At 37.5% G+C, this 553,103-nt stretch overlaps 74 protein-coding genes, 5 long non-coding RNA genes and 5 pseudogenes across 124 annotated transcripts in view; 40 read left to right on the top strand and 44 right to left on the bottom strand.

Moving 5' to 3' along the window:
* The first annotated feature begins 2,141 nt into the window (after window positions 1-2,141).
* Window positions 2,142-5,170, top strand: LOC120016828 (protein SRC2-like). 2 transcript variants are annotated; one of them, XM_038869756.1, is made up of 2 exons: window positions 2,142-2,879; window positions 4,544-5,170. In XM_038869756.1, the coding sequence occupies exons 1-2, from the start codon at window positions 2,519-2,521 to the stop codon at window positions 4,996-4,998; spliced, it is 816 nt and encodes a 271-aa protein (XP_038725684.1). In that variant the 5' UTR covers window positions 2,142-2,518; the 3' UTR covers window positions 4,999-5,170. The 2 variants fall into 2 exon arrangements, with proteins under 2 accessions (XP_038725684.1, XP_038725685.1); XM_038869757.1 differs by having other exon boundaries at window positions 2,142-2,886; window positions 4,551-5,170.
* Window positions 5,171-9,009: 3,839 nt separating this feature from the next.
* LOC120016244 (receptor protein kinase-like protein ZAR1) lies at window positions 9,010-11,306 on the top strand. Its single transcript, XM_038868927.1, has one exon. It carries the CDS (start codon window positions 9,277-9,279, stop codon window positions 11,155-11,157), a length of 1,881 nt encoding a protein of 626 aa, XP_038724855.1. The 5' UTR covers window positions 9,010-9,276; the 3' UTR covers window positions 11,158-11,306.
* Window positions 11,307-11,438: 132 nt separating this feature from the next.
* LOC120016245 lies at window positions 11,439-13,619 on the bottom strand (annotated as a pseudogene).
* Window positions 13,620-21,201: 7,582 nt separating this feature from the next.
* Window positions 21,202-29,861, bottom strand: LOC120016038 (ATP-dependent DNA helicase At3g02060, chloroplastic). Its single transcript, XM_038868608.1, has 14 exons — window positions 29,074-29,861; window positions 28,505-28,730; window positions 28,027-28,272; window positions 27,630-27,764; window positions 26,867-26,991; window positions 26,084-26,223; window positions 25,575-25,645; window positions 24,700-24,861; window positions 24,060-24,146; window positions 23,798-23,971; window positions 23,475-23,519; window positions 22,621-22,977; window positions 21,658-21,983; window positions 21,202-21,587 (listed from the first exon to the last, which is right to left on the bottom strand). The coding sequence occupies exons 1-13, from the start codon at window positions 29,679-29,681 to the stop codon at window positions 21,882-21,884; spliced, it is 2,478 nt and encodes an 825-aa protein (XP_038724536.1). The 5' UTR covers window positions 29,682-29,861; the 3' UTR covers window positions 21,202-21,587; window positions 21,658-21,881.
* Window positions 29,862-31,197: 1,336 nt separating this feature from the next.
* LOC119979937 lies at window positions 31,198-32,302 on the top strand. The gene is made up of 3 exons (XM_038822556.1): window positions 31,198-31,369; window positions 31,523-32,189; window positions 32,275-32,302. The coding sequence occupies exons 2-3, from the start codon at window positions 31,558-31,560 to the stop codon at window positions 32,300-32,302; spliced, it is 660 nt and encodes a 219-aa protein (XP_038678484.1). The 5' UTR covers window positions 31,198-31,369; window positions 31,523-31,557.
* Window positions 32,303-40,986: 8,684 nt separating this feature from the next.
* Window positions 40,987-44,233, top strand: LOC119979936. Its single transcript, XM_038822555.1, has 4 exons — window positions 40,987-41,082; window positions 41,164-41,207; window positions 41,350-41,502; window positions 41,734-44,233. The coding sequence occupies exons 1-4, from the start codon at window positions 40,987-40,989 to the stop codon at window positions 44,231-44,233; spliced, it is 2,793 nt and encodes a 930-aa protein (XP_038678483.1).
* Window positions 44,234-51,476: 7,243 nt separating this feature from the next.
* On the bottom strand, window positions 51,477-59,143 carry LOC120016938. 4 transcript variants are annotated; one of them, XM_038869941.1, is made up of 10 exons: window positions 58,833-59,143; window positions 57,036-57,476; window positions 56,804-56,940; window positions 55,685-55,798; window positions 55,483-55,566; window positions 54,877-55,053; window positions 54,355-54,511; window positions 53,505-53,665; window positions 53,295-53,421; window positions 51,477-53,121 (listed from the first exon to the last, which is right to left on the bottom strand). In XM_038869941.1, exons 2-10 carry the CDS (start codon window positions 57,348-57,350, stop codon window positions 51,862-51,864), a joined length of 2,532 nt encoding a protein of 843 aa, XP_038725869.1. In that variant the 5' UTR covers window positions 57,351-57,476; window positions 58,833-59,143; the 3' UTR covers window positions 51,477-51,861. The 4 variants fall into 4 exon arrangements, with proteins under 4 accessions (XP_038725869.1, XP_038725870.1, XP_038725868.1 ...); XM_038869942.1 differs by lacking the exon at window positions 58,833-59,143 and having other exon boundaries at window positions 57,051-58,227; XM_038869940.1 differs by lacking the exon at window positions 58,833-59,143 and having other exon boundaries at window positions 57,036-58,225.
* Window positions 59,144-66,480: 7,337 nt separating this feature from the next.
* On the top strand, window positions 66,481-77,258 carry LOC120016842 (histone-lysine N-methyltransferase, H3 lysine-9 specific SUVH4-like). Its single transcript, XM_038869780.1, is given in 16 exon segments — window positions 66,481-67,239; window positions 67,332-67,391; window positions 67,801-67,869; window positions 68,519-68,573; window positions 68,765-68,874; window positions 69,778-69,954; window positions 70,649-70,747; window positions 72,225-72,323; window positions 73,148-73,197; window positions 73,296-73,384; window positions 74,916-75,075; window positions 75,218-75,323; window positions 75,424-75,606; window positions 75,972-76,017; window positions 76,020-76,159; window positions 76,898-77,258. Coding segments are annotated over 16 exon segments (2,040 nt in total). The 5' UTR covers window positions 66,481-66,756; the 3' UTR covers window positions 77,012-77,258.
* Window positions 77,259-77,445: 187 nt separating this feature from the next.
* LOC120016843 (sialyltransferase-like protein 1) lies at window positions 77,446-80,139 on the top strand. Of its 2 annotated transcripts, none has more exons than XM_038869782.1 (3): window positions 77,446-78,192; window positions 79,152-79,192; window positions 79,861-80,139. In XM_038869782.1, exons 1-3 carry the CDS (start codon window positions 78,000-78,002, stop codon window positions 79,963-79,965), a joined length of 339 nt encoding a protein of 112 aa, XP_038725710.1. In that variant the 5' UTR covers window positions 77,446-77,999; the 3' UTR covers window positions 79,966-80,139. The 2 variants fall into 2 exon arrangements, with proteins under 2 accessions (XP_038725710.1, XP_038725709.1); XM_038869781.1 differs by having other exon boundaries at window positions 77,690-78,192; window positions 79,610-80,139.
* A 1,243-nt stretch (window positions 80,140-81,382) lies between these two features.
* LOC119980041 (aspartokinase 2, chloroplastic-like) lies at window positions 81,383-86,693 on the bottom strand. Of its 3 annotated transcripts, none has more exons than XM_038822688.1 (14): window positions 86,509-86,693; window positions 85,866-86,376; window positions 85,682-85,764; window positions 85,471-85,511; window positions 84,888-85,042; window positions 84,538-84,687; window positions 84,309-84,404; window positions 83,987-84,103; window positions 83,192-83,311; window positions 83,025-83,117; window positions 82,806-82,928; window positions 82,510-82,626; window positions 82,154-82,216; window positions 81,383-81,815 (listed from the first exon to the last, which is right to left on the bottom strand). In XM_038822688.1, exons 2-14 carry the CDS (start codon window positions 86,271-86,273, stop codon window positions 81,666-81,668), a joined length of 1,716 nt encoding a protein of 571 aa, XP_038678616.1. In that variant the 5' UTR covers window positions 86,274-86,376; window positions 86,509-86,693; the 3' UTR covers window positions 81,383-81,665. The 3 variants fall into 3 exon arrangements, with proteins under 3 accessions (XP_038678616.1, XP_038678617.1, XP_038678618.1); XM_038822689.1 differs by having other exon boundaries at window positions 85,866-86,291; XM_038822690.1 differs by having other exon boundaries at window positions 82,812-82,928; window positions 85,866-86,693.
* A 793-nt stretch (window positions 86,694-87,486) lies between these two features.
* LOC119979935 lies at window positions 87,487-91,882 on the bottom strand (annotated as a pseudogene).
* Window positions 91,883-92,355: 473 nt separating this feature from the next.
* Window positions 92,356-101,902, top strand: LOC119979934 (annotated as a pseudogene).
* Window positions 101,903-102,070: 168 nt separating this feature from the next.
* LOC119979960 (pentatricopeptide repeat-containing protein At3g26782, mitochondrial) lies at window positions 102,071-104,772 on the top strand. The gene is made up of 2 exons (XM_038822588.1): window positions 102,071-103,471; window positions 103,701-104,772. Exons 1-2 carry the CDS (start codon window positions 102,509-102,511, stop codon window positions 104,742-104,744), a joined length of 2,007 nt encoding a protein of 668 aa, XP_038678516.1. The 5' UTR covers window positions 102,071-102,508; the 3' UTR covers window positions 104,745-104,772.
* Window positions 104,773-108,221: 3,449 nt separating this feature from the next.
* On the bottom strand, window positions 108,222-112,528 carry LOC120016022 (V-type proton ATPase subunit C). Its single transcript, XM_038868585.1, has 11 exons — window positions 112,239-112,528; window positions 112,078-112,146; window positions 111,685-111,812; window positions 111,423-111,522; window positions 110,747-110,814; window positions 110,517-110,658; window positions 110,143-110,259; window positions 109,803-109,928; window positions 109,030-109,113; window positions 108,868-108,947; window positions 108,222-108,572 (listed from the first exon to the last, which is right to left on the bottom strand). Exons 1-11 carry the CDS (start codon window positions 112,350-112,352, stop codon window positions 108,473-108,475), a joined length of 1,128 nt encoding a protein of 375 aa, XP_038724513.1. The 5' UTR covers window positions 112,353-112,528; the 3' UTR covers window positions 108,222-108,472.
* A 678-nt stretch (window positions 112,529-113,206) lies between these two features.
* On the bottom strand, window positions 113,207-115,735 carry LOC119979933 (B3 domain-containing transcription factor FUS3-like). The gene is made up of 6 exons (XM_038822554.1): window positions 115,457-115,735; window positions 114,522-114,611; window positions 114,273-114,373; window positions 113,809-113,855; window positions 113,605-113,681; window positions 113,207-113,500 (listed from the first exon to the last, which is right to left on the bottom strand). Exons 1-6 carry the CDS (start codon window positions 115,733-115,735, stop codon window positions 113,207-113,209), a joined length of 888 nt encoding a protein of 295 aa, XP_038678482.1.
* An 11,859-nt stretch (window positions 115,736-127,594) lies between these two features.
* Window positions 127,595-130,616, top strand: LOC120016456 (protein AUXIN SIGNALING F-BOX 2-like). The gene is made up of 3 exons (XM_038869238.1): window positions 127,595-128,567; window positions 129,058-129,553; window positions 129,640-130,616. Exons 1-3 carry the CDS (start codon window positions 128,116-128,118, stop codon window positions 130,414-130,416), a joined length of 1,725 nt encoding a protein of 574 aa, XP_038725166.1. The 5' UTR covers window positions 127,595-128,115; the 3' UTR covers window positions 130,417-130,616.
* A 323-nt stretch (window positions 130,617-130,939) lies between these two features.
* Window positions 130,940-133,116, bottom strand: LOC120016457 (cysteine-rich and transmembrane domain-containing protein WIH2-like). The gene is made up of 3 exons (XM_038869239.1): window positions 132,956-133,116; window positions 132,574-132,832; window positions 130,940-131,263 (listed from the first exon to the last, which is right to left on the bottom strand). Exons 1-3 carry the CDS (start codon window positions 133,074-133,076, stop codon window positions 131,209-131,211), a joined length of 435 nt encoding a protein of 144 aa, XP_038725167.1. The 5' UTR covers window positions 133,077-133,116; the 3' UTR covers window positions 130,940-131,208.
* Window positions 133,117-136,546: 3,430 nt separating this feature from the next.
* On the top strand, window positions 136,547-138,969 carry LOC120017180. Its single transcript, XM_038870311.1, has 11 exons — window positions 136,547-136,748; window positions 136,849-136,923; window positions 137,016-137,074; window positions 137,170-137,305; window positions 137,385-137,481; window positions 137,565-137,631; window positions 137,710-137,808; window positions 137,928-138,017; window positions 138,120-138,274; window positions 138,361-138,462; window positions 138,571-138,969. Exons 1-11 carry the CDS (start codon window positions 136,547-136,549, stop codon window positions 138,737-138,739), a joined length of 1,251 nt encoding a protein of 416 aa, XP_038726239.1. The 3' UTR covers window positions 138,740-138,969.
* A 1,298-nt stretch (window positions 138,970-140,267) lies between these two features.
* Window positions 140,268-145,976, top strand: LOC120016064 (acyltransferase-like protein At3g26840, chloroplastic). Its single transcript, XM_038868644.1, has 14 exons — window positions 140,268-140,929; window positions 141,320-141,371; window positions 141,518-141,573; window positions 141,682-141,840; window positions 142,218-142,322; window positions 142,594-142,703; window positions 143,038-143,159; window positions 143,587-143,695; window positions 143,949-144,079; window positions 144,201-144,570; window positions 144,740-144,853; window positions 145,099-145,184; window positions 145,323-145,432; window positions 145,561-145,976. The coding sequence occupies exons 1-14, from the start codon at window positions 140,527-140,529 to the stop codon at window positions 145,749-145,751; spliced, it is 2,118 nt and encodes a 705-aa protein (XP_038724572.1). The 5' UTR covers window positions 140,268-140,526; the 3' UTR covers window positions 145,752-145,976.
* A 472-nt stretch (window positions 145,977-146,448) lies between these two features.
* On the bottom strand, window positions 146,449-151,568 carry LOC120016063. The gene is made up of 6 exons (XM_038868642.1): window positions 151,235-151,568; window positions 148,649-150,432; window positions 148,271-148,525; window positions 147,759-147,839; window positions 146,982-147,545; window positions 146,449-146,711 (listed from the first exon to the last, which is right to left on the bottom strand). The coding sequence occupies exons 2-6, from the start codon at window positions 149,939-149,941 to the stop codon at window positions 146,655-146,657; spliced, it is 2,250 nt and encodes a 749-aa protein (XP_038724570.1). The 5' UTR covers window positions 149,942-150,432; window positions 151,235-151,568; the 3' UTR covers window positions 146,449-146,654.
* Window positions 151,569-152,773: 1,205 nt separating this feature from the next.
* Window positions 152,774-159,907, bottom strand: LOC120017175 (uncharacterized protein At2g33490-like). 3 transcript variants are annotated; one of them, XM_038870304.1, is made up of 11 exons: window positions 159,538-159,907; window positions 159,166-159,238; window positions 157,464-157,538; window positions 156,417-156,478; window positions 156,248-156,316; window positions 156,104-156,132; window positions 155,816-156,023; window positions 155,486-155,725; window positions 155,027-155,080; window positions 153,576-154,575; window positions 152,774-153,124 (listed from the first exon to the last, which is right to left on the bottom strand). In XM_038870304.1, exons 1-11 carry the CDS (start codon window positions 159,652-159,654, stop codon window positions 153,114-153,116), a joined length of 1,938 nt encoding a protein of 645 aa, XP_038726232.1. In that variant the 5' UTR covers window positions 159,655-159,907; the 3' UTR covers window positions 152,774-153,113. The 3 variants fall into 3 exon arrangements, with proteins under 3 accessions (XP_038726232.1, XP_038726231.1, XP_038726233.1); XM_038870303.1 differs by lacking the exon at window positions 152,774-153,124 and having other exon boundaries at window positions 153,372-154,575; XM_038870305.1 differs by lacking the exons at window positions 152,774-153,124; window positions 157,464-157,538; window positions 159,166-159,238; window positions 159,538-159,907 and having other exon boundaries at window positions 153,372-154,575; window positions 156,410-156,452.
* Window positions 159,908-162,566: 2,659 nt separating this feature from the next.
* LOC120015989 lies at window positions 162,567-163,652 on the bottom strand. The gene is made up of 3 exons (XM_038868527.1): window positions 163,173-163,652; window positions 163,014-163,081; window positions 162,567-162,787 (listed from the first exon to the last, which is right to left on the bottom strand). Exons 1-3 carry the CDS (start codon window positions 163,561-163,563, stop codon window positions 162,710-162,712), a joined length of 537 nt encoding a protein of 178 aa, XP_038724455.1. The 5' UTR covers window positions 163,564-163,652; the 3' UTR covers window positions 162,567-162,709.
* Window positions 163,653-167,693: 4,041 nt separating this feature from the next.
* On the bottom strand, window positions 167,694-169,221 carry LOC120017267 (NAC domain-containing protein 83-like). The gene is made up of 3 exons (XM_038870433.1): window positions 168,773-169,221; window positions 168,369-168,640; window positions 167,694-168,245 (listed from the first exon to the last, which is right to left on the bottom strand). Exons 1-3 carry the CDS (start codon window positions 168,963-168,965, stop codon window positions 167,913-167,915), a joined length of 798 nt encoding a protein of 265 aa, XP_038726361.1. The 5' UTR covers window positions 168,966-169,221; the 3' UTR covers window positions 167,694-167,912.
* Window positions 169,222-172,077: 2,856 nt separating this feature from the next.
* LOC120016989 (glycerophosphodiester phosphodiesterase GDPD1, chloroplastic-like) lies at window positions 172,078-174,310 on the bottom strand. The gene is made up of 6 exons (XM_038870016.1): window positions 174,108-174,310; window positions 173,803-173,984; window positions 173,247-173,306; window positions 172,861-173,142; window positions 172,477-172,769; window positions 172,078-172,381 (listed from the first exon to the last, which is right to left on the bottom strand). Exons 1-6 carry the CDS (start codon window positions 174,196-174,198, stop codon window positions 172,156-172,158), a joined length of 1,134 nt encoding a protein of 377 aa, XP_038725944.1. The 5' UTR covers window positions 174,199-174,310; the 3' UTR covers window positions 172,078-172,155.
* A 2,607-nt stretch (window positions 174,311-176,917) lies between these two features.
* Window positions 176,918-179,748, bottom strand: LOC120017007 (double-stranded RNA-binding protein 3-like). The gene is made up of 4 exons (XM_038870041.1): window positions 178,821-179,748; window positions 178,445-178,692; window positions 178,144-178,363; window positions 176,918-178,057 (listed from the first exon to the last, which is right to left on the bottom strand). The coding sequence occupies exons 1-4, from the start codon at window positions 178,972-178,974 to the stop codon at window positions 177,309-177,311; spliced, it is 1,371 nt and encodes a 456-aa protein (XP_038725969.1). The 5' UTR covers window positions 178,975-179,748; the 3' UTR covers window positions 176,918-177,308.
* Window positions 179,749-179,898: 150 nt separating this feature from the next.
* LOC120017008 (probable protein S-acyltransferase 7) lies at window positions 179,899-184,027 on the bottom strand. Its single transcript, XM_038870042.1, has 5 exons — window positions 183,710-184,027; window positions 182,452-182,634; window positions 181,564-181,860; window positions 180,925-181,158; window positions 179,899-180,808 (listed from the first exon to the last, which is right to left on the bottom strand). The coding sequence occupies exons 1-5, from the start codon at window positions 183,800-183,802 to the stop codon at window positions 180,296-180,298; spliced, it is 1,320 nt and encodes a 439-aa protein (XP_038725970.1). The 5' UTR covers window positions 183,803-184,027; the 3' UTR covers window positions 179,899-180,295.
* Window positions 184,028-184,742: 715 nt separating this feature from the next.
* On the bottom strand, window positions 184,743-189,353 carry LOC120016376 (probable serine/threonine-protein kinase PBL7). Of its 2 annotated transcripts, none has more exons than XM_038869115.1 (7): window positions 189,024-189,353; window positions 188,777-188,887; window positions 186,894-187,066; window positions 186,605-186,794; window positions 185,533-185,921; window positions 185,060-185,433; window positions 184,743-184,924 (listed from the first exon to the last, which is right to left on the bottom strand). In XM_038869115.1, exons 2-7 carry the CDS (start codon window positions 188,877-188,879, stop codon window positions 184,897-184,899), a joined length of 1,257 nt encoding a protein of 418 aa, XP_038725043.1. In that variant the 5' UTR covers window positions 188,880-188,887; window positions 189,024-189,353; the 3' UTR covers window positions 184,743-184,896. The 2 variants fall into 2 exon arrangements, with proteins under 2 accessions (XP_038725043.1, XP_038725042.1); XM_038869114.1 differs by having other exon boundaries at window positions 189,030-189,353.
* A 1,237-nt stretch (window positions 189,354-190,590) lies between these two features.
* Window positions 190,591-191,703, bottom strand: LOC119979978 (glutaredoxin-C5-like). The gene has a single exon (XM_038822608.1). The coding sequence runs from the start codon at window positions 191,239-191,241 to the stop codon at window positions 190,852-190,854; it is 390 nt and encodes a 129-aa protein (XP_038678536.1). The 5' UTR covers window positions 191,242-191,703; the 3' UTR covers window positions 190,591-190,851.
* Window positions 191,704-192,816: 1,113 nt separating this feature from the next.
* Window positions 192,817-200,661, bottom strand: LOC120017228 (regulation of nuclear pre-mRNA domain-containing protein 1A-like). The gene is made up of 8 exons (XM_038870386.1): window positions 200,329-200,661; window positions 198,129-198,250; window positions 197,282-197,529; window positions 195,707-195,826; window positions 195,453-195,609; window positions 194,543-194,682; window positions 194,426-194,461; window positions 192,817-193,846 (listed from the first exon to the last, which is right to left on the bottom strand). The coding sequence occupies exons 2-8, from the start codon at window positions 198,202-198,204 to the stop codon at window positions 193,061-193,063; spliced, it is 1,563 nt and encodes a 520-aa protein (XP_038726314.1). The 5' UTR covers window positions 198,205-198,250; window positions 200,329-200,661; the 3' UTR covers window positions 192,817-193,060.
* A 1,281-nt stretch (window positions 200,662-201,942) lies between these two features.
* LOC119979991 (exocyst complex component EXO70B1-like) lies at window positions 201,943-204,327 on the bottom strand. Its single transcript, XM_038822627.1, has one exon. It carries the CDS (start codon window positions 204,230-204,232, stop codon window positions 202,178-202,180), a length of 2,055 nt encoding a protein of 684 aa, XP_038678555.1. The 5' UTR covers window positions 204,233-204,327; the 3' UTR covers window positions 201,943-202,177.
* A 78-nt stretch (window positions 204,328-204,405) lies between these two features.
* Window positions 204,406-208,754, top strand: LOC119979932. Its single transcript, XM_038822553.1, has 8 exons — window positions 204,406-204,460; window positions 205,269-205,607; window positions 206,150-206,312; window positions 206,668-206,868; window positions 206,947-207,192; window positions 207,568-207,715; window positions 207,953-208,181; window positions 208,308-208,754. Exons 1-8 carry the CDS (start codon window positions 204,406-204,408, stop codon window positions 208,640-208,642), a joined length of 1,716 nt encoding a protein of 571 aa, XP_038678481.1. The 3' UTR covers window positions 208,643-208,754.
* Window positions 208,755-209,914: 1,160 nt separating this feature from the next.
* On the top strand, window positions 209,915-213,451 carry LOC120016110 (membrane-anchored ubiquitin-fold protein 4-like). Its single transcript, XM_038868721.1, has 4 exons — window positions 209,915-210,075; window positions 210,195-210,501; window positions 212,668-212,838; window positions 213,154-213,451. Exons 2-4 carry the CDS (start codon window positions 210,372-210,374, stop codon window positions 213,207-213,209), a joined length of 357 nt encoding a protein of 118 aa, XP_038724649.1. The 5' UTR covers window positions 209,915-210,075; window positions 210,195-210,371; the 3' UTR covers window positions 213,210-213,451.
* A 1,179-nt stretch (window positions 213,452-214,630) lies between these two features.
* Window positions 214,631-217,297, bottom strand: LOC120016497 (GRAS family protein RAM1-like). Its single transcript, XM_038869307.1, has 2 exons — window positions 216,081-217,297; window positions 214,631-215,856 (listed from the first exon to the last, which is right to left on the bottom strand). The coding sequence occupies exons 1-2, from the start codon at window positions 216,969-216,971 to the stop codon at window positions 214,729-214,731; spliced, it is 2,019 nt and encodes a 672-aa protein (XP_038725235.1). The 5' UTR covers window positions 216,972-217,297; the 3' UTR covers window positions 214,631-214,728.
* A 1,708-nt stretch (window positions 217,298-219,005) lies between these two features.
* Window positions 219,006-223,486, bottom strand: LOC119979931 (annotated as a pseudogene).
* A 1,633-nt stretch (window positions 223,487-225,119) lies between these two features.
* On the top strand, window positions 225,120-227,388 carry LOC120016248 (60S ribosomal protein L7a-2-like). Its single transcript, XM_038868930.1, has 7 exons — window positions 225,120-225,208; window positions 225,323-225,370; window positions 225,467-225,668; window positions 226,320-226,489; window positions 226,592-226,720; window positions 226,814-226,906; window positions 227,007-227,388. Exons 1-7 carry the CDS (start codon window positions 225,206-225,208, stop codon window positions 227,136-227,138), a joined length of 777 nt encoding a protein of 258 aa, XP_038724858.1. The 5' UTR covers window positions 225,120-225,205; the 3' UTR covers window positions 227,139-227,388.
* Window positions 227,389-228,738: 1,350 nt separating this feature from the next.
* On the top strand, window positions 228,739-236,852 carry LOC120016569. Of its 4 annotated transcripts, none has more exons than XR_005472003.1 (13): window positions 228,739-229,054; window positions 229,724-229,786; window positions 229,964-230,058; window positions 230,554-231,381; window positions 231,479-231,578; window positions 231,663-231,833; window positions 231,935-232,696; window positions 232,778-234,700; window positions 234,773-235,081; window positions 235,160-235,232; window positions 235,654-235,799; window positions 235,881-236,284; window positions 236,690-236,852. XR_005472003.1 is itself a non-coding variant. In XM_038869406.1 (13 exons), the coding sequence occupies exons 1-12, from the start codon at window positions 228,979-228,981 to the stop codon at window positions 236,210-236,212; spliced, it is 4,878 nt and encodes a 1,625-aa protein (XP_038725334.1). In that variant the 5' UTR covers window positions 228,739-228,978; the 3' UTR covers window positions 236,213-236,239; window positions 236,607-236,852. The 4 variants fall into 4 exon arrangements, 3 of the variants coding, with proteins under 3 accessions (XP_038725334.1, XP_038725333.1, XP_038725332.1); XM_038869406.1 differs by having other exon boundaries at window positions 235,881-236,239; window positions 236,607-236,852; XM_038869405.1 differs by having other exon boundaries at window positions 235,881-236,239; window positions 236,598-236,852.
* A 516-nt stretch (window positions 236,853-237,368) lies between these two features.
* On the top strand, window positions 237,369-240,715 carry LOC120016424 (cation/H(+) antiporter 15-like). The gene is made up of 3 exons (XM_038869196.1): window positions 237,369-238,013; window positions 238,135-239,133; window positions 239,240-240,715. The coding sequence occupies exons 1-3, from the start codon at window positions 237,759-237,761 to the stop codon at window positions 240,437-240,439; spliced, it is 2,454 nt and encodes an 817-aa protein (XP_038725124.1). The 5' UTR covers window positions 237,369-237,758; the 3' UTR covers window positions 240,440-240,715.
* Window positions 240,716-242,932: 2,217 nt separating this feature from the next.
* LOC120016423 (transcription factor TCP20-like) lies at window positions 242,933-244,615 on the bottom strand. 2 transcript variants are annotated; one of them, XM_038869193.1, is made up of 2 exons: window positions 243,258-244,615; window positions 242,933-243,155 (listed from the first exon to the last, which is right to left on the bottom strand). In XM_038869193.1, the coding sequence occupies exon 1, from the start codon at window positions 244,399-244,401 to the stop codon at window positions 243,442-243,444; it is 960 nt and encodes a 319-aa protein (XP_038725121.1). In that variant the 5' UTR covers window positions 244,402-244,615; the 3' UTR covers window positions 242,933-243,155; window positions 243,258-243,441. The 2 variants fall into 2 exon arrangements, with proteins under 2 accessions (XP_038725121.1, XP_038725122.1); XM_038869194.1 differs by lacking the exon at window positions 242,933-243,155 and having other exon boundaries at window positions 243,289-243,492; window positions 243,523-244,610.
* Window positions 244,616-247,727: 3,112 nt separating this feature from the next.
* Window positions 247,728-253,253, bottom strand: LOC120016859 (probable metal-nicotianamine transporter YSL6). Of its 2 annotated transcripts, none has more exons than XM_038869805.1 (7): window positions 252,786-253,253; window positions 252,171-252,343; window positions 251,614-251,711; window positions 251,138-251,275; window positions 250,120-250,309; window positions 249,758-249,890; window positions 247,728-248,964 (listed from the first exon to the last, which is right to left on the bottom strand). In XM_038869805.1, exons 1-7 carry the CDS (start codon window positions 253,123-253,125, stop codon window positions 248,027-248,029), a joined length of 2,010 nt encoding a protein of 669 aa, XP_038725733.1. In that variant the 5' UTR covers window positions 253,126-253,253; the 3' UTR covers window positions 247,728-248,026. The 2 variants fall into 2 exon arrangements, with proteins under 2 accessions (XP_038725733.1, XP_038725734.1); XM_038869806.1 differs by having other exon boundaries at window positions 247,728-248,961.
* A 1,153-nt stretch (window positions 253,254-254,406) lies between these two features.
* On the bottom strand, window positions 254,407-263,819 carry LOC120015923. Of its 3 annotated transcripts, none has more exons than XR_005471855.1 (4): window positions 263,626-263,819; window positions 262,537-262,660; window positions 255,980-256,315; window positions 254,407-254,686 (listed from the first exon to the last, which is right to left on the bottom strand). It is a non-coding gene; the product is annotated as an uncharacterized LOC120015923 (long non-coding RNA). The 3 variants fall into 3 exon arrangements; XR_005471856.1 differs by lacking the exon at window positions 254,407-254,686 and having other exon boundaries at window positions 255,781-256,189; window positions 256,270-256,315; XR_005471854.1 differs by lacking the exon at window positions 254,407-254,686 and having other exon boundaries at window positions 255,781-256,315.
* LOC120015922 (protein LAZY 1) lies at window positions 256,604-261,395 on the top strand. The gene is made up of 3 exons (XM_038868428.1): window positions 256,604-257,946; window positions 258,728-259,491; window positions 259,929-261,395. Exons 1-3 carry the CDS (start codon window positions 257,874-257,876, stop codon window positions 260,220-260,222), a joined length of 1,131 nt encoding a protein of 376 aa, XP_038724356.1. The 5' UTR covers window positions 256,604-257,873; the 3' UTR covers window positions 260,223-261,395.
* Window positions 263,820-266,338: 2,519 nt separating the features above from the next.
* Window positions 266,339-268,275, top strand: LOC119979985 (probable WRKY transcription factor 75). Its single transcript, XM_038822617.1, has 2 exons — window positions 266,339-266,762; window positions 267,950-268,275. The coding sequence occupies exons 1-2, from the start codon at window positions 266,398-266,400 to the stop codon at window positions 268,128-268,130; spliced, it is 546 nt and encodes a 181-aa protein (XP_038678545.1). The 5' UTR covers window positions 266,339-266,397; the 3' UTR covers window positions 268,131-268,275.
* Window positions 268,276-268,882: 607 nt separating this feature from the next.
* On the bottom strand, window positions 268,883-271,155 carry LOC120017153. 2 transcript variants are annotated; one of them, XM_038870266.1, is made up of 3 exons: window positions 271,026-271,155; window positions 270,159-270,380; window positions 268,883-269,205 (listed from the first exon to the last, which is right to left on the bottom strand). In XM_038870266.1, exons 2-3 carry the CDS (start codon window positions 270,305-270,307, stop codon window positions 269,130-269,132), a joined length of 225 nt encoding a protein of 74 aa, XP_038726194.1. In that variant the 5' UTR covers window positions 270,308-270,380; window positions 271,026-271,155; the 3' UTR covers window positions 268,883-269,129. The 2 variants fall into 2 exon arrangements, with proteins under 2 accessions (XP_038726194.1, XP_038726195.1); XM_038870267.1 differs by having other exon boundaries at window positions 270,159-270,370; window positions 271,026-271,141.
* Window positions 271,156-274,981: 3,826 nt separating this feature from the next.
* On the top strand, window positions 274,982-275,553 carry LOC120017237. Its single transcript, XM_038870397.1, has one exon. It carries the CDS (start codon window positions 275,028-275,030, stop codon window positions 275,382-275,384), a length of 357 nt encoding a protein of 118 aa, XP_038726325.1. The 5' UTR covers window positions 274,982-275,027; the 3' UTR covers window positions 275,385-275,553.
* A 4,986-nt stretch (window positions 275,554-280,539) lies between these two features.
* Window positions 280,540-282,008, top strand: LOC120016342. The gene has a single exon (XM_038869078.1). It carries the CDS (start codon window positions 281,109-281,111, stop codon window positions 281,319-281,321), a length of 213 nt encoding a protein of 70 aa, XP_038725006.1. The 5' UTR covers window positions 280,540-281,108; the 3' UTR covers window positions 281,322-282,008.
* A 1,926-nt stretch (window positions 282,009-283,934) lies between these two features.
* On the top strand, window positions 283,935-287,792 carry LOC120016293 (protein NUCLEAR FUSION DEFECTIVE 4-like). Its single transcript, XM_038868992.1, has 3 exons — window positions 283,935-284,443; window positions 285,774-286,705; window positions 286,815-287,792. The coding sequence occupies exons 1-3, from the start codon at window positions 284,108-284,110 to the stop codon at window positions 287,320-287,322; spliced, it is 1,776 nt and encodes a 591-aa protein (XP_038724920.1). The 5' UTR covers window positions 283,935-284,107; the 3' UTR covers window positions 287,323-287,792.
* Window positions 287,771-289,346, bottom strand: LOC120016294 (peroxidase 55-like). Its single transcript, XM_038868994.1, has 3 exons — window positions 288,928-289,346; window positions 288,628-288,819; window positions 287,771-288,539 (listed from the first exon to the last, which is right to left on the bottom strand). The coding sequence occupies exons 1-3, from the start codon at window positions 289,129-289,131 to the stop codon at window positions 287,946-287,948; spliced, it is 990 nt and encodes a 329-aa protein (XP_038724922.1). The 5' UTR covers window positions 289,132-289,346; the 3' UTR covers window positions 287,771-287,945.
* A 2,018-nt stretch (window positions 289,347-291,364) lies between these two features.
* On the top strand, window positions 291,365-294,502 carry LOC120016295 (protein transport protein Sec61 subunit gamma-like). Of its 7 annotated transcripts, none has more exons than XR_005471941.1 (4): window positions 291,371-291,607; window positions 291,741-291,856; window positions 293,114-293,339; window positions 294,013-294,502. XR_005471941.1 is itself a non-coding variant. In XM_038868999.1 (3 exons), exons 1-2 carry the CDS (start codon window positions 291,514-291,516, stop codon window positions 291,854-291,856), a joined length of 210 nt encoding a protein of 69 aa, XP_038724927.1. In that variant the 5' UTR covers window positions 291,365-291,513; the 3' UTR covers window positions 294,013-294,502. The 7 variants fall into 7 exon arrangements, 4 of the variants coding, with proteins under 4 accessions (XP_038724927.1, XP_038724924.1, XP_038724926.1 ...); XR_005471940.1 differs by having other exon boundaries at window positions 293,915-294,502; XR_005471939.1 differs by having other exon boundaries at window positions 293,610-294,502.
* A 498-nt stretch (window positions 294,503-295,000) lies between these two features.
* Window positions 295,001-295,979, top strand: LOC119979930 (probable methyltransferase At1g27930). Its single transcript, XM_038822551.1, has one exon. It carries the CDS (start codon window positions 295,001-295,003, stop codon window positions 295,853-295,855), a length of 855 nt encoding a protein of 284 aa, XP_038678479.1. The 3' UTR covers window positions 295,856-295,979.
* Window positions 295,980-296,132: 153 nt separating this feature from the next.
* LOC120016077 lies at window positions 296,133-304,462 on the bottom strand. Its single transcript, XM_038868661.1, has 7 exons — window positions 304,213-304,462; window positions 304,090-304,130; window positions 303,776-303,833; window positions 297,743-297,836; window positions 297,176-297,260; window positions 297,030-297,095; window positions 296,133-296,452 (listed from the first exon to the last, which is right to left on the bottom strand). Exons 1-7 carry the CDS (start codon window positions 304,361-304,363, stop codon window positions 296,339-296,341), a joined length of 609 nt encoding a protein of 202 aa, XP_038724589.1. The 5' UTR covers window positions 304,364-304,462; the 3' UTR covers window positions 296,133-296,338.
* A 378-nt stretch (window positions 304,463-304,840) lies between these two features.
* LOC120016844 (cyclin-dependent kinase F-4-like) lies at window positions 304,841-310,903 on the top strand. 5 transcript variants are annotated; one of them, XM_038869787.1, is made up of 19 exons: window positions 304,841-305,074; window positions 305,556-305,817; window positions 305,949-306,524; window positions 306,634-306,712; window positions 306,805-306,873; window positions 306,950-307,039; window positions 307,167-307,305; window positions 307,523-307,625; window positions 307,736-307,788; window positions 307,879-307,945; window positions 308,107-308,215; window positions 308,357-308,422; window positions 308,556-308,624; window positions 308,765-308,828; window positions 308,918-309,034; window positions 309,543-309,574; window positions 310,077-310,155; window positions 310,326-310,383; window positions 310,466-310,597. In XM_038869787.1, exons 3-18 carry the CDS (start codon window positions 306,352-306,354, stop codon window positions 310,364-310,366), a joined length of 1,350 nt encoding a protein of 449 aa, XP_038725715.1. In that variant the 5' UTR covers window positions 304,841-305,074; window positions 305,556-305,817; window positions 305,949-306,351; the 3' UTR covers window positions 310,367-310,383; window positions 310,466-310,597. The 5 variants fall into 5 exon arrangements, with proteins under 5 accessions (XP_038725715.1, XP_038725714.1, XP_038725713.1 ...); XM_038869786.1 differs by having other exon boundaries at window positions 309,543-309,586; XM_038869785.1 differs by lacking the exon at window positions 310,326-310,383 and having other exon boundaries at window positions 304,848-305,074; window positions 310,466-310,903.
* An 818-nt stretch (window positions 310,904-311,721) lies between these two features.
* Window positions 311,722-317,138, bottom strand: LOC120016362 (protein BREVIS RADIX-like). 3 transcript variants are annotated; one of them, XM_038869100.1, is made up of 7 exons: window positions 316,832-317,138; window positions 316,639-316,695; window positions 315,485-315,649; window positions 313,248-313,621; window positions 312,982-313,111; window positions 312,395-312,771; window positions 311,722-312,015 (listed from the first exon to the last, which is right to left on the bottom strand). In XM_038869100.1, the coding sequence occupies exons 3-7, from the start codon at window positions 315,602-315,604 to the stop codon at window positions 311,937-311,939; spliced, it is 1,080 nt and encodes a 359-aa protein (XP_038725028.1). In that variant the 5' UTR covers window positions 315,605-315,649; window positions 316,639-316,695; window positions 316,832-317,138; the 3' UTR covers window positions 311,722-311,936. The 3 variants fall into 3 exon arrangements, with proteins under 3 accessions (XP_038725028.1, XP_038725030.1, XP_038725029.1); XM_038869102.1 differs by having other exon boundaries at window positions 312,395-312,768; XM_038869101.1 differs by having other exon boundaries at window positions 315,485-315,646.
* Window positions 317,139-322,009: 4,871 nt separating this feature from the next.
* On the top strand, window positions 322,010-339,966 carry LOC120016193. Its single transcript, XR_005471910.1, has 6 exons — window positions 322,010-322,498; window positions 322,590-322,702; window positions 323,594-323,671; window positions 337,851-337,881; window positions 338,701-338,750; window positions 339,272-339,966. It is a non-coding gene; the product is annotated as an uncharacterized LOC120016193 (long non-coding RNA).
* A 1,153-nt stretch (window positions 339,967-341,119) lies between these two features.
* Window positions 341,120-345,965, bottom strand: LOC120016194. 3 transcript variants are annotated; one of them, XR_005471911.1, is made up of 5 exons: window positions 345,604-345,965; window positions 343,169-344,756; window positions 342,975-343,076; window positions 342,207-342,339; window positions 341,120-341,273 (listed from the first exon to the last, which is right to left on the bottom strand). It is a non-coding gene; the product is annotated as an uncharacterized LOC120016194 (long non-coding RNA). The 3 variants fall into 3 exon arrangements; XR_005471913.1 differs by having other exon boundaries at window positions 342,975-343,071; XR_005471912.1 differs by lacking the exons at window positions 341,120-341,273; window positions 342,207-342,339 and adding an exon at window positions 342,346-342,901.
* Window positions 345,966-347,640: 1,675 nt separating this feature from the next.
* On the top strand, window positions 347,641-363,780 carry LOC120016192. Of its 2 annotated transcripts, XM_038868848.1 has the most exons (4): window positions 347,641-347,851; window positions 349,428-349,464; window positions 359,872-360,774; window positions 362,097-363,780. In XM_038868848.1, the coding sequence occupies exons 1-4, from the start codon at window positions 347,792-347,794 to the stop codon at window positions 363,626-363,628; spliced, it is 2,532 nt and encodes an 843-aa protein (XP_038724776.1). In that variant the 5' UTR covers window positions 347,641-347,791; the 3' UTR covers window positions 363,629-363,780. The 2 variants fall into 2 exon arrangements, with proteins under 2 accessions (XP_038724776.1, XP_038724775.1); XM_038868847.1 differs by lacking the exon at window positions 347,641-347,851 and having other exon boundaries at window positions 347,894-349,464.
* A 4,693-nt stretch (window positions 363,781-368,473) lies between these two features.
* Window positions 368,474-369,520, bottom strand: LOC119979929 (probable disease resistance protein At4g19060). Its single transcript, XM_038822550.1, has one exon. It carries the CDS (start codon window positions 369,518-369,520, stop codon window positions 368,474-368,476), a length of 1,047 nt encoding a protein of 348 aa, XP_038678478.1.
* Window positions 369,521-371,826: 2,306 nt separating this feature from the next.
* Window positions 371,827-373,350, top strand: LOC120016197 (60S ribosomal protein L21-1-like). Its single transcript, XM_038868852.1, has 2 exons — window positions 371,827-372,112; window positions 372,958-373,350. Exons 1-2 carry the CDS (start codon window positions 371,876-371,878, stop codon window positions 373,213-373,215), a joined length of 495 nt encoding a protein of 164 aa, XP_038724780.1. The 5' UTR covers window positions 371,827-371,875; the 3' UTR covers window positions 373,216-373,350.
* A 569-nt stretch (window positions 373,351-373,919) lies between these two features.
* LOC120016653 (putative disease resistance protein At4g19050) lies at window positions 373,920-380,043 on the top strand. The gene is made up of 3 exons (XM_038869528.1): window positions 373,920-374,164; window positions 375,083-375,162; window positions 375,781-380,043. The coding sequence occupies exons 2-3, from the start codon at window positions 375,108-375,110 to the stop codon at window positions 379,587-379,589; spliced, it is 3,864 nt and encodes a 1,287-aa protein (XP_038725456.1). The 5' UTR covers window positions 373,920-374,164; window positions 375,083-375,107; the 3' UTR covers window positions 379,590-380,043.
* Window positions 380,044-384,939: 4,896 nt separating this feature from the next.
* On the top strand, window positions 384,940-390,918 carry LOC120016461 (putative disease resistance protein At4g19050). Of its 3 annotated transcripts, none has more exons than XR_005471988.1 (4): window positions 384,940-385,113; window positions 385,660-385,744; window positions 386,043-390,027; window positions 390,343-390,918. XR_005471988.1 is itself a non-coding variant. In XM_038869244.1 (3 exons), exons 2-3 carry the CDS (start codon window positions 385,711-385,713, stop codon window positions 389,801-389,803), a joined length of 3,795 nt encoding a protein of 1,264 aa, XP_038725172.1. In that variant the 5' UTR covers window positions 384,940-385,113; window positions 385,660-385,710; the 3' UTR covers window positions 389,804-390,189. The 3 variants fall into 3 exon arrangements, 1 of the variants encoding a protein (XP_038725172.1); XR_005471987.1 differs by having other exon boundaries at window positions 390,196-390,918; XM_038869244.1 differs by lacking the exon at window positions 390,343-390,918 and having other exon boundaries at window positions 386,043-390,189.
* Window positions 390,919-391,339: 421 nt separating this feature from the next.
* LOC120016463 (MOB kinase activator-like 1A) lies at window positions 391,340-394,618 on the top strand. The gene is made up of 7 exons (XM_038869247.1): window positions 391,340-391,475; window positions 392,658-392,706; window positions 392,926-393,034; window positions 393,295-393,388; window positions 393,464-393,597; window positions 393,768-393,931; window positions 394,365-394,618. Exons 1-7 carry the CDS (start codon window positions 391,453-391,455, stop codon window positions 394,437-394,439), a joined length of 648 nt encoding a protein of 215 aa, XP_038725175.1. The 5' UTR covers window positions 391,340-391,452; the 3' UTR covers window positions 394,440-394,618.
* Window positions 394,416-399,061, bottom strand: LOC120016462 (transmembrane protein 45A-like). Its single transcript, XM_038869246.1, has 4 exons — window positions 398,877-399,061; window positions 397,797-398,191; window positions 395,632-396,127; window positions 394,416-395,308 (listed from the first exon to the last, which is right to left on the bottom strand). The coding sequence occupies exons 2-3, from the start codon at window positions 398,141-398,143 to the stop codon at window positions 395,644-395,646; spliced, it is 831 nt and encodes a 276-aa protein (XP_038725174.1). The 5' UTR covers window positions 398,144-398,191; window positions 398,877-399,061; the 3' UTR covers window positions 394,416-395,308; window positions 395,632-395,643.
* Window positions 399,062-401,905: 2,844 nt separating this feature from the next.
* Window positions 401,906-416,492, top strand: LOC120016831 (protein ENHANCED DISEASE RESISTANCE 2-like). 4 transcript variants are annotated; one of them, XM_038869761.1, is made up of 22 exons: window positions 401,906-402,662; window positions 402,993-403,067; window positions 403,900-403,953; window positions 404,757-404,822; window positions 405,107-405,210; window positions 405,954-406,021; window positions 406,113-406,229; window positions 406,543-406,583; window positions 406,676-406,776; window positions 407,691-407,786; window positions 409,163-409,227; window positions 409,323-409,394; window positions 409,520-409,675; window positions 410,831-411,066; window positions 411,140-411,179; window positions 411,288-411,436; window positions 411,541-411,642; window positions 412,806-412,850; window positions 412,934-413,074; window positions 414,513-414,608; window positions 414,695-414,796; window positions 416,195-416,492. In XM_038869761.1, the coding sequence occupies exons 1-22, from the start codon at window positions 402,525-402,527 to the stop codon at window positions 416,300-416,302; spliced, it is 2,172 nt and encodes a 723-aa protein (XP_038725689.1). In that variant the 5' UTR covers window positions 401,906-402,524; the 3' UTR covers window positions 416,303-416,492. The 4 variants fall into 4 exon arrangements, with proteins under 4 accessions (XP_038725689.1, XP_038725688.1, XP_038725690.1 ...); XM_038869760.1 differs by having other exon boundaries at window positions 402,525-402,662; window positions 411,282-411,436; XM_038869762.1 differs by lacking the exons at window positions 401,906-402,662; window positions 402,993-403,067 and adding an exon at window positions 403,798-403,815 and having other exon boundaries at window positions 411,282-411,436.
* An 820-nt stretch (window positions 416,493-417,312) lies between these two features.
* On the bottom strand, window positions 417,313-420,218 carry LOC120016393 (myb family transcription factor PHL11-like). Its single transcript, XM_038869140.1, has 6 exons — window positions 419,485-420,218; window positions 419,166-419,242; window positions 418,999-419,062; window positions 418,775-418,850; window positions 418,282-418,351; window positions 417,313-418,059 (listed from the first exon to the last, which is right to left on the bottom strand). The coding sequence occupies exons 1-6, from the start codon at window positions 419,621-419,623 to the stop codon at window positions 417,664-417,666; spliced, it is 822 nt and encodes a 273-aa protein (XP_038725068.1). The 5' UTR covers window positions 419,624-420,218; the 3' UTR covers window positions 417,313-417,663.
* A 1,059-nt stretch (window positions 420,219-421,277) lies between these two features.
* LOC120016205 (P-loop guanosine triphosphatase YjiA-like) lies at window positions 421,278-424,896 on the bottom strand. Its single transcript, XM_038868865.1, has 10 exons — window positions 424,535-424,896; window positions 424,319-424,384; window positions 423,991-424,171; window positions 423,249-423,445; window positions 423,041-423,091; window positions 422,835-422,926; window positions 422,634-422,698; window positions 422,465-422,559; window positions 421,803-421,907; window positions 421,278-421,675 (listed from the first exon to the last, which is right to left on the bottom strand). The coding sequence occupies exons 1-10, from the start codon at window positions 424,808-424,810 to the stop codon at window positions 421,538-421,540; spliced, it is 1,266 nt and encodes a 421-aa protein (XP_038724793.1). The 5' UTR covers window positions 424,811-424,896; the 3' UTR covers window positions 421,278-421,537.
* A 397-nt stretch (window positions 424,897-425,293) lies between these two features.
* LOC120016204 lies at window positions 425,294-429,526 on the bottom strand. Of its 2 annotated transcripts, none has more exons than XM_038868863.1 (13): window positions 429,266-429,526; window positions 428,706-428,803; window positions 428,285-428,367; window positions 427,974-428,100; window positions 427,571-427,634; window positions 427,368-427,465; window positions 427,190-427,274; window positions 426,679-426,802; window positions 426,259-426,360; window positions 426,088-426,152; window positions 425,911-425,992; window positions 425,753-425,832; window positions 425,294-425,660 (listed from the first exon to the last, which is right to left on the bottom strand). In XM_038868863.1, exons 1-13 carry the CDS (start codon window positions 429,487-429,489, stop codon window positions 425,603-425,605), a joined length of 1,290 nt encoding a protein of 429 aa, XP_038724791.1. In that variant the 5' UTR covers window positions 429,490-429,526; the 3' UTR covers window positions 425,294-425,602. The 2 variants fall into 2 exon arrangements, with proteins under 2 accessions (XP_038724791.1, XP_038724792.1); XM_038868864.1 differs by having other exon boundaries at window positions 428,706-428,796.
* A 3,808-nt stretch (window positions 429,527-433,334) lies between these two features.
* LOC119979928 lies at window positions 433,335-444,287 on the bottom strand. Its single transcript, XM_038822549.1, has 22 exons — window positions 442,812-444,287; window positions 442,503-442,691; window positions 442,238-442,417; window positions 442,037-442,134; window positions 441,695-441,952; window positions 441,432-441,594; window positions 441,032-441,244; window positions 440,921-440,937; window positions 440,655-440,748; window positions 440,439-440,520; window positions 440,346-440,348; window positions 439,958-440,016; window positions 439,000-439,085; window positions 438,632-438,699; window positions 436,451-437,487; window positions 436,002-436,184; window positions 435,318-435,497; window positions 435,143-435,240; window positions 434,726-434,974; window positions 434,512-434,620; window positions 433,978-434,319; window positions 433,335-433,879 (listed from the first exon to the last, which is right to left on the bottom strand). Exons 1-21 carry the CDS (start codon window positions 443,765-443,767, stop codon window positions 434,121-434,123), a joined length of 4,521 nt encoding a protein of 1,506 aa, XP_038678477.1. The 5' UTR covers window positions 443,768-444,287; the 3' UTR covers window positions 433,335-433,879; window positions 433,978-434,120.
* Window positions 444,288-447,708: 3,421 nt separating this feature from the next.
* On the bottom strand, window positions 447,709-452,639 carry LOC120016403 (annotated as a pseudogene).
* A 245-nt stretch (window positions 452,640-452,884) lies between these two features.
* On the top strand, window positions 452,885-456,130 carry LOC119980066 (RNA-binding protein Y14-like). Its single transcript, XM_038822723.1, has 4 exons — window positions 452,885-453,230; window positions 453,990-454,126; window positions 455,150-455,301; window positions 455,749-456,130. Exons 1-4 carry the CDS (start codon window positions 452,963-452,965, stop codon window positions 455,792-455,794), a joined length of 603 nt encoding a protein of 200 aa, XP_038678651.1. The 5' UTR covers window positions 452,885-452,962; the 3' UTR covers window positions 455,795-456,130.
* A 5,038-nt stretch (window positions 456,131-461,168) lies between these two features.
* LOC120016437 lies at window positions 461,169-464,744 on the bottom strand. Of its 2 annotated transcripts, XR_005471985.1 has the most exons (4): window positions 464,321-464,744; window positions 464,007-464,226; window positions 463,645-463,695; window positions 461,169-461,514 (listed from the first exon to the last, which is right to left on the bottom strand). It is a non-coding gene; the product is annotated as an uncharacterized LOC120016437 (long non-coding RNA). The 2 variants fall into 2 exon arrangements; XR_005471984.1 differs by lacking the exon at window positions 461,169-461,514 and having other exon boundaries at window positions 463,527-463,695.
* A 3,109-nt stretch (window positions 464,745-467,853) lies between these two features.
* Window positions 467,854-470,425, bottom strand: LOC119980098 (protein TRAUCO-like). The gene is made up of 2 exons (XM_038822757.1): window positions 469,269-470,425; window positions 467,854-468,318 (listed from the first exon to the last, which is right to left on the bottom strand). The coding sequence occupies exons 1-2, from the start codon at window positions 470,329-470,331 to the stop codon at window positions 468,053-468,055; spliced, it is 1,329 nt and encodes a 442-aa protein (XP_038678685.1). The 5' UTR covers window positions 470,332-470,425; the 3' UTR covers window positions 467,854-468,052.
* Window positions 470,426-471,338: 913 nt separating this feature from the next.
* Window positions 471,339-478,284, top strand: LOC120016350 (NAD(H) kinase 1-like). Of its 2 annotated transcripts, XM_038869088.1 has the most exons (12): window positions 471,339-471,492; window positions 472,535-472,703; window positions 472,788-472,907; window positions 474,384-474,586; window positions 474,850-474,963; window positions 475,244-475,338; window positions 476,204-476,310; window positions 476,675-476,748; window positions 476,832-476,910; window positions 477,060-477,367; window positions 477,572-477,632; window positions 477,716-477,925. In XM_038869088.1, the coding sequence occupies exons 1-12, from the start codon at window positions 471,466-471,468 to the stop codon at window positions 477,781-477,783; spliced, it is 1,425 nt and encodes a 474-aa protein (XP_038725016.1). In that variant the 5' UTR covers window positions 471,339-471,465; the 3' UTR covers window positions 477,784-477,925. The 2 variants fall into 2 exon arrangements, with proteins under 2 accessions (XP_038725016.1, XP_038725015.1); XM_038869087.1 differs by lacking the exon at window positions 477,572-477,632 and having other exon boundaries at window positions 477,716-478,284.
* Window positions 478,285-478,306: 22 nt separating this feature from the next.
* Window positions 478,307-482,802, bottom strand: LOC120016351 (protein RETICULATA-RELATED 4, chloroplastic-like). Its single transcript, XM_038869089.1, has 8 exons — window positions 482,114-482,802; window positions 481,229-481,297; window positions 480,980-481,111; window positions 480,831-480,884; window positions 480,685-480,729; window positions 479,674-479,813; window positions 478,780-478,905; window positions 478,307-478,678 (listed from the first exon to the last, which is right to left on the bottom strand). The coding sequence occupies exons 1-8, from the start codon at window positions 482,654-482,656 to the stop codon at window positions 478,612-478,614; spliced, it is 1,176 nt and encodes a 391-aa protein (XP_038725017.1). The 5' UTR covers window positions 482,657-482,802; the 3' UTR covers window positions 478,307-478,611.
* Window positions 482,803-484,743: 1,941 nt separating this feature from the next.
* On the bottom strand, window positions 484,744-486,532 carry LOC120016354 (phospholipase A1-Igamma3, chloroplastic). Its single transcript, XM_038869091.1, has 3 exons — window positions 486,072-486,532; window positions 485,384-485,981; window positions 484,744-485,311 (listed from the first exon to the last, which is right to left on the bottom strand). Exons 1-3 carry the CDS (start codon window positions 486,530-486,532, stop codon window positions 484,841-484,843), a joined length of 1,530 nt encoding a protein of 509 aa, XP_038725019.1. The 3' UTR covers window positions 484,744-484,840.
* Window positions 486,533-488,112: 1,580 nt separating this feature from the next.
* LOC120016353 (phenylacetaldehyde reductase) lies at window positions 488,113-492,430 on the top strand. Its single transcript, XM_038869090.1, has 6 exons — window positions 488,113-488,327; window positions 489,153-489,322; window positions 489,601-489,792; window positions 490,766-490,928; window positions 491,152-491,338; window positions 492,025-492,430. The coding sequence occupies exons 1-6, from the start codon at window positions 488,207-488,209 to the stop codon at window positions 492,167-492,169; spliced, it is 978 nt and encodes a 325-aa protein (XP_038725018.1). The 5' UTR covers window positions 488,113-488,206; the 3' UTR covers window positions 492,170-492,430.
* A 492-nt stretch (window positions 492,431-492,922) lies between these two features.
* On the top strand, window positions 492,923-497,587 carry LOC120016189 (KRR1 small subunit processome component). Of its 3 annotated transcripts, none has more exons than XM_038868842.1 (13): window positions 492,923-493,075; window positions 493,251-493,456; window positions 494,040-494,116; window positions 494,274-494,384; window positions 494,707-494,775; window positions 495,435-495,491; window positions 495,671-495,709; window positions 495,806-495,910; window positions 496,019-496,101; window positions 496,207-496,288; window positions 496,739-496,882; window positions 497,044-497,118; window positions 497,224-497,587. In XM_038868842.1, exons 2-13 carry the CDS (start codon window positions 493,258-493,260, stop codon window positions 497,329-497,331), a joined length of 1,149 nt encoding a protein of 382 aa, XP_038724770.1. In that variant the 5' UTR covers window positions 492,923-493,075; window positions 493,251-493,257; the 3' UTR covers window positions 497,332-497,587. The 3 variants fall into 3 exon arrangements, with proteins under 3 accessions (XP_038724770.1, XP_038724769.1, XP_038724771.1); XM_038868841.1 differs by having other exon boundaries at window positions 493,237-493,456; XM_038868843.1 differs by lacking the exon at window positions 492,923-493,075 and having other exon boundaries at window positions 493,345-493,480.
* An 8,099-nt stretch (window positions 497,588-505,686) lies between these two features.
* Window positions 505,687-511,616, top strand: LOC119980139. Its single transcript, XM_038822802.1, has 3 exons — window positions 505,687-505,810; window positions 510,677-511,054; window positions 511,144-511,616. Exons 2-3 carry the CDS (start codon window positions 510,970-510,972, stop codon window positions 511,401-511,403), a joined length of 345 nt encoding a protein of 114 aa, XP_038678730.1. The 5' UTR covers window positions 505,687-505,810; window positions 510,677-510,969; the 3' UTR covers window positions 511,404-511,616.
* Window positions 511,617-511,829: 213 nt separating this feature from the next.
* LOC119980138 (ABC transporter I family member 17) lies at window positions 511,830-513,757 on the bottom strand. The gene is made up of 4 exons (XM_038822801.1): window positions 513,582-513,757; window positions 513,170-513,493; window positions 512,439-512,626; window positions 511,830-512,225 (listed from the first exon to the last, which is right to left on the bottom strand). Exons 1-4 carry the CDS (start codon window positions 513,604-513,606, stop codon window positions 511,974-511,976), a joined length of 789 nt encoding a protein of 262 aa, XP_038678729.1. The 5' UTR covers window positions 513,607-513,757; the 3' UTR covers window positions 511,830-511,973.
* Window positions 513,731-518,361, top strand: LOC119980141. Its single transcript, XR_005463793.1, has 2 exons — window positions 513,731-513,865; window positions 518,195-518,361. It is a non-coding gene; the product is annotated as an uncharacterized LOC119980141 (long non-coding RNA).
* LOC119980140 lies at window positions 514,505-518,213 on the bottom strand. Its single transcript, XM_038822803.1, has 5 exons — window positions 517,327-518,213; window positions 516,455-516,754; window positions 516,138-516,326; window positions 515,190-515,408; window positions 514,505-515,063 (listed from the first exon to the last, which is right to left on the bottom strand). Exons 1-5 carry the CDS (start codon window positions 517,768-517,770, stop codon window positions 514,644-514,646), a joined length of 1,572 nt encoding a protein of 523 aa, XP_038678731.1. The 5' UTR covers window positions 517,771-518,213; the 3' UTR covers window positions 514,505-514,643.
* A 4,283-nt stretch (window positions 518,362-522,644) lies between the features above and the next one.
* On the top strand, window positions 522,645-524,907 carry LOC120016429 (40S ribosomal protein S2-3-like). The gene is made up of 2 exons (XM_038869201.1): window positions 522,645-523,442; window positions 524,517-524,907. The coding sequence occupies exons 1-2, from the start codon at window positions 522,774-522,776 to the stop codon at window positions 524,673-524,675; spliced, it is 828 nt and encodes a 275-aa protein (XP_038725129.1). The 5' UTR covers window positions 522,645-522,773; the 3' UTR covers window positions 524,676-524,907.
* Window positions 524,908-525,904: 997 nt separating this feature from the next.
* Window positions 525,905-530,879, bottom strand: LOC120016428 (sulfite reductase [ferredoxin], chloroplastic-like). The gene is made up of 8 exons (XM_038869200.1): window positions 530,533-530,879; window positions 528,994-529,776; window positions 528,612-528,908; window positions 528,247-528,444; window positions 527,004-527,138; window positions 526,778-526,894; window positions 526,519-526,677; window positions 525,905-526,355 (listed from the first exon to the last, which is right to left on the bottom strand). The coding sequence occupies exons 1-8, from the start codon at window positions 530,701-530,703 to the stop codon at window positions 526,149-526,151; spliced, it is 2,067 nt and encodes a 688-aa protein (XP_038725128.1). The 5' UTR covers window positions 530,704-530,879; the 3' UTR covers window positions 525,905-526,148.
* Window positions 530,880-535,084: 4,205 nt separating this feature from the next.
* On the top strand, window positions 535,085-536,642 carry LOC120016002 (protein ENDOPLASMIC RETICULUM-ARRESTED PEN3-like). The gene has a single exon (XM_038868540.1). The coding sequence runs from the start codon at window positions 535,126-535,128 to the stop codon at window positions 536,542-536,544; it is 1,419 nt and encodes a 472-aa protein (XP_038724468.1). The 5' UTR covers window positions 535,085-535,125; the 3' UTR covers window positions 536,545-536,642.
* A 541-nt stretch (window positions 536,643-537,183) lies between these two features.
* Window positions 537,184-542,207, bottom strand: LOC120017143 (calcium-dependent protein kinase 8-like). 3 transcript variants are annotated; one of them, XM_038870252.1, is made up of 9 exons: window positions 541,966-542,207; window positions 540,930-541,462; window positions 540,356-540,479; window positions 540,073-540,216; window positions 539,636-539,788; window positions 539,432-539,547; window positions 539,110-539,277; window positions 538,403-538,633; window positions 537,509-537,692 (listed from the first exon to the last, which is right to left on the bottom strand). In XM_038870252.1, the coding sequence occupies exons 2-9, from the start codon at window positions 541,422-541,424 to the stop codon at window positions 537,546-537,548; spliced, it is 1,578 nt and encodes a 525-aa protein (XP_038726180.1). In that variant the 5' UTR covers window positions 541,425-541,462; window positions 541,966-542,207; the 3' UTR covers window positions 537,509-537,545. The 3 variants fall into 3 exon arrangements, with proteins under 3 accessions (XP_038726181.1, XP_038726180.1, XP_038726178.1); XM_038870250.1 differs by having other exon boundaries at window positions 540,930-541,468; window positions 541,966-542,206; XM_038870253.1 differs by lacking the exon at window positions 541,966-542,207 and having other exon boundaries at window positions 537,184-537,692; window positions 540,930-541,424.
* A 7,919-nt stretch (window positions 542,208-550,126) lies between these two features.
* The window catches only part of LOC119979968, a 6,120-nt gene continuing 3,143 nt past the window's right edge, over window positions 550,127-553,103 (top strand). The window contains exons 1-2 of the mRNA XM_038822600.1: window positions 550,127-550,346; window positions 552,384-552,698. Of these exons, the coding sequence (XP_038678528.1) occupies window positions 550,269-550,346; window positions 552,384-552,698 (393 nt within the window). The 5' untranslated portion in view covers window positions 550,127-550,268. The remainder of the gene's footprint in view (window positions 550,347-552,383; window positions 552,699-553,103) is intronic.

Raw genomic sequence — 553,103 nt, 5'->3', positions numbered from 1 at the left:
CAGCGATATTGGGCGACGGTCAACGCAATGTGGGTCGGTCAACACCCATCTACATCCAAAGCCCTCGGCAGCCCATGAAAGGGCGCACAAGCCCATCTACATTAAGCGCCCTTGGCGGTCCATTAAGGAGCTTCCCAGGCGGCCCATTAAGGAACGCCCTAGGAGGATCAGTAAGGAGCGCCCTCGTCGGCCCATTAAGGAGCACCCTAGGCGGCCCAATAAGGAGCGCCTCAACCGGAGACGTCTAATGTAACTAATCGTCAAGAGACAAAAACCACTCACACCTCAGGTACGCGTCTTGCATCATATTCACATGTGTTTGCATACGCATATACCCCGTACCATGTTGATCATGCACCTAAACCATTATCTTCTATCGTACCCCCGCCCCCTGAGGTAACGGTCGTCTGAGATCTCTGTCGAACCTGGCCCCGACAAATCATACAGCCTAGCACGCCGTATCAGACGGCCTTCAGCCACCTTCTGACACCGAGCCGCCTGACTGCTGTACAACCTTGACCTCAACCAACCAAAATAGGCCACGTGACCTGACACCCGACACCACCTTCCCACATCTACCTGCAAACTGTACCTTGTGCCCAGTCTTGGTCGGCAAGTAACCCCACTATAAAAGGCCCTCCACTCCTTAAGAGTAGGGGACGGAAAATCGGAGAGACGGAAACCGATAGCCCTTTCATCTTCTTCAACCTTCAGCTCATTCACTGTAACCTGGCATCTTGCATCCACCATTCTCATACCAGCATTCGCACTTTACGATTCTTATATCTTTGCTTTGGCCAACATAATTTCGATTGACTGACTTGGGCGTCGGAGGCTCTTTGGCAGGTACCCCACCGGTGCCCAAGTTCTTTGATCTCAACCGTGCTTTGTTTCTCAGGATCCCGCTGTAGAAGGCCTCCATATAAATTACGTTGACTATTCAACAATTGTAGATTCGGGCATCTACAAAGATCAAGGGTCCTGATTATGAATTTGATGTTGTTGTGTATGTTCTTTCATGTAAGCAGATGAAAGAATTGTTAATTTGGCAGTAAATACTTTTGATGATAGAATTATTAAGTCTTGTAGGATTTAATGTTAATTGTATTTGTAACGAATTATGCTGCAGCAAATTAATTGAGGAGAAGATAAAATGATTTCGAAAGCTTTCTCCTATAGTCACTATGGTGTTGGAGAAGGACCCCTACGGTGTACCGGATCTGGTGCGTGGTGGGTAGCATGGGTAAAGGCAGACGGTTGGAGGTGGTGGACCTGAAAATTGAGAAGAGGGGACGAAGGAGGGGACGAAGAAGGGGGAGAACAATTTTGGAGATTTTTATTTGGGGTTAATATCACTTTTGGTCACTAAAAGATGGTTCGTGTTTCAAATTGGTCCCTGACTCTCAAATTGTGCCAATTTAACCATCGAAAGTTTAATTTGTTCCAAATCAGTCACTCGGACAGAAATTACCAAATTTCGGTCAATCAACCTGCCCGTGTGGCAGGTTGAACATCTTGTTGAGAAGAAAAACAAGCAAACTCAACAGATCGACAACGAAACATAATTTAGGTTAAGAGTTCTCATTCACAACGAATAACACACAAAATAGATTAAGAGTTCTCATTCATCACATGGACGACTGAAGGGAAAGAAAATCAACAGGAATGTAAAATTAACCACAAAGCGAAATTTACACAAAATCTGAATCGGTTTCGTTGATGACTCTAAACAGAAGATGATGCACAAATGGTTAGAAAAGCATTGATGAAGCCTGTAACGCTGTTGATCCTAGTTCAAGGCCGGAATTGCAGAGAAGAGAAGCAACTCTTTGATTGAGAGAGTAACTAGGGTTTGATTCGTGAAGATGGAGGCAAATGGGCAAGAATTTCTCTTTTTGGCTTTTTATTATTTGTTACACATACCAATGTTAAACACTGTTGTAGTTCCGTCTACCATGTGAGTAATTTTTAACAGTGGTTAACGGTCAACTTGCCACGCAGGCAGGTTGACTGACCGAAATTGGGCAATTTCTGCCCGTGTGATTGATTTGGAATAAATTGAACTTTCGATGGTTAAATTGACACAATTTAAGAGTCAGAGACCAATTTGAAATATGGGTCATCTTTCAATGGCCAAAAATGGTATTAACCCTTTTTATTTGGGTGAAGAGAGAGAAACGATCAACTGAAAATTGGGGCAAAAACGTTCCTTGCGTGAAACGAAGAAGTGAAAATTGGGACAAAAAACGTAGACCGTTCGATTGGATAAGGCCAATCCATCCATATTTTGGACCGGACGTTCCCTGGATCCAAAAAGCAAGCCCAAGAAGTCGAACTACAGCACCGCAGGTTCTTCTCTCTTCTTTCACAGAACTGGTTGGCAGTGCTTGTGAACAACGGCATGTAGAGATCGATAGCCACGCCCAGAGAAAGAAAGCACGAGGCGAAGCCCAAGTGAGACAAAAAATCTAGGTAGATCAGTGGAGAGGTTTGTCAGATTCTACTGGAATATATCATCATGAACAAGATAACGTTACACGTCAAAGTCATGTCCTGCAAAGGTCTCAAGGCATTCAATTTCTTCCAAAAGTTGTTAGTCTACGCCCTCGTTTCGGTATTGATGAGCAGCGATAAGGATAAGGAGGAGGTTCAAGTTCAACAGCAGCAGCACAGAACACAGCGAGACGAAGAAGGGGATGGAGATCCGGAGTGGAATCAGGAGATGCAATTTGACGTGGATGAGGGTTTTTATTGGAACCACTCGGATCGGATGCTCATCCACTTTGAACTTCGGCACGAAGGGATCATGTTTGGTGACAAAGTGATTGGGGAAGTCCGTGTTCCATTGAAAGATCTGATAGGAGATGAGTTTTCATCTGACGCAGTGACCGGACCTCTATTTTGAGGTCCTAATACTATCTAATTAGGAGGTTCTAGTGCTTATAGTAATTCATTTGTGTTTAAATAAAGTAATTTTACCCTTATACATGTTTCCCGTTGGTTCTGCAGGAAATCGGGCTTAAATGACTGAATTGGGCACTTTTTGCTGTGAGGTGTCGGGACTTAGATTATGAAGATATTCTTGAAGACTACAAGCTCCAACGGTACACTAATCTATGGCCGAGATTGAATTGTTTTATGAATGGATTAGATTACAACAAGACTTGAAGGGTTAAGATGATCATTTAAAAGTGAATCCAATGGTTGTGCATAAGACAACATTCTTGCTTGCAATTTTTGACTTAAAAGAATATCTTACTTGATTTTTGGAGTCAAAGATGGCTGCAAGTTGCCACACATTTAAAAGGAAATTGTTGGAGATACCAATGCCAAGATTTGGTGCAAGTTTGATCAAATGGTCAAAGATGACAAAATTGTTGGAGATACCAAGGTCAAGATTTGGTGCAAGTTTAATCAAATGGTCAAAGATGGCTGCAAGTGCACATGACAACTCAAATCTTGCAAAGCTAGACTTGGAAAATAATGCAAGTGCAACGGCTACATATTGCAAGGTTGAGATTTAATGAATTATTCATTGACTTCTCCAAGAGGAAGCCACCATAGGAGTAGTGTAGATCTAGTTTCTCTCTCTAAGTTTTCTTTGTTGTTTTTGGTGCTTTCTCTTGATTTTGTATAAACTCTGATTTAGATGACAATAGATTGGATGTTTATTGCAACAATCATGAGTGGGTAGTTCTCTTCTCTAGTTTCTAATCCCGAACGGTGGATGCAAGGTTTCGATTACTCAAGGTATGCTCAAAGAATCGTAGCTTCGATTTCTCTCTTTTAATTTCGTGATAGTTGTGTGATTGGATCTATGGGAATGACATATTTGATTGTATTCTTGGATTGCCTAGTCTAGGGATTGCATCTAATGTGTTCGATTGAGAATTGTTAAACCCATTGCATGATTTCCTTAATTAATTGAGTTTTTCATTGCATAGCTATTAATTATGTGTATTGATGATGGGGTTTTGGGTTAATTTAGGAATGTGCATGGGAGAGTTATGGTTAATTGATCTTTGAGTTTGAAACTAGGGTGTTAGCCAAGCCGAGCCCCAAGGGGGAACATTAATCCATAATATTAGGTGCTTATCCCTTTGCGTTCATCGTAGATTAAGAGACCCGATGGCCTACATGTATGAATTGAAGTCTTATATCCCAATTCTCTTTGCATATACATAATTGATAGTATCACACAATGCATTGTGTATGGTTGTGTGTGTTTGCAATGATACCTTGAGTATGAGAACCGAGTAGCCACCGGGACGGACTAGAGACTAGGTTTTTAATTAATTGTTTTAAATCCACTTTGTGCTTACTTTGATTCCAAAATCGCTCATGCTACCGAGTCATTCGGCCCATTTCTTTCACTTGCTTTTATTTGATATTCATTGTGTTTATTAGTGTTAGCTAGTCATTTGCATATCATTCACTTCAAATTTGCATTGCTTCCTCATGGATCGATACCGGACTCACCGGTTTATTACTTGACGATACCCTACACTTGGGGTAAGTACACACACACATTTTGGTGTCGGTCACGCAGTAGCCCGGTTCGTGACCTACGAGGTGCGTTCAACAGATGGAAAATCCAATGGAGTCCTCAATTTCTCCTACAAATTGCTGAATTCTATACCAAAGGATCAACCTTTAGCATATACATCCTCCGGCAATATCACCGGATATCCAACATCACCAAGAGTTCAGTATCCGCCGCTGGAGAAAGTGGAACCCTTGGCGGTGCCTCAACAAGTCCCTCATTCTTGGCCGACACAATATCATTATCCGCCTCCGCCCCCGGTGGCTCATGGGCCATATTATTACCCTCCTCCTCCTCCTCAAGTTCATTATTGGCCACCACAACGGCATGTTGGCCCGCAAGACACGTGGAGCTCTAGCAGTGGAGAACCACATGCCCTTGGTAATGAAGAGAGGGGACCTGAAGAGAGGTGGCCAACACCAAGTGGTCATCACCACCATTGGTCCCCATTTTGAAATGGCAGGTGAAGACGGCCAACTTTGAATTGTTGATATGCTGCTGCTGTTCAAGTAGTTACTCCTCTCTCCTACATTTTTTGGTCTGGTATGCACTTTATTTGCTTGCTCGAGTGTGGCACTTGATTACTTTTTGAAAATTAATTTATTCGATCTACATATGATTAGCAAATTCTGCTGATATGCTCTTTGGATATCTTCCTTCCTAGAGTCCAATTTCTCTTACGGTTTACTTACCATTATTAGGGATTAGTCTTGAGTTTGACATTGCAGCATGTGTGTGTGGGCTTTAGTTTCTCCTTTAGCTTGGATTAGAAACAAATTTGTTAATTAGTAGCTTAAGATGTGGACCACTTTTTGATGATTTGGATAATCTGTTCCTATTCTGCTTTCTTTTCTGAGAAAAAATGGACTGTCCCCGAAAACAAAAATCACCATTTTAGGTGCTTAGGAGAGAATTTATCTCAAAGAGAAAATATATAAAGCTAAAGAAATCAATGAGAGAATCATATTTTAAATGAGGTCAAAGTCTAAATGCACCAATTTTTTTACTCTATACACCCCCCTCTTTTTTTTTTTTTTCTTTCCCTCTATACACCCTTGGTCCCACCATTGACACCATCTCTTTTATATTTTTTTAATTTATATGTTATAAAATTTTAATTTATTTGGTTAAAAAAATTATTAAAAAACAATATTATTAAAAAACAATATTGTTATCAATAACAAAGCACATTAATAAGAAGTTATGTCTACAATAGGTTGAGAGACATTTATCGAATGAAAAAGCTTTTCATAATGACGGAGTTGTTTTTTATATGGTGTCGCCATTCTGTTGCACAATCATACTTGTATGAAAACCATTGGATCATAATAGGGGGCATCGGATAATTCTCACTCATGAATTGTAATATCCCGTCCCAAAATAAAAATGAATAAAATATACAATAATAAAAATAAAATGAATAAATTGGATTTAATTATAAAAAGAATAAATTGTAGGGTAAAAGGAATTATAGAGAGGGTTAAAAGAATATTAGAGTTAAAATTAGGGTGAAATGAGTAAAAGAATAAAATGGAATGATTTAAAATATATATATATATAAATAAATAGACAACCTAAATAAAAAAAAAAATTAAAGTGGGTGAAGGTCGCAGACCTTCACCTATGCTTATAAACAAAAGAGAAAAGGGGGAGTTACCTTTGTGCACTCCACCACCTCCGATCAGCCACTTCCGGCGACATTTCGGTGACTTTTTCTGCCAGTAAAGGTGCTCCAACCTTGCAACCTACAACCACACTAAGAAAGAGAAAGATTAAGGTAATTTTGAACCTAAGGTTTGTGGGTTAAAAGAGTTTTGGGGATTTTGATTCAAAGGGAGTTTTCTTTGTTCACTAACTCGAAATTAGGCTCTAATCTTCTTATATTATTAGGTACAAGTGTGGTTCTTGAACTAACTCAAGAGAAAGCTTGAAATTCTTGAGTTGGTGGAACTAACAAGGTTCAAGGTAAAGGTTAGTGACTCAAATTACTTTAATTAATGTTGTGTTAGGATGAAAAATAATATTGTGGTATGATTTTAATATTTTAACCTTGGAGAATTAAGATAGAAGATGAATTTAGTGAAAATGAGGATATTGTGTGGTATGGAATGTGAGACTTGAAGGGATTGGTGAATATGAGAATTTAATGGAGCTTATTTTAATGAATAGGTTAGTGAATTGGCGTGAAGTATCCGTTGCTTTCTTGGTGAGGATTGCGTGTTTACTTCGAGGTAGGGATTTCTTACTATTTTTATTTCTAAACACTTTCAAGCCACCGAATTGTTTGAATGATAAGTTTTGGTTTCCATCTTGATCATTCCCGAGGGGAAACAAAACCTTGCATGCTTACTATTGTTCCTTTGCATTATTGTCAATTTATTGGTGATTTAATTTGATGAATATATAACCTTTCATGTTTCGTCCGTTCCTTAATGTCAGAGGAATTTTTGAAGCAAATAGGATGGCAGGAATCCAAAATCAAGTAATCAACTTTTCATTACAGGAGTGAAAGACCATCCATAAACTATTAATAAAAACTCTAAATTTTTAAGTAAAAATACATTTTTCATAGATTTACAGATTCTTTAAAAGTACCACCACGCATCAGATACTTTAAATCAAACTCTAAATCATTTAAATACTCATTTATACAATCAATTTTTATTATTTAAACTCAATTCTTTTTACATTTAGATGAATTCACATAATAATAAATCAATTGATATTAATACACTAATAAAATTAAATATATATTAACAATTAATTATAATAATTAATTTATTATATATTTTACATTTACTTTTATGGATAAATAATTATGTGGTTATGTGAAATGTAATAGTTGAATTACGTACGTACGAATATAATCGTTGAGTTGTGTAGCTATTCATATATTGGTTAAGTTGTGAGATTATCTATGCATTTGAGTTGTGTGATAATGATTTAATAAAAAAATGCATATGAAAAGACAAAAGATATTAATTGAGTGTACTAATGAAAAGACAAAAAAAAGAGTGTAAAAGAGTTAAAAATTTTAATTGGTGTGGGACCCACACCAATTAAAAACCTCTCAAATACACTTCCCGTTTGCTACAGTGGCTCGTATATTTGCAGTGCTACAGTATCTCGTATATTTGAAGTGATGCTGTTCGATGAGGATTATTTATACTCCTTACTTAACTAATCACAGTCCATTCTAAATAAACCCTAACTAAAAACATAACATTTCTGAGTACACCCTTTTTTATGTTTTTTGAAAAATCACACTATACACCCCAATGCATAAATCTCTCAAGCATTTCATCAAACATCTTGCATGCAACTAAAAGATTTATACTAAATTGGCTCAAATCTTCCAATACTTTAGCCACACAATCATGAACCCAGCAATAAAGAATTTGCTCCAAGAATCCAGCAACTCAGAGCAATAAAGAATTTGCGCCAAGAACCTAGCAACTCAGATTTTGTACACAATCATGAACCCATCAACTCAAATTTTGTCAGGGACGGTTGCTTTGAAGTTGAGAAGCTGTTGGACATCTCTGAGATTGAAGACGATGTCAACTCTTCAAGGTGTGCTTTCCCCAACTTTGTGAGGATCCTATACATCTGTTCAATCCTCCTTAGTGTGCACTCAATGTCCAAAAGCTTGCTAACCAAGCTCTCAGATCCTCGGGCATTAAATCTCTGGCCTTAGCCTGCCTACCAGTCGTCTTCGTCCGACGTCCGCATTACTCCGGTGAAGGCTCCGTCGAACACTTCGTCGTTTTGGAGAGTGATGGGTTTGACTTTGTAAGGGAAGATAGAGAGTGAAGGGAAGAAGGAGAAATGAAGGAATGAGAGAAATGAGATGTGGTAGGGTTAGATGGGGTGTTATTAGATTGAGATTTTTTTGGATTTTTGGGGTGTCCTTAGTTGACTTTGGGGTGCAATTAGTCCCCATCTTTACGGTCTCTGATGAAGGTCATTTTTTTTTTATCAAAACGTACGTAAAAACTAGATATTACCAGTTCAGTGTCTATTTACCGTTTCTGTTGGAGATGCCCTAAAATGTTTATCGTTTCTGCACCACATGTTTCATTCTCTGGCGAGATTCTAAGGTAGTTCCTAATCGTGTTTTTGCTGCTCAAAGGCCCCTATATGCCTCTTCAAACGAGAATTATCTCTATTTTAACATGTTTGCGACATCTGTTACTGTTTTGGACAAACGAGAAATATCTCGAGTATTCCTCTATGCTTTAATACAATGATATTTTATTCTAAAAAAAAACAGATGTTTACGGGCCTTCATAAAACAAATTAAATCTACCTGATGAAAGAGTTTCTTTGATATTTAGTAATTCCACTAAAAAGAGAATGAAAAGAATGCCCCATAAAAAAAGGCCGCCTCAATATCGCATGTATGATCACATCACCCACATGCACCGGCACCGGCACCGGCACCGGCACCGGCACCAACGAAAGCAGCACACAACAGGTTTTCGACTTTCGCGTACTTTTATTTTCTATACATAAAAACTATGACCAATAAACGAATAAAGTATGCTAGTATTGTGTCCCTACTGCTGGTGCCCGTGCAAGTGTGCCATTCAAAATTTGAATTATCAGCATATTCAAACTTGCACCTCGAGAAATGAACCGCAGTACTTGAAACTTGAAAGTTGAAAACTAATTTCTTCTCTTATTCTGTTCTGTTGCATGAACAAGCAAATGCGACTCCCCCATTGTCAGAAATGATACTTCTTCATCTCCAAATTTCCGCAATTGTCTTTCTCTTGGCTTCTTCTGCTGCCTCTCTAACTCACGATGGTCTAGCGCTCCTCGCCCTCAAGTCTGCCATCGAGAACGATCCCACTCGCGCCCTCCACTCATGGTCTGAATTTGACTCCACACCATGCCACTGGCCCGGAGTCGTTTGCACTCGCAACCGAGTCACCTCCCTCTTCCTCCCCAACAGGGGTCTCTCCGGCTACTTACCTTCAGAGCTTGGCCTCCTCGACTCGTTGAAGCGACTAACACTCTCTCACAATAACTTCTCTAAACCCATTCCTGCCAATCTCTTCAACGCCACCAATCTCATCTCTCTTGACATTTCTCACAACTCTCTCTCCGGCCCCATCCCGCCGCGTATCAGAGCCCTCAACAACATCACACATTTGGATCTTTCTTCCAATCTACTCAATGGGTCTCTCCCTGAATATCTCCTCGACCTCAAATCCATCGCAGGGACACTCAATTTGTCATACAATTGCTTTTCCGGCGCGGTTCCAGCTTCTTACGGTAAATTACCTGTCATGGTGAGTTTGGATCTGAGGCACAATAACCTCACTGGGAGGATACCTCAGGTGGGGTCCCTGGTTAGCCAAGGTCCCACTGCGTTTGCAGGGAACCCCAGCCTTTGTGGGTTTCCGCTGCAGACTCCATGCTCAGAAGCTCAAAACCCTGCAATTTTCCTGAGCCCTGAAAACCCACCGAACCCAAAAGACCCCAAATTTGCTGTGTTCCGTGGGACTGCAGAGGGAGGGAAGGAGAACAATGGGTTCGTGACCGTGCCCTTGATTTCGGGCGTTTCTGTGGTGATCGGTGTTGTTTCCCTTTCGGTTTGGCTCTTTCATAGAAAATGGGGAAACAGTAGGTCCAAAACAGAAAAAGAAACAATGGGGATTGACGGCAATACCTCCGTGGAGGAGGAGGAAGAACGCGGTAAATTTGTAGTCTTGGACGAGGGGTTTGACGTAGAATTAGAAGATTTGTTGAGGGCATCGGCGCTTGTGGTGGGAAAGAGCCGGACTGGCATAGTGTATAAGGTGGTGGTAGGTGCCCGAGGATCAGGCCTGATACCGCCCAGGGCTGTTGCGGTAAGAAGACTGAGCGAGGGCGACACCACATGGCGGCTCAAGGACTATGAGGTGGAGGTGGAGGCAATCGGGCGTGTCCAACACCCAAATGTCGTCCGGTTAAGAGCTTATTACTATGCCAGCGACAAAAAGTTGTTGGTAACTGATTTCATCAACTATGGGAACTTGTATGCTGCTTTGCACGTAGGTTCTGCCACTACTCCGCCGCTCTCATGGACAGCAAGGATGGAGATTGCTCGAGGGACTGCTCGTGGTTTAATGTACATACATGAGTACGGTCATCGTAAATATGTTCATGGCAGTTTGAAATCAACAAAAATTCTTCTTGACGACGAACTCCAGCCGTGCATCTCTGGTTTTGGACTTGTTCGTCTCGTCTCAAAACATGATTCAAAATTTTCAGCTTCTTCTGCGGTTTACACGGCACCTGAGGCACGCAACTTTGGCAGCAAGATAACTCAGAAATGTGATGTATACTCCTTTGGAATTGTGCTCATGGAGATTTTAACAGGTCGGATGACTGATGCAGGAGAAAACAATGCAAATGGACTAGAGAGTCTCGTGAGGCAGGTGTTTCGCGAGGAACGGCCCTTCTCCGAGATTATAGACCCATCCCTTTCCCTTGAGGCAGCTCATGCCAAGAAACAAGTCATTGCAGCATTTCAGATTGCACTGAATTGCACAGAACTTGACGCAGAGGTGCGCCCCAGGATGAGGACAGTGTCCGATAGTCTTGATCGAATAAAGTCCCTATAAAAAAACGTAGTGTTGATGTACTCTTCTTTTAGCTGGCTTGATGTGAATGTCATTTTGGCTGTAGGGTTACTGGGATGTCTGCCTCTTTAGAAGTTATTTTAAGTTACTGCATTCATTCAGCTGCCCTAATATAACTTTATTAGCATAAAGGACTTTGCATTGTCCATCATTAGGAAGACGTATGTGAACTGGCAGACCTGTTACAAGCATGAAATCAACACACAACCAAGCCAGAGAGCCAGTGAGAACCAATATTCCACTCTGAAACTTGAGAAACACAAAGAACACTGTGAAGGGATATGTGTAAGTAGCACACAAGAATGTATCATGGATGATGGAACTCAACCACGCTTCAAATTTGTAGTTCTTCTCTAAAGTATAAGGACGAGAAAGAATATAACAAGCGCCACCGCTAGAATACCCAGCACCAACCAACACTGCAACACATCAGAGAAACAGCATAAGAAGGCAAGAACCAAATTTGTGGAGGAACCATTAGATTTTCTTTTGTTAAGAAGATAGTAAACAAAATAAATTATTGAAGTAAAAAGGTCAAAAGTATTACGTTATAAAGGGACATTGGAATTTCTGATAAGTTGATGGTTGCAACTATTAGCCTTTTTTTTTTTGGGTACCTGACTGCGCTCCTCTTGTCCTCCAAATACAACAATTTCTGGATATCCATACAACAATTGCAAATCCAGGAGGATACTGTTCAAGAGTGAAAAAAAAATTCTTTTGACTATTGATCTTGAACTTCTAATATTCGGCATTTCTATCTATTTTTTTCTGATCGACTAGAACTTCAGAGCATCTCATATCTAGTGCTGCAAGCCAGAACCCTGAATGCTTGAGCTTCTTTCTTTTTCTTTTTTTGTAAATGAATACTTGAGCTTAATAGGATACATATATACAAAGATTATTTGTCCTTACCCAGGAGCATCTGGAGTTCACACTTTTGGAAGCTTTGGCTAGCTGAACCTTTTGTAGCAACAGATGAAGCATCAATGTTTGATTGAATGTCATCTATTGCATGGAAACAGTGTCATCTTCGAAATGCAACGAAACCTCAGGGATGGCAAGCAAGAGGGGAGCTATACAATGAATGCAAATAATTTGGCATCTTACCAAAAACCACACCCTGCTCGTGAACTAGAACCGCAAGGTCCTTGAAGATCTCATTTGCTTCTCCAATTTGCGCCTCTATGTCTCTTATACCCTGTTCCCTTTCCTCAATTATTGCCTCGTTGAAAGCAATTTCATTATCATGCTGAAGCAACTCTTGCCTGTATATATGTATTTGTTGAGGAAAAACTATTATAAGCAAAGGTTCTTCAAGGCTTTCCAATTTCATTATCATGCAGAAGCAACTCCTGCCTGTATATATGTATTTGTTGAGGAAAAACTATTATAAGCAAAGGTTCTTCAAGGCTTTCCAATTTCATTATCATGCAGAAGCAACTCCTGCCTGTATATATGTATTTGTTAAGGAAAAACTATTATAAACAAAGGTTCTTCAATGCTTTCCATACACAACAATTGCAGAGTGCAAAAGGCAAAAATTAATTATGAAAATATGTGAATAAAAAGGCAGAAAATTTGCCCCTGCCTCTTCTGCTCCTTGAGGAAAGGTTGATTTTCTTGACTAATGACAGGTACCAATCGTTCATCAGAATCACCAGAGCTGTTTCCAGAAACACCAACGAAAATGTCAAGAAGCCAAATCAGTATAAGTAGTCTTTCGACACAGGATTACATACCCAGTAACTGCCAAGGAAGATGGAGGACCCACTGGAGCGTAGGTGGATTCGCGCTCAGAGGCAAGCTGCTGAACTTTCTGGAATTCTTGCAACGTGGTCTGAAAATCTCTAGCAAGTTTTGCGTCCTCCACTTTCTTAGAAGGCTGAAGAAGACATATAATCAATCATAAATGGGGAGCTGCTTCTTTCATATTCAAAGTTCAAACCCAGGAAAAGGAAAAGGAGAAGGAAAGAGGGTAAGAGTATAATATTATACATTAGCATCAGTTTGGCGATCAGACTCGATCAAAACTTTTAGCTTGGAAGATGTGTCCTTCACCAATTCGAGTATGCCTTGCCTTGTATCGTGCCTGCGAATCCAAACCCAGATATTTAAAATTGGAAATCAAGACCAATTGTAATTGTTCTCGCAATGATATCAAGAGAGAAAGCACGGACAGCTTGCGACGGTGATCGGAAGTGTCCTTCGCAGTTCGGATGGCATCAACTAGTCGGCGGAAGGCGGAAACTGCGGTGTTGATCTGGAAAATACCGGCGGCAACCGCTTGAGAAGAGCTACTAGAAGCAGCAACGGAGGAGGATGGTCTTTTGCCATTCCGAAGATCTTGGAAACTCATTATTATCTCACCCGTAATCAAATGCTTCCAAAGAAACACAAGGAAAGGAAACACAGCAGAATTGTGAAATATCAACTTCAACACTGATGCTTGTTGTGGCCAAAAATTGTCTTGGCCCACTTGTCAGCCAACACTTGATCCAGTCAGCTAGGTTGGATGTCGGTCAACATGAGATCGTCGGTCAACACCCAATTCAGTTGGTCAACATAACCTGAATGAACCCAAGTTGGACAACATTGTAGGCGCCCACAAGCGGCTCATACTCGAGCGTCTGAAACCAAGTTGATCAACGTCAGAGTTGACCAACGCCCAAGTCGGTCAACGCCAGAGTTGATCGACGACCAAACAGATCAACGCTATGGACAGTTGGCGTGCATTGGTCAAGCCCGCCTCAGGTATCAACCATCCAACTCAATTCCATTGCATATCATGTTCATGCATACATACAATTCGTACCATGTTTATCGTATGATCAAACCATACAGAGGCAACAACTATCTCATACCGTTGTCGGACTTAGCTTCAATAAGACAAATACGACCTCTGACCCAAGCACGCCAAGTCAGTTGACATGCAACATTGAGCCACCTGATCTTTGTACGATCTCATCCTTGACCAACCAAAACAAGACACGCGTTCTGACACCCGACACCACCTTCCCACAATTATCCGTATTATGTACTCCATGTCAGTCTTGGTCGGCAAGTAACCCCACTATAAAAGGGCATCTCCTCCTCAAGAGTGAGGGGGCAATCTTGGAGACTCAGACCCATAGCTCCCTCACTTTCTTCAACCTTCAACTCATTCACAACTCCTTGCATCTTGCATCCACCATTTTCATATCAGCATTCACACTTTATGATTCTTATATCTTTGCTTTGACCGACATAATTTCGATTGACTGACTTAAGCGTCGGAGGTTCTTTGGCAGGTACCCTACCGGTGCCCAAGTTCTTTGATCTCAACCTTGCTCTGTTTCTTAGGATCCCGCTGTAGAAGGCCTCCATATAAATTACGTTGACTATTCAACAATTGTAGATTCGGGCATCTACAATTTGGCGCCCACCGTGGGGCCTCTACAGCTCTTTGCCTGACAAAGTCAGAAACCACAACTTCAATCACCTTGAAACACCATGTCTTCCTCGAGGAGAGACCACATGGTCGATGTTCTGGCTCAACTGAAGGCCATTAGAGAAGAGTTACGAGAAAACTTCATAAGGATGGCGGCTATAGAGGTGGAAAATGCATCTATCAGAGCTGAGAATGGCAAACTCCTAGAGCTGAATAAACAAACTACCCTCATTGAGAATGTTGTCTCTTCCATGCCTCCTTTGGAACAAAGCACTCCAGAAGGGATGTCCAACCAGTACATTCGACAACCATTGAGCGTCGACCCAAGCAGATACTTTCCCTCGGCCCAACTTCAAGGCAGAATAATCAGCCACCACCTACGGTCGGCGCCCAACATGAAAACTCTAACCGAGGGCGGCCGACACCACTCTTCCCAGCCATGTCCTACACTCTACCATCTTCGAACCCTTCACATATGGGAGCACCATTCGACGAATGGGCTCGAAGACTTGTGACGCTAGAGTCCATAATGAACAAAGTTCCAGGAGTGGCGGCGCTCCCAGAAAAGACACCCACAAGCAGCTTCATCAACTCCCCATTTACCAACGTAATCGCCATGATGGAATCACCTCCAAGGTTCTCAGCCCCGACGATGAAGTTGTACGATGGGACTGAGGACCCTGAGGAGCATGTGGCGCATTACAAGCAAAAGATGTTTACCACCGTGATCCCACTAGATGTGAGAGAGGGTTGCATGTGTAAAGGATTCGGGTCTAGCCTGACGGGGCCAGCTCTCCAATGGTATATTAGCCTCCCCAATGATAGCATCTCTTCGTTCGCTCAATTGGTGGACGCCTTCCTCATTCATTTTGCCAGTAGTAAGAAGATACGAAAGTGTTCAGAAGATCTATTCAAAATCATACAACAACGTGGGGAGCCAACCATAGAGTTTGTAACTCGTTTCAACAAAGAAAGAGTGTCAATTCCCCGGTGTAACCCTGAGACTGCCTTCAGAGCCTTCAAGAATGGCTTACTTGTAGATGAAGGTTTATATAAAGAAATAGCCAAGTATGATTGTCAAAACATGGAAGATGCTCTCGCCCGTGCTGCGGTTCAGATTAGATGGGAGGAAGATGCTCGCCGGCATCAAAACCCGTCGAGTGACGACGAAGAATAGCGTAGTAGAAAGGATGATCAACCAGTGCCTCCTACTTCGAGTGTCAATACTCAAACAGTACCATTTCTAAAATCTCTAATTCATTTCTTTACTCGTACCTCGATTTCACTTCGAATGTTGTACTGACTTGAGCGTCGGATGGTCGACGGTTCGCCGTCGACCAACCCTCACTATATTTTTTGGGTGCAGAAAGACAAAGCAGGTTGTTAGGCAACGCTAAATTTGAGCACGATGCCTTTGACAAGATACCCTACTCAAACTGGGGGACAAAGACATATGGTGCCCGACGACAGACAAAGGTAACATTTTAACAACCCTTTCGAACTTTAGGTTAGCTCCATCCACTTGCCAAACCTTTAGACTCCGAGTTAGTTTCATCTATTATTCGCCACATTCGCGTCTTTCAAACGCCATCCTTGTAAGACAACATGACACACTCGTCAAAGAAAATCAAAACTAAATAAGAAAATTGCAAGTGAGTAGAGGATTGCACTACAGTATCAAACTGTCACTTACTCTATATCTTTGTTGTCTCGAAAGTTGTTCAATGGTTTACTCACACATTTTTTACTGTTAACTATTTTAGTATACTTAGATTTATATAGTGGCGCCGCCAAGCTTCGCCGCCATTCCGACCCACATATTAGCTCGCTTGTTTTATAGCTTATCTCTCTGCTATGCATGTTCTTTATTTTATTAATAGCAAGTTAAACATTATCTCAATGGCACTTCTTTTTAGTGAACTCACCACTTTAGGTACGCCACTCATCTATTGTTTAAACTTTAAAACCAAGCTCTATTACTAACCTATCTCTCACATTGATCTCTAAAAAGCCTTGTTTGTCAAACCCCAAATCCACTATTTCACCACTACTTTCAACACCAATTTATTTGTTTCATAGTTTATCTCTCTTTTATACATATTATTTACTTTATTATAACATGTTATGCATTAAATGCTCCCCACTAAACTCTGCTCAAATTTGTCTCTATCCAAACACATATCACCTCTGTCGCTCGATACATCTTTACGTACTAATCTATCATTACAATTCTTACCAACCTGTTTCATCACTTATACACATGCTGACATGCTTCTCGGCACACAAATTTGTTTTTCTTTTTCAGACGCCACTCTTCTGTTTTTGGTCACATTCTATTTTGTTTACAACTCACATGTTTTTAAAATACTTTAATATTGTATTCACGACAACTGCATCTCGAATTAATATTATTTTGTTTGTCACACTAATTATCATTTCATATTATTTTAACATGAATCATGCTCTCGTAAATTTCTATGCCGCATGTTAGGGCTGTTATTGGTACGGTTACCGTTACCAAACACAGAATACCGTTACTATACCGATTCTTTCAGTAACTCAAAAAATGTTACCGTATCCATTACCGGAAGAGTCGGTATACCGATGGTCGGTATCCCAATCGATCGGTAATGGTAAGTCGGTAATTGGTAAATTTACCAATTCTTAAAACCTATTTAAAAAGGAGAAGAAAAAAATGCATCAAGTAGCATTGTGCTTAATAGTCATTGTATGAGACTACAACACTTTCATCTTGCCTATAATATCAATAATAAAATTGATAGATTAATGAGAATGATCATTGTGCTACATGTGAATCAGAGAAAAGACCTATCAATCGGAGAAAAAAAGAAAGGAGAATTCACATAACATTATTCCAACAATCTATAACGGAAAATCTTTCATTTCATTAATTTTTAATATTTTTAGTATCCGAAGTGTTTTAAACTCCACAGCAGGAAAGCTAGAAGAAACAAGATAAATAAAAGATAAAAGACCATAATGGAAAGGGAGAAGAAAAGCCAGTAATCAAAACCAACAAAGCATTTTGTTATGTAACAAACACTGTTTTAAAGTTAATGAAATTGTTACGAGTGATATATAAATGATAACCCTAAAAATAATCAATGGTCTAGATTAAATTAGATCAATCTAATGGTCATAATTAAATAAAACTAAAACTAAAACTAGAACTAAAAATAATATTAATATATATTTAATATATATGTCGGTAATCGGGAAATTTACCGGTTTTGAACTTTGCTTACCGTTATCGTTACCGAAGTCATCGGTAAATTTATCATACCGAACAATTGGTAACGGTATACCAGTCTTCTGCTATTTTCGGTAACCAATACGTCGGTAATGGTATACCAATGGATAATTTACCATACCAATAACAGCCCTACCGCTTGTCATTGGCGTTTCTCATATTGTTTGCCGCTTTAAACATTGACTTGTCTTTTATGCCTTGTCTTATTACATCTTATCTTTTATCTCATGCTCACCAAGTGGCCCGCCACTTTCTACTATGTCTAATCTTGTATGACATTGACTCATGTGGTTCGCAACTTTAAAATGGCGCTTACCATTTTAAGTCGGTACTTCTCAAATTGCTCACCATTTTAAGACAGATGATGCTCGTCGAAACATACAACTGAAACAAATCCAAGTGCGCCAACCTTGGCCGCTTGAGCAAACCAAGTCGGTCAACGTGACTACTTGAGCAACATTCTAAGTTAGTCAACACGACTACTTGAGCAAATCCAAGTCGATCAACACGATCACTTGAGCAAATCCAAGTCAGTCAACACGACTACTTGAGCGACGTCCAAGTCAATCAACACGATCGCTTGAGCAAATCCAAGTCAGTTAACACGACTACTTGAGCAACATTCCAAGTCAATCAACACGACTACTTGAGCAAATCCAAGTCGATCAACACGATCGCTTGAGCAAATCCAAGTCAGTCAACATGACTACTTGAGCGACGTCCAAGTCGATCAACACGATCACTTGAGCAAATCCAAGTCAGTCAACACGACTACTTGAGCGACATCCAAGTCGATCAACACGATCACTTAAGCAAATCCAAGTCAGTCAACGTGACTACTTGAGCAACATTCCAAGTCAGTCAACATGACTACTTGAGCGACGTCCAAGTCAGTCAACTCAATCACTTGAGCTATCCAAGTCGGTCAATGCGAACACTTGAGCAACATTCCATGTCAATCAACAAGACTACTCGAACAAACCTACTGAAAATGACAATGAACTACTCTCGCAGCCAGACTTCGTCTGACAACGACGGTGGGGGACAAACTGTTGTGGCCAAAAATCATCTTGGCCCACTTGTCAGCCAACACTTGATCTAGTCAGCTAGGTTGGATGTCGGTCAACATGAGATCGTCGGTCAACGTAACCAGAATGAACCCAAGTTGGACAAGATCGTAGACGCCCAAAAGCCCACAAGCGGCTTATACTCGAGCGTCCGAAACCATGTCGGTCAATGTCAGAGTTGACCAACGCCCAAGTCGGTCAACGCCAGAGTTGATTGACGACCAAACAGATCAACGCTATGGACAGTTGGTGTGCATTGGTCAAGCCCGCCTCAGGTATCAACCATCCAACTCAACTCCATTGTATATCATGTTCATGCATACATACAATTCGTACCATGTTTATCGTATGATCAAACCATACCGAGGCAACAACTATCTCATACCGTTGTCGGACTCAGCTTCAATAAGACAAATACGACCTCTGACCCAAGCACGCCAAGTCAGTTGACATGCAACATTGAGCCGCCTGATCTTTGTACGATCTCATCCTTGACCAACCAAAACAAGACACGCGTTCTGACACCCGACACCACCTTCCCACGATTATCCGTACTATGTACTCCATGTCAGTCTTGGTCGGCAAGTAACCCCACTTTAAAAGGCCCTCTCCTCCTCAAGAGTGAGGGGGCAATCTTGGAGACTCAGACCCATAGCTCCCTCACTTTCTTCAACCTTCAGCTCATTCACAACTCCTTGCATCTTGCATCCACCATTTTCATACCAGCATTCACACTTTACGATTCTTATATCTTTGCTTTGACCAACATAATTTCGATTGACTGAATTGAGCGTCGGAGGTTCTTTGACAGGTACCCCACCGGTGCCCAAGTTCTTTGATCTCAACCTTGCTTTGTTTTTCAGGATCCCACTGTAGAAGGCCTCTATATAAATTACGTTGACTATTCAACAATTGTAGATTCGGGCATCTACAATGCTAGAAATCCACTTTGGTGCGTATACATTGAATTTGCATGGCTTTGTTTCCCCCTTAAACTCAAATAAATGGCCTAAACTAAAATAAGTTAAACCTAAAAAAGTGGCTAAACTCAACTCAGTTAAACCTAAAAAAATGTCTTATTATTAATAAAAAAAATAGGCTTATCCTTATAAATAAGGATTCCCACATCAACAACAGATGTGGTACTTAATATCATCCATGAACAATAATAATATAGCCTCCTCAGACAACCGTAACTACTAGTCTCCTACAATAATGTTTTTTCCTGATGAACTAGGACAATAATATGATTTAATCAAATAAAATTTGAGGTTTCTTTTTTATTTTATTCAGTCACCTCAAATAAAAGTATCATAAAATTTGAGAATAAATCATAAAAAATAGTTTCAGTTTATCTGGTGTCAGGTTATGTAACTTATGTAAGAGAGAAAAAAAAAACGTGCGTTTTAGTACAAAAACGGTTTTCTTGTTGTGTGAATTTTTTTATATGATTCAATGGACAATTATATCATTTCCAACTTGAGTATTGGAATATCAATATTATGATAATATTATATACTCCGGACCTAAAGTAAATACCTAAAACACCGACAATTTTGACAAGTAAAATTCATTATTTTGAGTTCCATTGTTTCAAATTAACGAAAAACATTGATTCACGTTTTAGGTCATTATTTTATATTCGCATGAGAATTTATGTTTCATCTATGTATATCTAAATATATATAATTCGAATACATTATATATATTATTATTTATTTCGGTGACCAAACGTGTTGTCGAGCCTTACTTTTTAAGAGAACACTATTACGATGGACATGTATTACTCATAGCAAATTAGCGATGAGCGTTTTATTCCATTGGACATGCCATTTAAATATATTTATATATTTAATAAATGCATATTTATATTATACATATTATTCATATTAAATAGATTTATTTTATTATATACTTATTCGATTAATTTTTTTAAACAAATTATTATAAAATTTTAATTTATAATATTTTATACTTATTAGACTAATTTTCTAAACAAATTATCATAAAATTTTAATTTATAACATTATAAAATCTAAAATATTATTTTACTCCACAGTTTTTCCTTTAGCGTCAGTTTTTTAATTCGTCAAATACCTCACAACATTTACCAAAGCTTTAAACTAAGCTTTTTTCAACAACTTTTTCACTAACATTGAAAATCAATATATAACCGCTTTACCAAACAGACACAATTCTGCGAGAGTGAATTGAAAGGGCATTGTTCACAGTGATGATGTAATCAAATCGTTCCCCATGACAAACGGGCATTTGTTCTTTCCCCGTATAGCCTATTCTCCATTCATCAGTTTATAAAATTGTGTCCAAAGAACTACTATAATAATAAGAATATTTATATATATATCCTAAATGAAACACCTGTTTGATGCTCTATTACAGACTTTCGTTCTACCCTGTTCTTCTTAATTATAAATGGAATTCTATGAACCCAAAATCTGTCGCCAAAGCTAGCCCAGTGAATCAGCAACACTTCTCCGTCAAGCTGTGCGACAGATGGGTGTTTTCTTCTATGAGTATGAGCACATTGGTATTTAGACATGTCAGCTGCCAATACATGATCTTAGTGCAAAGAAAATTAACAAGTAAAACTGGATTTGGCAAGGCAATTGCGGTCTCATATATCCTGCATAACATGAGTCGGATCAGACGATGACTTTAAAGACAACATCAATCCACAATCTAGTATAGAATACCTTGATAACTACACTGGCATGGTTCAGATCAGATGCTGAAGAGTATATGTACTCATAGGTAGTGCCTCTTCCTTTCAATATGGAAATCATATCATCTACATGATGGCAAATCGCTTTCCTAAACATCAAAAGAATTTTGCTCATGATGATTATGACCTCCGTCCACTTCTAAGTGCCCAGAATATGAGAATTAGAGATGACAGGCTGATTCTGCAGCATAGAGACTAATACTTTATAAGGGCTGGTAGAGAAGCATGAAGTTCAGCGAAGCATTGAAAGATCCAATTTAGTAGTTGTTCTCTTGGTAGCTCCAGAAGAAGTTCTGCCTGCGGGGTCAAAGTTATTAATAGAAAACACAGAAATAAGTTGAAAAACCAATGTCTATCTTCCAAAGCAGACTTCAGGTAACCATGACCTCACGAATTGACAATCCCAAAATCAGTCATCTCAAAAGATGAATTTCATCAAGGCGCAAAATCCCTCATATCACATTGGAATGCACAACATACATGCAAAAAGGTTTAGATCAAACAACTGATGGATTAAACAATGCAGGGAGGTAAGCTGAATCAACCTCATAGCGAACGTGAAATCTAAATGCAAACTCTGATGCATGGCATCTCTTATTTGTCCAGGAAAATGAAAGGACAAGTTAAGTTCTAGAGCGTTCCAATGTAGATCCTTCCACAGTTTTAGAGCCTTTGATGTAAAAGCTTTCAAAAGCCTTTCCACAGGTAGTGACAAAAATTCTGTCCCAGGCTCCCAGACTTTGTTAGATTAAAAGGAGTGGAATATTTGAGGAATCACTGGTCAAGATGCACGTCAAGTTTCCAAAATTATCTTAGACAATTCCTTCGCCAACTGTTAATTTCTTATTTCCAATGTATGAACGTGGAGGGACAGAAAACAAATTAAATTATAAAATTTCATGAAGGTAAGCAGGAAAAAACACAATACAATTACCTTTATTTGATCCTTTTCAAAGACCAGAGAGTTCCGGTGAATATCAGATGTCATTGAATCAGTCATCAGCTCAAATACCCTTTTACTCATGGTTGTTCTCATACCAACCATCTTTCCTTGAGCGTAAATTCTAGAAATACCCAAATCTGCTGCCATTCTCCTCACATAAAGCTTCTTCAATAAAATTTCCATGGAGTATGGCTCTTTTCCATACTGGCGGCGCAGATTTTCTGTAAATTGCATCAAATTCCAGATACCTTTCTCTGCAGCTTCCTCAGCTTTATTAATAATTTCAATGGGATTCTCCAGGTAATTTATGTACTCGGAAGGAAGATGAGGATTTATGTTCATATCAATCTAGCATTAAAATACATAGAAATAGATTGAAATTAAAAATAAAGAATTTAATCCGATTATATAATGGTTTACAAGTTGAAACCCAAAGATAGCATGACCAGCAATGATTTCAGTAAGGCAACAAAACTAGTCAAGATAATCCCAACCACAAAAAGCACATTCGTCTATCCAGTTAATTACATTCAAGTATATGTATAGCAAGAACGTCTTCATCAGGACAGTTATTTAAATCCCTCAAGAAAGTAATAGTAATATAAGCATAGATAGTTTGCCTTTGGTCACATATACTAATCCATGTCTGTTAAATGAGGCATTAACCCCTGTTGTGCCAGGCAAATTGTTTTCTTCAGAAAAAGATAAAAGGGTAACAATTATTGGAAAAAGCAGTTACGAAACAAAACGCGCTTTCACCTACCATTGAGACAAAAAGCCGCAGCTTCATTTCAGGACATCGAGAAATTATTTCCATTCTGATATTATAATAGAAAAATAATTACCTCAACCAAGTGGTAAGGAACTGAAACTACACAATGCTCGTCAACCTGAAAAGAAAATGTAGGGATATAAAAAGTAAAAATTCCAAAATGAGAAGCATATTGAGGAAAGGCTGGTCAGCGTGTATGTTCTTGCAAAACTGGCAAACCAGCCAGCCCGCTTTTGTCCATGCATAAAGAATTGGGTATGGTTGCTCCATCTCGCAGCTTACAAACTTAACGGCTTTGAAAAAGATAGCAGTGCCCACAAATAACACAGACAGCAAATGAAACCCATCTACCTTTCTCATGAGAAGATAAAAACTGGATCAGGAGCCAGAGGATACCTTGGACAAGCTCTCAAAAAGCATTTCAAAGAAGAGATCAATTCCAACATTTCCAACATCCCCTGTCTGTTGCTCACCAAAGATGGTACCAAAGCCTCTTATACCCATATCTCTCTCGGCAAGTTGAAAACCTTGACCAAGATCTTTGCATTCTTCAAGAGCTGCTAGCCTCTCCTAAACAGTAACGATGGCAGGAATGTTACTTCAAATTCCAGCAAATCCGAGATCAAATAAGTATCCAGTCTTAAATCAAAGCACATACCAGTGCTTGATCAGAAAGCAGTGACTTATCAGGGTAGTATAAGTGTGCATGAGCTTCTTTATCTGCCCGGCCCACCCTTCCACGCAACTGTGGACATTGAGAAAAGGCGAGTTATGGAAATCATGGCAGATTTTTGTTCAGGCATGTATGTTGATGCCGCAACTAAGAAAGGATCAATCAGTAAAAATGTTTCACTTCAAAGAGAAACTAAATGAGTAGGACAAGAGAAAAAGAGAAGCGTGTGAATATATGACATTTACAAATGCATAATTTTTTAGAGACAGGAGCGAAAGAATGGAAGAGAAGACCAGACAAGGGATTAATTGTATGCCAAGGAATTGCTCTTTTACAATAACAGGTGCAAAACAGAAAACTTCAAGAGTAGTTCATGTAAATTCAGAAAAAAGGAAATTAACATGGTGTCAAACAATGAAAATACTTAATTTCAGGAAGGTTGAAGTCAAAATCAAAATCAGATAGCACGCTCAAGATCTTTTACATTTAGCACAATTTCTGACAATATGATAACCTAGCTGTCGAATATATTTCGAAAATAAATGCTACACTGTTGGTCTTCGGCAACTTGTCATCTTGTATAATTGAGCCAAAAAAAACAAGGGGAAATTGGAAGGCCAATAACCTGATACAGTTGTGCAAGGCCAAAATGTTGAACATCCTGAATTATGATGGTGTTCGCATTTTGAATGTCAAGTCCACTTTCTACTATATTTGTGCACAGTAGAATCTTAATTTCACCTCGTGCGAATTTCTCCATGGTTTCCTCTAGTTGTTTTGAATATTGCTGCAAAAATAACAAATCACAAATTATTATTATTAAGAAATGAATTTTGACTTAAAAAATGTGTTCCAAGAGTAGCTTTTGATAGTGTTAGAATATATATGAAAGGTGTGAAATGCATCAAATCAACAAGTTAACTTATTGGGTTGAAAGGCGAAATAACTAATCTTAACATGATATCGGAGCGAGAGGTCTTGGATTCAAACCTTAGCCTCCACAATTTAAACTCCATTTATTAGTGCCCCAAGTGTTGGCCTTTATGTGTTTGCCTAATGTCAGGCCTCGTTTGTTGGGCCTTCGGAGTTGTCCAACCCACACATGAGGGGAAGTGTTAGAATATATATAAAAGGTGTGAAACACCTCAAACCAACACGTTAATTTATTGGGTTGAATGGCGAAATAACTAATCTTAACATATAGGAATGAAAAGTACAGTAGATTCCATGATATTGATTCTAATTATTTCTCATATGTATTCACATAGTCAACCCCAACATTGTCTGGGATAAAAGCTTTAGTGATGATGAAAAATTGGTTGACTTGTGACATCAGACAATTAGAAGTTTGATCCGCTATCTCATGGGATGATAAATTTTTAGTTTTCTGCACCAGTGTAAAACTTACAACTTTATGAAATTATAAAACTTCTAGTAGCTTGATTGACTTAAAAACATATCTTGTAAAACAATCAAAAGAATCTAAAAAGATGAAACCACCTTCCCATGTGCAATAGCTATCTCAACATCTGGAAATGACTGCTCAAGAAAATCCATAACTTCTTCAAGTCCTGTGCCATAAGAATGGAGGTTAAACACATATCAAGTAAAAACATTAAGTAACTGCAAAGGTATGCTTCAGAAATACCACCAACTGAAGAGAACTAACATGTGGATAAACAGCATAATTTCCATTTCCATTTTCTTTTTCTACTTCTATTTCTTTTTCTTCTTTAGCGGTGGCACCTATTTTTTAATCCAACAATCACCTCACTCTATTAAGTGCACAATTGGGGGAAAATGAGCAGAAAAAGAGAATTTACTGATTAGAAAAAGAAATATTATGGAAAGAATAGCAACAATGAATACTGTGAATACCTAACCTCTAATCTGGCCAGATAAATAATTTGAAAGCAAATATCAATCACATATGACAGAAAAAAAAGTATAAACTTAAGTTCTATTCATAGACAATAGAATATATAGGATAAAAATAGCCATGGTGTTACCTTTAATACGAGGCAAGACGTAGAAAACTTGGCCACCACGGTCCAACTCATAATTTATGGCTGATATCACTTTTTCTTTGCTGTACGATGAAAGATGGGTTTTAATAGGAACCCTTTCTGGAGGTGGTGTTGCAATCAAACTGAAAAGAGAAAAATTAAAAGATAAATATGGATTAGCAAATGACGACTATTATCACTACGCTAATGTCCTTGCAAAATTACACGAGTACCAAAGTTGAGCTAGGACTAGTAACTTTTGTCAATGAATTTTCAAGATGAGAAAATTGTAATCATATCAAAGCACCCATTTGTCATTGCTCAGACATATTACCTCACCCCAATAAGCACTAATGCTACTACCTCATGTTGGCTACAAAAGAAGGCTCATTTACCAATATCCATCATATGTCCAAAATGGCCCCATGGGCCATAAACTACCAACAAAATGTCATTTTATAGTTCACATGATATGAATAGGGAGATGTGATGTTATCAACCTTCAAATGCTCTACGCTTTGATGCTGATCCACAACATTGGCATTGCCTTTTTATTATTATTATTGAGGCTGCCGAATCAAATGCATGAGATGCATAGTAAGAAAAAATCGCAGTGATTTTGAACTTCACCGCTGAATTGAATTCTCGAATGCTTAACAATGACAGTTTAAAACTGCAAAATGAACTGGACGGCAGGCACCCCATCTTCTGCTTCAGTACAGCCTTTTTTATTTATTTACGACTGAAATATATCTCACGATTTTATTTTTTTCATATGAAAATTACCTAGCATCACGAAATCCAGTCAATGCTAGATAAAGCGTCCGCGGTATAGGAGTTGCGGAGAGAGTAAGAACATCAACCGAAGTTTTAAATGAAGCAATCTTTTCCTTCTGTTTGACACCAAATCTCTGGAAAGCAAAGAAAAATATATGCATACTGGTTAAACATTACTAAAGAATGCTGGTAATAGATCTTATTAACCCACATCCTTAAGACTAAATTTCACTTCGCTTTCTGCAGCCCTCCTATTCTACATGACCACAAGGTCGTACATAGAGAAATACAGGAATAAGTGTCAATACATATTTGATACGAAAATATATATAAGTTTAATTACTCCAAATAGCAGAGAAGTTATGTTAATTTAGCACTACGCATCATAGAATTAATGCATCAAACACGCACTAACTACAGACAAGGAAACCAGTGCTTCATATTGATATATGAACAGAAACAAACGACAATATTAATCAAAGAAATACTAGCAATACACAATTTACAATCAAACAGTAAAAGACCACATTATTCATGGCTGGTAGCTTATACTCAATCATCTGATGGCCTATTATTGAACCTGAGAAGTATTATGCTTCACATGGATAGTAGGTGTCACTGATAATTATGAAGTCAGAAGGGCAGCAAGTGACCCAATTTTCAGCCCCATAATCAGTTTGAGTAGGTCATCTTAAATGAATAATGCCAGTTGAAGTATAAGCATCTAGAAGATATTTCACAGCAGATGAAGCCCATAGGAAGTAAAGCAAACCTGCTCCTCATCAACGACAAGAAGGCCTAGATTGTTATACACCACACGATTTCCAAGAAGTGAGTGAGTGCCCACAATAATGTCCAGATGACCATCTCTAATCATGTCTAAGTACTCCTCCTTTTCTGCTCTGGTCTGCATGTTGTAACAAGTATTGTCAGTCTCTATTAACTGCTTTCCATCCCTACAAATGATGGTTAAATCATCAAAGAAAAGGAACAAGACAATTTAAATGGAGGTTTATTCCTGCAAGTCCAGAAATCCAAATATACATACACATGCACCAGGAGAGCCAAAGTCTTTCACTTAGATTTTGAAAGACCGTTTTTCCCCAGTGGCTTGTCCATTTATTTGGTTTAGAAGTGAAGATCATTAACGTTCATTTTGTTTCTCCTACCTGGAATCGACTCAGAAGTCCAACCTTGATGTTAGGATACTTGGAAAACCGCTCCCAAATAACATCAAAGTGTTGTTTGGCAAGAACGATTGTTGGTGCTAATACCATGGCTTGCTTTCCTGCAGAAATTACACAAAAAATAGCACGTAGAGCGACCTCTGTTTTACCAAAACCTACATCTCCACATATCAAACGATCCATTGGAGTTTCTCTCTTTGTCAAATCCTTCTCAACGTCAAGGAAAGCCTGTGACAAAGGTTTTAAAAATAACAATAATAGTAAATCCACCCATAAACATGTTTTGAAGAACTGTTAACAAAATAAAATTTCTTTGTCACGCACTCCAAAAATAGTAAAACCATACCAAAGCCAATGAAATGGTATAGTATCACAGATTGACAATAAAAATACAATTAAAATGAACCTCACTTACAATCTTACCAATGCAACAGAATAGGAAGCATAATTGCAATTATACCTGTTTCTGATCGGGTGTGGGCTCATAAGGGAATTGAGCAGTAAATTCAGCCATGGCAGGACTCTTTGGATAGGGAGGGCGTCTTTGCTTCAACCTATCTAAATACAGTTCCATCAAGTCAACAACCATTTTCTGGATCGCAACTCTCCCTTTCGTCTTTCTTCTCTCCCATGCACTAGGGTCACCCAATTTGCTCAAAGTCCGAGGCTTTTTTGTTTCATTTGGACTGGAAAATTGACAACAATATTAAGCATTTCTGTACAAATTAACAGAATGCATTTGTTCGGTAAAAGAGAATCCCAAAAAATAAAGTCACTTCAGACACACAATTAAGTTAGTTTTAGAAAAGAAATGCATCATGACAAGAACATAAACATGGACGAAAGTTCTGGATCTACAGCAGATTGATTATGGTGTCCTAATCCTTCAAACTAAGGGTAAAGACTGTGATTTTCGTAAGTACATTGTGATTTGCATATGTACAATCCTCATGCTAAAAAAACCTTATATTTCAATCCAAGCAGCAACAGAAGCAAACAATTTTGCCACAACAAAATTAAAAACCTTACAGATAGTATCTATAAAGCATGCGAGACGCCTGCTTGACAGGAAGCTTCGCCATGCCATCTGCATACTCTATGAACACGTATTCAATTGGCTCTGTAGAATCCTTTCGCAAATCAAATTTAATACCCACAAATCTCCCAATCCCAACCTTCTTATGGACCACATAATCTCCGCGTTGAAGTGTATAAGGGTCTACCTTGTAATTGAAAACCCCGCCTTCTTTCCCTTCCCTCTCCCCCTTCAGCTTCCGCAAACCCCTTTGCTGCTGCTCCTTCACCATCTGTATATACTTGTCAGCCTCTTTGGAATCAATGACCTGCCTCGAGAAAGCATCACGCTTTCCGTAGTCCCTTCGAATTCTTTCGTTGAGCATCGAAATTGGGTCGGTCTCTGGCTCCAGCTTCTCCCTCCGCCCACCCAATTTGGAGGCTGAAAGGCCCCCGGTGTAGACGGCCTTGGTGGGTAGGAGCCAATGCTTGCACTTGTAATTGGGTTTGCGCTTGTCGTAATGGCAAGGGCAGTTGATGGTGGTCAAGCTGAAGAGTTTACCGAGTTTGGGAAAGGCAGGGAGCCAAAGAGCAAATGGCGTGGCCTTGTCAAGACAAGCCATAGCCGTACTACTGGACAATCGAGGTGAAGAGAGGAAATAAAATCAAAGGGAAGGTTTTGGAGGGGTTTAACCTTTTAAGACAGAGATGAGATGACGAAAATCTAAAAACTACATATTTATATGGTACAACTACAATCTGCTGCTGTTTTATCTGCTATGTAGTGTAGTGGTGTAGGGAAGATATTTATGGCCTAAAATGGGTTTGTTCTTTTTTTAAGGGAAAAGTCTGTATATTATTAAGAAACATCAGGTGGCAAGTCTGCCAATACAACGTTCTGTAGCTAAAATGGCACATTGGAATATTGGATGCACTCCAAACACATGGAGTTAAACAATTCAAAGCAATTTTAACAATAAAATGAGCTATCTTGCTAAAATTGTGCAGGTATTTAGAATCTCCATTGAACTCCAAATGTCACCAATCAGACAATCACACTACCATCTTCATTAAGCCCTACCTCTAAAATGTGCTAGTTTTCTTTGTTAGTTTCAAATTTCGATTAATTGTTCACACAATTAATAATATTACACACAATACATTTTCGATTGTTGAATTATTACATCAACAATGCTATAGTATAACTAGCTGTATACCCCCACATGAATGTCCTTCGCATCATCCCAAATTCATTAAATACTTAATTTAATATTTATGATTTTTCAGAATTCTCATGAAAACCTGTGCTGTAACAATTTCTTAGAAGTTGCTACTCAACGGAATCACTCTGTTTTTGTAGCTTGGCAATAATTGCAGTTGCATCACCCATGTGGGAGCTTGCTAGTTTTAAATAATCACGTCGATCGTTTTTGAGAAACGAGAAGAAGAAAGAAAGGAAATTAATCTTGTCTTCAAAATTCAAATACAAAATTACTCCACTATTATTATACTAACTGTTGCTGTTGGTCTCAATGTTTATCCACTTAATTTACTTAATTAACTAGTTTTGTTTCATATTGAATTTGCTGCACTAAAAGTAAAACCAAAACCAAAACCAAAAAAAAATACTACCACTTCAAGAATGAGCTCTTGGACTGCTTTTCTTCTGGGTTGTAGCTTCATCAAACTGATCTGCTGCAAAGGTCAGCAATCTGCACACATACCACCTTCGCGGATAGATATTATGTAAAATGCTGCAAAGAACGTTGATTTACGATTGATTGCCAATATTGATGTACGTATGTTTAGGATATGAGTGTTAAGTTGATGATACCCTTTCCATTTTAACTTGATCTTGATTCTTACAGGACATGGGGCGTTAATTCAGTCCACAATTATGGCTGGCTACTTTGTTTCCATTTATTTTGTTTTTTTGAGATTACTTGTCTTAATCATGGAAATGTAATATTCTGTTATTCAATATGATCTCGTATGTCCATAAATATATAATAGTCCCCACTCTCCCCCTCCGTTATGGCATATCTTTCATTTTCCCGAAAGAAAGTAAGACCACTACTCTATTGCTTTTGGATTTGAGCTGGGTTTTCCACAAGCTTGAGGCACTTCCATGGACAACCATCAAGCTTCTGTCCCGGTACTACACTACTCCTTTGCTGACTGATTTTTTTTACTAGATCGACGTACGTTATACCTGTTGGCTTGTTTACACAGATATTTAGATTGAAAGTGAGTCTGAGATGCTGTGCGGCATGTCCAAAGAAAGCAGAGAAGAAGTTGAACAAAATTCATGGTATTTTTTTAAAATTTTATTTTATTTGATATTTAATTAATCATGGCAGAATTCTCTCTTTCTCTCTCGAAATTAATTATAATTTTGGTGGAAAAGCATATATAAAATTATTTATTCCATTTGTTTTCGTTACTTTTTCTTTTTTTTTGTTAGGAGTGAAATCCGTCACCATAGATTACGAGGAGGGAATGGTGATTGTCTCAGGGAATGTAGACCCTAAAATACTTATTGACAAGTTTGCAAAGTGGGGAAGAAAAGCACAACTTCTATCCTTCCAAAACCAAAAGGACTCTTCTTCTGATCAACATCTCAAAATTGCCAATGATAATTTTGATTCCGACGATGATGACAGCTGTCATTGTGAGGCAAACAAGAAGCAAAATGGTTCAGTCAGTCGGCAACATCCTAGTCTCAAAATATCTGCTCAGAGCAGCAAAGAGAAACCCAACATCATCATCACTAAAACAAGAAAAGGCAGGTTTGCTTGGTTTTGGAATTTGTTTCGCAGGAAGAAGTCGTCGTCGCCGGAGTTCAGTAGAGTCAGATCTCCTACAACTACCAAAGGGAGCAGCGCAGATACTGGCAGGTATCCCAGGCCAAGAAGGCCCAACAACAACAGATATCCTTTTGAGCCCATTTATGAAACCCCAAGGAGTAATAATTGGCCATATTCGTATCAAAGGATAATGTTACTCTCCCCCCCTCCTCCGCCTCCTCCTCCTCCTCCTCCTTATGGAATATACGGATCAACGGCAGCACGAAATCACCCGCAGACCATTCACTACAGTAGCTATCGAGACAATTATTTCCCTGACCTAATGTACTAGCAAGCTAGCTACTTATCTACAACATGTTTTGCTTGAACAACTTCATAGGTCTTGTTTTATTTGCATCTAATGTTTAAGAAAACCAACAAGTCCACAATCTGATTAAAGTCAACAATTGATAATATGTTCTAATCCAACAACCGTTAGTCAACTAGTATGAAAACGTACGGAATAAAAAACAATAAATAAAACAAAAATAATAAGGAAAACCCAACATGGAAAAACCTCAAGTGTATCAAACAATCAACTTTGGAAATAATTCACTATGAGAATAAAGATTACAAAGGTTCTAAACCGAAGACACCTTAGTACATCAACTATTCAATGTATGTTTCGCTAACTGCAGCAAGTATGATATTCAATGTATGTTTCTCTAACAACAGCAAGTCCATTAACCACACGTGCTTTGGGAACTACCCAAGGCTTCAACTGAGAAGACGTTTGATCACCCACCAACAAGTGATCCACTCCACTGAGAATTGTATCACGTCAACACTCTTCTCTACCAAGAAAACATAGGAACAATAACTTTGAAGCACCAAAGAAGATCGGTTAAGTATTTGTGCTAAAGCTTCGATAATCTCAACCAGTCTTGAACGCTCTATATATATATTCTTCAACCAGTTGAGCAAAACCCTGGGAACCGTAAATTGCTAAAATTATAAAACCTAAATTCCAAGAACTTCCTTTTGCATAAAACTAAGAAACCTAATTAACAAATAATTTCTTTTTCATAAAGCCCTAGACAAAGAATTTCTATTTAAAGACAACTCTAAACTAGTGTCCTAATACAAAATCTCAGTTATACAATAAATAAACCATGTTGATTCACGTCATAACTGAGTTGAAACACATAGGGCTTGTTTCAATTTGATTTTGAATCACGACTAGAATAGCCTACTTCATGTTTCACTAAACTGTTGAGTAATGTAGGCTATCTCGGGATGCATCCCTGCACAGAAAAACTTACATATACATAGATAATTCATCAAGTATAAAACCTGACCACTCACACTGTCGTAAATCAATAGGGTTGACCAATATGTGCTTACATAATCTACTGTCTAGGGCTAGACAAGCTGGGCTGCTAGGTGTTTTCAAATTTTCGACTAAAAAAGCCTTAATATTATATTATATGTATATAAATAATAAACTAAATAAATAAATTATTTCGGTTTTAAACCGAAATTTATTTTTAAAAACCAAACTCCAATAACGCGTCAGCAGCAAAGAGTTAAAATTTCTGGCTTGCTTTTGAACACCCCTACAAAAACTCCAATAAGGACGTGAATATATATATATATATGATTACGTACAATAAGGGGGCTTAGTTGTAGAAGGGAAGATCCACAATCACAATCTAGCTATGTGCTTAATTTTAGCAACCTAATTGTAACCGTGTCTTGTTATAAATCAGATATTCATGAAATGGTAAAAGCACTACACACATGCATTCAATCTGAACAACTTGAAAAGATATTGTCCATTTTGGGTTTAAGGCACACCCAATTTTTTTCCCCTTAAAAGAACACTCTTTTGTGAAGAGAGATTATCTCCAACTCTTAATGAGAATATCCTAGGGCTACTAATATGGGTGGTCCTTGTGGATCCAATCCCTTCATGGGCTTTCTCTGTTAAGAGTGATTGAATCTTTATTTATAAATCACGTCAGTAGCTTACACTAATCGATGTTGATACAAGTCTTAACATTCTCTCACACTCGTCGAAACTTGGAACCAAAACAAAAGCTTAAACGCATGAGAACCAAAACAAAAGAAAATGCTACATTTCAAAAGGAACCAAGACGAGAAATGCAGCATCGAGACTCGAAAGCAATTGAGGAATTAGTATTCAAGACCACGCAGACCAGGGGCAGATGGGAGGGGGCTACACTAGGTTGTAGCCGCACCACACCCCCAAGTTTAAAAAATATATATTACATACACATAAATTTTGTGTATATATCTTTTATATGTATTTTTTAGGGCTGTGCAAATGGGACCGCAAACCGGACCGAAACCGGAAACCGAACTGGTCGGTCCGGTTTGGTTTGGTTAGTTGACCGTATATTGGTCAAACGGTTTGAATAACCGAACCGCACCGTAGTTATCGGACCGGTTCATGGTTATAAATTTTTGAAAACCCCGGTTAACCGGACCGAACCGTATATATAAATAATACTTAAATTAAATATATAATTATAATATTATATATTCATAAATAATACTTAAATATATATATAATTGTAATATTGTATATTCATAATTCATTTTATATATATTAACTAATTAATAATATTTTTATGGCTAAAACTCTAAATAGATGAAATTTGAAATAATACTAAATACTAAATTACTAATGCTTGAATTTCTCTCTTGCTTGATCTTGCCTGAACTTTGACGTTTCAAAGTTCAAACTATGATTTTTTCTTTATTTTGTTTTTTATTTTAGTGAATCAGTGATGGCCTTAAGTTTTTATAAAACGTTAACTTGAGTTGGGTTTGTATTTAGTTAAATATAGTTGGGTTTTTGTTCTTAATGATTAGAGGTCCAACATTGAGGCCCATAACCTATGAAACCGTAACCGAACCGAAACTGAACCGATTATACCGGTTAACCGTATCACCGGTTTTGGTTGTTTATGGTTTGGTTTTGGTTTCATAATATACAAAACCGTTACTACCGGTCTGGTTAATGGTTTGACCCTAACGGTCCGGTTAACCGGACCGTGCACAGCACTAGTATTTTTTAGTAAGTGAATATATATATATATATATATATATATATATATATGTTTGTATATACACACTGATGTTTGAACAATTTCCTTTTATTTATGACCTAATAGTAATGGAAAATACATAACAATAACAATAGTAACCTTAAAATTATTCATACATAATAATACTTATGTTTTCTAAATATATATTTATATATTATTTCATTTTACATGCTCTTTAGTTAGTTTTCATACATTTTAATATGTACTTATATTAATATTTTAGGTTACTTTATAAGACCAAACTGAATGTTCATAGAAATATCATTTAATAAATTGTATTGTTGTAAAATAGTTTTAAAAAAATTAGATTGGACGTATTGGAACTCATAGGAGAATTTATATATGTACACAATAAATTTACATGCTCACCCTAATAAATTAATTACAAAGATTAAGACAGAGGTAATGCGTAATGAACATCGGAGAATAAATTGCATATATATATGTCTAATGACAATTAATTGGCTTGGATGAATGGTAAAAAAGGATAGTAAAACATGATATGAAATTTTCAACCTCAATCGTACGTAGTTTCAATTAAGTTTCAAATTTGGTCCAACTTAAATGACCAAATGACTTGACCAGCGAATTAATTTGTATACTTATGGTTCATCACAACTCGGGTTAATACCACTTTTATACACCGAAAGATAGTCAGTCTTCCAATTTGTACACCCTAGTTTAAAACATTTCAATTTGGTTATTGAAATATCAAAATGTTTCAAATTGATCACTTGGGCAGAATTTCTGAGTTTTGGGTAGTCAACCGCTTATGTGACATGCAAAAGTCAACTTTTTATGCTGACGTGGATTGACATTTCCAATCTAAAAAACATTATTTTAAAGAATATAATGACGTGGAAAATTTACCCACTAACATCAATTGCAACTAATTACACTAAGTAACACTAATTAAATATCTCTAAAGCACTTACAAATTTAATTAAAATAAAATTAATTAGACAAAACTAAAAACCCAGTAACCACCAAAGCCACTCTGCCATCCTCCGTGCTCGCACAAACCCACGGACGGTAGAAATGTTGAGGAGCAGATGATGACCTCAATGTTCCTCTGTCCCACCGTCAAACCCACGGGCGGTAGAAATCGAAGATCTTCGTCTCCGCTAGGAGAATGTGGAACTCAAAAGAAGATTGAGAGAGGAGCTCCAGCAGATCCAAATAGTCTTGGACGAGGCATAAAAGAAAATCAAGAAATCAAGAGGACCTCTGACAGATCCAAAGAGTCATGGCCGAGTTTCTTTTTCCTCTGTTCCAAATAAGGGCGATTTCTTGTCAATTTTCAAGAAGGGTCAGAATTGAGGTTTTAAGGCGAGTAGGGAAGAAGATGAAGAATTGGTGGTTAGGGTTGATACTAGAGATGAAAAACCCAGATTCGGAGGAGAGTTGTTCTTGCACCGAAGATGCGTGAAGAGGGCAAAGAACTTGTTGTTGAGGCCATGATTTATGGGTCCTCCTTTGATCTCTGTCTACTTCAACTTGTTGTGACCGTGGATTCAACTACCTCGCCAGATCTATTTGGATCTGCTGGATCGTATCCAAGCTTGAAGAAGGCAAACATTTGAACATTTTCATTTTCAAATTATTTTTAATATTTCCACATGTTTTCATTTTATTTTTTTGGTTGATATGTGCCACATTTCACTTTTTATCCACATGTTTTTTCAGAAAAAATTATTATTTCCACGTGGAAAATTATTTACCGGTCAACCTGTCACACAGGCAGGTTGACGGCCCAAAACTAGGAAAATTTGACCGAGCGATCGATTTGATACATTTTGATCTTTCGATGACCAAATTGAAACGTTTTAAATTACGGTGTGCAAATTGAAACACTGACTATCTTTTGGTGTGTAAAAGTGGTATTAACCCATCACAACTCGCAAGGTATATAATCGCTACGAGACAAGTAAGTAGACCCTAGTTCCTACCCTCTTATCTTATAAGGACATATGTAATGGTTGTTTATTTGCTAGGCCAATATTTTTGTTGGTCCGGTCCCATCTTTATTACACAAAACTCAAGTCAAAAACGTATTCTAATACAGTCACATCAGCAAAACACATATTCCAATACAACCACATCAACAAAACACAAATTTCTATACAATTTCTCTTCCCATCCAACATAGAGTCCAACAACATTTCATTCCTCCATATTATCCGCAAAAAAACTACACCAAAACATCAAATATCAATACATTCACATCAGCAAAACACTTATCCCAATACAACCACATAAGCAAAACACATTTTACAATACAACCACATCAGTAAAAGACAATATCTTTGTTGGCCTAATAACATTTTACCATTGCATTTGCCCTAAATATCAAACTTTACTTTCCCCTTCTTCTGAATTCAAAAGCTGTGCCAAACAGCACGTGAAAGTGTAAGTGAAACCGATGGAAGAGATGAAAATTTTTTATTTTCTCAAAAATAAAAAATAACAAGTAAAATAAATGTCAACAGACAGGTGTACGTACTTAAAGTCTTAGGGTGTGTTTGGCACACCATTTTGAATAGTATTTAGACTACTTGGTAGTATAAATGTTACCTACTTGTCAAACAACCATTTAGCAACTAGCATTTCAGGTACAATTTTATTGCCATTTTGAAATTGTGGTCATTTGGACCATTTTAACACAATTCAACTTTTCTTTCCCATATTATCCTTACCTTTTTGTTGTCATGACCATATTACCCTCTCAAATTTAGGGCTCCACTAGTTTAATTGTATTTAATTGTAAAATATTATAAGTACTTATATTTATATGTACAAAATATATGAAAATGTTAATTATAATTATTTATATTAGTTTAAATTATTTATTAATTTAGTACATTATTTATTATTTACTTCAATATTTATTTACATATCTTACCACTTAAATACATAATACCCCTGTAAGTAATTTGCCACTACAATTTTAACAGCTTTATGCTACTACCATAATTGCAACCAAACACTACCAGCATTTCAGACACCATATAATCTATCACAATATATACTACCACAATATATACTACCATACATGCTACTCGTAAAATTGTTTACCAAACGGACCCTTAGTCTGTGGTTGAATATCTTCCGCTTCTTGAGCAAAACCACGTGGCTCTCCAGCTGCCCGTCTGTTAAACCTACCCATGCATGATTCATCCCTCGCTATGGCTATATATATATATTATAATAACCGGTATCATAGAAATTCCATATCGTTTCTACTTAATTACTAATCAAGATTAGTGACTTGAAATGGCGCCTTGTCTAGAGGAAATCAGAAAGTCTCAAAGAGCAGAGGGTCCAGCCACTATCGATACTTAAAGTGCTCTAACCAACTCTCTATATATAGGAATAGATATGTGTCATATCTCTTCATAAACATACACTTCTCTTTAAAATAGGGTGAATAAAATAATCTTTCCAAAAAAAAAATACATGACATTTTCTATTTTTTTTTGAGAAGCTCTAATGACCTGAGTAGATTCCATAATCCATACTGGGCAAAAGAATTGGAGGCATATTAAGAGGCACTCAAGCCACCAAATGGTGGATTACATAGCAGAGATTGGATAGAACACAACCTCAGAATGCTAAACTAAAAAACAACTAAAGAATTTTTAACAAACATCACACTACACCAAGACCCTCATCTAAAAACAACTAGCAATATCCTATCTGTAATTCAACTTCTTGTCTTTCACGATGGACAACACACATTCCGGACCATCTTCAATTCATACCCTCCTTTGTTGATCTTGGATAGCACTTCTTGCCATACAGTGAGCTGCAAAGTTAGCACCTCGACGCACATGACAAACCATCAAACTATGAAAACATGAAAGTAAACGGCGAATCTCCATGATTGTCGTACCCCATGGGGATAACAACTTCTCCTTCCCTCTAATAGCCACCACTGTAGGTGCCAAAAATGGTATGGCCCCACATGGTCACATAACGACAAGACAAGCTGGACTGTCTAGGTCCACAGGTTAACTATCACAGTTAGGCCCAAACCTAAAAACCTATCTTTGGGTCCATATACAATCTTTACATCATTGCTAAGTGATATAAACAGTATTCTGACACCAAAACTGTCATATTTTCTGACACTTATCTACAGGATCTTTATAGCTTTACAGACTGGTCACTTTATTATAATCATTCCTTAGCATGATGGAACTAGGTGTCAAGACATTCGCAGGTATTGGCGACTGGGTACAGTCGCCATAACAGAGTAATGGCGACGCCACATATGAGCGCCATTACTCGGACTACCTCACTCATAAAGCAGTCCTTATCAGTCTAATCTACAGCCGATATTTGTATGTGTGACTGGCTCACATCCTTAGGTATGACTTTCTTTCATATACGTATCTATTCATTAAATACCGCCTACAATTCTTCCATACTTTCATCGACACCTGTCTTAATTATGACACATTGTTGTTTTATCGCTTACCCTGACACAACCGGGATAGTAGACTTTTTATACACTTCTTTCATACAAGTTGGTCCAATGATATAACTGGAATGTACACAAAATTCCCAAGGTCGATCATTGTTCTCTATAAATACCCCCCTTTTTTCATATGCGGGGGATCGATCATTTTTGGGACGAAAAACAAACTAGACAATACAAAAACACTTTCTACCAACTCTATATAATACCCATTCAGACAAAAACACTTAAGAGATAGCTGGTCTTCCATCTCCGACAAGTACTAACTTGATCGTCGGAGCCTCCACTACCGGCACCCCCCAAGCCGGTTAAGGAGCTTTCACGGTTTGCCTTGTTGTGAAACTTGCAGGATCCAAAGCTGCAAACGGACCCCACAGGAAGAAAAGTTGACCTTTCAACGATTGTAGAAATCTGATCCTACAACCACCACAATACTAGAATTGCCTTCGAGGACTATCTGTCGAAATCTCAACTCAATGGCCAACTGAACCGCATGAAGTTCCCCCATTGCTTCCGCCAGTGTAGGTTCAAGAGCAGTCTTCCTTAGTCCTTACCATAGAACTGCAAGCCAATAAATCTCCATATATATCTCTATAAATAGCTCTCATACCTGTGAAGTTACCATGATTGTCTAGTGCAGCATTCCAGTTTATTTTTATAAAATCACTCGGAGGACCCTCCCATCTTTCAATATCCACACCATCTGATACAGTCAAGACAGACACACGTTGAACCAGATTAACTGAAGCAAACTCATCAACAGTGAGAACCCCTTGTTGGGCAATCTGAGTTGGATGCATGAAAACATTCTCATGAACAAAATTTTTAAGTACATGTAACATGTAACATGTATATCCAAATATACGGTGTATATATGTTACATATTTTTCACGGTATATTTCAGGTTTTAAGTTTTGAAATAAAGATGGGAAGATTTTTTCTCTATAAAAAATATGGATATTATTATTATTATTATTTTGTAGTATATTAAATTAAACGTTAGACAATGGTAGCAATGTCAGCATGGCTGGCAGGTGGGGATGGCAATCTAACCCCACAAGGCTTTCAATATCTTTCTTTTCTTTATTGATTACTGTTCATGATTAACTACATATTCTTCTGCGCCTCTCTCTCTCTCTCACTTCTTGTTGTTGTTATTTATGGAGAATACACACTGGTGAGTGGTTTCTGTCTGTAATCTGTTACGGCCAAGATGCCCTGTACAGGACACAAAAATAAACCCTTTTCAACTTGCAGTACCGGACAACAATTATCCTGCTTTACAGCCCACAAAATATTAATTATAAATTTTATTATTCAATAGGAATACCAGTTTTGATTTCTTACTCGATTCTTCATATTCTTTAATACCCTTCAATCTTAAAACTTCAGATTGCTTAAGGTTTTTATTCCCCTGGAAACATCAAAGGAAACTGTAGATCGTTTCTCTTTTTTTTTATTTGTTTTTGGTGGGTTTTGTATTCTGTATAGGTATTATAGATATGGATGTGGAGCGGTGGTATAAGAAATGAGTGGTTTGGTAGAGGTGGGAGAGGAAGAGTTGTTGTCGGCACAAGGTGGTCACTTTCTGTCGGCATTGTCTTTATCTAACGATGATACTGGGGTTTGTTTATTCAAAAGTACGACCCGGAGATAGATTGATCCATCGATTCGATAGATATATTCATGAGTTGTTGCGTTGCAGTGGCACCCTATCATCGCCTGTCAGAAAGAGAGCTCTGCAATATTGTTTTTCTGTTTTTATTGTTTCGTGCTCATGATTTGGACCTCGCGTCCCTGAGCTGTCCTTTTTCGCAATTGCAAATCCCAGAATCACAGTTTTACTTTTGCTTTTCCGGGATTTGACTGTATGTGTGTGCCTCTTTGTCAGGAACCTGGGTTCGACAATGTCTAAACTTGTCGTTGGTGTTGTTTTGGGGGCCCATTTGTGCTTTTGTTTATGGGCTGGGTTAGTGTGTTGTGTTGCTTGTTTCGCTGAAGTTTTTGGTGCCGTTGGATCTGCCTTTGAAGAGTCCAGTTTGTGGTTGTTGATATAAGTAGTTGTTTCTTCCTTAGGGTGGTTTATCAAAGAACGAAAGGGTGTTGTTGTTTTTCCTTTTAATGTTGTTGTACTAAGGACTCTGGTTCTCAAGGGGAACTCTTCCTCTGGTTGAATCGTGTTTCCACTTATCTTGTTGTTAATTATTGGAGTTCAGTTGCAAGAGAGTGTTATTTCTTGCTGGTCATATTTCTCTTTGTGAGTGTGGAGTTCCAGGTTCCTTACAAGTGGTATCAGAGGCCGTTCCTCCTTTACAAGAATGGTTAACAACGCACAGTTAGAGCAACAACTGCTGGCCCTTCAAGCCAAGTATGATGACCAGGCTGCGCAGCTACAAGTCCAGTTGCAGGAGAGAGATTTGCGGCACCAACAAACTTTAGCGGAGATCATGAATCGATTGGATGTACGTGATTCGTCAGGTGCCTCATCTGTTGCCCAGAGTTCAGCGCAGGGCCGACAACCCTACATGGAAGACAGACCGCGAATTGATTTTCCCCGATTTTCCGGTGAGGATCTAGAGACTTGGATCTATAAATCCCAGCAATATTTTGATTACTATCAAGTACCCATTACCAAGCAAGTCACTACGGCCAAGTTCTACCTTGAGGGTAAGGCTTTGGTTTGGTTTCGAGAGGTGGAGCAAACGGGTCAGATCACTTCTTTTGAAAGTTTGGTCACAGCAGTGAAATCCAGGTTTGGGACCACTCCTCTAGTAAGTCCAATGGTGGATCTAATGCGCCTGAGACAGGAGCATACAGTGGAGGTGTATAAGGAGAAGTTTGAGGAGATCATTTTGAAGATACAAGATCTTTCTGAGCGTCATAAGCTCAGTTGTTTCATCGGAGGTCTTAAGGAAGAGATTAGACTTTCAGTGCAAATGCTCAAGCCCCAATCCTCGAATGAAGCTTATGAACTTGCAAGGATGCAGCAGGAAATTTTGGCTGTGAGGAAGTCAAATAAGTCGAATGCTCCCGGGGCTACTCCAGCGAAACTGGATCCGGGTGGGGGGCAGCAAGATAAAACAGAGTCAAGCCCAGGAGGAAATATGCGAAGGAGTGGAGGTAACAACATTAACTCACTGCCTGTCCAGAAAATCACTCCTCAACAAATGAAGGAGAAAAGGGAAAAGGGTCTCTGTTTCCATTGTGACCAGAAATGGGTACCAGGGCATAAATGTTCCAGTCCGAAGTTGTTCTTTATTGAAATGGAGGAGCCAACAAATAGGGAGTCAATTGAAGTTCAAGAAGATGTAGTGGGAGAGTTGGTAGGGGAAACCATTGAACCTAAACTCATGAAGATTCAGTTCGAGCCAACCGTGACTTTACAAGCTATTAGAGGAGATACCAGCCCAGAGACGATGAGGGTGGTAGGTTATGTGGGTAGCATGCCGTTGACAATATTGGTGGATAGTGGAGCCACCCACAATTTTGTGGATGCAACCATTGCGACTCAATTGGAATTACCAGTGAAGTCAATAGGACCCACACCGGTAAAGGTGGCAAATGGTGAGAAGCTACAGTGTTGCGGGTTGATTGAAAGACTAGTGGTGAGGTGTCAAGGCACCAATTTTCCAGTTTCAGGTTACATTGTTCCTCTGGGTGGCTGTGACTTAGTTTTGGGAATAGAGTGGCTACAAGAGTTGGGGAATATTTGCTGGAATTTCCAAGAACTGACGATGGCTTTCATTTGGCAAGGGAAGCAGTGTGATTTGAGGGGTTTGCACAGCCAAAAAGAAGCTGTTAGCTCTATGCAGCTTATGGAAAAATGGAGGCCAAGGGGGAAACACGGGATCTGGTTGCAGATGCTTGACTCTAAGATGGCCATTCAACAGGTTGGTCAACAGACCATGCCCATGACAATCAAGGGGGTTATAGATGATTTTTCTGGGGTATTTAGTGAGCACAAGGGGCTGCCACCGTCCAGGTTTCATGTGCATCGTATTTTGCTCAAGGAGGGGACACTTCCTGTTAACCTCAGACCTTATCGGTATCCCCATTTCCAGAAGTCTGAAATAGAAAAGATTGTGAAAGAGTTATTGTTGGCAGGGGTTATTAGACCGAGTGTTAGTCCTTTTTCTAGTCCGGTTCTTTTGGTTCGGAAGACGGATGAGTCATGGCGGATGTGTATTGATTACAGAGCACTAAACAAGGCTACGGTCAAGGATAAATTTCCAATTCCCATTATTGAGGAACTTTTGGATGAACTTTATGGGGCAGCCATCTTCTCCAAGTTAGACTTACGCTCCGGTTATCATCAGATTCTTATGGCTGAGGAGGACATTGAAAAAACAGCGTTCCGAACTCATCATGGACACTATGAATTTTTGGTCATGCCTTTCGGGTTGACCAATGCTCCTTCTACTTTTCAGAGTCTGATGAATAAGGTTTTTGAGCCTTATTTACGACGATTCATCCTAGTTTTCTTTGATGATATACTCGTTTATAGCAAAAATATGGGTGAGCATGTGGAGCATTTGAAGTTAGCTTTGGAAGTTTTGAAGGATCATCAATTATACGCCAAATTTTCTAAGTGCAGTTTTGCAGCTCCGGAAGTAGTCTATTTGGGGCATGTAGTCACAGCCGAGGGTGTCAAAGCTGATCCAAAGAAATTGGAGGCGATGCTTGATTGGCCGAGGCCTACCACCGTGAAAGGTTTGAGGGGTTTCCTCGGCCTTACCGGGTATTACCGTAAATTTATAAAAAATTATGCTCAATGAGCAGCCCCTCTCCATAGTTTGCTGCAGAAAGATGGTTTTTTATGGGATGAAAAAACCGACCTTGCATTTCAGAAAATGAAGGCAGTGGTAACTAACCCACCTGTTCTATCTCTACCCGATTTCAATTCTCCTTTCGTCATTGAGTGTGATGCATCCGGAGTGGGTGTTGGTGCTGTATTACTACAAGCTGGTCATCCGATATCCTTCTTTAGTGCGGCTTTGAAGGGAAAGGCACTACACTTATCGGCATATGAAAAAGAATTTTTAGCACTGGTCCAGGCAGTCCAGAAGTGGAGACCATACCTCCTTGGCCATCATTTTACTGTCCGAACTGACCATTTTAGTCTCAAATATTTATTGGAACAGTCCATTGGCACACCCTTCCAACAAAAGTGGATGGTGAAATTATTGGGCTATGATTTCTCTATCGATTATAAGAGGGGATCAACAAACGCTGTGGCTGATGCTTTGTCTCGGAAATATGAGGAGTTGGGTGGCAAGGGTGCAACAACGGCGGTGCTGAGTGATGAGGATTTAGGGGCAGCAACTATTCCTGGTACAGAAAATTCGGGCATAGTTGGTGAGTGTGGAGCTGTTGTTGGTGCTGATGGCCGAGCTGGGGCTAGGAAATTATGTGCTGAAAGTGATACTGGCAGCAATCTGGAAATTGTTAATAGTCATGGAAATTCGTCAGTTACCACTGCTATGGCTTTCATGGCTCTCTCAATTCCTACTACAGATTTTTTGGATAAAGTTAAGGCGTCTTATACTCATGATGGGGAGATTGGGAAGATTATGGGGGAGTTTGCAGCGGGAGTTTCACGGTATAAAAATTTTTCCTTGCGGGAGGGACTAGTGTATTACAAAACAAAGAGAATATGTCTGGGTCACGACCAGGAAGTGATCAAATTATTGCTCTACCATGTCCATGATTCACCCACTACGGGACATAAGGGTTTCTCTAAGACTTATCATCGAATTAAGAGGGATTTTTTTTGGAAGGGGATGAAGACAACTATCAAGAATTATGTGAAAGAGTGTGGGATTTGTCAACAGACTAAGTACTTGAATACACACCCTCCAGGGTTTTTACAACCGCTACCTATCCCTCAAGTTATATGGGAAGAGGTTAGTATGGATTTTATTGAGGGTTTACCTCACTCCTTTGGTCGGTCCGTCATTATGGTGGTTGTGGACCGGTTGTCCAAGTATGGTCATTTCATGGCTCTCAGTCATCCTTTTACAGCGACGGGGGTGGCTCAAGTTTATTTTGATCATGTGTTTAAACTTCATGGTCTACCAAAGAAGATTGTGTCGGACAGGGATCCTATTTTTACAAGTACATTTTGGAAGACACTTTGGAAGTTACAGGGAACGGAGTTATGTATGTCTACGGCATATCACCCGGAATCAGATGGTCAAACTGAGTCTGTCAACAAAAGTGTAGAGCAATACCTTAGGTGTTATGCGGGTGGGGATCCTAAAAGTTGGTATAAGTGGTTGACCTTGGCAGAGTTTTGTTATAATACTAGTAATCACTCTAGTACTCAATTGTCTCCTTTTGAAGTGGTGTACGGCATCTCACCACCCACTCTTCTAAGTTATGTTCCTGGAACTACTCTGGTGGACAGTGTAGACAACCATTTGAAGGCTCGGGAGGAGGTGTTGTTGACCCTTAAGCATCAATTGCAGAAGAGTCAAAACTCACAAAAGAGGTTTGCTGACAGGAAGAGGAAGCATATGGAGTTTGAGGTGGGGGACCTTGTTTATTTGAAACTACAACCATATCGCCAAATATCGGTTGTCCAGAGGAGGAATCTCAAGTTAGCTCCCAGGTATTATGGGCCTTATAGAATTTTGGAGAAAATTGGGAGTGTAGCTTACAAGTTGCAGCTGCCACCTACGTCTAAGATACACCCGGTTTTCCATGTGTCACAGCTGAAGAAACACTTAGGTGCAGCTGTCTCAGCAACTACCCATTTACCGGTTGTTTCTACAGATGGGGAAATGTTGCCTATGCCAGCAGTAGTGCTAGACAGGAGATTGATCAAAAAGGGACATCATGCAGCGGCTGAGTTGTTAATTCAGTGGGAGGGGCAGACGTATATGGATGCTACTTGGATACCCTATCCAGAGCTGCTGTCTAAATATCCTGACCTTGTGGGCAAGGTCTTTTGATGGGGAGGGACTTGTCAGGAACCTGGGTTCGACAATGTCTAAACTTGTCGTTGGTGTTGTTTTGGGGGCCCATTTGTGCTTTTGTTTATGGGCTGGGTTAGTGTGTTGTGTTGCTTGTTTCGCTGAAGTTTTTGGTGCCGTTGGATCTGCCTTTGAAGAGTCCAGTTTGTGGTTGTTGATATAAGTAGTTGTTTCTTCCTTAGGGTGGTTTATCAAAGAACGAAAGGGTGTTGTTGTTTTTCCTTTTAATGTTGTTGTACTAAGGACTCTGGTTCTCAAGGGGAACTCTTCCTCTGGTTGAATCGTGTTTCCACTTATCTTGTTGTTAATTATTGGAGTTCAGTTGCAAGAGAGTGTTATTTCTTGCTGGTCATATTTCTCTTTGTGAGTGTGGAGTTCCAGGTTCCTTACACTCTTTATTTGTTTGGCCGAGGATTCCTTTTCAATGTGGGAATGTGGGTCAATTTCAATTTGGGTGAGAATTGAGAGGGTATTGGCAAACTGATTCCATTTCTTCTTTTTAAATGAACCTGAAGTTTCTGGAGATCTGGCTTCATTACTTCTCAGGGAATACAGGTTTGCTATTTATTTATCTTTTTTAACACACGTCCGACAAACACAAGCCTAGATATGTTTCAATTCCTTTCCAAGCAGTTTAGATTTCAAATACTGTGGATTGTTCATATAATCTGCGGATGGCCATTTTATTTATTGACTACTATTTCTTAATTTTAATTTTGGACTGCCACAGATGTTTTCTGTGAATAAATTTGATTTCAATCATTCTTGACATTAGTGGACTGTTGGTGTTTATTTTCATAATTTTGGGTTCTTAGAAATTTGCATTCTTATCATCTTGTGATTGTATTTGCTTTCTGGTGGAATTTCATGCAGCTAAACCTAATGCTTATTGTATGATATATTTGTATTGGGAGATCAAGTACTAATATATTGAATAATTATCGTCAATGTCTCTTCTGCCTTCACTTGTTTCTGTTTCCCATCGTTATAATTGTGTTCCATTCTTTTGTCTTCTCAATTGGAATTCATATTCTCGTGGTATTGTTTGTGTTCCAGGTTCAATGTTTGATCACTTATATCACTTCAATACTTTACAGCATAGCTGACGTTGTTCCCAAAACAAATGTCAGGGACTCTTGCACCAATATTAGAAGGAGCTGCAGGAGCCGTGGCATTGGTGGGGATAGTTGTCTTCTTCATTTGGTACTGCCTTTCACAAAAAAGGAGTATTTCAAGAACTTCTGAAACTGGGTCCTCTAATCCTTCTGTTCGACGTAAGTTTCCCTCCTGATATATATCTTAAGAAGGTTTTAAAAGCAATGAACTCAATCTGAAAGATTTTCTGCTCACGGTTAGTCTGGATGGCCTGCAGTTGGAAGACATGTTGGGGTTGAGTTGTCATTACGAGAAGCAAGGCGTTTTGAGATGGGAGAATGATCTCTGGCAACAAAAGGTTTCAGTGATAAGAATCTAATTGGGATAGGAAAATTAGGAGAGGTATATAAGGGGTTACTTAATGATGGCATGCTTGTAGCCATTAAAAAGCGACCTGAAGCACCCAGTCAGGAATTTGTGAATGAGGTAACCCTCACCTGCTTTCCCATCCTACAACTGGATGTGATTCAGGAGGATGCTTCATAATATGTGTATGCAGTAAAACCGTCATAAGAGCTGATTAAAGTCTTAGTTAAATTCGTCCAATTAGTTCCTTAAAGCATATGTGTGCACAGGCACGGATTCTGATATTTGGATTAAAATTCCACATGCCATATATAACATTGCTTGCGGTTGTCCTTCTCCAACTGCCTTATCCTCCAGTCATTAATCGCTTTCCTCGTGTTTCTAATCTATTTAGAAATTGGGAATGAAATAAGACATCAGAGCTCAGACTTAACATAACACAATACCTTAACCAATATATATGATATTAGGTTTGGTACACCATTGCTTGTCAGCTGAAATTGGTGGCTGCATCAGAATTAGGCATGCAAATTTAGTGGCTATTGTTCCCCTTCGTTTCCTATTCTGTTTATCTACTGTATAATGCTGCTTCTTTGTTGGCTTGATCTAATGGGGTTGATCATTTCTGTTAGGCACGCTACCTTGCACCTATTCAGCATCGGAATCTTGTGACTCTCTTGGGTTACTGCCAGGAAAATAATCTGCAGTTTCTAGTGTACGAGTATATACCTAACGGGAGTGTTTCCAGTCACTTGTATGGCAACTCTCTATCCAGTCAAAAATTTTGCTTTCTATCAAAAAACAAAAAAGGAATTTGTTCCTTAGGAGCAGCCTGTTTGCAAATATAAATACCGGAAGTGAATCAATACAAGTGGACATTATGTTCTAAAAGTATTTTTCTTTGATTGGCTTGTATTTGATTAATATATATGCACATCTAATCTTGTGCAGCTAATTTTAAAGAAGTTTTTTTGATGTTTTCTTTGCAGGAGCTGGTCAGGTTTTGCATCAGAAGCTGGAATTCAAGAATAGACTTTCGATAGCTCTAGGGGCAGCTAAAGGTGATCCTCTGCAGCATCAGTGAGCATTTATTATATCTTTCCTGGTATCAGTTTTTCTTTTCTTTAAATCAAAGTTTCGATATTCATATCGGTCCGATGAAAATTATTGTTAAGTCAAAACTATAAATGATTTAAGGTTCACCCGCTTTGTGCATAAGGTCTTGAAAAGCACTGCTTCCTCATTTATCTTGCTCATGCATAGGTTTGGCTCACCTTCACTCTCTTAGTCCCCGAATAGTCCATAAGGATTTCAAAACTGCCAATGTTCTTGTAGATGAAAATTTTATAGCTAAGGTTGCTGATGCGGGACTTCGTAATTTCCTGGGAAGAGTTGATGTTGCGGGTCCATCTTCACAAGTGACAGCAGACGAGATATTCCTTGCCCCTGAGTATTACTTTTTGATACCCATGTGAATATATCATTCTACTGATGCAATTTGGATGACTTCGTCTGAAGACCATTTACTTGTGTAGGGTGAAAGAGTTCAGAAGATTTTCTGAAAGAAGTGATTTATATAGTTTTGGAGTATTTCTTTTAGAGTTGCTAAGTGGCCGGGAAGCAACTGGACCTCCATCTTCAGACTCCAGCCAAAACCTGGTTGAATGGGTACGCTTCAAGTTTCATTTTGCATTGTCAGATCTACTTGCTTGTGATTAAGTGATACAACTTCTGAAAAGCTGCAAATTGATGTTTCAGGTTCAAAGTAATCAGAATCTTACAAACTTTTCAAGCATAATTATTGACATGAGACTGGGGAGTTTCACAACAGAATGTGTGGAGGACTACATACAGCTGATACTACGATGTCTTGAGATGTCAAGCGAGAGACGGCCTTCCATGAACTTTGTGGTTATGGAACTTGATCGAATACTAGAGAAAGAAATGAACTTGACTACAGTAATGGGGGAAGGTACTCAAACCGTGACCCTTGGAAGCCAGCTATTTAAAGCAAAATGAAAATAACATCTGTTTGCCTTTGTGTGATTCCTGTGACATAACAGTTTCATTCTTACAAAAAAAATTTCCCATAAAAAATGTCGAAGACGACGACAATCGGGTGTTTGATAAGTGTAAAAGAACAGCTGTGATATCATTTTTTCCCTTGATTTTTTTGTTCTTTAGTGTCACAAATGATGGAGAAATCTTGTTTGTAAACCATCTTTTGTTGTTAATGATGAGCACTATTTGAATCCCACGTTTCATTAAATATACCCCAAAATCTCATAAAAATACCCCAGATCCTTACCACATATCCAAGCCTTCCTCCCTTTGTTCATCTTCATCACGAAAACCCAAACTCATCTCTGTATAGACAATCAACCAATTCTTCTTAGAATCCATCAATTCACCACCAAATTCAAACAACCAGTCCAACTCCACTATCAGTTCTCCACAGATCTACCAAGCAACATCGACGGAGGCGCCGACGACAAAAAAACCCACCAATATCGAGATCGTGATCCAGATCCGTAGTAGATCCATTCAAACATTTGGACGGCGAGATCTCAGCCTTAGATCGCTTGGGCAGTGATGACCTTGAGGCTTTCAGTTCAAAATTGAAAGCAAAACCCAGAAAAATATTAACCTAATCCAAGGCTAATATTTGAAAGACGGAATTGCAAGAGTGTTTTTTCTAAAGAATTATTGTTAGTGCAGTGGTGGATGACCGGAAGTGATTGAGTTGGGGTAGAGGATGAAGAAGAGGGGTGTGCATGGTGTTTTTATGAAAATGCATGAAAAGGGATACATTAAGAAATGTTACATTTTTAGTTAGGGTATATAAAAAATGGGGTATACTTGGTTAATTTTGAGATTCATATATAAAGCTGATCGTTGTTAATAGCAAATTGAATCTTTAGTGTCACAAATGAAAGAAAAATCTTGTTTGTAAACCATCTTTTGTTGTTAATAGCAAATTGTAAGTTGGGGATTTTGTGTGAACATTGGTGTCTCTGTTGTGCTATATTTAGCATGCCAGGTCACGGCATTTGAACTAGTCCCTGTTTCTCCTCCCCTGCCTTCTCTTTCGCTAAGAATCGGTTTGTGATTTCACTCCATTTGAGCTTTTGAAGAGTTGTTTGCCAATTGCCGCCAATTGCACATTTGCTCCACCAGGGAGAATCGAACTCCAGGTCTCTCTCAGATATTTGGTTCTACTATGCCATCCCCTCCAAATCTCACCACACAAAAAACCTCGACAAAATAAATAAATATTAAAAACAACCCCAAAGTATAAAAGTATACCATACATCTTCATAACTCATGATGATTTGCGAGGGTGGTGCATGCACCAATCGCTTTAAAGATGGAATCTGGAACCAACCTACATGTCATTCCACTCCAATCATTTCTGACTGCAATTTTAGACAACAGCTAACAACCACCAAACTCCTTCCACAAATAACATGACATCCTCGTTAGGATATCAAGCTCTATTGCAGAAACTATCAAACCAAAGTGAACCAAAACCCACAAACTATCATCCTCACTCCAGCTGGGAGCAATTTTAATAGACAAGGAAGGGGAGCGGCATTTCAATGATCTATAGCCTCAAATATTATTGAAACACATTAGTCAGCCAGCCAACTAATACGAATCCCAATGGAAACAAAAATTTAATAAAATAACTTGCCAACCCAAATAGGAGAAACCAGAATCTTTCTCACCTTCCATTTTCATCCCACAGACCCGCCTACTATCTAGAAGATATATACACAAAACTATCTTGGGGATTGTATAATCAGGATTCTGTAGATATGTGATAACCTTAAGAGTCTCTTGTGAGAATAACAACTCAGAAACTCTGAACAAGTGCGTCATGCTTCACTATTGCTCCTTTATCTAATCAACCACTGTGAACGATCACCTAATCCAGGCCAGATTGCCACCAACTCAAAAAAATGTGGCTATTGATTCCATGACCCCAAGTACTGTTTGCCCATTGGATCATGTAGAGCAGAATTCTGTTGCAGGCTCATCCATCCCATACCATCAGGCATTAGGGGAGTAGCTTCACCACGCTCTCCCAAGTAGTTGATTGGATCGACTCCTTGGGACAAAGCATTGGTCATCCTGGGAGCACCTCTACCAACAATTCCATAGTTCCTGGGAAAAATGACCCGTTCATTGGAGCCCACTGTATCATAAGGGCTACTATTGCATGGTTGGTTACGTTGGGATAAGACACTGAACAAGCTTTGATCTGCATTGCTTCCACTTGCAATGTTCTGACTTGGAACATTAACACCATCTGAACCACTCCAGCTCCCACGCATTTGATGCTCTGAGGGAAACCAGTTCTGATTTAGCAATTCACCACCATTTAGGTTAGATTGAAGAGCAGTTGTTGGCATGTGGGTAGAGTTGATAGTCCAATCCTGAACACCCAATGGAGGCACGTGCTCTTGCCTTGGAATTAAGTATCTGCTTCCACCAGAGTAAATGTCCGAAGACATTCTTCGCTGCATGTAGCCCTCATTCTCCGTCTTTTGCCCCTGCTCCAGTGGCAGCAGTGGTTGAACCTGATCCTGGAAATGCCCATGGAACTGGCCATCTTCCACCGACACATTGTTTGGTGGCAGAAAATCAAAGCTAGCTTGTTTTTGTTCATGATGGCAGGATAACATCCCATGGCCCTTAAAGAGAGATTGAAGGAATTCATTCTGGTCATGGTTTGGGTAAGAACTGAAGGACCCATCATCTGATTGTCTGAGCAACAAAATTTTTCTGTTGGCTTCATCACCCACGTCAGATTCTAGATCAATCACGCGAGTTCGTTGGCCTTCATTAACTTGATGTGGATGCGAAAACCCACTGGCAGATGTGTACTCATTGGTTCCAGTTGAATTATAGTGAGAATGTGACCAGACGCCGTCCCCACATGAAGAGATGGTAGCATTTTGTCTAACAGGAACATTTGCAACGTTTGCATTCTCCGCGTACCTGGATGCATATTGAGAAGCATCACCGGGTCTAGATATAATATGATTGTTTTCTGCATCCGTAGTAGTGGCATTCAAGTGATGGCCAACTTTAAGGGAAGAAATCTGCTGTGGTTGATTCTGTAATGAGCCAGAACCAGAATCTTCTTCATTTTTTGGTTCATCGTCTGCACCGGCATCATTTTGGTCCTGAATCACAATCTCACGGTTACCTTTCTTCTTATTCTGAATACCAGTAACAAACAAATTTAGTAAGCTTAGGGATATTATAACCCCCAAACAATATAAACACATGTTCAAAAATATTTTGCTCATCGTCCAATAAGCAAGCACACAACAAGAAAAAGAAAAAAAAATTGATAAATAACATAATTACACCACAAGAGCACGTATCCAACCTCCATCTGCAACTTTAGTTCATTCTTCATGTCTTGCTTCAACAACTCGATACTTTCTCCTATCTGGAACCGTTTTTGCCTCCAATTTGCATAAGCCGCAGGAATATCTTTGTTTGCCAATTGCAACCTATGTAAATTAACTATGTTTTGAGAAGGATAACAGGAAGTCTCAGAAGTTCAAAAACAGTGTTCATTTCACCATATACTAACCAATGATCCTGCCATTTCCTCTGTTCCTCTTCCTCAAATACTACAAATGGTTGAACATGCCAGCTATTATGGTTGCCTAAAACACAGTTAAGTGTCTTGGACTGCATGGTCTTACCAGACTCCTTCATACTCTTCACAAGTTCGTACTGCTTCTTGCTAATCTGCAAAGCATCAAAGGCAAACAATCAGCAAAAGTTTGAAAAAAGTTAACCCCCCTAAATTGTGGTTTTGTAATCCACAAAATTTGGATGTCTCCTAAACCTATTAATTATCTGCACAGAATGACAGTGCTTCATTTTTATTGCAGACCACCAAGGTCACCAATTTGAGAGCCACAAGCTGTCACGAAATAAGTTTAGATGCATACAAATCGAGTACAACTAGTTGAAAATATATTTTAACACATTATAAGCATGGAGAGAGCAGTACAGAAACCAAATCACCAAGTGTTTGAAAGCAAAACAATCCAATTTTATTTATCTACAACAGCAAATTTTCCAAGAATTGTGGCCTTCAACCCATTCTTACCTTCTTTGGTTGGCAGGTTTAAAATTAGGAGAGAGCAGCTGTCTCTCATGAAAAAAAAAAAACAACAAAAAACAAATAAACAATCACATAATGTACTCACCAGGAGGTGTGGCCAAAAGGTATTCTAGGGTTCAAACTGTCTTACCAAACTATCTGCCTAGTTGCAAACTTGCAGCAACAGTAAGAAAAATGAGCTAATCATTACAAATTCATGTGCAGGTGCATAATGACTAAATATGTTTCCTCGCAGAAAACATCAATGCTATATGACAGATCACTGAATAGTCCATGTCATTTTTAAATTATCAAGGGGTCATCTAACCTTTAAATAAGACATATATTCAGCACCATCACTATCCTGGATGTTACGCTTGTGAATCGTTCCTCCTTTTCTGGGTCCATTTCCCACATTTACCGCATGATCTGAAGCAATCAATGGATATATACATTTGTCTTTCTTCAAGCCTTTCTTGTGCTTCCTGACACCCATGGCAACAGATTAGGCTTGTTTCACGAGAGAGAAAGAGAGAATAAAGGGAACGATCCCTATATTAAGTACACTACAAAGTTTTCCAACCATTAGTTAAAAGCGCACATTCCTCTTTTGCTGACAGTACTGTTATCTCGAGTTAAGTACTACACACAAACAAAGGCAAAAACGCCATCATCTTCAACAAGAAAAGGAGAAAGAGAGAAAGAAGCGGAGGCTCAAACTTAAGACAGAATTACAGAAAGCAAACTAACTCTTTGTCAAAACTTCCCAATGCACCACCAAAAAAAAAACACAATGAGCGCACCTGGTAAACAGTGCACGTAAAATACAGAGTCTTGAAGATTTGATTACCTCTTCTGAAGTTCTCTACCCTTGAATATTGAAGAGTTCTGATTATCACTACTAGAAGCTTTATCCTCTCCTATTGAGGAAGAAGAATTGGATGTGGCCGCAACATCATCTTCAAGGTCAAAAAATCTAGATCCATTGGCAGGAAAAAAAATTCCCTCACCATCATCCCTTCTTGACCTGTCAATAATAAGTCAAGCATGTCTAAATAAAATCAAAAGTAAGGGATCAAATCAAGAACTGATCAACTAGGTTAAAAAAGTGGTCAACAACTCCCAATCACGGCTCCCACAATAGAGGTGGGGTTGGGAAAGGGCAAGATGCACGAGCCAACCCCCACAATGATAGGCTATCAAGGTTGCGGTAAAGCAGGCCAAGGGTTCACCCTTGACTGCTCACCAACAATAATTTAAAACAATTCACATTTGGAAGAAGATGTGAGACATTCATATAAGCTCACATCCTAAACACTTGTAAAACAAAAATCTTGACGCATATGCTCTAGCCAACACTACATCTAACAGAATGCACATGACAAAAAAAACAAACATTTTCCTCGACCAATCTCAAGAATTTAAGCACAAAGAAAAACTTGCAGCAAACTTCAACCTCCAAGTCTTTTGTTGAATTTCCTTTTCAGAATCTTTGCAGCTTCCCCATTTTCCCTTCAACATCTGCAAATATTCAATCATACTGCCACAAGAACAAAAAAATAAACACAAAAATGAAAACAAGCTGCAACCAAATAATTTTGGAGAACAACTTCACGGAGCAGCATTAAATTAGAGAGGAAAAGCAATATTTCCCATACTCATGATGATATCTCTTCAATTCCAAGTAGTATGCTTTCTTATCAGCCTTCAGCCACTTTTCCTGAAGAAGAACTGCATCAGGATGAAGATTACCTAAACAAAGTGAAGCACCCCTACAAACAAATTTTCCATATAAATCAACTAGCCCAAATTTTGATTTTGCATCGTATACCAGATATAGGAAAGAAATACGAGGAAAAACGCAGAATCACATGTAAGTTCCTTATGCAGGAACTTAATCTAAGGATGTAAAGAATTAAGAATGCATACCTATGTTATGACTAAAATGTAAAAACGAATAAATCAGTTGTGGCATATGGTATCAGAATAGTAAAAACAAATACAAAATGAAAGAGAAATAAATCAATCCCGTATATGAAATAAAAAGATCCAATAATGCGGAATTGACAACCTCAGTTATGCCATTAGTTACTCAAACGAGTAGTATAAATGATTTCAAGATCAAAAACAACTGTTAATGTATTTAGGCATTTAGCTTCTGCTCTATTACTCGAATCGTTAATTTTAATCCAATAACTCAGAAGGATCAGATAGTTTACCCTACAAATATAAGAGGCCATCCATACGACCATCTATCCAATAAATGTGCAGTTTCAAGAATTTGTAAGTGTCTATATCAAACTAAGAATCAATAATAAAAATTTTCCAAAAGAGATACTCGGAGCAATTATTAGATGTTATATCACCTGTCTTACACAGGTTCAAAGAGTCGGACAAGCTGACAAGCAAACATGGTTAGAGGTAGGCAGGTGGCATACTATCAGGGGCAGAGATAGAAGGGCAGAGTGGGGTCACTTGACCTCACTCAATTTTTTTTAAAAAAAAATTGATATATGTAATATTTGGGTTACTTTAACTAATATTATTTTGTCCGCTTAGTATGCTATTTTGGTATGTAATTGTTTATCATTATAGAAAGTGTGACCCCAGTGACAATGCATCCCAACTCCGCCACTGCATACTACATATTATCTCTACATAGATTCACCTAAAAAAATCCAAGCAAAAAAATTCCACTCCCAGTCTATTACCAAAGCATTAACTGCTGCAAAAATACACAAATATCCCACAAGATCAAGTCAGAGGTCAATACTTGCCATTTAAGAAATGTGTTCCCAAAGTGAAAATTATCCCCGCCAAGCAATGCTTGGCCAACTTGTTGGGCATCTTGCTCACTTGGAAGAAACTGCTGAAGAAATCTTCTCTCATTCTCTGATAAATGAGTCTGCCAAACCTGTGAAAGGAAATTGCCAAAAACATGACGTAGCATTTAAAAAAAATAAACATTCCGACTAAAGTAGTTAACAATACACAGAAAATTGGAGCTACCTGATATGAAAGTACCTCAGTCAAATTCTCCAAATCAAAAATTTCTTGAGGAATAGTGACAACATCAGCCAGAATGTTGTGGCATTGAGGAATAGAGTCTACAAAAGGCCTTATATCTCTCCAACTGATACAGATTTGCTCCTTTTTGGCAACAACTCTTTCCTGGCTGCCATCCCATTCAAGAGAAATGTGAGATTTTGTATTTAAATCATTATTTGATGATTCTAGTCTTTTCTTTCTCGTTCTATACTGATCCCAAGAACTACATCCTGTAATGGTACCACTTGGTCGCTTTTGCCTCTGATCAGCTGCCATTCCCACAATATATGAAGGAGATCCTTACCAAAGTGTCAAAGCAAAATGTTGTAGTATACATTATTGATCGTGTTCACGGCAGATTTTCTTTCCGCATGCAAACTGAAAGCGTCATTTGAGAGCACCCTGTAAAGAAATGAATTGTATCCACCAAGTGAAAACCCTGATTACATAAATGAAAATTTTGTGGCTATGGCCTATGAGAGCTTTCCTTTGGTGGGGGTAGGATAGAATGAAAGGGTGCAGTTGCCAGAGATAGTAAGTAATCGACCACTGCCGTTATAAAATCATTCCTTGTTCAATAATTCAAAAGTTTCAAAAGAGAAGTGCAGCTCAGAGTAATGCTATTATGCTACCCACACCCCAATAAAATTATCATTTATGCAGCTTATATGGAATCCAATAAGTTACACTCGTTTCCAGCTGGAAATCACCAATAATAATAACATAAAGAAATGGGCAAGGATAAAACTTCATTGCCTACAAACTGTGATGCATGTCCTTCGTTCACACCAAGTGAGAGTACAAAAAGGCTAAGCTAATGTCCTTTAAAAAGTTTTTACAAAGAGGAGAATCCCAAATTTTGATACAATTAAATGAAATGTCAATAAAAACTGAGTTGGATTTAGAGGTTAAACTCAAGTTACTCCTCTCAATTCAGATCAAGCATAAAAGCGAAATTGGGATTAGTTGAATGTTGTTTTTCTTTGTCTTGTCCGTAATTAGAGAAGTCCAGGAAACCAGCTCTTATTCTATAGAACAGCACCTGACCCAGTTGATGCTCGTTGGGATGTCAAACACACCTTTCTTTTGAGCGGAGGTAAATTTAATTCCCAAAGCCTATTATGCTCAAGTAAGTATCAAAGTCAGCAACTAGATTGGTTAGCAAGGTCAAATTCGAAACTTCCCTAACTCTCTATATTCAGATTAGTAACAACAAATTACCATGAAAGAGTTCGGGAATAGCTTGAAAACCGTAGTACCCCAGGAAACATCCCAAAGTTATGCAAAATAAAGAGGCCCCTCAGTGATGATGACAAGAAAGATGATGATAATAATAATAATAATAATAATAAGGCTAAAAAATAAGAATGCGAATGAAAAGAAAACAATTAAATTATTAGATAAAAATGAAGCCTTTTGCTTGATAATGCAACAACTCCCAGAAAAGGGAGAAAAAAATTGAACCGAAACAACAGAAAAATCACACTCGCAAATAGACGAATACCTTGGGCCCGAAGCTCCAATAAGGAATTCAATCAATTAATAGGAAAAAACAAGAATCCAACAATTACTGGCATTAAACATAAAAATGTCTATATAAAATAGCGCGAAAAATGGAATTCATCGAAGCAACAATTTATCAGACGATAATATATTAAAAACAAAGAGGGGAAAAGAGCGGCGAAGAAACTCAGGAAGACGCAAAACAAAAACAAAACTAGAAAAACGAAGGTGAAATAAAGAATAAAGACGGATTACCTTCCACCTCGAGGCCTCTCCTCCTTCCAGAAGTCGAAGCAAATCAGCAGTTAAAAACCTAGCAATAAAAGCAATATGAACCGCGATAATTACTACGTTCGACGAGCGAGCGAGCCAGGGAGCCAAGCGAACACCAGAAAGAGAAAGGGTTTTTCTTATGGCGAGAGAGGGATTAAGGAGAGATCAGACGAGCGAGGATTATCGGAACCGTTATGGTGGGACATTGAATGGTTCGGCCGCGCGGCTTGGCTGCAGCCATGGCTCGTACTGTTTAGCGTTTCCTGGGTACGCTCGCCTAGCGTCTGTGGAGACTAATTTTTTTTCCGATTATGTGTGCCTAGTGATCTTGTGGGGTCAACCCACAATCTAATTGGCCACGTGATTTTTGTTTTATTTTATTATTATTTGGTAGTAAAAATGGGGTAATAATACTTTTGGGTACTGAATAATCTGACCCAGTTCAACTTGGGAATCCATTTTTCAAACGTTCCAAGTTGGGTATCCAAATTTCAACTTTGTTTCATTTCACTCATTCGGGCAGCAAAATTACTAATGTGGCATAAACAATTATTTTATTTATATTTCAACTGATGTGGCCATGGGTGACTTGGATATTTCATAAAAAAATGAACACAAGAAAATAAAAAAATAAAATCAAAATCTCTCCATCTTCTTCCTTACCAACGTGGGATTCCCAAATACGCTACAATGGAGGTCCCCAAATATCTCCGTCTTCTTTTTGGACGGCATCTTGTCTTTGTGGCCATGTAGGTTCGACTCCTCTTCGATCTCCCGGGTTTGCTTACTTTCTGCAAGTCTTTTTCACCCTGATTTCAAAGAAGGATGAATCAGAGTTAGATTGGAAGAGATGAACGAAGAGGGGGTCCTCCTCGATTTTCAAGAACTACAAGTTTTGTTCTGGGATTCACGCCATGGGACAAGCTGGTGCGGAAGGCAGTCTCAGTGTCCTCGATTTCAATTGCAATGGCACGAACGACGAGACCATGAGTGGCCGAGAAGGCACAGCAGGGAGGTAGTCTCGGAAATGATCAGGTTGTCCATGCAAGACTTCAAACAACTTATTTGTAAAGAGATCGAACAAATTAAGAAATGAACAACAGGGTCCCATTTATCTCCATCATCGACAATAAAGTCAGGGCCACCACTAGGCGATGGCGCCGACAGCGTGGTCCTGAGTAGAAAATTTTGCAGGAACACCAGCGGACCTTCACACCAAGTGAGAGTAGAATCGAGGAATGTCGACCCCAACAAACTTGCAAGCCTGCAGCACCATCATACCTTTAGGGATTTTAACAGGGTATCCGTCAATGAACACTTCAATGGCATCATTCGGATCTCTCTCGAGGATATACTTTTGTCAAGGAGAAAAAAAGTACTTGGGTGTGTGAGCTTGAACTGTTAATTGTGATGGACAATGTTTAAGGAAGACGAAGAGGAATTTAGGTTTTGATTTTTTATTGGACGGTGGCTGTAAAGAAGCAGAAGGAATTGGGTTTTTTTTTTGTTTTTATTTTTTGGGTTATCTAAAAAAACAGAAATATCAAACTCATCGCCTGTCACGTTAGAGGCTAAGTCAATTAAAAATTTAAAAATATTAATTTTTAAGCCACATCAATGATTTCTCTTGCCCAAATAGTGAGCAGCCCGACCGAATGACTAGATTGAAACAATTTTAATTTTTGGATACCTAACTTGGAACGTTTGAAAAATGAATTCCCGAGTTGAACTGGATCAGATTATTCAGTACCCAAAAGTGCTATTACCCCTAGTAAAAATTATTTTATTATTATCCGGTCATCAGCCCACCAAAATGAAGCGTGACAGCACCGCGACCAACCCCTAATCATCATTCACCATTGTCATATGCTTATTCCACTTGATTTTGACCTTAAAGTTATGTCCAACTGTGAAGAAAAGTGTCCAATCCGGCTGTCAGAAACGTCGCCCGCTGCTAGCTACAACCACGAGAGTATAACTCAGACCTAGGCTCACAATTCCCACCCATTGGTTGCCCGAAATAGTCACCGGAGAAGGAAGCTCATATTTGAGTCTCAAATGGATAAGATGAGGACATTTCTATCAATAAAATAAATGTTTATAATTTTTTGTCATTTATGCAAAACGAAAAATGTCATATAAGTACCCTCTTAACAAAATCATCTGTCATGTTTCTTGTTAGAGCAAATGATCTTAAAAAAAACACAATATCAATACACTACGGGGATATTTGGTTGGTATTTAAAGAGGGGAATGAGGGTGCGATTAACATATACCATTATTTGGTTGATTTTTTAATGGTGAAATCTCAAACTAATTCCACCATTTATTCCCTACCATAGAAAATGAGTTTTGATGTGTACAAGACTCTTTTGCCCTTGTTATACAATATTGTTTATTTTCTAAAAATAAAAAAAAGTAATATGAAAATTGACCTATTAAAATTCTCACACTCATGCTCTCTATTTATTTTATACCAAACATGACCAAATCATCTCATATTCACTCACACAATTCTGAACCAAAGTCACATAACATTATAATGCGGGTAAATATTAGTATAATATTACTTTTTGCAAAACAATCAGTAACATGATATGTTATTATTTGAAATAGTAACATTAACATTAAAAAGCTTATATGAGGCCTTAAATGCTAGAATTTGGCAAAAATAGAGTGGGACTAGAGGCATAATCATTAGCCTTGAAAGAATAATAAGATTACATCTCATATCTTAAAAAATTAAAGAATAATAAGAATAAGAAAAAAACGAAAAAGATGATAGTGGAGGTGCGACGATAGTTGAGGAGAGACGATGGCGATGGTGGAGGTGTGTTGATGGTTGAGGAGAGATGGTGGCGATGGTGGAGATGGAGGGTAGGCATCTTAAATATATGTATTTCTTATATCCATGCTTATTGAATAATAATAGATTATGTAATTACTAATTTTTAAAAGAAACACTTACGTGGAAAAGATGTACCTATAGGAAAAATAAAATTTTAATTGGACCTATGTGTCAAACATTTGTCAAGAGGGTACTTATACGACATTTGTTTTATCGATAAAAATACCCTAATATTCTCATCTTCCCCATTTGACACCCAAATCGTATCTTCCTCCTCATCCTCCGACGATTATGGCTAGTCAATGGGTAGTGATGGTGCGCCTAGGTCTGGGTAACACTCCCTTGGTGGTTGCTTGAGGTGGTGTTGTCTCTGATGGTTGAATCGAGCAATTTTCTTCGCAGGTGGTCGTGGTTTCGAGGTCAAAATATGGTGGAACTAGCAGTTGATGACAACGAATGATGGTTAGGGGTTGGTCGTGATGCTCCGACACTTATATTTGGTGGGTTGACGACCTTGATCGGTGGCCGGATGGATGGTAGTCCACCATGCACATGAGATATGTTATTTTGTTATCTGTTTCAAACTGCTAATATATTATTTGTTTTATAAAATATTTGTTTGTTATTATTATATGTTTATAATATGTAATATATGTATATTGCATATATCTTATTTTTACAGTGGAGAAAGAAAATCATGTGTAGTAGATGTGGAAAGTTAGAAAATAAAAATAGAAAGATATGTAATGCTGACAATTTTTTTTTATTTTTGATTGGATTTTATGATTCTATTCATGAGTGAACATATAATTTTCATCATGACAGATAACACGACTTTTTTTTAAAATTATGAATTGTTTATGATATATGTTATTTGTGAATCTTTAGGCAGGTGAGATTGATTTGGTTTAATTTTATTGTATGTTTGGGACAGATTTCATTTGAAAATTTATGACAAATGAAAATTTGATGAAACAAATAATATTTTGGGGAAACAAATAATAACACTTTTGAGTATTGAATAATTTGATTCAATTCAACTTGGGGACTCATTTTTCAAATGTTTCAAGTTTAGTATCCAAATTTTAAATCTGTGTCAAACTACTCACACGGGCAATTTTTGCCTCTTCGGGTAGTCAACAATCCTAAATGGCAAAATAAAGTCAAAATAATCTAAATTATGCTTATGTGGCCTGACAAATTGGTGACATGGATATTTTTAAAAAGAATATGATAACACATGGTAAAATATACAAACAAAAGGGAAAATTAAGGATAAGTCCCTCATTGGAAAGTTTTGTTCCAATAATGACATTCTTAAAAGTCTTATTTCATAAAATCCATATAGTTTGGACTAACATTCCAATAAGGACAAAAAGACTAATATTCTAAGAAGGATAAAAAGTCAAAATATATAGTTTTATTGTCTAAAATAGCCTTATCTTTATCCTCAAACATGACACATGTTCCCTGCATATAATTTTCTTGGACCTTCGCCGGAAGCTTTGTCTTCGCTGTCGGAAGCTTCGTCTCTGCCCCTCGTGCCTTATTCGAGAGTTCTATAGCATTTTTTTAGTGATTTTTCAACCGGATTTTCGTTGTGTTCGAACTAGATCTACTCATACTCACCACGAGACTTGTAGATCTCGTTGTTTTCCTTCGATCTGTTATCAAATCATTATTTTTGACAATTTCTATGGTGATTTTCGTGGTTTTTTGGTTCTGATGTGAGATCTGCAAACTGCGGGTGATATATTATCTGTTTTGATTAATTTGATATCTGTCATAATATTATATGTTTTGTTAAAATGTTATATTTCCTTAATGAAATGTTATTTGTTTGAAGTTCCAAAAGGACCAAAATCGATAACATATCAGAACATATCCAAAACAGATATAATAGCCGCATATTCATATTCGATTTCAGAAGAATATTGATAGATACAAAACATATAAAATATTGACAGATACAAAACATATATAATATCATATACGAAACATATATAATATATGCAAATTCATATCCGATTTCAGATGGGAAAAAAAGTTTGAAAAAGCAATAAAACCTTAAAGGTGACGCGCTTTGGTTTGTGGAGTTGATTAGAGGTGTTGATGGTCCGACGTTGACTGTATTGGCTGAATCTAGCTATTTTTCAAACGGTGACCGTGATTTCACTAAGCTTTTTCGGCGACTAAAGTGATTTCTACTGTTGGTGATGACTGAGCTTTGATCGGGTTGACCTAGAGCTTCATTTCGGTAGTTCATTCATCGAAAATGATGGTTGAACAACCAACTTCTGATATGGTGGCGCAAGGAAGCAAAAAGAGAAAGAAGAAGAAAGGAGGAAGAATAAGAAAGAAGGAGATGAGGTATTTTGATAAATTGATAGACTTTATTATTTTTTTTAAAGTTTTTTTTAGATTGTACTTTTTAAAATAAAACTTCTAAGTTTGTCGAATAAAAAAAAAAAAACAGAACTCCAAAATATTATTTTTATTCAAGTTCTCTCCCGTAGCCGCACTTAGCCCGACGCCCGGCCAAACTTCTGTTCGTCTTCCGGCCACCGATCCATGCCGTCGACCACCAAAAAATGACCACCATGCCATCCTAAGATAATCTCGACCACCATGGAACCCAGAAATGAACTTCTTATGATTACCCAATACTCACGAGTAACGGAGCTTGAGGCGTTCTTAGATGCTGGAGCTGTTTCCATGGAAGACGAGGAAGGAGCTGTTTGTACACAGGGAGATTGGGAACCTGACTGACGTAGTAATGGACAAGATGAACACGAGGAATCAGATTCATTGTCATAGCTCCCTTACTCGTCCCGTTCGGAGTCGTCGATTGTGACCGTCGCGATAGCGTCCGGAGTTAGATTCAACGCCATCTTCTAGATCCTTTGAGAATAAAAAGCCCACACAACAATAACAAATGGGGGGAAGTGAGTCGGAGAGCAACAAACGAGAGAGAGAAGGGAGGATTGATTTTGAATTCAGAAGTGTGTTTGGATGAAAGATCGGGGAGGAGAGGATGCGGCCAAGGAATTTTTTTGTTTTGATTGATTTATTTATATATCATTATTGTTTTAAAAAATATATATAATAAATATCCAAATCAGCAAAAACCAGTTCAATTTGATTGTTTAATGCCACCTAAGCATATTGCTACTCGAAAAGGCAGAAAAGTACCTTTGTGAGTAGTTTGACACGGATTTGAAATTTAGATACTCAATTTGAAACATTTGAAAAATTAGTTTCCAAGTTAAATTGGGTCAAATTATTCAGTATCTAAAAATGTTATTTCTCCTTTAAAACAGATAACATATAAACATCTCCAAAGCAGGTCCATCATAACCAGAGCAAGGAGAAAAAGAAAATACAAAAAAAGAAAGAAAGGTGATGTACATTTTTAGATATAATTTCAGTTGATCCAAAACATATATAATATTAACATATACTACAAAATAAATATCATATCATATATTGATTACTATCAAATGATGGCCTTTTCATTTTTCGTTCTCTATTTCTCTTTAGATAAAAAATTGTGCTTTAAAGATATGTCTCCATCACAAGGGGAGGAAAAAAATGGAGCCCCGTTCTCGATCTTAGAGTGTGTTTGAATTAAGAGATTTGGAGGGAAGAGAAAGGAAGGGAAATAGAGTTTCATTCCAATTTACTTATTTAGATAGTTTATTAAAAATTAAAGGGAGAGATTTGAGGGGGTTTGGGAGGAAGATTTCATTAAATTTTTGTTAAAATTCTTTCTCTCCAAAATGGAGTCATTTGGAGGGAAGGGATTACCAATTAAGTCATTTGTAAGTTAAATATCTATTTTACCCTTGTACATAATATTTTAACATAAAAATAAGGATAAATTAATAAATTAAACAAATTTTCTTACCTCCTCTTCTTTTATCTATCCGAACATGAGAGAGGTAAAAATAATCCCACTTCCCCTCCCCTCCCTTCCCTTTTCTCCCCCAAATCTCTCAATCCAAGCACACTCTTAGTCGCAAAGAAAAAGAAGAAAAGTGCCATATTTTACAATAGGGAGGACATTTTGTAAACTTTTACATTTTGTCTTTATTTCTATATTTTTTTTGAACTTATGTTATTTGAACACAACTCTTATCTTTTGTCCTTACATGTAAGAGCATCCACATCAGATTACCTAAACATGAGTCTGTCTGTAAAATTTAGAGATTTTGTCAAAATAGAGCTCTGCATCAGATTACCTAGAGGTTCCCTATTTTACAGAATATGAACAGTAGTTCCCTACATCTAGAAAACCACTATTCACTTCCCTAAACATAAAATAATATTTTTTACTACTTTATTTTCTCCTCTCTCCTCATTTTTTCCCTCCTCTCTCTCCTCACTCCTTTCTTTCTCTCTCCTCTCCTCACATTTTTGACTCCTTTCTCTCTCCTCACTTTTTCTCTCTCTCCTCACTCTCTCCTCACTCCTTTCTTTCTCTCTCCTCTTTCTCTCCTCACTTTTTCTCTCTCTTCTTTCTCTCTCCTCAATTTTTTTTCTAATTTTTAATAACATTAATTTATTATTTTAATTAATATATTGTTTTAAATGTAATTAATTTATTATTTTAAATAGAAGTAGTTTATATGAATAGAATAAATGAAGAAAAGAGAAATAAATATTATTTTAATGCAATAGAGAATATGATAGGTAATCTGATGCAGTGTTGATTGGATAGAGAATCTGTAAAGAGAAACTGACAGATGCTCTAAATCCCCTTTTATAAGTTGAGTAGACCGAGCCCACGACATGATTGCCTCCGACATCTCACTCACCCTCTCCGTCCTCAGACCAATGTTGCGAGGGAGACCAAAAACCACAGCGCGGGCAAGAGACTCCAGAAAATCCAAAATATACGGACACTGCACCTTTTCGATGCCAACGCGCCATCTTCCTGAAGATTGTCACACGCGCACACACTCTCTCTCCCTCGGTAGCTGCGAACCCTAAAGATTTCCACTTCCGCACTCTCTCCCTCTCTCTGGAATTTCAAGATTCACGTCTCTGCGTTTGCTGATGGTGTTGAAGATCGCTTCGGACGAGCTCAGGTCTCCAGCGGAGAGGGAAATCGAGCACCATTTGGTGGCTGTTGCTGCTTCTCAGAGCGAGAAGAGCGCGGGAGCTAAGACCAAAAATAAGAGCATGAAGGGCCAAGAGAGGAGACTCAGCTTGAGGATCCAAGAGAAGCATAGGGCGGAGAAGGAGCTTCTTGTTCGTAGACGGGTCGAGCTTCTAGGAGATGAGGATCTACATGAGGTGAGTGGTAGTACCAAGAGCACGATCACGTATAGCAGGAAGAAGTCAAACAGGGGGAATGCGAGAGAGGAGGCACTGGATGAAAAAATTATTGTTGGCGAGGCTTTCAGAAAAGATCAATCGCCGGTGAAGAGTGAGGTTTTGAGCGAAAGCAAGGTGGCAAGTGTACCTGAGAAGAGTGCCCATGCAACAGTCAAGGAGACTTTGAGGTTGTTCAACAAGCACTATCTGCATTTTGTACAGGTTTGTTTTTTCATAAATAATCAGTTTGTCTCGATTCAGTTCTTTCCTCGACTGTCAAATTTGCGTTTATGCCTTTTTGGTGCGGACAATAGGAGGAAGAGCAACGTTGTCGACGGGTGGAGGTTGCTAAGAAAACTTCAAAAAAATCGAAGGTTGGTATCTTTTATGGGCTTCGCATGTTACCGTGGATTGTGATTCTTTTATTTGGGTTTTTCTCAGTTTTTCGTTCGGTTTATGCAATATTTTTCTGAAAAAAATTGTAACAAGGAAGCTGGATGTTTGAAGTATGGTTTGCATCCAATTTTTTATGAAGGGTATGCATACGACTTGTATATGGTGTGGGTCAGACTGGTGAGGTGTAGTTGTTTCTAAAGACCGAGTTGGATATAATAACAGCCTTTGCGAGTTGCACCACTGTTGTGTTTATGATTTATGATTAAGACGTGGCAATCATCAATATGTTTGTGAGTGAGAACATGGAGATTGAGGAGCTGGTATTTTTTGCAATTATAATGTATAATCTTCTTTTCCCAGACTTTTCTAATTTTCAAATTCGTGCAGAGAGGGGTTACAACTGAAGAGGATACTAAAAAAACAGCCAAGCGTCCTGATCTGAAGGCAATATCTAAGGCAAGTTAAAATTAATGGCTTATGGCTTCCTTTGCTAGTTCACTACTATATTTTCTTCTTTCCTCTTATATTGTCTTATGCTGTATCTCAAAGAAATATTAACATGCTCTATAAACTCTTCAGTTAAACATATTTTGGATTTTTTAAGCATCAAAACTAATAAACAACCATGTCTTGTACCTTTTGCCCATTATTGGTTAAAAACTATTTGATTAGCAGCTGGCAATATGTAAGGCAAGCTGAAATTAATGGCTTATGGCTTTCTTCGCTAGTTGCTTAGTTCACTACTAGAAACAATGTTGTCTTCTTTCCTCTTGTATTGTCTTATGCTGTATCTCAGAAAAATATTAGCATAAAAAATCTTTTGGATTTTTTAAGCATCAAAACTAATAAACGGCCATATCTTGTACCTTTTGCCGATTATTGGTAAATAACTATTTGATTACCAGCTGTATAAAACCTGTAAAAAGGATGATGATGATGATGATGATTTTGATATAATACGTTTTCATGCTATCTCTGTAATCTATGAATAGGTGAATATTTGTATATTGAACGAAGTTGGTACTGGGTATTACAAAATGATTGTATTGGCAATATTCTGACATAGTCTGTGCTGTTTTTTCCCCTTCATATTGAACTATTGCAGATGCTTGAGACAAATAGCGTACTATACCCTGAGAAAAGAATTGGTGATCTTCCAGGTGGGGGGCTTCTCTTGCTATGTATTTTGTCTATATGCTATTTTGGTATGTTTAAGGTTTGACCAACCCATATATAAGCATTTCTGACCTTTGTAGTTTGCTTTAGGCTTTTGAAAATTTATTTTAAAACATGTAGAGGTTATAGGTTGGACGGTTTTGAGTAATAGAGTTGAAGTTGTGTTTCGTGGCAGGTATCAATGTTGGGCACCAGTTCTATTCACGGGCAGAGATGGTCGCTGTTGGTTTCCATAGCCATTGGCTGAATGGAATCGATTATATGGGGCAGTCCTACAATAAGGGGGTAGTGCATTGCCTTCTTTAGGATATTTATTTTATTTCATTGAACAATCAATTGATGCATGTTTTTTTGCAGATAATAGCTTCTTTAGAGGCAGCGGAACCACTGGCATTTGGACTAAGTAGGGTTATTAGCCAGCGGTTCTGCTGGAGTTTGTTGTGCGTTTGGCAGGGTGGAGCCGCCCAGCCAAATAGGCGGAATATTGGATTTAATTGATGAAACCAGAGGGCAAATTAATTTAAAGTTTGAAATTTGAGATGTGGTCTTTAGAATCTAGGCAACTTGGACTAAGTAGGGTTATGAAGAAATTATAGGCGGATTTTCTGAATGGCTGAAAAGAGATGATGATTCAGCTGAACATTAGCGTAAGAGAAACTTGAGAAGAGACTCTTAAGGATATAGGGTCAACGATAATGGATGAGCACTACTGGTTTGTGGCTGGCTTCTTGCCACCCTATAGGGGGCAGGGGTTCAAATCTCCCCCATGTTGAAAAGTAAAATAACAGATAATCTTAAATGATAACAAAATTGACTTTGATGTGTATTTTGTAATTTGTTGCATTGGTAGTGTTCAAACCATCTTTTAGATTTTCTCTTATTTTACTTTTGATTGAAGCTACCTTACATGTGGATCAAATAATCTCGTTTTAATTTATCATTCTTTATGTTGCCACACATCCAGCTCTTGTCTGCTTCTTCCAAGCCCCAAGGGTTAGTTGTTTTTATGCAATCCACCATGCCGTGTTCCCTTGCTATTGATGATATTAGTCAATCATTGTCTTGTAAAAGGGGCCTTTCGACTGATTATTCTTTTTACATTTTTCATCTCATTGGTGAGCGTTGATCTTATACTAGCACTTTTATTAAGAAACTCCAACTTCTCATATTTTACCTTGGAAATCGCAGGAATATAGGAACCATACCTTGCCGCTAGCTGTTGCTATTGTGATATCGGGCATGTATGAAGATGATCTCGATAATGCTGAGGACGTCATTTACACTGGTCAAGGTGGTCATAACTTAACCGGAGACAAACGTCAAATTAAAGATCAGGTCATGGAACGTGGTAATCTGGCACTAAAGGTCGTCATTAAGTTCTCAACTCTTTGAATTAATTTGCTTATTTAACTGTTTTGTGTTGCCAGTTGTTTTTTATCTGCGAAAAATAATGAATGATGATTATTGCAAGGTGGATAATCATACTATATCCCTTTTGCGTATTATTTCCTTCACAATGATGCTAATTGCTATGTTTTTACTTTTTAATCTTTAGCTGTAATCTTATCTAATATTTGTAGTAGTATCTTGGCTTCTCAGCAGATAATGAGAGATCGAGAATAAGTGAATTCTAAGTCCAAAGAAGCCTACAATCCTGATCTAGTAGAAGAGAATCAGCACCTAGAATATCTGAACATATTCTGAAATTTAATTTAACATAATTTTAAATGTTTAGTACCTATGTTATGTTGATCAGAGAATTCATAAAAAATTTCAATACTAAATATAGTGTTAAAAATTTCCACATTGTCTCCAGAATGTGTTTATCAACATTTCATTTGAGACACTAAAAATAGTTTGTGTCCTTAGTCAAGGTTTAGTTCTGAGGTCTTCATTGTCTTTTCAAGATGATGATGGTATGATGAATTTCTTTCGAGGGATGCTAATATATGTTATCTTGTCTGTTTGTGTTTGTGCCTTTGTGTATTTTGTAATTAATGTGCACAGCATGTGGTATCAAGTATGAGATCTTAATTACAAATAAATATTTACATTGCAGAACTGTGTGGAACAATGTCTGCCTGTTCGAGTTGTGCGTGGCCATGAATCTTCTAGTAGCTACTCTGGTAAAGTTTACACATATGATGGCTTGTACAAGGTGAATTTTCTCTTTAAGAACCCAACTTCAGCATGATGATAAATGGGGGTTCTACTATCCTTGCATGTCTTGCCTGGTGTATCTTGGATTTAGAATGATACTTGTGGTTTGAGGGTGACTGCTAGTATCCAAGGTTTACTTTACTGGGGTGGGTCAAATGTTGGCAACCTTGAAGAGTTGCCACGTTCTCAAATAGATAATAATATAAAAAGTTCCTTGCATGTCCTGTCTGTTTATTTTTTCAAATCATTTTCTATTTTTAGGATGCTGTTTGCCTCATAAGCTTCAGATGTCTTGAAAGCTCTTTGATTTATGAAATAATCTCAGTTATGAATGTTTCTGTGTGTCGTGTCGTCTATTGAACAATCAAATGGTGAGGGAAAACCCTTGTCCTATTGGTAGTTGGTTGACATCAACCCGAAGGGTCATGGGTTCAATTCCTTGAAATAACCTCTTCGTTATGTGAGGGTAAGGCTTTGCACTTCTTGCCCTTTGTTTAACCCTCCTCAACTGCGGAAGGCTTGTAAACAAGTTGTTTATCTATACTGGACAATCAAATGGTAGATTTTACATTCCTGGTATGCGTGTGTTTCATTTTGCAACGCATGTTGCAGTTTAAATTGTTCAAAATGATGTATTTCATTTTCCTCTAGGCACAAATATTTAATTGTTATCTTATTTGCATGGTTGCTATAATGAACTGCATATGCCTTGATATTTTTGTTTGTTATATTGCTGAAGGCTTTGAGCTTTAGTCTTAGACATCAATTGAAGTCTTGGCAAAGAAAATTTGAATAAGGTTTAATGATAAATTTGATTAAAGTTTTTGCCAAATTTGCTATAATATAATTTTTTATACAATCAAAAAATATTTTTTTCTGAATGGATGCTTTAATATAATGTTTTATGACGTAGTTTATATGTTCATATGAATATTTGAAATTTTTTTTACAAAGGTCTGTTGCTCTGCCTTTTGTGATTTGCATATATGTTTCTAAGCTCTACAAGTTGAAGGTTGTTGAGAGGGCGATCGGCATTGAACTTAATTTAAATGTTGTGTTACTTTTTCATTATTAGCCTTACTCAGAATGTACTGTGAAGTTTCTTTTTTCTTTTACCATTGTAAACAAAAACTCTTTCTTTGAGCTTAATTAACATCGAACAGTACAGTAAATATAAGCCTAAGAAATTAGTGTTGCCCCTTTTACCAATGGAAAAATGCACCTTGTCTATGATCTATAAATTTTAGCATTTATGAATAGTTGTGGCTGATAATATCAATTCCAATGTGCTTTGTCTTTTCATATGGTGATCTTTGTATTAGAATCTTCTCCCATATTTTTAATCATATTTATGTACTTTGTCTATATGGCATTTACTTGGGGTTAATTAGCGTTTTCCAAATGTTCTGTGTTCAGATCACGTGACTTTTTTTAATTATTTGAATCGGCTCATTAATTTTGTCCCTACTTTGCAGGTTGTTCAGTATTGGGCAGAGAAGGGTCTATCTGGATTTACGGTATTCAAGTATAGACTTAGGCGGCTTGATGGACAACCAATTTTGACCACTAATCAGGTGTTTTTTTGTTTTTATTTTCCTCTAATTTGGAGACACCGAATGTCTACTTTATTGATTCTATGACATTCCCTACTTTAGCTCAAATTCTTTTGCGTGACATAAAACATTGTAAACCACTATCCCAAGTTGATTAAAAAGCAATAAACTTGGTTTGCTGTAATGCAATTTTGTTTTACCATTTTACAAAGCTTTGATAAATAACTTACTAGGCTTTACTGTTGTCGCTCTCTCAAACAAAATTGGAGAGATGCATGTTATGGTATCACGTCCTGCATAATCTGGTCAGTTAGATTTAAGTGTGTTTGTTTTTTTATGTCAATGACTGTTTTGCCAGATGGCTTTTCCTCTATTATTGCAAATTTGAAGAGCGAGATTTGAACGATTCTCAGTGAAGTGAAGAGTCAAAATCATGTTTGCATATTTTTTTGCGTGGAAAACAGAAATAAGTGATTTTCATTTCAATAACCTTTTTGGCAGAACATAAATGATATATTTTTAAATTCTCTTGCTCTTTACGACTTCTGTGAAAAATGTGATGGAGCACTGTAGTGAACTAAAAGTGTCCTGATTACGATGAATGTTTTTTATTTTATTTTATATGTCATTCTTCTTTCACTATTATTAGCGTGAGAGGGGACTTGAACCTGGGACGTTATTTTGAAGTTGTAAGGAGTAGGCGACCCACTAGGCCAATAGCTCCTTTTTTAATAAATGCTTATATGTGTGTAACTTCTTATCAGGAAAAAGAAACATCTTGAATACCTGGCTGATATCCACTCATTGCAACTTGCATTTATGTGATTATTTCACTTGTATTATAGGTTCAATTTGCTCATGGGCGAGTTCCTAAGTCTGTTTCAGAAATACGTGGGTATGAGAAGAATAAACTGCTATATTAAACAATGATGTTGTTGTTTATTGATTTGTAATCTTGAATTATAAATGGATTCTATCTTTATATTGGCTAAGGTTGGTGTGCGAGGATATTACTGGAGGTCAAGAGGATGTGCCCATTCCAGCTACCAACTTGGTTGACGATCCACCTGTTGCACCCACAGGCAAGTTAAAGTAACAATTCTAGTGCCCTGGTTATGGTTTCCAATTGTTAAAATGCATAGTGTTTACGCCCCACAGGCATGACTGCAACAAAGCTTGGCAGCATTTGGTTGCGATTTTATCCCGCATCTTAGTTAAAATTTTGGAGTTTTAATTGTCAGTTAATGTCATCAGCAAAATGGCTCCAGGCAGAGATATCTTTAACACCTAAACTTAACAGATGTTTTCTTTCACAATAACTAGCTTAATTGGAGCAAAGGTTATTTAAAATTATTCCACTTTTCAATATTTTTATTTCCTGTCCATGCTTGAATCAGCTCATGGTGCTCAAGTTTGAAATTTCTTTTGTTTGTATGAACGAGTTTGCTAATAGGAGAGGAAACATTAACAAAAGGGGGAAGGGGTGAGGTTTAGCGTATTCTGCGAGGAGTGGAAGAGTGTTGACATGAGCCGAGTATTGAGTTATTCAAGCTTTGTAAATCTGATTCGTAATCAAGCTGAAGTTAAAGCTGAGCTTCTAGAGTTCTAGTTTCATAACCATATTTTATCTCGTACGTTGTTTCATCATTTCATGAAACACAAACACAATTGGCCATATTGCTGAGTTGGCTGTGAAGTTTTCTTTTCTTTCACTTTCATTGAGGCTTAATACTTTTAACTTATGTTTTTCTTTGATCTGATGGAGACTTCTCTTGGTCCTGGTATTTTTTTGAACACTACATCGAAACTCAAAGGATAGTTTATTTACAGAGTGTAGTTCATTTTCTTTGATTTCCTATTTCCTAATTTCCAATAGATCAACTTTGACTCGCTTGTCTAAATGTACACCCTTGCAGGATGGGCTACATTTTCATTTCATTAGATTATTTACTTACTATTGCATATCTCTATCACCTTCTGGACAATTTTCCAATCTCTAAAGATTGATTGCATTGTATGTTGTTAAATCTATTGCAACTCTAGACAAACGTACTAACCGAAATCTAATTTAAACTTTACAAGGTATTTGTGGGAATCTTGTGTGGAACCAATACATGTTGGATTCAAAATGATACTTCTTGTTTGCAAGCAAGGTAGTTAAAATCGGGATTTTGATCGTAAAATTGTATGATTTTACGATCATACCTATAGAAACCTAGTTAAATAGCAGTGGAATCGTAAGGGTTGTAAAATCGCACAAAATCACATAAAATCATGAGTAAAATCGTTAAAATCGGTAAAATCGCGAGTAAAATCGTTAAAATATGTTGCAATTGTTTGTATTTCTTTTTTCCTTTTTTTAATTTTAATGTAGTTTTGATACGTATTTGGGTGAAAAGGGACCCTGTCGGACCAAAATAAAACAAAAATATGGTTCAGAAATATATCCAATAAATTTTATGTTATTTTTGGAACATTATTGACAATTATTCTTAATTTTACATGGTATGTAAAATCTTACGATTCGATTTTACGATTTAACTACCTTGTTTGCAAGTGATTGTGATTGCTGAAATTTAGTCAGTTTAGATGTTATATTCTTGATATTTACAGGATACACATATTGCAAGTCCATCCGACTTGGTCCTAATGTTGAACTTCCCACAATCGCCTCTGGATGCAACTGCAAAGGAACTTGCATGGATCCAAGTACTTGTGCATGTGTGACACGCAATGGTTCGGACTTTCCCTATGTTCATCGTGATGGTGGCAGGTATGCTACTAATCGAATCGTATTTTTGAATAGTTCAATGACATAATGTATCGAAGCATTCCATGGTCAAGGAGGAATTTTGCTAGTCTTTGTTTTTTATGTTCTAATCCTATAGTACTCGGACTGTGTAACATTTTTTCAGGTTGATTGAAGCTAAAGACGTTGTTTATGAGTGTGGGCCTAATTGTGGCTGTGGACCTGGTTGCGTCAATCGAACATCTCAGAGAGGGTTGAGGTATCGGCTTGAGGTTGTGACATGACATCAAACATATTGATTCAGTTTGTTATACTTATCTCTGTATCAATGTGATTTGACCTATAAATCTATTAATTCATTATTCTTGGCAGGTGTTTCGTACTCCGAAAAAAGGCTGGGCGGTTAGATCTTGGGACTTTATACCTTCTGGAGCTCCAGTTTGTGAGTACGTTGGCATACTTTTGAGGACAGAGGATTTGGATAATGCCACTGAGAATAACTATATCTTTGATATAGACTGCTTACAAACAATGAGGGGTCTTGGTGGAAGAGAGGTAATTTTCCTAAAACTTTTCTAAATGTTGAAATGCATAATTTAGCTGGCTATTTTGTCAGTTTACGAATTAGGAAGTGTGTACTTGGGGCAATTAAATATTTAAATCTACAATACCGCTCCTGTTGGTTGTACTTAAGAGACCCGACTTCATTGTCTGATAGGGGATTAAATGGCACATAAAAGTACTTTTGGATGGGAGTCGCCTAAGTTTTCTTGGATCTGTGTTTGTGCCATGGATGCATGTATGATCGAACATTTCTGGAATATAAGCATTTCTCAACATATGGGTTATGAAATTTTCTTGAATCTATTGTATTTGTACCTTGATGCACTGGAACTTACAATTTTCTATTTTACCAACAGAGGCGTCAACTAGATTCGTCAATGCCGGCAATTGACAATGTGGAAAGGCACAATCTGGGAATGTTGCCAGGTTCATTAACCACAGTTGTGAGCCAAATCTCTTTGTCCAGTGTGTTTTGAGCTCACACCACGACATCAAAATGGCTCGAGTAATGCTATTTGCAGCAGACAACATACCTCCGTTGCAGGTAATTTTATGATCCCATTTTTTCCTGCTTAGTGAATTAAAAGTTCATCTTATTTTCTTATTGAATTGATAAAATAATTTCAATAGTAAGGTATGCCGCATCACATTTCAGAAAATTGTAACCTTCTTGTCTTTCTAAGTAAAGGTGCGGATGACTCTGGGCATTGTTTAGGGTCTAAATACAATTTTTTATGAGAGGTAGTTTGATTATGTGATTCATAGCAAAGACCAGAGCAAATAAACTAAGAGAGTACACTAGTAAGAGAGGCAATGTCTGTAGTTTTTATAAAATTACCTATTAAAATATAATTCTTTGGAAGAATCATGTTTATTGGCTAAAGTGAGTTATCCAAAGAGTTATTGTGGTCCATATGAGTTGGTTAATGCATGATATCTTGATGGTTTTACACACTGTAGAAAGAACGGTCAGTATTTTTCCCATTGTAGAAGTTTTTGGTTTGGAAAGAGAATGAGTGCCCTCTCACAGTCCCACTTCTCAGCAGCCATTTGTTGAATATCATATGATGAGGCTAAGATTACTTATGTTGACATATGCATTCCTGACTTTTGGACGGTGGTTGGTTTTGAAATTTGATTTTACCCTCTAAAGGTTGAAATAATATTGGTCATGTATATTTTTCTTTGAGCTTAAAACGATTGTGTTCATTTACTGTCATCGTTGTATTGCCTTGCCTGAATTTTGGAGTCATTGATGACTTTTGTTTGCCTTTTTGTGTAGGAGCTCACTTATGACTACGGCTATGCCCTTGACAGTGTCCATGGTCCTGATGGGAATATAAAGCAATTGGCTTGTTATTGTGGCGCTGCAGATTGCAGAAAACGCTTGTTTTAGCCGTTAAATGTTGGGGGTTACTGTTGTCTATACAAACAATGCTGTCGGCAGAGGTGCGGGGCAATTTTTGTGTGTTGATCAATGTGAAACCTGGATATGTTGATTGTTGGAACTGCTGTATGTATCCTGCAAACCCCTGATGTTTTTAATATTGGTGGGGTTTCTTTTGATCAAATGGGTTGTCATTGACTGGTAAGTTATGGGCGATTACGCATAGTTGATACAGTGGAGGAGAAGTTGTCACAAGACACACAACGGTATTATTATATTTTGGTAGATAAACAAACAAAAACACTGGTAGATCAGGCAAGGGCTTTACAAGAGTTTATCAATCAGTCTTGAAAAAATGACGAGAGTGCTCCCTCTCTATTTGCTCTCAAATCATCTATCCTCGTTGAGTGAATCAAGACATGGATTTTATTTTTCCTTTCATACATAACTTTTAAACGTCTCTGGATCATGAGGCGCAAATATTGATTGTTGTCATGTATATGATGTATCTAAGTGTAACAATAGGAGGAGGAGGATGTCATCAGATCGGGGAACAACATGACTCCATTGAAACAGGATTGTTAATAAGACCGACTTTTATTTTGTCAAACTTGTCCTTCATCAACCTGATAAAGACTTGGACTACTTGAAAGGAATTTGAGCACGAGGAGGTTTGGGGAAGGCTTTTATGCAAAAGCCAAGTCAATTGCCAAGGAAGCAATGCAACCAAATCCAATGGCAATGCTTTCTCAGGTTCATGAGTTTTGTTTTGGGTCATTCTATCTCACTGTCTGTCAGCAAACGATTTAGTTTACAGGTTCAATTCATTTATGCATCTAGCCAGCCAGCCAGCAAGCAATGATTTGTTTTTGAAGTTTACATTTTACAATTTTTAATACTCCAAATATATATATATTTTTTTTTTAAAACCTCCGCGTAATCGAAATCTTGGCTCCAAACGCGAACCCAAGCTAGAGGTACTCTCTCCCTAATTTTCATGTCCTTCTTGTCCTCACGATCTCAACGATCCGTATCGCCTTCTCCTCTCTCACCCTCTCAAATCTCTAATTCCCAACATGGCAATCCCCATCACCACCGCTCTCCGTCTCCGTCGTCTCTTTCCACCCACATCGGATCCCTTCAAATCTCGGATCCACAATCACCAGTCGCTGTCGCTGATCACGTTTCAGGTACTCGTTTTTCGTTCAGCGTTGACGCTTGAGCTTCTCTTTCAGCTTTGGTTTTTTTTTTTTGTCGACTCAAACTTTGCGATTTTGATAAAAATGAATTGTTCCTTCGCATTTTATGCTCGGTTCGGATATTGGTACTTGAAATTTCTGACCGAGTCCGACTCAAATTTGGTTCTGCTGTGCTAAGTGTTGAGAATCATGGTTCATTGCTTTTGCCACGACTTCAACTTGAATCTCGTCTATATGGTACCACGCGATGCTAAAATTTGGAATTAAAACGGACATATTTCTTGGATAAAAACTACATACAGATGTGTCAAACTGGCAGGATATAATATTTAGTGAAGTAGCTAGGAATTTGGTGTCTGGTATTTTGTCTAGCAATACCATACAAAGGCTTATACGCCTGAAATGTGTTGGTGTGAAAGTATGGCTCCTGAAATAAAATTGCTTTCATAAAGTTGATGAGACAGAGTAGCTGATGATTAGTACTTGGGGATAAAACACTGACGGGAAGAGTAGTTATAAGCTATGGACAATGAAATTAGCAAAGCAAAACTTAAAAGCGTTTTTAGTTTACCTGTTTTGATTGGAACTAATTTAAAGTGGTCGAGTTGTGTTCTACTTTCCCGCTAAACAAAACCGGAGTGTTCGTTGCACCCTTAATCAGTTACTCGGTGGCATGAATAAGTTTGTTTAGAGTGTTTCTCTTCTGAGTTTTCCAAGAGGAGAAGAGAGCAGATATTTTTTTTTTTTTATATGTGAGAGTAATATGACAGATTGCAATGACATTGTTTAAGGGTTTTAGTGTTGAGTATCTTAATTATTACTTCAGTGCTTTAATTTTTTAGTTAATGGTATGATCCTAAGCATCGTTCTTTACTTTTTGGAGAACTTATGTGTGATCCTATTCCAAGAAGTGAGTAACCTTACCTCTATTTGATGTTCCATATGAGCAGGTACTTCCGCTTCAGCTGAATCTGGGGGATCTTCCAAGAAGGTTTGTTTGATGGTCGCTTGGTTGTCTCTTAATGTTTTTCTTTCTCAGGCTTTATAATTTCTCTCTCCCTTTGGATTTCACCTCCTTGGTGGCCCTCAGTAAAATTTCTTCTGCATTCAAAAAAAGATGTTCATTTTAGACGCCGTCTCTTACAATCTTGTATGTCTATTGTGAAGCTTTCCATCTTGTATGGAGGGTTTGCGTGGTGTAAAATAGGACAAGATGATCTTGAGTTTAGGGTTCCATTTCTTGTTGTTGATGCTTAAGAAATCACAAGAATAGCATAATCAAATTATCAAAACAAGTAGAGCAGTGTTCAGGATGCGAAATCTTGTTTTTTTTTTTTTTTTTTTTTAATCTGGAAAACCTTGCTTTTGTTAAACCTGAAAAGGGGCATTTCTTGTCTTGTTCTTATAGGTGATTGAGTCTTCAGATATGAGTGATGTCAGAAAGATTTCTAACTATAATAAGTGGGAAATAATGCCTTTTGAGAGTCTAAGAAAGGAAGCTCGAGATCACAACATGCAAATGGAAGGTGTCTTCTCACTTTATAAAATGGATGGCAATAAATTGGATGATCTGGTCTGTGTGAGGCATTCCTTAAAATCTGAGGAATAAGCGATTTCTATCTGTGCTCATTGTATTCTTGCACTTTGGCTGGTTGTCAGCAAACTGGATTGAGCATTGCCAATTTGTTGCGGGTTCTTGGTGAGAGGGTCTTTTTGGGTAGAGGTGTTGCAATTCTTGTACCGCAAATTTTTCTTGGAGGATAATAACAGCCCCAAGGAACCTCAGCAACAGTGGCCCGATGAACAACAAATTCAAAAGATAAAAGTCGAAGATAGTTCCTCCATTGAGCAGTTTTCAGCACTATTATAGTTAACAGGGCCCTTTGTTTTAATGTAACATTGATTTGAATTAATACAACTCATCATCGCTGCATATCATTTCTGTGTGTTTCTTTGCATATAGTTATGGAACCTTGTTGATTTAATAAAGGACTCCTATCTATAGTTTTTTTTTTTTTTTTGATAAAAACATCAATTTATAACTCACCCAATCAAAAGTTCATCTTGTAAAGTAATTCGAGCAACAGATTGAGGGCATTCCTCAATCAAGAAAATATCTTGATCAGCCTGGAGAGCTAACTTAGCCATAGCGTGAGCAGCTTGGTTAGCACTCCTTCTGGCATGACTAACATGCATCCTAGAGAACTGGGATAGTAAGTAGCGAGCTGTTTCAATAAAAGCTCCGCCTGATATAAAGCATGGTTGGACAGAGAGGACATTTTGAACAACAATTGACGAGTCACTTTCAACCAAAACTTCCCGAAAGCCCATATCTAACGCTGTTTGCATTCCGAAGATAAGAGCCTCAGCTTCAGCTTGCACCACATCCTGCGCAGAGAGGCCCCGTTTCATTGCCGACCCCAACACATCACCAACACAATCACGAATAACTATCCCCAAACCCACACCCCCTGGAGAGAGCGCAGCATCACAATTTACCTTCACTACACTCCCTCAAGGTGGTTTCCATCTCTCCTCAATCACAACCCCCCTACCTTGCTCCCTACCATCAACAAGGGAACCCACTACATAAGAGTTAACACCCTGCATTACCATCTCAGGAGTCCCACAAGTCCCATCCATTCTAACTCGGTTCCTGTTAAACCAAAGCAACCACAGACCTACCACCACCTTGTTGATAGTGGCGGAATCTGTGCTACCCAGTAGCCCCTTAAACCAGTCCAAAAAAGATTCACCAGGTTACACCACAAGGAGATTCGACACCCCCATCAAAGCCCAAACTCGAGAAGCCAGAGGACAACACAGAATATGAGTATTTGTTTCCATTTGGTCCAAACACACCCCACATATTAGAGGAACCGGCAAGTGTCTCTTCACAAGTTGGAAGCGAATCACAGCAGGCTCTCCTATCTAAAGTTGAGAGAAGAAGTTAGAAAGATTTTAAAAAAATTTGGACTGGGAGTTAAAATTCCAGGACCGGATCTTCACTGCCACTCTGTCACTTAGCCACTGGAATGACTCGTATGATTGATTGATTATACGAAGATATATTTAGCAGGAATAGAGGTTCCGAGTATCATACATAATAAGATTCTCATGGAAGCTGTGACAACAATTTCAAACTATATTTGCATTACAAGTACGTAATTAGTTTACTGGATCAAGAGAAAAATAGAGTATTAATCATCAATAGCAGCTACTACTTCCAATAAGCTAGAGAGAGAAGAAGAGCGTCGTAAGCTAAATTAAATTAGATTGATGGCAATTAATTAAAAAATTGAAGAAAGAATCAAAGTCAAACTAAGCCATCACAATACACGCACAATTTCATATATCTGAAGCCCGATACAGATAGCATGCCTCATTTGCTGCTAATCACGACCAAGACGGCAAACGAAGCTTCCCCTAATAATAGATTGAATAAGCAAAATTATAAATGCTCATCAATGACCATTTGATAATGCTGACACAGAACCATTCTCAGATCCGTGTTCCTCATCTAATTCAGTAACATCACTTTCAAAGAAGGCATTATGAAGTGCCTTGACACACTGCTCTGCTTCATCGTCATTTACGATCATTGAGATGTTAACCTAACAAGTAAAACCAAAAACTGTCAGTAGCACAAGTACAGTCCAAATCTGTATCAATACCAAATAGACAAGTTACAAGGTACAGAGCAGCCAAACTCACGAATGCACTAATAAGTAGCAAATAGACGTCTGGAACACAAGATTTTGTCCCATTATTTCAATTTTCTAAAACATCATATGCTTTACGGTTTCAAGAGAATATCTCCAATTTCAGGGCTGATTGCCAAGCATTCAAAAGTGCTTAGCATCTGTTACATTCAAAAGTTGAATTGCCCAACCAACCTTGACGTAGCATGAATGAAAAGAAGATATGATAGATAGAATTAAGTAGGAGAGACCTTTGATGCGCCTTGAGAGATCATCTGAACATTGACTCCATTGGTTCGAAGTACATAAAATGCCTGCCATCAAATTCATTGGAATAACAGATATGAAACTGGTTACAAAAAAAGAAGCAAAACAAAATAACTAGATGGTGGCTTCAGCAAAACAAACCCATTGTTAGGTATCAAGGTTCCCAAAATCTTAAGTAAAAATACAATCCACATCCACATGCTTTTATAAATCTGTGAAGTCATGAATTCGGGCAACCAAAAAAGATAGCCATAACGACATTCACAGTGAGCCTGACTAGTATTGCTAAAAGAAGTTAGAGCACTGTATCAAAGAAATGAGAAATGTGTTAAGACTGCACCTTCTCCAAAATCAGCGAAGACCTCTGGACATTTCCAATCAGAGAAATAATTGATCTTCGCTGAAGGAGATTAACGATGGCAATCTTCTCTAGTTCTTCTACAACGTGGTCAAGTTCCTGTATAAAGAGGATTGTTAACCTAATCAGAATTTGCGCGGGGGGGGGGGGGGGGGGTGAATAAATCAATAATGAAAGGTCCTGCTACATTAAAAAAAACAAAAACAAAGTACTACTAAAAGAGTAAGAGTAATGGTATAGAAGTATGCAGTCAAAGCACAAGAAGTATGGTATCATACGCTTGCCTGCTGTATTAGCTCTCTACTCCAAAGTTTTGAAGGATCCAGTGTCAAGGAAATACTGACTTCACTAGTGGCCACCACATCTACTGATATGCCCAAGTCTTCAAATATTGCAAAAACCTGCAAGGAATTATAGTATGCTTATTGGATTATACCTCTAAGAACAATCCAGACACCAGGAGGACAGAGAACGCATTTAAAAATTAGGTTTCTTACCTTTGCAAGGAAGCCATATTGACCAAGCATACGAGTGCTAACAATATCCAACATAGTAACATTCCGTTTCAAAACAATGCTGGTTAGTACTGCCTGCAAATAATAAAGTAACAATCAATTATGTTCAGAGTCAATGACAATTCTTTGTTAAATAAACTGCTACAAACCTTACTCATATCTCTTGACCTGGTGATGACAGTTCCTGGTGCATTAGGGTTATAAGAATTTTTTACCCTCACAGGAATGTCACACTCTCTAGCAGGCCTCATTGATTGAGGATGCAGGACCTGCGAAAAGACAAAATGATTAGTTGCAGGACTTGACCTTGTTTTATCATTCATATTCTGCTTTCGTCAACATTTTCCATACCATTTATTGAGGGAATCCATGAACAATCAGGTTATTACATATTTCCACAGGTCGGAATACCAAATATTCACGTCTTTTGCAGGTTTGATAAAAGGAGTACAATTGACAAAGTTACTGCTACAGGTCAAGCAAACATAGTACCCAGACAGAAAATGCAAGACTAGTAACCACACTCCACCTAAATACTCCAGCTAAATGCTTGTCAAGCCTTGTATATATCTAATTTACAGGGCTAAAGTCTTGTCTGCATTACAGTGTATGCATATATCTAATTTAACAAATTATGCCAGATCAATGTAGTTTTTCAGGTACCAAAAGCAGGAAGTCTTTTCAGAAAATCGTGAATCCTCATCAACTTTAAATGGAACTATAGGATTCAGATATCCGTAGAAGTTTTCTCCTTTATCCTTTCCTTATCATTGTCATTTTTTTTTAAAAAAAATAGAGTTTATTGGCAATAAAGGTATTTATTAATGACAACAAATTAGAGACACCACAAGTAACAAATAGAAATTAGGCCGAGTAGTAACTACAAGAATAACAAACAAAAATTCCATGATCTGTAAAACCAAACTAGATGAGAAGTCAATTACCTGAGCACCAAAATAAGCAAGCTCGGCAGCCTCTTCAAATGTCAAATAAGGGACAGGTTCTGCACGTGGATATATGTTTGGATCACATGTTAAAACGCCATCGACATCCTTCCATACCTGTAATAGACAACGATTAGTTTCTATTTTGTTTAGTCCTAACCATCAATTCTACAAAATTAGAGAAAAAAATTGGTTTGCATGCATTTGTTATTAGCTTGGCAGCACATTCAAGAATTACAAAAGGTTTGCTTCTAAAAGATGCTAAAGAAGCTTGTGCATGAATTAACAACAAGAGAGTCAAAACTTCAGTTTCTGCACCAACCTGAATCTCTCGCAACCCCAATGCTTTTCCAATTGTTGTGGCAGTCAAATCACTACCACCCCTACCCAATGTAGTAATGGCACAGGATTTCTGGCCCTAGAGTCAGACAATCACCAAGAAGAAAGAAAATCACAGATAATTAATGCAACAGCTACAGGAAAATTGTAGTTCTGATATTTTAAAATTTTTAGGAAAAATAAAAAAAAAGTTAACTCGCTAGTTGACAGACCTTCCCAAGGAAACCAGTGACAACTGGAATTGCAGGATCAGTAATCCAATCACCATGTAACATCTTTGCAACAGTTGGATAAGTAGCTTCGAGAATGTCCCCATTTGTGAAGTCATCTGTGGTTATAAAACCAATTTCGAAGGCATCATACTGCAATAGGGTTCACTGCTTTAATTATCTATAAACTATCATTGCATTTTACCATGGTAAACGAAACAATAGAATAACATATATACAGGGATTACAATATATTTGCACTTGAACAACTTTCTTCGAAGTATAGGTGTGTGTATCAATAGCAATAGTATATAGCATGAATGCCATTAAATAATCGCAGATACGCAACATACTTGACGAGCTTTAACACCAATTTTGTTCAAATATGCTGCAAATAGCCTTGTGGACATGCATTCTCCAAATGAAACTAAGTAGTCCTTAGTGCGTAAAGTCAACTCTTTCATCATAGCAATTCCCTTTAGAAGTTGCCCTAGTTCTTCCAGGTGTGCTGCAAAATTAATCCACTTCATTACACAACCACAAACACCAATAAGTATGCAGGTAAATCAAATAATAAGAAACAAAGACCAGGGAAAAAAGATGGCATTAGATCCTTAAACATTGCTTGGCAATAAGATAATGAACAAATTCATACAATTGCAACGAGAGCACAATGAATTCATTTTAGTGAATAAAGTTCCAGAAATATCAAGTTGGCTTCTGTCTAAATTCCCAGGACGACAATACCACTCTACAGCAGTAAAGGACAGAGAAACAGATTTTTATGGGAATTGAATTAAGCAGGTGCTTCTTGAATTATGGCATAATCTGATGAAGCGTGCTAACAAGTTCCAACTACTTGTTTGCAAACAAAATTATTCTCTCTTGCCCAGCGCATATAATATATTGTCTGCTTAGCCCAGAATTAATACTTACTTGTAATGATAGACCTGTTGACCCCAAGCTCATCAGCTGTCCTGTATAAAAATAATAAACAATTAAACAAAATAAATGACACCCACGAGCTTAATTACAAACTTCATTTGTCAATGACTAACCAAGAAGAATTCATTGTCCCTTTCTCTTTATTAATGGACAACTTGCCTTACCAAGTAAAAAAAACAAAGAAAAATTTATTGTTTCTTACCTGAGATGCAGCTCTTCTATAAAACTCAACTCGTCAATACCGTCTACCTTAGTAACACCACAACAAACAGCCTTCTCGCCTGCCTAGTAATTGAGCAGCCAACATCACAAAAGATTCCAAATGTGTTGGAATATGAACAAAAACACTAAAAGATACTGTAAAGAAACGAAATTTGGATTTATACCTGCAAGAGGTTGTTGGTTGTCTTTCCCATGGCAGAGAGCACAATCACAGGCTTCTCGTTGGGGGAGCTACATATAAGATCAGCAACCTCCCTCATCCTTTCTGCCGATGCCAATGACGATCCACCAAACTTCATAACGCAAGTCAGTTGATTATCGGCCTCAATATCACCAAAGCTCGGGTTCTCCTCAGTTTTGTTCCTTATAAGCAAGTCCACACTTCCTCCCTCACACCTAACTCGCAAAGCCCTACCTCCACAAAGGCCTCTGGTTCTTCTACCAAATTCAAAACTCGCCAGCTTCGAAGAAGCCGCAAGGTCAATATCTCGTCGAGAAAAGAATGGCTGGCGAGTCTTCTGAAGTAGATAGCCGCCGGTTTTAACACCGCAAAAATGCAATGATGCCGTCATTTTCTGAATCACCTCAACCTATCGGATCTCAAATTTGACAAATTAAGCACAGCAAAAAATTCTTCCAACTCAACAAGACTGCTTCAATAATGGGTAGCTCGATCTGCATCCCCATTTTGAATTGATCCATAAAAAATGAAATCACACGGTCATTGTTGTTCGTACATGGCGATGAAAAAAACTAAATAAGAAGACAATTGATTACGATAAACAAAATAAATGAGGAAAATGTTACCCTGAGACCGAGCTCCCAGAGAGATTTATTTGATTTCGACACTAGGAATAAGGAAAATTGAGAAGAAAAATGTCAGCAATCCAAGTTCCTTTAGAAAGAGAGAAGCGCGAGTGGGTTCGGCGCTCTCATCCTCAAGAAAAGAGGGAGTGATGACTAGATGAGAGGAGGAGAAAGGAGTACGCGGGGCGGCGCACTTACCCTTTAAAGTTAAAGACAAAACAACCTTGTAACCTACCTAACACTAAAAACAAAAAGGAACGTGTTTTGTTTTGTCCATTTGGAATTGGGGCACGTTTTGTTTTTTTTTTTTTTTCATCCATTTATTTATTTTCAATTTTTCATGTCATGTCATGTCATGTCGTCCTCCGTTTCCGTTTTCATGAAAAAAATAACAACTAAGTTTGCCTTCCTTTAAATCTTTCTTACTACTACAGTCTACAGTCTACAGTCTACAGTAGTATTATTATTATTTAGAGTTTGAAGCGGCAATTTCAACTTTCAACTTTCAAGAAATAGACATACATATGTGGTCCATATGATCAATGCCCATCGCCACCTTGTTTCCTTCCACGACAGTTCCTTGTATGATGCTGATGTGGATAGGATAATTGCTGGATTCATGGAGAAATATGATCAGAGAACTTTGTAATCTTTGTTTTGCGTCAACTTTATTTTGTTATGTTATCGGACTTTAAGTCAAATGTGGTTCTTTTGTCTGTGTCTTGGCCCTTAGTGTTGGGTTGTGGCATGTGCTAGTTTGCTCTTTTGAACCCATGCCCATTAGGGCTCCCTTTTGTGGTGTCGGTGTAGGAGTAATTCGATAGTTTTTGACAAAATATATGAAATTGACCTCTGTGTTGTTGTTCCCTTTTCTTGGTATTCTGACGGAATCAACAAGATTTGTGGGTGGATTCTTGTCAACCTTTCCTTATTTCTTGGTATTTTTAGGAATCAACAGGTGTTGGGTTTGGTTCTACATTAGATGCTCTCAGCCAATTTGTCCTCAACCATTTTCGTAATGGCCCTCTTCAATGGTCTACCTCCATACATTTCATTCCATCCTTCTTCTATCAACCTTTCCTTTAATTTCTCACTCACACTCAACCTTATCTTCTTCTCCTTGAAAACCCTCTCATACAATTTACTCAGCATTATGTCTACAATCTTATTCAGCTCCACCTTCCTCAGCTGCCTAAACACGATCACCTCGTCTATTCTGTTTAGAAACTCCGGCCTAAAACTCCTTTCCAGTGCCTCTGCCACTTGAACCTTCACCTGCTCAAATCCAGGAGGATGACGACCAATATTTCAAGTCATTATTATTATTATTGTGTTTTTAAAGTCGACAATCTTCCCTTTGTTGTCCGTCAGTCTCCCATCATCCAATATCTGCAGCATCACATTGAAAAATTCTTTATGAGCCTTTTCAATTTCCTCGAAAAGGATGACTGAGTGAGGCCTGCCACGAACAGCCTCCGTCAGCTGCCCACCATCTTCGTAGCCTACATACCCTGACGGTGAGCCGTAGAGCCTTGAAACGCTGTGTCTCTCCATGTATTCACTCATGTCAACTCTTATCATGGCCCCTTTGGAACCAAAGTACTCAATGCCCAAGGCATTTGCTAGTTCAGTCTTTCCGACTCCAGTAGGACCTACAAATAGAAAGCTTGCTATGGGGCGGCTGGGGTCTCTGACTCCGGCTCGGGCACGTCTGATTGCACGGCTGATTGACTCAAGAGCTTCTTCTTGTCCTACAATATGATCTCCCAATTTCTTTGCCATGTTCAGAAGTAAGGCTGAATCTTTGTTTGACACTTTCTCAACTGGTATTCCTGACTATCTCTCTTATGTCCTCCTCTGTTACAACTCTTGATGAAGTTAATTTGTTCCTCGATGAAGCTGAATTCTTGCACCAGCTTCATCAATTAGATCAATTGCCTTGTCCGGCAAAAATAGGTCACTGAGACGCATTAAAATTTGATCAACAATGAACAATCAGATCAGCAGTAGAAAATCAAATTAGCCAGTACGTGCATTAAAGAAGAGAATTTTATGGTGATTAATTGAAGCATTAATTATGTTAAAGAGTGACCTGATGTATTGTTTAGATAGGTGGACGGCGGCGATTAAGGCTTCATCTGCATATGTGACATTATGATGTGCTTCATATTTTCTTCGCAGGCCTTTCAATATCTCTATGGCTTCATCAAGGGATGGTTCAGGCACATTAACCGGCTGAAATCGCCTCTTTAACGCAACATCTTTCTCTATTATGTATCTCCTGTATTCATCAACCGTGGTTGCACCAGTGCACTGCATCAAGAAAAACACAAGGCTCAACAAATATGAATTAGGTTTTATTTATGTTATAGGTTTTCTGAGAATAATGCATGTACATCTACCTTTAGTTCACCCCTGGCCAATGCTGGTTTCAGTATATTTGCAGCATCCAAAGCCTGTCCACCCCTGCCAGCTCCGATTAAGATGTGCAGTTCATCAATGAAAAGTATCACTTCTCCATTGCTCTCTTTCACTTCTTCCACCACCTTCAATAGTCTTTCCTCAAATTCTCCACGATTAGACGCACCGGCTATTAGACGCCCCATATCCACTGCGAAAACCTGATCGAGTAACATTGCACAAAAGTTATACCATATATAAAAATAAAATAAAATATGGTTCAACATTTGAACCTTGTTTTTTCGCAGTTGGAGGGGCACTGTTGCATTGAGTATTCCTAACGCCAGTGCTTCTACCACCACAGTTTTTCCAACTCCAGCATCACCTGTGAGACAAGGGTACGTTGTTTTTTCTTGTTTTGCAGAGGATCTGCATTACACGCTCTATCTGCTGTTGCCTTCCGATGACTGGATCTAATTTTCCCTACACCAAAAAACCAAGCAGTCATGCACAACTGGAGTAATATATATGTATTGCTTTCCAAACTACATTAACATGGAGTCATGGACCCAAAGAAGAGTATTTTACCTCTTTCGCCATTTGGGTTAAATCAGTCCCATAACTTGTTCAGCATTTCCGTCTTCAAACCTTGCTTTGCCAGATTCTCCATACCAGAATTCAAATGTCAGACGGGAAATTAAACTTACTAGTTCAATTTTACTATTTTAAGTAGTGTCTGCAATATGCAAAATCACTGCAGTGTCTTATATATATATGTGTGTGTGTCTGTTTAAATTAACTAGACATTGATTTTGGTGAATTACAGCTTCCAATATTAGTAAATACAGTTTTGACTGCAATACTCAATTCCCAAAAACCATTGTTGTTTACAGTTCCCTTTACTCTCAGTGAAGAATTCCAAAGAGACGGATCATGATTATACAATTTGACAAAATTTCTATGGTTGTATGAAATGAAATGAAATCTTTGAATACATGTGATGTTACTTCCGTTCTCTTAGACTTGCTGTTGGACTAAATGTCCCACATCGGTTAAAACATGTGAGAATGTCTGCCTTATAGAGGCAAGCCCTTCTCCCTCTTAATAGGCTTTTTAGGTGAGATCTAAAGGGCCCAATTTATAAGATGGTATCGAAGTAGGGTTGGTGTGCACTCGTCCTCGAAAAAAGTCCACTCGTTGAGCCTTGGGCACAGATACCAGTTTATGAGTAAATGTCCCACATCGTGCCCAATACCCAGTTTATGAGTAAATGTCTCACATCGGTTAAAACATGTGAGGATGTCTGCCTTATAGAGGCAAACCCTTCTCCCTCTTAATAATCGACCTTTTAGGGGGAGGCCCAAAGGGCCTAATATATAAGATGGCATCGAAGCAAGGCCGATGTGCACCCGTCCTCGAAAAAAGTCCACTTGTTGAGCCTTGGGCACAGATACCCAGTTCATGAGTGAGAGGGGAGGCCCAAAAAGCCTAATTTATAAGATGGTATCGAAGCAGGGCCGGTGTGCACCCGTCCTCGAAAAAAGTCCACTCGTTGAGCCTTGGGCACAGATACCCAGTTTATGAGTAAATGTCCCACATTGGTTAAAACATGTGAGGATGTCTGCCTTATAGAGGCAAGCCTAAAACCCTCTTAATCGACCTTTTAGGGGGAGGCCCAAAGGGCCTAATATATAAGATGGTATCGAAGCAAGGCCGATGTGCACCCGTCCTCGAAAAAAGTCCACTCGTTGAGCCTTTGGCACAGATACCCAGTTCATGAGTAAGAGGGGGTGTTGAACTAAATGTCCCATATTAGTTAAAACATGTGAGGATGTCTGTCTTATAGAGGCAAACCCTTCTCTCTCTTAATAGGTCTTTTAGGGGAGGCTCAAAGGGTCCAATTTATAAGACTTGCTACACTTAAAAAGAAAGCTTATAGTATTAACAATCAAATCATCAGGTACTCTGCAGATATTGGTTCATAAAATTTAAATTTTTTAAAAAAACAGAGTAAAATGTGTTAATATGGAGGCAACACAATGAAATTCGGGATAATCAATATTTTAAAGTGGAGTAATGATTAATATTCACGGTTTGCCTCCACCATCACAACACCACAATGGGTTTAATAAACAAGATGCATGTAAAAAAAAAAAAGGCAATCACAAATTAAACTTAATATGATGATAGCATGCAAGCAAACGGCGTCGTTTCAAGTTCCCGCATCTAATGGAAAACGGCATCGTGTCATGATGGATTGATGGTATGGTTGGGTAGCCTCCAATCAAAGACTCGAACTAACTGCCTGTTTGATGCAGCAAAAGCTTCTCTAGCGGATATGTTTTGCATATTATTTTTTTTAGTTTTTTTAATTGTGGGATCCACATAATCATTAATTTTTTGACTTTTTACAAGAACTAATATGGGTCCCACAATTTTAATAATATAAGTTTAATAAAATTAAATGATTAAAAATTTAATGTAATTTTAAAATTTGATATTTATTTATTCTTAAAATTAATCTAATAATAAATTCATTTATTAATATTTACAATTGATTTATTATTTTATTTATTTGACTAATTAACATTTTCAGTTTTGATATAAAAAATTCTAATATACTTAAATTTATTTTAATAATAAATTATATTTATTAAATTAATTTTAACAACAAAATGATAAAAAATTTATGAAAATTTATTATTAAATTCAAGATAATATTTTTAGTCAACAGCTTTTCCACTAACATCAACTATTAGTTCACCAAACACTTCAGAGCATATTTACGTCTCAGAGCAGATTTAACAGCTTTAAGTTTAGTTTTTTCCCACAACTTTTTTGTTAGTATTGAAAATCAATCAAACCACCCTACCACGGACCCTAAATATATTTTGTTTTACCGTTGGAGTTGGAATTGATCAAGTAGAAGAGTGAAGCAACTATGTACCCGTTTGGCACTTCGGTCACCACTCATTGACCGCGTCTCAACGAGATCTACCGATCGTTTGACAGTAGTTTGGTGTTTGGCTTTCCGGTCCGCTGAGGCTACACCGCTCCAAATATCGATAGCTCCAAAAGCAACTGAGAGATGTTTTTCTTCTTGTTGCGGTAGAGTCACTGAAAATTACTGTTTCAACACTCGATCTTCCGTCTCTCGTAAATGACGGAAGTTTTTTTTTCTTTTTATCTCATAGTTATACACGTGGTGGCATTACAATAGTTTTAAGTTTTTGACTTTCTAATTATAATCGTGACATCATATTATTACAACAAAGCATGTCAATTTATTTTAAAGTTGAACAATATTTAATTAAATAATAGTTTAATCTTATTTTTTGGATTATTATTTATAAAGTACAAAATAAATAATTAAGTTATTAGGATATATTAATTTAAAATATATATTAGTGTTATAAACTAAATTACGACCTCACCTCACAGTAACACTCACCTCACATCATCAAAAATATATATGAAGATGAGGAGGAGGACAACGTTGAGGATGTCCACCACGACGGTTACCTTAGGCCAAAAACCGATCCCAATCTGGTGAAGAGGGTTTTAGAACAGGAGCCGGATATGCTCCCCTACCACGCGTCTGCTTCGTCGCTCTCTCCTCAGCTCTCGACACTGGGTACGCCGCCGCTCGGGCCATCAATCAAGGTGTGGGAACCGTACAACGTGCTAGCACCGCCGCCTCCGGTGTTTTCGCGGAGCTACTCGATGGGTCATCATCATCATAATCAGAATCAGACGGTCACGGAGGTTTATTTGATAAGTCACGGCGAGTGCGAGCTTAATCTGAAATCGGATTTGGTTGGCGGGAGATGCCCCGTGGCTTCCTTGACACCCAGTGGGAAGCGTCAAGCGAGAGCACTTGCAGTGTTTTTGAACTCGCAGAGGGTGACATTCCATGCAGTATACTCATCGCCGCTGGATCGTGCTCGATCAATGGCTGTTTCAGTTTGTCGGGTAGTTTTGAGCTAAACTTATTGAGATCTTTAGTTTGACGGTGGTTTGGAGGATTTAATAGAGTTAAAGGAAGTTAATCAATTACAAAATATCAAAATCTTAAAGTGAAATCTGGAACTCATGCTTACTTTCTTGCTTTGAGTAGATTCAGCTAATGAAGCCACTGACTGTTTGAGTTATATAGTATGTAGTTTGTGAATTTTCCATGGATGCTTGAATTTTCATTAAAAAGTATTTGGTATATGTATTACTTGTTATGGGAAGTGAACATATCTGTAATTTGAGCAATAATTGTGTTGTTCATGAGAGTAGTTTGTAGTTGATGCACTATCCATGCGTCAACTACTTGTCATCTATGTCAACCTTACTTTGATTAAAAAGTGAGCATGCCTGGTGGCAAACTGGAAATGTATTAATGGTTTGTACGGCAAAGGGTTTGTTGTACGTGTGTAGGCAGGCAATGAAGTATGAGTCAGATGATCGATAGTGCATGATTATTGAAAGTGTTCAATTGTAGAAGTCAGATGATTTTTATGAGATTAGAGAACATGGTGAGATGTGGTAGAGACTACTTACATTTCATTATAAGAAATAGGTGGCTTTGTAATAATTTGTAATTTCAATGTTTAGCTCATTAATCTTGTCTTTTGACTTACATAAAAGAACTGGTGCAAAAGCATGTTATTTTGTGAACTCTTCCTAGTTTGAGCTGGACTTTTTGGGAGAAATTTAGTACAAAGGTTTGTTAAGAATACAAGCCAAGTTTCCTTGATGAATTAGTAAGTCCTTTTGTTAATATATTGGTTCATTAGCAAATTGTGAATCATATCATTGCTCATTGGTAATTCAAAATATATGTCTGACAATGCTTGTGCCATTGAAAAGCGTAATATGAGGACAAGTTTTTCCGTGAGGGGCGGGGGAAGGAGAACATGGAGAGTCGTCGGAGATATAGGCTCCGTTTGGCAGAGCGGAAAGTTTGATTTTCAATGCTAGCGGAAATGTTGTAAAAAAAAAAACTGAGCTAAATATGCTGTGGGGTGTTTGGTGAATTAAAAATTGACGTTAGCGGAAAAACTATTGACTAAAAGTATTATCTTAAATTTAATAATAAATTTTTAATCATTTTCTTATTAAATGAATGATTTGATTAATTTTGCACTTAAATCTTTACATATATTGATAAAAAAATATTAATATAATTAATAGTGGATCAATGTTAGAAGTAAAATATTAAGCTTATTAATGTGTATTTTCTTTCTTTTTATAAATATTAAATTAATTTTTATAATATTAATTATAAATATTAAATTTATTGACAAAATATTTACTATTTCTCATAAAATTATTTATAAAACTAAATAATGTATTAAATATATATTATTAAAGTTGTGGGATCCATATTAAATTATATAAAAAAGTCATAGACATAATTATAACATGGGCCCCACGTATAAAAATGCGAGCTTCTTTCAGGCCAACGGATCTGTTGGCATGGGCCAGCGGATCCGCTGGCGGTATTTCACCTGTTTGGCCGTGCGGAGCCGCAGCCTGTGGAGCCGCCTTGCCAACAGGCAGATAGACTATGTGGAGCAAAAACAGGCAATGCTACATTGCTACTGTGAGTATAGGTGAATTCAGTATTTCAGCTTCAAGTTTCAGTATTTTATTAATGATTTCGTAACTTTTTACCTGCAACTTTGATATTGCATTGTCTGTCGTTGTGGGAAATTAAATGATGGTGAAACTCCTGGATTAGGTGATTTGTGTACAATGAACTTGCGTACTTGGACTTTTTCCCCCTGATATTTACTTGAAGTTATATTAAACCCTAAAATAATGCAGGAGATGAATTTTGCAGAAGAACATATCCAATCTTCAGATTCACTTATGGAGATGAGTTTGGGTGACTGGGAGGGGTGCCTTCGTTCAGAGATATACACGCCTGAAACTCTAAGCTTAATTAAACTCCAAGCTTAATTGATTGTATCCATCCAGATCCCACTGCTCCATCTGGAGAATCACTTGGTCAAGTAGAATATAGAATGGTTCAGTTCCTAAATGAAACTGTTCTGGGATTACATGAAAAGTTGAGAACGAATTTTGCTTCGAATCGGGATCATCATGATAAGAGCCAAGGGCTCCCACAACCAAACTCCCATTCTCTAACCAACTCGATTCATGATCAAGAGGGTCGTCTCAACAACCACACTACTCTGATATGCTCCATAGGCATTGGCAAGGGCTTTCAAGGAAGAAGTCTGGTAAGAGCAGGCTACAAGTTGTGACTACTATTGGAGATTATGAGGCTGAGGATGAGATATCTCCCCAGGAAGTGAACCACCATGATTTAAATGGCAGGAGCTCCTCGTCTACAGTCTCATCTTGTTTCGACATTTTCAGTTATGTGGCGCTGTTAAAGATCAGAATTACTCTTGAATTGGAGAGAACAATCGAGCAAGTAGAAGTAACGTCTTTTTTTTTTTAATCTTCTTTTTTCTTATTTTACAAATAAGGTTTTACATGGCTTTTATACTATACAGAGGAGTCTAAGAGTCTAAAAGTCTAAAAGTTTCTAGACTTACACAGATATTTCTTACACGTGCACTTCCTAGAGACTTCTGAACAATATTACCCTTCTACATAATTCTAGATGACTTAGACCACACTAACTTGAACTAAGACTAATTACAAGAAAATGACTTATAACTTTAACACTCCTCCTTAAGACATTTTCTGGTAACTCCAAGTCTTGCTCTTAGCATTTCAAACTTTCTTCTTGGTAATGCCTTGGTAAGAACATCAGCTAGCTGGTCTTCTGAGTCACAATGCAAGAGCTTTACTTCTCCATTCTTTTCAGCTTCTCTGATGGCATGAAACCTGACATTCATGTGTTTGGTTCTGCCATGTTACACTGGATTTTCTGCAATAGCAATTGCATATTTATTATCGCAAAATATGACAGTTACTTCACCTTGTTGTTGTCCTATATCTGTCAACAACTTCCTTAACCATAAAGCCTGATTTGAGGCTGAGGCTGCTGCCACATACTCAGCTTCAGCAGCGGATTGAGCAACAATATCTTGCTTTTTTGAGTTCCAACAGAACACACTTGAGCCAAAAAAGAAAACATAACCTAAAGTACTTTTGTAATCATCCACATTTCCTACCCAGTCACTATCAGTATACCCTTCTAGTGCATTGCCCTTGCCTCTTTCATACCAGATGCCATATTCTAGAGTTTCTTTTAGGTACCTTAGTACCCTTTTTGCTGCTCCAAAATGAATAATACTTGGATGCTGCATAAATCTTGACAACACACTGACAGAATACATCATGTCAGGCCTTGAGGCTGTTAGATATAATAGGCTTCCAATTAGGCTTTTGTAAGTCTTTGCATCAGCAGCTTCTTCATTATCTGCTTGAGATAGCTTAGTATTTGTTGCCATGGAATGACTGAGCCTTTGCGGTGTTCCATCTTGAACTTCTTTAATAAATCCCAGGCATACTTTCTTTGTGAAAGAAAGATGCCCTTATTAGTCTGCTCAATCTCCATTCCTAGGAAATAAGTCATCTCACCAAGGTCTGACATATCAAATTCCTTCTTCATTTCTGATTTGAATTCTTCAACTAATGCAGGACAACTTCCAGTGATGAAAAAATCATCCACATAGAGGGAGACAATCAAATTCTGATTTTCAGCATCTTTGATATATAATGTTGGTTCATTTGAGCTCCTCCTGAATTGATGCTGCAGAAGATAGTCATCTATTCTACTATACCAGGCTCTAGGGGCCTGTTTTAGTCCATATAGAGCTTTAGTAAGTCTATAAACCATCTCCTCCTGGCCCCCCACCACAAATCCAGAAGGTTGTTCAACATAGATTTCTTCCTCAAGAAAACCATTAATGAATGTTGATTTAACATCAAGATGAAAGATTTTCCAGCCTTCCTTAGCAGCCAAGGCAATGAGCATTCTCACTGTATCATGTCTTGCTACAGGTGAGAATGTGTCTCCAAAATCTGATCCAGGCTGTTGTGCAAAGCCTTTTACCACTAATCTTGCCTTGTGTTTGTTTATAGAGCCATCAGGGTTGTACTTAGTCCTGTACACCCATTTGACTCCAATCACATTCTGATTCTGAGGTCTAGAAGTCAGCTGCCAAGTAGAATTTTTGTTGATCATACTGATTTCCTCCTTCATTGCTTCCTGCCATTCTTTGTACTTGTTTGCTTCCTCATAGGAAGTAGGCTCTTCTAGCACAAGATTACAACTCTCATAGACTTCAGATACAGGTTTAGACTTCTTTACTGATGTTTCATCTGTAGTTCCAGAGACATCAAACTTGCTACTGCCACCTTCAGCTTGAGAATACTCTGGAAGTTGCTTGGAGGAGTTCACCACAATTTCCTTATTCCAATCCCAGTAAGCTTCTTCATCAAATTTAATGTCCCTACTAACAATAACTTTCTTGGTTTGCAAGTTGAACACTCTGTATCCCTTGGATTGTGAGGAATATCCAACAAAAATTCCCAATTCTGCCTTTTCGTCTAATTTACTCCTTCTTGCAGTAGGAACAAAGGTGTAGCAAATAAAGCCAAATATTTTAAGATGCCTGACAGCTGGCTTAGAACCACACCATGCTTCAATGGGAGTCATCCCATTAACAGCCCTGGTTGGTAATCTATTTAGGAGATATATAGTAGTGTATACTGCTTCTGCCCAGAACTCCTTGGGTAATTTTTTCTCCATTAGCATGCATCTAGCCATCTCCATTACTGTTCTGTTTCTTCTTTCAGATACACCATTTTGTTCAGGTGTGTAGCTCACAGTAAACTGATGATCAATTCCAGCCTCATCACAAAACTCCTTAAAATTGGAAGAAGAGTACTCCTTCCCATTATCTGACCTGAGAGTTTTAATCTTCAAACCAGTTTGTGACTCCACAAGAGCCTTAAACTTTTTGAAAATATTAAAGACTTTGGCCTTGCTACTCAAGAAGAATACCCAGGGCATTCTGGTTAGATCATCAATAAACAGAATGAAGTATCTGTTTTGACTAAAAGACTCAATGCTGATGGGGCCACACACATCAGTGTGTATCAGCTCAAGCTTTTCTTTCGCTCTCCAAGCTAGTTTTGTAGAAAATTCTTTTCTATGAAGCCTAATTGACAAGCCTCACAAGAAGAATACCCAGGGCATTCTGGTTAGATCATCAATAAACAGAATGAAGTATCTGTTTTGACTAAAAGACTCAATGCTCATGGGGCCACACACATCAGTGTGTATCAGCTCAAGCTTTTCTTTCGCTCTCCAAGCTAGTTTTATAGAAAATTCTTTTCTATAAAGTATTTTTGGTATTTTCTTTGAATAAGGATGTAACTAATGCAAATGAGATAAACACCAAGGCTTTGGAATCCCCCTTGGGAAATGACTTGCAATGACACAAATTCACACACATATTTGCTAATTCGGGCATAACGAATCCGTACCTAAGTTGGTTTTAGCGCACTTAAGCCAAATCTCCCTACAATCGATTACTAGCCATCTTATTGGTCTAGGTCGGATATTCCTAAATACATTCTAGCCATCCTATTGGTCTAAACATGCATAGGAATTCATGAAGTTCTATGGAGATTAGGATTCATACAAATTGTCACCTAATTAAAGGGAGACACATTCATAATCAAGTGTTTCAAGAAGCATAAGCTACTTGACATATTATTGTCTAAGCAAATTCTCCAAACAATTTCATCCAAAAACCTAAAGTGTTGGCCAAACACCACAAGCATGAAGAAATTGCAATCAAACATAGAAACACAAGATTTATACCCAAATCAACTCATATGTATGTAAATCAAGTCATAAACAAAGTCATCAAACCCAAGGCTTCATCCTAGCCTTGGCACAAGAGGTTTAGTTACAAATAATGAGAGAAAAACACAAGAGAATAGATGAGAAAGGCATGAATAAACCCAATGAGTTGAGTAGATCCAAGTGGAGTTGAAGAATCTCTCCTCCTAGCTCCAAGAATCACCTTCCCCCTCTGTTTTCGCTCTCCAGAAATCTGTTTTAGGTCTCCAAGTCTCCCGTAGCTCGGACAAATCGCGACTTAAAACACCTCAGAAAATTGCTTTTCACGCCTAGGCGCGTTGTTTTCACGCCTAGGCGCACGCCTAGGCGTGATCCTAGGCGTGCACAACTTAAAATTCAAGTCCAACTCTCTGGACTGGGCGTGCAGGAGTGATCCTGGGCGTGCACAATTTGTGCGCCTAGGCGCGCCACGCCTAGGCGCGCGCCTAGGCGCGTTACCCCTAGGCACATGATTCAAATGACCATAACTTCTCCATATGACCTCCGATTTGCATGATTTTAGATTCTACGGAAAGCTTGAGATGTCTAGTTTCCAATGCCTTTTGTTGCGCTCAATTCCAATAACGTGATAGAAAGTTATGACTATTTGAACATACGAAGGTCGGTGGACATTTTCTTCAATTCAGCCCTTTTTCCGTCGCTTTTCATCCAAATCGCAATCAACCTATCAAAATACAAATCAACACATAAATACACTCATTATTTATCAAAAGAAAGCTTAAGAGGGGGATATTTCTACCAAAAACAGTAGGTATTATCATAACTATCAAGTATCTGTTTTGACTAAAAGACTCAATGCTCATGGGGCCACACACATCAGTGTGTATCAGCTCAAGCTTTTCTTTCGCTCTCCAAGCTAGTTTTGTAGAAAATTCTTTTCTATGAAGCCTAATTGACAAGCCTCACAAACCACCCCAGACTCTTCTATAGCTTCTAAGTCTCTGACGAAGCCTTTATTAAAAGCGTACTTTAAAGAGTTATAATTATAATGTCCACATCTTTTGTGCCACAAAACTAAAATGTCAGTTTTGGCAACACATGATGAATGCACAGCAGATGAACACCTCAAGGAGAAACTGTTGCCATTCATTTTCACATTTGCCACTATTTCACCACTAGGGTTGAAAATAGTGCAATAGCAACCCTCAAAATGTAAGACATATCCTCTTCGTAGCATATAAGGTACACTAAGCAAGTTATTAATCAAGTTGGGAATGTAAAGAACATTAAAGATGTACTTTGTACCTTTTTTGGTGTTCACTGCCACAATGCCTTTTCCTTGTGCTTCAACAACTCTTCCATCACCAAGCTTCACTTTAGTCCTGAAGGATCTATCTAGAGAAGCAAATAAGCTCTCATCTTTGGCCATGTGGCTTGTACAGCCACTATCAAGTAGCCAGAGACTAGAATCAATGGCATCAGCAACAACCTGATTTACTTCTTGTACCACAAAAAGATGATCTTCATGAGAAGGCTTCTGTTCATCAATGTAGTTAACTTGTTGGCTTTGGTTTTGTTTCCCTACAGCTTGCTGCTTCTTCCAGCAGTCTCTAGAAATATGCCCCAACTTATTACAGTGCCAACATTGCGAATTCTTATTCTTGAATTTGCAATCCTTCTCAAAATGATCAGTTTTCTTGCAAATTCCACAAGGTGGAAATTTGCCCTTCTTTTGTGGTTCTCCTGACTTCTCAACGACTTTTCCTCTGTAATTCTTTTCTTGTGACTGTCCTTTGCTATTTCTAGAAGAGGAGTTAGCCTTCCAATTCTTTTGCTTGGCTAGAAGAGCTCCTTCAGTAACTTCTTTTGTTCTAACCTTCATTCTCTGCTCCTGAGCTTGTAACTTGCCACAAAGTTCTGAAATTGTGAGCTTTGACAAGTCACAAGACTCTTCTATACCAGCAACCTTAACTTCAAACTTTTCTGGCAGACTAACTAAAATCTTTTCTACAGTCCTTTGATCTGAAATTTTTTCTCCCAACAGCTTCATCTTATTAACTACATCAGAAAGCTTATCAATATATTCTTTTACTGTCTCTCCATCCTTCATCTTTAGTAATTCAAATTCCCTTTTTAGAGTTAATAACGTAACTGATCTAACTCTTTCATTTCCCTGGTATTCCTCCCTTAACTTCTCCCATGCATCTTTTGCAGACTCAATGTCCACAATTCTAGTAAAAATCTTATCAGAGATTGAAGAGTGGATGAAGGTAAGGGCCTTAAAATTTTTCTGGCTGAGTTCTGAATGATCCTTCATCTGCTTTATAGTTGCAGAGTCAGACAGAGAATCGGGATCAAACCCAATCTCAATCATATCCCATAAATTGTGAGCTCTAAGAAAAGCCTTCATCTTAACAGCCCAAAAATCGTAACCCTCACCTGAAAAGATTGGAGGATTTGGAAGATTTGTTGCAGACATGGCTTGGGTCTTCTGAAATTCTTCTTCTTTCACCACAATCGATCAAATTTCCACAGTCCCACAAGAAGAACAGCTCCGATACCACTGTTAAAGATCATAATTACTCTTGAATTGGAGAGAACAATCGAGCAAGTAGAAGTAACGTCTTTTTTTTTTATCTTCTTTTTTCTTATTTTACAAATAAGGTTTTACATGGCTTTTATACTATACAGAGGAGTCTAAAAGTTTCTAGACTTACACAGATATTTCTTACACGTGCACTTCCTAGAGACTTCTGGACAATATTACCCTTCTACATAATTCTAGATGACTTAGACCACACTAACTTGAACTAAGACTAATTACAAGAAAAGGACTTATAACTTTAACAGGCGCCTATTAAGCGTCTCGTTACTGGCCTCCTTGGGTGTAGCCCAGTAATGATGCATAAAATTTGCATAGAAGATTCTTCAGTGGCAGTGCTACAGCATTCGTGGAGAACAGGATGGCGGATTAAACGGTTAAACGATACAGCAGAATGTAGCTGAAAGTCATTTCAGTCAAAGCTGCCTTCTTCGCTATCATGGTAGAGCTTTGTCCAAATTCTTTCCCTTGAAGGACAGCAGAGAGTGAAGATGAAATTTTTTTTCCTTCTCTGTTTTAATGAACTCCAGTCCAATGGGACTGTGATTGTCACAGAGTTTTCAATTTTGCATTTTACTATTATGAAGGAATCGATCTGTTGCTCATTGGTTTGTGTTCAATATTCATTCTCTCATCATTCATTATATATATATGTAGAGTAGAGAAAGTCTCCGTTTCTTTTGTTTTTTTTTTTCGGTATTTATCATATCCAGAAGGGTGCATGAGCTTCCTGGGTTGCGTTTGCAAGATGAGACAAGTTAAAAATATGTGGATTGTCGATCACAAGGGAAAAATTCAGGCTTGACTCCTTCTCTTGGAGACATGCAGTCTGGCATTATGTTCTTTCTTCTTAATTAATCAATCTCTTGTGACGGTGCTGTTTTTGTTTTTGTCTCTACTGGACTGGAAGTACATAGCATACTGGCATTTTCATGCTTATTGTTGTTGCCTTATCGATGATGCAATGCTTGTTCAGATGATGATAAATTTTACCCTAGACATCGATCCATATAAAATCATAGCAGCGCCAGCACATAATAAAACGCCGTCACGAATGGTGGGCGTAATCCTGGTCTACCCTACTTTTCTTTTCATTTCATTTGACGTGAATCAAATTGGGTCATCATCAGAAACCCAGCCCAAGTTAGGCTGAACGAGGAGGGTCTAACTAGTAACTAATACTATAACTACCCAATTCAGCCCAAAACGGAATGAATGAAATGAGGACTCCCCCTCCCAACACTGCTTCACTTCTTCCCAGATATCATTCCAAAAGCTCTCCACGCCGCTGTTACTCAACTATCACAGCCAGCACCACCAACCGAAACCTGAATTCCTGGTTTACCAACTACGTAGATAAGACCAATGTCTTCTCCTGGAACTCTGTCATCGCCGACCTCGCGCGTTCAGGAGACTCCCTCGAGGCACTTCGAGCTTTTGCATCCATGCGGAAGCTCGCTCTCAAGCCCAACAGGTCCACTTTCCCTTGCGCCATCAAATCCTGCTCCGCTCTCCTCGATCTCCTCTCTGGTAAACAAACTCACCTCCAAGCGCTTCTATTCGGCTTTCACTCCGACCTTTTTGTGTCCTCGGCTTTGATTGATATGTATGCCAAATGTCGCCACTTGACGGATGCAAGAAAACTGTTTGATGAAACTCCCCAGAGAAATGTTGTCTTGTGGACGTCCATGATTACTGGATACGTGCAAAACAACAATGGACTTGAGGCTTTGCTGCTCTTTAAAGAGTTCTTGATTCAGGACGATCGACTAGGGGAGGTTTCCGTTGATTCAGTTGCTGTGGTCTCTCTTTTATCAGCATGTGCTCGAGTTCCACAGAAAGGATTGACTGAAGCGGTTCATGGGTTTGTCATAAAGAAGGGATTTGACGGGGAGTTGGGAGTTGGAAATACTTTGGTCGATGCATATGCGAAATTTGGGGCGGTGGGAGTGTCCAAAAAGGTGTTTGATGGGATGGTTGAAAAGGACCGAGTTTCTTGGAATTCGATGATTGCGGTGTTTGCACAAAATGGATTGGCTGCAGAAGCTTTGGAAGTTTTCCGTGGCATGATTGAGGAGAGCGATGTCAAGTACAACTCCATGACATTGTCAACTGTGTTGTCGGCTTGTGCACATCTTGGGGCTCTGCGAGTTGGCAAGTGTGTACATGATCAGGTCCCTTATTTACCTGCCAAAGTGTATAATTTTTTTTTCATAAATTAGTATGACTTATTGTTTGCATTTATGCACTGCTCGCTGTGCTGACATCCACATGCCTGCTCCGGTAAAGTAATTGACAATGCCCCCCATTAATTTTTGATACTAGCTACCCTGTACTTCAGGTAATTTTATTTCCCCTGTACCTAACATTTTTGTTGCTCTATCAACTTTTTATCTTTCATAGGTTCTTAAGATGGGTTTGGAGGATAATGTTATTGTTGGTACCTCTATAATTGACATGTACTGCAAATGTGGTCGGGTTGAAATGGCTAAGAAAGCATTTGATAGCATGAAAGAGAAGAATGTGAGATCGTGGACTGCATTGATTGCAGGATATGGGATGCATGGCCTTGCCAAAGAAGCTCTGGAAGTTTTCTATAATATGATCAGGACTGGGGTGAAACCGAACTATATAACCTTTGTCTCAGTGCTTGCTGCTTGTAGTCATGCTGGTCTATTGGAGGAAGGGTGGCATTGGTTCAATGCCATGAGCAACCAATTCAACCTAGATCCTGGTCTTGAGCATTATGGATGCATAGTCGATCTTCTTGGGCGTGCTGGCCGTCTCAGTGAAGCTTATGATTTGGTAATGAAAATGAAGATTAGGCCTGATTTTGTGATCTGGGGTTCTCTTTTGGCAGCTTGTAGGATTCACAAGAATGTAGAACTTGGCGAAATTTCTGCATGGAAATTGTTTGATTTAGATCCAACTAATTGTGGCTACTATGTCTTGCTTTCAAATATATATGCCGAGGCTGGAAGGTGGAAAGATGCTGAAAGGATGAGAATACTCATGAAGAGTCGTGGACTGGTCAAACCACCCGGCTTCAGTTTGGTTGAACTGAAAGGAAGAGTTCACACTTTCTTGGTTGGGGATCAAGAGCATCCTCAACATCAGAAGATCTACGAGTATTTGGAGGAACTTAGTGCAAAGCTACTGGAGGTTGGCTATGTCCCCAATATGGCGTCAGTTCTTCACGATGTTGATGAGGAAGAGAAGGAAATTACCTTGAGAGTGCACAGTGAGAAGCTAGCTGTTGCCTTTGGAATAATGAATTCTGTTCCTGGTGCAACCATCCAGGTTATTAAGAATCTTAGGGTTTGTAGTGACTGTCACACTGTGATAAAGTTCATTTCAAGGATTGTCAATAGGGAAATTGTGGTTAGAGATTCTAAGAGATTTCATCATTTTAAGGATGGATCTTGTTCTTGTGGAGATTATTGGTGATCTATGGCTATGAATACATCAAACACAGAATTGGCAGAAATTGAGAGCCCATTTAGAATAATAGTGTGCTGATGCCATGCCACTGGCAGTTCTTACCTGACCTTCATGTTATCCTTTGATTGGAAGATCATATTCTCAAGCAACCCTCTTAGTAGTTTTAATGCCTGTAACAAGGTGATCAATTCATCATTGAGCTGCCAAAACTGAGGGTCAACTTTCACCTAGTTGCTGATTTGAAAAAGACTCTTGTTTCAAAGCTATCAGTTTCATGTATTTGCTTTCTGGAGTAGGTAATGCTGACTACTGTCTCTGATTATTAGTATAGCTATTGGTGGCAGCACTCATTATCACATTAATATAAATGTGATCTGGATAGGAATTAGTTTATTCAAGCCTGAAGTATCTAGGATATGCAGATATCAAGAATTACTGGTCGAGATCCGTGCCAATAGCTAGATCTCCAACTGCTACTGCATTCTTACTAGATTAAATGTCTCATTGAGCAAGAAGCCACATAAGGATGAAAATATGTTGCTATAAATCAAGGGGAAGTTATAGCAAACATTATATACTGCAGAAGTCATCTAGAAGACAAGCTTATAGCTTTATATTGAAGATTGATTCTTTTCATACAGCAAGAAGAAAGCAACTGGCAAATCATGGACAACCACCCCCAAAGAAATTACCCACAATTTTTCCCCAAAATTTTGATCTCTGCAATTTGTTTTGATTCACATGGACTTTTGAGTATACGAGACAATCCTGGAGAGCTGCATTCTGCCTTTTTATGCATTCTACCTCTAGCTGAAGCCTTTTAACGGCAACTTTCTTTTCAATATTTCTCCTCGCTAATTCTGCCTGCTGCTGCAGATTCTCTTCGATGAGCTTCGCAAATTGGTGGTTTAGTTTGGACCATATGTTCTGTGACTCATAGCTTTCTACTGGGAACTCTTCTTGTGCAGCCTGAGCGTCCTGAAAATCGTTCATCTTGATACTAGTATCCCCGTCAACAACACAAGTGTTCTCCTTTCCCACTATATCATATCTATCTTCAAGTTCTGGTGTGGAATTCTTCATACATGATACAGTTGATGCTAGTAGATCCACTGGCTTGTTCAGATTTTCAAGGTCAGAGGTTGCACTGTAGGATTCAAGACTGGAATTATCATATAGTGATTGCAAGTGGGACTAGAGGCCCTTAAGTTTGGAATCATCAAAGCTTCCTATAACTCTTTGCTTCTTGTTGCTGGCATCATCTTGAGTACTTTCAATGTTCGAGGATGAAGACCCTGAATTAGTGGCTTGATGCAATTTTGACCTCAGTTGATCATGTTCTTCCGCCGAAGCGAGAAAAATTTGATCAACTCCTCAAGCATTTGCATTTGCTTCAGCTCTGTCCTCTTCCTGTGATAAATGTTGGCTTTCTGCAGAGAAGAATCGTTGTCTTTTTCCAAGAGGTCCGTGATAGCTTTCATTCTCTTTTCCATACCTACAAGTTGCCAGATTGCAGAAGTTGGGTGAATCAATACTGCAGCGTTTTTTGCCAAGGATTAGATGAAGCCAATTTACAAGCTGGGGGACGGGATATAACAGACCACCAGGTAAAAGCTAATCATTTCTTCGGCACTTGTTCTACGTTTTGGGCTGATTTTTGTAGTTGTGATCATCGTTGATTGTTATTGTTATTTCTATTATCATTTCTCAGTCAGGAATGAAGTTGGGTTCAAAGAAAAGACTTTGAGTGACACAGGAATGCACGGGGAAATACTGACCTGATAGAGTCGTCTGTAGCCATCGAGAGATACTGGGAGCCTATGAGGACTATCTGGAGACCAGGAAGAAGCAGCCTTATTGTTGTTCTCCATTCAACAATTGTGCCTGAATCAAAAGAATGTAGCTCCAGAAAGAGAACACGCAAGTCAAAGCACGGCTCTTCCAAATCCATATGTAGCGGGATGGATTCCTTTCACAAATTCGAATGGCAATGCATCCATTCCATAAAGGTAAGCTCCGCCCAAGAAGTGTCTTTCTTGAATGGGCCTCTGTCTTTAAACACAGGGGCCTTAAAGCCCAATTTAAATAAGCTTTAGATCCAAATCGACTGGTCTTGAAGCCTCATTTCAAATGGCTTGATGCCAATTTGGCAAAGCCCAATATCTGCCCAGAGGCATAGATAGGGAGCCAATATTCGCACACGAACTTCGACTCATTGAGCACACTTTTTTTTTTAAAAATATTTAATTTTACCAAATCATCCTTATGTAAAATTATCTTAAAATCTACTTACTTTTTGCACCCATATTTTTTTACTCAATACAATTACATTTTAAATTAAACTCCGTAACCCTAATATAATCATCCTCTTCTCCTTGCCTCTTAAGATTATCACGTTTGCATGTTGTTATCAAAATTGCTTTTCTTTTTCTTCTTTTGCAAAACGAACTCCTTTATTGTTTCTCCTTGCCGGTTCATAGACATCATTAATTTGCCCATAAAGCTTAAGAACACGAGTTAGAGCCTTGGAGTCCCAATCTTGAGGAAAATTCTCAAAGTAGAAACTGATTCATGTCTTGCAACTGGTCTTTGGGTCATAGTGATGACTCAAAACGGGGTTTTACGTTAAGTAAGTATGGTCTAGGTCTTGGTGGTGGTTATGGACAGTGTTTAAGGTTGGATGGAGGTGCTGGGTAGGCTATGGTGGTTCAGGACAGTGTTTGGGGTTGGACGGTGGTGTTGGGGTAGGTTGTGCAACATTTAAGGTTGGATGGAGGCGCTGGGTAGGATATGGTGGTTCAGGACAGTGTTTGGGGTTAGACGGCGGTGTTGGGGTATGTTGTGCAACATTTAAGGTTGGATGGAGGCGTTGGGTAGGATATGGTGGTTCAGGACAGTGTTTGGGGTTGGACGGCGGTGTTGGGGTTGCATGGTGTATGCATCTTTGATGCAGTCTGGCTAGGCCCATTAAGCCTCAACGGAAAAGTTAAAGTGTGTACCGTGTGATTAGTATATAAGAAAGGATAATTTGAGAAAATTAATGTGTGTATATTACAAAAAGAATGTAGTGTATTAAGTAAGTGTGTGCATTGAGTCGAAAATCTTGTTGTAAATAACTGCTGAGTAAGGCTTACAGCACAATTTTGACTTGACTTTAGGCCTAATTAAGCGGCCGCTTCTATTGAATGGGCCTTGGTCCGAGAATACACATGGACCCCCAATGAGCCTCATGTCCAAATTGACTGGTCTTCAAGTTCAGTTTGAATTTGCTTGAGGCCCAATTAGGCAAGTCCAAGATTGGCCCAAAGTTTCTTCTTGGTACATTTGCCACATTACAGACCATGAAGAAAAGCAAACGGTTTTAGGTTTGTTCAGTCACTCTCCTCAGACGATTCTAGGTAGGTTCAGTTATTTTTTCATCGTTACTTAACCAAACAATAACACTAGTTATAAAAGCCAGAGAGCTCTTATTTTTCTGGAGATAAAAAAAAAACTGTTCTGCAGATCGCATCAAGAGTATGGTCGAATAATTAAGTAGTTCATCAAGTGCATTCCAAATGCAACACTCATAACCCACCAAAACCTTCCTGGATCTCCCAAGGCTGATTACAAATAACCAAAGAATCGAGCCATAAATTATAATATACATTACCTTCGTTTCCCGTTCATTTATTGCCATCAGATTAAATCACGGGACTAAGAATTTTCAGTAAACAAAGGAATAAGACTATTGATCAAACAATATTGATCGTGAAGGAGACATAGGGATGAGCGTCTGCCTCACCAGCTAGACCTGCCATGCCTCCAATTTCCTCTTCGGATTTCCAGTACACACTGCAATTGAAAATCGCAGAAAACATCAGGAAAACTAGAGCATCATTAAATTCAACATTAAAATCAAGCCTATATCTAAAGTTTTCCAACAATGCTATGGTTATGAGAATAAGAGTAACAAGTTATCCCAGCTTCAGTTTTGATACCAATAGTCCAAAATAATAACTGACGTATTATCCATCCTAAATGCCACTCGTACAAGGTCCCACCAGGAACAGACATCTTCATCTATACCAGTCACTTATGGCCCTAGGTTCACTTCATTAAACGCTCAGCAATAAGCTTATTGACTTGCCTGTTTGCAGCGTCACACAAACCTTCAAGAATTGATCGTACTTTCTTCTCACTTTTGTTAGATGGAGATAGAACACAAGCCTGAAATTATCTCAAGAACCAATCATAGTCAAAAGACAAATGAATAAATGTGAACCATGGATTATCATAAGGAAGTACCTACCAAGAAAGATGGGGGCAATCCGTATCTAAGAATGCTCTCTGCAAAAACACGAACAGCGCAGAAGTGCATCCAAGAGGAAAAGACCTACAGCCAATAAATCCATCCAGTGGTATTGTGGTAAAACCATTAATCATACCAATGAGGAAAAGTAAGAGAGATACCAACCACAAGAATAATAGTGAAAACGGACAATAAGAACATAAGTATATCACAGCCACCATAAATAACAATTGGAAATGCAAGGCTCCTTTTATTAATGCTATATTGGACAGTTCATGCAGTTTAAACAGACGAAACCAAACTCAGATAGAGTGACTTAACCACTGTCCCAAGTTTTTCCTAAGAGCTCACATTACAATAAGGGTAGCAGTGACACAGTTCACAATGAAAAATTCTCAGTTGCTTGTGTTAGTGCAAAGCATTAGCTGCCTAGACTATTAATAGAGGTTCTGAGGGTACTTAAAACACATCCTCCAACATTCTGTATGCTGAGTATTAAAAAGTTGGGGAAGGATTTGTTCATGCAATTCCTGATATCATAGGCAAATGAAATTTCATTCCATAGATTTACATACTTGTATACTGGGCATAAAAAGGAATAGGATTCAAGTATTTCGGTTGTAAAGGAGAGGGACGGAAAATGAAATCACAAGTGAGGGATTGTAAACACAAGCCCCATTAACCCTTCTACATATCTCACAACTTTCAGGGGGGTTTTGCAAGGGAGGGGTCATTAACAGGAAGAGCAAGAAATAGGGGAAAATGGCAATTACCTCCCCATAACTGGTATAACACCATTGCAGAAGAGAGTTTCTCAAACTTTCCTGGTCTTCCATCAACTTGTCCAACTCTTGCTTCCTGCTGTCTTGTGCCTCAGGACTATATTCAAAATCCCGAATCTGATTCATATGTTAAAAGATTATAGAATACAACTACTAATTATGGAGAACCAAGAAAATTTATTGTTGATTGAAAATATTACAATTTTCTTCTGTACTCGTAATCAAAGAGGCCCGACCAATTTGCAAAATGAACCACGAACCACTTGGTGCAAAGGCTTTTACAATGACTTATACATCAAAGAAACACATGTAGCATGGTTGATTTACTCACTTGGAAACCCTTTTCACGAGCATTTGTTCTGAAATTGTCTGCAACTCGATGAAATAATGTTACAGTATAAAGGGCATATTCATTATCCTCGTACAACTTCTTAGAGGACCTGGGAACCTAAAAGAGTCCACTCGACGTATCAAAAAGAAATATCAACCAAGGGGAAAAAAAAGAAAAAAGAAAAGCAAAATAATGTGAGTTCAAGAATTATAGATGTTGTATAAATATGATCAGCCTAGCATTCATTCGCACAGCGAAAAAGTCTAGGTCACTTACCAAGAAAGTAACCAATATCACCATTGTTTGGCAGAAAATATCCTCAAGGGAAAATCATATCGGGATTAAGAATCTCTATGCAGAAAAGTATCTCTTACCACATAGTTAGTCAATGTTTCGTAGCTTGACAGCCAGTCCTTCTGCGAGTACTTGGGAACAACTGCAAGAAGGGTGACAAGATGCTCTGATGTAATGATATCATCTGGTTTCACTAAATTGGAAAGATCACGGACGGCTAAGCTGTAATCGACAATAAAGTAGCCATGCAAGTCGTTAGAATAAAATATAAAATTCTTGTATATCTTTAAACAAACTTTAAAATTGTTACCTTCCACTTTGTTTTCTGTTTATAGCATTTAGCTGACTGCGCACATTGTTATATTCAGCTACTCGAACCTAAGATAAAACATACAGTCTATGATGCATAAACATCCAAAGCAGATTTATGTACCTAAGAAACTAATTACATAAAGGTACTATAAATTTTCACCATATTTATTTCTTCACAAGATGCTAAGGTAAATGCTTATGCATGCTAGTTCAAGCATGCAAAACAAACAGGGAGGCAGTCATTCACAGTCACAGCTGCAACCTTATGAATATAGACGCACAATTGCAGCACGTTAGAGTAGCAGGGAAATTCCCAGAGTGCATAATACACGTATCATTAAAAATGTAAAAGAGTAATTGAAGAACTTGAAGAAAGTAATATATTTTAGAACACAAAATATCCATTAGCAATTTTCAAACACCACATGTCATGTACTCATGATATTGCTTATGTATGCACAACCGTCTACCTTCTCAAATCAAAAAAGGTACGGTGCAAGATTTTCTGCGACTCATCATCCAGTTCAATATCATTCCACGGTGTCAAGATAATGAGTACAGAGAAAAACAGAAAAATGACCAAACTAATCTATATTGAACATTGCAACAGTTTTGTCTCTTCCCCGAACAATTAAATTCAAATGACATCAAAAAACATGTGAAACAATCATCACCTTGAGGTCATCCTCAATCTTTGCCACTAGACCATGAATGTTATCCACGATCTCCTTTAATGGAGACATTGTTGGATATTTCGCTTCATCCCACACGAATCTATCATAGCAACACAAAACTCAGTAGACGATACCAAAAAAAAAAAAAATCAAATACACATCTACACCACTGCTGTTCAAGAATAATTCACGTCTATACCACCAATGTCTCAATAAATATCACCGGATAAACAATATATCATACACAGTTTTTAATATTTACCTAGTGAGATAGGAATCAATAGGCACACCATCAACAGTTAGAGCACTGCTCTCGATGCCCGAAACCCTCTCCAACTCCTCGATCTGTCTCCTGATCTTGTGTGAAACTCCTTCGACAAAACTATTCGACTGCATATTTCATTCCAATACCAAATTCTCAAGAAAATATCACATACGACGTAGAAAATCAATCAAGCAGATCGCACGAAAGAAGAATAGTTGAATTTTGAGCCATAGAATGGATCCATGAACATGGATGAATCTGCGGGAGCAAAAGAAGTGCCATGGTCAAGAGGCCGAACTACGGCAACTGACTTTGATTTCACATTATCGTTTAAAGAAGTTAAACATTACAGAGAATTACGATCAAATACAAAAGTACTAATTTCCGTACCTTCAAGAGATCATCACTGAGAGCGAGGAGAGAATCTAGGGTTCCAACACGGAGGTTTGGAATATTGAACTGGAAATTCAAAATAAATGAAGAGAATTATAAAATTTGAAGGCAAATTGATGATCAGATCTCGTAATCGGAGGAGAGAAGAAAGAGCCAACTCTATAAACAGGAGTATCGAACGAGTGTTTGGAGATCTGATCCTGTAGACGATTCCATAGTGAAGACGCGGAGCCTTTAACCGGAAGAGAAACCACCCAGTACCTCGACGCCATTGAAAGTAAGCTTCCCTTTTTCGGAGAGGGAGGGAGGGAAAAGAGAGAGAGATGTCTCGCAGTCAGAAGTGAGAGGATGAAGCTTATTCTGAGGCTCTTCCCGGTCGATTTCGGTTTGTCCAAGTGAAAAGTTAGACCGACGAACGTCGCCGTCTCGAGTGCAGTTAAAAATGAGATCCCATATTCTCGTCATATATGGATCGATCGTTGTTGCTCCCCTAAACCTTTTACCTTAGAAATAGGCAAATAGCTACAACTGCTATTTTTTTGAATTACTTTTACTTGGGACAACAAACTGAAAATCTACCACTTTGATTTCACTCTTACAACTACATACCAAGTATTTGGCTGGCTGAAATGATGGATTATAGAGTAACTAAACAAGGATTTAGCCAAATTATGGTTAAAACTATAACTCAAGGACGCCCACCGTGGCACATCCACAAAGTTAAGAGCCTTCCTTGTTCTCTACCAACCGAGCTAGACTGACAAGCAACTTCTTGTATGTACATTTCAACTTTTCTGTTGTGAATGAAAGTTATATATAAATATTGTTTATCAAAAAAGCAAAATAAAATGAGATTACTAGCTAGCTAGTTTCAGCATTAATTCTCGTACGTGATCTGCCCAAAATATTATAGTTAGGAACAACATATCAAAACATCATGTCACCAGTTTTACTCCGATCATGCTCTGCTAGCTGCTTATTACATTTATAATATATATCTACATACACAAAAACCAAAAGCAAGCTAGCTAGCTTGCACCCGGCCTGTTTCAATGTCAACTGAGTTCATACCCATTTTAATTACACAAGCTAGATGCATCAGTAGTATAGCTATACTCGATCGGTACTAGAAGTCATCGAGTCCGAGGTTCTCCACCGATCCAAAGTTCTCCGGAGGCCCAATCCTGGGGTAGTTGGTCATCGATCCACCCAAAAAGTCTAGGGGCGAGCAGTCGTTAGTGAAACTTGTGTCATAGACAAATGACATGCCTCCTACTCCATCAATATCCTCTACAGGACCATACAAGGAATTGGACTTGCTAATCTCACACGAATCACGATCAACAACGAGCTCATTGACAACAATATTGCTCCCCAAGTTAAATACATCGCCATCGGAGGCCTTTTTCCCTTGAATAACCTGAGAATAATTTGATAATAGATCGATCGATCGATACAAATTGAATTAGTTAAATTCTTCTCATCTAATTATAACATGGAAGAACTTTTGAGATAGCCACATACATAATTCTGGTTTTGGTTGTCTTGGTAGACCAAGATAGAGTCTCCGAGTTGTAACCCGTGTACGTTAACAAATTCTCCTGATCAGTAGACACAACTATATATATAAAAACTTGTGGCTACATCCAAGAAGAAAATAAAACGATCGAAATCGTACAAACATGTTTCAATGAGAGCATATATATATATATATATATATATACGTACCTGTATTTTCAAGTACATACATCCTGCTGTTGTTGTTCGGCCAATACCTGCTTAAGAAATATCAAATCAATGTGTTATGTACAGAACACTGCCATGGAACAAGCATCTTTTATAGAACGATAAAATGTTGTAACCGACGTCCTTTAATTTTATATCCACATACTAATTGCAGCATTAATTGGGACCAAAATTCGCATCCTTCACTGTTGTCGACGTATCAGCATCTTAACTTCAGCTATCCTGTTTGATTTTTTAATTTTTTCCTTGTAAAAAGGGTGTTGGAGGAGGATCTTATCCTCGACTACTCCCATGCATATATATACAATGATATATCATATATATGGTTAATTGCATGCGCAGGTTAGATATCATTCAATAAATTATCTGGAGTCCAAATTAAATAGGTAACCGAATTAATCCTTAATTTATCGATTAACTTTGGGATGAAAGCATGCAATTGGTACCTGTATTTAAAGCTCCAAACATGTAAACCATCCAAGTCATCCATGCTTATAAAAATTCCTTCCTTGGAATCCAGCACAGGAAGGAAAGTTTCTGCTGCTTTCTGAAACCAAAAGTCATATTAGATGATGAGCGTGTGCGTGTGAGTGTGCTTGTGCGCAATAGTCGCGCGAAAGGATATTTGTTCAGATTAATAAGGGGAAAAATTCAAATTTAGGGAGTTCATGAAGTCTTTAACTAATATCGCAAACCTTTGGCAGTACCATTCTTTTGAGGGAGCTTACATCACTGTTCTTGAGTTCCTTCTGGAAAAGGAATCTTAACCTGCCTCTATCAAACACCTATAGATCAAGAAAAAACTTTCGAAACATTATTTGATCAAACAGAATTTATCGTACAATTTGATCAGAGCAAATTGGGATTATGTGAGGCCAAAACATACTAAGCTCTTCTTTTTTCCCCCCTATTGGGGTTTGATTGAAACTTAACAATAAATCCAAACTTGAGACATGTAGCATCAAGAAGCTTAGTGTTTTGTATTAACAACATATAATACCACATCGGTAAGATTTGTGTCTTAAGTCTACTTTCAAACAACTAACTTGGCATTTTCACGGATTTTGTGATTTGGGCTAAGGTTTAGTTGTTGGGCTCATGAGGAATAAACTCGTGAGGGTAATTTGATGTATTCACAAGAATCGAAACTTCTGTCTTGAGTCTACTTTCAAACAACTAACTTGGCATTTTCACGGATTTTGTGATTTGGGCTAAGGTTTAGTTGTTGGGCTCATGAGGAATAAACTCGTGAGGGTAATTTGATGTATTCACAATAATCGAAACTTCAAAACGGACAATAAAATTGGTTGTTTGGAATGTAGATTTCTAATATTTTGAGTTGGAGGAAAGTCAGCTTGCTAACTTATAGGTGTACGTCTATTATGAAAATCTCTGTAAATATACAAAAGAAATTTTAAAAAAAAATTCAATGCACCATAAATAAAAATTTAAAGATAAAGAGGTAGTTGGTACTTATATTAATTCCTAGATTACATAGTTAGAGTTGTATTAATTAAGACTGTCAAGTAGAAGCAGATGCAGCAAAAATCAAATAAAATGAAATATTAAAAAAGAAATAAATTCAGAGAGATCATTAAGTAGTAAAAAAGGAAAGTTTTGAAGAATTTACCCGTGGGGGGAGAGTCAACGTTGGCACGTGGGAGCTGGGGGAAGAGAAAATGGAGAAAGCATAAGCCAGAAGAGTATGGAAGGTAGAAGTTGATCTCCTTTGTCTGGGCATCCTTCTCTTCTTGTTGACTGCAGAGAAACCAACCATAGCTGAAGCAGCAGATTCAAGTAGCTCATCACGGGTACCCGAATGCCCTCCCTGACCCGACCCCCCACCATTGGCCTTGTGATTGTCCCCCTCAACACCTGCCTTCGAACCAGGGGCCTCGGGTTCCCACATCATTAGGGTTTGTCCACTCAAAACCCCCAAAAGTGGAAAATTATTTATTTGTCTTTTTTTAAAAAAAGAAAGAAAAAGAAAACAGATTTAGATTTCAGTGATACACTAGTACCTTCTGATCACACTCTCTCTCTCTCTCTCTCTCTCTCTCTCTCTCTCTCTCTCTTTCTCTGTGTGGCTGTGCAGATCGAAACTACCGGTGAGAGACGCTCGGCAATCACGAAATGGAGGCTTAAAGAAAGAGGGAGTGGGGTGGCTTCCTTGGCTTTTCTATTTTTAGCAAAGAAAAAGCCTCTCCGGTGATTACAGTTTTTATGACATTTGTGATTCTTACATTCACGCTTACTTTCACATGTCTTTACAAATCTTTTGTTCTTCGCTATAACATTATAATAATATGTAATGATGGGAGGATTTGCTATGTAGAACAAGTAGGGTTAGGGTTTGATGAGCCAACAGTTTGAGTGACAAATGTATAATGTGGATTCATGGTTGGTAAACTAGGGTTAGGGCTTGAGGGTGGTTAAGGCGATGCCAAGAATGGAGTGACGAGTGGTGGGTGAAGAGGCACCAGGTGTTGCAAAAGTTCTGAGCTTTCTGCACCAGAAATCAATGGCGTAATATTATTCCACTCTCTCCATGTGCCAAAACGAGCCCCTCCCTCTCTCTCTCTAGACGGTTTTCAAAATCTGTAAACCGGGAAAGTTTACGATCATTCATCCGCCAATGTGTTTAATTTTGTCATGGCTTCAATAAGTACGTAGGGTAGATATCGGATCGAGTGTTTTGCTCATACGGGAGAAGATTTGTGTGAGTGTTGAGATCGTAGAACACGTGGACTATACCAGAAGATTTATGTCTAAGTAAGAATTTGGGGTATAATTTGTTACCCATGTAAATGGTACAAGGGTAATAATAATTATGGAGAATAATTATTATCATTGTTTGGTAAAGAAGGGTAAAATTTACCCAAGTATTCATTACTCTTGTTTGTTACAGCTATACGTTACTGATGTAATATCATTACCCTTGTTTGTTATTACTATAATGAACCAAACTAGAAAAAAATAAGATCATGTGTTTTTTTTTTTTTATTGTTACGACTATCATGTATCAAAATTTTAAAAATATAGATACATATGCATATAAATATACACACAGGCACACACACATACACACACACATATATATATATATATATATAAGTTTCTAGTGTGAAATTCTTCTCGTTGGAGCTTATTTTCAATTATCATGTGTGAGGAGTTTTTTGGGGATTTAATTAAGAAGGTAATAGGTTAGAGCAAAACTGCCTATTACTTTTTATTACCCAGATCCCCCACCGGTAAATTTTATGTATAAAAAATAAACTCAATTACTAAAATTTATTACAGGAGTAAAAATTATATTAACATAACAAACATAAGTAAACTTAAAATTTAATTACCTTTGTAACTATTATACCCTATTATCCCTCTACCAAATGCACCATAAAGTTGATTCATTGTTTATTGCTGGAGTGATGTGTATTTATGACTAGTGTAAGTGATGTTTCGGATTCCAAACCTTGGTTTTGCAGCCACGTGTGAATCATGCAAGAAGGAAGGATATGACTTTAGTGAGACATTTTTTGTATTAATCAAAATTATTTGAAATTTGTATGGCCAAATGACGAGATTACAACCCCAAAGGCCCAAAGTAATTGGATCGGCTGGGCTGGGCTGGGCTGGGCTGGGTAGCATTAATTATTAGGGAGCCGATATTTATACACGATATTGAACTCAACGCACACAATTACTTAATACACTCGTAATTGGTTTTTAATACACACATTGAGTTTCCTAAAAAGCCTTTTCATGCATATTAATTATATAATATTTAATATCTTAAACTACCATTTCCCCATCCATATATGTCTCAACTTCATTCCTTTAATAATCATTAAAATATTTTTGATAGTTATTTCAAAATCAATTCTGTAGATTAAGTTTAGAAAGTGGAAAAATAGACACAAAAGACTTGATATTATTGAATTATATTAAGGAGAAATAGACAAAAAAAAGAATTCATATTATTGGGAAAAAATCTAATAAAATCTTGCATACCTTTTTTTGCAGTAAACAACAAATGGAATGTCAAATCACGATAACAATCAATTCCTAAATATACACCACACTCGAAAATAAAAAGATGGTGGTTAAAATTTCCATATTAGATGATAAATCTTATGTTCTCCCCCGTCAAACATGGAAGGGATTAACAATATCATATTAACACAATTAAAATAAAAAAATTATATACTTACTTTATTGGAGGGATTTTGTCCAATATCGCTCTTTTCATTGTTTTCTACGAGATTCTCTGTAGCGTTTTTTTTTATAATTTTCAACAGGTTTCCTCTCTTCTTTAATGTAACTAGGCGAAGACATTGAATTCTCTGTCATAATATTGTTCTTATAATCCATGAATATCTAATATTGGGAGAAAGATGGAAGACTAAGAGAAGATAGGAGGCGAGAGGAGAACGATCCTTCGTATAAAAATTTAACTAAAATATTAGGATTACAAAGTTAAATTTAATTGTATTGTATTGAGTAAAAAATATGGGTGTAAAAAGTAGATAGGTTTTAAAGTAATTTCATTTAAGGATAAATTGATAAACTAAAATATTTTTAAAAAATGTGTATTGAGGCCAAATTTGTATATAAATATCGGCACCCTAACTATTAAGTTTGGGATAACTCTTTTACAAAACCGGACCATTAAGGCAGGCAACATTCAGTAGCTAATCATATATATATATATATATCAACACACAGACACCGAGACACATGTACGTGAAAATTCTCAAATTAACTCCATTTTCGTACTGAAGCTCTAGGCTCTAGCACAAAAGGGGGGGAAAGAGCTAGGTAGAGGTGGTAACGGCAACCTACTCATCTTCACAAAACCAATGTAATATCAGATAGAATTTAGAGGGCAAAAAAAGAAGCACAAAAGTAACACTAGCCCTATCTACTCGCGTATGAAATTAAAGGAAGACTCAACTCTTAAAGTGCACCGATCTCCGTGGTAGGGAAGATATTGTTATGACTTATGTCCCACATTGTTTGGATTAATCTAAGTGACATGGGTTTATAAGAAAAGGCTCATACCCTCTCACTTGAATGAGGTCATTTCTCTAACATGAATTCAAATACCATTAATTAATTAAGTGAAACAATCCAAAGAGAAATAAAACCATGTGACCCGATGTACCTCTAAGAATCATAAAATTTAAAGCGGACAATATCAATTATGTAGGCAGAAAATTCCGGATCAATTGATGTTTTCAATTGCTACAATAAATGTTATATTCACCGAATTAAAACCATAAACCTAATTTTTCGACCAAAAATAAAATTCATATTTCAAGTAATCTTTGTGGACGTAATCCGATAAAAGTTCATACGTCAATTTTTTTGAATATAATCATCTAAAGCCTATGTTAATATACTTTTTTGGTAAGTAAGAAATTCAGTAAGATAAAAATATGTATATATATGAGGGGCATATTCCAAAGAAGAGTCAAAAAGACAATATAGAATAAAGAACTTGAAAAAAAAAAAAAAGGTGCCATAGCGAGAAAGAAAACCATGCTATCAAGGCCTAGAAGCAATCGAAAAGCACTTTCATGCAGCTCTAGTAAATATACTGTGTAGTAAATTGTCAATGATGCATGGTGTTAATATGATGGTACGAAACATGCTAATGATTATGCTCTCCCACTATGATTCAATACTCTCTAGAGGCTTGAGGTCACACGTACATTTCCTATAACATACGTGGTTTGTGGGCCATTATGCAAGTCCGATAGGTTTGTCCAGTGCAGACCTAAAAGGGTAGTGGTTGTGGACAAGGGGAAAAAATTGTCATCAAAAGTTTATAGAAGGTGTGGCTATATATAGTAATTGGGGCTAGCTTCAGTCTCCCATATCAATTGGTGTACAATTTATTGTACATTTGTAGTACAAATTGGCGATGAATCATATTCTAGCATTGGCCTAGTCATACTTAACAGTGGTGTTGAGGGGTCCATACTTGATACACCCTAGTCTACAGTAGAGCCCATAATCAACGTGGACCTTCCTATGCATGGGCCCAGTCCCAGAAAAGTATGGTGATTTCAGATCTCCCCATGTTTTGTTTTAGCTGTTGTTGGATCTCTATATAAGTATATATGATTGATTATAAATACATTGAAGCATATATGCAGGACCAGCTTACATGCGTGCATTCATGTGCTAGATTTCCCTTTTATTTTTCTTCTATTTTGTTTTTTTTTTTTTTTTAAAAAAGCAGAAGAGGCTGACATAAGATAAGACCTTTGTTACTTTGTCCTCTGTCTGTTATTTCTGATTACTTGCAAAAGAAAGAAAAAAAAAAGATGAATAAATAAAAATTAGTATGTTCCACACGACAAACACATATATAGAGGACCACCACACATCCATTATATTATTATTATTATTATATATGTATGTGTGCGCGCGCACGAATTTCAGTTCCTGGGTAATTTCCAAAATCAATTGAGAGAAAAATTTGGTATGTTATTAAGATGAATGATCGATACATGTAGAGAAATCAGAATGATGGGATTTGTTGAGTGCAATCTTATAATATTGTATGGAATCTTGATATATGTACTTTCACATGGCTACAATTCTCTCGCAAATGATGGGAGGAGGCAAATGAAGATGGAATTAATGATCATGAGGATCTTTTTCAGATAATAAACAATGAAGTATATATATATATATATATATATATATATGTTTCTAATTTCTTTCTTAATCAGAGTGCCTCCTAGCTTTCCCTTTCAATATTTTATATATACTCGATCGTTCTTCTCCCTAGCCTTTGTAATTATATGCAACTGGGGCTTTAATTATTGTGGATTATCCAACCCTTTTTGCGCCTAACCACTCCCATTTGACTTGCAAATCACAACCTTCTAATTGGACGATTTGTTCCTTTTTCCAATTAATTTCATTGCATATTACGTAGTTGTAGTTGTAGTTGGTTTGCTCTCCAATACATGCAGACAAAAATTGCCAGCCTACACAACACTTTCCAGTTTCCACTCCATTATAATTGAATGCGATAACCAATTTGATTGCACATGTATATATATATAAATACTATTCTTATATATAGACTGCTAAATCTAACAAATCTATATATATAATCCACGACTAATTTGGAGTTATGTATATATAATGGCATATATGCATTAAATAGTTGCTCTATTTTCTATATATATAAAACAAGTTTTGTTATCTTATAGTTTATTTACTCCTTCATAAATATAATTTAAGACGGCAAGTTAATTAGTTATGGTTACATTCATCATCAAATACTAGTCTATCTCTCTCATATAATTAAGACACAGTGTAGGCACTGTATATATGATCATAATAATTAACCTCACGCATTAAATTGTTAAAATATGATTAAGTGGGCTTGTGGGTTTGATCATGATCAATGATGATCATATGGTCTACAATTTTGATGACGAGTTAATGGAAAATAAGTGGATTTAATGAACATATCTTATTGTTGTGTGTGTATATATATATATATATGCATGAAAAATCCAAAGACAAAATGGGGAAGCTATGAGTGAGCCATGTTAGGTCATAGAATAATATTAGAAAGGTCACAAGGGGCTACCCCACTATCACATGGCCTTTGATACCGATAATGTGGAGGGGCTGAATTCAACTAATTTGGTGAAATATATTGGAAGGATTAGTGCCAACTTGTCCACTACAAAAATCTCCAAATTAGTGTGACGTTCACTAATATTTGACTCCAGAGTCAACAAACAACACACACACACACATATATATATATATGGATGCCACGTAAAACCAACACATATATAACTAGCTAAAAAACTTGGTAACCGGGTTAGTTTAGAGTGTGGTTGGTTTATGACTTTAATTCTTTGGTTAGGTTCTTATCCCCAAAATAAAATATTGATTGTCAAGGAACTAATTAAACCCCATTATTAGTTTTATCCAACACGTCATTCACATATTCATAAAACCCGAACAATAACTTTTTTAGGCAATAATGGCTAAGTATACAATACATTGTACACCAAAATCCCATCAATAAAAAGACACAAAAAAAAAGAAGATAAAAGAAAAGAAAACGATACTTCTATCTATAACAATTCAGGGAAATCAATCAAAGGAGCAAAAGCATAGCAAAATCTAATTTTAAAAGAAACCCCCGAATTTTCCTCTGAAACAAACGGCTCTTAATTTGGACCGTGGCTAGAGTAGAGTTTGATTAAGAAAATCATATCTTTCTTAAATCGAATGCCTTAGAAATGACAAAACAAAAATTTAAAATAAACCTAACAATATTTTAATTTTGTTGTTCCTTTACTGCAACTGATTATTTAATTAACTAGTTATTGGACTCGTGCGATGCACGAATAATAATAAAATTATAATTGTACGAATAATAATAAAATTATAATTTTACTGAAATACTTGATCATAAAAGAACCAACATAAAATGGATTTAAGAAAGGTGAAGAGACACTCTAAAGTCTTGACATTAACTTTAAATTTCTAGCAAGAATTTATCGAAGTTGATAATAATAGAAGTTGACAATAGTATGATATACCTATATTAAATTATGAAACACAATACTATGTACATTGTTTGTACTATTACATAATTGTCCTTCCTCATTAACAATCAATATCTTCAGCCTATTAATACTTTTTACCCTTGATACTACGACATTTAATTGACCATGACTAAAAACCGACATTGACAAATACAAACCAACATGAAAAAGTGATTATCCTTGACTTTTGTTTATTGTCATAGCAAAATTAATAGCTAATGGATACTATTTTCTTTGGAGTTTAAATGGTAACCAAGAATATGATGGAGATAGTATCATTCGAGAAATACATATCTTGTGACCCACCTTGATTTCTGAAATAATCTTAGCTTCTATAATGTGTTTTTTCAATTGTGTTACTATTAATCTGGTTCCATTGCCTACACCAGATTTCTGATCAATATTTCTGAGCAACATTACTGGAACACCAATCATCAATATTGATTCATGGTTTAGAAGACCAGAAGATGTCATGGAATTTGAGAATTCAATTGTGCACAAATATTCATGACTATTGACATTCATATCTACTTTACAAACATTGTCAGAACAATAAGTTATTTCTTCACTTGAAACTAATGAAAACATAAAGTCATTCATTGTTTGAACTATTTCAAATGTATGCGCAAGAATTGTCCTCTCCTGCACATACTTAGAATCACCCATTTTTTGAAGTAAAGAAAGATATGTGCTATTAACAATTGTTGCCAAGGGATTGTCTGAGTTCTTGATAAGGAGATCATCTAGAATTTCTACAATTTTCTCACAATCATTATGATATCCAAGTTTACCATCATCGATTTTTAATATCCATTATGAGAACTATCTTATACTGTTTAATGCAAAATCATGACCACTTATATGATGAAGCCTAATTTTTTTTTTTGTCAATCTTAAGACCTTGCAAAATTTCACAAATATAAAGAGTTTTATCATTATGGTCTTCAACATGTAAACCTGTAAAGGACAAAGAAACAAAAAAAGTATTTTGTCGATCAAAAATTTCTTTTTTTTTTAGTAATTTGTAATTATTCTTCTTTGGCTCTATACAATAAACTACACTTTTAAAAAATAATTAATTTCTTTATCAAATAACTTAGGATAATCTGAACTTATTTTACTAATGAACTTACTATATGAGATAACATTCACTGGATATTTTGATTTATCGATCGAACTATCACAATCATACAACCATCTTGAGCTAATTCGGAATAAAAACCAACTTTATATGACGATGGTGGATTATATTCTTTACCTATAATCTTTTTTTAACAATAATAAGGTTTTGTATTTATCATTGATATGTTAATAAAAATATAGCATAATGAACATGCACTTTCACCGATATTCTCATACGTTTGTCTGAGGGGTATTTACTCATCTTGATCAAACAAAGGTGGATCGTGAGAAGAGTCTGAATTTTTTTGGTAAGTGAGTAGAGTTTGAACAATATAGTGAAAAAATTATGTCAATTTAAATAAATTTTTAGAAGACTAAAAGATAAAAAAAAATAATTCAAATATGTGTATCTTATATCTAAGATGATGAAAAATTCAAATTTGAGTGACTATTATTATCATGTAGAATTTTAAAATATATATTATAATTTAAAATTATTAAACTAAATATAATAATTTCCAATAACTTACAAATAAATGAAAAAATAAAAATATATTTTGAATACTTACCCCAAACAATGAAATCGAGTTCTCGTGTTGCTATGGATTTATCTAGTTAAAAGTCAACACCTTTAGTGCTAGTTAAAGTCTTAAGTTAAATTTAATTTAAATGATTAAATGCTATAATTCATAATAAAATGAAATTTCAAAATTAATATTAAATTTAATAATTACTTTTCATAGATATCACAAAATTTAATTTTGCCTATTATATTTATTTCCAATTAAAAAGTGGTTGTAAGTTGTTTGGATATGATTTAAACTATTTAATATAAATATTTAAATTACTTTGTTAACAAATATTTAAAACTTATTAACTAATTTACTTATTTAATTTGAGTTTATTATTTTAAATTCTAGCCATCTAACAATTATATTTTTTATAAATTTAATTTAATTTATCAAAGTAAAATACAAGGCGGCAAAATTATAAAATTATGATTTATTATTGTAGAATTTTCATTTAAAATTGTAAAAAGGTGGCAAAATTTTTAATGCTGATAAAGATAATCATAATCATACAACTTGTTATGTGCAAAATTTCAAAAAAATAATTATTACGACTATAATTATTATATTGGGAAATTTTCAACAATTTCATATTAATCAAAATTATATTCAAATAGCAATAAAGTGATAAAGATAATAACTAAAAAATGATTGAGGATTAAAATTTTAAATACAATTAGTATCATTATTCATTTAAGTAATAAAATATTTGTTCACAAAGATGGCTCATGGTTTGCGGGGCAACTATAATGTATATATAAATTGAATAAATAATACAACTTATAAATGTTTTTATTCATCAATGTCACGGTGTAATCATAGAGGTGAAACGTGACATAGTTATAGTATTTAACATCCTTGTGAACAAATATTTAAATAATAAAAATTATCAATTAATAATTTACATAGTGATTAAAGATAATCATATTTATAATTAAGTAGTGATAAAAGATAATAGTTAAATAATTAAATTATAACTTATATGATAATAAAGGGTATTTATAAATGGTTGTTAGAAGAATAAAATGATAGCAAATTCAAATATGTTTCAAATCCTGAGAAAATTATTAAGGATTAAAATCATGGGTAAAGTGATAAGGATAAAAACAATATTGTGAAATTTTCAAAATTTTCGTATTAATTGAAATTATATTCAAACATGGGTAAAGTGATAAAGATATATAACAACTAAAAATATAATTGACAATTAAAATTTCAAATACAATTAGTATCATTATTCAAATATGGGTAAAGTAATAAGGATAATAACCTATTATTTTTGGTTGAGAGAATAAATTAATAGATTAATTCTCTAATAAATTAATAGCTTAATTCTACAATTCTTAGAATTAATCAAATCCAAGTGAGAAATATTGCTTGTTTCGTAATATTTAATATTTATGTGTATTTTTTATAATTTATATATTCATTCATGATAGAATTATCATAATACATATAACTTTGCTAACGAATTCATTGTTTCTAATTAAGTTAACATGGTCTATTTCACTGCGTGAATTTAAAAATATATGGTCACAAATTATCACTCTCTCCAACAGCAATGAAAAGTAATGGAAATTATAACATCTTATTCGCGGAATGACTGCTCTAGTCACCTGTGGAACAAAAGGAATCGGGTTTCGATTCTTCTTCTCTATCAATTTTTCGATTTATTTTTTATTTTCAACATAAAATTTCCATTTGATTTTCAGTTCCAAGAATGTTGTCACTTGTCAAACCCTGATAAAAGAAAAAGAAATGTTGATTTTGAACCAATTGAAAACACAATTATGAAAAAGAAAAAGAAATAGTGTACAAATGTTGATTTTGAACCTATTGAAAACACAATTATGAAAAAAGAAAAGAAATACTGTACAATCTTAACCTTCAATTTTGTAAGTGAAATTGACTGAATCCATAGCAGCCCTTGAAGGATATTTCTGAAAAAAAAATCAATAAAATTATGTTTAGACTCATTGTAATTAGAATATCTATGAATATTAAAAGAGATCGATGCACACTGAATTGTGAGAGGGCAAGCCATATGAATGAGGTGTAAAACCATAATCAAGTTGAAAAAACAATTGAGTTAAACAAAACTCCTCATGAGAGAGCTAAATATATAAATATTAGTGGGAGTGGGAGAGGGAGAGGGAGAGGGAGAGATGGAGAAACTAATTTTTAAATATAGTTATAAATATCTGAAAAATCTTTGAAATATTGGTTATCAAAATCTTTTTTGAATATCTTTAAAATATTTGAAAAAAGCTTGAAAGTTTAGGAGATATCCTATTATCCACTATATTTTTTATTTAAAAATATTTTATTATTGGTTTAGGAAGAATAAATTAATAAATTAATTAAGACTAAAATGTTGGAAGTTTGGGAGGGAAAAAAAGCTTAAGTGTATCCTACTTTTATATATATATAGATTTGGTCTTAGTTTCTCTCATTAATTTTAATAATCATTAATTAGGAGACTAATTTTAGGTATCCATCATGAATATGTATATTGTGCAAAAGAAGATAAAAAATAAACACAAGGGTAGTAAAGAATATATATATATATATATATAGTGTTTAATTAGTCCTTGATGATTTGACTTGGGACGATCTTGTAATTAATTAATGAAGGCATTACATTGACTACCAATCCATTAAACTTTAATGGGTGATTGCCAAAATTTGCTTTACGTTTGGGGATAATTATTTCATGGGTTTTTTTCCCCTTCTTTTTAAATAGGAGGGAGAGATGATTGTTTAGCCTAATGATAAGGATTGCGGTTGTATTGACTACTTTAATTTGCGGCTATTTCTAAGGAATCTCAATCTAAATAAAAGATAAACCGAACAATATTTTTCAACTCCCTTGAATAATTTTTTCCCAAACACTATATTCAAATTAGGGATACGAATTGTGAGTATTAATCAAATTATTTGGTATATTCATCATCATCGGATAGAAAATTCGATTTTTTTTCACAAATAGGTGAAAACTAATGACATATCCCAACTCCCAACTCAAAAGAGGATTCTTATAATCGTTAAGTTAGAACTTAGAAGTTGATTCTCCTCGATAATATTATTTTTGATTTTGTAATAAAAACAGTGATGAAGTGAGTGATGCTGCTATGTGAAGCTATGGAACACATGAATGAAAGGGCACATTTAATTATTGTGGGTCTTATTCTTACATTTTGTTAAAATCAGTTTTTACCCACACCAATTACTGAATTTCCTAATCATTATATTATATTATATTATAGGCCATGTAATGGAATGGATGAGGCCTGAGGTCTCTCGTCGGTCAGAGAATAATATTATTCTTATCCTCATAGTGGCATTGTGGTAGTTTTCTCATTAACAGGGGCGAAATTGTCTGCTACGATCTATTTAGAAACACACCGTCACAGAGAGAGAGAGACACATGAACGTCTCCATTCAACGCTGGAGATTATCCTCATTAACTATCTCCACTGAAAATAAATAGTCACCGTCAGATTTCGAAACCAACCATGGTTAAGCTTACCCGCTTAACCATGGTTATATCTGCTCAACTCAATAGCTCAGTTTTTCAACCTTCGCAACAGAATAATGTAGCCTCTCCCACCAGAAGAGAGAGAGAGACTGTGTGTTCTGTCATCTGCGAATCGCGATTCCTTCTTCTCTGTAGCATTTTTCTTTTATCCATATCATCATTAGATTTTCGATTTCGTTGATGATTTCCATTTACGGAAGTGCTCAGATCCTCCGATCTACATCAATTTGATCTGTTTTCCCTTTTCTTTTACCACTGCAATCATCACTATTCACTTGCTTGCTTCATTTTCTGGCGCTATCTCCTCCTGTTCAGATCTGATGATTCTGAGTACCACCTGCTGTTAGAAATCAGTCATTCTTGTTGTTTCTGTTCCATGATTGTTTAGATCTGCTATTGCCTAGGCCTCAAACTTCCTTTGATGTTCATGGGGTGGTTTTAGCTTCACCTTCTTGTCAAGAAGAAGATGAACTACTTCCCCTACGAGGTTTTGGAGCACGTTTTTGATTTTGTAACCTCGCATCGAGACCGGAACACTCTGTCTCTGGTTTGCAAGTTGTGGTATAAGATCGAGAGGTGCAGTAGGGAGCGGGTGTTCATTGGGAACTGTTATGCGATTCGTCCGGAGAGGGTGATCTACAGGTTTCCAGGTCTCAAGTCGTTGACCTTGAAGGGGAAGCCGCATTTCGCGGACTTCAACTTGGTCCCACACGATTGGGGAGGATTAGTATATCCATGGATCGAGGCCCTGGCGCGTAGGCGGGTCGGGCTGGAGGAGCTGAGGCTCAAGAGGATGGTTGTCTCTGATGAAAGCCTCGAGCTGCTCTCTCGTTCGTTTCCAAATTTCAAGTCTTTGGTCCTTGTTAGCTGTGAAGGGTTCACCACCGATGGTCTTGCAGCTGTAGCTGCAAATTGTAGGTAAGAAATAAAAACAAAAGGATTTTCTTTTTTTTGTTATATTTGGGCTCTACTAGATTTGTTGATTTAGCTTGTTATACGGCTTTGCATCGCCAGATAAGAAGTTTGCCTAATTTTGTGTTGTCAATGGTTCTGGTATTGAATCTTGGTTGCATTTTAGCTGTTAGTGCTATTCGAAAGGCTCATTATTTGTTGATATTGGCTATATTTAAAACAAACTTCTTCTTTTTTCTCCCCATTAACCTTGTAAACAGTGGCTTCGTAGTAGGATGTTTTTATCATTTCTAAGGCCTCCTCATATGGTTATCACCAATGGTGTTGAACTTGCATTTTTTAAAAAAAATTTCAGCGCTTATTAAAAAAGGCAGGTTTGATTTTGTAGAACTTTGGCTAAAGAAGAAAAGGGCTGGGTGTTATGAACAGTTTGTGTTTTGATTAAGGTGCAAGCTCTATCTTGACGTTTCCTTTTGTGCTTGTTTGTTGAGTTCAGGTTCCTTTCGGAGCTGGACCTGCAAGAAAATGAAGTTGAGGACCACAGAGGCCATTGGCTTAGTTGCTTCCCGGACAGCTGCTCTTCTCTTATCTCATTGAATTTTGCATGCCTCAAGGGAGATATCAATTTAGCTGCACTCGAGAGGCTTGTTGCAAGATCGCCTAACCTCAAGAGTTTGAGGTTAAATCGTGCTGTTCCCACTGACTCTCTACAGCGGATATTAATGCAAGCTCCACAACTGGTAGAATTGGGTGTTGGATCTTATGTACATGATCCTCATTCAGAGACCAATGATAAATTGAAAACTGCTATTTTAAAGTGTCATTCCATTAGGAATTTGTCTGGATTTTTGGAGGTTGCTCCTCACTGCCTGACAACTATTCACCCAATTTGCCCCAACCTGACCTCCCTGAACCTCAGTTATGCTCCTGGAATTCGTGGTGTTGAGCTCATTGGCCTGATTCGCCGCTGCAGTAAACTTCAGCGCTTATGGGTATGACTTTTGAGCTAGTCATACTGAAGTTATACTAACTTTTGCTGACTAAGAAAATAAATAATGTGAGTTAGTAATTTATGCAGATACTGGATCGTATTGGAGACAAGGGACTAGGAGTTGTGGCTTCTACTTGTAAAGAATTGCAGGAATTGAGGGTTTTCCCATCTGATCCTTTTGTTGGGGATGCTTCTGTGACAGAGGAAGGTCTTGTTGCCATATCCATTGGCTGCCCTAAGCTTAATTCATTGCTATACTTCTGCCAGCAGATGACCAATGCAGCCCTGATAACTGTAGCCAAGAACTGCCCCAATTTCACCCGCTTCAGGCTGTGCATCCTTGATCCAACAAAACCAGACGCTGTTACCATGCAACCACTGGATGAAGGTTTTGGGGCAATTGTTCATGCATGCAAGGGTCTCCGGCGGCTGTCCCTCACGGGCCTTCTAACTGACCAAGTTTTCCTCTATATTGGAATGTATGCTGAGCAACTTGAGATGCTTTCTATAGCATTTGCTGGGGACAGCGACAAGGGAATGCAGTATGTATTAAATGGATGTAAGAAACTCAAGAAGTTAGAGATCAGGGACAGCCCCTTTGGTAACATAGCACTTCTAACTGACATGGGAAAGTATGAAACAATGCGATCCCTTTGGATGTCATCCTGCGAAGTTACCATTGGAGGCTGCACAACGCTCGCAAAGAAGATGCCGAGGCTGAACGTGGAGATCATAAGTGAAAATGATCAGATGGAATCATGTGATGATGAAAATCAGAAGGTAGAGAAGATGTACCTGTACCGGACATTGGCGGGGCCCAGGAAAGATGCACCAGACTTTGTGTGGACTGTAGGTTCATCCTAGCCCCTAGGTGTATGGATCTTCTTTCTTCTTGTTATTAAAAATAATAGTTGTATCGTGTTAGGGGCAGGGCAGCTGATTTTTATGGGTTTTCCTAGCTGTTTGCGATTTAGGGGTATGCTACTTGTGTTAAATTTACCCGAGATTTGCTAGTTGTATTCGGGGTTATCATAAATAGAACTTGCGTAGAGTATTATTCGCCATTCTCGAAACTGTGGCACAAGCTCAGCTGGCTGTGGTTGTGCCCACTGAAGAAGCCAGAACCTTCTTGTTCCTTTGAATGGGTCGTGGCGTTATATAGGCAGTTGGAACTAAATTAAACGGTGCCATTGAATGCAGGAGTTCTTACAAAGCTGAAATTAGGGGGCTGAAACTGTAGGAAATGGAACAGATCTTTAACTTTAGGGTACATGGTAAAAAGATGAGCCGCATAAGAAATCCAGCTATAACTAAGCACAAATTTATCCTTGTAACAATTTATCAATGACTCCCAGCGAGCCCCTACTTCCTACAATTATTCCAACAGTCAGAAAAATATAGTATATATTAAGAAGTGTCTTCATCTCATCTGGACAGCGCTCGTTTACACGAAGTAGAAAAGTTTATTAAAAAGCAGCATAAACTATAAATGCATAATCAAATGAGCACAAGACCTATTGAATATTAAGTATTAACAGGAGGGATGTATAATTGTATATAGAACACAAATCACCAGACCCAAAACATGTTTTTTCATCAAAGCCTGCACTCTTACAACACACAGGAGAGATGACAGTACTAAAGTGAGATCCCCATTCATAGAAAGAAGCAGCACTCCTCCAACACGCAACAACAACAAAGTGCTCCCAAACTGCACATTCAGGAAGAAAGTCATCAATTATGCCTTGACAACATGAAAACCAGTTAGACCAAACTTTATAATTGTAAACTACACAAAGCTTAAGGAACGCCCAAGCAGACAAAGCCACTCACAGAGACGGATAAAAACTATATATAATCAAGAATTACCCCTAGTCTAAGATAAATGGTCAGAAACCAAATTCAAAAAACAAATTATAATAGCACAGGGTTAATTAAGCAAATTATCCTGTGCCATTTGTCTCAGTTTGTGATGCTCTCAAGTACTCCTTTAATGTCCATGTCCCCTTTTATCACTTCCATCCACTTGTTTTTGGCATCCCTCCTCTTTTCAGTATCTCATATTTGAATTTATAAACTCTTTACCATTTCGAAAAAGGATTCGGCTTAAGCAGCAAATCCATGAAGGTGGTTCTATATTAGCAGCCATACAACACAAATATAAACCTATCTAACAAATGTGGGTCTTCACAGTGAGTTAATTATTGCCATTGACATTTGGTTACCTGTCTCTTTATTCACCTTGATTTTAAAAGTCAATCGTTCCACATATCAATAAAGAAAATCAGTATCAATTTCTCCACAAAAGAGGCTTCAACCCTCTACCCTCACCCTGAAATGTCTATACGCCCACCAGGCCAATGATTCACCCACATGCATCACCTGCTGTTCCCTGCGGTTAGGTTATACATTCGCTGTTGGGTGGAATTTTCCCTTTTCAATAGACTTTCTTCCACAAAAGCTCATATTTACTCAATACTTTTTTCATCTAAAATAAGAATTTGCTGGTTGATGATGCACTGCGTCAACCATAAAACTAGCAACATGTTATAGGCCTCCCCTTGTAGATGCCTTCCTTCCATATTAATGCAAATAAACTTTCTGTTCAGCTTGGAAACTAAAGTGATAAAGAAAGAGAATTGATTGGAAACTCCACAAGTTTATGAAGTTTCAGTTACACGGCTGAAAACATAAAACAACAATACAAACATATACTTCTACAAAAAAAAAAAAAAAAAAAACTCCAAGAAATTTATTCATATCCATTTAACTGAACACAATGAAAGCGCTACATGGCAGATATCATATGAAACAACCCCATTTGACTCGTATGAAAAACTATAAGAGGATCAAATTTCGGAATAATATCTACCAATAAGTCAAAATAAGGTCTTGAATTTTTGGTTCTCCCATGGAAATATAAAAATTTCAACTTGGATCAAAATCCACCAAACGAAACGACATACCTATCATCATAAAACCGAGAACCAAAAAATTAATAGAGAAAGAGGGAGGACATACCAGCCTTGTAAAAATGAAAAGCAACCAGTACCCTGGTCTTGATACTGGTAATGCTCGCAGTGGTGATGCTGGTATTGCAGCGGTGGTTGTGGTGGTGGAGGAGGATACCCAGCATTGAAATACCCTTGGTAACCTTCATATGGTGGCCGAGAAGGTGGAGGGTAAGTCGGATACCCCGGAGGCGGAGGTGGGTACTCCTCGTACGGACGTGGCGGCGCTGATGGGTATCCCGGCGGAGGAGGATACGCGGATGAATACCCTTTACAAAATTTGACACCGAAAGATCGTTAACATAAAAAATAAAAAATCAGAAATTAGAATCACCCAAAAACTGAATTGAAATCAAGAAACAAAAGGGTATCGAAAGGATATTAGGGTTCACCTGGAGGAGGGTAGGGCTCTTGGGGAACTCTCTGGTAACTCATTCTCTCTCTCTGTACCGTGTTCGTTTCTGCCCTTGATGGAAAATCAATGGGTATGGAGTATGGTCGGATAGAGAACATAAAAATACGCGTTTCATTGGTGGGCCGTTGTCAGCCTTTGGATCCAATCATATCGTAGGTTCGGACCTCAAAAATAAAAAATGCGCCGTTGCCGGGGATCGAACCAGGGTCAACCGCGTGACAGGCGGGACCACTATACTACAACGACAACTTATCTGCACCGGCTCATAGTTATTTATACGACATTTGTTGTTTTTGGCTGGACAAATAATAAAATTGTGGTACAGAAAAGTGAAACTCACGTATCAAGTCTTTCCCATGAATGCGAAGTGTTGCAATTAACAACATCTGGAGTCCAACTCTCATCGGCAAGTTGATAGAATAAATGATAGAAATGAGATGGTGGTGACTGGTGAACAACATATTCAAGGAGTGATGCAAATATTGAGGTGCTTTTTTTGGACAACATAATATTGTATACATTTTGATCATGTTCAAAATTGTCTCCGATTCCAAGAACATCACAGGAGGTAGGGTCAAATCGCACAAGTAATAAAGTGTATGAGTAGAGTATCGTCCCATAAGAAATATATTAACAATTCTATTCAATACCGATTAAAGCTATAACTACACTAAAATGGAAAAGCGAATTGATTTGGTTTGTTCTAAACTAAAGCAAGTAATTAAAAGTAATTAACTAAAGCAATTGAAACAAACACAACCCAAATACAAGTTTAGATCAAGTATGAAAAGCACTAGGGTACTTAATTTCACCTTCCCTTATCTGATTTAACTCTCTTGGTTCATTAATCCCTTAATTATTATCTCTTAATTGATAATTGGTCTCCCTATCCTTTTTAATGCTAACCCCTGTTATTCCTAACATTCAGGTTCAAGAGATAAAGATCCATTAAGATTTGTGGATTAACTGTGTAGCGAAGGCATAGGTCATGCCCCTATATTCTTATGGTTCATACAACATATGATGTCTATGGTGAGAAGCAAATTCTAGATATCTCATTTCGATCTCAATCTAGCTAGGCAACAAATCAATTAGATGGTGGTCAAACACCCAAAAGCATTAAGTATACCTATAGACAATCAAGAAGAGATAGAAATCAAGAAATAAAGAAACAAAGTTTATTGAATCATCAAAGTTAGGTTATATTAAGACCCTAGTAAGAGAATCTAGCCACTCATGGAGTTAAGATACGTCATCAAGCAATTAAAATCAACCATAAAACCAAAGATAAAAGAGGAGAGAAGAAATCTCTTTGTGACCCCTCTTCTTCTCTAAGCTCTAATGGTAGCCTCCAAGGTAGAAAATGAATCTCAGCTCCAAGCATACCCCCAAAACCCTATTTTATGTCATTTTATACTTTCCCAAACTCTTATGTCGTTTCCCTAACAAGTTGAGATCGTTTTGACTAAAAAACACGTGAATTTAGAACTTCTTCGCGAAACTACATGTGTAGGTGAATGGTAATCTGATCAATCGAAAATTGGTTGCGATCAATCAAAAAAGTCTCTGAAAGAAAACTGCAACTTGATTAATTGTTTCTCGATCGATCGGAAATGGATCCCAATTGATCGAGAAAGTCTCTGAAAGGACAAATATCCATTTTTGCCTCTTTTTGGATCCCTTCTTTTCGGTTCATGCCTTCACACCTGAAATGTGCAAATATCAAATACTTATGCAATATCAATCTTCAATTCATTCAAAAAGGCAAGAAAAGGCAAATAAAAGAGTGTTTAATTGTATTTGTATAATGAGCACAACAATTGATGTTGTTGACAGTTCAAGGCCTGCATGGCATGGGCCTGTTAAAGAAGGTTAGTCATCGTCATTTATAAGCCAGGCTGTGCTCCGTCTTAAGAGTAACATGCAAATATATATATATATATATATATATATATATATATTAGTAGCACCCTAGCAGGAAATGGAGGTGGTGTCTTATTTGAGCAGACCTGACACCCAGATCCATAGACCATCACTGCAACTCCTATTTACAATACACTTGACTTGATGCTTTTAATTCTTCTTTCAGAGATTAAAAAAAAATATACTATAATAAATTTGGCACGTAAAAACAAGGCACATGGAGCCTGGAGAGCTCGTAAAAATTGTCAATTCCACCGGGTGGTCGGCTTGTTTGATTATTTTCGTGGCTTTGTTGGGTTCAGACCCGGTTAATGCCATTTTTAATTAGTCAAATAGTTAGCTTTGTTGAGTAATAAATCCATGCGGACCTTGGTCCAAAACAAACGATATCTTAATGTGTTTGGATTTGTGGGTAGTACGAATCAACCCATAATTCAACCCAATTTCTTCAAAGACGAAAGGTATTCATTATTGGTGTTTTTATTGAGAGAACTCTAACAAAGGTTGTGAGTTGGGGTCAGTGATGGGCAGACAATGGACTAGTATCTAGAACGGGCGTGCCATTAAAAAAAGAAAGAAAAGAAGGCGAGAAACCCTCTTGTTAGAGAATTGCAAGGCTATGAAAGATTGCTCCCTAGCTTTTGTGTGAGGATGTGTAGATGGAATGATAAGATCCCACATCGAGGGGAATGAGGAATGAACGACAATAGATAAGGAGAATTCATATCCTAATTCATTAAGATCGGTTTTTTTTTAAGTCTAAGAGATGACGTTGGGCATGAATGAACAAATTCGTGTGCACTTAGGTCCATGGCAAGAAATATAATAACGTGTTTAGGTTTATAGGCGCCGGAAAATCTATCCAAAGTTGAACCTAACTTCTCTTTAAAGCTAAAGATGTATTGATACGACCCCCACATTCAGCGTATTTTTGCATTAGTGGAGTTGAAGGGTCCACTGATCAATCTGAACCCCACTTTTGAGATTTCACACGTATGATAACCAACCAGAGGCCACCACTTGTCAACTACAAGGGCCACGTGCTCTCTCTTCTCGTTCAGCGTATCCCATCAAGTCCAAGTTGAAAGTAGTAGGAGTATTTGATTAAATCACAATTTACCTTTTGGAGTAATTAACATTGAACCCAAACAAAACAATTATACCATCTTTGGACTTTCTACAAGCAACAGCAGCATTGATGAGGACCTGGAAAATCACAATTTGATACGAGAGATTAAATAAAAAAATTCCATAAAAGTATTACTCCATGGATTGTAGTGAGAACCGAGAAGGGCTCCTTCAACAACGCCATCCACTTGTTCTTCTCCATGTGACTTTCCTTCTCGGTTCCTGAGCTGCTTCCTATTTCAGATTCTCTCTCCCTCAAATATATCATCATCAACATTTCTCTAACTCTCCCTCCATCAAGTTTCCCTTTCTTCGCCCCACTCCAAACAACCCTCTTTTCTCTCCTCTTCTCTGTCCTCTCTTTGCCATTCAAGCAACTCTCAATCTACTCTTTCAGCTACTCTCCTGTTTTTATTACTACACTTCAGTCTTTCTCCAAAAAATGTGGAGCTAATGGTGTGCTGTGAACTAACTGGGTAGCTTATGATCATGTTCGAGTGTGAAATAAAGAGAGAAAATGGGGTGCACTTCTTCGGTGTACGCAATAGGGAGAAGGAAGAACAAGCCAATCATACCCGAAGTTGTAGTGTTCGTTCCTTCTATGCGGATTCCCTCACATTCTGATCTTCAAAGGTCGATTAAAGGACTTGTTCCCTGCGATCTTGCCTGTAGATTGGCTTGTCTTCGCAACCACATTGGTTTGGTGGCAGATGACACTGGTCTGATCTTAACAAACATGCACCTTATGGACTTTCTTCCCTCATTCTGGGTTTTGTTTGGCTTCTCTGAAAATGTCTCGCATACTTTTTGTCTTTGCAGGTGGATCGGCTATTGCTGAACTGAGACGGGCACTAGAGGAGTACTTGCCACTTCTGATTGGGCTAACCAGAAAAGGTTTTTTTTTTTATTGAATATTGTAATCTCTCAGGTGTTTGAGCATTTGTGTATGTGAATATCTTTGTTGAGTTTGTGAGCATTTCTTGCAGAAAATGGTCTTGAAGACTTGGTGGAATTCAAGTGGAAAAGTGCACAAGGTGGAAAACAAGTAAGGCACTATCAAATACTATCGCTCTCTCTCTCCGCATAGCATTTGAAAATACTGTAAGTCTTGTTTAACTGTGTTTTTAATTCTATGAACAGGACATCCCTGTGGCAAACTCCTGGTTTGAATTACTTTCTGTTCTTCACATGATGGCAATGCTGACATTGACAGAGGCTAACTCCTTGATGATCCCAAACGATTACTCTGGCAATGGTATAAGGGTTGTATCTTCTGGTAAGACTGGGTCATAGAGCATGCAGTGCATTAGAAATTTGGCAACGTGGAACTTTTTGTTAATCTCTTGAATCTGCAGATTGCAAGAGAGAAGCTGTTGATTTACTGCTTAAAGCATCAGGTTACTTGGAGTTCTGCTTCAGGGATGTATTGCCTCAAATACCAACGGATATTAGGTATGTAAGTCAAAGACGCATGAGTTTAAGGATCCTTGGACACTTCCAAGTTAATTATTTTTGAGTGATCATATGATATCCAGGAAAGGATTGTCAAAAGATTTGCAAGGTGGCATATTGGAGGCCATCTCTATTCAAGTATTAGGCCAGGTGCTTCTCCAAATCTGGAACATGGGTGTTGTAATATCTTTATTCTGGACTAATTTGATCTTTTAATGACTAACGCAGGGAACTGAAATTCAGCTTGGGTTAGCAGTTGAAAGCCAAAAGGCTAGTTTATCAGTGAAGAGGAGATTGGCGTGTGAACAATTGATCTATTTTAGTCAGGTCTGTCTATGCTTATGTTCTGATCTTTTCATTTGTGACAGTTCAATGAGCTCCCACGGTATCTTTTCCTAGCTAGGCTTGGATTCTGACTGTAACATTTCATTTGTCTTCTTGATCAGGCTTATCACTGCCTGTCTGGATGTGACACCAGTCATGGCTATGGAAAGAAGCTTCTCTGCTTCATCAAATGGAAATTCCTTGAAGCAAAGGTTTCTGGCACAATTCAATCTGGATAATTCTCACTTCTTCTATTCCATTCAATGAATTTTTTCTGATGTAGCTAATTAATTTATGGTAAACAATCTCACCAGGCAGCAGCTTACTACTACCACGGTTTGATTCTAGACAAAGGCAATGAACCTGTAGGTCATGTTAGCGCCATGTGTTGTTTTCTTGCCGCAGAAGAACTGTTGACAGAGAGCAAGAGAGCCTGCTTAAGCTTTTGCCTTGCAACTCCTGTGACCAGGTTTGTTTGTACTCTAGTCGTCTTCTTAATTCTCATCATTTCCTTTCTTTCCATCAAATCACCATTTCTGTACGTGTTGTGTCAAGGGCACCTGCACCTTGGGGATCTATGAAGCATTTAAATAAAAAAATTCCAGAAGTTGCATCAAGGAAATCTCAGATGTATGGCTACCTCCTCGAAGAAGACAAGTAAGGGTTTTCCAAGTCAATCCCTGTCTTCAATCCATTTCTTTTGATTCCAATACAGAAACTATATATATATATATGTAAAATTTACAACTTTGCTTATTAATTCAGGGGACTCCAAGCATTGCCGGACCTGCCGGATTTCCAACTATCTCTGAGTCCCGATGATTATGAATTGCCTGAAATTGATCCTGCATGGGATACTGAAAAGTGGGAACTACCAAGCCATGCCCTAAAACAGCACCTCAAAGATGGTGAAGACGAGATCGCAACAGAATGACATATATATTGTTTGAAGCGTCCAAAAACCACAGAGGACACAAGGTCTACATTTGAATGCCTTTCATCATTATGAATTTCTGATATTATGCAGTACTCGTGAGATTCTTAATTATGCAGTACGTGCATTCAAACTCTTGATGCATAAATTATGCAATGATTAGATATATTAAACAGAAGAGGCTGTCTGTTTTTACAGTAAATCACTCGGAAAGTGTTTTTACATGTTGATCAATGGCTTGAATGCTGATTCTTAAGCACACAAGTGGAAGTGGTTTAAAACTTTAATGAGTGAGGTATGTCCTGAGCAATCTTAAACAAACAACTAGTCTCAAGGATTCTGATTAGGGGGAGAAAATCAAGAAATATTCCAAGTGAGCTTCAAGTTACTTTCATTAACTCCTTCCGTCTCTGAGATGATTTGTTGTGTGATCCAATGATTTATAATTTATAAATGGATTGAGTTCCCAATTGGGGACGGCAAAGGAAAAGAAAAGAAAGGAAAGGAAAAGAAAAGGTTAGGTTGATCCATCAAAGGATTGTCGACTGTGGAGTGTGGTTACGTAAAGGAAGAGACGAGAGAGAATCGGCAAGTTCAATCTTATTCTTGGGTCATCATGACTTGTAAACCATTCTCTTCTCTTCTCTTCTATTCTCTTGGTCACAATTTGTAAACGACAAATCAATAGTGTTTTTTTTTTTGTAGTTGTCTTAATTGATTGTGTTTGTTTTATGATGAATGTCATTGCCAATTGCCACAACCACTAGTATTTTAGTAGTATTTACGTGTTTCTTTGTTTCACGTCTTAACACGACATAAGCAGACATCGATATAGGTTTTCAAAGATGACTAGTCTAAACCTTTTAATAGAAGAGAGATTATATGTGTGATGTGTATAAATAATATTTTTAATACAAGCACATAATTAAAATCCTTAATTAACAAAATCTTTACTTATATATATATTTTCAATAAATAACATCGAAATCACTAAAAGAGAAGAAAAAAAAAAGGTCAAGAAACATGATAATAATAATAAATGAAATGAATGGGAGAACAGGAGACGCTGGTGATCAACAGCACCACAGTGAGAAATTAATCATTCTATTGTTGACCAAATTTGGTATTCAAAAAAAACTGCACGCTCAATCCCTTCATTCATTCTATCTAATCTCATTTCAAGTATAAAACTAGGTAGATACACCAATTTTAGCTCTTATTCTTTAACCATTTTCTATTTTTATTATTATTAAACTTGTAATCCAATTCCTTTATTTCGTATTATCACATTAATTACTCCTCTATTCTGTTCAATTTTTTTTTAAAAAAAAAATCAAGATTTAGAAAAATTCCAAAACTTGATTTTCCGAATTAGTTCCACAAACAAAAAGAGAAGGTCCTATATTCATTGAATTTTGTTAACAAGATAAATAATAATATATAAATAAATAAATAAAACTAGTAAAAGTAAAACGCCGCTTTGAGAAAATTCCAACAAATAAGAGGAGTATTAAAACTTTGTCTGAAGTGAACTCCGCCATTCAGCCTCCGCCAACGGTCATTGTTCTCCACCCTTCTTTATTGGAACATTTTTTTCTCTCCATAATAATTACTAATTTTATATAATCTTGTCTTTGAATCACGTCCCTCAATGAGTGAATGGACAATTAATTATGTATAAAGCAAGCGAGGTAGCCTTCAAATCTCCGAAGACCGCCATACTCAGCTAACTACACACTTCCCACAGAGAGATACGAGGAGGACAGAGTAAGAGACGTTCACGTCACATGGCGGCCACCGGTGCTTCTATCTTCGCCGCTGGATTATCCTCCCGATTCCACCGGGACATCACTACTCGCCGATTTTCCGTCTCGACGGAGCAGCATACCATCACTATTTCTTCTGTTCCAACAACGTCTACGGTCACGACAGGGACGAATATTTCCAATCACAGGGGTTTCGACAAGAGCCGAGAAGTAGGACAACCTGCGAAGATACACAAGTGGAGCTTGAGTTTACTCGAGGAGAGCGAGGATTTGGAAATGAAGACGAGGAAGAGCTTCAGAGATTACTTTCAGGAGGCCAGCGATTTGGTCAGATCGGACGGTGGTGATGGACAGCCGAGATGGTTCTCTCCGTTGGATTGTGGGCCTCCCGGCGTCAACTCTCCGCTGCTGCTTTATTTGCCTGGTTAGTGCCTTTTTTTTCCCCAAAAATTTTAATAATTTATTTTGTATCTTTTCAACCTTTTGAGTGGATCTGTTCAGAGGAAAAGTGGGTTATGATTTGTCAACAAAGTGGACTGGTGGAGTAAAAAGTTTCATGATGGTCTTTAGTCTTTACCCTTTACCTTACTGTGGACACATTTGCTTTGAGTGCTTAGACAACACATCTAATGAATGTAATGTAATATAATCTAATGTAAATCATATTGACTGCAATCAAAATTTCACATTATGCTTTAAAGGACATTAAATTAAAGTTCCTTAAATGGCTGAACTAAATTGTTCCTTCAACCCTTGTCTTTTATTTATACTTCTTATTTAATTGTATTTTCTTCTATTTTCCTTTCTTTTGCAGGTCTTGTTGGTGTTGGGTTAGGACTTATAAGGCATCATCATAGGCTTGGAAAGTAAGAATTTAAGCATTAAGAGTTATATAACTTTCCAGTCTTTAAAATGATTTTCTTGATGGCGAAGATGTATTTATATTTTGTATGATGCCATACTGAAGTGGTCAAAATAAGGCCTAATCCTCTATTTTTTATGTTGTATGAAGGATTTTTGATGTATGGTGCCTGCATATTCCACTCAAGGATCGAACATCTTTCCATGGTCCTTTGTTATTCCTTTCTCTCAATCTTCAATTTAGGCGTCCAAACTTTGATTATGAAATTTTTTTTGTAATTTAGTATATTATTGAACTGTACTTTCTTTGTTCAGACCTAGTGAAGCAGGTTGAAACAAGGGTAAGGTCAGAGAGCAGCCGTTCACCAGATAGACCTATATATCTTGTTGGAGAGTCTTTTGGAGCATGCCTTGCACTGGCTGTTGCAGCTCGTAATCCTGATATTGATCTTGTTCTGATTTTAGTAAACCCAGGTGAGAAGGTCATTTTTTATAAAATAAAATCCCTGCTACTTTTATATTTCAATGTTTTTAAAGATTTTGGATTGTTACATAATCACAACTTCGTTGATATAAACAGTTTTCTTTTAATTGATCAATGATGGGATCCCATGCAGGATCAATAACTGTTTGGACTCTTATTGAAATTCTAGAAAGAGATGAATTTTTCAATGCTTTAAGCAAAATAAACAAGAAGGTTTTGTTCATACATTCCGATGCCATGAATTCTAGGTAGATGTGCTGAAATTGTTTCAGTTTTCAAATAGTTTTTCTAACCTCTTTTCTAGTTCGGAACAAATATATGTTTTCAGTTACTGCACACGATATCTAATTAAAGTTTAATGGTGCAGCTACATCTTTCAACAAGTCATATCTGCAAACTCTAATACCCTTGCTGGAACTCATACCCAACCAATTCCCTCTTGACCTCCCTAATGTGCTGAACTCAATAACAGGTTTTTCTTCCTTGTTTGTTGAGTTTTCGTTCTCAATCTTTTCTAGTTGCTTGAGATTCTTATATATATATATATATATATATATATATATATATATATATATATATTGCTCAGAGCTTACAGCATCATAGGTTTCCTTGTTCATTAGTGCTTGACAATCACCCTGTTTTCATTAAGATACAGCAATGCTAAAATGAATTTGAATAGAAATTTCACGTAGTGATCCAATTTCAGGAAAATTGACATCAGTTATTGAATTGTATGCATTTAGGTGATCCTTTGTGGACGGTGATGGACAGTGTAGTAAAAGGACTTCCTCTGCAACAATTAGTTGGAGAAAAACTATCACAGGACATGTTTGCAATATCATCTTATCTCTCTGTAAGGTTACAACAAACGATTGTATGAAGGAATTGTTAAAAGTGTTTAAGTTCTGTCTGAAGATTAGTGAGATATCTATAACTGGAAATCATTTCTCACTTTTTCTGCCTGTTATGAATGCCATCATTTGGATTTGTGTGAAAGTTTGGAAAATTTCTATTCTGGCAGAGAACTTAAGGCAACCCTCATCCTTTATCCAGGCTTGGGACCAGCTAGGACACAAACTTGTTAGAAATATGATCTATTATAATTTCCTTATCATTCTGAGATTCTTGTGACTGTTTTATTCTTTTGATGCTTGAAGGTATAAAAGTCTGAATTGTCATTGTCACAGGTTGTGGCTGATGTCTTACCTAAAGAAACACTTCTCTGGAAGTTAAAGATGCTTAAATCAAGTTCTGCATTTGTCACTTCACAGCTCCATGCTGTGGAAGCCCAAACACTAATACTTTCCAGGTATAATCTGGTCTATATCAATAATTGCTTGGATACTAAAGTTTGATGACTATATACATATGTGAATGGATGAATTCCATCAATACTTCTTGATTAACTAAATGATCCACAATACTCACGTAACAGCTGAATTACATCCAACTTAATATGCAGTTTTTGATAGCTAGAAACCTTGCATGTTTTAAATATCACCAGACTACCAATGTCGAAGATACATTGAGTGATAATAAAGAAGATTTCGATACTGTGCATAACAGCAATTAGAGAAAAACTGTCATGTTCTTAGGTAATCTGAAGTTAAATGTCAGGAAGAGAGTCGTATACATTGGGTTTATATGGTCTATGTCTATATATAATAGTACTTTCCCTCCTTTGTCAGCGATTCTTCAGAAATTGATGGTTGGTTGTGTCTCCATTTGTTTTCTAGCGGAAGGGATGAGTTGTTACCAAGTGAAGAGGAAGGTGTAAGACTTCGTCGTGCGCTCCCAAAATGTGAGATTCGTAGGTTTAATGAGAAGGGGCATTTCCTACTCTGGGTAAGATACCATCTCTGGCTTTGTGTCTGTTGCTTTCTTCATGTTTATATGTAACTGTTGTGCAAAGCTGAAATTGCAAGCAGTCATATTTTCAGCTATATAAGCTGGGCTGTGCACTCTCTCTCTCTCAGACACACACACAAACACGTGTTTTTTTTATTCTAACTTGAAAATAAAAAAAAGAAAAACTCAAGCCTCATATTGCAAGCTTTTTCTGGTTTATATATTTGGCAACTCTGCCTGGGTCTTGCAGGAAGATGATGTAGATTTGGTAACTGTCATAAAGGGTGCCAACTTTTATCGCCGTGGAAAAGTTATGGACTGTGCTTCTGATTACTTACCGCCAACACCTTTGGAATTCAAAAATATTTACGAATCAAACAGGCATGCATATCTTTATCTTTTAAAGAAGTTACAGATACCATTATGATTTTAATTGGAAGAGAGAGAGAGTGATTGGACTTGTTATGAATGAATTACTGTCCCTTATGTATGATGTTTTTAGATTTATTACGGGTGTCACTAGCCCTGTGATGTTTTCGACCTTACAAAATGGAGAAATTGTGAGAGGCCTTGCTGGAATTCCTTCAGAGGGGCCAGTCATATTGGTTGGCTATCACATGCTATTGGGATTTGAATTGTTTCCATTGGTATCCGAGTTTTTGCTGGAAAGGAATATTATACTGCGAGGGATAGCGCATCCAATGTTGTTTAAGAAACTAAAGGAGGGCCCGTTTCCTGAATCGCAACAATTCGACACAATGAGAATAATGGGTGCAGTTCCTGTCTCAGGAATGAACATGCATAAACTTCTGTCTTCAAAATCACACGTACTCTTGTATCCAGGAGGCGTGCGTGAGGCTCTTCATCGGAAGGCAAGTTTAAGTTTATTGATAGCTACATCTTGGCTTTTCAACAATTAGAATTTAGCACAAGAACCATTTTGTTCAGAAATAGAAGCACAACCATTAGTGTGATCCACTTATGCTCAATTATGCCCATCAGTAATAGTTTTCATCTTACTCAAAATTCCTTACTTTCCAGGGTGAAGAATACAAATTATTTTGGCCAGAGCAGTCAGAGTTTGTCAGGATGGCAGCTAAATTCGGAGCCAAAATTATACCTTTTGGAGTTGTTGGAGAAGATGATATTGGTGAGGTAAGTAAGGCATACGACTTAAGCTTCTCTACTTTATCTGCTCATAATTTGACTACGAATGACATTATCTGTTCACACCTATGTTCTTATGTGACAAAATTTTGTAATTTCAAACATGAGACCTGTACCGAGTTCATGGTTCCTGTATGTTTGAATCACATTCTCTGTTCACTACTGTTTTTCTTTTTCCTAACGCCAACTGATTTTTGAATATATATATATATATATATATTATTTTTTTTCAGCTAATTCTCGATTACGATGACCAAAAGAAGATTCCTTTTCTAAGGGATCTAAATAATCAAATATTAGAGGAGGTTGTGAGATTAAGGTGGGTTGAGTTTACGTTTTGATAACCTTGCTTCATTATATCCACTCTTTTACCCGTACCCCTAGTTTCGAGTTTTGTTTTTCTTATCTATTTCTATCTTCAATCTTTGATATGGATATGAATATGAATATATGATAGGGTTGATGTGAATGGTGAAGTCGCAAACCAAGAAATATGCCTTCCCGGAGTGGTGCCAAAACTTCCTGGCCGGTTCTATTTTTATTTTGGGAAACCGATTGAAACAGAAGGTACTAGTCATTGGACAAGAATCTTGATCAATTTAGTTTGTTTGTTTGTAATTTGTTAAAATTGATTGACAGCATTTGTTAGCATGTGTTAATATAATATATATATATATATATGTATAAATATATAGGTAGGAAGGAATTATTAAGAGACAGAGAGAAAGCTCAGGAGGTATACTTGCAAGTGAAGTCAGAGGTAGAATGTTGTCTTGCATATCTAAGGGAGAAAAGAGAGAGTGATCCTTATAGAAGTTTACCAAGCAGGATGATTTATCAAGCAACCCATGGCCTTGATTCTGAAATCCCAACATTTGAAATATAATCTAATCTTCTTCTTCAAGGCTTGAAATGAAAAGTTGTTAGAGATAATATGTTTGCTGCTTGTTCAAGTCTTGGTCTCCTACACAGAAAGAAAGCAAATGGTTCAAGTAATGCTCATGCCATACATGCTTTCTCTGAAAGGAAGGATTGGTATGGTAGAGGAGGAGGACTAGTATAAAGATGAGATCTTCATTCATCTAATATTTTATTGGATTGTATCTCTCAATCTCTCTCTCTCTCTCTCTCTTTTATTTATTTATTTTTTTTATTTTTGTAAGTCGTAGGTTGTCAACTTAGTTATAAGTAGAACTTGAATGTTTGTTTCATGGTAATACAAGCAAAGCAATTTCAAAATTTCAATTATGGCACAACTCTCGTGGTCCAATAATCGGACAAGTTTTACTAACAACTAATTCCTTGAGCTCGTATATATTTAACTGGGCCGATCTAAGCACCGCATTTTTCGCAATTTACCCAACTCGGCCCAAGGATAACCTTGCTTTGCGCCTAGTCTACCCATTGAATTTGAAGGCCTGGGCTGGAAGACAAAACAATTACACTCCTATTCAGATGGGCCGGAAAGATCCAGCTTTACGGCCCACCACTATTATTCTACATAACTAATAGTATGACTTTGACCTCTGTTTTCCCTAAATAGAACAAGAAACGACGACAATTGACAATGAATCTGAAGGGAATTGCAGCAGCAAATTCAAAATGCATTTTATCTTCCAGTGCAAACCCCCGAGTGAAACAATACGTAACCCATCAAATCAAATCAAATCAAATCAAAATTATTGATAAAGGCTGTACAATTTTGATAATTTCGTTCGAGATGAGATGACCATCAAGAAACAATGTGATGAAGCCCGCCCGTATGTGTGTATGTACATAAAATCTCATCTCAGTTGCTGATGTTGAAATATCTCGGATCTTCAGGGAAATGGTACTCCACATTCAACTGCCAATCACACCCAAATAAATAAAATGTTAGCTCTGCCTCCACTTCATAAAACACAGGACAACACTCACCTCGTATACAGCTTATGTAAATCTCAACTCAAGCATGAAATGGAATGAATTTCCAGACATCATTTCTTTACATAGACTTTGTAAAGAAAATAAACTGTCTTTACATGTCATGTGAATACAGACATGCAGGAGCACAGGACTTTGTAGGCACAATGACTCAAGTTACAAATTGCATCAACTCTGGGAAATAGTCACATACCTTGCCCTCATCAGCATCCGAATGGCGTTGAGGGAAAACAACCCTCAACTCATTGTATAAGTAGAACCGACGTTCTGCCCCCATTTCCATATCTTGTTTTTCTGGTGTGGATAAGGGATCAGATTTACATCTCCCAACTGACCTGGAACACTTCTTACGAGGGGGGCATAGGAAACGAAGATGAAGAGCATAACGCAGGGCACCGGCACCACTTGTATTTCCATTGACTTTTGAGCAGTTATGCACAGATTTCTTTCCAGTTTCAACGCATGATTTGTTGCTGGTGCATACTTTCCCACCAGATGTCTCACATTCGGAGTCATTACATTCGTTTTCAAGAATACTTGAAGGGACATCTACCTTCCCCATATTTGGGAAATTGTCAGATGAATCTATTTTATCTAGTGAATCCACAAAATCAGAGAATTCGGTTCTTTTAACTTTGCATTTCCGGTCAGTAGATTTCACCATATTTACAGGACGACCATTCCCTGAGAGCTCTTGTTTCAACTCTGGAGTACTTTGGAGAGGAGAAGCCAGGGTGACCTTTTGGCGCATAAATGTCTACTTTGATTTCAACAGCAATGAAACAGGACAAAGCAAATGAAGTAGGAGTCAATCTATTCATCAACATTAAAAAACAGATGACAATTCTTCTGCATCATATATTTCCTCAAATATCAATTTCGTATATTATACCATATTGAAGTCAAAGCACTAATCAAATTGATAAACCAGATACACTGACCGAAATAATGTAAAATATCTTCATCTTACTTTGGTACCAGCCGGCATGTCGCTCAGATCATAGTTGCAGAGAAAAGTGTGAAGGGGTGTCTTCTCCGGGTTACTGAGAACCTAAAGAAACAAGACAATTGAACTCTTAAGTAACAGGCTATTTTACATCATAATTTCCCCAATATATCAACTGAAAGCTATGCCAAAAGTAGAACATGCAAATACAACTTAAGAATCACTGAAAACAACAATTACATGTTACATAACAGCAACCATGAAGAGGATCTCCACTAGAGGAAAAGAATTAAGTCAATTCAAATCATAAACTATCCCTGTTATCCAATCTGACCATACTAGTTCTCACACACAGCTTGCTTTATCTACATAAGGATTCTAAAAATTTATTGGCTAACCCAATGTTCTGGTGCCAGTATCCTGTCTTTCCCTTGAAGCAGTTGACAATAGCTAGTCTAACCATACTAGTTCAGAAGCCAATGTATTTCGTTATTACAGTCAGAACTACCAATAAGCATTTAGATAGAAGAAAGTACCAATTGTATGCGCCCTTTGATAGGAATGCGAAAGCGGCTCTTGACAAGTTGCAAATCGTCGTTGCTTTCTGAAATTCTTTTCAACTTTTGGTCTTTCCATATGTTTGAAGATGAATTTCCTGCAAGGTCCATGGATGCAAAATACAGTAAACAGCAGTCACCATCCACACTAGCTACTGAAAATGGAAGCTTCTGAGACTGTGGCGAGAAATTCCCTCCAGTGATGCTTAAGACAGCAAGAAAACCATCAATTCTCTGCACGTATGAGACATCCACACACAGACACAGTATACCAACATCAGATGTATGGTCAAAGCAATATCCAATATCAAAATGATAAATAAACACCAAATTACTATAGCAAAATAAGATTATTACCCGGCTCTGTTTCCCCGAAAAAAATCGTCCAGATAACAGTGACTCCTCAAATGAACCAACCAAGGACCTCCTAACAGGTAGTCCACTCAAGCTTCTAATGAACCTCCTGCATGAGGATGGGGCAGATTCTTGGCAAAAAGGCCAATTGATGCCAACACTGCTTTCCAGGGAATATGGAAGAAACTCTTTCTGCAAGAGATCAATCTCTTCAAATGATCGGCTTGTGACACTGAACTCTGATTCTTCAGAGGGAAATAGAATGCCCAATTCAGGTCTGTCAAGTGACTGTATAATGCGCTTCGAGTTTGAGCGGCAATCTTCTACCTGGCCTATGACATTTCTAAATCCAATTGCAGTTTTTATACTCTCAGGGAACTTTGGACCAAGAGGAGACAAAGAAAGAGGGGGTGAGATTGTCTTCGTAGAGGAAATGGATATCGCACCACTTCTGGATCTTACATTACTTGATTCTCCGAATTTTTCAAGTTCACTTGACTTTAGACAACTATTAGGTGGTTGAGGGTCTCTGTTTTCTAGCAAAGGCCCATCAGTCAAGAAAGTAGACGCATTCCTGCTGTGATCGTAAAGAATATCACTCTGTTCCAAGCAACTATATAAGGACCAAGATGATGCAGTGTATTGGAACTTGCTGCCAACATTTGCTTTCTTAAAGTCTTGTACCCCAGAAACATTGACATTATTAGCCCTATGGAAACTTGGCGCAAAATTGCTGCAGCTTATGTCCAGAGGATCACCATTGAACTTCTCCAGAGAAAGCATACTATTCAGAGGTGACAATAATCGCTTCCTGGCTAGTGATCCACTGGATTCAGTTTCACTAACTGATATGCCAACCATAGACGAGCAATTAACAGAATCAGCAGAAACTTCTGCAAGTTCACTACCAAAAGAACTGGCTCCAAGCGACTCAAAACCCACTATCCTTGAAGCAGGACTCTGGATATTTCGTCCGCTCATAGGGTTAAAGGGACTACATTTATCCACAGACCCAATTTTCGACACATGAACGTTGGAGTTTACATCCATTGCCCCTCCAAATCTAAGCGAATCATCTGAAAACCTTCCATTCCCCAATGATGTCTTCCTCTGGAAATCTCCAATGGAAGAACACATAGTATCCCCAGCAGTGCTCATATCCCCACCAGCAATACCATCCAAATCATAGGTGCTTACACTGGCAGCAAATTGCAGTGGACTTTGCAAATAGGAGCACAATGAAGCAGATGCAACTTCCTCGGCATTAGTATCCGATGGAACTTGTGGCAAACCCATTATGAAATTTTATAGCAACTTATATACAAAGCTGAATGAATTTTCTACTAACACCCCCTTATATAGCCAGTGTTTTCTCTCTCTTTTTCTTTTCTTTTTATGACTAATGCAATAACTTCACCCCAATTGATGTAACCAATAGATATGATCTTCACCAAAAAGGCATGTGAAATTCAAGCTTGTTAACAATCTAGTCGTTGTTATCCCAAATCAAATAACAATAATTCTACTATTACCTCAACAAGTAGCAAGCCTGTGATTTCTGCGTAAGGTAATTTCTTAATCTAAAAATAAACGGGTACTATGCATCTACGAAAGGCATCCATATTTCAGCAGCGATAATATTCTGATCAGACTGCATAGGTATATAAAATGACGGGTGCAAACTAGCTATACAACAATAATGGGTAGCACAGATTTTCTGCCCTCCATGCGAGCAAGTGATGAAGCACATAGAAATCATGGTTCCCAGAAAGAATCAACACTTTTGCCTGACAAATAAAAGGGGAAGATAAAGAAAACACTATCAGCGTTCAGCCTGAAAGAATAAATCTGAGTATCAGAAAGTCTCTTCAACTTCAACTGAGCCTTTGGAATCCTTCAAGCCTCTGACTTGATTCATCTATAGTTCTATACTTCATTAACTTCCAAGCATTTAGCAAACAACCATGACACTTTCATCATCAATCAGCATAAATGACGCTGACCAACTGATAAATTTATGCATATATAAAATAAAATAAGCTAGACTTTACTTTGAAAAGATATCATCAGCACAAATCCGCAATCAAGTGATCAGGATAAGACAATGCAATACCGTAGGACCTTCCCATGACATCCTTCATTAAATCTCCAGGAACAAATTCATTTTTTAAAAGCCCTATTCCAAATTAAGAACAAGCAAAAGTAAAGTACCTCAAAACCAATACAATCCGTGATCAACCGTCGATGCTATATCCGTTCAATTATGTCAAGAGTAAACCTACAACCTAGAATGGAGCGGAAGTGTATAAAACATTCCGTGAAACAATCAAACACTACAAACGCAGAGAAACCTTAACAAGCTTGCTTGCACGGCACCCCTTCACCAGTTATAAGGAACGTTTACTTTCCAAAATTCGACATTTTCTCCATAGATAACAAGTATACCAACTCAGATAATCATCAAGAAAAATCCAAACATCAACCAAAATCAGAACTCAAACAAGGAACTTGATCTCCAATATTATCATGAGCACAAACCAAACCCAAAAAAAACCACACAAAAAAAAAGTTTCCGATTATTACACGCACCAATTGTATTCATCAAGGAAGCCGGCAGATGATTCATTCCCAACAATCTGCCATGTAACTTCAACATAAACCCAGATCACCCAATCAATCAAAAGAGCAAATAAATCAAATGAGAAGCGCAGACAACAAAAAAGAAAAGAAAAGAAAGGGATTTGATGGTTTGTTTTGTTATTCTTGTTCTTTGAAAGCAAGGGAGGACGAGGATGAGGTTGAGGAGGTGGAGGTGGAGGTGGAGGTGGTGGTGGGCTTGAGGTTGTATGTGTGTTTGGCTTCCATTGTGGTGTTTATAATCCCAAAACAGCGGCATCATCACCCAACCCTTTGGCCTTTGGATGCTTGAATTTTCTTGGCTGTAATTTTTAAATTAATCCCACCAGTTTTTCCTTTCTTTTTAACCCCTTGTACTTTCTGTATTTTTTTTTCACTTCTTACTGTTTTTCTAGAAATAAAATATTAACGTAAAAGAACACTTCCTTCCTAGTTCCTCCCTCCATTGCTCCTGTTTGTTCTCTTTTTATATATATATATATATTTACATTGGTTTTTATATACTATCCAAATCTCTTTCTTTTTTTTTCTTTTTTTTTTATCTCTTGGAAAGAGAACCATTGAATATTTTATTGTACGGACAAAATTGATTCCCATGTCTCTTGTTCTTCAGTAGCTTTTCGGAATACTGTGCAAATGTTTGTGGAATTATTTGCATAGAATTGAGAGTTTAGAGAAGAGTTAATGAAATGATTTCATCATCTCTCTTGCTTTTGGTCTTCGACGATTACACCAAATAGAGATGCATCGCTACATTCCTTCTAGCCAAGAAGCTATCCATTGTGAATATCTAATACTTAATTTATCAAGAAAGTATCATCTCAAGTACTCTAAAATTATCTCATTGTAGATGCTCTAAGTGGTTGCCTCAACGAACACAAGCATGGTAATTGGTAACATAACATTATCATCAGATTACACGTGGAAAGTAATCCACTTTCTATTGACACGTGTCCCTTATTCACAGCCACATCTAGGATACGAGGCGAAGTACAGCAATAGAGTGGACTCATATTATTTTCTTCTTCAATCTTTCAAGGCAAAAACACAAACTTCCCTATTGCCACATTTGTAAAGAGTTTATGCAAGCCCAACCAACCAGCAGGGAAATTCGAATAAAAAAAAGAGCACCCAACTTCTTAACGCCTAAACTCAAAGAAGCTCAGACTTCATAGAATTGCACAAAATCAGCGCATGATCGATCCTCTTCCTACCCAAATTTCTCTACTCTCACTTTTCACCTGAGGAATAATTTGGAATCATCATCCAATTTCTATTTTCAACTCTGTTTATCATACAAGAAATTCGCACCGCTAGACACTCAAAATTTGAATATCACAGGACTTTTTCTCATCGCATACTCATACTCATACTCATGTTCCGCACTATCAAACCAGAAACCCCAGCAACACTGTTTCCGTGTTAAACCCAAAACCCAAAAAACACCACAACATTACAAAGGGAAGGGAAGGACAAAAAGAAGGTCGAGACTGGATTTAAAATCATGGAATTAGCACTTTCATACGCATTGCAGTGTACGGACCCTCCAAGTTATTTTACAACGTTGACATCTGATAAGGAAATTTTCCAAAACCATCTTAACACAGACTTCTCCCCACATAATCCTTCGTGGGGAAAAAGAATTAGGGAACAAAATTTCTCTTTGGAAGAGGTACATGCAGTTTAGTTCTCATCACAACCAATCACAAATGGTAAAAATAATGCTCCTAATTGAGATGAGGAACTAAACAATCCATTCACTTTATATTTACAAACCTGTATCCAACCAATAATTCCAGAGAGCAAAACAATAAAATTATAGCCTCACCTTTCAGCCCCCCCCTGCAGTCAGCAAAGTTCAATTAGTGACAAGCTATTTCCCTCCATACAAACAACACAAAATTAAGCATAATAGATAATATATTGAAAGCTATACAAATACTTTCTTTCTTTTTTGTTTTGTTTATTTTGTGCCTTTGTGTTCTTTTGTTTCATGTACCTTTCTTCTCCCATTACTTTTCCTTTTATTTTCATTTCATAGTTCTTTGCAGAAAAAAAAAAAGAAGAAGAAGGTCCACCCTGTTGATAGTTTTGATGAACATAATTTGTTAATTCACACAAAGCCATATTCCACGGTAAAAAAGAGTATCCCACAACGCTGATAGTTACTCTATCAAAATCTCAATTCAAATGGGGAACTTCCAGATTTTTTTAACATGGTAATGTGCACGCAAGAGTGACGAAGTAAGAGCAATGCACAACTTCGTCATATGAATATGGCAATTTAAATTACCTATAATTTGACCAGATTCAGAGACCAACTCAGTTACAGTTGATACTGGCTTGATGCTTGTAAGAGAAATAGGTGTCAACGGAGGAGAACCAAAATTTTCTGCCTTGACTGAAACTTGAGGAGACTCCAAATGCTTAGAAACATGTATTGCCATAGCTCTCTGATTGCTTGAACGTACAGAGAAACTCCGGGAAGCTGTCAATGGGGGAGTTGGAAGAGGAGATGCAGTGTTTGATGTGGCTGAAAGAGTTTTATTTGACACATCCGAGTTTCGAGAGACCAATGGAGCGGAGTGGCCAACAAAACCTTGAGATTTAGCTGCCTTGCTGCCAAAATTACCCGGTGGTCTAGGAAGCTCATGAAGCTCATTTATTCTGGGTGAAGCAGGAGGAGGTGACGTACTTGGGGATATTTTTGGAGATGAAGAAGGTTGAGGTACAGGTACACGAGAAAGCACACCAGGAACTAGGTGAGGAAGTTGAGCGGATACTCGCATAGAGGATGGCTTACTAGCTAGTGGGCCAGAGAAAGCTTGTCTTTTGATTTTCTTTGTATCGGATAAATTATAAGTATCAAGCTGTGGAAGAGAAATTCCCTCTTTTGAAGGCAGGGGTAGCTGGCTGGCAATGTTAGTGTTGCCCTCTTTCTGTACCAAGTTTGTTTTCAAGCCAGTGAGCTCTAACAAGTAGCCATCATTAAAATCTTTCTCATGATTCCTCTGTTCCAAAGGAGAAGAATGCCACAGGTGGTAGGCCCTACCACTTGTGTTCGCTGGCTTTGCTTGGGGGATTGCATTACTTGTTCTTGAAGGTATAACACCCTTTGCATCAATGGGTGTGGGCAGAACATAAGAATTAGATTTCCTAGTTGATGACGGAATTTGTCTTATTTTATTGAGGGGCTCAGATTTCCTTTCCTGGAATATGGGGGCCGAATGGCTGCCAACTCTATGTTCTCTATCTATAGCCTTGTGATCCCCTTGACTTCTGTCAACGTTTACCTACAGGCAGAAAGAGTCAGCATTAGATAGTAAATCTACATTGTTAAGATTGGTCAGAATAGACTCCAAACTTTTTAATTAAGGGCTACATGAACTAAACAACTCCCAAAGTGGGCGGGATCGGGGACAGATGGGATGGCCACAAGCCTTACCCCACATAATGCGTGGAGAGACGAAATTGAACCTGTGACATCTAGGCTGTACCCCCACTAGTCTACCGTTGGCCACATGCCCGCTTGTCTAAGGGCCAGACGAACACTTAACATTATTAAAACTGTCACTGTTTCAGTATAACAACATCAAAACATATCCAAAGGTTCGAGGACTAGAGGTAAAATTGATGGCATGACTAGTGCTATCATGGCACAGAGAACAGGGATGAATATAATAATGATATTACAATCTTTCACAATCAAATGCACTATGTTAAAATGATGCAAGCATTTAATACCTCTGCATCTTCTGTTACTGAATCTTGGGGAAATGAAGAGTCAACTACATCAACCTGGAATATAAAATGAAGCATGATCAGATGTAGAAACATACTAAAAGAATTCCCAATCACACGAAATGCACCAAATACATGACAATTACAGCAAGCTAATGATTAGGTCATCTACATGCCCTTTTGGGGGTAGGATTTCCAACAACTAAATGATCAAACCGGTCACTATTGCTGTTTGAAGAGCAGAGGTTGGAAGATCCAATTACACAAATCCAGTATGCTAGAAGATAAATATTTTACTTAAACATAAAAAAACACCAGACAACCTACGGTACTTTTCAAGTGCACCACAAGAGGCAAACGTAGACATGGATATGAGATGATGTCATGGAGAACTCTGCCACAGAATATGAACACACTCAACCACTGTACAGTGTCAAACATCCAACAGCATTAAATCCTCACCTCCATTGAATTCTTCAAGGTGGAAACAACGTCAAGCCCTCGCTTATTTGCTCTGAAGTCAAAACTCAGCTCCCCATCCTCATTAGTATTGTAGCTATTCTCAAAATCAGTCTCACCCTCCTCCCCACCATCATCATCAAGTCCAGAAAATGGATAGTCAATATGCTGCTCTTGAGCGACCAGCCTAACATGTGGATCAACTGCCTCAAGTGATTTTAGACCCCTTCGGAAAAAATTCAACTGCATCCAAGACAATAAAAAAGTTCAGTTATTTCGATTATGTGAGAGGAATCGAAAGATATGATATTACAAACTTATCAAGAACAAAACCTGTGCAGCATGGTGACAAGCAGCATGCGTAAGGAGACTCCAAGACTGCCCTTGCTTCAGAGATTTCAACCGGAATACACAAAGTGTTGCCTCTTCATCGTATTCATCATGAGCTGTTTGTAATTGTTGTCGAGTAAAACTTTCACCTTTTCCACTCTTTGATCGTCCTTTTTCTTTCGGCTGAGATATCATGTGTTCATATACAGTTCTGGATAACCACTTATCAAATTCAGAAGACGAAAAATATCTAATGACAATTAAATCAAATCAAACTTCGGGTGGGGGTACCTCTTTTCATCACATTGGCGATTCATATCCTGCACCATTAAACAAGAAACAAGTCATTAAGCAATATTCACATTGCAATCATGCATTCTTCAATGAAAACTCCATAACTATTAATCAATAGTTTATGAATCCCTTGGCACTAACCTCAACTGCCCGAAGTTCATTGAGAAGAGATTCCGATGGGTTTGTAATTGTCATGAATATATGAGACCTCTGAAACACAGGGCAGTCAGTAAATACCAGCTTGAGTTGCAAAGACTGAAATGATAGCAAAAGATATGCCACGATATAAACCAAAATAAGCACCGCTCACATAGCTATCAACAAGTTTCTGAAGTTCAAACTGCGTTTTTCCCAACATTACCAACAGTTTATCTGCAAATAAATGTAGACCATCTTAGCAAAGTTACAAGTCATTTCAGATGATGCCATAACAGTGACAATGTGGCCAAGGTAGCAACGACCCTCTGCAAGGTCCCATTTCGAAGAATAAAGCATAAGGAGAACACAGTCAATTCAATAGTCACACACACACACACACACATGCATTACTTAAATACTAGGCCAGGTACAGCTTCTCTAAATTCTTTTGAGGTGCAGGTAAAGACTAATAAATCTCTATTAAAGTAAAAAGAGAATATTGCATCAAACTTTTATGTATATATATATATATATAAGGAGGACCCTCCACAGAATATCACCTGTAGTGAGCAGATATAATCAACTTTGGTCATCCTAATCAATGAGGCAATATCACTAGACCAATTTCCAACAATTTGTTCCGGTTACCATTACCAAACAAACAGGCATAGACAGTCGAAATATCTTGAGAAGAAAAATGTATGATGTGAATTATTGGTTCACCGACATGACATAACGTAAGAATCAACCATAAAACATTCTGACAAGCAACCAAAACTAACCCATGCCTATGGGAATTTGTTAGCATACTAAAGGAGTAAGGGCTTTGTACTTGATAGTAAATCCATCCAGACAACATAAAAGAGGTTTAAAGTTAATTTAGTACGCATCCTAGTCAGTAACTTGTTCCTGGACAAGGAAACCACCAGAAAGTAAGATACTATTAAAATATCAATAAACAAATTGAGATTTTTACTCCTCCTCATAGATGAAAGGGCAAGAAAATAGACCACTAATAGAATCGGTTCTCATGAATCTGCTCAACGTTAAAGAACTATGTAATATAAACTTCAAGGCAAATTATAAATTATTCTAACAATAATATCTGCTCCAAAAAAAATATTTAAAAAATCTGCTCCAAATTTTTTTAAAAATTCTGCTCGAAAACTGGCAAGATTAAGCAGTAAGAGCAACTCGAGGAAAAAATTCATCCACTTACAACTTTCTTCATCTTCATGTAGTGTGGTTTTCTCCATTAGACAAGAACCCATTTCTCGCAATGATTCTGAGAATTCTAAAATTTACAAGAGTAAAATGAAATCAATATTGAACAAAATGGTGCATTAAGTCTAACGAGTTATACATGTGATTGAAATCTATACATGCATATCCAGGGGCGGATGCAGCTAAGGCCTAGAGCCCACCCTCAAATTTTGAGAAAAAATTACCATATATGCTTCTAAATACCCAAATCTTAAATTAAATTCACTTATTTAGATTTATTTAATAACTATATATATGTATGGTTAATTTAATAATTATTTATTGATACATGCACACTCATACAAGAGAACAAATATTGATTGCTACACACTCGTACATGATAGAAGATTTCCACTCAATGAAAAATCATCTAGCACAATTTAAACGATTCTTTATTCCCGATCATTGTTCAATAGATAGATTTTGATGTGTAATTTAATGACTATATAAATATTTACTTAATGTAATACCTACATAGATATTTGCTTATCTCCAGTCACTTTTCAGTAAATGTTCTAAAAAAATTTCGGGGGCAGCGAACCCCCGTCAACCTTCAGCTTTCTTCTTATAAATTCCTACATCCCAACGAACCAAGCCCACCCTAAATTCATTTTCTAGATCCGCCCCTGTGCATATCAAACTTAATATTTTTGAACAATTATTTTTCTTTTTTAACAGAAATAATTTATCATTCATTTTTTGAGCAATTCCTATATGAACTCAGGAATGCAAATAATAGATTGCTTCTAGGTCTTATGATATATTTAAAATTTCTAGAAAGTTGAGATTCCCAAATTCTTCCTTCAGAGAATTATATGAAAAATATTACCATATTACTGATGGAAGAAGCACATTTAAGCAAGAGTAACACTACACCCACCCAAAATAGGACTCCTATTTTACCCCCAAATCTAGGTGGCATGTGAAATAGCCATTGATTATAAAAACACATGTAGGGCCCACTTAACATCCAACACTCCACATTAATTGGGAGTGAAATGGGGGTCATATTTTGGGCCCTCAAGCATTATTTTTAAGCAAACATACGTGACATGGGCCATACTGACAGATTTTAGGGATATTTTCGTTACACTTAAGGTTGGGAATTAGACAATTAGTCATTGCTTTCATTAGTGGTTTCTCTATTTGAATTTGAGTTTTCTTACGTTTAACTTAAGATTTTCTTTTCGATTTCCTTTCTTAAACCCTACATTCAGACTATTGAGAAACATTTCATTAATAATAGCCTAGATCTCTTAAATTGTCTCCCTCTTTCTCTCAAATCTCTTACTCTCTTTCACCAAGTTCTTCGCTTCTAGCTCGAGGCTGGATTCTTAATTTCAACCTCTTCATCCATTAGGAAACATAGATTCAGTCGTTCCTGGATGTGGCCATATGAAAATTCATGGACAGCAACACTCAAATATATACTCAAGCAGTAGTTAAGCAGTTGTTACGACAATTTTACAAACGACTGAGAGTCTGAGACCAAACTGAAAACTAATGCAAGTTCTGATTAAAAAAAAAGTATCCCCTCACAGCAATCAACAAGTAATAAACACTGAATAGTATTGGGAAAATTTAAATTCAAGAGCAATGAAGTACCGCAAGAGCAAACAGAATAGCACAATAATATCACAACTGGCAAGAAAGTTTACCATATGCACTGTTTGCTGTAGCAGCAGCGGCAGAAAGTAAGCTATCATAGCAATCTCTCATTTCTTGCATATCCTGTTAGAAATAAGGGATCCAAAGAACATATAAGATCATGAAACCTAGCTCCTTACGGGCATCTACTACAAATAATTCACCAGAACAAATATGCCATAGAAAGCAAAATAAAAATGTAAAACTCTCACTCCTCTTAGACGAAAATAGATTTCCAAGACGAGAAATCGAATAAGATAATCACGTTCACGTGATAAAATCAAACAATACAAAGAATTATAATCTTTCAAGCCAAACAAAAAAATATCGCACGAGAGAAGCTCAAAGTCGAAAAACCAACGATGGTCCAAAACGCGAAGTACCTGCGCGGCCTGAGCAAGCTCATCTATCTGAGCGGAAGTCGAAAAGTCCCTTTTATCCTTGGCATCATCCTTGGGGTGCAGTGTGAATCTTCGCAACTTTCCCAGTGGAGACTTCATTCCTCAGTAGAAATCCTAACACGACAAGCGAGCCAAACAAAGAGAGACTTACCGAGACGATGGGAGCTCTTGCTATTCCTGGAAATTCAGATCACGTGAATTTTTCCAAAGGAATCCGACGTTTTAAAGCAGCAAATCAGAGAGAGCGACGGAGTTAGTGGTATTGAATTCAAATCGATGCTCTCGACATTGAATAGCTCTCTCTGTTTGGTTGCACGAGTCAAAAACGACTCGTAACAGATCGAAGAAAGAAAGCGAAGAGAATAATGGGAATGGTAACTGGGGTAAGTCTAACGTCACTCGTTACGTTTGATGGGTACCCTCTTAAAATCCGACGCGTCTGCGTCTGTGAATGTAATTAAGTTTGTTATATTTAGTTACTACCGTGAAGGGGGGCAATGAAGACCAACAATTGCAATGGTTTTTTTTCTTTTGTTGAGCCCAACAAAATTTATTGATACAATGGTATAAATTTGATGGTTTAATTTTTATGTAATAGAAATGAGACACAATATTAATATTAATTTTAGTGTAAAATGTGTGTGAGCGCGTTGTGGGGCCAGCCATAAACAAACGTATGGGCATTTGAAGTTCCATGCACATTCAGTAACTACAATGGTGGAGTTTTAATGGAGAATGGAAGGTATATAACCATGGCTAAAAAAAGGTCTTTCAATTTTTATATTTTGTTGGGTCAAACTTACAAGCATGTAACATTTTGTGTCATTTGCTTGCTTTTTGGGAAGTGTACTTTGCATTTTTATTTTTATTTTTTTTGCATAAAAGCAAGCAAGCATGGGGCCAAGCAAACCTCATGCGCCCACCAAAATAAAACCAATAAATTGACACTATTGTAACTAAGAAATTTTCACGACCCAATAAGAAAAAACTAAAAACTATCCATGGCCCCTTAAATTGTCCCTCACAATGGTTGCATTTTAATGGCCTATTGATGGTATTCGATGTGCCTTGGTCATGGAGAAAAATGGTCCCAATAGATGGTATTCGGTGTCCTAAATTTGTTGAGCTCTACTTGCAAGTATGGAACATGGTTAACATGGGTCACACTCAAATGACACTCACAAATACACCAAAAATCAATATTGGACCTCACAACTATGACATTAAAAATTAAACCAACAAATTTACATAATTATACGAACGTATGTAACATTTTATTCTCATTGTCAACCACCTCAACAAAACATCTCTCCCAATACATTTTGTTATCCCCAATAATATTGCATCATTGTGGTTGCTCCAATACAAATAAGAGCATCCACAATGGGAAGAATTTGAAGTACTTGAGATGATACTTTCTTGATAAGTTAAGTGCTACATGTTCACAATGGGTATAATGGAGTGTATTTCAAGTACTTGAAATGTTACTTTTTTGATAAATATAGTGCTACATACACACAATGGGTGAAAAATTACACTTGAAAATTTAGTTGTGTAAAAATGATACTTGAGAGTTGGAGTATGTATATAGTTGATGAATAGTGAAGAGAGAGGTGATGAATAGTGAAGAGAGAAGATGAAAAGAAGAGAGAGATATGAAAAAGAAGAGAGAGATGATAAAAAGGAAGAGAGAGAAAATAAAGAAAGTGAGTATGAAGTGTTGGAATGTATGGAGTGTTGATGAATAATGTATATTGTGTGATTCACTCATCCAATTAAATTGTGCCACGTAGGATAGATGAGAAGAGAGAGAATGATTTTGAAGTGCTGGATATTTGGTGCATCACTGTGGATGCTCTAACATTTCGTTCTCATTCTCAATCACCTAGACAATACACAGTCTCACAATACATTTTGTTATATTGTCCCATTTTGTTATACATTTTGTTCTTAACCTTGGAATAATATCACGCAGTCTGTAGGGGTTGTCAATCACTCGCGATTAGGGCTGTTAGATCAATAATTAATGAAGGGGATTAGATATTAGGATGCATGACGTGGCATTTCGGTTCCCATCAGATGAAAATGAGAAATGAAGTCAGACATTGATGACGATGAGCCCCAAAGAAATAACTGACTTTGACCAAAGGAATATTAACTTATTTTCATTCACTTTCCTTTTTGAGCTTTTGATTATTAACTTATTTTAAGGCGGACGAGGAAGGAAATGAGTTGTACTTGTATAATCTAACATCACTCTAGAGATTAAGATCATAATACGCAGAAACAAACAACCTTAGTTGATAGGATGGATATTATAGGTGCATGTTTTAACTCTGTTAATTAACAAACTGAATATTCCGTAACTGGTGGTGGGTATTTTTATCATGATGCCCCAGACAATATTGCTATATTGGTCGGCCCAAAACAACATTTTGTAATAGATGGATACTCTCATCGTCATCATTTGTTAAAAACATAATAATATTTCTAACATTGAGGAAATTAAAAAGTACTTTTGGGCTATCTCAATGGGAAGATTATTTTTGTTGTGAATAGTGTGATATTATATTCTAGTAAGGCCAAGGGTATTAATTGTCTTATTGATGAAGGGATATGATGCGCAATTAATTAAAGAAAGATTATGTTCTTACGAACTGTAATCATCTCATCTCTATTCTATTCTATGGTTTAAATCATTTTATTTTCCACAGAATCGCTTCTTTTTTTTTTTGTTCATGCATGGTGGTGACCGACTGACTGGTGCGTTCAAATGACCCAAGGTTCTCAAGAAAAGTTAATATTCTCCAAGGCTATTAGGCTAATGCACGGAGAAAAAAAAAAAGACAAAAAAGAATTCCAAGTGGAAGATCATATCGACAGTCGTTTTCTAAGGCCAAAAGGTTGCATTACTTGAGTTATAAGCAGCAACACATTGATATGGCAATTTGGGCCGCCGAAGCTCAATTCTAGCTAGCATGAAAAGAAAGTAAATAATATAATGTGGCCCATGCATATACAATATGGGAAGGCTAGCTGGATGTTTCATGGAATTTCGCAAGGTGACAAACATATATACTACAACGCGTGTGACTGTAATATATAAACAACAACAAAGAATCTTTAATAATTTGTACAAGCACATTAAATTAAATTAGCTAGCACTTCCCCTGTGTAGGACACTTCTCAATCCCCTAACTCTTCTCCTCCTTGTCGCCCGTGTCCCTGATACCTGTAAATGTAATTAATACACAATATTATATCCTTCATTAATCTATATCTTTCCATCTATATATATTACTCTTTAAAAATGGAAGCTTTAACATAGGCGCCATGCGCAAGCTTTATCCAGTTCGCGTTCAATGAAAAATGTAAGTAATAGTGGTGGTAATGGCTACCGTTTTTACGACAAGAACGAATTAATCAATGGAATTTAATTAGAATTTTAGAGTTTGTACCTTGCCACCCTTGAGAAGTCCCTCCTTGGTAGATATCTTCTCTTCTTTTGCTCCAAATTCCTCATCGTCTGCTACAAAAACAAAACAATTATACATTATTAGATTGTGTATATAATGTTGAGAGATAATTAATTGGTGACGCCTAATAATTAATTGAACCTTCATCATCCCCAGAGTCATGAGCAATGCAATAGTCCCTAAAACTTGGTGACCCAGGATTGCAGGAAATAGAATCTTCCCTCCCAGGTGTTTCCTCCTTTTCATCGCCGCCATAAACAACCTGCACCGTGGGTGGAGGAACTACCACAACCACCTTTTTAGGCTCTATTAATTCTTCCCTATTAATATTATCCTTTTCCACTACTACTTCTGGTCTCTCATCAGCACCAACAACCCTCTTCATCACCCGCGCATGCTCTTCATGTTCAATGACTACATCGTCCTCCTCTACCTTTGTCTTGGGAATTCTGGCGTGACGATCGCTTCTCCGAACATGGACGGACTTGGGGTCTTCCTCTTCGACCTCAAACTTTGATACGCCACAACCCATGAAGGAGGAGGAGTATGAAAAAATCCAGAGATTAAGCTCAATGTGAGGCAGAGGAAGAGAGAGAGAGAGTTGGGGGTTGTTCGGAGATGATAATGCTAATGAGGGATATTACAAGGGATCGGAGGTTTTTTCTGTTCAAACTTCAAAAGCCGTTAAAACCATGCGGTTTTCTTTCGATGGTTCTCATTAATCCCTCCATTTCTCACTTTTTCTTTCTAATTTTGTTTTGATTCGGTTTAATGAATTTTTTTTAAATAAAGGTTTAAACCTTACACCTACCGTCACATTAGCTGCCTAAAAATCTACAAACACTATTAGAGGAGCTATAAAATAGAAGAACAAATACCGGACAACACTGAGATGTACCCAAATAACATTGTCGTAGGCTAAATCCGGACAAACTAAACAAAAACAAAAGCAAAACAAAGCACACGGATTACATCAAGATTTTTGGCTTTCCCTTTATCAAGAAAGATCATCTCCACTAGATCTAAGAGTTTTATCATTGTGCACCAAATATGTGTCACTGGAACACACCAACAGAATCGATGTTGTGAAGAATTCACGATAGTGATATGTAGTACCCGGTTTTCGTCCGGCCAAAAAATACAAACATATAATATAAAAAATATATATAAAAACAAAAAAAACAAAAAGAGGGTAAAGTAGCCGAAAGTGAGGGGTAAAAGAAAAAGGTAGTGGAAAGAAGGAAAAGAGAAAGGTTTTGGTGGGAAAGGAGGAAGAAAAAGGAGGCAGTAGGATCGGGTGTGAAAGGAAGAAAAAGATGGCACAAATTGGGGAAAGAAAAAGAATAAGAGAGAGGAGCCGAGGGAGAGGAGGAGAATTAGAGCCAAAATCAAGGGAGAGTGGGGGAGAAAACCTTTCGTCATTCAAGGAGAACTTTGATTCTAAGAAAAGGAGGACTTTCTATTGTTCTAAGAAGGTAATATCTCATATACACTTTGGTTCTCTGGATTCCATTTCCTCAGCTCTGTTTTCGTTTTATTGCAGATTCATTTTCTAGATTCATTTTCTGAATTTCTTTGGGTTCTTGGTCTCTGTTTCCCTTTCATGTTTGTCATGTTTGTTCTATGTTGATGAATGACTGAGATTTGGCCCATATTTGAGACTCTTCCTCCTGTATGCATGTATGTGGTTTCTGTATATTTTGTATATTGGATTTGTTCGCTGTATTTGTGCCCTTGCATTTTATGTAGACATATGTTGATTTCTGTATGCATATATATATTGTATGTGTTTATATCTGTTCATATGTGATGTGTATATATATATATATGATATGTTACGTGGAGTGTATAATATATATATATATATATATATATATATATATATATATATATATATATATGGCGTGTCTATGAGTTCATGTGTGTTTGTACGTGTATATATGCTGTATGTATATATATATATATTTATGTTGTGTATGAATGGATTTGCTTGAATGTATATATACACTGTAGGTATGGGTGTTTATATAGACCGTGGGTTATGTGTGTATATTTTATGTGTTTATATATATGTATCTGTGGTTTGTAGATGTATGTGTATATTACCATATATGTTTATACGTGCATGCGAATTCTTAAATATTGGGTTTTAGTTTGATGTTATGTTTGGACATCCATTTGACCTATTCTTTGATTTTGGACATGGACCGGGCTGGACACTATTTGCGCCGGAGGACATACTTAAAAGATCTGGGCCGGATTGGAGCAATGGGTCCCAAGGGCAATATTGGGTTTTTGTACATTTGTATAAATTTCGTTTTTGTCACGTATCCTTGTAAAATGTAAATCTTTGTAATAGTATAGTGGAAAATAGTGGAAATGCATACATAAATGTTTAGGGTGCTAGAAGCATATAGACATTAGGAGATGATTTTGTGAATGATGATTGCATTAGAATGCATGCCTAGGACTTTGATTTCTCGCGCTATGCCATGATGCTTAGATGTATGCTAGGATTGTTTGAGTGCAATAAAAAAATGAATGCAACAGTCATTAGAATTAATCCAAGCCGTCTCACATTAATAAAACACATCAAGATTAAATTATGGAATCCTTATGTTTTGATTAAATACCAAAGAGCCTTCAAGATATTGGGGTTCCATCGGCATTCATTGAAAACATTTGGATTTCGTGGATCCGGAAAGCAAATGTGTTTTTAGGGATTAGGAGAATTTATTTACGGACTCAACGGTGGGTTTAAAGATATTTGACTCATTCAATGAGCCATAAATGGATTCTTTCTTTTCTCATAAAGAACATAATTGTGAGTAAGGCTTGAATTGAATCTTTTTTTTCATTGATTGTGGGCCTTTTTGGTGCATCAACCAAGTTCCCAAAAATCTCCTCTCTAAAACCATCAAAACCCATTCCAATGTTCCTATCTAAATAGCCTTTTTCCAAATCATCAAAAAATATCAAAACCCACTCCGATATGGATTTTTCATCCAATACCAAGTAAAATGTTTTCGGCCAAGCCGGGAATGGCCGTAGTAATCCCGTGCATCTTTTTATCCAGAACCACTTCAAGTGGAGTCTTTTATTTAACATTTTTGGCCAAGCCGGGAATGGCCATAGTGATCCCGTGCACCCCTTTTTTTACCAAAGACCACTTCAAGTGGAGTTTATTTTCGGCCAAGCCGGGAATGGCCGTAGTGATCCCGTGCACCCTTTTTTCCTTCTTTTTTATCAAAACCCATAAAAATAAGATTTTTAAAATCAAATCTTGGTCTAACATTAATGGAACATTTCCACCCATTTGATAATACATGATTTTCCGGGCATATGGAAAACTCATTAAAACATTTGGGACATACAATCATTTCTCAAAACAAAGTAGAGTCAAATAGGAAAACATTTTTGAAGGTAACCGTTTTCGGGAGTTGTGAGGTGCCTAACACCTTCCCCACGCTCAATAGACCCCCTTACCCACTTTTCTCGTAGACCAAAATGGATGTCCAATTGCATCCTAAAAATCAATTGGTGGCGACTTCATTGTTCATATAGCCGGTTGCTTCATGATAGAAAAAAGACACATATGTACAAGCTTTATTACTAGTTCAAGTGACACACTCTCACAATCCATTTTCTCTTAGGAAAATTCCCGTCAACTAATCATGTCAAAAAATAATAAAAATTTCGTTTGTGAAATTGAAGGAAAATATCCAAAATATATGTGATGTCATTTTTTTCAATAATCCATATTTATTATGACAATGGAATATTACTCTTCTCTCCCTAAGCCATCAATGATTGATTAGAATTATCTATGATTTATATTCTTTATTTATAAAGAAAGAAAAACAATTGGCCTTTTATCAGGAAAAGATTTTGCTAATGTATTCGCATGATGGAGGCCCACTAATGATTGATCCATTGGCTATATATATATATATTATGCATTAGAGATTACTAAAAGTCATCATTTTACGCTGCAATTATATTTATAGCATTTGATTTCACCTACTTTTACTTTAATTTGGGGGGAGGGGGACCAAATTAATTAATTATTAGTAGGTGACGAAGATTTTATATTCCGACAAGAAATGTTAATAGCGGTGTGGTCGGCGTGGGCGGTTTTACTTACACGGTGCCTCGATCACCATTATCAAAATTTCCTTTAATCTCCAGAAACACAGAAAACTAAAAACATTTCCACCTCAACACCAAGTTTTTGGAATATATTATCAAGTGCAAAAAGGTACGGTGTTGATCATGATGCATTTTCCCAGTCCTGCTGCATGCATGTCACACTTGCGACAGTTTTGTGTTCACCAGACGTCCAGACTTGCTACATTAACCTAACCTTTTAGAATAGCTAGTACCTACAGCACTGACAATTTTATGCTATCTTATTCTTATTCTCATCTTATTGATTGATTGTTGTGTTTGTCAGACAAAAAGAATCTTATATTCTCATGTCAAAACCAAAGCCCATTGCTTAATTTAATTGTGACTGAACTTCAAAAAAAAATTAATCAAAAGAAGACATGCACATTAATCAAATAATATATAATAGTTTTATAATACATCAATACTTAATTACTTATGAGAAAAATAATGGAAGCATATTTTAAGTAATTATTCTGCATAGATATATTGAATATGTACCTCCCATGTGGAAAGATGCTATGTGCTACCCATAAAAAAAAAAAAAATTATCTATTTTCTTCTTCTTCTTTGTTTCTCTCATGAAAAAAAAAATTACATTCCAAATAATGATATGCATGCGGTATAGGAAGTAGCACACATCATGTAATAAAGAGTTGAATACAAACTTTTCATTCATCTTAATTGGGTCGTTTTAATTCTCTCTTTTTGCTTCTAATTCTTATTTCTCATTCTTGAAAATGAAGAACAAAAGCTAATGTTGTCATTGGCAGTACTGGTGCTGCTGGTTTCTTCCTGTTCATGAGCTAACAAATACCCGCGTGATGAAATCTCATCAGTGACTTCACTAAAACATGGCGAAGCAGGTTGAGGAGGACCTTCATGATCATCATTAGTTTCCACCATAAAATCCATCAAACTTGGCCTATCAATCACTTCATCATGAACGTAGCTTCTCACACCATGACCATGTCTTTTAGGCTTTCTTTTCTTCTGAAACAGGCTATGCACAACCCATGTTTCCTTCATTAAGGCTTTCATAGATATCTGCAAATAATTCATTAATTTCCAAATCAACGTGCACAAAAATAATATTAATAATAATAGAATCCATTAGATCGATAATAAATCAATGAAAATAGTACAATTTCCAAATACCAAAATGTTTACCTGGTTTCCAAAGAGCCTGAATTCATGCATGACCCATTCAGTTTCAGTGTTAGTGCTGCACTCAAAGTGGGCGGTTGAATACTGGCAGAAAACCAGTGATTTCTTTAACCCGACGACTTCATTGCTCACTGGATCCACAATTTTCCTTTCTTTTCCATTAGGCTTCCAGTAACCAGACCCATCACTAGTTTTGACTCTCTTTCTTTTCTTGCCATTGTCATTATTATTCCTCTCTCTCTTGCTAAAGAAGTACCTCTTCTCCTTCAAATCACCTAACATCAACAACCCCCAAGCCATAAAAAAAAAAAGGCTCATAACTACTTTCTATTCCATAAACACTATATGTATGTGTATATATAAATATCTAGAGAAATAGAAATATTCACTAATGTATAATTAATTACCTGGCAAACTCCAAGGATGAGTTTGGAAAACATCAAGGTCAGGAATGACAGAAGCAGGCAATGGGAGATCAAACACCTTCTTCCTCAAGTAATGAACTACAAGCTCCTCATCTGTTGGGTGGAACCTGTACCCAACAGGCAACCTCACCCCTAGGCCTCCATTAATCACTAAGCTGCTTGCTGATCTCTGCATCTCTCTCTCTCTCTCTCTATCTCTCTCTCTATCTCTATATATACATATACCTATATGGCTCAACCAAGTTGAGGATGATGGATGATGAGCCTCAAAAGGAAGCAAAGAAGACAAATAAGGAAGCCATTTAGGTAGATATGGAATATATGATCTCTCTGCCAACACAGAGAGAGAGAGAGAGAGAGCCCAAAAGCAAAGGAGATCAGACTCTTTTTGTGAGTATGGGCTGGCAAGGCAAAGCAATATGAGAAAGACAAGCTTCTTTTTTTTGTAGGTTATGAAGATATTCCAAATCTATATATATACTGTATTCAAAGTTGAAACCCCCATTCTCTTCTATTTCAGCTTTTTTATTTGTTGTTTTGTTATTTATCGTTAATATTAATTAAGGTCAAATGTTATGGACACCTCTTGTGATTGAGGTCATTTCTACATGCATTCATTCGTTTTGAATTTGTAAGAATTGGACCCCGTGTGCTTTGTTATCGACCGGGCATCATTTGACTAACGTGGAGTGCAAAAACGACATAGTTTTTACTTAACAAAATTGGAAAAGAAGTCCAAATAAAACACTATTTACTAAAAAACTCTTTTTCTCTCTCCTCTCTCACTGCAATTCTCTCTCTCCTCTCTCTCTCTCACTGTATTTTTTTTTGCAGTCTGTTCTTAAGCGCTTCAATGGCTTAAGCCAACTGGAGAACAACTCAACATAGCTTAAGCCAATAATTTTGCCATCCAACAATGATTGGTCTATCTTTTATCTCTGGTTAGGAAGTTTGTCCTCCTATTAATGACGTTTCAATCACCCACTCCTACGAATTATTAGATTGGTTGACCATATAATTGTATGATTCAACATCTCCTTCTTTGTTTGCAAGTGAGATTCGAAGTAAGAGATAAAATTGTTACAGACACCACGGTCTCCATTTTATCTATAGCACATTGAATGCCCGATGTTAAAAGATGCAGTCTATTGATGCTAGAGAAGATGGGTTTTGGAGCGTTTGAGGAGACGGAGAAGATGGTGTTTCATTTGATTTTTTTTTAACAATTTTATTAAGTTAAAATGACGTAGTTTTATGTGTTATGTTTATCAAATGACGGGGACGGAGCATGACATGAAAACAAAGCATAGGGATCTAATTCTTATAAATTCAAAATGAGAGATGCATGTAAAAATAACCCCTATCCTATCATAAGGGGTGTCCATGACACTTGACCTTAATTAACTTCGAAGGAGTTCAAAAAGGCGAAACCCAAATTAACATTATTATTGCTTTCCGTCAAAGAAAAAGCAGACCCTCGTGCCGCTAGAGCCACAACGTGTGCCCACGTGTCCTCCTTTTGCCGGAAAATAATCAAAGGTCGGGTTTCGTTTTATTATCTGGCTATCTGCTTTGAATTTGGTTCTCAACTAAACATTTCACTAATATATATATATATATATATAGGTCGGGTTGGTGCTTATGCTCGTGCGTTTCCCCAATCCTTTTTGGGTTAGGCTAAAGACAAACCTTGGATCATTATTAATTAATTAAAGCAAAAGTCAACAACGATCGACACTAAAAGGTTATTAATGATTAAAACAGAAAATAAAAATAAATCATGTCTTCTAGTTTTCGTGTTTTTTTTTTTTCCTCTCTCGAGCAGCAGGTTTTGAAGAACACGACGACTGTAGATGCGTGTTCGAAGAAGTTTGAAAACATTGATTGATAGTGTCTCTGTATATTGATTCATCTCCAAGAAAGGAACTAATTAATTTCAAATTGAATGAGACGGACAGGACAAGACAGGACCATATTCATTCATAAAGTCCCTTTAAAAATCCCAATATCAACTTCTTCTGTTGTCACAGTGGGTGGGTTTCTCTTCTTAAAGTTGACAATTTGACCCCACGAGATTCCCTCAAATACACGGCCACGATTTATTTTACATTATCATATTTATTTATGATAAATTCATAATGGGGTGCCACTAACACCAACACTAACAAATAATAAAGCTGTCGTGCCATGATATTCTTTAATTAGTTGCTTAGATAAATTAGTTATCTTGTTCGACATAGTTAATTGCATTAATTGAGTATCAAGTACACAAAAATGTATAGGTCTCGAATATATATATGTATATATACTTTGTTGTTGTATTAAAAATAATATATGCATTTGTTTGTTGTGATGGGTTTGAATATAGATCCAACTGCACGCATAAGGAATTGAAAAGCATGGACATATACCGAAGGACATCAAAATTAAAGCAAGCTAGCTAGCTAGCTAGCTAGATACGATGCCCACATCACATTAAAAAAATTTAAAAAAAAAAAAAGAGAAATAATATATGCATAGGGTTTCGATTCCTGAATCATATCCCTGGCCGTGATTGAAACGCATCTATTTAATTTCTACTGTTTTTCTTTTCTAGACCTCACTAAGAAAGGCACCCACCAAAAAATGCAGTCAACAAAATTCTGGTTCTCGAGTATGATTGCATTTGCTTTACATATGCATTTATTTATATATATAATTGAAAACTGGTCTAAGACTAATTAACACTAGAACACAAGATTATTAATTACATCATTACATGCATGTGTTTATACTTGTAGATGTTCGAATAATCTACGTACAATCAAAGAGTGTTCAAAGGAGGCCATTAGCGAAATAATGAAAGATGTGTTAGACACTGAGGAGAGGAGATGTCAACCAAAGGTCCGATCAAGTCAATAATGATTGTAATGATAAGATAAAGATAGTTTGCATATATGTATAGTTTATGCATAAACTGAAAATATTAAAGACGAGCTTGGACTTGCATAATGTTAATTAGGAGAAAAAAGATTCAGGAGAATTGAAGATGATCATTTGACCGTGAAGGGTTTTAACTTAAATATTATTCCCTTGTGAAGGGGGGGTACATTGGAAAATTTTGGACCAATAAATACCCAATTAACCTACTCTTGTGTTTCGCGGTTAAGGTTATTAGTTAGGTTAAGCCCATCTCGGAAGTATTTGTTCCTTTTGGCCAACGACACCAATACTAAGATTGACAGCTGGTAAAGACTGATACAAGATCCATTACCACAACATTGGAGCCCAACAAAGAAAAAGAAAAATAAAAACCAAGTGTAAGTTTATATACACGGCCCATAAAAGATGGGAACAGCTATGCAAAAAGCAAACAGAGCCTTATATTAGAGCCGTATCAATTCTGGGATGAGCTTAAAAAGAAATGAAAGCTCCTTTTCTGAGAACTGAGGCCTTGTCTTCCCTTCTCCACTGGCCAAACTCTCCCCATCACCCAAATTTGATGACTGTGGAATCAGATCAGCCACTGCCTCTGTTATCTCTTTAACAAGATCAACAATCACCCCATCAATCCCCATCAAGTGTTGCATGTACACTGCCTCAGATACATTACTGTAACAAAAAAATATATATTATATATAAGCACACCCATAGATGCAAAATACCACTTTTTGATCTTCAAGTACTTGGAATTTCATGAAGCTTACTTCAATTTGCCATATGTGAGGAGAGAGAGCTTGGCCTCTTTGATCTTGTTAACAGCCCCGGGATTTCTGAAAACCCCTTTGACTTCAGAGACAATCCCTTGTAAACCACCCTCCAGGCACAACTTCATGGCCTCCTCGAAGGAGTTCCTCCTCACATCGTAGTAAAGCTCAGTTCCTCCATTTGTCAGGAAGAAAACGGGATATACACCCTGTAATTTCCTCACAAACAAGGCAGCATCTGGTTGGAAGGAGGAGAAGATGATTGGTCTGTCTTTTGCATGGTCAAACACCACCTGGAAACATAAAACAAACATTTGTAATTGTACAATCATATTGTGATTAAAATTGGTGATAAAGAAGGTGGTTTCTTCTTCTTTTTGATACCTGCAAGACTGCTTCAAGGACATTGGTGAGATGGTCTTGTTGATAGACAATATGATCATCAAATTTCAACTCAATATTGAATCCCAAAGAAGGCTCTACTTGTTGAAATACTTGTTGGAGTGTACATAGAGAATCATCGGTCTCAACATTCCACTCCATCATCTTTCCATCTTTTGTTTTCCTCATTAGTTTGTTTCCCTTTTTCTCTTCCTCACTTTGGGGACCATAACACAAGAACTCTGATAGGGTCAACTCTGTCACCCTCTTCTCAAACACAGTACCCTGAAAATTTCACATTAATTAAAAGAGCCATGTTTAAAATTCATTTCCAGAAACAGTGATTTGAACAATTACAAAGGAATTCAAAGAAAAAAGGAGTGACTTACATTATCTTCAGATAGGATGAAGTCATCATGGAAAATAACAGGGCAGCCATCTTTGGTCACCTGCAAAATGACACCCCTTTTTCTGTTCACTTTCCTGTTTCCGTTTCTGTTGCTTCATTTAGCTCCACTACTTTTTGTTTCAAATATTGAACGATTATTTCTTATTTCTTCAATAAAAGAGGAGCCCACACAAAATTAAACATAATCAGTATCATCGAATTCAAGCCCACGTATTCACTAAGATTTTTTTTTTTAATTTTTCCTTTTGTAAAACACTAAAAACTCCTAAAACTTATTAACAAATAGTAAAATAATTTTTATATTTCTCAAAATTAGAGATGACACGTGTCAGATAAACATAAGCTGGCGAAGACAAAAATCTTGTCGTACGCGGCGATCTTACTGACAAATCAACGTGGGTTTCCAACTTTCCATTCCCAGTCAATCCCTTTTCCTTTTAAATACTACTAACATAGACTTAGACTAGTGGTTTTTTTTTTTAAGGAGACCGATATAAATAAGAATAACAAAATAAGGCTGGATCAAGAAATCTGACCTGAACATCAAACTCGACGAAATCGAGGGGGAACTTCCCGGCAGCGTTAAAGGAGATAATGGAGTTCTCCTTAATGGCTCTCATTCTGTGATCACCAGATTGTAAGACGTTCATTCCGTTCCCTCTGTGGCCTATCACCAAAAACTTGGGAACCCTATACGTCCCTTTATTCACCTCCACCCCTAAAACCCACCCAAGCCATGCACCAAGAAATTAATTAAAAAAAACAAAAATCAGAGACGTCCAAATTAAGCTAAAGATTCCGATGAATGTAAAACATAAAGGGGTGTAGATTGAATCCTTACCTGTGGAGAAGCGGGTGGAGTAGAGGGAGAGGGAAGCATTGTGGTCGAGATTGGGTACGTCGGAGACGTGGACGGCCTTAAGAGCAGCCATTAAAGAAGGGACAAATTAATTAAAAGAGAGAGTATTTTGGCTTGTTGAATTGTTATTATGGAAGAGAAGAGAGGTTCAAGAAAGGCGTATTTATAATAATAATTTTATATTGAGAGCCGGAGCCCATAGGGGTTTTAGACTTTATACTAGAAATTAGGGGGAGGGGGAGGGATCTTGGTGGAGAATATTCGATTTCTTTGTCACATATGCCTTGGGATATTCGTCTGTCTGTTAATTACTAATTTAGACTTGATTGTGAAGCGTTTGTTTAGCTCCGTCACGTTTAACGTGTGTCGTTAAACTTTAGCTTTTCTTTGGATTTATGTGTTGACGACGTGAAGAATAAAGTAACGACTGGCTGGCAAATTGGAGTAGTTTGTTTGTGCCTTGTGGTGCACTAAAATTGAGTTTTTTAATTTTTTAATTTGATTGGGGGTTTAGAAAAGTGTGTGATTGAAACTCCTGACGTAAAATTACATTTGATTGATTATATATATAGGAGTAATTAATAATAATAATAATAATAGTTGTTGTAAGAACATGTGAGAAGGATCCAGCGTGCTCGCTAGAGTAGGGTGGGGTACATTAGATAAGATAAGGTGGTGGTTATTTAAACAAAAATTAAGCTAATTCGGTGATGTGTAGCCACGACAGAATTAGCTGTCTAATTTAAACAAACAAAGATTGGGTTCATGCATTGCCATTATAGCCTAGGTTTATCAAATGTGACTATATATATATATATGTAGGTGCCAATTTATTCCTATCTTGTGTTGGTGGAGGTCGACTGTTTAGTGTAGGTGAGAGGAGAATGTTAGATTGTTTAGTCCACAAATTAAACAGTCCATGGCCATATATGGGCGCTGGAAGTGGGTCAGCTCCACGTTTCGAACAGACTTTAGTTCAATATATATATATATATGACATATATATAATACGATACGATGGTCTTGAAACAATTATGGCATATATGATACTTTTTGTGTTTTGTGTGCAAATTCAATGAACTAAAGTTCATTACTTTATGAGTTTTCGGCCCTTTTCAGTTTTCAGGTATGAATTGAAATGGAAGAAAGAAAGCAATAACAGCGCGCATCTTTTGCTATTCTGCTTCTTCTTTTCTTTCCCTTTCACCCAATAATTTTGATTTGTCTACTCTTCATTTGCACTATATATATATATATATAGACATTAATTAATTAATTAATTAATTGTCCTTTGCGTTCAATTATGTTAATTATACAAAGGACGATCGATATATTTTTATGAGAAGAATTGGATCCATCAAACAAATTAAAAGGACCAACTTGCACCGTAGAGACCGAATGAATGAAGCTAAAGTGCATATTTGTTTAGACAAAATACTTTATTTCATGTGTTGACTCTACTTACTAGTTTAGTTTAGACAACCACAAGCAAAGGGGTTGTGCCTTTTTTCATGCTCTTCTAGTAAAGGGGTTGAGCTTGAGCTTGAGCTTGAGCTTAATTGACCCATAAACTCGAAAGTCTTAACATAATGTACAAATAGTAATGTAATTCAAGTGTTGATCAACAAATCTATGGATTCCATAACATGTATTGTTGATGGGGGTTTTTGTTCGCCCTGCCATCAACGCCTCTGTGCCTCAAACCCTTTACCTCGATGGTATGGGGGAGAGACATTACCACTACACCCCGTGCCGTTGATGGCAGCGTGAACAAAAATCCCCATCAACATGTATGACCACATAACTACATATCTATTGTTCCCTACCGCACGACCGACACTTCGACACCAATTCTCCCTCTCATAGATTACAAAAGGTCCCGCGTCATCAACAACCTCACGTCGACGACATCATACTCATATCTCTTCGACCTCGATTTCAACCTTTCCTTCACCCCAACCTCAGTCATCTTATCGAAACGTCTCTCCCGATAAGACTTCTTGTTGAAAACGAGTATTCGATCCCTTACCTACAAACACCCTTATCATACAAGCCTTGGACCTGCCTCGAGTCGTTCTCTTGAACTCTCTAACGTCATTTGTGAGTTTTGCAAGATTGCCTATGACACTCAAACATAAGTCATTGATTATGAAATCTTGCCCCCACAAGTAATATATATTAACATAACTGAACTATTTTTATATATATTTTAAGTAATCGGAAGGAATTTTGTTTATGATGAGTATTGGTTATTTATGTACATTTTGTAATTTTTAACATAAACAGACTATTAACGAATCGAACCTGAGCTCAATTTTTTTTCAAACTCTACAAAGCTCAAGCTCAAGCTCGACAAAAATATGACGAGTCGAACATTAGCATGCCAAAACTCCGCTCGACCCATTTACACCCCCCAGTTATATCAAACCTAAATTCAGACTCAATCCCAAACCATTGGTACCTGCATTACCTCATTCTCTAAGTCATGTCTACACACATTGGGTCAATGCATTGGCATTTGGCAATTCCATGGCCAACATTGGAATTGTAATTAGGTCAACACTGGGCCAAGCCCATAATATGAATAATAACTTTCACACACATGGACCTGACAGGACCGTTATTACCCACACAGCCTTCCCTAATACTTGAACTACCCATTATACCCCTACACTCAACGGCTCTTTTCACATTCAAACACTTGTGTGCACTGGTCAACAGTGGATGGAAGACTTACATATACACATATACTATCTAAGCAGCAACAAAGCAAGAAGCAGCAATAGAAAAACGAGAGCCACAGAAACACAACACAATTAATAAGAGGGAGAAGAAGCTGAGACTTTAAAGGAAGACAATGGTGAGCATTAATGGTGAAGACAACCCCAATTAATTCCCTCCCAGTCGGTAAATTAAATGCTTACGTTTATCGCTGCATGTGTCTGTTCATCTTTATCTTCTGCAACCCACAACTCCAGAAATCATTTAATGCTCTCCCCTCTCTCCCTCTCTCTCTGAGAGAGTGAAAAGTTTTTCTCCATTTTACTACAAAATTCTACGAAAACCCATGAGACAAAAGTCACAAATCATGGTTTTTGAGATGCTAAGGCAGTGAAAACCAGAGTTTACTGAACAATTACAAAAACCCATGAATTTAAACTGGCAGGAAATGTCAATATTTCTTCATAAACGTAGCTTATTGAGCTCTGAACTTAGGTTTGGAATTGGGTTTGTGAGTGTGGCTGGCTCTGGCTCTGGCTCTGGCTCTGGCTTGTTGAACATTGATGATATGGAAGGAGAATTACTTGTTGTATTTTCCTTGATAGATGATTTTGTTGCTGGTGGTGGTGCTGCACAAACTGGGATCACTGACCTTACCGTAACTGCTGGTGCCATCCTATAAGGAACATTGAATCCTCCAGTGTATACGCTTCTAGCCATTGGAGATGAAGTACCAAGCTTTCCAGTGGTAAACAGAGGAAGTGGCCTATTTCTTGAACTTGATCCTTGGATAACACTTGAATTAGTAATGTTGATTGGACCTTCCTTTCCCATGGAATTGATTTTGGAATCTGGTTGCCCACATATCCATTCTTCCCCATCCTTTTGATGCTCCTGTGAATTGCTCCTAATATGCACTGGAATATGCCTATGTGAAACACTTGGTGATGGTAAGATTTTTGAAGTTGTTCTAGGAGGAGGTGGAGGAAGGAGAGACACAAAAGATTTATGTTTCTGTGATGAAGAACCATCTGTCGGAGAATCAATCACTAGATCCATTAGCCTCCATTGTGGATGTTGTAGAGAATTACTAGAGCTAGTTACCCTGTGAGGACCCTTGACCATTCTTCTTCCCAAATTGTGATATTTCCTTCTTACTTGTTCTTGAGCTTCTGCAGCTTCTTTCTTTGTCAATGGCTCCAGATTTGGCACTACACACACAGATTATAATCACTAATTATGGCAAAAAAAAAAAAAAAAAACCACCATATAGTGAAATGGGTTATCAGAAAAATACTTCTTTTCAAGGCAGACCAGGCAGAAATAGCGGCATTCTTCTCAGCTTGCTTCTTTGTCTTGGCTGGCTCACCATTGAAGCTCATCTCAGCAAGCTCCACAGTACAAGTAAAAGTTGGGATATGGCCAGGACCTGATCTCACTGTGGTGTACACAGGGAGGTTAAGCCCAGCTCTGTGAGCTGTTTCTTGAAGGAGGTTCTTGTAAATCCCAGTCTCATCCTTCATTGTTTTTGTCATAACATCATTGCAAAGTAAATTAGAGTAATCAAAAAAGTAGTAAGGGAATTTTCCAATACTTACAAGAACTCTTGCTGTTAGAGACCTTGAAGGACCTCTAGTGGAGAGGACATTAAGGGCTACTTCTGCAGCTGCATGCTCTGCTTGTCTCAGTGTAGTGCAGTAGCTTGGGCTTTCAAAGATGTCACCATTAAAATTCACAGAAGCTTTGAATCTTGGTGCATGATCAGGACCTTCTCTGATGCAAGCATATGAAGGAAGGTTGAAACAGCTTCTTTGTGCAAGTTCCTGCAGCTGGTTCTTATACATATCTGACATGGAAACACCAAGAACACTGAAAAGATACTAAAATGAACAAAAAACACCGTCATCCAAAAAGGCTAAAAATGGGTTACAAATCCCAAATATGATGGAAGGAAATGAACCAATAACCACCTACCTACTAAAACCTGACTTATTTCACCAACATTGACATGGTTGTCCTGTCTATAAGAACAAGAGTCTCTGAGGACCGTAATGTGTCTTGCTAAGAACAAGAAAGAGAACAAGAAATGAATGGAACTTGTAATCTGAGGGTAGGGAAAATTTATCATAAGAGAAAGAGTCAAAGAGAGGAGCCTCAAAACATTTAAACAATTGGTTTTGTTCAACTTTCTGTATCCATCATCAAACTTTACCGAACGGAAGAAGAGGATTCCATGGCAGTTATAAATACAGCACAGTTTTCAAACAAATAAGATGGGCATTATTGGGTTTTCAGAGTAGCAGAATCAGATGTTAGGTTTTTATTGTGAGGTAACACTCTTCAGTGAGAGTCACCATAGTCTGACCCTCCCTTCCTTATTGACTGGACAGTTACGCCCACACATTTGACTTTCAGATAATTATAGATTAATGATTATTACATGGATCTAAACTATTCTAAAGTGAAGTTAATTATCATGATCCAGGTTAGGACAGTAAGGGAGGCTTTATATATCACAATATAATAATGATTTGGTTTAGCTTTGGCTGTCTCATCACAAAGACACAAACCAACTGCTATAAATTCACAAGGAAAATTATTGATACAGACTTCTTTTAATTACTACTTTAGTAGTAGCTGAGCTAGTCTACAACTCCTAGACTAGCCAAGGAAACGATGTATTCACGGGGCCATTGCAATAACGACACCCATTTGCGGGTTTTTTTTCGATAAGCTAATAGTAAAACCATCCACAATAATTTAGTTCATTCTGCCTTTGAAATTAGAGTCTACGGTGTTCGAGATCGAGATAATCAGATCTTCTATTTTCTTCTTTCTTGCCCATTCTCAAGGAACGTATCCTTTAATCCAATGATATAGAAGCCATATTTTCATATTTCCGATCTAAAACTTTATAGGAACATAAACTGATCCATCAACCTTCATTATAGAAATGACATTAACCCTAACATGGACTGATCCATCAAACATGATTGAAATCTACTATCGGTTTCAATCCCAATCATCAATGGCTGATGAAGTTCGCAACGGATCCAACAAAATTTTAGATGAAGCATATATTGAATGGTAAAGTACGCCAAATGGCAGGTAAACCACAATCACCTCCACTTTTTGGCCAGCTTGTAAGAATGGAGTCTGTAGACACCAACTAATTTCACAAATACCAGAAAGCAAAGGGAATCCAAACTAGAAAGACAGAAAGCTAACTCACAAAACAAACCACTCATTCCTGAATAGCACCAGAGCTAACCACTTGAACACCATCTCGCAGCAGAAATGAGGCAACTGCCATATTGCAGGTAATACACTCCAGGCAGGTTTTGTCACTGTGATGCAAACCTCAAAGATTCCACTCCAAATGCAACACATCCAAACCCTATCCTGTTTAAGTATGCTTGGTTGCCTCTTAACGATAAGAGCTATGAATTTCAGTTTTCAGTAGGAAGGTTGCTGCCGCTACTCCCACCAGCACGGTTTGGCTCTCCCACTCTAGCCGCTAGAGCAATAACTTCTGGCGACATTTCCCAACTCCCGCTTTTTCTTCCCCAACTAGACCTCCTTGGATGCATGCCAACACAATCACCCACTTCATCCACTGTAGTTCTCATATCTGGAGACAATTCACTTAATTCACCATCCTTGACATTCAAGCGATCATTGTTGTTAAGTTGGCCTTCGGAAAGATCAACCCCAGCAGCTCCATCACCCCACACTGCTTTCCTGCCCGTTTCAATGTCATCACCGCTCTTCCAGATATTTGGACTCATAAACCTACCCACTGGACGAGTTGGCAAAGAAGGTTCTCTAGGCACCTTTGCCCTGAAATTGTTCTTCGAAGGGGGAACGCTAGAGCAAAATATCTCCCTGAAGTTATCAACAACTCCTTTGTTGTAAGGGTTGGCAAGCCGGTCATATCGATATCTGAAGTTCTCATATGTTGTCTGCACAAGCAAAAGGCATATGAAACGCAAGTTGCACTGCTAGAAAAGGAAGTTTACTTGAAAATGCATATCACATTTTTCTACAACATGATAAACTCAGAAATTGAGGCTATTACCTGATTTGTACTGATGAGATATAAATGAAATGCTGTAAGACCACCAACAAACCACATTGATATGAATGTGTAAATAATTAGAACAATAGATGCAGGGGTTTTGATCATTGCTTTCCAGATCGTAGTATTCTCTGCATCCATGATCATCCTGATGTAGACCCAGCAAAACGCAAAAATATATGTACAGAGAAGAGTCGTGGAGAAGACAAACATGAAGAAAAATCGGTAGTTTCTCTGCACCCAAATTTATGTAATCATAGGTCATCTTTTAGGTGAAAACCATATCTTCAAGAGCCATCAAATCAACTACACCAAGTCAATACTGAATGTTATGCATAACACAAAAAGGAGAGTTGCAAAATTAAAAAACATGGTTCCGTTGTACTTGTATGATGAATTGAGTCGCTCATAAATTGATTTTTCCCAATACAAACCAGTGCCTCAGTAATGCAAGTTGGAGAGAGTCCAAGTTGTCGCTGCCGTTCAGCTTAAAGAACGATTTCATATTGGCAAAATATACAATAATTTGTCCTCCACTAATGCCTTTTGAGAGTATCTGACACTTCCTATGACAATACTTAGGAGTTATACTACAAGATTCTGCTAGCAAAGACACGACGGAAAAAATGGAAGACTCACCAGCCCAATACATTGTCCTACCCATGGACAGTGATGGTCAAAACGTTCTACACAGTTATTGCAGATTGAGCAGTGTGAGCAGCGAGGAGGCCTATAGAGCATGCATGTATCACAATACTTGATCTTGACAGTGATTCCATTGACCTCAACCTCCTTGATGCGAGGCAAATGTAACTGTGGAGTTTGGCCAGCCCCAACATCTGTCCTCCCATCAAAGCCTTCTGGTTCAGGAGAGCGTGCATTGCGTGGTATTACGCCAGGATCTCTTCCAGAAGTTAAGAGAAGAAGAATCAAAACCTGAAAACCATATTGTATCAAGATCTAATTAATGAAGCAAATCTTGTCAAAGCTTAGCCCTACAAGAAGCCACACATGCAAGAACCCCTTGAGATACATTAGCATATATAAGAAAACTTCTCTTCTATGACACAATAGCCAGACTTAAGACCCTTGAAGTACAAAATTCAAGCAACTTCTCACTGCCTTGCAAGTTTTCAGCATTTTATCACACTAACATTAGGTCAAAGTATCATGGCCAAAGATTGGCTCCCCCTGGAGAAGGCTACTTGAACAGCGCATGTCCACAAGGTGTTACCACTTGCCAAAATATTATACCATCCCATATTATCACAATCTTTCCACACACCAGCATACCTGAGCATTCTCCTCTCTAGAAAATAGAAGATACGAATTTCCTTCTTGCCCAACCAGCGTTTTAGCCACTAAGAAGGTGAAACCTATGAAAAAAAGGATATTTGCAAGCGATATATTGGGTTTGGAAGTAGGATCATCTTGTGAGTAGCAAGATCCCAAAGTAAATCACTGGTTTAAGGAAATAAACCAGGACAAACACAACAAATGTATTGTAAATTTAAGAAAAATACTCACATAAACTGTGAATAAGGCAGCAACAAGTATTATAGAAGTCCCCCAGTGATGAGAAAAATCATCCATCAGTTTTCTGGCGACAAGGACACAGAACACAGCAACAGGAGCAACAATTAGAAATATAGTCAGGAACAGCGACCTTGCATCTGGTCCAAATATAAACCTCCCCTGAAGAAAAAATATCTGCACAGGAACAACAAAACCATAAGTTCCACAGAGAAATAATGTAATAAATCTAACTCCTTTATTTTTCAATGAGACTGTGCAAGTGTATATTCCTCAATGAGGTATTAAAGGTTGATGGATGCATATAGCCTACCACCTTTGAAAGCCTAGTGACTAATTCCAGATCTAATGCTGAAAAGTTGCTGAATCGGTTGTTTCTTGATCATACTTACATGTGGTTGACTGAAACAGCCACAAAGGGCCAGCAAGTTCAAATATCAACTGTATGCAACTGGAATCAACTAAAAGGCCAAAGCCATAACTAAAACCTCGCTCGGAAACAGTAAATTATGCTCTGTCTAACAAGTTTAGCAAATTCATAAGGTCCTATAATCTGTATGGCAATGCATTTAACAAAAATGGCAACTTTGAACAATCTGAACCGATTTTAAACGTCATCCCATTAAGACTCACTCAAAATTTCACACGTCACAAAAAAATAAATAAATGATTACAACTTATTAGAGAGAAAAAAATCAGTGAACTTAATTTTGTTCCTCCATGAATCCTGGACATGAGTTCGGAGAACCAAGAAACTTTAAATCTTAAATCATCATTATATCTCAGATAGTCCAATCCAGTGAATCCACATTTCACCACCTCGAGAAATGAAAGTGCATTTACCTTTCCATATTCCTTATCCTTATCCTTTATCAAATTAATCAGACAATATACAAACATATACACACCCGTCCTTTTTTTCATAACCTTGTGCAACAAACAAAGCATGCCAGAAGCTATACTCAGGCCAGTGGTGTCAGCCAGTTAATACGACTCGTAACACTCTCTCAGGCTCATCAAATATAGCTTCTAGTAATCAAATTAGGGAAGAAAATGGAACTCCAGAAGTAAAATTGTTTGATAACGACATCAAAACTTGTCGAAGATGGTATCATAAAGCACTAATACATCACTATATCACCGGAAAAGAAATATACCCGAAAAAGTAGATAAAACCGCTATTTCGTAAAAATAAGAAAAGCGAAATAGGTAATAAACCTCGAATAGTAACATTAGAAAGCAAACAACTTACATTGCTGCCTTTCCAAGCTTGGAAAACCAATAAATCACCGGAAGATCCCACCGATCCCGGGTCGGATCTCTTGGGCGCAGGCACCACGTACATCTTTCCCTCCCGTCTCTCTTTCTCAGTAAATCAGTTTCAGATCCTATAAATTAATCTAAAAGAAGACGAAAAGCACTCACATGAGAAAAGCAAACTTTCCGAGCTCCAAGAGCTGTATTTTCTTATGGTTCCGACGAAGCAAGTGAGATTCCGGCGGGAGGTAGTGGCGGCTTTGGCTTTTGCTTTTGCTTTTGCTTTTGCTTAACAGAGAGAGAGAGTTCTTTGTCTGATCGCTCGTGTACATTGTTTGCAGGTATGGAGGAGTTTGACGTGGCGGCAATTTATTGGGTGATGATGAAGATGGTCAACCGCTTGACTATAGAGAGACCGACTCTAATCTAAAATCTAAAAGCAGATGCTGCATGGGCCCCACTGTTTTTATCTTATTTTATAATGATGATATAGCTTCTATCAGAATCAATTTAGATAGAAGAATAACGAATAGTAGTTCACATGATACTTATATTTGTGATATGTCATAGAAATCACGAGTTTGTGCTTTCCTGTATAAAAAAGAATTAATTTAGATGGGGAACCTTTTATTCTAATTAAAGACCCAAGTTAGATATTTATTCACCATCACCCTCACCCCCACCCCTTTTATGCATGCACTAACATCAACATATCCGTCGCTCACCGTCCAGAATGGGTTCTATGGTATGCTGGTTAGCTTCAAAATCAGCGGCCTGGGTTAAACTCCAGCCGTTCCAGATTGATGCATACTGATTAATTTGTAAGATCATTTCAGGGCAAGTGGAGTAATGAACCTTGTACACGAAAGTTATTCACCATTACAGAGTCTTGTATTTGAGAATTGTTTACTTTTTTTTTTTTTTTATTCATGATTCAACCTCAAGGATTGGTAAAAATGGTTTAGAAGCACCTTAACAAGAGCCTCGATTATCATTCTGTCAAAGAAAGAGGTTGATTAAAGAATCCATTGACAAAAAAAGAGAGGTGTTTTATTAATGCTGGTATAATTTATGTAATGCAGCATCAGTTTTCAACAATGTTAGGATTTCCCTTTACTCTGTCTTCACATGCTTTGAGTATCGATCGAAACCAACCAGTGCTGAAATCCACACGGCTATTGTTCACGCTGAATTCATTCGGTTGATCCAACTGCCATAAACATTCAAACAGTGAGCTTAAAACAGTATTGATGCTCCTGAGAGTGAAGTAAGGATCATAAAAAAGTCTCAAATTTTCCTTCAATAATGCACGTTCACAATCGTTTATATGATGAAAGTTAATTACCGGTTGAAGGCATCGGATTCCAAGTCTGGTGCAATGTCACGTCTTTTCTCTCTCCAATGTTCTCCCCACATCTTGGCCTCTGCCACGGCTCGCTCCCGATTAAAATCCCTGGCTAACATCCTTGTTGTCTCAGTTGGAGAGCTTGGTGTTTTCGGACTCCCATTCCCTGCTTCATTTGGCTTGTACTTGCGTGACGCCAAATAATCAAGAGCAAGCACGACCTCACTAGTTGAAGGACGGGCAGTTGCATCATCTCGGAGACACATAAATGCTACCTCTAGTACTTTCTTTAACACAGATTCTGAGAACTGACTTTTCAGCAATGGATCCGCTAATAACCACAAATTCATTCGGTCTTTCCATCTCGGAAATGCCTATGAAAAGAATTTTGTAAGTATATGAAGAAACTCATTCAGATTGCATAAAAAGGGGCAACCTAAGATTCTTAAAATGATCAGAAATTTTGCACTTACCCAATTAACGAGGTACTTTTCACTGCCGTTGGAGTTGTCTACTGCTTTACGCCCAGTGATCAACTCTAACAAAACCACCCCAAAACTGTAGATGTCAGTCATCATGGTTAATCTTCCAGATTGAAGATACTCAGGAGCACAGTAACCTTGAGTCCCCATGACCCTGGTGGACACATGTGTGTTATCTCCGGTTGGACCAAATTTTGCAAGCCCCAAATCGGACAGTTTTGGGTGGAACCCCTCATCCAGTAGTATATTAGAACTTTTGAGGTCCCTGTATATTATTGGAGGACTTGCTTTATTATGCAGATAGTCCAATCCCCGTGCTGTACCGGCAGCTATCTTCATTCTCGTATTCCAATCAAGAGGCTCTTTCTCAGGAGCAAGATCTGCACAAATGCCGTTGATAATAGACGATGAAGTAATCTTCGATATGGAAGGTGCCAAAAACGTGGGGGATAGCAGCAAAGCATTAGTCATTTGTGTAATGATAAAGATGGTCACGCAATGCCTTTGTGGAAACAGATATATCAAATTTTTACTGACATATATTTCCTCATGAAATGTTAGTATTTCTCTTTTTCCCCTGACGAATACTAAAAATAGTACAATGGCACAAATGAACATCAAACAAACATAAGAATGTTCCATGGCAGAGTCAACAGGAAATATCGTTAAGAGCCAATAGCAACCACAATTTTCATTACAATGTCTTGTTGAGAAGGAACGAAGAGCATAATCATGGCAAGTCATGACTGTTTAACGAGTTGAATGAGTATGGGAAATGGCTGTGCTAGATATATATTTAACCCGTGTCTGCTGATTATGGAGACTCTCAATACCACTCTACCCATAACTGAAGTGTTCCTAGTCATTTAATGGTTGAAATGAGAACATGCTTGAATATAACAGTAACTCAGTACAGGAAAAGGCTCTGCAGAATACAGTCCTTTTGGAAAAAAAAATTTCTTGGTCTTTTTAATCTTTCCATAGTTAAGTAAACCAATTTTGATAAGGAGAGAAGCTAAATAACTAGTTATAAAGTGGGGACCAATGGAATTAAAACAATTACCAAATAAGTGGTCATCCAAAGATCCCAAGGGCATGTATTCATAGACGAGAAGACGCTGTTCTTTATCAGCACAGTAACCGACCAAATTAACCAGGTTAGGATGATGTGCAAGATTAAGCATGAGAACTTCCACGAGAAACTCCTTCTCCCCTTGGCAACCTGATTGGTCCAGTTTCTTTACAGCCACAGCCTGAAGAAATTTTAAAAAAAAATAATGCAATTATCTCTTCCTTTTTTCTAGATATTTAACTACAAAAATGTCTTCCTTTCCAGCAATGAGATAATTTACCTGACCGGTGCTTTCCACGTGACCTTTGTAAACAGGTCCAAACCCACCTTGCCCAATGAAAGATCCACTGCCAAAGTTATTCGTCGCAGTTTTAAGCTCCTGCAAGGTGAACGTCCGAGCCTCAATTTGAGCAGATGCCTTATTTTTTGGAGCAGAAATATCTTTTCGTGGTTCTGTATCGATTCCCAATATAAGTGATTAATTTCTAGAAGTTGTAGTATCCAAGCAAATTATTATTTAGGATACAGGTTGGTAACATATTACACTAGTTTGATTCGACATTTAAAGTTTCAAGGTTTCCAAAACCAAATTCAGTTCATTGATATAACAGCAGAACATCTGAGCTTTGAATAACACATACATATGTGCACTTGTATTTGCACATTATATCCCTAAAAGTGGTGTCTCTACATCCATGATGATAGTTCTTAATACAAATTTGGAGAATAGCAGTGGCAAGAGTGCAAAAAAAATATAGTAAGAACCTTTGGCAAAGCAAAATCAGCCAGAAGAGGGATCTCAAAAGAATAGGAAATGTGTTTGACAAAGGCAAAAACATTTCGGTATGCTTGTCCCTGTTGTGATTGTAGATGAGAAGGTAAAGCATTCTTTGAAAAGATAGGAAAGGTGCACCTTATACCAGCATATATGTTCAAACAATGACAAAGGGCATAGTTTGCCGCAATAACAATTCAGACATATATGGAAAGGAAGGCAATTTGATAACTTTGTTGCCATCTCTTGCAGAGCATACGGGGACATTCTAAGTAAAGACACTAACAAATAGAACTAGCCAACAAACATCAAATGCCGGTAGATAGCTAACAGAATATGGCGTCTAGGACTGCCTCAGCCAATCATATTGCTACATCCCTATCAGTTGCATATATGAATTCTTAGTTTAAAGCCTTTGGAGTATACCCTGCATCCCAACCCACTTCGCTTTAAGATTCATATTCGTGAAAATTTACAGAGATGCTCACTATCTACCATAATAACTGTCCCTTATCCTGACACAGGGATAAGTCGTGTCAATTAGAGAGAATATCCTGTCGATGATTATGACCTAGCAATAACAGTAGCCAACCAAAATTTGGATTATGATAGGGGAAAATCTGTCTAAACTTCTTGAGCTTGCTACCCATTATACCATATATTTATCAAGCATTCCACCTGGAACCAGACTACTCTTCTTGCTAGACTATTCCAGTGGCAAATCATTAACAAACACGGTGACTGGATTGCTTTCATTGTCTCCCTCGCTAAAAGGATCAATTTAAAAGATAATCGCTGATTTGTGATTATTGAAAATAAACAACAACATAAAGGCTTAATCCCATATATTTTGAGCCAATCAAGTGAGTTCTTAGACATGAAGAGTACACAACATGGGTCTCCGTTACCATTTAATCAACTCTAAGGCTACTCCACAAATCCTTTTCCATATATATCCTTAATTATTTCCACTCGTATCCTTGTTGATCCCATTCTTCTCGACTCTGCTACTTAGAATCTACTACTAATCATTTCCATCTTCGTTTTTCGATGACATGCATATGAAATCCTTTGAGGAATCACCTGATTAATAGGGACCATAGCATTCGAATTTTGTGTCACAGAAAATACCAACGTTACTTCCATCAACTAAAAACCCTAACATTATCCCATTCTTCATCAAATTACGGATAGCATAATCAAAGTGTAATACCAATTGTCCCTGTAACGAATTTTTATGCACTACATACTGAACTAATAAATAAGAGGAATTGATTGAAACAACCAAACAGAATGACAAAGAACAAATATCAAGAAACCCAATACAGAAAATTAGAAAAACAAATGGACATATCAAATTATGCACCGGAAGATAATGAAGTGATTACCAGAAGAAGATATTTCAAGCCTGCTCTTCCTGCTAACCGTTCTTTCCTCTTCCCTCTCTGGCCTGCTTCTCCTTCTCGAGCCAAAACACGGGCAATAACCCATTTTTTTATCTATCAAAAACACTCGCAGAACGATTTGCAGACACAATGAAATCAAAGACCCGGATAGAGCAAGTAATAAATTGGGACGCAAATGGGTTTTCTCATAAAAGGAAGAAGAATAGGAAGATAATGTGCATGCATTTACCTCCTCCTCCTCCTCCTCCTCTGTACGTTTATGTATATCTCTGTTCGAGAACCCAATACAATTCCCAAAACCACAATGTGGAATTGCAGGATTTGTTTGTTTCGAAATGATCCCTCAGAATCCCAAGTTTTGTCTCTAATCTGTTGGTTAGATTTCTACATGACGTGACTGGGTAATACCCTCATTCGTTTCCCTTTTGTTTGTTGTTTTGTGTCAAGGAGAGAATTTGATACGCAATTAATTAATAAATGATTTTATTGTTTTTGACACATTACTATCGCATCACCATCAGGGCATTGGATTTGTACAGAGACGGATGGTTGGGGGTGAGGGATTTGAGTCTAATTAGGGTATGATCTGATGCAAAAGATAATACTACAATTGACATAGCTTGTTATAGCAATAAACATCTATCAATGGTTTATATTATTAATTGATGCGTGTCTCCTTCCTTCTACTGCTTCTGGATAATGACGCAAATATGCTGACCCACCCACCCCCCCACCCACCCCAAGAGCAAACCAAAAAAGTTGCCTCTCACATTCTCATTCTGTGATTGATTCCGAGCAATTGACTTTTAGCCAATTCAATTAGCAATTAATTTGAAATTTATTTTAACAATTTATGTGTATTTTATTTCTAAAACACACATTTTGGGATGGGATGGGATGGGATGAGCGCCATCTTAACAAATTTTGTTTTGAAAAAAATCATGAATGTGTTTTGATCGTATTTACTACTCCAACAACATATTTTATATTCCACACAAAAATCAAATTGAATGTGAAAAAGACATGAAAATTCTATACCATTGAATATAAACTCAAAACATTCTATGTCTTTTTCACATCCAATTTGGTTTTTTGTTGGGAACACAAAAATATATATCATTGTATTCATGAACCCGGTCAAAACACATTCATGATTTTTTTCAAAAAAAGAATAAATTGTAGAGGCCTTAAAATAAATTACAATTAATAATCTTCATTCCAAACAACCATAGACTAATATTTATATTTTAAAAATCCTAATTAAAATTGAAAAAATAATAACGCATGAGATGAATGTGAAAATCATGAATGTCCCACATAATTCGTATAAAATTATGTGTACACCTCATCATTTAAGATGGTTGGGGATACACGACTAGTGTTACAAAAATCACGATAAGGTAAGAATTATCATTCCTAGTCTCATAGGTAAAGTCAAATCATCCATTGTCCCACCTGAATTACATAATTAGAACCGAAGATTCTACTTCCTCTCTAAGATGGGGCCACCGATTTTTCCGGCGTAATATCCGGCTCCTTTGTATTCACAGTTTTGACCTCTTCGAATGCTGTAAAAGTAAAACACTACAATGACGAGTAAGTACCTTTTGCGTTCATTAGTTTCTCTTAAATTATGAGTGAGTTAGACAACCCACACTTACTATACTAGTACTGTATATATTTACGACATATATATATATATATATAAATCAACTACAGAAACACAAGTTTGAGAATAGAGCAAGTATCTGATTTAGGAATAGATTTTGTGTTTTTCTTTGCTATACAGAGGAGGGGCATATTACACTTCTCAAAAGCAAAGAACGACACAAAACAAGACACAAAAAAAGAAAAGAAAAGAAAAGATGGAAACTAAACCAAGACATATAGTGACAAGTGTCAATTTGTAATTCCCACAACGGAGAAGCACTTCAACAAAACAACCACTACTCCTCGTCCTCTGTTTCAATATTTCTTAGTTACCTCGCTCTAGCTATAAGTCTTTTTTTCTTCTTCTTTTTCCCCCAAACTTTGTACAGAAAAAAACAGGGGAAATGTCAGAGCCAGAGAGCACCAGCATTTTTAAGCAGAGGAACAAGAATGCCATTAATATGTGCAGCCATGACTCTGTCCATGGCACCAACAAGTTTACCTCCAATGAACACCACAGGAACAGCAGTGGAGGTGGAGCTACCCAAAAGCCTCGTGAGAGCATTCTCCAGCTCCTTCCCTCTTGGGTCCTCATCGAGCTCGTAAACAGTCGGATTCACACCCATGCCACAGAAGAGGCTCTTAATGGCGTGGCACATACAGCAACTGCTGATGCTGAAAATCACCACTGCGTTCTCTGATGCCAGTCTCTCAATTCGCTCAAATGGGTCCATGGACATGGCGGTTGATCTTGTTGGGATGTTATAGGAAGTCCACAACTCCGTTTGGTAATGCATTTTGGGGAGATAATTGGGCCTTAATTTGCAGGCTTTAAGGTATCCGAGACCGAGAGAGTGAGAGCTAGCTTACTAGTGAGAGAGCAAGAAAAAGCAATGAAGTTGGTCGCATGCTTGATAGAGAGAGAGATGGAGAGTTGTAGAGTTTTTGATCATGTGAGATTAATCACGCACTTAATAGTAATATTGGAAGATTATGATAAGTAATGGGGTTGTGACGTTGTGTGTGTGTGTGATAACAGAGAGAGAGAGAGAGCAGATGCTTTATGAGTAGTAAACGGAGGGAGAGTGTGATAAGTGCTTAATAGACGGCTGGTTGAGTTCTTGTTTGTTCGTTCCTTCTCTCCAGGCTTGACGTGACCTTCATGCACTGTTCAGACTCTCCTCCCTTTCCTTTTGGTCCCATTTACATTTACTTCCTTTCTTAAAAATAAATCATTATCCTAATTAATTAATACAAGGGAAGGGAAAAAGAAAGAAAGAAAGAAAGAAAGAGGTGGAGATTAACTCGGATGGGGGTTCTCATAGAACAGTTTCTTACATTACATATATATGGTCTTACAGACAACAGATTAATGAATATTCTCTCAAGAAATGTATTATGTATCTAGTTTTGATAAATGTACATAGATAAATTATTTATTCTCCCTTTTCTTTTTTAATGGATATTTTAAATTAGGCAATTTATAATACTAATTTATATGTCCAATTAGCACTGAACGAGTTAGCTTAAGAATTGGAAGAATTGTTCTAGGGGATTAATTAGTTACCTCAAAACGGAGAGATTCCATATTATCAATGTATCACTCAAAAACATAAACAAATAAAGATCTGTCATATGACAGTAAAAATATATAGAGAGAAAAAGATAAGAGAAGGCAGGCATAATATATAATATGTCTACTAAAAACCGAATAGATAATAATAGATAGTTTCACATAAAATTCAATTTAAAATATAAAACAATACAAAAGCGGGGACCCCGACATTACTCATAGCAAGCCTTGCCAAGATGTGTGCTTAAGAGTGCATCTATAAGGCATGTCTTATATGCAACAATTAGCCTTTTTCACTAAACGAATCACATTGCAATCTCCTCTCCTCTCCTCTCGTTTTGTGCAGGAGCAGGATTGCCGCAAATGTTTATGGTCCCTCTCTGCCTTATCTAACAACCTTGTCTTCCAATGGAATGGTTAACTCAAATCTATTGGTTTTACAACTTCAAACGTAAGAAAATGAACCACAACACCAAATCGAATTCCTTACCCGATAAGTTTCCCACTCCCATGATCAGCTCCTCAGTCTTTGTCACTAACAGAGCTTCACACCCTCAGGAAGAACTAAATGTTGCGCCTCCGTCTCATCACCACATCCTGTTACTTCCAACAAGACTACCGAACAACACGCCACCCAATGTACATGGGCCCTGGGGTTCATATTCTTCAGACCCAACCAATAAGCCTAGAAGCCCAGAAGGCATGGGCCTCACTTCCCATGAGATCCCCTGAAACAATAATCCTGCAAGTAAACAAACTGATGCATCGAGACATAGTTGAACACAAGCAATCCCAAAATATCCTTAAAATCCTATGTATCAATTTGATGGGAAAAAAAATTTTCACCTACAAACACAGAGCAAAGTTAAAACCTTTATCGTTACAAACATCTATTATGTGCAATTATAATTAGGTGTATAATCTAAGGGAACTTAGAGAATAAAACATTCAATACAGGGAATCCTGCGGCTTCATTGTACAGTTTACTTGATACTATCAAGTAGCGGAGACACCTTGTCAGTCCAAGCAGCCTTTCGGAAAGACTATTGACGTGAAATGGGCACTGTTGGCATAGAGGGTGGCTGATTGTAGAAATTACCGTCAGGACCTTGAAAACTCTGATACGCATTTGCCGGAGGTATTGAGAAGGGAGAAATTCCAGTGACAGGAGCGGTCATAGTTGGATAACCTGGGAAGGGGGGAGGCAGTTGTTGCGCCATACCGTAAGAGAATTGTTCACCAATGACAGATCCAACACTCTGCATGTAAGGGGGTGTAGGATACGCCACTGGCATAGGGGGTAATGGTGGCATTGGTGGAGGAGAAGATGATGGAGGAGGAGGTGGTGGCTCATTCTGGGTTAATTGCTGGCTGGTGGTAATCACATTTTGTGGGAGAGATTCAGGATGCAGGGAAGGAGCTGGTGGTTGTGAGGAATTTTGAGGGGAAACATTAGATTGGTCATTCGCAAGCTTAGGCCTCTTTTCAGGCGGGTATTCACCAGAAGAATCTTTCCCTGGATTGCCAATGACACCCTCCGATGCAAGGGAGGAGAGTACATAAGAAAGCATATGGGCCGACGATGTAGACGACGTCAACTTTGCGGCCACAGCAGCAGCAGCAGACTTCCCTTCCTCAATGGAGCCAGATTGTTTAGGATAAGACATCTGCTGCTGGTTGTCCATAACAGGAGCAACTTGTTCCTTATCTGCTGATATAAAGGTTTGAGGTGCCATGGAAGTGTGAGCCTCTTTTGAAACTTGCTCAGGCAACTGTGTGTTGTTGCAATCTATTAACCGATGAGAGACTTCTGACTGGGACTGGGCAACCTGAGAAACAAACTCACAGCTTTTAGTATCTATATGGACACCATAATCCAAACACAATAGGATAATTTGCACATTCTAAACAAACAGAAAGCAAGGAAATTTTCAAGGTGAACATGGTAACTGTTAAAGTACAAGATGCTGCATGTCATTCAATTTACTACTAGCCACTAGGGTAGAGAAAGGAGATTATTGTATGAATCAGAGCCATATCACATCTGCCTAAGTAATCATACGCAATCACAGGGTACTAATCAGGATTTAACTCATAATAATCAGTGGGCAAACATAACTGCTATGCCTGGTACTGCAAGCCAAAACAACCTCTGCCATAGCCCATGAGTCAGTAGCATAACCACAATGGTAAATCAACCGTTGTCAACAACGCTCCAAGCATTCAAAAAAAAAAAAAGGAAGGCTGAAAGATTAAAAATCCATCTGTGATGTTGTCAATGGTTGACCTTAAGCATTCAAAAGATGAAAAAAAAAAAAAAAAAAAAAAAAAAAAACCACGCGTGGTGTTGCTAATGCAAGCACCAAAGAAAAGGAGAAAAATTAATCGATAACAAAAGTATAACAAACCCGAAGCTGACTACGAATTTCTTCCAGCTTGAATTCCTGTTAAGATAAAAAAAAAATTATATCAGCAACTGTAACTACAAAGTGTAACTGTTGACTTAAACTAATCTGAAAACCAACCTGCTCGTGCAAAGCCTCTCTCATAATAGAGACAAGATTTGCTCTTGATGATGCAACTGCGGTCAGTTGATCAATACACTCCCCCAATATAGCATGCTGCCCCTTCACCTCATCCATAAATGCAGCTCCATGCAAACGACCTGTTGAAAACAAGGTAAGTACAGTAATTTCGGTTTCAAAATCAAAGTTATACAGATGAAAATTTATGGAAGATCAAGAAAATTGCTAGAGGTGCTCATTAAAGGAGTTGGAGTTAACTTTTACAACAGGACAAAAACCAATTGCCATTTGATGAAAGTATGAAATCATTACTTCATTCTATTGTACCTGACCACCACAACCATGAGTTTCTCTTTCCTAGAACCCTTGAGAACAAAGGTATCTCTTCCGGCAGCACCCCAAAACACACACACACACACAAAACAAGCCACCAAACAAAATAGAAGATGTTGTATTTTTTGAAAAGTTCAACTTCTAGTTTCAAATCCTAGGTTAGTTTAGCGCTGTGAAACATCCACCTCAACAAAAGATTGCATATTCTGTTCCAAGTCAAGCAAGGCAAAAGCATATAAACTAAAATACACAAACATGCTCCATTGGCCAGATTAATTTTCTGTCTGTTCATATCATTTAGAATGCAGTGACAGTGAGCTTGAAGCTATAGTTAATATCCATGCCAACGTCAAGTAAGTTATACCAAAAGTTTCTGGGAAAAAAAGTGTCTGCAGTATACCTAGTAGTACAGAAAAATGAACGCAATATTGGTGAAAATGCATTACAATAGAGGATGTGAACATCAATAAAAATTAGGGTAGCATGTGCACAAAACATGGTGACAATTTTGATCAAGTAAAACGCACTTAACCAAACTCTGTTGTGGTTTGAATATGATGCCCAATGCAGGTCATACCTGAGTTAATATCACCACTAGGTTCCTTGACAACTTTTTCAAGACAGCTAATAGCATTCCTGCATTTGCTCAATATAACATTTTCATCCAACTGGCCACCGTCAACAACTTGATAACTTGAAACTATTTTGTCCAGTGTATTTCCACCTGGCTGCTTCTGTTCATCCAGAGGAAATAAGGGCAGAAAGCAATAAGACTTTCTTTTTTGAAGGAACAACCAAGTAAAATACAGTCAGCATAGAAATTAGAATTACCAGTTTGAGGCCCAAATTCTTCCCATTTCTCTTACTCTTTTCCGCATGCCTTCCCAGAAGCTCTTCCTTTAGCATTTGTGCCCGAGAACCAAATACTTTTCGCTCTTCCCATATACCAATCTGCATGTAAGTGTTCCAGTGCGACCAAAAGAATATTATATACTCATCACAGTATCTAGTAGTGGGAACACATGCAGAATATATCAGCTACTCTTTCCAGAACATATATCAGCAAGAGTACACAGAATATTAGTTTTCACTTTTCAGGCTTTAAAGTAAAGTTGATAACCAACACTAATTGCTTTGTCGCATATATGGCGAGCAATTTCACATTTTCACACACAAAAATGGAAAATGGACATAGAAGAATGTTAATTTAAGCCTATCGATAGATTGTGAGGAAAGGTGCTGCGACGAACTTCCATCTTCAGATGTGTTAGCCAGTTGTAGACTTGTAGGTATATCCGGGGGAAAAAGTGGCTTCCATTGAATGCTGATGAACCATTGGAAATTCATTTGGGTCCAATCCTTCTCTCTCTCTAACTTTCTCACACCCCAATAACACCTTGAGTTTATCTAGGGCAACAAATTATTCTGCTATATCCTTAGGAATATTTCTCTCCATTATAAATTCAGGGCAAATGGACGCTTCAGAAATTTTACTGGATGGGAAATAGCAGCATATCATGATCTAGTGCACAGGAGATGCATTTGTCAGTGGGTAACTATTTTCAACATCCATTTATATTGTACACTAAAATTTTTCAAAATTGCAGAAGAGAACAAGTCGACAACAATTCAGTGATTTATAAATAAAACTTTCATTCTGTTGAATCAGTAACAAGTTAGACGGTTAGACCAAACTGATGACCTGAAATTGGAAATTTTCAGCATAACATCTATCCTAATGATAAATCCGGAGCAAGGTCAATTCAAATTCTCTTCAAATGCAACCAACTTCTTAATGACTTACCTGGTAATTTTCTAAAGTGTTTTTTAGCAATTTAGCTACATTAAGGTAATTCACTTAATAATCCATAATATCTCTAAACTTATACTCTCTCCACACGAATTGTTATATGCCACCAGGAATACCTCATCGGTAAACTCTATTGGACGTAGATTAGAATATCATTTTGCTGCTAAGAATCACGGAACTACTTAAAACAATTAAGAGCGTTGGCAGTAACGCAACTCCCCAAAGCTATTGGCAGTTAAAAAAGGGGAGACATATAAAACTTCTATCACGCAAGAGGAGCTATTAGACAATTTGAGAATTAGTAAAGTTATAATTATTTCCCATCCCTAGCACAATAATAAAAGGAATAGTAAACAAGGACACATGTTCAAAAATAACATAATCATTTCAGCTTGAAGATAACATTCTTTTTGGTTTTATTTTACTTGAGATGCATTTAACAACTATAACCGTAGTTTATCCTTCTCGTGAAAGAAGCATAGTTTATCTTCCTCTAAACATACAAACACAAGGCCACAGAATTCATCATCAAACTAAAACTCATGCAACAACATAACTGCGCATAAGGCAAGTAATCGAATAAAAGATTTATTTACCAGTCGTAATGCTGAATTCCTTCCAAAATCATCCCCATTGTCGATTACATCACGAAGAGCGTCTGGAAGAACTCTCCAAAATTCTCCGACAAACTCAATACCCTTTCGCCGGCTGTTCTGCAAAATATCATTGGCTAGATATAGAAAGGCCAATCTCTGCTCACGTGGAGAACAGTGAAACTGTCTGGCCCATGTCTCAACAACTTTTTTAGCCTTATTCATGTGGAAAATACACCAATGAGACAGCGCTTGGTACATCAAGGGTTTAAACAAAGGATGATCTACCAGAGATAATCATCGACTGCAGCAGCACGACACATAATGAACATATGCATGTTTATACATACGCATGCTTGTTTATAGATATACCTTACCAATAAATACCGGGATGCCTGATACCATGAAAAGCATTTTTTTCCCTCCTTAAAAAAGACAACGGGAAATAGATAGCAAATATAAGTAATATTCAGGGGCCACAAATAGTAGGATAGAGTTTTACCCTTTAAAAGAAGTTTAAAAAATGAGTAGCATGATTGATTGCATTCCAAATGAAGATGCAACTTGAAATGGAACTAAAAGATGTAAGTCAAGTAGCCAAGTATTCATCTCAGAGGAATTTCAGAGAGTTTTAACAATAAATCTCTCAACAACACAAAATTAAACTCGAAATTACGGAGAAGTAAACAAGATATCAGTCATGTGCTTTTCCCGATCAAAATATCCAGATAGAAATTTGACACCACTAAAAAGCGAGACCAGTAAAGAAAATTATCTCAAAAAAAAAGGAAAAAAAAGAAAGAATTATGTTGGAAGCGAGCATCATGTGCAACATATATTAAGAGGATACTTTCGATACTCGTCTGTGAATTGTTTAACTTGGCCAGCTTGTCCACTAAAATGTGTGGATTAAATGTACTTCCCATCGATTCTGATTATTATTTGCCCAACTTAGCAAAGTGCGAGGTAGACCTTTAAGAAGGAAAAAATGCTTGACATCAGAAAAATAAGTGGTTTAATAAACAAGAGCTAAGTGAATATTATGCATGATCGCTGAAGTTATGCCATAAACTGAAGAGAATTATGTATATAATTATTACCCTACATGGAAGACAAACCATTAAATGTTTCTTAGGTGAAACAAAATCTACAGGCATCGGTCTATTAAATGCAACATGGGAGTAAGGTTACATCTACCCTTCCCGGAACATGTGTCCACTACACGAACTTTGTCTACTAAGTGTCACCTTTCTTTATATGTAATTTAAGTGCGGTTGGGTCATTTAAGAGGTAACCGTTCAGGATTATATAAGGGCATGTACAAAAACTTCAACATGTTTGGATGTTTAGATGAAAAGCTAATAATACATAACCTTGAACAGAAATCTAATAATGCGACAGGCATAGTCGCCGAACTGTGTATCATCGAACTTATCGATTTTCTAATTTTCTACACATCAAGTCATATATCGTAATTGTTTTATATAATCGAAAAATATCTAAAAATAACCTCTAGGAACATAAATCACAAATGTTTTCTAGCGTGGACTGGAGATCTGTATCCTATATTCCAAATGTATTACAACCAAGAATGTAAGGGAACAATTCAAAATAGTAAACACACGAGAAAATAGCCAAATTTATTTTAGGGTTAAATCCCATCACCTAGCAATTTAGCAACTATTTGTTTGAACTTTCGAAGATCATGAGGCAAGCTGATGACATGGTAATTAATATTTAATACCATTTCACATTTTCTCTAGTTGTCTTTCGCATTGAAACCTCGACGCATGAAATGCCCTTATTCCCTCACTGAAATTTTGTGGAGATTGAAAGAAGAGCATTGGTATCTTGTGATCTACGGCACATAATTTTGTGCACTATGACATAAAAAATTTATACGATTTGAATACTATTATTCAGTACAAATATTTGTATCAAATATTCTTTATTCCATTTTGATATAGCAGTTGTATTGACTCGAGATATGCAATTGCTGATATGAAATGTATCACATTAAATGTAAGATACATCTAACAAAGAAATATCAGTTTTATTACCATAAGAGCAATCCAAAATTAGCTTACTACTAAATGTGAGTGAGCCTCGCTATAAGGATGTCTGGGGTCGGTCACATGAATAAATAAGAGAAGACAAGCTGAAACCAGTACATGGATTTTCTTTTGCCATTGGCTCCCACCTAGAGCTACTTTCCACTAATCCTGTTGAGCTCATATTCTTTCTTATTACATCCACACACGTCGCTTTTTGCTCCCCTCTATTATTTTTACGATCTCCTACTTGAATTTTCTCAATTCTTGTCACTATCTAGCCGTTATCCCTACGTTGCGCATGCACACCGTCTCTCAGATTTTACTGTAAATAGGCCATATTAGAAAACCCTTCTCTAGATACAATCTCCCCCTTGAATTGTCTCAATTCTTCTTACTTTCTCTCCACTATCCCTAAGTTGTGCATTCCCATGTAATCGTAAAGGTTTATCTATCATCTTATCTTTGATAGGCACTATTCCAAAACCCTTCTTATTTTACAATCTCCAGCAGGAATTTTCTCAGTTCTTCTCGCAATCTTACCATTGCCTCTACGTCCAGCATGCCCATTCCATCTTGTAGGTTTTATCCCATCTTTGATAGACACTATTCCTACTCTCTATCAAATAACTTATTTCCAAACCTCTTTGTTTTTTCGGTATAACATTAAACTAAGCCGAAGAATGACTCTTCTTTGTCACAATCATGGCCATCTAAATATGATTTATGTATTTAAATTAATGCCTACAGACATAGTTGAAGCTTAAATATGTTCAAGCTAAAAACCAAAAAACAACTACAACCAAAAGTCAGATGTTCATATCAAATTAAAAATCAGAGGTTCATAGCAAAATAGAGTGAAATTCAATGTCAATAACACGAACTAACCCCCTAACAACAACATGCAGAAGAAAAGCTCATAACTTAGAACAAAAGAGGACCCGAAATCAACACTAAACTCATCATAAGAAAACAACAAAGAAGGTGGCGTAAAGGGACCTGACAAGAATAATGCGGAAGGGGCACAATACAAATCAACAGCCAGGGAGGATTTCTCACTCCTTTTAAATTCCGCTCACGGACTTCGGCAGAATTAGGGCGGATTTGAAGAACAGAATTCGGTTGGTGAAGTCATCAGTAGATTTTTTTTTTCTTTTCTTTTCCTCTATCGCTAACTTCACGAACTGGAGCTATTCGAACCCTGCTCAGACGCTCCGTCAAACTCCACCGGCTTCCGACAGATAGAGAAGGCGAGAGGGAGACAGAGAGAGACGTAACAGGTTGTGGTACTACTCCGGGCTTGGCTTTAGCTTCTCCGGTTCGCAAAGTACGGTGGTGTTTTTATGCTGGTTCTTTAGACAATCCCTAAAGTACCCTCGCATTTTAGAGTATACTTTGCAGCCAAAAGCGACGCCGTTGCATAACTTGACGTTCGCAAGCAGATGGGGAAAGGACGAACGGTTGCAACCAGCATAAGCATTTGTTTGCACCATCATTTAATTTATTATTAATAATTATTATCTCGCAATTAAAAAAAAAAACCTCCAATGACTTCATAGCCCAAAGAAATCAAGTCTTTGTTAGGTAGGAGTTGGGACTAAAAACTCCCATATTGCCATGTGAAAATCAAGTGAAAAAAGATAAAAATTAAACCCCAAATACTTGGGGTGCTTTTGTTATAAGTAAAAAAGTTGTGTTGACCTAAATCCAAAAACAAACAATATTTGAAGTGGTTTGACCCAACTTTTCTTTCACCTACATACCCTATTTCTTTAAATTATAATATAATAACAGAACATATACTCGATTCTAAAAAGATCTCCACCTGTTTATGAGGACCTTGATCCGTATAGTCTACTTAGAAGTATAGGAATGATTTTTTAAAATTTTTTTATAAGCATTGCTTTAAAAATCTCACATTGTTTGGTGAAACAAGTGACGTGGTTTATAAGATAAAAGCTCAATCTCAACCATTGAAAAACCATTTTCATAAGGATAAAGTCGTGCGACCCTTGAACTCAGAGTGAACAATTCCTCAAATGATTTGGGTTAGGTTTCTCTTTCACCTCCATCTTATATTTTTTGAACTTTGTCCGAATTATAATGGTCTTACTATTTGGTGAAATATATATATATATATATATATATATATATATATATATATATATATATATATATCCAATATGTTTATGCTCTTCAATGGAACAATTGAAATTGCTCTCTCTCTATATTTGTACACCTTTTTGAATTTAGAGCGAATTGTTAAAGTTTTCATATTTCATAATATTGCATAACAATACTGATCACAAACAATATGTATTAACGAGAATTGGCGATGCATGCACTATATTGAGAAACTTCCAACGCGTGGATGCAATGATTTTTTTTAAAAGACAATGGTGCGGCATTCATTTCATCTCAACAGAAAATTAAAAAAATCAAGAAAAAACATCTCTGTTATTTCATTATTTGATGGTGTACAAGAACATTACAGTTCGCTAGACATTTGTCATATACCCTGGGCGTGGTTACAACCAAATCACCAGAGGCAGGTCGATGCCTCTATGGCACTGTTAATATTCAAAAGGAAAATGCAAGCAAAGATTGTCCCAGAGAATAGTGTATAATATTATTAAAACAATCAATACCACAAAACTACACAGAAAACTAAAGTAGCTGCTTCTGCTCGACAGAAAGGGGTACTTGAGCCATTTCGCTGTAAAAGAAGATTTTAAAAAACAAAATAAAATTTGTTTGACCACGTCCACATCAGAAATGACCAAAGCATCCTTCGTGGCTTCGATTGATTGGTCCACCTCCTTCAACAATATGCTTGCACTGGTGATGCCTACGGTTTCCTCCTCGCCATGGACGTTGGGTTTCCTTCGAAGAGCTCATCAATGGCATTCTCAATATCTTCAGCTTGGAACTTCACGTACTTCTCTGTTTGTCTTCCTGCGTCCAAGTGCTGTGAGAACCTCCCCAAGAAAGACCGATATGCTGGAATCACCACCGCCGATATTGATACCCGAAGCTCCGACTGAAGCTGCTCATCACTCACGATCCAACAACTCTGTGTCCTGTGAATTTCATCGAACATAGCATTGAAGCTCTTGAACCTCTCTTTCAGCACCGGCTTCACTACTTTCCCATTCACTTGCAATCCTTCGTGACTCAAACAACCCAAAACCTTGCTCCACGTCTCTCTCTGATACCCCTTATGGTAGTTCCTCAGATCTGACGATCTCTTCCTGCGCCACGTTTCACCCATCACTTCGTGGATCTCCGCCGTCCCTTTGATCTTCTGCAAGATGTAGCGGCCATTGTTCATCATGAAAATTGAGCTTAATGAAATGTCTCTATAGAGCTTTGATTTCGTTTCGAGATTCGCGTCCAGTAAGTCCATAACCCTCGTCAACTGACTCGAAAACGGCGACTGCTCCGGCGTTTCGTTGTCTTGGCCATCGTACTGTGACCTCCTCGAAGAGTCAGCTCTCTCGATCTTTGAATGCTCCTTGAAGACTTGTTCAAGTGTGTCTTTGTACTCACAAGCATATTTTAGATAGTTCATGGTGTAGCGTGTGAGCGGATGAACGGCACCGCCTGGAACCGGAGTCTTCCCTGTATCGGACTTAATCGAGTTCTCCAAATCACAGAATATACAAATCACAGCCTCACCAATACGACACCTGGTTGTTGTCGTTTCAGTCTTAAGCTCTTTAGTGGATTCCTCCTCGAACAATCCGTCCGTGGCTGGGAGACTGTCCCGCAAGGTCTCATAAATATCAAGAAACTTGAACAGCTTTTCAGCGGAGCGTTTTGACATGGCGATCGCCTCTGCGAAATTGAGGAGCTGAATCAACACGCCACGCGTTAGATTACTGAACAGACTCCCCGCGATTGATGGATAGTCCGTGAAAATCCCATCGGCGAGTTTTCTCTCGCCTTGGAAATACACGGTGGCACATTGCTTGAAGGTCTTGCTCCACGTAGCAATTTCATTCTCCAGGGCATCCCATTGCATCTTCTGCACGTCGTCGACACTGATCTTCCCGAATCCTAGATTAATCAAGCACTCATCAAACGCTTCCCTTCTCGCGACCATATACAACTCGCAGCATTCAGATTCGTGTCCTCCCGATATCATCTCCTTTGCGATCCGATTCAAACTTGATAAAACCTCTTCAGTATACCCTGGAAAATCACCATCTTCGGACTCAGGTTCTCTTAGATTGCAATGATCGGATTCTGAGTGCTTCAATTTGGCACTTCCATCGCTTCCACCACGATCATGGTCGTTGTTTCCAGAATCTTCTAGAAGCAACCTGAATTCATCCTCTAAGTACGACATTACTCTCTGTTGAAGGCCGCCGGCTCGATTGATCAGCGAACCGTGAGTGGCGTCCGATCTGAACTCAACCACCGCGGCGTTCAGCTTCGATATCCGATCTAAGGCCTCAATGAATAATGCATTCTCCTCCGCAACCTGACACCATTTCGACTTCTCCTGATCAGCTTTGGAGTCGTACTTCTCTATATTTTCTTCCACGAGATCCAAGAACTTCTCCACAAACGCCGGGATCTCCAATGGATTGTCATTCTCCTCTTTTTTTTTGGCGGGAAAGTTTGAGACGAACTGATCTATATCCTCCAATGCCTTCTCGAGACTGTAAGGAGGTGGTTGAGCTTCCTCGGCTGGTTTCTCTTCAATCTGATCGGTCTTCTCCTCCGATTTCTCACTTTCCCCCTCCTTGGTCTCTGAATACGTCGGTGCCTCTGTTGTTGGCTCTCCAAGCTTTGGCGAGTTCGCTTGCGGAAACTCGGGAACGGTGGCGGTGGAAGAGGCAGTATCTTCTTTACAGGCAAAACTAGAGGTCTTGTCAGGTTGATGGTTTTCTCCCATTTCGAAGACGGTGGAACTTGGTTTTCCTGTTTGTTTGTGAAGGGAATGAAAGGAGTTTGTTTTGAGAGAGACGTGGAGATGCGCGAAAAGAGGCAGAATTATCCGTTGTTATTTTAAATTTAAATTGTTGTGTTGTTATTGATAATTAATAAATTTAATTTAAGGATTTTGAAATGGTCGTCGTTTGTTGTGTTTTAGTGGCGGGAGGAAACTGTAGGAGTAGAATTGGTTGGCCTGAGAGAGTTCTGTTGGTTGACCGTTAACCAGACGGAGTTTTTATTTTTATTTTTTGGCACACAATTAACCAGATGGAGTTGTGCCATCTAGTGATGAGGTTCCTTTTCAAATCGAACTAATAAAATGATAATTATAAAATTAACTTGTAATGACAAAATTTGTTTAATGTTGAATAGCACTTTCTTACATTTATCTTTCATTAATTCTTTGAATTTTGCATGCAAATATGCAATCAATATTAATTTATCATATTTTCTCTTTTATTTTTGCAGGCTAATATGTTGATTGATTAAGGAAGATATTTCTCAATAAATCACAACTCTCATATCTAACTAATGTGGGATATTCGTATCAATACTCCCATTTTACTGAGTCGACACCCACATCGGTTGTACTCGAGGGGTCTTTCAATGAGTTGGATCCTTATCTGTATCAGCAGATTCATTGATAATCCTTTATGTGTTGGCCCTGTCCCATACCTGGACGAATGGAGATCCAAACACCATAGACGCAAAGACCAAATACCTCCGATATCAATTATTTCATTCATAATGAAAATGTTTAGAAAGATTAATCCTGTCTTAAGAAGGTAATTTCAGAGTGAAAATTATGCTGGCCAAGTGGCCATACATCTCGAAAATAAACACAAATTTCCACCGACGGCCTCCTCTCTTCCTTCTCTGCTTTTTCCAGATCTGATAAGCTTTCTATCATTACATTCACTCACAAAAAAACTTCCATACTTACAAGCTCATAATCCCAACGACAGAAGCTAAAACACACAGTTAAAAAAAATGAGGTATAGAGAATCCAGAAAAAAAACGACGTGTCGTTCCCACACTACTCATAGCATGTGCAGCTTTCACCGTCGTCGGATTGTTGATACTCAACGTGAGATCCGTTGATCCTCCGCCGGCCGTGGATTTCCCTACGAACAAGTTCGATTTAGATTCAGCCTCGAACACTACCGACCTGAGCGATGGCAATCGGGAGAATCGCAGCGAGAAGAGCAAAAGCGGTGAGGAATACAAGAAATCGCGTGCTACGGTGGAGGAGATGGGCAAACCTTTCAGCAGAGGAGCTTGGAAGGAGAGTCTCAGAGTTAGGCGTATGATTCAACATCACTTTGACATGAACGGTACAGTAACTATGTTTGGTTGCTGAGAATTTATAGGACGCGGAAATAAACTCGAGCGTCTTTAGTATATAGCCTGTTATTTCAATTATCCAGATTATTTCCATGACCTTATGCTTATCTGTAAGCAATTTTGTTTGTGATAAGTTTCTGGTGTGTAGGAGATAAGGATGATAACATCGTATATGACTATATGCAAATGTACTCTATAAAGTTTGATTAATCAATGGCTAGATCTGATTTTAATAATATTTGACAATTTCTTGAGAGTGATCAGGTATAGAAGAGATATGATTACAAATGATTAAACTAATTAAGTAGGTACTGTCTTTGCCTGACGAGGGAAAATTCTGAGAAGAAACCTTGTATGTATGATAGCTTTAAATAAAGGAATGCAATGATATATGCATTACTAAATTTTTGTATACTGAAGCTCTATACAAAATTGTTTTCATTGCATGATCGAAAAGTGCTAGGAGTTCGTCTATGTTATGTGTTCTTGAAGAGTTATATTGGAGTGCCTCATACATTTAATTGAATCTCAGGTGCTTCAAGAGTCCGCAATCTTCCTCCAGAGCAGTTCTGTGGGCATGGTTTTGTGTTGGCGAAAGCATCAGAAGCAGGTTTTGGCAATGAGATGTACAAGCTTTTAAATGCTGTTGCTTTGAGCATATTGCTGAACCGATCGCTGATAATTGGGCAGACCAGGCATATTGGTTCTTTCTTAGGCCTTTCTGTTTTTTGTTTCCATGTTGGCATAATCAGTAAACAATTTGAATTATTCATTTATTTGCGATGCAGTTTTTATATTATGGCATTCTAGATTCTCTATCATGTGCGACTCAAGTTTACGCTATTCCTCTGTTGATGTGATAGTTTGCTTCATTATATGCTCTTGTTTCACAGTTCATCCTATGCAAAACTTGTGGGATAACATACAATTAGATTCATAGGATCAAAAGATGAAGTGCAGTATTTGCGTTATACAAAAGTCAGGGTTTACCTAGTTATTATGTCATGTTTTTGCTTCCATTTCTTCTGATTATTGACTCAATTTCTTCAGGGGCAAATATCCTTTTGGAGATCACATTTCTTATTCTAGCCGTTCCTTTACGATGAGAGAATTAAAGCATCTTTGGAGGCAAAATAATTGTGTGAACAAGTATGGAAGGCATCTGGTAATTAGGGTGGATGAGTTTGAGAAACCAAAAGAAACAGATGTCCTATGTAGCAATTGGAAGAAATGGAAGCAACCTATCATATGGTAAAGCAAGAACCCTTTTGATGCTGAACTCAGTTTTTCTTGGCCTTCACTGTGACACTACTAGCCATACTGCTGTAGGTTCCAAAACACAACAGATGCTGTGGCCAGTCAGTTTTTCTTGAAGAATGTACACCCTGAGATGAGGAATGCTGCTTCTGATTTATTTGGAAAGCCAGATTCTCTCCATTCTCGGCCAAATGTTTTTGGGGAGCTGATGAAAGTTCTTATATCCCCTTCAAAGGATGTTGAAGAGGCAGTCAATTGGGTTCTTAGTGGTGGGAGGGATCCTGACATTTCGTTACATATGCGGATGCTTATGAATAGGTATTACAGCCTTTTTTTGTTCATTTCTTATGAATGTGCTTTTACAGTGGGTGGGTAGACATTTGCATTAGAAATAATGTGATTGATACAAATGAGAACTTGGTGTTGACTAAATAAGAAGGATGTATACAATCTACATCTCAACAGAACGGGAGAAAGGAAAAGGATTGGGTTTCTTTTCCTCCTCGTTTTCTTTTTTGGTTTCAATGTAGAATAAGAGCTGGATTGCATGGTTAAACTGGCATACATATATGCCTTAAGAAGATGACCAAGGTTCTCAAGAAACAGAAGCGGACAGATTGCTATATCATGTGTAGGTGCGCCTCGAATGGCTTCAGCCAATCAATAATGCTGTTCTTGTGTCCTTCATTTCAGGTCTGTGAGAGCTCTACAGGCAGCATTGAGTTGTGTCAGAAAAGCCATGATGACATTACCTAATGGTTCAAAACCTAGAGTGGTTTTAGTATCAGATACTCCCACTCTTGTAAACACTCTTGCTCAGAATATAAGTGAATTTGCAGAGGTAATTAAATTCCCATGCTTTGTAAATGACAGTTTGTCACCAATTGCATGGTAATGTACGACACACTTCATGTATCTGAATCTCTAACTTGCTACTATCCTCGTCCTTTTCCGGTTGAGTTAGTTATCTTCATTAGAACCTATTCCGAGTTGAAATTTCAAATCAGCACTTTAAGGTTGCACTAGCACACTTTAAACTTTCACATTGGTTCGTTCTAATTCAGATGTTTCTTTCCAGGTTCTTCGTTTTGATTACAAACACTTCAGAGGAGATATTGCTCAAAAGAATAATTCGCATAGTTTAGATTTTCGAGTGAAGGACTGGGGACCTGCACCTAGATGGGTTGCATTTGTGGACTTCTTCCTTGCATCACGTGCAAAGCATGCTGTTGTATCTGGGGCTCATAAGCGTGTTGGGACTACTTATGCTCAGTTGATTGCAGCGCTGGCTGCAGCAAACCATCTTGGTAATTCTGAACCATTGCCCCCCGACCCTCCGTCACCCATTTTTTGATCATTTGTCCGTAGAAAAGGAATTATTGCTTTTGCAGGATGCTCCTTCCACATCTGATAATTTCTGTGTTATTTTTCAGGGGAATACTTTGCTCATTCAAGTTTTTCATTCTTAAGCAGTTTCCAGAGTAATCTGTTAAGAGATGGTTTAAGGTTGCAGGTTGGATGGGGACATGTATGGAACAGATTTGCGGGTCCATTAAGTTGCCGCAACCAGCCTAATCAATGTGCTTTCACGCCACTTCTCCCTCCAGCTTGGTGGGATGATCTGTGGCAATCTCCTATCCCTCGTGATATTCGTAGGCTCGCAGCATACGGCATTTTTCTAACTGATTTTGGCACAATTGATGAAGTTGAACTTCAGTCTTTCTGTAGCTCAAAGAAAAGAAAGGTGAAAACTGTCCTAATCATCTAATTGATGAAGATGAACTTCAGGGTAGTGAGATTCACACATTTAGATGCTTCATTTTCTTGTTACTATTGTAACCGCATGATCATTCAGAGAATTGATGCATACAGTTCCATCAGTTATATAAGTTCTTCATGGGTTCAGCCCAAATAGGCTTAGCCTCGCGCAGCTCAAACTTACTAGGATAGGAGTATCAGGTATTCAGGTGTGGATGAATTTGGATTTTTGGTTTTTGATGACTTCCGGTATAGTGCACACACTTTACCAGAATACCAACAAGTAGCTGTGGATAAGATATTCAGTTATAGGAACTCAATGGGGCATCCTATTCTGCAGGACACAAGTTAAAAGGTATATGCTTGATGCGTTTATGTCTTTTCAATGTTTTAGATTCCTCTTTTCTTATATGTGCTGCGTCTTTGCAGATTACTTCAAATGATGGGCAAAGAATTGGTTCAATTTTCCACTTTAAGGCTAAAATGGGGCGAGGGGGTTGTGATACCATAAATTAAAGAAAGTAAGAAGACTGCAAATGTTTTACATGTTTAATCAATTCACCAAAGAAACAATCACCATGTTCTCGCCGTTAACTAAACCCAAAATCCATTGAGATTTGCCTATCAAAGAAAAAATCCATTGAGATTTCAGCCTTCGAAGAAGCTTTGTTAGGGCCCAGCATTGGAATGCTTGAGAAGTTCCGAGTCAAAAGCGCACTTGGTGTCTGTTGATCGTTTGTAATTAAATGCAATTCAACCAAGAGTTTTTGGTTATGGTTTTGTCATTTGGGGGTAACAGCCTCCTGGGCCCGCGGATGGTGGCGAGGAACAATCGGTTCGCTTCGCATTTGCACAAAGGATACAAAGTCCCCTGGGCCCATTCCATATGGCCATATAGCTACCACGATTTGCCGCCGAGGCACAAACTTTCATACCTGTGATTGAATTTGAGTACGACTGTGACTAGTCTGCGGCTTAAATTCTCATTTTTTTTGTTCTCGCAAACTCAAAAAACAAAAATATATAATAATAATAATAGTAGCCTAGTAGGTAGTTCCTTTCCATTTTCCAAGGAATTTAATTACTGTAATTAATTAATAGGTAAACTTCAAATGCAAGCCGTACGTACGTAATTACCAATTATTTTAATTAATTTCACAAAAGCCAATAATTTTAATTTGTCTACATGTTTTTGTTTAGTAAGTATATTCTGAACTGTTTTCATTTTTCAAATCTTAAAATACTGGTGCTAAGATAATGATGTCTTTGAACTGTTCAAAAAAATTTAAGCAAAAATTAGTATAAAGACAGAGATCGTCGAGATCGGGTCCAAGACCTTTTTTGGTTAGGGTTACCATTTTCGGGTTCAATCGCTCAGAGATTCTCTCAGTCTCGGCTCTCTTTCTCTCTCACTCAGAAACGCACCTCTCGATTCGTTTTGAGGTATTCAGTTATTTTGTTGGTTGATTTTCATTTTTAATTTTCGATTTCTTGAGTAGTTTTTTTGATTTGAGGTTTTATGGTTTCTATTAATTTCTTGCATTTTCTTGGGCTCCAAACAGGGGAACTTATTGGTGTTTGTGTATTACATTTACATACTGGAAGGAATCGCCAAGAGATACTTTGCTTACTTGTGTGAGCTTCCGTGGTGTGTGTGTGTGGTGCATCGGGTATTGCTGACATTTGAAGAGAGGTTTCCGCTGGTCTAGACGCGTTGGTGGGCGTTTCAGCGAGGCCCAATGCCGGAGGAGGACCTGGTAGAGCTCAAATTTCGATTGTATGATGGATCCGATATCGGACCCTTCAGGTACTCGCCTGCATCTACGGTGGCCATGCTCAAGGAGAGAATTGTCTTTGAGTGGCCTAAAGGTCAGGAGTTAGATTATTTTATTATTTTTCATGGTTTACGAAATTAATTTTGTTAAATTTCTGCTCGAGTTATAGTTTTTCTTTGGGGTTTGCCTTAAATGATTGTCTCCTCCTTTTTATTTTTATGCATGGTTCTGTGCACGAAATTGGACGATGAATTTGTTTTGTTAAGGCCTTCACCAAGTTGCATCTATACTAGTCAATAGTTTATGTCCTGTTTTTCACATGCCTTCAAGGCACAAAACAGTGGAAATTGACTCTCCCCCAGTAATTATGTTGATTGATATGATGATGAACAGTTTCTATTTAGTGTATGCTGGTAACAAATCATTAATTTTGGTTTACTATGAAACAAAGTCGTACGCATGAAAGAAATATATCGGCTGCTTACTGATATGCATTCATCTTTGAGTAAGGCAGTTAATAGTTGACATATTCATCACTCATGTTTTACTTCGACTTGTTTTAAGAAGTAACTAAATTGCATCTTTTGATGACATATGTGCTAGTATTTTCAATATTTCTGTATGCCTGAAATGCAATATTTTAATCATGCACATGAACAAAGAATGTTTGGGTGCAAATTGCCTTTTTTCTTCTCTCTCTTTTTTTTTCCCCATTTTTGGGTCATGGGCCTCATGGCCGTGTCCAATGAAGCGCCACAGTTTCTTTTGAGTGTGTCTTCAATTTCATATTTGTATTCGGTGTTACTTATTTACATCCACATCTAATCAACGATCTTTCCCTAGATGTCATTATTTTTTTTTTGATACTATTCACTTCTTCTATTTCCCTTTTCTTTAGTTAGTATATATGGACTGAATGGTCTGGATTCCATAGTTAATGTTTGTCTATGTGAAAGCAATTTGTTTTCCTTGAATTATTCTCTATGCTTTCCTTCTTGCAAGTGCTCTCACCCGGTGTTCCTATTTCCAAGTAAGAACTTTAAGTTCTCTTTTTTGATTGTTTATGTACTGCTCATGTGTTTTCTTCTCTTTAACAGTACAGAAACGTAATTAGACATTTGTTAACTTTATTGCACTGATTTTCAAACATGAGTGAAATTGGAGAGGCCTTGGTCTGGTGTGATGGTAGATAAGAGAAGTATGAGTCTTGAGAGTGGCCACTTCATGCAAATGTTGAAGGTTTCGATTGTATTTAAATTTTTCCTGCCAAGCAACAACACCATGAAAAAATGTCTTCCTAGAATGAAAAAGAAGCTATTTATGAGGATGATATATATGCACATTAGATTTGTTGTAAAAAAACTCTCTGAATAGTACAGGCATTAGATATTATGGTGCCAATCCCTAATTTATATCGGTCCTAGAATGCTACCTGCATGTCTTGCAAATATACGCTCAGTTATTGCATTGTTGCCTACTGCCTGCATACCTTGTGAAGTTTGTTTTGGACGTTTCCAAGCAAGTCGATCAAACTTCATTTGATAGAGATATGTGAATTATGCACTCAAACAACCACCAATAATAAGGTATCTAGTCATAACTCATAACTAAAGGAACAACCCACTAGAATAATGATGGGCTACTTCATAATAATTGTTGTCTAATCATAATGGTGAGTTTGACATGACACGGATTTGTATGTCATGGGTCATACAGCAGAGTCTTACTTTTGCTTTTGAGTAGCTTCCCCGCTTGGACCACTACTAACCAATAAGTAACCATCCTGTGAATAGCTTTTTGAACAAAATTCAGAGTTACAGGAGATGGTAAACATCTTGCACTTGAGATGATTCAATGGAAGTCAAAGAAGACTCATGCAAATTACTACACTCGCATCACTGGTCATGGGCACAACATGAGGCCCAAGACAATCTTGCTTTTGATTGCAAACACTTGGAATTTCCCTTGTTTATAGTACATGATATTGATATATGTTGGGACCATTCCCTGTCTTTGCACAGTGAATCAGGAGTTTATTCTTATCACGGGCTCTTCTCATTAACTAGTTTTAGTTAACATTTCTGCAACTTGATATTGTTACCTTCCATACATTGACTCGTATGTTTGTTCCTTGGCTTTGAATACCATTTTGTTGGGTGAGAAATTATGGTACTTTCATATGGAGTTCTACATGTCAATCTGCCTTCTTGTTTGAGTTGTCTATTCTAACATGATATCCAAACATTCTACTCTGCCTTAGATAAAAAATTTGCACCTAAAGCTGCAAATGACATCAAGCTGATAAATGCTGGGAAAATTTTAGAAAACAACAAGACTGTTGGCCAGTGTAGAGTACCTTTTGGCGAACTTCCAAAGAGTGTCATCACCATGCATGTTGTTGTGCAGCCGTCTTTACCAAAAGCAAAAACAGGTAGTTCCTTCCTCAATTATTGGGCAATACTCTCTCTCTCTGATAGTACTGTTAATGGATTCAACATTTTCATCTTTTATCTATTATCATGAATCATTAGTATTCATATTTAGAGTATTACTTCTCCTCTCTCTCTCTCTCTCTCTCTTTCTCAGACAACTTGGCATTAGCTCATATTCTCAAACTAACATGCATAGTATTAATGCGTGGTGCATGCTAGGCTGCTGGCCCCTGGTAGATCCATTATTCTGTCTTTTTCTGCTTCCATTGAATATACTAAAAGTTAAATATTTGTTTGCTTGTCTGTCTAAACAGAGAAGAAGGTGGATGAGGCCCCAAAGAAGAATCTATGTTCATGTACCATTATGTAAGAGAGTGACCTTGATTTGTTTAGCATGCAAAATTACTGCTGGAGCTGGGGGAACAATGTAAAACAGTTCCATCTCTCACCGAGATCTGGTTTGTGGAGGGTTCAGTGTATGTGTTCATTATGTATTTGCATTCCATAAAATTGGTTGTTGGTTGTATTTTTGTAGCTAAAAAAACGTATGAATAATTTTCATAAACCAAACTTATGAATTCAATATTCTCCTAGGATTTGTGCATTAGCATCTGCTGTTAATTGTATCACTTACATTGTTGATTCTCAGTTTCTTTGTGAAGAAATTAGGGAGAAAAAGATTGTAATGCTCTCTTTATAACTTGCAAGAATGCCCTTTTTTCAATTGGGATTTTGTTGATTGTGAATTCTTGCAAGTTGTAATTGAGATTTAGTGGCTGAGCCAGATTATGGCGTGGAATTTCAAAAGGTGACCTTGAAACTGCCAACTTTATATATTGAGGTTTTCCAAATAATTCCGTGAATGAGCTTGATGCACCCGATGATTATAGTCTTTTACTCCTGCTGTGTCACCTCTGTTCACAGGCGACTATGCCTTTTGGATTGATTCAGGGGCAAACAATGATATTGATAACCAAAGGGCAGGTTCTGCAGAACAAGTAACTCCTTCAAACTATTAATCATGGGGAAAAAACAAAATAAATGTCTTCTTTTTTTTGCGCTTTATCTTACAATCAATCTATGGGCTTGTTTGGCAATGCTGTGAGGTGTGGTGTAGTGCTGTGAGTTATAAAACTGTGGTGCTGTGAGGTGAGTTGGAACGCAAAAAACTGTTTGGCGCATCACTTTTAAAACTGTGGTGCGGTGTGGTGTTGTGAGGTGCGTTTGGCGTATCTAAATTACGGTTATATTAGATGATTAATAATATTAATATAAAATAACTTAATGTTTATATTGTACATTAATATAAAATAAAATAATTGATCTAATTTGATTACGTAGGACAATTCAACATACATTGTAAGCGTTTGGGAGTGCTGTGAGATGTGGTGAGGTGCTGTGAGGTAAAAAGTTGTGGTGCTGTGAGGTGAGTTGGAACGCAAAAGCTGTTTGGCGTGTCACAAAAAACTGTGGTGTTGTGAGGTGTGTTGCAACTGAATATATGAGAGAGAAGCGTTCACAGTCCAGTGGTTACGACATCAAGGACGGGAATCAGACGCGTATCAAGATCTTGTACCAAATAAAACAATTATTTCCTCCTCAATATTATTATAACACAAGGATTATACATAGAACGAATCAATAAAATAGTGACCTAATCCTGATCATAATAAGGTCATTTTCTACAAATAGAAAAAGAGCCATCCTTTTCCTTTCTTGTATGTTGTGCCAAGGAAATTGATTAAACAAATAACATTTATGGAAAGAAAAAAAAAAAAAAAACACTCCGATAAACGAAAGAACCTAGAATTAATTCTCTTTCTTAAATCCATACACGTATAGAAAAAGCTAGCATCCATGCATGTGAAGCAGCTTTCATTAAAGCATTTTTAACATCGCCAAGCAGAGGCAGCAAGTATTGCTCTATCTTGCCACCCTAAAAGCAGGCAACCCTTATCTTCTGTCAATCGATACCCATCACAAGAATACAAACCCAACAAGATCTTGGATTGTGTTACTGCATTAGCACTCAATGGAACTCCTTTAAATCCTTTACCTTCCATTAATTTCCTCCATTTCTCAAGCCTTTCATGCCTCATTGTCCTCTCCCTCCCTTCACATGCCACTATGTTCCTTATCTCCGGCGCAAATATATACTGCTCCACCTTCGCTCTCTGCGCTGAATCTGGTGGAAACGTGGCATCTAGTGAATCAAAAAACGCCGAATAATAGTGCAAAGCCTCTAAAAATCTGCCTAAGAAATAAGGTCCATTATGATTAGCTTCTTGTTCAACTAGGGTCACTATATTTGGTGCTTGGTCACGGATCATTGCAAGAAGTGGCCCTAGATAGTTACTAGGAACACGGTGGAGTCGGTTAACCGAATTAACCGCCAGAGCCTCACCAACTCTTCTGTTAAACATGTGGGGTTTAAGGTCTTCAAGTTCTTCCCCGACTGGGTGGAACTCAAATGGGACGTGGAGAGAGTGGGCGAGCTCTGCCAAACACCGGCCTGTCTCTCGAACTGATTCGATGGAGGGTCCAACTCCAGTTATCCGGAGAAATGGAGCTCCACCAGGTCGAGCAGCTAATGCTTGCATAAAAGCTGGCCATTGATAGCCTTGAAGGATGTCAAGGTCAATAACATGTACACGTTCCTCAGCTTCAAAGGCTTCAAAGATAGCTTGATTGGCTGTGAAGTGAGCGAATTTTATGTAAGGACAAGCTTGGTAGAGGATTTGATAGATCTTGAGGATTTCAAGGGAGTTTGGTGGGAAAGGGGAGAAGGGTTTTGGCGATGACGAGGAAGTACTTGGCTTTGTGGTTAGTGTTGCAGCAAGACGAGCACTTAAGGCTTCTGTGAAGCAAGATGCTACTCGTTGCATTGAATCGCCAAGCGGTGTGACGATTCGATTGAGGTGGTGGAGGTATCTTCTGGCTAACATGTAGTCTTCCTTGGCCACTGCTTCAGCACAAGCTAGAAGAAGGTGAACCAGTTGAAGCCCACTGTCCTGATCCTGTTGAAACAAAATTAAAAATCAGAATTGACTTTTGGATATGTAGTGAATATTAAATCCTTCAATAAACAAATCGTTTGTTTTGTCTGTTTAAATTGTGAAATTTATCCCAAAAGATTAAGGTAATGAGAATGTCAATTTTGATCTTTTTTTAATGTATTAGCTAATCAGTACACTCACATGTGGATTAAAATCAATCTATTATTATTTTTGAGAAATTTCACCTGTTCAGAACCGATAGGGAGAGGCACCATCAAGCCATGGTTAACCTGCTGAGATGGTGGTGGTGTTGATGAGGTTGATGGTTGGTTCTTCTCTTGCTGATGTTCTTGTTGCAGTTGCTGTGACAATGGTGCAGTTTCAATGGTGCTAGTCTGGTTATAAATATCCCTATCTTGAGTCAGTTGAGAACCTCCTCCTGAGGATGTCTCTGCACAAAACCTCGAGCTACCCTGCAATGACAAGCCATCCAACAATGATGGAGGAGGAGCAACTGAGCTATGCATATCAAACAATTGTTTTGTAACTCCATATCCTTCATACCCATCTCCTGATCTATCATAATCATCCAAGAAATCATCCATAGATGGCAATGAAAGGCTCTCAATTTGCATGAAGTGATTATTATTCGGAGAATTAACGACTTTATGAAGTGGACTCTGGCCTTTCCCTTTGTGGTTTATGCTGCCAAATGTCCCAAGCTGAGACAAGCTTCGAGGAGGAGAACACCCAGTCGGAGTACTCTGCCCTTGCAGGGCATGAAAGTAATTGCCATTATAAGCTCTGGGGGATTGATTTCTCACAGGAGATGAGATCATGAAGTCACCTTCAACATGATCAGAGAAAAAGGTCTCCCATATAGAACTGTCTGGTGAATTGATTTCCACTTCTCCATCTAACTCAAACTTCACGGCTGGCAAATTCAGGCTTGGTGGGGTTAATGCTCCATTTGGCTCCAAATCCGTTGATGGAGGAGCAGCGGCAGTTTTTGCATTAGAAGTTGCCTCAGAAACTGAGTCTGCACCGTTTGGAGAAGTTGGTTGCATAAATTTGGAGCAGGAATTCTCACTCTTGAGAGACCCCATGCTTCCACAAAGAGAATTGGTCATGCTCATATTTGGGACCCAGAGGCCAAAAGGCTCGTTTTGAGCTCTTTCAATGGAAAAATAAAGATTAAAGTTGTGAATTTTCAGTGTTAGGAGCAAACCCACAAAAATTTGACAATCACAATGGGAGATCACTCAGTATTGGAGTTTCGTCGAACACCTGGTTTGCTAAAGCTGGAACTTGGAAGGAAGACTTTGGAGGGGGGAACTTTTGAGGGAAAATTGCGAGAAGAGGGTCGTTCTCTCTCTTTTAATCCGGTGAGTTTTGTCATTTTGTCCAGATTGTGAAAGAAGAGTAGAGACAAAATCGAAATCCAATATCATGTGATTGGAAGTTTGTGAAAATATTCCTCCGAATCATCTCCTTTCGTTTTTATCGAGCGAATCATCTCCTTGTACAAAGCTAAAGCTGTGTTCTAGGGTGCTTATTTTGTCGTTAACTAAAGCGTCAACTCTTTCATGATTCTCATGACATGAACCCAATCACGGGTGGGCCTGTCTGCTTTGTACTAAAAGACAATTTGGGCCGGCCCACAGGGAAATAAGGGTTTAGAAGTAGAGCTAGAAAGACAAGAAAGAAGACATAGGCAAGGTCGTCGGTGACACCGCCGATGACTTTGGATTTGCCAAAGGAAAGAAGTGCTTGTCTCTACAACCATTTCTCATTTCCTCCTCTTTAACCTTTTAGGCGGCATATCTCTCTCTCTCTCCCTCTCCCTCTCCCTCTCCCTCTCTCTTGTTTTTTGATCATAACATATATGTCATATATAACTTAGAAGATAATGCTTGGAGTTTTCGTAGCTAAGAAAACCAGGCCAAGCCAAAGCAATCTGTCAAAACAAAACCCTTGATGAAAATTAACTAATAACTCCAAGATAATATAAAGATTCTGAACTAGTGCCTTCTGGGCCTTGGATTGGGATTAAGCTTAGTCAATAGTGTGGTCACTGACGGAGTAGTGTAGCCATGTTTTACATACTCAAGCCACCAAAATCAAATTGGATTTAATTACTCCAAATCATTAATTAATTTTCAAGCCACTTTTCAAAAATATACATTTATGGAAAGAAAATTATTACACATCTTGTCTTGTTTTAATCTTTTAAGCAAAGTAAAAGGACAGGCGTTAATTTCTGGTTGGGGATGGTGCATGCCTGACCTCAAGTGTTTTTTCTATAACATATATGACTGTATGAGTGTGGGTGAGGGTAGGTTACTTACTAGTCATGAGAATAAAATCAGGAACTAGAGGGCTTGTTTGGTAGGGGTTGGCATCCCTAATTTGCTTTCTTGCTATCTTCGCAAATTAAATATAAATCAGCCATTTGCCCTAATTTTTTTAGTGTTTCTCATTTCATAGTTGATTATTAGGAACTCCTCTAATCCTCTTGCAAATGATTGTAATGGGATTAGGATTGCGTAATCATGGTTTTAACTATTTTCATAATCAAAGCTAATGTCCCTTAATTGGTAGTCTATCCAAGTAAGCTAAAAAGAATAACCAAATTCTTTGAGAAGTTCTAATCAACCATCCATCGACAGAGTCCTTTGGCTTGCTTGATTTAAAAATCACTATTAGATCAACTAGAAGTCCTAACTTCAATGGATGACGATTCCTTTCTTTTTATAGGCAGTAAGATGCCCAATTCAGGTTGACCATACGCCAAAACCTTTTGGCCAAATAAGTAGACAATCAAATTATTATACGAAACAACAATCCTCACGTTGATAATGATCTCTCACAAAATTTCCTTAATGATAATATAAAGCTAGTTATCATGACTTAATTACGGTGCATGATAATATAAAGCTTAATGGATGAAGGTGAACAGAGACCGACACCAATAAACCTTACCATAGAGAGAGACCAGGACAAAGAACAAACTTCATTTTTGGCTCACCACTTTAAGGAGGCTGCAGAATCTTTGAGAACAGCCGCTGCTATAGGAAGGAAGAAAAGGAAAAATTGAAAGAGAAACCAATGAAAAGTTCAATGCATGCATGAGTGCTTCTTTCTTTTCTTTTTTTGGTGAGGGTTGAAGAAATGCTGAAAACAAGAATCTCATATGGAAAAAAAAAAAATGTACAAACCAATGTTACACATCGATTTACATGTGCCTATATTTTCCCACGACATCTACATAATTCATGCTTATATCTCCCATATAAATGACATTTTAACTCTTCACAATAGTAAGTAAAAATGCAGTTCAATCTGACCTACAGTCTCTTATATTGAATCACATTACTTTACGTTTCAAGTTTCATGAAAATACAATTAAGAGGTTTTGTCAATTCAGGTTTTGTTTTCAGCTCATCAGGATACAACCCACACCTTACAGTTAAGCACTCCATTGCGTATCAAATCCTGTTTCTCATCGCTGTGCTTATAGTAGCAGCACAGGATGTACGCCTTGCCAATTCACGCCTTTTCTCATAGCTATACCTGAATTTCCTTTCACAAAAGAATGGAATCTGTACTGCAAAATCTATGCCTGGCCACACTTGCTTAGGCAAGCTATCCCCTTCTTCCAGATAATCTTCTCTGCTAATCCAAAATTCGGGAGCATCCTGCATGAGTTTTACCCATAACATTTAACGGTTGGAAAAGAAAAGCCAAAAATTGTTTGAAGTGTCACTCCATCTCAGAATGGTAATGCTGTCCATTTCATATCCAAGCCAAATTCTTATATAAAGAAGAGCGAGATAGAGTGAGAATCAACCTTCATAATTCCTGCAAGAACTGCACCTCCAAGGTACACCATATGCTTTCTCCGTGGAGGATCCTCAATACGCAGGCGCAGTTTCTGCTTACAAGACATGACAGAGAAAAAAAATATATAATGGTATCCATCTTCATCCACAATCCAAGATTTACTCACAAGGTCATCTATCAGATAATGTCCTTACACTCCTACTCTTTTTAGTACAGGGTGAAAGATCATTCGACTTATCCACTCATATCCCAATACCCATGGAAGACCCCAGGACACCCAGGAAATTATGGAGCATAACAACTTTCGCCATAAAGTATTCTGGAATTACAGACGGAAAAAACAGCATACTAGCATAGTGCTTTTCTAACTTCTAAGAAAAGGTGAAGATTTCAGGTAAATATAGAACTCATATGTATTCAATTTTAGCCGTAGTTACGATGAATTAATCACAATATAACTACTTAGCTCTACATAGCTAAATTAATAAGAAAATTTGGGTGTCTAGTACCCCAACCATCCAAATATTATGAAATATATGGTTTCGATTTCATAAGGATCATAGTATAATTTGAAGCCGGCAAGTTTTAACTTTCTTTATATATCACACCTGTTTTCTCCGTTGACACAAGACAAACATCTACAAACATGTTAGGTTAGTGGAGTTTCATTAGCATGTATCATAACAAAAGCATTTATACAGGAAGAGGATCTCAGCTTTAAGCCATCCTTGTTACCCTTCAGCACCACATCAAAGATATCGGTCAAGTATTTCTTTCTCTAGGCTGAGGAAGATGTTACGGTCAAGATAATATTCTAGTTTTCATATGCTTCGCGGAAAGCAGAGTCACAATAATGTTTAATTGAAATGACAGATAGGTTATTTGCACACAAAAAAAGAAAAAGAACAAAGAAAACAGAAAATGTTTTAACAAATTACCGACTCGGTAATCCAGGATACATGGTGCTCCCTCCACTCAAAACTATATGCTGGTAGAGCTGTAAAAGTAAAATTAGACTACAATTCAGAATTAGAAAGCACTAGCTGGATCACAAGCAAAATATCATAAATAGAATGCATTTGTCCGGGAAAACTTCCAAAGCAGTATCAGCCTGCCAGATTACTCATCAGTTAGAATGATCCAATTGATTAAACAATTTTATTACTGTGAATCATAAAATAGCTCAACCCCAATTCCAACCATGTGAGCCATCATGGGTAATCTAGACAAAAGATTTTGAAATCATAATAGCTGAAGCATAAAGAGGAGTAACTGGTAAATACATATAAGAAATGCAACTTGTTGACACTGAATGATCTAGAGACCAGATCAGACCAGCCAGATATAGTAACTTATTTGTTAATTAAAAGCTTAATTGTCAATCGAATAAGTATGCCATGAAATATAGATCCATGCACGACCGCCTGTTATGTTATAAGGAAATACACCAATTGGTTGTTTGTTACATTTTTTTCTCTTTTCCTTTTCTTTTTTTGTTCTCAGGGATGGGAGATTTGAGTCCGTGTACTTGGGGCAGTACAATGAGGAGCCAACTGCTGAACCAGTGGTGCTCCTATACCAAGGGATCTTTACTTGCTTAAAGATGCATCTCTTGTTGAACATATGACATTAAACACAGTCTGCCCAACATATCAAACGCATAATTAAACTTCACCAGTTTAATAAAAATGACACAAGCAATTTACTCAAGAAATAGTCATAGTACCATCATTCTATTGTCAATATCCATTTCCTGAATACAGCGGAAAACCATGTCAGCCATTCCATCCCCTTCGACATCAATGAGTTCCTGCAAAAAGAACCTCACTACTTATCATTCATTGTCACACTGATTTTCATTGTAACCACAGAGTCATGTTGTTAGGGAATCATATTTCCTAACTGGTTCTAGAGTAAAGATAGAAACAACCTGAGCAGCCACGGTACATTATATTGGCAGTCCATTACAGTTGGCTTGACATAAATACAGATCTAACTATAGCAAAGTATTGGGGTTTTTCCAGACAAATTAATAAAAATTGATGAAACATACTTGCTACCATCAAAGCAACAAAAACGCCAATGACCAACAGCGATGGCCACAGAAAATATACAACATATAAAATCTATAACATAGAGGATGCATAAAATAAAAGTACAAGCTTACCGGTGTAAAGAGAGCCTCAGGGGCCTGGAAACGTTCAGTACCAACCTTGATCACCCTTCCATCTGGCAGCTGATTTAATACCATTTCCCAGTAAATCATTATTAGATTAACTATATGTGGTATCCTAAAAAACAGGAAACCAAACAATGTAAACCCAGTATCAACAAGAAGTGAAGTAATGTTATTGGCATTATAAAAAAATATGCAACAGGATGAATGGGTAACATAAATTGCAAACAAAGGGCAACTAATGCTTTTTCAACCCTAGTTGTGCTTCTTCTCAGAAACAATAGCTCAAAGTATGATAAAAACAAGCATTCGTGCAAAAAAGACTATGATAAGATTAAGAATATGCTAGGAGAATTAGCGCACAGTATAATTTTTGACAAGGATAGTGGTCTCAAGTCCCAACTGATATTCCCTCTTGTAATCATAACTGCACAGAGAAAAAAAATATTATACTGTGTTATGCAATGTTAAGATTATAAGATTATATGACATTGTCATTTCACCTGATATAGCAAAGCTTCTCTTTGATTTCTCTAACTGTTTCAAAATTAGCAGTCCTATTCATAGCATACCTACAAAAAACAAAAGACATATTCCATACAACTGAATATTCACAAAGCAAACTTAGATTCACCAGATTGAACCCACTAAGTTACTCCTTGAAAAGGATAATTGATGCTCACCCTCTTCTTGACAGTAAATCAACAAGATAGGAAGTAATGTGCCGTCCAGCTACATTCATTCGCTTCGTAAGATGAGGGAATGAATAGCCATCAACAACTGGAACCTGGAGAGGAGCTGAAGAGTTCATGCTTTAGGATAAATCTACAGATTGTCATCAAAGCAAAGCTAGAGTCATATTACCAAAGGTACTTCCTAATTTTCATTCTTAAAAATCTTATCAATCAGTGATAGCTAAGACTGCAATAGCTGTGTTCCCAGAAGGGGGCTGGTTAATTGAAATGTAGGAGAAACCATGCTAAGATACTTAATTTTTCTCTTGCGCATATATACCATATCTTAGTTCTGTTCATCAAGGGAACACTGAGGTGGGGAAATTCTCCCCAGCAAATCCACACTTCACATACTGCATTTCCATATAATTCATAGTTTTAGATAAAACAAATAAACGAAAGACGGGACAAATAACGACATAAATCATACAAAATTTTAATATCTGAAGCTGAAAATTTCCATCAAAAATTCCGATCAACACTACATAAATGCAATCAATTGCTTATGAAAGTACAATGTACGAAGCTCATCGTACTCTAAAAACTTAATCAACGCCGTGATTAGAAATCATTGAGAAGGCGCCATGGTTGATTTGATGATAATTGAGCAGATCCAAAAGAAAAACAACTCATTATACATTGATGAATTAAAAGCATCAAGAGAGCAACGATCAGAAATGTAAATAGCAACAAAATAGAGAAACATGGATGGAGCATCTACGCCGGTGCCATTGTCGCAGACGACGACATTTCTATTGTCCATGTTGTGATACGGCTTCTGCTGATGAGCTTATGACTGCTGCTTAATCAATAATCACTGCTTTCGCTGCGAACTGACGATGAGGGGAAGGCAAGAAGGTCGTTGGTCACATTGAAGACCCAACTCGATTGAAGCATACGACGACGTTGCCGCGCTAAATGGACCGGAAAACCTTATGGGCCATTTGTCATTGCTGTCTTAACTCTTGAGTCTTGACTAGATTTAAAATGGACCATTCCGGCCCAGCCCGATAGATTCATGGGCCTCTTGATTGAGATCCACGGGCCGGTCTGCTTCTCACCATATAAGGCTCAGCTCGCTTAGTACCCAAAGGTCGGGCCAGGGCCAGCTACTAGTTATTGTCGTCATCATCCTCTCCATCTTCTACTCCAACTCCACAGTCGTCGTCGTCATCATCCTCATCGCCAACTTCATCGTGATCACCTCCACCTCCTAGATCTTCTCCATTCCCTGCCTCGGACAAGATTTATGACAATTTGTTAAGACAAATTGAAATTGAATTTGTTAAGTTTGAATAAAAACAAGGAGTTTGTGGCATAATAGTAACCACTCCTTGACATTTTAAATCGGTTGAATGTCTCAAAATAATCCATCGATTCATTCGGTTATCGATTATATCGGTTGGTTCTATTACAACCCTATCATTGACTTAATATTTTCAAATTGTAAACGAGCCAAACTCATTTACTGTTAAAGCTCATGCTCGTTTAATAAAACGAGTATATCTGAGTTTTTGTTTTAACTTGTTTATTAAACATCCAAACAAACACAAATTAGCTATTGTAGATCTCGATCAAAATCAATTTCCCAAATCTGTATGTACTTACAACCCTAATATCAGTGATAATTATAATCGTAAATGCTTTGCCTAAGGAGTACAAGTATTTTGGTTACTAATCCGTATATGAGATTATGAAGTTATATAGTTTTGATAATGCTATGATAATACGCGATTGTGAATATAGATGGTATCATAATGGATGCGTTTATGGCAAAAACAACATTGTTCATAGTGTGTTTTTTTTAAAATTTATTGTCTGTAATTGCTCATGGTAATTGGGTAAGTGAAAGTGTCAATGTATTAATCAAACATATATAAGTAATAAAACATGTATAATTTTATACAAAGGGAGAATAAACATAGGGGTGGCAAAAATCTGTTCTATCCGGATGATCGAATTTGTCCGATCCGAATTAAACTAAGTTTGAACATAAGTTATATGTCCGAAATTCGAGTCAAAACACACAAATTTTGTCCAAATCAGGTCCAAGTTCAAACATAAAAATACTATTCAATTTACTTGTCAGAACCCGAATTAGGTTATTGTCGAATTTACTTGTCCATATTTAAACAAATCCGGGTTTGATCAATTAAGTACGTCAAAAATCCAACATAGATTAGGGTCTGGACATATAAATATTTTGTAAACACATATTGTTCCATCCGGAATCAATTTTTTTGGCCACCCCTAAATAACACATGTTCAATAATGATGTGAAAATATGTTCATAAAATCTGAAGGTACTTGAGCAAAGATAACAATTCAAATACCCAGAATTGAGGAGGAAAAAATATGTTCATGAAATGCCCTAGGCCCCAAGCCTAAATAGTCCCCTTAAACCCAACCCAACCCAACAGGGTCAATAGGCCCAATTCATCTCACTTTTTATTACTCGGGCGCGGCCCAATTCTTGCCTCTTGCTTTCCGTAAACGACGCCGCTCCGACGCTTAAGCATCGAACCTATATAAGACAAACAAATTAGGGTTCTTCGCGTCGCCACACTGATAGTAGGCTACACAGTAGAACGGAGGAGGGTGAACTGCAATTACAAAAATGGTGAGCCAGATCTGTATTTTCCTCTCTTCTTTGCTAAACACTGTCTCTATATTTTAGACCTGGTGGCTGTTTAGTGTCCTAGTCGTTAGTTTAACATGGTTATTCTTTGTATAGGCTCCAAAGCGAGGTGTAAAGGCGCCGTCGGCGGCGAAGAAGAAACAGGTACCGAATGTGTATGTTGATATGGATCGCGACATTTTGAGATGTTTTATTCATTTTTTTTTTATTGTTGCTGTATTTGTTTGTGTTGCTATGCAGGAGACGGTGGCGAATCCTTTGTTCGAGAAGCGACCCAAGCAGTTTGGTATTGGAGGTGCGTTGCCCCCGAAAAGGGAACTTACTCGGTTCGTGAAATGGCCGAAGGTGGTCCAGATTCAGAGGAGAAAAAGGATCCTCAAGATGAGGTTGAAGGTTCCTCCTGCGTTGAACCAGTTCACCAAGACCCTCGACAAGAACCTTGGTAATCATACTTAACTTGATTGTTCATTTTTATTTGAATTAAAGTGATGGTAGTTTGGCTTGAGCTACAGTTTCGTTGAAATTTTATTTGATTCAATTTTTTACACCTTATTTTAATGCAGCAACCTAGTTAAGATTGGTTATAGATACTGACTGATATTCTTATGCTTTGTAATGGTTATTGCTATGCTCTGAGGTTAACACATCTATAATATTGAGTTATGTGAACACATGATGACTATATTTTTAAATGCAATTGGACGGTTAGGGTCGTACTGGTAGTCTGGGACACATGCTAATCATTTGGTATTCTCTTATTCGTCAAATGATCAGCACATTAGATCATTTGTTCTTTTCATTTACTTGTTTATACAATTGTGGTGATTATTGAATATCCAATTGATATGACTGTCATTTATTAAACGTACAAGACCTGGAGGATGCAACTTTCATGCTATATAGCAACCTGTGCAGAGCTTTTTGGGGTGGTTATGAATTTATGTCAGTTGTCACACAATATGGTGCATAGCTAGTTGTGGCATTCATTTGGTGCACTATTCTTGCTTGTTTGTGTTTGCACTATAATCTAGCTTTCTCTGTGATTCTTAGTAACCCATTGGTTTAAAGTCGTTTTCTAAAAATTCATATGCAGCATCAAATCTGTTTAAGATGTTGCTCAAGTACAGACCAGAGGACAAAACATCAAAGAAGGAGCGTCTTTTGAAAAAAGCTCAAGCAGAGGCTGAAGGTAAGTCTGCTGAGACTAAGAAGCCGATTGTCGTGAAATATGGTCTCAACCATGTGACCTACCTTGTTGAGCAGGTAGTGTTTCACTATGCATTGGTCGTGTGTGTTTTGCAACATTCTTCTTCGCTATTGAAATTCTTATTGGCGTAGTGTTTGACAATCGCATTTTCCTTGCAGAGCAAAGCACAGTTGGTTGTTATTGCTCATGATGTGGATCCAATAGAGTTGGTTGTGTGGCTACCAGCTTTGTGCAGGAAGATGGAAATCCCTTATTGCATTGTCAAGGGAAAATCTCGCTTGGGATCGGTAATTGTGATTGGAACCTTAATTTTCTTTACTTTTACAACAAAGCTGATCCATGTATTGATGCTGTAATTTAAATGGCCGGCTTTCTGACAGATTGTCCACAAAAAAACTGCATCCGTCTTGTGCTTGACCACAGTCAAGAATGAAGATAAACTGGAGTTCAGCAGGATCTTAGAGGCCATTAAGGTGGAGTATAATTGAATTTTTATTGATCTTTACATGATGCTTGTGGTTTGTTTCTGTTGGCATCTTTAATTTGGTTTGGGATGTTTCTCTTGCGCTACAGGCCAACTTCAATGATAAGTATGACGAGTACAGGAAAAAGTGGGGAGGTGGAATCATGGGTTCCAAATCGCAGGCGAAGAGCAAGGCCAAAGAAAGGGTCCTTGCTAAGGAAGCTGCTCAGAGAATGACTTAGGAGACAGTATTACATGTTTGGTTTTCTCTTGAAAATTGACTTCGTTCCTCTAAAATTTTTGTCAATGTGCTCTTATTAATCTCAGAATTTTCCCAGAAGTAAATTTTGAGTTGGGTGCAATAGATAATATTGCAGCTTGTCGGGACTTTAGTCGCATTTCCGATTGTCACTTTGATGTTGATCCTTTACATGTTTGTTTCTCACTTTGATGTTGGGACTTGTTTTCTCCTTACCAGATTGCCCTTTTCTTTTTTCTTCTTTTTTTATTTATTTATTTATGAACATTGAATCTTACTTAGTAAAGAGTTAATAATAGTTATATCGTACACTGGCTATCATATTTAAAGCTGGTTTGGGCTTAACTGAACCCTAAGATTTGGATCAGCTTATTAAATTGCCTATTTCCTACTTCCTTCCATGCATTTTAGTAGGGATGAAATAGGACCGGGCTGAGCCGGGCTTTGGCAGGCTCGAGCTGGGGCCCTTTCTCTTTTTAGGAGGCCCGAGCCCTATAGGGCCTAACAAACAGGAGCTCGGGCTCGGCTCGTTTAAGTCTTACAGACCCTAGGCTCGGCCCGTTGAGCCCGACCCTTTTGTAACATTAACGTTAACCAATAAAAAAGCCTTAAAATCCTAAATTCCTTCCAATCTCTGATATTCAATTCTCATGTTATGTCAGAGGCAATACCACAAGATAAATTCAATCCCCAATATACATCAAGCATTAGCATTACAATGATACATCAACAACATAAATTCAATCCACTTGCTAGCTAGTAAGAACTTATCATGCAGATTCACCACCACTGGAGAGGCCCAAGTGGAAGAGAGTTGCCTCCACCCGAACAAGAAGATGAGGAGAGAGATAAAACCTTCTATGCTTAGCCATATCATCTCTCGGAGAGTTTTTGAGCTTCATCGCGTCGCATTACGGTTGTCGATCGTGATTGATGACACCAAGCACGCACGATGGCACTGGCTCTCTCCCTCTCTCTAGATTGGATTTAGGGATTAGAAATGGTAGAAGTTAGAACTGTAGAGGCAACTAGAAGGAAGAGTTGCCCAAGCTCGGCCCGTTTAACCAAGCGGGCTTCAAAATAGGCCCGAGCTCGGCTCTTTTGTGTTTCAAGCCGAGTTTGGGCCGGGCCTCAAACGGGCCGCCTGTGAGCCGCCCGCGGACGGCCAGGCCCACTTTCATCGTTAGATTTTAGTTTCCCCTCTTTAATAATCTAATTGGACTTTTTTTTTATTCCATTCTCGTTCTTAAGATTATTTGTCTCTATTGAAAGGCCAATTATCAACTTTCTCGACAAGGAACCATAATGCCTGTTTGATATTATCTTAAATTCAATCTTTTAGATAAAAAAAAAAGAAAAACAGCTTTTTCCAGTTTCTACACTCCTGTGAACCAAAAATATCTTTGCAAACTGCAGGTCGCAATAGAATAAGTAAAAAGTATTTTAGGAGATAGTTAATTAATTATTACTACTAATGTATAAATAAAACGTAAAGCTGATAATATTTATTGCTTCTTTTACGGTAATCCTGCACTGCAGACGAGAGGACAAAAAAAGAAAAAAGAAAACTAGCTGCCTTTGGTTGGGTTGTTTGTTTCTCATCAAAGTAAGACACACAAAACCTCACCTTCATTCTTTTGCCCCTCCTTTGCCTCTGCAATTCTCTCGAACCCTAGAAGCCCATATATCTCTCTCGCTCCCACTGTCGGTCTCTTTCCAAGCTATCGCTATCTACTTCTCTCTCTCTCTCTCTCTCTCTCTCTCTCTGTGATCTTGGATTTCTGGTTTTCATAACCGTGCAATTTTTGTTGTGCTTGACGGCGATGGCTGACGGAAAGCTCAATCTTCCCGAAGATCTCTTCTCCTCCAAGTCTCCTGATGAGCGCTTCTCCGTTAAAGGTATTGGTTGTTACTTTTCTTTAGTCTCCCCTAATTTGTCTTCCGTCTCTTGTTAAATTGCATTTGTATCATTTGAATTCATTTTGCTCATTAATATGTTTTGCTGATGTGATTATATCCGATGGATCTGTGATCTCTCGTGATTAAGCCGTCCTATGTTAATGTACATATGATAATAATACGTACGTATGTTTGCTTTTCCAGGACCGATCATCTGTTTTATTGTTTGTTGTGCCTGTGGTCGTACTCGTTAGGTTTTGCAGGGTTTATGGAAGGAACTTATTCTTCCCTCTAAACATTCTTTTTTTTTAGTGTTCTTTGTTCGGCTCCCATCTTATGGTTTTATCTGCTCATACTTTTGGCGTACTGTTTATTTTTCCTTTTATTTTGTGGATTTTGGAAGATAGAGTGTGAATTTGTGTTATTTAAGCTAATTGGAATTGCTATATTTTAGTGAGGTGATGTAGGTATTTGCATTGTTAGTTCAGGCCTTCATGACACTATTGTCTTTTGTATCAATTGAGCTTATTTTCCGCATTGTAATTAATGGGGGCAGTCAGGCCTTCATGACACTATTGTCTTTTGTATCAATTGAGCTTATTTTCCACATTGTAATTAATGGGGGCAGCTAAAGTTTATATTTATTGTTTGCTAAATCCGTTCCACTAGGTGAAGCCTGGGTAGGAAATGGCGAGGACAAGGATCTTATGGGATTGCTTGATGAGGCTAAAGGTAGTTTGTTTGTATCTTAACTTGGTTTTGTTGGAACACAGGCCACTGGCCTTTATATTAGTTCTCTTGGCTCCTTTGATAATGTACACTCCTAGACTCTTTTTTTTATTTACATTTTTCGTTATGGATCAAGCAGTTAATTACTGCATTGTTGCTTTATGATGGCTGTAATTGCAGATCGAGTGACTTCAGAGAGCAGCATTCCTCTTTCTCCACAATGGCTTTATGCTAAGCCAATGGATTCTAAGATGTTAGGTAGTGGAACAACAGGGGTATGTTTCTCCTCAACTCTTTCATTTTGATTCACGTCTTGTTAATATACTATTTATTTGACTATACTGGTAATGAGGACCAGATTGGATTTAAAAAAAAAAAAAAACTCTATAGACACATTTTCAGGCTTGCTATGAACAAATTTCTATTGGTATGCTCTAAGCCTGTGTCTCTCTTATTTATGCAAATTCCTATGGTAAACGGTTTATTGCTGTTAAAACTTAAAAAATGTTTATTTCCTTTTTTTTGGGGTGGGGTGTGTGGGTGTTGGAGAGGGGGGGGTATCTTTTTAACTATTTCCTTTGTAATAGCTGATGGTAGGAGCACGATGCACATATATCTCTAACTTCCATATACCTTATCCTTATTTTTGCATTGGAGTAGAATCTTTACTTAATTAAGTATAAATCCCCTGGGCTAATGTTAAACAAGTATACCTTTTCTCCTTATTGCGTGTTTGACATGTCTCTTCTAATTCTTTCATGATAATGCAGGACACACGTTCACCAAACACTTTAGCACATGGAAACCTTGCTGACCCCAACTTGAAAGAAAGCTGGCATTTAGATGGATCTCAGGAAAAGAAAGACTGGCGGAGGGCTTCTGCTGAGGTTGACAGCGGTCGCCGCTGGCGTGAGGAAGAGAGAGAAACGGTCCCGCTTGGTAGAAATCGCAAAAAAGATGATCACCGTGTTGATGCCATGTCAGCTAGGTATAACTCTGAGAGCAGAGTCATGTCTTCAGATCGTTGGCATGACGTTGCTAACCGTAATTCTGACCATGACTCCCGGCGAGACAGCAAGTGGTCATCAAGGTGGGGCCCAGAAGAAAAAGAGAAGGATATTCGAAATGAGAAGAGGACAGATGCGGAAAAGGAAGACAATGACAAACAAAACATTGTCGGCAACAACCGGGTGGCTTCTGAACGTGACAATGACTCTCGTGACAAGTGGAGGCCACGCCATCTTATGGAAGTTCATGCGGTTGGCTCTGCTGCATATCGTACTGCGCCAGGTTTTGGCTTGGAGAGAGGACGAGTGGAGGGCTCTAATACACGTTTTGCTCCTGGACGAGGAAGGGCTACTGGTAATGGGAGCTTGCAAATTGGCATGCCTCCCTGTGCTCCTGGTATAGGGTCTCTTCTTTCGGTTAAGAATGGCAAGTACTGCTATCCAAGGGGAAAACTTCTTGATATCTACCGTAATCAGAAGTCTGCTCCAAATTTTACTGCCATACCTGAAGGGATGGATCATTTATTGCCAGCAACTCAAGTAGACCCTGTTAAGCCATTGGCTTTTGTTGTTCCCAATATAGAAGAAGAGGTATGTGAATGATACTTAATGTGCGAGCCTGAGAGGATATTTTTTAACATAACTTGTAATCGACATTTCTTGAAATTGGAGTATTTGCCTTTTGCAGTCTGTCCTTGGAAAGATATGGTCGGGAAAAATTACAAGCAGTGGGGTTTTTGGTGAATCAGTTAGAGACAAGTATACAATGTTAAATGATAATAGTACAGGTATGTTGGGTGGCATCTTCTTGGACTGTATTCTAGTGAATTCTTTGGGTTTATTCTAATACATAGTTTTTATTATTCATTCAGGCATTAATGATGTTAGTTTAGCAGAGGAGAAACAGGCCAAGGAGAAGCAGATTTCCTTGACTGATGCTAAAGAAACTATAGATTCTTCTAACAAGGCTGGTGTAAATAGGTTCTGCAAAGGTGATGTTGAGGCATCTCATGTGTCTGGTACTCAGTTTGTTATGACTGAGGGTAAGGGAACTTTTTTATTTATTTATATCTTTTAATTGAACATTCAGATCCTATCAAGTTGAAGATGTCAATATTGCCAATTATGATATTTCCTGTATCAGAGAGGGATGCACTTAAAGGTGAACAGAAACTGGCTGCGAATGATGTTTCTAATAATGCAATAGAGAGTGGGCCAGGAAACAGTGTTCGTGAACTCACGGTCTCCAGTAAAATAGCAGCTGTAGATATGGATTTTTCTGCTAACTCTAAGTTGGGAGATATTGATGGTCCTACTTCTTTTGAAATTGGTAGCCAGCTTCCTGATGATTCAAATTCCTTTTATGACTTTTCTTCTCTGCATCAAAATTTGAGTGGTGACTCACTCCGACTAAAGAGGGGTGATGAAGGACCTTCATTGGAAAGTGGTATCCCACCAGAGGAGTTAAGTCTGTACTATCTTGATCCGCAAGGAAATATACAGGGACCATACTTGGGGATCGACATCATTACATGGTTTGAGCAAGGATATTTTGGAACCGACCTACTAGTCCGTTTGTCTGATGCCCCTGAGCAATTGTCTTTTCAAGAACTTGGTGAGGTCATGCCACATTTGAAAATCAAATCTAGGTCTGCTTCCAGTGCTGATTTACCGACTAGGCCAACACTGTCTGATTTTGTGGGAGGCAGTTTGGAGGAAAGTGCACTGGATCCTGCTTCTGCTTCTGACTTTAAGGGGTTGGATTATAGGGAGAACCAGCATTGGTCTTCATCTGGATTTGATGTGATGTCAAGTGTTAGTGTTGAGGCTGGAGCACCTGACCACAGTTATCGCACCGATGTCCAGTATGATGAAAGCTTCAGAAATTTTGTTGCTCAAGATGAAGGTAAGTGGCATAACTTGGCATTACTGCTGTCTATTTTATCTATTGTCATTTTCAATTGCTTATATTTTCTGTTCCATGCAGAGATTGTCTTTCCTGGAAGGCCTAGAAGTAGTACTAGTATCCCCTTGATGGGACCTGATGACAGGCATGATTCAGTTTCCAATCCCACTGGTCAGTCTTCCCTTGCGACTAAATTTTCAGAAACTAGCTTGCCTCAACATCAGGATGATAGGTTGCTTCCATTTGGTCTGCCATTGTCTGAACTCAGGAGCAATTCTCATTTGAGGGGTGATCAGACATCAAATATTGTTACTGGTGTGGGTGAACAGGATCACAGGAGAGATTCTTTCTTTGAGAAAGACACTGGTTTTACTAGTCACAGGTCTTTTGGTGCGATGGCTGACCAAATTCCACTTGTGGGGACGCGGTCTAGTGATTATAAAAACAAACAATTTTCTGGTCCAAACATAAATTCTGGGCCAATAGATGCCCAACACATATCTCACAGGGAACAAGAGTTCAACGATTTTGACTTGGCAAATCACTTGATGGCTCAGAAATTGCAGAAGAAACAACTTCAGCGACATGATCTTTTATCTTCTCATCCTTTTGCACAAACCTCTGGGTTGGAGGAGGATCAGATGCCAGGTTTTACTCCTAGTGAGCTTCCTAATTTCCAGTCTTCGGTCCATTATCCATTCCCAAATATGGACGGGCTTTTGGAACTTCAGTTTCAACAGCAGCGGCAACTTGAGCTCCAACAGCAGCAGCGGCAATTTGAGCTTCAACAACAGAAGAGGCTACTGCTGATGCAGCAGCAACAGCGACAAGAGCAACTCCGTCACCATCAAATAAAATTACTGGAGAAACAACAACAGCAACATCAGTCTCAAGTTCAGCAATTGCTTTTTGAACAAATGCTGCAGCATCCAATGTCTGATATTGGTTATGGGCAGCCAAATATGGATCCTGTGAAAGATAACTTTCTTGATCAGGCGCAGTTGAGGATGCTACTTCTTCGAGAACTACAACAGAATTCTCATACTTCAAGGCATTTTGATCCGTCATTGGAGCAGATATTCCAAGCAGAGATCAGTCAAAGTGCACTTCGGGAACGGGAGGTTCATTATTTGGACCTCCTATCACAAGTGAAGCATGGTGAAATGCATCCCTCAGAACGCGAACTTCGTTTGCGGCAGCAACAGTTTGAGGTTCAGCGGTTATCTATGGAATTGAGGCAGCAATTGGGAATGGACGGGGAAAGGCATTTTGGTGGGCCGTGGTTGGTTGATGAAACTGGTCACTTTCAGCGGGATCATGCTGGTGGTCATCATTCTTTTTCTGCAGGAATTAATACTTTAGATTTTTATCAGCAACAACAGAGGTTTCCTTCTCATGAAGAGCAGTTGGCTCACAGTAACAGGGGTCATATTTTACAAGAGCATCATCAGCGTGGGTTTTATGAGCCTAACTCTCAAGCATTTGACAGGTCAATTTCTCTTCCCGCTGTTAATTCAGGGATAAAGTTGGACAATGCAAACGCATCTGCCCGAGGTCTAGATTTAGAACATTTATATATGCACTCTGCTGACCGGTTGAGTTCTTTCACTTCTAGTGCATCTGCTGTTGGTCGACAAGTTCTTGATGACTTTTGTGGTTCTCATCCACAAGCTATGGCAATGGAACTCTCTGGAAATAACAGGCAACTAGACAATAGCTCGATTGAAGGAAGGATGCAACAATTGCATCTTGAAGCTGAGAGGCAAAGAAAATTTCCGGACAGTACCATAATTTCTCCTGATTTAGATATGTGGGGGTTAGCTGGAACTCACGAGGAAAACTCCAAGCAAGCTTTGATGGACCTTCACCAGAAATCGTGTATTCAGTCTATGCAATCATCGGAAGTTGATCCTGAACATCATATATCATCTTCTGATACTGGGGAAATCCTTGAACCAATTTCCGAGTCATTTTCTTCACGTGTTCCATTTAATCGTTTCACAGGTAAAAAAGCTAGCATGAATAACTCACTTGTGGAAGGGCTTCAGAATTCTAACTCTAGTGTTTCTTTGCAAGATCGTTTGGTCTTTGAGGCAATGAACAGACAATTTAACCATCAGGGAAACAGTGAAGGGTTGCCTCTCATATCGAATTCTGCAGCATTATTAGAAGACTCGTTCATGTCAGGTGATAGTGATATGACTGGGAGAGGCATTGTAGAGCGGGATGGAAAGGGGAGGAGGAATGATTCTCAAGGCATAACTGCAATGAACAGGTCATTTTTGGAGAGGGAAAACGACTTGGTGGCAGAAGCAGAAGGTGCCATGGATTTTCGAGAGTTGCCTATTAATGCACATAGCAGGCATGGTTCTATAAGTAGTGCTGGTAATTTGTTTGACATTCATCTTTTTTAAATATTTTTTTCCTATGACAATGGTGTTAAATCACTTTTGAATGGGGCAGGTGGAAATGGAAGCCTGTACAGCTATGATATGGGATTGGATAAATCAGTTGAAGAGGAAGTTTTCAATGACAGGTAAATCTTTTCTGCTGTCTTGCAGCATAGTATTTTTCTGAATTTATGTTAGGTGTTTTGACCTGTTAATGGTTATTGGTTGTTATTTGCTTATGAGTAAGAGTTCCACTGTTTTTTCACCTCTTATGGTGATGTATTTGGAAGTTGTACCTTGTACGGATAAATCAGTTCTTATTATAATGCCCATTTTTCACTTTCTGCTATTCTCTCTCTTTTCTGTGGATAATGATTGGGTGGTGATGTCGTCGTTGATATTATCTGTGTTTAAACTTCCAAATTACTTGTTGGCACATAATTCTTTATGGAATTGGGTTTTTAAGTTGGTATGTTTCTGGAAGTGTAATTGCAGCAATCTTGCACCCTTAATTACAATGTTTTATACTTTTTACGATATTAAGGAATACTGTACTGTTTTCAACAGACAGTCGTCAATTTTGAGCAAGGGGCTTGCTTCAAATAGACGCCCGCCTATATCTCTGGCTCTATCTTCACGGGATGTTTCATCAGAGCTGGCTTCCTCCCCACTAATTAAGCTGAAAAATTCAACCAACATTGCAACTTCAGATGGTATTTTACATTTCTCATCAAGCTGTATTCTCACTTTTCAATTTGTCAATTGTGGCTGATTTAGTAGGATTGATAATTCAGATGTGAATCGTGCGTCCACTGGGGCTGCCCAAAATGCTCGAATACAGGCATCTGGGAGTAGAGAGGTTCATTTCCGGAGGACTTCATCTTGCAGTGATGCTGTTGTATCAGAGGCATCATTTATTGACATGCTCAAGAAACCAGTTCCTTTGGATGCTGAAGAATTAAATGCTGCTACGATGGATTCTTGTGATGGAGCTGCAGGTGCAGTTACAGGTAAAAATGTTAAAAAGAAAGGGAAAAAAGGGAGGCAAATAGACCCTGCTCTCCTTGGCTTCAAGGTCTCCAGCAACCGGATCCTGATGGGTGAAATCCAACGCCTTGACGATTGAACTTTTGGCATATGATGTAAATCTTTGGTAAATTCTCATCCAATTTTGTAGATTAGTAACTCTCTGTACAGATCTAGGCTGCATCATCATCATAGAGCAGAGCTAGTTGAGCATCCATAGGATCATCAACTAAAGAATACAAGGATTCAATATCATCGTCATCAGGATGATAGTCAGCACAGTGATAGCTTATTTGTTGAATCAGTTGTGTACGTTTAGCCTTTTGTGGACAATTCCGAGCAAAATGACCAGTCCGCTTGCGAACAAAGCATTTGTTTCGCCAATTTTTCTTAGGAAGAGAACATTGACATTTTGACTTTCCACATTTGATCTTTAAATCCGTTTTGTCACAAGAAGTACCAAGAAGTAACTTAGTCTGTTTCAGCTTGTGCAGAAAATATTGCTGATTGCAAAGGCGATCAAGGGCCATAAGAGTATGATGTCATAATTCTCCAAGAGAAAGACTTGCCAAAGAAGTCTACTGTAAAGCATAGTTATGAAATTCGTTCATTCTTTCATGTAATAGTTCAGGATGGAGCAGAATGATGTTCTCGCTTCTGTTGTTTGAGGTCCGTGTATACGAATGCATATAACAAATTTTTACTCTCCATGATAACATCGTTGCCAATGCTGCGCCAGCAACGAGTGTGTTCTTTCCTTAGAAGTTATTGTTTCTGCCAAATTGAAGGAAAAATAAATAAATAAAAACAACTTTTAAGTAAAAGACTAGACTTGCCTTCTCTTTCACGAATTTGGATATGGCAATTTAACGTTTACACCTAACGAAGAATAAGTCCTAGTGTCTTGCTTTCTCTTTCGCTAATAAGTCTTAGTGTCTTACGGTTCAATGTGTTTTGTCCCGGTTATCCCAGATGTCGATATATGTTTTCTAAATGTCGAGATGGATGTTTTCTAAATGTCGAGATGGACGTACACGATTTAACATCAATTATATACGCATTTAAAAGATCACGATTTAACATCGATCATGCGTGCACGAATAAGTCTTAATGTCTCATGGCCCAATGTGTTTTGCCCCGGCTATCCCGGATGTCAGTATATGTTTTCTAAATGTCGAGATGGACGTACACGATTTCATGTGGAGATAACGATTTAACATCGATCATGTGTGCATTTAGAAGATCACGATTTACCATTGATCATGTATGCATTTAGAATAGTTGGGGGGAGAAAAAACACATTGGATGCTTAGCATTTTCAATATGTATATACAGAGTTGATTAGAGAGAAGGGGTATGTAATCCATTTCGATGGTGTAGCTATTAAGACTGCATGGGACATCTTAATTTGGATGCCTTTTAACAAAAACTAAGCAACACGTTGCTATAGCCAGACAACAAACTCCGTCAAACGTTAATTGATCACCCATGATTTTGAGGTTGTTTCTTGTCCAACCATCACCTGTTTTTCCCACTTCTCTCTCTCGTTTCTCTCTTTTAACATTTCTCTCTGCGGACGTCTTCTGGTTCCTCCACCGTAAAAAGGAGTAAAGGACCTACCAGAACCAAGCTGGAGAGATTCAATCATGGGTTCCATCATCATGGAGCCCGATGACATTGTTACATACGCAGGGGAAACAGCGAGTCCGGTCAGAAACTTCACCACCATTTGCACTGCCGTGGGGAGGACAGATTCCAAAGGCATATTCAACCATTCCAACCCTCTTGGTTACTCGGTTCCTCTTCTTTTATTGGAGCTTTCTCTCGCTTCTCTGGCCATCCTTCTCATCTCTAGGCTCCTCAGGCCTCTCAACCAGCCCATCGTCGTCTCACAAATTTTAGTAAGCTTTACACTTCTCATCCATCTTCTTCCTTTCATTTGCATTGACATCGAGCTTTTTATCGTAAGATTGGCAACCCATTATTGTTCTAGGTTTTGAATGTTTATCTTGGCCACTCCAGGGTGGTATAATACTTGGTCCATCCATTCTCAGCCGGAATTTCACGTTTTCAAGCACCATTTTCCCTCTGAGAGGCATTATACTTCTTGACGTGCTCTCTGGCTTCGGATATATGTTCTACTTCTTCCTCATTGGAGTTAATATGGATCCTTGGGTGGTAATGAAAATAAACAAAAAGACGTCCGCTATTGGGTTTGCTACTGTGGCTGTGTCCATGCTTCTAAGCACTGGCTGGTCCTTCCTCATGAAGCAAAATGTCAGTTTAGACCCGAATGTAGCCAAGTCACTTCCTGTGGTGGCGCAGATGGAGTCTGCACTTTCCTTCCCGGTTGTAGCTTACTTCCTTTCCGAGCTCAAGATCATAAACTCTGATTTCGGAAGAGTGGCAATGTCTTCCTCAATGGTTAGTAACTTGTGCAGTTTCTTTCTGGTAACAACAAGTGTTATGTTGCATCAATCACCCCATGACAGTTACCAAGCTCTGCAGACAATTTCTAATAGCATCGCGGTTGCAGTTGCCGTCATCTTTGTTATTCGCCCTCTGGCTATGTGGATGATTCGGCATAACCCGGAGGGTGAACCAATAAGAGAGAGCCATGTAATTGTGCTATTTGCAGCAGTTCTTGTGACAGGATTTTGTAGTCAGGCTCTTGGTTTGCATATTTACTATGGACCTTTGATTCTGGGGATAACTATTCCAGCGGGGCCGCCAATAGGATCAGCTCTGGTGGAGAAGCTAGAGCTCATGACTTCTTGGCTGTTTATGCCTCTGTTCTTTGTCAAAAATGGGTTGGTGATAAATATTTTTGCCCTTAGATTGAAGAGCTATCTGACAGTTCAATCCACTGCCCTCATGAGTGCAGTTGGGAAATTCATAGGAGCATTTGTAGCATCACTCTGCTGCAGAATGCCAACGATCGATGCTATCACTCTTGGCCTTGTCTTGAATGCGCAGGGTGTGCTTGAGCTTGGCCTGTATAAAATGATGAAGAAAAACAAGGTACGTCAAAGACTCATTAATCTGTATGTATCTAAATGCATCAAGATTCATAAATGAATTTCACCTATAATCGATCTGAGAACCAGGCTGTCCAATGTTGTTACAGGCAATTGACAACGAGTCTTTTGTGATTATGTGCACATCGATGGTATTAGTACAAGGGGCAATCACTCCCATCATAAAGAGTATCTATGATACTTCAAGAAGGTATGTAGTTTACAAAAGAAGAACTGTAATGCACTCAAAACCCAACTCAGAACTCCGGGTGCTGATCTGCATACATGATCTGAATAAAGTTCCTGCTGCTATCAATCTCCTCGAAGCCTTGAACCCCACAAAAAGAAGCCCTCTGTTTGTTTACGTAGTCCATCTTGTGGAGCTTGTTGGCCGTGCAAACCCGCTCCTCATCCACCACAAGCTATCAAAGAGACCCTCTTCAAACGCCCGTACCTCGAACCACATAGTGAAGGCTTTCCGATGCTTCGAGCAGAACAATGAGGGGCATGTTTCAGTTCATCCTTTCACTGCAATCTCTCCTACAAAAACCATGCATGATGATGTGTGCACAATTGCGCTAGACAAAAGGACTCATCTTGTCATAGTTCCTTTCTATAAAACATTCCATTCCAGTGGAGCAATTGAGTCCTACAGAAGGAATGTCATGATGACAAATAGGAAAATGCTTGACAAGGCACCCTGCTCTGTAGCAATCCTTGTCGATCGCGGACTCCTGAAAAGTTCAAGACCTATCTTGGAAAGTTGGTCTTCATACCGGGTAGCGATTCTCTTCCTGGGAGGACCTGATGATAGAGAGGCATTGGCATTAGCTACAAGGATGGCTACCCATCGCAATATCAACTTGACATTGATTCGGCTCCTTCAGAATGGAAATATTACAAGTGATGACACAAAGGAGAGGAAGTTTGACAATGAAGTGGTGAGCGAGTTCAGGACTAGTCTGGCAGGACATTATCGAGTCATGTACATAGAAGAGGTGGTGATGGATGCAGCAGGAACTATTGCTGTTATTCGATCAATAGAGAACCAGTATGAACTGATAATGGTGGGAAGACACCACGATAGTCAATCACCACTGATTTCAGGTCTAGTGGATTGGAATGAACACAATGAGCTGGGAGCAATAGGTGATGTGTTAGCTTCAGCTGAATTCTTGAGAAATACCACCATCTTGGTCGTGCAACAGCTCACCAATTTAGAGAAGGAAAGCCATAATACTCACACTATAAACTTTAGAGACCAAACCACAGTAGGAGAGGAAACAGAAGATGTGCCAATTAAGATGTGAACCATGTAGTGCTACCAGACGTAGATTGTATCCTGCTAAATGGCAGCTGACCACTGCAACAATACGCCAATTAGTTTCTATCTTTCTATGGTAGATAAAGTTTGGTTTTGTATGTCCGTGTTTCCTTCTCAACACACCCAAAGGCTAGTGGGATGACCAAAGCCCAACCAAAATTTTCATATCAGCCCAACTTGGACCCACTTGCTTTTGAAGCCACTGGGCTTATAACCCATAGGTGATTCGTGAAGTAGATATTTGCTGTGCACACGCCCATACACTGCGAAGAAGTTTCATGATAAAAGAAGGAAAAAGAAGGAATCATTAGAGTTCATATGAAGAAGAGATTTCAAGATAAAACAAGTCAAAAACACGTTCGGGCTTAAATGAGAATACTACATCTGATAGAGAAACAGAACTACATAAAAAGATCACTTCAACAACTTACGTTAAATAACTGGACTAGCAAAAAATCTCCAAGACCCTCAATGGTTTTGACATTTTGTCATTATACAGTCTAGCCTACTTCAAGTCCAAGTAACAAAAATTACTAACTTGCAAATGAGCCCTTGACTGTTCATTGCATAGACAGTAAACAGAGGAATATGCGGTGATTACAGGACTGCAGAATCTACAATAACGTCATACACTGAAGAATCAAGCTGTTGAAGGAGAAAGTATCTCAGACAATGAATAAACTGGAAAAAAAAGGCAATAGGAATCTGTAAAGTGTAGGATTAAGACCAACTAAATGGAATGTGACTGCGATGATATGCCTTGCAAAAGGTGATGTCCATGTTATGATTGTTATCGCATTCAAATATAAGGGCTGCCATATAAATAGTAAGTGCCAAAAGAGAAAGCAGAAAGAGACTACCTTTGTAGAACAGCTGAAGACAGTTGCCACTTGCCAATGACACCTAGAAAATAAGTTTCAAGACAAGCGAGAAACAAGTAATGTACTCAAAACATACAAGCTTGACAATAATACAACTCTTATGGATAATATGCATGCAGCGACGTGGCTGATTTTCCATTTTCCTACATGTTTTCCTTGCATCCTCAGTTCCAGAAAATTAGGATGTTATGCCAGGCGTGATTCTACTGAGTAAGAAGTACATTTTCACAAAAGAATGGGTAACTATTTTTATACAGTTTGACGTCATCTTCATAGTAGAACTTTAAACAAGGAACAGTAAAAGATAGAAACATGTAGCCGACATGAAAATTTTTGGATAAAAACTCGGATGATGATTGCGTTCGACGTGATAAAAGCGTCAAAATAATGGACAAACACCATTCTTATATCTCAAGAAATAATGGAGAAGATAAGAATGACGAGAAGGTAGGGAACACTGGATATTTGGAGTGCACCTCAATATAATTCATTTTCATTCTCAGATCTTGAAGTCGAAAGACATAATCCACATCATCATCGTTATCTGCATGGCATTTATCCTTATCGAATCTGGGATCCATATAGTGAATTCTCTTTTCCCTTTCACTACTATCTAGAACAATCCTCACCACCAATCCTAAAGACTTCATGTCTCGACTTATCACTTCCATCGACGTCGAACTTATAGCTAAATACATCATCCACTTATTCCTCGTAATTTGAAGGCAGTCAAACCTACAGATACAAACTTGCTTTTGCTTAATAATCCATCCAGGATGTTATATGTGAGCATCATAATACATATGTTAAGAACTAGTACCAGCATTTTTAATTTCACTCTCCGTGTCAGCATAGTGGTGGTATAATTTCTGGAACGCAGTAGTGTGGACAGATGTAAGCAGTACTAGCATTTTTATTTCACTCTCCATGTAAGCATAGTGGTGGTATAATTTCCTGGAACGCAGTAGTGTGGACAGATATAAGCAGTTTGACAAGGCTCCAGGGCCTTGCCACAAAGATCCATGACTCCAACTTAAACAGAAGATATACTAACCATGCAAATTCATAGCAGATAGGATGAGCTGGCAACACCACATGTAAAAGGCAGTAAAACCTACAAAGCAACAGTACTAGAGCTTTCAGGAGCTTTGAGTTCCAACTCAACATATAAAAACTGTATATAATTTGAAGTCTAACATCTTCAAAGGCTTAGGTGCGGCGGTAAGACTGGGGTTTGCGGATCATATGTTGAAGTAGACTAGTTTTTGCGAAGAAAGTAACTTAGAACCTAATATCTCTAGTCACACTGAAACTAGAAAAAGAACAGAAAAAGAAAACAAAAGACGACCATTTGTTACAAGTTTTGGTACTTCTTAAGATGAAGTAGATGTGTATCCCTGGATTGAACAAAATTATCCATTGGGATGACCAAAAAAACAGGTATGAAATGGAATTTAAGAGAAAACTTATGATACAAAGAAGCCATTTTTTCCATTTAAGATGGGATTAGAAGTAGAGAACATGCTGCATATAGAGACATCAAGCACTATGTACAAGTAAATGACAAGACAAATTAAATAGAACACCAGCAAAACGTGTAAGATTGGTAAATAAGAAACCTCGCTACATCTAAGAGAAATTGAAACAAGTATGGAATTTCCATGTTTAATCTCACAAACAAACTGATCATCACCCCAAAAAAACCTAAAAGAAAAGCAACAAAATAATTAAAAGATGCCTTACACTATAATACACACACCTCTGAATTAAACAAGAAGTTAAGCCCAAACTCAAAGCTATTTGTCTGTGCAGCAATTCCACCTGCAAAATTGCACACCAAAACATGCACCACAAACAATTAACCCTAAAAGAATTTGCACAGAGAAAGATAATTCAAGAATCAAGAAGACCAAGAAGCAGCACCTGAACATGAATGTCAGCAAGTGGAGAAGAAGGAAGGGGCAAAACCAAAATCCAATTCCTATAAAAATTCTCTCTCGTCTCTTTTTTCTCAGGTTTTTTTTTTCTTCCAATTATAAAATACAGAAATCCATTACAAGAAAGACTCAGTCTTTTTCTCTAAACAATGCAAAGGACTGCTTTAGGCCTACTGTCCTGATCCTTGGGAATCATCCTTAGCTGAACCTTGTTGCTGCTGGTGTTGATGTTGCTGCTGGTGCTGGTGCTGGTGCTGGTCTTGTACATGTGGCTGCTGGTGCTGGTGCATTCTAGCCTGTCCCATCTGCTGATAAATCTGGCTCAAAGCATGAGGGCTCAGAACCCCAAGATGCCCATCCTGTGACAGCCCAAGCTCCAGTCCAGGCAACTGTTGATTACTACCCAAAATTGAGCTAAAACTCATAGGACCCATATTAGCAACTGGCAAGTCAAAGCCACTCAACCCAATTTTTTGCATATAATTTGTACTTTCACTCCCTAAATTTTCTGTTGATGGAGCAGAAGATGTTGTTATAGGTGGTGACCGAAATCCAAACGCACCACCAGCACCCACTTGGGGCCAAAACCCAGGAGGAGTTCCCACAATATGGGGTCTCCCCAAATTGGCACCTACCAATCCCCAATTTGTCCTACCACTGCTGGACCCACCCAATTCATCCAGCTTTTGATGGTGAAGTCCTGCTGAAAGAGAGGCCCCTTGCTGCGAAACAGAACCACCCGCAGCCGCCAAAGCAGAGGCTGGGATTGTTCCAGTACCTGTTGCTGCAATAATCGATGGTTCAGCTTGCTGTAGCAGCCACTGTATAGTTTCTCCATCAGATTTATGACCCAATTCCCTCGTCAATTGAAAAATCCTAGCAGCACAAAGCGCTGGCATCCTTATCCTCCTTCCTCTACCTTCAACTTTTGTGTGTCTGTCTTTGTTTGAGGTCCTCCTCGGTGCCAACTGCTTCTTGCTCTCTTCTTTATCTGCAATCACAATCTGGAAATCCTTGACTTCTGCTGGTTTTTTCCCTCCCATGTTGTTCTGTGGTTGATGCTGCTGCTGTTGTTGTTGGGTCAAGAAATCGGGGATTTCATGTGGGTTTTTGGGGTTCTTGGGATCCATGAAGAGGGAAGACAAAAAAGGGAAGAGGGGAAAGGAAGGGAAGGATCCTCTCTTTGATAGTTTGATTGAAGAAGGTGACCCTGAAATGTCCTATACTTTCATGAACTTTTCACTGTTTTTAGCAAGGAATGAGAGACAACTAAAATAAAATATCGAGACATCCCCAATTGTCAAAACGCATTAACTCAGAGTCAGGGCGTCTCGACTTTTCTGTCTCTCACATGCCTCCCTTTTCTACACCTTTTTCTTCACTGTAGCTGTTGTTTTGACTACATTTTCTGATAAAAATGCTCACTTTAACTGCCAAGTGCCAAACTTCACCATATCCAGACGACTAATATTTTCTGACGAAAACCCATTCACAAATTCCATGAAGAGATGGATTCTCCCTCCCCTCCTCTCCATTATTATTTTTCCCGTACTCATTTCTTGTATGCTATTACTGCGACAAAATATGACAAGCCATTGCCATCTCTGGGAAGGAACTCAAAGGAAGGATGCCCATGTGGAGGCTTCAGGCAATGACACCTGGCAGCACATGAGTGGGTTTGTGGGGTTTCTGCTTCTAGTTCACACTTGGTAGGCCATCTTTTGGATAAATTTTTTTAAGAAAAAAACTCAAGAATTAAGGAGAGAAGCTTTTAAAAATGCAAAAAAGAGTGGACTATAGAGGATGATTGCTGAATGGTGCATTAAGAGCATTAACAAACTGTGTAAGGTTCCTCATTTGATTTGTTTCTACTATAAATAATACAAAGAAACAAATGCATAATTTGATTTGTTTTAGTTGGAGATACCATATATTTATCGACTTTCAACATAAATTCTTATATTGAATAAATAATTCATGTGACCCAATTTATTATATATTATCAAGTGAAAAATTTTTGTGTATGAGAGTTTAACGGCTCGAGTTTAGATCCATATGAAATATCTAAAGAACAAATTTGTATGGTATTATTATTGATTAAAAAAATAATAATTCATGTGTGTGAGGGAGAGAGGACCAAATTCATATATACTTTATTTGAGGTAATGAAATTGTCACAAACACACAAACTTTTGTCAAAGCATGCAATTAAATCCTTAGATTGAGTGGTGGATACCAATAACAGAAAGCCCCTTAAATTTCTCACATGACAGAGATGCCCAATTTCTCTAGCATTTGTCAATTATGCCTTGAAAGTGATTTATCACTATATATGTCTTTTTCTTCAATTAATCAATTATCATATAAGCATATCTGTTGAATAAATCTAAACCCAAAATGCTGACAAGTAGCGAACAATAATTGTTGAGGTAAGTGCATGTGTAACTGTGTGGAATACAATCCATAACTAAAATATAAAGGTTTCCAGTTGGAGTTGGACTTTTCTTTTTATTATTATTTTTTTAATTTTCCAGCACAAACAAATTTGCTCATAAGTTATCGAGTATCCTTTTTCTGAATGGAAATTGTAAAATATCTCAAGACATATAGATACATAAGTATGGTGGGTCTACAGCAAAAGTGTATCTATATATATATATATTGGCTATTGACTTATTGTGGTTGGTCCTGAGTTGCCTTTTATTGTAAGAAAATTCAAAAGTTAGCTGGTTGGTATGATTATATTAGATCCCTTAATTTACTACTGAATAGTGAGTACCTATAATAGTTGGAATCAAAGTGAGGGTAATTGAAATGATGTTACACATGTACATGATAATATAATATGATATGATATGGTAGAATTGAGTCAATTTTCTTCTTCTTCTTCTTTTCTTTTTTTGTTAAAAAGGAGTAAATGAATTCAAATGATGTATTTTATTTGCATGTAATGATAGAATTCAAGATTATAAATAAATCTTCAATGATGATTAATAGGAGTCTTATTTTAATCAAGAAAATAAAAAGGATAGCATCTTCTCCAATTAAATTGAAAGGTTTTGAAAACCGGACCGGTCCAACCGGTGATCGGTCACTTGTTTGGGCCGGTTTTGACCGGTTCGGTTCGGTTCATGATCTTTTGTCTTTAACCATTAGGCCATAAGACTTTCTTTGTTTAAAATGATACTTTATTTGAATATATTGTATTTTTATGAAGTTTTCTTATATATCCAATTCAAACCCGGTTTGAACCCCGATTGAACCTTTGAACCGTAAACCGAAGACTTTTCCTGTTTAATAGCCGGTCCGGTTTTAAAAACCTTGTTAAATTGTCCTTTAGACCATTGTATACTTGTCATATATCTCCTTAATTTTCTTCAGGATTGACCAATGCAAGTGCTTAAGTGTTAATATACTACTTAATTAAGCAGCTTGATCACCTTAATTTGACTAAGCTAGATGGACACTTTGCTTCATCATTACAAACATTCAGACAAGAAGAACAAAATCTACTAAACTATATAACTTGGTGGGCACCAACAATGATAGTTTCTAGCTTGTCTTGTTTTGTTTTCCTAAGCAATATTATCCTTTTAGGAAATAAATCCCATAAAATGTGAACCAAGGAAATATATAGGGCACAAATAAGGAAGTCACAATCTTGCCCATGTGATTGATATACTGTGCAAACTTACTTTTGGTGGTGTCTCTGTTTTCATGCCAAAAACAGAGCAAAACAGGGTGGGACTGACCAATCCTTTCTCAGTACTCTTTTTTTTAAAAAAAAAACTTTTCTAGGATATATTTGGTACATAGATAGTTGAGATTAAAAAAAAATAAAATCAGCATAGCAACCAATATTATACTCCTATGTGGGTCACAACACAACTGGAACTCTCAGGAACAAAGCAAACCAAATCAAAAAGGGTATTAAATGGAAGATGATGAGTAGTCAATTGTCAAATGCTAACTAATCATTAAAAGTGCAGTTAGTAAGACCTTATTCTTACTGTGGGCAAAAGATGATTCGTGATCAAGTGAAAAAAAACAAAAGTAAGATAATTAGACCCATTTAAGCTTGACAAGAAATAAGCCAATTGTCTCAAGAAATGACGGCAAATTGACATTTACCACATAAGGGGACAACAGCTGTGTTTAGGAGGCTAAAACTGTTTTCCAAACATTTTGGAAAAAGAAATGTGCATACAAATGGGAGGATTGATCCTGAAAAGAGAAAGGACTGTTGATGGTATTGTCCAAGTTCCATCACCGCATATTAAACCTGGAGCAACTGCCCCCGCATAATTTTTCAACAACTGCCAGAATTTTTCAAGGATCAATGCTACTGCCCCTTGGTCACAACTGGACCTTAGAAAGGGAAAAAAAAACACCACCACTAGAGGGGAGAGAGGGAGAGGGAGAGGGAGAGGGAGGGGGAGAGGGGGAGGGGAGAGAGAAACCGAAGTCTCTTCTCCATGGCAATATGCTTATAATAAATATTCTGGAAAGAATGCGGATTATAATGTACAGAATCCAATATAGACCAGAAAATTCAAAGAACATAGAATTACCTACAAGTTTTGGATCCTTCAGCTACTCGGAGAAGGTCCAGATTACACGCAGATGAGATGGTTGAACCACAAAAGAGAGAACAGCGGATGACATTATCCAAATCCCATCAATACATACCAACCATACATGCTAAACATGAAGCAACTCCCACCGCTCAGCTACAATTATGGCATGAACCATCGCTCACTTACTCAAAGAGGGTCCAAAGTACATGCAGATGGGAGGATTGACCCTAAAAAGAGACAGGAGTGCTGATGGTATCGTCCAAATCCCATCACCACAAATTAAACCAGAAGCAACAGCTCCAGCATAATCCTCTGCTTCTTTTCTATTTATTCGCTCCCATACAAACAATATCACTGTCCCAACAAACATGTCTATTGCAAAGTAAGCTCCAATATAGAAAGGGACTGCCATGGCCATTGGAATCGGGATAAACTGTGAGATATTCTTAGGAGTAACATCTCTCAGGAGGTTTACCAGCAGTGCAGCCACAAAAAACCCACCACATATGGCCAGGCAATGCTTGGGAAGCTCTGCGAAGCCCTCAACACCTAAAATTGCCATTTCCCTGAATATGACAGCATATGGGGCTTTGTATGGACCATCAGGTGCCCCGACATCAAAAGCAGTCCAAAACAGCCAGAATGTAAGTGGGGCGATAATGCAGCCCATGACTGTTCCCAACAATTGGCTCACAAACATTGACTTGGCAGATGATAGAGTGAGATAACCTGTCTTAAAGTCTTGCATGAGATCGGCTGCAGTAGAGACAATGGACATCATCACCCCACAAACAGCTAACCCAGCTATAACGCCACCATGTCTTCCAACCAATGAAGCAAAGATGAATAATCCAATCTTTCCATAAGTTGACGCCAAGCTCCAGTCTGTGAGTCCAGTGCCATAAGAGTTGCAAAAGGCGAGGGCAGGAGCAAAAAGGTATGAACATAGAACCAGATACCACTTAAGGGGCGGAAAGATCATTGGAATCGTTGCCGTCGATATCGCGGCAAGCCCCACATATCCAGAAGCTGCAACCCACGAAGGTATCCTGTCTTTTAGAAATACCTCATCTCTTTTCCTCTGTTCTATAAGCGATATGGAATTCTCAGCATCTGCTAAAGCACTCACAATCACATTAATCACGGAAAAATACAAAAAGTAACAGGATAAACAGTATCCAATGAACATCTTCACATAGTGCTAATATGATGAAAAATGTTTTAAGTTTCAAGATAAATTTATGCTTTTATAATTGCTGGTGCATGACTGCAAATATTTACTAAGCATGCTTTTTTCTTTTTTCTTTTTCGGTTTAGTTTGTTGATAAAGAGCCATGTCATCAAAACATGGCAGTATAACAATAAATACATGAGAATGAGTTGCAATGAGACAGTCTTCACAGCAACTATTGATTTTTCAGGTGGAGCCAATTCAAGGAGAAAAAATAAGCAATCTTTTTATGCTGATACAAAAATGTGGATCAATTAAGCCCTAGCATTTAAGGGGAAAAATATGTTCAGAAACAAAAAAAAAAAATCTACATAACTTTTTACACGACTGCACTGACCAAATTATAAAAAGCGTTGAAGTGGGATAATGTAGCAATCTTTTCTTTCCTTTATTCCCCCTTTTATCATAAATTAGTGCAAATTTTACTAGACTTAAATTTTTATCACGATTCAGCATAACATTATTATTTCTCTTCTCAACGCTGGAAATTCAGAATCCGTTGAAAATTGACTTATTATCGAAACTGAAGTTGATTCTTAGAAGATACTACAGGTTTAACATTAATTCTTCAAACAATATAAGAAAACACAATGAAGTTCAATATTACACCACAAGATGCAAACAACACAAAAAGAAGTATTAAATTGTCCTCTCCAGAAGGCCTATACATATGCTCACCTTGATTCTCAGTGATAATAGGTAAATTGTGCTGTTTGCTGCTTTTGCTGCATGTTTCCCTGATGGTTATGGATATAATCTTGATGAGGTTGTAAAGACCATCCCCAAGGATAATGGCAATTGATATAAAAACCTACAAAATAACATGAGGGGTAGGAAATAATTTACGGTGAGATACAAAAGATGACTCTTTGACCATGATAAAAGTGTAGTCTGAGAGAGAGAGAGAAAGGAATGGAGCGAGAGACGGAGCATGCAACCGTATCCATGCCCAACATTCATTTAAATGAGCTTCTTAAATGACCCAAGGGCCAAGGCATTGAGCCTCTGAGCTTTCAGCTCACATTTGGAGTGAACCATACCTTATATCCATAAAGACCCTTGAAGTCATTGCTATCAAGTCCATCAGGGTACCAGTCTCCAGCACGTTTAGAAATGAAAGGCCAGAGAAATCCCCATGAGATGATAGCCCCTAGAAGAGTTGAACAGTTGACGATGTGAGGACAAATAAGACCACAACCAACATAAGTTGGACTGAAGTCAAAATAAAACCTGTGGAGCGATAGTTCACTTTAAAAGTTAGAAACATAACTGAAATAAATCTTTTGTGAATGCAAAAGACACTTATTACAATTTACAACTGAGAAAGGCATCAAGGGACTGCAACCTACGAACTCACAACACTCCAATGGTAATTAGGAGGATTCATGCTTGTAAAATCAGTCGGTCTATGAGTTGACAAGTCACAACTCCTCACACTTTGTTGAAAATTTTAAAAGGATCAAAAGTAAAAACTACACATACAATTCAGTGAAAACAATTCCATGCTGACATGAAGTATTACACAAGCTGCTAGAATTTTACTCACTTTTTTTTCTGTCTACTCGCCTACTCACACTCTCACAGCATAATGGACCCACAGTGCTTCTAGTTGTTATAGAATAATTCTACGGTCAAAAGGGCTCTTGAACTCAATTGCTACATAATGTAAGAAAGCAGTAGTAGTTGCACAATGGATTCCAAATATAAGTCATGAGCCTGCTTAACCAATGGTGTATACTGTATAGTCAATTCATTCAACAAGATGACTACTGATAAAATCCATCCACAAAGCAAATAGTGTTTACTGTGGAATTAATGCTTGGGTTCTCATTTCATTGCACACTATGGAACATGGTAAGTGGTAACACTGCAACACTATATTAGCCCATTTCCTAGTATGGACCATGGAGTGACTAAAGTGGTGTTCTGGTGGTTTTTTTTTTTTTTTTTGGGGGGGGGGGGGGGGGGGGGGGAGGGGAGCATCAACATAACAAATGATGCATGATGGATTGCACTTTAGAAAGAGTGAGAAAGGATAACACATCCGAAGAACCTTACGTGTTACTAAATAGCGTCAGACCAAGGCTGGGGAAGTTATCAAAGCCACATGAATCCCCAACTCCACTGAAGAACCATTTAAAGCAGCTCCAAATGAAACTTAAGCTCAAATATTTTCCAAGGCACCTGACCTGCTTCCTGTCAAAGTTGCATCCAAAAAATACACCATTTAGTATTTTTGAAGTATTAGTTTGCCTGGGGAGGACAGATTGTTTTGAAAGTTATAAGATAATTGAATTCATGAACTTTGAGGAGTATTAGTCATGGTCTATAAGAGTACAAATAGCAGAATACTTCACGCTATGTAAATCTCCTAAAAAGTGAAGAAATGTCCTTCCATTGTTTCCTTGTTTTAATTTGTTTTGCTGTGATAATTTTCATCAGCATTGATATCTCTATGAACAGTATTTCCAATCACATGCTATTAAGAGAAACCAATAAAACCAAATATCACTGCTAAGAAAATCGAGCAGTACCCTGCAAGCTCTGCTCCTGTATTTGTGTGAAAACTATTTATTAACATTGCAGTTGCTGTCCCGCTCGGATATGTAAGCTTGTAGTCCATGACCATAACCTTGTCATCACAGAGAAAAACAAGGAGGAGTCGGAACACATGAAAATCCCAATCATGTTGTAATAAACAAGCCGCAATACAGTATTATTTCATGTAAAGCCCAAAAAGAATAAGACCCTCACAAGTTACTCTAGAACATGTTCATTCACAACTTGTTCCTAAGAAATCTGTCACATCAAGAAACCCAGTACTCACTTAGAGATGCAAATTATTGATAGATAATCTATATCATGAGATCTAAATGGACAAGACAATGCAATTAACTTGTCTGTATTGGTTCAATCTAAAAAGAAATAAAGGCCTAAAATAACACAAATAATTGTCCAAGAATTGGCAGCAAAGCAAGACTAAAGAGTAAGGGATTGTTTCTTTTAGTTTAAAAAAGAGCATTCAAACCCATGCATCAAAATAAGTAAAAACAGCAGCAGCAACTGGCAATACTAACTAAACAACAATTACCTTACGCAGAGGGACAAGACTAAAGAGCCCAAGAAAACTGACAACAAAAAGAAAACCCATCATCCACCACAAGCCTGGGTTCTTAACATCTTCAGCATGGTTACCAGGGTAATCAGGACCGATCAGTTGGTAAGTTCGCTCGTCCATCGCGATTAAGTATGAACCAAATCCCCCTGTCAATAAGCAATTTCAACAGAACCCACATCAAAACAAACATACCACACCACAAACATGAATTCCAAACTTCAAATCAACAATATATAATAACTGTTCATAAACAGATGTATATCTTCAATAGCTGATCCAAACACCAATTTTCTACAGTTCTGCCAACAAAAATACAGTTGAATTATCCATTAACTCTTTAATCATTTCTTCCACGACTCGAATAGATAATTCAATTATCTAGCAAACAAAAATTTTCAAAATCGAATACAATCACAATTTCTACTACAGAGAACACAGTTCAATTGTCAACAAATTCATTTCTTCTATAGGCTCAAAGATAGCAAATTAATCAACAAATAGGCTACAAAAAACACCGTCTCCAAACAAACAAAAGTAAATTTCAAAATCAAACATATGCAGAAGGTGTTTATGTGCGTCTATGGTTACCGCTAAAGGCGAGGCCATAACAAGCCACGACGCAGGTCTGGATAACTGTGTTCTCCTGCTTCGTAAAAGGAGCGACTTGGAGCCCTAATTTGTGGAGGAACCCAGTCCAGGACTTGATAAGGAAAAAACCGAGCAAACCAGCAGCGACATTGAGCGAGGGGATGATTCCGACAGTCAGATTGAGCTTGTGTGTGATGATGCAGAAGAGTGTTCCCAACACAGCACTCGCCACCAGCCCTCTGATCGTGATCTGCTCCTTCCATTCCGGTACCACCTCCGACTCGACAGCGCAGATCTTCTCCTGCAGCAGCGGTTCAGATATCTCCCCTGTCGACCCCATAATTTTTTTGGAAGATAAATTTCACTCTTCGTCGTGGTTTCTTCGTAGTCCGAATATCGAGGTCGCGACGTAGACGGCCATAAAACAAATAAATAGCCCTCTGATGGGACAGGTTGTAGTTGTACAAAATAAAAAAATTGTAGTTCGTTGGTCGAATAAGAATCTATTACGTTTCATATAAGTAATGGAAGTTGGTTGGCGCCAGGCATTACGGCCCATATCACATTTGACGGTAATGGGCTATATTTGGTTAAGACCCATTCGATATTTCGATGGTCAAAAACTCAAAATGGACCACTTGCGTTGCGGTGTGTATTTTTGGGTAAACAACAAACCTCTTTTAATTACGTTACAAACCATAAAACTGAGTAGCGACCAGTATGAGTCTAGATACATACATATATATATATATATATATATATATATATATATGTTTGGGAGAACTCTCAGTTTATCAACAAAATAATCAATGGGGTCTACGTTTCCAAACGAAAAATAGTTGGCCCACTTTAACATACAAAAGAACTTGGATTTTTCCTCCTCGTTAGATAACTAAATATTGTCATGACCTTAGCCCATTTGGGCCGCGTAATAGTGGTGATTTGTGAAGCGAAGGAGGGCCTACATTGAATGAGAGATGGGCTTATCTTGGGCTAAAGACCCACAGCCCAAGTAGTCCACGGTCAGCTACTCGAGCCCCGAGGGCTTGAACTTTGAAATACATGCAGATAGGAGGATTGATCCTGAGGAGAGACCAATGCTAATGGTATAGTCCAAATCCCATCACCCCGTATTGAACCCGAAGCAGCAGCCTCTGCATAATGTCATAATCATGTGCTGCTGTTGTATTCATTATCTTCTATTGGAACGGAAGAGATTCTAATGGTGACATGGTCTTTGCTCCGGTAGAATCGTAGAAACAAGGAGTCGAGTGGAGGCGTGCACCCTTTTGTCTGGAGTTGGGTGTAATGGTTTTGTCATTGAAGGCGACTCAGGGGCAGAACAAGAAGCCAGAGGTAATGCCTGGGCCGATGCATCTCGTCAGTTAACTTAACGATGGTTAGGCCCAAAACATCACACCACCGCACTCGTCTTTGAGACTCCGACTCTCTGATTTTACATTTTACAGTAACCCAGGGGAGTCGTAGACCGCAACCGCTGTTCAATAATGGGCCTCAGCCACATTTAAGAGTTACGACTAATCAATTTCAATGGAGCCCTGAGCCCATATTATCAGAAATATCACACACCCCAACTGATTTTGATATATGTGAGCCAGAAGCATGTCGTTCATGTAACAGTAAGCTAAGCATAGAGTCATTCCTCTCTTTATTGGAGTAGTTTATTTCCAACACAGGAACGAGGAAACACCATTTTAGACTGGCTAAAAGCTCTGAGAAAATGGAAATAGTATAAAATATCAAGGCTGACAAAATTGTCAAACGTATCTATCAAAGGAAGAGCAAACGGTAAAAAGATCTAATCCTAATCCAAACACCACTCTCTTGAGCTACACATTCAATATCAGGCAAAGGCAGCCGCTTTCATATAATTCTATAACCTGCATGATGATAAATTAAAATAGAATTTGTAAAATTAAAATAGACCATTTTTATTTTTTTTTTTCTGGCAATTAAAATAGATCTTGCTAACATTAAAGAATCCTAAAAATTGTTGAATAAAAGTAGTAACATGGATTTCAGAAAAAAGGAGTGGGACCAAATATCATGGACAACCGTACTATTAGCCTATTATGTGCCCCAAGGAAACTATTTAAATTGAAAGACAGGTACACTAAGAAACACAGTAATGGGTGTTTGTATCTTATTCACTTCAGGCAATGTGATGCATAGCCAATAGGATATCTGATTATCCACGTGGAATTCACATGATATCATCCAATCACTAAGCTAGATGAGCCTAGATCCTCTTACCGACTCAACAGAGACCCACAAATTTGACTCATGTTTTTGCATCTTCTGCATTTGCTCTTTCTATCTAGGAATCTAGAGCTACTATGAGACTCCCTATAGTCCTCCAAAAGAGGCAACCTTCTTGTTTTGTAGCTGTTCGTTGGGTAGCTTAAAATGAGGATCTCTATTCTCCCAACACCAACTACACCATCTATTGCTAAGGCTTTGACAGATTTGGCAAAGCTAGTCCCACCTAAATTATGGGCTGCAATAATGTAGTTGGAATATATAATCACACCACACCTATTCTTTTTTTAGTAACTAAGAATGACACTACAGTTGACATGAGCCTAAACTCGGCAATCAGACTTGCACGCACAGAAGTTTCTTACCTGACGTCAGGGTAAGTTGGGCAAAAGCCTAGTGCATGGCTATAAAGGTATTGCTCTTATCGGGAATCAAACTCAGAACCTCCCAAGTCCATACGGTTTGGACCTAGAGAGATTTGCCAACTAGGCTATCACCCAAATGGTCACACGACACCTATCCACTATTGGTTTGCCTCTAGATTGTTACATTTTCAGTTCCAATAAAAGTAAATAATTGTAGATCAACTCCACAATCAGAAAGCAGTAGAACAAACAATCCAAAGAAGTCATAAGTGTCATTCATGTTTGCTCGAAGGGGAGAGTACAACAAACATATGTACTCAATTGATGTGGACTGAAAACAAGAGCAGGCATTGCATGCAATCATAATCTTGAATAGTTGATCAACGAGATAACACAATCAAATTAGCTCTCATATCTTAAAAGTAGAATCGGAGAACATAGAACATGCCACGCATCATTGTCCTGATTACTTATCAGTTAGATCGCACCATTCAACATGAATTTCCAATATTAACGATAAATGAGAATACGTGTAAGATGTTCAGTTACCTGACTCCAATTGCTAGATTGATAAAGTATAGAACCACGAGGGATATGTACAACACCTACTGCACCAATTATGGTCCATTTTGTCAGTCCGCTTTTTCTCTGTTGCTTCATGTCATCTAATGAAATGAAAATATATGCATGACATTTGTCTCCAAGTTTACACCAGCTTCTTTCTCAGCATGCCGTAACCTAGAAAGATCCCTGTGGGGCCTGTCGATATATCAGGAGCGGCAAGAATGTTAATGTGGGGCTCCTAAATCCAATAGTACTTTACAAGGTAATCAGAGCACCTGAGAAGACAAAGTTACAATTTTCTGGGAGATTTTGCAATCATGCCTGCATCAAGTGCATGGTTCAGCGATAAGCAATGGAAACGAATCATGGATAAGAATGCATCAATAAATAGCAACACAAACTTCTAAATTCTGGCAAGTCATGCTCTGTAAAATGATGGGTTATGGGAGATGAGACAAACTTCATCATTCTCTGTCCTGGTCCAAATGTTATTTGTCTGAGGTAATATGCAAACACGGCATATGGAAAATCCGATTTTGGGGGTAATCAAGCTAGGTTGTGAAATAAGTTCTCTGACAGCCCTTTTAAATCAGAAAACTGCAACTGCTGCAAGATACAAATCATTAAAGGAACTGGGACATGAGAAATACATCTAACAACAAACAAGAACACGATCTTGAGAATATTGCAAGTGATGAATCCTATGAAAGCTCATGATCTACTTTTTATTTTTGATAAGTAGCTCTTGATTTACTTCAAAAGTTAGCTCTTGACTTCAACAAAACCAAACATCTGTAAGACCTATCCATTTACATTTGTTGTTCAGCTGTGCAAAATAGAAGAGATTCCATTACATCTTCAATAAACAAGACTGAGCTGTTTAAAACTGTGCCATATCACAGATTTGACAGACAGTCAAAAAATCTAACAACTGACATACAAAAAAGTAGTAACATGAAATATAATTATAGCAAGTGAAAAGGAAAAAAAAAACACAATCCCAAAGGTGGTTCAATAGCCAATACCTGTAATAGCTCAATTTGATATCTAACATGCAATAATTTATTAGGACTATATGTCTATATATTTTACAAGCATTAGCCACTAAAAGTACGAAGAATTCATTCAGTTACTTAAGTGGACCCAATAATTTATATATCTCATTACTCAAATCATCTTTGCAGCTGACAACAGTGCAGAATGATATGTTATTTTTTCTATTCCTACTAATCATGGAGGGCTAATCCAACCGTAAAAAGTACCAAAATCGATAATCAATATGTAATGCAAGATCGAAGATGATCTCACAATGAAGGTGTTCATATGGACTCTATTGCATTCATGTACCCTCGTCACCAATGTGGTTCAAGTGTATCCACTATCCAGGATTCCAGGCACACCATACTTACCATATGAAAGGCCATAATGATGGTGAGCGTGGCAATTTCCAATTTGATTATGAATATCTACACATGTGTAACAAAAGTTGCACCCCAATTTGTGGGATTCCCAACCACTCCCTAATTGGTACTTGATTTGATGTTGACAAAGAAGAGCCAACCACAGTCTTGTACCTTTCTGAATGTTTCTATCTACTCACAACCATCTCAGATCCTTCTACCGGCCAATGACTTCCAACTCATTAACAGCCATGATGAAATAGTGCTCATTTGTTCACTCTTGCAATCCTAATCATTCCTTTTAAAGCCTCATTCCCCATACATATCTAGATCTATTTCTAGGCATATGGTATGACAACCAAGGCAATCTAACATCAAGTCCTCAAAAAACGAGATCAAGATGAAGGTAAAGTCACAACTCTGACAAATTTAGAAGCTAAACGCTATCAACCCTCTGACTTCATTTTTTCCTGTCATTGATGCAGTTACTAGGTTGGATGCACCGTAAACGACAGCAAAATAGTATCGACCCATTCAAGGATTTCACAAAGGGTAATCCAGCTGCTAAGCTCATCCACTATCATTTTCCTGCTGAAAAATACCTAAAACCTGCATTTTTCATGAAAAAAACATCATAAACAGCAGAAAACTTCACCTACCTTGCTTGGCACCTTAACAACGCAGGGGAGCATTAAATCAATTGCATGTCCTATCTCTGAAGATTTGCACGAACTATCAAATTTAAGACAGTTTATTGAAATTTAAAAAAACAGTCCAACCCTAACCACCAACGAGTCCTCAGCCAAAGATTTTTCCAAGTCAAAAAAGCTTCACAGTGCCCAAATTAATCGACATTGCCTGAGATAGCTCTCTCTTGTGATCAGAGGACTACGAGATCTCCCTATGCATCAAATAGGTTTTTAGAGGTGGGGGGGGGGGGAATATATATATATATATATATATATATATAGATATATATATAGATATATAGCAGCATAAGGATTGGGGGAAAAACTCACCTTTTCAAACCAGCTGAAACCACTGATTGTTTCTGATTATAGGATCATTGCATCTCTCTATGCCAAATATCCCTCAACTTTACCAGCACTAATAACGAGGCAATCTTGAATTGTAAACAACAAAAAAAAGCCACTACATCACATATAAAATGGAACTGAAAGTAGTGACTGAAATGATTCACAGACAAATCATGGTCCATATTCCTCTTTCCAGGCAAAGGCGAATTGATGAGGGAAAAAAAAAAGGAGCATCTTCATTGTGTGTCACTTCATTATCAATGATGTTCTAATTGTCCTTAAAACTCCACTTTCAGGAAACTACTGCACTTGCCTTTCAGCACAGTTGTCAATTGATGATGATAACTTGCAAACTAAGCCAAGCTTTGGCTCCAGATATGGAACCAGTTCCTTCAACCCCACAAATGAGAGCTCCTTCCCTGAAAATGAAATTACGAAAATGCAAGAGATCTTCGAAGAAGGGACATCAATTATCAACTCAGAGCTCTTCCATGGTTTTCTTGCCATTGGAACCCTTGGTTTAGAACCAATGACAAGTGATCCAGCTACACCAACATTTCCCGGTTCTTTAGAGAACATAACTGAGAAGGAAACAGAGGCGACGGAGAATGATTTGAAGCTCATTAATGATGAGCTAGAAAAGTTTCTTGCAGCTGAAGCTGAAGGAGAACAAAGTAATGAATCATCTCGCAGGAACAGTTACGTTAGCACAATTACACTCAGTGGAAAGCAAATTGAAGGGATTCATGCTGAAGATTTTGGGAAGATGGTTGTATGTCCACTCCAAGGTTATCTATTTGGATCTTCAATTGACTTGCCAGAAACAAGATCTGAACCAAAGAAGGAGAAGGCAACACTTGGAGAGCTGTTTCTGAAGACAACATTAACAGAAGAACATTCCATAAAAGAACGTGGCAAACAAGCCAAGCAAACACATAAATCTGCAAAAAAAATAATTACTAAGATGCTGAAAAAGCTTCATGTTTCTTCAAAGAGCTCCAACTCTTGTTCCAGAAATGAAGCTACCGACCCTATTCCGACCAAGACAAGACTTCAGAAGGTGAGTCTTCTAAAGATTAAATTTCATAAGCACTGTTGTGAAAACTTATTCCATTGTTCATCACAAAAACATTTCATCAACATCACTGCACTCTGATTGAATAAGATTTCTTCCTGCAAGCTACCATAACATTCAGGACTAGAATCAATTTGTGAATTTGAGATTCTTTCTCACCTCCGACAAAGGGATCTTAAGTTCTTAAAACTGAGAAATTAGATTAAAATTATATTATTTCTGGCAAAAAGATGTGGTTTGGCATTGAGAACAGTTCATTAGGCACAGCGTAAGTCAGTTCTTTTCTTTTAAGATACATAATATAAATCATTCATTCATAACAGTCATGCAGCCAAGTCATGGCACCTGACACTTCCAGCATTGAATAGATGACTTTTTGCCATTATGACTCCATATTAACTTTCTATGATAGCTGCATGCAGATCCTACAAATGTTCTACAGAAAAGTCCATCCTGAAAACCCAATAATCGAAGGAGAGTCTGCTAAGTCCTTAGAGGACAACAAGACTCTTCATGATAGTTACTATACTCATGGCGACCTGAAAAGTGTTGATGAAGCCAAAACAAGGTTTCCACATGGACCCAAGTTCAAAGAAGGGATCCAGTTCTATAATAACTACAACATGACCCAGTATGAGCTTGGTGGCAATAAATCAAGTGGAACCAGGGAACACTGGATCACAACAGATGCAGAATGTAAGTGCTACTTTATCTGAAAAGACATAATAATAGAGTAGCGAAAGATCCATCATCTCTCTAACATACAGACACACCTACACATTAATGAGATTCATTTGAATTATTACATGCTTATTCAGTCATTCATTTGTTTTCTACCTGCGTCAACCTTTTTCTACTTCCCTTATTCTACTAAATTGCCTTAGATTAAATGATTATTTAGGATTAGACATTGGCAAACAACTTCAAGTTTTCAACTTCTATTACTCATGAAGCATTCGCAAGAAATGTATTGGATTCTATTCAATAAGAAATCTTTTAATCGAGGAGAATCGACAAAAAACTCAATAAGCTTAATGATCAGAAATAACTAATTGAAAAATGCATGATATAGAAGAAGTTCGTGTTCATAGCAACACGAGGAAAGACCCGAGCATATTAGGAATTGCAGACAATGCAGTACACGATCGGAAATAAACTCACACATTTGAAAATCTGCAGTATACAATAATAATTACACATTTATGCACACCAGTAACTTTTGATGAATATTCTGATCCATCAAAAGAAACTTAACATACTTTAACAGCCTCATGACTTGTTAATCAACATTTCTTGGCACAGTTATCTATTGGTCTACATTTACATGCACATAGGCAGGCTGCTATGCAATAAGAGAATCTACTACTACTACTTTTGTGTATTAAAAGTGACCACTAACATGATGAGGTTCACTAAATTATATGTCTGACTCTTTTATTGTTGGCAATGTAGACCTGGTGTTGGAGCTGTAGCAAAGAAGTCAAAATTTGCTCATAAGCTATAATCAAGTAAGGAGTGTCAATGTGCTGTTTGATTGTACTGTTATGTTATTCTATAATTGTGAGTGACTTGAGTGGTAGTAAAAACAAGAGGAAGCAAAGAAGATATGGAGATAAGCATCTAATCTCTGTGGGTGTTATAATATAAGTCGTAGGTACCAAGTCTCATGTGAGCTTCCTGATTGATGAACATAATATGGAATTCTCTTAAGTGTTGTTTGAGTTCATGAAAAATAATTATGTCCAGAAACAAATGTGCATCAAGCATATTACACTACGATGCATGAGAAGAATAAAGCTAGAACGTCTCTTGTTTTGTTTTGTTTTTTTCTATCCAGGGTATTGATTTAAATTTAAGCTGCTTCAATTCATAACAAATTTAAGAAGTGGGAAAAAAAATTAAACACCAAGGATATTAGAATATGAACACTTGGCACCAAAAACTTGAACCATTCATGCTCTGATCAAGATACTGAAAATACAGCCTACCGCCTAAACAATGGTAGCCAATGGAGCTCTGGGGCCGGCCATGTACTCAAAAAGGTCTTAGATTTGAATATCCCCTTGTGCACATTGGATTTTAAAAAAAAAAATGTTCAACGGGGATGGGAATTCGAACTCCTGCTGCATGGGTAACTTGATGAGGGGCACGACCACCAGAACTAGGGGTGCTTCTCAATTTGGATTTAACAAATACTGGTGGTTTGCAAGTGATATATATCTATACAACATCCTGCCAACCGCCCATAATAAAGACTAATCACATCATCTACTGGAAAGAATAGAACAGAAAATTTTGCACTGAGATCACTGACGAAATGGTTAAAAGTATTGAAAGCCAGTTCCTTACCCCATATATCTCTAGCCCATCTAGATTTGATCTCTCATTACAACCTATCCTCTCCAAACCTAGAGCCAACCAAAATTGCTATTGATAATTTAACAAGCTTGTGGTTAAGGGCCATCCTTTAAAAGTTTCATAAACTCTTTGGAATATATATATATATATTATTACTGTACTTCTCTGGTAAGAGATTTGGTAAGAAATTGAAGAAAGCAGCTAAAATATTTGTTATTGATAATTTAACAAGCTTGTGGTTAAGGGCCATCCTTTAAAAGTTTCATAAACTCTCTGGAATATATATATATATATTATTACTGGGCTTCTCTGGTAAGAGATCTGGTAAGAAATTGAAGAAAACAGCTAAAATATTTGTTTAAATAACATTTTCCTGCATACAAGCTAATATTCGAAGCATGTTTCAGTTTTTGGAATATTGCAGCCTGTGATCCAAGCCAGGTACTAATAAGGACATCTGTCCACAACATTAAAACCATCATTCCATTAGACTGATGTGCTCACATTCTTTGCAATTTATCCTATCAGCCACACAGAACCAGACATGGAGAAGAATTGTGATGGATCTGTTTCAATTCTTCATCAGTTTCAATTCTCTTACCATAAGGTTTCATATGAGAAAAAAAAAGTTGACAAAGAAAATAATTAAGAAAATAAGAAGAGGGTTCAAACCTCATAGCATCACAAGTTGACAAAGAAACAACATCAAAGCCAAATATTATATTGCCGGGACTCTTCTCTCAGAACTCCGCCCATTTCCATCCTCCAATATCGATCAACTAAAGCTGCTAACTCTCTGAAAGAGAAACCACGGGATCCATTAGCAAAGGGGCTCCCAACAATATCTTGCTTTCATAGAGGAAAATGAGAGCATAGAATGCATGCTATAGCTGTACATTTCATTTTTGAGAGTAGTATAGAAAAAGTCAATGCAGCTTGACTTGGCCAAGGCCATTGCAGTGACCATTGTCACACGGAGCAACTGAATTATCACGGTTGTTGCATCCCTTCGGGGTTCACAGCTTTTATTTTAATCTACCTCGCTTCACAATATGCTATTCTTGTACGCGACGAGACCACTTGAGGCTGTAGATAAATAAGTTTGGTTCTAAATCTATATTGTGAATTCAAAGTCCTTATATGCTGCTGACCTACAATGCCAAAAAGGAAAAACTTTGAGAGATAGAAAATAATCACCATTTATTACACCAATACATAATTCCACCATAAGCAGGAAAATGCAAGGTTCGGTATTACACTGGATAATGAGTGCATTTAATTCACTTTGAAAACTGCACAAGAAATTTGAGAAGCAAAGAATGCAGATTGGCGGCAGCAACTTCTATCTTTTTCCGGTCACACCATTGATATGATAGCAGAAGGTTGGAAAAAGTAACGACCAACGAAAGAACCAAGAATGTATAACACCACACTACTTGATACACCAAAATCCGAAAACTTTGAAGGAAAGACATTAATGATTGAAAGTAAGCATTCAAACATTCTAATTGAGACTTGATTATTTGAAATTTGGTCAAAACGGTAACTCAGTCAGACTCTGCAGTAAGGTTGTACTCCCGTTATCTGTGTCACAAGTAGCCATGGGATAGAGTGGTTCCAGAGGAAAGGTGTTTTTCAAGCATTTAAGCACATAAGCAGCCTTGCAAGTAGGTTCAATAATGCATAAAAGGATAACTAATTAATAATATATTTCATGTGAGAAAAGAACAAGAAGTAATTGACAAAAAAAAAAGCTCATACCAAAACCAGCAAGAGGCTCATCCAGTATTAAAAAAATCCGGGGTTTGGACCTGAAGCATAGATTCTATCCACAATAAATCAGTAATCAAATCATCCGACAAGGCAAGCCGACGTTTGTGGCCACCGATTTAGGATCTTTGTCCAAGGGGATCACCTGCAATCCATCCTGATAGTCATAGATTTTGATTATCTGAGTGAAGTGAAATAGAAGACGAGAGAGGAAAGGAGATGAATAAAAAGCATACTTGGGTCAGGTAAGGTTGGCCCAATCCCAAACCAAGTCTTGGGCTTGGGCTTAATTTAGAAATTCAAAACCCAACCCAATTTTTGAGCTATGCGTAAAAGACATAATTACCCTCACCATTCGAAAGTAAAAGCCGTTACATAAGTTGGTACCAAAAAACATTATTATTGATTTATTGTGGAAAATCCTTCAATGCCAAAAACGACATGGCTTCTTTGACTGTTATGATATCTATCTATCTCTATCTAATGAGCGATGGCTGGCGGCACAGGACGGCCTGGGACCATCATGGTCATGGAGGACAATCTATAATAAGGGCGATGAATTCCTCAACATGGCTTTTGTGGTGAATTTGATGTGGACAAAATTCACAGCTGTGCTGCTAATTAATTAAGCAACAGGATCATCATAGGACTGTTGATTTTGGGGCATTGAATTTTGTTTTATCCAATGATGAGGTAAGATTAGTGTTGTGTGGTAATATTATAATCTGAAAGATAATTGTATGAAAAAGAAGGCACAGAAGATTAGTCCGTGACATATATGCATACCCAAAAACAACTTTGAAGAAAAGAAAAAAAGAAAGATTGTTAATTGGAAGATTCAAGCCAACAATTGCTCGATCTGCTTTTTGAAGTCGATTTGACCGAAGAAAAAGGGCCTGGCTGCGCGGACCAGATGGTAATTGGTCAGGCCCTACTAGAAGTCTAATTTTCAAAGTTCAAACCCACGTTCGCCGAGGAAGTCCAAATCCATTCGGCCTCTTACATCAGATCTCGATCGCTTACCAAGTGATCCATGCATGCCCATGCCATATTATCCTTCAAACTAGCTTAATATTATTATGTTTTTGTCTCCCAAATTCTATTGGGTCTCCATTAATTATTAGTACTTTGATTCTTTCTAGTGGGTTTTAATTTTTTCGATGAATTTCATTAAAAAATTAATCAACTAGATCGGTTTCTTTTAAGTTGATTGCTTGAAACAACGTAAGAGCCATGCTAACTAAGTTATTTCCCCCAATAATTAACTAATATATATATATATAGTTCCAGAAAAATTGGTATTCAATGTTTTGATCGGTTGAACACAGTACTACGAAAGTTTTTAAACCAGTCGTAATGTCGTATTATGTAAGAGGCTAGGCATCTTTCCAGCATTTCATACACTGGCTGGGTGTAAAAATGCAACTACTTGTGTAATAATCTAGTGGCATGGTGAATTTATATGGGGCCAATTTGTATGGAAATTTTTGTGCTCTCGAACTGTTAGTGCGCACGAGTCTATAGTACGAGTGTAATTAAGCTCATATCGAATGTTTAAAGAGTAAACTTATATAGTCTCATTATTAATTAAAAAAAACAAGTGTAAAGTGCACAATCATCAGAATGTGTGGGCTGATAAGTTATACAAGTAGGCCACTTCGAGTCGATATTCAGGAAACATTTCCAATAATTTATTGAGCGGGACGCAATGGTGGCTTCGTAGTGGCGTGAACCCCTACTTACTGTCACTGATCATGCTTTTAGATCGAGGCTCAATGTGTTCTCTTTTTAACGCCAAAGAAAAGAAAAGAGAAGAAAACATGTCACATACATGCATTGAAAACCAATCAAGTTAGCAACAGTTGCATATGAATTTGTGAAATGTGCAGTCTACCATTTAATCGATCTGTGAGCATTTGATTGGAAACGTAACTACAGCCAGTCGCCCACTATGATTCTCTTGTGTGCATGGTGTCAACTGTGTGGTGTGTAAAAGACAAAATATGCCTTACTATTATTACAATCGCTTTCTTTAATATACCAAATCAGAATCCACACGTACGTTTCATTTTCACACAGATTAAATTACAATTATGTGGAATCGCAACTTATGTAATAGACAAGGTGGGTCAAATACATGCACCTCGTGCAAAACGTCTAATATGGTCCATCCATGCTAGCTTCTTCATGGAAACTACTTGCCAACTAAACATTCATGATTCATATATAAACGCAAAACAAATGTAAAATAGTAGTAATGTTTTCCATTTCTCACTTACAAACAGATTTAACTCTAATTAATTCATATTCATAATGATGTAGCCGCCTTCATTTTTCTACCCAATTACGTACTTTTCCCTCATCAATTAATCCGCTGATGAAGCTCAAAATATTTTGACATCCCAAAATCTCTTCTCGCCCTCTACGACAGCTTTATAAGTTTATATACCACTTATTACCACATATACATATATTTTTTTGATGAACACATATACATATATATTTATACATACATAAATACACACAAAATATACATTCTATATATAAGTTCTTAATTTTGCAGCGATTAATTATATATAGCGAATAAGGGTGTAAAATAAGGGTTTATGTTTATGTTTTATAACTTTTAATATATATGTATATACTAAAAAAAAAACTAGAGAGATACTTATCTACCTTTCTAGTTCTTCTTCTTCCTCTTTCTCTTCTCCTTTATATATACGAAATCAACCACTAGAGGCAAACGTGAAGCCTTGCTTTCCCATGGAAAACCACCAACCTTTCTTCCCCATTTCATCATCCAACATGGCGAGATCCGTCGTTTTCAACAATTTTATGGGCGATGCTACTTCGAATGGGTTATTGGGGTTGAAGATAGAGAACAATAATAATAACCATTTCCTTGATCCAACAAAAGAAGTTAACAATAATTCTTCCGATCATCAGAGTGGCTGCAGCTCTCTAGGTCATGAGCTGGTCAAGCCAACAAACAAAAAGAAGGGAGAGACGAAGAAGATTAGAAAACCTAGATATGCATTTCAAACCAGGAGTCAGGTTGACATACTCGACGACGGCTATCGATGGAGGAAATATGGACAAAAGGCTGTCAAGAACAACAAATTCCCAAGGTAATTCGTTTCTAGTTCATACTAGCTACATATGTGTGTGTGTATCATGATTAGCTAAAAAATAATTATCTTTTGATGAGATCTCGAGATTACTGTGTAACTTTTTCCCAAAAGAGCAAGATTTTGATGGATTTAATTAATTTCTAGTTAGGGTTATGATTCTTCTAATTATAATATAGATCTAATTAAGGAGTATTGCCAATGGATGATGGATCGTTGAATATCCCTTTAAATAAAATAACATAAAGCTGATTAATTAATTAGTGAATTGATTAATTTACAGTAGTAGATCTTTAAAAGCGCATACTCGATCATCAATTCAGTAGCTAGCTAGAGATCTTTGTCTTCAAGTTTAGCCATGCAAGAAAATGTACCTTCAACAAAGAGAGTGCTCATGAATACTTTAAAAACTACTTTCTTTTATGAATACCTTTTCATTTATTTATGAATAACTTGAGAATTTACTTGGATTCTATATATTGTATATGAGGATTAATATGTTTTGTTATAAGTGTTCAATCAATATTGAGCAATCTCAGCTAGACTTCCAATTAATCATTTTGCATATGCATGCATCTTACGCAGATGTCTTTTTTTCCTTTCTTATTTACCTCCTCCTTTTGCTCACTTCCAAAACTCGAGAAATTATTCAATGGTTCTAGCACACTATGTCATATGAAACAAGAACTAAGCTAGACTTGAAATAAGTGCTTGAAACAAAGATTGAGTAACATCAAAGAAGACAAAAACCATGAACATTATAATTAAGTTGCAACTATATAATGTGTTTGTTTAGTTCAAATATTGTAATGAAATACTTGTTATAGTAGTGGACTACTAGTAGTTGCCTGAATGGTTTTATGATTCTTGAGTGAAAAATATAATGCGGGTATGTCGACCTAAGTTTATACTTACATCATATGTCTAAAGGCAAGTTTATATGGTCTCATTCTCATATATATATAAAAAAGAAGAAGAAGAAGAAGAAGACGTCAGCTAGTAGTTGCTTGAATGGTTATTTATCCTTGAGTGAAAACTTTTTTTTTTAGATAAATTTCTTGAGTGAAAACTACAATGCTTTCATTAACATTTTGAAGACCAAATAATTAACTCATACGTTTGACCCAATATTTCACATGATTTGGGGAATTAACATTCGTGTACATGCATGTATTCATCGATTGCAGAAGCTACTATCGATGCACTCATCAAGGATGCAATGTAAAGAAGCAAGTCCAACGGCTAAGCAACGATGAAGGCATTGTAGTGACTACATATGAAGGTGTCCATACCCATTCCATTGACAAGCCTACAGACAACTTTGAACATATCCTCAGTCAGATGCAAATTTACCCTACTCCCTACTGAAGCATGCAGCTATATATCTACTATACTATACCATACTATATATATATATATATATATACAACATCATAACATAATATATATTTGTAATATATACAGATACTTCAATTTTAGTTATGGCTTGAAGATGCATGGGTTTGGCAAACAATACTGAATTATTGAGTTTGTTAGTTGATGCCAATTCCTTTTGGATTGAGTATGAAAATTAGGTTTTGGTTCTTTGATATGCCCTAAAAGAAGACCATATTTCAAATCCTTAAGTTTTGTCATCTTTGAGATCCCACCATATATAGTTAGGCTAAATTGCATACTAAGCTAATTCGAATTTGAGATAATCCACATCAACTCTTGTACTGGATGAATGTCTAAAAAATTCTGAGGACACCCACTCTATCAGATCTCGTAAAGACTCTCTAAACTACATGATGGTTACAGTGATTCTCTACAATTTGAGAGTAACCGTAGCTCTAGTAAACGAATTATATTAATAAAAATATTATATTATGTTGATTATAGTATTTTGTAATAATGCCATGAAGTGGGTAATTGATTGGTATAGGCATTCATACGTAATATATATAGCCATCAGTTTGGCTAATGTAGAGGATGTTTTATGCTTTAGAGAAGTTGATATGGAGAGAAGTTGCTATGGAGTGATGTTAAATTGTAAATCACTCATTTTACTATATTCTAAAAACTTTGATGAGAGTAGCTGATTGTCCACTCTACTTCTCACTAATTCCAAGAAGCAATCATGTTTAGGTGGAAACTAGTTTAAGCAATCATGTTTAAAGAGGTTCACTCACAAGACCATTCCCACATAGTCCATGGATGATGGAACCCTTACTTTCGAGAGCCCACTCTGTTAACAAGTCAAGATCCCAAAGACTTCATTATTGGTAGTGTTTGATTCAACTTTGGACTTATTTTGGCTAATGTACTCATCAAGAGAGAGGGAGAAGAAACTCTCATAACTCAGTCCAGATGCCCAAGATACAAACACTATTGTTTGTCCTCTTTCAGAATTTCTTTCTGCGGACCTTTTGGTTCAAGCTTAGGCTTTGCATCCTCTGCAGCCCTGAGAAAATTGTTCAATCCAAGTCATGTTCATGAACAAATATGTACATTAAGATCGAGAACTAGGATTAATGCTCAACATTTGATTCATGTAAGACTCACAATCATCACTGACTAAATGTTTGCCTAGAATCAAACATGATTTTTTGAGAATATTGGCTAGTAAATTAGAAAAACCATGAGTTTCATGCAACTCAAGTGTTTAATCGCGACAGGATCAGATTTTAAAATATAGATTGACAAATGTTGGAAGAAAAGCTGAGAGAATCTCCCTATAAAATCATAGCGGAATCATAATTCCTAATTAAACAACTAGAATGGTTTACCACAACTAAAATCCAACTGATTATTGGTTTTTTAACAGTACAAAACACCCTTTCACTTCTTTGGCGTCTCTCTCCCAGGACCAACAAAAGGAGAAGAAAAGAAAAAAAAAACAGAGAGAACAAAATGCAGCCACTTGTAACTGGTTCAGCAGAATGAAAAGCCGCTTCCCAAAATATTTTGTTTCATGATCGGTTTTTTCCTTCTTATTTTTTTTTATTTATTGTAGTACCTAATCTGATAAGACCACATTCATCAACTCAAATGCTATGAAATAATCCAGTGCTCTGAAACTTGACTGCTCCAGTTGAGCAAAAGAACCATACTGAAAACTCAAAACACCATTGAGCACAATCTAACGACCCATGACACCATTCCCAGCTCAAACCCAAAAAAGAAGAGCAGCTCCAAACTATCCAAGATCTTAACTGAAATGGTATCGCCGGCAATATTTGAATTCCCAGACACTATTGTACGCAAATTGGACTTTATTACCTATCAAACATTAACAAGGAGGAAAGTTGCCAAAATCCCAGTCATTAAAATTGGTTAAAAAACTAGCTAAAGTGCACACATCATTCATTGTGTGTGTGTCTGAGTGAGAGTGAGAGTGTGAGAGAGAGAGATTACTTAGAGGCAACGGTTTCTTCCTCAAGCCAGCTGCGGATATGCTTCACATTGCGCCTTAAGATTGCAGCGGACTGCTTGACATCACTCCTCAGGAGTAGAATGACAGCACTGACTCCCGCAACCGTGAGCACGAAATTGGTCAATCCCATCGCTGCTTTTCGAAATCAGCACCAAATTTCTGTTTCAGGTGCTCCAGAGGCAACAAGGGGAACCTACAAAGAGCTGTATAAAATGCTTTAAAGGTCATAGCTTTGCAATATATTTACATGAGAAGAGTATGCTTGGAAATTATATTGAAACCCAGACCGGCGGAAAACTGGGAAATGGGTCCACAGACCAGCAGTTCAACAGAATGTTAACATATATAAAAATGTAAAATAAAGAGTAAAGATTTTTCAAATCATAAGACCCGCTAAGCAAGCACTTGGCAACCCTAACTCATGAAAAGAAATCCAAATCCACACTAGTTTCGATCGAACATGTGAAAGTGCAGGGTCGTATATGTCTTCTGAGTACATAAAGCATAAACTTACACAGCATCAGAACCTACCATATTTTTGCAACCAAAATCAAAGTTCATAAAGAACACAATATGAATCTTATTTGCAAAACAATAAGCTACTTTACTCACACTCAGAACAGTTATTTTGATCGAACCGTGATGCACCAATCAATAAAAGTTATCCTTCTTTATGAAATCATTATCAGATTATTGATATTACAGTTTTTCCTTTCATAATTCTTGGAATGAATGTGTGCTTTGCTCTTTCAAGTAAGCAACACAGAGAAAGCGTTTTGCTCAAAAAAGAATATAAATCAGGTGTTCTCAAAATAGAACCAGAATACCCAACAAAATTCAGAACTTACCTCTTAGTTACAGCCCTAACAATTGCAGAGGCAAGGTCTGCGAAGGTCCGATCTTGCAGGTACGAAGACTTCCCGAGTTCAGGTATGGGAATTCAGGGGTCGAGATTTCTAACGATTTCTTCAAGTTAGTTTGGGGCGCACGGATGTTGTGGCTCCGGTTAATGGGCCAGCATTAAGATGTTGCTTATTGGACCTCACTTGAGCGTAGGCCCTAAGGACTTCCGGTTCAGTCCAAATATTACCCGACGGCCGACCCATTCTCCCATATGGATTAGACCGTGGAACGGAAGGCCATTGTGGGCTCTACTTTATGGGCCCCAGTTTTAACAAGGCCTCAACGCAGTCCAAAAGTTTCTCAACCGGGCCAACCCAGTCTCTTATAGATTGTGCTGCTGCTGCACGGATGGTGTGGGCTTTTTAGAATGGCCTAAATTAATCAAGTTGCTTCGTGGATCAAAATTGGGCCAACTTGACTTAAAAACTCTTGCAGGTCGGCCTAAAAATTGCCCAACCCATTCTTTGATCAATGGGCTTCAATAGCTAGTTAAACTCCACGACATCGAAAGAGTTGAACGCAATCAATGATTCCATACCGAAGGAAGGCATCCATGAATGTAACTGGGGCCCTTTGAATTGTATAGATTTTTCCAACACAAATATTGGTGATGATCCTGAAGGGTTTGTGTTTTTGAAAATTCAAATCCAAACACATCAAATATATTATCCGTTTCGCTCTAGGTCACGGACTAACACTAATTTGTATTTCATGTGTCGTTATCATTGGTTATTAGACTCAAAAAACATGTCACCTTTACTTATATTATATATCACTCAGTTGGATTCTATTAATTCAACGTAAGAATATTAGTCTTGAGATCAACATCAATGGATGCAACATTCTCCTACTTTTGCTTGATAACACCAAAACGCACAACAGAGAATTTTCTTAGGAATTTTGTGATGATCCTTTCGTGGAAACCACCAAGCAATAACCAATAGAATCCTTTATTGATAGAGACTAATTAAGGCAAACCAGTGATGCAACAACCTAGCTACAAAAATTAAAGAGAAAAAAGATAAGATTATAAACACTTGATCATCAATATTAATAATTACTGCTTATGATTACATAAATCTAACAGAGAAACACAATGCTATTGGATCATCCAATAGTTCAACTTCATGTTCATCCGACAAAAATCTAAGCCTGAATTCAGATATTTAAACAAGAAGAAAAAAGGAGTTGCACTTTTTGGTCCATATATTTATATACCTTATTCTTTTGCCACCTTTATTTATGCATTCAAATTCAAAAGATAGAATAACGACACATCATAGATATAGATAGTACTCCTACAATATTTTATATAAAATGATACTTCATTTGATTGATAAATTATCATAATGCATTATTAAGCATTATCAATAAATGTATTAAACGACTCATTCACCACTAATGATCATTTAAGCAGCCAAACTAATAGTCCTTAATTTAAAATTAATTTAACTTTAAAACAGCAACAAGAATCCCAACATGAGCACAACTTGGTGTGTGGTGGGGATGATGAGATCGATATATGAGTGTGACAAGTCATTTCAGGTGGGAATAATATATATCTTATCCTTTCAACACTTGAACGTACAAGATTACATGACTGGAGAAACACATGCGAGTTTTTGTTCTTCTTTCTGTCTATCTCATTCTGAACGAAGCAACCCAAGACTAGATATTGGGACTTCTCAAAAAACTTGCAAAATAATATTCAAATGTCCATGCGGACCATGCTATTATATATATATATATATATATATATATATATTTATATGAGTAGAATCGATAATTTACAATGTAATGTCGAACGAGACCACCAACAACCTGCAAAGATCACATAGAGAGCAAATCGTGAAAGTTTGATGCCAATGTGATACCGACTGGGGAAGTTCTGACGATCAAGTCAGTGATATGGTTGAGAGATTTTAGTGATTAGAGAAAGTGTAGTGTTTCACAGAGAGAAAATAGACACCTCCAAAATCGGATTATTTTAATGTGATGGGACCTCTTGTATCTAGGCCTTTGATTGGCACATGGGTGCTAAGCTGTATGGGCTCCTGGGCCTGAGTTCGTTTGATGAGACCATGGACCCACTGCATATGTCGGGTATGTGATACAGTGATAAGGCTATGGACCGGTGAGAGAGCTTCCTAAGCCATGAGCCCTTTTTGGGTTGACTGCATAGGTCAAGGGTCATAAGTGAGTAGGCGGTTGCCTAAGCCGTGTGCCTATAAATCAACTATGTAGGCCATGGAGTTTGTTGCCCAGGCCAAGGGCCTTTCGGGCTTTCTTATAGGCCTTTTACATACCACAAATTTCATTTATTAGACAATTAGGGCCACAATTCCTTAAATCTTTAATTGATAAATTAATAAAACAAGTACCGATCTAGATAGGAATATGCGATATGTCATGTTTGAATATATGATTAAAACGTATTGAATAATTATGTGACATTCTTCAACAAAAATGATAAAACTTATAATAGGAAATTTCTCAGAATTAATCCAAGATTTTTTAGAAGTTGTAAAACCAACAAACAAAGCAAGTTTTGGGGATACCATTAAAGCACCTTTCCATTTTGTGTATTTTTTTTGAATTGAGGCATTAGATGCCATGCAATGCATGTAACCATGTTTTCAAAAATATCTCACTTATTTATGGAAAAATCACATTTCTAACAACAAGAGTCTTTATGCCTTTGTCTTTCCGTTTATGAGTACTTGTTTAAAATGTACGAAAGTCCCCATATATTGATGATATTTATAATGCTATGGGTATATATATAGGATTATTCTCACATGCGGACGTCCACAATCGTGCGGTTGTAATAAATCACTGCATCGATAGGGATCACATGTTGAAATTCTGACTTTCGTTGAATCAAGGTCCGTAAACAAGAGTGTAGGAGAGAAGGGCCATACACACACATATATTTCGTTGAATATCCAATAATTGTATATTCTAGCATCTACACATATGCAATTGATAATACTCATGCTTTGGATATATCTTGTACAATCTTAACATTGTGTCCGATTAATTGTTGGAAGATTAATTCTCAAACTCATGATGGAGGCAATTCTGAGAGAGACACTATGTCTTGATTCTTATCCATGTAATATTCCCATCAACTCAGGTTCAACTTTGAATTTTCAATTTATGGTGAGAAATCAGCAATATATATGTGTGTCTATATATATATACACACAGTTACATATGAACTATGCGTTTTAGGAGAATTAAGATCGATGAAATGAATTTTTCATAATATGTACAATTTTACTAATTATCCCTGAAACGCGAGTTGATGATCTTATGTCGATTGGGTGTTTAAATCTGAATCAAAGTCACTTGCTCCAACGATGGCCTTCCACATTAATATTAATGAATTGTTTGTTAATTAGACCCACATGTGTCTCCAAAGTCTAATTAAGCACAAATCAAACTCTAATTAATTAAGTGCAAATGATTTAGTAGGATCCATTTTCAGCCTAATTAAGTGCCTAACAGAAGAACACTTTTGTTTAATTTCCAGCTATTTGATTCCCTCTATATATATAACAAATGTAGTTTATAGGGTATTGTCCCTATAAAAGATAAAAAGAGGACCCTCTTAACTGACTTTCCAGCAATATTAGTTAAAGTAATGAAAGAATCTCCAATTATTTATGGGTTCTAGCTTCTAACTTCTGAAGGCATATATATATAAACTCAGAAAGTTCGGTACCATATCTTAGAAAGAAGGATTTAATTACAAGAAAAACAAAGTAAGATATATGATGCTTCCCAGATATTTACCTGTGGGTCCACAACCTTTGATGTCTATCCATAAACCCTAAAAGCACACAAAATGTTCTATAAATAGATCACCTTCACATGCACTAACTCAATCACCAACCAACATTGGTATTACTGTTTCTTCTGCTCAAATCTCAGATTAATATTATATGGAGTCACTGGCGAATCGGAAGCGAAAAGGGTTCATGAAGGGGAAGCTGATGCAGATGCCAATATTCTATAGAGCTGCAGCCAAACCTGCTTCATCATCATCAACTAGTAGTGTGCAGTATTCAAGCAAGGTCTACAAGCCAAGCCAGAGTTGTCCCTCAACAGGGTACTTGGATTATGTGATTACTCCACCAAAGCAGCAGAAAGTGTCATTTATCAATATTAATCCTGAGGATACCAAACAATTTGAGGCCCTTTTTGGGGTTTCTGCAGATGAAGGTGTTGATATCAAGGCTACATCCTACATTTCTTCTGTTCAAGAAAGGTTCAAGCTTGAAGGAATCAATCATGCTTGAAATCAATTAAATTTAGTGCTTTGTGGGTAACTAACTAGCTAGTTTTAGTTTTCGAGTCAATAAATTATTCTTAATCCTCTAGCTAGAAATTAAGGATCGATGAAAAACGATTAATCCATTTGTGGGTTGAGAAGGGTTAAGTAATGTGTATGCATGGTGTGAATATATATATATATATATATATATATATATATATATATATATATATATGTTCTTGAAGTTGTTGTTGTTATTAATCTAGGAATAAACGTGTTTTTAATTCATTTGACATTTTTAATCCTTCACTTTATCAATTTCATCATGATGTAAATTACTCGATTAACATGTGTGACTTCTATCTCTATGTTAATTTGGACAACTTTTTCTCAAACAAACATTTGTATCGTATAGAAGTAAAAAATTCTCCAAGAAAAGTAAAAGTAAATGATAGTACAGAACAAAAATGGTCCTATAAATATAATTAATATCCATCTCCAAAAATCTGTTGATGCGAAAACTATGTATCAATTATTCATTGGAATCCCTTCCTTGAACCAGAATTTCTTTCAAATTTCCCTTCACAAAGAAAGAGAATCCCACGTGATGGGCCCAATTGGCTTTAGCCTATTGAGACCAATTAGGAAAAGGAAAGATACCCTTATTAATCTATGAGAGAAGAAAAATCATTCAATATCTAATGAAAATTGTTTTGAGAGTTTGGAATTGGATGCTTGAAATTGAAGCCTGGAAAAAGATATATAACTAGTAATTACAAACCAATTAATAAAAATATTCTTGATTTTTGGAACTTTTATTAATTTTTTTCAAGGGAGAAGTTATAGTTTTTCCTAAAAAAGCTTATTTTTTCAAGGGCCGATTGTTTGTTCCCTCAAGCCCATAACGTTATAGCAGATTTCCAGAAGAGAGATCCTATCAGGCCCAATCAAATGAGCCCAAATCGGACAGCTTCCCACAATCCCACGGGTGGCCGCCACCTGACAAGGTTGGCACCTCTCCCAACTGAGCTTATCTTCTCGTCTCGATTAACAAAAAAGGACTCGCACGTATAAAACCAAGCATCACCTTCGATTGAAGTGTCAGTTTTTTGTTTTTTGTTTTTTTTCCCCTTCCAGGAAGCTCACTTTCTTTCAATCCAAACACACAGAAAGAAGCACAGACTATGAGATCGGCAGAGCAGCAATCCAGAGTTTTCTACGAGCTCTGCTCGACAATAATCCACAGCCTCAAATATCCACTTCCGGTTTCGAGACCCTCGGCCGCCTCCTCTTCGTCGTCGTCCATCAACCTTGCTTCGTTGGGCTTGGGCCAGGTCTCTCCCCCGGCTTTCGCGTCGCTATTCCTGGGAATATCGCTGGCGTTAATGTTGTTTGGTAGGGATGACAATTTGACCCGTGGGTCTGGGACCGACTGGAAATTTTGGGTCGGGGACCCGAAATTTCGGGTTTCCGGTGTCACGCGAATGAGGTGTTGTGGGGAAGGGTAGAGTATGGTAATGCCATATCCGGCCCTGAACCCGACCCGAAAAATATCCCTTAAATAAATATATATATTTATTAGATATATCATACATATTATATAATATATTTATGGTACGAGGGTAATGAGGTGTAATAGTTACAAGGGTAATTAAATTTTAAGTTTACTTGTGTTTGTTATGTCAGTATAACTTTTACTCCTGTAATAAATTTTAGTAATTGAGCTTATTTTTTACACATAAAGTTTACTAGTGGGGGGACCTGGGTAATAAAAAGTAATGAGAAATTTTACTCCAATCTATTATCCCTTTAAATAAAAAATTCTAAAAGCCCATAAGTTATATATATATATATATATATATATACACATATACACATACACATATATATACACACACATATATACACACACATATGCACTATCTGTGTATATATATACACATATACATACACACACATATATACATATGCACTGTCTATGTATATATATACATATATATATATATACACACATACATATACATATACACACACATATATATACATATGCACTGTATGTGTATATATATACATACATATATATACATACATATACATACACATATATATACATACATATATATATATATATCTATATATCTATATATATACATATATATACATACATATACATACATATATATATACATACATATATATATATATATATACACACACACACACACACACATATATATATATATATATATACACACACACACATACATATGCACTGTCTATATATATATACACATATACATATATACACACACATATATATATATATACACACATATATATATACACACACATATACATATATATATGCATATGCACCGTCTGTGTATATATATACATACATATATATATATATAATACACATACATATATACATATATAATACACATACATATATACATATACACAGACGCGTATATATATACATATGCACTGTCTATGTATTACACACACACATATATATAATACATATACATATACACATATACATGTACACAGACACACATATATATATATATATATATACATATGCACTGTCTATGTATTATATATACACATATACATATATATATATATATATATAATACACATACATATATTATATAATATATATCCCTTTAATAAATATATATATTTATTAGATATATCATACATATTATATAATATATTTAGGGTTTAAGGTCCCTATACCCTAAACCTTAATACTTTAATAAATAAATATATATTTATTAGATATATCATATATATTATATAATATATTTAGGGTTTAGGGTCCTTAAACCCTAAACCTTAATACTTTAATATATAAATCCTAAACCCTATTTCCTAAACCCTAAAACTACTTCCTAAACCCTAAACTCTAACTAAATAACAAAACCAAATTATTTTTTTTTGTAATTTGGATCATTATAATCATATATGTAAACCCTAAATTCTAAACTTTAAGTAAACCACTAAACCCTATACATTATATAATATAAATACTTTATACTATGATGTATATGTTAGTATAATTTCTTTTTAAAGTTTACGACAAATTAAATATTCAAACATATTAATTTAATAATCTCGACACCTTAATTCTCTAAATACTAGTTTAAATATAAAAAAAAATTGAATTATCCCCGTCGGGTATCCCCATCCCCGTAGGGGTCGGGGACGGGGATCCCCGAATCTCAATGAGTGGGGATGGGGATGGGGGTGGGGATGGGGTTCAGGGACGGGGATTGTTGTAAATCCACACCCCTATACACACCAACAATATTGTCCGCTTTGGGTTATCCGGTTCCCGTGGATACATAGGGCCCGCACGGCTTTGTTTCTCCTTAGGCCCAAACAGGTGGGCTAGGCCCAACCCACCCAAGCCTAGGAAAAGGCCTTGATAGTGGTAAGAGGTGGGCTTGGCCTTATAAATAAGGCATGAGTGCCCACATCTTTAGATGTGGGACTTTTACACCCCCCGCACTTGTGGGCTGGGTTATGCCAGACCCAACAAGTGGAGTAGAGGTCATGTCCAACAGGAATGAATTGCTCCGATACCATGTTGTAAATCCACACCCCTATACACACCAGCAATATTGTCCGCTTTGGGTTATCCGGTTCCCGTGGATACATCGGGCCCGCACGGCTTTGTTTCTCCTTAAGCCAAGCAGGTGGGCTAGGCCCAACCCACCCAAGCCTAGGAAAAGGCCTTGATAGTGGTAAGAGTTGAGCTTGGCCTTATAAATAAGGCATGAGTGCTCACATCTTTAGATATGAGACTTTTACAGGGATGGGGATGGGGATGACATATCTGCCCCCGCCCCGTCCCGTTGTCATCCCTATGTTTGGGTCCGTAACTTTCATGATTGGGCTCGTTTTGTTGCCCCTGGTTGTTGGTCTTGTCTTGCTCTTCTACTTTATGGGTTTCGTCAATGGATTATCCGAACCGGGCCGTTCCATTTTCTACCCAGCTCAATTTCACGAGGTTTGTCAACACCTTGTATGTGTTTGGCAGTGTGTTGTAACTGTGTTCAGTTGCAACACACCTCACAACACCACAGTTTTTTATGACACGCCAAACAGCTTTTGCGTTCTAACTCACCTCACAACACTACAGCTTTTTACCTCACAGCACCTCACCACACTCCCAAACACTTACAATATATGTTGACTTGTCCTACGTAATCAAATTAGGTCAATTATTGTATTTTAGATTAATGTACAAGGTAAACCTTGAGTGATTTTATATTAATATTATTAGTCATCTAATATAAATGTAATTTTGATACGTCAAACGCACCGCACCACAGTTTTAAAAGTTATGCGTCAAACAGCTTTTTGCGTTTCAATTCACCTCACAACACCACAGTTTTATAACTCACAGCACCACACCACACCTCACAGCACCTCACAGCATTCCCAAACAAGCCCCTTGACCGAACTGAACAAGAATTTTTTGAGCGTTGAACATTGAATCATTAATATACATATATCTGTGGCTTTCTTGCTGGGTGTCTGTGCTATATCTAAATTCTAATGTTGTTTAAGCTTTTAGCTATATGAATGGTTCCTTCAGTGGAATTAATCCAAAGTGTCATAATGGAAAGTACTAATTATTAACGTGATCGATGCGAGTGGCAATCTAACGGTCTACATCTTTCCATGTAAATATGCAAAACATTTATTGTGATTAAATAAAGAGGCCCGTCGCCCGTTACAGGCCCGGCTCGTTTGATAAGAGTCGAGCTCTGGCCTATTTTGAACCCGGCACCAGTTCGAACTTGAAGAAGCCCGGCTCTTAAGCCAAGGGCCCACAGCAGAGAACACTTGAACTATGTCTATCTCAGCCCATATGAAATGCCCATCGGCCCTTACTTTGAGGCCTGCTTGTCTCCAGGCCTGAAGTGGACTACTGTGAAAAATTGAAGCCCTTTCAACTTCAATTATGCCCACAGAGTCAGAATTTCCAGTCCCACAGCCCATAAGAAATTTCCCTCGTTGTTTCAGTCCACAATTCTTGGATTCCTTCACCGGCAATTGTGCAGCCAGAGTACCTTCCATGATAGGAATAAATGAATCAAACTGCCACACAGTTTGACTAAATGACACAAGTGATACTTCTCACTATAAGCACTTACAAGAAAGAAAGCTGTGTTATCTCAGTCCAGGAGAGGAAGGAATTGGTTCACAATGACAGAACTAAACAGAATTGTGAAGCTGCTTCTTCCATATAAACCAGGGACACTGTTGTCATTACTGCCAGGAAGCAAAACCAAGCAGGTAAGCATTCAAAAGTGCATTCCTAGCTGTTTATTTTGTTCTTTTTCTCTTCAAATAAAAAAAGCTTTCCACCTTCATCAATCTCTAAAGCAGGCAAAAAGAAACCTCTTTGAGTGAACAATTATTTGCATGTTAAATTAAAACACAAAAATAAAAGGTGGTTTGCTTCTTTCCATCTCTCCATAAAGCAAACCCACTACCTCCCTCAATACCTTTCCTCCCTTTTAAACCTAATGTCTCTCTTTCTTACCAAGTTTAGCATCACCCTTCTCCTTAGCCACCAAGAAATTTGGTACAAGCGTCCCTTATTGCTCGCTCCCTACATGTTTGAACAACCCACCATTGCCTTCCTCTCATTGATACTTTGACAGAAATCAGAAACCCCAAGTTTTAGAACCTCTATTCAGAGTTTTTATACAGAAAGAGAGAGATGGGAGCAGATTGGGGGCCGGTGGTGGTTGCGGTGGTTATGTTCATCCTCTTATCGCCAGGATTACTATTCCAGCTACCGGCGAGGACGAGGGTGATGGAGTTTGGGAACATGTCTACAAGTGGGATTGCTATTCTAGTCCATGCCGTCATTTACTTTTGCATAATCACTATCCTGGTCGTTGCTATTGGCATTCATATACATGTAAATTAATTATTTAGTCGAAAAATTCTCCAAAGATGGGCTCTTTTTGTTCCATCTTTGTTTCTGTTCTTTTGTATTTCAACTTTTCTCTCATGTAGTAGGTTCTTCTTGTTTGTTTTTTTTACATACATGAAAAAGGAACAAGTTCATCAGTTCATGCTTTTCTCTAAGAAAAGACTCCAAGCTTTTCTATCAAGTTATATATAGTAATGATGCAATTATGAGCTTCTCAAATTAAGGTATCCTACAAAAAACACAGATCAAACTCCAATTTGGGATCTTTCGCAGCAGCAAATTAACCGATACCCAGAAAATACTTGAGGCAAAAAGGGGAGGAAATTTATTGTACCAATGCCATCTTATGAATAAGCTTCTGACGAGGGACATGAACTAAAAATTAAGGTCTCTGCTTACTAACAAAGCCTATCAATTTTCCATGGCCAAATTGACTAAAACTTTAAATTCACCGAATGACATCAAAAGACGAAAGGAACAGAGAGAGGGAGAGAGACAGAGACTCCAACTTCAAAATGTGAAAAAGAAAAAGAAAACTCAGCAACTATATATTTCAGATTTGAAGAACAGAAAAACATAGGCATTTCTTACATCAAAAATACTATCTGGGTTTTCTATAAATTTTAAAATAATGGACAAAACAAGAACCAAGATCTTGAGCAAGTAAATTGACCTCCTGGATCATCCAGTATAGATGTGCACGTGGACGGCCAATATTAGGACGGCATAGATAATGAAGAAGATGAGAGTGTGAATCGCTATGGCGGTGACATTGGTCTTCAAGGATCCAAAATGCATACTCCGTTGATGTCCTGGTAACTGGAACAGTAGTCCTGGTTGCAGCAGCACAAACAACACTACTCCTATTAACACGGGTGCCCAATCCGCCATTAAACAGAGAGAGACAGAGAGCGATAGAAGTCTATAACAATGTCTATTTGGGTTAGCTTACAGAGGTGGGAGTGAGAGTGAGAGTGAGAGGACGCGACTGTGGTGATAAGGATTGAAATGAAAATGCCAAAATGGGCTCAAGACAGAGAGTGTGGAGGCCTTGGAGGGTCAACACTAGTAATGGGACTTGGAAACAATTTCGAAGCACAAGAAAGAACGAAGAAAATTAAAGCTATAAAAGCAATGGACCCACCAGTTCTCTTTTGATCCTCTTTTGTTTTGTTTTGACCAAATGTTTACTCTTCTGGTCCATTCTGGAAATGTTTATTAGCCCAACAACTGTACCTATATGGGGCTATATACATGGGCTGGACATAAAATGATGGGTTTGAATATTCATGGGCTGGGCATAATATAATGATGAACTGAAAGACTAATTCCAAAAGGTGTGTTTCGTCTTTTCCACAGTTTATACTTGACGCGTTGAAGCATTTGCGTTGATAACATAGGACTAGTCATACATATTACATATACATGCTCATCCAAAGAAAACAAATAAAGAGAAACAATTCTGGGATACATCACATGTAGATATAGAGATCTGCATGCGTAATGTTAAGTTACGTGGCTATTTTGTGTTTGCATGTATATTAAAATATTATTAATACATGTGCCTTTACCTAATAGCTCGTTTGTCATTTTCCAGCCTTAAAGATTTTCTCTAGCTGCAGCCGCCCTAGTAGTCAGTCTACCACAGGTCCACAGCCATGTGTGGTAGATAATTAATGTGAATTTGTTTGAAGATTGGGACCAAACTATCATTCATAAGAAAAATGAGTGAACATTGCAATCATCATGCAAACGGCATGAAGAATGAGTGAACAGTTCAATCCGCATATCCATTCGGGGTCTTTAATGAAAGCCAATCAATGCAAACATGTGAAAACCAATGCGGATGGTGTTCCTTTCTAATTCCTTCTTTATCGTCATTCATCCATGTAGGGTTTTTTTTTTTTTATTTATCTTTCTCTTTTCCCTTTAACTAGTAGATAGTTGAATTTCATGACTATTGACCTAACAACAAAATTGATTGATATATGTATTGGCATATTGGCATCGCACAATGCATATTCGTAATTAATGAAAACGTGGGATTTTAATATGATTGGATTTTTGCCACAATTTTAAATAATTGAATTGGGGGTAATTCCATTAAGAGATAATTACCAATAAATTATTGATGCAATGTTTATAGATCAATAAAGATCTCATTAAAAGTATTCCACCAAAACATAAGAATGTTCATATAAAATTTTATAACCAATGAAGTTTAGTATATATTATCATTCAAACAATAAATTTAATAACAAATACAATACGTATGATCATTAAAACTAAGCAATTCATTTTTAACATTTATAGTTTTTTTTTTGAAATTTTTTTTAACATTTATAGCTAGATCAACGGTTATAGAAGAAAAACCTTAATTGCTTATAAAAAAACATGAAATAAAGAAAACCATCCAAGAAATTTGTGTCCCTCCATCGTGTCTCTCAAAGAGCTATCATGGGCCATGGCGTCCAGTTCAACGTCAAATTTTCTATACAAGACACCACCGTCCCTGCCTACGGTGGCACTTCTGAAAATACATAACAAATCGATGGTTTTTTTTTTTCATTTTCTTTTCATACGCTATTAAAATATCCCAGGAACGGCGCTCATCATCATCATTACCATCACCACCGCCACCGCCTCAAATCCGCCGGATAAAAAAAATCCATGTGTCGTGTTGTATATAGAGACCACAAAAGTTTCAGCTTTTGTTGATTAAAGGCGCCATTGTTGTTCATCTCAAGGATTGATTCTGGCTTTCGGTCTGATTTTGGGTGATGGGTAGGTTGAAAGCAAGTTTTGGATCGTTTATTAACAACAGATGGCTCGTGTTTGTGGCTGCAACGTGGATTCAATCGTGTGCGGGAGTTGGCTATTTGTTTGGGAGCATATCTCCGGTGATAAAGAGCTCGTTGGGGTACAACCAGACGCAATTGTCGAAGCTGGGTGTGGCCAAGGACCTTGGTGACAGTGTTGGATTTTTGGCTGGTACCTTGTCTGAGATTTTGCCTTTATGGGCTGCTCTGCTTGTCGGGGCCTTGCAGAATTTGATTGGGTATGGCTGGGTTTGGCTTGTGGTTACTGGTCGAGCTCCAGTTTTGCCTTTGTGGGCTGTGAGTATTCTATCTGATCTCATATCCCTTAACTTGATTTGATTTCTATTCAATTTATCCTTTTTGTTGTCATACATCCATTAATTAGTCCATAGCTGTGCCTGTGTAATTACCCTCTGATGTCATATTCCTTACCTTGATTCTATTTTCTATTCGGTTTATCCATTTAGGTGATATATACATCCGTTGATTAGTCCATGGCTATGCTTGTATATTATGGATCTAATATTTTCTTCTCTTTTAACTAATCAACTCTGTCTTTTGAATCTCTGTTGCTGTTTCGAGATATGTTTTATGCTTTATTTGCTAATTGTTTATGGTTCAATGGGTTGGAGGGGATTCTTATGAAAGTGCATATACTGACAAATTTCCCACAGGTTGTGGGAAGGCATCCACAGAATATGATTTTAATGCCAAAGTAGGTCCTCGTTGATCTGCCAGAGAAGTTTGGAACATCCCGGTTTTGAAAAAAAGAAGGGATTTTTGTGGCTCTTAAAGACACATTTGTTTAGAGATAGGATCCTTTCTCACATTTGTGTTTTTTTATAAGAAAATAATGGTCGGATTTGATATATTTGGATGGGTTCTGTAATAGTTTTTGAAAAAATCCCATCTTTATTCTTTTAAATAAGGAGGAACCCATTGAACTTTAATGTTGTTTGTGAATGTGATGCTCAATCAGTGCGATGCTTGTGTTTTGCATGCAAGCATATGTGCTGTAAGCCTGTAACACGTATGGAAGTAGAGCAATGCTTAATCATAGTGTCATAGAGATTTGGATTTTTAATATTATCTTGAAAGATTTGTAGTATCATAGATGGAGATCGAAGCAAGATTTCTTGATTCTTTGACTTGATTGTACTTCTAAGTTATCCTGTTGTTGCCTTTTCATGTTAATTTTTTCTGAAAGGAATATATGGAGGTGGAAGAAGAAAATATTTGCTACTTGAAAATATGTCATCTTTTGATGGTAATGATCTTATTGATCATAATTGTTTTCTACATATTCAATCTTGTTTTGTATTTTCGTAAAAATGGATCTTTACATTGATAAGTTGATGGATTTTATTGCTCACAAATATGCTTTTCCTTTCCATACATGGTCTTGAGATGGAAACATACTCGTAATGCCACTTGTAAGGAGTAAATTGTGATATATGCTGCCATAACAGCTAAACATGTATTCCTCCTAGTTTTATGTAGTATTCATAAAGGATATTGTTAATTCTTTTCTCGTATTCTCGTTTACTCTTAATAGATTTGAGGAAAATTACCACTGTTATGTGGATATTTGGCCTTGGTTAAATCGTTTTATTCCATTGCTTTGCAGATGTGCATTCTTATATTTGTTGGAACCAATGGTGAAACCTACTTCAATACGGCTGCTCTTGTTTCTTGTGTACAAAACTTCCCCAAAAGTCGGGGGCCTGTGGTGGGGATATTGAAGGGCTTTGCTGGGCTGGGCGGTGCTATTTTGACTCAAGTATATTACATGATCCACTCCCCTGATCATGCAAATCTTATATTCATGGTTGCAGTAGGGCCTGCAATGGTAGTCATTGCTCTAATGTTCTTTATCAGACCTGTTGGGGGCCACAGACAAGTCCGGCCATCTGATGGATCCAGCTTTACTATCGTGTATAGTGTGTGCCTTTTGTTGGCTGCGTATTTGATGGGAGTCATGCTTGTCCAAGATCTGGTCGATGTGGCCCCCACTATTGCAACAATTCTTACAGTAATTATGATTGTTATCCTTCTATTTCCCATAGTGGTTCCGATATCATTGAGTTTCTGTTTGGAGCCAAGAGGTTCACTGGAAGAGGTTCTTCTACCTAAACCTGAGAAGCAAGAACCCAGTAACTCTGAGCAGGACAGTAACGAGGTCATATTCAGTGAAGTTGAGGATGAAAAGCCCAAGGAAGTCGACTTGCTTCCTGCAGCAGAAAGGCAAAAACGAATTGCCCAACTGCAATCAAAACTAGCCCAAGCAGCTGCAGAGGGAGCAGTGAGGGTCAGGAGGAGGAGGGGTCCACATAGAGGTGAAGACTTCACTTTGATGCAGGCTTTGATTAAGGCAGACTTTTGGCTCATATTTCTTTCAATGTTATTGGGTGGTGGATCTGGATTGACCGTGATTGATAACCTGGGTCAGATGAGCCAATCGTTAGGATATGACAACACACATATTTTTGTATCCCTGATCAGCATTTGGAACTTCCTTGGTCGTATTGGTGCGGGTTACTTCTCTGAGGTTGTTGTGAGGTATTAATTGATATAATCTCATCCAGAATGCTCATTGAGTTCCAGCTTTTCTTTCCTTGTTGGCTTGTTTCTTATTCTTCTTAACCATCTATGTGATATTATTGAACAGGGATTACGCTTATCCAAGGCCGGTGGCGTTGGTTGTAGCCCAATTTGTTATGGCCATTGGACATGTCTTCATTGCAATGGGATGGCCTGGGGCAATGCATATTGGCACTCTCTTGATTGGCCTTGGATATGGCTCCCATTGGGCAATTATGCCTGCTACCGCCTCTGAGTTGTTTGGCTTGAAAAAGTTCGGTGCTTTGTATAATTTTCTCACTTTGGGGAATCCAGCTGGATCTCTTGTCTTTTCTGGTCTACTTGCTAGCTATATATATGACCGTGAAGCAGAGAAGCAAGCTCATGGTCACAATGACCTGATACAGAATTCAGGTTCAATCTTATCAGGCATGCTTGGTGTAGATCAGCCACTGAAGTGTGAAGGTTCTGTATGTTACTTCTTAACTTCCATGATAATGTCAGGATTTTGCATCGTTGCAGCAGTGTTGAGTATGATTCTTGTCTACCGGACGAAGAGTGTCTACGCCCACCTTTATGGAAAATCTCGTACTTAAAAACTTGTTGGAAGAGGGAAAGGAGAATGGCTTGCATAGATAGTGTATGTCATACACTTTGAGACAAGGCTGGTAAACCTTGAAAAGTGTCCTGTGAGTTCTGATCGTGTTGATTTCTCAAGGGCAAGAAAGTGTTCGAGGCCAGAATACCTTTGCAGTAAACACGTTGAGATTTTGTTGCTTTTCACATTATAGTTGGGTGCTATGTGATCATGGAAGATTTTGCTTTGATTGTCCAAGTTAGGTATACGGTATTTAAATAATTCTGGACCAGTTTTTCCTCCAAAAATGTCAAATTTTTTTTTCATTTTTGTTGAAGGTGGATCATTGATTCTTCTTCGTGCTTTCAAGATTTGAATGTTATAGTTTTACCTCTTGGAAGGAATGTGATTAGTAGTTGTCAAGTTGTTGTGAGATTTTATTCTCTTGTAAGTTATGCACAAAGATATATAAAACATATTATTCTACCATTTCATTCAGAAATGTTTCATCAAGTTTTGATGAATTGATGGTTTGCTCTTTTAACTGCACAAACAATGTAGGAAAACCTTGAATGATCTTGTAAACTCTTTTTTTTTTTGAGAATATGTTGATTGATGATGCTTCTTTTTCTGTTAGAAACATCATGAGATATTTTGCCTTAATGAGTTGAAGGCACTGCAGTCCCTCCTTATCTCTCCTTGGCGACCGGTCTTCACGCCCACTCTTCCGAGTTTCCTCATAGACGTGACGAAGGCCGCGTTAAAATCAGCTGGACTATTGGCAAAGTTTATGACTGTTGACTGAGATGCGGAATCGATGAACAGAACATCATCTGAGGTAAACAATCCCTTCCCTGCTACTAAGTTTTTGTAGTACGCATTGTCGAAAGTTTGTGGAGTCACAGGATCCATATCGATGGCTATGCTTGGGTCTACATTTTGAGGGCATGCTTCCTTCAACTGCTTTGCGTAGTCAGGATTCAGTGTAGGGTCTACTGGAGAAGATGGTGAGAACGAGTAAAGACGGTTTGCAAACCGGTCACAGTGAGAGAAGCCAAGAGTGTGGGCTCCTGATAGTGCAATCATGTCAAGTTGGGTAAGGTTGTTCTTGGAAAACATGGCATTAAGTTGAGCAAGATCAAATTCAGGTTCTGGCAAATTTCCAGCGACAAGAGATGCTTGAGAGACAAGGCCATCCCGTCGTCCCAGTTCTACCGCGAATGAAGGTCCTCCTGCCTAAGATTTGATCGCGTCAAGGATAGAAGTTATTGTTAATTTCAGCTGTTTGCAGGGGAGAATGTTGAGATAGTTGAGCGATTCTTACCAGAACTACAACATCCCTTGCAGCAAGAGCTAATATGTCTGCACATGAAACTACGCTGGGGCATTGTGCTTCTACTGCTTCTTTTGCTTTCACCACCGTGTCGAAGCCATCTCCAGCAAGGGAGAGGTTATCTTTTGCATCCTTCTCTGCCTCTCCATTTGGCGATGCTATTAGGACAGAGGCATCACATCCCTACAAAGAATCACTGAATAAACTTTAGCAGCAGTTCAATGCCTAAGCCCTCTATGCTAAAAACAGCCATCCAATGCCAAAAAAGAACTTGTGTTGTGTTCACCTTACCGTAACGAAACAGTCATGGAAGAAGAGTCGCAGGGTGGCTGGAATAGTTACAAAAGTTTGGATGCGCTTTGTGGTGACTGCCTGCTGCACTATTGCTTCCAAGTTTGGACAAGTAGAGCCATAAAAACCTTCCACTAGTTGCCCTTCTCCCTTCCCGACAACCATCAAAATCATCAACAGAGCTAACCCTCTTCTTACCTCCATTTCTTCTCTCTCTCCCCTCTCTCTCTCCCCTCTCTAATTCCACATATATATTAATATATACAAACCCCATGTCATATAGTAACTAGTCAATGCATTCGATGGCTCTGCTACCTGATCATCTGTTTTTCTGGTGAACCCAATTGATTAATTCAAAAGCCAACGAACTTTCTTGGAAAATTTATTAATGAGTTGTTGGAATTTATGTTTTTTCCTGTTAAACTCCTAATGGATGTACATGCATGTGTGTTGAAGGAGTTGAAATGTAGGCTTCCTTACCTTGCAAGTTTGAAACTGAAAATGACAGAATAACAAATCCCAAGTATTTTTTTTATATAAAAAACAAAAAAAAAAAAGGCAACATCAGCCACAATGTTCCTTATCTTAGAGCATCCACAATGGTGCTATATTTAACATTGTTAACAATACTTTTTGGATAAATATAGTGCTATACCATCACAATGGGTATAATGGTGTGTATTTCAAGTACTTGAAATGTTATTTTTTTGATAAATATAGCGCTACATGCACACAATGGGTGAAAAATGGCACTTGAAAATTTAGTTGTGGAAAAATGATACTTGAGAGTTGCAGTATATATATAGTTGATGAATAGTGAAGAGAGAGATGATGAAAATGAAGAGAGAAGTGATGAAAATGAAGAAAGAGAAGATTAAAAGAAAGAGAGAGTTGATGAAAAGAAAGGGAGAGATGATGAAAATGAAGAGAGAGAAAATGAATATAGAGTGTTGAAATTTATGGAGTGTTGATGAATAGTGTTTATTATGGGACCCACTCATCCAATTAAATTGTGCCACATAGGAAAGAGGAGAAGAGAGAGAATGATTTTGAAAGAGGAGAAGAGAGAGAATGATTTTGAAGTGCTGTATTATATTACTACTAGTGTGGATGCTCTTAGGCTATTTCATTTGATAGCGGCGAAAGTATTAGATTAACGTGTGCTATATTTTTGTTGACTTTTTCCCAATGTGTAACCACTGATAAGCGATAACAGAGATTTTATCCTGAGTTAATTGTGATTAACAACTCTTTTACTCTTAGTATACCTTTTCAAAGCTTAATTATTGTGTCTGTTTGGGCGTGCTGTGCGGTACTATAAGGTCTAAAACTGTGATACTGTGAGGTCTAAAACTATGGTGTTGTGAGATTAGTTCAAAAGCGAAACTGTTTGATGCATCACTTTTAAAACTGTGATGCGTTGCGTTTGGTGTATTTAAATTACGGTTATATTAGATGACTAATAATATTAATATAAAATCACTTAACGTTTACCTTGTACATTAATCTAAAATAAAATAATTGACCTAATTTGATTACGTGGGACAATTCGACATATATTGTAAGCGTTTGAGAGTGTAGTGAGGTGAGGTAAGGTACTGCGAGGTAAAACACTGTAGTGTTGTGAGATAAGTTCTGCTGACATAAAGTGTTTGGCGTGTCATAAAAAACTGTGGTGCTGTGAGGTGAGATGCACTTAAACACAGTGCAAACACACTTCCAAACCACACCAATATTAGGAAGTTCTAGATGCATGCAATGTGATGCTACATTTTTCTTCAATACCATGTATCGAATTCTAATCACACGTGGGCAACAACTCGATTCTGATGTAAATTCATCCATATATCTTGAAACCTTGAAATTTTCAATAGACTTGTTAATTTCTTTCAGAACATACTGATAGACTTTGGTTAGGTAAATCTCATCAATTTGAATATTTTTATTAAAAAATTTTCTACAACTAATAGGCAATACATAATTAAAATTAATTGATCATTTAAGAAGCAATGTCAATGTGTAGTCTCACATCGGATTAAAATAACCTAACAGTGAAGGTCCAACTCCTCTCATACAAATGACACATTTTCTTGCGAAATTTTGATTTCGTGGGCTCGTCCTTCTTCCGATAATTATGATTGTAGTGCCATACTTTTTCAATGGGTATAAACGAATTTAACTAAATTTAGTCTTATCATTAAAAAAAGACCAAATAAATTGAAACTTTGAATTGAGTTCCAGGCAGGGCTGTAGGTTTACATACAACGTTAAGCTTAAGTGGGCTTTTATCTTTTAATTGGGCCCAAACATTCGAACCGAGGCCCCATCTCTGTGTTTAAGCAGAAGCCCGAGGCTTGAGCAAATAATGTTTAAGCTGAGTCCAATACCTTATTGACTTATTCTGTTAAAGTAAGGCCCAACTCTTTCAGGCCTGCGTAGAGCCGTAGATCAAACCATTGACCACTAGTTCGGCTGGAAGCATTTCGATCCAAAATCAGAATCTCCTCAAGCACGATTGTTTCTCTGTTTCTGTGTAATTCTCTGAAACTATCGTTTTCTTCAATTTCAGAGAAGAGAAGCGAGGGAATGGATGCCATAGACTCGGTGTTCGATCCGCTCAGAGAGTTTGCGAAAGACAGCGTTCGCCTCGTCAAGAGGTGCCACAAGCCCGACCGCAAAGGCATAAGATAAAACTTTTTTTATTTGTTTTTGAGCAAGCCACAAGTGGTTGACATCTAGTTTCTTCTATTGTATGTGCGGATGTGCTGTGGATTTTGATCGAGACGGTTTGTTTTTCTTATGCGATGGTGTAGAATTTACGAAGGTGGCGTTCCGTACTCCTATTGGGTTCGTGGTGATGGGATTTGTCGGGTTCTTCGTGAAGCTGATGTTCATCCCTATCAACAACATCATCGTTGGATCTGGCTAGGTAAAGCTTATTCCTCTCTGTTTATGGACTTTTTGATTGCTTGATGACTCTGGTGTGCTTTTCTTTTAGATTGCTGCCAGCTGCTCCGTGGAAATATTTTGTTGCATAGTTCATTATAACAAGAATCTCATTGTTTCTTTTTGTCAGATAGGAGGCATTCTTTGTGTGTGTGTGGTTTTTTTTTTTAATATATATTTTAATTTGAATGTGTATCACATGAATGGCCACAACGCTGCCATGTGATACAATGGCATATATGTGTATCACCATGTTGGCATGAATGCCTACAATAGTTCAATGGCAGTCATTGGATCACATGAACACCATAATCATATATGGTGTGTCACCATGGATGCCATTCTCATTCATCCTCATATATGATTATTGATTTGATATGCAATGGCATCGTCCTTCAACGGGGTGTATTTTTTCCTTTTGTTTTTTGGATTTGTGTGTTTTGAGAAATTGAGATATGTTGTTATGAAGGTTTTTAGAGTTCTGTCATAAGTTGATTAAGGTGAAAATTCTGTGATAGCTGTCTTTGTCCATTCTAAAGAGAGTTGAGAACTTGAGATAAAATGTTATCAGGAGAAAGACTATTATATGCTAATGTATGGACGGAAAGCTACTTATCAGAAGTAAGCTATGTTTGGTACACATCAATTGCCTTGTTGGGGTTGGCTAGATGAATCCACATGATAAATGAGTGAGAATCCACCACATGAGTTCTCCTTTGCCATCCTTTCCTATCAAATGCTACATTATCGAGTATTGACTAATTCTATAAAGTATAAGTCCTCTTTCGGAAACTTCTCTCTCTCTCTCTCTCTCTCCCTTCTCTTCTCTCTTTAGTAATTAGTATCTTACACTTGAATTTTTTGGACTCCACATGCTTCCACTTTAGTATCTCTATGTCAGCTACAAATGCTTTGATGATGATAATGATGATTATTGTGTGCTAAATTATATGATAATAAATGTTTGTTGGGAGTAATTGTATGATTCTTTTGTGTCATAAACAGTCATTTTTGTGGTCATAAAGCTGTATTAACTATTAAGAATATTAGTACATATCTGTATGTAGCAAATCAATTTTAACCTCTTTTTCACATCCAACACATTTTAACAACTATGGAGGGATTATTTATCTGAATGGACCAATCCAAGTTTCGCAAGCTCAGTGTTGATAGGGTCAACAAGGTGTCATTTTATATTGTTTTATTCTCTTTATATATATATATATCTGATGCTTATCAGGAAAAAAGGGTGCTGAAGTTGGATGTTGGCTTAGATCTATCTGATCAACCCTCAGTTCTACAGAAAAGGATACTATAAACTCTCGGAGACCATTCATTTTCCCTGGTTTCATAATGAGGTACCAAAGCATGTGAAACTTCCTTGAGTGCAATAAGAAGAATTTGGCAGTCGACCATAGCTATACTCTGCTATAGAATTTAAACGTGCCCCCAAAGCAGCTAATTAGGTATGTTACACAATGAGGATAGGTGAGTCCCTACCCTGGTAAAGGATGTGAATTGTATTTCATCATTTTTGCTGGCTACTTTGAATTTAGGTTCGTCACATCACATAAGTGTGAAATGTCTTTCGCAAAATTTAAATCTTTAAATTTTTTAAGAAAGAGGGTGCATAATTTTGTGTAAAGAGTAAACTAGTGGAGTGTGTTTGTGAACGGGTGACGTCTGGTTTATGTTGGTAAATTTATGTGCTGTTAATAACTTAATATTGTATTCAGGTATGGTAACTAGAAGATATTGCAGGTCAGACTGTAATTGTTGGCAGCTCACTAGAATCAGAAAAGAGATGAGAGCTTGAAAACTCACTTTAGGATTTTAATTTACTGCGTACAGGCGCACATTTTCTTGACAATATTTTGATTTGTATAGTAGCAGCTCAATTGGAACTGTTGTCCGTGGTATTTTGATTTGCTTTCACATGATTTTAGCTTTGGCCTTATAATTGAAAATATAGGGATATGTTAACACATTTTATGAAGCGATTATTCTTTTAAGTGTTGGTCAAGCCAATTTGGTTTTTCAGGAATATTTGGGAACATGGAGTGTTTGGAAATGGTCCTTGAAGTATGATAGTAACTAGCAAGTAGCAATCGTGAATCTTGCCTTGCTAACTTGTTCCAGGTTATCTACAGTAAGAAAACTTGTTCCAGGATACGAGGTGGAGAGGATTGTGCTTTTTTGCGCGCTGACTCTATCAGAAAAGAAAGGAACCGGCAATCTTGGGCACATGGAAGCCGTTGATTTGGGCATGATTAACCCCGCTTTGCCGTTTAAAAACGAAGATGCTGATGAGGCATGGTTAACCCCGTTGATTTGGACGTAGCTGCTGTCATTTCTTAGCTGCCGAATTCAAAATGAACAAAATAAGTGGTAAAATAATTAATTGACTGATAGATATACATAAATATATATGTAAATAAATATGTTCATTTCTGCGGTTGATATAAATCTGGGTTTTAGATTGGAGGCCCAAACAAGCCCTTTCTAGTTTATACTTTCCGATTAACCTAATGGGCCTTTTCGCAAGAAGCTTTAGCTTGGCCCAGTATGATTTCCTTGCTTGCTTTGAGAATTGATATGTTTACTTATCAAGAACATGTACTTCCTATTATTCCAAGTTATCGTCTTTTTTCAATATATGTATATATGTACCTTGAATTAACAATACAAATTTCCTGTCAATTTTCTTTTAGAAAATATACATTAGCGGTATTTGCTGAGCTTTAGTTTCAACTTCACAGACTTGCGCGCGTGCGCACATATATATATAATCAACCTAAATAAGGTTGGTAGATAGTCAGATTATGATGACAAAAACAAAAAAAAACTCAACTATAATCACGTAACACTTACTATTAATTAATGACTTGAGGTAATTCTCGAAAAGGTTACAAGTGGGCATCTTTATGCCACAAAGGGCAAGTAAACTGTCAATCTTGGGAGAGACTCCCTTAGCCTAATTATTTACCTTTCTTTTTTTAGATTAATATCACTAATTGTGCTTGTGCTTTTGTGGGTAAAACATAACCACAATCACCACATTCTGAGTCTTCTGTCACATTCTTACATTTCCAATATAGAGGAGAACAATTAGAGAAGAAACGGAGAAATGAAGAACCGTTCATATGCTACTCGCACTCCGTACACGGACAAGCCTTGGCTTCGAGCCGTCCTAATAGGCTCCACTTTTGCCGCCACGATTCTTTTGGTCACCTTTCATCAGCGAAACCCCAGTAATCGCCGTTCACTTCTCTGCTCCGATGAGGATGGCATCGCTGCCACCGCAACCCATCTCCAAACCATTGTCCACTACGCCACGTCACGGACGGTTCCTCAGCAATCCAAAGCAGAAATCAGCGTCAGCTTCGCCGTCCTCCAAGCCATCGCCCCATGCAACTTCCTTGTATTCGGTCTAGGCCATGATTCCCTCATGTGGGCCAGCCTAAATCCACGTGGCACAACAGTATTCCTTGAGGAAGACCCCAAGTGGGTCCACGGAATCCTTCAAAACGCTCCTTCCTTGCGCGTCCATACAATTGACTACCACACACGCCTCTCCGATGCGGATTACCTCCTCTCCACTTATAAGTCCAACAAGGATTGTGCTGCCTCTAACGTGAGCCTCAAGGTTAACACCCGATGCAAGTTAGCACTCAGCGAGTTGCCGGATTCAATGTACGATACGGAGTGGGATGTAATAATGATCGATGGGCCGAGAGGGTATTTTCCGGAGACTTCGGGGAGGATGACAGCGATATACACGGCGGCAGTGATGGCGCGTGCACGAACGCAACCTGGGGTGACGCATGTTTTCTTGCATGATGTAAACAGAAAGGTCGAGAAGGTTTATGCGGAGGAGTTTTTGTGTAGGAAGTATTTGGTTAAGGCTATTGGAAGGCTTTGGCATTTCGAGATACCTCCTACTGATGTCAGTAGGAGAGATGGTAATTTTACTTTTTGTTAATACTGATTATGACTATTTGGTTATGGTTTCATGAAATTATTCAACAAATCAAATTGGGTTTTCTACCAATTTCTTAGATAATTTACTGTTAGAATGGAGAAAAATCTGGAATTATCAAATTGGCTTGGACTATCAACCTTGTTTGAGAAGATTTAGTTATGATATGCACAGGATGATCCTGTCTTTATCATCTTCGGAGAAGATTAACTACTGATGGACAAACATAAAATTCATATCCAACACGTTTCTCATAACTGTATACACGATATAAAGAACCTACTGAGTAACCAAAATTCCAACTAAAGGCAAGAAAAGCGAAAAATGTTTTCCAATTACCTCACTTCCAAAGAAATTGAAACTCAAGAGTACAAAAGGAACTAGGTTAGGGACACACAGCAAAAGAAGATTCTGCATATTACAAAAATCTGCCACAACACCAAAACAGTGCACTAAGGGGGGCCTAGAACAAAAGGTGTTTCTAATCTACCTTGGCCTAAACAAAGGCGACACCCTTCTTCCAACAATCTCTTGAATCTGTTCTGATGACAAAACAGATACTTCACCTTCAAAATTGGCATTCTCCATATGTTGGTGCAACTGAAAAACGAGAAGAAACAGTTGAAAGTCAGAAGGCAGACATTCTTTTCAAGTGAATGACTTGATGCTTGTGTTCGCGTAACATACACTAGCAGATCCATGCTTCTAAATACATATCTTCAGAGTTTGGAATTACAAAACAGAAAGCAAAAATTAAATTGAAGACTTATCAATTACCTTCACACCCATAAAAATATCATTCAGCAGGTCAATTGTTAGAAATATACTGATATGTGATAATCAGCTTACACAAACTAGTACAAAAAAGTTCAGTTTTCATTACATTTTCAAAAGTCTTTTGATCACAAAAAACAGAATTTTCTTTGAAGCGATACCTCGCTCCCATTGGGAATTAGTGCAACAATCAATTTTGCTATCTATAAAAACAAACATATACAATGCAGTTAAAGAGTGATGGTAACATTTTGCTTTTCGAGTGATGGTAACTTACAAGTACACTTTCCTCTATCTGGTTCGATGAAGTAAATGACTTCTCAGTTCTCACACGGTCATAGCCTAGAATAAAATTATGCACCACTATGATTCATGCACAGAAAAGGAAAAGGCAGACAAGTACCTTCTCAAGAATTGCAGATTGGTCATCAAGGTGAAATTTCCGCATCTCATTTAGCATCCCCAATTGCTGCAAGCAAAATTCATGCTCCCTTGTTAGCAGAACCAATCTTCAAATAACATCTCTCATCAGATTTAGCTAGATATTACCTGTTCCCGCAGTTTTTGTTGAGCATGCAGATTCTCCTTAAATCCTTCTGCTCCAAGCTCAGTTTCCTCGTAGACCATTTCTTCACTGACATTTAGCATTATGACAACCAATTTTAATTTCACGGAAATAAATGTCAAGTTGTTCGCACTGCAAGATACTCTACCAATAAAGGAAAACCAGCACTTACATAAAGAGTAAGATTAAAAGCCGCAAAGAAAATGGGTTATTCTTTGCTCAAATAAACAACAGGCATTAGCTGACTGATAAATGGAAGCTCAAAATAATGATGAATCAACTAAATCTCATTGAGAAACCAAATGTCACTGAAAGACAACCAAGTATACCCTTAAGTACAAATATAGTAAATGCAACCCAAAATGATGCTGGAGGCCGGAAAAGTCCACGATGAAGAGTATCAGGAGACGTTAAAAAAACTCCAAACCTACCATACACAACTGAAACATAAAGGAATGCATCATGCCCTCATGCCTTCTACATCTTCGCAAGATATGAACCCAATAGACCCCAGCCATGCAAATCCCATGCACAAGTCAAAGAGAGCTTACTCTGCAACAAATTTATAAAAGCGAACCATCAAATCTTTATCATTCTCATAAGCCATGTTAACTTTCCCCAAGCATGAAAGACCAAATCTTGGATCTGCAATAGAGAGAAAGGGTGCCGTAATTTACTTCTTTCATACCATTTTGGCAATCTCACTGAAATAAACCAGACTAGTTTTCTCCTTCTTTTCTATAGAAAGCCAATATTCATTGACCAGTGTTAAAAAGTTCAAACCAAGCAATAAGTTGCATCAGTATCTGCAGCTTAAGATGTCAGAGCAAGGATGAAAAACAGAACGAGGCCTTGTCAACCAATATAAAATATTTAAGTCAGATCTGTTCTTTTGTAATACAAGAGGAAAGTTTGAGTAAATTTTATCATGTATGTAAAGTCACATGGTGGGCAACCATTTGTAAGTTCAAATCTTGAAAAAGCATCTGAAAACAATGAAATCAAGATTAAATAACTCTGCTACAGTTACTAAATAGTAAATATAGCTATAACATTTTCTCTAGCATTGCCATTCAAATTCAAATGAGAAAACCAGTGGAGGTAAAATCTCTAGGATTTACAGATCATTGTCTCTCAGTCAGCTCTAATTACGCCAACATGAGGGACACAATGCCTTCCACTTTGCCGAACTTATTTGAAGATGCATTCTGATGAACGTTGGAGAAAGGGGAAAACATCTCAAAATGCAGATTTACAAACTATACTAGTCAAAGTTCAATACCAAGTATAGAAATTCCACACTGGGTGAGGTTTGAAAAAGAAACAGATCTTATGCCATAAACTAGGGGGCTGTGATTTGTGATTCCACTTTACATGAATCAGGGATAGAGTTATTGTACTTCAGAAGCTTTCTGCATAAAGCAATAGATGCATTTTCAACTCTCAAGTGTTCCACAATATTTCATATAGCCAACCAGTTCAAAACATATCCTTTCCATAGAAATTCAAAAAGTGAAGGTATTAAAGAGGAAATTAAGGAGGATGTTAAGGAGGATATTAAGGAGGATATCAAGAAACATGTTAAGGAGGATATCAAGGAGGATATCAAGGAGAATATATTATTGATTCCATTACCTTAAATGCATGCATAAATTAGGCAATGTTTCTAGTTGTTTGTCATTGTTTAGGCTTGACTTAGTGCTTTCTTCTCCTATATATATCACTAACATAGATGTAAATGAACATACAATTTTCTCAACACCATACACAATTCTCTTTCTCTGTTTTCTTTACATGGTATCGAAGCTTAGGCTTTCACCCTTCCTGTAAAACAACATCAACTGCAAATCATTATTCCACCTTGCCTCCGCACTCATGGCAAAGACCGACAACAATGACCCAGAAAAATCTGAGATAACCAAGATGCAAAACCATTGGCACGATGATCCAAGTGATCCTCTCTATCTTCACCACTCGGACCAACCTGGTCTTATCCTGGTGACCCAATCGCTGAATCAAGAGAACTATCCTCTTTGGAGTCATGCCATGCTCATGGCCCTTATTGCCAAGAACAAAGACGGTTTCATCGATGGAACCGTGACCAAACCTGTCACAGGATCCACGGCAGAGGTAAAGCAATGGACTCGTTGTGATCTTCTTGTCAAAGGATGGATCCTCAACACAGTAACCCCTACAATCGGACAAAGCGTCATGTACAATGATAGTGCTCTTGCCGTCTGGAATGAACTAAAGGAACTACTCTCTACCAACAACAGTGTGTACCTTTTTCACATTGAGCAGGAAATCCATGATTGCTTGCAAGGCAACATGACCATTGGTGAATACTACACCAAGCTCAAAAGTCTCTGGGACAAACGAGATGCACTTTGTCCTCTACCACCTTGTAGTGGGGATATTGCCAAGACTCTACATCAATACCAACAGACACAACGTACCATCAAGTTCCTTATGGGACTCAATGAGGTTTATGCAGCAGCACGTGGTCAAATTCTTCTCATGGATCCACTACCTCCTGCTAACAAAGTGTTCTCTCTTGTCAATCAAGACGAAAAACAACGAGTCATCTCCTCACAAGGTCTGGGTAAAGCACCAGAGGCAGCAGCTTTCACCGCTAGAGAAAGGTTCAATCATACAGGGAAAGCTCCTTTGTCCCACCTCTCCACTATCCGTTGCCATCGTTGCCACCTTACTGGTCACTCCACTGAAAACTGTCGGGCACACTTAAAATGTGACTACTGCGGACACAAAGGTCACACAATTGATATTTGCCGCAAGCTTAAGAGGGCCAACTCTCACGGTGATAAGAGTAATCATTTGAACACAAACTCTCATTCTCGTTCAAAGGCTTATCATGTAAGTTTTCAACCAGACAATACTGATAGCACACCACCTTCCTACAACCTCACGGCAGATCAATATCATGATCTCCTTGCTCTTATTGATCAAAACAAAGTAGGAAACATGACTAGTCAAGTGAATGCGGCAACTACAATGAGCAACGTTTCAGGTAACACAGTTTGTGCAAACTCTCTTATTCCACATAAGGAATGGATTTTTGATACAGGTGCTACAGATCACATGGTCTGCTCATCCACTCTTATGACCACCAAGACACCAATTCGTAATCGTCATGTATACCTGCCCAATCATGCCATTGCTCCCATAACACATATAGGCACCATACGGTTTTCTGATAATCTTGTGCTCTATAATGTTTTATGTGTTCCATCATTCCGATTAAACTTAATTTCAGTAGCCAAATTAGCCAAAACATCCCTATGTTCTGTAATTTTTACTGATGTGTCTTGCATTGTTCAGGACCAACGATCGGGGGAGATGATTGGGATGGGAACTGAGCGCAATGGGCTTTATTACTTGGACGTTGCGAGGATATCTGGGTGTTATTCTGCCTCAACAATTACACCTTCCAACTCATCCCATTTATGGCACCAACGTTTAGGTCATTTATCTAACAAAAGCCTACGGGCCATATCTTTGTCTACCAAAAATATCCATTTTTGTTCAGTTGATGATTGTGCCATTTGTCCTCTTGCCAAACAAACTCGTAACTCTTTTCCATTGAGTTATATTACTACGAAAGTTCCATTTGAATTAATTCATGTTGACATTTGGGGAGGATACCATATCCAATCACTCAATGGGGCAAAATACTTTCTTACAATTGTTGATGATTTTTCTCGTTGTACTTGGATTTATCTATTACATAGCAAATCCGATGCACGTGGATCTCTTCTTTCCTTCATAAACTATGTTGAAACACAGTTTTCTACTCGCGTCAAAGTCATTAGGAGTGACAATGGTCCTGAATTCTCCATGCATAATTTCTACTCTGAAAAAGGGATTATGCATCAAACCACTTGTGTTTCCACCCCACAACAGAATGGAGTAGCCGAACGCAAGCACCGTCACCTTCTAAATGTTGCCCGCTCCTTACTTTTTCAAGCCAACCTTCCTAAATTTTTTTGGGGAGATTCCATCCTTACCGCTGCTTATCTCATCAATCGTACTCCCACTCCTGTTCTTAAAGGTAAAACTCCATACGAAATTCTCTTTCACAAAACACCTTCTTATGCACATTTACGTGTGTTTGGTTGTTTGTGTTTTGCCTCTACCCACCATACTCGTCCTACTAAATTTGATGCCCGTTCTATCTGTTGCCTATTCCTTGGATACCCATATGGTACCAAGGGATACCGCGTTTACAATCTCGAAACTGGTCAAATATTCATCTCTCGGGACGTTGTTTTTCATGAACAATTATTTCCCTACACTACTTCCGCTGCCACTCTTTCCCCTCCCCCCAATTCCACGTTGTTTCCCACTCCAATGGTCTCTATTGATCCATTACCGACACCTGCACCGAGTGCCATGCCCATTCCTTCAGACACACCTAACATTCCACCAAACACATCATTCCATAGTGACACCACTACCACACTTGACCCCATTATGTCTCCGCCACACCCTACTCCCACCTCCACACCCGCACCTCGGCTACGCCGCACAACCCATGCTCCCAGTTATCTTCAACACTACCATGTGGAGGTTTCATTGCCCACTCGGGATCCACCGTCATCGCCTCCATCATTGGCTGGACATACAGGTACTTCTCACCCTTTATCTCATGTTATATCCTATGATAACTTGTCTCCTTCCCACAGGGCCTTTGCCACATCCATCTCAGCCATCAAAACACCCACCACCTTTTCCCAAGCTGTCAAGGACCCCCAATGGCGCCATGCTATGGACCAAGAGCTTCAGGCTCTCCAAGAAAATGGTACGTGGTCCCTCCAACCACTGCCACCGCACAAGAAACCTGTTGGCTACAAATGGGTTTACAAAATCAAATTCAATCCTGATGGCACGGTTGAACGTTACAAGGCACGGTTGGTTGCCAAAGGTTACAGTCAGATTGAAGGTTTTGATTACAGGGAGACTTTTGCCCCAGTTGCCAAGCTTGTTACCGTCCGTCTCCTGCTTGCCGTGGCTGCCACCCAACATTGGCATCTTCGTCAGCTTGACGTCAATAACGCGTTTCTCCATGGCGATCTTGAGGAAGAAGTATATATGTCCCTACCTCAGGGTTTCGGACGAAAGGGGGAGACTCGTGTATGCAAGTTGCACAAATCTCTGTACGGGCTCAAACAAGCCTCTCGCCAATGGTTCATAAAATTGTCTACAGCACTCAAACTTGCTGGTTTTCATCAATCTAAGTCGGACTATTCACTCTTCATCCGAACCCGAGGTAGCATCTTCACTGCACTTCTTGTTTATGTTGATGATGTCATCCTCACAGGGAATAGTCTGCAAGACATTGAGGAAGTTACAAATGGTCTCATGAGACAATTTAAGTTGAAGGATCTCGGTGAGTTGAAATATTTCTTGGGTATAGAGATTGCACGTTCTAGCAAGGGGATTGCTATTTCACAACGTAAATATGCCCTTGAAATACTGGAGGATGCAGGCTACCTTGCTGCTAGGTCAGTCAACACTCCTATGGAACAAAATTTATCCCTCAACAAGACTGATGGAGAGTGCATCAGTGATCCTTTTTCTTATCGAAGACTTGTTGGAAGGTTGATATACTTGACACTTACTCGCCCAGACTTAGTGTATGCTGTCCATATTCTTAGCCAATACATGGATAAGCCCCGTACTCCACATCTGGAAGCAGCTTACCGAGTATTGCGGTACATCAAGCAAGCCCCCGGACAAGGTATTTTATTCTCTGCCACTAGTCCGATACAGCTGAATGCTTTTTGCGATGCGGATTGGGCTAGATGTCGAGACACACGTCGTTCCACCACAGGATATTGCATGTTCCTCGGACAATCACTGATCTCTTGGAAAACTAAGAAACAAAACACAGTGTCCCGCTCAAGCGCGGAAGCAGAGTATCGTTCCATGGCTTCGGCATGTTGTGAAATAACTTGGTTAAAGTACATTCTATGTGATCTTGGAATCAAGCATCCACAACCAGCTAGGTTGTATTGTGACAATCAAGCAGCATTACATATAGCGTCAAATCCAGTATTTCACGAACGAACGAAACACATAGAGATTGACTGTCATCTTGTAAGAGAAAAAATTCAGGCCGGTTTACTCAAGACATTTCACATCTCAACCTCGAAGCAACCGGCAGACATTTTCACGAAGGCTGTAGGTGTCCCACAATTTTCCATCTTACTTAGCAAGTTGGGCATAGTCAACATCTATTCCAACTTGAGGGGGAGTATTAAAGAGGAAATTAAGGAGGATGTTAAGGAGGATATTAAGGAGGATATCAAGAAACATGTTAAGGAGGATATCAAGGAGGATATCAAGGAGAATATATTATTGATTCCATTACCTTAAATGCATGCATAAATTAGGCAATGTTTCTAGTTGTTTGTCATTGTTTAGGCTTGACTTAGTGCTTTCTTCTCCTATATATATCACTAACATAGATGTAAATGAACATACAATTTTCTCAACACCATACACAATTCTCTTTCTCTGTTTTCTTTACAGAAGGCATACATTAAAACATACAGCAAACCTACCAACCCCCATCTCCAAAAAAATTTCTTCCTGGATTGCAGTCGTAACAGCAACAGCTTCCTGCATATTAACATACAAAAACTTCATTAGAGTGCCCAACAGTCAAAGGCAAAATGGGGCCACCCTAGCCCATTGACGAATTTCTCTTGTCACTGGAAACTATTTCGAAAAGGATAGTACTTATTAGTTATTATCAATCCGCAGTCATATTGAGCCTTATTAAAACCCAAAAAAAAATGTTCCAAAAAATATGCAAACCTTCATAGCAAAGGAAATAAAAATCATCCAAATACGCCCAAAAAACAAAATTAAGTACCTGTTTATCATTGAGAGCCTCCGCAATCCGTTTCTTTGCATCTACCAAACAGAAATATTCTAATCCTGAATATGGACATAAAAGAATAAGTAGAAGATAACGAGGCTGAAATGGGAAAGTTACCAGAACGGGAAGTGATGAAGGAGAAGCGATCAAAGAGTTGAAGCAACTGCTCTCTTGATAGCATTCCAGAGCTCTGCAACTGAGAACTTCCAGTGCCAGCCATCCTAAGCAACACAGGCCACACAAATGGTCTTTGGCAACATCTAATCATCTATCTGGACTCAAAAGCTTTCTTCTGTATTCGAAGTCTAGCCCAAAGGCCTGACACCAAAGCCAAGACACCCCCGCTACCCATCGAATATTCCTGTTTCTTTTAGGAGAAGTAGTATGCGAAGCCACCCACAACAACTAAATTGCACACACGTGCCTATTTGTTTGGTCACAATTAGGTCATCTGCTCATGTGAAAATTGAAATCCGTGGTGGCTTGGAATTTTTTGACATACCGATTTACCTTTGTGTTTGTGGGTATGTCAAATAAGTAGGGTAAATCAGAAATGACATATGTGGCGATCGTATCCAAATCCAAATTATACTAAGAGGATTGGTGCCTAGAACCATCCAACCGATGATAAATTGACATAATAACCCATTTGAATATTCCTTACTCTTTTCCTAAACTTCTAACAAATATATCTTGTTTTGTTGTGAATTGTGATTACAAAACCGAATAAAATTAAACTTCCCTTCAAAAAAACCTTTGTTTTTACGCAACCACCTAATTACAATGTAGCGGAACGCAGAGTATTGAAACTTGGGTCCAATATAAGACGGATACAGCCTACTCGAGGTGCGTTGTTTTTGAAGGGAAAGAGAGAGATTAGGTAAAGTTTGGGATTTCGGTCTCTTCGCTTCAGAGAGAGAAGCTCTGGATTTCACTCTCTCCGTCCTCCGCGACGGTTCTTATGCCGGTTGGCTATCAGGTAGCTCTTTCTCTAAATATGTACATCTATTTTAGTATTCATAGAACCAACTTGGGTTACGTTTATACTTCATCACATCGGATCTGCGTGACTTTGTTGAGGTTTCTTCTTCGGTGATTGGGTTCGATCCTTGTAGGTTGCAGGATTAGGTTTTGGCTGTTTAGATTTTGATATTTTCTTTCCTTCTTGTTTTCGTCTATTAGGGGTTTGTTCGTATTCAGAATGATGGGGAATTTGAATTTTTATTCCTGAATCCTAGGTTATATAGGTTTGCTGAAGTGATTCGATTTGTTTGAAATTTGTATTTAGCAAGTATCTTGAGGTTTGTCCACATTCTTTCGTAGGGAATTCGCATGTCTTATCTCATATGTGATTTGCTTAGTTTTAGATTTTTGAATGTATGTGAGATTTAGTTTTGAGTGCTCAGGCTTTTCAAATTTCACACATTCCTATGGCTTTCTTCATATTTAATTAATGTTAGGTTGTGCCACACTTGGATCTAGGCGACTCTGTCTCATTGCGTAAGACATGGCTGAGTTGTGCTTCTGGCCGAACCGCTTCCAGTATCGGGTTATTTCATTCCAAGAAGCACTCGATTGGCGGTCTCTTGTCCTTGGTGATTTTCTTTTGGTTTCCTTTGTTAATTGCACTTAGTGGTTTGGTTGCTTTTAAGATATCAGCTCAGAAGGCGTGATGCAAAATACTTCTGAGATAGGTGTTGAATCTTCCATGCACTTGTCTAAGTAAGCAACTCTGGCCATATTTTTTTTTACTTTGAGATATTCGTCATTGTTTTGTATGGTTCTATATTTTTTATATTTTCTTTTGGCCTTGTATGTAATTTTTGTCATTTTTTTTTGCTCTTTTCCTACAGAGCTGCGTTTTGCAAGTTAAGGGTGGAAAGTTGTTTACAAAGTGGATACTAGATAAGTCACTGCCTCGAAGCTGTGCGGAGTTCGTAGTTGTTAGTGTATTGTTTTTGCTTTTGCTTTTGATGGCTACTGGCTAGGGTGGAAACATTTGGTCGCTGAATACTTGCTAAAGTTTTACTTATGGTAGCTCTTATCTAGTTTCTGAACACTTTGGCAACAACTATGAACAGAAGAGTCTTCCCTGTTGGCTAGAGCACTCATCTGGTTTCTTGTTTGGTATGAAGATGTCACACTATACTTGTCCTGCCGTGCCATCTTCGCCTTCTTACTTTTATGAAGCTCTGGATTTAGTCACAACTACGGCTATAAGGCCCATCCATCAGAACTCTAGTTTTGAGCTCTTGCATGCTGCCACGGAAGGTTAACCCAAGAATCAGTTGGCACGGAAAGGGAGTTTGTTTATGCACCTTAATAATTTCTACATCTTCTGCCGAAGATTTATGTCATATACCTTTTTCCAGTCCTATAATTTGTTTCAATAAAGAAAGAGCTACTTGGTGTTCAGCGAGTATGGAGAGGTTGGTTCCTGCTCTGGGATGCTGGTTTTTTTTCCCTATATTTTTTTATTGCTTGCATCTGAGATTGTTGTACTAATCTAAATCTCTTTTTGTTTTGGTGTTCTACTAGGTACAAGCTAATCAAGGAAGTTGGGGATGGGACATTTGGTTGTGTTTGGCGAGCAATAAATAAGCAGTCTGGTGAAGTGGTATGTTTGTTTGCTCCACTTGTAAATATTGTTCGTCTGAAAGCTTTGTTGTGTTTTTTTCTATGATGACATGCCCATTTTCATTTTAACAGGTTGCAATTAAGAAAATGAAGAAGAAATTTTATTCATGGGAGGAGTGCGTAAATCTAAGAGAAGTGAAGGTAGTTAAGTTTGTTTTCTTGTTGGTTTCATTTTCTTAGTACGTCGTGTTCTGGCCTAATGAGCTTCTTGTTGCAGTCCTTGCGGAAGATGAATAACCCTAACATTGTGAAGCTAAAGGAAGTCATCCGTGAACATGACATATTGTATTTTGTCTTCGAATGCATGGTATTTTTTTTTTACCTTTTGTCATCATTTTAGTTTACTTTCAAGAAGTTTTCATATCCGTCAATTTTTCAGTCGGGATTGTTTTCTGTGAGTGGTGTTAGTTCTTTTGTTTGCAAAATTGTTTCAGGAATGCAACCTTTACCAACTTATGAAGGACAGAGAGAAGCCTTTTGCAGAAGCTCAATTGAGGAAATGGTGTTTTCAAGTTTTTCAGGGGCTTGTCTACATGCATCAGCAAGGATATTTTCACCGTGACCTTAAGCCTGGTAATATTCGTAGTAATTGAAAGTTTGTTGTCTGGTAATATTCTTGCAAATTTATTTGTCATAATTGGTTGCATATGTTCTTTTTTGTTTTATATCTTTATCCTTGTTGGGGAGTGGTTTGTGCCTTATGTATTCTGGTCCTAACCTGAAACATCTAATTTTTTCGTTTATGAATTGTCTTTGAAGTGAAATAATACTGCTTGTACTTAAATTGCAGAGAACTTGTTGGTCACGAAAGACGTAATTAAAATTGCTGATTTTGGTCTTGCACGAGAAATCGATTCACAACCACCATATACTGAATATGTCTCAACGCGTTGGTAGGTCATCTGCTACCTTTTCTATTATGAAGTTAGAAACTGCTGCAGACGTTAGGTGTTGTGGATGCACTTATTATTGGAGTTAAACTCTTACACTTTAAACGTTTCAGGTATCGTGCCCCTGAAGTTCTGCTTCAGTCGTATTCATATACTTCTAAAGTTGGTTAGTATTGATGTCAATGGAAGTAATTCTTCGATATTCCTTATTTTGTTTGCATATGAAATTATGATAAATGTTTCTTTTCATGTGCAGATATGTGGGCAATGGGTGCCATTATGGCTGAGTTGTTCACTCTGCGGCCCCTTTTTCCCGGCACAAGGTACCTATTTTTTTAAAAATTTATTGGATATGAGTTCTTCCCGTCTTTTTTTTTTGTTTTGGAGATCTTAATTACTAGTAATATGGTAACCACCAATATATCTACATGTTTAGCATTTCGTATCGGTGTTGGATCTTATCTTGTCGTTAATGTGAATGCAGTGAAGCAGATGAAATCTATAAAATATGCAATGTAATAGGCAGTCCTACCATGGAGACGTGGGCTGATGGACTAAATCTTGCAAGGGCTATTAACTATCAATTCCCACAGGTCTGTTCCACCGCTTTTCTTTTCTTGTTTTCCTGAGTGAGTTTAGGTGAAGTTCTGTATTCTCCAATGCAACAGCTGAATAAGTTGTTTTCCTCCTGCTTGCCACAATTTGTAATTTTGCATCTAATGTGATACTTGCAGTTGGGTGGTGTCCATCTGTCTGCCTGGATACCATCAGCAAGTGAGGATGCTGTCAACCTTATCAGAGTAAGTAGTATTACATTTAAACTTTATTAGTTGCCCGACACAGTTTTAGCTTATGTGGTGGTTTCAATTTCTTGGGGACTGAGGCATTTTGACGTGTGTTTTCTTCTAATGTCAACTTTTGGAAATAAATTAGTCCCTTTGTTCATGGGACCCTTGCCATAGGCCCTCAGCTGCAGAAGCCCTTCAGCATCCTTTTTTCCAGGTACCTTTTGTGGGGTTCCATTTTAGATGCGGATGAATAATTCTTTGTTATTTGGTTCTTTAGCTTTCCATCCTTATAATTCATTGATTTCACAAATCCATTTATTGATTGCAATTTGCTATCATACTTTGTTGTGGCAGAGTTGCTTTTATGTCCCGCCGTCGCTTCGTTCCAGAACTGCTACGACTAGAACACCCCCTCCTGGTTTGTTTATTTAGTTGCAGTTTGTCTTGTATATTTTTCTCTGTGTTCTTTCACAGAGTATGCTGAAATCTAATTTCTTTGTGTCGCAGCCAGAACAAGGGTAGGCTGTGAGCAGCAATATGGTAGGAGATATCAAGGCGCTTTATCAAATCCAAAGCTCCCTGGAAATTTTCCTCCTCCTAAGTTACATGCCTCTTTGGGAACAGGTGGTTGAGTCTTAGGTTTTGGAATTTTTGCACTATTATTAACATGGCAGCAAGTATGTTGAGACATAATTCATTTCATTGTTGCAAATTCCTGCATTGTTTGAAATCACCCATTGTAAAAAATTTTGCTTACCACTTACCAGCGATAACCGCACGATTTCATGAGGAGGGAAGTGCCATTTGATAGATATAATCTCTTGGTTTCTATGTGCTTTGAGAATTAAATTTTACAGTGTATTATTTCCTATAGTTCCATGCTTCAGTGTTTCGGTTATTTTGTTTGTTGAATATATACTCGGTGATTTCTGATTGCCCTGGTAGTATCATAGTTCAGCTGCAAATCATCAAAGCCTAATTGATAGTTTATTATCTTACAGGAAAAAAAAAGTGTTTAGCTGTGAATATTTGTATTCAAACCTATTTCATGTTTTTAAACATTGTTAGGAAATGATATATTCGTTCGTATTTTTTTTATCTTTATAATTCTCATCTCAAAACTGTTTTACAGGAGTGCAGCGCAAACTGGAAATGGCCAATGAAGTAGGGTGTCTGGTATATCTCTTCTTCACTCTTTCATTTTCTTCTACTCGACTTGAATTTATATCCTTTTAAATTTTAATAGATTTTGCTTTCTTTAATTGATGATTTTGACGCTACCAATAAATAAATGGATGGATTATCTCAACAAGGATGTACTAATTTAAAAATATTTTAAAGTAGTGGCGCAATGATTTACATGCCTTGACAAATTGTGGTTGGCTATAATTTTTTAATAAGCTTTAGAAATGGGAATGATTGCCAAGGGCTATTGATAATTGATTAATTGCATTCATGATACTTGTTTATCTGTTGTCAGTGGGAGGGAGGAACAAAATTTCATATTTAACGAGATTGGTACAGTCTGCCTCTTGACTTGTGTCTGGGAAACCAATGATGTTGAGCCTGGTTCTCATATAAAATTATGATATTGGTTTTGTACTCGTAACTTGGCATTCTTTTTTTCCTTGTTTCTTCCGTTTATTTCATTTCTTTTTGGATGTAGGCTGCAAACAAGAATGATGACACCTTGAAGAGTTCCACCGAACAGCCAAAGTATCGACCACCAGGAAGGAAAAGCCCCAGTAAGTTCTTCAGCTATTATATTCAGTTATAGTTTGACATACTTGATTCATGAAGACCAAGTTATTATCTCATGTGCTGCTGGATACTCAAACCAGAGTCATCATGAATTAGATTATCCTTTAAGAACACTTTTGTGTTAATCTGTGGCTATTTGTTACGACTCTTGTAGTTAATATGGATTTGGATCTATATTGTCTGGTGAGTTCATAGTTCAAGAGAAATATGGGGTCAGTACCATAGCTAGTTTAAGTAGATAATAGGATGTAGAGGATGGGTCCAAGTTATCTTACATGACTATTTCATTGGCAGATTCTTTTAACAAAGGTGTGGCTGCATGCGGAGCGTCTGATACAGCGGAGAAGCTGTCCAGGATGACAATGGGTCCTCGAAGGCAGTCTTTTGGTCAGCCACAGCTTCCCAAGGGTGGAGTACAGTGGACTTCTGGATATCTTCGCCCAACCCAACAGATTCAGCCTGGCAGAGCTTATGCTAGGAAAGTTGCAGGCTGAGAAAGTGGCTCTTTTTAAAAGTTCGCAATGTCTTGTGTGTGAGTAATAAATAAAGGTCTACTGCTACCGTTGTCCTTTACTTGATGTCTGTTCTTTTGGTGCTGGAGACAAGATGAACATTGTTGTTTTTATTCTCTATATTAATTCGGCAACCTCTGTTTAATATTTTATGGATGTAATTTCATGTTGTCTAAACCTCCTATTCTCCCAATAAAAGATATCATCGTCCTTCTCTCTGCAAGCTTTCGTAGGAGGGATATGATTGTGGGAGCTCTGATGGAAGTTCGAATTTCGATGAGTTAAAATTCATCACTGGCTGGAAGTTGATCCTCAAGGTAGAATAAGCCACTGCAACGTTCAACTGAACTCGTCAGTATTTGGGATCACTTTGGTGCGGTCAGCAACTCACTCTAAATGTCTTGTAAAGCTGTTCTTTTTCAGGTGGCCTGTTAATTTGGCCGACTTTTTTTGTGTGCGCGCGCGCAAGGCAGTACAATGAGTCCTCGAACATTAATCTGAAGTTTAGCTTAAAATAAAAACAAAAACAAATTGTAGATGCATCTCAGTTCTAGTGCGGCCATGATCCCTCTTAAAAGGTCACACTTTCGGACTTGAAGATGATATAGTCTGATAAAATCCAATTAGGTCACACTTTCGGACTTGAAGATGATATAGTCTGATAAAATCCAATTAGTTGAAGGGACTTGGGTCAAAACTGTGTCGGGTTGTAGCTGTATACACGAAACAAACATGAGAATCTTGAAGGGAGAACTGGAACAAGAAGGTTGAAGCACTGATCTCCAAACCAAAGTTGTCAATTGCCCAAAGGAATGAATTCATGGAGAACAATAACATATAAAAATAATAATAAAAAAGGTCTTGAAATCTAACGATGTAGAGAAACTAAGTGCTGCTTTAACCCTAAATGATTTCCAAATTTAAAAATAAATAAAGAAAGATTGTAATAGAATGATAATGTTCTTATAGGAGACGGAAAAATGAAGAAGTGAAAATAAGAGGCATCCAGGGTAGGTAGGAGATGGAGTCATCTCAACAAATGATAAAGGTAAATGATTTGCACTCTTTCATGAAACAATGATGTTAGTATAAGTCGATTTCTATAAAAACTTGATTTTGGAATATGTATTTTGTAAGGACTTGAGCTCTAAGAAACAAAACTGGAGGAGTCCATATGAAGAAGACATCCAACCGCTGCCCTGAATTCTTTTTAACTTCCCAATGGTGTTGTAGGTTGTGTAAAGTTCATATTTCTAAAGGTATTGAGCTTGTATTCTTTCTCTATTCTCTTCCCACCACCGTTTTGCATTCACCTCCCCGAACTTCTCTCGACTGCACAAAATCAACAAGAAAATTCTATGAGCACCTGTAGAAGCACAATCCACAAATATAAGAGGGCACTAAAGCCCACGAGACCAGAAAAACCCCAGGTAAATACTCCCTCCCAACCTTAGCGGCATTGCAGAAACTACCCACCACCCTAAACCCAAAGTGCAAATACAACTAACTGAGCTATCGCTCTATGGTTATGGATGCAGTTTTAACTTTTAACCCATTCTTGCGACAAATGGCTTATAACTTTGGCAACAGGGTTATACTGTGTGGCACTGTTTCTGATGCGGGCTTTTGACAATTTCACAGAAAATTATGAACATAAGTAGAGACTGGTTAAACGGTAATATGAAGATATGTATGTTTGATATTTCTATACCTGAACCTGACTCGCCGGAGTTCCCTAGTGCCATCCATTAATTGTCTGATGGTGATGTACACTCCGGGCTCATCTTGCTCTACCCATTCTGACTCCACCTCACTGGCGTTGCTTACAGAAACGGAAGCCTCATCTCTTGATGAAGTTGTTGTCCTTGATGCATCCATGGAACACTCTCCTCTTGGACCACCAGAAGCATAAGCACTTGGTCCAGCATTGTAGTGGTGGCCACCACCTTGATCTAGATGATCAGACGGGAAGTACCCTTTACTTCCAGTGGGTTTATAGTAGTTCCTTGGTGTCCACTCTTTGTGTAATGATGTAGCCATTGGGCTTTCTCTCGTGGATCCGAGTCTCGAGAAAGAAGAATCCCTCTGCTGTAAGATGATCAATACAGTTTTATTAGTTAATTTTACAGTCAAAGCAGCGTTTAGTACACAACCACAGAGATATGATAATCAAAATGATGTCGAAGAAGTGGCCAGTTTCAAGGCATTTTCAACTATATATTCATCTAGTAAGGCAGTGAAACATGCTAAATTAGAAAACTAACAGGAGAAGAAGAAAAGTAGAAAACTAGCAGTTACCTCATCCTCTGACCTCGAGGGAGTGTTAAGAGCTTGGCGATTAAATCTTTGAACATTGTAGAGCTCCATAATTCTATCGTAATTCTCTCCCCACCATCGTTGCGCTTGCCACTTATCAAACATTTCCCGGCTTCAGATCAAATACCCGAAATATTGTCAACTAGCGAATAAAGTCTCAATAAAGACAATATGAACATAATTGTTGAATCTAAGGTTTCAAATTCAAGAGTTCTGTCTTTTCCTATACATGAAGTGATTGTAGATACCTGAAACGAATTCGTTTTAAATCATTGCCTCCTTGAGGAAGAGTTACAAAGGTAATGTGAACGCCTGGTTCAACTTGTGCCATCCACTCCTTGGGCTCATCCTCATCCTCTAGTACAACATCACATGACTCTGTTCCACCGGGGGTTCGGTCACCGCCAAATGATGCAGTAAATCTGGAGTCGAATCTTGCACCTGGGTGGTGACTCCCACTTGTAAAATCCCAAGCAGGAGTTGAGCTTGAGCTGTATGGAACCCCTTCTGAAGCAGCATCAAAATCCGGGTAAGGTCGCTGTCCTTTCTTGTAGCTGCTAGAGCCTGCGCAAGGCTTGCATTGCCGATAAGCACCCGAGAACTTCAATGCCATATCTTTAATCTGCACATCATCGAAATCCTGAGATTAGACAGGATCAGAGAAGAAGAGCTATACCTATGGCTATATTCATGGATCAAGTCTATGGAACAAGGCAAAGATGCACTTTCAAATGCATCTTAGCAGCAATTGTGAAACAATTCATGTCAAGCTAGACATAATTTGAGCTTGAAACATTAATCCCAGGCATTCAATACCGTGGAAACTCAACCTGCAAAGAGAAACTATACACCTGCTTATCCACATTTTATCCACAGATTGATTCTTCTTTGGCGCTAATGTATGGTTCCCAATTATTTGATTAGGCCATAGAGGCAGTAGAAAATGCAGACCAAGAAATTGAAAAGCAGTTGGAAGATGAATTCATAGGATCCTTGTGAGTGATCTTAAGAGGTAAAGAGCTAGCCAGTTTGAGAACTCCCTGTAAAATTCATATATTCATTGCAGTTGCAATGATAGGTAATCTAAGGAAAAGTCGAGAGTTCAAACTTTGATGGTCTAAACATTGTGTTAGGAGTAATTTTCAGTTGTAACTCCTAACTATACTTCCATTATCCACTCATGGTACTTGTGGAAGACATTGCGTCGACCAGAATTCAATGGTGGGCCAGATGAAGGACATTTAGTGTCTTTTCTAAAAAAAATATTACTTGTCTTTCCTAGAGATCCCCACTTTTGCTGAATGGGTGAATATTGTCACTGTTTTTGCCATAATATATAGTAATTATTTCCATCAAAATTCCTAGGAGAGCACTAGAGAGTGATTGGGTCCAAGGAAAATAGAACTGATTTAACTATGTGGTATTGGCTTTCAGCTATCTAACTCACAGGGAAAGTGGAAGTTGCATTAGCGAATCCTGTCCCTGAATTCATGGGAATCATATCATTTTAAAGTGAAACTACATCCTATGATGGCACCTATTTTAATGTGTCCCAAGCCAAACAAGTAGAGACAGTCAGACATACAAACAACAAATGGGTTGCTCCATCAATGACATTATCTTAGTTCCACGTAATTTTAAGTGTTTATCCATATCAAAGTTTCGTTTATTTATCTTGATTAGATCGATTTGTATAAACTAAATGAAGCATATCACATGGAAATGTCTCACACGTTCTGAGAGTGTCAAGTGATGTGATTCATAGGATGGGCCCAATACTTTAGTACTTCAGTCACATTTTGAACGAAAAGTCACGCGGGCCTTAGGTCTAGAACATGGACAATATCTCAAGTGGGTTGGATCAGACCTCTAGGACCTATTTTTCTACTACTCAATCCTTTCGCAAATTTTTTCAAATTATGACATATCACAATGGTCTATTGCAAACAAATTAAAACGTTCCTAATGGTGGCTTAATTTTGGGACCCACTTAAACAAACAATTGAACAAAGACTTTTTCCCAGCCATGAAAACCACAAACATAAATATTATAAGGTAACATGACCATTTATGGGTTTTGGGCCCTTTTTCCCGTTGGTTAACTGGAAATAATTGATGACACTTAATTATCACGTGATGGGTCACTGATGAAAAACAATTTGGTTGAGTGAGTAGTACTACTCAAATCAAATGTGACCACGTAATTTATAAATGCAAAGTGAAACTATATATCCTTTAAAATAGTAACACCCGGATATTGTGCGTGTATATATATATAAATGGTGCATGCCCCAGCATCCAAAGATGAAGCTTATGATTTTGTTTGTTTTCACAAACAAGGCAAAAAGTGAGAAATTGGAAAAGCAAATATTGAAGACCGAGAAAGAATGGCCTCTAACATGTATACATACATACATATATGTAAATAAATATTAATATCAGGCTCAGTAAAAGTATATGGAGAGAGAGAGAGAGAGAGAGGAACCTGAGTGGTGAGGCTTTTGACGGCTTCTTTAGTCCTAGGAGTGTCAGCGCCACGCGAACCTCCACCTTCCTCTCCTCCATCCTCTGCCATTTGCTTCGTACAAGGTATGCACGTAAACATCTTCTCTTTCTTTAATTACCTTTTTACCCTCCACTCCCACTCCTGCTGAAAAATGACAAATTGAAAAATGAAAAGAAAGAAAGAATGTGCATATATGTATTAAATGAAGAAAAAATGCGGAGCAGTTGACTGACTGAGAATTAGCAGTATGGTAAGTAATGAATCATGGCACTGATGGAGCATCATTGTAAACAATATTTGCATGAAAGAAAAGTCTACGGTCAAAATTTGCTATGACACACATTATAAAATGTATAATGCTATTTTTTAATTCTTAAGGGATAGGATAGTTTAGGCAACTTAAAAATGACTGGGAATTAGAATTTTAGAACATTGTTATAATATGTATAGAAACAGAAATAAATTTTGCCCCAGAAATCAATAAAAAAAAAGACATTAAAAGGAGAAAAAAATATGTCACAATTGGATTATGTTCATACAAATCCAAGTTGGAACTTGGCTGGTTTTTTTTTTTTTTTTTTTTGGTAAGGAAATGAGTTTTATCAAGAAAGACAAAAAGGAAAAGGAAAAGAAGCTCGGGATCAGAGAAGATCAGTAAAATAAAGAAATAATAATGAGTCAACAATTGAAAAAGAAATGAAAGTGGTCTCATTATGCAACAAATACAGCTCTATGTTACTGTGTGCGCGTGCTTTAATGTACAACCATTAACAAGCAAAGAAGAAAGGATAAAAAAAAAAGAATCAAGATTGTGTGTATTAAGCCGAAGTTTCTGACAAAAGCAGTAATCAATCAATCAATAAATTTGAAATCAACAACACAGCTTTAAATTCAAAAACAAATATAAACACCCAGAAAAGTAAGTTGTGATTAAAAAAAAAAACAAAAATAAAAGAGAAGAGAAAATAAAAAGATAATTGATGGACCAATCTAAAAAAGATGAAAGCAATGGTTGAATAGAAAAAGAGACGGGAGAATAATGAGAAAGAAGAGTCACATTGATATGTGTTTCCATTTGGAAAAAATATATATATGAAGCTTTATTGCATCATTATTATCTGAAATCGACTTACCGAACCCGACCTGTGTGTTCTTTTGCAGCTGCTCTTCTGGGTCTCTCTTAAATGTACCTGTAGATTAAAAATTATCAAAAACAGCTTAAAATCATCATCAGAAACCACTCCATTCTTTCTGGGTCATAAGAATGCCAGCTCTCTGTTTCTGTTTGGTTATTGAGAAAGTGAAAGAAAAGGAGAGTAAACTCACCTTAATACATGCGAAATACTTTGATTCATTTCACAATGATTGCAGCTTCGAAAATATGACAAAATTACCAAAAATCTTCAAGCAATCAATCTTGGGAATCCCTTGAATTTCGCAGCAGAATATCGACTCTTGTAAGAAGAACAAAAACACACTCCCTCTGCTTGCTAAATTTTAGAACCAGAAACGACAACACTTGTTTCCGCCGACGAATCCGGGTCAGGATCTGGATTGCACCAAAAAGGAAATTTGAGGATTCGTGGAGCTCCGGCTCCGGATTTCTCGTTTCAATAGATACAGACAAGAGAAGGAAGAGCCGATTCTGGCTCTGGTGCTTATATAGAGAGGTCGAAAGGGGGACGGAGATTTGACGGCGTTTGTCCTTTATGCCACACCGTTATTTAACGGACTACTTGAGAGTGTAAGCAAAAAACATAAAATGAACGGTCTCGATTAGTGAGGACATGTGGGGCTCAAGTGTTGGATGATGTAAGGGAAGGATATCTTACGTGTCGTCCACGTGGCCAAATATGATTGGGTATGGACATGCATGTTGAGGAGAGATCGAAGGGTTATGATTTGATCAAGACAAATGAGGAACCATCCCATCACAGGGTAGGTAGTTTTCTATGTGTGAGCATACACCTGTTTACCTTAGGATGTCATTTAATTTGAACTTAATAGTAATATAATTCTCTAGAACAAATGGTTTACACTGAATTCTTCGTTTAACTTGAAATATTATTCATTTTCAAGATGTTAAATCAATGGCATTAAGATCCGTATATAATAAAGGTAAATAGTTTGAAACCCCATCCGAACAAAAATTCTCAGGATCCCCTGAGATTCACGATTGATCAGTACTCATCAACATGTGTGAAATGATTATTGAGAAACTGTAAAACCCCAAATCCTACAAATAGAGACACGAATGGGGCACCTTTTTTAAATAAAAGTTTTAAAATATATATTCATTAAATACCATTTACAATAGATTTTCTCTTCTTATTCTTTTGCTTAAATATTGTGCAAACGAAATATATTTTTGCTCAAAATAATTAAATTCCATTATTTTATTGCACATTTGCATGCCACGATGGCATTTGTACAATATGCATAAAGGCATGCAACCACTTGAAAATGAAATTACATGCAAAGCAATAATGTAAAAGTTGATCACGGGAATTCATTCCGGGATCTTAGAATTGCTAATTATGGTTGTAATTGGTTACATATTGACTTGAAGCACATTTTGCCTATGAACACGAATTAAATTCCCGCATCAAATTAAATATTAATTTGTTAAGTTTATTTTCTTCATTCAGTTAGAAAAAGTATAAATTAAAATAAGTATAATATTCTTATATCAGCATCGCCATCACAAGTCTTAAAAGGTGTTGCATGTGGTATTGTAAAGTTAACCTAAGCTAAGCTAGTAGTGTAGATAAATTATACAATGATTCCAAACTCAATGCTTGCCAAACCTTTTCCATTTCTTTTTTGAAAAATGTGTTATTTGTCTTAATTAAGTCATTATCTTCGTGCAATCTTAATCGCTTGCCATTCAAACTTGTTTGGTTGATAATGACATGGGTAGTGATCGATACTCAAACTCTTCCTACTTTTCAATCAAGGATATATATAAATGTTCAATATACTTGTACGCGAGGATTAGTATTTCAAAAATAAATAATCAAATCAAAAAATTAAGTAAAAATAGCATGAAATATATATTTTTTTAATTGTTAGCATGAAATTATTTTTTGATAAACATGAAGGCGTTGCAGCAAAACCACTTGACTTGGCATAATTAAAAAAAAATGCTAACTTGTACGTAATGGAGATGGAGTGCTGGAGCCATGTAGTATTTTGATATCATTTTTATATAAAAAAAAAACATAACAATATAATTTGTGTTAGAAATTTTTTTATGAAAAGCGCATAACAGACCTAGACCGTCAGATATAAACTCAAAATATTCCGTGAATTTGATATATAGTTGAATTCATTAAACCGAATAATACAGATTTATGTTTAAAAAAATTATATAAAAATTGTTTGGACCCCAAAAGGGGCTACGGCCGGGTCCGCTGTGCGCCCACGTAAATGTGTGTGAGATGTATACATGTGTGCCAACTTGTCGTGGTACGGCTAATAAGTGCAGGTGAGGGAATCAAACAGTAGCAGTAGTAGAAAATCCAAATTGGAGAATCGGAACATGTTCAATCTTGTCAAAGCCTAACCAAAAAGGCACTAGAAGAAGCAAAAAAAGCCCATTCGTTGCTCTCTCTGGACTCTGCTGGTTGGTTCATTTGTCTCGTCATGTCTCACAGTCTCATCGCCATCTCATGACTAAGTGTCTAAGCACAGTCAGGATATAAAGTTGGAGTTTTTGCTTATGGTCAATATTGTTAGGGTTTTGTTGGGCAGTGTTCTATACTCTGCTGCATGTTTACTTATACTGCCCGCCTGCCCCCTGTAAATCTGTCAGCACTGCCACTGTTTACTATTTTTCCTCTTTGTGCATATGTATAGTATGTATATGCATGCATGTGCTTATATATATATATATATATATATATATATGTACGTATGTATCGATACTTACGTGTGGTTGTGCTTTGCTTTTCACTTTTTAACCAAATCCTTTGTTTGTGTCCTGGGCTTTGTTGTCTTTAAGCAAAGATTGCTTGGAATGAAGGAACAATAAAACAACCCAGCATTCTTAAACACACAGGCCTGCACACACATATTCTCTCTCTCTCTCTCTCTCTCTCTCTAGATATATATATATATATATATAAAATATAGGTTTGTGCCACGTGGCAAGATATGGAGGTGGAAGCTTTTGGTAAAGAAGTCGTTAGCAGATCTTGTTTAGAAAGAAAAGCATAGTCAAGGTCCAAAGCCATCCCCTCCCTCTTCCTCATTTCCCTACCAGTTAAGTTTTGTGTTGTTTATTGGGTGTTAATTCAAAAAAACCCCAAAACACTTTGTTGCAACTTTTATATATAATTGTCTTTCACATCTCTCTATGCGATGCCAGCCAAAAATCACTAATTGGGGAAGCAAACAAAGTGTAACATGTTCTTCTTTCATGACTAAAACCCATAACCCAAATTTGAATCTATAGCTCTTCTTTTGTTAAACTATTATATACTGTAAAAGCTATACTTGGATTTTCCTCATAAAAAAAATCAAATATTAACAGATCATTCATATATGCCTGTAGATAGAACCTTTTTAGATTCAGAAGTTGAAGTGTTATCATTGGTGAGAGAACAATCAATTTGTGGCTATATTTGACACATATTGTAAGAAAACACGTCATTCCCTCATTTGTGTGAGAGTAGCTGAATCTACTTAGTTGGGTTATGTCAATCGAACGTGATACTAAAATCTTCACACACATAAACATAATCAATTTCAAAAATGAATATTAATTTTAAGGAATACGATGGAACCACAAAGGAGGAGAGTTCACATTACACGACAAGTAATTCTAGTACAATCTAGGACAGTACTTGCAGATTATATTTGTTGGTCTACCAGTGTATCCAGCCACCAAAATTAACTCTTGTTTCTTTATTGGTCTTCTAGCTAGAACAATGATTTTTGTACTAGTGTTTTAGGATATGCTATAAATTAACAAGTTGAGAAGAGAACGTTTAATTAAGGAATCTATCTTTCCCAAAGTAGTAAAAAGAGAGCAAAATCAAATTGGGGATGTGAAGAGGAGACATGAAAGATATGTTGGAGAATGCATTTGTTTTTTGTTTTAACGTTATAAATTTTGGATTCATCAAGTAAGCAATGCTCTGTTTGTTTGGAGTTTGAAAAGTTTTGATTTGTGAAAAGCCCATTCAGCGATCTGCTCCCAAAGCAGATCTTCCATGTCTCTCACAATCTCCGAGTCTTTCACTATCTCCAATGCTTTATTTTTCTCTTTAGATTTCTTGTTTCAGAGATTAAAAAAGAATAATCCTTACATGTGAGGCAAATTAAAGCAGTCTGGACCTACTTCTTTTTTCTTATCTGCTTGTTTCAACGTAAAACTGATTTTTAAAAATCATGGACCTTAAGTTTGAATTAATTAAGGATATTCTTCTTTGGCAAAATCATAATATCCGACATCGGGGTCAGGCTGGACCCAGACCAGTGTATGATGCCTTTTCTGGTCTTGATGAGCTCTAGAGGAAGAATTCTGGATCTTGTGGTTTATGCTTATGTTTGATTACAGACCCACAGTGTCATATGGCCGGCCCATTAGCAGCCAAGCAGGTGAAAAATTGGATAAAAACAGAGAACAATCAGTCCCCACACAATGTGGTTGGGGTGCATAAATGGTTGGATGTGGAATTTGATATTGAATTTCAGAGTTAATTTCTAGGTATTCCACCGATCTCATGCAAGTTCTTGGATTTGGTCGACATAGCTTCTTTCTGCATTACCAAAATGTTATCCGTTCAACAGACATAAATCCCAATGATCTGAGGGTAGCAGGCGTATCATTTCCAATAATGAAGAACAACCATGAATACTTCAACTCAAGAACTAGAACTAGGCTCCTTTCAAACAAAATTATGAATTTACAGACTTAAATCACCCCGTCTCTTCGAAGAGAGAGTAATTTTATCTTGAAAGACGAAGGGTGCTTGATCCATCCTGTTATGCCATGCCATTGATATATTGATGATGGTCAATCAATATCCCTGCTACTGCAGCCATTCTAGCTTCAATCAAAATTCAATATAGACTAACCTAAAACTAACTCCATGAAAGAGAACCCACTGGAGGTGATCAGTAGTCAACTGGGAAAGTGATAAGGTTTATATGACGCTGTGAATGGCGGTTTTGATGGGCTGAGACTAGATGACTACAACTGATGAATAACAATTACAATTGTTTGGGCCGGGCCTGGCTATTAGTCAAATTGGGTTTGACGGCCTGCTTTTCTTGGTGAGCCTATTTATACTTTTATTAATTGAAGAATAATAATTCGAAGGATTATTACTAGTTTTTTTGTTGGAAATTCGCAACGCATGCTCGAGGCTCTTCTCAAGATCGAGCAATTCGGTTCGAGCTCTAGTCCACTCCACGATACCTGTTTAAACTTTAAAGTTAGTTACATCAACGTGCTTATCACGTGTAGTCATTTATAGAATTGCCAACCTGGCACCTTGTAATTACTATCTTTTCATCGCCTTCTCAGAGTACAAAAGCTCTCTCTTTAGCGTCCGCTACAAGCGACTTTTATTTCGATAGGAGATTTGCTTCCTCAACATGTGTTTCTTTCTTCCCTGTACTTCCTTTGTTGCCACACATCTGATGAGAAAAAACCCCATAGAGAACTGTGATTTGTCCGATTGAAGGCAGAATTTCAGCGAGCGGAAGAGTTCGTTCGGAATTTTCGCTCCGATGCATAAAATTGTTTCGCCAATTGAAATTCTGCTCTCAACGCCTTCAATTCGACCAATCTCACTTGTATAAGTTTTCGTTTCCGATTTTTCGGCTTGATTCTTCACTGAGCTCCTGTTCCAAAGCAGAAAAAGTCCTACACGTTCGAAATTTCGAAAAAGATGAAGTGAGAAAATGGACGCCGTAGACACAGAGTTCGATCCGGCGAAGGAGAGCTTTTGCCTAGTCAAGAAGTGCCACGATACTTCTAAGGTATGAAAATAACTTTTTGATTTTGATTTATTTTGATCGGGAGATAAGTAGTTGCTAATTGTTCACGCGTTTCTGTATGGCGATGGTGTAGAATTCGCGAAGTTGACATTTGGTACAGATTTAGGATTCGTGATGACAGGATTCATCGGGTTCTTAATGAAGCTTATCTTAATCCCTGTCAACATCAACGTTGGATCTGGCTAAGTAAACCTAATTCTTCTTTGTTATGGTCTTGATGGACTCCGATGTGCTTTTCTTTTGGATTGTTGCTTTTTCATTCGATCACTATTATTACGTTTTATCAATTAATCGAATACTATATAATTTACGATTCGGTGAATTTGAACGGATACACGGATAAATTAATATGATCAAATATTACATCATATATTGGGTGGAAATTCTTAGATCAAATTCTTGACACGATACTTCTTCGAATTCTCACATCTACGCCCAAATTTACAGATTAGGTCTCTCTCTTACTGATCTATCTGCTAATGCCGTCTCAGCATAACGTAGTTTTCCAGATCCGGTCTGTTGTCTTGGCGTGGAAGCCTCATCTACCAGCTACGTTGAGAGAGCGGCACTCTCTCACATTCCTTTAACACTTCATGTTTGGTCTTTCTATCTCTCTCTGCATATTGTAGTTTGTGATAAACCACAATTTACTTGCAATTTCTCATTGGCCAAACAGAAAATTCTCTGGGGAAAAAATGTTTTGGATATTTAATATTTAAATTTATTGGCAGTAAGTTCTATCTCTTAAATGACTATGCATCTTTGTGCTATGATTTCATTAACGATTTGCTTCACTTATTGGCTTAATCAACGTGGAATCTATTTTCTTAATTGCATACAGTTTACACTCAAAACTTTAATTTCCAGACTTGAGTTTGTCACCAAGATAATTGAAATTTACCTGAAGTTTTATAAGTTCCTAGAAGAGAATTTGATGTTTAGCATATTCTGGCTCTTTTGTTTCTTTTGTCATCTTATTAATGGCTACTGATTTGTTAACCACCAATTTATGGATATTTTGTTGTTCAGCGTCTCTTATTGGTGTTGGATGTCACCTTTTTGTTAATATCAATGCAGTGAAGATGATCGATTCTCTAAAATATGCAGTGAAGCAGATGTGTGCATCAAACAATGACCTCGCAATTTCATGAAGTGGTAAGGTCCACACGATGATATGATGTCCTGTTTTCTTTTTGTGTTTAAACTTTCTGATTTGGACAATGAGGATCTCTTGCATACTCTAATTATTGCTTAAATCCTTAGGAATCCCACTCTAATTTAGCATACTCTTCATTATGGTATCATAGACTTTGGAGTTTCGATTATAAGCTGAAATGGGTTCTTCTTCTCCAATCACCCAGTTGTAAATATGAATTGCTTATCAAACAAAAACTCCACTATTTCATTAAGTGGGAAGTTTGTTAGATCGGATGGCACTACAAGAGGGGGGGGGGGGGTGAATTGTGTCCTTAGTCATATTTAGACTTAAGTCACCTCTTTTTTGTTTCAATTGAGTTTCACCCTAAGCGGAAGCAATTTAAATAGGTTGAATATAAATGTATGCAAAGATAATCACATACATCAAACTTAATAACAAGAATCAAGTCAAATGATCAAAATGAATATCACACACAAAAACAAGTTGTAATGAAGCACAAATTCAGATTCAACAAATGTATGCACAAGCTTGATTCTATCACCCTAGATGTCCAATTTCAAGTATGCAATGCAAGTATGATATGCTAAAATGAAATTGCTGTAAAGTAAAAAAGGGCAAAGAGATTTATAGTGGTTCGGCTTAACCCAAGCCTACTCCACTCCCCAAGTCCCACTTGGGAATTTCAAACACTCCACTATAGCTTGTTCAACCGAGTCAAGCGGAACTCATACAACCAGTGTTTTTGTAGCTCAAACACCAAACTTTACACACCGTGTGGTTTATAGCTCACCACACCAAACTCTACACACCGTGTGGTTTATAGCTCACCACACTAATTCAATCAGTAAAATACAAGCTCAAAAATGGCTCTAAGAATAGCCGGGTATGAGATAAGTTTAGGCTCAAAGGCTGGCTCTTTAGTAGTTGGATATGGAAGTGTTTAGGCTCAATTTATGTTCTGGAAATCAGATTGTTCAAGTAAGAAAATGGCTCTTGAGGAAATGATAAGAATCAAGTAAGAAAGGCTCAAGAGTAACAATAAAGCTTTGCTTGGCTAGTGTATATGATCTCTCTTCTAAATCAAGTATGTAATCAAGGAATGAATGAGTGAAAGAATGAAAGCTTAGAAGATGAAGAACACTTAAGAGAGAAAGAGTAATTTCCGGCCAAGTATATGCACCATAGACAAAGAGTTAGTTTTTATAGAAAATTGTGGAGTGTAAGCTCATGAAATGAGGGCCATTGGATTGATATGAAAGATATGGACCCTTGGATCATTAGAGACGTTAGAAGGCTTAAAGAAGTGTGAAAATGTTTACAACAAGTCTCTTTTGGTAGGAAGAAATAATGGCTTTTGGATGGATATAGACTTTGGAGGCATATTTAAAGATACAACAATTGACTTGAAAAAAATTTGTCTTTTAGGTGGAGTAAATCATGGCTTTTGGATAGATATAGACTTTAGATGTATCTTGAAAGATACAACAATTGACTTGAGAAAAGTTTCTCTTAGTGGAATAAATGATGGCCTTTGGATCAAATGAAGATTCAATTTTGTCCATAGGATGTAAAGTAGGAGAGATAAGAATAAAGCTTGAATCTTTGGCCATTGGATTAAAATGAGATTTTGATTTAGAGAGAATATGATCCATTGGATGTGGAGTGTCTTGGTGGGAAAGAGAAATGGTTTTGAAATAAAGCTTCCCACACATGTGAAGAGAAAAACTTGTCATAAGACTTGTTGTACCTCTTGTCTAACTTTGAACTTTAAAGTTTGGTATGCATAGGCTAAGGGAGAGGAACTTGAATGTCATATTGTATATACCTTGCCTGATACTTTACTTGTCTTGAATTGCAATTCCCTTGTGTTTATTGAAGCATATGCTTATAGAAAGTTTATTTGTGTGAAGCATAATGTGAGGGGGAGAGTTTCTCATGTGAATTAAAGAAAATAGCTCAAAGTTACATAAGTTATTTTGTAATCATCAAAAGGGGGAGAATGTTGAATATATGTTTGAGTGATTACAATGGCATGCTTGATTGAACTCTGATCTATTGATTGTATTGAGAAACATAGGTGCATATGCCAACTTGATTAGTTTAGGAATTCAAGACTTATATTAAACTAGTTTAATTGTGCTTATTTGATGATTTGATTATTGAACTAACGTGGACTAATTGCAAGAAACCCTAAAAGGGTTTACAATAGCATGTCTTGAGTATAATTTGTGTGTAGGGTGACCAAAACGTAAATTAGTCCTAATGTCATCCTCTACCAACATTAGTGAAGGCTTAATCAGTGTCAAACATGATTAAGAAAGTCAATTTCGTGGTCAACATAAGTCAAGTTTTGCCAAAGATGTCTTGGAGCTTAATTGGGATCAATTGAAGTAAAATTTATTTTCTAGTCAAAGTCAGAATCAACGGACGTGACGTGGCAGCTGACATGGCATTGTTGACATGGCATTGATGACATGGCAAAGAAGACAAGTTAACCATAGTTACATCTTAACTAGAAGACTTGGAGCCAAAAGAGAAGACAAGGAAAAGTTAATTTGAAAGGAGGAGACAAGAGGTACAACAAGTCTTATGACAAGTTTTTCTCTTCACATGTGTGGGAAGCTTTATTTCAAAACCATTTCTCTTTCCCACCAAGACACTCCACATCCAATGGATCATATTCTCTCTACATCAAAATCCCATTTTAATCCAATGGTCAAAGATTCAAGCTTTATTCTTATCTCTCCTACTTTACATCCTATGGACAAAATTGAATCTTCATTTGATCCAAAGGCCATCATTTATTCCACTAAGAGACAAATTTTTCTCAAGTCAATTGTTGTATCTTTCAAGATACATCTAAAGTCTATATCCATCCAAAAGCCATGATTTACTCCACCTAAAAGACAAATTTTTTTCAAGTCAATTGTTGTATCTTTAAAGATGCCTCCAAAGTCTATATCCATCCAAAAGCCATTATTTCTTCCTACCAAAAGAGACTTGTTGTAAACATTTTCACACTTCTCTAAGCCTTCTAACGTCTCTAATGATCCAAGGGTCCATATCTTTCATATCAATCTAATGGCCCTCATTTCATGAGCTTACACTCCACAATTTTCTATAAAAACTAACTCTTTGTCTATGGTGCATATACTTGGCCGGAAATTACTCTTTCTCTCTTAAGTGTTCTTCATCTTCTAAGCTTTCATTCTTTCACTCATTCATTCCTTGATTACATACTTGATTTAGAAGAGAGATCATATACACTAGCCAAGCAAAGCTTTATTGTTACTCTTGAGCCTTTCTTACTTGATTCTTATCATTTCCTCAAGAGCCATTTTCTTACTTGAACAATCTGATTTCCAGAACATAAATTGAGCCTAAACACTTCCATATCCAGCTACTAAAGAGCCAGCATTTGAGCCTAAACTTATCTCATACCCGGCTATTCTTAGAGCCAGTTTTGAGCTTGTATTTTGCTGATTGAGTTAGTGTGGTGAGCTATAAACCACACGGTGTGTAGAGTTTGGTGTGGTGAGCTATAAACCACACGGTGTGTAAAGTTTGGTGTTTGAGCTACAAAAACACTGGTTGTATGAGTTCCGCTTGACTCGGTTGAACAAGCTATAGTGGAGTGTTTGAAATTCCCAAGTGGGACTTGGGGAGTGGAGTAGGCTTGGGTTAAGCCGAACCACTATAAATCTCTTTGCCCTTTTTTACTTTACAGCAATTTCATTTTAGCATATCATACTTGCATTGCATACTTGAAATTGGACATCTAGGGTGATAGAATCAAGCTTGTGCATACATTTGTTGAATCTGAATTTGTGCTTCATTACAACTTGTTTTTGTGTGTGATATTCATTTTGATCATTTGACTTGATTCTTGTTATTAAGTTTGATGTATGTGATCATCTTTGCATACATTTATATTCAACCTATTTAAATTGCTTCCGCTTAGGGTGAAACTCAATTGAAACAAAAAAGAGGTGACTTAAGTCTAAATTTGACTAAGGACACAATTCACCCCCCCTCTTGTAGTGCCATCCGATCTAACAAGTGGTATCAGAGCTTGTGTTTCCTTGCATATAGAAGTAATTTTCTTGTGCATTATTAGTGATTTATATGATGGCATCTACTAGTGGTAGACATGATCATGTGTTAGAGGGTCAATCTAGTGGTAGACCTCCATTCTTTAATAGAGAAGACTATGACCATTGGAAGATGAGAATGAAACTTTATTTCATGTCTCTTGATATTGATTTGTGGTATGTCATAGAGGATGGACCTTATGAGCCTACCATCACCACCAAGATTGGTGATGTCGAAAAAGAGATTTCAAAACCTAGGGATAAATGGGATGAAAATGAGCCATCATTTTCACCACACCGTGTGGTTTATAGCTCACCACACTAACTCAATCAGCAAAATACAAGCTCAAAAATGGCTCTAAGAATAGCCGGGTATGAGATAAGTTTAGGCTCAAAGGCTGGCTCTTTAGTAGCTGGATATGGAAGTGTTTAGGCTCAATTTATGTGCTGGAAATCAGATTGTTCAAGTAAGAAAATGGCTCTTGAGGAAATGATAAGAATCAAGTAAGAAAGGCTCAAGAGTAACAATAAAGCTTTGCTTGGCTAGTGTATATGATCTCTCTTCAAAAACAAGTATGTAATCAAGAAATGAATGAGTGAAAGAATGAAAGCTTAAAAGATGAAGAACACTAGAGAGAGAGTGTTTAATTTTCGGCCAAGTGTATGCACCATAGACAAAGAGTTAGTTTTTATAGAAAATTGTGGAGTGTAAGCTCATGAAATGAGGGCCATTGGATTGATATGAAAGATATGGACCCTTGGATCATTAGAGACGTTAGAAGGCTTAGAGAAGTGTGAAAATGTTTACAACAAGTCTCTTTTGGTAGGAAGAAATAATGGCTTTTGGATGGATATAGACTTTGGAGGCATCTTTAAAGATACAACAATTGACTTGAGAAAAATTTATCTTTTAGGTGGAGTAAATCATGGCTTTTGGATGGATATAGACTTTAGATGTATCTTGAAAGATACAACAATTGACTTGAGAAAAGTTTGTCTCTTAGTGGAATAAATGATGGCCTTTGGATCAAATGAAGATTCAATTTTGTCCATAAGATGTAAAGTAGGAGAGATAAGAATAAAGCTTGAATCTTTGGTCATTGGATTAAAATGGGATTTTGATGTAGAAAGAATATGATCCATTGGATGTGGAGTGTCTTGGTGGGAAAGAGAAATGGTTTTTGAAATAAAGCTTCCCACACATGTGAAGTGAAAAACTTGTCATAAGACTTGTTGTACCTCTTGTCTCTTCCTTTCAAATTAACTTTTCCTTGTCTTCTCTTTTGGCTCCAAATCTTCTAGTTAAGATGTAACTATGGTTAACTTGTCTTCTTTGCCATGTCATCAATGCCATGTCAACAATGCCATGTCAACAATGCTATGTCAGCTGCCACGTCACGTCCGTTGATTCTGACTTTGACTAGAAAGTTAATTTTACTTCAATTGATCCCAATTAAGCTCCAAGACATCTTTGGCAAAACTTGACTTATGTTGACCACGAAATTGACTTTCTTAATCATGTTTGACACTGATTAAGCCTTCACTAATGTTGGTCGAGGATGACATTAGGACTAATTTACGTTTTGGTCACCCTACACACAAATCATACTCAAGACATGTTATGTAAACCCTTTTAGGGTTTCTTGCAATTAGTCCACGTTAGTTCAATAATCAAATCATCAAATAAGCACAATTGAACTAATTTAATATAAGTCTTGAATTCCTAAACTAATCAAGTAGGCATATGCACCTATGTTTCTCAATACAATCAATTGATCAAAGTTCAATCAAGCATGCCATTGTAATCACTCAAACATATATTCAACATTCTCCCCCTTTTGATGATTACAAAATAACTTATGTAACTTTGAGCTATTTTCTTTAATTCACATGAGAAACTCTCCCCCTCACATTATGCTTCACACAAATAAACTTTCTATAAGCATATGCTTCAATAAACACAAGGGAATTGCAATTCAAGACAAGTAAAGTATCAGGCAAGGTATATACAATATGACATTCAAGTTCCTCCCCCTTAGCCTATGCATACCAAACTTTAAACTTCGAAGTTCTATATTTCTCCCCCTTTATTTTGTAAATGCATCCAAAAGGTGTTCAATATAAACAATGTATAAATTTCATACACATATCAAGGACTCATTCTCATGCCAAGATTACCTCTTAAAAATTCAAATCTCTCTTGGTTTAGAGGTTTCGTTAGTATGTCCGCAAGTTGGTTCATTGTGTCCACATAATCTAATTTAATTGTCCCTTGAGTCACATGGTCTCTAATAAAATGATGCCTAATTTCAATATGTTTAGCCTTAGAATGATGCACCGGATTTTTAGAAAGACTAATGGCACTAGTATTATCACAATATATAGGAATATCTTTTAATTTAAGTCCAAAATCATTTAGTTGTTGTCTAATCCATAAGAGTTGAGCACAACAACTTCCTATAGCCATATATTCAGCTTCGGTGGTAGATAGGGCTACACAAGGTTGTTTCTTGGAGAACCAAGAAATAAGCATACTTCCTAGGAATTGACATGTACCTGAAGTACTCTTTCTATTTATTTTACACCCAGCAAAATCAGCATCACTATATGCATATAAATCAAACAAAGAATTTTTATCATACCATATGCCAAGAGTTGATGTATGCCTAAGGTACCTAAATATTCTCTTAACCGATAGGAAATGAGAATGCATAGGTTGACTTTGAAATCTAGCACACATGCATACACTAAACATAATGTCGGGTCTACTAGATGTCAAATATAAAAGTGAACCAATCATGGACCTATACATTTTAGAATCATAAGGTTGTCCATCTTCATCTTTTTCAAGTTTAGTTGACACACTCATAGGAGTAGGAGAAGAATTCAAGGAATCAAAACCAAACTTTTTAAGCATATCATGAATATATTTAGTTTGACTAATATGTATACCTTTCTTAGTTTGTTTAACTTGCAGCCCTAAAAAGAATGTAAGTTCACCCATCATAGACATCTCAAATTCATTTTTCATGCAAGACTCAAACTCTTTGCACATAGCCTCATTAGTAGCACCAAATATAATGTCATCTACATATATTTGAACAATAAGCATGTCATGACCTTTTTCTTTTAAGAACAAAGTGCTATCAATTCTTCCTCTTTTAAAATCATTTTGAATTAAGAATGAAGAAAGTCTATCATACCATGCCCTAGGTGCTTGTTTCAAACCATACAAGGCTTTTGTCAATTTATAAACATGGTTTGGAAAGTTAGGATCTTCAAATCCGGGTGGTTGCTTTACATATACATTCTCATTGATAAAACCATTCAAAAATGCACTTTTGACATCCATTTGATAAAGTTTAAAACCTTTGAAACATGCAAATGCCATAAGCAACCTAATAGCTTCTAACCTAGCTACGGGTGTAAATGTTTCTTCATAGTCAATCCCTTCTTCTTGGTTGTACCCTTGTGCAACCAACCTAGCCTTGTTTCTAATAACTTCACCATCTTCATTCATTTTGTTCTTAAACACCCATTTAGTTCCAATTATGGTTTGGTCTTTAGGTCTTGGAACTAAATGCCAAACTTCATTCCTAGTGAATTGATTCAACTCATCTTGCATAGCAATAATCCATTTATCATCAAGCAAAGCATCATCAATGTTTCTAGGTTCTATTTGAGAAATTAAGGCATACGAACCATGCACATCAACAATTAAAGCAGTATTCATTAAATTTGCAGTCACATTATCTACCACATTAGCATGCATATCATTATCATTAGGAGCTAAGTGAGATCTACGAGTCCTTACCCCTTGATGCAAATTGCCAATTATGAGTTGTTTGGGATGCTTGTGTTTGTCCTTCACTTGTAGCCATGATGTAGGAGCTGTAGTTTCATTATTGGAGGCCACAGGTGCAACCTCACTTTCTTCCAAGCCCACTGGTGCATCACTATTTTGTGTCTCCTCGTGTTCATTTCCTCCCTCTTTGCTTGGTCCATCATCTTTAGGTGTAGGAGAGTCATCTTTATCATCTTTTAAGCTCAACTTCTCCAAACCTAACTCAATATCATCATTCTCAAGCAAAGGGTCAAGTGCAAGAGTTTCAATAAATTTAACATGAATGGACTCTTCTATTCTCCTAGATTTTGGATTGTAAACTCTATAAGCTCTAGAAGTTAAAGCATATCCAACAAATACACAAGGAGTAGACTTTGCATCAAATTTATCTAAGTCATCCTTAGTGTTTAGTACATAACATTTGCAACCAAAAACTCTAAAGTAGTCAACCTTAGGTTTTCTATCATTCCAAATCTCATAAGGTGTCTTATTTATCTTCTTTCTAATAGACAACCTATTTGTAACATAGCATGCACAATTAATGGCCTCGGCCGACAAGAACTTAGGCAAATCATGTTCACAAAGCATAGTCCTAGCAATTTCTTGCAAAGTTCTATTTTTCCTTTCTACTACCCCATTTTGTTGGGGTGTTCTAGGTGAAGAGAAATCATGTCTAATGCCATATTCATTACATAGATCAATAAATGCATGATTATCAAATTCTCCTCCATGATCACTCCTAATCTTGCTAATGCTTATGTTCTTTTCATTTTGAAGCCTCTTGATTAGTTTTGAAAACTCATGAATGGTCTCATGTTTATGTGCAAGGAAAATCACCCAAGTATATCTAGAATAGTCATCAACAATCACAAAGGCATAGGATCTACCACCTAGACTTTTTACTCTACTTGGACCAAACAAATCAAGATGCAAAAGTTCTAAAACCCTAGTAGTTGAAATCTGGTTTTTAGACTTGAAGGACTCCCTAGTGTGCTTTCCTTTAATACAAGGCTCACAAGCATCATACATGTCAAAGTTCAAAGAAGGTATGCATCTAACTAGATTATTTCTAACCAATTTTTCAATTGTAGAAATTCCTATATGTCCTAATCTTCTATGCCATATATTCACATCACTAACATTGGAAATCAAGCATTTAAGTTTGCAATCATTCAAGTCTTTCAAATTAATAGAATATACATTACCATCTCTTTTTCCTACAAGCACACATTCATTCATGGCATTTAAAAATTCACACTTTGAATCATCAAAACATATGCGCAAGCCACCATCACACAATTGAGAAATACTAAGAAGGTTAAAAGACAATCCATCAACTAATTGCACATTAGAGATAGAGAAAGAGGATACATCACCTATGGATCCTTGACCAAGGATCCTACCCTTCTTGTTGTCACCAAAAGTCACATGACCACCATTAGAGTACTTCTTGAGAGAAGAAAAAGAACTTGAGTTCCCGGTCATGTGTCTTAAGCAACCACTATCCAAGTACCACTTGGAAGCCTTAGAACTTTTGATTTTCAAGAACACCTACATTAGTTCAATTCGCTTTAGGTACCCAATTTCTTTTGGGTCCTATGAGGTTAGCATCAAGAATCTTGGTTCCCTTTGGAACCCACATTTGCTTAACTTTCTTGTCAAACACATATTGAAACTTTGGAAAAACTTTGGCATTCAAGTTATGTATATATGAATCATTTGAAGAATGAAATGAAGTGCTAGCATACATAGAGCCTTGTGGAGCTCTAGGAACCCTAGAATACCTTATGGGTTGCCCTAATTTCTTAGGAAACCCTACGGGTCTCTTGGAACCAGATTTGATATCCTTCTTCCAAGGCTGATTTGGCACACCCCCAATGGGAATAGGCCTATGTCTCACGGATTGGACAAATGATACATGTTCATGATGTGATTTCGAAGTACTAGCATGCATATCATTCAAAGCATTGTAGTTAGGAGGTGAAAAAATCATTTTCTTAGGAAAACAATCATCCTTCATGTCATTCAAGGAATGCAAATAGCCACGTGATACAAAAGATGTAGAAATATCATGTATATCACATTTCTTCAATTTTACATCATCACCAACATAACCTAAACCCGATTTGTCCAAAGATTGTCTAAGGCATGATAAGAGTGAATCAAGTCTAGAAGATCCCACACTAAACTTTGAGAAAGATTTTTCTAGATCCTCATATCTCAATTTCAAAGCTTCTAATTCATTTTGAACACTAGAGTCAGCATGTGACTCTTGGTTCTCATTAGGCACAATAGCTATCAATTTCAAATCATCATACTCTTCTTGCAAGGTACTAAGTCTAAATTGCAAATCTTCAATCAAAGGCTCATGATCACATTTAGACATGTCATTAGCACACATGGCAGCAAGCATATCACATTTATCATCATATTTAGCATTAAGTTCATCAATGGTCTTTTCATGCTTTTCTACCTTAGCATTTAAACAATCAATCTCATTTTTCAATTGTTTCTTTTCCTTATGCATTTTCCTATTCTTAGCATTCATGTCATTAAGTAAGGAAAGCAAATCATCAATAGACACATCATCATCATCATGATCAAAAGAATTTACCTCCTCATCCGGATCGGATGAGTTTCCTTTGGCCATCAAGCAAAATCTAGCAAACTCATCCTCACTTGAAGAGCTTTCGGAGTCCGAATCACTCCAAGTAGCTTTGAAGGCTCTCTTGGATTGCTCCTTGCTCTTTTCTTTCTTCTTTGGACACTCATACTTCATGTGTCCCTTCTTGCCACACTCAAAGCACCTCAAATCTTTGTCTTGTTCCACATGGTTCCCTTTTGAGTCGCTTTGATCCCCATGGCCAGATTTGAAGTTGTCCCTCCTTGAGTGGCCAAAAGGTTTACCACCTTGCTTCTTCTTGTTAATCAAGTATCTCCTGAACCTCCTTGTCATTAAGGCTACTTCTTCATCACTCAAATCATCTCCACTATCACCCTTTGAGGCAAAAGCAATGCTCTTCTTTTTGGTGTCCTCTTTTTGAGCTTCTCTTGCCTTCAAGTTTGTCTCATATACCAGAAGTGATCCTACAAGCTCATCCAACTTAAAAACTTTGAGATCTTTAGCTTCTTGGATGGCGGTAACTTTGGCATCCCATGCTTCCGGAAGACTTCTCAAGTATTTTTGTACCTTTTCTTGATTGGAGAATGTCTTCCCTAAAGATTCAAGAGAATTCAGAATTTTGGTTAGTCTAATATCCATATCGGTAATAGACTCATGTGGAAGCATAGTGAACAATTCATATGAATGCATGAGCATGTTAATCTTAGACTCCTTTACTTGATTAGTTCCCTCATGCTTCATCTCTAACCTAGTCCACATATCTTTAGCCGAAATACATGTAGAAATATGTTTAGCTTCAATTGAATTCAATGCATTAAACAAGATAGACATAACTTTAGCATTTAAAGACATCTTCTTCTTATCATGTTCATCCCATTTATCCCTAGGTTTTGAAATCTCTTTTTCGACATCACCAATCTTGGTGGTGATGGTAGGCTCATAAGGTCCATCCTCTATGACATACCACAAATCAATATCAAGAGACAAGAAATAAAGTTTCATTCTCATCTTCCAATGGTCATAGTCTTCTCCATTAAAGAATGGAGGTCTACCACTAGATTGACCCTCTAACACATGATCATGTCTACCACTAGTAGATGCCATCATATAAATCACTAATAATGCACAAGAAAATTACTTCTATATGCAAGGGAACACAAGCTCCGATACCACTTGTTAGATCGGATGGCACTACAAGAGGGGGGGTGAATTGTGTCCTTAGTCAAATTTAGACTTAAGTCACCTCTTTTTTGTTTCAATTGAGTTTCACCCTAAGCGGAGGCAATTTAAATAGGTTGAATATAAATGTATGTAAAGATAATCACATACATCAAACTTAATAACAAGAATCAAGTCAAATGATCAAAATGAATATCACACACAAAAACAAGTTGTAATGAAGCACAAATTCATATTCAACAAATGTATGCACAAGCTTGATTCTATCACCCTAGATGTCCAATTTCAAGTATGCAATGCAAGTATGATATGCTAAAATGAAATTGCTGTAAAGTAAAAAAGGGCAAAGAGATTTATAGTAGTTCGGCTTAACCCAAGCCTACTCCACTCCCCAAGTCCCACTTGGGAATTTCAAACACTCCACTATAGCTTGTTCAACCGAGTCAAGCGGAACTCATACAACCAGTGTTTTTGTAGCTCAAACACCAAACTTTACACACCGTGTGGTTTATAGCTCACCACACCAAACTCTACACACCGTGTGGTTTATAGCTCACCACACTAACTCAATCAGCAAAATACAAGCTCAAAAATGGCTCTAAGAATAGCCGGGTATGAGATAAGTTTAGGCTCAAAGGCTGGCTCTTTAGTAGCTGGATATGGAAGTGTTTAGGCTCAATTTATGTTCTGGAAATCAGATTGTTCAAGTAAGAAAATGGCTCTTGAGGAAATGATAAGAATCAAGTAAGAAAGGCTCAAGAGTAACAATAAAGCTTTGCTTGGCTAGTGTATATGATCTCTCTTCAAAAACAAGTATGTAATCAAGAAATGAATGAGTGAAAGAATGAAAGCTTAAAAGATGAAGAACACTAGAGAGAGAGTGTTTAATTTTCGGCCAAGTGTATGCACCATAGACAAAGAGTTAGTTTTTATAGAAAATTGTGGAGTGTAAGCTCATGAAATGAGGGCCATTGGATTGATATGAAAGATATGGACCCTTGGATCATTAGAGACGTTAGAAGGCTTAGAGAAGTGTGAAAATGTTTACAACAAGTCTCTTTTGGTAGGAAGAAATAATGACTTTTGGATGGATATAGACTTTGGAGGCATCTTTAAAGATACAACAATTAACTTGAGAAAAATTTGTCTTTTAGGTGGAGTAAATCATGGCTTTTGGATGGATATAGACTTTTGAAAGATACAACAATTGACTTGAGAAAAGTTTGTCTCTTAGTGGAATAAATGATGGCCTTTGGATCAAATGAAGATTCAATTTTGTCCATAGGATGTAAAGTAGGAGAGATAAGAATAAAGCTTGAATCTTTGGTCATTGGATTAAAATGGGATTTTGATGTAGAGAGAATATGATCCATTGGATGTGGAGTGTCTTGGTGGGAAAGAGAAATGGTTTTTGAAATAAAGCTTCCCACACATGTGAAGAGAAAAACTTGTCATAAGACTTGTTGTACCTCTTGTCTCCTCCTTTCAAATTAACTTTTCCTTGTCTTCTCTTTTGGCTCCAAATCTTCTAGTTAAGATGTAACTATGGTTAACTTGTCTTCTTTGCCATGTCATCAATGCCATGTCAACAATGCCATGTCAACAATGCTATGTCAGCTGTCACGTCACGTCCGTTGATTCTGACTTTGACTAGAAAGTTAATTTTACTTCAATTGATCCCAATTAAGCTCCAAGACATCTTTGACAAAACTTGACTTATGTTGACCACGAAATTGACTTTCTTAATCATGTTTGACACTGATTAAGCCTTCACTAATGTTGGTCGAGGATGATATTAGGACTAATTTACGTTTTGGTCACCCTACACACAAATCATACTCAAGACATGCTATGTAAACCCTTTTAGGGTTTCTTGCAATTAGTCCACGTTAGTTCAATAATCAAATCATCAAATAAGCACAATTGAACTAATTTAATATAAGTCTTGAATTCCTAAACTAATCAAGTAGGCATATGCACCTATGTTTCTCAATACAATCAATAGATCAAAGTTCAATCAAGCATGCCATTGTAATCACTCAAACATATATTCAACAGTCATATGATGGACATGTTGCTCCATTTTCTTTTTGTGCTCATGCTTTCTAATTCAGACAAAGAGGTTGAGGCCTTACCATCTCTGATTATTGCGTTTACTGATTAGAATTTCACATATTCTTTGTCAATTAAATTTTACATAGGCCTGCTTCTTATAGTGTAATATTGTAGTGTTTCTGTTATTCTGTTTGTTGTGGATATCTGCAATTTGTGATGCCTTGTTACCATTATTAGTTTGGCTGCAAATCAAATCGTCATCATAATAATCATCAAAGCCTAATGGAGATGTTAAACAACTTCATACGTGTAAAGTTGTTGAGATTGAAATGTTCATTTGTTTGATGTGATATCAACAGTTCTCATGTTATGCTGTTTTTCAGGACACAATGCGAGCTTGAAATGGTCAGCGAGGTAGGGTGTAGGATATACTTTCTCTGACTTATATTTCTTTCTTTGTAAGCGATAGTATTAATGTAGCTGTCTTTTATGAGTTTATCTGATTTTCGACTTTTGATTAACTAATTAGTGAGGAATAATCTAAACAAGGATGTACAAAAAATTTATTTAAGAAAATGACTGACATTCTTTAGATAGTTTAGGTTTGCTCTAGGCTTTAAGAGGTAATGGAAAATGAGTATGTTTCTCGTTGCCTATGGGTTGCTAGGAAAATTTATTTCACGAAACTTTGTTTGCAACTTTGCACATTTTGTCAAAATCTTGTTTTAATTATATGAAAATACTGGCACTTCATTTAGGGGTGGGGGGGTGGGGGGCGGTGTGGACTGTGGAGACAAGTGGACTCTCGGTTCTGTATCCTAAAATCTACATAGACTCCTGGTTAAGACAAGGTAACTATGTTGGTTAGGTCCTCTCCTCCATGTTTTATGTGACAGTTTGAACATAAAATACTATAAAAAAGTTGTGGCCAGTGGCTACTTTTCTGGCCATACATGACTACATGAGTTTGATTCTACTAAGTTGCTGTCGTCGTCATTAAAACCTTTATCCCAAAAGTTTGGGATTGGCTACATGAGTCTATGAGAATATCAACGGGAGGCCACCACGTGTATTCGTTTTCTCCATCAATTTCTATCTGCTAGATATCTTGTTTAATTAACTCGGAAACCAATGATGTTGAGGTGGTTCTTAGGTTATTGATGAACTTTTTATGTGTGCATACTATTACAGTATTAGCTTTCTGCTAGTAACTCTGTTGTTTTCTTTTTGCAGGTTTTCATATGCACATTTTACGTAAGAGGCAGAATCCACGGCATCCAATGGTATACTTCTAGTCTCTCTGCGTCTTTCTCTATGCTTGTGTATGTTTCTACACTTGGTATCATTGCGACTCGCAAATGGGTTAAGGACCAATGCTGCTAAGCGATTTCTAACTTCAACATGGCATTTTATAGTAATTGGTTGCAAGGATTTAGATCATACTTTTTTCCGTAACTATTGAACTGACACAAATAGCTAAATATTGTACAGAGATGTTTTTGAATCTGAATCAATCATTTGGGGTAAACACAAAAATAAGTGTTTGGCTGCTAGATCCTCGAGTCTAATCTTGTAGACCAGTCGTTCAATAGGTCCCAACCATTCTTTCCCACGTAGAATAAATCGGCCTCCCTTTTGTTCCATGATTTTGAGCTGGATTATTTAATTGTCAATGATATTTTATGGTAGTTTTTTAATAATAAAGCAATTTTTTTGGGGAAGGAAACCTAATAGAAAGTCAATGAATAATTTGATTAAACAATGTTGTGATGACAATGTTTTTGTTCGGTTTTCATGGTGCCAGGGGGGAAATGCCATTGCTAAGGGGACTCAGCCTCATCTAATCATATAAAGTTTGTTTTGATGTCTACACAGAAGTGATGGCATAATTGCAAGTGCCATAGCAAGAGATTACTGGAACTTGATCTCTAGTCCAGATCCCATCATCCAGGTCAGGTTGGATTGGGCTAAAGAACATTAGGGACTTTTGAAACAGTTTACTTTTGATTGCCGGAGTTGTTAGGCCCATTTGAATTGGGCCTTCGGTTTGGGCCACTATACCATAAAGATTTGGGCTTTTGGCCCATTCAAATTGAGCCTTGATTTGGGCCAATTTAAGCAGATAATTTGGGCTTCAGGTCCATTCAAATTGGGCCTTAGGTTCAGGCAAGTATATCCGTTAGATTTGGGCTTTAGGCCCATTCCAATTGGGCCATTATAACCTGAAGATTTAGGTTTTGCGCCCATTTGAATTGGGCCTCAGTTTGGGCCATTATTCCTAGAGAATTTGGGCTTTTGGCCCATTCTAATTGGGAGCAGGGTTTGGGCCAATGTACGTCGAGAATTTGGGCTTTATGCCCATTGGAATTGGGCCTCGTTGTGACCGCATATTGACTTAAGTCGGGCATAGGAACATGCAAACTTGGCTTCAATAATGGGTCTACTATCTTTTTCTGCACTACGTTCATTCAACTTAGAACAAGCCACCTTTAAAGCCCATTTGATTTTGTTTGGTTCTTGACGGTGATGCTACTGAGAGAGACTATGTGCATGTTTGGCACAGCAGCTTGCAAAGCGGGTCCGCTAACGGTCCCGCTTTGCGGAACCGCTGTGCCGTTTGGCACAGCGGTGCCAGCGGAAACGCTGGCTATGCAACAGCGTTTCCGCTGGCATTTCATCCGCTCCCAATGGGAGCTTCTGAAGGCGGAAACTCCTTCTTTTTTTTTTTTTTTTTTTTTTTAAGTTCACGTGGGGCCCACACTGGCCCCACAGTTTGTACTTAAATAAAATTTTTAAAAGTTAACAGTGGGCCCATATTGACCCACTGTTTGTAAGAAAAGCTGTAATTTATTTTTTAAAAATTAAATACAATTTATTCAACTTTAAATTTTTATAATAATTAATGTGGATCCCACAATTTTAATAATATATATTTCTACTTAATATTATAAAATTATTTTTTACGAAGAATTATAAAATTAAATTTAATATTTATAATTAATTAATATTTACTAAATTAAATTAAATGATTAAAAATATATGAAAAATTATTATTAAAAATAATTTATATTATTATCCCCACTTGTATCATATTAAAATATTTAATTAATAAAAAATATGCTTAAAATTAATTTAAATAAGAATTATATTTATTATATTAAATTTAATATAAACTTTTGATATAAAAATAAAAACTAATATTATAATACTTTATTTTAACAGTTTTTCCGCTAGCGTCAGTTTTTAGTTCACCAAACACCTCACAGCATATTTCACAGCCTTAAGCTCAGCATATTTTTCACAGCATTTCCGCTAGCATTGAAAATCAAGCTTTCCGCTCTGCCAAACAGAGCCTATGACCCATTATAGAGCGGCTACGGCTAAGATTCATTACACTTGAATAATATTAATTTGGCCCGATATATCAATAACAGAGCGGCTCCATCATTTCAACTTAAAAAATTAATGTTTGAGCTTTTTTTACATTCAGTCCAACCATTTCAATCAATATGAAATCTAGCTCTGAATTTGTCCTCGTAAATGCAGTGATATTTATGATGATCGATTCTGATTGTCGTATGATAATTATTTTTTTAGGTTGGTGGGGTGAGGGGAATTGAACCTATGAACCAAGATTTTTTACTCAAGGGGCTTAGCGGCTAAGATTGATCCATTTTCCTATGATTATTTAACAAAAAAAGGAACATGAAAGAAAGGTGGTGCACATTCGGTCAGGACAACAAAGCCTGCTGTTGATAGCATGAAAACTGTAATTCGTGTCATGTCATATACATGACTGGCTTTCCCTGTACAATTGTCATACAGAAAGTAGTAGAAGTCAGCCAATTTTCCAGAAAATCAAATGAACTTTTTAAATAAAAAACCCAAAGCCCTCAAGTTCAACGGCATACCAAATAGTTCAGGAATGGAAATTTAGATCAGAAATGACCAACATCGTATGCTAAACGTTGCACAAAGTGACCTCAAATCAGGATAGGAACCACATTTACAAATTAATGAAGGGTTCAATTAATTGTCAGAACTTCATATAATTTTCGTATTTCAATTACTAAATTGCCATTCGTCTTTTCCTAAAATTATTTCTTTTTAATCATCTTCCCTATGGAGTGATGTTTAGCCATTATTCATCACGTTCAATGTCATAGCTAATTGTTCACCTAAGGAAATTTAAAACAGGAAAAAAGACATTGGGGGTATAAATGTGCTTAAATACTGAATAACATTTGCTTTTTGGACAGTCATGCTTAAAACTCACCACGAAAACATCTCGATTACATATGGACCACTCAATTAGATTATGTCTCTACATGTTTGCATAGGTACATAAGTTCCAACACAGGCATGAAAACCTTGGAGACCTCAGTGGGTATGGTTATGAAGAATGGGTTGGCTTAGAATAAAGTGAGGTAGAGCCAGTTGCTAGCAGTGCACTAAGGCTTTATCAACTTACTTAAGAGGCTAGAGCCATACGCTAGCAGATTACTTTCTTCTCAACTAACTAACAAGATCCCTTCTCAGCTATCAAACACCTTTTGCTTTCTTCTGTTAGTTCTCCTAAGCTAGATACATATACAACGACACATCTACATACTATGTGTAGAAAAATGCTAAGGGATATGCGAGCAGTAATAATATAAACCAATAACTTTTAACAAGTGATATCACATATTATAATTTCAAAGTTGCAGAAGAGAGCATCAAGTAGATAAAGCACTTACTAAGGAATTTCTCTGTTACTAGCTTGAGCAGTCCAGATAAACCCTATGTTTGATGGAGTTCCATATCGCTTCCTGAGACCATGAATTTCCTTCTCAAAAGATTTTGAAAGCTCAGTGATGGATGTTTTGCACACTGAAAAAATTGAATGAAGAAACAATGTTACAAACAAAAGGATTGAAGCTTGTATCTGCATGATAATGCCGGACAAGGTCAGAATGAAAGGAAAACAAATGCATGATCTGAAAGATTAAAACTGGAATAAATCATAAAAGCACAAAAAGAATGGGAAAATAAGTAGCCAATCTGTGCACGGGAAGTGTTAGCCAATAGACATGCACAGAGAAAAGGATTTAAAATTCTGTATATGATTGGCATTACTCTGAAAACCTTTTTAACAGAACAGGCAGGTGACAACCCCTTCAAATGCAGCAGTTTAGATTCAGTTATCTTTCAGTTGAGATTTAATTTACATGCAACAATTTGAAATAGGACATCTTATGAAATTCATCAACAGGACAGGCAAAATATGCTAAAAAGGTTCATCATATTAGGCAGCCACAATTTAAAGTTCAGGTCCTTTGAGTTCGAGTCATTATAATATCAAAAATATGAGAGATAGAAAAAAGAAAAATAACACTAGTGTTCCATGAAATACGGCAGTCTGTGCCTCTGACACTAACTCTGCATATGAAACCTGGAACAGGGAACATAAACGATATCAGAACAGTGTCTAGATAGATATTATATTTGTATGGTGTTTGATATACCTTCATTGTTTCCTGAATTTCACTGATCTGCCCATTGATCTTCTTATATTCTTTTCTCTGTTTCACCCATCACTTGCTGGGATGCTTTTATCTAAAACTGCACTATATGAACAAAGAATGAAACTTCTTAGTATATGATTAGAGGAAGTGAGCTAACACAATTGTCTTCTGATCTGCAATAAACCGATGCTCACCCTAACAAGTGCATAAGCTTGGAATAATGGGATTTGGTGCGTTCCAAGTGAAGAAAAATTCCCATCTTGAATGATGCATAATTACAGCACACAATTGCATTTTGGGAATCATCCCATAGGACCACACCGCCGAAGGTTGCCATGAGAATGATTAACACCCCACATATTTCAATTGCTATCAATACATAAGTATACTCTCTCCAGTAGTACTGTCATAGATGTTACTTCAAACCATATAACTATCAACTAACCTAATCATTAGATTACCTGAATAAAATATCCAAAAATCTTTTCATGCATATATTTTGCATTCAAGTAAGGCTCGTGAAAATTTTCTTTCAGTTATTTTTATGTATACTTAATTTTTTAATAGTATCAATTGAAATTAGGTAGTAAGCCCCTGTCAAGGTAAAATCCTGGATATGCCACTGGCCCAAAGGTGGCATGGGATATGCTAAGAAAATTTTCACGTTAATATAGCCCAAAGCAACTATTTAATGCATAAAGTTTCAGCTATCTAGTAGTAGCCAAAAGTGGAAGTGTTTCAACCGGATACAGTACTCAACATACCAAATTACCAATAATAAAACAAGTTCATGAAGCAAAGGAGTAGTAGACTGAATAAAAGATATGGCATTCTATGGACTCTAAAAGTAGAGCTTGAGGGGATTCACTAGTCAAAGCTCTCTTATCTTTTCCAACAGTTCACCAAACTTTCAAGTTCTAGAAGGGACCATGCCAACACCTTGGTTCGATGGCCCTCGTAAATAGTTTTTTTAAGACACCAAATGCCTTGTGCCAGTGAAAGTATGCTGCAGGAGGTATCTAAAAGAAACGTATTAGGACGAAATGGATTAAAGTAATCATTGTTATGGTAGTGGGCCTAGTGGCAAAGAGCTAAAACTAGGCAAACCAAACAAAACTTTGCTTCTTCAGTTTAAGATAGGTTCTCTTGCTCAGGTTTTGAACCTAAACTTTGAGTGATTATGCTCAGCAGATTGGTCAAGCTGCACAGAGGTGCAAAATGCACATCAAGACTAAGTTCAGGAAGTTTAGCATCCTAAATAAAAAAATTAGGTGTAAAATTACAACCAGCCGTACAATTTGAATTCATTCTGCCATGAACAGAACTTGAAGCTCCTGTTAGTTATCACCAAATAATCAATCAATATACTACAAGACGGAGATATGTGATAGAGTGGGAAAAAAACCTCCGAAAGATTGTAATGATGCAGATTAAAAATCCATTCTAACAAATTATTTCTAATCAATTAAGTTTTAGTAACAAGAACTATGCAATCAAATAAAAGGAAAAACTCTCCATGAAATGATCCAACAAAATTACATCAACCGTCTAAAGCTCTTAAAACAAGTACGTGATTTGGATTAGTTTTTAGATCCATATCCGGATTAAACAACATATTTGCCTTTGTACTATTTATTCAGAATCAGAGTTGTCAACATGATTAACAGAAAGCCTTGAAAGAATGAATTTAGAAATAAAACCTACATGGCAAGGTTGACCACGGTGGATTTGAGTAGAAAATTAGCAACCAAAGAACACTCAGTGCATACTGAGTTATTCATTCTGCAAGGAATGTGATTTATCTTAGTAAACCATGTAGTTCAAGAGATGTCTACACAAAACTCTTCAAAATGTAACCTAAAGATTGAATTGACAACAATAAATTCGATATGTAAACCGTAGATTTGTCTCAATGACAATCGCAATAGGTTTAAGTTCCAATGTTTTAGCTTCTATTTGATAGAAAAAATTAGAGAAAGAAAAAGACAGTTTGAGCTGATTGATAAAGATAATACGTTACATCAATGAAGTGAACCATCTATAAAGGGGAAAGAAACTCACGTCTAAAATAAACATAATTAATAACGATTGAATATCACTTAATAATCTAGGGCTGAAATACTAATTACTCGTAGTCTCTTAGAATAATCCGTTTGGCTGGCAAGAAACCCTAAGGAACGTAATAGAGGCATATAGAGCTTCAGAATGTTTAGAATTCAACTATTTCTCAACCTGAATGGCCTATTATTAGGATTTGAATCTGACACGCAAACATCAACTTTCAGATTCCTTTACTCTGTTCTCACAGCAACCAAACAGCGCGTCAGAGAGACATCGATCCGCGACAAAACTCATCATGCAAAGACATACACGAGATCGATAGAATCTACTCTCAGTCGTAAATGCTTGATCTCTAAAATAATAGAGAGACATCGTTCAAAGCCTAAAAACGACTTAGGTTTTCACAGCCACCTGAGTCATCGTTTAAAGCCTAATAATCCTCTCCTCTGTTTCGACAGCAATCAAAACGAGACAAAGCTTTATAACATACATCTTGCAAAGACACGTGAGATCTAGAATCTACCCTCAGTCGTAGATACTCGATATGTAATTACAGGGAGAAAAGTACCTTCAAGCTGGAGGCGAGAGTGGGAGGCTTTCGCGTCCTTGAGAATCTCTACGTGCAACCGATGAATAAGATTTCTCCTCAGATCGTCGAGGCGCGAAGACGGAAGATCCTCGAGATCGGAGACGGAGGTTAGGGTTTTGCGAGAAGGGGACCTTGTCGACGAGTCGGAGGAGGTGTGCTCTTGTTGCTACTGATTTCGTTCATAAAAAACGAGTGAGTCTTGTCAAGTACGCCGGATGACGGAGATCCCTTCGGAGAATCAGGAGACGCTATCGGCAATGTCGATCTGCGACTGCTAAACCCTCTCGTCTTCATTTCTCTCCCTCTATGCAATTTCTTGCAGCAGAGAAGACGGGAATGGAGTGATATATAAATTTATAAAGGCTTTGTAGTGGCGTGTTTTTCAAGTTGAAAAGCGGGAATATATAGCTTTATAAATTTATAAAGGCTAGTATCTAAATATAATTAATTATTAATTACTGTAGTTCCAATTTTTCATTTTTTTATTAACTTAAAAGTTGTGCAAATCTGATTCTCGTGGTTGTGGGTTTTGTAGTGGACTAACTAGGAGTCAGCCCAATAAAAATGGCTTTTTTTTTTTAAAACTTTTTTACTTCTAGGCCCACATAGCAAAGAAGATGCACTTAAAAGGCCCAAAATCTGGCCACCAGCTTCTGCAGAACCAAAAAGGAGCGAGGAAAGACAATTTTGTTTCCCTCTGAGTCTCCCGCCCACACCACACTCTCTGAAAACCAGAGAGGGGAGAAGCTGTCTGATAACTAGGAGCAGCCTTTGAGATAGCTACAAAATGGTAATTATCTGTTTTTTTATTCTATTTCTTTTTTTTGTTCATATTATCTACAGATTGAAGATTGAAGACGAGTTCTGTTTGTATGAAATCTTGTAAAGATAAGTTATTGTATGTGGTGAAACTAGATTTTTTGGTTCTATTGGCTTCCACTAATATCCTGTTATTCTCTTTCCACTTTCTAGGGAAAAGAGTGAAGCTTTTGTTTTAATCATGTTGTGTTAGTAAAGGAGAAGATTTTTCACTCGGTTAGTCTAGTGTATACTTTGGCTAGTTATTAAAGTATTAGTATCAGTTATAAATGGATACCCTACTTCTTTTGGATGAGGTGGCTGGAGAATGATTTACTGATTAGCTGAAAAGTACTTGGATTGGAGTAATAAAAAGTAATTTGGATATCAAAGGATGGATTGAGTAAGAAGATTGCTTGAATGATGAAAGATAGTGCTTGATGACTTTATTTTGTTGGTTTGCATTGTAACATAAGCTAGTTATTTGCTAGTCGAGCTCACTATTTTTATGTGATCTGAGCCTTTTGAAATGGGAAAGTCACTCTTTTCATATAATTGCTTATCATTTATATTTGTGAAGTTATCACTCCATATGATGAAATGCTAGGTATTGGAATCTCTGGATAGACAAAAACCTGATTATGAGATTGAATAAAACATCTCCCTCTTTAAAAGTACATTTTCAAGTTTTATGTATTGATGATTTTTGACCTCAGGTCCTCATGATAATAAAAGGGTTGTTTAAGAGATATGAAAGATGGAACCCTGTGCATCCAACTTCTGGAGCTTTTGGAGCATGAGAATAGCCATCGGCTGTGGTGTTTGGTGGGGTTCAGTATTTGGCCCTGTAGTGATTGGTTATTTTGGAGCTGGCTGTGGTGTTGGCTTTAGTATGGGCTTCACACTGGTTGGAATTGGCATTGGCCTTCCCGCTGATTTTGTCTTTGAAGTTCCTTACAACGGTAAACAATTTTCTTTCTGAATCTCTCTGATTTAAATTCAACAATCTTTTCCTGCTCCTCATGAAATAAGTTGCTAAGTATATAATGATCATTCACAGTGCTGCTATACATTACAGCTATATTTATGTTTAACATTAGTTTCACATTCGTGTTAGATCTTTTTTAGATGCAAACTACTAGCCGTGCTTGATCACTCATGACAATACCTTTTCTTTCAATGGCAGCGAGAAGTGGTGCATTAGAGTTTTCCCAGTCCAATCATCTTCTTTCAGCCAGAAATGTTGCAAGGGGTGGCTGGAAAAATATTGCATCTCGAATTGCTGTCTTGCAAAGAGAAGCCAGAGGGAGATTTTTGAGCGTTAAGGAAAATAATTTGTTTGGCCATATGACAAGCATACTTCCTATCCATGCCATGTCCATCTCAAAAGGCTGTGAGAGGTTTGGTAGCTACATCTTCCCTAAAAAAGGTAAGCCAAAGGAGGCTTTATTTTATATTTTTATGTTAGTGTAATATTTCCTTATAACTGCTCCATCATTTCCACCATGTATTTGGGATCAAAATGACAAATTGACAACCAGAATAGGCTTCTGATAGAGGGCAATGAGTTCATGTTTATCATCTTTTAGGGATTATAAATGGGTGCATGAATTAACAATGATAACCTGAATTTCATACATTTTGGGTCGGCTACATAAATTGATAATAGAAATGTAGCAAAGAGTGGGGTCTGAGTGCTATGTTGGGCTACATGAATCCATAATAGAAATATTCGACATGCATAGTTATTCCCCAAGCCCATCTATTTTAGTTTTTATTGGCAGTGCTAATCAGTCTTAAAAAATTTATTCTGATAAAAAGCATCAACTCGTTTAGTCCAACTACTTAACAAACTTTGGAACACTGCAAGAGCCTTCTTCAATAAAATGGATATATTAAGTAAATAATTTATATTATTACTTATATTACTAGGAAGTTAGTTGGGTATAGCAAGTCATGTTGAATTCTCTTGGTCTTTTTTAAAAACCTTGACCAGGATTTTCATTGCATGATTTTGAGATTAATTAATAGATGTAAATGAGAAACAAAGGAAGAAAACCCCATGAGCATTGAATTGACAAACAATGTGAAGTTGGGAAGCCATCATCTGTGTAACATCCCTTGTAGGCACCATATGAGGAAGACTCATTTGCCAGGCTGCTTATATTTTGATTACTGCTTATTGTTCAGCACATGTGAAATCAAGTTGCTAATTTTTAAATTGCTACTTTTTTAATCAAACTTGTTGATGTTAAATTTTATTTTCGTTTCAATAATCTGGACTCACGTATGCATGTTGACGCACTTGCCTTGTCAACTTATTTTTTTATAATGAGAGGACTTCACCATTTCTGTTTTTAATTTTCTTCAATGCATACTAACTACTTGCAACAACCAATGAAGGGGTCCACATATTAAGAGAATTGAGGAGCTTCTATTCTCATTTTTGACTCATTATTGTATTTTGGTTACAAACTACCGCATAGAATTGGTCCATGTTTTTTGCAAACAACCCTTGATATCCTTATTTTTTTTCTCTTCAAACATGGTAGGTGTGAAATTCCCAAGCAAGTCTTATACTCTTTTGTTTGTCCAAATATGGTAAATCTGTGTTGGTGCTCAGACGGTAAGCTAATTATTACTTTAATTCTTAGGTTGAGGAGAAACATCTTTCCATGCACTTTAGTGAGAGATCATGCGATCATTATTTATAAATTAGCTGTTGACTTTGAAGGTTTCACAGCCCTGTTACAGTGTGATCAGCTGACTTTTCCTGGGGCTGAATGCCTATAAGATGGTCATTGATTTAAGGTTGATAGTATATCAATACAAGCATTGACTTCTAAGCCTGTGCTACCTTTCCATTATTCTTCTTTCTTTCTTCTGTGATGGCTTCATCTAATGATCCCTCTCAACAGAAGAATACTGTAGAAATCTTGAACATTGAACAAATCTTTGAAACCATATCTAAGTTGCATGCAAGTCTCAGGACCTCTTTCCATCAGGCCAACGGCAATATCAATGGTAGTGGCATCAGCAATGGCAACTGATGTGGGGTTTATGACATGCTAAAAGTATAGCGATTCCAAACCCAAAATATACTCGCAAGTGCACGAATCAATTGTAGCATAGAAGTGGCAAATACGAGTGTTGTACCCACAGGGACTGAATATAAAATATCTGCAATTCCAACTCTTTGTAATTATCAATGGAAACAAAATAAATAAGGATTAACACAAATAAACAAACACTAGGGATCCGAATTCACCAACTCTATTGTATTTAAATTATTTAGCCGACAATTATCATTTCATTCATACATGTCAAAGATCAAGTTCCCTAATTTATGTAATAGTCATGGGCATCTGACTTACCACGCCTATTCTTAATTGCAACCAACCATGGGCATTTGGATTGGCTAAGACAATCAAGAATGCATTAGGATTTATGGTAACTTATGTAGTGATCACAAAGATCCTAGCATATGGCATTTATGTCTAGGTAACTCCGGTATTAATTGCAAGAAGCTTGTCTCAAATTGGACATGGGCATTTGCCTCAATTTGTATCATGGTAATCACACCTAGATGGTAGCTAAGCATCAAGATTTAATTATCAATAAAGAATAGCTAATTAACACTTGACATAGCATAAATAAACTAATAATTAATCAAACCAAATTTATTTAGATACAATAGAGTGGATCCATCATCACCCTAGTAAGAGGATTAGTTCCTCATACTAGATTTACAAAACCAACAATTAATCTCACAAAATTCTAGAAAGAATATGTGAGAGAATTGTTGTAAAAGAGAAAATAAAAACTCAAGAACTCACTCTCTAATTCTTCTTCTCCTTTTGACTCTTTCTCTCCTCCTTCAATGTTGTTCTCTTTTCTTCCCCTAGCTCTCTATTTATAGGAAATTAGGAGTTATCCATCCATTGAATGACCAACCATGACAAAATAAGTGGAGTCACCATCATTGCATTTAAGTGGAGTCACATCATTGCATTGAAGTGGAATCTCCATCATTGCATTTAAGTGGAGTCTCCATCATTGAATGTCCAATTTGTACTATAATGATGGTGATACATGGAATGATGTCAAATGATTTTGACAAATCATGTGGTGGGCTTTCAAATGATAATCAATAATTTGATCAAGATGGTAGTGGACAAAAGCATATGGGCTCTTCATGAAATGAGCTAGCAAATGTTGAACATTGGTTGGTATGAATTGGGCCTGAAAATATAAAAATAAATACAAAGTGAGTGAAAATGATATTTGCATTTTAGTGGTGTAATAATCACTTTAAGCCCTAATTATGTGACAAATGCCTTAATAATTTATTATTAAAAGTGTATATTTTTGACACTTATCACAACCCCCAACCAGCTTATTGCTAGCCCCTAGCAATTCAAGCGTTCGGAAAATTCATATCACATATATGAAGAATCTAATTATTTCTTTAGTATGAATATAATTAAGAATCCACCAACCACTATCACTTAAACAAATAATTCTGACTAAATCTCATATCACCCATTCAATCTTAGCGTGATGTGTAGTGCGTAGCGAATTAAACATAAATATGTGGCTTTAATTTAATATTAACACAAACACTGCAATATCACAAGAATCATCAGACTCAATGAATAATTAATATCAAGGGATTTTATTTATTGATTTTTTTTATTTTTATATATAATATTTTTATGTGACTTGTGCAATGCTCAGTCTCATTAAGCTTTCTAAATGACCCTTGTAACAAACGTTCAACCAATGACTCCCAATCCAGTTGGCTCAGGGCATTAGGTGTAAAGACACCCCAACGGGTTTAATAACTCGAGTCAAAAAGGCTTCAAAACTTCGCTTGTCACATGGGTTGATGTCTTGATTTTTCTACCTTTTTACGCGAACACTCACTGCTTACTGAGGCAAGAGGCCCGGTTACTCAGCAGAAAAACTTATAAACACTCCCATTTATTTATAATTGTTTTTTTTTCTTTTTTTTTTAAATATGAATATATACATGTATCCCAAGATATTAATATTCAAAGAATTCCAAATCAACTCAAGAAAATCACAATGTTCATAATTAATCTTAAATATCATACCCCACAAATATGTAATTCTGTGCAATTGATCCAATTATTAAATAAAATAGGTGAGACAAAACTAAAGTCAGAAAAATCCACAAGTGATTATGGGTTTTCAACTCAAATTGTTATCCACACTTCAGAAATAATCAGACCAATTCAGAAATATGATACAAATATGACTTCCAAATCAAAATTTTTTATTTTATTATTTTTTTTTAGCAATCATTAAATAGAATAGATATTTAACAAACAAACGGTTCTAAGACTCAATATTCCCAAAGCACCGCAAACAAACGGAATATGTCTCAACACCAGGATCCTTGAGACTGGATGCTAGGTTACTATCAACCTAACTAAAGAGATGTACCCCGTAGCAAGGGCAAAAGGCTAACAAGGCCTTACAATAGGTTGTCATTCTCTAAGAGTTTCTGGTCGGCTCAATGGAACCCAAGCCAAGGTCAACAGTCCTTTGTATCTCCACTTTGGGGCTTTACAATTATGGACATTTCGTCCAGTCCATGCTTAGGACTCCCAAATACCTTATCGGTGGTTGTTTCATGGACAAACTACTAATTACTTAGCTGGTTGAGTTGGCATCCCTCCAAGAGATCAACTACAAGTGTTTCAAGCTTGCACCTAAGGTAGCACAGCACTTGCCTCCTCTAGCTACAATTTTTTTTTTTTTTCATTTTTTTTATCAAACCAGTTCCTCCCCCACCTAAAATCTTGCATTGTCCTCAATGGGAAAAGAAGAAAAAAAAAATATATATATATATATATAAAATATGAAAAATATATATGGAAAGCTATGGTTCAGAGAAATACAACCTGACAAAAAAAAATTTCTGGCCGTTGCATTGCCATGTTTTTACTTTCGTATCATATCCATGAGTGCAGCCAACATGTGCTCCAGCCTGTGTTGTCCATCCTCTAATGTTTATAGCCCCATCTCTAGCCGGGCTATTGCTGCTCATTTCCACGCTAGAGGAAGACTTCTGTTTCTTTTTTTTTATTTTTTATTTTTAGATAATATTACATAAAAATAAATAGATGAAAAAGAAGTATGGGTTGCCTCCCATAAGCGCTGTATTTATTGTCTGGGCAAGACAGAGTGTTCCCAACACTCAATTACCTGTATCTTGGAGAGTAATGCTGGAGACAGTTCTGTCAAGATTAGCTTCCAAATAAGGTTTGAGGCGCTGGCCATTAACCTTGAACTCGTTTCCCGTCTCCAAATTTTTAATGTCAACAGCTCCATGGGAATATACTCGAACAACTTGAAATGGACCATACCATCTTGAACGTAACTTCCCTGGAAAAAGTTTGAGACGAGAGTTAAACAAAAGTACCTTTTGACCAGGAGAAAATTCTTTCATTGCAATGTGTTGATTATGGTATCTTTTTGTCTTTTCCTTGTAAATCCTCGCATTTTCGTATGACTCGTCACGTAGCTCATCAAGTTCATTGAGCTGCAGTTTCCTCTTCTCACCAGCTGCATCATAATCAAAATTCAACCTTTTTATTGCCCAGAATGCTTTATGCTCGAGCTCCACAGGAAGATGGCAAGCCTTGCCAAAAATCAAACGATATGGAGACATGCCAATTGGAGTTTTATATGCAGTGCGATATGCCCAAAGAGCATCATTCAATTTTATACTCCAGTCAGTTCTTTTGATATTCACAGTCTTCTCCAAAATGCGTTTAATTTCTCGGTTAGAAATCTCAGCTTGTCCACTAGTTTGAGGATGATAAGCAGTGGCAATCTTATGTGTGATATTGTACCTGGCAAGAAGTGTAGACACACTCTTGTTCAGAAAATGCTTCCCTTCATCACTGATTATAGCACGTGGAGTGCCATATCTTGGAAATATTACACCCTGAAGTAACCGAATTACCACCTCACTTCTATTGGTTGGGCTTGCAATAGCTTCAACCCATTTGGACACGTAGTCTACTGCCACCAGTATATATTCATTCCCATGAGACTTGGGAAATGGTCCCATGAAATCTATTCCCCAAACATCAAAGATTTCAACCACCAAAATATTGTTGAGTGGCATTTCATTCCTGCGAGAAATGTTGCCAAGTTTCTGACAATTTTCACAGGTAGAGCAGAAAATGTGGGCATCCTTGTGAAGAGTTGACCAATAGAACCCTGATTGTAAAATCTTTGCAGAAGTTCTCTGAGTACCAAAATGACCACCACAAGCGAATGTATGGCAGAATTGTAAAATACTCTGTTGTTCTTCCTGTGGCACACATCTCCGAATGATTTGATCAGCACAATGTTTGTATAAGTAAGGCTCATCCCAGAAATAATGCTTGGCTGTGGAGAAAAATTTCTTCCGTTGTTGGTGAGTCCAATTTTTGGGAATAACACCTTTTGCAAGGTAATTGGCAATATCAGCATACCAAGGCATCTCAATTTGTACAGAGAAAAGCTGTTCATCAGGAAACGTTTCATTCAATGGAAGCTCCGTCTTCTCACCATCGTTTGCTTGAACAATACGAGAAAGATGATCTGCTACAACATTTTCTGCTCCTTTTTTATCTCTTATCTCTAAATCAAATTCTTGGAGTAATAACACCCAGCGAATCAATCTCGGTTTTGAATCTTTCTTAGACAACAAATATTTGAGAGCCGCATGATCACTATAGACAATCACCTTTGATCCAATCAGGTATGATCGAAATTTCTCCAATGCAAAAACTGCAGCCAACAGTTCTTTTTCCGTTGTTGAGTAATTAAGTTGGGCGTCATTGAGAGTACGACTTGCATAGTAAATGACATGTGGTAGCTTGTCAACTCTTTGCCCTAACACGGCTCCAATTGCATAGTCACTGGCATCACACATGAGCTCAAATGGTAAACTCCAATCTGGTGCCATCATGATAGGTGCAGATGTAAGTAATTGCTTCAATTTGCTGAATGCTTGCAAACACTCATCATTAAAATGGAAAGTGGCATCCTTGGAAAGCAAATTGCACAATGGCCTGGAAATCTTCGAAAAATCTTTAATGAACCGGCGATAGAACCCCGCATGTCCGAGAAAAGATCGCACACCTTTTACAGAAATGGGAGGTGGCAATCTAGAAATAACTTCAATTTTTGCTTTGTCAACGGCAATCCCCTTCTCGGAAATAAGATGACCAAGAACAATGCCTTCTTGAACCATAAAATGACATTTCTCCCAATTAAGCACCAGATTAGTCTTCTGGCATCTCTCCAGAACCAAGGCAAGATTGCACAGGCAGGTATCAAAAGATGATCCGAACACAGAGAAATCATCCATAAAGACTTCAATGATGTGGCCCACCATGTCAGAGAATATACTTGTCATGCACCGTTGAAAAGTAGCTGGTGCATTGCAAAGCCCAAATGGCATTCTTCTATATGCAAATGTCCCAAAAGGACATGTGAAAGTTGTTTTCTCTTGATCCTCTGGTGCGATCACAATTTGATTATAGCCAGAGTAGCCATCAAGAAAACAATAATGGGAATGGCCCGCCAGTCTTTCTAGCACCTGATCAAGAAATGGTAAAGGAAAGTGATCCTTTCTTGTGGCAGAATTCAGCTTTCGATAATCAATACAAACACGCCACCCTGTCTGCTTTCTTGTTGGGATGAGCTCATTGTTCTCATTAGTAATTACCGTGATTCCAGATTTCTTGGGAACCACTTGAACAGGACTGACCCATTGGCTATCAGAAATAGGATAGATGACTCCTACATCCAACAACTTCAATATTTCAGATCGAACTACCTCCTTCATTGATGGATTGAGGCGTCTTTGTGCTTCACGCGAGGATTTTGAATCTTCTTCCAGTAAAATTCGGTGCATACACATAGTGGGACTTATGCCTTTGATGTCAGCAATGGACCATCCAATGACACTTTTGTATTGTCGTAGCACCCTCAAGAGACTTTCTTCCTCTGAATCAGTAAGGTTAGCAGCGACAATGACAGGTAATGCCTCTTTAGCACCAAGATAAGCATATTTCAAATGATCTGGAAGTTGCTTCAACTCTAGCTTTGGTGGAGATTCAATAGAACGAACCACTTTCGGAAGTAAAGGACCGAGAGCTTCAAATGTACGAATCCACCTATGATTCACTGGTTGTTGTGCCTGCAAATATGCACAAAATTCTGCAACTTCACCATCGTCTTCAAATTGCAGTTCAGGAAACGCAAGACAAGTTGCCAAATGGTCAATAGATTGATGCTCCAAAAATGAATCATAAATTGAGCCATCAAAAGCTTCAATGCTAAAACACTCCCCTGTATCAGAAGGGTGTCTAGTAGCTTCAAATAGATTAAATTCCACCGTTTGTCCTTGTACAGTCATGGACAAACAACCCTTTTGTACATCCACAATAGTTCCTGCAGTGGCCAAGAAAGGCCTCCCCAGAATAATTGGTATGTTTCTGTCTTCCTCCATATCAAGGATAATAAAATCTGTTGGAAGCAGAAATGTATCAACTTTGACAAGAACATCTTCTATGATACCGCGTGGAAATTTTATTGATCGATCTGCCAATTGCAAAGTAATTGAAGTTGGTTGTAATTCCTTTTCGAGACCGAGTTGCACAAAAACTGAATATGGCATCAGATTGATGCTAGCACCCAAGTCTAGAAAAGCTTTCTCGAAAGAGACTTGCCCAACAGTACAAGGGATAGTGAAACTCCCTGGATCCTTTAGCTTTGGTGGTAGCTTCTTGTTTAGAACGGCACTGCATTGTTCAGACAACATAATCTTCTCATATGGTGCCAGTTTCTTCTTTCTGGTGCAGACATCTTTGAGAAATTTTGCATAGGGAGGAATTTATTGAATAGCGTCAAGAAGCGGAATGTTGATCTCAACTTTTCTGAATATATCCATCATTCGCCGCATCTGGTCAGTCTTCTTCTCATTCACCAACCGGCTAGGGAAAGGCACATGAGACTCATTCATTTGATGCTTTGATAAGTCAGTTGGCTTGGGCCGAATTTCATCATTAGGCTTTTTGGCCTTTTCACCATCATTCTCTAAAAATCCCACAGTTGTTCCGCGTCTGGTGGTAATAGCATTGATTTGTTCCTTGCCTTTTGGATTTACTTCTGGTTGATTCGGCAATCTGCCCAGCTCCCTTTCACTTAGTCGCTCAGCAATTTGACCAACTTGAACTTCAAGTTTCTGAATAGATCCATGTATGTTGCTGAATTGTTGGTCGTACCTGTTGTTTTGCTCCGTCGTTTTCTGAATAAAATTGTTGGTGTTGAGAGCTAGAAGAGCCATTTGCTCCTCCAGAGAAAGCTTCTTTGGTTCAATAGGGACTTGTTGTGTCATCTTCTGATTGTATTGCTTATGCTGGCCTTGTCCTCCCCAACTGAAATTTGGGTGATTTCTCCATCCTGGATTGTATGTATTTGAAAATGGATTGTTGTTGGGATGGAAGCCACCTTGTCCCACATAATTGGTATGTTCTTGTTCAGAGTTCGAAGACATAGGACATGTTTCCGTGGTGTGGTTAGATTGAGAACAAATGGCACACATCTCAACTTGGGTTGCTTGTTGGGAAGATGAAATTGCTTTCATTAACATGTCAATCTTCTTCTCCATGGCTTGCAACTGAGGTTGGTTTTCTACTCTGGTGTGGACTTCATATACACCTTTTGGAAGTTTTACCCCTTGCTTTACTCTAGATGAAAATTGTTGAGAATTTTCACTTAAAGTTTCAAATAAGTCAAAAGCCTCTTCGCTGCTTTTCTCCATTAATATGCCTCCACAAGCTGAGTCTACGATGCTTGTGTTTGTTGCGTCGAGTCCTTCATAAAAAGCTTGAACTTGATCATCTTGTGACAAGTTGTGATGTGGACATTTTAGCAGTAGCTGTTTAAAGTTATCCCAAGCTTCATAAAATAAGTCCCCATCTTTTTGCTGCCATGTTTGAATTTCCCTTCTTAATTGCTTCGTCTTCTGGGCTGGAAAAAATTTCTTCAAGAATTTTGTTGCCATTTGTTCCCATGTAGTGATCGATCCTGGGGTCAAAGAGTTGAACCACAGTTTCACATTGTCTTTGAGAGAAAATGGAAACAACATGAGTCGTACTTCTTCTGACGTCAAGCCCTGAACAGATTGTGTCTTACAGAGTTCAAAGAATTCTCTGATACGTAGGTAAGGGTCATCAAATGTTGTGCCTCGGAAATGTGGGACTGCATTGAGTAGAACTGGAGAGAATGTGGCATTGCCTTGGACATTGGGTTGAAATGCTATGCTGGATGGCTGCTCCATATTCTGAGGTATGAATGAATTCTTCATTGGCCTCCGAGCAGGTGCATCGACTGGTGGATTTGCAATTCTAGCAAGAGCATTCTCAGGATTCCCTTCTGCCATATTTCCTCTTACTTCTCTTCTCAGTTGTGCAAGAGTTCGTTCAATCTCTGGATTGAATTTAAGAAGATTTGGATTTTGAGATCGACGTCCTTGCATAAAAGAAAATGTCAGTGATAATAACCCCTTTTTTTTATTTTTTTTTAACAAAATTAAAAGAGTGGATATACACAAAAATAAAAAAAAAATTAATATATAAAAAAAATAAAAATAAATAAATAAATAAAATGGGGCATAGAGGCCAACCATAAATACTAACAGAACTAAAAGGTTATCTTAGGCGGCTCAACCGACCATATAAGCATATCTATATATATATACAGGTGGGGCAGTGTAAAGCCAACCACAAATATAAATAATACTGTATAAATAAATAAATAAATAAATGTTACTGTTAGTGGCAGAAATTTAAATGTTAATAAGTTAGTAAGTGTTAGTGACAGTTATTATAAACAGATATGGGCGGTAGCAGTAGAACCAGCCAATAATATATAGTTAGATGGGGCGGTTAAGCCATCCACAAATATAAAACTGAAAAACCTTCCATTAAGGAGGTGTAATATACTAATATTAATATATACATATATACAAGAGTTAGATAACAATATATTAAATCAGTCCCCGGCAACGGCGCCAAAAACTTGATGTGGGGTTTATGACATGCTAAAAGTATAGCGATTCCAAACCCAAATTATACTCGCAAGTGCACGAATCAATTGTAGTATAGAAGTGGCAAATACGAGTGTCGTACCCACAGGGACTGAATATAAAATATCTGCAATTCCAACTCTTTGTAATTATCAATGGAAACAAAATAAATAAGGATTAACACAAATAAACAAACACTAGGGATCCGAATTCACCAACTCTATTGTATTTAAATTATTTAGCCGACAATTATCATTTCATTCATGCATGTCAAAGATCAAGTTCCCTAATTTATGTAATAGTCATGGGCATCTGACTTACCACGCCTATTCTTAATTGCAACCAACCATGGGCATTTGGATTGGCTAAGACAATCAAGAATGCATTAGGATTTATGGTAACTTATGTAGTGATCACAAAGATCCTAGCATATGGCATTTATGTCTAGGTAACTCCGGTATTAATTGCAAGAAGCTTGTCTCAAATTGGACATGGGCATTTGCCTCAATTTGTATCATGGTAATCACACCTAGATGGTAGCTAAGCATCAAGATTTAATTATCAATAAAGAATAGCTAATTAACACTTGACATAGCATAAATAAACTAATAATTAATCAAACCAAATTTATTTAGATACAATAGAGTGGATCCATCATCACCCTAGTAAGAGGATTAGTTCCTCATACTAGATTTACAAAACCAACAATTAATCTCACAAAATTCTAGAAAGAATATGTGAGAGAATTGTTGTAAAAGAGAAAATAAAAACTCAAGAACTCACTCTCTAATTCTTCTTCTCCTTTTGACTCTTTCTCTCCTCCTTCAATGTTGTTCTCTTTTCTTCCTCTAGCTCTCTATTTATAGGAAATTAGGAGTTATCCATCCATTGAATGACCAACCATGACAAAATAAGTGGAGTCACCATCATTGCATTTAAGTGGAGTCACATCATTGCATTGAAGTGGAATCTTCATCATTGCATTTAAGTGGAGTCTCCATCATTGAATGTCCAATTTGTACTATAATGATGGTGATACATGGAATGATGTCAAATGATTTTGACAAATCATGTGGTGGGCTTTCAAATGATAATCAATAATTTGATCAAGATGGTAGTGGACAAAAACATATGGGCTCTTCATGAAATGAGCTAGCAAATGTTGAACATTGGTTGGTATGAATTGGGCCTGAAAATATAAAAATAAATACAAAATGAGTGAAAATGATATTTGCATTTTAGTGGTGTAATAATCACTTTAAGCCCTAATTATGTGACAAATGCCTTAATAATTTATTATTAAAAGTGTATATTTTTGACACTTATCAGCAACACCAACGGCACTACCGGCAAACCAGAGGTTCTTGAAAATGATCCATTGGAGAAATTGCGAAATGATCTCAACTACATGCAATACGCCTTCAAGAATCTCAGAGAATATGAGAAAGATGTCAGTAGACCTATCTTGACGCTGAGACGTAATCTGGAAAGCATTATTGGAACTGATGGCAGTGAGCAGCAAAAGATTAACAGAATCAGCAAAGACATTGGAAACTTGAATAGCCAGATTCCACCTACTCGCAAATTTAGTTCTACAAGGGCTGGTGCTCATCAGGACTTGTTGATGGGCCATGGATTTGGAGCTCACAAAGTGCCTAATCTACACTTCAATGATGCCTTCCTCACCAGCATCCATTACGAAGAGTTGCAAAGATCTTTTAAGACACTGAAGGATGACAGGCAATTGTGCTTGTTGTGTTTAGCTGTCTTCCCTGAAAACACGGTGGTGAAGAGGAGATTGCTGACGTATTGGTGGGCCGGAGAGCGGTTATTGGATCCTTCAGCCAACGTAGACAAGACCCTGGAAGAAATGGCCAATGACGTTCTTGAGGAGCTAGAGGCAAAAGGGTTTATTGAGCCTGTTAACAAGAAGCGAGAGCTAAAAACAAACAGCTTTAAGATGCAGCCTGTAGCGCGCTCGGCGGTGATCGAGCTTGCCAAAAAACATAAGTTCTTTAACTATGATTCTGATGGGAATCCAACTGCAGATTCCTCAATATGTAATAGGGCATGCTGGCTAAAAGTTGAAGGAGAATCTTCTGGCAAGGCATTAGTCAATAGCTCCAACATGGATCAGGAGGCTTCAAAGAATATATGGAAGGATGGATGTATCAAGCATCCTGAAGAACTGGAGACATTATTCAATGTTAGTGAGCCATTTCCTGATATACATGTTGTTGATTATATTCGCAAGCGGACAAAATCGCACAAGTAATAAAGAGTGAATAGAGTATCGTCCCACAAGGATGTTTTGGCAATTTCAAATTAATGACAAAATACGCAATTAGCACACTAAAATGGTAAGCGAATTGTTGCTGTGGTTTTTACCTAATACTAAACAAGTGAATTGGAAGAGAACTAAGTACACTTAAATGATTAGCAAAGCAACCAACCAGAAATTTTGTTTCAAGCAAAGTAAACACTAAGGTTCCTAATTTCACCACTTCTTATCCAACTAAACTCCATTGGTTCATTAATTCTCATTTCTCAATTTAGTTGTTGACAATAGATTTCCCAAATTATCCAATGCTCTATTCCTAGATACACTGAAAGTATTTTCAATAGAATCCTTGTTATTCCTAACATTCGGTTTCATATCAAAAATCCCTTAAGCATAATGGAAATCAATTAAAGATTGCATAAGTCTTGAACCTATATTCCTATGGTTCATACAACCTATGTCTTCTATGGATTATTGCAACCCTAGGTTTATCCTTCCGGTTTCAACCTAGACTAGACATCATTCAAATGGTGATCAAGCATTTGAAAGCAATAAGCATATCCACAGAAAATCAACAACGTAAAAAGAGATTCAAGAACAAGAAACCAATTTCATTTAATCTTCAAAGAAGGGTTCCATTAGGATCCTTAGTTAGAGGATTAGTTCCTCATAACTAAGGAATACACTTCAAAATCAGAAATGGCAGTCATTAAAATACAAGAATAAAGAGAAGAGAAGGAAAAACCCCTTAACCCCCTTTCGCTTGCAACAATGGCTGCTGTAGAGAGGTCTCCCCCAAAACCCTAGGTTTTCGCTCCCAAAGGTCCAAAAAAAATCCCCTAAAACCCTAGGAATCTAAGCTTATATACCCCCCACGACCCAGAGTCGTTTATCTCACACTTCTATGTCGTTTTGAGCTGGTCTCCCTTGACTTTTGGTTAATTTCGGACAATTGGAGGCCTCAAAAGTCGCGAGATTACTCTGGCCGATCGATCGGTTTTTGGTCCGATCGATCGGAATTCTCCACTGTCCAATTCAGCTAAATCAGCGTCCGATCGATCGGAATTTGGTCCGATCGATCGGAATTCTCCACTGTCCAATTTCTTGCTCATTCCTATCCATTAAGCTGCTTTTCTTCCATTTATGCTCCGGAACCTGAAATGTGCAAATAACATTCTTTAAGCAGCATATAATTCGAATTATCTCTTAAACAATGCAAGATTTCATGTAAAAGGATGCACAATTATATGAATATAATTGGCATATCAATACCATTGGAAGAATTCTCAAAAATGCGGAAGCTCAATGTTCTCTGCCTTGGGAGGTGGCAGAAATCAGATACCCAGAAGTCGGCAGAGCATCATATTGAAGTTGAGAGCACTGAGTTCTTGAAAGGGTTGAACAATATGAGTTCCTTACGGTTTCTGAGTCTTCAAGGAATCTCTAGAATTGACAAATTCCCAAGCTCCGGTAACAAGTTCACCAAATGGACTACCACTACCAAATTGGCTTCCAATTTGATGATTCTAGATCTCAAGAACTCTCACAATCTAGAAGTACTTCCAGATTGGCTGAAGTCCCTAACGAATCTCACTCACTTGGATATATCTGAGTGTTTTTTGCTAAATAGCATGCCCAAGGAGCTGTCTTCCCTCTCAAAACTCCAAGTTCTTAAAGGGTTTGTGATAAGTGATGACAAAAAGGAAAGCCCATGTAATCTAGCTGATTTGGCAAAACTCAAGAAGCTTAGGAAACTCAGCATCAACATAAACAAGGTAGACTTTGCAATAGAAGAAGGGTTAGCTGCTCTCAAAGATCTTCAAGGGTTGAAGTCTCTGTCAATAGCATGGGGAGGAGACAATATCTCTAAGATAAGGGAAGGCGCCCCAAATCCAGGGACCAAAGACGAAAGAAAAAAGAAAGGGAGTGGTGATACGAAGAAGAAGACAGCAAATTCAGAGTTGAGTGATAAAACACAGGTGCATATTAAAGACACTAACAAACATAAGGCCAGAAGTTCAGAGATTATAGGTGATAAGGAGCAACAAAACATTGATGCAGAACAGAATGCTGGGAATCCAAAGATTGCAGAAAAGAAGATGGAGCAAACAGGAAGTGTTGCAAAACCCATTGCCATGAATGCAGAAAAGAAGACGGAGCAGACTGGCAGTGCTGCAAAACCCATTGCCACGAATGCAGATACCATAGACATCAAAAGTCAGGATGCAAGTGGTGATGTAAGGAAGAAGGTAAGGTTTTCAGAGACGAGAGAGGATAAAAAACAGGCAGATGATAAGGAGAAAGAAAAAATTGTTCCTGCAGAACAGAATCCAAAGGTTAGAGACAAAAAGCTGGAGCAAGGTAAAAATGCAGCTATATCAAAGGCAGCCAAACAAGGAATTCATCCAGCTCAACTAGTAAGATCAATCTCATTCCTCCCGCGCTCGCCTCAAAATGCACCAGAGTACGATATTGTACTTCCTCCAAACCTAGAGAAACTAGACCTTCGTTGTTTCCCTGACAAAGCAAAACCCAGTTGGCTTGCACCTGAGAATCTAAAAAAGCTGAACAAACTCTGCATCAGAGGAGGAAGCCTTACAAATCTAGGTGAAGTTCAGGAAAATAAAGTCCATAATTGGAAGATCAATATTTTATATTTGAAGTATCTGGAAGAAATGAAGATAAACTGGACTACATTGCAAGCATTGTTTCCAGATTTGGAGTACTTTGAGAAAGTCAAATGCCCAAAGATCAGTCTCTGCCCTTGCGACGGGATAGGAGTGTGGCTGAAATCTGAACAATGACACTATGCAGATAAGTAAAATCAGGCATAAGAACATGTTAATGTAAGAGGCTAATTCAGCATTTCATGTATGATGATTTATTGATTTTCTTCTATCTATGAATGCTTAATGAGAAATGCGGCCTAAAACACTGCATTTCTCAACTTGCGTTATAGGTTTTTTTTGTTCTTGGATCCCTGACGTTTCGTTAGATGGGTGATATGATGCTTCTGTGACTAGTTCATGGATTACGTACTAAACCAAATCTGTGGTTTCGTTCATCTGATTTTTGGTTTTGTGTTTGGCCTTGCATGAGGGGGTTCTCATCAGCAGATGCTACTTGTAACGTTGACTTGTTCAGTCCGAAAATGGGAATCAATGACCTTTGGAGCTATCACTTGCAGGCACCATCTGAGGAAGATTCATTTGACAAAGCTGTCTTTGCTGGATGAGCATTTGATGCATTTGTTTTATATTTATTTAAATTCAATTTTGCCAATTAATAATATTTTTTATGACTACTTTGATTCAAAGCACGTGAAAGCAATGTCTTGTCTTCTTTTTTTTTTCTCCAACTTTGTTTTTGGATTTTCTCCAAGTATGCCAGTGAGTTGGGTCTCAAAGTTGCAGGAGATTGTCTCTCTTCAATAATGAAGCAGAGTGTGTGGTTATGACGGAGGCAGGCAAAGAAATGGTGTGGTTTTTTTATTTAATTTTGTCCCAAGGCTAAACCACGTAAAAATCTTGCATCCTTATCTCGGCATTTACTTTATTCTTAACGTTTTGGCCCACCATGACCCCATCACTTTGTTAACATTTTTCAAGTGGAGTCGAATTATTGTAGGTTTATTGGAATCTATCAAATTCATGTTCAGTAGAAGCCATGAAGAAGAACACGCATGGAACCTCCTTTTCATACATGTTAGGTAGTGAAGTATAATAATACAGGTTGTCCCTAAAAAGAAAAGGGTATTGCTATTTGAAACCACCCTATGTCTACCCTATGCCTATAAAAAAATTCTAAAAAAAGGGTATTGTTTATTCTCATTTGGTTCTTCACTTTTTTTCATTACTTACTTTAATGAACATAACAAAAAATATTAATTTAATTTAATTAATTAACTAATTAACATGAAAAAAATTTATTAAATATTATTTAATAATTTAATTAATTAACTAATGAACATAATAGTTAAGGGTGTTTTGGACTTAATGGTTAAAACCAAGGGTGTTTCGATAATGTAACCTCAATATTGTCTCAAAATTGTTTAAAATGAGACAATTTGGAAAAGACAATAATATGATCCCAAAATTGCTTGGTAATATGCACCCAAAAAAAACTGTTTATTTCACCACTATAATATATTGTCTCAAAATTGTAGTTGGACAACATATTGTCTTTCAAAATTGTGTGCCAAACTGGCACTTAGCATGTCTATTACTTTGTAGTATAAATGTTTGTTGCTTGTCAAACGACCATTTTCGGGCAGCAAAACCAAGAGACTTTTGGGAGCATTTTAGGCCCCTTTGAAAATGCTACCTTTTGGGACAATTTTAATAGTATTTTTGAAATTATGTCATTAGTTTCCTCAAACTTTTAATGTTATACCCACAATATCCTTAAAAATTTCTCCTTTTTGGACAACTTTGTCAACCTGGGCCCACAGTCAAGATCATCCGGTGCAGCTCACCGGCACTCCCGCTACTGCTCTCTTAAGAATTTTTTTAAAAAATAAAAATCAAGATTTTTTTTATTAATTTTTGATAAAAATCAAGATTTTTCTATTTCTTTTTATTCATTTTCTTGTACAATAATGACAAAGATAGCGTGACATGTGTAGTTATTTTAATTATTTATATTTATTTTAATCATTTATGTTTATTTTATAAATTTTTGTTATTTATTTTACTATTTATTTACATTTGTTTCAACTAAAATACATAATACCCTTACACGTAATTATCAAATATTTCTGCTATCTATCATTTCTACTAACATATTTGTTATTTTCAATATGCTTTACCAAACTCGGCCTTAATATTATTGTTACAACATATCTTTTAAAAAAATTCCAAGAAATTCACATTGAAAAGTTTAGTCTGTCTATGACTATGAATGATACATGACGCAAGGATGTCTTTCTCTGACGTGTGACCCACCACTCACGAATAATAATAGTTGTGCCGTCCTCTTACACGTGTCCAAAACGCAACGTGTAAGGTTTTGATTGCAGGTGCAGATCTCAATGTAGTTTGAGTTTTCAAATCAACGAGAAAGCCTCATCTTTCAATCACGACCGTTTGTTAGTCTTACCTTGCTTATCCAAGCATCACGTTTCATCTGTAAAATGAAAAAGTAGTTAACGTTGACTGTAATAATTAATGCATTGAAACGAGAGCACTTATTATGACTGGGTGTTGGGTTCATTGACAGTACGGGCAGAGAGATAGGAAAGAATATGATGGGTTTATATAGTAAGAGCAAATGCAATGAGAAACAACTTACTTTATAGGCTAACATTTTTGTTGCCCCGGTCCCACCTATATTACACAAAAAGTCAAGTCAAACACATATTCTAATACAGTCACATCAGCAAAACACAAATTTCTATACACTTTTTCTTCCCACACACTTTCTCTTTCCACCCAACCCAACAACATTTCATTCCTCCATATTATCCACAACAAAACTACATCAAAACATCAAATATCAATACATCCACATCAGCAAAACACTTATCCCAATACAGCCACATAAGCAAAACACATTTTACAATACAGCCACATCAGCAAAAGACAACATCTTTGTTGGCCCAATACCAATTCACCATTGCATTTGCCCTAAATAGGGTGGGTGTTTTTAGTAAAACCCCAAAAAAAAAAAAAATTTTGATTGATGGACAATTTGTCATCAACTTGTAAATTGGAATTGTCCGATTGTTAAACGAATTACAGCTGTAGACACCCAGAGCTTGAAAAATCAGGGCCGGCCCTGAGCAAGGGCGGGCCTGGGCGACCGCCCAGGGCCCCCAATCTGGGGGGCCCAATATAAATATATGTAAATATACATAAATATACATATCTGTCAAAACTCGAAATTAGGTTACAAGGATCCATCCACGCATCAACTGCTGTCTGTGACTCCATTGGCTGCTGTCTGCTCCTCCACCTTGACAATTTACGACCCTAGGTGGCTAGGTGAGTTGCGACGGACCCCATTGTGTAAGAGACGAAGACCATTGCAGGTCAGTTTCTACTTCTTTGTCCCACTTTCTCTGACCCACTCCCGCTATCCTATATTCCTATCGAATATCGATTTCTTCTATTTCCTTCTTCTGCTTCTTTGTCCCACTTTCTTTGACCCACTCCCACAATCAAATATCGATTTCTTTGTTCTGTTCCACACTCCCACTTTCTTTTTTTTTTGTTATGCACTTCTGCCCCACTTTCTTTACTTTGTTTATAATTTTTTTAGTCATTTAGTGTTCAATTACAAAGTTAGAATCAGTGTCTATTTAAAATTTTAGAACCAATCAATTGTATTTACTATTTAGTGTTTAATTAGATTTACTGATTTAGAACCACTGAACCAGTGAGTGAAGTTATACTATACTTTGAAGTGAATTTTGACTTTATTGTCTTTATTTGAAGTATGTAGTCTTTAACTAAGATTTTCTAGTATGTGAATGACTTGTTATTATTTCCTAAAAAAAGACTAATCCGTAGAAAAAAACAATTTGATGAAATTGAGCAGGAACACACCTCATTTTCTGCTGAGGAATCGTTTAGGGTTTCTTATTTTTTGGTTGTTGTTGATGTTGCTATTTCGTCTTTGAAGAACAGATTTGAACAATTGGAAGCATTTGAATGTATATTTGGCTTTTTATTTGATCCTAAGAAGTTGGTTAAGATGGAATACAACAATTTGAAAGAATCTTGTATCAAGCTCGAAGCTGCTCTAACACATGGCAACAAATCAGATATTAGCTCCGATGACTTGATTAGTGAATTGCAAGTGTTGATCATTTATTTACCTGCAGGAACAGAGACAGCCATTCAAGTTCTTGAGTTTGTGGAATCTTTGAATTGTTTACCAAATGTTTCTATAGCTTATAGAATTTTATTAACTGTTCCAGTAACTGTTGCATCAGCAGAGAGAAGCTTTTCTAAGCTAAAATTGTTGAAAAACTTTTTGAGATCAACTATGTCACAAGAGAGGTTGAATGGATTGGCCATCTTATGCATTGAAAAGCATATGTTGAATAAGTGTGACTTTGAGGTTGTTATTGATGATTTTGCTTCTCAAAATGTTGTGAGGTCTAAGATATTTATGTGATTTCATGTAATTTTCAAAATGTATAATTTTTTTTTCCAATTTTTGTAATGACTGATTATAAATTTTATGTAATGAAATTCAAGGCGTGATGGCCTAGCCTCCCAGATTTGGGTTCCAGCCATCAAAAATTTCATGTGTTGTATTTTATGTTTATATAAAGGGCCTCCAAATAATTATATGCCCAGGGCCACCAAAAGGGCAGGGCCGGCCCTGTGAAAAATGAAATGAAAATTACAAGGAAAACAGAGTAAGGCCGGCCGGCCGTTCATGTATAATTCTGCCGAGGCCACTGTAGGTTTTTCTTTTTAACTAAAACAGTAAAACAACTCAAATAAACCGGATAATGTAAACCTCAAGAGCAAAGCAAATTAGAGACGCAAACAAAGGCAATAGATAACAGAGAATAACACAGCGTTCGACAACAAGAAATCAACAACCACCATTGATCTCAAAATTTTGAGATCGGCAACATGAATCTCTATGTAAATAGTTCATCGCGCTTTTCTAGCGAAAGACTGGAAAATATTTCATTATCCATTAACAGGTGGCTGTTGCTGCTGCTCTTGTCGTTGCTGCTGCTGTTGTTGTTGTCGTTGTCGCAGTTCTCGAAACTTGATTTGCCCCATCAGTTTTGCAGCTAAAGGAAGGCCATTGCACTTGCGCAGAAGTTCTTCTTTCAATTCGTCTGAATCTGGGAGTCTAGGCGTTTTGTCAATCTCAACCATGTCCTTGTATATACCCCAACAGTGATTCATGTCTGAAAGTGGTAAAACCCTGTGCAAATTCTCCTCTCCAACCATTTCCTTAGCCAATCCTTCGGACCTGCTTGTAACAAGGACTGCTCCTTCAACCCCTTTAGGAAATCCATAACAATTTTCGAGCTTTTCACGGAACTTGTCTTCCTCCCTCACATCATCAAGCACAATCAAATACCTCTTACCTATTAATTCCAGATGAAGTGTATATTCTAGTACTGCAATTTTTTCATCACCAGGAATGTCATTAATGACCACTCCAAGACAACCCAGAATTCTTTCGAGAAATGCCACTTTTGGGTTGTCGTCTTCTCCTGGTTTCCAGGCCATGCTAACCCAGATTCTTGGAAGGAATTGTTTCTTCACTTCAGGACTGTCAAATATTTCCTGACAGAGTCTTGTTTTTCCAACACCAGCAATCCCAACAATCCCAAATGCCTTGATCTGGTCTTTGTTGATTTCAGGCTTCAAAAGCTGCCTTTCAAGCCACAGAATTTCATAGTCAAACCCATGAGCCTTGGATTCATCCCCTGCCGCCTTCCGCGAGCTTACTTTTCTGTCCACTCTCCCAATTGAAGCTGCTTGATTGTTCAATAGGGTCCCCTGTATTGCTTGATCTCCAGTTGAATCCCTTCCATTGCAATTTTGATGGGATGGGTCGGGAGAGCTCTTCCTGAGGCGCTTCAGAATGTCAAGATTCGAGCCATGGCGGCCTGAGTTTTCCTGAGCTGGTGTAGATGGGTATTTTTGGTCTAGAAATTTCTTGTAGAGGGGTTCTTCACCTTCATCACCTCCATTACCATTCTGCTGCTCTGTAGTCATGGTGAGAACACTTTGGTTTCTATAATTTATGAAGAAATAACTGCGAGGAGATGCTTTAGGGTGTTCTAACTCATTTTAAGGACATTAGCTCCCTCTGTCCCTCATCCATTTACAAGTGATTTTTTTTTTTTTTCTGTGCGGAATTTTCAGGTCAATGTTTATGGTCATTCAATAATTAAGCAGCATCTTACAGGTCATAAAGAGGAACCATTCCTTTTTTGTTTCTTCCCCCATCAGAAAGTCAGTCAACGAAATTATAATGAAAGACTGCAATGACCTTATCATGGATGATGCCTGCACATTGCACAGGATCTCACCTTGCTGACGCCCACTTGCCACATCTCTATAGTCAATTGATGATCATCAAGTTGATGAATAAAGATTCTGCAACAGTTTAGAGTTATAGGGAGATTAGCGTGATATTAATCAAAAAAGCCGTGACCTTAAATAAACAAATAATGGGAGCTTTGTCCCACTTCTGGCTTCTTCTTCGAGGTTGCTCCGCACTCGACGCCCAATACCCCTATTCTTTACGTTTAGCAATGTCGAATCAAAACGAAAAAGTAATTTTTAAGCATGTGAAATAGAAAGCCCAGAAAGGAACTGTAGGTGTCAAAAATGGTATGGTCCCACCTGGTCACACATCGACAAGATGAGCTGGATTGTCTAGGCCCCCAGGTTAACTATCACAGTTAGGCCCGAACCTAAAAGCCAATCTTTGGGTCCATATACAATCTAAACATTATTTGCTACGTAGTATAAACAGTATTCTGACACCAAAACTGTCATATTCTCTGACACTTATCTACATGATCTTTATAGCTTTACAGACTGGTTACTTTATTATGATCCTTCCTTAGCATGATGGAACTAGGTGTCAAAGCATCCGCAGGTGTTGGCGACCCAGTACAGTCGCCAGAACATAGTAATGGCGACGTCACCTATAAGCGCCATTACTCGGACTACCTCACGCCATCAACAAAAAGGCGCCTTTTGGGAGGGGAGGCTTTTGTTCACCTGTATCCCGTAATCTCCCGAGAGGTTGGACCTCCGCGTCTCGAACCTGTGACCTCGATGGTGTGAGGCCGAGACACTACCACTACACCAGCTATTACGGGATACAGGTGAACAAAAGCCTCCCCTCCCAAGGCGCCTTTTTGTTGATGACGTGAGGTGATGTGGCCCCGGCCGCCATCAAACAAACGTGCCTCCGCATCTCGAACCCTTGACCTCGATGGTGTGGGGGGAGACACTACCACTACACCAGCTCACGTCATCGACAGGAACAACAAATAAACTATCTTATTATGAGTGTAAATTTGGCTAAAGCATAACTATTGGAAGAAGATTGTTGCCTTGTCGTAAGCATAGCTTTCCAGCTCCCACTCTTAATAATACTAGTAGTGGCGAGGAATCATGGAGCCATTAAAATAATCAGTCTGTGGTTGGCATAACAGTAATTGAAATGGAAACAACTGCAAAGATAATCTGACTTTGCTGCAGTAGGCAAAGGGTTTGTGTGTGTTCAAGAGAGAATAAAAAATGAAATAGTAACATCAAGTGTTTTTTTTCCCCGTTTTTTATAACAAGTAACGAACGTGATATTTCATCTATTACTTATATATAAGATTGCTAGAATTTGACCCATTTCCTGGCGAGTTCCCTCCGCAATGCATACTTACGGGTTTGGTCCTAAGTAGCTTTGGTTCTCTGGCGTCCAATGGCGGAGTATGGGTTCTGATCCTACGGTTGTTGTGGCTTACTCGTGAGTCAAAGCGTGCCTCTCCTGTCTTTTTATGTCGTTTTTGTCGTCTTCTGCCAAAACTTTTTCAGGTTTTGTCTTCTTTGAGAGGCACTTTGTGTACGTGGCGCCATCTCTTCGTCACAGAGCTTATAGAGTATGAGATGAGATATGCGGTTCATGTACCAAAAATTGCTTAGGTGTCTTGATCTTGTGGCGGGCATGTGTGTAAGAATGTGGGCCGTTTGATCTAAAGATTTTTGTCTTTTTCCTTTAGTTTATTCAGGAAGGTTGGCCATTGCTTACAAAATCGTATCAACAACACCCACCGCAAAACGCGGGCTTCTTCCTAGTTATCCATAAAAGATACTTTAGTTTAGGCAAAGCAGTTTGAGTTGTTGGGCCCAAATCGATATACCAGATTGCGCTATAGTAAGAGGTCCATCAGTAAAAGCACTTCAAGTCCAGTAAGCTAGTAACGGTCCAAACGGATGTAGGAGCGGTTATTGGGCTCAAACTGTTATGGAGCCCAATAGAGGATTCTTCAAATTCGTTCCCTAGGGTTTCAGCTTGCATTCGTCCCAGTCGCAGATCCGCCTACACGCAGAGAGAAGATGCCAGCGGGTCACGGTGTGAGAGCGAGGACTAGGGATCTGTTCTCTAGACCCTTCAGGAAGAAGGGTTATATACCTCTCACGACGTACCTGAGGACCTACAAGATTGGAGACTATGTTGATATCAAGGTTAATGGGGCGATCCACAAGGGTATGCCCCACAAGTTCTATCACGGACGCACTGGATGCGTCTGGAATGTCACCAAGCGTGCCATAGGTGTCGAGGTGAACAAACAGGTATAACTTCTTTTGTTCGTTATCATTTCGATTTGTTTATATGGGTTTTGTTTTGTGTTGCTGAGTTTTGCTGCTTAGTGTTATTCTGGTTTATTTTCCTGCTTCTATCATTGTTGCTATGCTATTGTACGTTGACGCTTTGGATGATTTTTTTGTTGATCTGTTTGTAATTAAAACACTTTTCTCGAGTTAATTAAGCTGAATGAATGTGCACGAGGATATATCACCAGGGACCTTGAAAGTCTGGTCGACATATATAGGATAATTTATGTCAGGGATTACAGACTTGTGAGACACACACAGATCATTCCAGTTTATGTTCTATAACCCGTCATTCCTTTTAGTGTTCATTTGAACCAATATAATCTGAATGTCTTATTAGCATGTATATAGAATTAGATATCGATTGGATTGCTAATCTCTGTGTTGTTTTTCTCATCGGGAGAGGCCTAATTGTAGTCAATTCTACTGTCAGTTTATGTTCTATAAACTTGTCATCCTTTCATTGTTTGTTCTTTTGAAACAATGTAATCTGATTAGCATGTATATAGAATTAAATATTAGATTGGATGGTAATATTTTTGTTTTCTCATCAAGAGAGGCCTAATTGTAGTAAATTATATGGTCATGTTTATCTATAAATGCTATTGTTAAGTGAACTACGGTTAAAGCAAGCATTATGTTTCAGTGCCCACAAGCTGTTTTTGCTGGCTAAGGACCAAAAATGATTTTTCAGACCCAGGCAATCTAGGTGTAGGTCCTGTGGCACCATATGCTGCATTGCTTTATGTGTGTGTGTCACAGTTATTTCTGATCTGATATGTAAAACATCCTTGAATGCACAGGTGGGTAACAGGATAATCAGAAAGAGAATCCATGTTCGTGTGGAGCATGTGCAGCCTTCAAGGTGCACCGAGGAATTTAAACTGAGGAAGCAGAAGAATGATCAGCTGAAAGCCGAGGCTAAGGCAAGAGGTGAGGTCATAAGCACAAAGAGGCAGCCAGAGGGCCCTAAACCCGGTTTTATGGTGGAAGGTGCAACATTGGAAACTGTTACGCCCATTCCTTATGATGTTGTTAATGATCTCAAGGGTGGCTATTAGGCATGCTTTCTCTTGGGCTTTGATATCTGTTTGTTTGTATTGTTGGAAACCTTTGAAAGGGGATTAGTAATTTTGGATGTGATTCTTGTTTAATGACAGTTTTTGGGATAGATATCTCAAAATTTTTTGAACTGATTCCCCTTCCTACTAGTGAATGATTGCTTTGATGATATTAACAACATCGTAAATGATACCGCCAAGGGAAGGAAACTGAGTGAGTAATTTGGTGGCAAAACAATGAAGTTAAACATTAAAGTCGTCTGTCTCTTGGTCATTTTCTATTTCATATAAGCTAGTTGAAGCTTGTTATTTTATTTTCTGTTTTATTAAAAAAAATTTATACAAAAAATATTTTTTTTGCAGTTTATGAACTACTATCATCATGAAAAAGTTTTTTTAAACAACTCACAGTTTATGAGCCATTTTCTCTTTCGCGGCTTTTGAACTAGGATTAAAAATCACAATAACCACTAAGCCAAGTTTTTTTCATGGCTTTTGAGCTAAGATTGAAAATCACAACAACAAACCGCCCTACAATTTTATATTTTATAGGGTTAGAACTTAGAAGTAGAACCGGTAGGTGAGAAATGTGAAAGGGAAAACACATGGCATGAGCATACAGCGCAGACTCCCATTATTATTATTATCATCATTGGGTGGGCTTTATTTTAAATTATATATGCATTATTAGTAGTTTACCCACAGCCCAAGAGGAGGGAACGAGACAATTTGCAGTGAGGTCAGTCAACAGGCCAAGAGGAGGGACGAGCCAATTTGCTTTTGTTTTTTTAAGCAATTTGCATCCAAGAGCGTGAATAATAAAGAAAGAAGACTTCGGACTTCGGAGTGACTTGGAGGAGTTTAAATGGTGAAGAATAGAAAACAATGATCTGGGAGAGAAACAGAAGCTTGTTTTACCTTCAGATCTAAGCCAGAGACTGCTTAACAGGTTTTCTCACTATCTGTCTGTCAATCTTTTTCTTCTTCTTCTTCTTCTCTTCAAATTTGGTTATGGTTTCTTTGCTGCCAATTTTACTTAGTAGTTTCTTTTTCTTCTTTTTTACACATATTGTACCCTTTTGTATCTTGAAGCTCTGACAATTAATCGCTAAAACTTGTTTCGTTGATTGTTGACCTAATTTCTGTGTTTGTTTTTTTTGAGAAAGAAAATTACTGTGAACTTTTTTGTTGGTATTACTACAATTATAGTCGATTATTGTTTGTGTTGACTTAGACATCCTAATTGGACGCCATTGATGGGGAGTGTGAAGGTGTTGAACTTCTGTATGCTAAATCTGTTTCTCATGAAATACTACCTGAGATTTTCTTCTCACATTCATCATCATCCGAGTCTTATACCAAATTGAGATTTTCTTCTCATGTTGCTTGGTAAAAGTTGAAGGAATTTTGTATGGTCCAATTACTTCTTTGATTTAGCCTCCATTGTGGGAGCCTTGTGCTTGGTAGTTGTTTACCTTTACCTTTATTCTATCATTACTTCATCATATCCTTTTAGATTTATCATCCCACTATGAGATCCAAGCAAAATTTCCATTTTGATTTACCACGGAAAGTTAAATCTGTTTGATCGGGTGCAAATTTTGTTGGGTTGGGTTACTTCTCTGATTCTATTATTGCTTCATAACCTTTTGTACTCCCTAAGTTGCTGCTTTTACTCGCCCATGTAACTGAACTGTCTGGTATTAATCTGCATACGGAAAATAAATTGTTTTGTTAGTTGAATTGTAAGTAAAAGGTTGAGTTCATTGTATTCTAAAAGCTAATTAGGCTATTATTTTATAAATTTTAAATACTGGAGACGTGGATATTACTATATCCTGATTATTTCAGTCTGTGCCATTTACAGGACATTCTTCTATCATTGAAATTCCATGGCTGTCCCTTCAGCAAAGATGGAAACAGCTCCAGCCAATCCGCTACAAGATAGTATGACCATGCCTTTTAGATTTGATTGATGCATTGGACGTACCTTTTTGCTTATAAAGATGTTGACCTATTAGTTACAGTTACTGAATATCATATTGAACGCATGATTCCGAATAAAAAAAAAAAAAAAAACCCATGAAGACAATCACAATCTGCTAGTGTATTTAACTTTTTCTGATAAAAAATGTTTATATAAACATTATTCGGAAAAGAAAAGAAAAAAAATCATGAAGACAATCACAATCTGTTAGTGTATTTAACATTTTCTGATAAAAGAATTTGTATGCAATGCAAGATGTAAATACTGCTATTTACTTGGCGAATTCTAGTAATTGTACCTTACTATCTTTGAGGCTTTCAGTTGTACATGCCCACCAAATGCTTAAAATCAACAGGCTGCTAAACACCTTCAGCTGGTATGGTATTTGGTTAAGAAATGATAATGAACTGGGCAAGAACGTAATTTGTAATTGGAGAAAAAGAAAACTCGTGGATTGCAGTACCCAATAACATGATTTTTCTGTTTTTTTTGACAGATAAAGTGGTTTGATTATATGCTTGGTTGACATTTACTTAATCATGTCAGAATTATAATCTGGCATTCTTTGTACTTGGCAGTGGACCTTCACCTACCTACTGTGGAAAACGAAATAAGTGACATACTGAGAATGTTAAGTGTCAGAGCAGAAACTGTTGTTGTTGGGGATGCTGGAATTGGCAAAACATGGATAGCGAGAGAGATAAGTGCCCGTGCAATCGGGGACAGATTATACTTTGAAACTGTTTGGGTCTCCATGAACATAAAACAAGAGAAGCATGCACTGGTTGAGAACATTGCTCGGCAGTTATCTCTACATTGCATTGCTGAGGAATGGGAAGATGATGATGTCACTTACCAAAAAAATGGTGAAGATGATGTCAAGGAGGAACAGAAGAACCAGGAGAACCATTTGTCGAGCCTGAGGCAGCAAATTTGTAAAAAGCTTGGGGAGTTGAGTGAAAGAAAGGAATGCCTTCTGTTGATATTGGATGATGAGGGAAGTAAGATGAAGCAAAAAGAGGTTTTAGAGGAATTCCCAAACTTTGAGGATTCATTAAAGCTTTTGATTATCAGAAGAAAAACCTCAATTCCCAAATCTGGTGAGATTAAGAACAATGATCCCTCAATTCCTGAATCTAGTGAGATTACGAGTGACAGCCGCCCAATTTCTAATCCTGGCATGATTGAGCTTCAGCCGCTGACTGATGAAGAGTCCGAGAGACTGTTAAAGAGATTGGTTCAAAGCAAGATTTCTGGGTCAGGTAGTTTCCTGAAATACTCTGCAGCTATTGCTGCACGGTGCAAAGGCTTGCCTGGAGCTATTAATGTGATTGCAGAAGCCTTAAATCATGTTGATGTTACAGTATTGGAAACTGCTCTGGAAGAAGCAGCTGATGGCTCAACTCCGATAATATGCCATGCATATGACAAGCTGCCAACTGCTCTGATTGACTGCTTCTGGCATAGCATGAATTATTTTCGTGAATTTGGCGGTGTTCACTACAATGTGCTGATTGCTCACTGGATTATTGAAGGCTATTTCAATCACTTTGATAATGTGGAGAAGGCATACCAGAAAGGGCACCAGGTTTTGACACAGCTTATAGATCGAGGCATGCTAAAGATGCAAGATGACAATTTTGTAGTCACGGAAGGAGAGACACTGGAAATGATTGACATTCGCCCCCGTGGATTTGCTGGCACAGCTTGTCTGGGATTGCCCTGTGTGCTGGCTTATGAGCAAGATATCACAGGGACAGATGGTACAAATGTTCTTGGGAGAATCACAAAGACTGATGGTATGATTAGAACGTTGCGGAGCAGCAGAGTTTGGGAAAAGATCACCACAATTCTGATTGATGGGAGTCATTTCTGCAGAGAGGTCCCTGAAAAATTCTTTCAGCGCATGGAGGACCTCAAAGTTCTGGCCCTTTTTGATCCAATGCTCAAATCGTTGCCATCCTTCTCCAGAACAGCTAATCTGCTTGTTCTTGTGCTCAGAGGTTGTGAGCTATTGGAGGACATCACATCCATTGCAGAACTTAAGACACTAAATGCTCTAGAGATATCGGGTTCTAGCTCTTTGACGAAAATTCGAGACGATTTTTTCAAGCACATGCCTCAACTTCGAAGCCTTAACCTATCTGCACTTCCAATCAAAGGATTACCTTCTAGTATTTCTAGTCTGAATGAACTGCGTTGGTTCATCGTCAGAGAATGTCCTAACTTAGAAACAATGCCAAAACTCATAGGATTGAAAAACCTTGAGGTGATTGATGTCTCTGGTGCTGCCTCTTTGAAGAGTTTCCAAGAAAATTTTGAATCTCTTCGAAAGCTTCAGATGCTTGACGTTTCCGACACAAGGATTAATAAGCATCCAATTCTAGGGGAGATAAAGGAATTGAGACGACTTATTTATAGAGGCTGTGATAAACTACAAAATTTGCGTCACCTGAAAAAATTATCTGGTCTCCAAGTTCTGGATCTGTCTTGTTCTGCAATCCGAAACCTCAAAGAGGACTCTTTAGGAGATATAGGCCTTAAAATCCTTGATCTATCTGGATCTGAAATTGTCCAATTGCCTTCCAAACTCGATAGTCTGATTGAAATCAAGTTGAGTGGTTGTCTTCACATCACGCAACTGCCATGTACAACCTCATTCATAAACCTTGAGAAGATTGATCTTTCTGGTGCCATCAAGTTCTCAAAAATTGTAGATATGTCTTTCGGACATATGAAAAAACTTTGGTACCTCAACTTCTCAAATACCAAAGTTGAAGATCTTCCGTCCCTCTCCAACCTTAGTAATCTTCAGAAGCTCTTGCTGAAGGGTTGTTCATGTTTAAAAAATCTGCCAGAAATGCAAGGAGTGCAGGGGCTTAAGGTGCTTGATCTCTCAGGCTGTGAGCAACTGAAGAATTTGGCTTCCTTGAAAGATTTCAGAAAACTGGAGGTTCTTGACCTTTCTGGTTGTAGTATGATCCAAGCAAACGAAAATGAGTCCCTCCAGCACATGTGTAGTCTTCAAGTACTCAATCTTGACCAATGTGGTGCAACTTCTCTGAGTAAAGTTGCAGCAGAATCCCTGGAGTATCTGACTTGTCTTAAAATTCTCAAGCTATCTGGAATTGCAGAAGACATTCCATCCTTCTCCAAGGTCTCCCAACTTAGCAACCTCAGCGAACTGTCACTTAAAGGTTGTTCAGGCCTAAAAAATGGGCAACATGTGGAAGTTCTTTCAAATCTTGTGGTTCTGGATCTTTCTGGAACCAAATTTGAGACTCCACCCTCTCTCGATAAGTTCAACAAACTCTGCCAGCTTGTTTTAAGAGGTTGTGATTGGGTAAAATCATTGCCTTTTGAGTCACTTATTCACTTGGAGATTCTTGATTTGTGGGGAACCAAAATAGAAATATTCCCCTACAGGGTTGCGGAATTGACACAGCTAAAGAAACTTTACCTTCCAAACTCAAAAAGTATACAGGAAGTAGACTGGGCTCAGGTCAAGCGACTACCTAAGGAAGTAAACTGGGAAGAATGCGGTATCCCTTCTAAAGCTCATGTAAATGGGTCATTAACTGTTCAGAATTTTTTCGAAGTCTTGGAGCAAAACCCCAACTTGATGGATGCATTCTCGAAACAATACCTTTACTTCTCAGTTTGCCTTCTTGATGAAAAGGCAAAAGATCGAGATGGATACTGTCATCAAAAGAAACCAGAAGGCACCAACTTCCAGTCTCAACTCCTATATTCTGAAAAAAACAAACGGTGCTTGGAAATTCATGGGACCATTACACCGGAAACATTTCCCAATGCCTTCAAGAATGTTCTTATAAATGCTGAATATGTATCTTTGATTGAAAACATGTCTGGCAGTTTGGCAGCCATGTTAGGTGCGAGTGAAGTGAAGAAACTGGAAGGTTGTTGGCTGCAGGGATGCGCCATAATGAAGAGTATTTTTCTTGGTGAGGATGGAGATGTTGGATTGGGGAAATATCTTAAGATTCTGTGGATCTCTAATCTGCCTAGTTTGGAGAGTGTATACAAAGAGAGTGTGCAGCCAGGGAGCTTTGAGAATCTTAAGTGTTTGCATTTAGATTGTTGTCCGCAGCTTGTGGATATGTTCCCTGCATCTCAACTGCCATTAAACCTTGAAGTCCTTAGAATAAAATTTTGTGATAATCTGCAGATTCTGTTCAGACGGGGTGAATTGGACAAGTGTTCGTTGGGAAAGCTAAAGACATTGCATCTTTTAGAGCTACCTGAGCTTTCAACCATTGGAGTTAGATTGCCCTCTTTAGAAAATTTTGATGCCAGTGAATGCCCAAAACTGGAGAAGAGAAAGGAGGATCTCAAAGTTGGCATGTGCGAATGTGGCAAGTGCTGAAATGGAAGAGAGCTGCTATCAAGGATATGGTAACAGTTAGTGAAGCTCTGTCTATTGTTTCATGTGCAAATGTTATCAGAGGATGCCAAATGCAGGTGTTCGAAGTTGGGGCAGGTTTGGTTTTGAGGAAAAACCTTCTATTGTACCTTAATTGCTATATGTGTGTGTGTATTAATGTATGTATGATCTGCTTAGACATTGATGTGTGTATGTAAACAGAATCTTCATGCTTTAGCTGTAAGCTGTTGATATGGAGTCATTCTTTTATCAGCTACTGTTAGAGGGAAAGACAGGGATGGTTTGGTTACAGAACTTGTACACTCTGATGTGTATCAGTAATCAGTGCACGGAAAAAAGGTTTGAATTGTGAATAGGTGGATTTTTATGTTGGGGCTATGGGCTTAAATTGTTATATGGGTTTTGATTTGCTGTTAAAGCTTGAAATTTGTAATGAGGTTTTGGTTTGGGTTTACGAATTTGGTGTTTGTTCTTTGAAATCGATCGTAGTCTTTCTAAATGGAACCCATAAATAACTAGAATCTCTCCTGATAAGTGATAATTTTTTTTAAATCTTCAAATAAAACAAAAAAGATGAAGCCGTAAATAATTCAGTATAAATAGGCCTGAGCCTTTTTTCTCAAAACTTTATCATCATCCGACTATTTTATCTCGGAAGTCTAGGCTAAAACAGAAACTTTGCGGGTTTGAATTCCCGTCCATGAACCTAAAAACAAAAGTTGAATTGAAGTTTATTATTTGTAAATTATCAAACTACTAAGTTTACACTATTTACTCCAATATTATAAATTTACACTAAAAGTTTTATAAATTTACATCCAAAATTTAATGAATGGACTCCAAATAAACTTGGCAATTGCCTAAATTTGAAGATATTTTTAGGGATAAGTATCACAAATACCCTCTAAGTTACGAAAAATGATCAATTCAACCCTCTATCTTTTTTTTTGTGTCAAATGAGCCCCTCAACGTCAACTAATGGATCACGTTTGCCCTTCCATCTATGGTCCGTCAAAAATTGCTGACGTGGAGACCAATTTCTTATGTGTCATATATATATTTATATAATGTGAGTAATATGTGGAATTATTTACATGGAATTTGATAAAAAATTAAACTTAAATTTCATTATACTAAACCCAATTCCAATTGGGGTTTCAGTCTTACGATTTTTTCCCACCTGCGCCACTCTCGCTTGTTGCGCTAGGGTTCTTGCAGCTTGCAAATTTGATACTGAGTCTCCCTCCTTGCTCAGGTATCCCTTTCAGTTACAATTTGCCTTTCGATTTGGGTATTATGTTTTGATTTGGTTTTCGAAAATGGGTGTCGATCTACAATATGTGTTTCGATTTGGGTTTCAGTCCTTGTTTGTTTCAATTTGGGTTATTGCAGTATGCACTAGGGTTCTTTGTGTTCGATTTAGATACCTTTATGTTTCGATTTTGGTTTCTGTTTCTATCCCTTTCTGTTTCGATCTACAATATGTGTTTCTATTTGGGTTTCGATCCTTGTTTGTTTCGATTTGGGGTATTGCAGTATGCACTAGGGTTCTTTGTGTTCGATTTAGATACCTTTATGTTTCGATTTTGGTTTCTGTTTCTATCCCTTTCTGTTTCGATCTACAATATGTGTTTCGATTTGGGTTTTGCTCCCTGTTTATTTTGAGCTGGCTCTCATTCTGTTTCGATTTTGCATTGACTAGGTGTACTTCTTTGTAGTTTTAATCAGTTATACCTTGTTTGATCCAGTAACAATGGTGAACCGGAAGACAAGAGCTAAGCGAATTAGAAGGGTGAGAAGACGTTATGTGATTCTTTGTTTGTTGATAAAGACATGTGTTCTGTTTAGTTAATGTCTGCATTTTTTGCAGGAATCACCACCAAGTTCTGACAGTGATTATAGTGATGCTGAGAAAGGAGAAGAAAGTGAGGAAGAATTTCTCCCTTTGGACGATTCTTCAGAGGATGATGAAGAGATCATTGCTGCTAGAGAGAAAGTTATGAATTTCGGCAGAGGATGGAAGTCTGTGGCTATGCTACAGGAAAGTGACAAAGAGGATGATGGTGACAATGCAAATGTTACTGATGCTGATATTGGTGGTATTGATGTAGATGATGGGGTTGGTGGTAGTGTTGGAGATGCTGGGGTAGGTGGTAGAAAGGATGCTGAAGAAAATAGTGAGTCAGATGGACATTTGAGTGAATATTTGGAATCTTCTGATCCTGGCAGCTATGGAGAAAACAGCGAGGAGGACCCTGAGTTTAGAGAAGATGTTATCATAAAGAAGAGTAGATATTCACATTTCAAAGGCAATAAAGGTATACCCTCTTTTGGGCTTGGCATGTTATTTCAGTCTAATGATGAATTTAAAGAAGCTGTCACAACATATGCAATTATGAGTAGGAAAGATATAAGATTCACAAAAAATGAGCCCAAAAGATGCAGAGCTAAATGCAAAGGGGCTGCTGATTGTAAATGGATTATTTTTGCATCCTATGACAAAGTGATTGACAGTTTTCAAGTGAAAACTTATGTGTCTGAACACTCATGTGAACCAAAAAAGGTATTGAAGAGTCTGACCACTAAGTTTTTAGTCTCTAAATTATATGATCTAGTAGCTGCACATCCAGAAATTAAGATTAGATATCTGAAGCCTTTTATGGAGAGAACATTGCAGTTAGAAATTAACTTAACTCAATGCAAAAGGGTTAGGAAGAGAATATTGGCTGATTTGGTAGGTAATTGTGTAAAGGAGTATGCTAAACTCAGGGATTATGCTGAGGAGTTATTAGTTTCTAACCCCGGTTCCACTGTTTCCTTACTCACTGATAGACAAAATGAGAATGATCCACCATCATTTAAAGCATTTTACTGCTGTTTCAAAAGTTGCAAAGTTGGGGTTTTAAATGGATGTAGACCAGTGTTAGGAGTTGATGGTTGTTTCCTTAAGGGGTTGGTAAAGGGTGCGCTACTAACAGCAATTGCTAGGGATGGGAACAACCAAATGTTCCCTGTTGCTTGGGTTGTAGTTCTAGTGGAGAATACTGGGACAGCTGAGGGAGAGCTCTGGACAATAATAAGTGATAGACAGAAGGTATGTTTATCATGTTTTGTTTAACTTTTTAATCATTATGTTATGTACTGTTTATCTGGCATATAATTCAATACGATTATATGTAGGGATTGGTTGAGGCTGTTGCGGAAACATGGTCCAAAGCTGATCACAGGTTTTGCTGTCGACATTTGTATGCAAATTGGAGCAAGACACACTCAGGAAGACATTTGAAGAACTTGTTATGGGCCCTAGCTAAGTCCACCAACAAGTATGATTTTGATAAGAATTACAAGAATCTTGAGAGAGTACACCCAGAGGCTGCTAAGGACTTGATGTTGTGTGATCCTAAGCATTGGTGCAAAGCTTTCTTCAAAGCATGGCCAAGGTGTGATTCAAATGATAATAACTTGTGTGAAGCATTTAATGGGACAATAGTTGAGGCAAGAAGCAAGTCTATAATTTCTATGTTAGAAGATATTAGGAGGGCAATGATGAGGAGGTTTAGGGACAAGAAAGTTGGTGTTAATTCATGGAAACATGAGTATGGTCCATTGATACACAAATTTTTTTTGCACAATGTGAATGAGAGTCATGTATGAGTGTCTGAATGGAATGGGGGAGGGAGTTATGAAGTCAGACATGGTTCTAATCAATTTGTTGTTAGATTAAGAGAAGGTGAGTGCACATGTGGGGCATGTCAACTTTCTGGAATCCCTTGCCCCCATGCCATCCGTGCATTACATGATAATGGTGACAAGCCTGAAGATTACATTAATCTTTGGTACAAAGTTGAGGAAAATGCCTGGGAGGCCAAAGAAGAAAAGGAGGAGGGAAATTAATGAGAATGTTTTGAAACACAAATTGCGCAGGGTTGGGAGGCCAGTAACTTGCAATGTTTGCAAAGGCAAAGGTCACAATGCAAGAAACAAAAAATGTCCAGGAGCCAGCAGCCAAAGGAGTACCCTCACTGCATGTAGGACACCAAACCAGCAGACTTCTCCTTCCATTGCTTCTGCTTCCATTGCTACTGCAAGCATGGAAGGGACCACAACTGGCTCATGTCAAACTACACAAGGACAGTCTAGCAATTCATTGGCTGCACCAAGGTCTAAGTACGTCAGCCGTTTTCACAAAGACTGCAGGGCTAAGAGCAATCCAAAGAAGAGAACAATTCCCACTGGTCTTGGTCTTTATATCAATCCCGAGATAGGTCTATCAATTCTCAATGTAAGTAATGGGTAAAGTTTACTTTCAATTGTTCTATATTTAGATTGTGATGAAAATGTATTGACACAGGATTTGTTTGTCTTTATTGTAGCCTGGAACTTCAATGGCTATGATGGTCGACCGTGGAAGTCAAAATTCCATGACGAAGAACAACTCATCCCAGAATGAAGCTGGAGGTGGAGGTGGCTCTTGAAGAATGGATTTTATTGTCTCACTATTTGGAATTGTTATGTTGTTTTTGTTTGTTATGAACTTAGTTTCCCTTCATTTAATGATGGTTTTTATTGTTACAGTATCTGGATTTCTATTGGGACTTAGTATCCCTGGAATTGTATGAATTTGAATATCTATTGTCTTGTTTTGTAGTTGATTTGGGACCACTGAAGTATCCTGTAAGTCTTATGAATGTTGATATATGGATTGCAGCTACAGGTTAAGTATATGAAGGTTTCGTTTGACCCTATTACATAAACTGTGAGGACTTAATTGACCCATCTCATATTCTTAAAGGGCTTTGTAGACCCCAGAAAAAAGTGAACAAATAATTAAAATTTTTAAATTGGCTAAATGTAAATAAATTAATTCTGCCATGTGGCATCAATGTATTGGTGGTTGTACACGTGGAAATTGATTTAAAAATAAAAAAATTACAGCTCAACACTTAACGGCCACGTCATCAACGTTTTGACGGAATAGTGACCCAAGGGCTTGATTGACCCATTAGTTGACGTTGAGGGGCTCATTTGACACGAAAAAAATATAAAGGGCGGAATTGACCCTTTTTTGTAACTTAAAGAGTATTTGTGATACTTATCCCATATTTTTATAGAGAAGTATTCTGTAAAGTTAATATTTTCTAATTCAATATATTAAATATATATTAATTTTTTTTAATTAAGTATTTATATGTCATTCTAAATAGGGATATATATGTAAAAGAAAAAAAAATTAAAAAATAATGTAAACTTAATAGTTTGATTTTATTCTGTTAATAAACATTCAACGGACAAAAATGCAGAAAAAATTAAATAATGCAAGAAGGCACTGTAGCGGTGTCACTGACATGCTCCATGTGTGTAGGAAAAACAAAAAAGAAAAGAAAAGACTCCGGCAGGGGAATGCGAATTGACTTGGAGTTGGAGAAGCTATCTATCTAACGATCTGGGCAAGATAAAAGAAGACACTGATCGCTACTGCTCGAGCTTGTTGTGCCTTCAAATCCAGGTTTTCTTCTCTATCTGTGCATCTATCTATCTTCTTCTTCGTGTTCAACAAGCCAGTTTATCTTCTTCCAAGCTTTTAAGATTCCATTATTTTCTATCTTCTGTTTGTGAAATTCGAACCTTGAATCCATTTCGTTAACGGATAGTGTTATATCATCTTCATGCTGGTTAATCGAATTTCTTCTTCGCTGGAAGAAGCTTAAGATTATCAATGGAGCATTTGGTAGTGAATCTCTTAATGCTTCGTGCATCGGTATCATAATTGAGTCTGACCTATAAAAGGCTGTCTTATGCTCTTAACATTTGTATTAGAACACATATAATGGTGCTGCATTGGATTTGATTTTCTTTGATCTTTCACTGTCAGCCATATCTTCGTTAAATAATTCCTAATTACGAAGTCACTACTCTTCTTTTTCTTTTTTTAATTAATTGGTTTTTATACTGAAGCTACTAAACCTCATTTTCTTGTCAAATTAAGTTCTTAATCTCTTCTAGATAATTTATTTTCCTATGCTGATATGTTGTCTCATCATGTTATTGGCAGGAACCAGAATAATTGTCTAATTGAAATTGCATAGCTTTTGCTTCAGCGGAAATGGAAACCACATCCTCTAATACCAAAAAAGAAGGTACTTTCATGCTTTTGACTTATCGCATATATGACGCCATTGACTTCTGTAGTGATTGTGTGTTGGTGAGAATGCTTAAGATGAGTAGTTCATAATGTTTATCATGAAAAAGGAAAATCTTGTAAGATAAGTTGACAGTTTGCAGTGATTGATGTAGAAGTAGAAAGGAATGCTATATCCTATAGTTGGTACGGATTGATGTAGCCAGCAAATAAAGGCTTGTGATGATGTTGAAATCTTCCTTTTCTTAATAATGTCATAACTCATAACTCTAATATGGCATTCTTTGTTCTTGCAGTGGACATGTCTAAGTTGGAAAAACAGAAAGATGACATAATGAATATGTTAAGAAATGACAATCTAACAAGCATTGTTTTGGTTGGAGATGCTGGAATAGGCAAGACCTGGATGGCGAGGGAGATACGTGCCCGTGCAATCAGAGAAGGCTTGTGTTATGAAACTATTTGGGTCTCTATGAATATAAAACACGATGAACGGTCACTGCTTGAAAATGTTGCTCAGCAGTTAGATCTGCACTCAACTTTTCAGGAATGGGAAAATGACGACGGAAAGGTGGAAGAAGAGGAGGACTTGAATAGCCTGAGGCAAAGAATTTCTGCAAAGCTTGAAGAAGAGAAATCTGCAATGCGTGAAGGAAAGAAATGGCTTCTTTTAATTTTGGATGATGAGGGAAATAAGATGGATAAAAAAGATGTTATAAATGAATTTTCCAAGTACCAAGACTCGTTGAAGGTTCTAATCTTCAGAAGAAAGAATGATGAGGCCCCAAATACCCATTCTGAGGAGATTGAGACTGAACCATTGATGATTGAACGATTTTCTGATATTGAGTCTGAGATTTTGTTGAGGAAAATAGTTCAGAACAAGCTTTCCAGTTTAAATGGTTTTGTAGCGCACTCAGCAACTATTGCCAAAAAGTGTGCAGGTTTGCCTGCTGCAATTAATGTCATGGCAGAAGCCTTTAATTTTTTTGAGGAACATAATTCTGGGGGTTCCTCATTGGAAGCTGCTTTAGATTATGCAGTGAACAACTCAACACCAATATTACGGCTTGCATATGACATGCTGCCAAGTGATGTGATGATTAACTGCTTTTGGCATAGTGTGAAATTCTTTGGCAAATTTGGTGGTGTCCACTACAATGAGTTGATTGCACATTGGATAATTGAAGGATATTTTTGTCCCTTTGATCATATTGAGAAGGCTTATGAGGAGGGGCATTGTGTTTTAATGGAGCTTATAGATCGCGGCTTGTTGAAGATACAAGAGGCCAATGTCGTAGTTGTGGAAGGAGCAATGCTGAGTATGATTGACCCTCGCCGACGTGGATTTGCTGGAACAGCAAGTCTGGGACTCCCCAGTGTGCTTGAGGATGACAAGTGGAATCTTCTTCAGAGAATCACTTGGACTGATGGTATGATAAAAACATTGTGCGGTAGCAGGAAAGAGGAAAAGGTCTCCACTGTCCTGATTGATGGAAATCGCTTCTGCAGAGAGGTCCCTCAAACATTCTTTCATGGCATGGAGGGTCTCAAAGTTCTCTCCTTTCTGTATCCAAGGCTCAAAATGTTGCCGCAGTCCTTATCTCACATGGCGAATTTGCTTGTTCTTGTCCTCAGGAGCTGTAAGCTACTGGAGGACGTCACTTGCATTGGGGAGCTTAAAACATTAATTGCTCTGGAGATATCTGGTGCAAACTCCCTTGAGGGCATCCCAGAAGATTTTTTTGAGCAAATGCCTCAACTTCGAAGCCTTAACCTTTGTGGACTTCAGATTAAAACATTACCTTCCAGTCTCTCCAATCTGACTGAACTGCAATGGCTCATCCTTAGCCAATGTTCTGGCTTAACAACAGTGCCAATACTTAGAGCATTGAAAAACCTTGAGATGATTGATCTTTCTGGTGCTGCCTCTTTCAAGAAATTCCAAGACAAGAACATTGATTTTCTCCAGAATCTTCGGATGCTTGACCTTTCTGATACTCAGATTGAAAAATTGCCAATTTTGCACAATCTTAGTCACCTGACCCGACTCTTACTAAGAGGTTGCAAATGCCTTACCAAATTGCGGAACCTGCAACAATTATCTTGTCTCCAAGTGCTTGATCTCACTGACGCTATTATGATAAAGGAGATTCAAGACGACTCCTTCGAAAATAAGGAAAGTCTTAAAATCCTTGATCTATCAGGAACAGGAATCGGTCAATTGCCCGTCAAACTTGGTAACATCTCTTATCTCAATTTGAGTGGTTGTCTTGAGCTTCAGAAAGTGCCCAGCTTAATGGCACTCATAGACCTTGAGTCACTTGATCTTTCAGATGCCGTTAAGTTTGAAAATTTTGAAGATGAATCCTTTGAACATCTGGAAAAACTTAGCTATCTCAACCTCTCAAACACAATGGTTAAAGATCTACCATCCCTCTCCAACCTTAGTAACCTTCGTAAGGTCTTGCTAAAGGGTTGTACATTACTAAAAATTCTGCCCACAATGGAAGGATTGATGAGACTAGAGGTGCTTGATCTCTCCGGCTGCAAGCATATGGAGAAGTTGCCGCCCTTGAATGTCTTTAAGAAATTGGAGGTTCTTGATCTTTCTGATTGTAGCTCTCTGAAAGTAGACGAAAATGAGTCCCTTGTGCACAGTTCTTGTCTTCGGGAGCTCAACCTTGATCAATGTGGTGCAACCTCTTTGAGTGAAATTGCAGCTAACTCTTTGGAGCAGCTAACTCATCTTCAAATTCTCAAGCTATTTGGAATTATGAAAGATATTCCATCATTCTCCAATGTTTCAGAACTTACCAACCTCAGTCAACTATCACTAAAAGGTTGTTCGGGCTTAAAAAATGGGCAGCCTTTGGAAGTTCTTTCGAAACTTGAGGTTTTGGATCTTTCTGGAACTGCATTTGAATCTCTACCATCACTTGGTACCTTCAGCAGCCTCCGCCAGCTCTTCTTAAGAGATTGTTTGTGGGTACAAGAATTGCCTACTCTGAAATCATTTATTCACTTAGAGATTCTTGATTTGTGGGGGACCCAAATAAAAGAATTCCCCTATGAGATTGCGGAGTTGACATGTCTAAAGCACCTTGATCTGCCTAGCTTGAAAACTATCCAAGTGGACTGGACTATGATCAAGTGTCTACCAGCAAAGGTGAACTGGGAAGAATGTGATCTTAGTCCCTCCGTATTACATGCAGATTGTGCCCGGCCTTCCATAACTGTGAACGATACCAATATTTTCCTTTTCTTGGAAAAAGACCCTAACTTTTGGAAGGCACTCTCAAAACAATTGTACTTATCAGTGTGCCTTGTTGATAAACAGGCAAAAGGCCAAGATGCATATTGCCTCCAAAATCAACTTTTACTTGGAAATATCTACTTCCAGACCAGACATTTTCCTTATTCTGATAAAAATAACCAGTGCTTGGAAATCCATGGATCTGCTGAAACTAATGGTTTTCCTGATGCTATCAGGAAAGTCCTCATGGATGCTGAGTACATATCTTTGGTTGAAAATGCATCTGGCAGTTGCTCATCTGCTTTGGGAACAATTGGCGTGAAGAACATGAAAGGTTGTTGGCTGGAGAGTTGCACTGAAATGAAGAGCATCTTTTGTGGAGACAAGGGAGATGTTGAATTGGGGGCAAATCTAGAGATTCTATGGATTTCTAACCTTTCTAAATTAGAAAGTGTCTATAGGGAAAATGTGCGGCTGGAGAGTTTTCAGAACCTCAAGTGTTTGCATTTAGATTGTATCCCAGCTCTTGAGAATCTTTTCCCTCCTTCCCAAATGCCAGTAAACCTAGAAGTCCTTCAAATAAGATTCTGTGATAAGCTGCGGACTCTGTTCAAGCGGGATGAATCATGCAGGTGTACATTGGAAAAATTGGGAACATTACATTTGTTAGAGCTACCCAAGCTTACAAAAATTGGGATTAGATTGCCGTCTCTAGAAAAGTTCGATGTCAGGGAATGCCCACAACTGAAGGACACAAAAGAAGATCTCAAACTTGGCTCTTGTGCATGTGGAAAGTGCTGAAATTGAGGAGAACTGCCTTTCTACCTCTGGAATCAGGGATATGCTCTCAACCACAGAAGCTCTTTCATGGTTTAATTTGCAGAGTTAAACCAGAGTAGGTGAGTTGTGGTCAAAAAGACAGATTGCAGCACATATTTGGTTCTGAGAGATTCACATATTTAAACAAACAGCCTTTAGATATCAGCAGGTGCCAATCTTTTTTCTGAAGGCATCTTTAGCTCCAGGTGCGTACAGTTTGCTTACATTTGTTTGTTCAAGCCTTAAATTTGCATATTAGGAGGCTTTTGATATATTCGGGAGGTTGTATCTGATAATATGAGATAGTATATCTTCCTGACTTCCAACACAATATTCTCACTATATATCTATATATGCCTGTGTGTATCAAATAGAACCGACATATATGAGAAGGCATAAAACAAAATCTCAGCCGTTGGTTGCAGTTATTCATCGATCTACTTCTTTACTCCATCCTTGAACATTGTATGAACTGCCGAGGTTATTGGTTTGCAGTTGATAGTTGTGTTAACATTTTGAAGGTCAGGAGCCCGAGCAGGACTTGCAATGAATCCATATCGTTAAGGAATTCTTCCTGCTTGGAGTATTCACGCTCAGCAATACTTGCACTGCGTATTTCAAGCCTCATAAGCCATAAGTCCAGGGGTCCTAGACCTGAACCGGGAATCATTCCTTGTAGAAGCACCCCAATCTCCCAGTAAGAAAGAGCTTCTTGCTACTTCCATGTGACCATGTCCTCAACAATTGATTTGGATCGGAGATGATCAACAAGAGATGTATATTCACTTGATCATGCATTCCCAGTCTCTCATTTAGGAAGTTGGAAAAAATCATGAGAAGCTTTCATGTAGAAGAAACTCAACTTCTTCCTTCCAACCAACCATGGTGGCTGATCATACCGAGCCAAAGGTGTCACACCCATCTCGTTCAAGCAAGCAAGGTATGATCAGTTGAAGGATTAAGTTGTAGTTTGATGCGTGAATGTTATAAATTGAGATCGTTGTAAAGAAATAGTCGGTTGTTTGACAAGCAATTGCATGTGCAGCTCCTTCTTTCAAAATGGGCAAATTAGATTCGGCTCGAACCCCGTATTCTTTCAAAGAAAGGCTAACCGGGAGAAAAAGACGAAAGATATCATTTTAGACAATTTTTGCAAATCTCTTAATGATAAAAGCTTATTTAAATGTTCCATGGAGATCACAAACAAGCTGAGAACAAAATAAATCATTATTGATGGGCAAACTTATTAAGAAACCTGTAAATAATTTTTAACAAACTTAAACTCATAAATGAAAAAAAATGCTCAATTTGTACGAGTATCTAGATTATGTGATGGAAGCCTAGATTATAAAATTTGAGAATCATTCATATAAATAGACACTAGAATGCCGTGCGTTGTTTTCACGACAAAATGGTTTGGTTGTGTCATGTCAATGGAACCTTTTGCGAATAAACAAAGCCTGCCCGAACTGCTGCCCGCTCCACCAACACCCGCTAAAATCTCGAAAAACTCCCTGATACCGACTCGTTTAATTAAACGGAAAAAACCCAGGAAAAAAACCCATTCAGTTTTATAGCCAAAAATAAGACGACTGACGACCCACTCGCTGCCTCTCGCGCTCTCACAAGCTATGAGTCTCTTCGGACTTGGCAGGTTAGTGAATGATTCGTCGTTGATCTCTTTCTTTTGCTCATGTTTTTTTTTTTTTATTGTATGATTTGTTCGTCGTTTAGTTTGCTCTTCCGAATATTCCTTTAGATCGGTTCTTTAGATCTGATCTTCTGAGTAACACTTATAGGTATCAAATGATCTTCTGGGGATATTTATGATATATATTCATTTTCGCTAGAATTTAGCTGTTTTGGAGAATTGCATCAGTTGTTGTTACTGAATTGATTGAAATTTCTGCTGTTAGTCACTTACAGCATGAGTTGTTACTGAATTGATTGTGGAATTTCTGTTGCTATTAACAGCATGAGTGTAAACCATTTTGTGGGTGCATGTGCTGTTTCTGAACGGGGTTTTGGTTCATTACTGAGATGTTGGGGTTCGGTCAAAATTTATGTTGCCCCCTTACATATATTGCCCTTACCCAACACACAAAACAGTAAATAGTAAAGATTAAGTAAATAAATATAACCCTAAACATAACAACTCTAACAATGAATATATGATCTCGCATTTAGAGTCATAAGAGAGCTTGGAATTTCAGGTTTAAAGATCATATGGTAAACATGTAAAAGAATAAGTAATGTGTCAAAATGTTAAGGATTTATCATTTGGGTACAAGATTTGGTTTTTGGAAATGAAGGGCAGAGATTATAGCTTGGGTCATCAAGAAGTTCACGACTATCAAATCTGATGATAGAAGTATCGATTATGATTTTGTAATCTACAGAAATTAAGATAAGCGAATTTAGTCCATTGAAAATAGTGAATCTGTGATATGACATGATGATGCTTAGGGATCAGAAAATTTTGTTGGTCAAATTTAGGTCCATCAATTAGGCACAGTGTCTCCTGAGGGAAATATAGCCTGTCGTTTGGGTATGTCAAAGGGAAGGTTAGGGTTATATGAACGTAAACAGTGTTAAGGATTTGGAATTTTGATAATACTATTTTATCAGAATCTTGGCAACTCTATTCCACGATTTCCCAGTTTTATCTAAGTTGTCTTTTTCTATCGCATGGATAGATATATGCAGAGTGTAAAATTCTGTTTCTGCATTCTTAGCTGTCATTGCGACTGTAATATTTCATTTTTTATTATTGATGCCTTAGTTTTTTTGGGCCATTTTATTGATGAACTCCTTTTGAATTGGTATATCAAAGCAGAAACCAGAGAACATTCCGGCCAAAAAAGAGTGCACCTTCAGGGAGTAAGGTTGTTTCTTCTTTTTTTTCGCTTTTATTCTAGTAGTTATTCGGTCACTTGTTCAATGACGAATTAGTAAATTATTTTAACTGTTCTTGAATTTCATAATAGCAGGTTGTGCAATGTAGAAATTTAAAATTTGGAAATTTTTTGTTTTAACTGAACTTCAGGTTCAAAGTATAGCTTACTTTCATTTCTTTTATAATTTCTTAACTTGGCCTTATGCAGGGTGCGCAGCTTAGAAAGCATATTGATGCCACCCTAGGTAGTGGAAACCTGAGGGAAGCAGTAAGACTTCCTCCTGGAGAGGACTTAAATGAATGGCTCGCTGTCAACAGTTACACTCCCTCTCCACCTCTTCTTCCCCTTTTCATTTTTTATTTTTCTGTTAAGTATTTCAGAGCTTCCGTAGTGTTTGAACTCTTAATCTTTAGTATGAGTTTAGTGCATAACATATTTACTTAGTGATAATTTAAGTACTAACACTTTGTATAGCTTGTTTAACTTAAGTTAGTAATATCTTTTCCTCCTATTTTAACTTGAATGCGTGAATGGTGACTAGTTTTGAAGTATGGTCGTTGAAATTTTCTGTTTCAGCTGTGGATTTCTTCAATCAAGTGAATCTGCTCCATGGCACCCTAACAGAGTTCTGTACCCCTGAGACTTGTCCAACAATGACTGCAGGCCCCAAGTATGGCATACTAATCAGCTGCTGTTCCAGTTTTAGTTGTAGAATTGCTAAACTGATGCAGGTGAAATTTTACAGGTATGAGTATAGATGGGCAGATGGTGTGCAAATCAAGAAACCTATTGAGGTTTCTGCTCCAAAGTATGTTGAATATCTAATGGACTGGATTGAATCTCAGCTTGATGATGAATCCATTTTTCCTCAAAAGCTAGGTAATATTCATGTTTATGTGATTCCTGAGAAAAAGTGATCGGATTCCGTCTATGTTGATGATGATATATAAATGCCTTAGAAGTGCTGTCACTCTCCACTTGGCCTGAGTTATGTGTTAACTTGTACTTTTCTATGTATATATATTAATCGGTTATTTCGAATTATGTAGGTGCGCCATTTCCTCCCAACTTCAAGGAGGTTGTGAAGACTATCTTTAAAAGATTGTTTCGTGTATATGCCCACATTTACCATTCTCACTTTCAAAAAATTGTGAGCCTCAAAGAGGAAGCCCATCTGAACACATGCTTCAAACACTTCATTCTTTTTACATGTGTAAGTCTCTTCAATATTGACTCATGAATTTTATTTGGTCCATCATTCAAGAGAGGTTGTTTCCCATACGCTCACGAATCACAACTGTATTCCATTGTGTAACTAGAAGATGTGGTGGTTATTGCATAATGTTGAACCTTTTGAGGAATACTATGAGGGTGTTGCGTAGATTTGATACTTGTGTCAAGCACTACTACTACCACCACCACCATATGGATGTTTAGGATTTCATACTGAATAGTTCTAAAACTAGCCAAGATCTTAGAATGCATTAGCAGCACATCAGTGTTTGATAAAATTAAATTATTGATATATGCTTTCTGGCACAATACAATTCTAAAATATTGAAGCTACGTTGTTTCATTGACTCAAGACTTCTATAATTTGTTGCACAGTTGCAGGACTTTTTTCTAATAATTCCTGCTTTGTGCAGGAATTTGGGCTCATTGACAAAAAAGAGCTTGCGCCGCTCCAAGAGCTTGTGGAATCGATTGTTATTCCTTACTGAATGGGGTGGACATAACCATAACGACTTTATCAGTAGGGGAATGCATGATAAAAGTAATGAAGTACTTATAATCAGTATTTGACTCTACAGAATTCCTGGTTGCTTCATGATATAAGTTCCTGTGGCTGTGAATTCACCTTGTTTTGAATTTCTGAAATTTATCTTCACTTTCCATGGTTTTTCCCCGTGCATCAGCAAAGAAAATGAGTAGCAATTTTGAAGCATTTGTACTTGGGAGGCTGTTTTATGAATTTGATAGTGGCAGAGGGAGCTAGTGGATTTGACCATAGCATTAAATCTTCCATCATCGTGTGATAACAAAATTTTCAGTAACTTGGACAGAGTATAGATGTGACAAGGGTGGTATTCATGCATGTTGTAAGTTGTGCTTGACCGAATTGTGAGATCGATAGTACCTGACCTTTGGAAGCTCTAGAACCTTTGTTTTGGTTTCTTCTGTTAAGAGCTTTCCATGCTTGATCCAGTTTATATAATGCAGTTGTGAATGGAGGACCTTAGAAAATGATCAACCAGCTGCGAAGATATGGTCGCACCAAATTTTGCAACTTCTTTTGCGAATTGAATTTTCCACACCAGAATAACTGTAACTGTATTTGAGCATTAACTAACAAAGGCGGGTCCATACATCATAACAAGGAGCAGGACTTAATTCCTTTCTTTAAGGTCGGTCTTAAATGATTACCATTAAAGAAGAATGGAGTAATAATTTACAGTGTATTGCGGGCTACTTCTCCTACAATTATTCATTGTCTACTGGTTTCGTGACTTCTGTCTCAGGCTCTCAGCCAGCTTCAGAAATCTCTCCTAACTACAAAAATAGATCTCCTTCAGCAGATGCATTAAAAAACCTGTAGATCCACACAACTACTGTTATCTTCGGGTAAACAAAGCAAAGATCACATTTAACATGAAAAGGTTTCATTCAAAGCTGCATTATAAAGGCAGTTAAGACAAAAATTGCTCAGAATAATCAGTGCAATTGTACATATAAGAGATCTGCCAAGAACAAAAAAGAATTCGCAGGCATGGTGTCTAGTATAGCTTGAAATAACTTACAAACAAACCAGAATAAATTTCTGCACTGGCAAATTTCAGAACTATCAAATTTATCATGAATGATAAGGGAAATTCTATCAAAAATGAGAATTGGGAGAAAGGCAAGATGTCATACCCTCCTTGAACGTCAATCTAATCCATCCTGAACGGTTTGCAATCTTCTTGAATCAGAACGGCCATATCTTGAAGCTGCAAAAGCATAAGATACAACAACTCCAACAAGGACACCAAGGACCAACACAAAGAGCTGGACGTTAGCAAGCTGCTCTCCTCTAACCTCTTTCTCCGTTGATCGACATAATATTTCACTTTCCTTCAGCCGGCAGCCATCTGGCATCATGGGGCCGTAGAGGGTGAAGGCTGTCTGATAGAACCATAAGCCTTGGAGAGCTATAGCGATACCATTACATAAATCAACTGGGAAGCTCGTAGGAATCAGAGCACCAGCAACTGAGGACAAAATGCAAAGCCCGATTAGGAGAACAAGGATGAGATGGTAGTACCCTTCAAGGCCTTTATGGGTTGTTGAATGAAAGTTAAATAGGAGATACTCTGCACTGAACGCTGTAGAGGCAATCAAACAAAGCGCTCCTTCTGGCAAAGGGAGAAAGCTGTACCCAAAGAAATTGAACAAAAAAGAGAGATATATATCAGCAAGACTATAAAAAGGATAAACTTCACTGTTAGTGTCTTAACAGTTATTCGAAGCAATTAGTGCAAGTGGTTAATTTTGCTAAACACTTCTCATATTTCAAAAGCTTGAAGTGTATCTATCACGTAATATATATAATGTTGCTGCAATCGGTATCACACACCACTTGAGGTCTGTGAGATATAGCCAACACCCTGACCTTACATCAAACTGTCATCATATCATGAATTTTTCAGTCTTGAACTAGTATTCTAAACAGGGAAAGATTTAATCTTCTCCGCACTAAAACGGCAACCCTTTACAAGTAACTGAGGTAGGTGACACTGACAACAAACAGCTACGTGAAGTCACTGATATTGCCCGATATGTCGTCTTCAGACAGTTAAAAAGACTGAAAAAAATTATCACTTGCATATTTACTTCGTGAAAGACAGAAAAATAAAACGTTTTTCTAGGTTTATTGCATGTAAAGAATTTCAGAAAGACATATCAGTGACAGAGGCCACTCTTTGCTTCAATGCAATTGGCCATGATATGTACTGCTAATCTGGGGAAAAGGAAGAAAGAAGTTTACCCACCGATAGGGACCTATTCCAAAGAAATATCAACAACAAACGATGAAAAACCCAGTAAAAAGCCTCCAATGATATTCTGATACCTTTAATGCCCTGAAGCTAATCATTTGCAATTGTTTATGGCTCATCTTCAATTTTCCTAATGAGTCTTTGCACATCCCCTTAGCACAACCTTGACTAGGGTAGACACTAACTGCAGGCCCCAAAAACCAAGACCCACTACAGTCAGGAATCTAGCCATACATATAGTGGCCAAATCATTGAAGCAAAGAGTGCCTGACCAAAGCACTCAGAGAAGTAAGAAAACCAAACAAATTAGCAAAGATCATTCTTCTAGCCAAAATCAGAAGTCCACAAGTTCCTCATTCACTTTTCCACCTTTTATTTCCAGTGTATTCTCAGAGAAAATATGAAAATATGAAATACAGTGTAGATTTAACAAGCAAATAGCACAGATAATCAAGCTATCGTCGCATTGATGGGATTCAGATAAAAAAACATAGAAGTGTCTATAGAAAATAAAATACAACATGGATGACAAAAAGACAAAATAAGGCCTGGATAATGCTTAGTCACAAAGTACAGTTTCTCTCTTTCATCCTGCCCCCTCTTCTTTCTCTTTGTCTACTTAACTATTTGTAAGCAAGGCCGTGTTCAGGCATTCCCTAATTAGTTTCCTTAATATATCTACTTCCTAGCTTTTCCCCCACCATGATAAGCTGTAAGATGATTGAAATAGTTATACAAGTGTCTTCAACACTTCCAAAAGCGGTAGTAATCAATACAGCAGTTCAAACTTCACAGTTCAGTTATCTTATTCCCAATCCACAATCTGATTGATAAGTTTACAACTATGGAGCATTTCCACAGAAAAAAGAAAAAGAAAAAGAAAAAACACAAGATTTGGCATGCAGAATTTGTTACAATCAATTCCAAGTAATGACAAAACAAGATTTTGTGTTTCATTTCTTCTTTCAAATAGTTTATCTCAACTACTCCTTTCTTCCCTACATTTCTTGGCTAACATCACAAAGAGAATGAACACAAACTGACCTCGTTTTCTCTGATAACAAAGCAATGACCCCGAATATGAGGAACATGATAAGCATCCCAGAGTGCTCAAAATTATTCATGTGAGATGGGTTCAAGACCCCATTAACAAAATACTTGAGGTGAGGAGCATACAAAAGCTCAATACACAAATCAATAAAGGCACCAACAGCTACCACGTAAAGCTCCAAGTACTTGAGCTTCCCATCAAAACCTGGCACAGGGTTCCAAACATGGACCCGGAATGACTTGGGATTTGATACATAGCGAACCACAGCGCTCCATATGTGCCAGGCTCCAACCACCAAGAACAAAGTCCCTGGCACAGCATGACCCTTGAAAGATCCCATGCTTGTTATGTATGATAGACAGTCTCTAAATCTTTATCCTCCAAGTATCTGCAAATTTTCAAAAGAAGGTAATTATAGTGATTCTACTTTGTATTTCTCAGCTTTCTTTGTTTATATTCAATCTTTTCATTACTTCAAATAGACTTTTTGAAAGCAATGAACATGTGCTAGTCTCACATTAAAAATTGGTGAGCTTCAATATCTACAATTAGAAAAGAAAAAAGGAGATGAAGAACATAATAAAGTAATAAACTGTTATGCAAAATTCTCTTTCAGGTGGGTCTCTTAAACGGTTTTTATAAGTAAACTAACTTTATCTCTCTTTACTTTGACTATTTAAACACGAAACAAACAGATGGTCTTTTCTTATCACTAACATAAACCACAAAATTCTGCTTCCAATCCAGGGACTTCTATTTTCATAGTCAAATATCCCTGCCACTTTAATTGGATAAAACCCACCTATTCATAGTCAACAAATCTAGAAGCTTTCAAAACAAAAGGCACAAACACACACATGGACCTCATCTGGAGAAAAATTCAATTGCAGATCACAAATCCAACAGACCCGGGCACCATACAAAAGAACGAAAACACCCAAATGATAAAATCTAAAAAGAATGAAATGGGTCTCAAAATTTCTTTCAGGGGGTCGTTGGTTGTTAAGGAGAAAGAAAACACACAATCATCAAGAGTAAATAGCAATCGCAATGGTGATTCAAGGTGTACTCACAGTGGTATGATTGCTTTGCTTGTTCCACAAAATCAGAGCTTGATTCCCCCGAAACTATACATAAATCTATGGTATTTTAGAGAGAGAGAGAGACTTTTGGAGAGGATATATGAAACTGTAAAAGCTAAATGATGATGATGGCCGTGGTGACTGGTGAGGATCTCAAAAGGACAGGCACAAAAGGTCGCTGTGATTACGTTGGAATCATATGCCCTATTTTTTATAGGGTGCATCTAAATACACAATTTTTTTACTAAATGCACACAGATGGGACAGATGATTGAATTTTTTGTCAATCATGATTTGACCTGACTGAAAACAGTCAGTCATACAGTAACTTTTGTGTGTAAAAACACTAAGACCAATTTTTCTTACCGGGCCCCACTTCGTAGATCGATGATCTGACCGTTTTGTTGATTTTGGTGTCTATGGTGGTGTTTAAAATGTAGGGTCATGTTCAGTGGGGCCGAGAAGTATGTGATTTTGACACGTGGGGGATCGTGGTCTATCTGGAGATTCGATAATTGAGAATAATTGTGATGGAGCCTAACGTGAGCTGATGAGGGACAAGGGCATCAGCCTGCGCACTCGCTCTACTAATTAATTGGACTATCCAAATCAAGTTTTCTGTTTTCTTTTTTATTTTTAGGTTTTGAAAAATTTGGTACATTATAACCCATAACTTAATATTTAATTATTTAGGGATGATAGAGTAATTTGAGAATGGAATTTTCAATTAATGCAGTTGTAGTTAGTTATATTAGAGATGAGTGCGCAGTGGAATTACCAGGTATGAGTGCGCAGTCGTATATGGACAACTTGATGCATACATGTAACATACTAGTTTACAAATTAAGTTCACGGACGCGTAATCCCACGGTTCAAATAAACCATAGCAAATGTGACACCCACACACTATTGGCATCACATGCCCCCACCATAGCATATGTACGTGTATTTTGCAACTCTTGTTTTTTTTTCCACAGCTTAGTAGGGGGTTATCCGATGCCTATAATTATGTCTCAGTGGACAACGAGTGACCCCAATGTTAGCCATTATAGACTTGGATTCCCTTACAAAATGACCCATTCTATACTCAAAATAATCATCCCCTTGTAAGGAGGTGACAATATTAGTCCAACATACGTACGTTTCAATTCGTTACAACTAGGGAGACACGGTTGCTCATCCTTCTACAGTACTCCACCACTCCCTACACAAAGGAGTTTCAGATCGAATAACGTTACGCATGAACATATTTATGTTCGTTAGTTTCCGTCAATATTCCATCCTTACATTGGGTCTGTACAAGATGTATTACTTGATGAAAATTATGACTTTCTGGCGATAGCTGTTTGTCTTGGTTTAGGCGAACATGCATGGGATACTGTCCGTCGTGACTTGATAGGTGAGTTGGGCGCATTCTGACATGAATATGTTGCAATGTATAGCATAACTTGATGCATACATGCATCATACTCGTTTTAGGTTTCCTCCTGAAACCATTATGATAGAAGATTAGTAATGTAATATGTGAGTTTTTTAAATAATTGATTGTCGATTCAATTATAGGTCGGTTATGAATATATATATATATATATATATATATATATATATATATATATATATATTACTACATGCATTCCCACATGTGAACATTGTATAACTAAAGTCAAATTAACAATACATGTTTTTCCTAGTGATAGACTTTTTTTTTCATGTTAGACGTAGTAGTCACGTTGATCATATGCAATTTGCATCAAATTATAGTAACAAATATAGCATTGTAGAGTCTAATTAATTTCCATGTTTTCATTAAGGTGGCTAGGTTTAATTTATTTATTTTTTTGGTATTATACACCTGAATGGTTGGTTGAAAACGATGCGCATTAATGAGGAGAGCAGAGGAGACAGGTGGGGCCCATAAAATGATTATCATTCTTTCTTTTTCTCTTTCTTCCTTCATCCACCCATACATAGACATGACACACCAAATGTCTTTTTCTCTCAACAGTCTTGTCATTTGTGTGCATTTAGTAAAAAAGTGTGTGTATTTAGCAATTACCTTTTTTATACTATATGCATTCTTTGACTATGACTCATCATAATAGGTTGTCCATGTGATACATGCATTAAATAATCAAATATGTTGCTCACAAAGAAAAATAAAATCAAATATGTGTAATGGGTATTTTTATGCTATTTTTTGGATGTGTTCTTATCTGTTCTTTTTAAAATTAGGGAATCATGAACCTTTTTATGCTTATAAATTATGAATATTTAGATGGTTCCACTTTCTCCCAAATATTTTGACAAAATAAAAGAACAAAAAAAAAGTTATATGAACCTCTAATAGATCATAAGGTGTTAAATTGGGTCTTCGATTTATAAGAATTCATTCCCACTAACTCTAATCCGTTTATTTGTGATTTATTTGTCAAAGGTATGCCAATATCTTAAAAAAAAAGATCGGTTGACTACAACTCTTGGGTTGGATTGGATTAATGCAAGATGGAAAACAAAAACAGCAATATTTGGAATTAGATTGTTGACAGTGAGTTGCTAAATGGCCTAAGATACAATATTATAGTGCCAATTGGCACAACAAGACATCAAAATTCTTGTCCATTGTGATGCCAAAAGGATGGGGGGTTTTTTCCTTCTCTCTTTAATATAACAGAGACCTGGAAAACTACGAGACGGGCCAAAGCCCAAAGAAGGTTCTTTCATATTCACTTTGACTTTGGCAATTTAGCATCAGAAAGGGAAAATGGAATAATTTGGAAGTGCAGGTCGTCCTTTCTTTCTTATTTTCCCGTACATGGGCTTGGGCCTACAATGTGTCGCGTCCTAGCCTCTGTCATGGGCATATCCTTTTTATTTGGGCGTCCGAGTTCCGAAATCCGAGCAACGACGCATATGGGCCTGATCTAGAGTAAAATTCGAATATTGGGACTCAAATGCAGTTACATACATGGCCCAGATCAATCGCAGCCTTCCACGAGGCACTCGCTTCTCGAGGACAGCTCTTTTCACCTACCTAACGCGGGATCTCTCAAATCTCAATTGCGTGGCAATCAGAATCTTCTCATACCGGCTCCTCTAGTCTCTCTGAATCACAACCCTCAAACGACGTTGTTTCATTACTTGTTAGTTGTTACCGATTCATTCCCCACTTGGTATCTACACTCTACAGTGCGATACTGCGATCTGAAAAGAGAAATAAAAACACACTTTTCCTTTTTATAAAGAAATTTTTGTGTTCTCTGTTCAACCTTCTTGATTTTTCCTCACGTCTTCTCTGAGACACTGCTCTTTCTCTATTTGCATATTGATTTGTTTTGTCCGGGAGTTGAATTGAAAGGATTTGTTGTTTGGATTCTTGGATTAATCGCAATGCGGAAATTCAAATTATAGGGAGAGCGTTTGCGGATGAGAATTTGAATTCGAATTCCGAGCTAGCGGATTTACCAGCCGGTTTCAGTTTCAGTCATGAGCGATCAAGTAACGTAGTTATATATGTACCCTGATCTCGCAGGACGCGGAGAGGTTATCTTAATCTGAGCTTCCTATTTTGCGAGACATATTTCTGTCCTTTGGAATTTCATTTGAGGTTCCATTTTGTGGATTGTTGAGGGGAGGCGAGAAATGTCGAAAGTCGTGTACGAAGGATGGATGGTGCGGTACGGGAGGAGGAAGATCGGCCGATCCTTCATTCACATGCGGTATTTCCTGCTCGAGTCGCGACTTCTCGCTTATTACAAGAGGAAGCCTCAAGATAATCAGGTAAATCTTGTTTCCACTTCTTTATTTTCTTTCAGATGTTGTTAAGGAAAATAAATATTCGTGATGCTTTTTCTGTTTTCCCCCCGTTAAAGGAATATTGAATTCCAATTCTAAGTGAGTCTAATTCTTTACTATTTTGTTTTGGGATGAGCTTTTAGCAAAAGTACGAACATCTTTCCTGGAAAAACTAATTGTCTTTTAGAATTCCATATATATTTTTTACTCTGATAGGCAAAGCATTTCACACTTGAATATGTAGATCCTTTTGTATTTATAGTAATGAAGCAATAGTTTACTCTAAATTCTAAAGTTGTTTGTTATGCTTATTAGGTTCCAATCAAGACATTGCTGATCGATGGCAATTGTAGGGTTGAGGATAGAGGATTGAAGACTCACCATGGATATGTAAGTTGTGTGCATTTTGTCTCAACACAGAGGTGATTGATGCATAAACACAGAAAGATTGATGCATAAAATTCTGCATTGCGTTAGTTTATTCTGTATATGTTCTAACAACAGTAATTCAATATTTCATTCTTACTCTTTTGTGTATTGGACTTGTATTCTTGAGTTATAGTTTTTAATGGGGAATGTCTTGACGTCGTATGTTAACTTTTCAAGGGAACTGTGCTAAAAATATTGAGTATAGGTAATTACTGTCGAATGAATCATTGAAAGATTTATCGCCATAGTTTATTTATGCAATCAGTTCAGGGATATAATCAAATATTGCTAATATTAAGTTGTCTGCTAAAGTGTGGCAGCTTTTGTAATGGCCATGTTGGTAACACTATAGATATAAAGTTATAAACAATCATTATATATCAAAGAAATCTATTTACCATCATATAGCTGAATGGGGCTTTTGATAGTATGTATTATTCCTATTTAAATTAATACGGTGCAATAGCTGTTATATACTTATATTTTAGGGTAAAGTTTTCTGTTTATGTGGGTTACTGTAGTGCAATTTCCTATGAGTTCCATTCATTGTCATAATACTGGTGTGCGGTGTCAAAGTGTGATTTTGGCAAATGCATGTTCCTTTCTTCCTGTTTTAATCATGCTCTTCACGCCGTTATTATTTCTAGGGACCAGAGTTGTTGATTTCATTTTTCATTTCAACTCAATTTTGGCAAAGAGTGGTATTATGGTTGGTAATAATATTGTTTTTTGTGGAATTGTAATATGTATTATCATCTCACACAATCTTGCCTCATTTTTTGTGTTTCTGCAGATGGTATATGTTTTGTCTGTTTACAACAAGAAAGAAAAGTACCACAGAATCACGGTGCGTGGTCCGTGCTTACATGTCCTAAGCATTGAATTAATGCGCACCGTCCAACATTATGACATACTCGTTTGATGCATTTTCTTCATTTTCTTTCAGTTATGTTAGGAGAGTAGGTAATGATGAATGTAATTTTGATTTTGGATCTTAAACTGGTTTTGTCACATCAAATAATCAGCACAGATGATCTCTTAGTCACGTGTGTATGTTTGTTCATGGCTAGGAATGTTAAATTAAGCACTTCGTATGCTTTATTACCTCTTCATATGCTACTGTTACCTTTTTGTTGCTAAAATTTGCTTACAAGAACTATGTATAAAGTATTTGGAGGATAAATGACTGCCTGACCAGTAACTTCCTCTGCTTGGCGCCAGAAAACCTGTTTACTTTATTATTTGCTGGAAATTCTCCTGATTTACTATGTTGGACTTCCAAGAAGTGGATCTCTCTTTTTTGTTCTGCCATCAATCAAATCACTTGAATTTTTTGTTGATTACTTTGAGATTTTTCTCATATATGCATAACCTAAGAGGGCTTTTTTTCTTGGAATGACATCAGTAATGATTATTGCCATAGTGATAGTACTGCGTTGTAAATTTGTAATGACATGCAAAGTTCATTTATCTTATTCAATTGATTCTTAGAATTTTCAATACATTTTTCAAATATTTTCCACTTAGCCTCCTGTTCTTTGCTTCTCATCGCTTTTTTTTATTTATTCTGTTAATGGTTTATCACAACCTGCTGGTTGCTATGAAATTTTTGTGGAGAGAAGTGTCCTATGTGCTGTTTTTTGTTTTCAGATGGCAGCTTTTAACATACAGGAAGCTCTAATCTGGAAGGAAAAGATTGAGTTTGCGATTGATCAGGTTTGTGTTCTTCTAATTGCAGAACTTTCACATGTTCCACACTTGATATCATTCCACGTGTTTATCTTATGCTCTCTTTCTTGAACTGAGGCACCTGTCATTTGCAATATGCTTCTCGAAGTTGTAGCTTTGCTAGATTCATTAAATCATTTTTGGTCAGCAAGACATCATTCTTGAAACATAATACGTGCATTTTGACTCTCTTCCTTATATTGTTTTCAACTTCTGTACGCTTATCTGCATCTAGATGATACGAGAATGATGTTCGATATCAACCTATGCAGCATCAAGAGTCACAAATTGCAAATGGTAACAAATATAGATCTTTTGAGTATAAATCTGGGATGGATAATGGGAGGACTGCTTCCTCATCAGACCACGAAAGTCAGTAAGTACCTTTTGGTCATTATTTATCTGATTGTGATGGTTTGGATTGAGCAAATCTAGAGATTATGCTTTCTTAAGTTTGATAAGTATTCCTCTCTGTTGTTGTTCCTTATGACACAGAATGTGAGTATATTAACGGCAAGATGTAATATAATCTCTTTCTCCACTCTTTCTCTCTAAATTATAATTAGAAAATAGCAGATACAATGGCATTTTGAAGTTTGTGCATACAGGTTTTGACTTTTGTTATGGTGTAACTTTATGAGTATACCAACCGTGGGAAGAATTTAGTGTGAAATTTATTTATGTCTCTATGTGGTCCTTAATAGTAAGTGACAATTGATTTAACTTTAGCTTCTAATTAACGCTAATTTGGGAAAAAAGAAATTATTGAAAGAATATTGGTTTTGTTTTATTTATTAGTTTTTGACATGTAGTCAAACCTAGTTGCATTCATATTTTCTTCAAGATTATATGGAATTTTACCTTGAAATTTGGGGAGTTTGTTGAGGGATATTTTTCATCATTAGGACTACATGCCCTTGATTGCCGGCAAAGGCGCTAACGCCTAATGTATCCAGGATATGCTGCGGTGTAAATGTGATTGCTGAAGATTTCTGTTTGGCGTTGAATTAATGATGATTTGGAAAGGACTTTGTATGCTGTATATGTGCAACCTAAATATGATTCTGGGATATTTCTTCCTTTAATCCATTGCCACTTTAACTTATGATTTGTCTGCAGGTTTAGTGCACAGGAAGATGAAGATGATGCTCGCCCTAATTTGTTACGAAGAACGACAATTGGAAATGGTTTTCTTTAGATTTTAGTTTTTCTCTTTCATTGACCAAGTTAATTTGGCTCCATCTGCCTTTGGATCTCATCATCTTTTTGTAATGGCAGGTCCTCCAGATTCAGTATTTGATTGGACAAGGGATTTCGACTCAAAATTGTCTAACCAAAATGCCATCAATCAAGCATTTTCTAGAAGGAATTGGTGTCTTCTTCAGTGCCAAAACGGTAGTGTGCGCGCACACACACACACACACATATATATTTATTTATTTATTATTGTAGGCTTTGGATAAGAATGAATGGCGACAGGGAATTCATGTGATGGATTCTCATTTCTCATATAGATTCATGTGGCCGACCTAACTTAGTCTAGGATAAAGGCTGACGATGAGGATCATTTATATATCTTTATGTGTTATAGGGGAAGTTCTTCAAATTTTGAGTTGAGAAAGTATCTTACTTGGCAGTGGCATAGATGAAAGTCAATTGCATATTTTATTGTTTTCCTTTTAAATGTTTTTGAAAATTTGATGTGCAGGACTTCGCATTTTTGAAGAACTTCTTGAAGTTGATTACCTTGTATGGAACTGTTTCCCTTTTTGTTTATCGCATTTCATTTTGCTATGTATTAGGTTCTTGTTATGAATGTCATTTTTTTTTTCTTGTTACAGCCGAGGAGCTGTAGTAGAGCAATGAAAGCTGTTGGTGTTGTGGAAGCCACATGTGAAGAAATATTTGAGCTTGTAATGAGCATGGATGGAACTCGATTTGAGTAGGGTTTTCTTTTTTCTCAATCCTTTTGAATTAAACGATTCAAAATTAAACGATGTGGTAGAGTTGGAGGGGTGCAACCTAAAGTTCACAAGTTCAATTCTTGGAAAAAAAATCTCCACATATTATGTGGGGTTAAGGTTTCCGTACATTGTGTCTGTCCCCAACCCCGCCCACTGCATGAGTCTTTTGTATGAGAGTTGTTTACCTTTATTTTTTTAATTAAACGATTCTTATATCTCAGATCTAGCACCATTATTCTCAGTGCCAAAATTTTGTACCCTCTCTGTTTCCACTTATCACTTCGTTTATGTGTATGTTCCTCACCACATGTAGGAGGCTAACCACCTAACTGAAATTACTGCCTCTGTTAACTCAAGGTCTACCAGTTTAGATCCAACTCAGTCCTCTGATGAGAATTCGACCTTTACTAATTGTTTCACTTCTATGTAATGTTGTCATTTTTGGCTTAATTACTCTTGTCTGGGCTACCCCAACTGCATTTTGCCTTATTCACTCTCTATGTTTGTGACATTCACTATGGACTTATTTCTGTTGCATGTTATGGCTTTATATCTACAGGAATATGAATTAAGACAAGTGAATCTCACTATTTTGAATATGAATATGAAGTCTAGCAAGTTTAAGCTTTTTTTTTTTTTTTCTCTCTCTCTCTCACCCTACCTCCTCCTTTGTTTTTGTACTCCTAATTTGGGGGGGGGGGGGGAGCATAACATTGGTCTTTAGTCTCTTGCATAGTATTTGAAAGTCAGGTAGGTGTTTCTAATCCATTGATTAAAGGTGCATTGACATTACTGGGACAAATAATTCTAAGATACTTAGTGATTATTGATATGGTTTAATCATGATAGCTTGCTTTAGGAGTTCTATAACATACTTTTGCCCCTTGTTCAGATGGGATTGCAGCTTCCAGTATGGTAGCTTAGTGGAAGAGGTAGATGGGCATACAGCAATTCTCTACCATAGACTTCAGCTGGACTGGTTCCCTGTGTAATTTTCTCGTCAAATTAAATTACTTTGTTACTTATGTGCTACTACATGACAAAACTTTTCATTTAAGGCTTGATTCGCACACTGATGCATTGCTCTTGGATTTTGGTGAACTATCTGATTGGTGGACAGTGCATAGTTCCCTCTCAGATGTTTCACCAAGATCGTACACTAATTCAGTGCACTTTGAATGGTGTGTTAGATTTTCTATATGGCTGTCATGCTTCAGCTTCTGTTTCTCATCTATGTTGCTGATACGATGCCTTTCATTTACCTTATGACTTTAATGGGATACAAAACAAATGTTTTTGAGGACCGAATTTTGGTAGTTGCAGAACCTTTTGTTTTGTGATACATGTGAGCCATAATTTGGTAAAAGATGAATCTCTTATGCACAAGGCTCTTGTGATGGAGATAAGTTCAGAGAAAGGCAAGATATGCACAGCCTTACCACCTGCATGGTAGAAAGATTGTTTATAGAAATTGAACCCATGAACTCGTGGTCGCAGTAAAGCAACTTCTACCTCTCTTGCCCAGTCTCACATGAGTCTTAATAACAAAACTAAATTTCAAAGTCTATCCTTTATATACCAATCATCAACTCAATCCTGTGACACAGCCTGAGCATCCTAAGCCTGAAAGGTTTGAGTAAAGAAAAAAAACTAGAATATGTGGGCCTAATTATGCATAATGCCTGGTGTAGAGCCCTACTGCGAACAGGTGAAGGATCTTTAAGCAAGATGTTAATTTAGAAAATATTTCCATTTGGAGTAGCATTGTCATTGGCTCTACATGAAACTGCGAACTGTCCAGTCAATCGAGAACAGAAATTTGTGGCACTTCCACTTTAAGAGTAATGGGTTTTATCATCTCTCTGTGATTTGGAGGTTGAGGAACTAGATAGCTGGCAGTCAACATCTCTAGAGTTCGTTGAAGATGGAAAATTGTGAGAAAATCTAGATGAGGATTAGTTTGAAAACCTTTAGTGGTGCTTACGTGCTGTAGATCAAATGTTACAACAGAAAAGAAACAAATGAAGATGCCATTTCTATTGATTAAGGATTTGGACTATCTCATATCATCCTCCACATGTTTTATTGATTGGATTTGTCAATTTGGGTTCAAAGATGCTGGATAGACCAATTAGATTGCAACCTTGGTAATTGAGGCTCATAGGACTTGCTGCTTTTGACTTTTCTCTGTACCAAGTTACCAACTACTAAGTGCACTTCATTTTTTTTTTGGGCAAGTTTATTTATAGTTTATTGCTTAAAAAATTATGTATTTTCACATTCATCCCAAAAGAAACCTTCCTTTGTTTTTCAGTAATTAACTTATTCTATATTTATTCTACTCTCAATGATGAGCGGTTACAGGTTTGTTTGGCCCCGTGACCTATGCTACGTGCGTTATTGGCGCCGAAATGATGATGGCAGCTATGGTAAACTTTTCGTTTGTCCGCTTCACAGAATTTTCAGTTGTTCGTAAACGGTAACCTTTATTTTTTGTTTTTATTTTGTTTTCTTCATTTTACAGTTGTGTTATTTCGTTCTAGAGAACATGAAAACTGTGGTCCACAACCTGGATATGTGCGAGCTCATGTTGAAAGTGAGTTTCAAATTATTACTTGGGTTTTTGGCTGAGCACGGGGCTGAAAACCTATTTTAAAGGTTATGTTTGTTGATTTCATTAATGGTAAGCCATCTAATTAACATTTGGTATGCCGATATTAGGTGGAGGATACAACATTTCCCCTCTCAAATCTCGAAATGGTCGACCTAGGACACAGGTGCAGCATCTTATGCAGATCGATCTAAAGGGGTGGGGCATGGGTTATATTCCATCATTTCAGCAACATTGTCTTCTCCAGATGTTAAATAGTGTTGCTGGTGGGTTGCTATTTCCCCCACTTCTAAACTTAGTCAAATTTGTTGTGTTGATATTTTCTTGTGCTTGAAGGCCATGCCCTAGTTTTTGGTTATATGCTCTTTTTTTATTTCACTTTTTTGGTCTTGGGATTGAGATTGGAATGTTTTGTCCCCTTTTGCGCTTGTGTGTATCTTTGCATAATACAGACTCGTGCTCTGAGGCTCTTGTGAGTTCTCAGCTATTCAACAGAACCATGAAATGTCCCAGAGTTTCTGTATTTGAAAAATTGGTTTGGTGTTTAATTGGATTAGCTGTAGCATGATATATTGATATGTTCCTTGCATTTATGAACATGAAAGAATTCCTTGTGCAGCTGTACTTAGGCTTGAGAATTGGAACTTGGCAAGCACAAGTGGCAGAGTCAGATTAAATGCTATAGCGTTTCCTTAAGAAATTAATTACACTTTTAAGGGAAAACAAATTCTGCAAACTTGGTGCAACCAGCCTAAAATTTTGTGATTGTTAATTGTTTGCTTAATTTTTTCATTGGTGTTAAGTTCTGCATTTTGCTTCATTGTCCTTTTTCTTATAGTTGATTTTCTTAGATCTTGATTATTCTGTATTGATGAGAATTGAAACAGTTGGAAATGGGGTAGAGAATTGCATCTTGTTTAATTTGACCTTTATATATAGTTTATGCCTATGCTCACAGAATTATAATAGCTGAATTGGTCTTAACTGAGTTTGACACACCAACTTTGTTATAATGTAAAACCAGAAAAATGTGATGTTGTGAGGGTTTACTTATGAAGAAAATAAAAATTGTAGTTGATTATGTTTATCATAGAACAGACGGGAAGAAAGGTTTTGTTACATATTATCTTTTGTGAAAATTGGTCCTATCAAGTGTCAATTCTGTAAGTTCTGGCTTACACCTTAGTGCTTTCAAAAAAATTTCCATACCAAAAAGGAATATTGGAAAAAGCAAAACTTAGTCTTGCAACCTGTTTAACCTTTTATTGGTACATTCTTATAGATATTGGGGAATTTAGTTGGTGAGAGGATGGACAGAAACAATAAGACACAAGAGCTAGTTTATTTCATTGTGTTTCCACTCTTTCAAAGTGAATGCTTTCACTTTTTTATTGAGTCTTCTTGTTTCTTTTTTGCAACAGGGCTGCGTGAATGGTTTGCGCAGACAGATGAAAGGGGTGCTCCCCCTCGAATTCCTGTCATGGTCAAGATGGCCTCAGCTTCTGTTTCTTCAAAGAAGAGTCAAAAGTCACATGAGTCTTCTGTTTATCCTACCCCATATCTTGATCAAATAAATAATGCTAGCAGAAACTCTGCCATGATGGATGAATATTCTGATGAGGATGAAGAATTTCAAATTGCTGAATCAGAACAAGAGGTCTGATCTGCACCATTTACTCTCATGCTTTTGTAATCTTTTTTACAAACATTGGGTTTGCAACTTTTCGCAGACTGAGCGAATCAAGACTGAGAATGAAGTTAAGAGAACAGGTGGGTGATAACTACACAATTGTATAACAAAAGTATATATAAACAAACTTCTATCATGAAATCATTATAGAATCTAATCACAATCTTGCTAATAAATTGAAGCATTAGAAGAAGAACCAATTGATCAAATTGATTTATCCTGTTATTCTGGTAATCTACGCCATGATGACCGGGATACTGCTCGTGACTGCTGGAGAATCGCCGAGGGGAACAACTTTAGAGTTCGCGGCAAGCATTTCTGTTATGACAAAATAAAGGTTCCAGGATCTTTTGGTTGTTTACTTTCAACAAGTTCTTTAGTCTTTTAGGTTATGCCTTATGATCTTATTGAGCTTGCCATATTGTGTGGTGTTATTTGAAGATCCCTGCTGGGAAACATTTGATGGATCTCGTTGCGGTAGATTGGTTCAAGGACACCAAAAGAATGGACCATGTAGCCAGGCGTCAAGGATGTGCAGTGCAAGTAAGTATCAGAGACTCTGATTCCACTTATTATTTTTATTTTCTGTTGATAACATTTTGTTAGTGTTTCCGTTTTGTTGTATCCCGTTAGACATGAAAATCTGTGATTATGGGGTTAAATCAAATACAAGCATGACCTCAATCTATTGATGACATACATCTAATGTTTTCTGAAAAATCGGGTTGACTTCTCTAGGATCGGTGTCAACCCAAAGCTGTTATGTTCTGTCAAAGTCAACTTTTCAATGGAAGGGTTGACTGGATTGTGAGCTTACTCTGTTGCCCTCTCTGCTGACTAAATAATGTCACCTGTGAACAAGGGGTCGGACTCTACTTTGTTTAAGTTATTGCAAGTTGGCTCATTTCTAAATTTAAGTTGCTCATAAATCAAGCCTTTTTTGAGGCACTCTTTTGCCTCAGTTATATAGCATTAGTAAACTGGTTCATTCAGTAAGTCCCTTGGAACACTCAGGTTTGCCTGTCAGGGTGATTGCAGGTAGTGAATATGTAGCTTCCCTCGTGAAGCATTTTAGTTCTTATATGTTGATAGTGTAGTATTGATGTGATGATTTTAAAGCTAGGTGAGTATCCTTCAGAACTAGTGTTACTTTTTCTCTCTGCCTTCCAATCAGCCGGACTGTGTGTCAAGAGACTCAAGATAAGGTTGGAATCATATTTGAGGCACCGACTAGTCTGTTCAGGCAGTCAGAGTCTGGCTAAATCCAAAAACTTAACAGGTAATAGGGACCCATCTTGACCAACTTAGATGTTGGAAGATCGTCTACTTTGATCCGCTGACCCAATGATCTTAATGTTAGCCCACTTTTTCGACATGTCGACATTCATATATGTACCATTTTAGGAAGTGCATGGAACACTTGGCAATGATTTTATCAAAATGTAGCTTGTCTAAATCTTGAATATTTTCCTGTTCTTAAGATTGCTCATGTTCTTCAAGCCACAAAGCTTATTGAGTAAACCAATGGAGGATCAAGTTGATCATGTTAACAGAAATTTTGTCTGCAGTTGGATTGGAAACATTTATTGAGATAACCTGATAAATTGTTTTTCTTATTTAAATTCAAATTTACCAATGTATATGATTTGTGGTTTGTGAATTTGAATCTACAACTTACGGTGACTTGTTTATGAATGTTTGTGTAGGTTGCCTCAGAGAAAGGGTTCTTTTCTATGGTTTTTAATTTGCAAGTAAGTTTATCTGATTTAGCATTATGAAATTTATACGTGATGCATCATGTGGTTTGGATACAAGCGATATTGTTCTCTTTCAGGTGCCTGGTTCAACTCACTACAGCATGGTATTCTATTTTGTGACAAAGGAATTAGTGCCTGGTTCCCTCTTGCAGCGATTTGTGGATGGTGACGATGAATTCCGTAATAGTAGATTTAAGCTCATTCCATCGGTTCCCAAGGTATAATTCTTTGTTACCATGTAGCAAGCAACATGCTTTGATCACAAAAAAGTTGTCCAAGTCCCCATGGGATTTCTGGACTTGGTGCATGCTTCTAGATCTCACCTGTCATTTTCTAATTTTATAAATTCGTGTGTGAATCTCCTGAATTACAAGGGTTGCGTGTGAAACAATTAAGTTTTTAGTATGTGGCAAGGCATCTCACAGAAAATTGAGAATTTAATGTCCTGATACAATGGTCACCCACTTTCTATCCATAAACTGGTAGACAATCTTTGTGGTATGTAGTGGACAAGAGTGATATATGTGATATTTATGCCTCTGTTTGTTGTCCTACTGACAATTATATCATCCTTCATATGATTTTGTATTGCAAATGTAGAGGGTGAAAAAGAGTGGATATAAACTAAATGCTTTACCTATGTTTTTAGTTTTAAATTAGACAATTGAGTGTTCATGGAGAAGGAATATGCAATAGCTTGATTTATTTCCATAGACTTGTTCTTTTTTGCTACTTTTTTATTAGTTCTGACTTGCAAATGGAAAGATTTTTTTGGCTGTAGCCATCTTAGAACATGACACTGAAGTTTGAATGGTTTTTTGCCCAAATCTAGTTTTGGCCTCTCTTACTTGGTGTTTCCATCTATAACTAGTCTTGGCTTGTTTGAGAGAAATTGTGAATGATATTGCAAATTTTATGCTGTATGGAATGTAGTTTTGTGAATAGTTATCTCCATCCACTTCCTCTCTTTCTTCGGATTTGTGGGTGGATTTTGTTTTCTTAGTAGAAAATCTCACATATCATCCTCTTGTATTTATTATGTCAGCCATGGTACATTCCATGTAACTGTGCCCGCTTGCTGTGTTCTCATTTGTTTCTCCGGTTTAAATTAAACGAAGAATTGTCTAGTGCATGCAATTAGAAAATTGGGCACTGGAATTCTCTTTCAGTGGCATTTGTGGACCCCGAGTAAGAAAACTAGGGTTGTTAAACTTCACCTGAGTAGACTTTTATATCTTCCATCGCAACAAGGATATCGTAAAAAATGGTTTGTGTGTATTTGACTTTCAATTTCATCCCCAGTCTCCAGGGGTTTTTTATGGTTTGTATTTATTTGACTTTAGCTTGAACAAAGAAAACTAATAAAAATATTGCCCCTAAGGGCATAGTGAGACCAAATAGTGTTCCACTGGTCTTGATTGATTGTATCAAGGATCCCAGGCCTGTCCAAAAGCTTGTGTGCTGCCTAAGACATTTTCATACTGTGGTGGCAGATTGCCCATTATCATGTATATGTTGCATGCTTGGGATTGATTTTCCGCAAGAATTTAACTCTTACCGGATGTGAAATTGAAATATTTCAAGTTGTGATAGGGTCAGTGAAAAAATTTCCAAGTCTGTTTATATTTTGTCTTCTGCATTTCTCGTGTATTGTAGGGCTCCTGGATTGTGCGCCAAAGTGTTGGAAGTACTCCCTGTTTATTGGGAAAAGCAGTTGATTGCAACTACATCCGTGGTCCTAAGTACTTAGAGGTAAAAACTGTCTTTGATACCTGATATCGAAGGAATATTCTTATATGATGGCATTAATAAGGTTTACCTTATTCATCTTTCTGTAGGTCGATGTTGACATTGGTTCTTCTACCGTGGCTAATGGAGTTTTGGGACTTGTAGTTGGCGTAATAACAACATTGGTGGTTGAGATGGCTTTCCTTGTACAGGTATGTCTTTAGTTTATAGGACAGAAGCACTCTTCAGGGACACTGCTCCCTCCCTTGTGAGCAATCATTGGGATTTAAATGGGAATGGAATTGTGTTCCATAGTCTAGTCTCATGCCACTTGAGAAAAGTGGTTGAACTTGCATTATTTTCTTTTTTTATTGAGGTATAGTAATTTCTTTTATTCTTTAATTAGATTAGATAATCTATTATCCCCTCGAGATCAAATTAATATGTATGATTGGGAAACACGGTTCACAATGGTACTAAATTTGGACTTCCCTGCCCGTCCTTACCCATATGGCCATATCAAATGAACTTCAGCCTCCCTTTATTCAACCCATCACCAGCTGTATACTTGTATCATGTCTTAGAATGTCCTTATGGCTACACTTAACACTTCATCATGCTTCCCTATTTGACAATACACTTTTAATCTTTGTGAGCTGCAAACCTTCCACGGAAACTCTGATAACAAGAAAATGAATTTTAGGAACTAATGATTTTTGAGAATTATACATTTTAGCCGAAGAAATAAGGCACATTGGTTGCATGATTTTTAACTCGTTTCATTGTTTGCACTGATTATGTGCTTTCTCTTTGAATTCTTATAGTTCTTTTTAAGTTCATCTTGATTCATTGTAGTGATGGTTTATTCTATTCAAGGTGTATGCTAATCATTATAAGCTTTAGATGAACAAAAACAGGGCAACAGTTTGAGCATCAATGGATTTTGGTCCCTAATTCTTGTCAAGCTAAATAAGTAGTTTAGTTCTTCGACCAGATTTCTCCTATTTGTCTGTCCAGTAGATGATTGCTGATTCCTGATAGAAAGGTATAGCCTTTTGGTACCCGTCATGATGGTCTATGTAATATTGTGCTCTTCGGTTTCACTCTTTTTACTAGTTATCAAATTGTCCCTTTAATTGCCCAATAGCATCTGTTAGTGTTTGCACACTTCTAGAATTACACCTAGGCTTGCTATGAATAAATTATTTTTATATTGAGAAGGAAAATCTTCCGAGGTTAGCACCATTATTAGGAATAAATCTTGATAAGTTGGGATTTTTTTTATTTGTTAAAAGAGTGTTTAGTACTCCTGGAGCAATTTGTACTAAACTTGGGTGGACCATAGTGGTTTTACTGTTTTTCACCTAAACAAATGTCATAGGATTCTGATGTGATGTAGTTGTGATAGTAGCATATCTTGGGGCTTGTGCTTTGTGCAAACAAAGTGATGAAAATGTTGAGGCTATCAGGAGTTGTAAAAAAATATACTGCTTGTCTAAATCTTTAATTTGTTGCCACAATTGTGTCTATGGATTTCTGAACTCTGCGCTATCTATGACTACGGGCAGTTTGTATGAGAACTTAATCTTCCTTTTGCCGTTCTATCACAGGCAAATACTGCAGATGAATTGCCCGAACGGCTGATTGGCGCTGTCCGAGTTTCTCATTTAGAGCTGTCCTCTGCCATTGTTCCCAAACTCGAACCAGATCCATCTTGACGCAAGGAAACCACTGACCTGTGCACTGATCTTGTACGAGTTAATTCTTTAAGATGTGCTTATATTTCATTCCCAATTTCTTTTACCCATCTCATTTTAGGTGGAGTGCGGTTCTCCGTGGTTCTGTAGTTGAATTTCTTGGCAAAATATGGTCCAAAGGAATATTGCATCTCTTTCTTGCATTACTCTGCGATTTGTGATCTTATTTCCCCCTTCATTGTTAAGCGGCACTTCTCACCAACTGTACCAGCATTTCGGGTGCAAAAACACATGGTAACCACACATTAACAAAGTTCAAATTATGGACTGTAATTGTATAGATTTTAGTGTCTTAAAGGAGCAACTAACCTGTAGCCAGCATCACTTGGATAAGGATGAAATTTAATTTGTTTAGCAGCGAATTATATCTTTTTATTCAATTACAGATGAATATGATCAAGCAAAAAAACACAAAAAAAAAAAAAAACAAGGAATTGAATTAGATTGTGGCACTTGAATATGATCTAATAATAGTGAAGAGATTACTTGACGTTCATAAAAACGGAGTGTCATTCAAGTTCAACCAAGCTTTTCTTTGGAGTTGGATTGGATTGTCCCACACAATTCCATTCCTGTTCAAATATAACGCTTGCTAGTGTATCTCTATGGGAAAACACTGTCTCAAACACAGTTCGTAGGGATGTGGGAGAAGCTTACTGGAAAGAAACTAGAAAAGATCGGTATTTCTACTCAAGACTTACTTGCTTCCATTAAGGGTATTGCTTAACATATTCAATGAAGGTTGTTTGACAAACCTTGAAATAAGAGGAGAAGCAAAAAAAGCTTCAGAGCTTTATCCAGAAGTAAAATGCACTCGCATGGATGAATATTTGAAGCTCTATCTATAGCAAGCAAGTACATCCATCTATGTAAAGGAGTAGGGGGTATAATCTCTACAATAACAAGTACGTATGAAATGAATGTACTAGAAAACCTGTCATTTTCTGACAGCTAAAGCATCATGGAAAGTATTTCAATCTCAGTATTTCTATCTCTGAAGAACATTAAGAGAATGAATCAAATGAAAGAAGAAAGTGGACAAGAAAACACAGAGTAATTAGGAAATTGTTCTCTGCTACGGACATTTTAAGCATCAAACAAGCTCATGGAAACAAAAATGTCTAGAGATGCATGAAATTTTTTTTCCAGTGCTATACCCCTCTAAATCGCTCTATTTTTATCAGCCCACAATTACCATGGAACATTTTAGGATCCTCACAAAATTGGCATGTATCAAGGTGCAACTTTCATATATGTATAAGCAGCTATGGAGGGCATACGACGAAGAATACATGAATAGTCCTAATGGTGGTATTTTATTTTCAAAGTGAAAGCATGTTGAGTTCCATTTCAGATCCATTTGCAGCAACATAGTCATAGCTATTATTGGTATTCAAGTCAAAATGCATCGAACCTTCTTCGACCTTGATGTTTATGGCTTCTTCTCTTTCCCCTCCGCCGAGAAACTGAAAAGAACTGTTTACTGTGTTGTAGTGATTGTTCCTTGCAGCTGCAGTACTTAATCCGTTCGAAGATTCTGCATTCATATTCTCCATAAGACTCGACAAAGCCAAATTGATGTCTGTCAATTGAGCTTTTGCCGCTTCTAGATTCGCATTGGAATTCACATTTAGTGAAAGGCCATTCTGGGCTTTCTCCAGCATTGCTTGCAAGTACTTCCCTTGGGCTTCTATTCTCATTTGTAGTTTCTTCTGCACCTGTATGTCAGATTATCAGAGTAATTTGTCACTTGCAGAAAAGACCATGAACTCTTGAACTACAGAACCTGTATGAACTCTCGGTCATCTTGGTAAATCGAGCCAAGATATTTAAAAACATTACTTTTTGTTATTCTCTCTATCTAATTCAACCGTTTGCTTGTTCCCTTGTATTTATGAATGCCTAGAGAAAATGATAGTAAGACTACTCAAGATATGTACCTCAAGCTGTTCTTGTAACCTCTTTTGGGCTTCAATCTGGCACTTTAGAGCTTCATCAATCGGAACATCTCTGTTCCAATACAAGTTCAACTGTGTTACGAAATAAAACCAAAATATGAAGTCCAAAATTATACAACAGAAACAAAAAAGGAGATCCTAATGAGAGTAAGCAGCAAACTATTGTCTGTTTTGGCTAAGTTAACTATTCTCTCAAATGTGTGCTCTTGATGGCTTTGGAAAAACCTATGCAGATTATTTGAAATACTGGCATAAGCAATGTTCGAATGGATATCAGGGCTACAATAAATGAAGCAAAAGAAAATGCTGGAAATTTTCACGTTTTGATCCGATCATAGCGCAATCAATACAGACCATTTAGGGAGCTTCTTATGAAGACGGGCAGCTGACTAAAATTACTATGAACTCATTTAGTTTCTGTAGAATTAGGATCAGATTTGATGAATGTGTAAGGTTTTGTGATGCTGTAACATACCCTTCTCTGCTATCAACTCTTGATGAACTGGTGCTTGTCCCACAGGATTGATTGCCGAACTGAACATATAAGCCCCCTTCAAGATCAGATAAATAAATAATCCGTAAGTATACATAGGAATAAGCTCACAAAACAAACATAAACAATAAGTAATCCCAAACATCATTGGTTCCAATTTAGACTTTGAATGCCATTAAATCAAACTATCAAGTAATGACACTCACCATCACTCTCGTCGTTTCGTTCTCCACCATTCTGTTTCCGAGCCTGCTGTCCCAGCCTATATTTCTAAGCGTCATAAACCAAAAACCAAATTGCACTCTTTCAACAAAAAAATGTGAATCAGAGTAACAGAAAGCAGCATTAAGAGTCTATATTGATAATTACATACCTGTAAATGACTCTTTAAATGGTACAATGTTAACCCCTTCAAGCCCATCAACCTCAACACTGACTTGGGAGTTGCTTCTGCAATGAACAGATCATCAAAACTTCTCTCCTAACTAATTGACTTGCAATCTAAAACATTCGTTAACCAATTTGAAATTTGAATGAAATCTGCATCTGTTTATGACTCTAATTTATGAACTTTCACTTTCTTATTCAGGGTTTTGCAGAAAAACCCACAATTCAAAAGAGAAAAAAAGATTTGGAGCTGAAAAAAGAAAAATTGATTTGAGTAAGTGAAGGGGGAAAGTAAATGTACTCACTATCAGGGCCACCAAGTTTGGTTACAGCATCCACGAATCGCTCATGAAGATCAGCAGTCCATCGCAGCCTTGGCTTCTGGTCTCTGGTCATCACCACTCCATTCGCATATGAATAACCCCCTCCATAGCCTCTCTCCATATTTTCCAATCCAACTCACCTTACCAAAATAAATTCAATACCCCACAAAATCCTTCTCTCTGCCTCTTTTGCTGCAAAATTCTCCCCAATGTGTTCATAAATCAAGAAAGGAAAAAAAAAAAAAAAAGGTACTGAAGAAGAAGAAGAACCAACTGCTCCTAGTTTGGACTTTTGAGTATATATAAGCGGTGTCGATGAACAATGAATACACGAAATATATATACGAGTCTCTTACAAGGACGGACCAATGATTCTTGCATGAGATGAGACGATAATTATATAAGTCAAAAATTGCTTTTATGTTAAGTTCTCTTGCTGGGTTTTATTTTGGAAATAGATTTTGATTCAATATCAAACAAAATGTACATCGACTAAGAACAAAGAAGGGTTGTGAGATGGAGTAGGAACAAAAGAGACGAATAAAAACATTCTAAATCTCCTTTTAATTAATTTACAGCCTTAGCAATTGAGATTTAAAACTCTCAACACAAAGAACATAGTGAAAAAATCCAGTTCTTGTTTCCAAATTACAAAGACAAGGGGACAAGTTGACAGTGATTATATATAATTAATTATACAAAATGAGTGTAAGAACATGAGGAGGAAACCTCGCCGACGAATCTGATACCAATATGAACGTACTAAGAACAAGAAGAAGAAAAAAAAGTAGAAAACATGTAGTGTTTATCATGCATAACTCTACTGATCCTGCACCGTTGGATGTCTTCAGGTTGTTTGACTCTCAAGAGCTTATGCAAATCCAATGGTGATGGGAGCTCCTGAAAGGGTGCGAGAAACGACAAAAGAGTCTTGGAGGAGAGAATATTAATTATTTAACGCTACGTAGATGCCAGCGTGGAATATTCGCCGGCTAACAAGGTGAATGGAATATTCGTGAAGTCACATGGAGGACCCACCGCGGTGGGGGCAAAACAGGACTTTCCGTGCTTTCACATGAGAATGTAGACACGTTTCGACGTCTTCGTAAACATCGCGGGAGCTTGGAGATGACCGGAGAATATTCGTTTGATTTTATTTGGCCAAATTGTAAAAACCGATTTTGAGTCCGTCCAATTAAAACTTTGCTTTTAGACACTAATCAAGAGCATGTCCTTTCACAAGGTTCTTGAGGTTTTTTTTTTTTTTTTTTTGTTTTTTACGAAATGATAACAAAAGATTCCACCATGGTGGAAGAAAATGGGTACCAGTCGGTTTTGGGTTGGACAATAAAATATGCTTATAAAATATATACATGTTCACTCCTTAACTTGATTGGATTTGAAACATATTTAATTGATTAAATTTGGACAAGTAAATCGGACGATAACCTAATTCGAATTAGGAGCCGAACATATAAATTGAACAAAATTTCTATGTTTAAACCCAAACCAAATTTTAAACTGGACAAAATTTTTGTATTTGAACTCAAATTTCAAACATAATTTATGTCCAAACGTGATTTAATTCAGATCAGATAAACTCTCTCGTCTAAACCAGACGAGAGTTTTGCCTTCAAGAGTGAAACGTGAATAATTATGATCCATTTATCAAAGCATCTCCCCAAGTTTTCATGACTAGAGTCTATCATGGGCCGAGTTGCATATGCCATAGATTAGGGCCGGCCCAAACTTGGAAAACGAAAATTCTATAACAATATGGTAACAATATGGCCCTTGAAGCGATATACATTCTGGATGGAGATTAAACAAAGACATGAGGCCCAAACAAAACCCAAAATGCTTCATATAATGCAGTTAAGTATGCGCTCTCATGAACATAAAATCTCTCTCTCTCATCAAATGGAAACTTGGGATATACAAACCAGTCAATACACAACCCTCAACAAGTTTGTTTCTCACCTCCAATTCCAATACGTCTGGTGTTTTCAAGAATATGGCATGCGTGAGCTTACGATTACGCTAGACAACCTTGGAAACCTTTTCTTAGTGCCGTTTCATCCAAATTCCTTCCTATAAACACAAGTTTGTTAACCCTCTTCTCCTCCGGTCCCCATGTTTTCCCCGGGCAACCATCCAACATGGAGTGCACCCCCTGAAATGACGGCATAAAACAGGCAAGGAAAAAATGGGATTAATATTGAATCTTAAAGAAATAAAGACGGTCATGGAAGAACTACTCGTAAGATACTGAAAGCATCATAAGATCAAGAAACAAGAACCTGAAAAACATAGCGCTGATCAGAATCAGTCACAGACAAGACACCCTTCATTCTGTATAAATCCTCCCCTTTTTCTTCAATCAGCCTCTCAAGCCAATCATCAAGCTGGTCCGTGCACAAAAGAGTAAGAATAAGACACCATGTCTGAACTTAGACAAGAATGGGAGTGAACAGAAAATTCCAAATTATGCCAAAAAGATACAGCAAGAAAAGAAAAGGCGCAAATACAATAGACAAACAGATCTCAGTCAAATGGAAGTGCTCATACAGATACAGTTTACTGATGCTTCTAGGTAAAAAGCATTGCTATGGGATCAAAATTTTAAAGTTTTCGTTTCATCCAAGAATACACCCTTTGCACTATCATGAAATTCACATCTAACAGGAAGCCCTATAAAACCCAATGCAAAATATTCATCCGCTCTTCCTTTTAGTGAATAGGAATTCCAATTACTCAAAAGTCAGTTTAGCTTCAGCTATCATGGACCTCAATTTTCATCAGCAGAATGATGAAAGAGAATGAATTATCTTCTGTTAATCAGTGGACTTACGGGCTAATCGATTTTTGCTCGTTACTGGTGTCCAATTTGTTCCCTCTCCATTAATATTCCCTCTCACCAAGAAAGAGGTCAATAAAAAAAGAGCACAGAAATATTAATTACCTCATCAAGGTCAAGGGTGCCCTCACAAACAATACTAACACTTGAGACAGCAGAATCGTGCATGTGGTCATGATGATGATGCCCCTTATGGTGTTCTGAAAACACGCAGCCAAAAGGGTACATTAGGTAATGGAACATAGAAAAATGGCACGAATGAAGTGATGATAACCTTGTGTGGCTTCATGTTTATGGGTTTCACAACTGGAACTATCTGTGTTAATTTCAGAATCAATCCTGCAATGTCAAGACATTTCACATATTAGTAACATTGAGTCCAACTATATTGTTTGAAATATAAATATGCATTCCAAACCCTTAAATGATAACATGAAAAATTAGAGACTGCCTAAGTGCAAAGATGTTTAACAACCTTTCGAGATCATATCCTCCAACTCCCAAAACAAAGTCCATGTCGACCAATCCGTACTTTGCAAGCTTAATTGGAGCCATCCCATTTATATGCTAGCAGCATGGCACCGTTACAAGTAGGAGTCAAGCATGGCACCAAAAACAGAGCTCAAATATAAATTACACAATGCCCAAATTAGGCCCCGTGTGAAAGATGGAAGAACTTACTTTAATTCTCTTGGTTAATCTCTCCAATTCAGTCTCAGATACCAAATCTATCTGCCAAGACCATCCGGAAAAAACCCATCAATATACTAAAAAGAAACACACCGGTATTAGAAGCAGGACTAAGGACATGAGTTAGTTGAAAGGTAAAAACAATGCAGATAGAAAATGCTGGAGTTTGGTATTTTTGCTGTAGGAAACCGGAGGTTACCTTGTTCAAAATAATTCGATCTGCATAAGCAACCTGCTCTACTGCCTCGTTCACCACAAACCTTGGTTTTACTTCATCCAGATGTTGCATGGCATGCTTACAGTCAACCAAAGTAACAACTCCATCCAGTTTCACATGGCGTGAAACAAGTTCATCAGTGCAAAATGTTTCAATGACAGGAGCTGGTTTTGCAAGTCCTGCAAAGAGGAATCCACCATATAAAGATGCAAGGGAAATCACTTAAAAGGGCACATAATTTATGCACCTAAAATGAGAATTCACAGGTTCTGCATCATGAAATTAATTAATTCTAAAGATACATGCATTCTACGAGAGGAACGACAAAACCCATTCACGTACATCCTAAAACAATAAGAAAAGATAAAACTTCACAATGGGAAAAACAGTTTGACCAACATATCAAGGGCACTTTTAATTTCAGGTGTTAAGGAAAAAATAGTTACATGCTACTATGAGGTAGTATTCATCTACTCTTGGATTTCCCTAAGCTCCCACAATGAGATATACAGTATGTATAAATACAATTCATTCACATTGAGATCTGGATCATGTTTCATGATTCAAACTCACATCCTCACACAGTTCAATGGCTTATGCAAACAATACCTCAAGCATCTCAAGAATGCAGGAAAAACCTGTAAACTTTTAGGATGAGTTAATAGTTCATAGTATGACAATATGGTCTCTACAAACTCTATCAGTATAGGTTCACCAAACATACCTGTGGTTTCTATGACAATATGATCGAATTTGTCTCTTTTTTTCTTAACCAACTCCAAAAGCATCTTAACTAGATCTCCCCGCACAGTGCAACATAAGCAACCATTATTAACCATGACAATGTCCTCAGCAACAGAGGAATGGCTAGCAACCAATGATCCATCAATATCCACCTCACCAAACTGCATCGACAATCATTGAAATAACAAAATAAACATTAACAAAAAACCCAATAACTCTATCCACCAATTACAGAGCTGAAACTACTACTCAATACATCATAAGCAACAAAAACAATATTTTGCAAACATAAAACAAGGCCCGACTACCTCATTTTCTATGACAGCAATCCGCTTGCCATGTTGGGATGTCAGAATATGATTCAATAGAGTGGTCTGCAACATATAGAATGTCCAAGAATGAGTTGAATTTCATGCTAATACAAGAGTTTATTAAGATAAAAGTCAATTTGATTCATTTTTCCTTCACTTTCACCATTCACTCGGCAACCAAACAGAGGGAAAAAAGAACAAGTACCCACTGACCTTTCCAGAACCGAGAAAACCCGTGATCACAGTGGCTGGCACGCGGTTATCGAGACTAAGGGCCGTAACACCTGCTTCGTCAAGATTGTAATCAGGAGCAGTGTTTATGCTCCTGGAGTTCCTGGAATTGCGGGAATTGAACTCCCGGGAAACCAAAGAGTGAAGGCTCCTTAGGACTTGGAAAGCCGGTGGGAACTGATGGAAAAAGAAAGGCCTCAAAAGACTCTGATGGAGATTCTTCGACGAAGCCCTAGAAATCAAGATTCTTGCAGCCATGAATGAACTAGTAAGTGCTGAAGCTTGAGGCACCGAAGTGCTTAAACCCTATTACTGGAACTGGAAGGGGTTTTGTAAGGTCTGCGATTCTGTAATTCTGTGTGTATATATTATTATAGTATTATACAATCAGAAATGCATTTTAAATTATTTTTTTAAAAAAAATGAATTCAGTGGGCCTGGCCTACTGGATCGAAGCTTAAAGCCCAGGATGCGAGGACGGTATAAGCCCATAATCAAGGCTACACGAGCTCAATGCGGTGGCCAAGGTTCTAAAAACCAGGCCGCCCTGACCAACACAGAAGGACGCCGACGTCCAAAGCATCTCTTATTCCCTTTGGACGTGTTAATGTCATAATGGTAATAAAACATAGTCCTCCATGTCCAGCATCTAATACAGAAATGCAGAGCTTTTGTAGATTACTGGAAAAATGTAATCTTAATCACAGTCTTTTTGGAAGAAACAAAAACTGCAAAGAAACATGAGAAGAAAAATATTTAACCATTGCTCATTGAGAATGGTTTGTTACATGTTCTTCAAACAATTACCAGTAAAAACTGCTTTGTGAATGTAGTTAAACTAAAATTTACATCGTATTCCTCATTTTCATATGAAAAACAAGCAGCATCCATGTCCTGTAAAGCCTGTTCAATCGCTCAGTGGTGTAGAAATCTGTTTCACTGTTTGAACTAAGAATTAAAGAATATCCAGTTCTGGGAAAACTCTGAACCTTTTGCTTCTGCAATGTAGTGCAGAAGTCAAACCATAGTTTGTCTTCCTCCCAAGGATTCTCAAATGTAAATTCCAAGTCCAAACTCTTTCGGATTTGTTTCCACCATCCACGCTGGCCTGTAGAGGAAGAAATGCTAGCTATCACTACTAAAAATGTTAATAGATAACTAAAGAGATATATACTTCAATTTCCAAGAAAAAATATTTACTTGTTCATTACGAAATTTATCGTTCCTTGTGATGCACGATGGAGAAGAAGTTCCCTCGCCTCAATTGCAATTCCTTCAGGCTACATGAAGAATGTGACATGAGGTTTTTCAACAAAAAAATGGACTTTTGTGTCAGCATATTAAGCAGCGGAAAATACCTCTTCCGGAAACCAAACCCCAGGCTGTGTGCTTCCCTCAAGAACTGCAAGAGCAAAGGCAGCTGTTGCCACACCTACTGATCTGAAATTCCATATTAAAATTAAAACACCCAGAAAATACACTTCAAAATGCTTCTTACTGAGTGTAAAATACAGATCTGGACATGTAAGACTTACACAGATAGCCTCCTGTGACTAAATATGCCAACGGTGTCCCGTCCATCTGTATGCTCCAAATCAACCTACAATGCGAGTCACAAATGAGGAAAATCCAAAGCAAAGAGCTTTTACGTCAAATAATTCAATGGGAGTTATCAAACTTAGTCATTTATGAGTTTAGTGTCTCACCCTCATAGACACTCGCTCTCCAGCAATCCCATCCACTGCTCTTACTACAGGGTCAAACAATTGAACCAACTGTTGGACTTTGCTTCTGTCTCTCAGAACTTCCTACACGAATACCGCATTTACTCATACAGTAAGTATAGTATCAAACATAACTTAGGCTTCAGCAAATCACCTCGGCATAATTTCCCCTGCCTTTGTTAACATTTTTGGATCATCTATTCGAATAGAAAGGACATCTTGTTTTTTGTCAAATTGAAAATGCCTAGTGATAAATTATATGATTTCGCTACATATATCACTTAATTGTTGACACAAGTTGGTATATCAATTACTTTTTAAGTTCTATCAACAGTACCTAAAAGAGAAAAGCATTGAATAGTCGCAATTATTATCTTGTTCTATATCATATTAACTTCATACCACAGGAACAAGATTTGTCATGGCTTCCATTGCCCAGTTCCAGAAGAATGGTGCAGTTCCAAATCGGGCACTGACGGTCGGTATTCCAAGGACCTCATGAGTAGTGCGAACCTCCGGCAAATTCCTGAAAATGAAGTTAAGTAGAAAATCATTTTAGGTCACACAGTTTCACGTTTTCTCAATCAAGCAACTTAATGGAGACCAAATGAGATCAGACTTCAACATAACCCAGGCTCGGAAAACCAGCACAAACTTTATTGTCAAACATTTATCCAAGGTAGCAAGAAAATTCAAGATAATAACTAAAGGAAAAAGGAGCCTTAAAGTCTTCAACTCTTCATGATGGAAGTATCAACATTTCGAATTCTTTTGTGGGTGACAAGATTTTTAACCTATTTGTTAGTCAATATAGGCATCTCCTGATATTGGGGTAATTAATCTTTTAGGATGGAATTAACTAAGAACTGATGATAACATGGATCGGCAGCTACAGAAATCTTACAGAACTTACAATAAATAAACATCTTTCTTGCCAATCCCTTTTCCAAAGTCAATGTTCAGCATTCCACTGTAAGGCTTTAGTTTGATTTCTTCCCCTGATTTGCAGCATATTCCATAATTAGGTATCATTGTGTCAACAACAGAAAAATGAAATAAAAAGGAAGGATATGATTTTCAGATAAACTGACCTTTGTTAAATGCAACCACCTCTTCTCCAAGAAGTAAAAAACTGGTGGCTAAAATTGTTGGACCTGCACCACCTGTGCCAGCCGTGTAGTAGTAGAACCTGAGATAGTTATGCAAAAGTAAATTTAACGGACTTAAGTGCAAAGGAAGAAATGAGGATATTGTGAACTCGCGTCAATTAGGTAAAAGCAGGGGAAATGATTACCTTAGCCTCTCAGGCTCCCCCTTGCTTTCACTTCTAGCAGCTCGAACTAGCTCCGCTGCCATCACTGTCATGATAGTAGAAGTAATTAGCATATGGTACCAAAGAGATCGGTGGTGCCAGAGAAGAGAAATGGATTCTGACAGGCACTCCCAAATTGAACTTATGCGGAGAACTGCAGAAAATCCCATCTCAACTAAAGTTAGAAAAACAACTTGGCGGTTGTTCTCATTTTTTATTTTATTTTTTTGCATTCAGCGGTTCCTAATCTACAGTAGTAAGTGTCAATGTGTAGCACATGAATGTTATCATGAACTCTAGAAGTTTGCTCATTATATAGGAAACTCTGCACTCAATCTGTGCCACAAGTAGTGCACCTTAGTAGCTGAAATGTAACAAATAGTACCATTGCTCACTCCTGGATAGATCCCAGCAGTTGTTATGGCGGGAATATTTGCAGCCAGTGCTCTATTGTTGAATAATTTTGCACGCAGAGCATAGCTTGTATCATCACAAACATCAATATATGCTGTCTGCAAGTAGAAGCGTAGAAATAACTGTAAGATGTTACTCACATAATAAGATTGCAAATAAGCCTGCTATTGGTCACCTATATATGTGTGTGTGTGTGTGTGTGTGTGTGTGTGTGTGTGTGCGTGTGTATATATGATAGTATCAAAATAATGAAATTAGGACATAATAGTTACCTTTTCCTACCTTGGTCTCTATAGCAGCTTCCAATACAGTGCACTTTGCTGCCCTTTGAAAGGGCCCTGCAGCATGAATGACAAGGTCCACATCTGTCGATAGAGAGTATAGATTGAGTCTTACAAGTTATGTGACACCATAAGAATGCCCTTTCAAATTTTAGAGGTGGTTGCACGTTTACCATTTCAGGGCATCATTCATAGTATACGACACTTTTTATTTTCTCTTCAACAGCTAGAGAAGAAAACATTCATACTTTCATCATTCAAAGCTTGGAAGTTAGACATGCAGTGCCCAGTCAAAATAAAAAAAGGCATGTGTCTAGTTTAAATAGGAGAATAATGTCATATTGTCATATTTGTTACACCACTCTTCATTTTAAGAAATAATTAATAAATGATCAAACCAGGATACGAAATTTCATGCTTACCACTCAAAGCTGCTTGCAGTGAATCCGCATCATCAATGTTGATTTCAGAAAACTCGGAGTTCTTCCCCAGTTTTCCAACCATGGCAGCACCCTTTTCCCTTTCATGCAAAGTTAATTAGTATGGTAAGCAGGACAAGTAATTGAAGAAGAATGAAGCAATCCAATCCTATGAACATTAAAAGAACAAAATTCCTTCGTAAAAGAACACCAAAATACTTCTTATCTCTGTGACTAACAATTTAGAAGCTAACTAATACGAACTCAGCATGTGATAAGAGTGAAATTTCAGTGTTCTAAAAACCAAATAACAAATACCCCATGCGTGCCAAGCATCTACTTTCCTTTCCTTATCTATCCTCAGTATTCTCAGCAACAAAGCAGCTAGTATCTCAACTTCATTCTTCTAAGAAACCAAATAACAAACACCCCATGCGCGCCCCAACAGAAATAACTTGCCATTGTTCATTGAGTGGTATCAATAAAAACCATTTCTTTCATTTTCGTTAAATTTCATGGCAAACAAACGGAATCAAAATCAGGGTTGTTTTGATTTTCCTTACCTGTTTCTGCCTCCAACGACAATGCGAAGATCTGGGCAGAGCTTGTTAAGAGCAATGGCGGTGGACCCACCAACCCGACCCGTTCCTCCCAAAACCAGAACCCTCGAGTTCCGCTTCTTATCTGGAAGTTCAACTCGGTAACTCTCACCTTCGACGCTCTTTACGGCACAAGCCACTGCACTTGTGCTCCTCGAATGGAGCCAAGCTCGCGCCATGGCTTCCATTCCTCTATCCGTTCGAGTGTTCGAGTGTTAGTGGAGTTCCGAGTCTTATCCGGTTATCAGTATGTTAATTGATTACGCGGCAGTATGAAGAGGTCGATGACTAAGCCCTGCAGCCTCCTCCAGAGTTTAGGCCCAATAACTTAATAAGGCCCGTCAAAACCATAACGAGAGGGCAAGCCCATTTCGTCGCACAAAATTCCCAAACTTGCTCTGCTAACCCTATCACCCCAACTTCCAGCGGATTTGGGGGCTGCGCAATTCCCTAGAGTCTACAATTCAGATCCAATGGTAAAGAAAAAATCATACAAATTTTTAAAATGAAAAAACAAAAGTGTGATATGATGTGGCACATCTCTCAAGCCATTGGATTCCAAATGTAGACTCTATAATTTAAAACTGATTGCGGAGCCCCTTAATCCACTTCCAGCTTATTTGATTATTGATTCCAAACCTTGGTTCATGATTCTTACAGTTTCATTGTGCAACAATGATGTTAACCAACGCACATAAACTAGTTAAACTTGTCTTCTGAACTGTTGTTCAAGCATCATAATAAAACAAGACTAAATATCTCTACTTCTCTAATTTTCCAAGAATTTTCAAACTTTAACTTACTTGAGGGCATATGTTCTTGTTACTAGTAACTCGGAATATTCTTAGTGCATTATCCCTTCTGAATGGGCAGCCATGGCCGTTAACTAGATAAGGACAAGGATTAGTGTCATTGTGAAAATTAAAGATGGCATTTGGTGAGTTTCAACCACTGGACTCATTGATCGAGGAAACTGGGTCAGTCAGTATACTGACTTGACCCATAAATTTTGGACTGGTGTCTTCTGGTTAGGCAGTTTGGAATGGACTTAACAAGACCTCAAGAAAGTTCAAAGAGGAAAATATAAATGAAGGCAAAGATATTGTTGAAAGGTATACCAGAAATGACATGACTTGAACTTTGCAACTGGAAATAAACGATAATGGTATATAAGGACAACCTCAACTTCAAATATGGCGCATTACCATTTCTTTTTATGGGTCAGTACTGTACTTTAGTCTTTAGCTAGCTAGAGTAAGATAAGCCCACAAGTTCAGAAGTTGCTACTTCAAATCCTTAATCTTTTCAGTTGTCAATGCAACATATTCATCTCTCAGGCTGTTGTATTGAGTGCTCAGGATCTTGAAAGCGTCCTTTTTCTCTTGTGAGAATTCTTTCTTATTCTTTAATTCCTCTACTTGAAGCTTCACTGATTCAATCTGAGTCTTGAGCTCTCGAATCCTTTGTTCTTTCTCCTCAAGCTGTTTCTGAAGTGTTTCCAACTCTGACATCTCCCTGGCTGCTGCTCCAAATTAAGAATTACATTGAAGACAAATGTCACGTACGAAATGTTAATTTAATTAGTGACAATTACAATTCATAGACTAGAAATCCATACTTGTTATCATTTTCATTAAAGTAAATAAACTTTTACTAGATTGGAATGCATGTGAGAAAAGCAACAGGCTCTTTTTTTATTATCAATTTTGTAGTTTTTTTACCTAGAGTACCATTAATTATATGAAACAGAAATCAATCAAGAACAGCCATAATACCTGGTGGATTGTGTGAACTGCTGCTGCCGCTCTCCATGACTCTACCAAATCCTGAAGAATGATCTGCATTAGAAGAATTACGTACATGCATTGAAACTACTTATATACATTGGAAAAGTCATCAATCAAAAACCCCAGCTCTACAACTTTCTGTTTGTTTGGTTTTAATCATTCGTCTTAATTAGACTCTTAGGTTCGTTCTTGTTTATTTTTTTTCCAATTTCTGAACATGCAAGTGACAAAATTAGTATGCTGCGCCAACGCCAAGTAAGCTAATTACTTTTGGTCTCATTTTGATACCAAAACTTGGAACAATTTCTGTTAAACACTTCTTTTGTTAATGGATAAACACACACAAAACTATTTGCCATTTGTCTCTGTTTGCTTTGCTTCTTGCCATGAAAATGATGCTAGTAAATCAGTGACTACGTGCAGTAATTGTAAAAGAAGCATTTGGACCATTTCATGGAGAGGGAGAAATGAATATTGAAGGTAATCTTCTTCTGATTTTCCTACTCGAAAAAAACCAAGGTTATGGAATTACCTTTGATGATCAGTCTGGATGTGTATGGCTGAAGAAAGTGAACAAAATATTTTAAATTCTTGGGCGAAAATCATTGGCATTACTATTAGCCTATTACTATTAGGCTGCTTATCACAAAAATATCACTTTTATTTTCGAAAACCGGACCGGTTTACTGACGTGGTGGATATTATAATTAGACACATATATAACCAACCCACATGTCAATCTTATTACCTCCATTAGTCACAATTAACATGAACCTTTTTAGTCCTTTTATTTGACCTTCACATACAAATTGAGCATAACTGAAAAAAATACAGAATATATGAAAGAAAAACAAATAAATTTGTATTGTGTTAAAGCATGGCAACAAAATAAATGTGTTAACTAACCTTGAGATTTTACCAAGGTAATGCACTTCTCTTGCTTTTCCTGTGACTTACTTTCATTGTGAATGAGTGAAATCCCACAACCTTTATATATGCATAAATCATGCAGGGGAGCAGGGCATGGTCACAGCATCTTCCTTTTGATGAAAACAAAATTGCAGCCGTAGATTCCTGTACAAAGATTTGCTGGTCCATTTGATATTCGTGCCTGTGTTCTTTTTGCAGGAAAACAGAAGGGTCTTTTTGGACTGGCTTTTGGCCCTTGCAGTGTGCGGTAACAGACCTAAAAGGCTATGGCCTTGATTGCTTTGCTTTTTTAGGGTAGGCTCGAGGCCTATCGCTATTGTGGTATGAATCGGGATGTTATTGGGCCGTACCCATCTATTATTAAGGTCTGTAGCAACTTTAATTCCTAGAACGAGCCCATCAGTGAAAAGTTGCTTTTTATGCCAGAGATCCCCTCCACTCGTTGCTTGATTTGACTATCAAAGTTACAGCATGGGACATGTGTTGTACACTGTTTGGGCCATATCGACATGGACCTGGCCTGCATGTTTACTGTACTTTTTTTTTTGTTTGTTTCTTCAGTGTAATATGGTGTCCCCTTCGTAGAAGACCAAGACATTGTTGTGCATCTAACCATCATATTAATATTAACATGACACATACATACAAGAGAGCATTGCATAATCAAACTAATGTTAGATTTATATGGTATGACTAGGTGGGTGATGGACCTACAATAGAAATCACTAGTTTTCCTACAGTTTTAATCACATACCCAAAGTTTATTTATCAGATTTTTCAATCTAATAAAAATACTAGATATTTGTGATCAAAATTACAGTGACTTCTATTGTCTCGATGACTATATGTAGTTTGGAATCAAACAAAGCCTAATAATCTCTCACAATTACAGTGAGAAGTTAACGTGACAACCAAATAAAGACAGGAGTCAAAGAGACCAAAAAAACCTTGTGTCAGTGTGTGACATTGATGTCAACTACGGTGGTCCATTCAAGTTTGACTGTGTTAGTTACCAGCTCTAGCACCGTATTCTTGCAAAGTGTTATACTTGAGAAGAGTTGGACAAGGTTGGGAGTAAGATAAAATGCAGAACAAAGGCAACTGCAAGCAAAACATGGCACATGGCAGTACACAAGTACTTCAGCAGGCCAGTAATAAATAAATCGAACAGATTCAGGAAAACAAACTTTTGAATAAGCTGAAAGAGAGAAGATTGATGCCCTGATACCATCATTATACAATTGTCAGCCCCCATGTGAGAGTATGGCCCTGCCTTCACATGGGGACCTAATCAGCACAAAATGAAGACAAAAAAGTACCCCCAAAGTAGACTCTCAGTCTTTCATTGATATATATAAATGTAGGTCGAGTGTTATGTATTATTTATTTACAGAGCCTCTGATGTTTCCCATGTGGAGCGACCATCTTGGCCTGCCCACATTCAGGCTACACAATCTTTTCCCTAAAGCATCTCTACAATTTCAATTCTTGGTGCTCCAAACTCACAACTTGGGAGGCTTTAACACATCAAGACAAACATATATGCAAGGGACGACTTATAAACTATAACATAGTAAAGATTGTAATTCCTTGGTTCTGATTTGATCTCTGTGGTACAGCACACCTACATATACTTAAAAAAAACTACTTGTAAATCATTTGGTCTGTTCATCAAGTATGTAATATCCCATATCCCTTTGCTGTCAATCGTGTCATATTGACGATGGAGGTGGCATTTGCTATACATCTGAAAAAAGTATCCTTCCCTCATATAAGCTTGTCTATGTCCTGCGTCGATTACTTTCCTTCAAGACAAACATAATAACCCAATATCAGAAGACTGGAAACTCAACCTGGAGACCTATATAGGAAACAAGAAGAAAAGTAGGTGTTAAGAAATAGAAAACAACACTCTCATCTAAGCAAAATAAATCCTGTGTCAATGCTTATTGGTATTACCTACAATTCACTAGCTTGATGCCCGCAACCAAACCTGGGGACAGAAAATAAATATCGATCAGCATTGACCAACTTTTATGCCTCAGATTTGTTGGAGACCTATTATGAACGTAGAACAGTTGTTTGCATTTAGTAAAATTTATTTAGTGAGAAGCCACATCAACAGTAGCGGTGGTGGCCATTGAGAGGTTGTTTTCAGTTGAAGATGAAGTGACTGAATGTTTGGTGCTTTCATTGGCATGCATCAAAGCAGAGGCGAAGTCAGCCTGCTGATTCCGGGCTGATTTTGTGGGAGAGACAAAAAGGGTATCGGGGAGAACATGCTCCGTGCTGTGGTCGTGACTGCATGAAACAACAAATGAATATTGTTAAACAAATAATTAATGAGAGAAACACCAGAAAGAGACCAGAAATGGTGAAATAGAGGGGGGAAAGGTGCTGAAGTAGTATCCAACAGAATTTAAATGAGAACCAGATTATTTCAGTAGCTAAACCAGGAAAAGCACAACTCTTTCTGTCAATCTTGTTCCATACCGTTCATGTTGATCACACCCTTCATGGTTGAAATTCTCCTCCCTGTCATCACCACCACCATTGTTGCCATCGCTACCAATATCCACCTCCTTCTCAACAGTACCTGCTGCTGCCCCCACCACAAAAGAACGAGGAAAATTACCAATGGAAAACTGCCTCAGTAAGTATACCAGAAACCACAAGGTAATATAAACAAGTTCCATTGATGTCTAACCTTCTGGGACTTCATTATTAATGCCATCAGGAAAAAAATTGTCTGTTTTATTGACATCTCTATGAGTAGGTAATGAAACTGGAGCACCAACAGATAGACTACGCTGGTGATTACAAATCAAATCACCCTTCAAGTTTGGAAGTTGAAGATTCATCAACCTTCTCCCTTGAAGTTCAATAGCTCGCTGCAATTCAGCCTGCTCCTCTAATTTCCTTCTTATCATCTCCTGCGAACAGTACATTCTTGCTCCTGTAGGTAGATGAAGAGGTTCAATAAGTAGAAAATTTATCTCGGATGAAAAGGAAGAAAAAATAACATTAGATCTTATAAGAGAGTTAATACAAATATTCCTTGTTCTGCCATCATCATTCTCAAAACCACCTAAACAGGTAACAAAAAGTTTTCCCATTCACTTACTAAGGCGAAGGTCATATCGCCCTGCAGAATCAACCCCAGAAAGATTCAAACAAGGGGAAATACTGCCCCTTTCCAACTGTTCTTGTAGATGTTGCCTCCTGCAAATTTCCATTGTATAAAACATCAACAACAGCAACATATTAGCCAAAACAAAAAAGAAAATTAAGTCTCATACTTGTCCAGGACTTTTCCCTTTTCCTTGTAGGGTTTGACAAGGACACGTGAATCACAGATAAAATGAGGATTCCCTCTAGCCAATATGAGCTTCACAGTATCTGGGTGCACAAAGGTAACAAAGCCAAACATTCGCGTCTGCTGGTATGGAATCCTGACATCTAGTACTGGTCCAAAATTGCTTCAAAAAAAGACAGAAAGTATGAATAAAATATGTTTTGATTCAATTTTAGAAATTGAACTTCGTACCCAAAAAACTTATGAAACGATATGAGACATTGGCAGGTAAGCAACAAAGCCGTAAACTTGCATCAGTCAATCTTAGAAGCGGTAGAGGGCCATCAAACCACAGAGACCTAGAAAGAAAATTGGTGGCATAAAAGCTGCCAAATTCTTATATTACAATTCTAAATTGTAGTTGTGGAAACTGCAAGACTGTAAATCACTAAATCTGCTCGTCTCTGCTTTCAAAAAGCAATTCTACTTCTCTTCGGCCCTACATTTGAGTTCATTACAAGTTCCAAGATTTTAGTAGTACCTCAACACTATAGACCAATGATAATTCACTACTCAATCCTTATCAGCAGTAATTTAATCCTTATACTAAACCTTTCTCAAAAATGAAGAGATCAACAAATATGGACAATTAAGTGAATAGACTTACTTTAGAACTTTGGTAACTCACCTGAAATAATTTGAAACATCTTCATCTCTAAAAGTGCTGTCAGCTGGGAATGTCAAGTATACCTGTCTGGAATCCGAGTTTGCCTTTTCTACCAAACCAGTTGCTAAGAAATCATTCCTTTCAGGGTGGCAACGGCCAAACTTGTGGAATTCTTCATCCATCACCAGAGCAGCTGCCCCTAATCTGCAAAAATCAAAATTATCTCAAATTAGCACATAAACAATCCAAAAGTCAAACTTGCAACAAAACAAACTCAAAGTTAATACTTTAACAACAGATACCAAAAGGAAAGCATGCTTGATATCAGGAAAAATTAATAATTTAATATTACAGAATAATTCAAATAAGCAGGCCACGAACAACATCAGACCCAAATGGGAAAAAAAATTCTATGCACTAGATATTAATGGGAGTCAGCCAAAAGGTGACATATATTGTCTAGTATGTACCTTGGGGAGTCATTTTGTTGTCGCAAGAGAAAATTCAAGCTCTTGCTGAAAACCAATGGTGACATGCCCCCAGTAGAAAATTGTGCAGCTAATCTATGCTGCTGGGCAGCCTTCAATTTCATCATCTCCTCATGCTGCTGCTGAAGATAAAGATTCTCCGGTTTGCTAGGCGAACAAACAACACCACCACCGTTACCATCAAGCATATCACCAAAACCATTATGCATGAATTTGCAATTTTCTCCATTTTTGCAAAATCCTCTGGCAAAGTACATGCAATGTTTATAACCAACACCAAATCCGGCTTCTTCAGCCGCAATACAAGCGTCACTCGTAGAGAAACTCCTTTTATGCAAATGGGTATCCCCATTATCCATGGCATAATCACCCACCTGAGCCCTTCGATCAACAAACTCATCATTCATGCAAGAAGAAGATTCGTTAAGGAATGAAAGATACTCGTTCAGCTGAAGCTTATCAACGAAGTCACTGCTATTCCCACCATCTCTCCCCTCACCAACACCATTTCTGTGTTGCAGAGAAGCACGGATACTATCATAAGAAAGAAAGGGACTTGATATGGGGCTAAAGGTGTTACAACTGTTGCCGTTGTTTGGTGACCCAAGCGGCCAAGAATTAGAGGACGGAGAAGAGGGAAACCCATTAGTGCTAGCAACTCGAGGCGACGATTGTGAGAACGGGTTGTGGCCGTTGGGCCTTGAAATGGGGCTCAACGGAGACGGTGAAATAGGTGTAGAGAAGGTGTTCGATGGAAGTCTCAACTGGGATTTGGCCTTGATAATCATGGTGCGCAGGATGGTTTCAGGGCCAAAAGCCAAGCGTATCAAATCCCTTTCAGCGAGGTCTTGTATCAGAAAATAACCCATAATTTTGGAGGCATGCTCTTCGTCTATGTTCTTGATTTTGGAGTACAAAACATTCGTTGCTTCAAAAGGATCCATGTCCGGTTTCTTTTCGCTTCTGCACACAAAGAAGCAGAAAGCCAATAAATAAACGATTTTTAGTAAGTTTTCAAGTCAACAAACCGGACTGAGAGAGTGAACTCACTCTCACTCACACTTCAAATTTTTGGATCTATCTATATATCTTCTGCTTCCGCCTTTTTCTCGCTCCATCTCTACTAGCAGATGTAAGCAAAATTGTCGTCGAGTAGTTTAATGGTATCAAATTCCATAACGTACCCAAATTTGGAGATTAGGTTAAGAAGAGATTAGGTGTTAACCTTATTGGCCAATAAAGAGTGGAATTAAAAATCTCATATTTGATTCATCTTTAAATCCTATTATTAGTGGATGAATCAAGATTGGTCAGTGGATGAATCAAGATTGGTCATGATTTTAATACATGAAAGATGACAAATATTTATTCAATAGACTCTCACTAAATTACAAGCAACTTCCAATAATCAAGGCTTTAGAGTCTTTATAGACTAGAGAGGTCAATTATCACTCATTTAAAAAACATGTCAATTCTCAGTTTATTTATTTTACAAATTTAAAATAAATATTGTAAAAATAAATAATAATAAAAAGCTTAATTGCAGATTTACAGTGAACGTGTGATGATGATTCACTTCACCAGCTTTTTAGCTTCGGAATAGTGCCCCGTGCTCCTCGTTGTCTCGTGTGACAGTCTCCACCTCTTATTGCGAAGATGTTAGCGTGTCAATAACGCACATCAAACTTCATGTGTGAGCATCATCTCCACCATGAGATGAATTTTACATTTACTGACGCATCGAGTTTGGGCCAGCAACACGGGCTTACGGTTGGGCTTGGTACATTGTAATGCCCAAAGTGGCCCAATCTATAATTCTATATACCAAAACAATTGATTCAACTCATTTGGACTGAAGTTAGGGATCAAAGATGTTGATTTGATGTGGGTTGTTTTTTCATGATTGGGAATAACAGTAAAGCAATATCTAAAGTGGGAGCCTTTAGTGATCAACAGATATGTTATGATTAAGACATAGTGCTCGAAAAAATTGACATGACAATTTGTGTAGCGTAATGACAAGATAAGCCCAATTAGAGACAAAGAAAGAAGGCATTATGGTATCCTCATCCTCCATTGTAATAATCCCACCTCCAATCAATCATTGGTTTGTATTTTTTATATTATTTTATGTTTGATTTTATATTAATTTTTTTGATTTACGTGTGATTTGACATTAGATTCACACTCCCATAATTGATTTTCCCACCTCTTATAATTAATTTTTACACCTTCAATGATTAAATAAAGTAATTTATTATATCACATCAAAATATATTGACTAGTACATTTAATTTTATTATATCACATCAAAATATATTGACTATTATTATGCAGCAAGTTATTTCTATGTGTGGATGATAGTGACAATCTAACCTAATTAGTGCTTGTACAAAACCATATGTATGTCTTACTTTCTTATCCGCCAAAAGGAGAGAGAACTCATGGTGGGTCGTCCTATTTTTGTGCATATATATCTCTCTACATGGTTGGGAAAACCATTACCAAAAACATGATCCCCTAAGAATAACAAAGGGGAACAATATGAATAATCTCCAAATTATGGAATATTTCTGGGCAATTAAGTTGGATATGCCCCATCTGATGGTTATAAAACCTACAATTAATATTCACAACTACCAACACAAAGGATTTGGCAATGACCCCTCCACATTTATTCCAAACTTTATTTCTTAAACAAAGTAGCTTGTATTTAAAATCCAATCATATCCAGTCAAGCCAACCCCAGGAGGTATTGAGTTCGTTTCTAAGAGTAATATCATTGTGGTCGCGCAATTACCCAATCGTCTAGTGGAAAACTTATGTATACGCAAACTTGATAGGAGGGGTGACAAAACTCTGTCTGGTCCAGATAATCAAATTTATCTAACTCGGATGACATAAATTGTATGTCTAAAATCTGGATCAAAACACAAAATTTTTATCCGATTTAAAATGGGGTATGAGTCCAAACTCCAAACACAAAAACCTTATTCGATTTTAAACCAATACAAGTTTGGTCAATCAAGTACGTCCGAAATCTAATCCGAGTTAGGATCCGGACATGTAAATATTTCGTAAACAAGTAACGTTGTCCGACCTGGAACCAATTTTTTACTACACCTACTTGATAGTATGAATTTAGATTCATATCTTTATACAAGTATGATATTGATATTGTTCCCGATTACCCAAAAAAAACCAAGCTAAGCTTCTGTACAGCTACCATTAGGTTTGTGCATCAAGTATGTACGGTTATGTTCTTGTTACTATAGGTCCATGTCACAGAAGGGAAGTACCAATTTTAGCTTAAGTTGAAGTGGAAACAGAAATCTCATACTAAACTTGAGCACAAGACAAAGATGTAGCACAAATACTGAAGTCCCCCAAGCATCTATTAAACAGAACATTTAAAAGAATTATTTGTTTAATTAAAACCCAGTGAGGTTAAGAAACTGAAGGAGAAAGGAGTGAGAGGTGCACAGATACCATTCACAAATATTGTCAGAACCCATGTGACAGTGTGGACCTTCCCCATTCACATCCGCCTAAAAGAACCCAGAAAATGAGACAAAATAGTCCCCTAAAGTGACCTTTAATCATATGAAAGAATAACCTTTTTCTTTACCGATATTCCCTTTTTATATTTTATTTCAATTTTTTTTTTTAACTTTCTCTGTTCCACTGCACTAAACATAATCGAATGGATGATGTTGTAATACCCAGTAAAAGAAAAAGAAAAGAAAATACATAAAAAGTTGCAGAAGGCACAGCTTTTAACTCACTACTACTTACTTTTCCTTTCTGGGTCTCCATATCGGTATAGTAGTTATGCTCTGTAGCTTACAGTGAAACTTTAAAAGCTCATTGGGTCTACCTTCTGTACACATAACACAGAGATCTAGTTCTAAATTCATAGAAAGTTCATTCTTTATCAGTAAATGAAGAAAGAGAAAATAAGTAAAATTACATTTATAGGATAAAGGCCGTAACTATCCTTCTTTGTTTGATTTTTCTGCAATTGCTGTGTGGTCCAGCACAAACACACACCCCTACATAGAAGACCCCACTCTCATAAATCAGTTCATCTGTCCTTTTTATGTATGCAATATTATGTATTGATTATAAGTAGAGTATGTGTTGATGATGATGATGGTGATCCTGCTGAAGATCTTGTCTGTCCTACTGATAATAATCCTTTTCTCTTTGTTGTGAGAGAAGTATAGTCTTTTGAGCTATACAGCTAATAAGCTGATTTTTGTCCACAGTTAAATGTTTCCCTGCAACCATGAACAGAAACAAATCCCACATCTTAACACAACCACCCATTTGACTCAAAATGCTAAAATTCCCATGCATGTGCCTACACGATTTCAATCTAGAAAAGATTGATTTTATCTTACCTTGGCAAAAACAAGTGCTCATCTTTTGCTAGCTACATGCCAATGTTACCAGACCCAGAAGAAAAACTGTACAAGAAAAAGGGGGTAAATGACTTGACCTTTCTTTTTTCCCCTTTCTTTGATTGAGCAAACAAAAATCAAAGGAATGCTTCGACATTACCTGGGAATTTGAAGGAAACATGATCTAAGAGGAGCCATATTTGTTTGCGACAGTAAACAAGGATTACTGTTAGAAGGTGAAGCTGCTGCTGCTGCTGCATTTGTGTTATTCTCATTCAACTCTAATATTGGAGCAGTGGAGAAGACAGTGAGGTGGTCACTGGCTGATTTCTTGAGAGGAGCAAATAGGTTATCAGGGAGAATGTGTTCAAGGCTGCTCACATTAAAAAAAAAAAAAAGAAAAGGAAATTATTAGAGGATGAAAAAGAGCCCAAAGCAATAATGTTAAACAACAAAGAAGATAATCTACCCAAAGCAGTAATTAAAGGGAATCTGAACATGAATTGGAGTTTGCTATAATGGGTAACCTTTCTATGAATCTGAAAATGAAGTTTTTATACCTCTCATGGAGATCACTATCTTCAATGTTGGATCTGTTGTTCTCTCCATCGCTATTATTGCCAGTGCCATTGCCATTTTTGAGGCTGCAGGCTGAACTCATTTCCTGCTGAGCTTCTGCAACATCAGTCTGAGTCACAGTAGCAACTGGGCTACTGCTATTATCTGCAACCAGGCAGTCAAAGTTATCCACATAAATGCTTCATAAACATCACTCTATGAAAATCCCCATTTCAATAGTAAGTGCCAGAAATTGATTGTTAACCTTTTGGGATTTCTTGATCAGTGCCAGCAAGTGGAAAGTTGGGGGCTTGGCCGTTGGGTGTGCGGCTGAGCGTTGGTGAGGGAATGGGAGAGTTAGTGGATAAACCATGATGGAATTGGTAATCACGTTGATTCTTGAGGTCCATAAGTTGCAAGTTCATGAGTCTTCTCCCTTGCAGCTCAATCGCTTGCTGCAATTCATTTTCCTCTAGTTTCCTCCTCAGCAACATCTCTTGGGTATTATAAAACATTCTTGCTCCTAAACCAAAAATACTGTTTCACCAAAGAGTACTAACATTTGAAATCAACATTTTAAAGGACACTACTTCCTGGGCTTCCTTACCAAGATGAAGATCAAATGGCTCCCTGGAATCAAGCGCGGTTGGACTTGGACATGCCGAATGGTCTCCCCTATCCAAGTGCTGTTGGTGCTGTTGCTTCCTGAAAATTGAAATGTAGGATTAACAAGGAATGACATTGCTGCAATAAGAGGTAAACAAGGAAAAGAACAGTGTGGAGTTCTTAAATGGGTAAAGGCCTATACTTTTCCTGCACTTTTCCTTTCTCCTTGTAAGGCTTAACAAGCACCCTGGAATCACAGACAAAATGTGGGTTCCCTTTGGCCAATATTATCTTCACGGTCTCTGGATACACAAATGTAACAAACCCAAACATCCTCTTCTGCTGATATGGAATCCTCACATCTTGAACTGGTCCATAAATGCTTCAAAACCAACAAAGAAACTAACAATCTTCTAGGCAACAAAACCATTAATTTCAAAATTCAGAAGTAAGCATTAATTTATTACCTGAAGTAATTTGAAACATCTTCTTCTCTGAATGTACTATCAGCAGGAAATGTCAAGTAAATCTGCCTAGAACCTGGGTTGTTCATTGCATCTCCAAATCCAATCGCCGGAAATCCGTTCCTCTCCAGCCGGCAACGGCCAAACTTGTGAAGGTCATTCCCCATCATTAATGCAGCAGCTTCTGGTGATCTGTGAGACAGCCCAAAACTATTCATTCAAAGCAGAGACTTCTGCGCCTGAACTCAAGTACTTCATGATAAGCTCAAATATATAAATATTATGTATATATACACACACATATATGCATACCTTGGAGAGTCACTTTGTTGTTGAAGAAGAAAATTCATGCACTTGTTATAAGGAAATGAAGCTCCAGTCATGAACTGTGAAGCTGCAGCTAACTTCTGATGTTGCTGCTGAGCTGCAGCAGCCTTTGATCTAAGTAGTTCCTGGCACTGCTCAAATTCACTAAGCTTACTTGGTGAACCAACAATGGCAGTACCATCGGTGGAATCTCCATGGAGAAACCGACAACTACTACCGTTTTTGCAAAATCCTCTAGCGAAGTACAAGCATGGCTTCCATCCGAACCCGGAGTTGGCATCTTCGGAGCCCAAACAAACACCAGGAACAGAATAGCTTCGCCTGTGCAAGTGGGTGTCGTTGTAACCAGTTGGACTGTTCAATGTTAGTTCAAGCCTTGGATCAAACACCTCATCTGCTTTGGAATCAGTGAGGAAAGAAAGCTGGTCTTGAAGCTGGTACTCGTCAATGAGGTCACTCCCATTGTTGTAGAATGAGGACACAGAGGAAGACAAAGATCCAGCGACAGTGTTACTGTTTCCATTGACCATACTTGCATAAGAACGCGAGGAATTGGAGCTGGGACTCATGGGGTTGTTAAGATCAGAGGAGAAAACAGAGAGAGGCCATGAATTATTAGAAGGAGAAGACGGGTTATTTTTAGTAATTTCAAAGCTTGAGCCATTGCTCATGGTGATTGATGATGATGATGATCTGGAGAGGGGGTTACTATTGGGTCTGGAGATGGGTGTGGTTGGAGAAGACGAGAGTGAGAGACTCAAGTCAGTTTTGGCTTTGAAGATGAGATTGTGCACAAGAGCCTCTGGTCCAAAGGCCAATCTTATCATTTCCTTCTCTCCGTGGTCTTGTAAGAGAAGGTAACCCATGATTTTGGAGGCATTTTCTGGGTCTAAACTCTGGATCCTAGAGAAAACCATCCTTGTTGCCTCATAAGAATCCATGGAAACAACTAAGCAAAAAAAAAGTTCACTTTCTTGAGAAACGAAGAGGGGGGAAGGAAAATGATATAGAGAAAGTAGAGCAAAGGAAGTGAAAGTTGTGGACTTTTATCGAAGGAAGCAATAATGGGTTTGGGCTTATTATTTTAGTACAATGATTTTGAAGCTTGGAAGAGAGAAGGAAGAGGAGGTGATGATACCTTTTCTCTCATACCCATAGTCTCTCTCTCTATCTCTCGAGCTGAAGGAAAGCTTATGAAAGGTGCTTTAATGGTGCTGGTGCTTCTCTCTACTCTCTATTTAGGACTTAGAACCCCAAGCTTCTTTTGATCGACAGAGCAAGACCTGCAGCAACCTTGGGAGCGTAAACCCACTCTCTCTCTCAATGTTTGTTTCTTGGTGTTTTGGTTCTCTCTTGAAGGATTTGTCCTTACAGAACTGGACAAAACAAAGGGTAAGTGGAGAAAGTAGATGCAGATCTGTTTCAAAACTTGAAAGGGAAACAGCAAAACATGAACACACCCTTCATCGTTGTTTACCACTAGTACCTTAAATCAATCTCACCTTTCCAAATAAAATATCATTTGTAAGAATATGTGTGTAATTAAACTGTATTTTATTTTATTGGAATATATAACTACTTTAATACCCCCAGAAAACCTCACGATAATAATGATGATATATCATCTTTCAGCAAGAATAACAAGTTTAGAATTGGCAAGTTAAAAGGCATCTATGGAGCCTATATTTGCCTATATTGCAATAGAACAACTTTATCACATGAAAAAGGCCCAAAACCTATGAATTAAGCAGAAAAATGATGATTGAATTGCCAAATAATTAAATAAATTAACTAATTAAAACTCATTGCGTAGAAAATTTCCACACATCAATTGTTTCTCTTGAATAAGGTGTTATACACGCGCTACATCGGCGAGTTGCTTTGAATGGATCTCATATGTTGCAAATAGTGCACGTTCACTTGCCTTCGAACTGACGAACCTCTTCTCCCGTGTACTGTATCAGTATGACGAAACTTAAAATTAGATTCATACGTGCGGAAGCACTGTTGATAGTCTACTACACACCTTCATGAGACCCAATCCTTGCCTTCAATCATCATCGTTGACATAACAAACTCTTGTATAAGATTTGTTTATATCATATAAAAATAGTGCTTTGTGCTTATCTAATCATATGTTGATATAATAATGATGAGTCCAACATTACTGCATGCCATAAGTGCCAAAACAGGCTTCGGTGTATAGACCATGAGTCCAACGTCACTGCATGCCGCAAGTGAGCCATCGATTTAACAGCAATCACAATACATGTAAGGGATCATCAATTCATTAGGTCGTGGATTCGAATCCTACCCCGTCCCAAACCTCTATTTAAAAAAAAAAATACCACATGCCAAATGTTCCACATTTACATTGGATGAACCTTAGTTGGACCCCAATTTTTACGGAGTACACCCCATTCTAAATAAACCCCAACTTAAATTAAAACAATTATGAATTCACCCCATTTTCTCAATTTTTCAAAATTTTCAACTTGCATCCCATGCACAGCACTTACAAAAATAGAGTATTACCATTTTTAGGAGAGATAACGATAGAAATGGGCGGGAAATGATAGGGTCAATAAAGGGTGTGAATAGATGAGTGTTTTTTGTGATTTTTGGGATGTATTTAGCAAAATTGAGAGTGCAAATAAGATTCATCTTTGCATAGATTATAAAGTGAATATATATATATATGTAACCTTTAAAAGATAATCCCAACACATCTAATCTAAGATTGTATATACAAGGATTAAAGATTAAAAATATATTTATCGCTTCATAAAAATCAAATGATGTGGTTTATAAGATAAAACTCAATTAAAGAACCAAATCAAACAAGTCTTGAGTCGAGGGCAAACAATACATATAATTGATTTGGACCACGAACTTCGCTCACTTCTTCCTACTTCTTGTCTCTCTCAAACTCTTCAAATTATAACAATAAATTTATGAAAATCATTGAATTGAACAATATTATAGTCAACCGTGTGTTCTAATAAACTTTTCATGACCTAAAATTTTATTGAGGGCATGATTGCAAGGGGGAGAAATTGGTAAATTCAACAAGTTTTTTATTTTATTTTGTGAAAGTATATGATAAACAATGTCTCGATGTGGGTTGTCTAAATCAAGTAGGACCCAGTACATTTTTGGGAGGCTAGGTAACAAGTGAAATTGATGTAAGTTGGACAAGGATCTATGCATCATTCTTGTATAATAAAAACATTATTTGTGTAAACATCCACTGTGATCATAAAAAGTGTTTTAATTTACATAGATTATTCTTTATGCATCTCCACAAAAACTACTTTTATTACCAAAAAACATAAAATAAAGGGAAAAATGTTACATAAAATAAGCTAATTCTCTCCAAGAAGCAAATAAAATCACGAGTGTAAAATGTGGGGAGCCAAAGAAGTAACAATTTTACTGTGGCCCTTTGGGTTAGATTTCAACGAGCACTATGGCATTTATCTTAGAGCAAATGCAATAGTAAAATTTTATTATGTCAACAAAAATTAATATTGGGTCCCACTTATGTTACACAAAAAATTAAGCTAAACACGTCTCTCAATACAACCACGTTAACAAAACATGCCTCTCAATACAATCACATCAGTAAAACACAAATTCTTATACATTATCCCTCCCCACCTAACATGGATGCCAACAATATTCTAGGTCTTCATGTTACATCAAAACACAAAATCACAAACACACAAAATCCCAATAAAACAACATGACCACATCAACAAAAACACGTCTCATAATACAATCACATCAACAAAACACGTATTCTAATACAACCACATCAATAAAATACAAAATATCATATATTTTTGTTGGCCTACCAAAAATTTATCATTGGTTGCTCTTACCATTAATGGTGAGAAATCATTGATCAATGAAGTGACAATTTTATTGTCTGATCGGAGGGAAAGTGAATTGTAAATTGAATTGTGAATGTTGACCACTCACCTTGATTGGTATCGAGGAAATCCATTCAACACATATAGAGATTGCCAAAATGATACCTAGAAGACCTCAACTTAATGTCTTCCCTGAAACCAAATATTAATTAAAATAAACTATAATGTTTTTCCTTCCCAACATGTTTTGTTTTGTTGCTCTCTATAATAAGTGTAGCAATTCCTCTTCCCTACCTGTCTCATCCAATTAATTTTCTTTCTCAACATATTGTCTTTATATGTTTATTTTATAATTTAATAATTTATGGTAAACTGATAGTGGAAAATGACTTCCCCAGCTTATCCCCCAATAAAGAAGATGAACATTGAAACTTGACAACGACCTCAACGCTTTTTGGAATGCATGTCCATATACCATGGGCCCCATGGCCTCTGTGAAAGAGTACAGGCCCAGTCCAGTATGACTTATTGAGCCCACAATATTAAACAGAGGAAAGACGCTAATCACACACGAGTTCCGACTCACGACAAACTTTTTTTTTGAAAAAAATATTGAAGTTTGCCAAAATATCCTTTTGTGGAAATTACTTTAAAACATACAATTACATTAAATTAAACTCCCTAATTTTAATATAATCATCATCGCAAGTAAGCCGTTGATTGAACGGCAATCACGTTTAATGTAAAGGACCAACCCATCCATTAGAGCGTGGGTTCAAGTCCTACACTCTCCAAAACTTTGATTTCAAATATATATATATAATCATCATCATCTGCTCGCTCTCCTCCATCTTCTCTTAGCCTTGCAAATTCGTAGAGTCATTCGAGAAAAAAATGTGAAATTAATTTGGATGGAGAAAGAATAGTTTAAGATATTTAATGTTATATAGTTAATATAAGGGTTTTTTTAAGAAACTCAATCTGTAATAGAAAATAATTAGGATATATTAAGTAGTTGTGTATAGTGAATTGAAACTCATGTACGAATCGCAGCTATGGAATGCACTTACACTTAATAATGGGCCTAACACAATAGAAGTGGAGGGCCATCCAAGCCCACGGGGGTGTTTAAGGGTCTGCACGTGCCGATAAAGCCTCAGATAGTCAGATATCATTATAATATAAACGGCAACGTATAACATGAATGCAAACGACTCTAATGGAAAGTCATGATTGTCAAATGTCAACTCCTCGAAGTTAAAATTCTCACCAATAGATCAAGAGTTGAACTGAAGCGGCTCTGGTACCCCAATCCTTCATTGATGCTATAAACTTCATGCATGCTTGAACAACTTCATGCTTAGCCAGTGAAAATACACAGCATTACAAGGACGGGGATTGTCAAGGGAATCAAGCAGGAGTAATACTAATACCTGTTATAAAACAAGAACCACTTCAAGAAACTCTGACTAGAGAGCTTCCAACCGATCATACAAAACACGTACATATATATGTATATTTGTGCATATCTTCTTTTTACAATAACTAGCTCTCATAATATGTGTTTTCTAAATATTGTATTGTATTAGTCCTCAAGACAAGTGATCTTACAAAGGTTCGCCATAAAATCGTTAAACTTGATTAAACTAGAAGGATAAAGATAGAGAAGTTACTCTTCACCAAGCCTACAGAAACAAATTTATATCTAATAGTTATAAAGAATCTAAACATGACTTCAAAATAATATGGTCAAACCCTAAAAATCAAGGTGTCCTGCAGAAGCTAATCAATATGTTACAAAGCCAAAATGCCGGATAGTAAATCACATTTCATCAGGACCATACTAAGGACTAAGAAACAGTAACTGTTTTCAAGTGTAATGTTAAATGACGTTGAAAAGAGCACAAAAGGAGGAAACTTTTACCTGTCTTTTTGAATAGCGGATAATAATACAGGATTATCCAAAGCAGGAAGAAGTTTTGATATGACTGCGGTGAAAAGGAATCCCAGAAATGAAACGGACCCAATAAGGACAAAGAACCAACCCCAAAACACGCTCTTCTTGATCAAATTGGATCTGGTGGAAGATGACATCCCTGCATTTCCCATTTATTCAGCATCAAAACAAGCCAGCAAATTTGAGAAGTTATGTGGAATTTTCGAGCAATAAATTGCTTGGAACGAATTGTACCTCTATTCAAAGCTTGATATTGAACCGCTTTTCAGCAATCATATGAAATAATGGGATTAGATTTCAATTTAGTAGCTGAACTGTGTGATGTGGACTTTTAGAATAAGCTAGGCATCATCGAAACTGGACAGGAAAATCCAGAGCGAAGACCTTCACCAATATGATGGAGAAGAGGGGTGGAGGAGAGGGACATTGAATAGCTGCTTCCAACAAATAATGCCCCTATCACCCAAATCATCCAACTGTGTCCATTCCCTGGTCTTAAAATCCAACTCAATTAAAACACCAAAATATGTTGTCTTGTAGTTCAACTCATTCCCCTCCTTTTCTTCTAAAAGCCGCACCAACCATCAAAAGATCGCCCATAGATTCCACCAAGTACATTTTACTCATATTGGTAGTCTTATAATCCGTAGGTGGAGGAGCAAAGGTTATTAAGTTGGGAGGGGTTTTGGGCCATCAAGTTTACAAAGAAAATTGTGCTACACTGATGAACAACAAATATTTGACTATTGCAAGTTTGCAACACACAATATCTCGTGTTGCATTGGGAACTTCTGGCTCAACTTCTTGCCATGATTGGTCCCCTGATCGTTCTATGACCAAATTGTTGAATGAACCATATATTACAGCTACCACAAGTTCTTCTCCCAAAGGCTTTGGCATTTTTAAGGCCAGGAATTTTGCAATGTAATAGTCTTGATACCACTCGGGAGGTAGAATCTGCGCTGTCAGATGTCGATGTTCAAAAGTGAATGGTGGAGGTGGATCGAGATAAGGGGCTAACCAGATGCATCTGGACCAAAGGCAACGAGCCAACACCGAGTAGGTCCCCATATGTGACATCCACTGAGCTCTCGAACATCCGGATTGTCCTGTTTGTTCTTGTACAAACCGAAGAATCACCGACCTTCACCATCATTGTCTGCCAGTACCAGCTGGACAACCTGGAGCCCAATTCCCTTTGACAGCAGCCAATCGTCGTGACGGACAAACCCTGGCAAACAAACCAAGTCCTCCACTGTACCTATTCTTTTAACTCTCTCTCCAATTAAATCCGAATGAAGCTCTGACCAGTCAGTCATGGGGATTTCTGCCAAATATCAAATCACAACTTTCAGTGACAACTATATCCTTCCATCAAGTTTTGGTTACATGTAAAACAATGTAGGAACCAACAATCCAAAATTCAATTGGATTCAGTAATCCAAAGTCCTGGATCCAACTTCTTTATCCTTTCTCCAGATACATTAGCATGCACCTCATTATGGATTCGAAGCCAACTACAACTGGGATTCTTCGCTGCCCTTCTAGTTTTCATCAACTTCCTAATCTTGTTGGCTTCATCCCATTCCCCTGCTTCAGCATATACATGTTAGCAAGAAGTAAATAATATCCAGAGTGTTGAGGCTTCAACTTAAAAAGATGATCGGATGCCCAATGCGCCAGCTCTCTGTTGCCATAGATTCAACATGCCCCAAGTAAGGCACCCCGACTATTGGCATCTGGTATGATTGGTAGGCTTTTAATAAGTTCAGCTGCTTCTTCCAGTAGGCCTGCCCGGCCAAGGAGATCGACCATACAAGCGCAATGCATATGCATTGGCTGAATAGTTTGAGCTTGCATATCAGCAAAGTACTTTCTCCCCTTCTCAAGTAGTCTTCCATGACTACAAGCTGACAAAATTCTATGTATGAAACAGAATCCATCCGCCTTCATTGCTTCAAAGAGATTCATTGCAATGTCTAACTGACCTAGCAGTCCATAACCCAAAATCATCGTATTCCAAGAGGCTGCATCCTGCAATGGAATCTGGTCAAAGATCCTGTGAGCAAGATCAATTCGTCCACATTTTGTGTGGAAGTCCAAAAGAGAGTTTGCAACAAAGTGATGTGAGAGAAAATGCTTTCTAACCAAGAGTCGATGGATCATTGACTCATTGTTCCTTGCTTGGTTGTGGTCAGACTTGCACAGGCTGAGATTGCACCCATTAGGGAAACGATATCATGCTTCATGCCAATGCATGCCATTTCTGAGAATAAGCTCAAAGATCCCGAGGCCACACTAGTTTGGGAATAACCTAGTATCAAGATATTATAAGATATTTCATCTCTGAGGGAGATGTCAAAGACAGCTCTGGCAAGATCTAGACTTCCACATTTCACATACATATCTGTCAAAGCATTGGATACAAACAAATCAGAAGAGAATCCCATACAAATCGTCTTTGCATGGATTTGTTTTCCAGGACAAAGGAATCCTATACATGCACAAGCAGGAAGAACATTTGCGAAGGTGACAATTTCACCGTGAGCTTGCATTTGTCTTATCAGGCACATTGCTGCAAACTCACGTCTGTTCTAGGCAAAGTTGGCAACCATTGCATTCCAAGAAGCAACGTACTTCTCACCATGTGGTGCCTGAACTGAACTGCCTGACTTTGCATACATATCAATCAATGAATTGGCAACAAAACATCAGTTTGGATATGCATTCGTAAACAGAATGCATGAATTTCCTTCCCCAATTTGAAAAACTTCAATTGAACTAGCACAGGTAGCATACTAGAAATAGCAACACACCCCGGTTTCATCCCATCATCAATCATATGCCTAAACATATTAAAGGCGTCCTCATTAGACCCCATAAAAGAAAGACTTGAAATAATCGAGTTCCAAAAAACCTCACTCCTGCACACCATCTCATCAAAAGCTTGCTTAGTTGCCTCCATGTTGTACACTTCAAATACACATCAAATCAAGCAATTGCCAATGGTCACATAACAACTTAACCCAACCTTCACAACATAACAATGTACCTGCATTTCAATAACCTCATCACCAACCTCTGCACAAGCTAGGAACACAGCTACAGCAGTGACCACATTTGGTTTGAACCCAGTCATCAAATTCATCGCAGAAAAGAATTCAAGCCCCACAGTATGAAACCCATTGATCGAAGACACCCCAATAAATGTATTCCACGACACAATATCCCTTTCATCCATTTCATCAAACACCCTTCGTGCATCCCTCAAATTCCCACAATTACCATAGAAAGAGCATGAGTGCATTACCCACGAAGACATTAAAATTTAGACCTGTTTTAAACACAACCCCATGAATCTCCATTCCCTTCTGGATCTCCAAATTATGTGCACAAGCATTTAGTACGCATGGAAAGGTGTAATCATCAGGCCTAACACCCTGTTGAAACATTCGATTATAGGTGTGGAAGTTGTCCTGGAAGTATGGAACCCGGCCACCAAAAAAGCTCGATTGATTGTGTTCCACAAAATGGCCGAAGGAGAATATGGGACAGACAGTTCAAAAATCCGGAGAGAACTAACAGTGTGATTGAAGGAGGCGTAACGAAGGATGAGAGGGGCACAAAAGGAGATGCTTTTAGGGAGCAAGCCATTGAGTAAGGCAAATGTGTGTGCTTGTTGGGTTTGTAGTATAGATTGGCCTAAGAATAAACTACGAAGAGTATCCCGCCAGTGATTAGATAACATGGAAGCATGTCAAGGATCTCTTATTGAAGCTAAAATGGTTTTAAGTTTTCCTATTAAAGAATTCTATAAAAGAGAACAATAAACTCTGCACTGACAGCCTCAGTCTACCAACCAGCAATCGCAGATCAAGAACTAATAAACTCTGTCTACTAACCCATATACAGAAAATTAAAGATATGGCACTCACCTAGTCACCTGAGACGTGAAGAGGAGAGGGTACAGCGAACGGATGATGAAGGTTGTGCATGGAAGAGAGTAGTCTGAGGACGAAGGTGTACTGGAAGTTGTAACTCCTAATTTGGGCCTTACATAAAAGCCCATATTAAAGCCATGAAGAACCAAATCAGACTCATGAAGGCCCAAATAAAAGTCCACAAAAGAAATAAGGTGTGCGTGTTCTCTGTGTAACGCCGCCGCAAATAGAAGCCCAGATTAAAAGCCATAATGCTTTTAAATCCTAAACCAGAAAAAAAAGAAAAAGAAAAAAGGAAACTGGGTCACTGAACAACCCAATTCCACTTCTCTATAGAGACTTGCGAGAGAGGAAGAGGAGAGTATGGCAAGCGTAGACGTGGAGGCGGTGGACTTCGAGGCGGAGGACGACGACCTCATGGATGAGGATTTGGACGCGGCGGCGGAAGGCTCTCCACGAGCACCACTTCCGAAGCTCAAGTCTGCCATCACTGGTGGGGCCTCATCCTCCACCCCTAAGAAGACTAAAGGCCGTGGTTTCAAAGAAGAGGCTGATGCCGACCGCCAGAATCGGCTAGCAGCACGCGACTTCGACTCTCTCGCTTCCGATGGCGGTCCTGGCCCCATGCGATGTATGTCATGGCTTCTCTTTTTTCTCTGTGAACCATTCTGCTCTTCTCCTTACTTGTTTGTATGCGTTTGTATTAGTATGCAATGCTCTTTGAATAGGGTTTGATGGGGAGATTTTTGGCTATTTGGTGTGCTGTTGGATTTTGGTTTTGATGCCTATGCATTAGCATTTCTGTTTAGGGTTTGGTTTATGCTATAGTGTTGTAGGGTTTTCGAGGAAGAGATCTGTAGGGAGGAACGTGCAAAAAAAAGTCGTACAATCTCTATTTTATGAAGAGAGTTTTGTCCGGATATAGCATAAAGAAAAAATTCCACCCCCCCCCCCCCCGATTGAAGACATAGGTCTCGTCTTGGTCAGAAAATTTTTGCCCTTTGTATTCGAGTGATGTGATGTAATATCAACTATTGTTGAATCGGGGCCTTCCATGAACTAAATTGATGACTGATGTAAATTACCCGTTTGAAGAAGGCATGCATTGTATGTGTTGAGCTGAGCATAGTTTTTTTGGCCAAGAATTAGCTAGTGACTGTTGGTTGGCTTTCTCCTGCCCCATAAAGTTCAAAGGGCACTCTATCCTACCTTGGGTTTTCTTGTTTTACATATGCTGCTTTTCTGTAGTAGTTTGTCATTCCACCCTAGTGCATGTCAAACCAAAAGTTCTTACTCATACTATTCCCTTTTTTAAGGGAAATAATGAAGTAACACAGTGCTATACTATTCGCGTTTTAAATAATAGTTCCTTATATATTCTTGCTTGCAGCCATTGAGGGATGGATTATATTGGTGACTGGAGTTCATGAGGAGTCACAGGAGGATGATTTGCAAAATGCATTTGGTGAGTTTGGAGAGATCAGGAATTTGCACTTGAATCTTGATCGCCGCACTGGGTTTGTGAAGGTAAGCATATTTTCAAGGATACGCCCTTTCTTAAAGTTATGATGAACAAAACATTCAATTTATAAGATCCCAGGACATGCGGCGTTATAATTACTCTGCTTTTACTGTTTTTGTACATTTATGTTTTTCTAGTTGTATTTTCTGACAAATAGGTTCAGCATTTCAGATAATGGAACTGTGACACAATTACACAAACTCATTTTTTGGTTTGTGGAGATGACAGTTGACACTTTTTTTGCTTCTTTGTGATTGTGTTTTTTTATATACTGATTGAAACTAGACCAATGTGATGCTTTCTCGAATAATATTTGTTGGATATTTATGTTGGACCCAACTTACTTAAAGTGCTTCTAGTTTTCTGATTCATGATGTTTGTTGCATCAGTTTTGTCATTGCATAGCTTCTATGGGTTAGTGAAACATTCCTAGTACTGCTTAATTTTGCATCACTCTTATGAGGGTACATCACTACATCCTGCTGCCTATACCATGGTTGACCTGTGAACGAAGTTTGTTAAATCATTTGTGTATATTTTACAAGTTGTAATAATTTAGCGTTCAATTTGGCAGGGATGGGCTAGTCTGGTTCATTTTGTTCTAGAATAACAATTTTAATGGTAGTTGAGGAATAGCATAAATGATGAACTGAAGAATGATTCTGCAATTATTGAGTAAGTTAATTTAGGGATTTCTAAATTATGAAAAAAAATGTGGAAATTTGTCTGTTCCATAAATATACGTGCTGTATCTATCAAGCCAAAGAGGAAGATCTTCAACATTACTGTATCTTCAACAAGCAAATATTGAGCTTTTCTTTATCTACTTAAATGGCGGAGATTATTTATCGGACTATTGTTATTTTGATGAGATGTATATCAAGATTATTGTTTTACAAACATTTTGTTCCCTTGTCTAGTAAGAAATTTTCTGTCGCTATTGTTTGTAATGAATAATGATACTATAAAGGTATATTGATGGATGATGTTGTCAGCCACTTATTGAGCATTACTGTTGATTTTGTTAGGGTTATGCATTGATTGAATACGAGAACTTTGAGGAAGCTCAGAGCGCGATAGCTGCGATGAATGGTACAGAACTCCTTACACTGACTATCAATGTTGATTGGGCCTTCAGCAATGGTCCTAGTAATGGACCTTACAGGAGAAAGAACATGAGGTAGGTTTGTGAGATCTTTGTTATGCTGTTTTACAGATTTACCATAGGTGTCTTATTTGGCTAGTGATCTAAGTAGGAAAATCTCTGCTTTGTGGCTATAATTAATTTAATAGTTCATAAGAAAGTATCTTTTTGGATCAAAGGAAAAAATATTTATCACTGATCATAATTTTGTGGCCCATTAGGAAACATAGTTTTTTTATTGGAGAGGGCTTTTGTGGCAAATGAGGAAGAGGAACCATCTGCAATAGTTTTTTTTTCCTCTCCTTGTTTTGGGGGCTTTTAGGAGAAGAGGCAGAAATGACTAGCTTTGTATGAGGTTTGTTATTCAGTGAATGTCTAATGGGCTTTGAATATAGCTGTGTTATCTGGTGCGTTACAGATTTTGAGTTTGCCGGTTTGTGGAACATATTGTTAAGTGTTTTTTTGCCTCTGGTATATTTGCAGGCCTGCGCGTTCACATCGATCAAGGAGTCCAAGGAGGAGATACTAGTGTATGACCATTGGGGAGATGAAGAAGAACGTCGTTGATGAATGGGTCTGTTATTGCGATGAAAGCTTGCAGCCAAGCTTGTGCCTCATTGGATTTCTTATATTTTCTTAGGATATTTGACTTACATGTTATTTTATTGCATTGTGCTAAGCCGTGTCTTCGGAATTTTTTTTTTTTGAATTTTAATGGTGGGCTTTTCTTGTTTATAGTCAAGGACTTGAAAAGAATGGTAATTTACTTACCAAAAAAAATGAGTTGTAACTTCTGACAATATAGCTCACCCTTCCATTTACATTGACATTGTAAGAATATTTCGTGTTGGCCATTACCGTCAAATGCCGCTTCTGCTTTGTCCATTGCAGATGGTGTTTCTTCTTAGTACCCGCTGTCAAGTCTCACCTTTCTTTGCTTGCCAAGAAGCCCTTCTTGGGCCGAGTATGTTAGAAGCGCAACCACAAATCTGGGATCCGTAAAGCTTTAAAACTTGGGCCGGGCTTTAGATTGTCACAATCACAACTTAATACCTACCCGTCTACGACGTACTGTAGAGTGTAGAGAGTCAGAAAGGCCTTCAATCCCTTTCTCGGTTTCTCCCGCTCCTCCATCCCCTTCTCTCCCGCTCTCTCTCTCAAATGGCTTCATCCGGTTCCTTCAGGAAGTCTCTGATCCCAGCGTTTCCTACTTTTCTCTCTCGAGGAACGGCATCGAGCGAGTCTGGCAGGATCGGAATCCTTGCCTTCCTCATTCGCGTGCAGGTGATCGCAGATTTTTCGCTGATTTTATCATTTTTTCCTGTCGTTCTTTTATTTTATGATTCCGATAGTTCCGAATCAATAATTAGTTGAGGATTAGGTTTATGTTTTAGGTTACATAATTTAGATCTGTATTGAGCTTTCTGGACGGTGTTGAACTATTTCATTGGATTTGATTTGTGATTATTTTTTTTGGAAATAAATACATTACGCATTTCAATTTGTATATGTCATGTTAACTCGGTGAATCCTTTTTACTTTCTGTTTTTCACATCTTTTAACGTAGCCTAAGTTCTCCGAGGTTATGAAAGTTAATCATAAGCTTATTATATTACAGGATTTCAGTTATAACATTTTACCGTATCATATTTGTGGTACTTGTCCGAATTTACAAGCATGGGAAAATAAACAGCTGATCAAATTGTTTTGATGATTATGTTAAAATGATTGTTGCACAATATCATTTGTCACCATAAATGCTGTTGAATTTCCTGTTTCATGTTATTACTCTCTAAATTTGTGGTCTAGATATGTACAACAACATTTTTTAGATTGGTGATTTAACAGATTGACTCTGCATAACTACAAGAGCTGAAGAGCATCACATCCGGTTTTGGAGTATTGCTAGGGAGCAGAAAGTAAGAGGTTTCTTCAGGAGTTGGGTGCTCAAGGAGCCCGTGCCTAAGTTTAAAAAAGTTCTCATACTTAGAAAGGTAATCATACAACTATGATGTTGCTGGACCTGATTACGCCTTTAAGTACGAGAAAGTTATTTACCTTGCTGTGTGTATCTGCTCTGGTGATTGCTGATGTTGCTATTTCCTGTTTGAGGTAGTATTCTCTGACTTTACGTGAAAGTCCTTTATCTGCAGATTTGTTACTGTTTACTGTTTTTATCATATTTTTCCTATTGCTCTTGTTTGGTGCCAGTATTTGCGACGCTGGATTCATTATTAGACATGTTACTTTTATTTGCTTGTGCTGATCATCCAATTTAGATCTGTATATAGTTCCATTGACCCTTCAAGTTTAAGTGTTTAGCGGTTTAATGTAGAACTACTCACTGGATTGTTTTGTGAGTTCTCATTTAAAATGAATACATACATACATACTTCATAGTTATATCATTAGCTTGCCTCTTTGTTACTTTTTGTTCAAACCACCCTATGCGTTATTCGTTGGCCTAAATTTTGTGTGGTTATAAGATTTGTATTAATTAATTAAGAATCTTGTTGTAGTCAAAAGATCTGGATTGTTGGATATTTCATTTGCTATTGGAATCCTTTGGTGTGACTCCGTGAAATTATGTGTTACATATTGCTTCAAAATTTCAAATAGCCATTGTTCTGTTTTCATTGTTTCTGGGATAAATTTTTTTGTGCACTATCTTTCGTTAATTATGTTTTTTTAACAGTTCTGTTATTTTTCTTTGCATTTCAATATGCTTGAACATTGTTGATTCTATCCTTATTGTCTTACCTTGAACTTATTTGTCTTTGCTTCATTTTTTTCTTTACTGGATTGGCTTACTTCTTTCCTTCTTGAGCTTCTATTATTTGTTAGTTCGTATTTGGCACAGAATACCGATAGTTGTGTTTATAGATTGCGTAATTTCTGATAATTTTTGATATCTTTACGCGATTCTAAATCATAAATTTAGGGCCTGCTTGGCTGGAGGGTTCAAAGGGGTACAGTGGGGTAGGGAGGTTTTCTAATTCTTTTAAATGTGTAAAATAACTATTAGAGGAGTGAACCCCTCCCAACCCTTTATTTGTGGGGGGTTCAGTGGTGTTATGCCAAGATCATAGTAAGAGCTGGTAATATTTTATTTGTGTGCTTGTCTAGATTGAAATAGGTTTTTTTTTACATTAGAGATTACGACTTTTTCCCGGGTGGTGAGCCCCACACAACTTCCATCAATTAGAGATAGATTTGAATCCCCTACACCCAAAAAATAGTAGTAGTTGGGGGGATTATCTTTGTGTTCCTTGCTAATGTGGTAAATGCATAAGCACAATTATTGTCTTATGTGGTATGTGATCTTGGGGACTGGATGCTTAGAAACCTGTTAACGACCTGAACAAGAGAGAATAAGGGACAAGGGGGCGGGGGGCAAAGCTATCTCTAGTTGATGGAAGTGGTGTTAAAGCAATATTAACTGAAACAGAATTGCTGATTGTGCACAAATTCAATTGATCTGTCTCGCTATTTCATAACCTTTTTTTTTCTTTCTAATTGTTATTATTACTAACATTCTATCCACTTGCGATATTATTGCCCTTTCCACCAATATTCTGCATTTTGAAATTGGGACCCTTGAAGTGAATCAATAAATGCTTCCTTGCAGATCTATTAGAAGTTCATCAATACTTTTGGAAAGATCATATGATGGGTTTTGAACTTACTTGCATGCCATTAAGAAATTTCATGCCCAGATACATTTGATCTTTATATGGTACCTGATAAAACTACTGAGTTGCAACTCTTATTCCAGATTTTGACATCTAAATCAAAACCTTTACTTCTATTATATTTCCTTCAGTATTATCTTTTATAAAGTGATGATATGGCTAATCCATTCAGTATATACATAATCATCATCATCATCCAAACCTTGTTCCAAATTATTTAGATTCGATTACAGGACTGTATGGGAGATATCAGATTATTTGGATAATTCCTTCTGTATATATTTATAGGTTCTCAGATTTTTATGATCATGGGTAAAATGACTATTGAACAACTGTTCCTTCATTTCTAGTTCTTGTTTTACAATCTATCTGTGAATTTTGTTTGATTCTTGATTTCATATTTGCTCTATAATATTTTTTTTTTTAGATATGTACTTTAACATGCGGAGCACGTCCTTTTTTTTGCCTCATTGAATGGTTTTAGTGCATGGAAAAGGTTTGCTTCAGGATCTGCTGTGATGGAAACTTTACCATGCATAATCATTACTCATTGCATTCTGTTTCCTCTTTTTGTTCGTATTATGGTTTTTGGTTGCGTATGTGTTTTATATGTTCTTGTTATTCTTGGGAATAATTGCGTTTGATGCATGATGTGATTATTGTAATGATTTGTAGACTGAATATATTAGCACATGGGTTTGTGTTGCTGACTTGTTGAGGAGACATTTCTGGGTAGTGGGTGCATGTAATTACTTATTTGATTGAGATTATGTTTGATTAGGAACAATCTTTCTAATGGGCCTATGAACTTGCCTGAAACATGTTACTTTTATTTGCTTGTACTAATCATCCAATTTAAAAAGATTGTTCGTAATCAAACATGGTATCAATCAAATAAGTAACATGACTAATAAGATGGTCTCAATCAAATAAGTAACATGTTTTTTTTGATAGGCCGAAATTCTTTATGGACCCGAATGGGCTTTTAGATCCATTATAATGGGCATAAATTTATAATGATGGGCTGAAAGCCCAATTGTAATGGGCCTAGGTTCTTAACACGTATTAGATCCAAATTAGTGGCATAAAATAATTTATAAAGACAATTGGCCTGCTAAAATATGATGAAGCCCAATTACAATGGGCCTACGTTCTATAGAGCCCAATAAAAGTGATTAACGCCCATTAAAATGCGCCTAAAGCCCAGCCCAATCGTAATAGGTCTAAAAGTTCTAATTTAATGGGACTAAAATTTTTTTTATTAATAGGCCCACTGGAATGGACAGAATGCCTAATCTTAATGGGCCAAATTTCTATAAAGGCCAACTTAAATGGGCTGACAACCCAATCGTAATGGACCTTTAAATTTCAATAATGGCCCATTACTGGCTTTTGGTCCATATGGGCCTAGGTTTTATAGAGGCCCTAATCGATCAATAAGTCCAACTTAATGGGCTCAACACCCGCTCTAAAGGGTGGAAAGGCCTGTTATCGTAATAGGCCCAGTGGATCCAACTTAATGGGTCTAAATAGTTAAAAATGACAATAGGCCTACTTCATGGGCCTGAACAATTTTTAATGACAATGGGGAACGAACCAAAAGCTCAAGGGTAAAAGACCCAATGGATAAAAATTAATGGGCCTGAACAAATTTAACGGCTATAGGCCCACTTCAGTGGGCCGATCAATAATGGGCTAAAGTTCAATAAAGGCCCATAACAGCAATTCGCCCACTGGAACAGGCCGAGAGCCCAATCATAATTCTATAAAGGCTACTTGGTCTACCTTGATTGAGCCCTCAATTTAATGTACATTAGGCCAACTTACATGTGCCGAAATCCCAACTTATACAACCAGTGTCTTATTATAGCTATCGGGAACATCATAATTGGGCAACAAAGTTTTCAAAGGAAAATAGGCCGATTTTAATGGGCTCAATCTTTCTTAATGTCGAACAAAATGTGTTGAAAACACAATTTAGTTGGGCCGCACACTTTTGGCGCAAGTCCAAATATTGGGACGAACTAATGGGCAAATAAGACCAGCTAGTTGGGCCTTCTCTACGTTCGCTTACATATTCTGCGACTTAGGACCGAATGGGCGTGTTTTGTAACTTGGACTGCGGGCCCACCTTCAATAAACAAGTTACCAAAATACGAGTATAGGACATCGTCACGGGCCAAGTTCAAACGTTATGGCCTCTATAGCACATTGAGGACCATATGACACAACATACAAAATTTACCCCCATCTCATATAAAATACATGTAAAACAGAATGTAATAATATTGCAACAAATATAAGCCACATAATAAAGAAAAGAGCAACAAAATTTCAATCCCTAACAAAGGGATTTCTCCAGCTGGACCATCACCCAAATGAACTAGATGATGGACTCTGACGGAAAGAGGATTTAATTTTTACTGTAATCTTTTGGTATGGCACTCAGAGTACCAAACTCGTACCATGATGTTTTGGTATGGCACTTACCGTACCTAACACTTACCGTAAAATGTGGTAGAGTTACTTTAGTAGCTGATCTCAAAAGAGTTTTCACCTGCATCCAAAAAAATCACCATAACATTGTTTAATAGTTCCATAAAATCCACTTGTACCAAGTCGCTTACCCTGAAATGATTCAGTCTTAAATCAACAAACTCTTCAAAAAGGTATTCTCATTGATTTAGTCTTAAACTGTTCTGGTTTCAACAAACTTATTTTGGAACATGTTACAATTTGGTTTCAAGATAAGGGTAAAGAATAGAGGAAGTTCTCTGTAAGTACAGGTTCAAAGCATTATAGAGAAAATTGATTGAGTAGTAGGTTAGGCAAACGCAGCATTTAAAATTGGATCTAAATTTAGTCTGAGGGTGACAGAGTATGCATGAAGAATAATGCAAGTTTATGCAAGTTTTTTAGAGTCAAATCAAGTTTTTGTTGCATAGGTCAGATAATCAACTTTTAACGCTTAGAAGAGGCAGAGAGATAATGTTAGGTAGGGTTTGCGAGTTTGGGTGAGTGGTTCTCTTCTTTTGAATGAAAAAAGGGTTTGAGAGTTTGGGTGAGCAATTCTCTTCTTTTGAATGAAAAAAGGATTTACTCGAGCACCATGGTAGTGTTTAGAAAGGAGAATGATTCTCAATGAGGGGAGATAAGTGCTCAGAATTTCAGTAAGAATTGAACAGGTTTAAACAAGTGTCTGAACGAGCAGAGAATCTATTTTGGTGCAATAGTTCAAACAGTGGTACTCATCTCCTACATATTTCTGTTACAAGTAAATGACTCTAAAACGATAAATATCGGAGCAAAAACTACATTCAAATCAGAAGGCTATTTTATAGAAGCACCTGGTTATATAGTCTGAATCTGACAAGTTTTAACGAGAGCTTCTATACAAAAACCATATACATAAATTAAGTTCCGCAGATCTAAGTTATACTAATGCAAAGAATACTTGTTACCAGCAAGTTCAGTTAGTTTGGTGGTACAAAATAATTCAACCATTTCACAAATAACCAACTAATACCCATTAATTCAATTGGAAATGTATGTCATACTTTAAGTCTTTCAAATGTGGATATCTAGATATTCAACTGAACGTATTCTAAATATCCAGACGCTTAATGTCTTAATGTAAATACAAGGTGGAAGCTAGTTGCCAACTTGCCATTGCCACCAATTTCCTACAGAGTTTGTTTTCTCTCATTCCCAACACAATAATAAGGATGCATTGTTGGCTACCAAAAAGTCTTTGCAAAAAAGATGAGAAATTTTTTGGCAGGATACAACTAAAAGGTCTTTGTGTAAAAGTCTTGACAAAAAATAGCAGTAACACACTGAATGATTTACTATTGACAACTAAATACCCCATTTATCATATCTATATATATTATGCAACAACAAAAGGGTCTACCAAGTAGATGAACTTACCAAGAAAAGACAATTTAAAATACGAAGTTTTTCTTCTCAAAAGAATCTGAAAGATCAAGGGTGCATATTTTGCAGACTGAAAAAAATTGAATGAACAACAATGTTGCATACGAAATGAATGGTTCTAAAGGTCAAAAACATCTGATATTTAACTATTCGAGGCAGGCTGACAGTTAAATAAAGAAGAAGATTGTGGACATTGCATCAATAACCAATCACAAACCACTTGATGCCAGTTCCACTTAAGTAACGAATCATTTTCTTTCAAGCAAAAGATAACAAGAAAAAGCTAGCTGACTCTAACAGTCTAACTTATGTATTTTCAATGAACTTGCTTCCGTTTCCCACTAGTTGGATTAAATTCTTAACTGCATATAATGTTGTACACAAGATACACTTTCTTTTCTTACCTTTTATTTTCATTTGTTTAGAAGAGACAGGATGCACAATTATACATATCAATAAACAGCTACTCACTTTCTCTAAATTTTCTGTTCCTCTTACCAGAAATGTAGAGCTAGTATAAAAGCAAGATGGAAAACAGAAAAATTGTATCCCTACGTTGCTCGTTTAATATTAAAGTGTACCTTCAGAAGAAATATCCTATAGACTACAATTTATAGCACCATTCAGTTCAGGAGCTCAGAATACTCGAAGACATCAACATTTGGATATAGTAAATTGAGTTTAGAATAAGCATATAGACTTTTAAAATCAATGACATTGTATACGGAGAAATAGGGGGCAAAAACTGTACCACTCTTTGGCACAATCAAAGCAAGCGATATTTCAAATCATCCAGCTACCTCTGCCAAAACAAAGAAAAGGATGCAAGGTTAGAGAAGCAGGTAGGCGGTAGCATTCCATATGAATTCTTGAGTATTGTATTAGCTAGAGACCAAGGATACAAGGCCTGGATCTCTTTAGGATCCAAAGATAGCATGGACAAAGAAACATCCGTAACAAAAAAAAATAGTGTAAGAAGCAACAAAAATGACCTTAGGATCCAAATAGCAAACATCTGTAACAAAACACAATATAAAAAGCAAGCGCATCATATGATCTAGTCTGAGTCTCTATAACATGAGAGACGCAAATTTGAGAGATAGAGAGACGGACCTTGAAGATTATGTGGAGGCGACACTTCGACGTCCTTAAGGATATCAAGGTAAACCGTCGACCAACAAGGCGAGAGTTCTCCGAGGCCGCCTCTTGTAGACGAGAGGGGCTTTAGGAGACTTTGTTGGGGATGTGGAGTTGCTGCAGAGCGGTTTGCTAAAGACACCAGAACATCATATCTCCTCAACTAAAATCGCCTTAGGATTCAAATAGCAAACATCTGTAACAAAACACAATATAAGAAGCAAGAACTTCATATGATCTAGTCTGTCTCTGTAACGTGAGACACAAATTTGAGAGATAGAGAGACGTACCTTGAAGACTATGTGGAGGCGACGCTTCGACGTCCTTAAGGATATCAAGGTAGACCGTCGATAGACAAGGTGAGCGTTCTCCGAGGCGGACCTCTTGTAGACGAAAGGGGCTTTAGGAGACTTCGTTGGAGATGTGGAGTCGCCGCATACCGGTTTGCTAAAGACAGCAGAAGATCATATCTCCTCCGAGGCACCGATCTCGTAGACGGGAGGCTTGCTGCGTTCGGAGACTATGTCGGAGATGCTGGCGTCGGAAGATCGACGGTGATTTTAGGTTTTGGCGCCGAGGTCCTGGTGGCGCTGGAGAGAAGAACGGACCTGGCAAGGGCCGATGACATGGCTTTGGGAGTTGTATCAGCGTAGGATTAGGGTTTGTTCTGTAGATCCACAGCGATGGGTTCTGATTCCCAGTGAGTTTTTGGCGGAAAAAGGGCGAATGAATGGCGAAGTCGGGTTTTCAATTTATATTCTACTTAATACCCGAAACGGTCACGTATTATCTAGCTTGATGAGGTTTCTGACCAGGAAATATAAATATTGGGCCTCTTTTACGAGCCCGCGTTTGGTTTCTCATTTTGTTGGTCTCTGTTTGTTTTCTCATTTTAGGGGCCAAGAGAAGAGATTATGAAGCAAAGAGCTAGGACTAAAAAAATGATTTTTGAAGTTTTCATTTCCTGAGAGAATTTTGCAAACAGAAATATAAACTAAATTTCACAAGAATTATTTCACAGAGACTCGAGGCAGGTGTTGGTTTTTGCTCAAATTTCTTTTAGCTACCCTTTTCTCCTACCAAATGGGTGCACAACATCTCTCATCTCCTATCCTAAACACCATACAGCAATTGGACATACATGGTTCAGGGTAAAAATTCACATTCTCATTTCTTTCAAAACATCATAAGCAACAAAAAATGAATCAATTAAAATTCTGCATCGTCAAATCTGATTCTCATTTTCAGAATTGCATATCCTCAGGACATTAGCATCCAAACGCATTGCATTGGAATGTAACTAGGGGAATCAAAAGAGGAACAAATGTGCTTACTAGTGCTTGAGTGTCAACGAGAAACAACCTACTTTCATCGGAATTGGAGAGCTGAGAAATCCACCACTTCCGCAGCAGCAAATCCTCTATATCTACAAAATTCAATCCCTGAACTGGTTCCAAATTGCCACACCCACTAACACGCCACAGCAGCAGCCATTCCAGAAATTTTGAAACAAAAAAAAACACATGCATAATTGCAAATCCACCAAAATTTATGCAGGAATCGGTCCTCAATCCCTAAAATCCACTGTATAAACAAGAGAAAAAAACGATTATCAATAACCAAATCTGTCTCAACAAATTATCCTCAAGACAAGGTGAAATCAAGATGGAGCATACCTGTCTGCAACTATAAAAACTAGCGAGAGACTAATTAAGCGAGAAGACGTGAGGGGTAGCGAGGGGTAGGGAGACAAAAATAGGCACATGCTCCACCAAATGGCTACTAACAATCTTCTGTTAATATTGTCGACCACTGACCCCCTTCTCCCTCCACAAGCTCCCTTGGGTGGCCTATTAGTGCACAATTTGTCCTCTGCACAACCCTTAATACTTCTCTCCTCTCCATCAGCTCAAACTCTCGCTCAAGTAAGCTCAGCCCTGGTGGCTGTCTGTACCAACTTCTTGTTGAAGATATCACTCTTGCACATCTGGATTATTACCCTAATTTCCATCCTTGGTCTATTTTCAAATACAAGGCATTTCATCCTCTCACCTGCCACCAACAACGGCATGAAACAGACATCTCTTTGAAGGTTGGTCCATGCTCTGCCAGAAGGCCCTGAACATTCTTCCTTGCGACAAGTTCAAAAACTCATACAAATTTTTTGGTTTACACAGTCATCAAGAAAGCCATAGTCAGTAGAATTCCATTCAAAAGTCATCCCATGTGACCAATGTCCCTTGTGAGAGTGAATCCATAGCTATCTCAAGTATTCTCGACTGTGTTTTTCGCCTTCTTCTGACAGCTCAAGAATTTCCATCCCATATGCCAATTTCAAGAAGCAAAAGGCAAAGCATATACTCATCATCTTCCAGCAAACCAATATCAGTAATGGTAACAGAACAGCAAGCAAAAGAAGTCCATTAACATTCTCATGTAAATATTTTTTATATATCCCACAATTCATGTAACTCCATAGAGCTAGAAAATAGGAGCTGAGGACAAATAATGCATGTCCACACATAATTTGAGTCATGTTTTATACATTTAAAACACTAGTCATGGCTCTGAGATATGCTAATGTTAGAAAATGAGGGTGTAGTCCTCTGATTTTCAATTTTTCATATTCTTGGGGATCATTACTTCATTGAGTGGTTGAGCCTCATATCCATGACCATGAGGTCGTGTGTTCAAGTCCATCCCCTCCTCAAAATGCTTGCCTAAGAAAAAAAATTCTCTAGGTTATGATGTTGAAAAAGACAAAAAGTAAAAACCAACAAATAGATCCCATGATTAATTAAGAAACAACATGCTAGCAGTTACAGAAACTGTGTCATGCTAACAGAAAAGGTGTTGGTTTTGATTGAGTTACATTAAAGAAATCAGTGTATGGAAAACATATTGGCTGCAGGGTGAAAATTGGTCATGGTAAAACAAGAATATATGGTTACGAATTACGATTGTCACAAAACAAAAATACAAGAAAATTTACTAGTTCAATAAGTCACTAACTTTTCACTAGGAGGTAAAATGATGTTTTTGTCACAGGACTTGTGCAAAAGCAATGTGACCATCCTGATCATTCTCCTAAGTTTGAATCTATCAGTATGTTGCCTCCACAGCAGCATTTTTTCTTTCATCAAATTGAAAAACTTAGCAAGATGGAGAATTGTGGATTACCTGTCAATGTAGAAAATTCGTCAATTGAACAAATTAGCCACAAATCAAAACATACAGAGCAGAGGCAGGACATGTTTTTCGTTAAATATGATTGTAATTGTGCCCTTTTCTTTATCCTGAAGTAGACAAGGAAGCATGCAAGCATGTTTTAGTGGCTGCAAATTCAAATGTATTCATGTGCTTTATACGCACAGCATAAGCCAAATTAGAGACTACGTATGATGATAAACTAAAAGCATATGCATGTAACAAGAGAATCGAAGTGTACGTACTATCGGACTGTCATCTAAATCAAACCATTTTCATTTCTATATTCAATTTTAAAATAGCAGAAGTTGAAACTCGAAACACATATCCATCATCTTCCAGCAAAAGCCAATACAATTCATGGTACCTGAATTGCAAGCAAAAGAAGCATAATGTTGTAGATAGGCAACAGACTAATGAAAAGACAATTGAAATGTTGCCCGTGCAGTAATGCAAATGGAAGAAGCTATGGTAAGTTTTACTCCATGATATTTATTGATGATGTGAAACAAATCAATGCAAGAAAAGTTTTACTCCATGGTATTTATTGATGATGGGAAACAAATCAATGCAAGAAAACTCAAGATTAGTTAGAATAGAAAGAAATGTATCAAGATTGGGGTCATGCAACAGCTTTACATTTCATGAGCAGGAAATAATCTCTTTCAAAGAAAAGCCAGTATGCAGCACTCATAATTAACTTTAATTTTTCTGTCATAATACAAAAGAATTCAAAACTAAAATACAATCCAAAACTCAGCTTGTTCTCCTATCAATTCAGAAACTCAGTAATAAGCTAGAAAATTGCCAACTGGCTATGGCTTCGTCTCTTGAGATGCACCATTTTCAAGCCGGCTGTCAAATCCTTGATAAGGAACTTCAACCATGGGCCTGGGGACTGGACGACCATTAAAGTCCTCAGGCAAGAATTCAAAGTCAGGGCCAAAGTTAAACTTAACCATACAATTTGGTTGATCAGGAAGAGTATAAATTGAAGCAGCAGGGTAGTAACGGCCACCGTATAAATCCTTGAAAGCTACTCCTTGGCATATACCATTTTTAAAGAAAGATAGCTCACTTCCTGTAGATGAATCAGCCAATTACAATCATATGCCATAGATAAACAATGACTTAGAGTAGTCTAACACAAAAGTTTTATAAGTTTACTTTAACTTGAGAAATAAAATTTCAGTAAAATGCTCATCAAAGACAGACAAATCAAAATAACTTTGCCCCCAAATCAAAGGAAACAAAAATGCGGCTAGAATTCAAACAAAGAGACAAACCTACTGATAAAAAAGGAAGGGCATACCGTATACTATCTGTCTTAAGTTGCTTTGGTTTTACGTAAGTCATTCAATATCAGTATATTCAGATAATACAATCTTAAAATTCAAGCCCCTGGACATAGGGCACAAGAAATTTGGAATACTATTGACCTAATCACCTGATTATGCCAAAAATTCCAGAAATTCAAAAGGAGAGGGGGAGGAGCATGAACCTCGTATGAAACTTCTGCCCTTTGTCCTTGGAATAAAGACCCAAATAGATTCCCAGAAAGAAAGGAAAAAACTGCACCATTGTTATGCATTGGCAGATCGTTAACTCTAAAAATTCGTAACTCGTGGACTCCACATATACTGCAGCCAGGACTGAAATCTCCTTTCTGGCATCTCATTTGGACCATGTTTTTTGTGAGCAAGTCTAAGCATATTATGAACCCTATCACGTTTTATGTACTATCTAATTAACTTTGGATTGTCTCTTAAATTGTTTACCAGATTCCTACTATTCTCCCCAACAAAAAAAAAATCAAACATCTCTTCTTACGTTCAAAAAAAAATCAATTTACATGCAGAAATATTTCCCAACTTTGTTGGAGAACAAGGAAGAAAATAAAGACCAAAGTTTCAAGCATGAAACAGTACCTAACGTTACTGCAACTTTCACATAAGTGATGAAAAACACTAAAAAAGTTCACAGTGCTGGGAAAAAAACAGCAAAAAAAAAAAAAAATCAACAAAAGCTTACCAGGGACTACTTTAGGCGGATCCTCCTTAACATCTGGTGCAACATAATACCTCTGAGCCTTATACATAACCAAATGGGGTGGCTTGGGTGCATACAGGTTCCCATCCGGTAAATTGATATAAAGCCCTATGACATCTCCCTCCTTATACCCTTCCTCCCCATACTTCTCCCTCAATGCCTTATGCACCTTGCTACCATCCATGTCCCTGTAGCCAAAACTATTCCCATCGTAGCCAACCGGAGCCTGCAGGTCTCCTTTCTCTGTCGTCCACCCAAGTCGTGTGTGCCCCGTCGGCCCCAAATTCACCACCTTTATCTCAAAATACCACGCACCCTCAGAAACCCCTCTGGTGGCCCGCACCATGCGATACCCTTTAGTGCTTCCAGCACTCATCCTGTCATCGCTCAGCTCCACTTTCTCTGCTTTATAAACCTTAGACAAGCAGATGCTCATCTCCGGGCCATCATCGCTCTTGTCCGCCAGTCTCGGGACTGGAGTGATCATAACCGCGTCCTCAGCTGGGGCATTCTGTGGGTTTGGCTTGGTTTTCTTCTTGCCCTTTCGAAACGTCCGTGAGACCCATACATTGTTGTTCTTCTTCTTCTTAGCTTTCTTCGTTCCATTAGATCCTATCGTTGCCGGCGTAGTTGCAGCTATTGTCGCCGACGGAGTTTCACTTGTGGGGTTGTTGATCGACAATGTTGACATTTTATGGAAGGATGAGAGTGGTTTCTGCTTCTTCGGTGGTGGTTCAGTGCCATATTCCTCGTCGTCCTCGATCTCCAACTTGGGGGATCTCAGCGGCTTCTCTGTGTCGTCAGAGGGCGTAGGGGCATCATCTGAGAGGGAATCGGAGGTGGACAGAACAGAAGGGTCTGGTTTGTTTTCGCATTGAGGTTCAACGTCGTCTTGGCTTTCAATGTCGTTTAGTGGTTCAGTGTCTTGATGTCCGTTTCCGTTTTGAACGTCTTCCGGCTCGGCGGTGATTGTAGTTGCGACGTTGGCCATGGATTCGTCCTCTTCCTCGTCCTCTTGTCTATAATTGCCTTGGAGGGAGTCCATGGCAGATACTGAATTGGGAGTTATTTAGGGTTTTTATTTGATTTGGGAAATCTTGAGGTGCCACCCACGGATGACGAGAAGTGTTCCTCGTGAAAGCCGGAGCATTGACTGATAAGTGATAACTAAAAATGGGCCTAGGCTTTTAATTGAGCATGTTAGCCCATCAGTAAAGATCTTAGCAGATGGGCCCCTTAATTCAAAAGGCCCAGATACATTATACCGTTTTTTAACTACCATAAATATTTTTTTTAAAGAAAAACTTATCAGCTAAGTCGCACACTATAGGAATTACCTTCTACAAATCAAAATTTTTTTTTAACATATCTCACCCAATCAACAACCCCCTAATTTGATTTTTTTTGGTCAAATAAAAAAAAAGAAGCAATTTGGTGCTTATGTGTAAGACTGTGAGTATATAATATAGTTCATACTTCATAGTCCACATGAGAATTCCAATTCGTCTGGTTGGTTGGTGACTGATTTGACCGCCTTAAAAGGATGACTGGGGATTTGACTTCTTTAAATAACGACTTTTATGAGTTTATCCCCACCGTACCAGACCGTAAACGAAATGAAATACCAGTAAATTTTTTGTTATTTATATTTCTTTATACTTTTGAGGTTTTCTTAAGGGATGTATATAGCCGGTTTGGTTTGTTTAATATTTTTCTGTTTTCCGTATTTTTTATTTTTCAAGAAAAAGTGTTTTTTGTTTTATATTTCCAAGTGATTTCTTTTTCTTTTTTTTCGTATTTTAAAAATTATTTAGTTTTTTTTTTGAAAATGAAAACCAAAAATACATGGAAAGCTACTAAGCTAGTAACATATTCGTATAGTTTTAGGCAAACAAGAAATCCAATTTGATGATTGGCAGGGGATACATGTCAATGGCAAACTAACATAAAAAAAAAAAAAAAAAAACCTAACATCAACGGTGATATCCGACTCTCCCCGCGTTTCTGTGGACCCCAACCAATCTCTCTCTCCTCTCCCCCGTTATATATACGTGCCTCACAACTACGCATCTTTCTCTCTATCTGAAATGGCAGAAGGAGCAGTAACGGCTTAATTTAGTGCTCTCCGTGTCTCTCGTTCACTATTCCTTGGACACTTCTCAGCTCGGATTAGTCAGACATGGCTCATAGCAAGCTGAATTCAACTGTAATTCTTCCCAATCTCTCTCTCGCTCTCCCTTTTTGTCCAGCTGTGATCATGTATTTTGTTGACTTTCATTTGACTTCTGATTAGGGATTGGATCTCTCTCCGTGTATGTATTTCATGTACTGAGTAGTATTTGTGAATCGTTGATTGTGTTTGCTGGCTTGGTCTCCTTGTTGAGCTGATATTTCTGTCTGTGATTTTCAATCTCCTATCAATTTCAATATCTTTGGACTTTCAAATTTGGAGGCCGTTAGCTTATAGCTGTAGAATTTTGGAGAACATGATCTCTAGGTTTGGATGTTTTTGTTTATTTGATTAGTCATAGTACCGTCTAATCTGTGGGATATATAAGGTCAGTTTGACAAATTTTAAAATGGTGCACTCACGGTGATGAAGGTGGCACATTTATGTACTGAACTCGAGAAACGAAAATTGAACTGCCTAATCTTAGTTTATGGTGCTACCAGACAGCCATTGGTGCGATCAGATCGCCATTAAAAATTATATAAATGATTTCATTGCTTTACTGGTTGACATTGATGTATTCCAATACTTTTCTTGGTTTACCCTCCCGTGTTCAATGATTTTAAGGCAAAAAGAAAAGCGGGAATGAAGGGATTGTGGTATTTATGTACCTTTGGTGTATTTTCTAGCTATTCTGAAAGCCGGTGAGGCCTTTACGTATTTTGAATCTTGGGTAGGCATCAAATGTAACAGTTAACAAGCCAGTTACCTTGACTGAAAATGGTGGAGATTTTCACATTCCGCTTATACAGAACTTAAGAACCCTAAGATTAACTAGTTTGTGTTGATGTCTATATTTTTGGTGTATGAAGCAAAATACGTGTGTACCAAAATAACCATATTAAGAAGAAGCAATGATATCTTACCATAAAACTGAAATTTCTTTCTTTTTTATATCCAGCTATGCAGCATATAATGCGCATCCAAGTATTATAATTCCTCTCCATAAAAGAGATATAGATATATTCATTCTGTTGTTTTCTTTCATCTAAGCATTTCTCTGCTTCTGCACTGATAGGATTCCTGTGAGCATGGAGATGAAAGTATTTCATATATGCAGCCAGATAATGGATATCCTGATTCAAATTCTCTAACCCATTCTGAGAAGGCAGTGCAGGAACTTCTTCAACAAACTCCGGTTCAGGGAACTGACGAACATCTTATAGAGTTCTCCGAGGCTTTAAGAAGTAAGCTTGTGTTTAGTGCTTAAGTTTTTTTGTTTCCGGACTCGTGATGCCTACTAAATCTGACATGAATCAACACTCCTCCAGCTGTTGCAAAGGCTTTGAGACGAGCTGCTGAAGGAAAGGCTGCTGCTCAAGCTGAGGCTGCCGAATGGAAGCGTCGATTTGAACTAGAGAGGGGTCGGAATCTGCAGTTGGAGCATAGAGGTTTTTAATGATTGAACAATATGCATATATTGATACATGCAATGTTACACATTCTGTATCTCATATTTAATTATGATATACTGATTAAAAAACTGATTATTAATGTACTCTCATCTCCTCCCACCCCTGTAAAATCAGCAACCAATCATAATATTTTATATAATTGACTAATGTTTAAAAAATATGAAGTTAATTATTTTGTAGTAGTTAGATTTCTTTAGGTTTGAAATTTCAATCAAGTAAAGATTTGGCCTGTAGAATAATCGATGGCGCAAGATCCATAAAGAGTTCCTAAGACATTCTATTCAATGGATTGGAGTAAAAATGAATTGCAATCAGTCATGATTGCTCAGCAATAAATTACGAGATTAATTCTTACCATTTCTCAAGTGGTATAATATCGTTGTACTCTTTACAACGTCTTAATATTTTCTTACTAAAGTTATGTTCATAGTACAGTGTTTTGTCTATATTATGCTCATTAGTAAATTTCATCCTACTTATAGCTTGAATATATGAGTGACTGTTAATAAGGTTTTTTTTTTTTTTTTTGAAATCACTCTTTGACATCTATAAGTTTCGAGTAATGCATTTCCTTAATCTCTCTCATGGAGAGGATTTAATCATTTCTCTTCTCTTTCTTATTTTGCTTCTCTGTGGAAAATATTTTTTCCTTGCCATTGAAGGAAAATATCATTGGCATTTTCTGGATAAGCATTTCATACTTACTTCTTCTTCTTCTTTTTGGATCAAATTGTTTAGGCTCTTGTACCCCACTTGTCAAAGTAGTGCCTAGTTGATCACTAATTTAGGACTAATTAGACCTCTAATTTTACCCCATGATACTTCATTTTGTAAGAGGTATATAACATGAGTATTAGGGTGGGTCACAGCCAAAGTAGGTGCAAATCATTTTTCATCTCCAAGATATTATTGGTAACGCGTCCAGTCCATTGAACCTCTGCAGCCGTTGAACCTCTGCAGCCCATTTCGCTAACTCGTGGGCAAGCCCTTTTGTGGATAAGCGGGCTTTCACAGCTTCCCATTTGATGACACTTTGCTGCCCCACTTTACATGATGTTTGGTAACTGATTTGTTTATCATGATAGACATTTGGAAACAGCTCTGGCACTTTGTTAAATGTTCACTGAAGCTAACACTGTGTTAAATGTAAACTGAAGCTTGGACATGACGGTGCATAACTGTTGTCGAGCTACTGTAGTATAGGTGAAATTAACAATATAGCTTATTGTACTTGGGCTTATTTTGGCGGCAAACAACACTACTCCTGTAGATTTTAGAATTTAATTCTGGGGCAATTGTATGTATCTTTTCCTTTAAGACTGTCGCAAACTTTACTTTCCTTCCTAATTAACCGCTGCTACTTATTGCATTTTTTTTTCACCTGTTGGCTTGGCCTCATCTTCATTGATATCTTTGCTGCTGCTCTTCTTACTTCTCTTCCTTATAAAACAGAGCAGATACAAGGAGAGTGTGATCGTGATTTTAAAGAGAGGAAAATCGAGAACTCAACCAACAATAATGTAATGTGGAATCAAACACATGAACGATCCAAAAATTGTTGTATGGAGCATGGAATATGCTCTCACGAGGTTCTTCGGGATGGGGGAACTGATTCTGATTCCGATTCCAATATGGTAAACAAAATGATGCGAAAGGTAATTCTACTATTATAGTGGACTGTTTGTCCTTAAATTGCATCTATCGTCAAATCATTGCAAATTTGGACTCTGAGCCACTAGTCTTTGTGATTTTTGACAAGTTCCCCTTCTTTCTTGGTTTTCATGTTATGTGTTGAACATTGAGGTAGACCATTTCATGTATTTGAATAAAGCAAAAATCTTCCTCAAATTTCTCTGAGAAGTTGATCATGCAAAAACTCATTAAGTGACCTACTGTTGAAATTTTTTTCCTGGAACAGGCATCGTTTAAACTTTCATGGTGTTGCAAAGGCGAAAACGGCGATCAGCACAAGCATGACGTTGTGTCATTTGAAAGAGGAAATATAACAACCGCAGAGCGCAGCAGTAAACAGGTCATTTTTCCATCTGTCAACTAGGGAATCTTTTGCCTACGTCTACTCTGGGGGTGATATACGTATTGGTGTGGCATTTTACTATTGTTTTTGTTTATTGATAATCAGGATTCTCTCTTCATAATTCATAGGATCAGTTTTTAAAATTGAAATGTGATTATTCGCTCGGTAACATAGACGAGGCTTTTCGCTATTTAACACCCCTCCCCCCCCCACCAGGAAAAAAGAAAAGGAGAAAAAAAAAGAGAGAACACCTGACTAATTCCCAATGCCATTGCAGATATCGTTGAAGTGGGAATCTTGTCCACAGACTGTTCTTATTTTGACCAAACCAAATTCTACTTCAGTTCGCATTCTATGTGCCGAAATGATCAGGTGTTGCTACTAAATTTACTTGGTTTCTGCATCTTGCGTTTCAGAAAGATGATTTTATATAAGGAGTGACTTCTATATAAATCACATGCTGTTGTGTTGCTGAAAGTTTCTTTCATTATGTTACCGGTCTAATTGATTTTTGTTCTTGTTAATCATTTAGTTTCATACTGCAATACTACTAGTATGAGTAGATGACACGACATGCATGACACCAAAAAGGTATTCTTATTATTCATCATCATCGTGATCACGATAAGGTAGCAAGAGGTCAGGGGATGGGGTAGTTATATCATCCATCAGCTGAGCAAACCCTAACCCTTGAGCCCCCCAAATGGGTTACGGTTATCAAAGCCTTTATTCCGAACAATATTCCGTAGTCAGCTGCATAAATTCACATATTTGGCTGGAATAGCTCATTTTGCTAAATTATGTATAACCTCTATTCTAAGATGTTGCCTTGGGGTATCATGCATTTCTGTTGTAAGAGCTGAGCTTATGCATTAGTTATAAAGACTGAAGTAATGGCATATCATTTCATTCATGTGTGAACAAGCTACCAGCATTTGTATGTCGTTGAAATATACATTTTTCCAGAATGTTTTTGAATATGTTCACTATTGATGCTTTGATAGTATCATGACATTCACAGTTTGCTGCTTATGGAGATGTATCAAAATAACAGCAATTCAGGCACAATTTCCTTTTGTAGAAAAAATCCTCCTGTTGATTCTCTTTCTTTTTGTCTCTACTTTGAATCAATTTAGATTACTTTTCGTCCTATTAAATTTTATCTTTACGTGGTTAAATGCTATTTGATTTCATTTTAGCAAATGTCTAACACTAACTTTTCTTTTTTATTTCCCAGATGGTTGAAAGAGCATAAAAGGTTGAATATTTATGTCGAACCACGTGTCAGAGGTGAACTTCTGACAGAGTCATCTTACTTCAGCTTTGTGCAAACATGGGATGATGGTGAGTTGCAAAGCATTTTCACTTAATTGAAATCACTTGGACACTACTGTTTCATTACCGCCTAAAAGTTTACTTCTTTGCCTGATTCTTTATGCATCAATACGACAATACGTACCCCAAATCTGAAAATGACAAAACAGCATCTGTTTTTCATTGCACACGCGTTTCAAGAAGAAAATCAAGTGCTTGACCTATTGTATACACATTTTGGTTCTTGTAAAAGTGACAGCATATTGCACTGAATGAGGATTTCAATTAAGCAAGCTATCATGTGATGGTCTTGTCAATGTCTTATTTTATTTAAACTAGATGACATGCATCTGACCTATACTATGAGCTAATTATGAATTATGTTCCTTTTCAGACACTGAAATTTTGCAACTGCACATGAAAGTGGACCTTGTGGTAACTCTTGGAGGGGATGGAACCGTTCTTTGGGTATGGGATTTCCATCTAATTGTAGTTAGCACAACAGTGCATTGAAATATTAAGTAGCTGTTATTATCTACTTTCTGTTGCAGGCAGCATCGATGTTTAAAGGACCAGTTCCTCCCATTGTCCCATTTTCATTAGGTTCTCTTGGCTTTATGACACCATTCCGTATCCTAACATGTTTGATTTTGATTTTGATTTGAAGGCATTTTCTTTACTTCCCCAACCCAACACCCGCACCCGCACCCCTCCCCCCAAAAAAAATCACTCGAGTTTTCCCATGCCACAACTCAAAAATGTTCTTTAACATTTTTCAGACAGTGAACATTATAGAGACTGCCTTGATTCAGTCCTGCGGGGGCCCATTAGCATAACATTACGACATCGGTTGCAGTGTCATGTTGTTAGAGATTCAGCCAGAAATGAGTATGAAACTGAAGAACATTTTCTTGTTCTCAATGAAGTTACGATTGACCGTGGAATTTCGTCATTCCTCACAAATTTAGAATGCTATTGCGACAACTCCTTTGTCACTTGTGTGCAAGGAGATGGGTTAATATTATCGACAACATCAGGTAGCACTGCTTACTCATTGGCAGCTGGAGGATCGATGGTCCATCCCCAGGTATATTTGAATATCTTTTCCAGTATTTAAGAGAATTTGGTGCTATATCCCATTCCAACCTAAGTTCTCTTTTCTTGTTTTACTTGGCCTGCACCTTGCTATAGATGTTCAGTGGCTATATCTGTGATATGTATCTGTTCTATTCCTATAGTACCCATATGCGGCCATGAGGCCATTCATTAAACCTTTTACCCGAATATGCGGATAAGAAACACGTCCATGAAAAGATGGAGTTTGAGCAAGGCAGTTGAAGTGGAAAGATATTGTAGTATTATGTTTTTAATTGATTTCCTATGGCTAGGCCATCAACCATGTCTTAAGCATCTGATCCTTTTTCTGCAATTGCAGGTACCTGGCATCCTCTTTACACCAATTTGTCCACATTCTTTATCGTTTCGGCCTCTGATATTACCTGAGCATGTTACAATCCGAGTTCAAGTCCCTTTCAATAGCAGAAGCCCTGCCTGGGTCTCTTTTGATGGCAAGGACAGGAAACAATTGGCTGCCGGCGATGCCCTTGTGTGCAGCATGGCACCATGGCCTGTGCCTACAGCATGTCAAGTGGATTCAACAAATGACTTCTTCCGCAGCATCCACGAAGGCCTTCACTGGAATCTGAGAAAGATCCAGTCTTTCGATGGTCCTCGGGAACAATAACTATTGTCTTTGTTTAATTTACTGGTTTTCTTGTATAATTTGAAGTCAGTCGTGTCATAGCTGGAAAAGCCTGGAATGTTGGAAATCTTTTAGTATTTTTGAGGCATGGCCTGTTAATCTCGCTGTAGGAGGGGGAATTAATCTAAGATGGTTTTCTTGTTATTCCCCCAAAGTCAGTCTCAAGAACTATGCAAGATTCTTGCACAATTAAAACTTAAAAAGTTTTTCATTGTGAGAGAAAGCAAGACAAATATAGAGTACATCTTTGCATTGAACAAGCAATAAACTACATTTAGCTTTATTTAATATGTCGAAACGAGATACATTTCCCCAGCAATCAAATCAGGCATTATGAGGAAATAAAAGTTATTGCTAAGAATTAAAAAAAAGAAAAGAAAAAAAGAGTTCCTTCATGACGTAAAACCAACAATTCATTTTTCCCGAAACCAACATAAACTGGGATAAATATTTGAGAAACCTAAAAAACCTATACCTCGATTCTTTTCAATCAATTCCAATATACCTACTTGTAAACTAATTGGTATTGAATGAGGTGAACAATGTTCATATCCGGACCTCATCAAGAATCACTCCAAAGCCTTGTTTTCATCATGAGCCTTTTGAATTCCTATCAACCGAGCATAATCCACCCACCTGTCAAAGAAAATCAAGGTTAGACAACATGAGCAGGGTAGGTTGGTATTTGGTAAGATGATCCAAAATCCCAAAGGTCAAAGATAGGTCAAGAATCTTACAATAAAGAACCCAGGAATGTGTTGCCAGTGCGCACGGCAAAGCAAATGACGCTCAACAGAACCTTGTGATGGTGTAGTACAGGTTCCAAAATCCGTTGTTCAATAACCCCAGCCAGCACTTGGTACCTGATGGACAAAACCATAAGTTCAGTATAAATGTCAATCACATAAAACCCTCGATGCAGAAGTAAATTCACATCAAATGAAAAAATAAAAAAAACAGGGTGCTTGTATTCGGAGATTTCTAATTGTCTTAAGAAACCTTCTTTGACGAGTAATAATTCACTCATCCTATGAACACATATCTTACCCAGTGAATCACTTTCATCTGGTAATAACTTTGGAAAAAAAATAATGGAAATGCAAAATGAGAAAAAAGAAAAGCTGACATAACACCACCCTACGGCGCAGGTTAAATCAAATTTAATGATTACTCTGCTTATTGGGTCATTGATTCAATAATGAAATGGTCGGATCCTTTACATGTTTGGTAGCAAATTAGTCAGAACCCACACATTAAAATACGCAGAAAGACCTTATTCTTCGGTAAATAAATTTATTTGCTGGTTAGACATTTCCAAAATATTTAGACAGAAAAATTGAACGCAAACATCAAGCTTATACAATTCTTTGCAACCATACATCAACATAAAGGAGATAGGAGTGTCAACTTACCAAGAAGCACATTAATTATCATTCCAAAAAAAGAAGCGAAAACATGCTAGGCCACAATATTATTATGTCTTTAGCACCAAAGTTGGTGTTTTCAGTATATATTGGCCACCCATTTGAAAGATAGCATAAATAAATTAAGTGCTTTGAATTTTACATGTTATACGGTTGTGGTACAGTGGTACACGATAGTAGATGTCTGAAAAGGTAGCATTTACATACCTGAGGTTGCTTGAAACTGCCATATAGACACCATAGGCAACACTGGTGGAAACTATAGGCACATTTTCAACTTCATCGGCCGAAGACTTATCCACAGCCTTACGTGCATTAATCAATGCATTAGTCACAGCTGTGCCCACCTGAAACAGAAGAAAAAAAATCACATTATTACATGAAAAGTCATAAAACAATGGCAATTCAACCAATTATAACTAGCAGGGGAAAATAAACACAATCTTCTAAGCATAATGAGTGAAAGCACATTTTGACACTAGTACCTAGTTACCTACTAAATTTATGACCACTTGTTCGGAAAGCAGGCACTGGTTTAGAACCCTCACTGGCGAGATATTAACTATAGAATTTCCACCAACATAAGGTAAAAAGGTAAACAACACCCGTCCACAAGACTCCCACGGTGGGCAAGGTCAGGGACACACAAGATTACACATAGTTTACCCTCCACGTAATATGTGGAAAGACTATTTCTAGAAATTGAATTTGTAACCTCTTATTTGCACCCTACAACTCTACCACTTGGCACATAACTCCCATCGTGGGCGGGGTCGGAGACAACCAAGATGTACGCGGATCTTACCCCCACATAATATGTGCAAAGGTCGTTTCCCACCAACAGAACAAAAATAAAAATTCTTATCTTCAATACAACATGGGAACAATCATAAATACGGATATGAGTCACTTAAACATTTGTACACCACCACTATATTGCTAGCCCAGCCAGAAAGGTTTGACTGTCATTGGCTAACTTGATGCTTATCTGTAGAAGAGAGATTATTGAGAACCCTCTGAATGATTGTGAGTTCACATTTTTTTTTTTTTTTCGTTTTATGATATTGTAGTGGTTCCACCGGGTAACTGACATGTATTTTTGAGGCTACCAATGAAATCATTTCAGAAGCATAAGGTCCAAAGAGAAAGATAAGCCCACCAGAATCTCAAATAACCACATCAAAAGAAAGAAGCCTACGAGAAAGATAAATGGCATACCAATGATGATGCGGTGCCAACTCCAAAAAGCTTTGTCCCATTACGCTGCATAACAAAGAATCAGAATATAGATTCAGTGGTTTGTTTTCTTACAATACACAAGAATGCAATAGCTAAGTACCAGATAAAAAAAAAGTATATCTTACCGCAATTGCACCTATTCTATGCAAAAGTGAATATGAAGTTCCAGGGAGAGCAATCTGCAAACAGGTTTTGAGGTTTACTCATTAGAAACAAATCAGTAAACTTATCAGAAACCAAGGACGAACTTAGCAGTTAAAGACAAATCAAAAACCTGGAATGCATTATCAGGGCAGCCATGGAAAAACTTGGCAATGGATCCAGCACTGACTGCGAGCGCTGGCCGGAGAGAAACAGTAGGAGCAGGAAGATAAACAAGCATGAAATCTGCAATTATGGCCATCACCTAAGAAAAAGAAATGAATAGGAAATTAAATAATGAATCACACATTCAACTAAATTACAGTTTCAGGAAGAAATTTCAATCTGCCAAACTATAAACAAAAGGAAGAAGGATTTATACCACATCCGCAAAAACAATTTCGAGCTCGTTGAAAAAATTCTCCCCGCGACGTTGATATTCTGCTGCAGTCTAGAAAATGAAAGAGAAGCACATTCCTCAAAGACAAAAAATTTAAAACCAAAGCACAATTGTGACGATTTAACCATCTTTTAGCAAACTACAAATTAAATATCCAAAACAGAGCTGGAAATTTTCTAGTTATAAATCGTATTAAACTATATCATGCTTGGCAGGGCTTCAAAAATATTTTATGGGAAGGCCTGAATTAAGCAATGTTTTGTTGGTTTCACTTTTCTTAAATTACTCAGCCTACAGAAATCAACACACTAGATGGTCAATTGGTCATACAATGGAATCTTAGGTTTCCAACAAAAACTATACACACACACACACACACAATATATATATATATATATGCTAAATTCCAATTCTTGATACAAAAAAAATACCAGCAAAAAGGTTCATTTAGGGTCTTGCATATGGTTCACAAATGCTACATTGTAGAAATATTATGCACTAAAAGTATCCTATCTTTCTTTTTAATAAATCCCATTCATAATTTTTCTTTCATCAACACTGTCATGAAGTCAAACTAATTCCTGCCATCCATTTTCATCTCCCACGAGAACGACCATATATCACAATAAATCAGATTTTAGAAAATGTCACTGTGAATCCAATCAGATTTTAGAAAATGTCACTGAATCCAGAAAACCCAGTATCAGAGTAGAATTGTCCCCGTTTCAGGAAGCAAAATCACAGCCGTTAAAGAAATAACGAACACATATCACATCCATCCAGAAAAAGACAAAGCAAAACCATCATAAAAGCATTTCATCTCGGCAGAGTGCAGAATCAATAAAACGACAAAACAAATAGACAGACCTTGGTGAACATCCCAACCCCGCATTCAAAGAAGACCTTCGCAAGGAACAAATCGTCGGCCAACAATCTCTCCTTGAATCCACCGAATTGAAGTAGCCACCGCATCACAGGCGACTTCTCGAGCTCAATAAACCTCGATAGCACCGCCCCTGGGATCCTGCCATCGTCGATCGCCGCCGCCAAGTCCTTCGGCAAGCTTTCCAAGGTTCTCCCCGACTCCGCCAACAACATCAGGGCCTCTTTCTTGTTCTGCCCCTCACCACCATCACCGCCACCATTTCCGTGGCTGTCATCTCCGCCGCCATTGTTGTTATTGTCGCCGCCTCCATCTCCGCCTGAGAGAGAGTTGTTGTTGACGGAAAAATACGGGATGAAGGAAGGCTGTCGGTGGTAGATGGAGGTGGAGGAGGTAGAAAGAGTGAGGCGAAGGTGTGTGAACCTTGATGGGGCGGACGAGGAGAGGAGTGGAGTGCTGATCTTGGGATTCTGATTTGAGAGAGAGGAAAAAGTGGGGCCTGTGAAGAAACAAGTGGAGATCGCCATTGATCAGAAGCGTTGGATCGATCTCTCGCTCTCTCTGGAGGTCTCCGTTTGGCAGTTCGGCTTTCTGGTTTATGTCTATTTTTATAGTCTGGCTTTTAGCCGTTTAGGGTCCGGTAGGTGTAGTTGTGGAAACTACCGCCGCTGCCGGTGTTAGTGAGTGAAAAGTGGAGGATTCAAGGGTTTTTCCCTTGGAAATTCCCCAACCTAAATATGTCGCATGTGGAATACACGCTCTGTTTTTTTTTTTTTTCATTTTCATTCAAAATTTAAAGTAGGTATTTATTGTTAGAGTTTTAGCTTGTAATAATCAATTTGTGAGAATATAAAAATAAATATTGAAATCATTAGCAAAACGAAAACTCTTATTCCTGAAAAGTTTGCTTCCAATAATCAAACGAAAACTAAGGATCCATTTTTAAAAAAATAAAAATGTAGGAGAATTTGTAAATTTTAGAGAGAATTATGGATTTTTTTAAAAGAAACTCATTTCTAGAAAGAAAATTATTTATAATGATTTTTTAAAATACTGAAAAACTATTTATAAAAGATGATTAATCTTTCAAAAATTATTGATAACAGATACTGGAAAATAATGAATTTTGTTAAAATTAATTTTCCTTAAAGCTTCGAGACCCTCACAAATCCCTTTCTCCAAACCATCACGAATCAACCTCTCAAGTTTATGCTAAACAAATAGAACTTAAGGATTGTATTTTGCTTAAAATTTAAAGGTTAAAATTGTAGTAAGTTATTTTTATATTATGCAAATCTACATACCGAAGCGTGCAATGCTTTAAAGAGAGCGTGAGATTCATAGCAGGTTTGGTGAAATTTACATGGCAGCACGCGCACTGTGGGCTCCTTTTAGGATCTCCTTAGAAAGAATCTTTTTGTTTTTTTGGATTTACCTTAGAAAGAATCTTAAAATGCTTTCTCAACAATCGTTTATACTTCTTAAAGAAAAGCAAATACTATGAACCAACTAAAGGATGCACATTTTAATCATTTCATATTTTATAATTTTTTTCAAGCACTTTTTTTTAGTATTTCCTAAAATTACTCGAACGTGTCCGATATCTTTCCAAATGTATTCTGAATTTTGAAAACAATTGCGTTAATTATTTCCATATAATTCAGGATAGTTTTGACAAAACATGAGAATGATGTAGTTCATAATTTATTCATTTATTTATTTTTAAATCCACTCCTCTTTTTATTTTTGAACTCAATTTTCAAATTAAATTATGGGTAACAAGAGAATTCCATACCAACAAAGGATCATTTAATAAGTTTTGTAATAATGTTGCCCTAAGGTGGGCATCCATGCAAACTAAGTATATTATGGATTTGAGGGTTTTGTAATTCGTTTAAAATTATAGAGTAAAATTTGAATTTAATGGTTTATGAATTGTATCACATCACACCACACCACACCACATTTTTATTTTTCTATTTTTAAAATTTGTTTGACTTTTTCTTTACCATTAGGTTAGGAATTTAGGAAATTTTACGACCCCAAATCCTATTATGATGAGCTGGAATGTGTGAAGATCTGATCGAAATTTTCAACAACTTGAAAAGTCAAAAGTCCAATCTTTGTTGTGGAGGAATTTGGACAGCCTACCTAACAATTAACAAATACACAACATAAAATTGGGCACTCCGAAACCCATACCAAATTTAATATATAATACCGTTTCATGGGCCAAGCTAATATAATTCATGGACCGAATGTTTAGTTGGGTGGTGAAATTAAATTAAACAACTCTTTTGGGCTGGGCCTGACAGGACAACTAACCCACATCATAAAACCCCTCATCCCCAATTCTCATTTTTCCAAAGTACTTGATATTGTCACCCAAAAAGTGGGAGGCCGTCCTTATTTTCAAGAGCTATATCGACTGGTATTTATAAATTTAAGTCCTTCATTTTATGTTTTCAGCTGATCATTTATATTCACGTCTCCATTAGTGGGCAGGCCTGTCCACGAAGAACCGTGCCCCTATAGTCAAGCTCACCCTCACAATCATTTTCATATTTGCATGCGCAGTACCATAAAATAGGACCACAATACATATATAAGAAAAGGTACATACATACATCATGTACAATTCATAAATATAAACTTGTACAAATTGTCCTCCCCTTCACAAGAGTTATTGTTTCAATTCAGTAATTTAAAGGTTAAACTGTTTCTAATTCAGAGTTTCTTGACTTAGATGCAGTATCGTGGAACACTTGTTCAAGGTGGTAGGCAATGTCTGGTGAATGAGCCTCCGCCCTCGACCTGTCCGGCAACACCCACCGCCCTTCACTGTTCTTAGCCATTCCTTTATTTGCCTCCTGCCGCCAATGCGGCGGCACACCATAATCCTCCTTCAAGAAGTCGCAATTTTTATTGATGAGTGCAATGTCCCTCTTACTCACCAAACAGAACCGCCCTCCTTTGCCGTGGTAACCATCGACAAGGTGCAGATGGGCTTCGAGATTATGGGCCGATGTGAAATCGGTGTTGGGCTTCAAAAATGGACTCTCTTTGTGGTCCAATGCAAGCTCCACTCCTGCATGTGCATAACTCCATGGAAATGACATGTTTTCCATGTATTTCTGGAATCTTGACTTCTCATTCGCAATAATCCCAGGAACTTTTGGTACCTGCTTGAACAAGATTTTTGTCATAACTGATAATTCTATAAATTAAGAAAAAAATTTACTCAGAACACATACTTTATCGTGAACATTGATCACTCTGAGGACTTTAACGCCAAGTTCATCGCATCTTTCTTTGAATTTGAGATTTCCTACTCGCGGACCAGCGAAGGAGAAGACTGTGATTGGAATTTTATCATAGGCTCCATTGTTGTTGTTCGTGCAATTGAGTCTGGTTTCTGCAATGTCATAAGCGCTTATCAAAGACAAGGCTGCACCAAGGCTATGTCCTGTTATGGTTATACTGATTTCATCTCCTCTGTAATACCCAACAAGTCTCTTGATTTCGGCTACAACTTGTTCGCGAGCGGAGTACTTGCAGTGCTCACAAAGTTCATCTTTTTTAGTGTAGAAATCGTAAAACCCAGACTCGATCTTGATCGATGGGTCGTTAGAAAAGTTGGCTGAAGTGAGAATGTCTTTGAGATCACAGATCCATTCCAGGTACGTGACTGTGCCTCTCCATGCAATGACTATGTCGCGTCTGCCTAGCCGTTTGATCTCCTCTTCATCTGTACAAACCGCGATGTAGCCTATCCAGTTTTCGTGACTGGTGCTCCGTTTGGATTTCCTAAAGAAATTAGGGAGGTTCGTGTCTACTGTTGCGTAAAGGTACCTATTAATGCATCGGAGCATATCAGAACTAACTCTGCAGTTAAATCGTGCTTCAAAAAGAATAATTAATACTAAGTATATAGATATATACCTGGATATTTGGTAGCCATTATTGTCCATATCTATATTTTCAAAGTAACTGGATGGTTGGAACTTGCATGAACCACAATACTTAGAATCGGCATCCCCTTCGAAAGAATCGTAGCAGGATTGCGCGAACTCGCCATATCGAATGATTTCCTTCCTCAGATGCGGATTCAAAGGGTCAAGAAGACCTTCCCAGTTATTGCAGCCTTGAATTTCCGTCCAAATTTCATGGAGGGGTGTCTCGTCTTCTTCAACTGAAATCAGAGTTTCCTCTGCCGCTACTTGTGGAGTAGCACTTAAACTTGAAACAGATGCTAAGCATCCTACCTTTACATGTGGAGAGAGTTTGCTTATACATATGCTATATCTTCTCGAGGACCGAAGATGTTGTTGCTGGCCATGGTTACTGTTCTGAGAGTAAATCTTGGGAGAAAAACACTGAGAAATACTGCCCAGAGCGGCCATGAAAGGATTCCTTTTTTTATTTGGATCTTGTTTGGATCCTGAGAAACAAAGAGAGTTGCTATAATGAATGAGTTGAAGTGTGGAATTATACGTGCTTGAAAGAGAGTTGAAGTTGATGTGATATTATTGGAAGTGCTCGTATGTATGTACAATAGAATGCAACTCTATATGTACATACACATGTGTATATATATATAGTACATCCTCCAAACCAAGCATTAATCAACATAAAATTAAATATAAGTGTAATCAGTCATAAACAAATTTAAGGGTTTCAATATTTAAAGCTATACCTTTCAAACCCATATTTGAGAACAATAACAAAACCAATGGAGAACTCTCAAATACTCTTTTAACTCTCTAAACTTGCACTGAAACAATGATTTAGTAATTACGTTTGGAAGAGAAGATTGAAAAATTGAAAAGAGTCTACTATTTATATAATATATTGTTTCCAATTTGCTAGTGCAAACAAATAACGAGGGAGCGCTAGCATGGCTGGTTTGAAGGAAAGAAAGAAGTCATAATTTGGAAATTTTGGAGACAAAGTGGATAAACGTCAAAGGTAATAATAATAAGGCAAACATAGCCCACTTTAGGAACTGGTCTGAGAAGGAATAATAATATCAGTTTGTGAATTAAATGTAGGATCGATTAGCTTTGAAATTTCAACTGTTTTTGAAGGAAACAAAAGAGAAGAAGATATGACGTTGGGCTGGTAGATATCATACACGTATGATTGCATTAAGTCGGTTGTGGTTGTGGTTGTGGTTGTATGGTCTCTTGTACAATTTCAATTTGCCTGTGACTTTGCGACGCTACATATTTTACAATTACAAATGTGTGAGTGTATATTGCTTTTGTTGAGTTTGGTTTCCACTAGCGCAATAGGAGTGCTATTTGGTGGTCCTTTCTTGCAAGAAAATGGAGGTAATCATACGTACGTACAGTTGTAGTGGGAGTTAATGTTGCACCACCACAGAACCTTCTACAACTCCATCACCTTGTTGGAGATACATTTAGGTATATAATACATATGGGTGTGTATATATACATCATAGACAAACCAATACAACTCAAAATTTTGAAATACCTATCTATATACAATGGGTTAATACAACTTTTGCACACCAAAAGATAGTCAGTGTTTCAATTTGATTACCCAATGATAAAATTATTTCTCAAGCAGATTTTTCCACTTTGGACAGTCAAACTGTCACTCATGGCAATCAATATTTGGACAGTCAACATGCCACATGTACAGTTTGATTGCCCCATGCCACATGTGTAGTTTGATTGCCCCAAAGTGAGAAAATCTACTCGAGATATCAAGTTGAAACAATTTTATCATTGAGTGACCAAATTGAAACATTTTAAACAATAAAGTGTAAATTGAAACTCTAGCTATGTTTTGGTGTGCAAAAATAATATTAATCCATTAGGTATTTCAAAATTTTGAGTTGGTTAGTCAATCAGAATAATCAAATTTATTATCCAATGAATATTGATCGGTTGATAGCCAACGAAATAAGAGGAGTAGCCGAGTAGGTTAGTGGCAATCTATCAGTGTCAATTGCTAAACAATGCAATGATGCATATATAAATAGAACCAAGGACGGATAAACAATTAAACAGAGCCAAATCTGATAAAAACGACGGACGCATAAAAAAGAAATGAGCAGTGGAGCAGGGAAGATCGTGTGCGTGACCGGTGCCTCCGGGTACATTGCTTCCTGGCTCGTCAAGCTCCTCCTCCAGCGTGGCTACACTGTCAAGGCCTCCGTTCGTGACCCTAGTCAGTTGCTTCAATCCGTTTCTTTCTTTTTCTGTTTCCCTTTTTTTTTTCCGGTTTTGTTTTATTGCTTGAGAAACTTGTGTGCGATCCTGAATTTCCTATTTTGATCTTGCATTCATGCACATGTCCACGGACGTTTATAGTTTTTGTGGCTTGTTTCACTTTTGGAACGAATTAGCTGATGGGTCTCTCGAATAGTCGAATTTGATGACACCAGATTGATATTTGCTTTAAAGAAATTTACGATTTTTATATGTTCTCTTCCGACCCTCTTTCAAGGAGATTGAATTGCTCTTGAAATTTGAAAAAAAAATAAAATTAGTCACTGTTGTTTTTTTGGTAAAGGGTTTGAGGTTTGTTGTTTATTTTAGCGAGCCAAAGTTGCACGATTGTGATGGAATTCTGCAAGTTTTGCAACCGTGTAAAGCTCAAGGTGGCAATAGTGTTTTTGTTCAAGCATTCTGGTGTGTAGTATGTCGTGTTAGTGATCAAGACTGGGCCAACAGTTGCATGTCATGATCAAATGGACATCTCATTGTCATTACTAATGATGGCTATTGAATGGTGAATGTATGATTATATTAAGCTTTAATTCACTGCATACAAAGATGCGCTTCTGTTTGAGCTATGCTGCCTCCTTTTTCTGATTGATGAGGTTAAGGAGTCAGTTAATGATCTCATCTTTTGCCTGATAACACTAATTCATTGTTCCTTCCTTTTTTTGTTTGGACGGTTCTATAAAACTTTTTTTCCCCTGTTATGTCTTTGTACACATTAGATTACCATCAGTAGAATAATTTTCCTGTCGTCCTCACAATTCTACAGATGATCCTAGAAAGACAGAACACCTGCGTGCACTTGATGGAGCTCAGGAAAGGCTTCAGCTGTTCAAAGCAAACTTACTGGATGAAGGTTCCTTTGATTCCGTTGTTGATGGTTGTGAAGGTGTTTTTCATACTGCATCTCCTTTTTACCATGATGTCAAAGATCCACAGGTTAGTCCTGTACCATGTCCAATAATAGTTGGATGTCTCTCCTGTATGTATATGTTTCACTTTATTCGCATTTCGCAAATGAAACTCTATGGTATAGCAGTATCAATTCTCCCCACTGTTGTTATAGCTTATTTTTGTTGATATATAGATATTTGATGGGGATTAATCTGCTTATGAACTAGAGATGGTATTGTTTGTTGTTTGAGGCTTTGAGCCATCTCATGATCACGGCCTCTTCTTCTGTATTTTAATTAAATATCTTTCCTTTCTCCTTGCAGGCAGAGTTGCTTGATCCAGCAGTTAAGGGAACACTGAATGTTCTCACCTCGTGTGCAAAATTCCCCAAAATCAAACGAGTGGTTTTGACATCTTCTATAGCCGCAGTTGCATACAATGGAAAACCTCGAACTCCTGAAGTTGTAGTTGATGAAACTTGGTTTTCTGATCCAGAATTTTGTAGGGAATCTAAAGTGCGTACAGCGTACCCCTATTCTTATTTTATTTTGGTTTATTGTACAGATCTGATAATTATCATTCTAGAAATGTTGCTACACCCATGAGTCCATGACATCAACATGCTCAAGGTCTGTAGGGGTGAAAAATATGTGATTTAATACTCATGGAAAGTTATAAAGTGTAATACATCATCAAAATCATGGATCATTCAAATATCGTAAGCCCTTATGTTTGATGGGGTTTCTCATATGGCTTGTGTTTTTTATGAAACAAGATCTCTTCAGGATGTGGAATAGACTCTAAATTCAGAGTTAGTCATGCTTGTGGTTATAGATAAACTTCTCGTGGACCACCCTTAGAGTCTAGACAAAATACTGTATCTAATACATTAAATGTTCTTGATACGTGTTGCATGCAGCAAAGATACTTTTATTCAGCATAGGCATTACAGTTCTCTCATACTGCACGCGACTGTCATGCTCAAGTTATCTGTCATTTGAAAGAACTGTGATTTGAAGCTAGTAAAATATCCAAGTCGTGATTGCAACATATTTTTGCAATGTACTTATCAATCAAATGCAATTATTGAATTTAGCATTCTTTTGTTTCTTTGAAAGAACTTGTTTTCAAAACCTAAGGGCACTCTACAATATGCATATGCATGTGTACTGATATCTGGAATTTTCATGAACTTAAAGGTATTATAATTAAGGCAAATTGTCATTATTTCTGAATGCAAGAGACATGATTGTTATAATTAATTCCAAAAACCAATGTATGGATGATCTTCTGTTTTCTTGAATAACCTTTTTGTGATTCTAATCTTAAGGTTCTGCATATTGGAATATCTACATTACGCTAATATACTGAATTAGATAAACGGACCCTTTCTTATTAAACTGATAAATTAGGGAATGATGTACCATGTGCTCATTGTAGCACCTTTTGATTACTATTTTGTGATGTTCTTTCTCTTTTGTATTTTAGCTCTGGTATGTGCTTTCCAAGACATTGGCTGAGAATGCTGCTTGGGAAGTTGCCAAGGAGAAGGGTATTGATATGGTTGCAATAAACCCGGCAATGGTTATTGGACCTCTCTTACAACCAACGCTCAACACGAGTGCTGCTGCAGTACTGAGTTTGATAAAAGGTAGTTACTTTGTGCTTCCAAGGAAGATTTTGTATTTAGATTTTGACTGGGAGAGAAGAATTGAGTAAACAGAATAGTTCAAGAAGTGCTATACACTGAGTTTTATACAATTTTACCTCTATGTTCATCATCTAAGGCATGGTGGTTTTGAAATTACAGTATGTGATCTCGCTTATTTTTTGGAAAGCCTGTGCCTGTTTTTTCACCTCTTTATTCAATCCAGGATCACAAACGTTTCCCAATGCAACTTTTGGATGGGTGGACGTTAAGGATGTTGCTAATGCACATATTCAAGCATTTGAGATTCCATCTGCTAGTGGAAGATATTGCTTGGTCGAGAGAGTTGCACATTACTCAGAAGTTGTGAATATTTTACACAATCGTTATCCTTCATTCCAACTTCCACAAAAGTAAGTCCTCTTTTTCCTTATATTTGAGCAACAATATCCGAATGCCGTTTGCAATGTTCTATGAAAAGCTTCCTTAAATAAGGTTATTGGCATCTGTCTCTCTGCTGATGTGTACTGCATAACTTGTTACTTTCATTTTTATGGTTTTCAACCAATCATATCATATGTTCATTTAGCGAATGAAGCACAAGGCTTAGTGTCATAGATCCTATCAATCTTTCTGTTGGGTGTTAAATAATTAAGTCACTTGGTGTGGTCACTGGAATGATATATGATATTTCATAAAACCCTAAAGAGTCGTAAGTTGTAGAGGTTTTACTGTTTATGCTAACTCTCATTTCTTTTTCTTTTTCTTTTTTTTTGGTGGGTGTTGGGTAGGGAGAGTTATACACATGTATGTATTTATGGAGACATCTCTCATGCTAAGAAGAAAAGTTGTCGTATTATAAAAGTAGTCGGCCTACATTATGAGATATGTAGCGAAGCTGAAACATAAATAATAGTTGTCTGTTGACTGCTCCATGATCATATTGTTTGTTGAAGGGGAAGTAATTTATGAAATTGCATTTTATAGAACTTGAGCAGCGAACCATATTCCATCCCAGTTGCAGCTTTCATTTTGTCTTGTATTCATCTTGAGATATTAGTGAGAAGCTAACATAAAATCAATCTGAAAACCTTTGCAGGTGCGCTGATGACAAACCGTATGTGCCAACTTATCAGGTGTCCAAGGAAAGAGCACAAAGCTTGGGCATTGAATTCATTCCCTTGGAGGTGAGCCTCAAGGAAACAGTCGAAAGCTTGAAGGAGAAGGAATTTGTCAGCTTTTGAGTCTCTCTAGCTCTGCAGTAGGCTTTCAAAATGAAATAAATGGTCATGTTTTAGTGTCCTTTACTGGTTTTGATTGGTGACTTCTGGTTTAGGGAATCCAGTATTAGTTTTCTGGTGGTTGATGTACTTGTGTGTGTCTATATGCACCACATGTGCCTTAAACTATTGCCTCTTCATTACTGCTCTGGCTGAAGGAGGAATGTGGATGAATACCATCATTTGGAATAAATTTAAGTTCAATGAAATCCAAATTTTTGTAGCTATTGACATGAATAACCTAGCACCATCCCGCCTAAGCGAATTGGGCATAACACGTTACCAAGTGAAAGTAGATAGTTTTTGATATGACTATTGACATATTGATCATATAATATTTTGATTGCGCAAAGAAATAAAAGGATTGTAAATAAAGTGGTTCGAAGACTTTATTTTCACTAAGATAACCAGGTTAGAGGAATCTTACACCATATACATGATGAGTAACCGATAGAAGACAGAAGACGCAGGTGTCCGTTGAGAGAGACGAACAGATTTCAAAATACAAGACATGACTCATATGGGCTTTACTTAACTACACCTTACTGGGCTGGACGTTGTCTCCTTTAGTAAACCTATGAGCCAGGTGGTCCAGGTCTCAGTAATCCCTAGCTCGGCTTCTATATTTCAGCCAATTAATGCAAATCCACTCCATTGTTCAAAGCCCATAAAGGTATATCTACTTACCTAGACACCTATCATGCAAGGCCCGGCCCGGCCTCTACCTCCACAAACTTTTTTCCTCCATCCCGACATCCAATTTCGCCGCCACCCTAGTCAGTCGACGTCCACTACTTCATCCCTTCTAAACGGTTTCTCCGCCGTCCGCTCTAGAAGCCGTTGCGGCCTTCACCCTCTATCCTCAACTAGGTAAACAAAAATCTGGGTTCCTTCCTATCATTCCTCGCTCTGGCAAATCGATATCGGTCGTTCATATTCGCACATTTTTTTATTCTGTTGTGGGTATCATTAGGGTTTTTTTTTTTGATTTATTTGATTGATGTGAATGTCAGTATCTAATATCTATATAGTGACCATCTGCTAGTGCAACCATGGAAAATCAAAACGATAATCATCATGAAGAGGTGGAGCCAGTGCCGAAGAAGCATAAAGGGAAGCACGACAAGCCGAAGCCGTGGGATGAGGACCCGAACATAGACAGGTGGACGATTGAGAAGTTTGACCCGTCCTGGAACGAACGTGGCATGCTCGAAGTCAGCTCATTCTCCACCCTATTTCCTCAGTACAGGGGTTAGGCTCTTCTTCAACGATTATGTAATCATAAATACGTTTCCAGTAGTTTGATATTCTAAGAGTAATGGAGAGCATAGTGGAGAAGTTCGTTTGAAAAGTTGTTTGGATTACTTGGCCGTACTGAAAAGCATAAGAATTAAATCTGGATGTCAATTTCTACTTGCACAAGTTTGCATGGCTAATGTCTCTTGTGTCCTAAACGTATTTGTTAGAATTTTCATATATAATCTGTCAGAAAAGTTATTAATCTGGTCGGCGTTCCTGTTGAAAATCATATGAGATGTTTTGGCATGCCCATGTTTGCTATAAGAGTTTGTGATTCTTGTTGTTTCTACAATTTCGTTTTTTGGTTGGTTTGACTGAATCACACAACCTTAAATTGCTAGTGGTTGATGATACTTTGCATCTAATATTCGCTTATCAATTCAATCCTTGTTATTTTGCTGGAAGTTGTGTAAGAGGATACTGTTGCCTTCAATAGGATTCTTGTTTAAAGGTTGTCAGAGCTTCTTTTTTAGAATCTCTGGTGAGTTTCATTGGTAAGGATCAATTCTCATGTTTCACCTTTGTATTGGTTCAGAAAAGTACTTGCAAGAGTGTTGGCCAATGGTGAAATCTGCATTGAAAGAGTATGGAATTTCATGTGAGCTAAATTTGGTAAGTTTCAATCTGTTTATTAGTTTTACTTTTGAGGTGTGTGAATGTGTTTATTTTGGCATGTGCTGGTATGTCTGCAGATGCTAGCAAAAATACTTGTACCAGTGAATTTTCCAGATGTATATTTCTGATAAATTGCGTTTTCTTTTCTGGTAAGGTTGAGGGGTCCATGACGGTGTCAACTACAAGAAAGACTAGAGATCCTTATATTGTTGTCAAAGCCAGGGATCTCATTAAGTTGTTATCAAGAAGTGTTCCTGCTCGGCAGGTAAGATCATCTGTGTTCTTGCTGATCCCCTTCTATTGTTTTCCTGCTTATTGGGGGGTGGGGGGGGGGGGGGGGGGGGTGTTATTGCTTATTGTTTTAATTTAAGAGGGCAGCAACATGTAGGGCTGTTTTGGTTTTCTAAAGGTTATGTAGGATTTGCTTCTACGCTCCATAATAATTACTTTAGATGCTCAAGAATATTTTTTCGCCAGAGACAAATTGCAAATTATGTTTTAGGTCATCTTTGTACTTGCTTGTCCTCTCTCTCTCTCTCTGGTCTGATTATGGGATTATTGTGCTTTGAATTACTCCTGTGTTGTAGGCAATCAAAATACTTAATGATGAAATGCAATGTGACATCATCAAGGTTGGCAACTTGGTTCGCAATAAGGTGAGCATTGGTTTGATTGGTACGTCTCAGTGATAAAAATTACTATTGTGTTCTTGAAATTTCAGAAGATTTACAGTGAGAAGATTTTTTTTTGTTTGATGACATGCGCATTTTAAATTTTTAATTCTTTCAAATTGCTTAGGGATTTACTAATTGTTTGTGTTAAGGCCATTAAAGGCATCCAGTGCATTCGCAGCTTCATGTGCATCCATAGAAATGGTGACTGTATGGATTCGGGGAGGGAATCCCATTCCTCATCTCTGCCTTGCTTAATAGTACTAACCCCAATCCCCACTTCCGTATGCAGTCCGAGGGATGAAGATATCCTCCCATTTCTATCCTGACTTAAAAGCTGGGAATCTTCATCCCCATCCCAGTTTCCTGTATTTCTTTATAAAATTGGATGGATTTTCCTATCGAGGGATAGAGTTTTCTACATTTTGGGTTTTTCATTAAGAAATTTATGCAAAAATTATTTGGTATATGATTTTATTCGAGCTGTCTTACTCATCTTGGTTGCTATAGCTCATAAGTTATTATTATTGATTGACTTTGCTGCTTGATATATGGAAGGCCCCCATTTTTGAGTTGGAGCTGGATGCAAAACTGAAAAATCTTCGTCTGGATTATTACATTAATATCTCTATTCCTGTTTGCAGGAACGATTTGTCAAACGAAGACAACATCTTGTGGGACCAAATTCATCCACGTTGAAGGTGAGAAAGGATTCAGACAATTACCAGGGTTTATAGACTTTGCAAATGTCCTTCGGGTGAAAATTGTGCAAGAAGATTATGCTGCTTGCTTTTGGAATAATTTTTTTCTCATGGTATGCAGTGAGATATTTATTCAATTTCATTCACTGGTTTACTTTGTACTGCATTACTGCATGCAGGCACTTGAAATATTGACAGGCTGCTATATTCTTGTTCAGGTGATTTCTAATTTTTCTTGTAATTTTGATTCCTATGGTTGGTAAATGGAGATTTCTGCATTCAAAAATTGAATCATTTTACTTACCTCCAATCAGGGTAATACGGTGGCTGCTATGGGCTCGTTTAAAGGTTTGAAACAAGTCAGGAAGATTGTGGAAGACTGCATGCTGAATAAATTGCATCCTGTATACAGTATAAAGGTGCATATACAGTTTTTTGCCTCATTTTAGTTTGCCTTTAGGGAATGCCTCTATCATAGATTTTTCACTTGAAATTGCTGGCATATCTCACTTCTCCCCCATTTGTAGATTCTCATGATGAAGAAAGAACTTGAAAAGGATCCTGCTCTTGCTAATGAAAGTTGGGATAGGTTTCTCCCAAAGTTTAAGAAGTATGATTCGTACATCATTTGTCATTTTTAAGTTCCTTACAGCCATTATTTTACCAATTTGTTGTTTTTTTTAAAGAGCTAGTATTAATCTGTTTATTTTTTCAGGAAAAATGTTAATCAGAAGAAGGTTAAGAGTAAAGAGAAAAAACCATATACGCCCTTTCCCCCGCCTCAACAGCCTAGTAAGGTAAGACAATTGTTGTGGCTCTCGCATGTTTTAGTTTCGTAAAGCATCTTTACTCATAATTCGCTCTCTGTGCATAGAAGGGGATTCCTGATAGTTATACAATATTTAGTTTTCTTCGATCTGTTTCCTTTCTTTTCCTTCTGAACAAAATGGTCTGTCTCACACTGTTTCACTCCTTTGGTTCTAGTCATGATTGTTGTGAAATGCCTCTGAATAAGATTCTGTCTTAACCTAAAAACTACTTTTATTTTTGGACATCTTCTTTGTTGTGACGACTGTAATTGTTGCTATTTATGCCCGTTGATGTAATGAAATACGTGGTCAAGGTCCCCCCTTAGTCATGAACATGTTCCCTTCCTCATTTCATAACATAGACTTTTGTTCCTTTAGACTTTAGTAGATATGCTCCCGTTCACACTAGGTTAAGGAATGTTCTATGTGAGATTGCAGATTGATATACAACTGGAGACTGGAGAATACTTTTTGAATGACAAGATTAAATCAGCAAAGGAGTGGCAAGAGAAGCAAGGGAAGCGGGCAGAAAAAGAGGCTGAAAGGAAAAGGAAAAGAGAAGCTGCATACATCCCACCTGAGGTTTTATTTTGTTCCTTGATAGCTCAGTTCCCACTTGCATCTCTTGTCAGAAATTAAACGCTCATATTTATGCACACAAAGGATACACTTTTTATTCGATGCCATTTCTTTTTTGCTTAGATTACCTTTCAATAACCTCAGAAAACTTTGTCCACCTGCAGGAACCTGCTGAGCAGGATTCTAACAAGTCCGATGAGCAGAACATAGATGTGGCTGCTATGACCGTGTCTTTAAAGGTAATAACAAAACATATAATGTCAACTTCGTAAATATTTGTAGGTTAACCCCATTTTGGTTAGTGATTGCTTACAATGTGATGTGACGTGATGTCTATTTTGCAGAAAATATCAAAGGAGTTGAAAAATCAAAAGTCTGCTGAGAATATCAATCCGGAGGCATATATTGCCGCATCTGGAGAACGCTCTAAAAAGAAATCTAAGCATGCGTAATCAATGCATGCATTACTGAAGTTTTGATACAAGTTGGTGGTTGAGGTGTTGCTAGATTTTTTTTGCTGTTCTCCTCCTGGTGATTTTGATATATTGTAATGTATATGCTTTGACATTAAAACTAACGGCTGGAGCTGAGATCAACAACTTTCAACCGATTAGTAGCTTCAACCTCCTCTGCTATGACTTCTAATAACTCATATCGTCTGAATCTGTTTCATCACATTGTCGTAATGTTTCCCTACGATTTGGCGAACGGCCGCTTTGTGAACAGTGGGTCAGTTTTAAATCCGGATTCGCATCACGATGACAGGTGTTTTAGACCCTGATGAAGCTCGTGGGTAAGTGGGCCGAAGTCCCTCAAAAGTGGAGGGCAATGCCCATGGATCTAGGAAACTCCTGAAAAATATCTCAATTAGTTTCAAACCCCTATCTCAATTAGTTTCGAATCCTTCATCTTAGACACGCCTTAATCTTTTAAGGCCGGACTGCCTGCTTGTTATAATAAATTGAGACAGGGCGGCTCTCCCGCCACCGCTTTAGTTTCGGCCTAGAATAATTGGGCCACATTTCTTGGGCTCGAGGTTACTTAGCCCATTATCAATCAACTCGAATAATATGGCCCAATAGTCAGTAATTAAAAGAGTGTTGAAAAATATATTTGTTTATTTTTTAAGAAAGAAATATTGGAGAAGAAGACAGGTATTAGTTGTTGGAAAATGAGGGTCAACTATAGTTTGACCATTATTAATTGAAAGCTCAATAATAATTATTGAATGAAAGTTATGGGTAATTGATCCTTGTTATAAGGACAATAAAATGGAGCTGGAAAATGAGGGTCAACTATAGTTTGACCATTATTAATTGAAAGCTCAATAATAATTATTGAATGAAAGTTATGGGTAATTGATCCTTGTTATAAGGACAATAAAATGGAGTAATTAGTGTGACCAAATCATTTATTGGTTGAATGTAAAAAGACTCCAAAAAGTGACCATGATGAGCATGGTGGACATAGTGCAATAAGTGTGTGTATGAGAATCCCACATTGGAAAAATATCATGTGGATGTGTTGTTTATAAGCACAAGTGTTGTAGTAAGACTTTGGGCCCAAGGGCACCCAAGTTTTTGTAGGAGTGAGAGGCTTCACATTATGAACTTAGACTAAAACACACGCGCGCGCCTGCCCGCCAAGCCTGTCGGGCGTATCAGGCCCTTCGCAGACTTAGCCCAATAATTTCTTACATTTTTGCACTTTGTTATAAGCCCATAAGAGAGGCCCAAATGCATTGAATATGGACTGTTCAACCCAACCCATGACTGGCATCTTACCTGATCAACCACAGCAGTTGCAACAGCCTAAGATATGGGCTGGTGGTTGCAACCTTGCTTGGTCAAATTGCCAGCCCGAAAATCAGTGATTTTTCTGGGTTTTTGTTGCTAAGCCTCCTATATAAGGAGAGCCTTGGCAGCAGCTTCATAAGAGAGAAAATCTTCTTCTTCTTCTTCTGTCATTCTGCTGCTCTTCTAAGTCTCGTTTTCTTTGTCTTCAATCTGTTTGAGAGTGTAATTCTAAATTGGTTCGTCTAAGTCCATTAGTATTGAAGTGCTGCTTACTAGTGGTTTGCGGAGCGTTGTATCTTGGGAAGAGTTTGTCCGGAGAGCTTGCACATTTCTCTTTAAGGAGATTCGTGAAAGGCGTACCTCGCTCCCACAATTCCTATCAACTGTTTACGGTTTTTGATATTTTAATTTAAGCATCAATTATTGAGTTCATATATGCTGATGTTACGGACTGCCTGCTTGTTCTAATAAATTGAGACAGGGCGGCTCTCCCGCCACCGCCTTAGTTTCAGCCTAGAATAATTGGGCCACATTTCTTGGGCTTGAGATTACTTAGCCCATTATCAATCAACTTGGATAATATGGCCCACACCTCCTTAGTTTCGGCCTAGAATAATTGGGCCACATTTCTTGGGCTCGGGGATTACTTAGCCCATTATCAATCAACTCGAATAATATGGCCCAATAGTCAGTAATTAAAAGAGTGTTGAAAATATATTTGTTTATTTTTTAAGAAAGAAATATTGGAGAAGAAGACAGGTATTAGTATAATCTTATCCAAATTCAAAGTAATAAAGGAAACGTATTTAAGCAAGATTAATATTAGATGATTTTTTTTTTCTTTTCTTTTTGATAATTATATCCGATGTTAGCTAATAATATAAGGATTTTATCTTAATCCCGCTTAATTAATTGACTTAGATATAATATAATCCTATGTTTATACGAACAAGCAATGATTACGAGATGTATTTGGAGTCGTAAAACCACCACTATTAAAAGCGGATATTAGACAATCTGCATGCGTACGTACGTTTCTCTCTTTCTATCAAATCTCCAGTAAGCCAAGAATTCCTCTAAAGGTCCAAAACTATGGACTCCGGTGAGAAACCCAAGCCGAACAATAAGGTTACAGTTACCTCCTCCAATACTACAAATCCACCACAAACTCCCCCTCATCATCAGCATCTCATCGTCAGTAGTACTGCTGAGCCCACAAACAATCATGATGCCTCTTCACCACCACCAGTACCACCACCGGAAGCGGCAGTAGCAGAAGAAGATGCAGAAGGAGGTGGTGTTAATGGTGGGAGGAGTAATTTTGAGAGAGATATATTTGATTACTTTCCATCAGGGTATAGATTCTGCCCAACCGACGAGGAGCTTGTGATTGAGTACTTTATGCCACAGGTCGCTGGTAACCGTAAGCACCCAAGCAGGTTCCACCCTGTTAATGTTTTCGACTATAATCCTCGTCAACTTACAGGTTATTTCTCTCTCATAATCTACTTTTATTTATCTGTCTATCTGCATTATTACTACTTTCTTCCTTTTTTGGAATTTTGATTCTCATGCATTCAAAATATGTTACTTTTACACATATTTATTTTATTTTTTCTTTCATAAAATATGTGATTATATCATGTATAGGGGCATTGAATGTCTTGGTTATATTATTTTTCTGAGGGAGGAGAGGATTAATGTTAGGGTTTAGCATTTAAAAAATATTAGGGTTTTGCATGTTATAGATAACAAGAACTAGGGTTTGTGTTTTTGTGTATACACTAGCTAGGGTTATAATTAGATAACTTTGATCATTCAACTTCGACAAATATGCAGTTAGATTTTAGAGAATTCAACTTCGACAAATATGTGTTTTTTATGTTGTGAAAAATATATACAGGAGAATACAGAGAATTCAAAGAGAATGAATGGTACTTTTTTACTCCGAGGAAGAAGAAATACATTAAAGGAAGCCGACCGGACCGGGCAGCCGGTGATGGATATTGGAAGGCTACGGGTGCTGACAGGAAAATTTGTAGCAATGGTGTCCAAGTTGGAGCAAGAATGTCCTTAGTGTTCCACGAAGGAAAACCTCCTAAAGGAGTCAAGACCAATTGGATGATGCATGAATATACTCTTACCACACCTCCTCCAAGCAAGGATTCAAAACAAAATCAATCCGATGACATGGTGGTATGTATATATATATATGAACACGAGTTCAAAATAATCAATTAGTTCCATCCATCACTGTTTTTCTTCTGTTCTTAATACTGATTTTTATTTATTATATGTGTGCAGCTGGATAAGTGTGTCTTGTGTAGAATTTACAATAAATATAGTAAGGATGGAGGAAGTACACCAGAGGAAGAGGACGAGGACGAGGAGGCTCTTCCAAATGAAGTCGATGAGGACGACGATGATGGTGGTGGTGGTGATGATGTTGATAATATCGGGGATGGAATAGACGATCCAGAGCTGGAGGGTATGATAAATTCTAAGTACATTACTTCCCCAATACCCCAATCAGTAGTATACCCAAACCCTAACCCCTTTATGGCTTCTAGTCATCATCAATTGCACGATCCTCCTAAGCCTCTCCATTCCAATACTCCTTTCTTCCCTAATTCCGTCGACCCTCATTCCTTCAATCCTAGCCCTCTCGATTTCAATACTCACTTATCCCCTAACTCCTTTAATCCTGATTCTAACCATTATTCCAATATGCCTTCTAGTAGTCATCAATTGCGTGAGCGTCCTTGGCATCTCTATCCCAACACTCATGCTGAACCTTATTCTTTCAACCCCAACAATTCATTTAATCCCAACAGTAGTGTTAACCCTGACTCTTTCAACCCCAACAATTCATTTAATCCCAACAGTCGTGTTAACCCTGACTCTTTCAACCCCAATAATTCATTTAATACAGGATTAATGACTAATGACACTAGTTTGAGGAGTAGCATGAACAATCTTGATAGTATTGGTTCCGCGTCCCTGTATCCGCTTGATCACATTCGAGATCAAATGATGGGTTGGTATGACTTAGGAACTGGTGATTACATTAGTGATCCTGCTCCAATCGATTTTTCTTCTAGTTATGATCATAATCAGATCACTAATTCACACTCTAATTATCCTCATAGTCAGGACCATCATGTGCAATCAGCTGCTGGTTATGATCATAATCAGATCACTAATCAGCACTCTAATTATCCTCATACTCAGGACCATCATGTGCCATCAGCTGCTGGGGAATCACAATTGTTGACTAACCCTGATCAATTAACTGATTGGGAACAGTTTGAAGCTGATCAAAAAGCACGCCCACGTCAATTTGAGGGGTAAATTCATTTACCTAACCTTAGTTGTGGGACTAACTATTGTTGTTGTGTAGGAGTTTCTGAGGATTTTTTTCGAGACCTATAAGATTTATATGGTTTGATAATATGTCAGTATTTAGTCGTTTGTTAGAGGAATTTATTGTGAATGTCGTTTATTTGAGTTGGCTTTTTTTATTTTATAAATAGTATTTAAAGTTTATATATACGAATGTTGTGCTATTTTTTCCCTGGAGCAATCATGGTGATCAATATTATGGATAATATTTGCCAATGTTCAATGCATGATGGTGTTATAGTGTTACAGAATTAGATGTTTTGATAATCTACAGGTTGGCTAATTAATGTAATATAATTAGATATGATCCAAATCATTAGCATATATATAGGTGAGTCTTGGAATGGAGAGGGCCAACTAATGCTAACCAGTGTCCTTAGGGCATTGGATAAATGACATGAATGTGCTTTGAATTCTAAAAAAGTTCTATTGGGATATGTATTATTAAAAATTATGTGAGAGATTATTCATCACACATGATATGTTGCGGTGAATTCTTAATCATCATTGTTGTTCGGACACTTGTTAACTAAATCCTATATATACACGATGCTGACCACTTTGTATCAAAACAACAAACTATGATTATATTTGAGAAACAATAATTTTGATCACATAGAAAAGGTAAGCATTCTAAACGACCATTAAACAAGACAGAAATCTTTTTAACTATATGTTGATAACTAACTTTTTATCATGAAAATATGAACAACTTTTAATTTTAAGTGCTTATTATTGAAGATGATATATGAACAACATGCATGATTGATCAATGTATATCGTGTATTTTGAAAACATTCAGATTTAAAAAACAAAACAAAAAAACAAACGAAGTAATGATTTCATCCCATTTTGAATTTAAGTGGCAATTAAAAAATATATATATTTTAGCTCTTCTATTAAATTCAATTAAACCGAACTAATTTGAGTAATTAATAAAATGATAATCACTAAACCTATTTGAACCCATCCAAATATCTATCTCTTAGTATCAATTAGATTAGATAAGAAAGACTCACGTGATAAGCGTAATACAAATCAATATAAAATAGGTTTATCAATTTTTAAATTATAAATGGAGCTATAGAGTTGTATATAAATTGGAATTTTCACACTCCTGCATGCGTCAGTTTCTCATCTTTGTCAATCTCTACTCATCAAACCAAAGAATATTCCTTCATGGAAGACTTGGATTCTCACCAAGCCAAAACCAACCTGAATAATAATCAGGTGGTTTCTGTGGCCTCCCATGACCTTCTGGATACAACTCATCAGTCTGAACAACCACCACCGCTGGCGGTGGAGGTGCCGATGACCACCGGAGATACAGATAAGACTGTGAAGGGGAATGATAATCCCAGTAAGAAAAGGATGTTTGAGAGTACTACTGTTAATGGGAATGATATTTTCGAAAAGAGTAAGTTCGAAAACGATTATTTTGACAGTCTTCCACCTGGACTTAGGTTCTGCCCTCATGACTCAGAGCTCATCACTCACTACTTAGCACCAAAGGTCTTCGGCCGGAAATTGCCTCGGAGCAGAATTGTTGATGTCAAGCTTTACAAATACAATCCTGAATACCTTGCAGGTTTTACGATCGAATATTACTTAAAATCTTTTTAGGGTTTTTGTAGATGTATAAAATGGTTTATTGGTTTTGACTTTCTTGGTGTATATTGTTCATCATTGATCCTTTGGGTTTTTGTTCCTCTTGATTGGGCACAATGGAAGTAGTTTAGGGTTAATTTTTTGCTTTTCATGGAAAACCCTAGGGGAAACTCATTTTGCTATAACTCGCAAGTTTCTGTTTAGTAAATTTGTGTTAATCCTCCGTTTCAGGGAAAATACATTGCAGGGAATTGGGAGATCGGAGTGGTACGTTTTTCACACCAAGAAATCATCCTTGTTAAATTTGTGTTAATCCGTTTCAGGGAAATACAGGGAATTCGGAGAGAAGGAGTGGTACTTTTTCACACCAAGAAATCGAAAATATCGTAATGGAGATCGACCAAACCGGGCCGCTGGCGATGGATATTGGAAAGCTACTGGTGCTGACAAGCCAGTTAAAAACAAAGGCAATAAAACAATTGGATCTAGGAAGGCATTAGTGTTCTACAGAGGAAAAGCTCCTCATGGTAAGAAGACCAACTGGATTATGCATGAATATAGAGTTAGTGATCCTCCAGAGTACAAGAAAATTGAGGCCAAGATTAATGACGACGACAGTGATGACGACGAGGACGATGATGCTGTTATGGGGGTACGTATATACCATATACCATGCCATGCGATTAATTTCTCCCACAATTCTTTCATTATTTTTTTCAAATTGTTTCCATAATCTGTCCTAACATATATTACAAATTTGATTTTGCAGCTTGACAACTGGGTATTGTGTAGAATTTACCAGAAATCCGACAAACGTGTTAAAAGTCGGATTGATGGCAGCGATAATATTCCTACTCCTGCACCAAGTCCTGATGATCATCAACAACAACAACAGTACGATGATCAGCAAGGGAATGATCATAATCTCACGGATAATAGGATGGTTTATGATAGTTACAGTGGATTCCTATCTCCTTCAACGGCGATGACTCCACCATCAGCAATGTATATGCACTCAGCTGCTGCACCATCGAACAATGTGCTGCCTCTGCCTCATTTCAGCAACGGCAGCAACAATTACTTGGACGTCCCTCCAGTAGTTGAGCAGACAAATACAATGATGGATTCCTTGTTTTCAAGATCACCGTCGTCATATGCTGATGATATTTGTGGTATGTACAGCAACTTTTTTGGTGTGGAGAATCAACTTGATCAGCAATTGAATTTCTGTGGCAATTATTCAGGCAATGATAGTTCAGCTGCTACTCCATCGAGACAAGAAGATCATCATTAATTACACTACTTATATTATCCGACCCATCTAGTTATGAATTAATATGTGTTCTAGCTCACTATAGTTTTTGCTTTAATTTGTAAATATTATGACTTCTCTCGAGTAGTTAGTTTGTCGGAATTCAGTTGAGGATTTTTATGATTTTAGTATGAAATGCAAAGCCTAATTTCTTTCATTCTCTCAACTTTTGCAAAATATTTTAAGCTATTGTTGATCATTAGATGTCACCAATTCAATACTCAATTTTGACATAAAAAAACTAAGAGTCTCTTTGATATCTGTTTTTTTTTTTTAATTGTTTTTACATTTCCTTTTCAGCAAATCTAGGATGGGATTTGGTACCCTTACCCTTTCGAAATATTTGGTAAATAATTCTAACTTGTTCAATTTTGATGAAGCAAATTCTGGATTTTTTTTAATTTATTTTTCTATTGAATTTTTTACTGAAACAATCACTGATCCCGAATCAACTAAATAAACGCATGCCATCTTAGGGGACTTTGTTTGTTTAGTATATTGCTTAGTCGAGAGGACCCTAACAACACTTTGGTTGTATATTTCAGAAGAATTATGTTGTACATTTTTTTTGAAAGGAATTTGGTTGTACATTTCAGAAAACATGATCAATAAGAAATCATTTGAGAATATGAAACGAAAAAAATATTTTATGAAAAAAAAAATAAAAAAAACAGAGAACACATAAAACAAACCAAATGAATGTGTCAAATGTAAATAAGTTACAGCTTACATTTGGCGCAAGTGCATTAACATTATAGTTTTGTAACAAATTTGGTACTTCATAACCGATCGTTATAGCATTAAAGAGACTATGTTAGTGAACCTTCAACAGAAACTGAAATTCCAGGATTATCTCAACAAACACTAGAAGCACCATCGATCTTATCTCCAAAGTCAAGAGCTTTAGTAACAGCAGCCACAACAAATTCTATCTCTTCTATTTTATCTTCGTGAATAAAGTAACAGCAACATAGAATTTGTTACATGTATTTAATCTTGTATGCTTACAGTCTTGTATATATATATATATCTTGTAACACATACGAAAAACACAATTGGAAAACATTGGATCCTTTAGTTTTGTTATGGTATCGGAGCTTTTCTCTCTAACGAGCTAAGATCCTCTTCTATTTTTTTTCTCTTTCATCCCAAATGGCCTCCAACTCAGCCACCATTGCTACCACCAACTCATCCTCTACAGGCAGCACAGCCACTATTGCTGCTGCCCCTTCTAATCCTACTCAAAGTCTAATAACGATTAATGCTGCTGCCCAGTTGCCCCTTAAGCTCACGCCACTCAACTATTTTTCATGGAAATCCCAATTCACTGCTCTTCTCTTTGGTTTGGATCTTCTAGGATATCTCGATGGCACTCTCTCGTGCCCCTCTTCAACGGTGACTCAAAATGATGCTACTAGTCCCAATCCAGATTATCTTCCATGGCGTAGACAAGATCAACTAATTCTTCATGCAATTCTTGCATCCCTAAGTGAAGCTGTTATACCACTAGTCTCTTCTGCAACATCAAGTCATGAAGCTTGGACTCGCTTATCTCGTCTCTATGCCAAGCGATCTACAACTCATATGATTCATTTGAAAGATAAACTCACTATGGTTAATCGTGGTTCTCTCTCTGTTACTGATTTTCTTGTTTCCATTAAGCAAATTGCAGATGAACTAACAGCTCTCGGTGCTCCTCCAAGTGATGCTGACCTTCTTGTCTATGCAACTCGTGGTCTGGGCCCAGCCTACAAGGAGCTTATCACTGCCCTTCGCACTCGAGACACTGTTGTTCCGTTCGAAGAACTGTTTGATAAGATCATTGACCATGAGACCTTCCTCCTTCACAATGACAAACACAACTCTGACTCTACTCCACCCACTGCCAATTTAGCCAAACACACTCCATCTTCCCATCGGAATACAAAGCCAAACTTTCCTTCTCCTGCACCTGGCCTCCTTCCTCATCCTCCTACTACCATGAAACCATACAAATTTAACTCCACTAATAACAACCCAGTTGTTTGTCAGTTCTGCAATAAGCGCGGCCATGATGCCAAGCGTTGCTTCAAGCTTTTTCCAAATCTGCGCTCTCCACGTCCTACTGCCAATCACATTACTACTCAGTCTGCTCCACCCTCCTGGATAGTAGATTCGGGTGCTTCCCATCATGTTACCTCTCAGATGTCAAACTTGTCTCTGCATCAGCCTTATGAGGGTCCAGAAGATATTCAAATTGGTGATGGTTCAGGTTTACCTATCACTCATACTGGCACTGTTTCCATTTCCCCTTCTTTTACTCTTTCTAATGTTTTATGTGTGCCGTCTATTAAACGAAATTTACTATCTGTCTCTAAATTCTGTCGATCCAATCACACATCTATTGAATTTTTTCCTTCTTATTTTGTTGTCAAGGATTTACGTACGGGGACTCCTCTACTCCGCGGAAGGAATAGACATGACCTTTATGAATGGCCGGTTGCGGCAGGTGTGCATACCAGTCCAGCCGTGGCTTTCTCTACTGGTACCACTGTGTCTGCATCCCCGGTGATTTGGCATGGGCGTCTTGGCCATCCGTCTCTACAAATATTAAATTCTCTTGCTCAGTCTGGTTTAGTGTCGCTTTCCTCTTCCATTCCTTCAAATTTTATTTGTCAGTCATGTTTATGTAATAAAAGCCAACGTTTACCGTTTGGTGAATCTACTTTAGAGAGTCATGGGCCTCTTGATTTAATTTACTCTGATGTTTGGGGACCTTCCCCTATTCAATCTGTTAATGGTTTTAATTATTATGTGATTTTTGTGGACCATTTCACCAAGTATGTTTGGCTCTACCCCATGCGTCTCAAATCTGATGTGTTTACCATTTTTCGTCAATATAAAGCTGTGGTTGAAAAATTTTTTCAACGTCCTCTAATTTCTGTCTATTCGGATGGTGGTGGCGAATTTACTGCTCTAAAAGATTTTCTTAGTACAATGGGTGTTCAACATCTTAAAACCCCACCTCATACCCCTCAACACAATGGGACTGCTGAGAGACGTCACAAACACATTGTTGACACTGGTCTCACTCTTCTTCATCAAGCACATCTACCTCCAAAATATTGGTCTTATGCTTTTCAAGCTGCAGTTTATTTAATTAATCGACTTCCCACTCCCATAATAAATTTCACCTCTCCTTATGAAAAATTATTTCTCCGGCAGCCCAATTACAATAAATTAAAAGTTTTTGGTTGTCTATGCTTTCCTTGGTTAAAACCATATACTTCCAACAAACTTGAACCCAAATCCTCTCCTTGTATTTTTCTTGGCTACTCTCCCAATCAAAGTGCCTATTTTTGTTTGGATACTATAACAAATAAAATTTATACCTCTCGACATGTTCGTTTTGTTGAAACTGTGTTTCCTTATTCCAAACTTTCTTCTGCTGATATGCCCACTAATTCTACCTCCATTCATTCTTGGAACTTACCCATTGTCTCTTTCCCTACCCAATCTATGCCCTTGACCAATGCCATGCCACACTCACCAGTAGAGGACACCACGGCAGCGCCCTTGCAAGTCTTGCCGCAACATGTCAAGACGTCATTGTCACCACCTTCTGCAGAGTCAGGTACTCCTTTTACTACTTCCTCTCCTGTAAATAATTTTCCTTTACCTCTAGTCACTACTACTCTTGATGCCAGTTCTTCTCCTGCCAACTCATCATCACCACATCACGTACATCAAATACCAACAAACCCCACTACTTCTATCCCACCTTCTCACCCCATGACAACTCGCTCCAAAAATAACATCTTCAAACCCAAGTCTCTCTATCACACAACTACGAACCATCCCCTCCCCGAATCTGTTGAACCCACCTGTGTCACCCAAGCCTCCAAAAATGTGGGATGGAGGCAGGCCATGTCTGATGAGATTACCGCACTTCTTCGAAATGGAACATGGGAACTTGTCCCTCCCTCTCCCTCCCAAAATGTCGTAGGTTGCAAATGGGTATTTCGGATTAAAAGAAATCCCGATGGTTCCATATCCAAGTATAAAGCCCGTCTAGTTGCCAAGGGCTTTCACCAACGTCCTGGAATTGATTTCCATGACACTTTTAGCCCGGTTGTTAAACCCACAACCATTCGGCTCATCCTCTCAATTGCCTTGTCCAATGCATGGCCTTTACGCCAATTGGATGTCAATAATGCTTTCCTTCATGGGACATTGTCTGAAGAAGTGTTTATGCAGCAACCGCCGGGCTTTGTTGATCAACAACATCCGAATTTTATTTGTAAACTGCGGAAAGCAATTTACGGTCTCAAACAGGCTCCTAGGGCTTGGTATAATGAGCTCAAGGGTTTTCTACTCTCCTATGGCTTTGCTAATTCTCGGAGTGACACCTCGCTTTTCATATATCATCACCATGATATTACTATTTATTTTTTGGTGTATGTCGATGATTTAATAGTCACAGGAAATGACAGTGGGTTTATCACATGTTTTTTGCAAGCATTAGCAAGTCGCTTCTCTATCAAGGACCTTGGCGACCTTCACTATTTCCTTGGTATTGAGGTACTTCCAACAAAATCTGGGCTTCTGTTAACTCAGCACAAATATATCCGAGACCTGCTTGAACGGACCAAGATGACAGGTGCAAAAGAATGTACTACACCTATGTCTTCCACCCAATCTCTTCAGCTGCATGATGGTTCTCCAGCAACTGATGCAACTCAATTTCGTCAGGTCATTGGTGCACTTCAATATCTAGCACTCACTCGACCTGACATATCTTTTGCCGTCAACAAACTGGCCCAATATATGCACCTGCCAACAGAGACACATTGGTCTGCAGCAAAAAGACTCTTACGTTATTTGAAAGGAACCATCCATCATGGTCTCTTTCTTAAACGTAACCAACATCTCTCAGTTACAGCCTTTACGGATGCGGATTGGGCAGGTAATCGTGATAATTTCACATCCACTTCTGCCTACATTGTTTATCTTGGAGGAAATGCAATTTCCTGGTGTTCAAAGAAGCAAAAATCAGTTGCCCGCTCCTCGACAGAGGCGGAATATCGAGCACTTGCATCATGTGCTGCTGAAGTGCTTTGGATTAAAAACTTGCTTGGTGAATTACATGTCAGATGCTCATTACCTCCACAGATTTTTTGTGATAATATTGGAGCAACATATCTCTCTGTTAATCCAGTTTTTCACTCAAGAATGAAGCACATTGCCATCGATTATCATTTTGTTCGTGATCATGTGGCTAGAGGATCCTTCACTGTGTCTCATATCTCCTCTAAAGACCAGCTTGCAGACACTCTTACCAAGCCCCTACCAAATCTCACCTTTCACAAGTTACGTTCCAAGATCGGTATCTCCAATGGGAGCACCGTCTTGCGGGGGCATGTTAGTGAACCTTCAACAGAAACTGAAATTCCAGGATTATCTCAACAAACACTAGAAGCACCATCGATCTTATCTCCAAAGTCAAGAGCTTTAGTAACAGCAGCCACAACAAATTCTATCTCTTCTATTTTATCTTCGTGAATAAAGTAACAGCAACATAGAATTTGTTACATGTATTTAATCTTGTATGCTTACAGTCTTGTATATATATATATATCTTGTAACACATACGAAAAACACAATTGGAAAACATTGGATCCTTTAGTTTTGTTAGACTAGACTAGTCAAGTCAAAGCTAAAAAGAGAGTAACCGAAACTTGAAATAAAGAAGAAATACTACTTCTTTTTATTTTGTTTTCCAAATGTGAAAGTCAAGCCAAAAGGAGAGTGGGTGGATGCATGCATGGGACTCCTAGATGAGACGCCTGGCACGTCCCCCAAAGAAACGTGTCTCCGTCTTTTTGACTCTTCTCTCTTCGTAAGCTCCACTTGCTGCAATTCAATATCCATAACTCACAACCACCACTACATATATTCCCATTCTCAGTCTCAGACGGTCATCTTAAGAGTCCATGGATTGGTGGCACGAGATGAGAAGAGCTTGGTTTGCTTTGTCTCTCAGATTCAACCCTGCTAGTGCTACTTCTTCTAAATCTGGTTAGTCTCTGCATTCACTCATTGCTCCTCATTGTGTCTTGTGAGTGATTTTAAAATCCAAAATCTGGCATTTATATCTGTAAGCACAGATTGTGCAGTTGTTGGCGATGGTGGATGTTGTGATGCTGGTTTGTTGAAGCTTCAAGATGAGGTACAAGTGTGTGGATATAAAGATGTAGAGGTGATGTGGAGCATGTTGTATGCACCATCACAACAGCCTGTTCAAATCCCAAAACGTAGAAAGCAGGGGCATGCTTGGAGGGCATTGTTGTTTTCCAATTCCAAGCAAGACACCACCACTGCTTCCTCTGTTTCTTCATGCTTTACGTTTGGCTTCAAATCATACTGAAGCAGAGGTTCTCGTATGTGGATAGATACATATATGTAGTATGGAAATACAGGGCATTGTAATTGGGTATACTTTAATGCATATGCTGTATATGTAGTTTGTGCTTACTGTAATAAAGCTTTCACTGTCCACAGCCGGAATATACTATACAGTATACACAATTTGTGAACCAAAAAGGAGGAGAACGTGGAAAAGAGTGAGGTGATTCTTTTAAAAATGGAAGGATTGAATTTTTGTAGATACTGTAGGAGAGGGAGGAGCCTGAGGCAGTGCCAGATTGTTCTATTGTGATTTGATCTCATAAGTTCAAAACTTGTAAAATAAGTAAATTCCTCATAGTCACGGGGATTTTAAGAAATTTAACAGATGGGTTTCAGCCTACAATATGGATATGAAATGCGATATAGCAAACACTAGACCTAATCATACAGGAAGACAGACAGGGACTTCATAGTATAATGATCCAATAACACAAAGCGAATAAGAGTTGAGGCTAGATTTATTTACATGTGTATGAATGACTTTGATCCAATAACAAAGTGGAAGCCAAAAATAACACAACAAAATTCTTCAAGAGAGTTGAAGAAACCTTAAGGCCATGGGATGCTTGGCTTCGGAAAGCTTATCAGGTTGTAAAACTTCAACTATCTCCCCATTCACTAACAAGAAAACTACATCAGCAATCCTCTGAATCTGCTTTATGCTGTGGGAGACCATCACAACTGTCATTCCACGATTCTTCTTCAGCTTCACAATTACATCCTCTACGTTCTGTGTCGCTATTGGATCCAAGGCACTCGTTGGCTCATCTAGCAGCAAAACCTTCCATAGACACGATAGAATCAGCAGCAGCAAATATATGGTACAACATTCACAAACAAATATAAAGGATTGTAGAAAAGGTGCATTTTGCTTTGCAAGTATTGCAATATGAATGAGATTCTCAAAATCAATTTTGAATTAGTTATCACTTATATTATCAGAATCACAGTAATTGGATTTTTCTCATTTTCATCAAAGTATATGCAAGGATACCTCTGGTTCATTGGCTAAGGTCCTGGCAAGTGCAACTCTTTGAGCTTGACCCACTGATAACTCACTACCATTTTTGCTATAAAAGGATGAATCAAGGTCTGCTAGTGTAAGCAAGTTGTAGACCTCAGTGTCAGTAAGCTTCTTCCCCCTCAGTTGCGGTCCATATCGTACATTATCTGCAACTGTGCCTGAAGAAACACATAACCATGGATAGCTGATTATGTACCCTATACTAGAACCACCATTGTTAAAATTGGTTCTAATGCATCGCAACCATATTCGATATAGTAAATGTAACTGGCCTAAAAGCAGCAAAGAAACTCGGACAAACAGAGGAGTTGCTTATTAGCTAATATTTGAATGCACAAATACCCAATGCACAATAAAAACCACTTTATCAAGTCCGAAGTCCTGTACTCACCAAATTTCTTATTTAATTGTCAACCCACCACTGGATTTTGATTTCAAATTTTATTTGTTGTTGATTAGGTGCTATGTCTTTTTGGGTGCTGTGGTAAGGTCAAAAAAGACCGACTTTTGTACCCTTTTAGGAGAGATCAAGAAAAATAAATACTACTTAACTCACTTCAACCGTCTCTTGATAATCTATCACAATTCGATGCTTATGAAGCTAAAGTATTATTTTACTTCATTTCAAGATCGAAAACTATATAATATCGACGAAATGAATGCGAAGAAAATCGTTGGTGTAGTAGGGAGTAGGAACTGACCGTCGAAGAGGGCCGGCAGTTGAAAGAGCATTCCGACCTTACGTCGAAGAGCGAGAACATCAAGACCCGTTATATCTTGACCGTCCAAAAACACCGTCCCTGAAGGTGGTTCCCACAACCGGTTAAGCGCCCTCAGAACCGTTGATTTCCCGCTCCCACTGGGCCCTATGATCCCCACAACCACCCCCTTGGGTATGTCCATGTTGATCCCGTTCAGTATCGGAGCTCCAACATCCGAAACCTTCTTCAAATCACGGATCCGAAATTTCGGATCTTCCGGATATCCGTCTCCTTCCTCCACGTCCACCGCCAGTAGATGCTCATCTGCAACAACCAAAAAATCAACCAATCAACGACGGATTTTACAGGTTTTTGTCTTCGTGGCACAAATTGAAAGAATTTGTTTGCTTACCGAGATGGTTCTCAACCAAAGCCATAATAGCGAGACAGCGAATGAGGATGCGAGAGAGAGAATTTAAGAGGCTGGGACAATAAGGAACGAAAGATGGCCAGAGGTGTTACTCCCCGGATACAGCCTTCCAAAGATGATGACTTGGAGGGATGCAATTGTCTTGTTCTGGTGGTGATTTCTTTAATCTGCAAATTGATAGGGAATCTGGGAGTGGCGTGTCGTCTGTCCTGTGTGCACGTCGGCATGTTCACCAGTCACCACCACCACTAGTAGGTGAAAGCCAGGTTTGTCCACTTTGTTGCTCCTGCTTTTCTTTCATTTCTTACTCATTTTACGAGTCCATAATAATTCATGGGCCTAAAACTTGCAAACAAGTTTATGGGCCTGCACCCTTAAAGCCTAATTGTGTCATGGACTTGGCCCGTTTTCGCAAAGGATACAGTTTGTTAACCACCCAATTTTGATTAGTCTCACACTCTCACCTCCACTACCACTGAAAACCATGCTCATGCAGCATTTTCGAGTAATGCTACATATTCTCAATTTATCACCTCCGTACCCCAATCATATGTGATATGTGTGATAGTCATTGACTATGAATATACATGTAAGGCTTGCTTAACATCCAACTGTCCATATGAATTCAGGGTAAAATGAGCGAACAATGGGGTCTCAAAACATTTTTCTATAGTTTCTCTAAAACCTCTTGTTCAATTTACCTTAACTTCAAATGATCTTCTATAGAACTTCAAGGTTTTTAAAAACAACATCATCTCTAAACTTTGTGGCTTTAGTCCCAAATTGGGGTCAGCCTTAATAGTTAATTAGAGGTGCCCTCAACTGGATTCAAGACCACCAAAACAGACATTCTTCACTGAAAAAATTATTCAAAGTTATATAAGAAAACAGAATTAATTGATCAACCCAAAACTGTATTGTTCATATTTCATACTATATAGTTTCTAACTAGAGAAAGTTCTTTCTTCTCATGAGAAGTTTCAGTCAATACAGTTATGTAAGATCAATAAGCTAGCATAGGAATCAGGAAACCGAGATATTAGCTCAGTAGCTGTTGTCTGTAGTTGAAGGCAGAGGGCAATGCAAAGGGAAAACTGCTCTGCTATTCTGCCTCACTAATGGTGATGAATTCCCAATATCTCGAAAGGGAGAACGTTTCGGAGCAGCAAGTCTACTAGTGCTTGTGTGTGCTTTTCTTCTTCCATCATTAAAGACTCCCTTCTGCTTCTGGCGATCTCCATTAGAATTAGGATGATGATTTTCCTTCAATTGACAAACCAGTACCCGTTTCTCCATCTCATTTTGTGCATCTCGAGGACATGGCGGTGAGATTTTTGACATTGCTGGTTTGGTATTCTGTTTCGTCCTCAATTTTTCAGCCTCCTCATGTAGAATGGATAATTGTGCTTGTAGTTCATTTGTTTTTGCTTCAGAAGAGAGAGCTCTCTCCCTCCACTTTTGAACCTAGAGACACAAGCAACAAAACATGTTTAGGTGACTTCACCAAAATCCATCGGATACGAGCATTCTTTGTACATAATCAGGAAAACATGGAGCAAGAAGGAATGCAGTAGTACACAAAATTCTTACGGCAGAATGAAGGGTCTGAATTTCATAATCGGAATCCAGTGCTCGATCTTCCCAAAAATCTCGAGAAACTTGTAACTCTTCCATCTCATCCCTCACTTGCCCCAGCATTTCTTGCAGTTGGGACCACTGCTCTGTCTCGGCCCTGACTTGCTCAACAATCCTCCTTACTATAGCCTTGCATCGTCCTGAACACACTTTCTCCTCTTTGGGGACGATCTCCTGCATAAAATTTCAATGCCAATTTCATATCAGCTTTATACATACATACATAACTACATGTATTTATGTCAATGATATGGCAACATGCATCATAAGCCAAGAGGGAAGTCATTTGATAGTTAGATAACTACTTGCAACGCATTACAGAAGCATTCAACAAGGCCAGTGAATCACAGATTTACTAATTTATTTAGAGAATTGTACCATAACAGAAACATTTTGATAAAAGCAAAATAAACTAGCAAAACACGCCAATATGTGACAACTGTCCAGACGGAATATTAGCCAAATTGAAACTCTAACTTCCTAGTCAACTCCGATGGATAATTGCGCTCAGAAAAGACTATCCTTCAGTGTAAGCTGTTCGCCAAATGACAGTGATCTCTAGAAGTGACAAAGTAGTCAGTTATGACATGCTCTTTAAGACAAATAAAAGATGGTCGTCTCAGACAGAGGAGGTGGGATAGTATTCATTAAAATAAATCAGGAAAAAGAGTAATAAATGTGATATTGTTAGTTAGTTTTATACTTAAGCCAGCTTCATCTAAATAAAATTTCATAAAGAACATTTAGCTTTGTCGAGGTAGAACTTTACGGCTTTATAACATCTATTTGCAGACACAGAGAGACTACATTCTTCCTAAAGTTCTCCAAAAGTATCTTTTATATGCTATTTCAATAAATAAATTAGCTACTAATGATAGACCGAATAAAGAGAATGGTCTTTACCTTGTATGGATGTCGTATCGAGGTAAAAGACTTATCAGGAAGTTCAATTCTCTTGGAATTGGAAGCAGAATTGGCTGTGGAACTGTTAGCTGTATGAAGCATTGACCCATATTCTTCCTCCATTCTCTCCAACAATATCCCCTTTGACAATCCCTCCATTTTCTTTCTCAGTATCTCCATCTGCGGACTCTTTTCAAGTTAAAACTAACCATCAAAGGGTATGGACAATCGATGAACATAATGACTTGTATAATATGAACAAAAGGAGAAGTCAGTAATGATCAAAACTAACATGCAAATGAATATTTCATTATTACATTGCAATTGGTATTGGTATTTGAAAAGCTCTCATCAACACTGCATTGTGCTTTGATAGACAAGCTTGCTTCTGCCATCTCTCTGATCTCCTTCACACATATCTCTTCTGAGGTATCTCCGAACTCCTTCAGTTGTCTTTGAAGAAGGGAAGCTTTTTTATCAAAATTTCTACAGTTCCGAACTTCAAAATCTTTATGTCCCGAATCCCTTTGTAACTTCTGTAGTTTCCCTGCCAAATGCCGAATCTCTTCCTCCAAAACAATGCTTGGGTTCTTTCCTTCACAAATTTCCTCCCTCCCCTAGAAATCAGTGACCATGTTAGGGTCAGAACAGAAGTCAATAGAGAACAGATTCCATTAATAGATCACAAATAAAAATTAGCTGCTCGATATATTTTCCAGTAAATATGTAAAAGTGAAAAAGGTGAACAACTCAAATGCACCAGGCTTCCTCAGTACATTACCTGGGTTAGTTCTGTTGAGCAGAAATAACATGTAGATATTGCTATAACATATATGATTTAAGTTTACACCATTCCTGAAATAAACCCAAAACTTGGCTTCCTTATTGATTCTCTCCACTTCTCTACACCAAAGCAGAACCTCCCTTAAATTATTTAAAGAAAATTAAAACATAGTGATCATGTGGTGTATTAGGTGCTAATGAAATGCATGCCTGAGTTTTCCCTAGTTCCACATCAAATTCCAAAACTTTACCTTTTCTTGATCCTACATTTTCTCACCAACCAAACTGATCAATCAAAATCTTAAGAATAAATGGTTAAGAAAAGTACGATAAAAACATAGTAGATACACACATGAATATGTAAAAACATAAATATATGCACATAGAAATGGATAAAGAGACTAACAGATAGAAGAGTTTGAACTGTGGATCTCAGTGTCCTTTCAATCTGTACTCTTCTCCTTTCCATCTTTTTTACGGCAATCTCTTTCTCCATCCTCAAAAGATTACACTCTGCCCTCAACATCTCTGCCTGGAACCTCCACTTCTCCTCCTCGACCCCCACACTACTACTCTTCCTCTCCTCCACTCTCTCTCTCCTCCCCTCACAATCCTCTCCTCCTCCTCCTCCTCCTCTTCCACTCACCAGCACAATTGGCACAACCCCTCTGGCAAACTCTCTCTCCTGATCAAACAAAGTCTCCAACTTTCCTCTCCGGTCTCTCTGCAATGTGGGTTTTGCAGGAGTGGACTTTGTTGGCTTCCTGCGAGGCCTGCGAGGGAAATGGATGATTCTTGGTGCTGGTGGGTACTGCCATTTTGACCTCCTTATTGCCATGGTTGTGGACATTCTCTTCTTGCAACACCCACTTCCTTCCTTCCCTGCCTCTCTCTTCTTGTTGATTTTGTCTATGGCCTTTTGTGGTTAAGGTTCTTCCTTTTTGTCAGAAAAAAGTGAAGGTTCAGAAATTTAAACTATTTAGGATAAGGACGAGGTTTGTTTCACATATGGGATTTATAGGGCTTGGATTTTCTGCAAGCCAGCCTATGCCAATACCAACTTGCATTGTCTAGGTTTTCAAAACGAAATAAAAGGGTTTTGTGGGTGGATTAAGATTGAAGTATAGTAAAAAACACCCAAATGTCGTCGACTTTCAATAGGCTCTTCTAGGCCACAAATGCAGCAAATTAACTCTCTGTTTGATTCACAGGAATTCTGCTCTTCTTTCAGGCTCTGAAAGCAGATGTTTTCATGTTTATATTGGTTGTTGCAGGGGAAAGAAGCTGCAAGAATTAATGGTTAAGAGACATAGATTGTTCAGAGAGAGGTAGAGACAGAGAGAGAGAGGAGCCGGAGGAGTAAAGACTAGGCGTGCAACCTCGTTATGTGGTGTACTAACAGAGATTTCAAATAAAAGCTGCTGTGGGTTTGTTTCTTCTCTGCTTATTTATTTCCTTGGACCATGTTTGTTTATAACTTTTTACAGAAAATTGACAAGGATTCTGCACCTCTTTCGTATTGTGTATTATTCTGATCGGATTATCTTAAGTCTTAACCCCTTTTTATTTATGCAGCCAATATTAACATATTCTATTTAATATGAATTTAAAAATACTTAAGCAACTACAAAAATAATAAATTCATGAGTGATTGAATTAGCTAGACGAGAAATGAATCATTTCAACTCAAGCACCCAAATTTCAATTTTTTTTATTTTTGATAATAACATCATACAAATATGCTTTTTAAATATTCAATAAGATTTAAACTCGAGTTTCAATTAGAATGTGTCATTCGCATCAAACTCAATACTTTAATACTTTTATTGTTGTTGTTGTTGGTGTGAAGTATTGCATCTAAGCATTTGAGAATTCGATTGAATGTTCCACTCACTAAGCACCCATTTTCTATGACAAAATTCATAAATAATGAAAAAAAAAAAGAGTTTAATTCTAAATTTATTGGCCATTTTAATTTGGCCACGTGTAAGTTGGGTGAAGGTTAGGTTTGAAAAAATAAAAGTTAGACTAAAAAGTGTATCACTGTCTGTTTAAAGTTTAAACTACGTGCCGTTGAGGGTGCTCCTTATTATTAATAAATAATAATTGGTTCAGTTTTTGTTTTTTAATATTAATCTTGTCCCACTGACAAAGTCATTCCATAGGCTTCTCTTCCTCTGTCTGAGTCTGAGTCTGAGTCTGAGTCCCTCATGGATTCTCTCCATTTTCAATGCAAATAACTACAAAACACTAAGAAGCTGTCTTATAGTCTTTTTTTCATAATATTATAATTGCTTGCCTTTGCTAGTTGCTCCTAATCCTATACAAAAATCTATAAAATTAGACACACATACACAGTGATAAATTACGCCACTATGTTTAAAATCAACCAAAGAAAGAACCAATTTTGGCTTTCCTTAGCTCTCTTCTCTTAATATAACCCACTAGCTCATATTAGGTGTTTGTTCAATACATTTTATCAAATCTAATTGTAGGCTTAATTAATACCTTTTTCGAATTTTTACTTCTTTTCAATCTTATTTATGTGTATGTTTAAATTTAGCATGTTATATATATATATATATATATATATATATAGTACGTACATTATTATTTTTTCTTTCAAAATGGTAATATCTAGGTTTCAAATTCCCATAATTGTACAGTTGAGGATCAAACTTTATTAGTGTTAGATTGGGACTATAACTTAATAATAACCCTGTAATTATTTATAATATTTTAAATCTAATTTACCCTTTAACCCCTTATTTTTAAGAATTTATTTGTCTGTACGAATACTCTAAAACTGACTCATGAGTATCTTTTTTTTTTTTTTTATTATTTGCATTTGTAAGATTATGAGTAAATTGATGAAGTTAAGTTATAAAAAGAACCATTTTGTCGTATATAATGGAGTTTTATAGTCTTGTACTTCCCATTCTTCTAATTTTACTTACCGTTGTCTATTTATTATACAACTCTATACTGACATGGTTCTACCTAAAGGCTGCATTTCCACATCAGGACACTGGCTTCGTGGCAATTGTCTATAAGTGCAAAAAATTTTAAAAATATATATACAACTCTTATTTTTATTTACATACCTGTTAATATTATGAGCATAGAAATGTTGCCTCGAATGTTTCCATTTATTCATAGGTATCAAGAACTATAAAACAATAGACGAAACCCCCTCGGTACAAACGGATACCGAAGGTATTACATTAGGATGAACTCTCGACTTTAGAGATAAAACAAAAATATAATATAAAACAAACATAGAAGTCTTATCTTCATACTGAGATATGATTGAGACAACAAACCTGTAGATTTTGATCTATGATCAATTTGAATATCCTTAATTATTTTTTTGAGTTTGAGATATGATTTTGTGGACAACACTCGTCGTTTTGTATATTTACTATGTAGGAAGGCTTAAACTTGACTTTTGAGACATTTATTGTCCACACAATCATATGCTAATGCGTTTATGAAACAAAAGAGAATCACAAAAAATTGTTACTAGATATACCACTACCATAATGTACCTACCTTGATACATTTCTTTTTACGAATCCACCAACAATTATTAAGTTTCCATGCTTGTATTGGTCTAGGCCCCCCATGTATAAATACACCAAATGTCTATATGCAATTCCGCACAATAAAAACTTTTGACTAGGAAACAAAAAATATTCGTACACAAATGTTTTATACGTCGTTGTTTCTTATGTTCTTGGTGTTTGTTCAGATGTTACATTGAAATGTTCTGATTTGTTGTCCGAGAGTGAGAGTCTCTCATTGAGCATATTATATATTATATGTTTGTGGATGGGCCATGATATTCTAGTAGCTTAAGCTCTGATCAAGCCCATTTAGATCTATAAAACTGTGACTCAAAGCCCAGCCAAACTACACCTCCCTTCAATCTTGTTTGTCCCTCTCTTGGCCGGCTCCTTGGCATATCGATTCTCACAGACGACGTACCAGATAGATGTTTTGGTTAGTCTCTCTCTCGCACTCTATAATCTATATATGTATGTACTCTGCATATATTATACATACAAATCTAATATTTGAGAAACATTTCAATGCAGCTTACAAAGTTTTATTGTACTATAACCATGTCTATAATCTATGTATGTATGTACTCTGCATATATTATACATACAAATCTAATATTTGAGAAACATTTCAATGCAGCTTACACAGTTTTATTGTGTAATGATGGCCGGGTAGGATACATTCTGTACCCTGTCGTCCGAGATACCAAATAACTCATCCATCCGGGATCGCTTGTACTCAATATATGCAATCAATGTGGTTCTCTTTAACTTTGATGTTAGCAATTAGTAGTTTATTTCCAATCTTGTCATTCTGTACTATATATCTGTAGTGGCACGACTGACTCTAGTAACCTTGAACCTCATCGATTTGCTTGTAATAGCAGCAAATGCTTGGGAGACTTTCTTTGCATGTGCTCCATTTCCTCAGGTATTTGCAATTCCTTTCCTTCTCATCCATCTGCTCATTACCAGGCGCCAGATATCTTTGTTATTGCTATCGTTTTATATTTTGGGTTGTCCTGCTTTGTTTTTAGGCATCAAATGGAATGGAACACAAACAGGCCCTTTCCTTTCTACTTCCCGATTATCTTGAAGCTCAGGCTCCGTTTGACACAGCGGAAATCTTGATTTTCAATGCTAGCGGAAATGCTGTGAAAAATTTGCTGAGCTTTAAACTGTGAAATATGCTGTGAGATGTTTGGTGAACTAAAAATTGACTCTAGCGGAAAAATTATTGAAATAAAGTACTATAATATTAATTTTTATTTTTTTATCAAAATTAATCTAATAAATATAATTCTTATTAAAATTAATTTTAAGTATTAATTTAATTAATCAAATTAAATTAAATATTTAAAATTAATTTTAAGTATTTTTAATTAATCAAATTAATTAAACTTACATTTATTTTATTTTTTAATTAATCAAATAAATTTTGCTACATTTATTGTATTTTTAATTAATTTATACTTTTTATTAAAATATACTTATATTTAAATCATTAAATAATAAAAAATTTTAAAAATGCAGCTTTTTGGCGTGGGACCCACGCCAAAAAGTTGCAGCACAGCGGAAACGCAAAAGAAGCTCCCTTACTCCAACGGATCCGCTACCACTTCTACTGTGCCAAACAGGCAGTCAATCAGTTCATGGGCCTAAGCATCGACTGCTATGTGGGAAGGGTCAGTCAGATTATGTATGGTCTTTTGTGGGCTTTGGCCCTCCTTAATTGTTCTTCTTTTAATAAATTCTTATTTAAAAAATGATGAATATGCAATTAACTTTGAAATACGTGATTAACCTCAAGAAGAATGCTTGAGACCTTCAATTTATAACCCTCATTTTACCCAAATTCATGTGAAGTGTTGCGTGTTAAGGGGCAGTACATGTGTGTTTATAATTAATTATTTTTTTAGCTATTGGTTTATAGTGATAATCCTTTCCTTATGACTTGAATCAGGGTGAAGTTGAATACCCACTTCGCATATATAGGCACAAAAATATCTTCGTGCATGTTGAAATTTATCAAAAACTCAACCAAACAATATCATTTTATTTTTGAAAAAAAGAGAGAAAATATTTAAACTAAAATATAACAGACTGTATACCATTACTACCATCTATAACCACCCACCAAAACCCTAGCACTGCCCTTCTCATTTCCCAAATACGTATATAAAACATATCCCGCCGTCTCACGCTCTCTCCCTCTCTTTCTAGTCTCGAATATCACTACAAATCAGCTATCTCCGTACCCCAACCCTAATCGACTTTAATCCTACCAGCCATGGCTGAAAGACCAGGAGGTGAACGCGGCGGCTTCCGCAGAGGATTTGGTGGCGGAAGAGGCGACCGTGGCGGAAGAGGAGACCGTGGTGGAAGAGGCCGCCGCCGTGGCCGTCGTGATGAGGAGGAGAAGTGGGTCCCTGTGACTAAGCTTGGCCGTCTGGTCAGGGAAGGAAAGATCCGCAGCTTGGAGCAAATCTACCTCCACTCGCTCCCGATCAAGGAGCATCAAATTGTTGATACTCTGGTAGGTCCTTCTCTCAAGGACGAGGTCATGAAGATCATGCCTGTCCAGAAGCAGACTAGGGCTGGGCAGAGGACCAGATTCAAGGCCTTTGTTGTTGTTGGAGACGGCAACGGGCATGTGGGGCTCGGGGTTAAGTGCTCCAAGGAGGTGGCGACTGCTATCAGAGGCGCTATTATTCTAGCCAAGCTTTCGGTTATTCCTGTAAGGAGAGGGTACTGGGGTAACAAGATCGGGAAACCTCACACTGTACCCTGCAAGGTTACTGGGAAGTGTGGGTCGGTCACTGTCAGGATGGTGCCTGCCCCTCGTGGTGCCGGGATTGTCGCTGCTAGAGTGCCAAAGAAGGTGTTGCAATTTGCTGGGATAGATGATGTCTTCACCTCTTCAAGAGGGTCTACCAAGACTCTTGGAAACTTCGTCAAGGTCTGATAATATAAGCTTTCTTCTTATTGTACATTTGTTAATGTATATTGTTCTATAAACTGATTTGAAATCAAAAGCTCGTAAATAGATGTGATTCGTTGATTTGTTCGTGAGAAATTGTCACTGATTGTCAATTACTCAGGCGCCTTGGATTATCAATTACTCAGGCGTCTTTGATTGTTCTTTATTTCCTACTTTGTTTGTTGTTTGAAATGAATTCTTATTATCTTTGTTCCCGAGTATGCATACTAGGTGTGGTTTCAAGTTCTGAGCGTCTCTGTTTATTTGCTTTCCTAGTCTAGACATGTAATACACTATATGCATTTCCTGAAAATCCAATAAATTTTCATAAAACAAACGAATGATTTTTCTTTTCGAAAATGGATTTAGTTTTCTGAAAGCGTGGACTCTACTGGGTCTTGGGTCCATTGAAGCTTGTGATTGGGGGTGTTGTGATAATGCTAAGGCAAAGTCGTATGTTTGCAGCTGGATTTGAGTGTTTCTAGTCCTCCTTGGATCTCTGTGGCTTTCTCTTTGGTTGCATGATTCCTAGAATTCCATCAGTTGTGTCATGTGTGATATTTGTCCTTGAACTGTGTGGTCTACCTCTTTTGTCTTTTTGTATTGGAAAATAATTGATTCTTTCAACTTCCCCTCGGATTTGCATTAAATGGAAGCTTGGTATAGGTTTATTTGTTTTACCTCTCAGATTTCAACTGGCTAAGTGACATAAGTGACACAGTTTTTTCTTCGACCAAGACAAGGTAACTAACTTCTTTGAATACAAGCAAGTTTACAAACTTTGTTTATCCAATGTTCCACTCATGGAAAACTTTTGTTTATCCAATGTTACATTTTGATGATTTAGTAATGGGAGATATGTGGAACTTGTTTATATTGATCGAGTTAAAATGGTTTTAGTGGTTTATTTATGTTACCATGATGGAATGATGTTGGTAGTGATCCAATTATATTTTGTCAGGGCATTTTATATTGTAGTTTTATAGATAAGATGATGGATTTTGTTGTTGTATCATGTATTATGCACATAATGTTCTTGTATTGTGAATGCAGGCCACTTTTGAATGTCTTCTGAAAACATATGGTTTCTTGACACCTGATTTCTGGAGGGAAACTCGCTTCACCAAGTCTCCTTTCCAGGAATATACCGATCTCTTGGGAAGGCCTACAAAACCCCTCCTTCTTGATGAGGTTGAGAAAGTCGAGCCATAAGAGAGATTGGGAGTTGCCTTTTTTTAATTAAGATGTCTTTAGTTTTGCAAGAGTAGCCCCTTAGAGTTTCGCTCTAAGTTCAGACAATAAGTACTATTTTTTGTTTTTGTTCTCTCTATTTCAGGAGTTTTTTGACATTGGTATTTTGTTTATCACCTATCCTTGTTTAATTTTTGTGCACTGGTGTCGTTTATTCTTATGGTTGGTGTTAGATGACGTGTACTTTGGCAAAGTTTATTGGGTTCATGGGGGCTGCTGTAGTAATAACTACAGCAGCCCCCGCTTAGGGCCTTTTGGGCTTCAAAACATTTTTTATTTATTTTTTAAAAATTATATATGTGTAGTATTCGGTGTAACGATTCTAATGACATATTTTTTGTTCGAAACAAAAATCAAATTCATCGGGATCGAAACATCGAATGTTTTGAGTTTATATTCAACGGTTCAGAATTGTTATGCATCGTTCACATTAAATTTGAAACAAAAAATATGTCGTTGAAATCGTTACTTCGAATATTACACATATAATTTTTTAAAATAAAAATAAAAATATTTTGCAGCTCAAAAAGAGCTACAGCTGGGGAACTACGGCAGCCCCCGAGAACTCAAGTTTATTGATCTTGGTATTGAGTCATTTGATAGGATAGAAATCTAGCGTTAAATGAGTCGATGGTTGAATTGTGATTTTTTTCATTATAAAAAAAAGAGAATAATCTTAGCTTGAGGTTGGGACATGGGTGTTGCAAGTTGCAACTAGTTGAGACTTGAGATCATTGAGTGGCTTAAACTTAATCATGACGGGTGTTACAGAGTTTGGCTAGATCATATGTGGATTATCCAATTGCACGGACAATCACATTCCTACTTGAGTTCTGTGAACTGGTTTTTTTGTGGTGGTGTTACAATGGAAGTTCCAAGCTAAATTTTCATGTCAAATTCTGTATAGCAACATGGATTGCTACAAGTTAATTGGACTTTGAATGCTAATTGATTCAGATGGATGGGAAATGGACCATAACCATAGCTTCAAGTTTCCTAATGAAGCCCTTTGCATGCTTCTATCCCATCCCGACTTCGCCAGAAGTCGTAATAATGATATAATCCATTCCATCCAAAGGAGAGTGGTAACGGCAGACCCAGATAGCCGAGATCGCTTCCATGACCACGACAGCCAGTGCGTTCACACTCCTGGAAACAAGTCGATGCGGTTCTTAGGATCAAAAAATTGGAAGCACAAAAGCTGCCCGTCAAGACGTCTTAACAACTCAGGCGAAATAGAAACACAAGGTTTGGGTTCAAATAAACAAGCTACAACACACAATTTGAAAACAAGGAACGTCAAAACCCAATGTCTGTTTTTGTCCAGCCGTTAACGAGCAGTAATCACATGGCAAGTGGGATGGAGATGGAGGGCCTCATTCACCTGAGCACCTTGGAGAAGCAACAAGATTCTGAACGACTGGGATGCCCGACTCATTCATCTTTCCCATTTTGCTGGGCAGAAACATAATTGCGTATGACTTCCATTGCCAGCTGATGAGCACTCTTGTTCTGCAGCTTTGCAAGCTCATCCACGGCTTCATAAGTCTCCTTATCAGCAAAGAGCTTCAGGTTATAGCGTGATGGTGAGAGCTCTGGACCATCATATTTATCAACCAATTCTTGAAGCTTCTCAAATCCCTGCCAATCAACAGTTAGCATCAACATCAATTGTTCATCCTCAGTCAAGTAAATTAACAACATCCACTGAAATAGGAAAAATATTCAGCATGTCAAATAGAACAAGAATTGATCGTCAAACCAGCCTTAATACATATATCACAAGATGTGGGTTAATGCTCACCAAGCGGGTTGTGAAGTCGCCGAATGATTCTTTGGATTGTCTCTTTCGTTTCCAATGGTAAAACAAAGGCTCCAAAACTTTTTCAAGGTCTTGAACTTTAACCTTATTCATGAAGGTTCTTGCTAACCTGGTTTGATTGGGAGCGCCCCCAAGCCAAATCTATCACAACACAAGGTAAAATGAGTAATCGGTTAATCATGATCTTGTAATTAACCAGAACAAAGTGGCTAAAAAACTAGAGTTTTGGGGCTTGTAGTACCTGATAGCTATTGGGACCATCACCAACAAGGCCAAGTTCAGCCATGTACGGTCTAGCACAACCATTAGGGCAGCCAGTAACCCTTATTACCACAGAATCATTGTACTTTAGACCAACCTAAAATCACAAAGGCTGTGCCTGTTAGTAAAATTACAAATTGAAATTACCCTAGAAATTGATTTGTGCAATCAAATATATAAAACAATTTTGTGCACTATTAACATACCTTCTCAAATACAGCTCGGACTCGCTTGAGAATGTCAGGGATTCCTCTTTCAGCTTCAGTAATTGCCAGCGAGCAAAGTGGAAAAGCGGGACAAGCCATTGCAGTTATGTTGAGGGGATCTACATACCTAGGTTGCTGTTGACAACCATAAAATATCAAGATGTGAGAATTAAACGAGGTCAATCACCAAAGTAGGATATGGAACAGTAAATCCTACAGAAATATCAAACCAACCAAGTAGACATTATCATAGTCCCTAAAGACAATTTGAATTATCAGTTCTGAGAACACTTCATTAGCGGGTTGAATAGAAAAGAAAACTTTGGAGTCCAAACCAAAACCTTTAGAGTTAAAAGTTGCATATCAGCAACTTCTATGAACACAGACTAGTGCAGAAATATAAGTGAAATTCAACCAAACTTCTATTCTTGTTATGAAAGTAAAATCTAACATGGCAACACATCAATATGACAATATGATCCACGCAAAATATAAACAGTACATTGCATGAACATGCTTTTATGCTTCTAAATTAAATTCATGTCTCAATATATATTTCTCTGAGGGTGTTGAAAAATAATAACAAGTTCCCGTTCAACCAGATTAGCGAGAATGTGAAATATGAACAAAAGTAACACATAATTAAACGAAATTCACCCAATTTAGGCTACATCCACGTGCAGCTGCATATCTTTCACTAAGGGGAGAAAATTGTATAAGTGTTTACAATACTCAACTCAGAACTCACAAACTCAAAACCCAATTTTACACCCATGAGAATTTTCCCATTAAAATTATCTCTTTCTCAAAAGATATTATTTTAACCGAGGGGATATAATATTTAGGCAGAAAAGAAAAGAGAACATGAAATTTTTCCGAACAGAAATAATAATAACCATAAGAGAAATCAGAGCTCCAAAGAGCAATAGGTGGAGATACATATTAAACATAAAAATTCAATTCCTTAAGTCATATCTAACGAATACTCCTTATGCTTTAACAAATGAAATACTTGGCCTTGCCAGCTTCAACAAAATTTCTATCCGCCATATGTAACCCCCAATGAATCCTGTTTTTATTCATTCCTATCCACCACTTAAGGCAGAATTATAGAGAGTTTTATTAGTGGAGTGTAAATCAGAAATTCTGGCTCATAGTCAACTTAAAAAGAAAGTGCATTGATAAAAAGCGAACAGCAATTCCAGAAATCAAAGATCTTCCCCGCAAATGAAAACTGCCTTACCAGCAAACCAGCCTGTGCAAGAACTGTTGTAATGGGACGCTTCCACGCACCTCGGACATCACACAAAATGATGTTCTGATTTGCTGTGATACGCATATTTAAGTCATACTTCTCTATTACCTCCCTCAACACCTTCTTCATATTGCCTCCGATACGTCCATTATCAACATGAAGTCCACAAAAATAACCACCATCGCCCTGCCAAATAATTTTAGTAGTTAGAAGACATAGGAATAAAAATGAGATGTAATTGGCAGCCAACGATGATATATCTCAAGCAGAATCAGTAAAGATTAAAGAGCGATGGGCATGATGGAGTTAAAATGTAAGATCATAACTACAAATATTGGAATCCATTGACAGACCTGCTCATGCCACCCCAAGTAACTTTTGAATTCCCACTCAGGCAATTTATGGAAAGGTTCAAACTTCTTTCCATAATATTGCTCAACTACACTTCTAAACTTTTCAACGCCCCAGGAGCTGATCAAATATTTCATTCTGCTGTACTTACGATCGTCTCTTCTCCCATTTTCCCGCTGTGTAACGACAATAGCTTTCACCGCATACAGAATATCCTCTTTTGGCACATAACCCAATGGCTCAGCCAAACGGGGGAAGGTGGTCTCCACCCTATGTGTCCTTCCCATACCACCACCAACCTGAAATTGAAATTATAAGAAATTCACAGTTGTAAGGCATTAATATACCAAAAAAAACAGTTGGAAGAAAATGTCTTTTGCTTACGTATATGTTGAAACCCTGAGGCTCCCCCTTTTTATCAGATACAACAACCACGCCAATATCATTGGTGAGGATATCCACTGAGTTGTCCGCTGGCACAGTGACTGCAATTTTGAACTTCCTTGGCAAGAACTGAGTTCCATAGATAGGCTCAGGTGAATCAGGGAAATTTGTTCCATGAGAGTTATCATTGCGGGCCTTCACAACTTCAGGAGGTTCAGCTGACATAATCTTCTCTCCATCCACCCACATATCATAGTAGAAACCTGATTGAGGAGTTAGGAGTGCAGCTATATTCTCTGCAGTCTGCTGTGCAAACTGGTAGTCCTTTCTTACAAATGGAGCAGGAGGAGCGAGAACATTCCTGTTTAGATCACCACAAGCACCAAGAGTTGAACCCATACTTCTAATGATGCTACTCATTACGGTCTTGAGGTTCTGCTTCAGAACACCATGGAGCTGAAAAGTTTGTCTGGTTGTTAAACGAAGTGTTCCAATTCCAAACTGATCAGCAAGATCATCCATGGTCAAGTATAGCTTGTTTGACACTTTTCCACAAGGATTCTTCGTCCGAAGCATAAAAGAGTATGACCTTGTACCACGATCATCTCTGTTGTACTGCTGATAGCTCCCATGGAACTTAATTAACTGTGTAGCAGCCTCATTGATATTTTGGGCATCAGTCAATAACTCCTCATTGAGTGGGTACCTTATGAAATTACTGTGCTCCTTTATAATTTCAACCTTACTACGCTTTGGTTCAGCAGCAGTGCCTGGGTTTACCGGCTGCAAAGTGGCAACAAAAGTTAGTATACTAAAACACTTGAAGTCCAAGGAACTAACAATGCTCGATCAATCAAGGATTTAATCCAAATCCTATACACTAAGGTTTAGCTATTGGTATTAATATACAAATTTAGAAACTCCTCGCAGAGTGGGTCATTTAGAAAAGACCAATTCTTATAAATTAAAACTGAGAACTTCTGCACTGTTGCAATTCGAGAAGAGTACATATTCTAGCATCGATAATTACAAAATGCATCACCGCAATTGCCATTAAGCATCGATTTGATCACATGAAATATTTAAAAGTTAGCTCATTTGATAGCAAATTCAATTATCAAGGGAAGTTAAAAAAAAATCCCATTTCTATGACAACAAAGTCAATCAGTATAGTTTGGGTATACGCTAAACAGAACAATTTGCAATCATACATCAACAAAAAAAAACTGCATAATTTGCTATGCCTCCAATAATCTCTATACTAAAACTTGACCCCAATTCAAAGCCGAAAACTATGTATTTTACATGTTACACATATATTTCTCCTCCAAAACAACAGCCCAAAAAAGGAACCGTTGCAATTTCTTTATTCTCTTCTCTGTTTTTTTTCTTCAACATTTAGACTATCTCTTCATTTACATTTCACTCGTTACTCCTCAAAAGCATATATTTTTTTACAAAGAATCAAATTTTAAAAGGCAAAAAAAGTTCAAAAAGAAAACAGGGGGAAGCCAAAAGTGTCGTTCAAAGGGGAATCACCGTCGATACAGCTCGTATAACAGAAGGGCGAGCACGAAGACTATGAAGAACTCGCAAGTTCCGAGTCAGAGCTAAAGATTTCGAAGCTTGCAAGCCATCAAAGGTCTGAATCCGACTCTTCGGATCGTTGGACACCACCGCGTTCACAGCCCCAAACGAAGTCGCCTTCATCACCGAAACAACAACCCTTCAAAATCAAAATTGAAACAAAAGAACCCTAAGCTAGGGTTTTAACAGTGAACAAAATGTAGCGAGACAGAAACCAGAGAGGATGTGGCTGCTCGACTATTGGTTGGTAATGAAGAAGCGAAGCTGAAGCAGTAAAGCTGGAGACGACTCTCCGTCCATAAAGTTCTCTTTTTTATTTAATACAGTACAAATTGTTTATCTCGTAGATTCGTGTAGTGTTAGGGACCGTCACGTGCCTGACACGAGTCGCCGTCTCTTGTAGTATCTTTGTTTTCTGTTTATGATTTTCATTTTTATTTTCTAAGAAACATAAATTATGTTTTGATTTGAAAACACAGGCTCAAACCATAACTGCTTTTCCTATTTTCTATTTTAGAAAAGATTCATTCGACAATGCAATGGTCCCTCCTTCCTCGATCACTTGAAAATATTTTCTAAAATTAATGCAAAAAAGAAAAAAAATATTTTCTAAAATAGAAAATAGAAAGAAAAAAAGAAAAAAAGAAAAAAAGCAAGCCCGTACCGTGTATTTTTTTTTAATTTTTTGATAAAACTATTTTTTTTTCAAGTGATTTCATGTTTTTTGTATTGTGTTGAGTGGCGGGTCAAATCAGAGAGACAGGATATAAAAGGGCAATGAAAATTTTCGAGAGTATAAGGTTAGAGCATCTCCAGCAGCTCTTGTAAATTACTCCTGCATCCTATTTTACAGGATGAAAGCCCAAAAAATGAGAAAAAATACCCCCAACGAATCCGGTAAACATCCGGCAAAATAACGTTCCGCTATAGTGGTCAGCTAGAGGTAGCGGACCACTGTAGCACCACTATATCACACTTTAATATTAAAATATTGAGTGGACCAAGGCATCCACTTCCACCTGTACCGTGAATTTTCTAAATTGATATTATTTGACATAACTTTTGTCTCTATCGGATGATGGATAGAGACCAATTTGGTCAAAGTTTATCATTTAAGTGCAATTTATTTGTGTACAAATAAACAAATCTATTTGATAATTAAGTGTAATACATATATATATATATTAATAGTTTTTTTTTCTTTATATTATATTATTATTTTTCTTTAATTTAGTTTGTGCTCAAAATTTTTTTTTGTAATTTGCAATAAATTGAAAAATATATATTTAATATATTATTTTATTTTAAAAAATGATATTGTCAAAAAAAAATTTATTACTGTATAATGTAATCGATAAAAATTAAACATAAAATATTTTAAAAGTGAATGAAGAAATGAATATTTTAAGTTATAGAAGATGGTTTAGATGAGTTGCTGTGGAGTGTTGTTGAATTGTGATTCTGTAAAACTGTAAAATGACTCATTTTACTGTATTTTAGAGAATCTGTTAAGAAGAGCTGCTGTGGATGCTCTTATACGCTCAAGGGTCTACGGTAGGTAAGGAAGTGCAGTCAATCATTGGCTTGTGATGCAGTGTGACGTATTATAATTACTTGAGCGAATTATAAGTTTCATGCAAGTTCTTGAATTTTGTAATTAAAGGCAGATTTTCTCGCTTTTTCTTCTGCCTGCCAGCACACAGAAAATGCATGCTGGAACAACAGCATATCATCATGCAGTGTGCTTTTTCTAAACATTGAAGCCACAAAAGAGGCTTTGGTGATGATGATGTGATGCCATAGATAGAAGAACTTTGGATGTAATGCAGTCTTCTTGGTCCTCAAAAAATGGCTTCAAGTGCTTAATTGCTTATATAATGTATTTTATCTGCAAAACCAGAAGGAAGAATCCATGTTAGATTCAGATTCAACAAATGGAGAACTAATTACACTAATTACAGATTGCACTGTGATTTGCATAATCATATGCCCTTTTATATGGCCAGGACATTCATAGCTTAAGAGAGATTAAACGCGTATGGATGCTGTATGCCATCAATAAACCAGACTGTAACTACCTAACTTAAAACAAAAAAACGTTGAAGCATAAATGTTATAGCAAATTGAATTATGCACTCACAGTTTTGTACAATATAGTTCCTTGCTTCCTCAGTTTCCTGGATAGCCAAGGCTGCATTTTCTTCTGATATATGCTATCATCCATATCAATGTCTCCGAGTTTGCTTTTGCCTCTGGTTCCACTCTGGGCAGCCAATTGTGATGTCTTCTTCTCTGCCTTCTCAACTGGAATACTATTATCCATCCCGATAAAACAAAATGCTTGATCTGGAAATCCCAAAAGTTCAAGAACTTCGAGTACTGTTAGATTATCCGCTGAATGTACAAAATGTTACCTTAAAAATAACACACAAAGCTTCTAAACCAGAATCTATAATAGATTCCAGGAAGACCACAACCCAAGTCGTTTAATTCAGTGTTGCAAGGGGTTCATGATGCAAACTCATGCACTAACTAGGAAACCTAAGCCTCCTGAAAACGAGTTTCAGAGCATAATAACCTCATACCAACATCTTGTAGCTACTGGAGTTCCTAGTACCATAAAAAATGTCGGAACTGGCATTGATAAATGTTCAACACTTCAACTACATGTGTTCTTAATAAATCAGTTTAACCTAACAAGTCTCTGTCAGTCTCCAGCGAAGAACAAACCTTACTACAGCAATGGAGCCAGCACTCCAAAAGGAATGCCAGGAAGGTGCTCAATAGCAAATACTTAATGACCAAACCAGAGTTGCTAAAATAAATAAGAGGTTGATGTCACAAGATTCATCCCCCAATCCATATGTTCATAGGAGACGAATGATGTCCCGATTTTCAGCAGGGCAGGAGTAAGAAGAAAAAAAAAAGAAGCTTTCTTTTGAGCATTGCAATGAAGCTTCCTGGAAAAGCAAAAGTAGTGCTAATTAAGAGATGGCGCATGATACAAATATGTCAGGGATTTGATAACTAATGAGTATGATTCAATTCTTTGTGCCATAAAAAAAAAGGTATGATTTCAATTTCCAGGCTCCCGTCAAAAAGTATGACGAAAAGACAAAGCATGCATTGATTCTTGGAGCATATATCACTCTTCATAACAAATTCTGCTCATTTAATCACATGACATTCATGGTTCAGAGAATCGATCTAAAGTCCTTTGAATAAGAATCCTCCAAGATGTAAAGAAGTGGATAAGTAAAACCAGAACATTCAAGCAAATATCAAAAGACTCTCATCGTTCAGCTTCCTATCGCAAAGTCATTGATCATAGAAACAATCTGAAAGAAACTGACTGATTATCGGGAAACAAAATGCTGTCATCTATGAGCTACATAACTATGCTACAACATTACCACATCACACCTCCTCAATGCCAGCAGTAGAAACCACCATTTAAAAAAAAATTTCTTGGCATGAAATATTCGAGATTCGGTAACTAGTATTGTAGTGATCAACAAGACAGCTTGTGGTGGGTTTCCCGTTTTATGTTTCCAAAATAAAATTCATCTAGCCATGAACAAATGAATTTATGCAAACGCCGATAACAAGAACAGCCAGACCCATTAACTGAAATTAGAAATTTCTGATGAGAGAACTTGCAAGAAAACACAGAAGAACGCAAGAAAATTGATCAATTTCAAAAGTAAACTGTTGCCTTTAAAATAGATGCCCAAAATAAAGAAAACCCATGAGCAAACAACTCTGATAGCTGATAACCTAGAATCCAAACTATCCCACGTAAAAACCCACGACAAACATCTAACCCTAGATTGAAAAGAGAAAAACACGCATTGCTAGATATTAAGAACAACAAACATGGGTCAAATTCATTCATCCTAAACTTATAGCCCACAACAACAGGAGGATGAAAAGAAATCACAAAACAACAACCAAAAACAGGCAAACCTGAAATGCTGGCGAAAAATGGGAAGCCTAGTTCAGCAAATTTGACAATCGCAGAGACCCACCTCTCAAAGTTCTCTCCTTCCTCAGAAATTCTTTAAGAAACGAAGTCTAGAATAACTCCATACCTCATACAAGCAAAATGAAACCCAAAATGGAGCTCACTGCAGAATCACATATATGAGAGGAGTACTAGGCAAGACACACTAGAGTGAATGTAGGTTGGAGCCTGGTGAGACTTGGGTTCCCTATTTTTGATTCTGACAAATACCATACTGAGCATTTTGTGTGCTCTATATCAACTTATCAAGTGTAGCGCAGCCAAAGCAGGGGGCCAAGTCAGTCTGGGAAAACGCGCGGGAGAGTTTTAAGTAGTGCCACGTGGATGCAAAGGACGTGGTATAATGACCGAACTAACCAGTCAGACTCATACATTAGGGCCGAACCAAACTGGGCCTTTGTTTGATTTTAAGCCCAAACTGAATACCAACAAAAGTAGAGGTTTCTAAAAGAGGCCCATTTGGTAAAGAGCAAATAGGGTAACGTAAGTTACGTAACTCTCCTTCAACTGTTCCACAGGCCATGCCATCGATGATGGATAATGGAAATTCAAATAGTGCCCCGGCGAATCCCACGAACGACCGGATCATGCTTAACGTTGGTGGTACTCTCTTCGAGACCACCGTGTCAACGCTTGAATCCGGTGGTTCAGACTCTCTACTGGCCTCTCTCGCGAACCGGCCAAGCCATGAGTCCGAACCGGTTTTCATAGACCGGGATCCTGAGATTTTCGCGGTTCTTCTCTCGCTTCTCCGGTCAAACCGCCTCCCCTCCACCGCCCGCCGCTTCTCCAAGCAAGAACTCAACGACGAAGCCCTATATTACGGCATCGAGTCTCGTCTCCGCTCAGCGATGTCACCGGCTCAACTCTCCGGTATTGACGCCTCAATCGTCGCCACCATACGCCCAGCCGCGGAAGGAATCTCTTCAGCCTTCACCGCTATCGATGATGGTTCCGTTTGGATCGCCCACGGTGGTCAAGTATCGGTCTATGACTGGAACCTTTCTCACGCTGGCACCTTTCGCACTCACCTCGATAACATCATTTCAATTTGTCGAGCCTGGCCGGAGGTTGCTGCCATTGGATCGGACTCCGAAGCTGGTCTTCACTTCTATGACTTCTCCGGCGGGCGCCATATTGATTCACTTCACTGGACCGACCCCTCCGATCCGCGGATTTACAAGGCCGAAGTCACTGCCATCGCCAATTCGCCTACTCTGGTCTTTGCCTCGTTTGCGTGTTCACATAGGGAGAATTGCATCCTTGTGATTGACAATTCAACTCTCCAGATAGCAACGGAACTAGGCAGGCAGTCCGGTAGCTCAGCGAAGAACATGGCCCCCGGGAAGCTGACGTGGATGCCGGAGACGGGGATGCTGATAGGCAGTGCGGTGATGTGCGGGGCATTCGGGTATTCAGGTTACATACGTATCTGGGATCCAAGGTCCGGGATTGTGGTTTGGGAGACGAACGAACCAGGTTCTGGACGCAGCAGCAGGTTTGGAGACCCATTGGCTGACGTGGACGTCGACATTGAAGAGTCAGTTCTGTCTAAAATTTGTTCGAAATCTGGAGACCTGGCAATGGCGGATTTGCGTAAATTAGGTGATGATCCGTGGGTATATGTGACGGAGAAGAACCCCAGTATGAGAAACACGAGCAGTGGGGGAGGCAATAGTGTGGTGCATTGCTATAGGAGTCAAGTTTTTGTGGGGAGAGAAGGTAGTTTAGAGGTCTGGTCAAGGGTTGAGGATGGAAAGGATGGTGAATTAGAGAGAGTTTATAGAAGAAACTTCGTGGATAAGGTGAAGGATTCAGAGAGAGGGTTGATTAGGAAGATTGAAGGTGGTGGAGATAGGTTGTTTGTTAGTAGAGATGATGTTGAGGGGATTGAGGTGTGGGAAAGTTCTTATTTTTCTGGTGCAATCTCAGTATTGTGACACACTTCTGATTTCTTTTTATCTCTGTAAAGTTGATTGTTCAATAGTATTGTTTACATTTCGATATGTTAATATACTCGTAGCAATTAAGAATCAAATACACAGGGCAAAGTTTCGAGCATTTGAACCCTAAACTGCTCACAGTTGGTGATTTCTAGGAGATATGAAATCAAACCTCTTTCAGGTAATTGCTATGCTTTTGGATTGTGGGAATTGTGTTTGCTGGGGTTCTGTTTTTAATTGCTCTATTGAATTCTTTTACTGTAGATAATTTCATACCTGGTGAAATAGTAAGTAATACTAAGCTTCATCAGGTTTCTGCCTTAAGCTGTTCTTTGAACTTGTAACCACGGGTTCTTTTCTATACACTTCCATTCTAATAACACAGGAAATTATTCTTGGTCACTACCAAATGAGCGTTTGTTATAAATAAGCCAATGCCAGGGCAATAATGATTAGTCCCACTTATCAACATCGAGTCTGACTTGGTGCACTCTCATTTCCTTTAGCTCCCACACCTTGAGCATGCCAAGGCATGATCGACAAAAGCATGAGAAACCAAATCCAGAAAAATCCTCCATACCTCTGACTCTGAGAGATTCTTACAGTAATTACGACCAAATTAACCGAAAGGGAAACTGAAAGTGGCCTTTTTTTGGGTCATTAACATTTGACAGGACATGATGAAAGCAAATGAATGACAATTAGACAAATGTTTCTCTCATGAGGCCATCTGCCTGAATGACAGACATATTTACAACCACAAATTGCTGCTCAAAATAATAGTAACAAATTCCTCTCTTTGTCATCTTCTGGAAGTGGAACTACCTATAACAATCAAAATCTAGAAATTGATTTCTCAAGACATCAAGACCATCTCTCTAATTCTTCAGACCCTGAGGTCCCGTTAGGAAACAAGACAAAAAAAAAAGAAAATTCACAAACCCACAGAAGTCTTTTTTTTCCCCCCAACATTTTCATACTGTTAAGTTCACCTACATTCAAGTAGCTACCTCTAATGACCCGTCCATCATCAACTTCAGGCTCAGACTGTTGAATCTTTCGCGTGAATATTGCCGAGATGCCTTCCTCCAGTCTGTACCAGCCTTCATCATTGAAGCAAACTCCTCATAACTAATGCGTCCATCCTGCAAGATAAATTGAAGGGATGATTAACTTCCAACTTGGAAATCAAATGCAAAAGAATTTGATGTTATGTTGCAGGGGATTAATAACTAAGTGTTGGAAAAAGATAATGTTTGGAGATGATTTCTTCGGAGAAAGAAAAGATATGTGTGTTAACAAGAGTGTTAGAACAACGGGCCATGTTTCTAAGTGAAGATACACAACACACATTAATCAAGAAACAAGCGTCGGTAAATAAAATGATGATTTCAGCATTCTTTTTGACAAAGAAGCAGTGACGATGTAATGATACAATCACATATAACACATTAAAAGTAATTTACTGGCGATACCCAGAAAAGAAAATGTAGAGAAGGGTACACCAATTGCACCAACGTGAAAGGGAATATAACAAAGATGCTTTGGTCATGCATAAAGGATTAGCCAGTTGAGCCACAAATCATAATGGCCAGGGAATGGGAGGCCTGACGTTGAAGTCAAAGAAATGCTATTTTTGGGTTTCAAAGATTGAAAGGGTAAAATTTATGATACTGTACAGAGAATGTCTGAAAAGCTATCCAATGTTCATCAAAGCCTTAATGCCAAACAATTTGGGGTAGTCACATGAATTCACAAATAAAATCTATGTATATAAAATCACATCATACATATAAAGATATATATCAGTTACTGTTAAGAGCTAAAATGTGAGGCATGAGAGTATGAAACTAACCTTGTCCGTGTCAACATCCTGCATAATAGCATTGATAACTTCCTCACTACAGGTATCAGTTTCATCATTCAAAGCATTTCGGAGCTCGTCAATCTCTATGTAACCACTCTCATTTTGGTCAAAAAATGAAAATGCTTTATGTAGATGCTCGTCGTTGCCCATCTTCTTTAGGTGAACTGAAACTGCAACAAACTCTCCATAATTTAGAGCTCCATCACCATCAACATCAGCCTGTAGACAGCAGTTCTCATTTCTTCACTTCACTAAATGAGCACAAATACAATTTTAACTCAACTGTATCAGACAGTATCTACCTCTTGGGGCTTTTCCTAAAATAGAGGAACAGGGCAACAACTTTTGGCAGCTAAAACAATCCAGGTGAATTATAATAAATTAATAATTACCCATTTCCCCCAGCTTAACTATATAACATTTCAATCTTAGGTCTAATAAAAAAAGTGAAGAATTGGGCTTAATTTGATTATTTCTTTTTTTCTAAGCCTTTCATTAAATTTTTTAGAAAAAAGTATGCTGGCTATTTGTCCAGTGTCTTCTGCTTGAGATGTCAGTGGTCCGAATTAACTTTTAAGAAAGTAAAACCAATATTTACATACAATTTCAGCCACTAGTTTCTAAGCAAAAAGTTTGAGGAAAACTTGAAAGCGTGGATAAATCAAAAAAGAACTTTTAGGTTGGCTAAGTCTTACAGCTTCCATAAGGATTTGAAGATCAGCATCAGGTATCTTCTGGCCAAGCTTTTGTAACCCAGCCCTAAGCTCCTCAAGGTTAATCATACCCCTGTTACCAGTGTCCATCATATTAAATGCATCCTTTAAGCCAGCCACTTCCTCAACTGATAAATGCTCAGCTATCACCTGGAAATTGAATCCACAAAACTCAGTCATCGAAAGTTCCAACTGTGAGCAAGAGCCAGGCCAATTTTTGGCCAAAATCAGCCATTTCTATCCAACGATGCTACAATAATTTTGGAGAATACAAAACATAAACAGTGAGAAATGGAAACATTACCCTTAAAGCTCTTTTCTTTAGCTTGTTCATTACAGAAAATTGTTTGAGCCTTGCTCTCACAGTCTCACCCAGTGAGACATTTGGGGCCTTCTTAGCATTTTGTAGCCAAGGATGGTCTGCAAAGAAGAGTCATGACTATTTTCAAAGGAGGAGCAATGAATCTCCATATACAAAAGAATGTCAAATGAAAATATCAAACGTTACCAATAACTTCCTGAGCTGACAGCCGCCGCCGCGGGTCAGGATCAAGCATTTTTTTCACCAGGTCCTTGGCATTATCAGATACTTTAGGCCATGGGTCCCTCTTGAAATCAATGACAGAACGAATGATTGCCTGTGCTACACCCTGCTCAGTTTCTACATAAAGAATATAGTATGAATATATTTATATTATGACCATAAAATTTAAAATTGCTAAAAGGCAAAACTCCTTTAATAATAGAATAGGGGAACAAAACGCGACTTGTTTGCATGTTCATGCATGAAAATCCAAATAAAAATTGAGTAGTGCCATTTTTCCACAATGGACTCATTTTCTGAACTTTTTATCTTACACCAGATCAGATGTGCAGCATGCTTTCAAACATCATGAAAGTTAACAACCTAAGTTAAAAATTCAGCCATCAAACTGGAGAACTAACCTGCCCAGAACGGTGGAACACCACAAAGTAAAATGTATAAGATAACTCCGGCACTCCAGACATCAACCTCAGGGCCATAATTACGTTTGAGAACCTCTGGTGCCATGTAATAAGGACTTCCCACAATTTCATTAAATCTCTCGCCTATATATTGTGCATTTAGACATGAGGTGAGAAATATGGGCAAACAGACTAATGCCTCAGAAATCTTTAAAAGAGGGGAAAAAAGAAATGCAATGGGGTGAGATGTACAAAGTCTTAATACAAGTATACACTGCAATACCTGGTTTAAAAAATACAGACAACCCAAAATCAATTGCCTTTAAAGGGGCTGTTTCCTTCTTATTTCCAAAAAGAAAATTTTCTGGCTTTAGATCACGATGTATGACTCCATGCTTATGGCACATCTGCAGCGAAGAAAGAAAAGAGAAACAAACCAGGTTATTTCAAAAGAAAAATATTCTTGCTGTGTCAGGTCAAACGAGTTTCATTATTGGGCCATGAACACACTATGGAAGCATATTTAACAAACCCTCAAAAGTTCACAGATCAACGACTAAATTCTCTTATTGAAATACACATAAGGGCATTTTATTTTCCTACAGGAAAATGTGGGTGTTACATAAACCAAAACGAAACCATGATTTTCTTAAAGTAGCCAAAAATGTGAAATGAACCTAAACTTTGTAACAGTATAGCATATCAAGCTTTCCAGAAAACCAAAAATACCAACAGCACACAACACGTAATGCAAGACACTGCAGACAATATTCAGTTGAATCCCAAGTGAGAATTAAATTGCTACGGAATGCAAAGTGGTTATCAAACCGACAACGTATCACTGAACATAACTATACCTGAACAACTTCAACAATAGTCCTCATAACTACAGCAGCGGCACGTTCTGTGTAATGGCCCCTTGCAACAATCCGGTCAAACAGCTCTCCACCCTCACACAATTCCATCACAATGTGCACAGCAGTATCATCTTCATAAGTACCCTTTAGTGTCACAACATTTACATGCTTCGGCAAATGTTTCATAATTTCTACTTCCCTCCTGACATCTTCAATATCCACTGCAGTTCTGAGCTTCTTTTTAGAAATTGACTTACAAGCATACTTTTCACCCGTGTTTACATCAGTGCACAGATACGTTACCCCAAATTCACCACGACCAACCTCACGACCTAGATCATATTGGGCTGAGATGTCCCGGCCAGTAGGGTCTTTCAAGACCCATAGCTTGTGTACACCCCCAGATCCATTAGTACCATCAAAAAATGGTTTGTCTTTGTTTTTCCCTTTCTGCCTCTCAGAGGCAGAGCTAGGTCTTGCACAACAAATTCCCATGAATCAGAGGCCTAGAGGCTTCAAATCCTCCAAATTCACTGTAACTTAAAGAAGGACATAGTAAACTAACTAGATAAACAAACGAACTTCGGAAATTCATGTACAATAACGAACAGGAAAAGGACAGGATCAAAATGACCAAGTTACAATATCAGCTCATAGCTTCATTTAGCTTGCAATCTGAACTGCGATTTTGACCTAAAAAGAAAATCCCCAACAAATTTGGATAACTTTGAAATTGGCATGCAATTTGGAGAAACGACCCACAAATTTAATGAACTGGGAAACAAAAAAACAAGAAATGCCTTTGAAGGTTGAATCTATCCAAAAAGTATATTCCTGCAATAAACTTCAATAAATCCTAGAATATGCTAAAATCTGAGATAAAATTAAAGTTTTTACCTCGACATCATAAGATGGAAATTTTCAACTATGAAAAGAAAACAATAAGCCAGAAAACCGAGAAGGATTTGAGCCAAATCAAAGAAATGTTCTCCATAAACTTAAATAATTAAACTTTATGCAAAGGATGGAAACCCACCTTGGATCCCTGAAATACTTCTTAAAAAAAGGGTCTGAGAGAAAATCTGGAGGCACCCAGATGGATTTTGGCGATGAAGAGCTTGAATCAATGTGAGAAATCAAAAGGCCTGTACTTTGTTATTGCAATGAAAAAGTTAAAAACAAATAGGAATAGGAATCCAAGGCGTGTGAAAATGCGAGAGAGTCAAAGCTATCCTGTTGGATTCAACGTTAGTAGGAGAGGCAGAGGTAGAACCCTTCTGTCTGTCGTCTCTTTTCTTTTCTTTTTCTCTTCTCTTTCTTTATCTCTTTATTATGTTTTCTTCCAAAATATCCAACAAAACTCAGGTTTTTAGTTTTTACCAACCAAAAATCAATAAATAAAAGCTTGCTTTCTGATTTTGGTTAATTTCCTATCATTCATCTCTACATTTTTTGCAGCCTTTTGGTTTAAAGAAAAGTCAAATAATTATTATTAGAAACAAAAAATACCATAATAAATTTAAAATAAAATAAAATTGTTTACTTTAGAATTACTAGAGAAAAATCAAGTGGAAGAAACTTTTGCCTCCAAAAACCAAAATGAAAAGTAAATATGTATTTTTGGATTTTTTTTTAAATATAATAATTTCAAGGCAGTGGTGCGGAATGAAAATATGTTGTTCTAAATCCAAGCATTTTTATTTTGCTATTGTTTCTTTGTGGGGTCAAACCCATGGGTGGGTGTGATGATCATATGGCTGGTGGGGGTCATGGCCTGGTCAAATTCTCCACCCTTGTGTGTTGGACTCTTCACTCTTACATGTGTGGTGTGGGTTCCAATATATTTATTTCTATTATTAGAGAAAATACAATTTTTTTAGCTGTTGTGTTGCTTTTTTCTAACCTATCATTATTCATTGTGTAAATTACACTTCAGGAGTCAAAATCATCACTGTTTTCATTTCCCATATGATTAAAAAGATAAAAAGGAAAACAGAAACTATCTTAGATCCAGATCCAGATCCAAACCTAAATATGTCTTGACCTAAAATAAGTGAAAATAAATAAATAAATAAATCATGTTGATTGGTTACAAATATTATAACATGCATCTTTAAACTATGAAAAAAATATTAGAGCTGTATGGCTGAAGAAAAATGATCATGCCTAGTAAGTATGATAAGTGGCACGGAGGGAAGACTTCGCAAGTGAAAGAGGCCTCTTAGTCGAGTCAAACCAAGGAAAGATGAATGATAGAGAATCTACAGGAATCTCAACATACACGTAATCCCAACGATAAGGTGATCTCGTGGGAATGCCAACGATCAACCATCATGAGATATCATGGTATGGTAGGGAGTTCGCTACAATTCCAACGACCATACCACATGCATTATAAATAGAGCATTATGATTCATCCCATGTACACACTGTCAACCGAAACATTTAATTCTTGAATTACTTTGAAAATATATATTGGCTTGAGTGTGGAGTGCATATGGGCCACCCTCCCTTTGTTTTCACATGATCGGAGAGGTTTGACGTATGTGTCACATCCCCTCAAGTGTTAACGTGTTGGTCATGCAGAATTTTACATCGAGAGAGTGCATATGATTAATTAAAAGACAATGACTTCTCATATAATTCATTTAAAATCCATTATTTTTTTCAAAGTTTACTTTAAAATAAATAAGCAGATGATATATGATAGGTAATTGGGGAATTTCTCATCCAAAACCTTTGTTCTACAATTCGAATGGGTTCTGACCATTCAAAGGAAGGAGTGGGGCATAAAAAATAGAACACACTTGTTGACCATGAATTCATGAGGGAAATGTTGACAGCACAATTGTGACTGCTTTTATCATTAATTAGAAGACTTGATTTGTTGTTTGCATGTTTGAATTCAGTCAAATATAAGACAGAATTAATAGAGTTAACATCCAGGCCCAACATCTCAACAATGTTCAAAGTCCAGTATCTATCATAAAGCCCATTTGTAATCAAAATTAAGCAAAGCCCATTAGTGGTTAAGATTTATCTTTTGAGTTGTCTTCAACGGCTACTGTAAAAGATATTGCAAGTGTCAGACGAATCTCTGTACTAATGTTTATAGCCGTTGCTACTGCAGTGTATATATCTGTCTCTGTAATTCTTCATTAATCAATGAAAATCAATTCTTTAAATCCTTTTTATGGTATCGGAGCAGAAGGAAGACTCCGACGAGTTTAACTTCGACTCCACCATGTCTACACTACCTACTGGTTCTCCACTCATTACAACAACAACCATTGCTATTCCGAAATCTGGTTCCACCATTACAGTTCATGCTATATCTCCTATATCCTTAAAGCTTACTGCTTCCAATTTTACTTCATGGCGCCTGCATATGTCTTCTTTATTTCGTGCATACAAACTAATGGGTTATGTTGATGGTACATACCCATGTCCAAAACTCTCTGATGAATCATCATCTACCACCATTGATGATACTCTGTTTCAAACCTGGCAGAGCCAGGATGACTTTATTCTGCATGCTATAGTAGCATCAATAGATGCTACAGTTCTCCCATTGATAGGTGAGGTTCACACTAGCAAAGCTGCTTGGGATAAAATACATATGCTCTATGCTAATAGTTCTCGATCCCGTGTGATTCAACTCAAGTCTCAACTTTCCCGCTGTCAAAAGGGTGGAAAGAATATGACTGATTATTTGCAAGAGGTTAAATGCCTTGCAGATGAATTAACTTTGATTGATCATCCAATATCCTCGGATGATCTTACTATTTATATCCTTGATGGATTAGGCCAGGAGTACACTGGTATTGTTGGGTCAATTAGAACCCGGGAAAAATCTTTCAGCTATGAGGAACTTAAGGATGTTCTTATTGCTCAAGAAGGCTTCATTAGTCGTATTCAGGCTACTTCTGACTTATCTCTTGCCTCTGCCAATTTTCATCATAGGCAACAAGGTTCTAGTAACCATCACTCTTCTCATGGCAGAGGTTCTTCCCAGTCATGGACCAATTACAAAAATCAGAATCATTGGTCTGACTCACGACCATCCTCTCATGGTGGTAGAGGTCGCAGTCGTGGTCGTGGACCTCCAAAGGTGGTATGTCAGTTATGTGATAAACCTGGACATTCTGCTAACACTTGCAGGAAGTTCAAAATCTACTCCAACAACTCTGCCTCAGCCAACTTTGCCTCAACTGCACCAACTACCTTCTCACAACAACCATGGCTCTTGGATTCTGGTGCCAGCCATAACATGGCTCAAGATTTTACTAATCTTCAATATCATACAGAGTATGACGGAACGGATGAGGTGAAGCTAGGTGATGGTTCAGGTTTGGCTATTTCCCATATTGGTAAAACACATCTGCACACTAACACTCGTTCTCTTGCAGTTAATAATATCTTATGTGCGCCACTTCTTCAAAAGAATTTGTTATCAGTGCATGAATTAACTAAGCATAACAATGTATCCATTGAATTTTTTCCTTTCTCTTGTGTCATTAAGGATCAACCCTCTGGACAGATCATGGCACAAGGTCGATGCAGTGATGGACTTTATTTTTTTGAGCCCAAGCAGCTTTCCTGTTTTGCTACCACTACTGCAACTCCAGGTCTTCGTACCACTCTAGATGGCTGGCATTGTCGCTTAGGCCACCCTTCAACACGTTTGTTTACTCAAGTTCTTAAATTGGCTCAGCTGCCTTGTACTCAAACTTTGTCTCCTTTATCTATGCAGTGTACTTCTTGCAAGCTTAATAAATCTCACAAGTTACCTTTTGGCTCATCTAGTGTTCAAAGTACATCACCTTTACATGTTGTCTATAGTGATGTATGGGGCCCTGCTCCAGAAATGTCTATCGATGGTTTTCGATATTATGTGATCTTTGTAGACCACTTCACTCATTACACCTGGTTGTTTCCTCTTCACCAAAAATCAGATGTCTTCTCCACATTCTTGCAATTTAAAAGACTTGTTGAAAAACAGTTTCAATTTTCTATTCGTACTCTCTATACTGATAATGGTGGTGAATACCAAAGTCTCAAATCTTATCTACTTCAAGAGGGAATTAGCTGGATGCAATCCCCCCCTCACACTCCTCAACATGTTGCTATGGCTGAAAGAAAACATAGACATCTTACAGAAACAGCTCGTACGCTTCTTCATACAGCCAATCTTCCTCCTACATTCTGGAGTTTTGCATTTCAAACAGCTACCTATCTTATTAATAGATTACCTATCCAAACCCATAAAACAACTACTCCTTACCAACTTCTATTTAATCAACCCGTAAATTACTTGAAATTGCGTGTCTTTGGTTGTCAATGTTTTCCATGGCTTCGTCCCTATACTCACAACAAGCTTGAACCTCGCTCCAAAGAATGTCTTTTTGTTGGATATTCAACATCTCAAAGCTCTTATAAGTGTTTCGACCCTCTTACTCATCGTATCTATCTATCCAGGCATGTTGAATTCAATGAAACTACTTTTCCTTCCTATATTGTCTCTTCCCAACCTTCTTTGTCTTCGGTCCCTACCTTACCTACTTTGTCCTCTAACTCTTCACCGGTCTCTACAATTGTACTTTCTTCAATCCAACCTGCTCCTTGTTTACCAGCTCCTGTGCCCTCTCCTAGTATACCTGCTCCTCTCTCCTCTCCTACCATCCCTTTGTCTGAACCCATGGACCCACCTACCTTCCCTCTACCCACTTCAACTGTAGCTGAAACCTCCAACTCCCTACCTATCACCACCTCGTTTCGGGAACATAAAATGACTACACGTTCTATGAACAATGTCTTCAAACCCAAGAAACTCAATCTCACCACACTTCATCCTCTCCCTGCTACTTCTGAACCTCGTTCTGTCTCTGCTGCCCTAGCTGATCCCGTATGGAAACAAGCCATGGATCAGGAATATCAAGCTCTTATCAAGCATCAAACTTGGCAACTTGTTCCACCTGTTGTTGGTTGTCGTCCAATTGGTTCGAAATGGGTCTTTCGTGTTAAGTATAAACCCGATGGTTCTGTTGACCGTTACAAAGCCCGCCTAGTGGCGCAAGGCTTTGCCCAAAGACCTGGGTTAGACTATAACAATACTTTTAGTCCTGTTATTCGACCCACTACTATTCGTATTGTGCTTCATATTGCAGTATCCTCAGGTTGGGATTTGAAGCATCTTGACATCAACAATGCGTTCTTAAATGGACAGCTTCAAGAAACTGTCTATATGAAGCAGCCTCGTGGCTTTGAAGATCCAACTTGTCCTCATCATCTCTGCAAATTGACGAAATCCATCTATGGACTTAAACAAGCCCCCAGGGCTTGGTACTTGGCCCTACGCACTAGCCTGCTCAAACTTGGTTTTCTAAACTCTTATGCTGATCCTTCGTTGTTCATTCTTAGAGAGCATTCACACATCATGTATATTCTTGTTTATGTGGATGATTTAATATTAACTAGTTCTAATCCTCTTCTCTTACGCAGGATTACCACTGCACTAGCCACTACGTTTTCTCTAAAGGATCTAGGCGACTTATCTTATTTTTTGGGTGTCGAAGTTACATCCACTTCCACTGGTCTTTTCCTTTCCCAGCAAAAGTATATCAGGGATATATTGGATCGCGTAAATATGGCTGGAGCCAAATCTGTTCACACTCCTTTACCAAGTTCATTCTCAATTCGCCTTTGTGATGGCATACCTATGGCTGAACCCACTCTTTATCGTCAAGTTATAGGCAGTCTTCAGTACTTGAATCTTACTCGTCCAGATATCTCGTTTGCTGTTAATCGACTGGCACAATTTATGAGTAAACCAACAGAAAAGCATTGGTCTCTGTTGAAACGTCTATTACGATACCTAAAGGGCACTTATAACTTTGGTATTACAATCTCCAAAACTCACAATTTTGATCTCCAAGCTTACTCTGATTCCGATTGGGCAGGCCACCCAGAGGATCGTTCATCCACCTCAGCCTACATTATTTTTCTTGGCTCTAGTCCTATTTCATGGCGATCGCATAAACAACGTGCTATTGCCCGCTCATCAACTGAAGCTGAATATCGTGCTTTAGCTTCCACTGCTTCTGAACTTGCTTGGCTCAAGCACTTGTTTCGTGACCTTCAACAGTCTCTTCCTCGCAAACCTACCATATACTGTGATAATCAAGGTGCCGTAGCTCTCAGTTTAAACCCAGTCCATCACTCTCGTATGAAGCACATCGCTGTGGATCTTTATTTTGTGCGTTCTCTTGTCAATAACGGCACTCTTCTAGTTCACAAGGTCTCCACCACTGATCAATTAGCTGATCTTCTTACTAAATCTCTATCGCGACCTCGTTTTATTACTTTGCGTGACAAGATTGGCGTGTCTTCATCAGACCCTTCATCTTGAGGGAGAGTAATAGAGTTAACATCCAGGCCCAACATCTCAACAATGTTCAAAGTCCAGTATCTATCATAAAGCCCATTTGTAATCAAAATTAAGCAAAGCCCATTAGTGGTTAAGATTTATCTTTTGAGTTGTCTTCAACGGCTACTGTAAAAGATATTGCAAGTGTCAGACGAATCTCTGTACTAATGTTTATAGCCGTTGCTACTGCAGTGTATATATCTGTCTCTGTAATTCTTCATTAATCAATGAAAATCAATTCTTTAAATCCTTTTTAAGAATCCATTGAATCACTCCTGTAGTCTAACAAACAAGGCATCTAATTTTAAATAACATATCAGGACAACACATAAAATCCAGCTCAAGTGACGATGAATCCATGCTCTCTCAGACATTTGTATTGACACACAGGGGAATATTGCCAGAGCTGAAGAAAATCTTCTTATTTTCGCCAGCAAGTTCACTAGCTGAGGCAGCCTACAACAAATACAAACACTTGTCAACCAAAACTTGACAAGATAGTGTTGAGACGTCATTTTATAAAACTATTGCATGCACTACAAGTCATTGCATTCAAGACGTCCAAAAGAAAGAAAAAGGCAATTTTGGCTCTGACCAAGACTGGTACAATCTTCTTCCTAAGAAACTCACTTGGCTGACTCATATATTTACATGATTGAAGCAGCGTTTTGATCACTTGTGTTGATTTTGCGGAATTGTTGTTTTAGAGAAGTAGAAGAATAAGAAGATAAACACAAGTTAGAGAAAAAATTGAGAGAAGAAAATAGAGAACTGTATTCCCATTATATTCATCATAATCATGGTTACAACTTAAGTCTAACAAGTATATATATACAATATGTAACCAACGGTTACATTTGAATGAAACAACACAATGGTTATTACAATGTAAAACTGTTAAAGCAATGCTTTTTAAGTTGTACGGGCCAATATGTAGAGATGATAGCAAGCCCAATTAAGGTGAGCCCAATTAAGGTGGGGTCTAATATTGTAGTGACTCAAGAATATCTCCTTGAATCAATGAAGCCTCGACAGCCCAATAATTAGACTTGGGGCATGTTACGAACCATATCAGAGACGAAGCTTGAGACGGAACTCTGTGAAGCCGACGAAGGACAAAGGAAAAGATTGATCAGCCAATAGAGTTCAACAACTTGTTAAGAATATAATTTCACATCACATCTGTTGGGTCACGCTCAACCGAGTCATTTATTAAACCAAACTCACCCCTTATTTCCAATAAGACTTTTTGATGAACCAAATGATTTGGGTTTTGACCTATAGTAGCCAGGCTTCACCTATTAATAGTTTATTGGTTTCAAGAAGAACAAAATCGTGCATTCCCGATATATCTCCGATAATCGGACAATCTAAAGAAGACAACATTATTGTTATGTATAACGGTATGGTTTTATGACATCATACCAAATCCAGCGTCAACACTAAATGACATGCAAAAATCATTGCTACGTGCAATCAAATGACCAAAGATGATGGCTTTATCATTGCAAGAGAGAGGGCGGTGGACGAGGTGAGAACGAGATGGTGGGTTGTTGTGAAGTGCAGAGAAAGCATTTGAAGGTTTTCCAAAAAACCAGTCTTTCAACGATAAATTCCTAAAGAGGGCATTAACGGCCGTTTCTAAAACGATGTTTGGAAACGCGCATTGGTTTATTCTAGTATAAATAAACTCTGAACTGCCAATCTACCGTTAGGCTGAGGTGGCATAGTTTCATTGGCGAAAGAAAGGGCATATGAGTCAGAGAGCAATACCTTTTTGGACAACAAGCCGGGACAGCACCAGAGAACGTGATATGTAACAGAAAAACCCCACCAACATTAACAAACGTTCGGGATCGGAAGGAAAACAAAACGGAAAATTGGGAGAAGAAGAAGCCGACACACTGAGGTAGATGAAGAAGCCCGGGGCAGCTGAGAAGAAGCGGGTCCGACGATCCTCCGGTGATCCCAACTCTGATACCCCTCCCAGGGTTCGTTATCTGTTTCTCGGGATCTAGGGTTTCTTATTACAAATCTGTAGACACCATTTTGATTTGTTATGCATGTATGCAGTTAAGAAATTGTGCAATTTGAGAGCTTTTACTTGGTTTGTTTAGGGCATACGTGGTCGAACGCCATTTGTGTATTTTCGTGTATGATGAAGTTACAATTTTGTGTGTCGCCTGTACTAGGTTTGATCTTCTTCTTTTTTTTTAAACATTTGGGAGGAGAATGAAATTTGTTCCTGTTTGGTTAAGGACCCACTACAGTGTTGGTGTGATCGGCATGAGATCTCGGAGAGCTCTTAAATTTGGTGATTGTGTGCTTTGTGGAGACTGAATCTTTTTGGGAATATTGATAGCGAGGAACATCTTTGGAAGTTGAATTGCTTTTCTTTATGCTTTATGCTCTCTGGAGCTTTTTAAATCTTCTTTTCTTTTTCTTTTTTGCATTGTCCTCTAAGGCTTTCCAACTTCGTGATTGAGTATTGACCATACATGGGTTTTCAAGAGGGGGCCTGAGTCATCAAGTAGGGAATATTACAAGAATAAACTGGAAACTTGTTGGTTCCAACTTTTTTAGAGCTATGGCAATTTTAGTAACTAGCCTCCAGAGGACATTCTATATTGACTGCGATACAAGCAATGGAAAGAAACATAAGTTTTCTTGGTTTCTCCAGAATTTATGAAATGATAATATGCCATTGATCATCAAGGCTCTTATTAGTTGAAGAAATTAGTGCCATCGTTCAATAATGTTGCGTTGTGGCTACTTTTTTCAAACATGTAATAGTAGTTTTTGAACGACATCACCAGTATGACACCCAACAGGACATTTTCCGTTATCTTTTCATTTTGAATGATTGCTTGTTGCATGTTATTGAAGTTCTCATTGGTATCTCCTACTTTCTAGCCGTGGGAAGCCTCAAATTATTTTAAGAAATCTTATTGTAAAGCCTCGTAGCTATTTCAAATTGAAGCCACTCTCCAAGCATATCAAATAACTTCATGTTCAGTGGGTGTGCATGAAGATTTCGATTACAAATAGGTGTTATTTTAAAGGTTTCTAAATTCTAACTCATTATTGTTGTACATATAACTTTCTATCATATTCTTGCAATCTTATACTATATTTTTCAACCACTTGAACCCGTTGTTGGGTTCTTCTGTCCAGTACTGTTAGTATTGTGGAGTTCAAAAGCTTCATTTAATTTACAATTTGTCGTAATTGTTTGGCCTAGGCGTTTAGTGTTTTATATATATATATATTTTTTTGTCATTCGAGTCTTCAGATCAACATTTTCACTTACAGTATTGACACTTCTAACATTCTCCCAGATGTGTGATTGCTGCACCTTGAGTTTATCTGGAGCCTGGAAACTGTATTAGTATTTATTTGCGTTGCTATTGGACACTCTTGGAGACTCTTAAATATTTTGTACTTTTATCATTTTCTTCTGTTATGACTGATGGCATCATTGTGAATATAAATGTAAGGATGTTTGCTGAATTAAGAATATTTAACCATTAGATTTCTAACAGTTTCAAGAAGATGGTATTAGATCTTTGAAAAGTTTGAAAAATTAACTATCATTTTCTACTTGTTTCCTGCGTGCCTCGTGAGCTGTCAAACTTTTGTGGCAGTGAAATCGCCAATTCTGTTTTTTTATTATCTGCTTTTCCTTCCTAACTGCAATGAAGGGTCTTGTTGTTATCTTATGAAATCTCTTTTTATACGGCTACTACTGGAAACAAATTATCATTATAACTGATGTCTTATTTGTTTCCAAAATCCAAATACATCCTGCAAATACAACTTAGTGCTGTGTTTCTTTCTTTTCATTACTTTAGATTCAGTCTTCAGAGCTAGCATTGTGTGAATTTTTTTGTTATATTTTCCTTTGGCTCAGCATTGATATATTTGGTGATTTGAATTTGTCTATTTATTAGTTATGATTTTTTCTAGTAATTGAATCAGCCATAATTTTTTTTTGGTTGGTGATTTTCGCATGGATATTTCCTCACCAGAAACAAGCTGCCAAGAAAGATGTGTTTCAATTATTTGCTGAGAAGGTTAGAGACCACAAGGATTTGGAATCTAGGTGGGCTGTTTTACAGGAGACGCGAGTTGAATACTTTAGAGGGAAGGATTTTGTCAGTTTTCTGAAGAATCATCCAGAGGTCAAAGAAATACTTGAAGCTGATAAGAATTTAGAAGTTGAAGAAATTGCCAATGCTTTATTAAGAAGTAACCTTTTGGTGCGCTGTGATCGTGTGGTGAAAACAGTTCGTCCCGGGAAGAAAAAGTTGTCTACTTGGCCGGCGCATTTAGAAATTTTCCCTGTAAGTGCTCTCTCTTCCCTTCCCTGACGTAGAAATGAGTTGTCCAGCGAGTCAATTGAATTTCTGGTCAGAGTGCAAACTTTTTTGGAGCGGAAAAGATTTTATTTAGAGGGGTACTCATCTGGTACCACTACCTCAAGAGGAAAGCTATGACATAGCATTTGCATTTCTTGTTGCATATGTAAGAAATTACCTATTTTTTATCGTAGTAATTCTGTGGTTGGTATAATAGACTCCCGAGTGTCCTTCCCCTGTGAATTCAGGCCATTGTATTTTGAACATGGCTCTTTGAAATTGACAAGTTGGTTTGTCAGTTATGTTTCTCTCCCTTTTTTATGTCTCGAAAGCACCATTTTTGTGTGTGTGTATTTCGTCCTTAGTTCTTACATATACTTTAATATTACT

The sequence above is a fragment of the Tripterygium wilfordii genome, chromosome 15 (assembly GCF_013401445.1).
Source record: "Tripterygium wilfordii isolate XIE 37 chromosome 15, ASM1340144v1, whole genome shotgun sequence".
Taxonomy (NCBI): Eukaryota; Viridiplantae; Streptophyta; class Magnoliopsida; order Celastrales; family Celastraceae; genus Tripterygium; species Tripterygium wilfordii.
Note: the sequence above shows the minus strand (reverse complement) of the source record. Positions and strands in the feature narration are given on the sequence as shown.

Excerpts from the sequence above, each read along its gene's own strand:
- LOC120016342 (XM_038869078.1), top strand. The coding sequence starts at position 281,109 with ATGGGAGCAGATTGGGGGCCGGTGGTGGTTGCGGTGGTTATGTTCATC.
- LOC120016831 (XM_038869760.1), top strand. The coding sequence starts at position 402,525 with ATGTCGAAAGTCGTGTACGAAGGATGGATGGTGCGGTACGGGAGGAGG. Across the intron at positions 404,823-405,106 it reads TTGAGTTTGCGATTGATCAG|CATCAAGAGTCACAAATTGC; the intron begins GTTTGTGTTCTT and ends CAACCTATGCAG. Across the intron at positions 409,228-409,322 it reads AAATGATGATGGCAGCTATG|TTGTGTTATTTCGTTCTAGA; the intron begins GTAAACTTTTCG and ends TTCATTTTACAG.
- LOC120017180 (XM_038870311.1), top strand. The coding sequence starts at position 136,547 with ATGGGGTGCACTTCTTCGGTGTACGCAATAGGGAGAAGGAAGAACAAG. Across the intron at positions 137,075-137,169 it reads GTGCACAAGGTGGAAAACAA|GACATCCCTGTGGCAAACTC; the intron begins GTAAGGCACTAT and ends TTCTATGAACAG. Across the intron at positions 137,482-137,564 it reads CAAATACCAACGGATATTAG|GAAAGGATTGTCAAAAGATT; the intron begins GTATGTAAGTCA and ends TATGATATCCAG.
- LOC120016038 (XM_038868608.1), bottom strand. The coding sequence starts at position 29,681 with ATGGCTTGTCTTGACAAGGCCACGCCATTTGCTCTTTGGCTCCCTGCC. Across the intron at positions 23,972-24,059 it reads TGCTTTCTGATCAAGCACTG|GAGAGGCTAGCAGCTCTTGA; the intron begins GTATGTGCTTTG and ends GTTACTGTTTAG. Across the intron at positions 23,520-23,797 it reads TTTTTGAGAGCTTGTCCAAG|GTTGACGAGCATTGTGTAGT; the intron begins GTATCCTCTGGC and ends TTTTCTTTTCAG.
- LOC120016843 (XM_038869781.1), top strand. The coding sequence starts at position 78,000 with ATGTCCTTCTTGTCCTCACGATCTCAACGATCCGTATCGCCTTCTCCT. Across the intron at positions 78,193-79,151 it reads TGTCGCTGATCACGTTTCAG|GTACTTCCGCTTCAGCTGAA; the intron begins GTACTCGTTTTT and ends CCATATGAGCAG. Across the intron at positions 79,193-79,609 it reads CTGGGGGATCTTCCAAGAAG|GTGATTGAGTCTTCAGATAT; the intron begins GTTTGTTTGATG and ends TTGTTCTTATAG.
- LOC120017153 (XM_038870266.1), bottom strand. The coding sequence starts at position 270,307 with ATGGGATTGACCAATTTCGTGCTCACGGTTGCGGGAGTCAGTGCTGTC. Across the intron at positions 269,206-270,158 it reads GAAGAAACCGTTGCCTCTAA|GGCTGCAGAGGATGCAAAGC; the intron begins GTAATCTCTCTC and ends CAATTTTCTCAG.
- LOC120016844 (XM_038869784.1), top strand. The coding sequence starts at position 306,352 with ATGCTGCCACGGAAGGTTAACCCAAGAATCAGTTGGCACGGAAAGGGA. Across the intron at positions 306,874-306,949 it reads TAAATCTAAGAGAAGTGAAG|TCCTTGCGGAAGATGAATAA; the intron begins GTAGTTAAGTTT and ends TTCTTGTTGCAG. Across the intron at positions 308,423-308,555 it reads ATGCTGTCAACCTTATCAGA|TCCCTTTGTTCATGGGACCC; the intron begins GTAAGTAGTATT and ends GAAATAAATTAG.
- LOC120016293 (XM_038868992.1), top strand. The coding sequence starts at position 284,108 with ATGGGTAGGTTGAAAGCAAGTTTTGGATCGTTTATTAACAACAGATGG. Across the intron at positions 284,444-285,773 it reads CAGTTTTGCCTTTGTGGGCT|ATGTGCATTCTTATATTTGT; the intron begins GTGAGTATTCTA and ends ATTGCTTTGCAG. Across the intron at positions 286,706-286,814 it reads TTCTCTGAGGTTGTTGTGAG|GGATTACGCTTATCCAAGGC; the intron begins GTATTAATTGAT and ends ATTATTGAACAG.
- LOC119979978 (XM_038822608.1), bottom strand. The coding sequence starts at position 191,241 with ATGCATTACCAAACGGAGTTGTGGACTTCCTATAACATCCCAACAAGA.
- LOC120016376 (XM_038869115.1), bottom strand. The coding sequence starts at position 188,879 with ATGGGTTATTGCCCGTGTTTTGGCTCGAGAAGGAGAAGCAGGCCAGAG. Across the intron at positions 187,067-188,776 it reads GCTTGAAATATCTTCTTCTG|AACCACGAAAAGATATTTCT; the intron begins GTAATCACTTCA and ends GAATCGATACAG. Across the intron at positions 186,795-186,893 it reads ACGTGGAAAGCACCGGTCAG|GCTGTGGCTGTAAAGAAACT; the intron begins GTAAATTATCTC and ends AAATTTCTTCAG.
- LOC120017007 (XM_038870041.1), bottom strand. The coding sequence starts at position 178,974 with ATGATAAATTTTCCCTACCCTCAGATTACAAGTTCCATTCATTTCTTG. Across the intron at positions 178,364-178,444 it reads CTCTAACAGCAAGAGTTCTT|GATGAGACTGGGATTTACAA; the intron begins GTAAGTATTGGA and ends AAAACAATGAAG. Across the intron at positions 178,058-178,143 it reads CTGGTCTGCCTTGAAAAGAA|TGCCAAATCTGGAGCCATTG; the intron begins GTATTTTTCTGA and ends CTGTGTGTGTAG.
- LOC120015989 (XM_038868527.1), bottom strand. The coding sequence starts at position 163,563 with ATGGGTTGTGGCGTATCAAAGTTTGAGGTCGAAGAGGAAGACCCCAAG. Across the intron at positions 163,082-163,172 it reads TGACTCTGGGGATGATGAAG|ACGATGAGGAATTTGGAGCA; the intron begins GTTCAATTAATT and ends TTTTTGTAGCAG. Across the intron at positions 162,788-163,013 it reads GACTTCTCAAGGGTGGCAAG|GTATCAGGGACACGGGCGAC; the intron begins GTACAAACTCTA and ends TTACATTTACAG.
- LOC120016350 (XM_038869087.1), top strand. The coding sequence starts at position 471,466 with ATGGCTCATAGCAAGCTGAATTCAACT. Across the intron at positions 472,704-472,787 it reads GTTCTCCGAGGCTTTAAGAA|CTGTTGCAAAGGCTTTGAGA; the intron begins GTAAGCTTGTGT and ends ACACTCCTCCAG. Across the intron at positions 474,587-474,849 it reads TAAACAAAATGATGCGAAAG|GCATCGTTTAAACTTTCATG; the intron begins GTAATTCTACTA and ends TTCCTGGAACAG.
- LOC119979960 (XM_038822588.1), top strand. The coding sequence starts at position 102,509 with ATGAATGAAATGAGGACTCCCCCTCCCAACACTGCTTCACTTCTTCCC. Across the intron at positions 103,472-103,700 it reads GCAAGTGTGTACATGATCAG|GTTCTTAAGATGGGTTTGGA; the intron begins GTCCCTTATTTA and ends TATCTTTCATAG.
- LOC120016353 (XM_038869090.1), top strand. The coding sequence starts at position 488,207 with ATGAGCAGTGGAGCAGGGAAGATCGTGTGCGTGACCGGTGCCTCCGGG. Across the intron at positions 488,328-489,152 it reads GGCCTCCGTTCGTGACCCTA|ATGATCCTAGAAAGACAGAA; the intron begins GTCAGTTGCTTC and ends ACAATTCTACAG. Across the intron at positions 490,929-491,151 it reads AGTACTGAGTTTGATAAAAG|GATCACAAACGTTTCCCAAT; the intron begins GTAGTTACTTTG and ends TATTCAATCCAG.
- LOC120016064 (XM_038868644.1), top strand. The coding sequence starts at position 140,527 with ATGGCGGCCACCGGTGCTTCTATCTTCGCCGCTGGATTATCCTCCCGA. Across the intron at positions 141,372-141,517 it reads CATCATCATAGGCTTGGAAA|GATTTTTGATGTATGGTGCC; the intron begins GTAAGAATTTAA and ends TGTTGTATGAAG. Across the intron at positions 145,185-145,322 it reads GAGGAGGTTGTGAGATTAAG|GGTTGATGTGAATGGTGAAG; the intron begins GTGGGTTGAGTT and ends AATATATGATAG.
- LOC120016063 (XM_038868642.1), bottom strand. The coding sequence starts at position 149,941 with ATGGGTTTGCCACAAGTTCCATCGGATACTAATGCCGAGGAAGTTGCA. Across the intron at positions 148,526-148,648 it reads TTTCGGGGAAACAGAGCCGG|AGAATTGATGGTTTTCTTGC; the intron begins GTAATAATCTTA and ends TCATACGTGCAG. Across the intron at positions 147,840-148,270 it reads TCAAAGGGCGCATACAATTG|GTTCTCAGTAACCCGGAGAA; the intron begins GTACTTTCTTCT and ends TTGTTTCTTTAG.
- LOC120016653 (XM_038869528.1), top strand. The coding sequence starts at position 375,108 with ATGGCTGTCCCTTCAGCAAAGATGGAAACAGCTCCAGCCAATCCGCTA. Across the intron at positions 375,163-375,780 it reads AGCCAATCCGCTACAAGATA|TGGACCTTCACCTACCTACT; the intron begins GTATGACCATGC and ends TGTACTTGGCAG.
- LOC119980138 (XM_038822801.1), bottom strand. The coding sequence starts at position 513,606 with ATGGCTTTGGTTGAGAACCATCTCG. Across the intron at positions 513,494-513,581 it reads TTTGGTTGAGAACCATCTCG|ATGAGCATCTACTGGCGGTG; the intron begins GTAAGCAAACAA and ends TGGTTGTTGCAG. Across the intron at positions 512,226-512,438 it reads CCTTAGCCAATGAACCAGAG|GTTTTGCTGCTAGATGAGCC; the intron begins GTATCCTTGCAT and ends TGTCTATGGAAG.
- LOC119980098 (XM_038822757.1), bottom strand. The coding sequence starts at position 470,331 with ATGGACTCCCTCCAAGGCAATTATAGACAAGAGGACGAGGAAGAGGAC. Across the intron at positions 468,319-469,268 it reads TCCGCCTAAAGTAGTCCCTG|GAAGTGAGCTATCTTTCTTT; the intron begins GTAAGCTTTTGT and ends ATTCATCTACAG.
- LOC119980140 (XM_038822803.1), bottom strand. The coding sequence starts at position 517,770 with ATGTCCACAACCATGGCAATAAGGAGGTCAAAATGGCAGTACCCACCA. Across the intron at positions 515,409-516,137 it reads CGATACGACATCCATACAAG|GAGATCGTCCCCAAAGAGGA; the intron begins GTAAAGACCATT and ends AATTTTATGCAG. Across the intron at positions 515,064-515,189 it reads TTCAGACCCTTCATTCTGCC|GTTCAAAAGTGGAGGGAGAG; the intron begins GTAAGAATTTTG and ends TTGTGTCTCTAG.
- LOC120016248 (XM_038868930.1), top strand. Across the intron at positions 226,490-226,591 it reads TGACCTACCTTGTTGAGCAG|AGCAAAGCACAGTTGGTTGT; the intron begins GTAGTGTTTCAC and ends TTTTCCTTGCAG. Across the intron at positions 226,907-227,006 it reads GGATCTTAGAGGCCATTAAG|GCCAACTTCAATGATAAGTA; the intron begins GTGGAGTATAAT and ends CTTGCGCTACAG.
- LOC120017143 (XM_038870252.1), bottom strand. The coding sequence starts at position 541,424 with ATGGGAATTTGTTGTGCAAGACCTAGCTCTGCCTCTGAGAGGCAGAAA. Across the intron at positions 540,217-540,355 it reads GTCTGTATTTTTTAAACCAG|GCGAGAGATTTAATGAAATT; the intron begins GTATTGCAGTGT and ends CACAATATATAG. Across the intron at positions 539,789-540,072 it reads TGTTCCACCGTTCTGGGCAG|AAACTGAGCAGGGTGTAGCA; the intron begins GTTAGTTCTCCA and ends TTCTTTATGTAG.
- LOC120017008 (XM_038870042.1), bottom strand. The coding sequence starts at position 183,802 with ATGTACGTGGTGCCTGCGCCCAAGAGATCCGACCCGGGATCGGTGGGA. Across the intron at positions 182,635-183,709 it reads AAGCTTGGAAAGGCAGCAAT|ATATTTTTTCTTCAGGGGAG; the intron begins GTAAGTTGTTTG and ends GTTCCTGTGCAG. Across the intron at positions 181,861-182,451 it reads CTGCCTTATTCACAGTTTAT|GTTTTGATTCTTCTTCTCTT; the intron begins GTGAGTATTTTT and ends TATGGTTTTCAG.
- LOC119979991 (XM_038822627.1), bottom strand. The coding sequence starts at position 204,232 with ATGGGAGAAAACCATCAACCTGACAAGACCTCTAGTTTTGCCTGTAAA.
- LOC119980066 (XM_038822723.1), top strand. The coding sequence starts at position 452,963 with ATGGCAAGCGTAGACGTGGAGGCGGTGGACTTCGAGGCGGAGGACGAC. Across the intron at positions 454,127-455,149 it reads GCCGCACTGGGTTTGTGAAG|GGTTATGCATTGATTGAATA; the intron begins GTAAGCATATTT and ends TGATTTTGTTAG. Across the intron at positions 455,302-455,748 it reads TACAGGAGAAAGAACATGAG|GCCTGCGCGTTCACATCGAT; the intron begins GTAGGTTTGTGA and ends GTATATTTGCAG.
- LOC120016294 (XM_038868994.1), bottom strand. The coding sequence starts at position 289,131 with ATGGAGGTAAGAAGAGGGTTAGCTCTGTTGATGATTTTGATGGTTGTC. Across the intron at positions 288,820-288,927 it reads TCCATGACTGTTTCGTTACG|GGATGTGATGCCTCTGTCCT; the intron begins GTAAGGTGAACA and ends GATTCTTTGTAG. Across the intron at positions 288,540-288,627 it reads CAAGGGATGTTGTAGTTCTG|GCAGGAGGACCTTCATTCGC; the intron begins GTAAGAATCGCT and ends ATCAAATCTTAG.
- LOC120016463 (XM_038869247.1), top strand. The coding sequence starts at position 391,453 with ATGAGTCTCTTCGGACTTGGCAG. Across the intron at positions 393,389-393,463 it reads ACAATGACTGCAGGCCCCAA|GTATGAGTATAGATGGGCAG; the intron begins GTATGGCATACT and ends GAAATTTTACAG. Across the intron at positions 393,598-393,767 it reads CATTTTTCCTCAAAAGCTAG|GTGCGCCATTTCCTCCCAAC; the intron begins GTAATATTCATG and ends CGAATTATGTAG.
- LOC120016456 (XM_038869238.1), top strand. The coding sequence starts at position 128,116 with ATGAACTACTTCCCCTACGAGGTTTTGGAGCACGTTTTTGATTTTGTA. Across the intron at positions 128,568-129,057 it reads GCTGTAGCTGCAAATTGTAG|GTTCCTTTCGGAGCTGGACC; the intron begins GTAAGAAATAAA and ends TGTTGAGTTCAG. Across the intron at positions 129,554-129,639 it reads GTAAACTTCAGCGCTTATGG|ATACTGGATCGTATTGGAGA; the intron begins GTATGACTTTTG and ends TAATTTATGCAG.
- LOC119979937 (XM_038822556.1), top strand. The coding sequence starts at position 31,558 with ATGGTGATTGTCTCAGGGAATGTAGACCCTAAAATACTTATTGACAAG. Across the intron at positions 32,190-32,274 it reads AATTATTTCCCTGACCTAAT|AAAACCAACAAGTCCACAAT; the intron begins GTACTAGCAAGC and ends CTAATGTTTAAG.
- LOC120016189 (XM_038868842.1), top strand. The coding sequence starts at position 493,258 with ATGGAAAATCAAAACGATAATCATCATGAAGAGGTGGAGCCAGTGCCG. Across the intron at positions 493,457-494,039 it reads CCTATTTCCTCAGTACAGGG|AAAAGTACTTGCAAGAGTGT; the intron begins GTTAGGCTCTTC and ends GTATTGGTTCAG. Across the intron at positions 496,883-497,043 it reads CTGCATACATCCCACCTGAG|GAACCTGCTGAGCAGGATTC; the intron begins GTTTTATTTTGT and ends GTCCACCTGCAG.
- LOC119979928 (XM_038822549.1), bottom strand. The coding sequence starts at position 443,767 with ATGGATTCTTATGAGGCAACAAGGATGGTTTTCTCTAGGATCCAGAGT. Across the intron at positions 441,245-441,431 it reads GATAGTGATCTCCATGAGAG|CCTTGAACACATTCTCCCTG; the intron begins GTATAAAAACTT and ends TAATGTGAGCAG. Across the intron at positions 434,320-434,511 it reads GGGTGTGATCAACATGAACG|TCACGACCACAGCACGGAGC; the intron begins GTATGGAACAAG and ends TGTTTCATGCAG.
- LOC120016022 (XM_038868585.1), bottom strand. The coding sequence starts at position 112,352 with ATGGCGTCGAGGTACTGGGTGGTTTCTCTTCCGGTTAAAGGCTCCGCG. Across the intron at positions 112,147-112,238 it reads TCGATACTCCTGTTTATAGA|TTCAATATTCCAAACCTCCG; the intron begins GTTGGCTCTTTC and ends TTGAATTTCCAG. Across the intron at positions 109,114-109,802 it reads GTTATACCAGTTATGGGGAG|GTCTTTTCCTCTTGGATGCA; the intron begins GTAATTGCCATT and ends TATTGGCTGTAG.
- LOC120016002 (XM_038868540.1), top strand. The coding sequence starts at position 535,126 with ATGCCATCGATGATGGATAATGGAAATTCAAATAGTGCCCCGGCGAAT.
- LOC120016938 (XM_038869941.1), bottom strand. The coding sequence starts at position 57,350 with ATGGCAGCTGATCAGAGGCAAAAGCGACCAAGTGGTACCATTACAGGA. Across the intron at positions 55,567-55,684 it reads TTGAAGAGATATCATCATGA|TATGATTGAATATTTGCAGA; the intron begins GTATGGGAAATA and ends TTCTTGTGGCAG. Across the intron at positions 53,122-53,294 it reads AACTAAAGTTGCAGATGGAG|AATAAGAAGAAAGGTAACCG; the intron begins GTTGGATACGTG and ends ACTGGTATTCAG.
- LOC119979930 (XM_038822551.1), top strand. The coding sequence starts at position 295,001 with ATGAAGAACCGTTCATATGCTACTCGCACTCCGTACACGGACAAGCCT.
- LOC120015922 (XM_038868428.1), top strand. The coding sequence starts at position 257,874 with ATGCAGTTACTAGGTTGGATGCACCGTAAACGACAGCAAAATAGTATC. Across the intron at positions 257,947-258,727 it reads ATTCAAGGATTTCACAAAGG|GAAACTACTGCACTTGCCTT; the intron begins GTAATCCAGCTG and ends CTCCACTTTCAG. Across the intron at positions 259,492-259,928 it reads CCAAGACAAGACTTCAGAAG|ATCCTACAAATGTTCTACAG; the intron begins GTGAGTCTTCTA and ends AGCTGCATGCAG.
- LOC120016077 (XM_038868661.1), bottom strand. The coding sequence starts at position 304,363 with ATGATTAGATGTTGCCAAAGACCATTTGTGTGGCCTGTGTTGCTTAGG. Across the intron at positions 304,131-304,212 it reads CTTCATCACTTCCCGTTCTG|ATGCAAAGAAACGGATTGCG; the intron begins GTAACTTTCCCA and ends TCTGTTTGGTAG. Across the intron at positions 297,096-297,175 it reads AACAAAAACTGCGGGAACAG|CAATTGGGGATGCTAAATGA; the intron begins GTAATATCTAGC and ends TTTTGCTTGCAG.
- LOC120016429 (XM_038869201.1), top strand. The coding sequence starts at position 522,774 with ATGGCTGAAAGACCAGGAGGTGAACGCGGCGGCTTCCGCAGAGGATTT. Across the intron at positions 523,443-524,516 it reads CTCTTGGAAACTTCGTCAAG|GCCACTTTTGAATGTCTTCT; the intron begins GTCTGATAATAT and ends TTGTGAATGCAG.
- LOC120016462 (XM_038869246.1), bottom strand. The coding sequence starts at position 398,143 with ATGGGATCTTTCAAGGGTCATGCTGTGCCAGGGACTTTGTTCTTGGTG. Across the intron at positions 396,128-397,796 it reads TTGTTATCAGAGAAAACGAG|CTTTCTCCCTTTGCCAGAAG; the intron begins GTCAGTTTGTGT and ends CTTTGGGTACAG.
- LOC120016569 (XM_038869406.1), top strand. The coding sequence starts at position 228,979 with ATGGCTGACGGAAAGCTCAATCTTCCCGAAGATCTCTTCTCCTCCAAG. Across the intron at positions 232,697-232,777 it reads TTTTGTTGCTCAAGATGAAG|AGATTGTCTTTCCTGGAAGG; the intron begins GTAAGTGGCATA and ends TGTTCCATGCAG. Across the intron at positions 235,233-235,653 it reads GAGGAAGTTTTCAATGACAG|ACAGTCGTCAATTTTGAGCA; the intron begins GTAAATCTTTTC and ends TGTTTTCAACAG.
- LOC119980041 (XM_038822688.1), bottom strand. The coding sequence starts at position 86,273 with ATGACGGCATCATTGCATTTTTGCGGTGTTAAAACCGGCGGCTATCTA. Across the intron at positions 84,104-84,308 it reads TGGGGTTGCGAGAGATTCAG|GTATGGAAGGATGTCGATGG; the intron begins GTTGGTGCAGAA and ends TGTCTATTACAG. Across the intron at positions 82,627-82,805 it reads AGCTAATACAGCAGGCAAGC|GAACTTGACCACGTTGTAGA; the intron begins GTATGATACCAT and ends CTCTTTATACAG.
- LOC120016424 (XM_038869196.1), top strand. The coding sequence starts at position 237,759 with ATGGGTTCCATCATCATGGAGCCCGATGACATTGTTACATACGCAGGG. Across the intron at positions 238,014-238,134 it reads TCGTCGTCTCACAAATTTTA|GGTGGTATAATACTTGGTCC; the intron begins GTAAGCTTTACA and ends TGGCCACTCCAG. Across the intron at positions 239,134-239,239 it reads AAATGATGAAGAAAAACAAG|GCAATTGACAACGAGTCTTT; the intron begins GTACGTCAAAGA and ends ATGTTGTTACAG.
- LOC120016423 (XM_038869193.1), bottom strand. The coding sequence starts at position 244,401 with ATGGATCCCAAGAACCCCAAAAACCCACATGAAATCCCCGATTTCTTG.
- LOC120016110 (XM_038868721.1), top strand. The coding sequence starts at position 210,372 with ATGCCGGAGGAGGACCTGGTAGAGCTCAAATTTCGATTGTATGATGGA. Across the intron at positions 210,502-212,667 it reads TGTCTTTGAGTGGCCTAAAG|ATAAAAAATTTGCACCTAAA; the intron begins GTCAGGAGTTAG and ends ACTCTGCCTTAG. Across the intron at positions 212,839-213,153 it reads TTTACCAAAAGCAAAAACAG|AGAAGAAGGTGGATGAGGCC; the intron begins GTAGTTCCTTCC and ends CTGTCTAAACAG.
- LOC120016205 (XM_038868865.1), bottom strand. The coding sequence starts at position 424,810 with ATGGCTGCAAGAATCTTGATTTCTAGGGCTTCGTCGAAGAATCTCCAT. Across the intron at positions 424,385-424,534 it reads GTTTTCTCGGTTCTGGAAAG|ACCACTCTATTGAATCATAT; the intron begins GTCAGTGGGTAC and ends TATATGTTGCAG. Across the intron at positions 423,092-423,248 it reads ATCGAATTATTTTGAACAAG|ATAGATTTGGTATCTGAGAC; the intron begins GTAACCTCCGGT and ends TGGTCTTGGCAG.
- LOC120017267 (XM_038870433.1), bottom strand. The coding sequence starts at position 168,965 with ATGCAGAGATCAGCAAGCAGCTTAGTGATTAATGGAGGCCTAGGGGTG. Across the intron at positions 168,641-168,772 it reads TCATCCTTGGAGTTTGCCAG|GTGATTTGAAGGAGAAGAGG; the intron begins GTAATTAATTAT and ends TGTTGATGTTAG. Across the intron at positions 168,246-168,368 it reads TCAGGCTCTTTGGAAACCAG|ATATCTATGAAAGCCTTAAT; the intron begins GTAAACATTTTG and ends AATTATTTGCAG.
- LOC120016461 (XM_038869244.1), top strand. The coding sequence starts at position 385,711 with ATGGAAACCACATCCTCTAATACCAAAAAAGAAG. Across the intron at positions 385,745-386,042 it reads CTCTAATACCAAAAAAGAAG|TGGACATGTCTAAGTTGGAA; the intron begins GTACTTTCATGC and ends TTGTTCTTGCAG.
- LOC120016457 (XM_038869239.1), bottom strand. The coding sequence starts at position 133,076 with ATGTTCTCTATCCGACCATACTCCATACCCATTGATTTTCCATCAAGG. Across the intron at positions 132,833-132,955 it reads AGAGCCCTACCCTCCTCCAG|GGTATTCATCCGCGTATCCT; the intron begins GTGAACCCTAAT and ends AATTTTGTAAAG. Across the intron at positions 131,264-132,573 it reads TTTTCATTTTTACAAGGCTG|TTTGGGAGCACTTTGTTGTT; the intron begins GTATGTCCTCCC and ends CTGAATGTGCAG.
- LOC119980139 (XM_038822802.1), top strand. The coding sequence starts at position 510,970 with ATGGATTGGTGGCACGAGATGAGAAGAGCTTGGTTTGCTTTGTCTCTC. Across the intron at positions 511,055-511,143 it reads TGCTACTTCTTCTAAATCTG|ATTGTGCAGTTGTTGGCGAT; the intron begins GTTAGTCTCTGC and ends CTGTAAGCACAG.
- LOC119979936 (XM_038822555.1), top strand. The coding sequence starts at position 40,987 with ATGAGTGGTTTGGTAGAGGTGGGAGAGGAAGAGTTGTTGTCGGCACAA. Across the intron at positions 41,083-41,163 it reads TATCTAACGATGATACTGGG|TGGCACCCTATCATCGCCTG; the intron begins GTTTGTTTATTC and ends GTTGCGTTGCAG. Across the intron at positions 41,503-41,733 it reads TTTGAAGAGTCCAGTTTGTG|GTTCCTTACAAGTGGTATCA; the intron begins GTTGTTGATATA and ends GTGGAGTTCCAG.
- LOC120016859 (XM_038869805.1), bottom strand. The coding sequence starts at position 253,125 with ATGGGGTCGACAGGGGAGATATCTGAACCGCTGCTGCAGGAGAAGATC. Across the intron at positions 251,712-252,170 it reads GTCTTGTCCCTCTGCGTAAG|GTTATGGTCATGGACTACAA; the intron begins GTAATTGTTGTT and ends TGTGATGACAAG. Across the intron at positions 249,891-250,119 it reads AGGGTCTTTATGGATATAAG|GTTTTTATATCAATTGCCAT; the intron begins GTATGGTTCACT and ends GTTATTTTGTAG.
- LOC120017237 (XM_038870397.1), top strand. The coding sequence starts at position 275,028 with ATGGAGTCACTGGCGAATCGGAAGCGAAAAGGGTTCATGAAGGGGAAG.
- LOC120016295 (XM_038868995.1), top strand. The coding sequence starts at position 291,514 with ATGGATGCCATAGACTCGGTGTTCGATCCGCTCAGAGAGTTTGCGAAA. Across the intron at positions 291,585-291,740 it reads AGCGTTCGCCTCGTCAAGAG|AATTTACGAAGGTGGCGTTC; the intron begins GTGCCACAAGCC and ends GCGATGGTGTAG. Across the intron at positions 291,857-294,023 it reads TCATCGTTGGATCTGGCTAG|TAAGAAAACTTGTTCCAGGA; the intron begins GTAAAGCTTATT and ends GGTTATCTACAG.
- LOC120016497 (XM_038869307.1), bottom strand. The coding sequence starts at position 216,971 with ATGAGCATGACCAATTCTCTTTGTGGAAGCATGGGGTCTCTCAAGAGT. Across the intron at positions 215,857-216,080 it reads TCCCTATCGGTTCTGAACAG|GATCAGGACAGTGGGCTTCA; the intron begins GTGAAATTTCTC and ends TTGTTTCAACAG.
- LOC120016354 (XM_038869091.1), bottom strand. The coding sequence starts at position 486,532 with ATGGCCGCTCTGGGCAGTATTTCTCAGTGTTTTTCTCCCAAGATTTAC. Across the intron at positions 485,982-486,071 it reads AATGGCTACCAAATATCCAG|GTACCTTTACGCAACAGTAG; the intron begins GTATATATCTAT and ends ATGCATTAATAG. Across the intron at positions 485,312-485,383 it reads TGATCAATGTTCACGATAAA|GTACCAAAAGTTCCTGGGAT; the intron begins GTATGTGTTCTG and ends TTGTTCAAGCAG.
- LOC120016989 (XM_038870016.1), bottom strand. The coding sequence starts at position 174,198 with ATGGCTGCTCTTAAGGCCGTCCACGTCTCCGACGTACCCAATCTCGAC. Across the intron at positions 173,985-174,107 it reads CTCCACCCGCTTCTCCACAG|GGGTGGAGGTGAATAAAGGG; the intron begins GTAAGGATTCAA and ends GGTGGGTTTTAG. Across the intron at positions 172,770-172,860 it reads TCCTTGAAGCAGTCTTGCAG|GTGGTGTTTGACCATGCAAA; the intron begins GTATCAAAAAGA and ends TTATGTTTCCAG.
- LOC120016828 (XM_038869756.1), top strand. The coding sequence starts at position 2,519 with ATGAACAAGATAACGTTACACGTCAAAGTCATGTCCTGCAAAGGTCTC. Across the intron at positions 2,880-4,543 it reads AGGAGATGAGTTTTCATCTG|ACGCAGTAGCCCGGTTCGTG; the intron begins ACGCAGTGACCG and ends TTGGTGTCGGTC.
- LOC120016428 (XM_038869200.1), bottom strand. The coding sequence starts at position 530,703 with ATGAAGGCGACTTCGTTTGGGGCTGTGAACGCGGTGGTGTCCAACGAT. Across the intron at positions 528,445-528,611 it reads ACTTGGGGTGGCATGAGCAG|GGCGATGGTGGTTATTTTTG; the intron begins GTCTGTCAATGG and ends ATTATTTGGCAG. Across the intron at positions 527,139-528,246 it reads TTGCACAGGCTGGTTTGCTG|CAACCTAGGTATGTAGATCC; the intron begins GTAAGGCAGTTT and ends GGTTGTCAACAG.
- LOC119979933 (XM_038822554.1), bottom strand. The coding sequence starts at position 115,735 with ATGTGGGAACCCGAGGCCCCTGGTTCGAAGGCAGGTGTTGAGGGGGAC. Across the intron at positions 114,374-114,521 it reads AAAGAATGGTACTGCCAAAG|AAAGCAGCAGAAACTTTCCT; the intron begins GTTTGCGATATT and ends TTTTGGTTTCAG. Across the intron at positions 113,682-113,808 it reads GTATGTACTTGAAAATACAG|GAGAATTTGTTAACGTACAC; the intron begins GTACGTATATAT and ends TCTACTGATCAG.
- LOC120016244 (XM_038868927.1), top strand. The coding sequence starts at position 9,277 with ATGATACTTCTTCATCTCCAAATTTCCGCAATTGTCTTTCTCTTGGCT.
- LOC120017175 (XM_038870303.1), bottom strand. The coding sequence starts at position 159,654 with ATGAAGTCTCCACTGGGAAAGTTGCGAAGATTCACACTGCACCCCAAG. Across the intron at positions 159,239-159,537 it reads AGCTTGCTCAGGCCGCGCAG|GATATGCAAGAAATGAGAGA; the intron begins GTACTTCGCGTT and ends TATTTCTAACAG. Across the intron at positions 156,479-157,463 it reads ACATGAAGATGAAGAAAGTT|ATAAACTGTTGGTAATGTTG; the intron begins GTAAGTGGATGA and ends ATTTATTTGCAG.
- LOC120016204 (XM_038868863.1), bottom strand. The coding sequence starts at position 429,489 with ATGGAAGCCATGGCGCGAGCTTGGCTCCATTCGAGGAGCACAAGTGCA. Across the intron at positions 428,368-428,705 it reads ACTGCAAGCAGCTTTGAGTG|ATGTGGACCTTGTCATTCAT; the intron begins GTAAGCATGAAA and ends CTCTATCGACAG. Across the intron at positions 425,833-425,910 it reads GGGTTTGGTTTCCGGAAGAG|CCTGAAGGAATTGCAATTGA; the intron begins GTATTTTCCGCT and ends TTCTTCATGTAG.
- LOC119979932 (XM_038822553.1), top strand. The coding sequence starts at position 204,406 with ATGGTCGTCGTTTGTTGTGTTTTAGTGGCGGGAGGAAACTGTAGGAGT. Across the intron at positions 204,461-205,268 it reads AAACTGTAGGAGTAGAATTG|GTATAGAGAATCCAGAAAAA; the intron begins GTTGGCCTGAGA and ends AAAAAAAATGAG. Across the intron at positions 207,716-207,952 it reads ATATAAGTGAATTTGCAGAG|GTTCTTCGTTTTGATTACAA; the intron begins GTAATTAAATTC and ends GTTTCTTTCCAG.
- LOC119979985 (XM_038822617.1), top strand. The coding sequence starts at position 266,398 with ATGGAAAACCACCAACCTTTCTTCCCCATTTCATCATCCAACATGGCG. Across the intron at positions 266,763-267,949 it reads AAGAACAACAAATTCCCAAG|AAGCTACTATCGATGCACTC; the intron begins GTAATTCGTTTC and ends CATCGATTGCAG.
- LOC120017228 (XM_038870386.1), bottom strand. The coding sequence starts at position 198,204 with ATGGGAAGTACATTTAATCCACACATTTTAGTGGACAAGCTGGCCAAG. Across the intron at positions 197,530-198,128 it reads TTCACAGACGAGTATCGAAA|CGCTGTCTCATTGGTGTATT; the intron begins GTATCCTCTTAA and ends TGATGTACCAAG. Across the intron at positions 194,683-195,452 it reads TAGTGGTGATATTAACTCAG|GTCGTTTGCATGGAGCTGCA; the intron begins GTATGACCTGCA and ends TGTTTTCAACAG.
- LOC120016351 (XM_038869089.1), bottom strand. The coding sequence starts at position 482,656 with ATGGCGATCTCCACTTGTTTCTTCACAGGCCCCACTTTTTCCTCTCTC. Across the intron at positions 481,298-482,113 it reads GGGTTGGGATGTTCACCAAG|ACTGCAGCAGAATATCAACG; the intron begins GTCTGTCTATTT and ends TTCATTTTCTAG. Across the intron at positions 480,730-480,830 it reads ATAGAATAGGTGCAATTGCG|CGTAATGGGACAAAGCTTTT; the intron begins GTAAGATATACT and ends TTTGTTATGCAG.
- LOC120016192 (XM_038868847.1), top strand. The coding sequence starts at position 349,311 with ATGGCTTCATCTAATGATCCCTCTCAACAGAAGAATACTGTAGAAATC. Across the intron at positions 349,465-359,871 it reads TGGTAGTGGCATCAGCAATG|GCAACACCAACGGCACTACC; the intron begins GCAACTGATGTG and ends TGACACTTATCA. Across the intron at positions 360,775-362,096 it reads TGAGCCATTTCCTGATATAC|CATTGGAAGAATTCTCAAAA; the intron begins ATGTTGTTGATT and ends GCATATCAATAC.
- LOC120016393 (XM_038869140.1), bottom strand. The coding sequence starts at position 419,623 with ATGGAGAGAGGCTATGGAGGGGGTTATTCATATGCGAATGGAGTGGTG. Across the intron at positions 419,243-419,484 it reads CAAACTTGGTGGCCCTGATA|AAGCAACTCCCAAGTCAGTG; the intron begins GTGAGTACATTT and ends TGTTCATTGCAG. Across the intron at positions 418,352-418,774 it reads AGAGTTGATAGCAGAGAAGG|AGATGTTCCGATTGATGAAG; the intron begins GTATGTTACAGC and ends GTATTGGAACAG.
- LOC120016362 (XM_038869100.1), bottom strand. The coding sequence starts at position 315,604 with ATGTTTACGTGCATACCTTGTACGAAGCAAATGGCAGAGGATGGAGGA. Across the intron at positions 313,622-315,484 it reads TCAAAAGCCTCACCACTCAG|ATTAAAGATATGGCATTGAA; the intron begins GTTCCTCTCTCT and ends GATGATGTGCAG. Across the intron at positions 312,016-312,394 it reads CTCCGGCGAGTCAGGTTCAG|TCGAGAGAAGTTCGGGGAGG; the intron begins GTATAGAAATAT and ends GATTTTGTGCAG.
- LOC120016197 (XM_038868852.1), top strand. The coding sequence starts at position 371,876 with ATGCCAGCGGGTCACGGTGTGAGAGCGAGGACTAGGGATCTGTTCTCT. Across the intron at positions 372,113-372,957 it reads GTGTCGAGGTGAACAAACAG|GTGGGTAACAGGATAATCAG; the intron begins GTATAACTTCTT and ends TTGAATGCACAG.
- LOC119979929 (XM_038822550.1), bottom strand. The coding sequence starts at position 369,520 with ATGACTACAGAGCAGCAGAATGGTAATGGAGGTGATGAAGGTGAAGAA.